We start from the raw sequence: 576716 nt of genomic DNA, 5'->3' as shown, positions 1-576716 counted from the left end.
TCCTAAAATATGTCAAACAAATTGAGGTTAGTTTCTGGGCAAATCCGGGGCCCAAATTAAAAAAAAAAAAACAGCAACAAAAAACATGCAAAAAGGAGTAGAATGAAAAAAACTGAAATAGAGGGAAAACATGCACACGCAGATATGAGGACAAATAATTAATAGGACAGACAGGAAAACATGCACACGCAGATATGAGGACAAATAATTAATAGGACAGACAGGAAAACATGCACACGCAGATATGAGGACAAATAATTAATAGGACAGACAGGAAAACATGCACACGCAGATATGAGGACAAATAATTAATAGGACAGACAGGAAAACATGCACACGCAGATATGAGGACAAATAATTAATAGGACAGACAGGAAAACATGCACACGCAGTTTGCCCCACAAACACAAACATGAAAACCACAATACATAACACTTACTTTCCAGGATCTGCATGCGAAAGCATGCCAGCAAGCGGGGCGTTCGCCGTTGCAGGTCTGACCACCTGCGCTCAAGCTGCCCGATGTTGCGGCGTGAACCCATCGACCGCAGGCGGGACCGTGCCTCCGCATACGCGGAGCGCTTCTGCCGGTTGGTGATGGGTGGAGGCTGGCTGGTGATCCGCCTATCCATCACCTCCATAAGCACCAGCAGCTGGTGAATGCGGAGGCTCTCATGATGGCAATGGAGTTTTTCATACAAAACATTTTTGATAAAGTGTGGCCCAAATTTCTGATTGGCTAATGTATTTTGGAAATTAACAGGAGCAATTTTATTGGTTAGTGTATGAGTCATGTGTTCAACAGGGCCAGAAATCTCTGGAGAGTTATGATAGGCTTGATGCAGTGACATGCGTTTGCAAATTTAAATAAAGAAATGAACCCCGGAAAATATGCGGGGATCCACAGCAATAGAACAATTGTTTAATTGTGGTTCACATGTTTTTTGAACAATAAAAGCGAATGTTCCATCCGTACGTATTCTGCGGGTAAACACAAACACGGACAAGAGTAAAGTTTCTTGCATTGTGTTGAAAAAAAAAAAAAAATGAGCTAATTGATACATTGATTGGCATGATACGATTGAGGGAGGTAGGCAGAATAAAGGAGCAGGTAATCGACATCTGACAAGGCCACTTCCGGTTTCACTTGTGCGTGCGTTCCCTTCAAGCCATTTCGGGGATGTACGCTCGCTATTTCGCACGCTCGTTAGTTAGAGGAGGGGTCGCCTGAGTTTAGGGAGGAATTTTAGATGCGAACGAAAATACGAGCGAGCCATTGAATTTAAATAATTTTGTACGTACGCCTAACGTACGTGCGCCCGCTTGCGAGTGGGTCTGAATGAGGGCCTATATACTAATCTGTCAGACTTAACCACAAAGCCCAAGTTTACACTTTTTAAATGCACCACAAATAATGAAATGATGCAGGGTTCAGTGGCATCCAAGATGAAAACCATTAATGTGTGCACAGTAAGGTCACTTAACTGGTAGTTATTAACAGCCTTAGCACAACAAAAGAGAAGAACATTAAGTGGTGCATTTATTCAGACTTGCTTTCACTGTGCAGCAATAAGAAGTAAATTTTTCTGTGAACACTTTACTCTTTGCGAGTAAATAATTGATAACACTAATATCCTATCAATATTTTCTTCTGTTAATGGTTAAGCATGTGTTAATAATTCAAAAATCCATGGGCGACCTTCATGCACTCCTGTGATTTTTGAAAGCCCCAGTGCTCTTCAACGGAAGTCCATCATTATCATGAGCAAGTTAAAAGCCTAGTGTCCTCCACTATTCTCTCTCTCTCTCTCTCTCTCTCTCTCTCTCTCTCTCTCTCTCTCTCTCTCTCTCTCTCTCTCTCTCTCTCTCTCTCTCTCAGTACTGTTTTCTAGGAATTGTCTTTGTAGTGAATACTAAATGTACAGGACTGTCCAATAGTCTAGAATCAACAACATAATTCAAAAAGGTAAGTTTCATTTTATTGTGAAACTGACCTTCTGTAAAATCTCGTAATGTTAAAAACAAACCTACAGTACTTAAGGGGTGATTCAGCTGCGGATGCATTTGCTATCGCAGCTGCGATAGCACCAATATGCTAATGCAGCAGGGGGCGTCACGCCTCCTGCATGCATTACTGATCTGAGCAGTGTCCTTGGACGCAGCATTGGATCATCTGTACTTCCATCATCCATGGGGTCATACAAACGCAGATGCTGAAAAGAGGCCAGGAAATCTCCGTCAGCCGACGGAGTTCCTGGCCTCTCCACTCCCCCTGATGGCAGCGTCACGCCTCCATTTTGGGAAATGCGCCTCCCCAAACCTGCCCAGAAAAGGCAGCAGACTGTCAATCACTGACCGGGATCACAGACCCATATTGTACATGCACACTACTGGTAAGGCTTATGCGCAGATTCACGATCATCGTGAATCTTCGTGATCCCTGTCACTGCGTCCGCAGCTGAGTCAGCCCCTTAGTATTTAGTACAATACTAATATTTTTGTAGAATTCTATCTGGAATTAAACAGTTCATTAAAACAATCCAAAGGTTTTTTAGATGTTTTGCTTGTGATGCAAACAAATTTCCTTGCTACATTGATGATGTTGGAAAGCAATATAACTGCATTTATTATTCCACTTTAAGCTCTACTCCGTTCTCTGTATGTTAAATATTGTCGAAGCTGAATTATTGGCTGAGACAAGATCAGTTTAAAAATTGAATTGCAGCGACTGGCCTCAAGACACCATCTTGGAAATGAGATCGCAAGACGCCATTTTGCAAATGGCCGCCCAAGCGCCATTTTAGATAAACTCACAATTAAGTACATATGGCGATATTACTATTAGCACCATGCGATTGCATCTTTCACCATTTCTCATATACACATTAATACGCACACTTGCGCTGTTAACTAGTCGCATATTAGCGAATGCATAAGATCCTATATGAAAATGCTGCTTATTAGCTAAATGCGCATGCATCTGTCCCAAGTTAACCAGTGTCCTTATATCAAACCCCGCATACTCACACATTACATATTCACATACAAGGTTCCATAAGCTTTAAGGTATAAGATTTAAGTTAGTTCATTTAGTATAAAAGCTGTGAAATAAAGATTATTTGGTAACAAAGGTTTTAAACATGCTAAGTAAGCCGTGTTTGGTTTTGTACTGATGCGTACTCTTTCAACAGAATTCCGGTATTATCGGTGTGGAGATCGCATCATGCATTCTCGACTTATGGACCGCAGAGACTTCAAGCAACAAAATGTATATAATATGAACAACTGTTAAGATGTTGCATGAGGCAGGAAACCAGAGACCCCCAGTTGTTGGAGGCTGGGTGGGGTCTATTTGAATCAGCCTGTTAAACGCTCTGTAACAGATGCATCCCCCTTGGGAACCAATGGCATCAGCAACAAACTTCTCTATTGTTTTATCTATTCATGGGGGGTATAAATATGTGTGCTCCAACACTGGGTCTTAGTCTTCGTGCTGAATGCTGATTGACGAAGGGTTTTTTTGCTGATGCCTAACATCTGGTCCGGAAGCGCTGCGTATGTATACTGTACTTAGGTCTGTATAATTCCATTGCACCAAATTGTGTCTGGATCAATAGCGAGTAACTGACTGTACTTTTTACTTGAATAATACTTTGTGCTTTGGAACCACAGATTCCAGGTCTGAAGTCTTTATTTACTGTATGACTGCGTACGCAAATTAGCGTCATCCTTAGAAGGTATAGGCAGGATATTAGAAGGTATAGGAAGAAGTGCATAAAGGTTCTAAGGCAGTATCGTTAGTTGGGGGCTCGTAGTGAAGTCACTTACCTACTCACACGGTACATACGGCAATCGATATCTCAGCAAAGGGTGGAGTGGCCACATGCAGGGTTTACCTGCAACCGCTTTGTGCTGAAAGATCACCATTTCCGTGTGAGCCAAGGAAGCTGACTAGAATCCAGGGACAAGAGAGGAAAAAGTTTGTTTTCCTTTGTTGATAGAACCTAACGTTTAAAGGGGTGCCACAGTATTGAGTACGCGGCTGAGTCACAGTTTTGTGCACAGCAAAGATGCACTTTTGCGTACGCAGCTAAAAAGTCATCATACTGTTGTGTGGTAGTCGCATTATTGTGTATGCGACAGGTCGCACAATAGCGTATATGTACTTCCGGTTGTGCTGCCACGTGTTTAAACAAAGCCGTTGAGGTTTACATTTTTCAATTGTTGTCAATATCTGGGTTAACGTGTATTTTTCTGCGCAGGCAAAAGTGTGTAACAGTGAGTATTTGTTGGTAGGGGTAACTTGTTCCCTACAGTTAAAGGTACCATATGACCTTTAAGGGCTAAGTGTTAGTCGCTCGGTAAGCAGCTTACCGTTCTATACACAGTAGCAGGTGTACATGTTGTCTTTGTTGTAGAGAGGTGCATGGAAGTTGCCGACATACAAACTTCCATAGCTGTGGAAGTTGCCTTACTAAATCTTATCCGGTGTGGAAGTTGCCTTTTTCAAATCTTATCCAGGTGTGTGGGGGCTGCCGGCTTAAATCGTCCACAGGTAAGTGAAAGTATCTTGATTGTCTTTCACCAGTTTAAATCTTTATTGAAAAGCGCAGGATTTGTCTCAGAATGGGAGCCGCGCAAACAGTAGAGATGTTAGACAATGATGTGCTGCTAATGGAAGCGCCGATTGGATCGGCCCATCGTATTATGCATACTAAGTACGGTACTTATGCGATAAGGTATTGTGATGTATGGTTTAAAATGATGATGAAGAGTGTTAGACCGTTTACCAGAATTGGTAGTTTTGATAAAAATGTATTAGATAATGTCCGGGATCACATCAGTCTGAAGCGCTCCCGAGAGAAAAAGGTGAAATATTATGAATGTTTAAGGTTGTGGCAGCATGAAGGGGATGCGTGGCTTAAAAATGCGCAAGTGACGCAAACTAACGTTGCGAGCGCATTGCCAGAAAATACATCCGCGACGCTAAATTGCAATACGGACGAGCCAAAAAATGGTGCGCACGTGCGGCAAGGTAGCATTGTGGAGAGTATTGCCAGCAGTTCACGCTCACCTCCCCCACCTTATGTGGATGGAGGTGCAAGTACAGTTACCAAAAATACCCATAAAAATTTAACAAGCAATTTGCACCCTCTCTTAAGCAACCATAAAGAAAATGTTTATGATGTGGATGATGAGCCTATTGTAATGTCTGACATTTCCCATGCTGTGCAAATGATAGATGCTGCATCACCACAATCACAAGTGGTGCCGCCATCTCCATCGGTAACAGCAAGGGAAGTGTTAACACCCTCTGCACCCGTAGAAGAATTCGTTAATACCATACGTAGCAGCAACAGGTAACAATGTCAAAGGTAGCAGTGCTACCGGTCTGCATCCCATTCGGACAATAACTGTTCTGAATAGAAATGCAGATGCAAACGGTGTAGTGCCCACGAGGAAAGTAGTTATGCATTGTCCCTGGACAAGAGCAAAACTAAATTCCATCATAAATGATTTCCCCGATCCCAAAAAGGAACTAGCCAAATGTCAAAGATTTTTGAGAAAATTGGGTAGTTCACATGAACCAACTAATAAAGATTGGCGTGTGGTGTTAAGGGCCTGTCTACCACGCAATACCGACGTGACAAAATTTATCACGGATTGTGTATTGGATGGTGACATTCCCTTAACAGACCAAGTAAACCAAGGTAACATTTCCCGCATTATAACTCAATTGGGTATATATTTTACAGTAGTAGTTAACTGGAACAAAATTTTCACCATTAAGCAAAAGGAGAGTGAATCTTCAGAAGATTATTGCGATCGGGCTCTGCAGGCTATCACCCAGTACACTGGGATAGAAGATATTAAAGATAGCACTCACCACAGGGGAATGATAGCCACGGTACTCATGGACGGTCTGAAAGAGAATTTAAAGACTCGGATTCAGACCTCACAACCTGGCAGGAGGGGACTCACAATAGATACCTTCATAGAATCTGCCATAGAACATGATAAAAACATCTGAAAGAAGAGAGAGATCCAGACCGAAAAACTAATGGCTGTCAGTATCCAAGCTCTGGAGGGAATGACGGTAACATCACAGCCAACGGATACACTCGCACCTGCACACACACTTGCATCTGAACAGATATACAGTCAGGTCCATAAATATTGGGACATTGACAGAATTTTCAGATTTTGGCCTCTATTCACCACCACAATGGTTTTGAAATGAAACAAACAAGATGTGCTTTAACTGCAGACTTTCAGATTTAATTTGAGGGTAATTACATCCAAATCGGGTGAACGGTGTAGGAATTACAACAGTTTCAATATGTGTCTCCCACTTTTTAAGGGGCCAAAAGTAATGGGACTATCAACTCAAAAGCTATTTCATGGACAGGTATGGGCTATTCTCTCGTTATTTCATTATCAATTAAGCAGGTAAAAGGTCTGGAGTTGATTCTAGGTGTGACATTTGCATTTGGAATCAGTTGCTGTCAACTCTCAATTTGAGATCCAAAGAGCTGTCACTATCAGTGAAGCAAGCCATCATTAGGCTGAAAAATCAAAACAAACCCATCAGAGAGATAGCAAAAACATATAGGTGTGGCCAAATCAACTGTTTGGAACATTCTTAAAAAGAAAGAATGCACCGGAGAGCTCAGCAACACCAAAAGACCCGGAAGACCATGGAAAACAACTGTGGTGGATGACAAAAGAATTATTTCCCTGGTGAAGAAAAACCCCTTCACAACAGTTGGCCAAATCAAGAACACTCTCCAGGAGGTAGATGTATATGTGTCAAAGTCAACAATCAAGAGAAGACTTCACAAGAGTGAATATAGATGGTTCACCACAAGATGCAAACCATTGGTGAGCCACAAAAACAGGAAGACCAGATTAGAGTTTGCCAAACAACATCTAAAAAAGCCATTACAGTTCTGGAACAACATCCTATTGACAGATGAGACAAAGATCAACTTGTACCAGAGTGATGGGAAGAGAAGAGTATGGAGAAGGAAAGGAACTGCTCATGATCCAAAACATACCACCTCATCAGTGAAGCATGGTGGTGGTAGTGTCATGGCGTGGGCATGTATGGCTGCCAACGGAACTGGTTCCCTTGTATTTATTGATGATGTGACTGCTGACAAAAGCAGCAGAATGAATTCTGAAGTGTTTCGGGCAATATTATATGCTCCTATTCAGTCAAATGCTTCAGAACTCATTGGACAGCGCTTCACAGTGCAGATGGACAATGACCCGAAGCATACTGCAAAAACAACCAGAGTTTTTTAAGGCTAAAAAGTGGAATGTTATGCAATGGCCAAGTCAATTCCCTGACCTGAATCCGATTGAGCATGCATTTCACTTGATGAAGACAAAACTGAAGGGAAAATGCCCCAAGAACAAGCAGGAACTGAAGACATTTGCAGTAGAGGCCTGGCAGAGCATCACCAGGGATGAAACCCAGCGTCTGGTGATGTCTATGTGTTCCAGACTTCAGGCTGTAATTGCCTGCAAAGGATTTGCAACAAAGTATTAAAAAGTGAAAGTTAGATTTAGGATTGTTTAGCTTATCCCATTACTTTTGGTCCCTTAAAAAGTGGGAGGCACATATAGAAACCGTTGTAATTCCTACACCGTTCACGTGATTTGGATGTAATTACCCTCAAATGAAATCTGAAAGTCTGCAGTTAAATCAAATCTTGTTTGTTTCATTTCAAAGCCATTGTGGTGGTGAATAGAGGACAAAATATGAAAATTCTGTCAATGTCCCAATATTTATGTACCTGACTGTATGCCCTCACTAACCCCATGCAACAACAAACACAACTCTATTCCACTAACCCAATACAACCACAGGTCCCATACTACTCACAAACTTCACATCCCCACAATGCCCTTACCCTCCCTATCCTTAACATATCCACCACCTTTACCCTCTGCTCAAACCTCACAACACCACATGTCTTCACCCGATCCACAAACATATTTTAATTGTAAACACTTAAGTAGAAACTGTACAGTAAAAAGAGTAGGAACCACAAATCAGGGAAGACCTGGATATCCCCATAAGGGATATGTATAGAGACCAACAAATGTCCAGGCAGGCACCAGCTCCAAATGTGGCCGTAAATGCTTTATTGGAGAACGGTAGCCAATGCTAGGGGTCAGGTCATACCTGTAGTCTGCAGATAGTCAGGTTAACGGGAAGTACTAGGGAAGAACCGGTCATGATGGTTGATGTAGCTGGTACTGAATATCCTTTTATTGTAGACACAGGGGCGACCAGGTCAGTGATAAAATCTCCCGGTAATTTACAGGTGACCAACGAGACAGTGCCAACAATGGGTGTAACAGGTAAAGTGGAACATTATCCTTTAACAAAGTCCACAGAGGTTACTATTGGGCCGTTGCATACCAGGCATTCTTTTCTTCTGGCTGCTGCGTCCCCTACTAACCTGCTGGGTAGAGATCTGTTATGTAAAATGGGATGTGTTGTATATTGCACCCCTGATGGTGTATTTTTAGATATCCCAGAGAGAGTTGCACACGAGGTGCGGGATATGTTGGACACTCCCCAAAGGATAATGTATCACTCTACAAGTTTAAACAAGGTAGATGAAATGTTGTCCCAAATTCCAGATTCTCTTTGGACTAAGGATGGACAGGACACTGGATTAATGGCAAACGTAAGCCCTGTAATGGTAAATTTAAAAATCGGTAAAACAGGAGGTAGAGTTAGGGGTTTTTCCAATAATTGAGCGATTATTGCAACAGGGAATTTTAGTTCATACAGCTAGTATAGCTAACAGTCCCATCTTTCCAGTGGAAAAGAGTGGTGTGAGGGGTTATAGGCTGGTACAAGACCTTAGAGGTGTTAATAAGGTGGTAGAGAGCCAATTCCCTGCAGTGCCAAATCCAACTGTCATCCTGATGCAAATCCCACCAAGTGCAACCCATTTCACTGTCATTGACCTCTGCTCTGCTTTCTTCTCTGTGCCTCTCCACCCTGACTGTCAGTATCTATTTGCATTTACATACAGAGGTGTACAATATACATGGACACGGTTACCCCAAGGTTTCATAGACAGCCCCAGTATCTTCTCCCAGGCATTGCACGACTGTTTACAATCTTTTCCACCTGCCAATGGATCTGTTCTAATTCAATATGTGGACAATTTATTGCTATGTTCTGACTTGTTTATGTCATGTTTGAATGATACTAAACTTTTGTTACTTCATCTCTCGCATACAGGACACAAGGTGGCTAAGGACAAACTACAGCCATGCCAATCCAGAGCAAAATACTTGGGACACTGCCTAACCCAGGGGTTACGACACCTCACAACAGATAGAATCCAGGCCAAACAAAACATGACACTGCCGCAGAATCAACAGCAAATTCGTACCTTCTTGGGAATGTGTGGATACTGTAGAATGTGGATCCCAGGTTTTTCTCTTTTGGCCTTGCCTTTACAGGAATTAGTCTCTTCCTCAAAGCCCAATCGTGTCATACACACAGAGGAATCAGAGCAGGCTTTCCTTAATCTTAAGATAGTCTGACAAAAGCTCCTGCATTGGGAATACCTGATTATGAAAAATCTTTTGATTTGTATTGTACGGAAGCCGATGGTTGTGCTGCAGGTGTCCTTACACAAAAACATGGTGATGCCAGTAGGCCCGTAGCATACTACAGTGCCCAATTGGACACTGTAGCAAGATCACTCCCCACTTGTTTGAGAAGTGTAGCAGCTACCGCTCTATTGGTGAGTAAAAGTGAGGACGTAGTACTGGGTCATGATATGATTGTCTACACTCCCCATGCTGTATCTGCTCTGTTGAACTCAGCTCAAAACAGACACGTCTCTTCGGCTAGGTTTACCAAATGGGAACTAGCTCTAATCGCACCCGCAAACATCACTGTTAAACGTTACAGTACGCTGAATCCAGCAACGTATTTACCATATGTACAACATGATGTACAAAGGGTGGAAGGAGAGGAGTTGCTGGCCGGAGGTGAGTTCAGTGGACATAATGATTCGCATGATTGTATGGAGTATCTGAATCAGACCTTTACTGCTAGACCTGACATACATGACACACCTTTAGAGAATGTAGATGTGACTTTTTACACGGATGGGAGTTGTCATAGACAAACAGACACAGGTGAATTATGTACAGGTTATGCTGTTGTAAATGACACAGACATCATAGAAGCTAAACCTCTTGGTCCTCCTCACTCAGCCCAGGTGGCAGAGTTAGTAGCACTAACAGGGGCGTGTGAACTGGCAGCAAACAAATCTGCTAACATTTACACTGACTCGAGGTACGCGTTCGGGGTGGTGCACGATTTCGGGGCTCTATGGCGCCTGAGAAATTTTATGACAGCAGCATGCACACCAGTTGCACATTCCCGACACATAAAACATCTTTTAGAAGCAATCCAAATGCCCAAAGCGGTGGCAGTAATTAAATGTAAAGCCCATACATGTGAGGATAATCCGGTGTCACTGGGCAACAACAGAGCCGATGAAGCTGCAAAATGGGCAGCAGGGTTAAAAATGTTTTCTCCAACTGAAAAAATTATGGGCCTGATTCAGACCCACTCGCGAGCGGCTGTCCGCTCGCAAGTGGGTCGATGTTCTGGACTGAGCATGCGCACGATGGAGGGAGCTCCGTCGTGCGCATGCGCCAGACGCGACGAGCGAAGGAAAGTCCTTCGTTGTGTCCGATCAAAGGGGGCGTGCTGTCAATGTTGATTGACAGCACGCCCCCTTTGGTAGGCGTGCCGGGGCGTGCCTCCCTGACGGGGGCGTTCCCACGGGAACGCCTCCCGTCAAAAGCCAGCCCACTGACATCACTAGTGATGTCAGTGGGAGTGATTTTGGCTCTGATAGAGCCAAAATCACTCCGGAGCTTGCGGTTGAAAAACTCAACCGCAGGCTCCGGCTCGCAATTTCGATAGTCGCGATGGTCTCGACCATCGCGGCCATCAAAATGCACGCTCGTATAGCCTGTGGGTGGTGACCCACAGCTGTACGAGCGTCCAGAAGGACGCTCCATTTTCATGGAGGCCGGCCCTCATTCAAAGCGTGCGCTCTGCTCAGAGCGTACAGCTCTGAATGAGGGCCTATGTCTTTTCAAACAATTGGTATGCTGAAATTAATTGAGATGCAAAATTTGTGTTCAATTCAGGAAAAATCCATTTGGAAGTCCAAGGGATGTGGGCAAGAGTCCTCCGGGCTCTGGAGGGACAGACAAGGTAAACCAGTAGCCCCCAAGGCATATTACCTCAGCCTGGCTGAGGCAGCACACAGTCTGACTCATCTGGGAAAACAAGGTATGTGTAAGTTGGTGAGAGCATACTGGTGTGCACCAGGTTTTTCTTCACAAGCAGAAAAGATAGCAATTGTCCTGTCTGACCTGCTTGAGGAAGAACATAGGGAAAGCGATCCCTATCGAACCGTCCCACATTCCACCGAACGATGGATCTTTCCAGGTGATACAAATTGATTTCATCCAATTACCACCCTGCAGGAATCTTAAGTATGTATTAGTGTGCACTGACGTATTTTCTAATTGGATTGAGGCCTACCCAGCGGCCACAATACTGCTGCCTTTACTGCCAAGAAAATAGTTCAGGAATTTGTATGCAGGTACGGTATCCCTAAAATCATTGAGAGTGACAGGGGTACTCATTTCACAGGTGATGTTTTTCAAAATATGTGTAAGGTGATGGGTATTAATAGTCCACTTCATACCCCCTACCGACCGCAAACCAGTGCCAAGGTAGAGAGGATAAACGGGACTATTAAAAATAAGTTAAGTAAAATTATGGCAGAGACTGGACTAGGATGGCCAGAAGCGTTACTTTTGGTCCTACATAGCATAAGGACCACCCCTAGACCCCCTCTAAATCTGTCCCCATTTGAAATACTGTTCGGTAGACAACCTCATTTGATTATAAGTCCACAGGAAGACTTGAAAGGTAACAACGAGGTAACTGTAAAGTATCTTATATCAATGAGTAAGCAGTTAAAGCAACAGCAGCAGAAACTGAAATTGTTGTCTAATGATATGCCTGAAACTAACTGTCATGATGTTGAACCAGGAGAATATGTTATGATTAGAAATTTCTTGCGTTCAGGTTGTTTGACTGATCAGTGGGAAGGTCCGTACCAGGTGCTGCTGATAAGTACTACATCTTTGAAGGTGGCCGAGAGAGATACCTGGGTCCACTCCACTCACTGCAAAAAGGTCAATCAACCGGTGGAGAAACAAGTTGGAGACAAGGCTGATAGCGTGGCCCTGTCGCTCGCGAACTTTTCTCAAGGAGGATTGAAAAGGTCGTAGTGAGATACCTGAACTGAGAGAAATTTGCAGGTCTTGTTGTGACAATGGACGGGCCTGCTGTGTTCATTTTCATATTCTCTTTTAGAGTGTTCACCATCCTGGTCGGTTCAGGAATATCCAGTTTCTGTGATGGGAGACCGATTGAAGAGATGGGAGCTGATGGCAGTGCTGATGGAGTGGAGTCAGGAGGAGTGCAATGCCAATCAAGGGAGTGTCTGACCAATCTTAGTACTGTTATTGTTAAGAGAGCTGTATTTGTGAGCTTTGTGGGTCCCTAGTTGATGAGAACTGTATCCAACGGTGCCAATCTAAATATAACCCGTACTGGGGTGGGTATCCTTTAGAGGATTATCATAGCATGGTAGGCAAAGTGTTAAATCAAACTGATTGCTGGGTGTGTTCACATGTGCCACACGGACAGCATAACGTAGGGTTGGTGCCATTTCCGCTGAATATCACGGAAATTTTAGAATTACAAAAAGGGAAAACATTGGATGGAAAATTCCTCTCATCCAAACCACCTCATTTCAAACTCTATCAATTCCAAGTAGATAGATCACTTTTGTGTTTAAACATAACCAACCCCAATAAACCCGGGAGTTGGGAAGTGACGGGGAATAATCAGACGATGACCTTCTCACAATGAGCTGATAATGAGTCCATAAACCATGATCTGTTACGCTCAATTAAATCTAGTGGGAAACATTTTAGGTATCGGTATACATTGAGTTCCACCAAAGAAATTATTGGTAAGGTGCCAGATGGTTATTGTGCTAAAATAATACAGCCAGAGACTTGCATGAACCAGATGGAAGACCCAGAAATAGGATTGTTTGCAAGGGAAATGTGCTTAATGATAATGATGCATACCATTCATTATGTTCTCCCTGATAATGTATATTTTATATGCGGAAGAAAAGCATATAAGTGGCTCTCCTCGAGTACCGAAGGTTTGTGTTACCTGGGAAGAGTAGTCCCAGAAGTTATGACCCTCACACATGTTGAAATGCTTGGTATACATAAGAACACACCATCACCATATCTTCACACACAATATGAACACAGAGGCAAAAGAAATATGATACCTGGTGACGTGCATAAAGCCACTCAGTTAATTAGTGAGACAACTGGCTTTCAAGTTTTAGTCGCACTGGATCCCACCAGGATCACATGGGGTACGTTAAATTTTAGATATATTCAGGAACTTGCTAAATTGATAGATAATATTACCGAGCTGTACGATGACACATTCAGTTATACAGGTAGAGAATTGCAAGCGTACAAGAAAGAACTGGTGCAACACAGGCTAGTGTTGAAATATTTAACTGTTGTTACTGGAGGGTATTGCGCAACGTTAGCCACCCAATTTGGAGTAAAATGTTGCACCTATGTCACCAATGATACCAGCGACCCTAAGGAAGTGATAGACAGGAAGATGGATGAAATTCTGTAGCTAAAATGGGAGTTTCGTAAGAACCATAACGCTTCAGTGACTGAAGTAGGGGAAAAGATAGAAGGATGGGTTTCATGGCTGAACCCAGTGAAATGATTCTCTGGTCTAGGGGAATGGGTTCAGGAAGTGATAGCCAGCATAGGCAAATTCTTGATCCTTATACTGATCGTCATCATAACAATTGGCATATGTGTCCGGTGTGTTCCTATTGTGTTGAAGTGCGGAAAATGTAAAAATAGAGTAAAATGCAAGAACGAAACTATGATGGTGGTCAGTAATGACAATATGAATACCGAGGTAAATATAGAACTGCATTACAACCCTGAACTAGGAAATACCATCATTTAATGTATCATATTTAGACGTGCATAGAATGTATTATTGAAATGTTATTTTTTAAAACCTCAGATAATGTAAAGTCTCAGGTCTGAAGTCTTTATTTAATGTATGACTGCGTACGCAAATTAGCGTCATCCTTAGAAGGTATAGGCAGGATATTAGAAGGTATAGGCAGGATATTAGAAGCTATAGGAAGGAGTGTATAGAGGTTCTAAGGCAGTATCGTTAATATCCTTTTTACTTTGCCTTTGTGTGATGGGCTATGTAAGACATTATAACATTATATAGGTAACCTCAGGCTATTACGTTCATTCATTTCCACTGGTTCACTACATGGCTAAAAATATTTGGACATAACTTTTAATAATAATCAGTTACTACAAATGTCTGCCATGCTAGAGCTAAGAAATATGAAGGTCTAGTAGAAACTGTAGCTCAGCCATGAAGTAGTAAAGCCACCCATACTCACAGAACATGGTCACCAAGTATTGTGTCTGTATTCGGCTACAATACTCACTTTCCATGGTCTGAAGTGCTCTGAAAGTAATGTCAGCACTAGAACTGGTCATACTGTAGGTAGCAAGGTTTGTGCTTCATGTGCGAGCAGCAGCATACAAGTCTCAGATTGCCATGTGTAATGTTACACATCTGCTGGAGTGGTGTAAAGCACATTACCATTGGCCTTTGTACCAGTCTAATGGACAAATCTGAGTGTGGCTGATAGCAGAACAGATCCTGTCTGAATGTGTAGTGCCAACTGTTCCATTTGGCGCAATAGGAATAATGTAGAATAGTGTAGTATTTTAGTGTAGCATTTTAGGCCCAAAATTGAAGAATGTGGTCAGACCGCCGAAAATTTAATTTTCGGTGGTTTGACTGCATTTCTCATATATACCAAGCTTCAGCATTCGATACATTCTGGAGCTTGGACCCGGTGGGTAACGCCATCCGTTACCCAAAAGAAGCCTATGAAGCCTATGAAGCCAATTGTTCTGGGAGGGATCCAATCGGATCTCTCCCACTGTCTCCCACAGCAATGCGCGACATTCAGCTCTTATTGGGAGAGCTGTCTTCTAGGTACATACTGGCCTAATTAACACTGGTATGTACCCGATAAGTGGTACTTCCTGCCCTATATGTGTACTTCAAATTAACTTTAACAAGGCTTACAGTATATGAATTTCTTTTGGTTCCACCGGAGAGGAATTAATCCAACCAAATTCCCACACACCAGGAAAAACACCCCACATGGTCAGTAGAGATCAGAGTGTTGTTTTTTGTTAGAAAGTATTTTTATTAAACTATATTCACTAACAAATTCATGTGTCCTTATACACTGAGCATCTATACGCAATTTGGTGTGACACACCAGCGCGATGGAGACGCTCAGAGAGGAGTAGCATACCGTATCTTTATTTAAACTTTGCATCTTAGTCACATCGCAGAGAAAAGTCGCTCACAGTGTACTAGAGATGCTAGGCTGCAACTTTAACCAGGAGTTGCTTTTATATACCTCCAAAGTCACAGATGAAGGACAATGGACCTTAGCGTGAGAAAAAGCCTTGACCGCTGCATCGAAGCCCTTTTTTGCACAGATTTGGACACAGAAGTACAAAGCAAAGTCCAGTGGTCAGTGTACGCGAGCAGTTTTGTCACTCCAAGTAGTCTTATTAATGGAAATAAGACACACATTTTGAGCGAAAAAGACTCTCGTTGCAGCCAAGTCGCATGGGGCCTGGCACTCGAAGAGCGGGTATTTGACTTAACTGAAGCCACAGTAGAAAAGGGCACATCTGTACTTTAAAAGCATTACAAACAGCTTATCTGACACTGGTTGTAGTCCTGTACAAGTATGGCCATCAAACTTGCTTCACCCGATTCAGGATGTGAGCTCCCAGCCAAATTTTTGTGTTCCAGGGTTTCCAATCAGGTTTGCAGAGGACAACCCAACATGTTTCATTGTTCCCACATTCCTGAGCCATGTCCCTAGACCCCCTGGAACACATTGCTCTGTCCAGAGTCACTAAGACTTGATGTTTTGCAGGGGGTGTGGGGTTGCTGGTGGGGTCTACAGATGGGGGTGCTGCCAGTTAGCTCGTGTGATGAGAGCCAGTGAGAGCTGTGAGAGGAGAGAGGGGCCAGGTTCTCCCAGCATCTCCCTACTGAGTCTGCACTAGACACATGGCCTTTGCTCATTATATAAAAGACAACCCTATAATAGATCCCTATTTCCTGTAGTCTCTGCTCTCTGCAAATAAAAGGCTATAGATGTTATTATAATACATATTAGCAGATTTGAAGGAAATATATATTATAGTTCTCACAGATGCTTGCTATGAATTAGACAGAAATCAGACTATGGTTTATGTAGATTTAAATTAAAGTAAATTGTATGTAATAATGTAGTGCCAGAAGATGCAGACAATTTGGAGTTATTGTATGTGAACCAATATAGGGGTGTGATAATATAATGGGAAAGTTAAAGCTGATGGGATTTAAAAACTGCAGAGTTGAAATGTTTTGCTCTCGCATACATTAAAATGCAACAATAAAGTTTATGAAATAAAGCATGTAACACACTGTGTCATAAGGATTTGTTTTATTGATATCCTGAATAAGAATATTCAGTCTAGTTTATTGAACATCACAAATGATGAAACTAAAGGAAACGTGCACACAGTGTTTTACATCATTGGTGTTCACATTAAAAAATAATATAAGAGAAGAATCCACAGTGTAAAGCAAAACCAATTTTACTTTTCACAGCTGAGTGAAGACTTCCCTTTGAGGTTTTACTCTCCAGTTAACCGCTAGCAAACTAAAAACATACACAGTATCTGAAATCCCCAATGTAAGAGGCTCATTAATCAAGTGATTGTGCTGACACGTCCTCTCGGATGAGAAAAACAGGTGAAGAAACTATAATATCACATTTACCTTTACTGCTTACATATGGAATACTTGTTGCCAAAAACTATATAGTGCCAATAATAAGTGAAAAGATAAAATAATGTTAAGTTATTTTAAAGAGGACCAGTGAGGCCTATGGCCCTCATTCAGAGCCACTCGCTAGCGGCAGTACGCTCGTTCCGAGCGATGCTCGCACATCTGCGCATGCGTACGGTTTTTAGTACGCATGCGCGAACCAGTCAGTGCGGCCGAAAATCGTTTGTACGCAATATAGCGAGTGCCTGCTATTTTGAGTGACAGAATGAGGCGTATGTGGGTGGTAACAGGGGAAGGTGCTTGAAAACGGGGAGTGGAGATCAGAACGCAGGCGTGCTTAAAGGTCAAAACGGGCGTTTTATGGGTGTGCATAATTAATATAGCAGCGTCAATGACCACGTCATTTGTTTTTTTTTAACTCAGAACTGCTCGCAAAATAGCGGTTGAAAAAACCAACCACAAGAATAGCGAGCAGTTCATATTCGGTTCGATGTACTCGATTAATCTAATAAATAGCGGACATGACGTATGGTGCGAGCGGCCAGGGGGCGTTTTTAAGAAATAAAAGAGCGTATGTTTTGCTCGCTCGTTCAGACTTAGAGGTGTGAACAGACTGCAATGTGCGAATGGATCATTTGAATAGCCACCCCTTGTTTTTGAACGAACGAACGCAAATAGCGAACGGCTCTGAATGAGGGCCTATGTATCATCACTTATGGTCCCGTTACGGAATGGGATTGAAATGCCGAAGGCTGTGTAGCCGCAGGTTCAAATCCCGACAGCGCTAGCCCAACGCGGAGGAAATCCTAACAGCGGAGGTAAGTAATCTAACCCTCCCCTCTCCCCCCCTAACCCTCCTTTAGGGGTGCCTAACCCTAACCTCCCCTCCCAGTGCCTAACCCTAATTCCACCCGTTGGTGCCTAAACCTAACCCCCCTCCCCGCACCCTAAACCTAACCCGGGGGGTCCCTAACGCTAACCCCCCTAGTGCCTAAACCTAACCCTCCCTTCCCCTAGCCTAACCCTAACCCTCCCTGGGGTGGCCTAACCCTAAGTCCCCCCGAAGGTCCCTAAACCTAACCCCCCCATCCCTGGCTATATTGCTACTTACCTCAGGTGCAGAACAATGGGTCCGGCGTCCTGTCAGGGTCCCAGCTTCGGAATTAACATAGGCGTTGATATTTCGACGCCTATGTGAAATCCCCTGCCGGGATTGTAGTGTCGGGATTGAGACCGGAGGCCATGTGTCTGTGGGAAGGAGAAAGGGGTTGTGAAGAGGGGTCCGAGCATATCCCTCCACTGCCTCTGCATTGATTGCCTGAGTCAGAGATGGACGGATTTGCAGAGCTTCACACAAGCGGCCGTACAATTCTGTCCATCTCAGATGCAAATGCAGAAGGAGGCAGGGGAAGAACTATGGGAGACAATGGGAGTGTCAGACACCTCCTTGCTGCATTTGCGATCCCAGTACAGTGACTGACGCCGTAGGCTGGGATCACCATTGCAACCATCGCAGCCGATGGTTGCTCCTATGGTTAAGCTGTGGGAGCTGAAGCTTCCCGTAGCCTGTCCACTAATGCAAACTTTGGCCTTATTCCTGCCAGACAGGAACAGTGACTAGTTACGCCCGCAATCTACCCCCCAAACGCTGCAGCATGTCAATCATGCTACGGCTTGGGGGGTCTGCGAGAAAGATTGCAGGACCTGTTCTGCACATGCGCAAAACGGGTCAACTTCGATATGTACATTAATCATTAATGTAGATCTCTGAATCAGACCCTGAGTGCCTAGCAACTGTGCACATGCGTGACCTCAGTCTGCTGGAAGGGCACCGGTAAGTATCACTGCTACTTCTTGCAGTGTTACTGATCACAGGGACAGTAGCTTTTTCAGAGCAATACTGTATCCACTGCCGAAACTTGGCAAGTTAAATATTTAATCATCATGGGCCATCCTGCCTAATGAATCGGCCCCTTGCAGAGTAGTGATAAAAATAAATAGGCGGGAAACACCTAGGGGTCTATTCACTAAGCCTTGGATGGAAATAAAGTGAACGAAGATAACAACCCAACAATCAGCTCCTGTCATTTTTCAAAACAGCCTGTGACATGGCATTAGGAGCTGATTGGTTGGGACTTTATCTCCATTCACTTTATCTCCATCCAAGACTTAGTAAATAGACCCCTAAACGCTAATGTTTCTTTTTTTATATATATACGCTATCTAATTTTAGCCCCGTCTCCTGCTACCTTATATCGTCTCCGCAAAATGACATAGGCAAGAGGTGTGAGGGCCTACTGTATAGGAGTTTTCTCTGTGTGAACATCAGCTGTTCAAACCATTCCTTTCTAATGTAGTTAAAGGATATCAAAATTACATTAACATACATCGATCAATATTACAATATCAATCATTATCCTGTTATGGGCATATGTTACAGGAACAGATTTATCACTAATCTGAGGCCTCTGAATACTAGTTACTTGGTTTGCAGGTTTATTACCAGTACTGAAAGCTAGTCAATAACAACATGAGGTACATAAATGATGACAATTAAGATGAAAGTCAGGCAGTGAACTATGACTGATGGTGCACGGCATACAGTATCTACATAAGAAACCACACAGATTCATGTGAAAGGATTAACAACATATTGCAATGATAAATGTGTTATTCAATTAATTGATAATCCATAGTATTTGAAGTTCTTGTCAAAGTGGACACGAGAAGCAGTCGGGAAGCCAGTGGACGGAATCCCGACCGTCGGCTTCCCGACTGTCTAAATCCCGACACGGGATAAATGACAGGCGTCGAAATCCAGACGCCTGTCATTTTACCTATGCCGGGAGCTCAACACCCAGCTTACCGATCGAAGGTAAGCCGGGCGCCAGGCGCGTACAGCTGCGGGGGGGGGTTGGTTTAGGGTTCCCGGGGGGGACTTAGGGTTAGGCACCCCTCGGGGAGTTTAGGGTTAGGCTAGGGGAAGGGAGGGTTAGGGTTAGGCACCCCCGGGGGGAGGTTAGGGATAGGCATCCGGGGGACTTAGGTGTAGGTGACGGGGAAGAGGGGGTTAGGTTTAGGCACTTAGAGGATGGATTGGGGTTAGGCACTTGGGGGGGAGGTTAGGGTTAGGCACCCCTAAGGAGGGTCAGGGGGGAGAATAGGTAAATCAAGCTGAATCTGTGGACATGCCATCTAAACACAATGGAAGAAGGCATTTTGTATAGAGAGTAAATATTAATGCGAATGCAGCCTAGAAATTCACTAGGAACCAGTACCTCATGGATATAAGATAGGCCTCATGAATATTAGTCAGGCATTGGCTCATTGAAGTCACTAGTTCCTAGTAAACTGATGGGTCTAATACAGGCCACAAATTTGATACATACAGTATGGCTGATTCTGAGCTTGGGGCAAATAAAAAAAGCAGTAACTTTGTATCTGGATCAAACCATGTTGCAGTGCAAGGGGTGAAAATACATTAACATTTTTTTGCATGCAGTGTAAATACTGGCTGCTTTTGTACATAGCTCACAAATACTGGAAAGTTTTATCTTTACACTGCAATATAGATTTGATGTTAAGACACACCCCTCCCAAATCTAATGTCTCTGCACCTTTTAAATCTGGTGCACAAGTACTTGCTCTTTTTGCTTTGCTTCCATCTTAGAATCAGCCCCACTGTGTGGTGTCTTCTGGCCAGTGGGTTGGAAGTGAAATTTAAAATGTCACTCGCAGTCAGTGTAAAGCATGCCAGGCTTTAAAATAACCACTTTGTAAATAAAGCCCTAAGGCAGGGATGAGGAACCTCCTGCCCAGGGGCCGTATAAGGCCCCCGGAATCATTTGGTCTGGTCCTCAGAGCTTTTTTTCTGCTAGCCTCATGTGGCTAGCAGGGTGCCTAGAATGGCACCCCGCAGCCAGAATCTAGGCACCGCCTGGAAAGTCCTTAGGATGCTTCAGATGGTCACACTGCTGCCCTTACAGCTCCCCGGAGCATCCTCAGGATGCTCTGGGCATTGCTGTAATCACCAGCTATTGTGGCCCCGCCCCTGTGTGACATCACATGGAGGGGCGTGGCCTGCACCAGGCCCGCAAATAATGTTATATATATCAAAATGGCCCTAGGCAGAAAAAAGGTTTCCCACCCCTGTCATAAGGGGTCTATTCATGAAGCAGTGAAAAGAGTGGAGAAGTGTTCCAGTGGAGAAGTTGCCCATGGCAACCAATCAGCTCCTACCTATTATTTTACAGAATGTACTTGATAAATGAAACCTCAAAGCTGATTGGTTGCCATGGGCAACTTCTCCACTGGCACACTTCTCCACTCTTTTCACTGCTTCATAAATAGACCCGAGTATCTAATCTACAGTAGCTTCAGCAAAATACAGACAGGATCTCTGACTGAAGTGCAGGTTGAGGTCTGTCAGTTTAAAAAAAAAACAGTGCCTATGGTTAAGGAAGTCGGCCTAACTCAGTGTCATTATAATAACATCAGTGTTTACAGGTGGCTTAAAGTTTTACTTGCTAGGCTGCATGCTAGGTGCAAGAGAAACAGGAATTCCTGCCCCCTATGTACAACTTAGAATAGTATGGAGCATTACATACACGCTCGCCTGACACTGCCACAAGACAGAACAGCTACAGTACCTGCGCTCGCATTGTCATCCCCCAGTTGCTGCCCTGAAATGACCAATTTCATGGAAAGACAGATTCGGCAAAGATTTGCCAGGTAAAAATTAGTACAATTTTCATCTGGCCATGAGCTGTATGTGACATCTCGCTGTTTGCGCCCATGCACAGATATCCGTGCGGTCTCAGAATCCGGTTCATTATATTCTGTTAAAAATTCAAGATGGCTTCCAATCAAAAAGTATTTCAAAGATTATTTTAAAGTTGTTTTTAAAAGAGTAATGTAATTTTAAAATAAAATATTTTTATATTTTAAAATTTGATTTAATAGTAAGAAAACCCATCTAGAATAACATGTGTCTCTCAATTCTCAGTCTCCCTCTATCTCTTTTTTTGCCAGACAGCCCCTTGCTCTTGCCTTATTTTTGTTACCATTCTTGCTGAGCTTCTCCTGATCCCTTTATTTAGGATCGACTCCTGTGTTCTCTTCCTACCCAGTCCCATCTTCTTGCTCCTGGAAACTGTTCTTGCTGCCTGCACTAAGTTACAAAGAAAATGGAGCCCAAAGTACACAGGCATGAACATGACTTCACTGCAGCTGAGCAGATTGGAAATTAAACCATTTACCTACTGTTGGCTATTCCCTGGTACCCAGAGCCGTAACTAGACTTTTTGGTGCCCTGTGAGAGAAAGAGCATTGGCGCCCCCCTCATTTTTCAAAGGGACATAATGCACCCAAAAAAGGGGACTGGCCTCATGGGGAAGGGCCAGGGAAGAGATAGGGGAGGTCAGGAGATGCTGGGGATGAAATAAGAGGAAACTACAAGCAAGAATGATAATAAACAGAAATTTGACAGGTCCAAACAGCGCCCCCTGACCTATGGTGCCATGTGCGATGGCACTGGCCGCACTACCCTAGCTAAAGCCCTGCTGGTACCCATTGCCAGCATTTTTACTGTCTCCACACTTTCACCCTGAAATTCCAAATGTAATCTATAAACTTTGTCGAAACTTTGTGTTTGCGCCACAAGTAATATAGAAATTCAGCATATAGTCTGAGGTTTGCTCTATGTGACAGTGCATATAATACTTCTCATATAAACCGAGTCATCAACTTGGTCTTCTGCTGATGCACTAGATCTTTGAGGCCCTCTGAAACTGCCTCTATTCGTTTATATTACTTATTTGCAGACTTAGGTAGTAAACTCCCACATTGGTTAAGTTTTATCTTCAAAATGGGAAAACATCTGGATCAGAGTTGTGAGACTTTTTTTTAGTCTAAAAACATGCGAGTTTGCCTGTTCTCGGGCTCTATTCCATTGGCCGAGTTTAAAAAGTGTGAGAGTTTACTGCTAAACTCTCACATTTTCTAAAGTCTCACCATATTACATTTGGCCGCAGATGTTAGACAGGCAATATTTCAACAGGGACAAAAAGTCGACAGAGACAAACAGTCGACACACTAAAGGTTGGCCAGGAAGAAGGTCGACAGGTACAAATGGTTGACATGGTCAAAAGATAGTCATGAAAATGGTCGACACCCTCGCCTTGGTGCCTAACCCTAACCCTCCCTCCTGGTGCCTAACCCTAACTGTCCCTTCTAGTGCTTAACCCTAACCCTCCAGTAAGTACCTAATTCTTCTTCCTGGTGCCTAACCCTAACCGTTGGGGTAGGTGCCTGACCCTAACTGTCTTTTCTAGTGCTTAACCGTAACCCTCCGGTAAATACCTAACCCTTCCTCCTGGTGCCTAACCCTTACCATCGGGGTAGGTGCCTAATTCTAACTGTCCCTTCTAGTGCTTAACCCTAACCCTCCAGTAAGTACCTAATCCTCCTTCCTGGTGCCTAACCCTAACTGTTGGGGTAGGTGCCTGACCCTAACTGTCCTTTCTAGTGCTTAACCCTAACCCTCAGGTAAGTACCTAACCCTTCCTCCTGGTGCCTAACCCTATCCACTGGGGTAAGTGCCTAACCCTAGACCTAACCAGTGGCGAGCTGGGCCAGGTGGCAGGGTGCCATGTGCCCCCCGGGCCGCACTGTCACTTGATGTCCTGGACCGCCTCCTCAGCAGTAAAAATAAACCCTGGTGGACCAGTGGTTGATGTGGCCACAGCCGCGTCTCCCGTTGCCCTGGAAACTTAATTATATCCCCCGGATTCTCCACTGCCCCGCAAAAAAATCCAGATCACGCAAGCGTGAGTCCGGATGTGCAGGGGACATGACTTGGCCGCCTTACATCATGTATAGGCCAGCCATCCAGACATGCACCGCTGGGTTGTGCGTGGCCTCTCACAGTCACAGCAGCAGAGCATGCAGCGTCAGCATCAGAGACTTCTCCCCTCAAGCACCCAAAAGTGTAAGTAGTACAGTGTGCTCTGTGTTGGGAGCAGCGGACAGCAAGCTAACCTGGGGGGCCCTGTTATTGTTATTGCTGCATAAATACTGTTACCCATCCTGGGGAGGAGGAGGGGGTACCAGTATTATTGCAACAGTATTTTGCCCATATATCAATTTGGATTGCACAGTTTTCTTCTGGGTCCTGGGAGGAGGAGGGGATCCATGTATTATCCAGCTGTTACATTACACTCCAATACTAATGAGATTAGCTGTCAGCACCCTCCTGCCTCACCTCACCCTGCAGGAGGCATTGCTGGCAGCTGTGATTAAAACCCTGCTGGTTCCCATGTTATACTCTTGCACCCCATTACACCCCAAATCTAATGAGAGCCAGCACCCTACATAACCACCCCAATGCCATGGTCTCGACATCCTGCAGGAGTCATTGCTGACAGCTGTGATTATAACCCTGCTGTTTCCCATGTTATACTATTACACCCTATTACACCCCGATACTAATGAGAGCCAGCACCCTACATACCCACCCCAATGCCAAGGGTCACCTCACCCTGCAGGAGGCATAAAAGGCAGGTGATTATTATCCTACTGGTGCCCATGTTACAATGTTACATTCCCCTACCCATCTACCCTGCCCATGCCAGGGGTCACTGGGGTGGCTTGGCTGTGTTGGCAATGCAAGTGGCAGATCCTGATAGCGACAAACCAGTACTGATATATTTTCAAGACCATCGCGACCATCGGGGCTTGCGACGAGACCCTAAGGTTGGGTCTCGGCAACCGCAAGTCCCAGGGAGCTTCCTGCTCTAATCGAGCAGGCAGCTCCCCACTGACATCACTGCTGATGTCAGTGCGGCCGCCCACAAAACGGTAGGCGTTCGCTTGTGTAGCCACCCCCCACCCCGCCTACAAAACCAGCCGAGCTGTCGATCAACATCGACAGCCGCCCCTTTTGTAGTGAGCTCCGAAGTGAGAGAAATTCTCTCTCACTCCGGGGCTTGCGCACGCACAGTGCTGCCGCTCCATGTGCACAGGGCCTTAACATCGACCCGGTTGCGAGCGCTCAGCGCTTGCGACCGGGTCTGAATGAGGTCCTATGTGTGTTTAAAATGTTGCATGTATTTGTATGCATTTTTTATTTTATTGTTACGGTGGCCAATCATGTTGTCCGCATTGAGTAAAATGGCTGGTAACACTTAAGGTGCATACACACACAACGATTTTTTGAACGATTATCGTTAAACGATATCGTTTAACGATAATCATTTGAAAAAATCGGTCACTTTCTGAGTCAAACGATGAACGATTATTGTTCATGCACGTTCACGTTTGTAGTTTGTAGTTTGTAGTTCAGTCAGACTTGTCAACTCAACGATTTTCATTAAGTTAATATGCAAAAATCGTTTGTAGTTCATAAAAATCGTTCATTACATTTAAATGAACATAGTAAATGAACAACTTTAGTAAACGATTTTAGTTCATTTTTTCAAGATAGAAAATCGTTTACTAAAATCGTTCATTAACTCAATCGTTGTGTGTGTATGCAGCATTACTGTGAGGTTGTTCATGCAGCATTCAGTAGAAATGCAATAACAATATGGGTTACCTGTAGCCAGTGCTATTGACCTTTACATTAAACACCTGTATGTATAAAAGCAGGTAACGTAGCAAAAAAAAACAACACTTTTCTTTATGGTATCTGACTTCACCTTACCATTGCATGGTGACGGAAACAATGCAGATGTTGCTAAAAAACAATAAGTGCACTTTTGTGGCTTATCTTTTTATCATAAAAAACCTCCATTTAAGGATGGTCCGATACTTATGGGCCAGTGCTCTGGGCTTGCCCCCCAGGCTAAAAGTTGCCAGCCTGCACCTGAACCTAACCCAAACAAAAAAAAAAGTGTTAACCATTTGTGTGTCGAGCATTTTAGTGTTGACCTTTTGACACTGTCGACCATTTGTACATGTCAACCTTCTTCAAGGTCGACCTTTAGAGTGTCAACCTTTTGTCCCTGTCGTCCTATTGCTTGTCTAACATCTGGGGCATAATGTAATAGGGTGAGAGTTTAGAAAATGTGAGAGTTTAGCAATAAAACTCTCACACTAATACATTGATCGAGTTGTATTTTCAGTACAGGAAACACCAGGATGCAGTGGTGTAACAAGGGTATTTGGAGCCCAGGGCAAATTTGAAAAGGGAAACACCCCCCCCCCCCCCCCGATATGTGCGCGCGCATAAAAAAAATGGGCGTTGTCACTTAAAAATGGGGCGTGTCAACATGACACACCCCTTTATTTTCACGCTGAACATTCCTATCCATCTGCACCTTAACCCCAGTAGTGCCCCTTATACAGTACCCCCAGTATGCAGTTGTGGTCCCTCTTATACAGGCCCATAGTAGTGGTCCCCCTTATAAAGCCCCCAATTAGTTCCCCTTATTCAGTGCCCCCAGTAGTGGTCCCCCCAAATGCAGTGCCCCATGTAGTGTTTCCCCTTATGCAGTGCACCCAGTAGCAGTCCCCACAATGCAGTGCGCCCAGTAGTGGTATCCTCTTATGCAGTGCCCTTTATATAGTGCCCCCAGTAGTAGTCCCCCCCATGCAGTGCCCTTTATATAGTGCCCCCAGCTGTAGCCCCCCCATGCAGTTTTCCCAGTAGTGGTCCCCCTTATGCAGGCACCCAGTAGTGATCCCCCCCTATCTAGTGCCCCCTGTAGTGGTCCCCCCAGTGCAGTGCCCCTAGCAGTAAGCCCCTAATATAGTGCCCCCAGCAGTAGTCCCCCTTATGCAGGCCCCAAGTAGTGATACCCCCTATCCAGTGCCCCCTGTAGTGGTCCTTCCTATTACTGCCCCCAGTAGTGGTCCCCCCAGTGCAGTGCCCCTAGTAGTAGGCCCCTTTTATAATGCCCCCAGTCGTAGTTCCCCCCCCAAGTAGTAGTCCCCAGTAGAGGTTCCCCCTCCCGAATAAGTGCCCCCAGTAGTAGCCCCCCCCCCAGTAGAGGTCCTCCCGGTAATGGTGCCCCCAGTAGTAGCCACCCCCCCTCCCCGGTTGTGCCCCCACCCCCAGTAGAGGTCCCCCCAGTAGTAGCCACCCCCCTCCCCCGTTGTGCCCCCAGTAGTGCAGACAGGTTTAAAAAAATATATATACAAATATACTTACCTGAATCCGCGCTGCTGCTCCGGACTGCGACACCGCTCCCGCCGCCGCCCGCCAGTCCTCCCGGGCTGGCGCGCTCAGCATTATAGGAGAGACGTCATGATGTCATGACATCTGTCTCATTACCCACTGCAGGAGTCGGACGGAAGTCTGGCTCTTGCAGTGGGTGCTGCAGCAGTCAATGAGAGTCTATCTGACTCTCATTGGCTGCTGTTTGACACACACATCGCCGCCAGCGCTGGCGGCGATGCGTGTGTTATGCACAGCCTGAGCCCGCCTCCTGGCGCTATTGGGCAAGCGCTCAGGGGGAGGGAACGGGCTCAGCTGTGCAGCACAGGACCGGCGCTGGAAGCCTAGCGCCGGTCCTGTGTAAATGTGTAACGCTGACCGCACTCACTGAGGTCAATGCTACACTGGCTAACTAGGGCGGGCCGGACCGTGGCTGGTGGCGCCCCCCCGCGCCGCTGGTCCCACAGCACCCAGGGCACGCACCCCGCTTGTCCTGCCCTAGTTACGCCACTGCCTGGATGATAGCTTAAATCTTGAGCGTTTTTTGAGTCTGAAAAACATGTGACATTATTACATTGGCTGAGTTTAAAAATGTGACAGTTTAACCTCACATTTATAAACTCTCCTCTTATTACATTTGGCCCCTGGTGTCTATCTAGACATTGTTAATATTTAACTATCTATCTATAGTGATTAATAGAAGAAGGCACTCCCCCTCAAGCTAAAATTTTGCAGCATCCTTTTATGAAAAGTTACTTTGATAATGTCTGTGAGTTCTGCTTTTTCATCCACTGCTATACGATGTACATAACTGTTTTGCTGTCATCCCCTTCAAGTGCAATCTGAGCTAACTCTGCTTATACCTCTCTGGAGACTTTGTACAGGTAATTAGTAGGGATGGCCATCGTTGGGGTGTCCATCGATGGGCCCATCAGTTATAACCAACGCTGGTACACAAACCATCTATGGTGAACCATGGATGTTTCACCCCCTCGATGGCCACTGCTGCCGGGGGATGCCGGGCCACGGGCCAATCAAAAAAGGGGGGCAGGTTTAGTGGGCGCTGGGTGCACGGCTAAGCTCCTCCTGTACAGAGAAAAAAAAATTGGTTCACAGTCTTCCACCGATGGCAGAGAACCATTGGTTCTCTGCCATCAATGGAAAAACTAGTTGACATTGGCCAGGAACCATCAATGTTTAGAAAACATCAATGGTCAATGACCATCCCTAGTAAAATTAGTCCATTGGATTCACTCCACACAGTCAGACAACAAATGTTTGTCACATTGAACTTGAGTAGAAATAACTGTATGCATCCATCTTTGATTAGGAAGGTTTTTATCCTGCTAATTATACCAAATAGTTAACAAAGAAATGATGGACATCCTCAGCCAGATGTACTGAGCTCTGAAAAGTGATAAAGTGGAGAGTGATAAACCACCATCAATCAGCTCCCAACTGTCATTTTTCAAACACAGCCTGTAACATGACAGTTGGGAGCTGATTGGCTGGACCTTTATCACTCTCCACTTTATCACTTTTCAGAGCTTAGTACATCTCCCCCTAAGTGTCTGGTGCTAATCAAGAACAGATTCTTCCTCAAGGTACACCATGACTCCAGGCAAGTGTAGGAAAAATAACATGTTGAACTCTTTGACTAGTAAAAGAATAAAATAAGTTTGAATTGCATGTTATATTGTCCAACTTGTTAATGTACCAGTAATTTAAAAATTTTAGCCAGATCTGGTCTTATGTCTCAGTAATACTGTAATTTGTTATTTTAATAGTTGTGCAGGCCACACTGGTGGTCTCTGCAGGGGTGCAATATGTTCTCATATTTCCATAGGAGAAGCTGGGCGAGTAGGGGTTGCTTCTGGCTGTGTGCCAACTAGGCATACAAATGTGCATCATTTTTGCAATACTTTACAAGATTGTTTAAATAATATTGAAATGGTAGACAAGGGGTCTATGTACTAATAATTGCGGACCATCCGTGATTATTATGTGTTTATATCGCCGAGTTGGGATGTGGTTAAATTACCGCTGCCCGGAATGCTGGCCGTCGGAATCCCGACGGCGGAAGGCTGACCCGGCGACTAAAGATAGGCGTCACAATGCCGATGCCTATCTTTAGCACCACGACGAAATCCTGACGCCCCGGATCCCGAACGAGGTAAGCCGGGGATAGTTAGGTTGTAGCCACGGGGGGAGGGGGGAGGGTTAGGTTTAGACAGCCACTTGGGGACTTGGGGTTAGCCACCCCCCGAGGAGGGTTAGGCTAGGGAAAAGGGGGGTTAGGGAAGGCATCCCCGGGGGTATGTTAGGGTTAGGCACGCCCCCCCGGGCGGGTTAGGTTTGGGGTGCGGGAAGGGGGGGGTTAGGTTTAGGCACCTCCGGGGGGGAGGTTAGGGTTAGGCAACCCTAAGGGAGGGTTAGGGGGGATATTATAATTTTTAATATTCCCACTGTGAATAAAAGGGAACTCACAGGTACAGCGGTTGCGGTAGCTGCTATTTCTGTTACATCCCTGGTAATTTGGAAATATCTTTCACAGAGAGACTTCTCCGGGGGAATCTAACACTGCATGCGCACTGTGTTGGCTTCTGGAGCCACCTGGGGCTGAGAGAGAGAGAGATTGAAAGGTCTCTCTCCTGCACCTGGAGCCTCCATAGGGAAGATGGTGTAAACTACCAGGGCCAAACTCCGAAATGCTTTGCTTTTTGGAGTTTAATAGTTACATTACCAGCGGCCAGAATGTCAGCTGTCGGAATCCCGATCCGGGACTGAAGATAGTCGTCGAAATCCCGATGCCTATCTTTATTCCGACCCCGAAATCCCGAACGAAGGTAAGCGAGGCTTGTAGGTCTTAGCCGCGGGGGGATGAGGGCTAGGTTTAGGAACCCTCGGGGGAAGATTAGGGTCAGGCACCCTCCCCGGGGAAGGTTAGGGATAGGCCACGGGGAGGGAGGGTCAGGTTAGGCACCACCGGGTGGGGGGGGAGGGTTAGGGTTAGGCACCCCCTCACCACGGGAGTGTTAGGTTTAGGGTGTTGGAAGGGGGGGTTAGGGTTAGGCACCACTGGGGGGAGGTTAGGTTTAGGTACTAGGGGGTGAGGTTAGAGTTAGGCACCACTTAGGGAGGATTGGGTTAGGGGGGGAGAGGGGTAGGTATAGAATACTTACCACCTTTGTCGGGATCTTCATCCATCAGAATGCCGCTGCCGGGATTTGAACCGGCTGCCGGTATTCATACCCAACCCGTTTAGTACATAGGTGTCAGATCGCAGTCCCCTTTGATAATAATGGGGACTGCGATCTGCAGCAATAATTAGCACTTTGTCTGAGATTTCTGTGAAATCTCCTGCATTGTGCTTTTAGGGCCTGATTCAGCTTGGGTTGCAGTTGCTAATACGCACGCAATCGGGAAATTGTTATGTACTGCGCATGCATATGCATTGCAGAGCACGTGCACAAACCGGCCACTGCGATCACAGTGATGACGCAGACCCATTGCGGAGTGATTGACAGGAAGTGCCATTTGGGGGTGGTGATGGGGGCTTTTCGGCAAAACACAGGAGTGCCAGGGCTCGCAGTGGCGATGGTCAAGACCATCGCGGCCATCAAACTGCACGCTCGTATAGGCTGTGGGTGGTGACCCACAGCTATACGAGCGTCCAGGAGGACGCTCCATAATTATGGAGGGCGGCCCTCATTCAGAGCGAGTGCTCTGCTCAGAGCGTACGGCTCTGAATGAGGGCCATAGTGTGATGCAAAGAATTATTTTCACTGCAAATGCATGTGAGCTGTGTAGGATAACCTGGTGCTGGTCTACACTTTTAATGGAACACTTTTTGCACCTTCCAGGCAAAACTTTACATGAAAGAAAAAGAAAACAAAATATTTTTAAGGTATTAATTTACTACCATTGTAAGAGAAAACATTCAAACGCACAGAAATAGCACATGTAAAATAAACCCCAAGTTTTCAGGGGAAAAATAGAATACAGTAATTGAAAATTATAGAAGGATAATGACCCTCATTCAGAGGCGCTCGCAAGAAGTGAGCGCTCATTCTGAACGAGGATGGCCGCTTGTATGTTTTAGTGCGGCCTCCTGATCGCTAGTTAAGCTGTGGGTTACCACCCACAGCTTTAGCGACCGACCAGGTTGATGGTCGCGATGGTCAAGACTATCGCGATCATCGGGGCTTGCGGGTCATCGGGGCTTGCGGGTCTCGGCAACAGTAAACCCCAGGGAGCTTCCTGCTCTGATCGTCCGCCCACAAAACGGCAGGCGTTCCATCAGGAACCCAGTTGCGAGCGCTCAGCGCTTACGACTGAGTCTGAATGCGGGCCAATGTACTACAGTTGCAGTGGGATGGACTTTACAGTCACTATTTTCACTCTGACTTAAAAAATAGGTGTACAGTTTAACGAGAATGTGAGAGGATAAATTGATACATTTGCACAAATAAGTGTCCACTCCTGTGCTCTTTCCTCTTCTCTATTCCGTTCCTTTGCTTCTGCAAACCATTTATCCAATCTAGAACAAGGCTCAGGGAAAGTGTGGCAAAGTATACAGACAGGGCCGGATTATAGGCAAGGCGACAGGGGCGGTCATCCCGGGACCCCCACACATAGGGGGCCCCCACACTCTGTCCCCGACCCCTGGCCACACGCCTGGCGAAAAGGTTGATCGCGATCTACTGGAAGTTCGCAGGTAAGTGGGAACGTTGGCCTCTGAATCCTGATCGCTTCAGAGGCCAACGTTCCTAGTGATGCAGTGCGTGGGTGATGTCATGATGTCACCCGCGCACTGCAGAGGAGAGGAGCCTGCGCGCCTCTACTGGACCCAGTTAGATCCAGCAGGCAGCGGCAGCAGCAGCACCAGTGACGGCGGGACTCGGGAGCCCTGACAGCGTGGAGTGAAGACAGGTAAGTTTTTTCACATGGGTGTGGGCGGGGAGGGAGAGCTACTGGGGACACTACATTAGGGCGCATTTAAGAAGAGGCACAACTACTGGGGGCATTGCAGGGGGCACAACTACTGTACTGGGGGCATCGGAGAAGGGGCATTGAAGAAGGGGCACAACTATAGGAGGCATTGGAGGAAAGGCAAAAATACTTGGGGCATTGCGGAAGGGGTACAATTACTGGGGTCATCGGAGAAGGGGCAAAATTACTCAGGGCATCGGAGAAGGGGCACAACTACAGGGGGCATTACAGAAGGGGCACAACAACTGGGGGCATTGCAGAAGAAGCACAACTACAGGAGGCATTGCAGAAGGGGCACAACTACTGGGGCATTGCAGAAGGTGCACAACTATAGGGGGCATTGCAGAAGAGGCACAACTGGAGTATTGCAGAAGGGGAACAACAACTGGGGGCATTGCAGAAGGGGCACGACTACAATGGGGAATTCCAGAAGGGGCACAACTACAGGGGGCATTGGACATCAGGCAGGTACTGTAGCCCGGTGTGTGTGTATATATATATATATATATATATATATTATTATTATTTTTATATATATATATATATATACACACACACACATACTGTACATACATATACACGTGTGTATGTATATATATATATATATATATGTGTGTGCATATGTGTGTATGTATATACTGTATATATATAGGGGCCCCCACAGACCTTAATCTGACCCTGTATACAGACGCAGTCATAGCAACACAGAAACCAGGCGATGCAAGAAATAAACTTTTCCCCACCAATGTTGTTTTCTGATACTTACTGCTGACCAATGTTAGTAACTGCTTCTGCACCAGTGCAATCTCACCCATAAGCAAAGGATTTAAATAATGAAAATTATATAACATCTGACATGTAAAGATCTATAAATGTACAAAATGGACTATGGATTTGCTCTTTAGGTGCTGATGGACTGAAGAACATTTCTTTTTACTGTACATCAAATCATGTCAAGTTTGTGTCCATTAGAGGAAAAAACATAAAGATGATGCTATGTTTGAGTAGCTTTTAGAATGAGAAGTATCGTCGAAAGTGAAATTTCATAATATTATCAACTAACTGGCATACCCAGCATTTGGTCACTGGTAGTGCTTAAAGTTGTCCTAGAGAGGTGGTGGAACTCTCTGCCCCCCCCCCCTGTCCCCCCCCTGGGTGCAATGTCAATATAGGGACAGCGTGCGCCAAAAAAGGGGCATGGTCTCAAAAGAAAGGGGCGTGGTCACATAGTATTCCCGATACAGATTACGCCACACAGTAGCTCATTCTTGATTCACATTACACCACATAGTAGTGTCTCTTATTCATGTATGACACACAGCAGTGCCCCTTTCACACAATGCCCACATTTGTGCCCCTTATACATAATGCCCACAGTAGTAGTGCCCCTTACACAATGTCCACAGCAGTAGTGCCCCTTACATACAATGCCCACTGTAGTGGTGCCCCTTACACATAATGCCCACTGTAGTGGTGCCCCTTATACAGTGCCCTCAGTAGTGGTGCCCCTTATGCAAAGCCCACAGTAGTGGTAGTGCCCCTTATGCAGTGCCCCCAGTAGTGGTAGTGCCCCTTAGGCAGTGCCCACAGTGGTAGTGCCCCTTATGTAGACCCCACAGTAGTAGTAGTGCCCCTTATGCAGTGCCCTCTGTAGTGGTGCCCCTTATGCAGTGCCCCCAGTAGTGGTAGTGCCCCTTATGCAGTGCACACAGTGGTAGTGCCCCTTATGCAGAGTCCACAGTAGTTGTAGTGTTCCTTATGCACTGCCCTCAATAGTGGTGCCCCTTATGCAGTGCCCTCGGTAGTGGTAGTGCCCCTTATGCAGTGCCCACAGTGGTAGTGCCCCTTATGCAGAGCCCACAGTAGTGGTGCCCCTAATGCAGAGCCCCCCTTATGCAGTGCCCCCAGGAGTGGTGCCCCTTATGCAGTGCCCCTATGCAGGGGCATATCTATCATGTGTGAAGGGTGTGCGGGGCACAGGGGGGCCCCGCACCGCACACCCTGCACCCATGGTATACTTACCTCTCTGGACTCCCACGTCGGCGCAGGAGGCCGGCGCTGTAAAAACGACAGGAAAATTGCCACCGCTGCCATTTTCCCATTGTTTGCGCATGAGCAGTGCAGGGAAAATGGCCACCGTGGCCATTTTCCCGGTGACTTGAGCATGCGCTTTAGACTCCGGGTACACTCTAGTGACCAGAGTCTAGAAGTGCGGCGCTGGCTGCGCATAACTCAGTGCGCTGCTGGCCACCGGAGGGAGAGGAGGGGGCCCATGTCGGAGACTGCACACAGGCCCCCTCCTCTCTAGAAATGCCCCTGCCCTTAATAGTACTAGTATTGTGTGTTGGGCTGCGCAGCAGGTGTGTGAGTGGCAGCTAGTCCATAAAGGAGGCAATTTAGCCAGGTCTTATGTTTATTAACCAAGTAGATTAACAAGTGGCTTGGACACAGGGGTAAACATGTACAAGACCATTTCTGTGCTCGATGCAGCCTGGAGCGAAAAGCGTATGCTGGGCATTGTAGTGCACTAGGTGATGATAGTACCTACGCTTCTGGTGGAACAGCGATATGCTCTTAGTGCAATGGGGTGGTGGCACAGAATATTAGAGGCACACTGTGAGGGCCTTAATGGCACTAATGTCACAGAGAGTCTCAGAAGCAGGTCCATGTGCTATGGATGCTAAGGAGTAAGACGTGGTAAAGGCGCATATGCGCAGTGGCGTTTGTCGGAGGTCAGATCCTCCGAATCAGCAGCAGCGGATCCTAGAGACTGCTGGAGGCAGTGCAGAGACCTGCTCTTCCAACACAAATCAGATGCACGGCTATAATAAAACCATCAAATGTCTGTAATTCCCAATACACTGCTTTTTATTCAGCAAGCACCTTGTAATTAGTCTTTGTTAGATCCTGTATATTAATGTATGTAACTTGTAACCAATTGTTGTCAAATGCATCCTTTCGTTTTGAGCCAAAATACATCGAGGATTTTGGTTTAGGTGATTTCCCTATGACAGAACACACGTGTGTGCTTTTATGTCTGCATGAATTCCTGTCCCTGGTCTGCAAGTCACTGCCCCTCCTTCCTCTCCCCATCTCCCCTTGTGTTCCATCCCTCCTCTTACGCAAATGTGCACAGAAATTAAAGCCTTCTAACAATCAGCTCAGCCGTTGCCGGGGTGGCTTCTCGCGTCGTTAGCTGTGAGCATGACAGCCGATGAAAGAAATGCAGCTAAATCTGACTCACTTGTGCGTGTGTGTTTCTTTTTATAAATGCGGGGAAGCTTTAAAAATAAAACTGAACCAAAGTGCTCAGTGATGGAGTGTGCTGTTTGTGGGGGCAGATAAGTAGTTGTTGTCTATGGCAAAGTTTCTTAAACCTTGTATTACTTTGCTTCCTGTCTGCCTTACTTTTCTTAGCCAACTCTCCACCTTAATCCTACCTTTACTAACATACAGTATGCAAGGTGCTAGTTGTGCTACACATCTTATACAGAAACATATAAGGTTTATAGAATTTCTATAGCATTACCATGAAATGAAAACGGTCTTCACAGGCTGCATACTTGGCATGTTCATAACATTCTTAGAAAAAAACATTCTTTATACCTATTGTATTAAGATTTATTTAATCATTTTTTAAATAATGTCCATTACTCATTCAGCAAAAACATTTTTTAAGATTTCTCTTCAATGATCCACCAGTATATTTTGTGTTACTCTAAATAGTGACCTATCGATCTCGATAACATGACAGGTATATGTTTTTGTAATCATATCAGTTTTTACAACTGCCGAACTGTAAGATGGTAACACAATGGGGGGAATTCAATTCAGTGCAATGTTGAATAGACGCTGGAGGGAGCTCCCACAGCTATTCTATACACTGCGCTGTTTGCCTGGTCGGGAATTGGTTAAGTCAGGGAATGCCGGTTCTCGCGACTTGACCTGGGTGTTTAGTCGAGAGAACTGGCATTCTCCAACTAAAGTGCCAGCCGTATGGCTGTTAGCGCTGTGCTAAGCCGGCAAACAGCCGCGCGGCCAGCACTTTTGTCGGATTTTTCCTCGCATCCTCAGAGGGGTGCAAGAAGAAATCCTTTAGCCGTCCAAACAGCGCGGTGTATTGAATAGCTGCGGGAGATCCCTCCCACGGCTATTAATCGTCGCACTTAATTGAATTTCCCCCTATATCCTAAGTTTAATTTTTATTCTTACGCATTTTGGATGCGATGTATTCTGACAATCATCACATGCATACCGGCGTTTACTTAAATCATCCATATATGGTGTTACTAAAGGACAGCTTTCCCGATAAGAGCTGTCCTTTGCGTTGTGGGGTTTTCTAGGTATATGACTCGGGAGTCCCTTTGTGCATGTGCGGCTGTCAGCCAGCAAATGTGAGAGCAGTCGGGGACCCTGGGAGGGATCCTATTAAATCCCATTTTGGGAAAACTCCAACGAGAACACCATAGGCTTTTATAAGGCAATGCCATCTAAAGATAGCGGTGCCTATCAGGACCAAGCTTCAGAAAGTTTCATTTTCCGGTGCTTGGTGCATACGGGAAATGCGGTCAAACCTCCAAAAATGGCATTTTCAGAGGTTTGACCGCATTTTTCTGCATAGTGCCTCCAGCTCATTGTCTTACCAGTTGTATATTTGCCAAAAGTAGCAAATTTGCACCTTGTCAAAACCATGTTGACCTACAGATGGGTCAGATTTAAAATGTGCAGAGCGATTTAGAGTTGGAAGGTGTGTGTTCTAACTGAACTCTAAATTGCAGTGTAAATATAAAGCTGTCCAGCATGCGTGGGCTATATGCAAAGGCAATATATATTTACGCTGCATGCAAAAGCTATAAATGTATTTTCACCACTTGCATTGCAATATGGTTTGTACAGTTGCAGGGTTGCTCCTTTTTTTTTGCTTTGCTCCCAACCATTAATCAGCCCCCTAATGTGCAGGCAAGTTCTGTCTATTTATAATTGTTAGGAACTTACTATTTGTTCATTTACACGAACATAACATTGGTTACATATGTAGACACAAATGCATCTAAGCAAAGGCAGCAACAGTAAAATTTGGTAAATTAAGCTTTTTCCCGTCCGGCAACGAAAATCACTAATGACCCCCATTCATATATAGCATCAATTCAATACACATTGCAATAGTCCGCTCTTTGCTGCCACCCAGTGGTTGCTGCTTAAATCACATGTATTTTTCTGAAGAAGAAAAAAAAGCATAAATGTAAGGCTAAATAACAAACGAATTTCATATAAAGATAAAAATATAAATGTATATATATATATATATATATATATATGCATTAAAAATCCATGTGCTTCTAAAGACAGGAATGTGTTTTAATGAAATGTTTGAAGGAAGCAATGTAACAATTGATGTATGTTGTCACCATGGCAACATCTCAGAGAAGGTCAGAGCTGAAGCATTTATATGGAATTGCTAGATTTTTTCATAGAAAAGCATTTGATTATATATTAGAAATGTTTAAAAATCAGTGTAAAAGTTACTATTATTAAATGTAGCTGGATGGTGGTGACTGCTGCTGTTTTGTGAAGCTTCGCTGCCAGCCGTGTATCTCTGCTCAGAATTTTAATGGTTGTTTACCAAGTGAAATATGCCACTGAAAGAGCAGAATGTTTTTAGGCTCACAAGGTGTCAACGTCATCTAGCGCTTTAAATAGAAACTTCCCATCATAGAATGTTATTTTTCTTGTTTAGTCTATTCAAGGTTTCAGCATTCAACCAAAAACTTATTTTTATTGTGGACTCCCTTTATATAACTAAACGGCAAGCAAAAATAATGACATATGAATAAATTATGTTGATCAGTGCTTTCAGTTTTATATTTTTGTTTTTTAGGGGAATGAGTTATGTTTATGTATGAATGCATGCTTACAGGCAAGATATGTCTGGGGAAAATGATCAGATACAGTATAATATAGCACGGCCAACATTAGAAGAGCCCTTATGTAGACAAATTAATCATCTTTGATAAATAAGAGCTGCAAGTACAGTAGCCTTAAAGTAAAATGGTCATCCTCATGTAAGACTTCACTGCTTACTGTAAACGTCATGGGCTCGTGTACAGTTGAACGTGCATTATTTTTTATGTGTAAGACAAACATTTCAGCTCTGCGCATGCATGCCACAAATATGTATCATGTATGCACAGATTTTGAGGAATTAAGCATAGGCGGAGTACAGTAAGTTCATGCTCACGTAATCGTGAAGGGACCTGGGGTAGTTACATCTTTCAGGAAACATATTTCTGGGGGCGAGGATGGTCAGTCCAGTTTGCTGTGTGGTTCAGTTGGGCATAATACAGAGAAGACTCATTATTCATTTCTGCCAGCGAAATGTGCAAAAGTTCAACCAAATGCAGTTTGACAGGAAAATTCAGCAGAACCATTTAAAAAGGTTTGCTCAGGTATCTTAACTAAGTAGATAGTCACAAGAAAAAGTTCTTGTGCATTCTGTGGGACTTGAGTCTAGGGTTTTGTAGACTTAAGACCAACATTCCTGGCAGCTGAGCCTCAGCATTTACTGTTTATTTAGTCTCTTGACCTGTTATACATCAACATCATTGATGTGCTTACTCTGCACCCACTTCCTGGCCACAGTCAATCCCCTGTAGTCTGTGGAGAAACACACAACAGTGCCAGATTATCGCGGTTAAACACTCTCCTGGTTCCCAGTTGCTGACTCTGTTGGTTTGACTTTCTGGACTAAAGGCACACATCCACTAGACGATTAAATTGAGCGATTGAACGATAACAATATTGTTATCGTTCGATCGTTAGATAATCGTTTGAAAATCGTTCGCAGATTGTTTAAAAAATGTCTAAAACAACCAGCGATGCATGCTCCCGCTGGTCGTTTAGGCATCTATCATCGTACAAATATGTTGTACAACCTGACAATATCGTCAGGTTCAACATGTTTGCAGATGATAGATGTGCCTTCACTGAACGATTGTTCGTTCAGTGTAGGCTCATCACAGACAGACAAACGACTGCACGATTACAATGTCGTAATCGTGCAGTCTTTTGCCTGTCGTCTAGTGGATGTGTGCCTTTAGACCTTTTAGCATTGTTTGAGTTTCACTCCAGCTAAAGTTTTCGCTACATTCCTGACTTTGGCATTGGATTATCCTTTGGTTAATAGATTTGGGGGAAATGTAATAGGGTGAGAGTTTAGAAAATGTGAGAGAAAACTCTCACATTTTTAAACTCAGCCAATGTAATAAAGTCACAGAACATGCAAACTCACATGTTATTCAGACACAAAAAACTCTCAAGATTTAGGGGCCTATGTATCAAAGCTTGATGAAAGATAAAATTGTGAGAGAAAAGTATTAACCAATCAGTTCCTAGCTGTCATTTTTCAAACACAGCCTATAAAATGTAAGTTAGAAGCTGATTGGTTGGTGATTTATGTCTCATCAAGCTTTGATACATAGGCCCCTTAAACTCTCATCTATGTGTTTCCTGTTTTTAAAATACAACTCGATCATTGGGGGCCTATGTACCAAAGCTTGATGAGAGATAAAATTGTGAGATATAAATCTGTGAGCGGGGGCATTAGTACAGGGCCCGATCTGGCCCGAAATCCAGTGTACGCTGGACCGGTGGGCGTCGGCGGATCGGGTATTGCGGTGCGGCGGCAGGAGACATGGCTGGACGAGCTTGCATCTGAAAAGATTCAAGCTCATCCAACCACCGGTGTGGAGTTTGGATTTGGTGCCGCTTGCGGGCCAGTAATGGCTCGCGGGGGCGGACAGCCAATCCAGTTCTGATACGGCGAGCCAATCATGGCTCGCCACGTCATGGCTCCGCCCCCTCGCGGCTCCATATATTAGGTGCTGCTGAGCGGGGCGAGTCAGCCCGTCGGCGGAGAGCAAGCCAGGAAGACTGTCCGTGGAGAGGAAGAGTTCCAGAGGCGCCAGAAGACACCATGCTCAACCCCAGAAGACGGAAACGCTGTTGCTGGAGCAGGAAGACGGCGGCGGGCGGAGGGCAGCGGAGCCGAAGCTGAGGACCGGAGAGCTCTGCAGTGGAGGGAAGTTAAAGAGCTTATCAAAGTTCCCCACTGCAGGCTCTCCCAACGGACAGGGTAGGCGGCCGTGGGCCACCTTTCCTTATATTTAAAATCAACCAGGTCATCTGTTGTCGAGCTTAAGGCCCGTGGATATAATCAGGCACTAGGCCTGTGGCCACGTAGGAGGGGCACAAGGCCCCGGGGATAGCAGGGGGCATTAGGCCCAGATCACTAAACGACCCTCAGAGGCAGCCCTGCATATAAAGTGGTCTGGGCAATAGGCCCAGTTCACTAAAGACTCACCAGGCACAGACAGGGCCGGCCGGGAAGAGAAAGAGAGGGACAGCCGTAACGAGAGTGTTTCCGCTAGATGTGTATTGTTCCCAAGCCTAGTTCATATAGTGTGTAAGAAAATGTTTATTTGTTGGTTGCCTTGAATCTTCTCGTTATTATAGTGGAGAGTTTACGGAGGAAGTTTCTGGAAGTGAAGTTCATGCTTCCGGGCATATGATCAGGTAACCCAGTTGGTACAACATTGTATGCGTGATTTGTCTGTGAAGGAAGGGGAATTGTTTTGTTTGATTTTCAGGGCCGGCGGATGACTCGTCAAGGTGACAAGAGGTCTAGTGTGAGTATCTCTCAGTGTCTGTCTGCCTTTTATTTGAGCGTCAGATAGGGGATCTCTTACAACGGTGAGAGATCCAAACATTCTATACTTTCTCTTCCTCTGTCTGTTCCCTTGAGCACCGGTTAGGGGATCTCGCACAACAGTGGGAGATCCAGATTACACCTGAGTGTGTGAGCACTGTATAGGTGAAAACTGGGTAGCTGAGGCCCCGTGCCGATGATGACCATTCACCCAACCGGTGAAGGTCGCGATCATCCCTAGCAGTTATAGCGTCATCAAGCATAGGAGGATTGTTATTGAATACCCCATTCTCTTACAACTTCAGGCTGGTTTGAACCTGATACTTAATCGGTGAAGAGGACCCGGATAGTAGACCAGCTGGCAATTTGGGAATGAAGGCTCTAGGACTCTGCCGTGGGAAAGTGGTGAGTGTTGGCTAACGAGTTTTTGCGACTCCTCACATTTGGCATAGTCGGCAGGATGTCAGACGACGAAGAGAATAGGGGGGCAGCTGGACGGGTCAACATAGGCCCTGCCCTAGCTCATTTGCCTCGATACGATGGGCGCAATTTACAGTTGGAAGATTGGAAATCGCGGCTCGAAGGAATTGCCCTCCTATATCAGCTGTTTCCGGAGTCAAAACTCCAACTGGCTCTGAACTCTCTCGAAGGGGAAGCCAGACGTACTATCCTTTTGAGACCGGAAGAAGACCGCGATTCCCTGAAAAAGGTACTGAAGATTCTGGGGGATCTCTATGGGAATACATCATCGGCTGGTACCCTGCGACAACGGTTGTTTGCCCGGTTCCAGAGAGAGGATGAGTCCATTCCTCAGTTTGCTAACGCACTTCGAAATTAAAAGGCGCGATCCGGATGGGATGGGTGCACTTCCAAATACCAGCCAGATGTTACGAGACCAATTTGCAATGGGGTTGAGGAATGTCCCGCTGCGACAGATTTTGTTGGATAAAATCACGCAAGACGACAAACTGACTTTTCACCAGATACAGATAGACGCCGTGTCCAGGGACCGAGATGCAAATTTTGGTCCATATGCTGTCACTCCACAGTGGGTACATCCTACGTCTGCTCCCGTGATGGGCCGGGAGACCAACCCTTTGGAAACATGCGTTCGAGACCTTAAGGCAGCATTTTCTAAGGCAACCCAGGAAATGAAAGAAGAAGTTTCCCGGCTAAGAGAGGAAGTATACCGGCAAAGAGGCCGCAGAGCTGAAGAAGAGTACCGACCCAGAGAGTCAGACGGATCCAGAGGAAGAGGTGTTGGGGTTAGACAAGGAGGAACTAGTGGCCCCCGATGCTTCTGTTGCAATCGGCTTGGACACATTGCCCGGAATTGTACCGAGGCAATTTCTGAGCCTCAGTTAAACTAGAATCCCTCGCTGTAAGGGGACCACCCGCGGGGGAGTTACTTGGAGAGATAGCCATTGTCAACTCGGCTGAATTGGTAGGGGAGTGTCCCATTGTTGTTGGATGCCTTGGGGGAAAAATCAACAGTGTTTGTTGGATACAGGATCTCAGGTGACCACCATGTCCGAGGACTGTTTCTCGAAACATTATTCTCACCTGAAGGAATCTGTTTTGGAGAGTTGGGTCACTCTCACCACAGCTAACAACCTCCCCATTCCGGTGGTGGGGGTTGTCTGGATGGAAATAGAAGTTTGTGGCCGAAAGTTGGGGAAGAAAGGTATCCTTGTGGTTGGTAGCGCAGGTTTGAGTCATGGACCGGTGATCCTTGGTATGAACGTATTGAAAGACCTGGATCAAATTTTGTTTCAAGAGAATGGCCCTCGGTACTGGAGACATTTGGGGGTCCAACAACCGGTTCAACAAGCCTTTCAACAGGTGGGACAGCGATGTGGGACCCGGGGAAAAGGAAATGAATCTTTGGGCCTCATTAAAACCAGCCATCAGCAACGAATAGATCCACCCCCTTGTCAGGAGATAGTACTCCCCCTGGAGGTGCGTACCCATCAGCAATTGGACGGGTTCGAGGTAATGATAGAACCCACAGGCTTCTTCGGAATAGAATCCGGAATAGTTCTGGCTAGAACTTTGTCAGTAGTCAAGGAAGGGAAGGTGTTGGTCTGGATATGTAACTTAGGGGAAAAAATTCAGCATGTCCCAGCAGGAGCTATAATTACCTGAGTGGTAGCTATTGATGATGATGGTGTTCACAGAGGCCAAAGTATTTCACTTCAGTCAGAAGCCACTGAATCATGGACCATGTCAGTGCAGGTCGAGCAAGAGGAAGAACCGAGTATAGAGTGGAACGGAGGTATAATAAGGGAGCAGATGGATGTCTCGCTAGCTGACTGTGACTCAGATACTGTGCGGATGTTGGACCAGATGCTGTGGAGACGTCAGAAAGCTTTTTCGAGACATGAGGAAGATTTTGGCTACACGGAAGACTTACAACATGAGATTCGCACTGGAGACACCTTACCCATTCGCGAAAGGTACCGGCCTATTCCCCCAAAGCTTTACCAGGAGGTCAAGACAATGCTTTGACAGATGCTGGATAATGAAGTAATTCAGGAAAGTAAGAGTCCATGGGCCGCCCCCATAGTGTTGGTTAGGAAGAAGGATGGGACCATCCGTTTCTGCGTGGACTACCGGAGGCTGAACAGTTGCACCATACGCTATGCCTACCCTCTACCTTGGATTGAGGAGTCCCTGGCGACATTAGGCGAGGCCAAGTTTTTTTCCACCTTAGACTTGGCCAGCGGATACTGGCAAGTACCAGTTGCCACGCAAGATCAAGAAAAGACTGCGTTCATTACACCCATGGGACTTTTCGAGTTTTGTCGCATGCCATTCGGGCTCGCCAACGCCCCGGCAACCTTCCAGAGGATGATGGAGGGGTGTCTGGGAGATTTGAATTTCGAAACCCTCCTGATTTATCTTGATGACATTATTGTGTATTCCTCCACTGTGGATGAACATTTGGCTCATTTGGAGGTGGTCCTACAGCGCCTAGAGGGATATGGGTTGAAAGTCAAACCTAGAAAATGTCACATACTAAAGACCAGTCTGGAGTATTTAGGGCATGTGGTGTCGCGTGATGGGGTACATCCCACACCGAGTAAAATTGCAGCCGTGCAAGAATGGAAGACACCCCATACAGTGACAGAGTTGCGAGCATTCTTAGAGCTGGTCGGTTATTACCGACGGTTCATCAAGGATTTTGCTAAGATTGCTGAGCCACTCCATGCCCTATTGCGAGGGGTGGCCATGACTCAGAAAACTCAAGCAGTGGCGTGGGGCGAATCCCAAGAAGCGGGCATTGTGCGCTTAAAGCAAGCTCTCACATAAGCCCCCATATTGGCCTATGCCAATTTTGAGACACCGTTTGTTTTGTATACTGATGGGAGTTTACAAGGCCTAGGGGCCGTACTCGCTCAGGTTCAGGATGGCCAGGAGCGAGTGATTGCCTACGGGAGTCGTAGTTTGAGAGAGACAGAGAGGAACCCAGACAACTACAGTTCCTTCAAGTTGGAATTATTGGCCGTAGTCTGTGCTGTAACCGAAAAATTTGCTGAATATCTAACAGCCACACATGTAGATATCTTTACCGACAATAACCCTCTAGCTTATTTGGGGACTGCCAAGCTTGGGGCCCTGGAGCAACGCTGGGTGGCTCGGTTAGCTAAGTTTTCCTATACCATTCGTTATCGGCCAGGAAAAAATAACGGAAATGCCAATGCCTTATCTCGATTCCCTGTGGAAGTCCCTGGGACACCGGAGGATGAAGACTTGGAGGAGGTAGAAGTCCCTGATCTGACACGTGTGAGGAAATCGGGGATGAGGGGTGATCGGAATGTAAAGCAGGGTGCCACGATTCTCTGGAATACCGAACAAAACTGGGCATGTGAGCAGCAGGAGGACCCCGGTTTCAGAGCTATTATGCAGTGGAAGGAAGATGGTCACTGGCCCAGCAAATGGGAAAGGAGTAGACTTACTCCTTTATGTCAGAAGCTGCTGCGTAAGTGGGACCGACTCAAGGTTTGTGCAGGTACTCTTCGGCATCGCACCTACCTTAGTTCGGAGCTTCGGTTTGTAGAGCAGATAGTGGTGCCAGAAGCATTGGTCCGACCACTGATTGAAAAAGCACACCAAGAAGGAGCACACTTGGGGAGTGAGAAGACCTATCAATGGTTGCAACGTCAGTATTTTGCACCTCAAATGCAGAACATGGTCGTTCGGGTCTGTCGGGAGTGTAGACGCTGTGGAGTGGTCAAACCCTCGGAAAAACAACATGCGGCAATTCAGACCATCTGTACAAATCGACAATTAGAGCTATTAATGATAGATTATGTGCTGATTGGAGAGTCTGTTAGTGGTCATCAATATGCTTTGGTGATGACGGACCACTTCACGAAGTTTACTGTGGTAGTGCCAACCCGTGACCAGACGGCTGAGTCGGCTACCAAAGCGATTGTGAAGAATTTTATACGGCACTATGGGTGTCCCGAAAGGATACATTCAGATCAGGGAGCCTGTTTTCAAGGGTGGCTAATGGAACGTCTGTGTCAATTGTACGGGCTACAAAAGTCCCGTACAACTCCATAACACCCTCAGGGTAATGGGGCTTGTGAAAGGTTCAACCAGACCTTGTTACAGATGCTCCGAACCCTGGAAGAAATCAAAAAACGGAGATGGCCTGAGCATGTGCAAGAATTGGTTTGGGCCTACAATAATAGGGTGCATAGTACTACCGGGTTTTCTCCTTTCTTTCTGTTGTTCGGTCGGCCGGGCCGAGAAGTTCAGGATTTAGTACTAAACGAGTCCAATGATAGGGAGGAATCGCTTCCTACAGGATGGGTGGAGGAACATCGGCGGCATCTGAAAACTGCTCATGATGTGGCGGAAAAGATGATAGCCGATCATAGACGTACCCCGGCTGGGGCGCGAGGGGTTGAGCCGTTTTCCGTAGGTTAATGGGTCCTGGTTCGTATGACTCGTCCGGGGGGTAAATTATCTGAGCGTTGGGAAGTTTTACCTTATGTGATCAGATGTCGTTTGTCAGCAAAAGGACCGGTCTATCAGGTGGAATCCACTGATTGTGCGGGGCGATTGCGGACACTTCATCGGGACATGTTACGTCCCTATTTTTTCCAAGCTTCTTCAGAAGGGGACCCTATACCTGACCTCATTCAGAATGACTCGCGTAATGAGGAGATTGCGTTGTCGACTCTGGCCGAAATGGGCAACCTTGAGGAAGAGTGGTGGACGCCAGCGGAAACTCCTACTGTGAATGAAGTCGTCGATGTTCCAGAGGTGGTGGATGTAACACCCTTGCCTAGACGCTCTCAACGGTTCAACCGTGGCGTGCCTGGGCCTCGATAAGCTGATCCCGACTTTGTCTCAGAACTCCTTTGTAGGGACTACAAAGGACACAGGGGGTGGAAATGTGAGCGGGGGCATTAGTACAGGGCCCGATCTGGCCCGAAATCCAGTGTACACTGGACCGGCGGGCGTCGGCGGATCGGGTATCGCGGTGCGGCGGCAGGAGACAGGGCTGGACGAGCTTGCATCTGAAAAGATTCAAGCTCGTCCAACCACCGGCGTGGAGTTTGAATTTGACAGCCAATCAAGTTCTGACATGGCGAGCCAATCATGGCGAGCCGCGTCATGGCTCCGCCCCCTCCCCCTCGCGGCTGTATATATTAGGTGCTGCTGAGCGGGGCGAGTCAGCCCGTCGGCGGAGAGCAAGCCAGGAAGACTGTCCGCGGAGAGGAAGAGTTCCAGAGGCGCCGGAAGACGCCGTGCTCAACCCCAGAAGACGGAAACGCTGTTGCTGGAGCAGGAAGACGGCGGCGGGCGGCGGGCAGCGGAGCCGAAGCTGAGGACCGGAGAGCTCTGCAGTGGAGGGAAGTTAAAGAGCTTATCGAAGTTCCCCACTGCAGGCTCTCCCAACGGACAGGGTAGGCGGCCGTGGGCCACCTTTACTTATATTTAAAATCAACCAGGTCATCTGTTGTCAGGCTTAAGGCCCGTGGATATAATCAGGCACTAGGCCTGTGGCCACGTAGGAGGGGCACAAGGCCCCGGGGATAGCAGGGGGCATTAGGCCTAGATCACTAAACGACCTTCAGAGGCAGCCCTGCATATAAAGTGGTCTGGGCATTAGGCCCAGATCACTAAACGACCCTCAGAGGCAGCCCTGCATATAAAGTGGTCTGGGCAATAGGCCCAGTTCACTAAAGACTCACCAGAGGCGGCCCAGCTTCAAAGCGGTCTGGGTGTTAGGCTTAGATCCATAGGGATTGGCCGCAGGAAGGTGGGTCTGAATTGAAAGGTGTTCTGGCAACCGGCCAGAACAGAAGCGATCATCCACAGGTCAGTGGGTCTGCGCAGCAGAGTGACCAGCGCTTGAGGTCTGGACCACTGGGTACCGAGTGCTGATAGGTGGTTTGCGGAATAAAGTAACCCGAGTATTAGACTCGGTTCACCTGCTTTGGCTCCAGCTGGGTGGGGTTGAGTACTGGGCATAGGATATTGAGTAAGTCCCCCTCGGGAGTCAGTGCAAGGGGCTGTGCGGCTTCGGTGCTGAACCCCTGTAGAGGGAACTCTGAAGATTCAGCCTAGTGGATCAAGGCAGCGGTGTTTTCATAGAAGGGCACAGACAGGGCCGGCCGGGAAGAGAAAGAGAGGGACAGCCGTAACGAGAGTGTTTCCGCTAGATGTGTATTGTTCCCAAGCCTAGTTCATATAGTGTGTAAGAAAATGTTTATTTGTTGGTTGCCTTGAATCTTCTCGTTATTATAGCGGAGAGTTTGTGGAGGAAGTTTCTGGAAGTGAAGTTCATGCTTCCGGGCATATGATCAGGTAACCCAGTTGGTACAACATTGTATGCGTGATTTGTCTGTGAAGGAAGGGGAATTGTTTTGTTTGATTTTCAGGGGCGGCGGATGACTCGTCAAGGTGACAAGAGGTCTAGTGTGAGTATCTCTCAGTGTCTGTCTGCCTTTTATTTGAGCGTCAGATAGGGGATCTCTTACAACGGTGAGAGATCCAAACATTCTATACTTTCTCTTCCTCTCTCTGTTTTTCCCTTGAGCACCGGTTAGGGGATCTCGCACAACAGTGGGAGATCCAGATTACACCTGAGTGTGTGAGCACTGTATAGGTGAAAACTGGGTAGCTGAGGCCCCGTGCCGATGATGACCATTCACCCAACCGGTGAAGGTCGCGATCATCCCTAGCGATTATAGCGTCATCAAGCATAGGAGGATTGTTATTGAATACCCCATTCTCTTACAACTTCAGGCTGGTTTGAACCTGATACTTAATCGGTGAAGAGGACCCGGATCGTAGACCAGCTGGCAATTTGGGAAAGAAGGCTCTAGGACCCTGCCGTGGGAAAGTGGTGAGTGTTGGCTAACGAGTTTTCGCGACTCATCACAAATCACCAACCAATCAGCTTCTAAAGGTGCCTACACACTTGACGATATTTTACACGATTTGCCCGATTTCCATGAATCATGATGACAAATCATGTAAAATATGCCCAAATCGCAAGTGACCACTCATGATCACGATGCCGATGCGTTTACCCGCAGGTCACACGTCGCATCTTCAGATCTGCCATGCTGTAGAGCAGATTTGCTGATGTTGATCGTGAGTATTTTTTGCTCACGATTTATCGCACAATTCATCGTACATAGCAGAATTTGACAGACAGGACCCTGTACACGCCCAATCGCCATCTTTTGCAAGATCGTGATTGCAAGGAGAAGGAAGGATGCGATTGAGCCTGCACACCCTCTGGAAATCATTTGGTGAGTATATTGCTGTTGTTGATGTACCACCACTGTCCACCAATGTGCCACCCACCTACCCACCATATAAATGCATGACCCAGCCACCGCCCGCCTATATGAGGCTTAATGAAAGGGCTATGCAATGTTTGTACATCACTACGAACATTTTTAAGCATGCAGTAAAGAATGTAGCAGTTATCAGGGAACAAGACTGCCACCTAGCAACAGCAGGTGGATGGAGAGCAAGCATCCCGATTAACACTGAAACAAGGACCTTGACAAGTAACTATTTGGGAAGTACCATAATATTGTTTTCTCTTTTAAGCACCGTGCGCACTTGACCAGTCACTACTTGTTATTTCATATATGTTTTAGTACCGAAGGGTGGTACTGTTTGTGATGAGTTTTTTGCAGCAAAGAGGGTGTGTTAGGCGCCCGTATATACTGCTCACTTTATTGTTTATTGGTGACTGGGTCATGCATTATACACCCTGTCCACCAATGTGAGCCACCCACCTACCCACCATATAAATGCATGACCCAGCCACCTTGTCCACCAATGTGAGCCACCCAAAAATGTCTGTCACCCACCTACCCACTCACTGCCCACCAATGTCACCTAATAAATAGCTAGAAAAAATGAAAATACACCAAATATATTAAAATGCCATAAATAAATATATTTCAAATGTATAAACATATATATTTCTACAACATAAACAAATGTAATGTTTGTTTAAGTTGCTGTCATATATTTGTTTATGATGTTGTAATATAACACCATGAACAAATATAGTGCAACAACGTAAACAAATATATTTCAACAGCATAAACAAATGTAATACATCAGCATAAACAAATATATAGAAAAACCTTTAAAAAATCATATTAAAATACAATAACAAACATATTAAAATTGTGTAAAAAAACATATTAAAATAAATTAACAAGCATAATAAAATCCTGTAAAAAACATATAATAATACCATTACAAACATTAAAATCCTGTAAAAAAAACATATTAAAACAACATCTTACAACATTTAACATTAACAACATTAAAAATCACAAAACATTTTACAATTATAGCTTTAAATGTATACTGTATGTCCATATTTTTCTTCTTCCTAGGAATGTCTATGGATAGTGAGCGAGAGTTTGTGACTGGATTCCTCGAGATCCTACAGTCCAAAGAATGTCTATGGCAGATAAGCTGTAGACAATACCATAATAAGTCATAAAAATTGGCAGCTTTGGAGGTGTTGTTGGAGTACACCAAAAAGTTTATTGCGGATGCAACCCTCAAAACAGTCCGCCTGAAAATCCAGAACTTGCATACGGTGTACATTAAGGAGAATAAAAAAGTAGACGAATCTAAAAGGTCCGTAGCAGGCACCGATGACGTGTATCATCCAACGCTGTGGTACCATAACTTGATTAGCTTTATCAGTGAGCAGGAGCCACAACGCCAGTCTGTTGTCCTGATGGCCGAGTGAGTGGGAGAAGAGGAGGCGGCAGAATTGAGTGGACCGTCTGAGGAAGTTTTGGTAAGTAGAGACAGTTCATAAACCAAAACATTTTCTTTTTTTAAACAAAACATTTTAGATCAATCCCAATTGTCCACTATTGTCAGTTAACTCACAGACAGTCCTCCTGCCATGGCACAGCACCTGGTCCATTGAAATAGGCCATATACTCCTCCCTCACTTCTTTGGCATGTGCAGTTGATGTGGATTGAATTGGAGGTGCATACACTGATGTAAATATGGCAATCTCCTCCAGATGTCCTGCATCTTCAGGTCTAGCTGTGACTAGTCCCCATTGTGTTGTTTTCCTTCACAGAAAGTTATGCAGCACACAGCACGCCATCATGACCCAGTCTATCTTGTCCACTGGTAGGTTTATGGTGGTGTGGAAAATGCAGAACCGGTTACTCAGTATCACAAATGCATTTTCCACAATGTGCCGTGCCTGGGATAGACGATAATTGTAAATCCTTTTCTTTCTGGTCAGGCACCTATGTGGAAATGGTTTCATCACATGTTCATGCAAAGCAAAAGCCTCGTCTGCAACGAAAACGTAATTCGGGTCTAGTGACGGCAAAAACTTTTTTTCTTTCACAAGAAACAAATGTGTAATGTGTTTTTTTTCTTACCCTGCAATACTGGTACTGCAGCATATTAACGATAGCCTTCCAGATCTCTGGGATGATGACGCCCAAGGACTGAGGGGAGATGAGGGTCCCAAACTTCACATCTTCCAGTGACCTTCCTGTAGCCAGGTACCTCAGGGTAGCCACCAGCCTCTCTTCAGCAGGGACTGCCCTATGCAGCCTTGCATCCTGCTTCTGGATGTGGGGGGTCACCATACTCAGCAACTCCTGGAAGGTGGCGTCATCCATGCGCAGGTAGTTCCGGTAGGCGTCCGGGTTGTTCTCCTTGATCTCCATCAGCAGGGACATTTGAGAGCGAGTATCCCTTTGCAGCAGCCACGTCTTGGTCCAGCATGCTCTACTCCTCCTTTGCTGGGCCCTCTTAATCACCTTGACCACAGCTTGGACAACCAACACTATATACTGATAACGATCCATCAGCACAGAATTCAGGAACAGGATAGAATAGGATAGAATGCAGGTAGCACACACTTTGCAAAAGGCAAGCCAAATACAAAGCAGAGCACAGTAGCAAAGTACAGGGTGCAGCAGGTATACACCAAGCCTCACTAGTAGCAGAGCAGAATGTGCACAGGGTTAAAATGGCGCCTGCTTTTTATACACCCTAGCTAGCCCCACCCATTATTTACATTTCTGTCCAATCATGAGGTTCCTTGTGTGTTGTTTGGTAAACTCACAATCTATCATACATGATCTCACGATCTTACATCCCACACGATGCACGCAGGGGTGCCAGAGGGAGGGGGAGTGGGTACAGATTACCCGCGCCCGGGCTTCCTGAGGGGCCCGGCGGGGGCCCGGGTCCGGCGCCGCCCCCCTTCACAGCAGCCCAGCACACAGCAGTCTCCTATGCCTGTGGGGGGGAGCGATCACACTGATCGCGCCCCCCTGGCTTTGCGCCGGGCTGAGGGGGCTCAGAGCACCCCCTCCCCAGCGCGCACGCTGCAAATCTTTTTTTTTTCTCGGCAAGGGGGCGCGGCCATGCAGCCCCTATTAGGCCACGCCCCCTATTACCGGGGCCCGCCATGGCTCTTGGCGGGCCTGGATGCACGATAGATCATGAATCAAATTGGTAGCTTTTTTGACCTAATCATGCTCACGACTGCCGAGGAGCTCCCAAGGAGAGTTCAGGGGAAATCATACATGATGTCGGATCGTGAGCACATCGCCAAGTGTGTAGGCACCTTAACTTACATTTTATAGGCTGAGTTTGAAAAATGACAGTTAGGAGCTGATTGGTTAATACTTTTTCTCTGACAATTTTATCTCTCATCAAGCTTTAGTACATAGACCCCTTAGTGTGAGAGTCTTACTACTAAGCTCTCACACTTTCTAAACTCTCATCCTATTACATTTGGCCCTTAGACTCCTGTTTGTACCCCACATCTACCAACAACCGGGTCCAACTCCTGAATCCTCAGCACTGAAGCTCTCTAGCTTTAGTTAATGTAAAAATAGTTTGTCGACATATAGGAAAATAAGCCACTTTTTCACTCAAAAACTACACAATGTGACATTGAGGAGTGTTCAATTTATCCTGGACCTGTGTTTAAGCCAGGGGTCCGGTAGTTACTATTTGAACAATACTCAGCTATTTTCCTTGAGAACGAAGGGGTATAGTCTCCTGTACACACTGCTTATGCACCTGAAGATGTAGCTCTTTTGAGAACAGAGTCTAGAACCCAGGAAGAGTTGCATTGGTGGGAACAACATGGCATTGCCGGGCCCACCAGCCACCACACTCACTGTAGTTCTGCCCTTGGGTCAACTTATACCTTCTTATCTTATTACGACTTAGTGCTATATGAAATAAATAATATCCAAAAATACTTGATTATTAAAACAAATTATTCTATTACTTATTAAGCATAAGAATGCACAAATGGTAAGGACACAATAGGAAACCATATTTTATTTTGTGTTTCATGGTTGCTAACAAATAGTCTTGTATTGTAGGTCTTGGTATAGAAGTAACCTCCAGGACAGATATGAAATCAGCAACACATTACTATAGCCAACAGAATGTATTTGTTATTTTGGGTTTTGTTCAAACAAAGGTTTTCAGAGAAAAATGCCACTATTATATGGGAAAGTAATTGATCTGTAATATGTCACTAAACACAAATAATTAAACATCTTCTTTTGATATTTATAGAGCAAATACAAAGTGTCATAGCTTTATTTTGTTAAAAATAACTATGTATGAATGTACCATCATTTTTCATCAGAACAACGCCTCAATTTGATATGGGACATTACAATAACAACTGATTACAGCCCTAATGAGTTTGAGAACATTTCATTTTGTCTGGATTTATAAAAACAGCTTTACAAACTCAGAATAACTCCTGAACAATGAGAAAAAGGCAATTATTCAAATGTATAATCTGTATATTAGAATAATAGAACTCATAGCTGATGTTTATCTGCTTGGAAGCATTCTAGTCTGAAATGAAAGTTTTGTTTGGGAACACATGAAGCAAGAACTCAGAGGTCATAAAAACTTATCAATATTTATTAAAATTAAGAGCTAAAAAAGAGTTTGGTCAAACAGACATGTTCTGTCCTTAAAAAAACCTGGTCCTCCATTTCAATGTAAGAATTTTCCATACTTAAAGTTCCACCCAGATATTTTTACTATGTTCCTACAGTACCTCCGCTTAAATTGTACAACAATATGGGTCCAAAGATGACCACAAAATCATGAATTCTCCAGTTACCCTACATCATCATTCATTTATACGGTCCAGAGATTACACAGTTCCATACTGCCAAAAATACATAATAGTGCAATAAATACATAAATTATAACTACAGAAAGAGTCAAACTCAAACATAGACACAAGATAATGATGGGCACGTTTAAGCATAATAACAAGATTATGAGTAGCTATCTTAGCAAAAAATGGATACACTTAGAATAACAGCATATGGTGGTGGCAGAAGGCACAATACCACTGTGCAGGGTAACACATAGCATGGACATCACAAGAGACAGTAGGCTGCCAAACAAGAGACATAGGATAGAGAGGATCCTGCTTGTGAGAACTTACACTCTAGATCAGGAGTGGGCAATAAGCGGTCCTCCAGCTGTAGGTTGAACTACACATCCCAGCATGCCTTGCAACAGTTTTAGCATGGCCAAATAGCAAAACTGTGGCAGTGCATGGTGGAATGTGTAGTTCTAAAACAGCTGGGGGGGCCACTTATTGCCCACCTCTACTCTAGATGAAGGGCAAACTCAGCAACAGTAAGACATGGAAGGAGACGGAAGAGTTTGGAGCGAGTGCTAGTGGATCTAGTAGGCAGACTGGTATTCATCCTTGCTTCTCCTTCTCTACAGAATAAGACATAACCATTGGCCAATACAAATAGACATTGCATTGCATTTCCTTTGAATGCAAAAAAGTTTAAACATGAAAATGACTACATGAATTACATGCACGGCAGTACACTTACCAGTAATGGAGCCTTTATCGTACATAGGGCCTGATTCACTACGGATCGCAACTGCTATTGCAGTAGCGATTACACACACAGCCTCACTGCGAAAGTATGCTAATTGATTGCGATCACTATGGCACCGCAGCACAACATAAGGACACTCACTTTACCTTATACACATCCGTAATCTGTAGCAAGACTGCTAAACCATCGGTAACATTGAGTACCATCGCAGCCTCACACACACTTGCACAAGTTCTGACCTTACTCTGAAATTGCTAACTTCCTTGCACGCTATGAGTGCTCAGGCTGCGTAGGGCATCGCAGTGGAATATTTATGCACGCCCCTGCAATGGCGTTCAAATGCACTGGCACGCCTGCCTTTCACTGACCACCCCCCGTCACCTTCTACAAACGGCACTTCCTGTCAATCACTCTGCAATGGGTCTGAGTAGTCACTACGATTACAGTGGCCAATTTGCGCACGCGCACTGCTGTGCACACGCATTCGCAGAAGGTAACAATCGACCGATTATGTGCGTAATCGCAGTTGCAATCGGTAGTGAATCATGCCCCCAGGACCTTATTCAGCGTTAAACACAGTTTCGGCCATGACTGCGACATGCTAATGCCTCAGGTGATTTCCCTAATACTGAAACTCCCAATTGCAGCCTCTTGGAGAGGTGCATTTCCATCTCTGTGTATCTGTAGACACATTATCAGTGTATAACAGGAGTGCAGCTTCTGGGGGGTCCTCTGGGGCACACGGGGACTACCAAAGCTAGTTCGAGGGTCCCTGCAGGTGCTTGGACCAACTGTTGTGGGACGAAATGCTCCCCTTCACAATCTGAGCATAATACTTTTCATTGATTTTTTTGGAGGGGCCATGGAAGGTGTCTTCAGTGTCACCCGTGCCCGCTGTATATCTTGACAGCCCTGGTGATCCTATGCAAGCTGTGTGTCACTGTGGTTGTGATGTCAAGGTAGCTGGAAATGAAGGCCTGTAATGTCTGGGCCAGTTCAGTTACTTGGCCTTTGCAATGAGGGGAAATTGTGCACTTGAACATAAATGTAGTGATAGGGTACATGAAATGAGGGACTCCCAGTAATGTGCATCTGTGCAAGAAACTCTTTACATTGGAGTCACATTACCGACCTAGTCATATACAAGGTAACAGAGTGACTATACAGAGATGGATACAGAAAGATAATATATATTATATTTCCAGATTAGCAGCTTCAGTCCAGCTGCCTGGGCATGGCAATTCAAGATCAGAGCAGTTATCTAAGCCAGGAACGGTATTAAACACTATAAAAATAGTTTATGACCATAACACCTTTGTTATGTATAGATTAATTTCCTGGCTGTAGTAAGGATGTAGTGTAGGAGAACATGTTGGATTGTGTTGCTTTTTCATAGATTTTTTTTTATGTTGATGATAAAGATCTTAATACTAAAGAAACATCTGAGCATTACTTTACAATTCCAGTATGACTCAACTAGTAAACAGGTGCGTTGCAATATTCTCATTAAACCTGGGGCACACAAGCACAACCAAGCTCATTGCACTTACAGTCCGTCATCTTTATCACGCACATTGTATAGATACAGGTGAAACTAATTAAGAGGGAACTGCAATTAAAGTGATCAGGGGCATAGGCAGAGCCTATTAAAATCTATAACCGTCCTTTGTCCATTCTAAGGAAGAGACCCACTTATTTTCCTTTCCAAGAATGAGGAGAAAGAAATTGTCTTTAAAGTCAATGCTTTTACACTATTGAAAAGAGTGCTGGTTAATTACACTGTAGCTAAAACACTGAAAAGAATGCCATAATTAGTAGGGGTTCAGGCCTGTACAATATCTAACAGGAATACAGTAGGCACATTATTGCTGCTTCTTTGATATCCTTTCTCCTTTTGCATCAAATACAACTTTTCCAATTTTATAATTATTTTTCTTAAAGCATTACATTGTGATACCCCCAAACCAACAGTGTTTTCCCCAGCATGGAAGGGGTTAGTGGCCAAGAATTAGGACCCTGCTGATCTCCTGGAAATGGCTCTGCCAGCCTTAGGAGGGAAACTAGAGAGATGCTGTTAAGGAGGAAGCCAGAGAAGCCCAGTAAGTAGGGATGGACATCGGAATCCCGGCATCGAATAGTTGCCGGACTTCCGACATCAAATCATGCGATGCAATGGTAACTAGCCATCGCATCGCAACAATTCGATACTATAGTATAACCATCGTAATGGTCATAGAAGCGGTTGAAAAGGGGATGGGGACTATGGAAAAGTGGGCAGAATCGGAAACATCGATGATTGCTAACCATCGGCTTCCAATGTCCATCCCTACCAGCGAGTCCTGCACAAGACTGGGAGCTGAGGAGGCATACTTTGAGCAGGGCAGAGTTTTTGAACACATGATGTCTGAGGAGAGCCACGGTAGTGAATGGAGCTGCACTGCCTGTGAGGATACCCAGAGATGGATTGGCCTGTGCTGAGAGCTGACAGAGGACAGAGGGCCCGATTCAGACCTGCTCGCTAAGATGCGTTTGCGTGCAGCCAGCCGATGTTTGCATTGAGTGCGCGAACCAGTCCATGCGATTGCGAAGCGCTCACTCGCTGCGCATAGACACCTCGCTTGAATGAGTGACAGGAGAAGCCGTTTGTGGGTGGTGACAGGGGTTGGACGCTGGAAATGGGGGAGTGGTAGTGTGAATGCAGGCGTGCCTAAGCGTCTTAACGCCATTTCAGAGGCGTGCATAATTAAGACGCAGCATCATAGTACATGTCACATGGCTGTTTTACACACTGAAGCACTTGCAGTGCGCAAGTGGGCATCTTAAGATAGGCTGGTGGGCTTCTGCTTACACAGTGCGATTGCACACCACGACATAGTGGGCGTGCTAATTTCTTGCCGTGCGATCGCGGATTTGCATACTTTCGCTGCATGCGAACGCATCTAGCGAGCGGGTCTGAATTGAGCCCAGAGCCTCTTGCAGGGTCTGACAATTGGAATGGTCAGCACCAGAGAACCTGCTACTGCTGCAGAGGGACAGTGAATAACCATCGCCAGAACTGACACAAATCTACAGCATTCATGGGATGGGTACGGGATGCCGGCGCTCGGGATCCCAGTGGTCAAGATCCCAACGCCGGCATCCTGACAGTTTAGGATACAGACATTCCCATCTCCCTACCCCTAACCCTCCCTCCCTGCTGCTTATCCTAACCTTCCTCCTCATGCCTAAACCTAACCTCCCCCTTCCCGCAACCAAAACCTAACCTCTCCTCCCCTAGTGCCTAACCCTAATCCTCTCCTAGTGCCTAACCCCAACCCCTAACCCTTCCCCTAACCCGGCTACTTACCTTTGGCTGCCAGTGGTTGGGATGCCGGCTCAGAGATTCTGACAGGTGTAGGGATTCGGGCGCCGTTATTCTAAACGCCGGCATCCCCTTTGTTAGGATCTGGACTAGATTCCAGCATTCATAGCCAGCATACCCTGTGCCATAAGAGACAAGCCTGTACAGACAATGTGAATACACAGAGAAGTGTGGGCCTGATTCAGAGCCGCTCGTAAGCGGCCGCTCGTTCGCTCCGAGCGATGTTCGCACATCTGCGCATGCGTTTGGGTCATAATGCGCATGCGCCAACCAGTCATTGCGGTCGGAAATCGAGCGCTCGCAAAATAGCGAGTGCCTGCTAATTTCAGTGACAGGATGAGGCGTTTGTGGGTGGTAACAGGGGAAGGTGCTTGAAAACTGGGAGTGGTGATCCGAACGCAGGCGTGCCAAAAGGTCAAAATGGGCGTTTTAAGGGTGTGCATAATTAACAAAGCAGCGTCATCGACCACGTCACTTGGTTGTTTCTTAGCCTGAACTGTTCGCATGATTGCGGTAGGAAAATCCTACCACAAGCACTGCGAGCAGTTCAGACGCCTTTCGATGTACTCGATTAATCTAATAAATACCGGAGATGACGTGTGATGCGAACGGCAAAGGGGCGTCTTTACAAAATAGCAAGCGCATGTTTTGTTCGCTCGCTCAGACATAGAGGCGTCAACAGACCGCTAAGAGCGAGCACTCAATTTAAATAGCCGGCCCCTTTTTCTGAACGAGTGAGCGCAAATAGCGTCCGGCTCTGAATCAGGCCCTAAGATCAAGAGCTGATTCAAGTTTTTTCTGCAACAAGGACAGTCCTAGTACACACAAGTGCAGGACAGGATTATACCAGTGTATCAGTGTGCCTGCTGCATCAGTGACAGTTACCCAGGTACACACAAGTGCAGGATAGTACCAGTATATCAGTGTACCTGCTGCATCAGTGACAGTTACCCAGGTACAGCACCAAGCAAGTGCAGTAAGGGAGACAGCATTGTACTGCTAACACAGGGGCATATTAAGAGAGGAGGTGGCCTGTGTGCATTCCCTGTCCAGGACCCCCTCCTCTCTCCCTGACAGCCAGCAGCAGACTGGCCTCAGCAGTAGAATCTGGGCACAGAACGCTGGGAAAATGGCCAAGGCGGCCATTTCCCAGGTGTTTGTGCAGGGCAGCAACACCCGAAGTGGGACTTTGGAGAGGTAAGTATTACAAAATATGGGCGCAGTGTGTATGGTGTGGGACCCGCCTGGACCCAGGGGCCCGTGTGCACAGCACACCCTGCACCCATTATAAATATGCCCCTGTGCTAACATCAGTGTACCAGAGTGCATGTTCTGAGTGGCCACAGTGACAGCACAGCCACTCCTATATCTCAGTATGCAGTGATCCCCTGCACCCAGCGGTGGCTTCTACCCTCTGAGATGAGGGGTGCTGGCACTGCAGAGAATGAGAGGGTACAGAATAGAAACAGCACTCGCCGCCCGGTTCCTGTTCGGGTCCGGCGCCTGTGCAATCGATCTGACAGGCGCCGAGGCTGGCACATGCACACTGGTGGTGGGGAGCTGCACATGAACGTATCACTAGCTTCCAAAGGGCTTCATCATCTGCAGCCCCTAGGAGCCTGGTAAGGCTGGCCGAAAGGCAGAGGAGCGGCTTCATACTGGAAGCCACTCTCTGCTAATAGCAGCCTGGACTGGCAGACTGCCTATTGTTTATGTGACTGGCAGGTAGCACTTCCTATAGGAATCTACTACCAGTCACAGTGTAGCCATTGCAGTCATGGACTGCCACTGGCTTACTGAGGTGGCAGATTTTACTGGGGGGACTGCAGCCGGCACTGCCTGCACCTCCTTTATGTTTATGTGCATCAGCGAGAGCCTGTACAGGGAAGATTAAGGGACAGTTACTCAAGGACACACAGAGAGCGACATTGTGCTTCTTATTGATGATTTGCAGAACAGTTAGTAGTTATAATCAGTAAAGTAGAGTAGTTATTGTCAGTTTATATTGATTGCTGAGAAACAAGTATTCGAAGTTTACTGAAACCAAAGTATTTGTACTTCATATTGTGTACCTTTGCATGTTCTAACCCTTACCCAATACCGTACTAGTGTGACATAGTGCTACAGCACAATAAAACTTAACATCACTTTGAAAGTGTGTGATTACTGTGCTGGGTTCTGCGGGGACTCCTGTCTCGCTGCCATGGTAGGAGGAGCCTGGAACAGGAACGGCCCTGATCCATCCGGTCAGAGCCGTAACTAGGGTGGTGCGGCTGGTACAGAGCGCACATGCCCTGTGGGTGGAACCGGACGCCTCCACTCGCAAACACCCCCTCTAGCTTACCTCTCAGCTACCATGGCCGCCCGCTGCAATGTATAATAGTAACGGTGTGTCTGGGTCCTTCTCTAATGGGCGCACTGCTACTAACACACACATTATAGCAGGCAGAGCTGCAGCTGGCGGCCACCTGTGCTCCGCCACCTCCCTGTCTTGTGTAGTGCCTTGCAATGCTGGAGGAAATAGTGTCCCTATCAAACAAGACCCCCCCCCTCCCCTGCTGCACTTTCATTGCGGCCTATGACCCTGGTGACCTGACCTCCCCCAGTAACTTGGATAGTTGCCTGCAGCCGCCTCCATAAGGAATGGGTCTGTGCAGGAGGAGGAGACAGGCAGCAGCAGCAGCGCAGAGGAGAGGAGGACAAGAAAGGATAAGCAGAGAGCACAGGATTCCCTGGGCTAAAGTAGGGTGGTACGGATGGGGTTGGCACAGGATAGGGGTTCTATCCTCTCCTTACCCTGCGCTCTATGCTGTTCATGTGCCATAATATCAGTGAGGGCCACAGTGAGAAGCCGGTGTGTTCTTGTGTGAGGAAGGGATTAGTACTGGCTGCATGGGTCCCCTGACTGGCCACCTAATGTCTCCCCTCTGCTGTCTGGCTAATAAGCCCCTTCCTCTGCTGTACATTATTTACATATATTTCTATATATATACCTGAAGGCGGGGTGATAGTGGCTCCGAAACATTGTAACAATAAATTTCTTTATGCCAATTCCCGGAGTGCAGTGTGGTGTAGGACGGCTTTGCAAGCACCAACACCCACGGCCATGACACATATATATATATATATATTGTGATAGGATCATTGGTAAAGTGGTCTGTGGCAGGTACATTTGTCCCAGATTCCTGTCTTATGTGTTTTAAACCCCAGGAGAAAGTCTGCAGTGTAGCAGGCTTGAGTTTCGGCTTTTTGAAAAGCCGGTTTGGGACCTGGGGGTTGTGGGTGAGAGGAGAGGGAGGGCTCCACCCACGGCCACTCCAGGTTTTGGTTCTCGCAGCCTGGTAACAGGCTTGTTAGTTTTCCACCTGAGAGTGGCCAATATAAGCCTAGTGTGTTTAGGGCTGATTGTCTCACCTGGGAGAGCAGACAGGGAGTTTGCTCAGAGACACTTGAAAACCTAACTGTGAGTGTTGTGCTGTGCCTTTTGTTGCTGGTGAGGGCATTAGGCCCTGCCAGGTTCTGGTAGTGAGGGAACCACCTGTGAAGTTAGTGCCCCGACAGGGCTAGGATTTATGTTTATGTTTTCTTTATGTTATTTCTGACATTTGTACAATAAAGACTGGCGCCGACCAGCTTGTACTCGCATCCAGACTGGTGTGCTGCTTCCCTGCTGCCGTGTGTGTGTGTAAGGAAGGAGTCCCCTACCCAGGAGAGGGACCTCCTAATCTGACTGTGTCACAATATGGTGGAGAATGCGGGCACCCACACACACTGAAGTTGCAGCGAGAGGAAAACTTTCCATTTAAAAATTAAAGGGACAGACACCCAATTGGTGAGTGTGGAAATAACACTGTGTCCTTGGAGTCCCATAGAGGAGGCGTCAGCCAATGCTCAGAGAGGCAAGGTTCAGCTTCCAACCTACACCCCAGGACAAAATGGAGGACATTATTAAGGCCTTGCTCCAAGCTACAGCAGCTCAGCAGGAGACAAACAGAGTTCAGCAGGAATCCACCAGGGTGCAACTGTTGGCCTTGGAGACAGCCCAGAGGCAACAACAGGTCGCCGTCGAGGAAACCCGCCAGGCCTTAGCGGAAAACAGCCGGGCCTTAGCGGAAAACAGCCAGGCCATAAAAGAGGTGGTACAGCACCTGGTCGCCCAGCCCAGAGATGTTACTACTGGTCCTCCCACCACCACTCACTCCATACGAGCCAGTCACTTCCTCCAAAAGATGACTTCGGGCGATGATGTGGAGGCCTACCTCACCGCATTTGAAAGAACGGCCGAAAGGGAGAGTTGGCCCAAGGAGCAGTGGGCAAGTCTGGTGGCACCTTTTCTGTCGGGGGAGCCACAAAAGGCCTATTTCGACTTATGCCTGGCTGATGCCAAGGACTATAAAAAACTAAAACAGGAGATCCTAACTCGCTTGGGAGTCACCACCTTTGTTCGTGCCCAACGGGCTCACCGCTGGGAGTTCCATATGGATAAGCCTCCATGTTCACAGATGCATGACCTCGTCCATCTGTCCTCAAAATGGCTACAGCCCGAGACACTGACGGGACCACAGATCGTGGAAAGGGTCATGATGGACCGGTACCTGCGATCATTACCTGTGACTCTGCGCAAGTGGGTGAGCCATGCAGACCCTAAGTTCGTGGACCAGTTGGTCGAGCTGGTGGAGAGGTACATGGCGGCTGAGGAGCTGATGAGTATGCCCCACCGAGCCCCGATGGCGCACCGGTGAACTCCCACAGACACTGGTAAGACTGTTCCAGGGGAGAAGGGTGCTGGGCGGTGGAATGTACCTAAGACTAAGGGTGTAGAACCTGGAGACAGGCCTGCCAGGCCGGGAAGGTTCTTGCCCCGTAAACGACTAGACATTAATATGACTCAGTGTTTCCGATGTGGTGGCTTCGGCCATATTGCCGCTAATTGCTCACTTACAACTGAACTTATGCAATGTGATACTGCTCATGTCTATCGCAGGGGGTCTTTCTTTGCACAGATAGCCTGTACGGCTGACCGGCAGGCTGAGACTGATAAGCACATGTGTGTACTCACTGTAGATGGCAACCGAGTAGAGGCACTGTTAGACTCTGGTAGCTTGGTGACACTTATAAAACCTGAGCTGGTGAACCCCTTGCGGCGTGAGGGGAAAACTGTTGGTGTGACCTGCATACATGGGGATACTCAAAATTATGTTACTGCCGAGGTGAACATCGAGACACCATGTGGTTCTGCTATAGTTTCTGTGGGTTTGGTGCATGGTCTGATGTACGATGCAATATTGGGGAGAGACTTTGCTCACTTCTGGAAGTTGTGGGAAAGCCGTTTTGTTCCAGAGGTGAACAACCCCGATCCATTTGAGAAGGTTGTCAATGTAGTGGAGGAGGGAGTTTCTTCTGAGTCAGAGTTATTCCCTTTTTCTACTATGATTGGCGAACTAGAGAATGCGGAGCGTGATGGTGGCCCGCCAACTGATGTGCCTCCCGTTGAGGTGGGAAGTGTTGTTGGACCAGGTGATCGTCTGCCTGACTTAGAGGTCAGAAGAGAGGTCTTTGCCGTGGAGCAGTTGAATGACCCTACTTTGGTAAAAGCCAGGGAGAATGTAAAAGTAGTTGATGGTAAACCCGTAGACCCTGATAGTCCTTTGTCCTATCCCCACATGGCAATGTGTCAGGATTTGTTATATCAGGTGACTAAGAAGGGGGAAGATGTTGTGGAACAACTAATAGTTCCCAAAGCCTACAGAAGAACAGTGCTGGATCTGGCCCATGGTCATATAACGGCAGGCCATCTAGGGGTAGAGAAAACCACTGAGCGAATAATGCAGAGGTTTTTCTGGCCCGGGCTTCATAAAGAGGTGTCTGACTTTTGCGCATCCTGCCCTGAGTGTCAGTATCATGCTCCCAGGCCACATTTTAAGGGTCCACTAGTTCCATTGCCTATCATAGAGGTGCCGTTTGAAAGAATAGCGATGGATTTGGTTGGACCCTTAATGAAGTCTGCCAGGAGACACCAGTATATTCTGGTCATAATGGATTACGCTACCAGGTACCCGGAAGCGATCCCGTTGCGCAATACGTCAACCAAGACCATTGCCAGAGAGCTAGTTCATGTCTTTAGCAGGCTGGGTATACCTAAGGAGATACTAACTGACCAGGGTACACCGTTTATGTCCAAAGTCATGAAAGAGTTATGCCGCCTGTTCAAAATCGAACAGTTAAGAACTTCGGTTTATCACTCCCAAACCGATGGGCTGGTTGAGAGGTTTAACAAGATGTTAAAACACATGCTTAGGAAAGTGGTCGACAAGGATGGTAGGGATTGGGACTACTTATTGCCGTATTTATTGTTGGCCATAAGAGAAGTTCCCCAGTCCTCCACCGGGTTTTCACCCTTCGACTTGTTGTATGGGAGACACCCAAGGGGGTTACTAGACATTGCCAAAGAGACATGGGAGGGGCAGTCTAGTCCTTACAAAACGGTGATTGAGTATGTTTCTCAAATGCAGGAGAGAATTGCTGCGGTAGTGCCGATAGTGAGAGAGCACCTGGAACAGGCTCAACAGGCACAGCAGAGGGTATACAATCGCAATGCTCGGTTACGCAGCTTTGCTCCTGGGGACAGAGTGTTAGTATTGGTTCCCACTGTGGAAAATAAACTTTTGGCTAAATGGCAAGGGCCCTTTGAAATCTTAGAAAGAGTGGGGCAGGTCAATTACAAAGTTTACCAGCCGGGGAAAGAAAGCCAGAACACATATACCATATAAATCTGTTTACGCCCTGGAAAGATAGAACGGTACTGTCGGCCGACCAAGCCCCTCCAGTAAATCCAGGGCCCTTAGTTCCCGAAGTGACCGTGGCAAAAACCCTGTCGGCAATTCAACAACAAGAGGTCAAGGAGTTTCTGATCAGAAATAGGGTGCTGTTCTCTGACGTACCTGGGAAAACCTCGGTCATTAAACATGACATCATCACTGACCCAGGGAGTTAAAGTTAATCTAAAGCCCTATAGGTTACCAGAAGCACAAAGAGAATCGGTGTCGAAAGAAATTAAAAATATGCTAGAGTTAGGGGTTATTGAAGAATCACATAGTGAATGGTCAAGTCCCATTTGTTGATTCCAAAGCCCGACGGGAGTGTGCGTTTCTGCAATGACTTCCATAAGTTGAACAGCATTTCAAAATTCGATGCCTACCTGATGCCAAGAGTGGATGAACTGATTGAGAGACTAGGGACGGCAAGGTATTTAACCACTCTTGACCTAACCAAAGGGTATTGGCAAGTACTGTTAACCGAGAGCGCCAAACAAAAGACAGCTTTTTCAGCGCCAGAGGGCTTGTTTCAGTACAACATGTTGCCCTTCGGGCTACATGGGGCACCTGCTACCTTCCAAAGAATGGTGGACAGGATTCTAAGGCCCCATAGACGGTATGCGGCTGCTTATCTGGATGACGTGGTCATTCATAGTCCTGATTGGCAGTCTCACTTACCCAGGGTACAAGCAGTGTTGGACTCCATCTATAAGGCAGGTTTGACAGCCAACCCAAAAAAGTGTTGTCTAGGCATGGAGGAAGTAAAATATCTGGGATACACCATTGGCAGAGGCCTGATAAAGCCTCAGCTCAATAAGGTTGATGCCATACAAAACTGGCCACGGCCTCTGAATAAGAAGCAGGTGAGAGCCTTCTTGGGAATTACGGGGTACTACAGGAGGTTTATACCCAACTTTGCCACCATGGCAGTCCCACTGACTGACCTGCCCAAAGGCAAACAAAAAGTCATGGTAGAATGGAGTCCTGAGGCAGAGAAAGCTTTTCAGGAGTTGAAAGTAGCTTTGTGTTCCCAACCGGGCCTGATGACTCCTAATTTTGAAAGGGAATTCATAGTACAAACCGATGCATCAGAAGTAGGTATAGGAGCGGCCCTGTCCCAGAACAAGGAGGGTGAGGAACACCCTATTTTCTATCTAAGTAGAAAGTTGAATGTACATGAGAGAAAGTATGCCACAGTGGAGAAGGAGGCGTTGGCCATAAAGTGGGCGTTAGAGGCTCTCAGGTACTACTTGGTCGGAAGAAAGTTCAAATTGATCACTGACCATGCCCCTTTGAAGTGGATGTCCGAAAATAAGGACAGTAATGCGAGAATTACGAGATGGTTCTTGGCGTTACAAACTTTTACATTTTCAGTGGAACACAGGCCAGGAAGCCAGCTGGCCAATGCTGACGCATTGTCACGCCTTCATTGTTTGGGGGCTTCAGTTGTTCCGCCCCACAGATCGAAACAAAGGGGGGGATATGTGATAGGATCATTGGTAAAGTGGTCTGTGGCAAGTACATTTGTCCCAGATTCCTGTCTTATGTGTTTTAAACCCCAGGAGAAAGTCTGCAGTATAGCAGGCTTGAGTTTCGGCTTTTTGAAAAGCCGGTTTGGGACCTGGGGGTTGTGGGTGAGAGGAGAGGGAGGGCTCCACCCACGGCCACTCCAGGTTTTGGTTCTCGCAGCCTGGTAACAGGCTTGTTAGTTTTCCACCTGAGAGTGGCCAATATAAGCCTAGTGTGTTTAGGGCTGATTGTCTCACCTGGGAGAGCAGACAGGGAGTTTGCTCAGAGACACTTGAAAACCTAACTGTGAGTGTTGTGCTGTGCCTTTTGTTGCTGGTGAGGGCATTAGGCCCTGCCAGGTTCTGGTAGTGAGGGAACCACCTGTGAAGTTAGTGCCCCGACAGGGCTAGGATTTATGTTTATGTTTTCTTTATGTTATTTCTGACATTTGTACAATAAAGACTGGCGCCGACCAGCTTGTACTCGCATCCAGACTGGTGTGCTGCTTCCCTGCTGCCGTGTGTGTGTGTAAGGAAGGAGTCCCCTACCCAGGAGAGGGACCTCCTAATCTGACTGTGTCACAATATATACATACACAGTGCATCTGGAAAGTATTCACAGCGTTTCACTTTTTCCACATTTTGTTATGTTACAGTCTTATTCCAAAATTGAATGAATTAATTTTTGTCCTCAAAATTCTACACACAATACCTCATAATGACAACGTGTAAAAAGTTTTTTTAATATTTTTGCAGATTCAATAAAAAAAAAACCCTAAGAAATAACATGTACATAAGTATTCACAGCCTTTGCTCAGTACTTTGTTGATGCACCTTTGGCAGCAATTACAGCTTCAAATCTTTTTGATTATGATGCCACAAGCTTGGCACCAGTGGCGTATCTATAATGGGTGCAGTGTGTGCGGGGCACACGGGCCCCGCACCGCATACACTGCACCCATTTTTCTTTAAACTTACCTGTCCGTAGTCCCGCATCGTGTGTCAGCGCTGCGCAGAACACCGGAAAATGGCCGCCGTGGCCATTGTCCCGGTGTTCTGCGCATGCGCAGTAGACTCCGGACACTAGAGTGTGTCCGGAGTCTACTGCGCATGCACAGAACACCGGGAAAATGGCTGTCGCGGTCTTTTCCGGCGTTCTACGCATGCGCAGTAGACTCCGGGCACACTCTAGTGCCCAGAGTCTACTAAGGCTCCGGTGGCTGGCCAGTCACCAGAGAGAGAGGAGGGGGCCCCACACAGTGAGTGCACACAGGCCCGCTCCTCTCTTAAGACGCCCCTGCTTGGCACACCTATCTTTGGGCAGTTTTTCCCATTCCTATTTGCAGCACCTCTCAAGCTCCATCAGGTTGGATGGGATGCGTTGATGCACAGCCATTTTCAGATCTCTCCAGAGATGTTCAATCGGATTCAAGTCTGGGCTCTGGCTGGGCCACTCAAGGATATTCACAGAGTTGTCCTGAAGCCACTCCTTTGATATCTTGGCTGGGTGCTTAGGATCATTGTCCTGCTGAAAGTTGAACCGTCGCCCCAGTCTGAGGTCAAGAGCGCTCTGGAGCAGGTTTTCATCCAGGATGTCTCTGTACATTGCTGTACTCATCTTTCCCTCTATCCTGACTAGTCTCCCAGTTCCTGCCGCTGAAAAACATCCCCACAGCATGATGCTGCTAACCACCATGCTTCACTGTAGGGATGGTATTGGCCTGGTGATGAGCGGTGCCTGGTTTCCTCCAAACATAATGCCTGGCATTCACGCCAAAGAGTTCAATCTTTGTCTCATCATGGTCTAAGAGTCCTTTAGGTGCATTTTGGCAAACTCCAGGTGGGCTGTCATGTGCTTTGTACTAAGGAGTGGCTTCTGTCTGGCCACTCTACCATACAGGCCTGATTGGTGGATTGCTGCATAGATGGTTGTCCTTCTGGAAGGTTCTCCTCTCTTCACAGAGGAATGCTGTAGCTCTGACAGAGTGACCATCGGGTTCTTTGTACACTCCCTGACTAGGGTGCTTCTCCACCAATCGCTCAGTTTAGATGGCCGGCCAACTTTAGGAAGAGTCCTGGTGGTTCAGAACTTTTTCCATTTACAGATGATGGAGGCCACTGTGCTCATTGGGACCATCAAAGCAGCAGATATTTTTCTGTACCCTTCCCCAGATTTGTGCTTCGAGACAATCCTGTCTTGGAGGTCTACAGACAATTCCTTGGACTTCATTCTTGGTTTGTGCTTTGAAATGCACTGTCAAGTGTGGGACCTTATATAGACAGGTGTATGCCTTTCAAAATCATGCCCAATCAACTGAATTTAACACAGGTGGACTCCAATTTAGCTGCAGGAACATCTCAAGGATGATCAGTGGAAACAGGATGCACCTGAGCTCAATTTTGAGCTTCATGGCAAAGGCTGTGAATACTTATGTACATGTGATTTCTTAGTTTTGTTTTTTTAATTAAATTTGCAAAACTCTCAAAAAAACTTCTTACACGTTGTCATTATGGGGTATTGTGTGTAGAATTTTCAGGACAAAAATGAATTTATTCCATTTAGGAATAAGGCTGTCAGATAACAAAATGTGGAAAAAGTGAAGCGCTATGAATACTTTCCGGATGCACTGTATATATGCATATACTCATGTACATACAGTATATATGTGTGTGTGTACATATATACTGTGTATATATATATATATATGAGTATTTATATATATGTACATGTGTGTACATATGTGTGTGCAAGTATGTATATATACAGTATATATATATATATATATATATATATATATAATATACATACACACACATACTGTATATAAATATATATAGATATACACATAAACTGTTCCACTGCCTTGCATTAACTTCCTGTTCACCTTCTTTTTAATTGCTATTACCCTCCCCCCTTCTTTTTAATTCATTCAGTTTACAAGTGGGGACAGGCCTGATAATGAGTGGGGGGATGTGCTGACATAGGGGAGAGCTGGAGGAGTGATAGCAGGCCCCCATGGCTTAAGTGCCCCTGGCCCCCCAAGGGCCTAATCCGAGCCTGAATAAGGGGCACTACTGTGTGGTGTAAAGTTAATAATGTTAATTGGGGGTAATATAGTGTGGCCATGCACTTTCCCTATGAGACCACCCCCCTTTTTTGGCCCACACTATCCCAGTTTACAATGGGTGAGAGGGGGGGGGGCACCAAAGCTCTTTCTGGCACAGGGCACCAAAATGTCTAGTTACGGCTCTGCATCCGGTGATCCACTCCTAAGCAGGTTCCAGAAGAACAGCAGGGGCGAATGTATGTGAATGAGTCTGAATATGTATATGAAGTCCTATGATGTAGCAGCTGCTGCTAAGGTCCATTGTGCTTTATCTGCGACATTGTATGTGATTAAAATTAATTCCTGTGCAGTTAAAGTCACTAACCAGCATCTGTAGTACACTGTGGCCCTCATTCAGAGGCGGTTGGAGGCAGGGGCGCCGAGAGGGGGGGGAGCGGGTACAGATTACTTGGGCCCGGGCTTCCTGAGGGGCCCGGCGGGGTCCGGGGTCCGGCGCCACTCCCCCCCTCACAGCAGCCCAGCACACAGCGTGTGCTGAGCTGCAGTTGGAGACTGCTCGTGGCTGCTGTGCAGCAACCACAGCAGTCTCCTATGCCTGTGTGGGGGGGGGAGCGATCACACTGATCACGCCCCCCCTGGCTTTGCGCCGGGCTGAGGAGGCTCAGAGCGCCCCCCTCCCCAGCGCGCAGCGCCGCTTCATGAGGACGCTCCGTTCAGCTCTGATAAAGGCCCTTTATCCTTTATCCTTATCTGCGGTCCACTGTTGACCTAGTGGAAGTGTCAGCCACTAAATGTAAAGAGAAAATTGAAGCAGCTTTTTTATATTTTGCCTTTTACAACAGACACAATGGGCCAAATGGAATAGGGTGAGAGGTTAGAAAATGTGAGAGTGTAGCAGTAAACTCTCACACTTTTATAACTCGGACAATGTAATAGATTCCGAGAACATACAAACTCACATGTTTTTAGACTCGAAAAACTCTCACGCTTTAAACTCTCATCCAGATGTTTTCCCATTTTGAAGATAAAACTCGACCAATATGAGAGTTTACTGCTAAACTCTCACATTTTTCTAAACTCTCATCCTATTACATTTGGCCCACAATTTTGTTCTGCACTACTAGAATGTCTGCTGAACCGGTCACATCCCCTTTTCTTACATGGAACGCCATATGGGGTAAGCAATGGAGAAGAAAGAATGTGAAAAAGAGAAATAAATATAAATATAAACATTTCTGGAACAATTGACAATGTGCATGTCATAGATGATATACCACTGAATCCGAAAGTATTAATCCACAGTGCTACGTATAGTAAGCTTACATCTATTTAGGATATCCAGCCACGTCTTACCAGATTATACATACTGTACTTTACAAATATCATAATGGGATTTACCTTAATTTAGAAAGAGCTACACAAATGTAATTTACACACAAATCAATAAACAGTTAAAAAGGACATTGACATAAATCAAAACATTGGTTAGGCAGATTTATAGCAAAATAATGAGAGGCTAATTATATTTCCATGTATACAATTACATACAACACAGATAATATTGTTTTATAATCACATTGGCAGATAAATTAACATCAGTTGGTGTTTTTATATATAATCATAATGGCATGAGAAGTGACCCAATGCAAGTCAAATGTCCTCAATAAAACATAATTGTATTGTCATTGACTTTTCTGTGTTTAAAACAAAATGGGATAGAAATGAATACAAAAACAACATTTGTAAATGCACACAATAAAAAAAAGAGTAGCCAGTACCAAAGTAAATACACGTGAGAATATATATACTAAGAGACATACAGTAGGGGCCTATTCATCATAACTAAAGTTTCCCAGGAGGTAATTAGCAGGGCAGTTTCTAGGGTCTGAGGCTCCCAGTGCGAGCAGTCAAAATGCGCCCCCCCCTTCCCTCAAGAAGCAGTAATATTGTGGGTGTGGCCTAATCATGGGGGGGGGGGTGGTACCACAGTAAGGGAGCGTTGTCTTGAAAGACCACAGAATGTCAGCTGCTGTGACTACTGAGCCCAGGGGTGGCTAACCTGTCAGAGGCAAAGCGCTGAAAAATATATGAAGTTAAAAGAAAGACAGACATCATGCGCGCGCCGAAGGAGCGCACTCAAAAATTGGGGTATGGCCTAGCTGTCACAAACCCACGCCGCACTTGTGTGTGCATGCCTTTGGTGTGACATTTGCAGAAGTATGACCTTGTATCACACCCGTTTTTAGTAAGGTTGGGGGTCGAGCCCAGCACATTGAAGATACAAGCCAGATCCACATAAAATACACTGTAATAAGCCAGGTCCACATAAAATACACTGAAAAGGCCACTTAGGGATTACACTGCAACAAACCACTTCCACATAAGATATATTGGAAAAGCCAGAACCACAAACTATGTTTTAAAACCACACGTGCCCCCTGTATTTATGCCCCTTATGCAGTGCCCACAGTGGTAGTGCAGTGCACCCAGTAGTAGTGCCCCCCGGAGTGGTGCCCCCTATGCCATGACCCCATTAGTAGTGCCCCCTGTAGTCATGTCCACATTAGTAATGTCCCCAACAGTGATGTCCCCAGTAGTAGTGCCCAGGTGCCCCCAGTGGTAGTGTTTCCCCCAGCAGAAGTGCCCCCAGAGTAATGTCCCCAGTAGTAGTGCCCAGGTGCCCCCAGTGGTAGTGTTTCCCCCAGCAGAAGTGCCCCCAGAGTAATGCCCCCAGTAGTAGTGCCTCCCCCAGCAGACATGCCCCCCCCTCCAAGTATTGTCCCTAGCAAAAGCCGCGTGCACACACAAAAAAAAAAACCCACTAATACTTACCATAAGCCCCGCTCCGTCGTCCGGTCCGCTTGGCTGCTCCTCTGCACTATGGGAAAGACGTCATGAGTCATGACGTCTTTCCCATAGTGTACACTGGGGGAGCCAGAAGCCGAAGCTTCCGTCTCCGGCTGCTCTGCTCTGCCCTGCCCTGCCGGGCGCCCGCTGGTAACTGAATCTCAGCAGGCGCCCGGCAGTTCTCAGGCTTTCTACAGCAGGGGTCGGAGGAGGCGCGCCCCGTGCGATTGCACGGGTCGCCCGGCCCTAGAAACAGCCCTGGTAATTAGGTTTAGAACTCGCATGGAGTTCTACCTAATTACCAGAGGAATTCATCATTCCTCCTCTACATAACTATCTATTCCGAAAAGCTGTCATTTTTGCGATGACAGCTTTTCGGGAAATAGATACTTTTCCCTGCCTGCGTCCTCTGTTTCCCCGCTTCATCAGCTCTGCACTGCCAGGGATCTGTCGTCCGGCGGTGTGTCCAGCTCATCCCCAGTACCCGCTCCATCCACTGAGCCAGGATATGTCCCCACACCCCCTCCCCCTTCCTAGTCAGGTCTGTCCGGCTATTATATACCAAGCTGCAGTCACTGGTCTGCCCGGCTGGAAGGTAGCAGCTGCGGACCCCCAAACCCCCAGCAGCTTCAAGGGATATTGTGGATGCGGCCGGCGGGGAGATCATGTGTCTGCACCGCTGTGTAACAGGTGCAGTTTAAAGCTGTGCATCGGGGGATGGATGCTGCCGACAGGAGCTGGACAGAGGGGGCTGCAAACTTACAAAAAAAATGTTAAAATACTTTTCAATATTCTCCCCACCGCTGCATGCTGCTGCAGACAGGAACTGTCTCCCCTCTTTGTGTTCCCTGGTGGCACTTGTAAGTGCTTTTTTATTTAACAGTTTATAGTAATTGATTGAAAAAGAACTTTCAACTGTCACCGGGGAACAGAGGGAAGACACTTCCCGTCAGCAGCAGCAACAGGCGGCGGGGAGAACACACTGTGCAGCCGGAGCTGGAGGATTGAGCAACAGAGGGAGCCAGAGGAGGACCTGCCCATGCTGAAACCAGGTAATTATATCCCGCTGCTACAGCTTTACGGGTGCTGTACACCATCTGAGAATGGCGTACAGTAGCACCATCAAATATGGGAAATACATAATTTTCAGAATTTGATGAATAGCCTAATTTCTACATCCCCTTACTGTTAATGCATACAAAAAATAAGAGTTATGGTATAACATATCTTTGTTAACTCTTTTTCTACGAGGTCCATGGGGTCCACAGCCAATACGTTGGGGTATGAATCCCGGTCACCAAACATTTAATACAAACGAGCTCTCTGCTCCCGGGTCCCTCCTCATATACCCCGCCCCCTGCCTCAGGTAGCCAGTTCGTTACCAAGCTCAAGCAGGCGAAGACAAAAAAAAGGGTAAGAAAGAAGAAAGTTTCCGGAACCCCCCCCGGAACTGTAGGTGCGTCTGGGTAGATGTCCTGTGGATCCCATGGACCTCAAAGAAAAAGAGTTAATAAAGGTATGTTATACCATAACTCTTATTTTCTTCTTCAGGGTCCATGGGGTCCACAGCCAATACATTGGGGATACCCAAAGCACTAACCCTACGGGCGGGGACGCTCATGACTCTCGGAAGAGAGGAGAATCCTATGCCCGAAGGAGGCATCCTGAGAGGCAAAGGTGTCAAAGGCATAAAATTTGACAAAGGTATGGATGGAAGACCATGTGGCTGCCCTGCATAATTGCTCAGCAGAAGCACCCCGGCGGGCCGCCCACGACGGACCTACCGCCCTAATAGAATGTGCCATTACTGAATCCAGCACCCGCATGCCAGCCCGTGTATAAGCCAATGAAATTGCCATGCAAATCCACCTGGCCAGTGTCTGTTTATTGGCTGGCCAGCCACGCTTATGACAACCATAAAGCACAAAGAGTGAATCAGACTTCCTCCACTTGCTAGTGCGTTTCACATAATTCTCAACGCACGGACCACATCCAGGGAAGCTTCTCCTGTCGAGAGACTAGTACCCTGAAAAGCTGGATCTACTATTTCTTCATTGATATGAAATTTAGACACTACTTTCGGAAGGTAACCCTCCCTAGTACGTAATACTGCTCTATCTTGTTCAAACACCCAGAACGGTGCACGGAAGGAAAGTGCAGCTAAATCCGATATTCTGCATGCAGATGCTATAGCAAGAAGAAATACTGTCTTTGCTGTTAGCCACTTGATGTGTATTGAATTTAAAGACTCAAATGAAGGAGCCTGTAAAACCCCCAGAACTAAAGTCAAATCCCACGGAACAACCGGGGGAACGAAGGGAGGCTGAATCCTCAACACCCCCTGATATATCTGGTCTCAGGGCAATTATTTTGTTGGAACCAGAATGATAGAGCAGACACCTGTACCCTCAAAGAGGCCAGGCGGAGCCCCTTTTCCAGACCGCTTTGAATAAAATCAAGCACTCTGGAGATCAGAAATTTCTCTGGGTCATATCTTTTCAGTTCACACCACTGAAAGAAAGTATGCCAAATTCTATAGTAGATCCGAGCTCTGCTATTTTGTTGTCAACCCCCTCGGATGGTGTCAACCGGTGCAACCCGCACCCCCCTTGTGACATCAGTAAAAACCTCTTGACAGTGAGCAAAGAGTTAACTTATCTCAGAGGCTATAAGTTGTACTATTCACATCAGAACTGGTTGGCAAAGACTTGTGTCTTTGGTATCAGAATGAAGAGCATGGGAAGACAACTAAATTAGGCAAAATATCTGGAGTGTGCCTGGAAGCTTTCGGACAGGGGCAGTCCCTTAGCGAAGTTTAGATAGGGGTCTGGTGCTGCCACTCTAGCCTCCCATGCTCTCACAAGTGAGGGACCCTTCAGAGAATGCCCTGGAGATGATGCTGCCTTCTTGTTCGTCTGTTTAGTTATGGCTTAGTCTTATTTGCCATTTTTATGGCCAATCATAAAGTAGATGACCTGTAGGTCCAGTTTTTAAAAATAGATGAGTAACTTCCCATTTCACCAGAAGCCATAAACCTGCTACAATACATATATAAAGATTAACAAGCCTTATTATATTGTACAGAGGAAGGATAAAATGATTTACCTTTGTTCATTGTATTACTTTCTTTAGAGCTAGTGCATATAAAGATTGAATATAGTAATACAGGGAATAGTGCAGTATTTGTAGGCGGTGTTATTGGTACGATCCAGAGGTTTTCATCACTTCCTCCCTCACTCGGGGTGAACTTGCTGGCACTGCTCCTGGTATACAGTAGCTTCATGACTTACAGTAGCGATTCTGCTTCCACTCCGTGGGCCTGAATCATTACAGATCACAACTGCGATTTTGCACGCAGACGGCAGATTGTTGCATTCTGCGCATGCATATGCATCAGACCCATCTCAGAGTGATTGACAGGAAGTGAGTGTTTGGTGGTGTTGATGGGGGGTGGTCGGCAAAACGCAGGCGTGTCAATGCATTTGAATGTCGTTACTGGGACGTGCATATGCTGCTATGGCATACGCAGCTTGAGATCTCACTGCGTGCGACGAGGTTAGCAATTTCTGAGTAAGGTCCGACCTTGTGCAATTGTGCGTGAGGCTCCGATGTTACTTGATGGTACCGATGGTTTCACAGACTTGCTAAGTATTATGGATGTGAGTAAGGGGAAGTGGGCATCCTTATGTTAAGCTGCGACGGCATTGCGATTGCAAACATTAGCATATTTTTGCAGTGGGCCTGCGTGCGTAATCGCAACTGCGATAGCAATAGCGATCCATAATGAATCAGGCCCGTGTCAGGATCATAGAAACTATCTGTTCTTTTTGCAGGTTTCTCAAGGGGTAACACTGCAAATTATTGCCAAATGTATTATTCCTCATTTACAAATCATGCTCTGTTATATAGAAGGCTTTAAAAAAAAAAAGATAGTAAAATTGAATACAATTCATGTTTTAGCCTATTTGAAAACTACTTAAATGAGAATACAAATGTACTAGAGTTTGTTGAAATTATTATGTAATAGTCCTTGAATGCCTGGATATAACTATAATTAGTTCTTTCAGACCAATGTGAGTGTTCCCATTTACTGTGGAGCATTGATAAGCTTTGAACTAATGCTTAGTAGTCAGAACAAATTCCCAGACACAAACCCTTATTCAGCCATGTCCAGCTGCAGACTACCCTTTAATACTATAGGGAATATTCAGTGATTTCCTGTGCACCTCTTTGGCGCTCCATGGTCACAGAGTGCCGTCGCCTAATCGTTTTGGCATCATTTCTTAAGGTGCCCACACACTGTCAGATATTTTGCATGATTTGTCGATTTTGACACATCGGAACAACAAATCGTGCAAAATATCCCCGCAGGTTGTACATCGCATCTTACTGCAGGTAAGATCTGGCAATTTTGTTAATGTTTTTGCACCTGCGATCAATTGTACGATCAATTGTCCGATCATTGTCATTTGAGTGGCATTTAACTGTACACTCCCACCCTCCATTTTGTGCAGCATTGTGAGGAGAGTGGCAGCACACACAGCAGAGAGACAGATTTCATCCCTGATTCTGCAGAGTTTCGGTATGTGTACTGCTGGCTACCAACATGTATCCCACTGTCCACCAATGTAGGGACATACGTGTATTTATTTAACCGTCCCCATGAACCCCAATGTGTATCCCACTGACCAGGGGAGTTTCTAGAGAGGAGGGGGCCCCTCCTCTCTGTCCGGCGGCCAGCAGCGCACTGAGCTGTGCGCGGCCAGCACCGGAGTTATAGACTCTGGGCACTAGAGTGTGCCCAGAGTCTATAGCCTATGCACTGGTCACCGGGAAAATGGCCACGGTGGCCATTTACCCTGTACTGCACATATGACAGCGCCGGACCCCAGTGCCGACGTGGAACTCCGGAGAGGTAAGTAATACTATGGGTGCAGGGTGTGTGGAGCGGGACCCCCTGGACAGAGGGCCCCGTGTGCCCTGCACACCCTGCACCCAACATAGATACGCTCCTGCCATTGACCACCAATGTAGGGACATATGGGTATTTATTTAACGCCCCTCATGAACCCCAATGTGTATCCCACTGACCACCAATGTAGGGACATATGTGTATTTATTTAACCTCCCCTGAACCACAATGTGTATCCCACTGACCACCAATGTAGTGACATATGTGTATTTATTTAACCCCCCATGAACCCCAATGTGTATCCCACTGACCACCAATGTAGGGACATATGGGTATTTATTTAACCCCCCCATGAACCCTAATGTGTATCCCACTGACCACCAATTTAGGGACATATGAGTATTATTTAACCCCCCTGAACCACAATTTGTATCCCACTGACCACCAATGTAGGGGCATATGTATATTTACTTAACCCCCCATGAGCCCTATGTGTATTCCACTGACCACCAATGTAGGGCCATATGTGTATTTATTTAACCCCCCTGAACCCCAATGTGTATCCCACTGACCACCAATGTAGGGACATATGTGTATTTATTTAACCCCCCCCTGAACTCCAGGGTGTTTAAAATAATTGATAGATGAGTAAATGAATAAAACTTTATTATTAAAAATAATACAAAGATTAACATTAACCACTGTTGGGGGTGTCCACATATCAAATTGTACGCCATAATTTATTATTCTTGATTCTTTTCTCACAGATATGTCCATGGATAAGGATAGAAAATTTACCCAAGGCTTTATTGAAGGGACCATGAGTGTCTTTGGAGGATAAAATCAAAGGACTACGCCAACAAGTCCAAATGTAACCAGGCGCTGTAACAGCTGCCTGACTTAAGCAGGCCTTTTTATGAAGCTGCCTCACTGGATTGGGTACGAAGAAAAATCCAGAACCTGGAAATCATTTTTGTCAAGGAGCACAAAAAAATCCAGGAATCAATGAGGTCCAGTGCGGGGACCAATGAAATGTACCAGCCAATGCTGTGGTATTATGACCATCTCCTTTTCACCCTTGAGCAGCAAATACAGAGATGAGGACTGGTAGTAATGGCCGAGAGAGAGAATGGAGAGGAGCCCGTAGGTGTGGGGGAAAACATCTCAAGCACTATCCGTAAGTAGAGACAAAGTAATTAAATGTAATTGTGAGAGTCCAGATTTTTAGAGAAATGTTTAATTGTGAGAAGGTCCCCAATAGTCTACTCTACCTTATTCAATAGAGTTCTCCTGCCATGGCACAGCTTCTTCTCCATTAAAAAAGGCCAGGTACTCCTCCCTGATCTGTTTTGCTTGTGCAGTCCCCGTGAACAGAACTCCAGGTGCTGCCACAGACAGCATTTGTACTACCTCCAGTGGTTGTTCTAGGTCTTCTGCTACAGATGTGCCTGCTGTGCTTTGCTGGGTGGCTTTGCAGTGGAGAAAGTTGTGCAGGACACAGCATGCAGAGATTACCCAGTCAATTTTGTCCATCCTCCATGTTTATGGAGATGTGGAATATTCAGAAACGGTTGCTGAGGATTCCAAAGGTGTTCTCCACAATATGACGTGCCCTGGATAGCCTGTAGTTGTAGATGTGCTTGTCCTTGGTTAAGCCCCTTTGTGCATATGGCTTCATGATGTTTTCGTGCAGTGTGAAGGCCTCGTCTGCAACAAATACAAATTTTAGGCTGTGCTTGGTTTCCTCCACTGACAGCAAGTTCAGGGTTTTTGAGTTAAGCCTCTCGTACAGTAGAATGGCATGTTTTTGAAGGACCCACCATTTGATGCATGTCCATTCTTTCCAACATCCAGAAAGATGAACTCGTAATTTGTGTTTACCACTCCCATAAGCACGATACTAAAGTAGTATGATCCGGTGTTGGCAGGTGGGGTTATCCGGATATATTTCCCATCGATGGCTCCCCTGCAGTTAGGGAAATTCCAACACCTTTCAAATTCCTCAGCAATGGCTTTCCACTCATCCACGGTTGTAGGGAACGAGAAACAATTAAAAATAATGGTTATTTTTTTTTCTTTTATCAACAGACTCCAACCCCAGAACAGTACATACCAAGCACCCTGGACCTTTCTTTTAATGCAGAAAGTGAGGGGGATTCATCTGCGCCACCTCCTTCAAACCCACCTAACCCCCCAAGAAACACAGAGAGTTCAGATTTTTATAATCTGTGAAGTTTTCCCCAACTCTTCACAAGTTTTATCATTCCTAATATGATGCAGTATGCTACATGGTGCTTTTGTTGCAGTTTGAAGTAGATCAAACAACACGTGCTGTAAGTGCACATTGATGGGGCAGAGACCTCTATATGCACTTACAGCACATGTTTATTCTCCTCTTCAAATCTGTGTCAGAAACACCGTATATATTACCGCACCATATTTATCGGGAATTATAAAACTTGTGGATAATTTAGTGTTGAAATTGTATTATTCTTTTTTTACAAAGTTTAATAAAACAGGTTTTTTCAATAGCAACAAAAGTGTGGTGCATTTTTCTTACCTTACAATACTGGTACTGCAGCACTTTTACTAAAGCTTTGGTGGTCTCCGGGATGATGAGGCCCAAAGCTTGCGGGGAGATGAGGGTCCCAAACTTCGGGTCTTCAAAAAGACATTCCTGAAGCCAGGTACTTCAGGGTAGCAATCAGCCTTTTGTCAGCAGGGATGGTCATCCGCAGGTTCATATCCTGCCTCCAGATAGCATGTCACCAGATACAGCAACTCCTGGAAGGCGGCATCATCCATACATAGGTAGTTGTGGTAGTCGTCAGGATTGTGAACTCCCTAATGGTTATGTGCATTATACCTTAAAGACTTAACATGACTAAAACTTATCTAAAATAAACACACGGACAACAGCAGTTGGAATTAAAATTAAAGGTCAAATTTTATTTGACATCAGATTATAAATTATTAATTAAATATCGAATTAGGGCTATTAAATTAGATCTTGTCAATTGAAATTAATTGTGAGCTTAAAGTTAGTAATGGTGGCGGACAACAAAGAACGGACACTCCAACAAAAACACATGCAGACCAAACACATCACTCATTGGTGTTCCACTCTCCAGAAAAAGCACGCCCGAATGGGCTGTGTCATTTCCCTGTAGGGACAATTTGGCCTATATTTGAACAAGGAGAGCGCACCCATCTAACTTGTATAACACATAAAACCACACTACCGTTCTTTCCACCGCAACACACATAGCAAACAAACTCGAAACTACTGTAGGGAGGGAATCAAAGAGGCTGACTCTTTGGTGATCAATCCTAATATACCGACAGGGCCACACACCCCAGGAACCCTATAGGCTAACTCTAAATGTCTGATACTAACATACCATAACTCTTAAAGGTATACTGCTACCACAACATCAGGGTATAACTTGGCTCAGTCATTTTCCAGCTGCCTTATGCTGTCCTTCTCACTGATCTCCATCAGCAGTGACATGTGAGAATGACTATCCCTCTGCAGCAGGAAGATCTCAGCCTCCTCCTATGCTGGGCCCTCTCACTCTCACCTTCACCACAGCATAGGCTAACAGAAGTCTATAGCGATAAGGATTCATCACCACAGAATGCAGTATAGCAAACACTTTGTTAAGGCAAGCCAAAAACAAAGCAGAGCACAATAGCAATGTACAGCGTTCAGCAGGTATACACCAAGCCTCACTAGTCACAGAGCAGAAGTGCACAGAGCTAAATGGCGCCTGCTTTATGTTAACCCTAATTAGTCCAGCCCATTATTAAAATTTAGATTAAGGCCCTCATTCAGAGCCGCTCGCTATTTGCGGTCGTTTGTTCTAAAACAAAGGGTGGCTATTCAAATGAACTGTTCGCTAATTGCGGTCTGTTCACGCCTCTAAGTCTGACCGAGCGAGCAAAACTTGCGGTTGTAATTTTGAAAAATACGCCCCCTTGCCGCTCGCACCATACGTCATGTCCGCTATTTATTAGATTAATCGAGTACATCGTACAGCGTATGAACTGCTCGCTATTCTTGTGGCTGGTTTTTTCAACCGCTATTTTGCGAGCAGTTCTGAGTAAAAAAAAAACCAAGTGACGTGGTCAATGACGCTGCTGTATTAATTATGCACTCCCTTAAAACGCCCGTTTTGACCTTTAAGCACGCCTGCGTTCGAATTCCACACCCCCGTTTTAAAGCACCTTCCCCTGTTACCACCCACATACGCCTCCTTCTGTCACTCAAAATAGCAGGCATTCGCTATATAGCGAACAAACGATTTTCGGCCGCACTGACTGGTTCACGCATGCGTATTAAAATCCGTACGCATGCACAGATGTGCGAACATCGGTCAGAACGAACGAGCGGCCGCTTACGAACGGCTCTGAATCAGGGCCTAAATCTTTAATAAAATCGTCATGTGTTTTGGTAGGCCGATCTAATAGCGAAACATGATATATCGTTAGGTCGTTAGTAGTTGGTATGTCAAAATGAAAACTTTATGCATGATATTGTTTGTCCAGGACTGCCGGGGAGTTCAAGGGAAATCGTTAACGATATTGCATCTTTGCCAGTAGTTCAGTGTGTGGGCACCTTTACACATTTCTCAGAATTAAAAAGTAATCTCAGAAGTGGTGTATGTTTATATTATCTGGGAGATGAAGTGGGTTGGGATGTGAGGTAATGTTTCTGGTTAATGTATACTACTAATATTATGTGGGGGTAAGGTGGGTTGGGGGGTATACTTATATTATCTAGGGGGGGGCATAGTAAATAGTAATGTAGTCTTCACCAGATCCCATAATAAGTTTATAACACTTTTCGCTGGGCACAACTTCTAGCATGCACACAATACTGTATATATTTCTTTTATTTTATTTTTTGCATTCCAAAGGATCTGCAAAGGAAGTGACTCATTTCCCCATGACAGTGTAATTAATGTGCCTGGTGCAGGGCTGTGTATAGAACATGTAGTCTACATGTTGTCCTTATGCAGGAATAGCTGCAGACAGGTGCGTAGCTAAGACTTTGTGGGCCCCATAGCAACTTTTTTAAGGACCCCAATGCTTTTAGAGAGAATGAAAATTGTGCTTGCCTGCCATCTTTATGTTCAGTTATGTGACATCGAATAGGTTCTCCGTTCACTCACCCTACTTCTGATTTGTAGCTACCAGCTTTGGGGAGGGGGCAAATGCACATTTGAGGATGGCAGTGGTTGCACAGTAAGAGATGGGAAGGGTGGCTCACAGGCACGCTTGGTAAGGTGGCTCAGAGGCGCACATGGAGAGGGTGGTTCAGTGGAACACATAGCGTGGGGGGGGTCAGAGGCACCCATGGGAGGTGGGTTCAGAAGAACACATGATGGTGTTTCAAAGACACACATGGCGTGGGTGGTTCAGGGGAACACATGTGATGGTGGATTCAGAGTGACAAATATGGGTATGAGGTGTCAGTGGCACACATTGAGAGGTGAGTACAGACAGAGGCACACACAGGGAGGGGTGTCAGTGGCACAAATGGAGAGGTCGGTTCAGAGGCACACATGGGGAGGGGTGTCAGCAGCATACATGGAGAGGTGGGTTCAGAGGCACACATGGGGAGGGGTGTCAGCGGCTTACGTGGGGAGGTGGGTTCAGAGGCACAGTTTGGAATGTGGGTCAGAGGAACACGTGCGAGGTAGGTCAGTGGCACACTTGGGGAAGTAGGTCATTGGCACAGTATAGCAGGGGGTAAGTTGACACTATAGGAGGGGGTCAGAGGTACACTAGAGGGAAAGTTACTATGATACCACCATAGACAGCAGGGATAAAATGAGAATTAAGGAGGAGTTGAGGGAGGTGACACGTGAATAGATTGAGTCCACTCTAGAGACCACTCCTACCGCTGAAGTGAGAGGGGCCATGGAAGAATAACTTCCATGCCCTCATCTAAAAATGGTTCTGTAGCATCAACTTAACACTGTGACAGTATCAGTGTGTCATTCAGGGGGTCTACACATATTTGCTTGTGATTATGAAGCAGTTTGCTGCTAGGACCATCAGTAAAAAAGTAAAAACACCCAAGCGCTTAAAATGACAAAACAGATATGGGTACAAACAACAACAAAAAAAGGAACATATAAATGGCAATACTAAATATATAGAATGTGAGCATATGATAAAATAAAATTAGATTATTAGTAGCTGAATGATAGATGCAGCTGTGCTGTAATCCAGATAGTGAAATAACAGTCAATAAATTCGTAGGCAATTAAGATGCAGCAATTGTAATTTGACACAGGTTCATACGTGTTACCTTGTGTATGGCAACAGTGTGTCTGCCGTACTGTAGCAAAGTATCCGTCTAAAGCCCATATTCAATTTGAGCTCGGCCGCGATACTTTTTCACCTCCCGGATTTTTCGCCTACTTCGCCTGTTTTGCAGGCGGAAAAGTATTGCACGCGTGCCTGCATATTGCCGTATTCAATTTGAGAGTAGGCGAAAACGGGACCCGGCGAAACTTAAACAAGTGGAAAGAACTGTCAGTTTTGGGGAAATCAACCTGAGAACCCCCAAAATGTGCTCTGACATGGGGGTTCACTATGGTACCCCCCGATTTGGCTTGCTGAAGGTATTTGGTGTTTTTAAACGGGCTCAATAGCTGCTAAATAGCGTTTTTGTATAAGTGGTGAAGAATAGTATTCTGGAGGGGTTTTTTTGCTGAAAATAACTTATCCCAGCAAATTTGAGGTACTTGAAATGGGGGTCAGCAAATTTTGAAGTTGCTAAAGTTAAGTTGAAAAAATCGTGAAAAATCCACCTGCCGCAAGCACATGCAATGAAAAAAAACACCTGGGGCATACTTGGGGACCCCCCCAGAGTCAAGTTTGCTAGTTTTTATCTTTGTCCTCCAAAATTTTTTATTTTCGCCCCCAAATTGAAAGTGATTTTTTGGGATGTCCTTAAGTGTTTTTTAAAAAAAATTGACTATATTTTAGCTATATTCTTTTTTTAAACTGCCATGTGTTTGTGCCACTGCTCTGTGTCTTAGTTTAGCCAGTTAGCTTGCTGCAGCCTTTGGCCATTATTGTTATTATTATCGTTTTTTTATATGGCGCCACAAGTGTTCCGCAGCGCCTTACAAAGTACATAAACAAATAGGCTGATTTACAGTGACTTACAGTACAGTACAGTACAATACAATACAATACAGGACATGGATAATATACATTGCTACATTCGCGACCATAACACCCACATAAGCAACAATGCAAAGCAACCAAGTGTTAGGTGCCCTGGTAGAGAGTAAGAAGTAGATGAAGGTAGAGTAAGGAGAAGCACAAGAGGGTAGAGGGCCCTGCTCATAGTAGCTTACATTCTAAAGGGGAGGGACAGACAAACAGGGGTGACACAGATGGGGTAGGCAGGGAGGAAAGAGTATGTAGCAGCAAGTTAAGATGAGAGCTGGAAGGCTTTGATGAAATAGTGGGTCTTTAGTATATACAATATCGGAAGCTGTGACGTGGTCAAAATTGACTTGAAATGACTAGTAAATTAATGTTAATGAGGTTAATACTGTAGGAACAAAATAGGCCCACATTACATGATTTTAACTGTTTTTATCAATTTTTATTTTTTTTAAATCCAGATCCAAAACCAAAACACTTGAGGTTGGTTTTGGAAAAATCAAAACAGAACGATAAATTAGAAGCAAAACCAAAACACGGTGATCCATGCACATTTCTAGTTCAAACTAGCTAGAGTGCGTTGCTCCTGTTCTCGTTCTTCCCCTTCCATGTTTTTTGTACTGTTTTGTTTTCTTGCTAGGTGCTTATGCAATGGTATACTGTACTTGTGCTGTGTTATTTGTTTTAATACAGTAGCTATCCTGTTTATTGTGCTTTGTACAATGTGCAGTGCCTAAAAATAAACTAAAGTAGCAGATGTATTGCATACATGCCTACTTTTGAAAAAGCATTTCAGGGAGATTGTGACAGCAGCACCTATGAGCGCAGCGGTAAAGTGGGCGTGTACTGCTACATCTGAGAGGCGTGTCATAACATTAATTTACATCCAAGTGTAAATGAGCCCCAAAGCAGTTAGTAAGATCTACTTGTTGATGAAAACACACTGACACTTTTCAGAAAATGCATGTAGCCATAGGGAGCTTATAACCAATGCAGGGAAATTATACTAATGATCCCATTTGAATGTATATATCTCTGTTTTCCTTTCTATATAACAGCTTTATAATGGGGATAAGGTGCAATCATGGAGATTGCTAGACTCCAGTGGCATAACTAGGGTAATTGGAACCCAGGGCAAATTTAAAAAATAGAGCCCCCCCCATGCGATGAAAAATGGGAGTGGTCACCAGGGGCGTGGTCACTTAAAATGGGGCGTGTCAACATGACACACACCCCTTTCTCATCACTCTGAACATTCCTTTCCATTCCATATGCACCTTAATGCAGTGCCCCTTATACAGTCCCCCCTATGCAGTGCCCCCAGTAGTCATCCCCCTTATGCAGTGCCCCATGTAGTGGTCCCCCCTATGCAGTGCATTCAGTAGGGCCCCTTATACAGTGCCCCATGTAGTGGTCCCCCTATGCAGTGCCCCCAGTAGGGCCTTATACAGTGCCCGCAGTAGAGGTCTCCCTTATGCAGTGACCCCAGTAGTGGTCCCCCCTATCCAGTGCCCCTTATACAGTGCCCCTAGTAGTGGTCCCCCCAGTGCAGTGTCCCTTGTGCCCCCAGTAGTAGACCCTCTATGCAGTGCCCCAGTAGTAGTCCCCCTTATGCAGTGCCCTTTATATAGTGCCCCCAGTAGTATCCCCCCTATGCAGTGCCCTTTATATAGTGCCCCCAGTAGTATCCCCCCTATGCAGTGCCCCAAGTAGTGGTCCCCTGCTGCAGTGCCCCCAGGAGTAGTCCCCCCTTGTAGAAGTCCCCCCCTGATGCAGTGCCCTCAGTAGAGGTCCCCCCCCTGTAGTGCCACCAGTAGTAGTCCACCCCCCCGATGCAGTGCCCCAGCAGTAGTCCCCCCAGTAGTGGTCCCCCCCAGTAGTGCCCTCAGTAGAGGTTCCCCCTGTAGTGCCCCCAGTAGTAGTCCTCCCAGTAGTGCCGCCAGAAGAGGTCCACCCAGTGGTGCCCCCAGTAGAGGTCCCCCCCAGTAGTAGTCCACACACCCCGATAAAGTGCCCCCAGTAGTAGTCCCCCTCAGTAGTAGTCCACCCCCACCCCCTGACAAATACACACAAGTAAATAAAAGAAAACAAAATACACTTACCTGAATCCACGCTCTGGCCACTGCTCCCGCCGCCGTTCGCACGTCAGTCCTCCCGGGCTGAGGCACTATGCATTATGACATCTCTCCCATTACCCACTGCAGGAGCCGGAAGGCAGAACTCGAGTGAGCTCCATCCCAGCTCTTGCAGAGGGCACAGCAGCAGCAGCCGCCAATGAGAGTCTGTCTAACGCTCATTGGCTGCTGATTAACACACACATCGCCGCCGCGCTGGCGGCGCTGTGTGTGTAAATGCACTAGCCTGAGCCCGCCTGCCACCCTCCCCTTGAGTGTTATTGGGTAAGCCCTCAGGGGGAGGGAAGGGACTCGGCTGTGCAGCCCAGGACGGCGCTGGGCGGAGGGAAGCCTAGCGTCAGTCCTGAGTAAATGTGTAGTGCTGACCGCACTTACTGCGGTCAGCACTACACTGGTTAACTAGGACGTGCAGGTACCGTGGCCGGTGGCGCCCCCCGCGCTGCCGGTACCACGGCGCGTGCTTCGGTGGCCCTGCCCTAGTTACGCCACTGCTAGACTCTTCAGGGAGTTTGCTACTATTTCAGGGAGTCTCCCTGACAATCAGGGAAAGTTGGCAAGTGTGATGTATTGTTGTGCCTTATGTAAAGCTATACATCCATGGCCAAAAGTTTTGAGAATGACACAAGTATTCGTTTTCACAAAGTTTGCTGCTTCAGACCTTTTTGTCAGATGTTAGTGTGGTATACTGAAGCAAAATTACAAGCATTTCAAAAGTGTAGAGCTTGCAGGTACACTACTCTGAATGGGGACCTTGGCCAGGTCTCGCTCCCTCTGCTACATGTTGATTCAATGGGATTTTTTTACTTAGAAGATCGATGCTGCAATTTCTGCCTTTCCTGACAAAAAGGCCTGGGCATTGATGGAATTCCTTTATCCCTACATTACTTGAAAGTGGAAACATTAATAAACTTATTTCAGAAGCTGTGTTGCTGCCCCCATATCAGAAGCATTGATTATAGTTATACATAAATCTGGAAAAGACTCCCTTCTTACTAAGTCTTATGGGCCAATCGTGTAATACCCCGACAGGTATTGCAAAGGTTTTATGTGATATCTTCACTATTACCAGATCTGGATGATTCTTTTTTTTTTTTTTTTTTTAACATATTTTATTGTAAGACTGCAATAAACATTACATAATAGCAGTCAAGAATTAACAAGTCATTAAAAGGTAGGTAGTGCCAATCCATATCAAAGTCCATGGGATTGTAGGGTCATTAAGCCATAAACCAGTTATAATAAGGTTGACAGCATCCAGTACCATAAACTCAGTCAGTGCACTATGAGGATTACAGAAATCTCTTCCTGTTTTTTTTTATATTTTAATTGTGTATATATATATATATATATATATATATATATATATATACACACATACACACAGTCAGGTGCATAAATATCGGGACATTGACAGAATTTTAATATTTTGGCCTCTATTCACCACCACAATGGCTTTGAAATGAAACAAACAAGATGTGCTTTAACTGCAGACTTTCAGATTTAATTTGAGGGTAATTACATCCAAATCAGGTGAACGGTGTAGGAATTACAACGGTTTCTATATGTGCCTCCCACTTTTTAAGGGGCCAAAAGTAATGGGACTATCAACTCAAAAGCTATTTCATGGACAGGTGTGGGCTATTCCCTTGTTATTTCATTATCAATTAAGCAGGTAAAAGGTCTGGAGTTGATTCTAGATGTGACATTTGCAATTGGAATCAGTTGCTGTCGACTCTCAATATGAGATCCAAAGAGCTTTCACTATCAGTGAAGCAAGCCATCATTAGGCTGAAAAATCAAAACAAACCCATCAGATAGCAAAAACATTAGGTGTGGCCAAATCAACTGTTTGGAACATTCTTAAAAAGAAAGAAAGCACCGGAGAGCTCAGCAACACTAAAAGACCCAGAAGACCATGGAAAACAACTGTGGTGGATGACAGAAGAATTATTTCCCTGAAGAAAAACCCCTTCACAACAGTTGGCCAAATCAAGAACACTCTCCAGGAGGTAGGTGTATAGTCAACAATCAAGAGAAGACTTCACAATGTAAACCATTGGTGAGCCACAAAAACAGGAAGACCAGATTAGAGTTTGCCAAACAACATCTAAAAAAGCCATTACAGTTCTGGAACAACATCCTATGGACAGATGAGACAAAGATCAACTTGTACCAGAGTGATGGGAAGAGAAAAGTATAGAGAAGGAAAGGAACTGCTCATTAGTGAAGCATGGTGGTGGTAGTGTCATGGCATGGGCATGTATGGCTGCCAATGGAACTGGTTTCCTTGTATTTATTGATGATGTGACTGCTGACAAAAGCAGAAGAATGAATTCTGAAGTGTTTCGGGCAATATTATATGCTCATATTCAGTCAAATGCTTCAGAACTCATTGAACGGCGCTTCACAGTGCAGATGGATAATGACCTGAAGCATACTGCAAAAGCAACCAAAGAGTTTTTTAAGGCTAAAAAGTGGAATGTTATGCAATGGCCTAGTCAATCCCCTGACCAGAATCTGATTGAGCATGCATTTCACTTGATGAAGACAAAACTGAAGGGAAAATGCCCCAAGAACAAGCAGGAACTGAAGACATTTGCAGAAGAGGCCTGGCAGAGCATCACCAGGGATGAAACCCAGCGTCTGGTGATGTCTATGCGTTCCAGACTTCAGGCTGTAATTGCCTGTAAAGGATTTGCAACAAAGTATTAAAAAGTGAAAGTTAGATTTAGGATTGTTTAGTTTGTCCCATTACTTTTGGCCCCTTAAAAAGTGGGAGGCACATATAGAAACCGTTGTAATTCCTACACCGTTCACCTGATTTGGATGTAATTACCCTCAAATTAAATCTGATAGTCTGCAGTTAAAGCACATCTTGTTTGTTTCATTTCAAAGCCATTGTGGTGGTGAATAGAGGCCAAAATATGACAATTCTGTCAATGTCCCAATATTTATGCACCTGACTTATTTGTGATTTCTATTTTTAAAAAGGGGCAGCATCTGTAGACACAATTTCTTCATTATACCAAGCTGTAAGTTGGACTGTAGTATGGAGCATATCTTTAACCTGGGGGGTTATGTACGAACATAGAGGAGCCAAATGGTAAAAAACTTCTTTGCTCCTTTATCTTTATTAAGAGATAATTCTAACCAGTCCATATGGAACAAATAGGAGATTCTAGGATGTAAGAGAGTGAGCGTCAGAGTATCAGCAGAGATCCACTGAGATAAAATGGTTTTCTTTGCAGCTGCTGCAATCTTTGCGAATAGCTGACGAGCACCTTTAGGGAGGCAAGACAACTCAGATGTTGGCATAATATCCCACATAGCCCACTCAGATGTTAGTTCAAAACTAATTCCCAGCGTGATGGATATATATGCGCAAAATAGGGACCAGAACCTCTGTACCTCCGCACAGGACCACATACAATGCATTAGATCTGCATTGGGCTATTTACAGTTGAAGCAATTAAAGTTTGTGGAAGCGCCAGTGATAAATCTTAGTTGGGGGTAAAATAAGCACGGTTAAATAATTTATAATGCATTTCGATGTAAGATGCCCAGATTAGTTGTTTATTAAGTCTGATAAAAGATTGAAAAATTATCGGGTAAAGGTATGGTAGGAAATGTAGAGCGGCATTTAGTGACTCCAGCTCTCTCCACATCCAAATGTATTACTCGGCGTGTATAAGTTTATATCGTGGAGGTGGAAAACAACATAGTAGAGCAGCTAGACAGCACATTATCCAAACCGCTTTTTCCAGATAAAATGGAGAATCGAGGAACCAAAGCGGTGACATAGCTAGTTACGTGTTTGGTAATAGACAAATATTGGGATTTGAAGGCTAGGAAATCTTTCTCTTAATTGGTTGTACGGGTAAACAATCATGGTGGATGGGTCTAGTAATTGATATATGTACCGAAGTCCTTGTGAGCTCCAGGTTTTTAAAACCTGTATTAAAAAACCAGCAGTAAACCCAGGGTTGTGACTGATGGGAAGAAATAAGGAGACGCTAGGAGAGACCTTCATTTGCGCTCTGGCATATCGCCAAGTTAAGTAGGAAGTATGAAGTAGTATATTTGGTGTTAAATGCGGTGGAAAAGACGAAGGGTGAGTATGTAATTAACTAACTAACGGAACATCAGTGCTAAAAGCTTGCTCCAAAAGCGTGTCAGCAAATCCCACCCGTGCCCTACATACAGTCAATTGCATAGCGATAATTTGCCGCTATGGCATATGATCTTAAGCAAGGGAGGTGGATTCCTCCTAAGGTGGTTGGTTGACTATGTTTGAATAATGAGATCCTGGGTTTTTTATCTGCCCAAATGAACCTCCTGACAGTCCTATTTATCAGTTTCAAGTCGGAATCCAAGGGGAGTAGAGGAAGCATTTGAAAGAAATATAAAATCCTAGGAAAGGATATCATTTTGATTAGCTGACATCTACCAAGATATGAAAGTGGGAGATATTTCCATTTTTTTAAATCTAGAAGTGTGCGTTGTATTAAGGCAGGGAAGTTAGCTGAGTATAAGGCTAAGGGATGGCACGGCATATTAAGGCTCAGATATTTTAAAGTTGTCCTAGCCCATTTAAAAGGAAAAGAATCATTCCAATCTCTGGTGGCGTCGGGATGTAAGGCCAGGGCCTCCGTTTTAGTGTAATTTATCAAAAAATCAGAGATTATATGAGAATCCTTCAAAATGTGAAGGAGTTTAGGTATGGCAGAATGTGGGTTCCTAAAATATAATAGCAAGTCATCTGCGTATGCAGAGACTTTCATAGTGAGATCTCCGATATTTACTCCTTGCCATTGTTGACATAACAAAAAAGTACGAATAAAGGGCTCTATAGCCAAATTAAAAAGTAAAGGGGACAGGAGACAGCCCTGATGAGCCGGGCCGCCATTGGGGGGGGACTGCCGGGCCTCCAGTCCTGGGCCCGGAGAGAGAGGGGGCCCGGGTGGCAGCGGCAAGGAAAGTCATCAGCGGTGCGGCATGTAAACAATGGATCTGCCGTGAGCTAATCATAGCTTGCAGAACGGCAAGCAATCAGAGCAGCCTCTCCTGATTGGCTGCTGTTCCGCGAGCTGTGATTGGCTCGCGGCCAGCTCCAATTACAGCTCGCGGAATGGAAGGCAATCAGAAGCAGCTGCTCTGATTGGCTGCTGTTCTCCGAGCTATGATTGGCTCACGGCCAGCTGCATAGCTCACATGCAGCAGCGGCACACTGATGGTCTCTCTGCCTGTCTGCCACCCAGTGCATTCTGTGCCCATCTCTCTCAGGACAGGAAGTGCCAAGAAAAGAGCAGGTAGGTTGATCCTGCCTTGTGCACCCAGCTAGTCCAGCCAGCCTTACCTGCACTGCCCCCTTAGTCCAGCCAGCCTGCCCACCCCCTAGTCCAGCCAGTCATTCTGCCTTCCCTGCACTGTCCCCCAAGTCTAGCCAGCCTTCCCTGCACTGCCCCCTAGTCCAGCCAGCCTGCAACACCCCCTAGTCCAGCCAGCCATCCTGCCTTCTCTGCACTGTCCCCCCCCAGTCTAGCCAGACTTCCCTGCACCCCCCCATTCCAGCCAGCCAGCCTTCCCTGTCCGCACCCCCAACCCCCATTCCAGCCAGCCTGCCTTCCAGCTTTCTCTGCCCCTCCCCCAGTCTAGCCAGCCATCCCTAAGCCCCCTCCCCAGTCCAGCCAGCCTTCCTTCCCTGCCCACTGCACCCTGGTCCAGCCAGCCCTCTAGTTTAGCCAGCCTACTCTCCCTGCCCCTCCCTCAATCCAGCCAGCCTTCCCTGCACCCCCTACCCCCTCCTAGTCCAGCCAGCTAGCCTGTCTTCCCTGCTCCAGTTCACTCTTGCCAGCCCAGTGCCCCCACTTGTCCAGCCTCCCCTGCCCTGTGTTCCCCAGTAATGTCCATCCTTCCCTGCCCTGTGTTCCCCAGTAATGTCCATCCTTCTCTGCCCTTTACCCCCACCCCCACCATGTCTAGCATCTCTGGTTTATGCACCAATTGATGCATCACCGCCGAAGTAGCTCCACAGCTCCACCCAAGTCTGCCCTATACCCCGGGGGGCCCTACCTATTTTGTCAGTACCGGGCCCCACAATTTCTGATGGCAGCCCTACTGATGAGTGTATGTCTATCTTTTATCTGGTGGGTTTTAGTTTACAACACTGCAACTAAATGTGTACTCAGTGTATATTATGCACTGAGTGTCTTCCTTCATAAATCCAGTTTGTGAGGGGTGTATAAGATGGGGTATTACTGATTGTAGACATTGGGCAATAATACCATAAAAAGTTTGATCTCCTGGTTAAGTAGGGATATTGGATGATAAGATTGGGACAAAGTAGGATCCCTTTCAGGTTTCAATAGAAGTATGATTCGGGCTTGATTAAAATCTGGCAGTGCCATATCCCTTCTCAATATCGAGTTACATAAAGAGATTAAATGGGACATCACGTGAGGGGTCAGTAGTTTGTAGTACTCGGCACTAAGGCCAAAGCTGGATGATTCTTTGGTTCTTCTATAGCAGAGAGTATATGGAAAAGGGCCCTAGACTGCACACCCTGAATATATATATATATATATATATATATATATATACAGTCAGGTGCATAATTATTGGGACATTGACAGAATTTTCATATTTTGGCCTCTATTCACCACCACAATGGCTTTGAAATGAAACAAACAAGATGTGCTTTAATTGCAGACTTTCAGATTTAATTTGAGGGTAATCACATCCAAATCAGGTGAACGGTGTAGGAATTACAGCGGTTTCTATGTGTGCCTCCCACTTTTTAAGGGGCCAAAAGTAATGGGACAAACTAAACAATCCTAAATCAAACTTTCATTTTTTAATACTTTGATGCAAATCCTTTGCAGACAATTACAGCCTGAAGTCTCGAACGCATAGACATCACTAGACGCTGGGTTTCATCCCTGGTGATGCTCTGCCAGGCCTCTACTGCAAATGTCTTCAGTTCCTGCTTGTTCTTGGGGCATTTTCCCTTCAGTTTTGTCTTCATCAAGTGAAATGCATGCTCAATCGGATTCAGGTCAGGGGATTGACTTGGCCATTGCATAACATTCCACTTTTTAGCCTTAAAAAACTCTTTGGTTGCTTTTGCAGTATGCTTCAGGTCATTGTCCATCTGCACTGTGAAGCGCCGTCCAATGAGTTCTGAAGCATTTGACTAAATATGAGCATATAATATTGCCCGAAACACTTCAGAATTCATTCTGCTGCTTTTGTCAGCTGTCACATCATCAATAAATACAAAGGAACCAGTTCCATTGACAGCCACACATGCCCACGCCATGACACTACCACCACCATGCTTCACTGATGAGGTGGTATGTTTTGGATCATGAGCAGTTCCTTTCCTTCTCCATACTCTTCTCTTCTCATCACTCTGGTACAAGTTGATCTTTGTCTCATCTGTCCATAGGATGTTGTTCCAGAACTGTAATGGCTTTTTTAGATGTTGTTTGGCAAACTCTAATCTGGTCTTCCTGTTTTTGTGGCTCACCAATGGTTTACAACTTGTGGTGAGCCCTCTATATTCACTCTTGTGAAGTCCTCTCTTGATTGTTGACTTTGACACATATACACCTACCTCCTGGAGAGTGTTCTTGATTTGGCCAACTGTTGTGAAGGGGTTTTTCTTCACCAGGGAAATAATTCTTCTGTCATCCACCACAGTTATTTTCCATGGTCTTCCGGGTCTTTTGGTGTTGCTGAGCATTTGGTGCATTCTTTCTTTTTAAGAAATTTCCAAACAGTTGATTTGGCCACACCTAATGTTTTTGCTATCCCTCTGATGGGTTTGTTTTGAATTTTCAGCCTAATGACAGCTTGCTTCACTGATAGTGACAGCTCTTTGGATCTCATATTGAGAGTAGACAGCAACTGATTCCAAATGCAAATGTCACACCTAGAATCAACTCCAGACCTTTTACCTGCTTAATTGATAATGAAATAATGAGGGAATAGCCCACACCTGTCCATGAAATAGCTTTTGAGTTGATAGTCCCATTACTTTTGGCCCCTTAAAAAGTGGGAGGCACATTTAGAAACCGTTGTAATTCCTACGTTAAATCTGAAAGTCTGCAGTTAAAGCACATCTTGTTTGTTGCATTTCAAAGTCATTGTTGTGGTGAATAGAGGTCAAAATATGAAAATTCTGTCAATGTCCCAATAATTATGCACCTGACTGTATATAATGGGAGGTGCTACCTGTTGAGACTATTGTTGCAAACACAAAAAGATAAGTGTCAAGTGCACAACTCCAACACTACTAATTATATATGTTTTTTATCATAATCATGGCCAAGGTTATGGGCCTACCCACCGCATCACTATAGTGAGAAAGGTGAAGTGTAAAGGATTGTTAGATAGGAGCAGCTACTGCATAGATTAGAAGTAATGTGAAAAATAGAGGTGTGAAAATATAACAGTCTCAATAGGTAGCACCTCCCATTATATATATTCAGGGTGTGCAGTCTAGGGCCCTTTTCCTCATACTCTATTTAGTGTGCTCCTATGCACACCTGAAGCATGATACTTCTTCAACCTAGGCTAGCTCCCCTTCCCACCTGTCCCCTATTGGTTTTAAGCAGGGATTCTGGCATTTTTACTGCACTTTTGTAAAAGGCACAATATAGGTAAGTCCTACCAGTTTATATACTGTAGTGCTGTTATGGGTTGATTTTTGGGGTGTGGGTCCCCTGGATTGCTTTGGTTGGGCTGCTTCAGGGCAAAGCATAACACACTTTTCCTTTTTTTCACTCTTAGCACCTTTATTGATTGTTTATTCTATATGTTATATTTTCACAAATCTATTTTTCACATTACTTCTAATCTATGCAGTAGCTGCTCCTATCTAACACTCCTTTACACTTCAATTCCCTGGGTGGCTCAGCTGGGCTGGTTTGGGGTTGTCCTGCACTCTGGATTTTAACCCTAGTAAGTTAGGGACCTACCCTAAAGTTACCTGGATGCGGTGGGTAGGCCCATAACCTTAGCCATGATTATACTAAAAAACCTCTATTTATTCATTTATTGCAAAACAAATGATAAATAATTAGTAGTGTTGGAGTTGTGCACTTGTAACTTTTCTTTTTGTGTCTGCTATAGCAGAGAGGTAAGGAGGATCATACAGGCATAGTACTAGCTCAAATACAGAAAGATACGGTGTATACTTATTTATATTTTTCTTTATTTAAATTCAACAGAACTCAGAAAGAAAAGGATATATTCAAGATCAATCACTTTCTTTTCAATAACAATTGTTTCTAATAATAAACACTTTGCACAAAAGAAATGTTTATTAAACAGGAATGTTTCTTTGCTTGTACTGTTAAAGGATAAACGTTAGTAACAATATACAATCTCCAACAAATACTGTCACTATGTTAGCATCAGCAATACATAAATTGCAATATAGTTATAAATTATATGCATATAACCTGGCCAGGCCCCTTTCCATTGGTGCACATTTGAAGAAACCAATGTTATCCTTAAGTGTGAATAAAGTTACTGTGTCTATAATAAGCTACTATGACGTAATATTGTGCTTGTGACAACTTGGAGTAAGTATACTGTAACTTGGACGGTGCAAGCCCGGGCCTGGAAATTTACTTGTTCTCTTGAAGCTGATGTACAGTAGCATTAATTGAAGGGTTTATTTGTTCTCTGTAACTGCTGGAGCACTAGCGGGGTCTTTTAAATATATGATGTTCTCTCCCTCTCATGCAGTTCAATTACCTCAGAATTAAGTATAGGTGATAGGCTGTTTTAGGTCTTTCTTTTCTTGAAGGAGCTATTTATTGAGGGAAAAGTATCTGCTGGTTTACTTTCCTGAGGTTGAAGCTAACTTGCATGCTGTTTAGCCTGTCACCACTATCGTATGCTGGCTGTCAGATGGAAAGCAGTGAGGAGGTGTCAGGCTGTGTTTGCTGAATATGACACTACCTTCCTCACCAGCTAGCCACTCTCCTGGGTGGATCCTACCTGTGTGTCTGTCACCCACTGCCTGTGAGGTAGGGACAAGAGTCCACCTTACCATAAGCTGCAAGGGAAGACATTTGCTACGCTATGCTGCTTACTCACCACATACTACCTGCATCAGTACATACTGTGAGGGTCTATTTACTAAGCAGTGTTAGGAGACAGAGTAAAAAGTAATAAGAAAGTGATAAGGTGCCAATCAGCTCCCAACTGTCATTTTTCAAACATAGCCTGTGAGATGACAGTTGGGAGCTGATTGGCTAGCACCTTATCACTTTCTTATCACTTTTCACTCTGTCTCCTAACACTGCTTAGTAAATAGACCCCTGCATATTTTATTTTTATAGGGGTTTTAAATACATTAGTGATACCCACCATAGGCTTAAACACAGTGTTTTGATGGGGTATCACATACTTCCCCACTAGAATTTTGCCTGTCCTCACGCATTACATACCATAAAGTAGTACAAATTCAAATATACACTTTACACTTTTCTTATAAATTATCTACATGTAACAATTTTTAGTGCTACATACTTCACATATTTACTTGATACAACTTTTACTTTAAATATGCTTTTGCCAATATCTAATGAGTTGAATTGCATTTGTGCCTCTTTTTTGAGGATTCTAATGCTCTCCGCAGAATTTGGGCCACTTCACTTGAATCTATAACCATATAATCATTCTCTGGGACCCCATACTGCGCCAGAATAGACATTATAGGCTTTTTGACTGCAATACAAGGTTCTTCGGGAACAACATATGTCAACTCTTGCATAACAGTAGCCTGAAGAATCTGTTCTGAAGATTCCAAGCTCTCTGCTCTGGGTATGTCGGAATCCTTTTCCATGTCTTCTTTAAAATCAATGGCACACAAATCTGACTGGTTATGGTCAGCCACATTGGAATGGGCATCATCCTTTCCGAGATTACTATGGCATGAAAACTCCTGAGAAAGTTGTTGTCTATCAATTTGTGGGTTCTGTTGCATCCATCCACTCAGTTCCTCCAAATCTTGATCTTTTGTTTTCCTCAAAACTCCACCCTGCACTGGGGCATCGGGACACTGTTATTTGTGCCCATATGGTCTCTGTAAATAGCATGGCGGGTAGCAACGTTTCTGATAAGATGGTCGTTGACTTGTACTTTCTGCCACACTTTCCACTTCTTCAGGTTTCTCTCCATATTCTGTTTTTATAGGGGGTTTAAATACATTAGTGATACACACCATAGGCTTAAACACAGTGTTTTGATGGGGTATCACAATTGCTTTGCTCATGAGAGATGTGAAGATCCTGGCTACTAATCTGAATACATGATACAGCTTATCCATCCAGACCAGACCAGTTTTATGCCAGGCAAATTCACTGTGATTAACCTCCACACAGTCTGTAGGTCATGGGCGACAGGAGGCTTAGCCTTTCACAATCTTAAAGATTATAATTTAGGTGCACAATTGTCCCCTGTGGTGGAACTACTGAAGACAATGGAAGTGGCCACCTCCAGGCGCCAGCCCTGAAGGTGGTTTCCTACTCTCATCCATTTCCCCTGCTACCACTTTATGAACCCCATAGCTCCCCACTGTATTCTGGAGCAGGCATGTCGTAACCCTGCTGCCACTGCAGTTGTATGGGACAGGTGCACAGACTGGAGTACTTGGCCCCTACCTCCTCTGTCTGGTCACATTCCTCACACGTGCATGGACCCGCTTCTTCTGCTCTGGTCAAGCAGGAAGCAGCACATAGCCGGCAGACCTGGTCCCTGATCAGTGAGTGGAACTGGGGCTGAAGGGAGGAGTATTCTGGGCACCTTCAGCTTGATTGATTTGGAGGGGGCATGTGGGTGCTGCTCTTCATGAATTATAGGGTGATGTCTGGGTGCTGCTGAGATGTTGGTAGTGAATGAGGTGCTAATCAGGGGTGGTAGTAGTGAAAGCATTTGGAGGAAGAGGGAACCAACCACTAATTTACCTCATGAAATTATGCCCCTGATTGTCCCATCCCCAGGTCTGAGATGGTAAAACTCACTATAGTGGTATAATTGTCCCTTTTCTATACCACAAAGCTTAGCTGATGGCCTCAGCTAAACTGATAATAGTCAGGGCCTGGATGGCGCCTGAGGATCCCTGTTTTCATAAATGGGTAATAGTGGTAAATGGTACGGTGGGTCATGAATGATTAACTCATATGAACAGAAATTCTACAGTATGTCAAAATTATAACAGCTCTGGCTGACACCCTCACGCTATGTACAAGAGTCACTATCTGAAAATACTGAGGATCTCTCTCTGTATATTCTCATGCTTCTTCACATTCCTCCCCTCTTTTTTGTCCCCCACCTCCCCTCGGCTCACAAAGGCCTAGGCATTAATATGTTTTATTGTATTATATGCTGGATTTCTTTATTTGATCATGTGCTCACTATACTTGCTAAAAGTGTAACCTGCTTTAGTATGATCTTATGCAACATGTCTTCTCTGATCTATTGTACTTGTTTCAGTACCTAAAGGTGGCTACACTTGGTATGATATTTTAAATGATATTGCAGTTTTTGACCAATTGGAAACACAAATTGTTTAAAATCTGCCATGTGTAGGCGCGATAACGATGCCGAACCGCTCTCCTGCTGGTTGTTGCTCGGGGCCTGTGATCTTTTGAACATGCAGAAATATCACAACCTGTCCTTCACAATTTGACACACATCGTTCCGTGTGTACGCATGATGAACTATTTAATGGACGACGAATGATTTGTTGTCACCTTTCCTGGTCACTCCCCTCCACCATTTTGTGCCAGCCAACGGGGAGACAGAAGATGCATCGTGAGGTTGTTTGCTGCCAAACAATATATCGTTAACGATTTGCAGTCGTTAATGACCCATCTATAGAGTTTGTACAATAGTTCCATGTGTATGCACAAGATCGTTTGTCCAGAAGTGTTCAAGGGAAATCGTTAACGAGATCATATCATTGCCTACATCATTCCGGGTGTAGGGTTAACGGTTTATTTTGTTAACTATTTTCTTGTTTTGGAAAACTCACTAAAAAATAATTAGCTGTAAAAAATGCTTGGGAAGAAAAACATTGGGGGCGATTCAATTGTTTTGTAAGGCGTGATAATTAATGAGCGCCCAGTGTTGCAATTCAATTGTTCTGGACGGTCATTAATTATCACCCTCCTCGCCCCTGATTTAGCTGCGTAAAACGGCTAAACCAGTCTAAAGTTCTGGTTAGGGGGCGCTAACAGTAACCTGGGGGTTTCTCACACATTTCTGCTCGCACCCTCCTGAGGATATGAGCAGAAATTCCGACGCCGCAGGCTATCGCGCCCTGGCAGAGTAACAATTTAATTGCTCCGTCAGGCGTCTTAGAAAAAAAAGCCCCCGCCAAAACATTTGAATCGCCCCCATTGTGTTTTGCTAGAAGAGTTGTAGTGAGTTCACTGTAAGCACAAATGATGGACAAAAGTACATGACGGAAAAGTAAAAAACAATAAACCCAGTCACAATATTGCAGTAAGTGGGTGAAAATGGGTAGACAATAAATAAGCACAAAACAAACAAGTGTTTAATACACTAATCCAGCTATTAGATTGCAGACACAACATCTGTATACTATGGGCCTGATTCGAATTTGTATGCAAACCCTGATGGATTACATACAAATCCAATGGTGGGGCATCTGTGCATGCGCTGGACCCGTTCTGCACAAGTGCTGAGTGGGTTCTGTATGATCGTTCACAGTGCCCCCTGAGCAGCAGCATGATTGACAGGCTGTGGCCGTTTGGGAGTGGGGGAGGTGGAGGCAGCAACCGCTCAGTTCCACAAAATAAAGGCGTGTCGCCTCCATTTTATGGGAGTGCCAAGGCCAGGGTCTGTGTCGTCCAGTGCAGACTTCCTGGCCCCGGAAGCATGAAAACACCAGCCATCCTGCATAATCTGAGGGTTACTCAGATGACTGATTTTCACCCAAGTGATCCAATGGCTGCATCCTCTGATGCAACTGTGGATCACTGAAGTTTGCAGGAGGCGTCTTTCTACTACAGACCCCCCTTGCTGTTTTTGCATAAGTTAGCATTGCTGCTGTGTCCAAAGATGCAGCAGCGATTGCAAATCCATCCATATCAGAATCAGGCCCTGTATTTGCTCAATTGGGTCTGTCTTAGACACATTTGTCGAGTCAGCGGCTGTCATCATCATCAGCTTGCAACTTGTACCAGGGGCTGAAGACATGCAAGTCAACCCAATCCAAACAGGAGCATTGGTTAGGTGGCCATCTTGGGATGCCACCTCCAACAACACAGCCCGGTTTCCTTGACACAGGAAGACAAAAGTGCAAAATGCACTCAGTTTTGTAAAAATAAAAAGACAATCGTAAATTAATGAAAGTTGAAAAAAGTCACAACTTGCATTTAGGTCCTACTCTGCGTGAGGTCTAGAGCAGTGGCGCAACTAGGGCAGGGCCGCCGGGGATCATGCCCTGGGCACTGTGGGACGGGTGGCGCGGGTTGCGCAGTCGGCCATGATAGCTGCCCATCCTAGTTAGCCAGTGTAGTGCCGACCGCAGTGAGTGCGGTCAGCACTACACATTTACTCAGGGCCGGCGCTAGGCATCCCTGTGCACAGCGCCGGTCCTGTGCTGCACAGCCGAGCCCCTTCTCTCCCCCTGAGCGCTTACCCAATAGTGCCAGGCGGAGGGTGGGAGGCCGGCTCAGGGTGGTGTATTTACACACACATCGTCGGCAGCACGGCGGTGATGTGTATGTTAATCAGCAGCCAATGAGAGTCAGACAGACTCTCATTGGCTGCTGCTGCTGCACTCATTACAAGAGCCGGGCTGGAGCTCACTCATGAGATCCGTCTTTCGGCTCCTGCAGTGGGTAATGGGAGAGACGTCATGACATCACTCCCATAATGCAGAGCGTGCCAGCCCGGGTGGACTGCGGTGGTGCGGACGGCGACGGGAGCAGGAGCGGGGATTCAGGTAAGTGGTATTTTTCTTTTATTCGTGTGTTTGTCTATTGGGGCACTGCATTGGGTGGGATCCTCTACTGGGGACTACTACTGGGGGCACTGTATCGGGGGGAACACTACTGGGGGCACTACTGGGGAGGAGGCTATTACTGGGGAACTGCTTTGGGGGACCTCTACTGGGGGGGAATACTGGGGGGCACTGAATAGGGAGGACCACTACAGGGGGCACTGTATAAGGGACACTGGATAAGGGGGATTACTACTGGAGGCCTGCATAAGGGAGACCACTACTGGGGGCACTGTATAAGGGGCACTGGACAGGGGGGATCACTATTGGGGGCCTGCATAAGGGGGACCACTACAGGGGGCACTGTATGGGGACCTGCATAAGAGAGGCCACTATTGGGGGCATTGTATAAGGGACACTACTGGGGACCTGCATATGGGGGACCACTACTGGGGGCACTGTATAAAGAGAACTAATGGGGGACTGCATAAGGGAGACCACTACTGGGGGTACAGTATAAGGGGCACTACTGAGGGATCACTACTGGGGACATTACATACTGGGGACCTGCATAAGGGAGACCACTACTGGGGGCACTACATAGGTGGGACTGTATAATGGGCACTGCATTAAGATGCTTATGGAATGGAAAGGACTGTTCAGAGTGACGAAATAGGGGTGTGTGTCATGTTGACACACCCCATTTTTAAGTGACCACGCCCCCTGTGACCATGCCCATTTTTTGGCACGCGCACATAAGAGGGGAGGGGGTGTGTCTCAATTTTTTTATTTGCCCTGGGCTCCATATGCCCTAACTACACCACTGGTCTAGAGGGTGCTAAGTGTAATGACTTAGGGGGAGATATATCAAAGCTTCAGAAGTTGCCCATAGGAATCAATCAGCATCTAGTTATTTTATAGACCATAGTTAATAAATAACAAATCTGATTGGTTGCTATGGGCAACTTCTCCACTTCTTCTGATATATCAGACCTTCTCGTTAGAAGGTCTGATATATCATCCCCTTAAGAGCGATAAACCAGAGTTGGTCCCATGACTCAGTAAAAAGTGTGTTTACTAATCTTGAAAGTGTTTTTCCTTTGGATAAAAGGGGGAGCTGTTTCTATGACTGGAACCCGTGTGAAGATGAGAGTCTTGAAATTATATGTAGCTGGCCGCTAAGTCCCAAGTCTAGGAACAAGCTTCAGTGGCAAGGGAATACTTGTGAATGTCAGTTAGGTGGCACTGATATTCAGGATTTTTACTATTATTGTTCATGTATATAGCGACAACCAACAGTGCAGTAAAAAGAATATGTACCATCACGTCACTCCCTAACCCATTTGAACTTACACTCACTGAAAGTGATAATAGTCTCTGGGACCAAACACTGTGAGTTTTGGCACAAACAGGACATATGTCTGTAGTCTCTAGCTTTATTTCTTCTTATTAGCTGAATTGGAAACATCTGGATTTGTAAAAAATCAGACATCTTTATTGGAAGATGTAAAGAATAGCAAATGCGGAAGTAGAATGCTGAAACGAGTTACAAGAAAAAGTTTTGTGTTTATTTTTTACTGACAGAAGCTGAAGAAATAGTGATAGACAATTATACAAGAGATTGCTCAAGATTATAAATTAACTGGCTGTAATGCTCGACATTGCCTCGCTTTTATTTTCTCTTCGTCTCCACCCCCCTTCTTTCCACCCGTTCCCTTCTCTCACGCCGATACGATCTCCTCACTTCTCTTCCCTCACCCTTTTCTCTCTTCCTCACCCCAGCACTTTCCCTCCTCCTTCCTCCCGTTTTCTCTCTTCCCCAGCACTTTCCCTCCTCCTCCCTCCTCTTTTGTCTCCGCCCCCTCACTCTCTCCTGTGCATCTCTGACACAGGTGGGAGGGGTCAGCGGTCATGTCAATTGTCATTACATTCCAAAGTGATGGCACCATTCTTTATCACATTTTGGCACATATAAGTGCACTCTGCTCTAAAACAAAAGCAGACTGCACTTATATGTGCCAAATCGCAATCACAAACTTATTTGCTTTTTTTTGTTGTTGTTTGGAAGGTTCCTTCTCCTGTCTCCATACATCTAACTTTTTTTTTCTCTGTTTTAACTCTTCCTAATACTTTCCTCTTTCATCTCACTCTGGGCATATTTATTAATCAATTCTGCACTTAAAATCTGCAGATCTTAACATCTTGGTACAACATGACTTTCCTGGATGGGGGTGCACCCTTTTAGCCCTAGATACACCCTCACTATCCTTCGCAGCTATCACAATGTCTCAATGCCCATTTATTGCCATTTTACCTGCGGTATAATGGCATCCTATTGAGGTTTAATTTTCTCATTGTACAGTATTTCTATGGCTCCTGGTTAGTTATTAAAGATTTTTCTATTGGTATGATTACATTTTTCTGTGCTCATGGGGGAGATGTACTAAGCTGTGAAGAGAGATAAAGTAGACACCAATCAGTTTCTAACTGCCATGTTACAAGCTGTGTTTTAAAATTAACAGTTAGGAGCTGATTGGTTGGTACTTTAGATCTCTACACCTTATCTCTGTCCAAGGCTTAGTACATTTCCCACATGTCTCATTTGTACCAGCCATATCATGTTGTCTGTAGATCTTGTGAGCCCTCTCCGTTGGACTGCAGGAGGTCACACTTAGTACAATGACTTTTTCCGCACTGCACCTATGCAACTGGAACAGTGGCATAACTACTGCCCCCGAAGCCTCCGATCACTTCAGAGGCCAGCATTCCCAGTAATGCAGTGCGCAGGTGACGTCATGACGTCACCGGCGACCTGGGGAACCTGCGCGGCCGCGTCTGCTAGATCTATTTAGATCTAGTCAGCATGACAGTGGGAAAGACAGCCCGGATGACAGCGCGCAGAGTCAGGTAAGTATGGGGGGGAGATTTGGGGAGGCCACAACTACAGGGGGCACAACTACAGAGGGCACTACTAAAAGGGGCACAACTACAGAGGGCACTACTAAAAGAGGCACAACTACAGGGGGCACAACTACAGAGGGCACTGCTAAAAGGGGCACAACTACAGGGGACACTGCTAAAAGGGGCACAACTACAGGGGACACTGCTAAAAGGGGCACAACTACAGAGGGCACTATTAGAAGGGGCACAACTACAGGGGGCACTGCATATGGGCACAACTACAGGGGGCACTACTTTAATGGGCACAATTACAGAGGGCCCAGAAGTAGATCTGTCAGGGTGGGATGTAATGGGCATTACTGTGTGCCATAATGTGTAAGCGGCATTACTGTGTGGCATAATGTGTTGTATGTGGCATTACTGTATGGCATAATGTGTTGTATGTGGCATTACAGTGTGGCATAATGTGAAATAGGGGCATTACAGCGTGGCATAAATTTGCTATAAGGGCATTACTGTATGTCATTATGTGTTATACGTGGCATTATTGAGTGGCATGTGTAATGAGCATTGCTGTGTGGCATAATGTTTTGTAAGGGGCATTCCGGTGTGGCACACTGTGCTATAAGTTGCATTACTTAGTGTGTCATAATGTGTAAGGCACGTTACTGTATCATGTAACCACACACCTTAAATGTCGTCTTTGGGTGTGTTTGATCTTGGGGGGGCGCCTGAAACTTTTTTGGCATGGGGGAGCAAAATTTATAGTTACGCCACTGAACTGGAAGGCTGTGCAGGTGCAGTAGCCGCGAAAGGCTCGAGGGTAGAAGTAATGTAATTGCTGATGCAATCCGTTTACTTCTTCCTGAACGCTGGGATGGGCCATTATTGGAGCCCATGTCATGGCGATTTTTATTAATACATTTAAGTGAATAAAGATTTATTGCTGTAAAATGCAGCAATAAGGATTCTAAACATTTAGGGGTATTGCACATTTTATAATAAATATACCCCTCTATATTTAACACTTTTTCTTTTGAATTACTTCTCCTTTTTAGTATGTCTGGGCCTGATGCAGAATTAGGGCCTGATTCAGAGTTGGGAATAGAGAGAGAGATAGCACTTAACTGTGTACCTGGGCAAACCATGTTGCAATACAAGGGGTGTAAATACATAAAAAAAAATTTTTTGCATGTAGGGTAAATACTGGCTGCTTTTACATGTAGCCCACAAATACTGCACAGCTTTATTATTACTATACAATTTAGATGTCAGTTTGGACACCTCCCTCCCAAATCTAAATCTCTCTGCACATTTTAAATCTGCCCCACCTGCAGTGCAGCATGGTTTCACCAAGATGATCAGTTGAGAGAGATATCTCTCTCTACTCCCAACTCTGAATCAGGCCCTTAGTCCCAAAGTAGGAAAAACAGCATAACTCCGCCCATGGGCTGAGCAGTAATCATGATGTGTGTATGGCTCTGTACAGGCAGCATTTGCACCTGGTTTAGACCAGCAATGCGTCAAATACAATTACGCACATGTTTTAACCATCTGATTTTTATTGTGAAATATGCGTTCATAGTAGACATCACCTCTCCATATTGTGTATGGATTATTTGTTTTTGTGTTAGCTTTTTTTTTTTAGCTAGAACACCAATACACAAAATCAAAATATATACTAGAGCAACAAAAAAAAAACAATATTACATCCAGCCAATTACATGCAGTTTGCTAGTGCTGGCGACCATTATTATCACCATCATCATCATTGTATTTGCATCTGCCCCTGTTCACCTTAAATAAGACCAAATAAGTCATCTCTTTCAGGCATAAAGACATTTATGCCCCATATGCATGTGTTCACAAAAGCCATTGCTGATTCAATATTATAATAACCCAAGCAGAAAAACTCTCTGTGCTAAATATAGAAGCAAAAGAGGTCTCCATATTGTTACACTTTAGATCACTATAGACGGAATGAGGACCAGTAAGTATTATTGGTGAAGATACAGCAAATGCTTTGAAATTCTACCAAAAAAAAATGTTTACTGTGTTAAAAGTCCAATAAAAAAATGATTTCACTTTTTAGAGAACATACTGCTTTAATAATGTCTTCTCACATTCATGGGATACAGGAAAGACAAATGTAAAACAACATAAATAAATGAAAAGATAAACATTAATCATGATGACATATATCATTATTGTAAAATATTTTTTGTAATGACTAATGCAATTCTTTCCAGTACATGAAACCAAATGTTTTGACCTGTATATGATTTCCTGAAAGCCAAGCAAGGTACGCAGCTATGTCTAATAAAATACATCTGTTTCTTTATAAACCATGATAGGGCTGTTCCTAAAACCAATGGTTATGCAGATGCAAAGTATATACAGTTAATATTTGTATTTATGCCACTTTCAGTTAAATACAAAAGCACATCTTACAGTCTTCATACAGGAACAAACCTGCATAGAAAAATCAGGTTTCCCATGTATCTTGTAAAATAAAGTTCCATGGTTAATAAAAATTTATATTGTACTTGGGTGCAATAAACTCTGAAAAAGGAACTGTATAAAAGAGCATATGTATAAGCAATAGTAAACATTTTGTATGCTATAGTTTAGCTCTGTGGTTATAAAACACTTAATGGTATGCAGTAAATGTTTTTTGGAGGACAGAAAGTTTATTTCCTCCTCTGAAGCTTCAAATCTAAATTAAAAACGGTGTCTGAAAAAGACTGTGTTCTCAATATGGTCCAGAAGATTGAAATCGCAGATATTCCTTTTGGAGATATAAATAAAACTTCTGGTGGGAATGATAAAAATACCCTGTCTGCATATAAATGATGACCTAAAGTTTCCACAAATGGAAGTTAAATCATGGCACCAGTTTACCATTTTAAACTAAATTATGTTTATGCATTAACTGGAAGGGACAAATCAGCCCAAAATATATATAATGATTTATCTCCTATGTTGTTGAACACACATGTTGGAGAGGAAAGTGCTCCTGTGCTGTCTCCTTCTCCTCTGCAATAAACTCCGAGCACTGGGACCCGGAGCCAGCTGGAGGCGCGACCTCCGACCTGATGTTGTAGTGGTGCGCATGCGTGACCCGGCACACGCCACTATGTAGAGTGTCACCTCACTGCATGCAGTACTTAGCTAGAGACCTGTATTACCTGCTGTAAACCGCTGCCATTGCGGATTACTGTATACAGCTGTTAACCCTGTGCATCACCGCTGTTACTGCTTTTAACCCTCTGTGTTACCAATAAACCTGCAAGGATGGTTAAGCACTCTGTGTAGAGTAGACTAACCTTAATTTAACATTGTGCTGACTCCCTATTGATACATGCTTGCTGACATTTGACTTCTCCTCCCTGGGAGAACCCCGGGGAGGAGAAGCAGGTGGGAGGTGTTGGGGTTGGGGCCGGACGGATTGCATCATTAAGCTCTGTCCCCTCGATGAAATTTATATATTTAAATAAGGGGGCAGGGTCAAATGTCACGATTCTCATAGAATCGCTTCATTAGGTCAGGGCCCTTACTCGTGGACCTGCCGGTCTGCAAGAAAATTCTCCTTATTCTATTGTATTGAAAGAAACCACCCAGGATCAAACAATACAGTAGATCATATCAACTACACAAACAGCTAAAAATTGCTCCCATATTACCTCATACATTGCCCCAAACTATCAGCATGTTAAACAATATTCCCTGAGCTAGATAGACAGAGTCCTTGCCATCTTCTACACATGCCTCATATTTCAGGTGATTTCTTCAGAAAAATGGTGCCGTAGACACATCTCTTGACCCAGCGGCCCAAATGAGACTCATACCCTGCACCTATTATAAATATGTTCCGATTGGCAATGAAACAAAATGCAAACCTAAGAAATATGCACACAGCACAGGGTAGCTAGCAAACAAGCATCAATCCTTCTACCACTAGTCACTCTGTAAGTAATGGAAGGCTAAGCCAAAGAACATGTACAAAAAGTACAGGAGAGATGTATCAAACCTTCTACAGTGAACAAATTGCCCATAGCAACCAATTAGCTTCTATGGTACCATACCTCCCAACTGTCCCACATCCAGCGGGACAGTCCCATGTTTTGTGACTGTCCCGCTGTCCCACCCGCGTGCCGCAGTGTCCCGTGCTGGCGGGGGGGGGATTTGGGGGGAGCACAACCCGGTGTATAGGTGGAGAACAGATGGCACGGCATCTATTCACCAGTATACGGAGAGCCTGGGGGCTGCCCAGCACTCTCCAAGATGCTGGGCAGCCCCCAGGCTCTCCGTATACTGGTGAATAGATGCCGTGCCATCTGTTCTCCACCTATACACCGGGTATAGTGACGTAAACGGGGAAACCCGCGAGGCTCTGCCCACAGTTTTCCCTAGGCCCCTCCCCCTTTTCCCAAATCCCGCCCCTTTTTGGGCTCGGGGGACCTGAAAGTTGGGAGGTATGCAGTACCCATCATTTATCTAGTACAGTCTATAAAATGATAGGTAGAATCTTGTTGCTACAGGCAACTTCTCCGCTTGTCCTCTTAAGAAAGTTTGATCCATTTACCCCAAAATCTGCAACCAGCATCAGGCTATGACACCCTGGGCTGGCCAAACCATAACAGCGAATTCTGTCATACTATAACGGAGACTCATGCAAGCCTGTAATACAAATGCATAGCCCCAGTCTGTTGTGTGTGGGGCTGAATACTAACTAGGCACCTACAATCAGAGCATGATTGCCATATTAACTGTCTTTATTAAATTTGCACCTCAGCACACATGCCAATAACTGTTTAAGAGATGACTGAAGTTGTAGTTTTATGGAAAAAGATAATTCTCAATTCACTCATATTGAGCAGGCACAAAAAGTAAAGCTGGCCACACACTAGAACAACTTACATCCAACCAGCCAACTTGTTGATGGGTTGGAATGAAAATCTGGTAAGGAATGGGAGTAAATGATGATCAGCAATTTCCTCCTAAATGCCAGAAAACAGATGAAAATGGTCATCAGACAAGTTTGTTAAATGTTTGATTTAAACTATTTGTTTATACAACAGTTTTGGTCCATTTTTCAGCGTCTGGGAGCAAGTTGCTGATTGTATTCCTTACCAGAATTTCATTCCAACCAATCTACTAGTTGGCTGGTTGGACAGATAATCTTTAGATGTGTGGCCAGCTTAACTTGTGACACAACCAAAAGATAAAATCCGTGTCAGATAAGAACTCAGGACCTGATTCAGATATGGACTGAATTGCACATCTGCAGACAAGCGGCTGTGCAATTCCATCCATTTAAAATGCAAGTGCAGAAGTAGGTGTGAGACACCTCCTTGCCGCATCTGCGTTATCACAGTGCTGCGACTGAGGTCGCAGCCTGGGATGACCATCGGAACAATAGCAACGCGATTGCTGTCCCTTCAGCTGGGCTGCGGTAGCTGAAGCTTACCGCAGCCTGACCGGGTCCTGGCAGCTTGCCCGGCCAGAAAGTCCCCGTACAACCCTGCATGCCGACCCTGGCTTCGTCCATCCCGGAAAATGGGGACGACACGCCCCCATTTCCGGGAACGCTGCCCAGGAACGCCCCCGCTCCGCCTTCTAAACACCGCAGCCTTCAATCAGGCTGCGGCTGTGAGGCTCTGCGAGCGAACTCACAGACTGAGTGCTGCACATGCGCAGTACACCTCCCACCATCGCAGATGTGCTCTAACCATCAGGCTAGCATACATCTCTGAATCAGACCCACAGTCATCAGCAGAGAGTCAGGATAGAGCAGGTACAAACTGCCTGTGCCCCTCTGTAGGGGCCTGTAAAGCACAGGAGGAGGTGTAATCACTCCCCGAGGAGCAGATGTTGCTGCAAATGGACACAACTACGGGGTATAGCTGCACCCTCTCAAGTGGACCCAGAGTAGCCTTGCCCGCCAAAAGCCCCTTGTCACCAGCATTTCCTGAAGGTGAAGGGGAAGTGTTTTACACTTAATGATCTCCTAAACTTAGTGTGGCAGCGCTTTTTTCCCCCTAAGCATTCAATGAACTTGACCGTTAAATAACGGATATGGAAACCTTGTTTTACCAAATTTAATTTAAGAGGACTATTTAAAACCCTTCGAAACTTCTCCTAATAGCTAATATCTCTCATTGCTGTAAGATAAAGGGGGTCATTCAGAGTCGGTCGCAAGCGCTGAGAGCTCGCAACCGACTAGATGTTGCCCCACTGGGCGTGCGCACGACGGAGCCGGCTCCGTCGCGTGCATGCGCGAGGCCCAGCTAGCGACGGACGCTACGTCGCTAGGGGTCTCGCAGCAGACGGGGCGAGCTGTTGATGGTGAGTGACAGCTCGCCCCATTTGGGAAGCGGACAGGGGGCGTGTCTGCCCAAACTGAGGCGTTCCCGCTGGAACGCTTGCCGTAGAGGGCTGCCCCACTGACATCATTGCTGATGTCGGTGGGGAGCTTCCTGCTCGATCAGAGCAGGAAGCTCCCTGGGGCTTACGAGTGCCCAGACCCAACCTTAGGGTCTGGTCATAAGGCCCGATGGACGCGATGGTCTTGACCATCGCGACCATCACCCATGTTGGTCGCTAGTGCTGTGGGTGTTAACCCACAGCTTAGCGATCAACAAGGAGGCGGTCGTTCAGGATGCAAGCGGCCGCCCTGATTCAGTGCGACCGCTTGCAACTAACGACCGACTCTGAATGAGGTCCAAAGTATCACGGCCATTTACCATTATTGTCATGGCAGGACAGCTGCTTATATAAGCAAGTGTCCCAGTAACACCTGTTCTTTTGTCGCAGATCAGAGCAGCAAAATATTATACTGCCGGGTTCGGACCCAGCAGTATCTTTGAGCATTTGAGATCTTATGTTGTGTATGGGCATAGAAATAATTGGGGGGAGGGGGAGGTTCTGAAGAAATTCATTTTCACATTCTGATTGTTCTGTCCATTGTTCTGGAAATGGCTCCTAACACCATCTGAAGATGATATTAGCTCTGAGAACCCAAGTTTTTCAGACCTTGTTTAATTGGAGAAGACTCCTCTTTCCATACACGACCATGGAGATGGCGTATTCAGCGGTCACACCTAAAAGTGGGATATTCATGCAGAAACAGCTGTTTCTGCCTGAATAGCAGGGGATTTAAATTTAATAAATAGGCCCCCTAATCCTATAAATTTGCAGTATATGCTTCCACTAGCAAAGACACAATGCATGCCTATTACCACATTCAAAAGAACAACGGTCTACATTTTATGGCTCCTGTTAAACTATATCATGGCTGTACTGTATTCCATGGCTGAATGGCTGAATGATGACTGTATTCCATGGAGTTTATATGTATTTGAATTGTTTTTCTCTCCGATATGAAAGACAATTATGAGAAACAAGTTAATACTGCCTAGGTCAATATTGAACTGTAGGACAAAACATACTTAATGGGACCACATAAGCAAGCGTTAGCCTCTATAATTCAGTTTGGATTTATGTGTGCTGACTTAAACATAATGAAGATAAAGTGTTTTTCATTTACTGGAACTCCTTGACTGATACTTGGCCTGATATCTTATGCTGGAATGCTCACCTCAGTCTTGAGAGACCTATCTTCTTCCTTGTCTCTTCTTCCTTCCTCCGATGTTTGGCTTTATGATCTCTCATCTCTAGAGAGCAGACTGTTGCTGTTTTGTGTTAGCTGTCTCCTAAAGCTAGAGAGATGTTCCAATCATTGTCAGTTCAGGAGATAGTAGTTCTGTAGGAGGTTCCTTCAGGAGGAATGTAGCATCCATGGAATGTGCCAGAAATCTGCCTTCAACCTATCAGTAGTCATAAAGCATAACAGTGATATAACCCAATTTTTATGAGAATTAATACAACATACCAAATTGGGATTATGTTTTACTCATCATCGTGTAGTTGCCACATATCTGCACCTTTCACTAAGACTGACAAAAAATAAGCAAAATAAAAAGTGATATGTGGCACACCTAATATTAGTGCAACCGAAGACAAAATGTGGAATCTGCATATGTCTTACCAATGTAACACCTTCTAGTTTACTTACAAATGCATTGGAAACCACTGCTCCTTAGGATTAATCGTACTATATGCACATATCATGTCTATAGATATTAGAGACATTAGTGCAATATACATGTCACATTTACAGACACACAAGGGGGTGGCTATTTACAAACAGCAATGTGCAGTAACCTATAACAACCAAACAGTTGTCAAAAGGATATGACCTATTGTATGTAATTATAGTTATCAAATTAGCGATATACAACGATGCCTATTTTTTCATGAGTCCTAAAGATGTGTTGCTTGCAATTCTTGTCTCTGACAAAGTGCCTGGTTTATACAATTTGTAGGCAGAGGATATCTAGTGACATTGGAGCACATTTAGGCGACATCTCTGGACTGCTGGTCTCTCTCATACAAGTCTTTAATATGACCTGGCAATGGTGGAGGAAACACTAGTACGTCCAGCACAAATGCTTACAGATTGTGGAAAAGGGGTTGTGTGTAAAATCTTTTCTTGTCCAGCTGCAGTATGTAGGCTACAGAACTCCCTGTACCAAGATATAGATTACATTAACTGCTGTAACAAATTAACTCCCAAAATCACAAAAAGGTTAATAAAAGAGAAAATATCTGCACTAAGCACAATGCACTAAAAAATTGTTAGGATAATATAGCTTCAGAACATGTCTCCATCGCTTCTTTTTATGGAAACTGATAAATGTCATGGTTTAGTTACGAAATAACTGTCATCTTCTAAAAATACAGTCTTGTGCAGCAGAGGAAAGTGCCGTCTGAAAATTGTCCCCATAAAAAAATAAAAGGAAATTAGTTTACAGAAAATAGCATAGACCTACTGGAGCTTAATTATATTTTGTGCATTAGAATTTCTTCTGATTGCTCAAATTATCTTTGAAGGACCAGAGATTGTAATATAAATGTCATCCAGAATAATAAATAAAATCCCACATATGAACAAGTCTAAGGATATCCCCACATCTCTAAAAAAAACAAGATACCTAATAGTGATCTACAGTCTAGATCTCATCCAACCTTTACAAAACAAAGGATTAATTAATGAGAACAAGAAAATGACATTGACCAGGGAAAGATATAAAAGTCTGGGCTCCAACTGTCATGTACCCAGATGTACACTGTTTGTTGCTAATAATCTCAATAATTGAAAGCTAGTAATATGTGAGTTATAGGACACTGCTATGAAATGCATAGCAAATAAGAAGTCAACAAAAGGACACCCAATATGACTACTTCTGATTTGCTTTTACTAAATCCAGGCACCAGTCTATTACAGTAGAACCTCTATAGGCAATATAGGTGTTTGTATCCGTGTTTTACTGAAAACTATTTACGAAGGGCTCTATTTATCATTACAAATCGCTGCTGGTGATATATTTTGTTTAGCATTGCTGCTTCTCACAGAGATACTTACAGGGATAACGCCAGTATTTAGCAATACTCAAACAAAAACCTTGCACACCAGGAAAAACCTTGCAATTAATTGGATATGCCCCTAGAGTCCCTTTGTAAAGGAAAGTAGTTGTTGGTGGGAATGGCATGGCAGTCAGGACAATGAACTAAATAAAGGATAATAATAACAATATATTGATCCAAAAAATCCTATCGGAAATATTGTATCTAATCTAGGTAATGTAGTACTGCAAGACAATCAGAAGCCATTTAAGGGGAGATATATCAAGCCATCTCCATGTTGCCAGAATCAACCAACCAGCTTCTGTAACTTCAAAGACTGTGCCAGATTGGTTGCATTGCACAACTTCTTCACTTTATCTCCAAGGCTTGATACAGGTCTCCCTTAGTGTTTTGAATTGGTAGAGTCCAAAAATAAAATATTGAGACATAATATGCAGCAAACAGTTTATGCAAAAAAATCCCAAGTAGATGAAGCAGAACTGGCCACTAGTAACTTCTGGATGTATTATAAGTAATTGATAGTAAAGAAAATGCACTACAGTACTGTGGTTAGTTATTCAAAAGTTGTAAATGCGGTTTCCAACAATGAGTGGCAACTACCTTTTTACCTTGAAAGACACAACTACATTCTCAGTAACTACTACAAGTAGTTAAGTAAATATCAGATCGCACTTTAAATGTATTTAATACAGGAGTTTTTAAAAAGGGCTCATAAACTGCCCACTCTGCTCAGAAAAAGTAAATAAAAAAAAATACAGCAGGTTAAAATAAGATGAACACCTGGCTCTCCAAACTCAGATTCAAAGGTGGTTAATCATTTTGTAAAGGGGGTGTATTGATATTGAATAAAAACAAAGGGCTGAAGAATACTTCAAATGCCTATTGACTCGAATTAGGGGCCTGATTCAGAGTCGCTCGCTAGATACGATTGCTCGCACGATGTGTATGCAAATTGTGTAGGCAGTGCTACCGCACAGCAATGCTATAGCACGCCCAGTATTTCTTACAGAGCGATCACATAGTGTATGCAGACACCCACCAGCCTGTTTTAAGAAGCCTACTTGTGCACGTCATGTCCAGGAAGTGTATGCAACCACCAGTAATCGGATGCTATCGCAGCGCTTGAGGTTAACCATACCCTGCCGCAAGCACTGCGAGCACTTCAGTGTAATAACAAGCCAGGTGACGTGTACTATGATGTTGTCTTATAATTATGTACACCTCTAAAACACCGTTGAGATGCTCAGGCACGCCTGCGTTTGCACTTCCACTCCCCCCGTTTTTAATGGCCAGCCCCTGTTACCACCTACAAACGGCTTCCCTTGTCACTCACTCTGCTGGGCTGTCTATGTGCAGCAAGCGATTGCATTGTGAACTTTCGCTAAGGTATGTACATGCGCACTGCGATGCATACGCATGCGCACAATGCATACTCACTGCATACCATCGACAGCAGCGAGAGTATGCATCTTAGAGAGCGGGTCTGAATCAGGCCCTAAAAGCAAAAGGTTTGCTAACACACTTCATTTACACCATTTTACTTACATATTTATATCTTCCATATGGAGAATCAGAGAAAAATATAATAAAAAAAAAAAAATGAAACCGCTTCACCAACCTTCCATACCAATTTGATTAAGCCAGTGCAACTAGTTACATATGACTTGATCCTAAGTCGCAGGCAAAAGCAAACGCAGAAGGGTCTATTGGCGGTCGCCTGTCTGCGAGTTTATGCAAATGGAATACAAACTCCTTCCCTTGTTTACATCTGTGTGGCTGAATGTCCAAGGACTGAGACACCCACTTTCAGTGCCTGTGCACGCTGTACTACTGATTGGTGCATCCTTATACACCACCATCAGTCGCACCATCAAAATGTGCACCAGCCCTATGGCAGGTGCAGCTTCTCCACAGCCTCCTAGTGGAGAAAGCAAGATGTATGCAAAAGGACACAGGCCTAGACAAGTAGTTTTGGGCAGACCGTGTCCACATCAGTGTACTGTATCTCAAAACCAATTCTCCTACAGTTGCCCTAAAGGACATAACACCTATTGAGGCAAGGTCAAAGTGAAAACCAAGTGTAAAGCATTTTATAACTTTTAGAAGTACACATACCAAAGGCTGGAGTACACATACACAAGCTGGATTTAAATTTAATGTAATGCATCATGCTTGGCTACTGCAATCAAAGTAAAGGCTACAGATTATGGAATCTAAATATAAATAGCTTTGGAAGTCTAGAAAGGTCATATTCAAAGAAACAGTGCAGATGGAGATGTATCTGAACCAGAGGTTACCAGCATGGCAGTTCAGCCACAGAAAGGTCTTCTACAAGATCAAATATTGGCAATCCACCTAATAGGTATGATGAAGAATTTGCAAACATTGTATCCAGAGACCCTCAGGACATTCAAGAAGCAAAGTCGAGATCCATTTGGTGTAAGTCAAAGCCCGAAATGCAAAAAAAAGACTTTGTAAGATTTAAGTGTCACAAGTGAGGAAGACATCCAGAATCGTGAAAATGACAGCAGTCCTGAGTTCTTGAGTCAAAAGACTGTTGTTGTGGTCCATACTGTCAGTGAGCAGATTATTACTGATGTATCTACCAAGAAGAGCAGGCCAACGTCACCTGATATGTCGATGTTTTCGTATGTGCTTAACCCGGTTTCTCTTTCAGGTTGCTACAGAGAAGCTTTAATTGAATGTTTGTGTAACATGGTAAAGCTTGTAGCAAGGAGAAGTGTTGAAAGTGAAGTGTACTACTGCACAGACTCATGTTCTTACAGGGAGGCATCACTCCCTCTTCCATGATGGCTGCTGACCTAAGTACTGTGAATGCACTGCATCATCTTGTCACTGTGTTAGAGTGCCACAGTGGGAGACAGTAGTCCTCCATTTAGCTCCGATGAGACCTGTGCTTACCTGCACCCAGAAGCGTTCCAGCATCCTGCATCGCTACCCGCAAGCTACATACATTCACCAGCTGGTGAGTGTATGACAGCCTGCTCCAAAAGATAAGCATATGATCCAGAATTCCAAGAGGTATACTTACAAACTGGTGGGTTTTCAAAGCCGACGATTATTGGTGGTTTTGTCTGTAGGATTTAACATCACATTATTATTAAATGTGAAACACGCCTGGTTTTGTATTTAAAATTACTGCCATTTAAATACTGCAGCTAAAACTGCCAGCATTCTATGTTTACGAAAACCCAAGCTCGGATCTCAGAATGAGGCAAAACATAATTTTCTTGGAAATGTCAGCTCTCAAGTGTTTCATATAACATTTAACCGTCCGTCCCTCGTGATCAGACATCATTACCCACAGGAGACTGTAGAGAGAGGGTGTGGGCTTTTGTTGATATTAATAGAAACACCATTAGGAGTACAGGAAGCGTAGGTACTGTAGATGGGGAGTAGGTGGGAAGGGTGACTGGCTGCAGGCATCTTTCTTAATGTGTATGTGTCAGACACACTAGCTGGCAACAACAACTGCAATCCAGTACACTGCAGTGCAAACTGGCTACTGTGTGTTTGTCAGACAAAGTAGCACCTGCAAACTAGTGCTGCAAAGCAAACAGGTTGCTGTGATTTGTTTTGTGTATGTTTGTTAAAGCAAGCTTGCACTTTTTTTTCCAGAAGAGTATATCTCCGTATCTTATAAGTCAGGATCCGGCAGCCAGCTTTCTTACCTGTCAGGTGGGCATCATTCCTCTAGCACAAGTCCTGGCACTCCTGCGGCTCCGTCCAATGAGCGCCGCCATCTTGGATTGGGCCAGCTTAGCACTGATCAACCAATGGCGCAGCTGGACCCAGTCAGCTGATTCAGCCCTCCACTACCAGTGTAGCGAGGGGTATAAAAGCCCTTCCTGTTGCTCTAGCAAGCTGCCAATGTAACAAAGGACATTCCCTGCATCCAGTGGCTTCAAGTTCCAAGGTATTGTCTGAGGAATCTGTTCCCAGCCCGGCATGTGTGTGAATTAGTCGGCCCCAGTGTGGTAATTGAGCCTAACTGGTCCCAGCCCGGCATCCATGTGTATTATCCGGTCCCATCCTGGCTCCCGGAGCATAGCCGATCCCAGCCCGGCATCCGAGCATAGCCAGTCCCAGCCCGGCACCCAGAGCATAGCCAATTCCAGCCTGGTAAACCAAGCCTAGCCGGTCCCAGCCCATCACCAGAGCATTGCGGGTCCCAGCCTGGCATCCGGGCATAACCTGTCCCAGCCCGGTATCAAAATACAGTTTCTGACTGGTACTCCAGTCCAGTAATCAACCCAGATTCCAGCTCCAGAGTCCAAACTTCAACTCCAGTTATCAGCCTCACCTCATGCGTAAGAGCTACATATGCCCATCCCGTTTCCTGTACACTAGCACCAGTACTGAAACAGCCCTAGAGTTATCCCCAGGAAGACAAAAATCCAAAAGCCTGACAATATATTGCTGTGCTTAGTGGGTGTATGAAGACTAGATGTGTCCGTGACAACTGCACTCCAAAAATGAATAAGCGGAAACAAGGCATTTTATTTTTTTTCCGTCAACAAAAATCTCCAGTCTTTTCATAAAACTGCATGGAAAAGATAACAGACCCCCTTTTCCCATGTTATCGTACGTTCACCTGGTATGGTGGCAGTTAAGTTCAATTACAGTAGATTTACTCCTGTCCTGGTGTAAAAAATAAAATCAATCATGGATCAGTCAATAGAAGAGCAGGAGTAACCCAGCACCAGTGCTGCCAAACATATCACTTCTTCCACATCTACTAAAGGAGGTTTAGGGGACAGAAGGTATAAATCACACCACAAACCTAAATAGTATTTCACAATCAAAGAAAACATCACCTCAAATTATGAAGGAAAAAATTGCCAACATGCCAAACACCACATGCAGTGACAAGAAAAAGCTCAGACCACGCTATTACTTTGTGAGTGGTGATCCTGCTACTGCTGTTTCATGCACTGGAATGCCTATTGCGAAAGCTGGGGCCAAACGCTGTCAGGCATCTTCTGTGACCTCGCATGCATCACCTTCTCGCTCGAGAGACCCACTGGTGATAATGATGAGTCCACTCAGTCAGGCTTAAAAGAATTGGCCACAATTATTGACACCTCTAATGTGACTGAATTGAAGGAAATTTACTTTAATGATAATGTACAAATTAATATCTCACACAGTCCCTTTGAATACCAAGAGGAAAAAAATGGAATTTGGAGCCCCTTATACAAACTCTCTTTGCATTACTTAACTGCCCACCCACCAGTGTGTACTCAGAAAGAGTGTTTAGCACAGCTGGGAACCTTGTGAGTGAGCGGCGTAGGAGGCTACTTCCAAAAAATATGGAAAAACTGATGTTCATAAAAATGTACAACAAATTCTATGAGGAATCCCTTTGCCGCCAATTACAACAATTACTATAATGAGTGGATGGGAGTGCCCAAGGACAATTCCATCGTGCACCACTTTTCATTATGGGCTTTGCCAAGATTATGTGTTGACGTGCAGCATATATTACTCTGCTAGGTCATTCATGTTCTTTTGTATCTTGCTAGTACATCCATCATCAGCTTCTCAGCCAGTTGTATAGGCCCCGTTTCCTGCAGCTTCTCCATAGTAGTATCATCAAATCATATAATATTAATTTAATTAATAAATATCAACTCCCACTATGCTGCCACTCTGCCTTTAATCTCTGGTATTGTCCTGAGGCCTGGGATTTGCGGTTTGGATTCAGTTTCCATTTTAAAAATCACACATTGAGATTTTAGAAGCTTGTTTTTTTAATAGTTTGTTCCATGTCTCTTTTTTACTTTTCTTTATAGTTATTCTAGTACTGTTAATAATCAATAATTCAATCAATCAATGCTTTACTTGACATTCACTAAATACTCCACCTCTATTTACCCTTGCTGGTCTGTGATCTAGTTCTTGATTAATGAAAACATTCTATAGAATCGTATAAAATATTAAACTGCCATCCTGTCTGCCACTGCAGTGCTAGTAAGAAAGAACCCTTATCCACACAGATATATGTGTCTTATCAGGTAATCTTAAAAGAAATACAAACCCCTATAAAATAGTTAAATCTCATGGTATTTACCATTATGATTCTAACAAGGAAAGCCGGGTGCTATCACTGACAATTATTGCAAAATATAAACAATTAAACAAAGAAAAAATAATTGGCATTAATGGATGCACACTTATTAAAATATAACTTTTATTGTATGTTTATTAAAATATAACAGAGAAACAAGACAGTAAAATATAAAAAGAAAGTATATGTGTATATTCAAAGAAAGAAAATAAGTATTAAAATGACCCGACCGCATGGGACGCCTATGGGAATTAAACTGGTAATATCTTAGTGTGATTCAATATTCCAACAAAGGTTATATTAAATAAACCAATTTGATCACCAACAAATATATATTACTAGAAAAATGTGTGTGTGAGTCTCAATTTTTCAAATATTTGTTCATGGGCCCATGAATCAAATCATTTCAGAAACAACACACAGTCAAAAATAAACATAGTAATAATGGATACAATTTATCTGATTAAGGTTCCCAGTGGTTGTTACATTAAGGGTTACTTTGTATCTTTTAATTCCCCAGATTACATTCAATTCTCTAAATTGTTTATTTGTCCAATTAGGATTAGATTCTCAACCTATCTGTTGTATATGTATATATGTTGTGGATGTTCTATTCTTTAATCATAATTGACATACATCAAGTAACACAGGGGAATCGTTATGTAATGCCGTGTATTGGGATGCCTCCTGTCAGAATACCGACAGCAGGATCCCGATGGTTGCTATCCCGACAGGGGTTGGGCAAGTATACTTACCCTCCCCCTTCTCCCCCTACCCTTCCCTTATTGTAGCCTAACCCTAACTCTCCCAGTTAGTGGCTAAACCTAAGTTTCTCCCCTTCATGCCTAACCCCCCCCCCCCCAATGGTGCCTAACACTAACGCTGCCCTCCATGGGTGCCTAACCCTAAACTCCCCCCCAATACCTAACCCCGCTATGCTCCCTAAAACTAACCCTCCCCCCTGCGGTTAAGACTAAGGGCATCCCGGACTTACCTCGTTCGGCTTGGCATATTTCAGTGTTCCGGCGTTGGGATTAAGATAGGTGTGGGTATTTCGTCGCCTATCTTAAGTCCCTTGTCGGGATTCCCGTCGGTGTTGAGACCGGCGCTATTGCGGCCACCGGTCTCATAACTACATCCCAACACAGAGATACTTAATCCTTAATCCAAGGTTCAATATTGTATCTGCCTTTCGTATATGGAATATAGCAAGACTTGTATGACATGACAATTCTATTATGCCAAACAAACAAAGCGGTCAGTTAGGTTGTGGGCATGTTCTGATTCTCCTATGTGTGCCTATCATACATGTTCCTGCATTGTTTTTGCCTTGAAAAAGTTAGTAGCTGATTGGTTGGTGATATATATCTCACATCAATCTTTGATACATATGCCCCTATATATGATATGGATATTTGATACCAACGATGTAGTTTGATACATACTCCATTTGCAGCAAACCCTTCTGTGAATATTTGTAGACACACATGAGATGATAACAGCCAGGCCATAGAAAAAGACTCGCTGTGTGTGAAATTAATATGCCGGCTGAGCAAGTAATATGGGAAGGATTCTATTTACGGCTTGATGATACTAACCAGCATACACAGTATGATAAATGCCGACAAGCCTTCCTATACTCCATATATGAAAGGCAGATACAATATTGAAACTTAGATTAAGGATTACGGGGTCTATTTACTAAGGTGCCGGCCAATCAGCTCCCAACTGCCATCTCACAGGCTGTGTTTGAAAAATGACAGTTGGGAGCTGATTGCCTGGCACCTTATCACTTTCTTATCACTTTTTACTCTGTCTCCTAACACTGCTTAGTAAATAGACCCCTAAGTATCCCTGTGTTACCTAATGAATGTCAATTATGATTAAAGAATAGAACATCCACAACATATATACATACAGTCAGGTGCATAAATATTGGGACATTGACAGAATTTTCAGATTTTGGCCTCTATTCACCACCACAATGACTTTGAAATGAAACAAACAAGATGTGCTTTAACTGCAGACTTTCAGATTTAATTTGAGGGTAATTACATCCAAATCAGGTGAACGATTTAGGAATTACAACAGTTTCTAATCTTGATTGTTTCATTTCAAAGCCATTGTGGTGGTGAATAGAGGTCAAAATATGAATATTCTATCAATGTCCCAATATTTATGCACCTGACAGTATATGACAGATAGGTGGAGAATATAATCCTGCCTGCCACTGAAGTGCCATTATGTTTCATAGATGTACTATATTCTTTTAAACTGCCATGTATTTGTACGGCTGCACTGTCGCTTAGTTTAGCCAGCCAGCTATTGCAGCCTTTGGCCAATATGGGTGAAAACAATATTGTGAGCAGTGAGGTGGTCAAAATTGACTGGAAATGACTAGAAATATAATGCTATTGATGTTAATAATACTGTAGGAAATAAACAGGTCAATTTTACACGGTTTTAGCTGTTTTATACATTTTTAAAGAGATCCAAACCCAAAACTTTTGAGCGTGGTTTTGCCAAAACACGACTAAGATTTAAAACCAAAACACTGGGGTCTGTGCACATCTCTAGTCGTAAGTATGGCAGATGGGCACAAAACCAAATTAATATTTGTGTTTAAGGGAAGGTAAAATTCGATTAAGTCTGGTAGTTTTTTTTATATTATTGATAAGGTTTTGAAATTTACACCCACAAAAAAACAAGCAATATAATTAGGAGACATGGCCAGTGTACAGAAATAAAGGGAATAATACATAGCACTCTGGTACATATGAAGAAAAGTGAAGAGGAAAAAAAAAAAAAGGATAAATGTAGCAGACCGGACAAAACCAGGATATATTAAGTATAGCACAAAACAAGAGTCTCAGTGGTAATCAGGGACTCAAAACACAAGATATGTTAGGTTACACAGTATAAGGAACATTAGGGGAAAAAGGAAACTGGGGCAATCATGCCACAAAGGAATAAGTTGAAGCAAGTGAGTAGTATCGCACATAATATAGACCAGTAGCAAACGTAGGATTTTCAAAGGGGGGTTTCCAAATAATTGGTTACAGAACCGATGACAAAAAGTCTAACCAAAATAAGCCTGCAACATACACTTTATTATATACTTTAAGTGCTTTAATATAAATAACAATAAATAATATAAATAACAAGGCATCTGGGCATAAAACTTGCTTATGCACAATGTGTAACAGCAGGGCCAGCTCCATGCGCCCTGTGCAGCCAAGGACCCCGACGCCCTAAACAGCGCGACTAAAAAGGAGGTGTGGCCTAATTTCTATAGGCCACACCCCATAAATGACGCTATTTGGGGGCGTGCCCATATGGCACTTCTCCCATTTAACATCAGGCTGGGAGCGAGCCCAGCAGTATGTGAGTAGCTGGGCTTCCCCCAGCTCTCTCCCTGCACTGAATGCACGTGGCATCCATTCCTCTTCCCAGGGGCCAGCACCGCCGCAGTGGTGGAGGTGCCCAACATCCCGACCGATTGCGGGACACTTCGTCCCGCGGGTGGAACAGTGGGGAAGTGCTCGAAAAGCGGAACTGTCCCGCTGAAATCGGGAATGACTGGGAGGAGTGTGCCTTATATGGGGTGGCGCCCCTGTTCGACCGTACTGGTTGAACATGCCTCGAGCCGGCCTTGTGTAACAGTATGTACGAACAAAATTTAAATTACCAGTGCAATTTCAACATTTGAACTACACGTAAAGTAATTTAACAGTACTTTAAATGTCAATATGTTCCAGTTCCATTCTACGGTTATGGAGGCCAATAAACTCTGCCAGGACATCATCTACAGCAGGAGGGGTTTTATTATGTATATGGAGCAAAGCTAAACCATTCAGACGGTTTTGCCCCATAGTGCTGCACAGATGGGTTTTTAGAAGCTTTAGAGAACTAAAGCTGCGCTCTGCTTCACAGGTAGTGACTGGAAGTACACATAAGTAGGGTGTTTATATTGGGGTACGCCAGCTTACTAGCAGGTCATAGAGATTCAAAAGGTGTGGAGGGGAGAAAGGCTGTATCCTGAGCTTTCCAATGATTATTCCATAGCATCAGCTCAGCATGGAATGTTCTTGGAGAAGGAAGATCATCCTCATACATATTAGTGAAATGAGTTATCATTTGGCTCTGATTTGCACTGTCTGTTACAATTACAGATGGAATGATGGTGCTGTCATGGCTTTTCTCTGATGATCAGAGAAGCGAACATCAAGCTCTGTAATAAGGTGATCAATATACGGGACAGTAATGACACGCCTGTAATAGATTTCAGGTATTTCTGCTGGCACATTGCTTGTATTGGTTTGCTGACCATAAGTACATGGGAGACTAGGTGTAACTCCTAACATTAATCCTAGATCACTGGCTTTCTTAAAGCGCATGGCATGTTCATTTTGAATATCCTGTCCGATTCCTGCCATTGTAACTTTTTGAACCTCATCTGCAGAACAGGCTTTCACAATGTCATTTGCTTTAGCTTGTAGTAAGATAGTAAGTCCTTTAACAAATGACATACAGTGCTGTACTACTACTAAAGTTATGATGTGTTCGAAAGTAGTCAAAGTAAGGTACAGAGATTTGACATCAACCACATTATCTCTGCTCCAGGATGCTAGATTATAAATGTCCACAAAACATTTCACTATTGCAGGATGCAAGTCAAGGAAGGTCTCCAGTGCATGATGCTGTTCTATCCAACGGGTCCTGCACAGAGACTTCAACCGTTTTCTTGTAGCTTCTGGGCACTCACTAGAAATAGCAGAACCTTCTTTTCTGACAAATCAAATGACAAGTGCTAGCTGTTCTTTATTGCAGATGTAAGCTGTTTTATCAGCTATGACAGTAAAGAATTCATCCACACCTGCAACTATCATCGTAGTCAGAATGTTTCCACAGATGTCTATGATTTCGTTTTGAAGCCGCCAGCTAGTGTATCTTGAATTTTTGGCTGACTTACTTAGATGTTCTCTCAAATCACTTCCGTAATCTCATATAGCCTTAAAGTTGCCTTTGTTAGCAGGGTCACGTGTTACTGTCTCTATGGCCTCTTAGAGCAATATTTTGTCGCCCACCTAGACTGATGGCGCTAATTATTGGTCTAAGCTTTGCTCGATTTTCTTAAAAATTCCTACCCCTTTCTGCACTTAGATAGTGATCCACTGGCTTCTGGAGTCCCTTATAAGTGTTTTTAAACTCTGTGCCTAGTGATACAGCATTTATATGGGTTAAACTCACTTGGTGCTTATTTAATGCGCTAACCATTTTTGTCCAGTTAGAATATGGCACAGACACAAAGTTTTCTGCTGCACCACTTGGCGGAGAGAAAAGAGTACAGAAAACACAAAGTCCAGCATCAAGGGATTTGGAATATGCCAGCCATTTGAATTGTGACAGATATTCATGTTGGAACTTGCGTTGCTTTCCATACATCAGCTTCTTTGGAAATGTAAAATCTTTTTGGGGGTTAATAAAAATTCTCTAGAACATTAAACATCTCTGCATCACTCAGGGAATGAGATAGGGCAATGCTGATGTCTGGTTGAGATGGATTAAGCTGTTCCACAAGAAGAACGCTCAGTGCATTCCCTGTGTCTGCCTCATTATCTGAGCATCCTTCTGAAACACCTGGACATTCGTCTAAAGCTGGGCACACACATGGTGATTTTTTTACCCGATTTGGACGATTTTCGACTAATTGTGAGGACAAATCGTAAAATATGGCCAAATCGCGAAGTTCTACTCCTGATCACGATGCCGATGCGCGTCCCTGCTCGTCGCACCTCGCATCTTCAGATCTGGCATGCTGTAGGCCAGATTTGCCAATCCGGGATATGATTTGCTCCAAATCGTGAGTCTTTTTTTACTCACGACGTATCGTATGTTGGGGAATTTGACGGACAGGACCCTGTACAAGCCCAATCGCCATCTTGTGCAGCATTGTGGAGAGTGGAAAAGGAAAGCACGACAGAACCTGCAGGATTACCGCAGTTTGGTGAGTATTGGTACTGTATTTAATGCAACCCTACTGACCACCAATGTGTGCCAGCCACTTCTAAATGCATGACTCAGTCACCGCCCGCCGGAATGAGGTGGGCGGTGGCTGGGCCATGCATTAACCTCCCACTGCCCACCAATGTGTGCCACCCACCTACCCACCAATGTGTGCCAGCCATTTATAAATGCATGCCCCAGCCACCACCCACCATGAGGCGGGCGGTGGCTGGGCCATGCATTAACCTCCCACTGCCCTCCAATGTGTGACACCCACCTACCCACCAATGTGTGCCAGCCATTTATAAATGCATGGCCCAGCCACCGCGCGCCGTAATGAGGCGGGCGGTGGCTGGGCCATGCATTAACCTCCCACTGCCCACCAATGTGTGCCACCCACCTACCCACCAATGTCACGTGACACCTATAAAATAACCTCACTAAAAAATCACTAAAAATTTTATAAATTTAAAACATTTTTTAGTTTAACAACAAATATTAAAAAATTACAACACCGATACATATATAAAATTTGTTTTTGTTGCTGTGATACATTAGTTTATGATGTTTGAATATACCACCATAAACAAATGTATGTCAATACCATAAACATATACATTGCAACATCAAAAATAAAACATATTAAAATACATATAAAAACAGAACATTCCTGTAAAAGAACACATTAAAATACATATAACATTACTGGAAAAAAAAACGGATTACAATACATATAAAAACACAGAACATTCCTTGAAAAATATAATATAAAAAAAAAAAAAACATAAAATATACCAAAATTTTGAAAAGGTAAAAATATACATGAAAAATGTACAAAACAATTCACATTTGTAGATTATTAAAATGTCCTTATTTTTTCCTCCTAGCAATGTCTCCGGATAGTTAACGGGAATGTGTTACCGGTTTCCTAGAGATCCTTTGGAGGGTATCCTGTCGACAGTACCACCACAAGTCGGCAAAATTGGCAGCTACCTTTTGGAATATACAAATCGGTTCATTGCGGATGCTGACCTTAAGGCAGTACGGCACAAAATATAGAATCTGCGTACCGTGTATATCAAAGAAAAGCGAAAAGTTGATGAGTCCAAAATTTCCGGGGCTGGCAGTGACGATGTGTACCACCCAACACTCTGGTACTATGACTTTATAAGTTTTATAAGTGAACAAGAGCCACAACGCCAGTCAAAGTGATTGCACCGTCTGAGGATTTGTTGGTAAGTAGAGACACAGTTCATAAGTTTTTTTGTTGCTCAATCACAGTTGTCCACTGTAGTCATTTGTCTCACTGATAGCCCTCCTGCCATGGCACCACACCTGGTCCGTTAATATAGGCCATATACTCCTCCCTCACTTCTTTGGCACGTGCTGTTGATGTTGTTGCATTTGTCAGTGCAGACACTGATGTAAACTGGGTAATCTCGTTCTACATCTTCTGGTCTAGCTGGGACTGGTCCTCGTTGTGTAGTTCTCCTTCGCAGAAAGTTGTGCAGCACACAGCACGCCAACATGACCCAATCTATCTTCTCCACACATAGGTTTATGGTGGTGTGGAAAATACGGAACCGGTTGCTGAGTATTCCAAACGCATTTTCCACAATGCGCCATGCCTGGGATAGACGATAGTTGTAGATCCTCTTCTCTCTGGTCAGGCCCCTCTGTGCAAATGGCTTCATCACATGTTCATGTAATGCAAAAGCCTCGTCTGTGATGAAAACTTAATTTAGGCCATGCTTTGTCTCGTCCAGTGATGGCAAGTGGAGGGTTTTGTTGGTGAGTTTCTGGTAGAAAGCAGTCTGTTTGAAGGACCCACCAATTTCTTCAGCGATGCTCTTCCATGGTGTAAGGAAACTGCAAAAATAGAAAAATTATTTTTTAGATAAACATAACTTTAATTTTTTTTTTCTCTCCTATATAGACTCCCACCCAAGATCCTGATTTGTCCATGACGCCGGACCTAACTTTGATCGGGGTCAGAGAGGTGGAAAACTTCACCACAATGGCCACACCCATTGAACCAGGAGCATCATCCTCCTTGAAACCACTCCAAAAAAAAAGCAAAAACACACAGAACAGGAGGAGTTGTTTCTACAAAAAGCAGAAAGCATCCTTCAAAAAGCCCCTGATGCTATTGACGACTTTACTGCTCACATAAATAGCCAGATGAGAAAAATGGATGCGGTAACTGTAAAAAATTTCCATTGGCTCATCTATGAGCTTCTCATTCAATTCCTCAGCAGTAATTTGCACAACTCCACCTATATTACTGACCCTATGCTTTATTCCCCTGCTCCAAATTCCTATGTCAGACACCCCCAGCCCAGTTGGAGATGACTCCCCCACCACAAGCAGCACCATTTACAATGCTATGCTGGAGTCAGAGGAGGATTTGGCGCGTTACTCTTAATGGTTTTTTTTTTGCTTCTTCTGTACTATCACCAGATTTCATCACTCCCAATAGGTGCACGCTGTATGCTATATAGTGGTGATGACACCAATTGGACAAGGTCACTACACACATGGCACAAGTACACATTGCTGGAAGCCGGGGCCACAATGAGTACTTGTGCCATGTGTGTATTGGCCTGTTCAATCTGGTGTCTGACCCACCGTATAGCATACAGTAGGCTACCTATTGATTGATAAAATTTGGTGATAATGCTGTTTTCTACCTTTTATAAACATGTTTATGTAATTTACTTACAATTACATAGTGTTGTGTTCTTGCCACACAAATATTCATGATTGCTATGCAGCACAGTTTTGTTAATGCAGCCTTATTGGCTGTCACAGTTATATAAAGAGTTAAAATGAACAAAAAAAAAAAAATTTTTTCTCTTTCACAAGAAACAACTGTTTTTCTTTTTTCTTACCTTGCAATACTGGAACTGCAGCACTTTAACGATTGCCTTGTAGTTCTCCAGAATGATGACACCCAACAACTGAGGTGAGATGAGTGTCCCAAACTTCAGGTCTTCCAGTGACCTTCCTGTAGCCAGGTACCTCAGGGTAGCCACTAGCCTCTCTTCAGCAGGGATTGCCCTCCGCCACCTTGTATCTTGCCTCCGGATGTGGGGGGTCACCATAGTCAGCAACTCCAGGAAGGTGGCGTCATCCATGCGCAGGTAGTTGTGATAGTCGTCCGGGTTATTGTCCTTGATCTCCATCAGCAGGGACATGTGAGTGCGGGTATCCCTTTGCTGCAGCCACTCTTTGGTCCAGTATGTTCTTCTCCTTCGCTGGGCCCTCTCCTGGATCAACTGGACCCCAGCTTGGGCGACCAACACTTTATACTGATAGGGATGCATCAGCACAGAATTCAGGAACAGGATAGAATGTACACACTTGCAGGTAGAAGACACTATGTAAAAGGGAAAAGCCAAATACAAAGCAGAGCACAGTAGCAATGTACAGGTTTCAGCTGTTATGAACCAAGCCTCACTAATATCAGAGCAGAATGTGCACAGGGTTAAAATGGTGGCTGCTTTTTATACACCCTGGCTAGCCCCTCCCTTTGTTATTATTTAAATTTCCCACCAATCAGGAAGAGCCTGTTCTCTTGTTTTGGGAAAGTCAAGATGAAACTCACGATTCATACGATCCAATGGATCGTGAGATTGGAAGTCAAATTGGCAGGTTTTTAGACCAAATCGTGCTCACAACTGCCGGGGAGCTCCTGTGGAGAGTTCACGACAAATCGTACACAATGTCGGATCGTGAGCACATCGCTATGTCTGTGGCCAGCTTAAGTTTATTATTGATGTGGTTATTTCCGCAGAGGATGCTCCTGCCTCACTCTCAGAGTTTCCCTCCAAAAGAACTGTGCCAGGGTGCTCTACTAAACAGCTTTCAGAAGCAGTGGATGCCGTCACTGATGGCAGCGCTGTAGCTTTTGAAGCGGTTTTAAAATATTTCTTTATAGCACCCTTTTGTTTACATGGCCGCTTTGACATTGTTCTTATGTCGGAAACAATTTGTGACTTTTCTATAAGATACAATTTAAGTAAAATTTTGTAAAATAAAATTTAAAAATATATGGTATTATCATGGATGAAAACAAAACACATCCCTACCACATACTGAAACAAGCAACAATACCCCCAGCATTGATACTGCACAATCAAAATAACCCACAATGAAAACTAGCATTGCTAATAAACATCTATACATAGAATATAACTGTAAGGGACTGTACATAGATTTTTTTTTTTTTAGAAATATATTTCTAGGGACTGTGTATGAACTATAAAGATGAAAAAAAATTACGACATTTTTTCCGGCATCAAGCAAAAAAAAACTACTGGAGAATTTGGTTTGCGTTTTCACAATTGTATAGCTTAGTGATCTAGAAAGAAACTGAGGTATGTATATTATCTTGCTGTGACATCAGGGAGATTAGCAATAAAGGAAAAACTAGATGCTTGACACTCTGCACATGCAGTGTACAGGCTTCTCAAGTCTATAAATAAAAATATATACATATATTGCATACCACAAACACGAAGTAAAATTAGTTCTGCTGAGCAATAATAGGCATCCACGTGAGCAAGGCCGCAGGCTGCCATCAGAAATTAAAGTATGTGGCTTCACCCCCCATACACAGACAGCACACAGCCACCATTGTCCATTTTCACTCCAGCACCACCCCTCCACAAACAGACAGCACTATCACCATCACCTGCCTGCCTGCCCGCCCCCTCTATCTCCCGGGGGCATGTTAGGGACCATCTGAGCAGTGGTGTAAATTCATCACAGACACCCAGTAGGCAAATTATAATTTGGTGCCCCCCCATATTTACAGCCCTAAGTGGGGTGAATATATTGTGCTGGCGTCCGGCGCCTCCATTGTCTCCCATAGTTTTGCCCCTGTCTTATCACTCTGTCATGTAAGGGTGGTGATATTGTTAAAGAGCATATGTTTTATCACTATGTCATATTAAATAATTTAACTTGGCAGAGTGATAAAATATATGCTTTTAAATATATCACACCCATAACATGACTGAGTAATAAAATATATCACGCAACCCCCCCCGGCCCCCCCCAACATGACTGAGTAATAAAGTATGTGCTCGTTAAATTTATCACTCCCCCCCCTTGGCTTGCACTTGACAGACTTACCATAATGTTTTCTACTGCCAGTCTGCCACAGCCAGTACCACTGTTATCTGCTGGGCTGGCACTGGATGCTCTCCTCCTTGCCCACTCTCCCCGCATTGGTTCCCGTCCTCCACGGAACGGTGAGGACGCTCACTCCACTGTCAGCTGCCATGCAGTCTCCTAGTCCCGGCTCCTCAGGCTGGCAGTCACAGGGTCGCGGGCAGTCACACGCTACGTGACATCCGCGACCAGAGTCCAGACATGGAGGAGCTCCGCTGATGCTGATTGGTGCTCAGCTCAGCGGCTCCTCTCTTTTAGAAGCAGGCCAGGTAGGACATGGAACGGCCGGGTGACAATGGAGGAGGTGCCCCCTTCAGGGCTGGCACCCGGCGGGAACTGACTCCGGCAGTTCCGCCACTGCATCTGAGGCATGTGGGGCACACAGGCGGCTATAGTCTGCTCTGATAGACATGATATGCTGTATGTGCAGCATCCTGTGGATATGTTTTTCAGATTCAAATGGGTAATAGAGAGTAATGTTGATGTTCTAACAATACCCAAGTTCCAAAAAGGTCTGAATGTACTTTTGAACCATAGTCCTGACACCACTCAACCTAGTTTTCATTATCTACTTATTGATTGGTACCCCCTTGTTTATATATTTTCTACAATTATTATCTATAGCTTCCATTATGTATTATTTATTTTTACCCTTTTCATCTGTATGTTTCTCTCCATCGTGTTAGGCAAATGCCATCATTTATATAGCTTTTGACCTGGTTATCCAGTAAGCACACACTGGGAAACTCTTTGTGTTAAAGGGGAGATGTACTAAGCTCCGGAAAGTGATAAATTGGAGAGTGATAAACTACCAGCCACTCAGCTCCTTTCATGTTACAGGCTGTGTTTGAAAAATGACAGTTAGAAGCTGATTGGTTGGTACTTTATCACTCTCCAATGTATCACTTTCCAGAGGTTAGTACATCTGCCCCATTCTGTTAATAAAATAAACTGGTTTGGTTTAACAGAATACAGACATGTAACAGCAGTCATTCATCATCTTCTATAACAAACCTTAGCAGAGTACAAGTACATAACTGTATACAATGTGATATACCAAAAACACTTCTTACAGTGCCACCAGCTGACCCTTCAGTGTAATTACTCACTTAAAGCTGGGTACACACTAGACAATATATTGGACAATTTGTAATTTTGAGGTGAATCGGAATGACAAATTGGCCACATCGTCCAGTGTGTACGCAAAAATGCGCAATCCCATGTCATTTTCAGATTGGCCTGCACTGCAGGCTAATCTGAATATCTGTTGGATGACACCATGCTTCTGGATGCAACGGGGGAATTATATAATATATCATGCCGTCGCTGGGTACACACATCATCTAATGTGTTGCAATATCAAAACACCCTTTTTCAACAGTTGAGGCTTAATCCACTAGACCCATCTTTCGAGATAGTCTGCAATGTCTCACTCTAGCCAATGGCCTGGCAAGAATATGTAATATATCATATCCACCAACAGGCTATGGATTCTCTTCTTGCTGGCAGCCTGGTCAGTGTCCATGTCTGGTTGTCATGCATGGATTGAATTTCTTCCTTTTCTGCCTCTATCCATCTGTTAGCCTTCCCTCCTGGCAAGTCAGATACTTTGTTCCAGCACGTGGGTTCACAAATCTCAACTGTTTTTGTTTTATATGAGAGGTGCACAGATGCTTTAACTTTGTTTTCTCTGGTTGAGTGCATTACTTCATCTGTCTTGCATTCTGTGTATCTTCAGTATCTGGTTTTCAGTTGATTTCAATCTCTTGTTTAATGGCTGTCTTGCTGGTGTCCTTGGAGTTGGTGTTCTCTTCTTTATCCAGATTTGCTGGGATCATCATGTCATTTCTCAGGTCCTTAACAAAATGTCACACTATTGCTTATACAATAGTTACTTTTCTGGTTTTGGTTTTAAGAATCTGTATCCTTCAGAACATTTACTGTACCCAAGAAGAATGTCTTCCACTGCCTCTTTCTGCAGTGTAGTGCATCCTTCTGCAGGAATGTAGACAAGTGTTTTACATCTACAAACTCTAATATGTTTCATACTGTGTTTCCTGTCATGCCGTAATGCATATGGAGGTTTTTCTACTGTTCTGGAGAATATTCTGTTCTGTAAATAAGTGGCTGTCAATGTGGCTTTACCCCCAATATTTTTCAGAAAGTCCTGAATCACTCAAGCTGCATCTTAGAACGTTTTCTATTTTATGTCCTCTGAATTCACCTCCATTGTCACTACAAAATGAAAGTGGATTTCTTTGAAATGTATTTTAGCCATTGTTACATAATCCTGTAACTTGCCCAGTACTTCATCTTTGCTTTGAATCAGGTAAGTGACTGTTTATCTTAAGTAGTCTTCAGTGAAAGTCAGTATATGTTACCTCCTGGTGCGCACTTTCATTGGGCCACACTCGTCGCTGTGTATGAGATCAAGTGGTTTCAATGCTCTGCTCTCACCTTTGTTTTGGGATTGATATTCTTGTAGCTTTGGATTTTATACAGCATTCAAACCTCATGGTTGTTGAACAGTCTGATAAGGAGATCCTTTGTCAGGTCTCTCTTTTGTAGTTCTTTAATACTGTCTGGGTGTCTGTGTCCTAGTCGTCTGTGCTATACATGAATACAGTTAATGTGTTTGTGTGTGCACCTAATCTCACCTGTTGCAGTGTCAAGATGATAAAGCTGTTCTTCTGCTTTGGCTAATACTTTTCTTCAATTCTGGATAATGCACGATATCTTGGAATTTGACCATAAGTCCCTTAGCTGCCAAGCACCTTACAGACAATAGTCCAACTTCTAATCTGGGAACACAGAATACATATTTTACTGGTATTGGTAAAGTACTGTCGTTTGCATTGGAGCATATGAGAAGACCGTGTTGTATACCTTCCGCAGTGATATTGGTACCATCTTTGAGATAGATTGCTTCTTTATGATTCATGTGAAGAACAGTGAAGAAATAACTGTCACTTGTTGCTCCTGAATCTAAATGCCAACTATTGGTCAGATAAGTTACTGTTACTTTAAAAGTTCTACTCCACCTGCTTGTGCATACTGTATGTCTGTGAGTTTAATTGTAAACTCTCTGCTTGGACCCGTTCAAAGATCGTTTCTGCTGTTCCACTTTCCATATTGAGCAGTTTTTAAATGTCAAATGTTCCTAAATTTAAATCTGTTTCCTTATTATATGGGTATTATATGGGTATCTGTAACTTTAAGGGCTTTTTCCTGTGTCACTATCCATGTTATCTAATGTGATTTCTTTTCTGCACTGATATTAATCTAGGAGTCTGTTTTTCACAAAATCCAGTGTGAGCTCTGCTTCAAGCCTTGTTTCTAGAGCATTTATCAGTGCACTGTATGAGTCAAGTAAGCTGAACAGGCATGGGGCTGCATGTTATATATTCTCCTATCAGGGCCGTAGCTAGGGTAGTGCGGCCGGTGCCATCGCACAGGGCACCGCAGGGCAGGGGGCGCTGTTTGGGCCTGTCAAATTTCTGTTTAATATCATTCTCACTTATAACTTCCTCTTATTTCATCCCCAGCATCTCCTGGCCTCTCATATCTCTTCCCTGGCCCTTCCCCATAAGGCCATTCCCCTTTTATGGGTGCATTATGTCCCTTTGAAAAATGAGGGGGGCACCAATGCTCTTTCTGGCACAGGGCACCAAAAAGTCTAGTTACGGCTCTGTCTCCTATGGATCTGAGCAGCCCATACTGTATATATGCTCTTGCAGAATCTTTCCTTTGCCAAGCCTCATCTGATACAGTTTTCTTAGTAGGAATAACGTGCTGCTTAAACTAGTTAATTCATGTAGTCTCTGCAGTGTGTCCCACATAACCCTTAGTAGTATTCTCATGTTTTATATGAATTAACGGACCATCAACAACTAATAAGCTTATGGTTTCAAATGCCTATCTGTTTTTCTTGTCCCATTCCTGATGATTAATCTCTGGTCTGTCTGCAATTATGGCCTCCTACAAATCATCTTTAGTCAACAGTATTTCTACTTTCCATAGTTGATAGCTAGCATTAGACAACTTGGCTACTGCTAGTCTAAGATCTGTGCTGCTTGTCATTTCGTTCCCTGTATGTATATGAAATATAATACTGGGTCACTCACTGCTGCTCTGGAGATTTTTCTGTCAGAGCTGTATCTTGTGCTTGGGTCTCTGGTAACTGGGTCCTGTTGTAATTTTTGTCTGGGTCCCTTATACTTGTGACTGGGTCTGGGGGTGCTCTTTGTGGTAAAACTATTTAGAAAATAAACTGGTTTGGTTTAACAGCATACAGACATGACAGGTATACACATGAACAGCAGCAATAATTCAGCATCTTCTAAATATACACATGAACAACAGCAATAATTCAGCATCTTCTAGATATACACATGAACAGCAGCAATAATTCAGCATCTTCTAGAACATAACTTAACAACAGAGTACAAGTACATAACTGTATACAGACAGAGTATCACAGCAACAACACTTCATAACAGTGCCACCTGCTGTCCTTCCAGTGCAATCACTCAAGCACTTAAGTCTCAAGGTGCATACACATGTAACGGTTTTTTGAATGATTTGTCGATAACGACGTCATTATCGTTAAATCATTCAAAATAATCATTCAGTTTATGAGTTATAACGATAATCACAAATGCGCACTCCCGTTTGTTGTTTGTAGTTATCGTTCATCGTCCATTTCAGACTGTCCAACATGACTATTTTCATTGAGGGAAGGAACATTACTCGTTCATCGTTCAAAAAATCGTTCTTTGCACTTCAAAAACATTGTTCACTTTTTCAAGGGAAAATCTGAAAGAAAATCGTTGGTTACAAATTCGTTACGTGTGTATGCACCTTTAGTTTGTGGTAATATCCCAACATTTAAAGAAGAACTAGCATTAGGTAAGCTTAGGAAGTTTGCATGATTGCATAAAAATTTCAGAATTATGTTTTTTTTATTTCCTGGGTACTTTCGCGGTTCAAAAAGAGGGGCTGATCATACTAATGATTTTCCCTCTAATATTGGCTTTGTAGAATACAAAGAACAATTTGTATAGTTAATCAGGAAAATTCTCTCATAGTGAGGTTAAAATAAATGAATGTCCAAATATAAAAATAAACATAGAACGTACTAAAATAATGAATATTCCCTCTGAGAACATGTAGCTTCTAAAGTCTGTTATGTGTCAGGATACATACTTTCCTATCTTGGTGCATTTAGATGAAGAGTCTGTGGGAAAAGTTACTCCTGTAAAACTGTGTGAAGGGAATGTAAAATGGGTCCCCGGCAAGAAATCACAATTGTCTTTTCTAAGAGCCAAGAGGAGAATTGAGTGCTTTTAAGTATTTAATGTACTGTATGAGGAAAGGATATAACTGGGCATATCTGTATGAGGATATATTAAACAGTCACCTTCAAGGACAACAGTTTATAGACAAACTGTAACAAGAGGTTAGGCTACATCCATCTAAGGAAGGCCGCTCAAGAATCAACGGAACTTAAAGAAAACTGGACTCTGATGTGAGCTTGTGGAGCAGACAGGAAAAAGTACAGTGCAGGAGCAGGGTAGGGTATAGAAGGACGTGACCTTCCCGAGTAGACATAATTAAAAATGAGCAAAACAAATAGTCTAATATGGGTGTGGATGTGTGAGGCTAGTGGCAGAACCAATGGCACTTCATGAGGGGAGGCACAAAAGTTTGGAATTTTTGGAGAATGAATCGGAAGTGCCAGACATCAAAACCAACTTGCAGCAGGGCCAAATGTATCAGCCTGTGTTGATGAAAGTGCTGATGTTATGGCAATCTAGAAGCAAGATTTTAATTTTTTTTAAAGGTAAAACCAAACTGGCAAACAGGATGCTATTACTTTTGGCCCATAGTATCTGGTGGGATTGCCCTAAACATACAAAGTATTGGAGTAAGGCTAGGATTCTTATTATAGCGATCACCCATGACTTAATCACCAATATAATTATACCCCCCTCCTCTGTGCTCCCTTTACCGCACACCACCAAAACAAAGTTATACGAAACAATCTCCACTGCCACTTGTCAGTTGCTCCGACTGGATATCTTCCTCTCATATTATTCATCACTGTTTGGTAGGAAGCATATCACATATGTTGCACAAGAAATATCATGACGGGCCTCTTGAAAAAATTATCCTGTGGTGAGGGTCAGTGTGGTTGTTGTTGTGGGATGTAGTGAGGTCAGTGTGGTTGTTGTTGTGGGATGTAGTGAGGGTCAGTGTGGTTTTGGTTGTGGCATGGGGAGGTCAGAGTTGCATGTAGTGGTCTGAGTGGTTTGTGGAGGCATGTGCAGTGGCTGCATATGAGATGGTCCAAGTGGCGCGTGGAGATACGCAAGGTGATCCAAGTAGTATCATATTCTCCTCTGTTCTTACCTATGCCAGCCTTTCATCCATTTTCTTGATTCTGCCAGCATTCTGCCTTTCTCCTCTGTGGCAGCCTTTCTGCCCATCCTGTGCCAGCCTCTTCCATTCCTCTGTACCAGTCTCTGCCCATCCAGTCTGCAGCAGCCTCTTTTCCCTTCCTCTGTGACAGCCTCATTTTCTATCTGCGCCAGCCTTTCAGCCCATCCGTTTGCACCACCCTCCCCGTCAGTCTGTCCCTCACCCACTGCCTCTCCCCTTCAACCTTTGCTTCATCTCATCCCCCACTCCCTCTCAGTCTGTCTGTCACCCTCTAACCTCTCCCCAGTGTCATCCACTGCCCCTTCCCAGCATCACCCACTGTTACCTGTAGCCTCTCCTCAGTGTCACTCACTCCCTCCTTGTCACCCTCTACCTGTTCCAAGTGTCACCCACTGGCTGTCACATTTGTAGGAGGGCGCAAATATATAGTTTGCAGGGGGGTGCAGAACACCCTAACACTGGCCCAGGTAATACTGTCAAAACTTGGGAGTCCTGTTCTTTATGGACTATGCTAGTCTACTAACATACTCCCACCAGAGGTGCTGCTGTGTTTATTGGTGTTTCTTCATTTCAGCTATAGACCATTTAATCTTTTCCTCTAGCCAGCAGTAATTTGCACGTTTTTGACTTTTAAAATCCTTCCAAACACAGCATTGTGAGCCAGATAACTGGGCGAGTCTGTGGTGTAACATGGTTGCAGTTCCAGAGTTCCTTTCATCTGAGAACATATTCCTGACATGGATAACTAGAATCTACAGACCTGGTTATCCAGTGTGTCTGCAAAACTTGTAACCATTGTGCTTTCTATATCCATTCTAATCCATGAGCCCTGAGACTATGCTGTTTGGGAATCGGTAGGAAATCCCGACGCCGGCATGTCAAGTAACCTAACCCTCCCCTCTCCCTTAGGGGTGTCTGACCCTATGTCCCCCCCCAGGGGTGCCTAAACCTAACCTAACCCTCCCGGGGTGGGTGCCTAGCCCTAACCCTAAACTCCCCCCCAAAAACCTAATCCCACTACACTCCCTAAACCTGAACCCCCCCCCCGCACAACTAACGCTACGGATGCCCCCAATTTACCTCATTCGGGCTGGCATCCTTCGGCGTTCCGGCATCGGGATTAAGATGGGCGTCGGTATTTCGACACCTATCTTAAGTTCCCCATTGGGCTTCTCCTGTCGGGATATAGACCGCCGGTCTATAAACTGCATCTCGCTGTTTGTGTGCATTTCTGATTTCAGACACTTTCTTCTCCTTATCTGTCTCTCTACTCGTTTATACAGGTGTTTGCAAGTACAATAAAGACTGTTAAATTTATCCAGTGTAAGATAGGTTACATATTTCATGACTTCACTCAAACAGGGTACGCACTGTGTGATCCATCACCCGATATATCATTCCGACGCGGACTGGAACATTATAACATGCGGATCATATAGTGTGATGCCCCAGATTGTGCATGAACATGGGTCGTTTATCACATCGCCACATCTGCTGTGCTGCACAGCAGATGGGACAAAGCAATAAATTATGCCATATTGCTAAATGCAGCATGGAATGACATTGCGCCATTGTACACCGTATCGTGCAGTGTGTATGGACGACGCTATGTATTATTAGTATTACTGCCTCACAGCACTGAGATTGTGGGTTCGATTCCCACTACGGCCCTAACTGTGTGGCGTTTGTATATTCTCCCTTGGTTTCCTTCGGGTACTCCAAAAATATACTGGAAGGTTAATTGGCTCCCTATATTATTATGTAAAGTGTTACAGAATATATGTGCATTATAAATAACTGGTAATAAAGAAATAAATTACATTGCACTGTTTAGTCGGCTTCGTACACGGTAGTATAGTGTGTACCCAGCTTCACTCTGTGCCATGAAGTTATTTTCACCCATATAGCAACCAGGTATCGGATTTAAATTATCTAAATGGCACTGGAGAAATGATTTGCTTATGGGCAAAACCACCTTTTCCGCATAGTAACTATGGAAGATCTCACATATAAGGAGAGTGGATAGCACAACAACCGGAGATTTAAGAGGCACACGGCTCTATTTTATAAAAGACTATCCTAGAGAAGCCTTAAGAATTCTAGAAGTGCTTCTTTACACAGTGCAGCCCAGTATAAAACCTGCTTACCCCTGTATTGGGCAGCTGCCACGGAGACATTTACCATTTGTGCACATTTGATTACAATATAAATCAATACAATTTGATAATATAGTAGTCAGGACTGTCACAACCCGCCCCATTCTCTAGTCACTTCAGGGCTTGGCACCTGACTTTACACATTTTGTTTTTTATAAAAAAAAAAAAAAAAAGGTGATCTTTAAAACTGGAGAAATTAAAGCCCAAAATGTAAAATGTTGTTTTCACGCAATAGGCCTTTTTTATTTATTGTGAAAGTTTCTCATTTTCACATATAAAATTGTGAATGTTAGTAAAAGTAAAGGCTGGCCAGCATTTTATTAACGATTAACCACTTGGCTGGCTTTGTCGCGACCACACCAGGCTATGCGTTACCCGACATGGTCGCAAACAATGCGACCAGTCAGAAATGCTCACTGGGTGTCTGCCGGAAGATAAACCTCCAGCAGCCACCAATCGTGGAGGAACCTCCTTACACCCTCCCCCAGTGTCTGCTATGCTGCTGATCACTGCTGAGTAGAGCAGCCTCCAGGAAAATGCAAAGCCACAATGTTCCCATCATCAATGGTCCTATATATCGCTGATCGATATTAAGTTATTAATGTTACTTTTAAATAAAAATAATATTGTGTTGGATAAGAATACACTGAAGTGTCAGAAGTCATGGGATAGATGCCTTATATTGTGTAGGACTCCCTCTAGCCCAGAGAAGTGAAGCAACTTGACATGGCATTGATTTCAGAAGTGGATGGAAGACCTCTGTAGAGATGGTGACATATGCATCTGTATAGCTTTCCACAACTTCCTGATATTTGTAGGTGCAGGATCTCTGATGCGAATGGACCTCTCCACCATATCACATATATGCTCGATTGGGTTCATGTAGGGTGAATGTGGGCGCCACCCAGTTTGTTGGAACCCTCCAGAATGCTCCTTGAACCTATTCTAGACAACTTTGGACAGATGACACAGTGCATTATCCTGCTGAAATATTACATCGTGGTGGGGGTACATAAGTCCATGAAGGGCTTCAAGCAATGCAACAAAGCGGTTACTGGTCAATGACGTGTCCAGGCGGACTAGTGAACCCAACTCATGCCACGTGAATCCCACGCCATTATGGGACTACCACCAGCCTGCACTGTGCCTTGTTCACAACTAGGGTCGATGGCCTCATGGGGTCTGCGCCACACCCAAACCCTACCATCAGCCTGAAACAACTGGAACCATGACTCATCGGACCACGGCATGTTGCCATTCCTCCAGGGTCCTAATAGCGACATCATGAGTCCAAGTTAGGAGCTGTGCCCAGTGTGGTAGTGTTAACAGAGGCACTCTGTGGGGTCTGCTACTCCCATATGCCATGGAAGCTAAAGAATGCTGACCTGCTGGATACTGACTCACGAGATGTCAGATTAAAACTGAAGCAGGTCTAGGCATTTCCAAGATGTCACAGTACAGTGGCATCACGTACCACAATTACCTTTCCATACTGCTATCCCATGACTTTTTGCACTTCAGTGTAAATGTACTTGACCTAATTCAATCATAAAAAAAAAACCCAGACAATTTCGGAGTGATTTTTTGGGAAAAAAATAATAGCCATTTAAGTAGTTAAATACACTATACTTTAAAAATGCAGAATCAAGGCCAATTAATGTCAAAACAGTGACCTTCTTAACATACAGCTTCATATTAATAAGAATGTGTGTCTATTACAAACAGGATAGAGGTGCCAGGGCCGAAACTAGGATTTTTGTCACCCGAGTCATGGCCATAAATTGGGGCCCCAAAAGAAAATAGGATGAAAAGGGTGTGTGGTTTAGTGACACAGTAATGCCCCTAACAACACATTATGCCTCAGTAATGCCTCTTATACATTAAGCAACAGTAATGTCCCTTATACATTAAGCCACAGGAATGCCCCTTATTCATTAAGCCACAGTAATGTCCCTTATACATTTATGCCACAGTAATGCCCCTTATACATTTATGCCACAGTAATGCCCCATATACATTATGCCACAGTAAGGCCCCTTTTACATAATGCCACAGTAATGCCCCTTATACAGAGTTGCCTACCCTCCCACATTTCGCGGAGGTCTCCCGAATTAAGGTGGGAGCTCCTGCCACCCCGCAAAGTAGGCTGATGGACTTTCCTGCAATTTTTACTATGTATTCATTGTTTTATGTTTTCGGGGGTTTTTTTTCATTTCTTTTGTGCTTTTCACCAGTTTGTTTAGATCATCAGGCAGCATTCCACGGTCCAGTATAAAAATCCAGACTGCGCATTCGCGAGTCTGGGGGCAAAGGGGGCGGGGCCTGAGCGTCACTGTGTCAAGTCGCAGGGGCATACTCACCGGGTGCAGGGAGTCAGAAGTGTGGCTGCTACTGGCCGGAGGTCTCCTGGGCACGCCTTCTCCTGCACATAGACTGCTGGGGGAGATTGGTGCTCCCAGCATTCCCTGGCCAACAAGTGATAACAGAGGACAGAGGGGGTTGGAGTCGACGCCGGAAGACAGAGGAGCTGCATGAGACTGTAGTGTAAGAGCTCACTGTAGCTCCTGCCAAATCTGTGTGTGTGTGTGTGTGTGTGTGTGTGTGTGTGTGTGTGTGTGTGTGTGTGTGTGTGTGTAGTGTAATCTATTAATGTGTGTGTCTATTCATCTGATTTGTGTGACTGGGGGAATCTATTCATGTGATGTACAGTCAGGTGCATAAATATTGGGACATTGACAGAATTTTCAGAATTTGGCCACTATTCACCAACATGGCTTTGAAATGAAACAAACAAGATGTGATTTAACTACAGACTTTCAGATTTAATTTGAGGGTAATCACATCCAAATCAGGTGAACGGTGTAGGAATTACAACGGTTTCTATATGTGCCTCCCACTTTTTAAGGGGCCAAAAGTGATGGGACAAACTAAACAATCCTAAATCTAACTTTCACTTTTTGATACTTTGTTGCATATCCTTTGCAGGCAATTACAGCCTGAAGTCTGGAACGCATAGACATCACCAGACGCTGGGTTTCATCCCTGGTGATGCTGTGCCAGGCCTCTACTGCAAATGTCTACAGTTCCTGCTTGTTCTTGGGGCATTTTCCCTTCAGTTTTGTCTTCATCAAATGAAATGCATGCTCAATCGGATTCAGGTCAGGGGATTGACTTGGCCATTGCATAACATTCCACTTTTTAGCCTTAAAAACTCTTTGGTTGCTTTTGCAGTATGCTTCAGGTCATTGTCCATCTGCACTGTGAAGCGCCGTCCAATGAGTTCTGAAGCATTTGACTGAATATGAGCATATAATATTGCCCAAAAGACTTCAGAATTCATTCTGCTGCTTTTGTCATGAGTCACATCATCAATAAATACAAGGGAACCAGTTCCATTGGCAGCCATACATGCCCACGCCATGACACTACCACCACCATGCTTCACTGATGAGGTGGTATGTTTTGGATCATAAGCAGTTCCTTTCCTTCTCTTCCCATCACTCTGGTACAAGTTGATCTTTGTCTCAACTGTCCATAGGATGTTGTTCCAGAACTGTAATGGCTTTTTTAAATGTTGTTTGGCAAACTCTAATCTGGTTTTCCTGTTTTTGTGGCTCACCAATGGTTTACATCTTGTGGTGAACCCTCTATATTCACTCTTGTGAAGTCTTCTCTTGATTGTTGACTTTGACACATATACACCTACCTCCTGGAGAGTGTTCTTGATTTGGCCAACTGTTGTGAAGGTGTTTTTCTTCACCAGGGAAATAATTCTTCTGTCATCCACCACAGTTGTTTTCCGTGGTCTTCCGGGTCTTTTGGTGTTGCTGAGCTCTCCGGTGCGTTCTTTGTTTTTAAGAATGTTCCAAACAGTTGATTTGGCCACACCTAATGTTTTTGCTATCTCTCTGATGGGTTTGTTTTGATTTTTCAGTCTAATGATGGCTTGCTTCACTGATAGTGACAGCTCTTTGGATCTCATATTGAGAGTCGACAGCAACTGATTCCAAATGCAAATGTCACACCTAGAATCAACTCCAGACCTTTTACCTGCTTAATTGATAATGAAATAACGAGGGAATAGCCCACACCTGTCCATGAAATAGCTTTTGAGTTGATAGTCCCATTACTTTTGGCCCCTTAAAAAGTGGGAGGCACATATAGAAACCATTGTAACTCCTACACCGTTCACCTGATTTGGATGTAATTACCCTCAAATTAAATCTGAAAGTCTGCAGTTAAAGCACATCTTGTTTGTTTCATTTCAAAGCCATTATGGTGGTGAATAGAGGCCAAAATATGAAAATTCTGTCAATGTCCCAATATTTATGCACCTGACTGTATGTGTGTGAGACTGTGTGGGGCAGAATCTATTCATGTAAATGTGTATGTGGGGATGTATTAATGTCAATGTGGCAGGACAGATATATATTAATGACAGTGGGGAAGCTAGTGTGTCAGCTTATAGGAATATATATATATATATATATATATGCCCATAGGTGGAGGTAGACATGCTCTTTGAGTGGAGCAGTCCAAGCCCCCACAACGGCGCGTGGCGCATTCTACAGCCATCTGCAATCACCCTCAAAGTCATTTTCAAATGTAGGCAAGTATGCCCTTATGCCACAGTAATGCCCCATATACATTATGCCACAGTAAGGCCCCATATACACTATGCCATGACAAGGTCCCTTTTACATTATGCCACAGTAAAGCCCACTTTACTTTATGCTACAGTAATGCCCCTTACACATTATGCCACAGTAAGGCTCCTTACCCATTAAGCCACAATAATGCCCCCTATGCATTTTGCCACAGTAATGCCCCAGATACATTTATGCCACAGTAAGGCTCCTACACATTATGCCACAGTGAGGCTCCTACACATTATGCTACAGTAATGCCCCTTACACATTATGCCACAGTAATGCCCCAGATACATTTATGCCACAGTAAGGCTCCTACACATTATGCCACAGTAAGGCCCCTTACACATTATGCCACAGTAAGGCTCCTACACATTATGCTACAGTAAGGCCTCTTAAATTAAGCCACAGTAAGGCCCCATCTCCCTTCTCTTACCTGCCAGGGCTGTGCAGTGGGTGAGCTTGGGGTGGCGCGGGACGGGGCTGCCACACGCTGGGGAACGGTCAGTACTGCGTCATTGTAGTGCCCATACCCAACGAAGTATGCACCCAATGACACTATATGCAGCAGTCTATTGTTACCATGTCATCAGCTTTGTTTTACAAGGGGAGAATGAACAAAACCAAACTAGCATTTCTATTATATTCTGTATACTCATAAGCATACGAGTGCCCTTCTTACACAGCCACAAATAGGGAAATCCCAATTATCGTCAAATTCCTGGACAATACATTTCAAAATATATTAATGATTTTTTAAATCTTATATTTTAGTCATCTATTTTTACACCTGAAGCACTTATCGATTCATCTCAGAAACCTTGTGCGTCTATCCAACAGGTGAAATTAGAACCTGCAACAGCTATGATGCCACTGCCACCAAATAATCAACAAAGTGGCAACGTGAACTCTAGAAAGAAATAACCTATTCACATGGCAAGTCCTAACAACCGCTCACAAAGTATTGTACAGGCCCCCAGTTGAGTGGGATACTTTTGGTACCAACATTGCTTTCAAACTATGAGTGAGGAGCAGAGGGTGCATGCTGAGCGAATTGTGAATGGCACTATGACAAAGGGCACAGCTGGGTGCTTTGATGAATGCAGACAGGTGATGACAAAGATGCCTATGAGTCCAGAATATGATACATTTAGGCAAATACAGCCTCCCTCCAACAACTGCTGCTTACCATGGTAACCAATTTGAACCTTTAATAAATAGTCTCTCAACACCCATTCAATAGTGGCATGTTGCAGTATGCATTAAATAACCCGTCACCTTATAGAAATGGTCCCACTGATTTCGAATACCAATTTCATTAACATGTGGACTATCAAGTTATATACACAAAAAGAATACAAGTGCACAACTCCAAATTAACTGATTATATGTAAATACATTTTGCAGTAAATAGAGGTTTTTGCACACCTGAAAGCTTGAGACACTTTCTACTCAGACTAGCACCCCTACCACGTGGGTTTAGAGCATGGAGTCTGGTATTGTAATATGCACACCAGTCAGAGGCACAATATAGTTAAGTCCTGCAAATATTTAGACTGTGGTTGATATGCTTCAGGGCACCGCATTACATAACTTTCCTTTATAACACATTTTAACGCTTCACTGTCTGTTTTTTATATATGTATTTCACTTTTTTCTTTTTCTTCTTTATATGCAGCAGTGGCTGCTCTTAACTATTTCCTTTACACTTCACTTTTCTTATAAGAGCGGTGTCTTGGGGTAGCTTAGCTGGGCTAGTTTGGGGGGTGTCCTGCATTCTGGATTTGAATCCTAGTATGTTAGGGACCTACCCTACAGAGGTTACCCGGATGTAGGCCCATAACCTTGGCCAAGATTATGCCAAAAACCTCTATTTACTGCAAAATGTATTTATTTCTATATAATCAGTTAATTTGGAGTTGTGCACTTGAATTCTTTTTGTGTATATATCAATTGTCTCCACAGGTAGCACCTCTAATTATATATATTCAGGGTGTGCAGTCTGAGGCCCGTTTTCTATGGACCATCAAGTTAGTTTGCACATAGGGCCCGATTCAGATCCCCATGCAAATGCCATCTCAGCTCCGATCTCTTACAGATCACAATTGTGAAAAAATGCTAATGACTCACTTGCTATCCAGTGAAAGTATCTCAGATTCACCGCTCACGCACAAAACCGTAAACATGGAACGCGGATCAGGCGGCCATCAGCCTTCTGAGTAAGTCTAAGCTGTCGCAGACATAGCCGGTCTCCAGACAGCAGAGGGCTCTCCTGCTGCAAGGGCACAGTTGCTAATATATGGATGCCTAGAAAAGTGTCTAAATGCTACAGACATGCCTGCGTTTCTTTAGCTACCACCCGTAACCTCTCCCAAAAGCTGGCTACCTGTCAGTGAGTGTAATCGGAATTCAATCACTGTGCGTGCACAGTGTAGCCTTCACGCATGTGCAATGGCTAACAGCAATGATTAATTGAATAAAATCACCCATTTGTGCAGTCGTTCAGAATATTGCACAGTGTGTACGATCAAAATCGTGTGTTTCGGGATCGTATGATTGTAAGTGAAATTGGAATGACTATTGCATCGTTTGTTACATTGTTCAGGTGTGTACTTATCTTTACTCTCCATTCATTGCTCATCACCTCCTCCAGCTCCCCAAAAGTTTTATAGGAGTCTGGCATTGAAAGCAGGTCCATGAACATAGGTCGGTTGTAATTCAGTCATACATCTCAACACATAGCTTTGCAAACAGTTTCTCTCAAGTTTTAATTATAGCATACAGTTAGCTCCGGAGTAGCAGAGTCTTTTCTAAATACTCTCCCTCTCCACTGGATGGAATCTGGAAATTTTGGGTTACTTCACTATTCAGCCATACTCAACAATTTGATGGTTTTTAATAAAGTTGATTTCCATTAATTCTCCAGCAAGAAGATTTGTTGTACGGTTTCTTAATTGTTCCCACCCTTCTCACTGCCACTCAGTCCCAATGGCTGGAAAGGGCACCAACTTAACTAGCTATGGGCACTGATGGGGAACACCCCCTCTATCCCTTGAGGTGGCCATACACGGTGAGATTCAAAAGTTGGTCAGATCAGTTGTACGATTTCCCTTGAAAATTCTTCCCTTCAGATACAGGACGATTTGTATTTAAAATGCAACTATTTCACATAAGACCATACGATTTGATCAATCACATTACATAATGTGTGTCAATTCCTACACGATCAGTTGAGATCTCTCTGCAAAACCATCTGATCTGCGATCCAACTAGACGACGGCGGGGACGCGCATCGGGGTCTCAAATTACAACTATTTTCAAATGATTGGTCTGTCCAACCTGTAGAAACTGCCCAAATCGTGTGAGCAATCATCCCGTGTATGGCCAGCATAAGGGTGGCTAATAGCATTTTCTTTTAACTGGGTTGGCCATTTACAAGATGCCCTCAGAACGATTATGGACTTTTTTTCTTCAAGTGGGAGGGAAGAAGCAAATTACCTGACTGATGAGGCTCTCAAAATTGGGCTGCTGTTCTGTACCCCAAGATCCAAAGAGGTAATGTACACAATTCTAGGTCTGTCTTCGCTCTACTGAGTCCTAGGTGAGGTTAGAATGAAGTTCACAGACCGCTTCAATGGAAAGAGCGACAAACTGACAGGAGTATTGATATCACTACCCCGAAATACATTAGGGTAAAATCAGAAACTTTCGCCACTCTCACTGTGTGCAGTTTTGATTGTTGACGCTCTTTTTCAATGGCAGCAGAAAGCTCATACTGGCACACATGCCATTTACTAATCCACATCATTACTACTTTGACATAGAGAACAATTGTTGAGTTTCGGGTAATGAGAGTTTGCCAGACCTGGTATCCATCAAGGTTGTTCCATGGTTGGGTTGGCTCCATTATTGTCCAGTGCATTCGAGCCATCAGCAATGTAAATATATACAAGTGGGTGATGTAGGAGCTCTCAAACATGCACCTACCTCTTACTGTTTCTCAAGACTAACTTAATCTGTCTTGTATTCCAGGTCTCTGGAACAAAGCACAGATAGCGACCATTGCAATGCAAGTTTAAGAACTAGCTCAACCGTTAGATGACACATGTACGGTATAGTACACATCACACGTTAATAAAATGGGTTGGAGATCATCATGCGAAAGAACGCACTGCTTTATTGAACTCCTCCAATACACACTTAATATTTGTAGTAAATGATCAGCACTAGTGCAGAAAATGTAAAGTACTGACAATAACTTGCCCAGAGGATTACTGTCACAGTGTTTCATGATTTCCACACAGTCATTCTCAGTAGTTACCTTTATCTCCATGACACATGTCCATGGTCCCAGTCATAAGTGTATCGCACAGCTTACAGGTACCAGGCTTTCTTGTTAAGCTTGGGTGTCCTGTCTTTACCAATTCCCCTCCTGAACAGGTTTAACTGATACAGCAGTCTACAACTTTGTACGCATTTGCAGACGTGCTTGGAATGATAGAGCACCATGTCTGAAGCTCTTCTTGGTTAACACTAATTTCCCACTCAGCCAATGGAATTTCTGACCACAGTTCTGTTATTGTACCTTCTGTACATGCTTAGATCAGTATACCTCTAGTTGTCAATTAGGCAAGATCAAGGCTACATCAATGGACTTGGATTCAACTAAAATGTCATATGTGGATGTATTCCCCAGAACAAAGGATTTAACAGCCTCTATTCACAAAGGGTTGATCCATCAATATCACACTAAAAACTATGGGGCATAGTATATTATGTAGTGTTTAACCAAACAAAGCGGTGATACATAATTAAAAAGCAAATCTTGTTACGGGTTTACTGAGATATGTGACACAGGAACACGCCAAAGCTCTAATGTCTGTTTAGGTGAACAAACTCAGTAAGGTTTCAATATACTTAGATTAAAGTAATGTAAAATTGCCTTACTGTATATGAAAACATCAATATTTTCCAGTTTCCATTTTTTACATCAAATTATACAAGTGAGAAACTAAAGGTTAATTAAGTAATTTCATAGTATAAAGTGCACTTTAGAACATGTGTTTACAAGGCTTATCATAGTCCAACTTCTTTATATCCTAGGACAGCACATACTCACAAAAAACCCAACAAAGCATAAAATTGTGACATTTTGTAAAATTAACCACTGAATTATTAAAAAAGTCACCAAATACCACCGTTTTCAGTACCTCAATCTTTAAAAGTTAGGATGTGGGCCCACCATAGTCTACAAAAGTAGGTGACAAAATCAGAGGAGATTGATCCTCTTTTTAATCAAGCAGCTGGATAACCCCTGTCTTATTTACAGCCTGCTTGTGCGATCCAAGTACAACCACGCATCTCTTCTTCTGACTGTTATCCACCATGTATAATAATAATCATATTAAATTTCAACAGGGTAATTACCTGGCATCACAGTCATTTTAGGGCTTTCCATATTACAATATTGGGCTTATCGCCTGTGATATTTTAACATGGGTTGCCAACCTTACATTAGAAGATTCAAAGTGCCCATGAAGTAGTATGATGTCAGCTCTTTCTAAGTTGCAAAGAGAGACTGGTGTACTGATGAACCACACTGGGACCTCCTTTGAGGAGAGTTTGTGCTCTTGTCAATCAAGGTCTCCTCATACCTGCCATATGACCCAGTATGGTAAAGAACAAGGTTACATGCCATGGAAAAAGCAGTTCATATGAGCATTTGATTAGTGCAACCAGACAAAGAGCAAACGTTTCCAGCGAGAACAATGGTCCCTTCCTCAGTGCTATATAATGTACATCATAATGCACTGAGGAAGGAGCCATTGTTCAACTCTGAAACATCTGCTCTTTATTTTATGAGGTTTACCCGTTTGTCTGGTTGCACTAATCAAAAGCTCAAATGAGCTGGTTTTAGAAATACTAAATTACTTGGCATGTAGCAGAGTCCTTTACTATATTAGCTTTATAGAATAATACGCTAATTAAATTATCAATCTATTTGATAGCTGTAGGTAGCACCATAGCATTGTCAAGTTGTATTAATCATAATTTACAAAATGTCCTATCTGGATAGATATTATAATCAGCAGTTTACAACAGAACAAAATGCAAATGTGTTACTATATGAAATATCTTGCAACAAGCAAAGTAAGTTTGTAAAAGTTTCCATAACTTGACAGAAATTAAAAATATCCAAAAACATACTATTTTTCAACCACACTGGGGTGCAGAACAAATTCTTTCAAACTTTGTACATGAAGTTCTGTTAAAATATGCAAGTGGATAAGTATTTATGAAAAGCATGTATATGCAGTTGCAAATCATTCCTTTCCATAGAACACAGTAGATAGATATATATATAGATATATATACATATATCAATAGATAGATATTGACCCTTAACTGTAAATCTTAAACAACAACAAGAAAAAAGGTGCAAAGTGTGCAATTAACTTTGAGAATTAAAAGGCAAACCGTAAGACAAGAGGGCAATTCACTTTATAAATTACCACTCAAAGAAATACAAAATATGTATGAACCCCTAAACAGAAAGTACATAATTTTATAATCTTATATTTGATAAAATAACAAAAAACTATATGGAGTGTCTATTTTACTTGACTATAGATCTATTTTTTTCCAAAATATAGTGCAAACAATATCTAAACAAAAAATAAATTATGTTAAACATTTCTATAGTAGGCTTGTCAATTAACTAGCTACCTTAGGTGATGTCAGGAGTCAACTAATGTGGCTGCTCTAGTGGACACATGAAGCTAATTAAATTTTGCAGGTCAGTTAGGTAGTTTTAAACCTTAAGGTGCATAGACACGTAACGCTATTGTAACCAACGATTTTCTTTCAGATTTTCCCTTGAAAAAGCGAACGATTTTTTGAAGTGTAATGAACGATTTTTTTGAACGATGAACAAATAATGTTCCTTGCCTTAATGAAAAGAGTCATGTTGGACAGTCTGAAATGGACGATGAACGATAACTACAAACGGGAGTGCGCATTTGTGATTATCGTTCATCGTTATAACTCAAACTGAACGATTTTTTTAACGATTTAATGATCACGACAAATCGTTCAAAAAATCGTTACGTGTGTATGCACCTTAACTCCCCACATATTGGTGCATGTTTGGGCACAATAAGATAGGCACTCAGGATTTTTATTCAGATGGCGACTGAAGTTGGTTAATTAACCTGTTCAGGCAATGACCACAATCTGATTACATAAGCAGTCATCATCCAACAATGCTGTCCCTATGACCTGGCCATTCAGTGTTTGGGCACCACAGCTTTTAGATTTGCCCTCCCTCACAAGAGTGTATACAATGTGGCAGAAAGGCAGTCACTCTATGGATGAGATAAGCGACTAGACCACCCAAAGTTTGGGCATCTTTACTGTATACTACTTGGTTTAAGGGGGTGAAAGTAGATGGCAAGTTGACAATTGGATAGTTAGGAGACAGGAAAGCATTGTTAACACTGTTAGATAACACATATAACAACAAATAAATGAAGTAAATCTTTAAACTGAGCTATATAGCAATTTAAACTTACATACACTATTTGTATTCTTAAAATACATGTACTGTGTACAGTACCTGTAATAACTCCACTTGTTTGAAAGAACTTGCTGAAATTTAAAAAACAAAAAAAAAGTTTTTTGGAAAAACAACATTCTGTAAAAGAAAAACAGTTTACAAATAGGTAGACTATCACAATTATATACGAGATATAAGTCGGAGAATGTGGAAACAAATATAAAGACAAGCAGCAGCGTAGTGCCTAAGCAGGAACTGCACACGACAATTTGTGAACTCCGTTTCCAAGCCTCTGAAATGTAAAAGTGCAATAATCAGCAGATAAAATTACACACAGAAGAATATGTTTATAGCAAGGAGTACTATGAACATTGTATAATTGAAAACACAGACAGTGACTTTTCGACCACCTGTACATATTCAAGATTGGAGAATTAGGTTGAAAGTATTCTTCTAGAAAGCCATGCAGTAGGAGAAGAATACATTATGCCACCACTATAATATATACCCCTCTCTGGGAGCAGGGTAATCCATGTGAAATCCATCAGAATGTCTTCTTAACACATTTATTTGTGTTGGGTTCAACTACTCCTATCTGATGCCAAATCTACCTTTCAATGCTTCCCTGCAAAACCCAAGCTTAGTTAACATTCCTTATGGTTGTGTACAGTTTCCAAGCAAGTTCGTGTGAGCTCAGAGTCTGAGAATCCTTCATCCTCCACAGCGGAGGGTTCAAAGAATGCAGCGGTGTCTGGTACATCGGGATCCACTTCATCATTGCTCTCAGCGCTGTAATCCACTTCTTCTAGGAAACGGGGCTCATCATCATCCAAAACATAGGTGGTTGGGCTGAAATAATAGCAATGAAAGGGTATTAAAATACTAAACATTTATGTAGTGTAATAGCCATGGCGATGAACTGAAGCTAAATCATAACTGATTTATTGTATTAAGATGGAAAACATTTTTTTATGCACTGAAATACCAGCTGACATAAACAGGTGCTGGTAGAGGTAAGCATCAGAGATTACAAAAAAGTGCTGGACATTATTCGCAGTGTGAGTGACAGGCAGGGAGTGTTTGGAGGAGGCAACGGCAAGTGGCATCTAAAAACGCAGGCGTGTCTCAACCATTTCAAGGGCTTGTCACATACTGCATCTGCAACCCCGTACACAGGACACAGGGCTACGGCGTCTCAGTTACGGTGGCCATTCTGAGTGACCATAGACTCACTCGAGGAGTCGATGTTTGCCTGATCTGCTTCCGATATTACGTTATGTATACACAGTTGCAGATACCTGTGATGGCTCAGGTGGGGGTGTCAGTACAAGTACCTGCTGCTGTTGCATTTCCATATTTTTGCACATCCACAGCTACTAGAATCGCAGCTGCTGCAGCAATAGTGGACAACTCTGAATTAGGCTCTATCTAAAACGGGTTATACTTAAAAGGACAACTATGCTAATAATAAGTTCTAAATTAAACAATTATACCCACCACTCCTCACTTGCAATATGACATAGATCAAATGTCAAGAAAACAATCTACCATGTGGGAACCACTTTTCTTTGATTGTAATGATCATGGCAGTTTTCTCCTTGCAATATTTCTCACAATAATTTACAGAAAACCAGACACAAGGACAGCTACTAATCCAACATATTATTCTTTGACATGATAAGGTTGGGTTAAAGGTATATAGCATTTTGTTTGTACAGACAAAAATTGTTAATTATTATGTTCAATGCTCTAAGATATGTCACTAGTTGGCTGTTCTAGTGACTGCTACCTACACTTAGGGCCATTTCAGAATTAGGAACAAAAAGAAAGTACTTTGCACCTTGGTAAAACCATGTCATACTGCAGATGTGGATGCACAGAGATTTATATTTGGGAAGAGATGTGTACGAACTTAATTCTTTATGTCAGTGTAGAAACAAAGGTGCCCAGTATTTGTTCGCTCCTTTGAAAAGCAGACAGCATTTTCCCAGCATGCATTTGCACCCTTGAATTGCAAAATGGTTTATCCCAATAGTGCAAACTGCACCTTGTTTGCTCCTTTTTATTTGCTTTGAACTCTGAATCAGGTGCAGTGTTACTAGTAAAAAAAAAAAAAAAAGAACTAAGATGTAGATTGAACTGAAGCCTGCGGCTGAAGGCTTTACTTGGGGGAAAAGAAACAAGCTCTCTACATACACCCAGTTTCATTGCTCTCCTGTGGGGCTAGATAAACATATTTGCTGAGAAGCTTTAAGTGCTTCTAAATATTTCATCGGATAAGTATCTCAGGCAAGCTTCTTCAGTCTGCCACATCTTCATTCTTTTCCTAATCAAATAATATGCATTATATTGATCTAAAACATTGCACAGACGAGTTTTAAGCAATCCTAATATATTAACAGTAAGTCACTGACATAGCCACATCGAAAGATGAGAATAAGAGCATAGATGCATGATAGGCATTACCACCATATTGTGTAAAGGAGACCATTTATATGATAAGCAAGAGATCAATAGAATTCCAGCAGTTAAAAGTAACTTTATATTCTTTATCTCCTTTATATTTATATACCAAAAAATAAATACATAAATCATGGTTCAGTGTTCTTGATCTCTTGAAGGGGGAGATGTACTAAGCCGTGGGCAGATATAAAGTGGAGCGATAAAGTACCAACCAATCAGCTCCTAACGGTCACTTTACAGGTTGTATTTGAAAAATGAGTTAGGAGCGGATTGGTTGGTACTTGTTTCTTTCAACTTCATCTCTCTCCAAGGTTTGATACATTTACCTCAAAGTCTTTTATATACACCTGCTGTTATAGGGAACAAAGACTTAGGGCCAAATGTAATAGGGTGAGAGTATAGCAGTAAACGCTCACACTTTTTAACCTTGGCCAATGTAATAGAGTCCGAGAACATGCAAACTCATATGTTTTTAGACTAAAAAAACTTCTTCCCAGGTGATCACAGCGATGTGCCTCCAGCAAGTTCCTCGAACAGCACGGGGTCACCATCGACTTCTTAAATATGTGCTGGCTACAAAGTGCTGTGATTGCCTGGGATCTATGAGTTAATAGCTGCACAACCTCCTACATGGTTATACAGTGTCTGTGCAGAAACTTTATTGCTTTTTTTTTTTACTTTAACTCCAGCCCTCAAATGGGGGAGCCTGTAGCCCCTTGAGAACCATAGACAAATCCCACGGTGCCACTGATGGGACAAAGGGCTGCTTAACTCTGAGAACCCCCTGAAAAAAAATTCTAACATCCGGCAGAGAAACGAACCTTTGCTGAAACTAAACTGACAGTGCAGAAACCTACACTCTCAGGGTGGCCAGGCGGAGACCGAGGTCTAACCCAGCAGGAGAAAAGCAAGTACCCGGGAAATCCTAAAAACCTTAGGGTCTTACAGTCTGTAGGAATACCATTGACCAAAAGGAGTGCCAAACTCTGTAATTGATGCGGGCAGAGGAAGGCTTTCGCGCCCTAAGCATCTTCTGAAACACAGAGCTGGAGAAACCTTTGGCTCTTAAGATGAAAGACTCGAGCCACGCTGTCAAAGACAGATGAGATAAGTCCGGATGCAGGGAGGGACTCTGTGCTAACAGATCCTGCCATAGAGGAAGGGGAAACTGAGTGTCTATGGTAGATCCCGTATGTCGGTGAACCCATGGCGCCTGGGCAAAGCAGGAGCTACAGTTACTGCTGTGCCACCTTCCTGCTTGAATTTCCTGAGAACCCTTGCGAGGAAGGAAATTGGAGCAATTGAGGTAGACCAGCATGAAGTCCCACCTCACTGCCAGTGCATCCACAAAGGCGGCTGAGGGGTCCTGGACCCATAAGTGGGGACCTTGTGGTTGTAACGTGAGGCCATGAGGTCTACGTTTGATAGGCCCCATTTGTTCACCAGGAGTTGAAAAACCCCCGTGTGGAGAGCCCACTCTGGCGTGTATGTACTGGCAACTTAGGAAGTCCGCTTCCCAGTTGAGGACTCCCGGGATGAATATTGCTGAGATAGCCGAAAGATGACTTTTTATCCAGATCAGAATGTTTGCCACTTCCCTCATGGCTGCCTGACTTCGCATGCCTCCCTGAAGATTGAGAAAGGCTACTGTGGACGTGTAGTTGGACTGGACCTGGATCGGCCTGCCTTGGAGTAGGTCCTGTGCCAGGATGAGCGCTTTGTATACTGCACAAAGCTGCAGGATGTTTATGGGCAGGTGACTTTCCTGATTTGTGCATCTTCCCGGAAAGGTATGATGACCTGTCACCGCCCCCCATCCACAAAGACTGGTATCTGTGGTGAGGAGCACCCAATTTGGAATCCAGAATGGGCGACCCTTGGTCAGATGAGCCTTTTGTAGCCACCATGAGAGAGAGCGCCGAACCTCCAGAGTGAGAAGGATCTCCTGGGACCGGATTAGTAATACTGCCCATTCCCCCGGGAGAGAATCAATTGTTGCAGAGTATGCTGATTTATTCGATCTGGACATATACATTTCTCACTACTGCTTAACTGGATTATCCTTGTTTACAACAGTCCAACAAGTTCCTCTCATGCAGCCCATTTTATGTGAACATACTGCATGTTTTCAGGATTTACCATGCTACTTATTGTTTCCATTGTGCTGACCGTGAGCCACTACAGAGACCCCTTATATATATATATATATATATATATATATATATATATATATATATATATATGGGATCACACCAATTATACAATAGTTGATTCTCATTTGGAATTTGACCGCTACAGATTGCAATATCACTGATTCATATCCACAGTGTATATATTTTCTTTCTACAATAGAAGGCCTTCTATCCGGAACAAGCGTTACCCATTGCAACAATACTGTTATATATAGCTTTTTTTGTATCCATTTCTATGGCAAGTTCATACCTTGTCTCAATGTTTTTCATTTAGACTATTTTAGTGATTCTATGCCACTGCTTTCTCCTTTTTTACTCTTTTAACAGATATATATTATATATTATTATATATTATATTGTTATTTTTAGTACAATTGTGCAGACGATTAAATATCACTTATTAAAAATATTTGTGTTTATAATTTTTATGGATTTTTTTAATACGTTCTAATTGAGGTTTACACCATCCTTTCCATAGACACCCAGCGCAGATCATACTTAGTGTATTGTGAATCTCTTAACCCCCACAGGAGGTTTAATAGATCTGCGGCAGTCTGTCTTGAATTGGTAGATTTCCATATTGTTCCTTTGGAAGCGCATTGGATTTATACTACTTGTTCAATTGTTGCAAAGTCCTGGAGTGGAACTGAGCATATTCTACAATGTCGAAGGTGGATACCATTGACCTCAGGACCTGCATCGCTGATAGAATGGATACCCTTCGCTTGCGGAGCAACTTGCGCACTCGCAATAACAGGCCCAAAATCTTGTCCCCTGGCAGAAACACCCTTTGTGCCAGATAATCCAGAAGTGCCCGCAAATGAACCATCTGCTGTAATGGAGAAAGGGAGGATTTCTTCCAATTGATGATCCAGCCATGTGTTTGTAGGCAGGCAATGGTCAGTTGGAGATGGTGTTGTAAAACAGCTGGAGACTGTGCCAATATCAGGAGGTCATCCAAGTATGGCAGTATTCTGACTCCTTGACACCTGAGGTAGGCCGTCATAACCTCCATTATTTTGATGAAGACCCGAGGGGTCGTTGATAGACAAAGGGCAGTGCTTGAAATTGGTAATGTTGTTGCAGGACAGCAAACCGTAGAAAATGTTGGTGGGACGGTGTAATAGACACATACCGACACGCATCCTGAATGTCAAAATAATTAAAAGAAGAATCTCCATACAGAACTTGGGTACACTGATAAACTTGTTGAGTGTTTTCTGATTTAGAAAAGGGTGATGAGACCCATTTGGTTTCTGAATCAAAAACAGATTGGAATAATAACCCCTTCCTTGTTTAACCACAGAAACTGGGATTATCACCCCTGCCCACAACAGGGAGTAAATAGCTTCCTGGAGGGCCAACGCCTTGATAGAGTGTGATGGGGGAGTTGTACAAAAAAACTTCTGGGGAGGACGACCTCCGGAAGGTGATGGCATACCCCTGAGAGGCCACTTCTCGGACCCATGCGTCTGTTGTTGGTTGATGCCAGTAGTCCGCAAAATGAAGAAGTCGGCCTCCCACCCTGGGATCCCCCAGGAGGAGGCCCGTCCCATCAGGTGGAGGGCTTCTCGCCAGACTTGGCAGCTGCACGTCTGACCGGCCAGGACCTCTTAGTTTGCTGCTTGGTGGTCCTGCGAGAACTAGATGGTCTGGAGAAAGGCTGTCCTTTTGCTCTTCCCTGAGGGCAAAATGACCAAAAAGAGGACTGCCTAGACTTTGATGTAGCCGTTGATGGCAGACCTGCAGATTTTGAGGCCGCCAGAGTAGCCACTGTTTTAAGTTTTAACCAATTTTGCTCCAAAAAGTAGGTTTCCATAAAAAGGCAGGGATTCCAGAGCCTTCTTGTATCCCATATCTGTTTTCCAGGACCTTAACCAAAGGGTTATACGAGCAACAATCGAAGGTGCTGATGCTTTAGAAGCCAGGAGTCCAGCATCTATTGCAGCTTCTTCCATATAGGAGGCTGCTTCCCGTATGTAGGATATATAGGTCAGCTGTTCTCTGGAAGCATTTGGTAGAGTGTCTTCTAATGCCCCATCCATTCTTCACCAGCCTTGGATACACAGGCCGCAGCCCTAGCTGGCCGAGTAACAGCGCCAGAATGAAAACACTGATTTAAGACATGTTTCAAGTTTTCTATCTGTAAGATATTTTAGGGAAGACATAAGACAGTATAAGAAACATAGCATAAATGAGCATGAGCATCCACAGTAGGAGGGACTTCCCACTTCAGTAGGTGGGAAAGGATACAAAGATGCTAATCTTTTTGTAACACGGAACTGTTTATCGGGAGTACTCCATGCTTCTCCCATTAGTTCAGTGAGCTGCTCAGACTTCGGAAACTCAGCTTTTACCACCCTCTGGTGTTTAAACCCTGTAGCCTTAGGTCTATGAGCTGGCTCATCATCCTCTATATTTAGGATTGATTTGACTGCCCTCACCAAAGAAGGGACATCCACTGTAGAAGGATGGTCCTCCTCTCCTGAGATAGATCCTGGAGAAGAACCCGGCGCATCATCTGACTCCTCCGTTGATGCGTCAGAATCTACATGCTGAACAGACTAGCAAAATTATATCGTTCGCTTTGGCGCTTTAATAGCTACTGGTCTGTTCGTCTGCAACATATTTTGAAATGCAGCAGCTGTCTGAGCTGTACTCTGACTTGAGTGGGTCAAACTCCAGGAAGGATGTAAAGGGGGGCAAACAAAGCAAGCTGGAACTGCTGTGGGTATCCAATTATGGGAGGCAGCCGAACGGTCCACTAGTTGCGTCATAACCTGAGACAAGGACGACACCCAAGCTGGCTCCTATACAGGGGGTTGGTAGACTGGTCTGGTGAGGTGGTTCTTTATAACAAATGTAACACAAACCATCCTGTGTAAAGTCCTGAGGGACAAGCTCGCCAATCAGCTTTTACATGAAACCAGCACCGGGGGCCTCTGCTTCCAGTTTACCCTTATTCCTAGACATAACAAATAAGTGCAAATATGACTGCCTTCACAAGCAACAATAAATGTACAATTTGACACACACAAAAAAAATATTCCCCACAGACCTGTAGCAAAGGGTTGAGGAGAAATAGTAGTGATAGTTATACCTGTTATTAGAGAACATAAAGGCAGTAAAAGCAGTAACAACACAGCAAAGCTAGCAAAAGTCACATATAATGCATATACAATATACTTGCAATTAGCCCTGAATCAACTACTCAAAACACAAGGCTTAGTAGGATTTTGAGCCTGGCCTCTGGGAAGAGCTATACAAGGAGACTAGACCCAAAACCTCCCCGGGAGACTTAGGTTTAGGGTGTGGGAAGGGGAAGTTAGGTACCACTACTGGAGCTTAGGGGAGGGAGACGGAAGGGTTAGGTTACTTACCTTCACCTGTCAGGATTCTGCACCGTCAGACTAGCAGCATCAGGATTTCATACCCAACCCATGTGAATGCACTGACTTGTGATGTCTTCACACCTGCTGGACAAGCCAACCTGAGCTAATAATAGGGATAAATTAACATTTTATTGTACGTTGTTGTTCTAGCCTGTGATCTAAATCTTATGAAAATGGAACATGGGGACTGTGTCACGATACGATGCAAGAAGTTCCTCCGTGGAGGGTAGAGAACAGGGGGGTTCGGATGGCTAGAAGACAGCTAGGGAAGTGACAGACCTAGTTCCCTCAATAAAGGTCAAACCCAAGTGTTGGCTAGACCTGGTCAGAGGCGTGGGATTCTGGGACTGTGTTCCCGGGCTGGGCCTTGGACCTGTATTACTCAGCCCAGATGCTCAATGGAGGAGACTAGGTTTGATGAAGTTCCTCCGCATGAGAGGATGCAGAAGACTGGTAGAGGATTGATATAGCACGGGAGTTGCTTGATGCGGCTGGAAAGCCGTGCAATGGATGGTGGAAGCACGGCCTGCTAGGTGCGGCTAAGGAGCCGTAAGGTAAGGATGGCAGCAAGGGCTGCTGGTTGCGGCTAAGGAGCCGTAGAGTGACGGTGGTAGCTTGGGCGCTACTTGGAGCGGCTGGGTAGCCGTATGGAGACGGTGGTAGCGTGGAAGCTATTTGGAGCGGCTGGGTAGCCGTATGGAGATGGTGGTAGCAGTGGAAGCTACTTAGAGCGGCTACAACACCTATGGAGCGCAGTGGTGAGGCTCACTAGTTAAAATAGGGGACTTGTTGCACTGGCAACTAGTGAGAGGAATGAGGTTGCCTTTCATAGAGAGTGCTGGATGCTTACTGGCTGAAGGAGAAGGAGGAGCAAGACCATGGAGGAAAACCGCGTCACATGGGCAATCCAAAATGGCCGCGCCCATGCACCGGAGACCCGCGGTGGATCCACGTGTGAGATGCCGGGCCAGTGACTGAGGAGAAGATGCAGGCGCCGTCAAGAGACATGGAGAGCGATCACCTGCAGGTACAGGACGGCGGGGTAGCAGGCCACCGCGCCGCAGCGCTCTGAGAGGTAAGTGCCGGGGTCTGATTCTGGGGTCTCGGTGGTGAGCTGTGACAGATCTAGCCAGAGGCGCAGAGTCTAACCCACTCGGTGGTCTTCACCAGGGACCCCTCCAATTGGGGAGTGGGTTTTGCCGCACTGAGTGGGCAGGTCACAGCCCTCTAGCTAGGTGCCTGGGAGAGACGAGGAGACTAGAGAATGACACTGCAATAATGGGTGAAATTGTAACACTGGGAACAGGTTCAGGATGCAAATAGCTGTGCAGGGAACACAGATGAGTGAACTTATTATCCTCCGTGTACATTTCCAGTGTAACAACTGCAGGGAATTCAGCAGGAGAAATGAGACTTGGAACATAGGTAATCAGCTAAACAGCTGTGACATGAAACACAGGGAGTCATTGTAGAGTGCTGAACAGCAATCAGCAAGAAACTTGACACTGTGGTAAACAGCCTAGCAGCTAAAGCATGTACTGTAACCCAGGGATTTCAGTATAGAGAGCTGCTGCAAATAACACAGGTAGTAAACTTGATAGTAGATCCAGTCACAGAATAATAATCATTGCAGACTAGCTGTGTGATACACTGAGAAAAGCAACCTCGAGCCTGGAACAAACACTGGAATCACAGTCACTGGGAGAGCGAAGTTGAACAGCATCTTTCTGTTTCTGGATGAAACTATATACCCCTAGGTAGCTGGTCATTGGATCAGAGGATCAGCTGAGTGACCGCAGGGCTACCATTGAGGGAGACTAGTCAGATGATATGGACCAACATGGCTGCACCCATGCCCGCTACCACGGGAATCAGGACGCACACACGGAAGCCCTAGCAGACCCCAGGGAGAATACTCGGCCATCACTCACCTCCACTACCAGCGACTGAACACCTAAGCCCAAGGACGCTGGCGCAAAGGTGAGTAGCGGCCGATCCAAGGCCGCATCAGGACAGACTATCAGGATTGGACTCAGGGGCTCTTCTGCCAAAGGGCAGGAAGTCAGGGTACTAGGATGTGGAGAGCAGTAATCGAGGGGGTGGTATGCAAGACTTCCTTATCTAGATCCGAATGTTGGCGAGACTTGACCAAAGGCGCGGAGTCTAACTTACAGGGAGGTTTTTGCCAGTGACCTCTCCAATTGGGATTTGGGCTTCTGCTGCACCCAGTAAGCAGGTCGCGGCCCCTTGGTCAGGTATCCGGAACTAGCAGGAAGACTGGAGTATGCTCTGGAGAATACAGATGCAGGGAGTACTGGAGACTGGTACACAGACTGTGCACTGAGGTGTAGCTGATGTATCCAGACGCAGAGTAAGTACTGGAGTAAAAAACTGGGGACTGGCACACGGGCTGTGTACTGAGGTGCAGCTGAAGTATCCAGACGCAGGGTATCATCGGAGTATAATACTAGAGAAAATAGTTAGAAGACACGGGAGTAAACACTAGTAAATATTGCTGGGAACAATCACTCATAGATACAGCGTGGAGCATAGAACGATGTCACTGCAAACTGTCACTGGAAGTAGTGAAGTTGTTCAGGCAACTTCCTGTTCCTGGAGTCTGGCTATATACCTTTAGGTAGATGTGCATTGGAGGAGAGAGTCAGCTGAGCTGCCAAGGCTACCATTGGATGAGAGTCTGTTCAGGTGATACAAACAACACGGCTGTGCCCATGACTGCCGTCGCAGGAACTCCTATGAGGAGGATTGTGTGAAAGACACCTGGGTCCTAGGCAGAATACTCAGCGTGTCACCCGTTGCTGCATCAGGCATCTGACCGTACTGCTAGTCAGGGGAAGTCGGTATCACAGTGAGTAACAGCCAATCCCAGACTGAACCCTGACAAGGACCCCCTTGTATATGGCCATTTAACAAAGATGAAAAATATAATATTGCCCTAAAAAATGCTGACAGTATTAAATCGATTAGTTTTTACCTTCTTTATGGTTCCTTTGGCAAACAACGGTAATGTGGCAGTAAAAGCATACTACTATACCAAATTTGGATGCAAGATTGCAATTTCATATAGGGCAGGGTTACACTGGCTGCAGTTAAAGTGCCGATGGAGGGGATTCCGGTGGTCAGAATGCTAGCGCTGGAATCCCGACACCTGTCAGAATAAAGGCGCCGGTGAAATCCTGACGGTAAGTAGCAGGGTTGGAGGGAGGGTTAGCGTTGATACTAGAGGGGGTTTAGGCACTAGGGGGGGGGGAGGGGGAGGATTAGGTTTATGGTGTGGGGAAGGGGAGGTTAGATTTAGACACCGGGAAGGGAGGGTTAGGGGTAGGGAGAGGGTTAGGATACTGACCGACAAAGGGTCGGTATTCTAACCCAGTCGGGATGCCTGCATCTCATACCAATCCCAGGTTACACACATGGTTGTATGCAGTGACATCCAAGGAAGAGAGAGAGCCTAGCACTTGCAGGGTGTAACTGAATTCAATAAAGGGAGTCTTTCTTAACACATCTAAAACAAATTGAGGGAAAAAAATTAATCCATACATCACAACCAGTTCAGAGTTTATTCCTTGAACTAAACTTCTGTTCAGACCATCAAAATAGCATAGTTCCTGTCAATGTAGAGTACATAGGCTTCAAATGATGATTTGATCAATTTTGTCCACTCTTGCTAACAACTTCATAATGACTGCCCCCAAACTGAACCCTGATTGACCAAAATCTGAGCTGCATAACAGAAATCTATGGAGAATGTGTGACAAGTCATTGGTTCATTCTAGCGGGTTGGATGTGATGCCAATTTCCAAATAAATCTGAAACATTGGTTCACTTCGATCGGATCAAATCTGTGAAATTTTACACTTCTAGTTTCTTGCCACACTGCTTACTGACCTGAACCAATTGCAACCTACAGACCCTAATTTGCAGAAAGGACAGAAAATAAGAATCATAATTATTTCTCCAACAACCACATTTTTTGACCAGGTTTGTACAAGGTCAATAAAGAACAAGCTGTATGTACATTTAAACAGGTACCAGCCAATAGACAGTAAAATGATATACAAAATGCAGCAATTTAATCTCCAGTAATGTACTGTATGTTTGAAAGTGCTTTTACATTAAGTATGTTTTAATGCATTTTGCACATGCTTGCTTTTATTGCAAATAATAAGTCTTCTAAATGCATACTACACTCGTAAAAAACACCATAGTTAAATTGACAATTTTCTGGCTGAAGAATCATAGATTTTTAATAGAGTAATGCATAGCTGAATTTTTTTCTGTACTTAATTACGATGATATATTCACTTTCAGATTTGTAATCCAAAAGTTTTAGGCAGCTGTGGAAAAATGTTGCAAAGTAAGAGTGCTTTCAAAAATGGAAGTGTTAATAGTTTACTTTTTTTTATCAATTAACAAAATGCAAAGTGAATGAACAGAAGAGAAATCTAAATCAAATCAATGTTTGGTGTGACCACCCTTTGCCTTCAAAACAGCCTCAATTCTTCTAGGTACACTTGCACACAGTTTTTGAAGAAACTCAGCAGGGAGGTTGTTCCAAACATCTTTGAGAACTAAACACAGATCTTCTGTGGATGCAGGCTTGCTCAAATCTTCATGTAATCACAGACAGACTTGATGACATTGAGATTAGGGCGCTGTGGGGGCCCTTTCATCACTTACAAAACTCCATGTTCTTCTTTATGCTAAAGATAGTTCTTAATGACATTGGCTGTATTTTTTGGGTGTTTTTTTCCTGCTGCAGAACAAATTTGGAGCCAATCAGACACCTCCCTCATGGTATTGCATGATGGATAAGTACCTGCCTGTATTTCTCAGCATTTAGGATACCATTAATCCCAAAATCCATTTACTGAAATACAGCCCCAAATTTGCAAGGAACCTCCACCATGCTTCACTCTTTCCTGCAGACACTTATTATTGTACCACTCTCCAGCTCTTCGGCGAACAAACTGCCTCCTGTTATAGCCAAATATTAAAATGTTGACTCATCAGTCAAAAACACCTCCTGCCATTTTTCTGCACCCCAATTCCTATGTTTTCATGCATAGTTTTGCTTGGACTTGTTTCTACGTCGAAAGTATGGCTTTTTGGCAATTCTTCCATGAAGACCACATCTGGCCAGACTTCTCCAAACAGTAGATGGGTGTACCTGGTTCCCACTGGTTTCTGCCAGTTCTGAGCTGATGGCACTACTGGACATCTTTCGATTTCGAAGGGAGGTAAACAGATGTGTCTTTCATCTGATACACTAAGTTACCTTGGCCAACCACTGCATCTACGGTCCTCAAAGCTGCCCGTTTCTTTGGGTTTATTCAAAAGAGCTTGAAGAGCACATCTGGAAACCAGGGGCGTATTTATAATGGGTGCATGGTGTGTGGTGTCCAGGGGGACCCCACACTGCACACAAACTTTGATTTTTATACTTACCTCTCCGATGTCCCAAGGAGTAGCGCTGCAGAAAATGCTGGAAAATTCCCACTGCGGCCATTATCCCGAATGCGCAGAAGGAAATCACTGGGAAAATGGCTGTCGCACCATTTTCCTGGTGACATGAGCAGATCAACCTGTGGTCCCCTGTATTACACGGTCCCTAAAATCCTAACTCATCCTAATTAGCACTTGGGGGGATCCAATTATCCCCAATATATTTTCAGGGGCGATACATTGGCGCCTGAATAATGTTCAGTGCTGATTGGATACCGCCCTTCCTGCTGCTTTGTTTCCATTTTGTATTGTATAGCTTTAACTAGGAATCGGACATCTTCCCTATTACAGCTGCTTGCATCTTTTTATTGGCATGTCACATTGGGTCCTGGGGGTATGTTTACTAAAGTTCGATTTCATTTTAATTGATTTATCAATTTAAAATCGATCAATATAGTTGTTGTGTTTCTGGGGTTAAAGCACACATTTACTAACACTTAAAAACCAAATCAAAAATTGTCTGTTAGTAAATGTGTGATTTAGCCCCCAAAAACAGTGATTATAATTGATCGAAATCGACCCTAGTGTTCATTGTTATGGGCAGACCAACCAACCACTTTCTAGACCACGTGAGACCAGCAGCAAAGGACAAGGAGGATATTCGTGAGACAGGAGGCTCCTCTACTAGGAGCTGAGGGGCTATTTTTGGAAGGAGAGAGTGTTTGCAAGGTGGTGATTACATTCACTGAACACACTCATTGTTAGTAGGGTAACCAGAAAATAACCCATCTGCTATAACACATCATACACATAAAAAGCCATTCATGCCCCAAAGGAAGAAGAGAATGGCCGATTACAAAGTAAAAAATGGGTAGGAAGGTCTGGTGGTAACCACAAGTCACCAAAGCACGTATCTAAACAATAAATAAAAATAAATATATTATAATATATATATATATATATATATATATATATATATATATATATGCATACACACATATATATATATATATATATATATATATACACATACACACATATACATATATATATCTATATACACACACATACATACAATTTTTAAACACGTTTTCTAAATATAAAACAGTTAAGAGTATTTGATGGATTTCAGCACACAAATAAGGCATAGAAAAGATTTTCACTTTAAGTAATGAACAGTGGAGTGTTTTGTTTGCCCCTCCATAAAGGGCTTATTTCAGTGAGTTAATGGAGATACAAAGTTAAGTAACTGAAATAAGGAGGCAGCATGAAGGAGTGGAGGGCATTCTTAACAGAATGCTCCTTGTGGATGGTCCAATTTCTTCTGGTGCTTCCCAAGAGCCCTCATTTGCTGCAACCCAAACAACCGGTCAGGTGTTAGTTGTTATCAATCAAAGCAATTCGGGCTAATTAAAGCCAAAATTTTGATTGAAAGCTACATCCTGCATTAAGGTATTAAATAATGAGAGATATAGTAAGAGCTTACCTTTGTTACCTCTCTTTCTACAAAGTCCATATCCACAGTGTGACCTTGGGGTATAGGTGATGATGGGAGTCATCCGGGCACCATGCAGTTAATTTTTCTTCCCAGGATGCACTGGGTCCCTCCCCTATACCCTGCCCCCGGGCCAGAGGCACCTCAGTTTTGTAGCAAGCCAAAGGACGGAGGAGGATGAAAGTGAGAAGAAAGTCTGGAACACACAAAAATCACATTCTCACACAGAAGGAGACGTAAAACTGGTGACCAGAGTGAAGCCCAACTGAAGCACAGGTGCGACAGGGGGGGTTCCCTGTGGACCCTATGGACTTTGTAGAAAGAGAGATAACAAAAGGTAAGTTCTTACCAAATCTCCATAGGGGTCCACAGGGTGACCTTGGGGATGTTCCAAAGCAGTACCCTCAAGGGTGGGGACGCTCCTGTGCAGATAAGAGAATCCGCCACCCGAAGGATGCATCCTGAGAGGCAAAAGGTATCAAATGCGTAATACCTCAGAAAGGTCTAGACAGAAGACCACGTGGCCGCCTTACAAAGCTGAACAGCTGAGGCACCATGGCGAGCTGCCCACGAAGGACCCAAAGACCGAGTAGAATGAGCAATAACAGAGGGCGGCACTGGAAGGCCCTCATGAATGTAAGCCTCAGAAATCGTCATGCGAAGCCACCTAGCCAAAGTTTGTTTATTGGCTGGCCATCCCTTCTTGTGGAATCCATAGAGTACAAACAAGGAGTCTGACTTCCATAGGGAACTAGTACGGTCCACATAAATCCTGAGGGCACGTACCACATCCAATGAGGCCTCAAACGCCGAGAGGTCTGGGGAAGTAAAGGCAGGCACAATAATTTCTTATTAATGTGGAAACTAGAGACCACCTTAGGAGGAAACGAGGGCGAGTTCGAAGCACCGCCCTGTCCTGGTGAAAAAACAGAAATGAGGGACGACAAGAGAGAGCCCCCAAATCAGACACTCTTCTGGCAGAAGCAATAGCCAGAAGAAAAACTGTCTTAGCAGTAAGGCATTTGAGATCCACTAAGTCCAGTGGTTCAAATGGAGGGCCCTAAGGACAACAGCCAAATCCCAAGGAGCCACAGGATGGACAAAGGGAGGCTGAATGCGAAGTACCCCTTGAAGGAAAGTGCGGATATCAGAAAGAGGAGCAATCCTTAGCTGGAACCACACTGAAAGGGCAGAGACATGCACCTTCAGTGAAGCAAGGCGGAGACCAAGGTCCAAACCCGCCTGTAGGAAAGCCAAAACTCTGGATACCCTAAACACTTGGGGGTCATAACCTCTGAGACGACACCATTCAAAGTAGGTATGCCTCACCCTGTGGTAAATCCTGGCAGAGGCAGGTTCACGTGCTCTGAGCATGGTGTTAACCAGAGAGCCACAAAAACCCTTGGACCTTAGGAGGGATGTCTCAAGAGCCATGCCATCAAAGACTGACGAGCCAGGTCCGGGAAAAGGCAAGGACCTTGAGACAAGTCCAGACATTGATGCAACAGCAGCGGAGTGTCGATGGAGAGACTCTGAAGGTCTGAGTACCAGTAACGTCTGGGCCACGCTGGAGCCACCAGCAGGACAGTGCCTCCTTGCTGTTTGAACTTCCAAAGCAGTCGAGGAAGAAGGGAAATTGGAGGGAAGAGGTACACAAACTGGAAGGTCCACTTGACTGACAGAGCATATACTAAGAGAGCCTTGGCATCCCTTGTCCTGGACCCATACAGTGGCAGTTTGTGATTTTGTTGAGAGGCCATGAGGTCCACGTCCAGAAGGCCCCACCTGTCCACTAGGAGCTGAAACTCTGGTGAAGAGACCATTCCCCGGGATGCACGTCGTGATGGCTGAGGAAGTCCGCTTCCCAATTGAAAAACTCCTGGAATGAACACTGCCGATATGGCTGGTAGATGGCCCTCCGCCCATATCAGGATGCGTGACGCCTCTGACATTGCTGCTGGACTTCGAGTCCCTCCTTGATGGTTTATGTAAGCCATGGTCGTGGCGTTGTCTGACTGAACTTGCAAGGGTTTTCCATGAAGTAGGAGTCTGGCTTGTTGTAGGGGCCTGAAGATTGCCTGAAGTTCCAATATGTTGATTGGTAGAGCAGACTCCTCTGCTGTCCACCATCCCTGAAAAGAGTGTGGACCCGTCACTGCCCTCCAACCCAGGAGACTGGAGTCCATTGTCAGAAGGACCCAGTCCGGAATCCAAAAAGAGCGCCCCTTGGTGAGGTGGACCGACTGCAGCCACCAAGTCAGAGATAGACGCACTTCCGGAGAGAATACCATAATTTGTGTCCTTATCAGATGGAGTAATCCGTCCCACCTGGAGAGGACCAATTTCGGCAGAAGGTGGGAATGAAACTGGGCATATTCCACCATGTCGAATGTCGACACCATGGAACCCAGTAACTGCATGGCTGAGTGTATGGACACTTAGTGACTGTGGAGGCATCTGCGCACTTGCGTCTGCAAAGTGGAGATTTTGTCTGTGGTCAGAAAAATCTTCTGTTGTGAATCCAACAGAGCTCCCAGATGGAGCATCCTTTGAGACAGGATTAGGGAGGACTTCTTCCAATTGATCAACCACCCGTGCATCTGTAGTACAGATATTGTCAGCTGTAGGTGGTGGTGAAGTACCTCTGGAGACTCTGCTAACAGCAAGAGGTCATCCAGGTAAGGTAACAGGCGGACCCCCTGCAGCCGCAGATGGGCTTCCATTACCGCCATAATTTTTGTAAACACCCGAGGTGCAGTAGAAGGCCAAACAGCAGAGCCAGAAACTGGAAATGCTGTTGTGACACAGCAAACCTGAGAAAACGCTGGTGAGCCGAAGCAATCGGAATATGCAGGTATGCATCCTGAATATCCAGAGACACCATAAAATCCCCAGGTTCCATAGCCAGTGTCGAAGTCAAATAATTGGTTATGATCATTTGTAATTATTATCTGACGATCTAGTTGTCTGTGGGCTGATAAAGAGTAGATCGGATGCTACTCTGCATCGGCGAAATCCGATTCGCACAAATGCGTATATGTATATTTATATCTATGCAAGGTTTAGACAGTGATGAGAAACAGGTTCTGTATACATGTCTGTGACTAGCAATTAAAATACACAAAGATACTGTGAAGTGTTTGGGAATATTTTAATTGCAAAGTTAGAAACAATTGTCAGAAGTTTGTCTATCGTTAGCAATTGTATGCCTTGTGTTCAATGCTAATGTGGTTAAGAAGAACTAACAATTGTATTCTAAATAAGCATAGGGAAGCCTTTGTTGAGTTATCAGACTTCTTGACTCCTGCAAAAGCTTGCTATGTCACCTGTGAGCAGATCAACTTCACTGTATATGACTCCTTGGAATTAGATTCAGACAGATATAATATCAAGAATGGCAGTTAATGGATAAAGCTATATATATATATATATATATATATATATATATATATATATATATATATACACACACATACAATGATGCACATTGGCACACACACATATATGCATGCATACACATAGACGTTTACATGCATACTCACATACATAGTTGCTATTTCAATATACAGACGCAGAACGCACACTGATGAATTCCTGTATCTTACATTCACTTATGCAATCACATATATAAAAGGTTCCCTAGCATTAAGCATAATATTAGATGTTTTGTTAGCTAATCATTATCGTGTAAAATTTACATGTATGATATATGATATTTAATGTATAGAACTTAGTAGACATGTCGTGTTTGGCATCATACTGACACCCTGTTTAATTCCAGAACTCCGAATCTATCGGCGAAGGAGTCGCATCTTGCGTTCGGTGGTTATGGATTATGGGGAATTATTGGTTAGAATGTGTACTCTGTATGTAGTGTCTTAACCAGTTTTAACTCGTTTGGAGGGATGGAACATATCCCTGTTATCACCATATGAACTGTCCTATGACCTGCATCGTACCAATGACAAGAATCAAGAACCAATTAAATCACATATGCTTGTCTCTATTGTTGGTGTAACACTCTGGAGGGTATATAGGCTTGTGCTTTTGGGGCTAGATCTCAGTCATACCCATTTGATGACCGCAGACGTCAGGATTGATGACTGAGACCTGGATCCGGGGCGCATGCGTATGTATTGGCTGTACCTTTTGTATTGAATTGTCTTTGCGCTAATTGTGATAGATCAAAGTGTGTAACTTACTTTTTGTTGCAATAAGAACTTTTTGTGCTTTGGAACCACAATCAAAGTCTGGAAAGCAATTATTTCATGTTTATCGATATTGGGGTATTCATACCCATATGATGGAACGTAAAGTTTCCATCTTGAACCGAGGTACCCTGAGGAATTTGTTCCGGGGCTTGAGATTGAGGATTGGACGGTGGGATGTTGCACCCTGACAATACCAGTGTTAGGGCTCAGTGAGAAAAACAGGCACAGGGAAAGTAAAATGGCCGACAGTTCAGAAAGTGAAACTCAGACAGACAGCGCTAGCATACAGTCACATCTGTACTTAATGGCACTACTTAATCAACTACCAAGAATTAGTGTCTGGTAGGATATAGTGCTATACACGTCCAGGAGGAGAGGTATGTAGGGGGACCCGGGCTCCGTACCGCCTGCTGTGATCTGCGACTTTCAGACAGAAGATTTCTGAGGGGGCAGATCCGGAGGAGAGTTGCCACAGCCCAGCCATCCGCGGTGGAAAGGCGCGCTGCACAGTGTGGAGGAGCCGGCTGTTACACAGGGAAGGCAGCCTCCCCGGCCAGCGTTTAACCCCCGGGACGCTGGAGCATATTCCTAATCACTCCAGCCCTGCTGTCTCTGGTGGTTTAGTGGAAGCGCAGGGACTCAGTGCCTTGCTCCACTTGCTGTCATCCCCAGGGAGTCCCCAGCCCTGAAGGAAAAAAAACTGCGACTCTGCACGTCACTGCCGTGGTGACGCGCCGCTTACCTGAGTCCCCGTAGCGTCCAGCCGCAGTCCAGGGATCCTCCAGGGTCCCTGCTAGCTAACACCCCAGAAGCCCGCCAAGATCCCCGGATCAGTACCGGCGTCTTGGCGCTGGCAGGGTGATGGAGCGGCAGCGCAGACGTCCTCTGGACTGTCCGTGCTGAATACTGAAGAAAACTTTTGTAAAATAATAAAATCTTCAGAGGCTGGAACAGCCCCACAGCGTGCAGTGACCAGACTCTGGTCGGGCACCCAACGTAACAGAGGTGCCTCTGTCCCGGTGGCAGGGTATAGGAGAGGGACCCAGTGCAACCTGGGAAGAAAAATTAACTGCGTGGTGCCTGGATGACTCCCATCATCACCTATACCCCAAGGTCACCCTGTGGACCCTGAAATAGAAAAGCCCAATAGCATTATAGTTTGTAACCAATAAGTATCAGACCACCTTTAATATTTTATATGTTGCTCTATAATTAAGCATTTTGTTAAAAGTGAACCTATAAAACTTGCACTGCTGGTATAAATGAACGCATACTTATTTGTAAATGGCTCTTTGTTAGTAATCCGGGAGCCATTGTAATAAATAGAGTAGTAATCACTTCATCAGACATTAGTCTGTGTGTTTAACCTACAATCTGGTTATACCTTCTACGCAGAACTGTATGGCTAAATGACAAAAGTGCAATCTGTGCATTAATTATTCTTTCGATTTGCATGCTGTCCAACACTTAGCAGTATAAAGCTTAATGGGGAATTGGCATTGTTACAAACAGGCAGCTGTTTTACACTTCTGGAGTTTCAAAGGGACAGCATGCACATATATTCATTCTCTCCTAGAAACTGCAGAGAGCTGCTGGGGTGATCAATTCCTGCAAGTTCCCCTACAGACATAGCTGGCTTTTTCTCATAACAACAACATTATTTCCATTTGTGTCAGAGACAAAGACCAGACAAGAGGGAAACACCGTTCTTCCACTGGTTTCTTGGGGTATAATAAACCCCACAATCTGTCAGTGCCACTGGACAGCTACATGATCATCATTGGCTAAGACTATGTAACACATCATTGTCCTCAGGCACTTGGGTCTGGCACATGTCCGCTATTAATTGCTCAACATCCTTCATCAGTTGTCCAGTATGTACCTTTCTCCCCGCTTATTGTTGCATCCATCCCACAGTCTTTCATTCTTCCTGCCTCTCTGTTTCCCCTGCATGTGTAACATTCATATTGTTCTACTATGCTTACTTTACTTTTAACTCTTCATCACTCCCTTAGGGCTCCCATCTGTTCCCAGAACATTCCCCTCTTTTTCCTCCAACAGAAATGTTAAAGGATAAAGTTAAGTGAGTCCGGATCTCTGTAACATTCCAACAGCACTCGTTTCATGGGTTGCACCATTTAATTCAAACTAGTAGCAGTGTTGTCAATGCCCCACTGCTGAATTTACAATCCATACAGGATGACTTGCTGGAGCTTTAACTTTATTAACTCAACCAAAAACGAAAATTTCCAGTTATGAGTGGAGTTATCCTTCCCTTGCTATAATAAAGACTCCATGCTCCCAAATTCACAGGCTTCCGGTAACTATTTTACCTTATGTGGCACTCCAGGGGAAGTTCGGTGTAAATGTTATGGCCTGATTACAATTCTGGGCCCATGGGTCAAACTCAGCCTTCTTATATTCATCCTAATTAGCTTCTGCTGCTCAGCCTTATTTCTCTTGCCCCAAGAATCACTATGTCTTAATGACATTGGCTTGTCATTAAAACACCTTCAAAAGAGAGATGTTGCTCATAGTGACCAATGAGATTGTTGCTATCATCTATCTAGTACATTCTATAAAACGATAGATAGAAGCTGGTTGGTTGCAATGTGTAACACCTCCACTTGTCCTCCTTAGAAGATTAGAGAAATCTCCCCCCTTAGTCAGAGATTCTCTATTCCAAGTATGCTCTGACTTCATTTTTCATTCTAACTGGTTCATTCTCTATTTAGTGCATGCGAATATCCCAATAGCAATTCAATTATAGGAGGGTTGTCCAAAAAGTAATGCCAAAATGCTCATAACTCTAAAATAATATGCAACATTTATTTGAAACTTTGTCAGTTTGTATTTTAATATGTCTGCTAGCTATATATGTATTTTTGTTTAGGTAGTCCAAGAAATACCATGGAATCCAAGATGAAACAAAGAGCAGTCATTGAATTTCTGGAAAAAAAAAAGGCTGCAGTGCTACAGAAATCCACAGAAGACTGAAAAAAAGTGTATGGTGAGCATACAATGGACTATAACAATGTCAGAAGGTGGATGAAGTTTTTTCAATCAGGAGAATCGTCCATGTGCGACAAACCTCGTGGTGGCAGACCATCAACTGCAGTGACGGCAGAGAACCAACACAAAGTTGATGCCATGATTCAGAAAGACAGTGACCATCAGAGATATCAGTGATGAACTTGAATGTAGCCATGGCACTGTAGAAACACTAATTAATGATTTGGGACATTGTAAAGTGTGTGCTAAATGGGTTCCAAAGCAATTAACCAGGGATTATAAGGCCCAGAGGGTGGAAGTGTGCAATGACCTTTTGACAACCTTTGAAGCCAACCCTGAGACGTTTTTAGAAAATGTAATTACAGGAGATGAGACCTGGGTATTCCTTTATGACCCAGAAACAAAGGCCCAATCAAAACAATGGAAACACCTACAGTAAGTTCACCTAGGCCATAAAAGTTTAAATCACAGCGATCCATAAACAAAGTTATGGCCACATTCTTCTGTGATTGCCGAGGTGTTATTCTCATCGATTACTTGGAATCAAACCAATCAATCAACAGTGATCGATACATTATTACACTTAAGAAGCTGAAAGAAGCCATCCGCACAAAAAAAGGTAAACAATTCCACTGTCAAATATCATCTTACATCACGACAATGCCAGACCTCACACTTCGATGGCAACATCTGCGGCCATTGCCAAAGTGGGGTGGGCAATAATGCCACATCCACCATAGAGTCCTGATTTGGCCCCTTCTGATTCATCTGTTTGGCCCTCTCAAATACTGTCTCGGGGGTCAACATTTTGAAGACAGAGGTTGTTAAAATCGTCATACGTTCCTGGGTCAAACACCAACCATTGAAATTTTTCCAAAGTGGATTCACAGCTTGGGTTGAGAGGTGGAGAAAATGTTTGAGGGCAGATGGTGAATATTTTGAGTAGAGTCATTCTGTTACTAAGACTTCAAAGTATTTTACTGCAAATTTTCAAATCTGTATCTATAATAAAATTTTAGTTGTGAGCATTTAGGCATTACTTTTTGAACAACTCTCGTACATTTCAATTCTATCCCTATTAGCTATTGCATCAATCGTCTGCATGAATTTAAATACTACCCATTACCCACAAACAACTACACGTGGCTTTCCGGATAGGCAAGATGCATATAGAGAAGTTACCATGTGATACATCTGCATTATTTCTCCATAATCATTTATTAACAGTCTGCATTAATATTGTCAACAGGTACAAAAATTGCATAACACTTGCAGCACAGATTGCTGTAACTGGAGTCAACGCATTGTTGTGTTGACTGCAGAGGGTACACTCCTGGTATAGTACACGGGCATTGGTGGCCTGGAAGATTACATCAGGGCTAGCTGCTAGAGTAATACATATAGACACTTCTGATATTGATGTAGGTATGTTGCTGCTTGTACAGATTAAGCGTGTGAGTTACTGTATTGTGTGTGTCTAATTGTTTGTGCTGTGAGGGCATCAGTGAGGGGCGACGTTATATCATGGTTTCTCTAAAGCTATTTAAAGATCTGACAACATCATACGTCTGGAATATTCAAACCTGAACCTCCCTGTGTTTAAATAACAGCTCAACTTATAATTTCATTCTTGCTGGCTCGTAATAGGGCACGTTGTGAGCTAAGGCAAAGGGTCACATATCACTAAGCTAAACTGACACTGTGCTTGTACAGGCTCTTAGGAAAAAGTTGACAGATCACAAAGGGCAAACAATGTGGCAGCGTTCTGGTCCTCATTCTCTAAAAAGTTATTGTTACCGCGTAGTATTGGAACCAGTTGCCCCAATTCTTTGGTTTAGTGCTCCATTCAGTGAGGGGTGAATGGCTCATTCAAGTGAATGGAACATAGTGCTTGTGTACATTAATTCATGTTAATTAGGACAGACAAGTATGGTTAACTACTTGTGAGAGAACAATCTTTAATTAAAAACAAACTATCACTTTTGCTTTTTTTTAACTGAAAAAGTTCCTTTAAAAGGAAGCAGTCTGAAAAAAAGAGGTGTTATCCGGAGTGATGGCGTTATCCACTACTGGAAAGAGGCACACAGGGTTTTATTTGCACAGATGTGCATTTCCCGGTGTACTATAAATTAAGTTTATTAGATATATTTTTAAACATCCTCGGTTTGCTGGAAACACACTGGGACTGGATACAGCCTGAACTCTGGCCTGAACTGCTTCTTATAATACAACGTAATACGCACAAAGTATATTGCAGGAAAACTGTAAGTTAATGTTCCCTGTACAACTAATGTTCTCTGCTGGTCTAATGATTTCACCATTTTCTAAATTATTCTTTGGGACTGAAGTAACAAAATAAATACAGCAACATATCAATAATGCAAGTGCTGTGTTTGGTGCTTACTCACTATCAATTATACTCTTCTCAATTGGGAATCAATGCAGCCATCATAGATTACTTAGAACAGAGCCGACAAATGGCATGTAAAACGAAACCGCAGAACACATAATATAATAAGGCAATGGACAAATGGCCATTTTCCCTTCTGTTCTATTAAAACTAAAGTTAACAAGCAAACGCTTTGTCTCTTCATAGGTTGCTATAAATATACTTACTATTAACAACCACTTTAAAGACATAGATATAATGTGACTTTCACCAAATAAGAATAAAGAAGGCCAGATTGCTATTTTAAAGTCAATGTTTCCATTTCTGTTCATATCAAATTGGTTTATGCATTGTCTTTGTATACTAATATGGCTGTATCACAATGACTTCACTGCCTATAGTAATTTGGTGAGTAACATCTATGCAGCCAGATCCCTGCAAGGCCTAGCCTGTGCTTGGCAACCTCTGGAAATGCACTACAGTGGAGCAAGAGCAATCACTGAAAGACCGTTGTATTTGTCTGGAGCTACACAGGACAGCAATAACAGCACTAACTATACCAATCATCAAGCTCCAAGACTTTCAATAAAAAGTTAACTTTCTTTTGGATACCTCCCAACATTCTGATATCTCCAAAGCGGAATGGGGGGCATGACCTTGGTGGTTGCAGCCACCTCCTGAGCCCACACCCGCAATGTTGCTTTTAACAGAAATAGAAACTTTTTGTGCCGCATGCTGTATAAAGTCTCCCTGAAAATTGGGACCAAACTCCTGCTCCGGCTACAGTCTTCCAAAATTGGGACTGTCACGGGACGGCTCAGAGATATTTACTTGACACTGTAACACAAATACATTTCCGTATGCAAAAGTAACCATAGGAAGATTGGCTCCCATTCACCACATTTAATAGCCATAATTTAAATAGGTTACCAATAGAAGGACCTGGCTTGCATACAGTAGATTAAGACATTAAAAAATACTTGTGAATAAATCCAGCAGAGGGAATAGCAATGGAAATGGGTCTGGCGATAGAGGTGTAAGCTGCCCATGTCTGGAATAGGTTAATGTATAAGGAAGACACGTTTCATTTGCTGTAGTCAGAAATATATAGATAGCTATAGGCAGAAAGAAAATGGCGCCACTGTTTCCTTGAGAAGCAATCACTATAAATATTGATAATTTTAGTAGTTTCCTTACAGTCAGGTCCATAAATATTGGGACATTGACAGAATTTTCATATTTTGGCCTCTATTCACCACCACAATAGCTTTGAAATGAAACAAACAAGATGTGATTTAACTGCAGACTTTCAGATTTAATTTGAGGGTAATTACATCCAAATCAGGTGAACAGTGTCGGAATTACAATGGTTTCTATATGTGCCTCCCACTTTTTAAGGGGCCAAAAGTAATGGGACAAACTAAACAATCCTAAATCTAACTTTCACTTTTTAATACTTTGTTGCAAATCCTTTGCAGGAAATTACAGCTTGAAGTTTGGAACACATAGACCTCACCAGACGCTGGGTTTCATCCCTGGTGATGCTCTGCCAGGCCTCTACTGCAAATGTCTTCAGTTCCTGCTTGTTCTTGGGGCGTTTTCCCTTCAGTTTTGTCTTCATCAAGTGAAATGCATGCTCAATCATCAGGTCAGGGGATTGACTTAGCCATTGCATAGCATTCCACTTTTTAGCCTTAAAAACCTCTTTGGTTGCTTTTGCAGTATGCTTCGGGTCATTGACCATCTGCACTGTGAAGCGCCGTCCAATGAGTTCTGAAGCATTTGACTGAATATGAGCATATAATATTGCCCGAAACACTTCAGAATTCATTCTGCTGCTTTTGTCAGCAGTCACATCATCAATAAATACAAGGGAACCAGTTCCATTGGCAGCCATACATGCCCACGCCATGACACTACCACCACCATGCTTCACTGATGAGGTGGTATGTTTTGGATCATGAGCAGTTCCTTTCCTTCTCTTCCCATCACTCTGGTACAAGTTGATCTTTGTCTCATCTGTCCATAGGATGTTGTTCCAGAACTGTAATGGCTTTTTTAGATATTGTTTGGCAAACTCTAATCTGGTCTTCCTGTTTTTGTGGCTCACCAATGGTTTGCATCTTGTGGTGAACCCTCTATATTCACTCTTGTGAAGTCTTCTCTTGATTGTTGACTTTGACACATATACACCTACCTCCTGGAGAGTGTTCTTGATTTGGCCAACTGTCGTGAAGGGGTTTTTCTTCACCAGAGAAATAATTCTTTTGTCATCCACCACAGTTGTTTTCCATGGTCTTCTGGGTCTTTTGGTGTTGCTGAGCTCTCCGGTGCATTCTTTCTTTTTAAGAATGTTCCAAACAGTTGATTTGGCCACACCTAATGTTTTTGCTATCCCTCTGATGGGTTTGTTTTGATTTTTCAGCCTAATGATGGCTTGCTTCACTGATAGTGACAGCTCTTTGGATCTCATATTGAGAGTCGACAGCAACTGATTCCAAATGCAAATGTCACACCTAGAATCAACTCCAGACCTTGTACCTGCTTAATTGATAATGAAATAACGAGGGAATAGCCCACACCTGTCCATGAAATAGCTTTTGAGTTGATAGTCCCATTACTTTTGGCCCCTTAAAAAGTGGGAGGCACATATTGAAACTGTTGTAATTCCTACACCGTTCACCCGATTTGGATGTAATTACCCTCAAATTAAATCTGAAAGTCTGCAGTTAAACCACATCTTGTTTCATTTCAAAACCATTGTGGTGGTGAATAGAGGCCAAAATTTGAAAATTCTGTCAATGTCCCAATATTTATGGACCTGACTGTATATTCAAAGCACAATTTAATACTAAAATGATTATGGAGTCTGAGGAGAGAAAAGCTGTGAGCAACATATGCATTTGTCATCTAAAAAGTTTTCCAAGGTCACTATAGAATAACAACAGTAACAGTGCTTCGGCAGATACATTATGAGCGAATATATTAAAAAGTCAAATATTTTGACAATAAAACATAAAAATAAATTATTACAGTACCTTGCAACTTTGCAGCTGGACTCGATCAGATCGTTCTCAATATCTAGGAGGCTGGGAGGCAGGCTGAATTCCAGGGGAGAGGTCAGTCTCTTTAAGCGAAGTAATCCCACACAGAATTTGGCACCCATCTCTTCAAGCTCCTTTGTCCCAATCTGCAGACCCTTGAGAAAACAGAAATGCGTTTCACATGAAATATAGCTAATCTGCAACTCTTAATACATTACTTTTTTTTTGGACTATAAAGCATTTATTTAGATACAACTTGCCATCCAAGCTAATAAATTTACCTTAAAAACATATTAGTGACGTTAGGGATGCACTGCACTGTCTTACCTTAGACTGAGCATTAGAACAGCCATTACACAGAAAGAGTAAATATAACAAACATTTATAATTTTTGGTTTGTGCATTAAGCAGTTCTCACACCAGGCTATATAATACTGTTGTAGTGCACTGGTACTTATATTTACACATTATTTAAATTGATAACATGCGATTATGGTAGAAGAGACCATCCCTCCACGGCTTTCTTTATTGAAGGCAGTGCACGCGATGTGGTGACCTAGCTCTGGAAACCTTGGGGGCATCATCACTGGGTTTTCAATATAGTGAAAGCCCCTAAAAAAAAAAAAAAAGTGACGAAAAAACAGACATGTAAACTTTTAATCTATAGGCCTGATTCAGAAATGTATGTAAATCTGATGGTTTACATACATTTGCGACATTGAAGCGCCTGCGCAGGACCAATTTTGCGCATGTGCAGAAAGAGTCCAGCGTGATCGCACACAATACACCCAAGCCTCAGCATGGTTGACATGCTGCAACCATTTGAAGACGGAGAGGGGGTGCCGCCAGCATGCGTTCCCAGAAATGGAGGGCGTATCTCCCCAGTTCCTGGAAGTGCTGAGGCCAGGGTCTGCATCAGAGGAGTAGATTTCATGGCCTCAAAAGCGGGCAGGAGGCGGACAGTATGAGTAAGCTACAGCCAATGCTGGAAACATCGCAACTGTCAGCAAATGCCGACTGGAGGAGTCTTTTTCCTTCAGACATCTTCTACAACATTAGCATTTTTACACATCGCTGTCCAACGATGCAGTGATGTGTTCTGCGTCCATCTCCAAATTTGGCCCTATGCCCCTTTTTAGTTTTCAAATCTTAAATAAAATACATGCACTTGATATCCGTATGAGTGTTAGAAGTCGTAGAATACATTTAGGGATATAGTTATGCAGTCACAATATAAATGCAAAAATAAGAAGAGGCAAAACCATATTCAACTACTTTGGCTCAATTCGTCGTACAGTAAGTACAGTATAAGTATTAGGTAAACAACATTTATTCCAATATGATACCAAAGGTAAATGGGAAAAAAAGTAAATTCTCTTGAATAGACCAAGAAGAGTGCATCCAAAATAAACACATACAATACAATTATGAGCCAACATATTAAGATCACCTGCCTCATATGGTGCAGCCAAAAGAGCTATGGACACCACAAGACCTCTGAAAGTCCTGTGGCACCTGGTGCCAGGAAGTTACCAGCAGATCCTCTAACTCCTGTAAGTTGCAAGGTGGAGCTACTGCGGTTTGGACTTTTTGTTCCAACACATATCCTAGATGCTTGATTGGATTTAAATCTGGTGAACTTGGGACATGGCCATGCAGGACATGGAGTAGCACGTACGCTGGCGAGCTCTCCGGCAACTTTAATCCTACCTTCACATCCTGAGCGCTGCCTCGCGGTTATCGCTGCAGTCACTCAGTGGGGGAAGGTGCTGCAACTGTGGGCCGCTTTCCAATATCAGGGAGCCTCCTGTATAGCCAACATCTCACTGCGGCCTGTGAACTATGTTTGTCATGTCCCAATGCTGCCGGTCTGTGCTGCAGTGAGAGATCTGCCTGTAGCACAGAGTTTACCTTCTCCCAGTATTCTGCTATATCCAGCTTCTCTTCCCCATTGTTTCAGACTCCTCTCCCTCCTGGACTGCCGGACTGGTCTGTAGCTACTGAGTAGTGCCTTTCTCATACACTTGCAGCCACAACTCCTCAATATCTTTTACCTGTGCACTGCTGTCTCCTATTTATCTCCTGCTCTTCTCACTTGGTATTGGAGCCTCCATCAGAAATTACCTGCAGTGAAAAACGAGTTACGGATGATATTGGAAAGGTTAAATTTGACCTATCCGTTATAAATTGGGAATTGCAATGTGTCCGTGAACGGTTTGGAGAGGTTGAGATGAGCATCACTACTTTGAAAGACTCACGGACACCGGGGATTGAATTTGTGTTCCCAAACTGGTGTCTGGATCAGAGGTTCCTGGGACAGCTGAATGCAGAAAGTTAGGCCTATAAAGCAGAGAAGAGTAGTAGCCTTTAGACCCGTGGTTCCCAAACTTTTTTTAAATAACAGCGCCCTAGGGTATCAGCATTGTTTTCACGGCACTCCTAAGCCAAAAATTTGTTATTGAGAAATTCAGAAAACATGTAGTAAAGTAGTAAAGTCAAGTAGATTGTGCTGACCTGTCATCCTTAGGTTCAGTTATGTGATGGTGGACAGGTTTGCGCTTCAGTTTGTCCACTCATTTACATTACATTGACCATAAATAATTTAATTTGGTGCTGGACCACCAACCTGAGGCATCCCTGCAAGTGTCCCGAGGCACCCCAGGGTGCCACATCACACAGTTTGGGAACCACTGCTTTAGACACTAACTAAAGTACATCTGGTTCCTGAATGTTTTGGTTAGACTCCTGAACTGCTACAGGACCGACTGCGGTTGAGATGCCAAGTAGGTTCCAGAAGGCTCGGACTGGTTCCCGGACTGGACTGGGCTCCGGGCTGGCGCCCGGAGTGACACGGACTGGGCTCCGGGCTGGCGCCCGGAGTGACACGGGCTGGGCTCCGGGCTGGCGCCCGGAGTGACAGGGGCTGGGCTCCGGGCTGGCGCCCGGAGTGACACGGGCTGGGCTCCGGGCTGGCGCCCGGAGTGACACGGGCTGGGCTCCGGGCTGGCGCCCGGAGTAACACGGGCTGGGCTCCGGGCTGGCGCCCGGAGTAACACGGGCTGGGCTCTGGGCTGGCGCCCGGAGTAACACGGACTGGGCTCCGGGCTGGCGCCCGGAGTAACACGGACTGGGCTCCGGGCTGGCACCGGAGTGACACGGACTGGGCTCCGGGCTGGCACCGGAGTGACACAGACTGGGCTCCGGGCTGGCACCGGAGTGACACAGACTGGGCTCCGGGCTGGCACCGGAGTGACACAGACTGGGCTCCGGGCTGGCACCGGAGTGACACAGACTGGGCTCCGGGCTGGCACTGGAGTGACACAGACTGGGCTCCAGCTGGCACCGGGGTGTCGTTGAAAGACCTCTGGGCTAGAACTAGAGAATTTGTCCAAAGACCAAAATCAGAGAGTTCACTGGGACCACTCTGGGGAGCACAGATACAGAACTCACGCCGAAGGCTATGAGTCTTGTTGCACTAGCAACCAGACTGAGCTGCAGGGCTCTCCTTTATAGTGGCTACCTGGAGCTGCTCTGCTGGGAACTCCAGGAGAGCAGCTCCATTAGATGCTTTGGGGTCAGCTGATGTGGCCCAAAATGGTCGCACCCACACAAAGATGCAGCTGACAGCGCACATGGGATGCCGGTTCCGCCGCCATGGTGAGACTGCAGGCACCGGTGAGGAGAGAGAAGTCAGGTCGCCCGCGCAGTAGCACCTGAGGATGTAGCAATTGCAGCCACAGACTGCCTGGAAGTGGAAGCGCGGCGGCAGCACGCCCGGACCAGTAAGTATTGGGGTCTGTGTCTGAGGCATCATGTTTGAACTGTGACAAAAAGATTCTGTCTCTACATTAAAAGAGCTAGTGGGCACTCTGGAATCGTAAATGGCTGCTGTGAACTTTCAGACATTCCCGACAGAATAATGTGTGCATTGTGGGGCTGTTGGAGAGGGAAAAGGCACCGACCCTGTAGAACTGCTGGAAAAATGGTTGCTAGACACTTATGGCTGTGATGCCTTCACTTCGTATTTTGCGGTGGAGAGGGAACACCACCTTTCTACCAGAGCATTACCACCTGGTGCTCCTACCTGCAACTTCATCAATTTCGTCACTACCAGGACTGGAAAACTATTCTGCAATTGGTTTGTACCAAGGGTCCCCTGGAATGTAATGGATACCGGATTTCTTACAATTTGATGTCTAAAGTCACTTCTTTACAGTAAGTGTCTAGGGCGAGCAACTCTTCTGAAAGCTCAACCTGTTTTGGCTGACACGAATGGCAGATGGATCTAAACTGGAGGCTGCATGGGAGGGATATTTTCCTGTAAATCAGGACTCAGCCCCAGGTACGGTGGTCAGGGATACATTTATAACCTTCTAGAGGTATACCCTGATTCAGCAAGTTGCTGAATTTAAGGCCTTTTATAAACTTCAGGAGCTAGAACTGAAATTTGGAATTGGCCTATCTGGTGGATGGGCTAGAATAGTCTAGAATGCCTGGCTAACTACCTAGGAGGAATGGAACAACTATTTACTGGCTACAACAAAATACAGAAATAGATTTACTGTGTATTTCCAATATGCTTTTGTAAATAGACCAGTTAGTTAACTTGCTAATCTGGTTATGACTGAGCAGACTTCCATTGCTGTTATAGAGATTTGTGACACTGACAGGGCCGTTCAAGTGCAGACTCCGGATACTGATTCCGTCTTTGTTAAATTCTATCAAAATCTTTAGAAGTGTAGTTTGGCTGACCTGCAATCATATGTCACTGTAATTGAACTCCCTCACCCAGAGGTTCTCAAACTCGGTCCTCAGGACCCCAAATAGTTCCCGCTTTCCAGGACACCTGGCAGATGTACATGTGTATTCATTACTCACTGACACATTTTAAAAGATCCACAAGTGGAGCTAATTATTTCACTTGTGATTCTGTGAGATCTGGAAAACATGTACTATTTAGAATCCTGAGGAACAATTTTGAGAGGATTCGGTATGATACACCGCCGGCAGCGTCAGCCCAACATGGAAGGAAATCCAGATCGTCTAGAAGGTAAGTATAAAGTAACCTAACTCTACCCCCTAACCCTCCTTTAGGGTGCCTAACCCTAACCTCCCCCCCCCTGTGCCTAACCCTAATCCCCTCTTTAAGTGCCTAAACCTAACCTCCCCTTTCCATGCCGCCTAACCCTAACCTTCCCCCTTGGGATGCCTAACCCTAACCCTCCCTTCCCCTAGCCTAACCCTAACCTCCCGGGAGGGTGCCTAACCCTAAGTCCCCCCCAGGAACCCTAAACCTAACCCTCCCCCCCCGCCATGGCTGACTGCACTCGGTATCCCTTCAATTGGGATGTCGGGCGCCAGTCTCCCGGCGTAAGTTAGTTAATCATCGCAGTGATTCTGTAGTCTAGATGCCGGCGGTCGGCATTGTGACCGCCGGCATTATGAACGTATACAGTTTGAGAATCTATGCCCTACCCTATGTAAAGAGGCTAGGGACTATTTAGACTCTCCACTGTAACTGGAGAATGTTGATGCGGCTATTAAATCATTTCCTGGTGGTAATGCTCCAGGACTTGATTTTGTACTTACAGAGCTGTTCAAAAAATATGCACGCTTCGATGCGCCATGTCATCTTCAGCTCTATAATGGGTTGTACATTGGGACGATTCTTTGGCAATCTAGTGTATGTCAGAAGCTCTCATTATTGTCCTGCCAAAGCCCCAAATTTCACTGATTATTATCATCTAATATCTCTTCTCCCTACAGATGATCAGATTTTGGCTACCAGACTCAATCAGGTAATCATGTTTATGATCCACCTAGACTAGACAGAATTTATGTCAGACAATCTATTTCAGTTAATCTTCGTTGTATATTCATCTGCAGGTATCTCACGGGCAGCAGACATCTTCAGAGGTTGTTCTCACTTAATACTGCCAAGGATTTTCATTCTGTAGATTGGCCCTTCCCATGGTAGACCATGAAGAGTTTTGGGGTAGGCCCCAGGTTTATTAAATGGATCCATCTTTTAATCTCTGCTCTGGTGGCCAGGGTGTCCAATAAATTATTTAATTTCTTTCTCCTTCCCGTATGTCACTGGATATGAAGCGGGATTGCCCTTTGCTTTGATCACCTGCTTTGTTTTCTATAGTGATTGGGCCCTTGGCCTAATACAGAATCATCTGGCTATCAAAGGTCTTGTTTTGGGCTAGGATAAGGCGGCACTCTGTGCCAATGATTTGCAGCTTTTTACTTTAGCAAATCAATATGGCACATTCTCAGGACTTTGCCCAAAGGGGAAGAATGCAGTACTTTACAGTGAGTGCCCCGTGCAATCCCCTATATCTCTTCCACTGCATCCTTAGACCATTCATGTGTGGGGTTGCTTCTCAGCCAAGGGAGTGGGCTCGCTCACAATTTTGCCTAAGAACACAGCCATAAATAAAGAATGGTACCAAAACATCCTCCAAGAGCAACTTCTCCCAAGCATCCAAGAACAGTTTGGTGACAAACAATGCCTTTTCCAGCATGATGGAGCTCCTTGCCATAAGGCAAAAGTGATAACTAAGTGGCTCGGGGAATAAAACATCGAAATTTTGGGTCCATGGCCAGGAAACTCCCCAGACCTTAATCCCATTGAGAACTTGTGGTCAATCCTCAAGAGGCGGATGGACAAACAAATACCCACAAATTCTGACAAACTCCGAGCATTGATTAGGCAAGAATGGGCGTCCATCAGTCAGTATGAGGCCCAGAAGTTGATTGACAGCATGGTAGGGCGAATTGCAGAGGTCTTGAAAAGAAGGGTCAACACTGCAAATATTGACTCTTTGCATAAACTTAATGTAATTGTCAATAAAAGCCTTTGACACTTATGAAATGCATGTAATATTACTTCAGTATACCATAGTAACATATGACAAAAAGGCCTAAAAACACAGAAGCAGCAAACTTTGTGAAAACCAATACTTGTGTCATTCTCAAGACTTTTGGCCATGGCTGTAGAAGTGTCGCATTTTAGGCAAAAAAAAGACGCCTGACTAACAGTCTCCTGGCGTATGTGATTTGTCTAAATATTTAGTCTCAAAGGTGTATATACCCAAAAATCCCATACTCTTTTCCTACAAACCATCGGTCAGGGGTAAAAATATTCACAATACAATAGTTTGGATGTCTGAGTGTAGCAGCAATGGGTGTCACAGAGATAATTAGGAGCATGGTACAGATATGTCCAGTTGCATCTTTGCCACTTGTGAGGCAAATCGTGCCATAGATGGCGCGATCTGCGCATCTGTGAACAAGGACGCGCGCTGTGTTCGCACCTGCGACCCCATAAGATTGCATGATGCGAACGCAGAGCTCGGCATGGCTAACCGTGGTGCATGCATCTGCGGCTAATCGCATGGCGCAATGCATGCGCACATTTGCAGCACGAGCGGCAAGGATGCAAGAGGTCACATCTGTATGTATTATTTACTGAAGGATTCTTCAAATCTGGACCTTGTGGAACAGTGCATGTTTTCCCACATCCCCGTGCTGGTGGTCAGGTGTATAAATTACTGACCAACATATTTTAAAAGATTCACTTCTACTTATAATTTGATTTGTGATTCTTAAGACCTTGAAAACATGCACTGTTAAAGTTAACTAAGGAGTGGATTTGAGAAACATGGTCAGGTAAGTGGTCTGAAAATATTACCGACAGCAGGAAAATGGGAAAAGCTCCTCCAAACTGCTCCTAGCAAAAATGTCCTCCAACTTATGCAAAGATTAGCAAATGGTTCGCTCAGCCGCTTTAACCATCCTAAATAAAGATCCATGGTCAGACCACGTGGAATTCCCGTAGCACACCATGATAGCGTTAGTTAAGAGGCTCTCAATTACAGAGATAGAAATCAGTGATGATATGCTCAATGTAGACATGTGAATTTGTGGATGGGATGTAGACAGCGGCGGGATCCCGGCACCATAATCTAGACCACCAACATCCCCAAGGTAAGCATCAGGCATGAGGGGGAAGGTTAGGGTGGCGAAGTTAGGCATTAGGGGAAGGGTTAGGTTTAGGGTGCGAGGAGGGGAAGGTTAAGGTTAGATACCAAGAGGGGAGGTTAGGGTTAGCACCGGGGAGGGAGTGTTAGGATTAGGGTGCAGGGAGGGAGAGGTTAGGTTTAGGCACTAGGGGGGAGGTTAGGTTTAGGCAGCAGGGAGGGAGTGTTAGGTTTAGGGTGTGGGGAGGGTGGGGTGTAAGTTTTAGGGACTAGGGGTAGAGGTTGCGGTTAGGAACCGGGGAGGGAGGGTTAGGGGTAAGGGTCAGACTTATCTTCTGTCCTTATGGGTGTTCGGGATTCTGACTTTCGGGATGCCGCTGTCGGTATTCTGACCAGCGGCATCCCGATCGCCGGGATCTCATACCCAACCCCATGTGGACATATTACATACTGACATTATGACAATGTCGAGGTGCGAGCAGATATCCGACTAACCAAGTGCCGCGAGGCTGGTCTCCGGCTTAGCGCATACAGCATGCTGAGTACCATGACTAAACACCCGGCTTAACGTGCGGTAACCGGTATCTCCTGACTAAATGCAGGGCACAGCGTGGTCAACTGAATAGCTCCGGGAACTCCTTTCCAGAGCTATTCAACATGGCGCTGAAATGCATAAAGTCTGCTTCTGGACAAACCATATTGCAATGCAAGGGGTGGATTTGAGGTGTTTTCTTTTTGTTTTCTTCATGCCATTAAAATACTGGGTACTTTAACATATACTGAACAGCATAATATTTAAACTGCAATTTAGAATTGATCTGTTAAACTCTAAATCTGTCAGTACAGTTAAAATCTGCCCTCTCCTTCCACACTGCATCATAAATTCAGGCAGGAGAAAACTTTGCTTCTTTTATTTTTTTGCTTTGCTCCTGTCTCTCGGTCACCAATTTATTTCTTAGTTTATTGTCATTCATATAAACCAACAAATTCAAAGTCACAGATGACAAGTACAGTAATGTATCTACTGTACTATTCAATGTGTGGCCTCAAAGGATTTGTAGCCGCATAAGTCTGGTGCTGCTCTCAATACTTAATACAGAGACCGGAAAGAGACAAAAGAAGCAATTCATCTACATAAGGTCCCTATTTTTCTACATGCAATAGGTGCCATAAAATCACAATTTATGCTACTGGGTTGTATATTGTGCTAGGAAGAATCACAAATTCATGAGTATAGAAATTAACTGCATTCATTGCACTTTTTTGTCAATATTTTTTGAGTGGTATAGATCCATATTTCCCCATACATGCGATGCCCAGCGTTGAGCTCTCTGATAGCTGAAAGCAAATATTTCACTGTAATGCTGGGTACGCAATACGTGATATATCATTCGTACAGCCAGCGAATGATATATTATGTGCGTCACCTCGTGTACACACAATATATCTGTGACGGAACAATAAGCTTCATCATATTCAAACGCCAGTGGGTAAGTACCTTTTATCTGTTATTATAATATAAACACTTGAAAAAAAAAGACAAAAAGGAAGCAGGTTATTGCCATGGTAATTAACCTTTATGTACAAGACACACCATGCCCATTATACTCTGCCATAAATGGACTGAAAAGCATACTTGCCTACTTTTGAGAAAGCATTTCAGGGAGATTGTGAAAGTAACACCTATGAGTGCAGCCTTAAAGTGGGCGTGTACTGCTACATATGGGAGGCGTGTAATAAAATTGCCTTACATTTTAATGTAAATAAGCCCCAAAGCAGATAGTAAGATCTACTTGTTGATAAAACAATGATACTTTTCAGAAAATGCATGAAGCCATAGGGATCATTGTGCCTTATAACCAATGCAGGGAAATTATACTAATGATCTAATTTGAATGTATATATCTGGGTTTTTTTTATATATATATAACAGGTACATAATGGGACTAAGGTGCAATGAGGGAGATTGCTAATATTTCAGGGAGTCTCTGACAATCAGGGAGAGTTGGCAAGTATGATGAAAAGTTGACTTTCATTAAAAGTTTGCTGGTAAAAGTGCTAGATTTTCAAAAGATTTAATTAGGATGGTAATTGCGCCCTAATTAGACAATATCTTAACAGAATACAGTAGAACTCTTAACTCCAAAGTACACATGTACTTATGTATGACACACAGTTGGGAAGAGGACACATACTGAAAGTTTAATAAGTAACAGGATCTGATCCTATGCATGAGCTTCAATGTGCTACATGTAAAAACCTTCCTAACCAAGAGCAAACAATGACGACACCGCTTGTTTCACTATAGAAGATTGAACCAGGTGTGTTAAACAAGCTAATTACAATTTATGAGACATAATTTCATAAGGTTATGACAGTGCATCAATCAGATGACTGCATGAAGAATTATTAAGGAAGGAATGAGCCAGTAGTACAGTAATCTGTCTCTGTCAAGTCTGAAACCACTTAGTGACCATCACAGTCGCAATATAATACAGTGTGTAACATAACCCGGGTGTGTCTGGTCAGTTTGGATAGAATACTCAATGAATTAGAAGACTTTTCACATTTCTAGACAATTATTGTGATAATCTACAAATAAATAAACATAACATATAAGAAACAATTCATAATCCCATTAATACACATAACTGTTGGGATTAATTAACTGTCCAGTGCAGGGAACTGTAAAATCTAGACGACAGACTTTTATGGAGTTTTATAGAGGAATGTACTAAAAAAAAATATAATATGCTACTTGGGGTTTCATATTCCTTACTGTATTTTTAAACTCTCCTTCGCCAATACAATATGTACATTACTTTCATTCAATTTAACAGGCTCATGGCACTTACAAATATAGAAGGACCTCTGCTGGCCAATTCCATAATCACCACTGAACATCATAGGATTTTTAAACCAGGGCTAGTGAGGATAGATGGCTCTATGTATAAAGAGCCAGCTGTCTTTTCCAGTCCCGATAAGCTCCTCCCCCTTCACCCATTTGATCCCCAAACTTCATTGTAAAGAGATTATGAAAAATTCTTCTAGTATTTGTTTTTTTTTTGAGTTATGCAAATTAAGTGGGGTACAAAAAAAATAAAAAAAAGGGAACAAGGGCAGTGGATACAGGGAGAGGGGTGACAGGACAATCCCAGATGTCAGATAAACATATGAAAAAAAATAAATCACAAAATATGCAGAGGTATGCAGGCAAAATAGAGTCCATTAAATACTAAAGAATACATCAACAACACATTACATATCTGGCTAAGTCTAAAGAGATTCATTTAGAGCAAAAGGGGGAGAACATCTTGCATCTGGATGCAATGGGGAGGGGGGCGCCTCTACCTTCGGTAATACCAATTCATGATGGAGGAGGAGGTATCAGTAGAGTATGGAGCCTCCAGGGTTTCCATGGTAATGAATACTTCTTAATGAACTGAGCAAAATGTGGTGGCTCCATGTAAGAGATTGCCTTTAAATAACTGATGGAAATATGAATGCATATTCATCCAACAGCTTAAAATAACACACCAAAATTAGCAAATTTAAGCCTCATACTGTATGCAGAGTTGGCCGCATCTCAAAAAGCATTCAGCTCTGTGCAAAAAAACCCATTCGCCGGCTTTAAAAGCAGAAGAAAAGTTTTTTAACATTTGTTTTGACAGCAAAAAATGTTTTTGATATAAGGTTTGATTTTAACAGGATGTTATGCACAAGTGAAAGTAGCAAAAAAATATAAATACATTCCCGAAATCATATAATATAGGCACCATAAATGAATAAGGCATTATTACCTTTAGAGTTCAATCCACAGTCAGTCATTCAGAAATGATAAGGGTTCAGGCACCGCAAGAAATAAGACCTATCTGTGTGGGCAGCAGAAACACGTACCGGCAAAAATACGCATTTAGTTCCATGAACGCAGTAATAGTTATGGCCAATTTGCATTCAGTTCTACAACATCCCATCTATGTTAAAACCTCAGAGCTGATTTCCCTTCAGTGATATTTATATTCTACCTATGCAGAACATTTGAAAGATCACAAGGCATAAGGGAAGGCCAGGGACGGAACTGCCAGAGACAATGGAGGCAATGTCCCAAGCAGCTTCTTCCGTCCCCTAATAAGTGCCTGCAGCATTGCTACCTCCGCAGCCAGGGTTGGACTGGCCCGCCGGGCACAGTGCAGCTGCTTGCCGGGCAGTCAGCTGTTAACTGACCCAGCAGTTCCATTTGTCTGCATCATCAACAGCATCACTATATATACCATTTACCAGAATCGCCCGTGACATCACGGGGGAAGAAGCCAAGCTGCTGCAGGCACTAAAATGCTCTCTTCGGATTGTCGGGCAGGCTCTATAATTGCTCTCTGTATTGTCTGGGAAGCACTAAAATGCTCTCCGTATTGTGTGGCAGACACTAAAATGCTCTCCGTATTGTCTGGTGGTCACAAAGATCGCAGACACAATGAGCGATATTTAAATCTGAGATATTACTCTGCGCATGCGTCAAATTAGCAGTTCAAAGTCGCATGGGTGAACGCGAGTGGTAACAGATTAGCGGGAAATGGGCTATAACTGGATGGGGAGTACTGAGTCACATACTACAACTCATTTTCACAGGACGTGACGTTTTACAAAGTTGAATGGCCTGCATGGGGAGTTGGGGGGCGCCAACATCTATCTTGCCTCCAGACAACTAGGATGAAGTTATGCCACTGGGGAAGACCCATGTAGAAATTAAGTTATAGGGGCCAAAACTGTCATCTTACCACAGAGCCGTAACTAGACTTTTTGATGCCCTGTGCCAAAGAGAGCATTGGCGCCCCCCCTCCCACCCCGCCATTTTTTAAATAGGGACATAAGATAGTGCACCTGAAAAAGGGCAATGACCTCATGGGAAAGGGCCAGGGAAGAGATAGGGGCAGCCAGGAGATGCTGGGAATAAAATAAGAGGAAGCTACAAGTGATAATAAACAGGAGAATTGACAGGCCCAAACAGCACCCCGTCTTGCAGTGCCCTGTGCCATGGCACAGGTCGCACCACCCTAGTTACGGCCCTGTCTTACCATGTAAAGTAGGTTGGCAAACTAAATAGCCAGAAGTAGTATGTCCTGAATAACTGGAGGTCTACAATTCACAACTTAATTACATGCAAGCCTGCATATAGAAACTCGGAAGATAGGAAGCGCTCTTAGCAGAAAAAAGCAAATCTACAAATCAAAGTTTTAGCTTAATATAAGCAGAACCTTTAACTCCGGGACAAAGAGAAGCAGATGTCACAGAAAGGCAGCACAAGTCCTGCCTCTGTACTGTGCAATGAACAACATCCTGGCTTCAGGCTTGTGAGAGGTTGTATAGTGATATCAATTTCCCTTTTACATTACAAAGAAACTAACGCAGAGTACAGCATACTTTACAGCATTTAAAAATATCCAGGGGCGCAGGTAAACATATATATGCATGGAACGTGCCCGCACTGTCTAGATAACAGATGGACATCCCTACTTCTTAAAATGGAGTGCACCTTATATTTTTTGTTCTCTGAGCCCTGCTATAGGAACTTGTCAGATGTATACATGCGCCCTTGCTCATTCAGCCTCAATACGCCATGGAGCGAGATATGTCCGCCAGGTCCCGTGCAGCTCTACTAGCGTTGTGCTTTTTTGGGGGGGGCAAAAATGCATCTAAGTTGCAATGTGATGTGACTAGGACGCACAGGGAGACTGTGCTGATTAATTTGATATGTGACACTTGTATATCTGCTTGTGACTGTAAGCAGAACTTGGCGTGGAAAAAAGCTGCGGCAGCTGCATCATAGCACTACGTATGCTGATTGAGAGACTAAGGGGTATATTTACTAAAGTTAGAGTTTTTAGAAGTGGAGGTGTTGCCCATAGCAACCAATCAGATTCCTCTTAACATTTAACTAGCACCTTCTAGAAGATAATAGCTAGAATCTGATTCGTTGGTATGGGCAACATCTCCACTTCTAAAATCTCACCTAAATTGCACAGAAATGGGATTGAAATACCAGACAGTGAAAAGCTGGCAGATGAAGATCCCGACTGCCAGTGGTAAGTGCCTTAACCATCCCCTCCCCTTCCCCTATCCCTCCTTTAGGGGTGTCCAACCCTAATCTCCCCCCAGGGGTGCCTAAACCTAACCCCCCCTCCCCGCACCCTAAACCTAACACTCCCAGGGTGGTGCCTAACCCTAACCTCTCCCTAGTGGCGCCTAACCCTAACCTTTCCCACGGGGTTGCCTAACTAAAGAGTCCCCCGGGGGTCCCTAAACCTAACCCCCCCATTCCTGGGCTAAGTGTTATACTTACCCGTCGAACCACGATCGGGATGGCTGGGGTCAGTGTTCCGTCGTTGGGATTCAAATAGGCGTCAGCATTTCGACGCCTATCTTAAGTCCCGTGTTGGGCAGGCAGAGACGGGATTTAGACCTGCGGCATTGCGTCCGCCGGTCTATTAACTACATTCCGTTGCACATAGCCAAAGCCGTAACTAGACTTTTTGGTGCCCTGTGCCAGAAAGAGCATTGGCACCCCCCTCATTTTGCAAAGGGACATAATGCACCCAAAAAAGGGACATGGCTTCATGAGGAAGGGACAGGGAAGAGACAGGAGAGGCCAGGAGATGCTGGGGATGAAATAAGAGGAAGCTACAAGCAAGAAGGATAATAAACAGAAATTTGGCAGGCCCAAACAGCGCCCCCTGACCTGTGGTGCCCTGTGCGATGGCACCGTCGGTCGCACTACCATAGCTACGGCCCTGCACATAGCTATACAAGTGTCAAGTGGTGCATCCTAGCTGCATCACTTTGCAGCTTAGACACATTTTCAGCAAAAATAGATGCAAGAAAGACCCCCAGAGCTGGCAGAGTCTCACAGGACATGACGCACCAAGAGGGGCTGTTTATGCGACTGCACTATATACAGGCTGTTGCAGAGTTGAATGCAAGCTCATTTGCGGAGCGTATCTTGCGAGCTTTTGTTCTGCATATGCTCCAGAACCAAGCATAGACAGCTACGGGCAATGCTGAATCGTACCCAGACCAAAACACGCAGGTGGCTGAAGGGGTATAACTGGGATGTGACGGACGCTCTCATATAGCCAAAGTTTAAAGCAGGTGTGTCAATGTAATTGTGGGACATGCAGAGTTGTGTGTATGCAGAATTATGCCATTTTCAGACTTATCTTTTCATCTAGGGCAGGGTTTCTCAACTCCAGTCCACAAGTACAACCAACAGGTCATACACAGGTGGGTTAATCTATTTTGCTGGGTCAGTATCCCACCTGTTTCCACAGACAAAAATCTTCAAAAGGTGACCTGTTGGGAAAACCTGAGGGTCGAGGTCGAGAACCACTGATCTAGGAACAGGGCTGGTGCAAGTACACATTGTTAATGAAAACAAGCGTATGGATAGGGGAGATCCATTTGTAGAAATTAAGTACAATTCCATTCTATTTCTATGCATTCAATACGGAAGCGATTATGGACGATTTGTCAGAGAATTGGGGAAATTCACATAAACCCTTGAATCACCAATCCTAACAAAAAAAAAAAAATCAGGATTGGCGAGTCAGGGATTTTTAAGATGCAGATTTTTCCCGATCCACCAACGAATCGACAATCATCGATGTCCGATATGTGTTTTTGAGTGCAGATCACATTGGCAGAATGGGGAATCAGGGCAATAGATGTATGGCTCACATATTAATTCCAACAGCAATAGTAATAGTAAAGGCCAACAGCATTAGCAGCAGTAGTGGTCATAATGCTGAGTTTTGTAAACTGCAGCCAGAACTCACATATAGGGCCGTATTCAATTAGCGGCAAAATCAGACGAATTTTGCACAAAAAAAAAACGTCGAAAACGGGAAGGCCGAAAAAGAAAAAAAAGAGGCGAAAAGTTTTCACCATCTCAGATCAGGTGAAAAAAAAATGCTAAATCCCTATTTTTGCCTAAGAATGTGGGGATTTCTTTCAGACCCCTTTGGACACCCCCTGCCCTAATGATAAATTACCCCTGAAGTTTTTCGTAATTTGGCAAAAAATAACCGGTCAACTTTTGATTAAAAAATAATAAAAAAAAGTATATGAATAAAAAAAAAAAAAAAAAAGAATGAAAATTGGTTTAACGTATTTAGTCTGGTTTCTCGGAGGGCTGTATTGATGCGTCAAGTGTTTTAAACATTGCATGTGGTTGCAGCAGGTAGTTTTATGTAACGATTTTTAAAAGTGCACTTTTACAACACGAAAATCTATTTGCACCCATTTTAACCTACCCCCAATATACGTGGAACAGTAGTTTCCTGGGGGAAAAATTGCTTTCTATAAATTTTTTACATTTTTTCAAATGCAAATTACCGCCAACCGACTCAATTTAAGTACCCCAAATACTTTTATTACGGCCAAAAATACACTTCTAAATTAATTTCCGATGTACGTCAGACATTTTATGAGGTGACTTCGTATCGCTGAGCGTCTTTTTATGCAACTTTTTACCTTCAAATGAGTCTTATTCGCACAGCGAAGCAAATAGGTAACACAATTAGCTTATGCTGATTAGAATGATATGCGGCATGCCTATGCTGTGTGTGAGACTGCGGGTGTATCTGCATGCGAAACGCTACGTTACAGTCGTTGTGCTACCTATTTGCATCGCTGTGCGAATGAGATGCATTTCAAGGTAAAAAGTTGCAAGAGAAGACGCTCTGCACTACTGAGTCACGCCACAGAATGTCGCAACCAGAAGGGCTGCTTAACGCGCAAGGAGGCCAGATGTATGAGGACACATCTGTATGATGATTTGCGCTACAGGAGGGTCCGCAAATTGGGCATCAGGGGTTTACATGAACCATGGTGCGATAAAAAACATTTCATGAAATATTTCCTGAACTTGATTTAAATTTTCATTAGTTATACTCCAAGTTAATAAAGATTTATTTACACAGCCTTGATAATAGACTCTAAGAATTGAATTATATACAGAAAGCGCCGGCATCCTGTACCCAACCCCTAAATTAATCATTAAGTACCCACATACAATGTGATCATATCAATTAGCAAAGAGTGTGCCAAATGTTATGTGTACACAAACCTCAAAAGCAAACTAGCCACCTACAACAAAATAAAATGTATTTTGAATTGTGTTACAGAATGACATCTGCACATTTCAAGTTGACGTCAAGTCGCTTTTGCCCATTTAAAATGGGTCGTAACTGAAGCATACACAAAAAAAAATTATAATTATATCTTGATACCTTTACATTTTTAATATACACTAAAACAGACTGTATATATCATTATGAAGGAAGACACCAAAATTAAGAACTGGCCCCCTAGTGGTAATTTACTGAACTACATGCCATGGGGAAAACAAAATCTATATCCTCTAAGCCAGGGGTGGGGAACCATATTTCTGTCGAGGGCCATTTTGATATATAGAACATAATTTGCGGGCCCAGTGCAAGACATGCCCCCTCTGTGTGACAGCACATGGGGCGGGGCCACGATCGCCAGTTATTACAGCAATGCCCGAAGCATCCTGAGGATGCTCCAGGGAGCTATAAGGGCAACAGTGGGACCATCTGAAGAGTCCTAAGGATGCTCCAAGCGGCACTGCTGCATAGATTCTGGCTGTTGCATACCATTCTAAGCACCCTGCTAGCCAGATGAGGCTAACAGAAAAAAGCTCAGAGGGCCAGACCAAATGATTCCGCGGGCCTTAAACGGCCCCCGGGCCTGAGGTTCCCCATCCCTGCTCTAAGCAGAAGAAAATTAAATGATTTGCATAGTATGATAACAATAAAAAAAAAAAAAAAGTGTGGAGATTTATTCTAGCTAATTTTAGAGCCAACACTTGACATGAAATCAAAGAAAACAAATTATTTCTTTTAAGCCCATGAGAAAAAAAATCTATTGTATGTAGTTAAAAAAATTATATTTGTTTCACATTAAATTTACAGTTAAAATACACAAACAAACCAGACAATTGGCCTTTTACTGCTTCATAAATAGAGCCATTCGTGATTTATGTCACAGATGTGAACACGACTGGAATATCGGAAAATATTCAATTAAGTGGAAAGAGGCAATAATCCACACCCCAGTGAGATACTAAGTAGATGGGGAAGAAATGATATGCACACTTAAGGGTATTCATGAAAGCTAGGAGATACAATTGTGAAAGATAAAGTACCAACCAATCTGCTCCTGACTGTCCCTTTACAGGTTGTGTTTGAAATATGACAGTTAGGAGCAGATCAGTTGGTACTTTATAGGCCACAATTTTCTCTTTCTCTCCAAGCTTTCATGAATACCCCCTTTAGATGCATACATAACTGTTTTATGTTAGCAAGATGCATTAATAATCTGTACATTAAAGAGATTCTGAAAACCTGCATATATTGCAAAATACAATGGAGGGCAGGGGAGCACATCTGAATAAAGAGGGCAGAAGGGGCACAGTGCAGAAATTAAGCAGGTGATGACACCAGCAAGGCCAATGGTAAATAAGATGTATGACATATAGTGAATCAGAGTGTCAGAAACGTATAAATGGGGCAAAGGAGACATATGCTGGGTGCACACTAGTGACAAGCAATATATCGGTACAGTAGCAGTTCGGCAGGTGTGTGCACATGATATGTCTGTGAACTATGTCAGTCACAGACATATCAGGTCGGTTCTACAGCACAACTGAGATATAGCGGTACGTCTGGCTATGTGTACGAGTGACCCACCGACTGCCCGTGGCTGCAGGGACCGTCAACACTGACATCACAACTGGGTTGGCAAATTGAAATGCCTGCCCTGTTGTGATGTCTGGCCAGACATATTGATAAGTGTGAATAGCTTACAAAATTGGCTGCTTGGTTGGCTCGACGGCCACTTCGTTGTGCACCCAGCTGTAGGGGCCAATTCCGAATCGGGCGCAAAAGAAAAAGAAATAAAAGTATGGAAATTTGCAGCTTGCAAAACCATGATGGGTTTTAGAGTTGGGAGGGGTGTGTCTCAGGTAAACTCTGAATCGCAGCAGTGTAATGTAAAGGCAGCCACCGTTTACCCTGCAGGGAAAAATATGTCATTGCCACAGCTTGCATTATAAGATGGTTTGTCTACGTGCACAGTTGCTCCTTATTTTGCTTTTGCTCCCAACTCTGAAGCAGCCTCTGTGAGAGATAGACATGACACAAATGTGATCATAAGGTAAGATACAGTGATGAAGACAATTGGAGACCTCCAGAAAGTCACATTAGGGGAAATGGCTGCAGGTAAGATAAGTAATATATGTGCACCTCTAATTTGTTTTGTGATAAATACAGCTGTTCTGAGAGTTCTGCAAATATCCTCTGCCTTGGTGTCGTTGATCAAAACGAAGGGTCTCATTGGGTGGGCCTGGGAGCATCAACAGTATGATAGATATATATATATGTATTTATTAACAGTTATTTATATAGCGCACACATATTATGGATCGCTTTACAGCAGTTTTCCTAACAGGTTTTGTTTTGAGGATTTCTGTCTGTGGGAGCAGGTGGAATAATTACTGACCCTTAACTCACTTGCGCAATATTAAAATAATCCATAAAACAAGACCTGTTGCTGGTACGTGAGGACTGGAGTTGAGAACCACTGCTTTACAGAGATTATTTAGTCATTTATATCAGATCCTGCCTCAGTGGAGCTTACAATCCATATTCACACCTATACAATCCATATTCACACATAGAGAATAGTTTCAGGTTCATTTTTTTGTCAGCATCCATTTAACCTACCAGTAAGTTTATGGAGTGTGGGAGGAAACTAGAGAACCCGGAGGAAACCCACGCAAACACGAGAAGAACATGCAAACTACACAGATCATCAATGACCAGGAATTAAACTCATGATCTCAGTGCTTGTGAGGCAATAATGCTAACCATGCCGCCTATATATAGCTATGTTGTGCACAAAACTTAGCACAAAACTTACCGCTTATGTATATGCTGACACACATTTATTAGATTATTTATAAATTGTTTCAGAGTGACATACTTTCTTCTGTTTTCGCATACACGGTGATCTTTACGGTCCTGGCGGCGCTTTTTCAAATTATTTTACCTACTTGTATGCACATTTTATTAATTTCAAGTAGTGCGCTCGACTAGCACTGACTCCCAGTAACCTATGGGCATGGAAGCCGTAATATGGGCATATGAGCGGCAATGTATGCTGTCAGCACAGGAGCTGTACTTTATACTGTGGGTTTCAGAGCAAACATCAGCTATCTGCACTGTTCATGTATTATTCAGAGGAACAAAAGAGCAGTGAGTTACTTTGGTGTGGTGCACGCCGGACTACAAACTTATTGTCAAAAGAACTGGTGAAAATAATTTAAAGTTGGAAAACACTCACAGATTGGCCAGTGTGAATACTACACCAGCAATATGTCTGAGCAAAATTTTCTGAAAAATATTTAAACATGGAACGTTATCCCATAACTACATTGTTGCAGGGGGTTGGGTACGGGATGCTGGCATTAATCCCAACGCTGGAATCCCGACTAGGTGAGAATGCCGACACCCGCAGGTAAGTAGCCTAACACTAACCCTACTCCTAACCTCCCCCAACCGCCCCCGCAGCCTAAACCAAACCCTAGTCCTCCCCCAAGTGCCTAACCCCTAACACTGAACTTAACCCTCCTAATGACTCTAATACTTACTGTCGGGATGCCGGCAGTCAGGATCCTGACTGGTGTTGAGATTTCGGCGCCAGCATTCTGAATGTCGGAATCCCGCCCGTCGGGATGTCAACTACATCCCGTACAGGTTATCAGTATTATATATTAACCAACTGGTCGTCATGAAAAGGATACACTCATTAACTGAAACATAGTTTTACTGATATCAAAAAGTAGTGAAGAAAATTAATCAGCACAGTCTCCTGGTGCGACTTAGTCGCATCGCATTGTGACTTGGACACATTTTCGCCAAGATAAGATGCCGAACGCTAACAGAGTTGCACGGGACCTGGGAGCTCACTCAGGCCAGGCATAACGTGCTGCATGGTGTATTGAGACTAGATGAGCAAGGACACATCTGTATAAGCTCTCACGGACAGGGCCCTCCAAAACTTGGTTCTCAAATTGTACTACCCTTATATCCAGTAAGCTCCTAATTACAGTCTGATTCTTTCTACCCACCCATGCCAGGGGCTTGGTCACTGAGTCCTACTGGTGATAAGGGTCACTCAATAAGTGTCTAAATATGTAAATGTTTGATATTCCTTTTATGCTGTTTGATAATATAGTATTTTCATATATATATTATTGTAACATTTCTGCGCTACAGACACTTGGCGGTACCATATAAATAAAAAAAGACAATATTAATAATACTAAATTTGAGCTGTGAACTCTACATTTTCCATACCGGTAATATAACATTACGGGCGCAACTCCCATGTTATTGTTGTGTTTGCAGTGGTTATGATTGTTGTCAGAGTGAATAAAACAACAATATGCTTCATCTTACCTTGTACTTCCCCGTATCACAGCCACACAGGGTGCTTTCCATTGTGTAACTCCTCTGGACTCCCAGCTCTCTCCACACCACCACACGAGCAGTTGATTCCTTGGATTTTTCCACCACAAAACTACAGCTGCTTAAGGAAAATGCTGGGGCAATTTGGCTCAGAAATTTAGGTAGAGTCTGGGTAAGAAAAGACGGAGAGAAAAAAAGGCATACAATAAAAAATCTAGAACAGGGGTAGGCAACCTGTGGTTTTCTGTGGGACTACACATCCCTCTGCTGTGGGACTACACATCCCAGCATGCAATGCCACAGTTTTGCTATAACGGCATGCTAAAACTGTGGCAGGGCATGATGGGATGTTTGTTCCACAGCAGTTGGAGTGCCAGAGCTTGTCTACCCTTGATCTACATGTTCAGAAGAAAATAATATTTGTATTGAGAATTATTTGCTGCAAGAGTCAGGCTCTCTCTTCATTGCATGAATACAAAGAAAAATGTACATTTACTTTGTGTTGGTACGTAAACGAACTGTTAAAACAAAGATCATGCACATTTGTAAAATGGCCACAAGATGGCAATGCCACCAAATTACTATAAGATATTTTGGCAGGACTTACCAGTACATCCAATCTGCACACATTAAAGGGACTATACAGCTAAAATTCTATATAGTTCTCCCAAACCTTTTAATCGCTCATAAGGGAAATTTATTGTCTCTGTTAGATGTTATTGTTTTGTCACGGTCTTGCTAGATTTAGCAAAGGATGCAATAACTGTTTCCTGATTAAGATGAAAAGCCTACACCACCTTCGGTTGGAAAGAAAGTATTCCACGTAATACTGCCCTATCTTCATTAATAACTAATAAAGGAGGTTTGCAAGATAAAGCTCCCAATTTTGATACAATTCTTAAGGTCCTACAAAGGCTTAAAAGGTGGAAACTGACCAGCTGTCAGTACAATATTTAGGTCCCATGGCTCTATGGCAGGGGTGGGCAATAAGTGGCCCTCGAGCTGCTGTTGAACTACACAACGCAGCATGCCGTGCAACAGTTTTAGCTTGGCCAAATAGCAAAACTGTGACAGGGCATGTGGGATGTGTAGTCCTACAGCAGCTACAGAGCGGTTTATTGCCCGCCCCTGCTCTATTGGATGCCTATATGATGGCTTATGTGTAATTCACCCTGTAAAAAAGTCTTTACTTCTGGAATAAATTTTTTCTGAAAATAAATAGAGCGTATACCTGTACCTTCAAGAAGCCTAACCTAAGGCCCAATGCGAGACCTAAAGAAATTGAATTTCACCATTTTTTAAAGTATTTTGAACTGCTCTTAGTTCCAACACATTGATGGGAAGCCCCACTTCCTATTTGGTCTATAGACCCTAAAAAAAGATGATTCAAGATGACTGCACCCATCCTTGAAAAATGGCAACTGTATGATCACTGACCAGTCCAAGGCCAGGAAACTCCTGCCTTTGTTTATGTTTTCCACATGTGTCCACCATCTGAGCGATTTTCTTGTCTCTGGGGACAGGCTAATGAATTGATTTGATAGTTGATGATTGGACCCTGACCAACTCAGAAATTTTAACTGAAACATCCTGGAATGCAATCTTGCATATTGCCTGCCGTGCTTCCAATGTAAAAAACAACTTCCCTAGTAGTTACATACAGCATGAAAATTGATGGGTTACTGAGCCCCAAAATCCTTTTGACTAGATTTTGAATGTCTCTGATTTCTGGTAGAAAAACTCTGGCCAATGTTGTAATGAACATGAGGCCTAAAAATTCCATCTGACAACTGAGAACCAACTTGGATTTTTTTCAATTGATAACCTATTCCGTGGCACTGTAAGACGCCTAGTGCCCTAAAAAGGTAACCTATGTAACTTCTTTGAACAATAGATAGTCTAAATAAGGAATCATCTTTTGGCTCATCCTCCTCAGGAGGCCTGCCATGACAGGGGCGGTTACTAAACCAAGCCTTGAATTGGAAATACATTTCTCTGAATGCAAATCTTGGCAGACTGACATGAAGATTGGCATCTTTGATGTCTATACATGGCAAAACTTTATCTCCATTCCACTTATGACTGACCTTACAGACTCCAATCTAAATTTGTCTGTTCTCAGCTTTGTATTTGAATACTTTCAATTTCAAATGGGTTTGCGATTACCATCTGGTTTTTGAATAAAAACAGATTGGAATAAAACACCATTTTTCTTTGACATTTTGGTACTGAAATGATTACCCTTGTATCTTGAAGAGCCTCTATTGCCTGACTGGAGACATCTTTGTCTGTTTAGCCATCTTGTTGCAAAATACCATTTCAGTGGTGGACCCGAAAGACTGATAAAGTAACCATTTTCTATTATATTTGTTACCCACTTGTCCGAGGAAGATATCCTCCATTGGTCCTTGAATGATAGCAAATGGGCACGTACACGAGATACTTCTGGGTGTGTGCCCTGCCAGTCATACTGACTTATCCTGGAGCTTGGATACCAGTTTTCTCTGCTACTTTCTAATTGTCCTAGTTTGTCTTCCTTTATAACCGAAGCCTTGGAAATCAGATAACTGCCTCTCAGCAGAAAGGACTGGGCAGGCTGCTGTTTAAAAGATGGGCAAAAATTTAGACTTTTAGTCTTAAACTACCTTCTTAATGGTAAGAAAGAACCTTTCCAACCTGTGGCTTCTAAAATTATTTTATCTAATTTGGGACCAAATCAAAATCTACCCTCAATACGCAAACCTTCTAAAGACCTCTTATGGTGTATACACACGTAAATATTTTCTGTCCAACCAACCAACTAGTTGATTGGTTGGAATTAAAATCTGGTAAGGTATGGGAGTAAATGATGATCAGTAATTTGCTCCTAAATGCCAGAAAACAGATGAAAATGGTCGTTCAGACAAGTCTGTTAAATGTTAGATCTAAATAATTTGTTCAAACAGTTTTTGTCCATTTTCCAGCGTTTGGGAGAAAATTGCTGATTGTCATTTGCTTTCATACCTTATCAGATTTTCATTCCAACCAATCAACTAGTTGGATTGTTGGACAGAAAATCTTTACGTGTGTACCCAGCATAAGTCTCTATATCTGGAGCCCATGATTTTAACAGTCACACTCATCTAGCTACAAATGCTAGACCTGAAATCTTTGACTGAATCAAAAATACATCCAAAGCAGCTTCTCTCATGTAATCTGCTCCTATTTTGAGTTGATCTGCCATAACAACTGGGATCTAGGGCTGTCTGACTGGATCCCTTCTAGTAAGAGGTCGATCCACTTCTCCATAGCCTTTGCTACCCAGACTGAGGCCATACTAGGTCTTAACGTTGCATCAGCGGCTAAGTAAATGGATCTCAACACACTTTCACATTTACGGTCAGACCTATCTTTGAAAGTGGCTCCATCAGGAATAGGGAGAGCCATAGCCTTAGATAAGCTTGCTATAGGAACATCTACTCTAGTTGACGGTTCTTTATATACAATATCATTATCTGAAATAGGGTGCATACAGGGGTATTCAATATGGAGCGAAAACTCAAGTTTCTGCTATGTTTTCGCTCGGATGACGTCATTATCGCCGTTTTTACTTTTACACCGTATTCAATTTGCAAACTTTTCGCGGATGCGAAAAGTATATTGCATTAGACCCTGCGAAAAAGTATCACCAAGGAATGGGTGGCGAAAAAAAGTGCAGAATTGGGGTTTTGGGGTGCAACATTTCAGGAACCCCCGTGCAGCCTTCAGACAGTCCCCCAAAGGTAATCTGCGTCAAAAAAATAAAAATAAAAAATTAAGGGCACCCCAAAAAGTTGGGGTACAAACTTAAAAAATAGCGAACTTTACTCTGGGGGGGTCCCCAAGTATGCCGCAAGTGTTTTTTGATGGCAGGTGTTTGCGGCAGGTGGGTTTTTCACGATTTTTTTAAGTCCCTTTAGCAACTTTCAAATATGCTGAACCCCATTTTCAGGTACCCCAAATTTGATGCCCATAGTTGTTTTGCCCAAAAAAATCTTCTAAATGCTCTTCTGCATCACCTTATTCAAAGCCGCATTTATGCACCAGCCGCGGCTATTAGAAACCCCGACTTCCTTCAGTAGTTAAAAATGGGGGTACCCATAGTGATCCTCCATGTCTACACATCTTTAGTGGGGTCCCTAGAATATTTCCCGGAAATTCCCGTTTTTGTTGAACCTGAAAAAAAAGTAGCAAAAATTTACAAAAAAAATGACATAAGGTACCCCCCAAAAGCCAACCAGCCCCAGGCTTGCCAGCCAGTGGGGGGTTTCTAAAAATTCGGGGAACAAAATGTGTTCCCCGTATTTTAGAAACCAACACCAGGCTGCAGGGACTAGTGCTGGTTTTAAATATAGGGGGAAAAAAAGACATGGGGTACCCCCTATATTTAAGACCAGCACCAGACCCAACCGACCGGGGTGTAATGCCACAGCCCGGAGACCCAATCATCGGGGCTCCAGGTCCAAAGCATTACACCCCAAGTTGGTCAGCGCAAGCCGGTGATCTCGGGGGAGTCGGGGACCCCCAAAAAAGGGTCCCCCCTCTCCCGAGCACCACAGGCTTACGCTGAAGCCTGGGGCTCATCCCCATACCCCTGGAGCGGTGGGTATGGGGGCAATAGGGGGGCCAAATAATGTAACACTATTGGCAGGTGTTTTTTTCATTGCGCAAGGTAGCAGCAGGTGCATTTTTGTAGAATTTTTAAAAAATAACTTTAGGGACTTAAAAATATGCTAGTACCCATTTTCATGTACCCCAAATTTGATGGGACCACTTTTAAAAATGAAAAAAAAAAAGGTAAATGCTCTTCTGCATCACTACTTCAAAGTCAGGAAAAAACACCTGCCGCGGCTATTTAAAAACCCCGACTTTCTTCTGCAGGCAAAAACGGGGGTACCCATAGTGATCCCCGAGGTCTGGACATCTTTAGGGGGGTCCTACAATTATTTCCAAAAAATTCCCGTTTGTTTTCGCCGATCCAAGTATCGCCGGGTCCAGTTTTCGACGATTTCATATTGAATACGGGGATAAGCGGGAGCGTGCGCGATACTTTTCGCCGGAAAAAGCACCGATGTGCGGTGAAAACTTTGACGGCGAAGTTTACGTTTCATATTGAATACCCCTCATAGATGGAAACCTGCGTAGCACCTGGAACCTCTTTTCCGGTTTACCCATGGTTCTGCAATTAAATTGCATAATTGCAACGAAGAGGGATAAACAATGGACCTTTTCTTTCATTTTTTTGGTCCTGAACAAATCATTGGATACAATTTTCTGATTATCACCATCTTCTAGGTCAAGGGCCTGACAGACTGCTTTAACCAAATCCTCCACTATCTGGACACCAAATCCTTCTTCTATAAGGAAACTGAATCCTCTACCTCAGAATCTTCAATTTGTCATTCCTCATCAGAGGAAATATCAGATTCGGAGGGGTATATTTAATAAAGTGCGGGTTTTTAGAAGTGGAGTTGCTGCCAATAACAACCAGATTCTAGTTATTATTTTCTAGAAGGAGCTAGATAAATGATGAGTAGAATCTGATTGATTGCTATGGGAAACCACCCCACTTCTAAAAACCCGCACTTTAGTAAATATACCCCGGAGAAACCAGACACCTGCCCTAAAAACTGTCGTTTGTGCGACTTGGGCCCGGCTGAGAATAACAATTTCTCTAGAGAAGAGGACATCCTTTCTTAACCTAAAGCAGTCCTTTCCATTGATTTGGCCAAGATGGAACCTCCGCAGGCTCTAAAGTCCCAGACTCTCTGGAGAATTATCGTTTAACAGGTTAGAACCTTGTTCTACCTTGGTTACTCCCTGTTGCAAATCAAACTTATTCTGAGTAGATACTAAATTAGATAATTCCTCTCTCATAACCAAAGCTATGGAAAGCAAAAGAGCTAACCAGGCTGTTTCCTCCACTGGACCGGGCAAAGGAAGAGAGGTGCCTTGCAGGTTGTCATCAGCAGATCCTCTTTTCAGCTGTAGGAATGTACTAATAATATTCTCAACCTGAACCTCCTTATTCAACCTGACATCCACCTCCCCTTTTAAAAAAAGTCTAGGCTCTGGGAGCATCTACTCCAACACTTCAACCCTTTCATTAGGATGAGAGAGGAGCCCGTTGCCGTTAACGCAGCCACCCCCCTTACATTACATTAGGCAGGGTGTACTGGTCCAGAGCTGCTTCCTGGTTTGCGGCTGCAGTCATCTGTAATGGCAGTCCACGTGTTCCTTCCATTTGTGAGAGCGCACCTTTCAAACAGCCAACGCATTGCCAACATCAGCATACACTTTCCTGGATCTTCCAGACCTGTTTCATCTGCCACCCCGCCCTCTTCTGTGCAGTGCTACGCCAACCGTTTTTCAGGGAGCCGCTGCTGCCAGCCTGACTGCCATTTACAGTAAGTGTTACATTGTTCCCATAAACTTTTGTTCGTAAATGCCAGGATAATGCTTCATGTATTCTGGCTGAGGGAACTACAGTATAAACATCATTACGTATTAACATTACTGACATGTCTACATGGAAAAACCACAGCTATAATAGTGCTACACAGGAGAAGGCAGTGTGAGTACCTACAGTATTACATTCCTTATTTTCTTAGCGATGTCTGTATGACACTGAGGTGGATGGCGCTAAAACTAACCAGGGGTGGGCAATAAGCGGCCCTCCAGCTGTTGTTGAATAACAAATTGCATTGCGACATTTTAGCATGACCAAATAGCAAAACTGTGGCAGGCGTGCTGGGATGTGTAGTTTTGCAACACCTGGTGGGCTGCTTATTGCCCACCCTTACGTTAACCAAAGGCACACAGTTTCCAGGGCAAAAACAACCTGTATGTGTAATATTATATACCCACTTGATTATACTCACTCTGTATCCACTATCTTCTGCTATGTCACACGAGGCAGCACTGGCATTTGTGTGCCAAATGGTCTCCTTTATACTGCAGCCATACATGAATACGTTTTTCTTGCGAGAATGCCCATGGTAGTCGCAGTAAACCTGAACAGCAAAATAAGGTGTACAAATTTTTACTGAAGTGATTCCATCTGACCGTCAAATAACAAATGACAACCCCACTGTGCACAGTCACAGAGAGGCACCCATATATTTGCTTAGCCACTGAATGTACTACTTATGCTCCAATATACCTTCTTCTCTTAATATTCTGGACCAAACACACACACATTTCACAATACAAAGTGTGATGGGCAGCACAGTGGTTAGTATTGTATCTCAGCACTGAGGTCATGGGTTTGATTCTGGACCTGGCCCTATTCTGTGTGGAGTGTATATGTTTTCCTCGGCTTTGCATAGTTCCCCTGTACATGTATGGTAATTTGTTGAGTGTATGTGGGCACTTGTGTGTTAGATAATTTAGACTATAATCTACTATGGCACTATATAACCAATGATAATTAGTATAGTTGCAAATAATAATAATAATCATGATAGTGTACATAAATAGGTCAAGGGAACAGTGAAACAAAATAAATTACCTTTGACTGCCTCAAAGGCTGTTAAAATTTAAGTTTACTCTGAGAAATGTAGCATGACAATAAAACAAGATATATGTGCTCAACGCAGAGGTCAAGTATACAATGCAGAGTAACAGATCATAATTAACATATAATACAGATCCAATTGTGGTAGCAAATATACAAAATATAATATCCTAAATAACAATATTAAGATAATAAATAATATACTCAACAGTTAAAGTAATCTGCCTCACAGTAAACAGCTACCCCTACAGTGCCCAACAATACACAGCTAACCCTACTGTGCCCAGCAGTACAAAGCTTCCCGTACTTTGCCCAGCAAAGCACAGCTTCCCCTACTGTGCCCAGCAGTACACAGCTGCCCCTACAGTGACCAGCAATACACAGCTTCCCCTACAGTACCCAGCAATGCACATCTTCCCCTACTTTGCCCAGCAGTACACAGCTTCCACCAACTGTGCCCAATGGCACACAGCTATCCCTCACAGTGCCCATCAATACAGAGCTTCCCAAACAGTGCCCAGCAATACACAGCTTCCCCTACTGTACCCAGCAGTACTCAGCTTCCTCTACTGTGCCCAGCGGTATACAGCTATCCCCTACATTGCCCAGCAATACACAGTTTCCCCTACTGTGCCCAGCAATACACAGCTGTCCCCTAGGGCTATTTCACACATGCTGGTTTTCGCCTTGTAGTAAATTTAATTAAGTATGTAAACGAACGGGTCCTTTCAGATGGCAAGGTCGACGTGTTACAGCCAGGAATATCCACTGACAAGGGCAGCTGCTGTGCTGTGTCCGTGCCATCACTGCAAGTCAGTGAACCACAAATTGCAATGTTTCCTTACACACACACACACCAGCTTTTCTTACCTTGTACCTGCCCACAACTCCATCTGCTGCTGCGCATGGCAACTACATTTAGACAACTAACCACAACATTAAAAACGGCTCAAAGCTGTTGCATGTGAAAGGAATTGATTGCCGGCAAAAAAACAGCCAGTTTTGGACTGGGTTTTTTTTGCCTGCCGGTGAAAACCGGCATGTGCAATAGCCCCTATTGTGCTCAGTAGTAGAAAATTCCCCTGCTGGCCACAATTATTCACCACCTTAGAATTGTAAGGTAATCGCATCGTGCCTGTATCTTTGGACACAGCAGTGATACTAAAATATGCTAATGGTGCAGGAGGTGTCTGGAAAAAAAAAAAAAAAAAAAAAGACGTCTTCTATCGACATCGAAGATCTGAGTGCTGTGTCCATTGCCCATCTTAGTAAGTCTAAGCTTACTCGGAATGGCCGACGGAACTTCTCTGCCGGAGCCAGGAAACTTGCGTCGGAAGACGCAGACCGTGGCATGTGCAGTCCCACAAAATGGAGATGACACCTCCATTTTGGGGAATGCTCCTCGTCGCCGCCCATTCCTCACCCTCAAACGGCCGCAGCCAGTCAACCAGGGCACTGCAACTGGGGTCACAGTCATGTGCATTCCCCAAAACATTGGTCAAGACCCATGTGGTTCCATAAGCACCAGAATGCCCAAACTGCCAATGGCTATCAGAGCTTGCTGGTACATTTCACATAACATTAACAGGAACCACATTTGCCACATCAGCCGTCACTATGGCTTTTTTTTTTACAATTACTATTGCCCAGAACACATTGTACCAGAGGTGCCAGTCACAGCACATGCTATACAGCATGAGTCTAGTGGGGGAAGCCGGTTTGCTAATTTTTTGTGGGTTGAATTTTGCAAATTAACTAATGTTGCTTACCAGAGGTACCCGTTTGATAGATGCCAAATACTGTAGAAGGCCTTTGGTATGGTAAATCGTAGGGTGCAAATCCACATTTGGGTTTTGCCACTGCCTGTTCAGATCTTCCCCACTTAAAGAGCAACGATGACTAGAAAATAATGGAAAAGCACTTTAATATTCCCTTAGTGATTTGTAAGTCAAACCTAAAAGGAGAGACATTTTGCAAATACACCTAAATTAAATGCAAAAGCCTATACTTCTATTTTGTTTTTATTTAATGATTCCCATTTAAAATATTATTACTCTAAAAACGGGCAGTAAGAACAAAGATCATCACTGACAACAGAGGTGTCACATAAAAAATCTACCAAAGAACTTGTAAGAGCGCACACATGATCTTAAGTCAAGATTTAAGCTGGGTACACACTTGTAGATATATTATTTGTTTAAATAACAAACTATTTATCTGTAGCGCATCGGTGGATGTCTACACCCAATATGACTGTGAATGACGTAGTTTACAGACATATTAGGTCGGCCTAGCAGCACAGCTGATGCTGATATATCATGTAAGTGTATTGGTTCAACTGCAAGTGTGAACGGCCGACCCACATCACAACTGTTCGGGCTGCCCACCCAATTGTGATGTCAGGCCAAACATATTGAGTGACTGATTGGAAAGTGTGTATAGTTTACCAAATCAGCCGCTGGGTCAGTGCGACAGCAGGTCGGCCACTGGGTCGGAAAAGGTGTCCCCAGCTTTACATAGTGCATATCAATGCTAACAATGTTTTAAACCTGGGCAACACCAGGTACTTCAGTTAGTTCATATATAAAAGAGAACAGAGCATGGTAAATACATGTAAAATAATTGCATCTTAAAAAAACATGTCAAATTTCACAATAAGAAAAAAAAATGTAATTGTTTTGCCAAATGTGACCTAGAACTACTGAAACTAAATCATATGTAAACAAAAACAGCGACTTACTTTCCATTGATGACACCGTCAGGGTTCAGCATAGGAACAATTTTAAAAATATAGGAATCCCTGAGGTTATGTGCATTGGGGCTGTTTCCCATGAGAAACTCCAGAGTCCCTTTCATTACCCAGCTGGCGTTAGTCTCTCCGGGATGAACCCTGGATGTTAGGAAGATGTAGGGGCGATTTCCTAGCACAGACACAAACACAGCATTCTACTTACAATACAATGACTTGTTTGAGAGTCTAACATATAGATTGATCATGGGAACTTGCCCAGTACCTTGTAGAAACACCAACCCCCAAAATATTGCATTGTACCTCACTTCTTTCTTATTTTCATCCTCATAAACCTGCATTACTAGTTTACTACCGTTTTATTGGGACACGCATATTTTTATATGCGGGGGACACAGGAGCTGTGCCTCTATGTGCATTGTGGTAAGGATGCGCCTGGCACAAATAGGCAGCAGAGGGGTTTACATATGCCAATGACCCTATCAATCTGCAATCAACTCAAAGACTTAACTAAATTCCTCTATTTTCAATGTACCTTAAACTTCAGCATGAATGCATTCTAGTGTTTAATCTAATAAATGTGATATTACTACAATAAAAATACTCTGGAAGGGATATAATACATTGTAATTAGAATAAAATCATGTTTTCTGAAATGGTACCAATCAATAACTAAACCAATCTGTAGACTTCGTTCTATATAACTGAGAGCTGATCTCCTGAGTGACTGTGGAACAAAGGTAAAATTATTTGGAAGGAAAATTTCTACTCACGAAACTGATAGACATGCTCATAGTAGTTGGACTCTGGCATAGCAGTTATGGTGACCACTGGGCACCCATTTCCACCCAGAGTGTCACATAATACATCATGGCGGTAATAGATCTGTTGGGGATTGTGCAGAGACTCCAGTTTCTGAAGATGCATCTTTGGGAAGACAAAATACAATACACAACATTATCACCCCTACGCTCCTTATTATGACTGCAGTTATGAAATTACCCCTTAAAGCTGCAGTATCATTTAGAATTTTTTTTTTTAACCAACATGCCCCTTTCTACTCCATGCAACCTCTTAATGGCCCAACCTCAGATGCTTAAAAAGCATAATCAATCTCTCTCTCTCAATCAATCTCTCTCTCTCTATAGATATATATATATATATACACATACATACATACATACACACATACACATACAAACAACATATAGTTTTCATTGGCTTTATATCAACTTACCCAATTTTGTAATATGTATCTTGAGATTCTTACCTTTAAAGTGGAATATGTATAGGGATAGTGATAAGCAAAGTAGCAGACATCGTCTTTGTGTGAAAACATGACAGTAAATGTCAAGGTGTAGTAAGACTTTCCCTTCTGACCACCAGTCGCTTTAGAACTTCTGGAGAAATGGTTTCTAGAACGCACAAAAGCAAAATTATGTCTTCTGTAGGTATATCAAAGCAAATTGTATCAAAAATAGAGAGAACCAGATAAGTCAATTAACATATATCTACATTTTTATTCATTTATTGATCAAAATGATACAACATTAAATATTTATTGTAAAGTGAACTCTAGGATTCAGTAACTGGTGTGATAACATGAAATAAGTCCATGTTTACCTTCTGTTTCAGGTCTTTGCATGTTATTTGTATTATGATCTTCCCAATGTACTATGTTAGTGCTTTATAAGTGAATTAATAGCCAGTTTGTAATAATACTGGAACAGTGTGCACAACAGCCAAATATGCCTACAGAATTTCCCATACTCTGGCTTGAGAAAAGCAATTCAGCAGCTTGCATTCCCACCACCAAAAATACATGCAAGTCACGCCCTCATCTAAGAACGATACCCCGCATTTTATCCTGTTAAATCAAGCACAGGTCTGTTACGTTTTGTTTCAGCTATTTAAAAACTCGAAATCCTGCACAGCAGAAAAGTGAAAGTTAGTTCAGAAGATTACAACAATCTGTTTGTATGACTTGAAATCCACTAGTGTATAAACTATTGACATATGTTCTGGACTAAATTATTAAATATTTTACATGATTACTTAGGTGCAGACCTAACTACTGCAACTTTACCTATCAAATTTTGGATGTAAAGGAAACATGACCACCACCCAAAGGGGAGCTTCTGTCATTATGGAGTCCCACTAGTGAAGTAGTCCAGTGGGAGTCACGACCATGAATTGAATGCAATTTTTGATATGTTTCTTACTTTTGAACACTTGCTGGCTCCACCGCTCTAGAAACAAGATGGCAGTCCCAATGTTCATACAGAACTGTACGAAATATCAGATGGGGACTCCGCAGGCTTCTACCTAACAAATTGTGGAAAATCTACTTTGGGTTTGTTCTTCATCACAGGCTCTCACTTTCTCATATGGTCCTCTCCAGAACTTTCCAATTGGAATACCTATGAATCCTATACACTGATCCCTATGCTATATATACACATATTAAAATTTACAAAACACTTATAAATGACCAGCACCACTGAGTTACATAGAGATGAATATTATTCACATACCCACACTGGAGTTATACACTTACTTGTAATAACATATATCTGTCCCAACACGTTTCCACCAAGGCCGGGAAACCAATGCTTCCTGTACAGAATACATAAGTGGCTGCATACCTAGTACACAAACCACGTACATTCCAGATTAATTTTAGGTTACTAAATAAAAAAAAGTCAGTATTAACAAAGTAAAACATGGACCTCTCAAAGCTCCAGTTTATAAAAACACAACAAAATAAGACACCCTTTATCCACCCAGATACGTCAGTCACATCCCTTACCCATAATACCATGCCCCCTCATGACAGTCCATGTCTATCTATCATCACCTCTAGAAACCAGAACTGTACAATGAAATCAGACATGTGAGGGGGACAGACCTTGGCTTGTATATAATAACAAAATAATTAATGAACAATATCTACATACATTTTATACGTATTGTCTATTATATTTTAAGAACAGTTCAGAAGGATTCAGTTATCCCTGTAGCAATGGCTGAATGTTGTCACTTTGTGGTCCACTAAAAAAAGTCACGGAGGATATTCTACTTAAAGGGCTGCAAAGTATGACGCAACCAAGTCATGTCTCCAAAATAGGAATTTAGGGAAGTAAGTATGTATATAAAAGTGGCTACATCATGACATAAAGGAGCTGTAGTAGATTTGGAGGTAATGTTCTCTGTTTACAGCCATTTGAGAATTAATAAGACAATGTCCACCAAATACTTAGACAAGTACAGTGTGACTAATTTCCTTTAAACATATATACAAACACAATGAGGAATGCTTATTACAACTACTGTAAGGTGCAAAATGTGCAGAAACCCATATCGACAATAAGTTTTATTTGTATTGCACAAGACGCATAATGAAAGCTAATGGCTGCTGTGCTAAAACATAATTGTACCGCCTAACAAGTAATTAGTAAATAATCCTTCAAAGTCAGGGGGTCTATTCACCAAGCCTTGGAGAGAGATAAAGTGGATGGAGATAAAGTACCAAACAATCAGCTCCTGTCACTTTACAGGCTGTTGAAAAATGACAGTTAGGAGCCGATTGGTTGGTACTTTATCTCCATCCACGGCTTAGTACATAGACCCCTTAGTCTACAATCACATTACCAGCCAGGTAAGACAAAGCACGCATTCATTTGTAATACATAAACTAAGAAAAAAAAATACTTTCTACATCTAATATTATGAGCAGTTAAGAAATACATCTTATAATTTCCGGCTTGAGAAACTACAATACCCATGGTGGGAATATACAATATGACTAAAAGTGGACATGTCATGAGATGCTAACATAAGAACTCAGTGGAAAATTCCCATTTGCTAGCATTATATAAATCTCACCACTGACCTTACCATAATTGAACTGACTGTTGGACTTCTCACAATTGATGATGTTGAATCGATATGCAGTGTTGGTCTTCATTCTACTCACTTCAAAGTAAAACCACTGATGGTAATGATTGCTGTTTATATCAGAGTTTAAAATGAGATCGTATTCATTTCTGGGGGGGAAAAAAAAACGTGGAGTTTTCAACAGGACATTTGGAATGGACTTCCCGAAATGGGAGGACTAAATAGCTGACTTACTTTCTAATCTGAATGACTTTCCGCAGGTTTCCAGACTCAAACGTAGAGTTGAACTTGAGAACATCACTCTCGTCTGGTATGGAGCAGCTGGAATGCATTAAAAACAAGGAAAGACCTTAATTCCTCAATATCTTCTTTCATTTTACTGCTAGTAACTTTTATTCCCACAGCACAGACTGATGTAAAAGTGATCATAAAGACAACGATCATTATTCTCAACCAGCAAAGATAAATGCTGCGTGATGTACGAACCCTCTAAAGTCTTTTAATTAAAATGGCTGATCAAAAAAGATCAGGTTATGTAACTGACAACTATACAGCTGATTAAGCTTAAAGTTTCCTTTTTTGTTATTGAAAGGTAGAATTTAATATCCTTATTTGATGTAGGCAATCAAAGTTAAATATACTGTATGTTAGAACATTCCAAAAAAAGCATAACAAAAACTAGAAACATTAAAATAATAATAATTAAAAAAAAAAAACTGACTTACCTGGGATCATCAAGATCATATATCACCCGATCTATTATATCATTGGGATGAATCATTCTTTCAACATCTTGAGAAATTTTTGTCCTGTGGAAATGAAGAAAGTGGTGAGATGCCCAGAAAGACCGCACACTAGATTCATAGCAGTAATGTGAGTTAGAAGGAGGAAACAGCAAGTTAGTGTCTGCACTAAGCAAACCAGAACATTTTGGGCCTGATTCATGGGTGGACACTACTGCAGCTGCGACTGTCTTTTGCCACAGAACTATGTTGTCCTGTAGAATTATATGATGCTACTCAAATGTCAGGTCACCTCTATGTCATACTTGCCTACTTTTGAAAAAGCATTTCAGGGAGATTGTGAAAGGCACACCTATGAGCGCGTCTTACAGTGGGCGTGTACTGATAAATCTGAGAGGCGTGTCTTAAACCTGACTTACATCCAAATGTAAACCAGCCCAAAAGCAGTTAGTAAGATCTGTTTGTTGATGAAAACACACTAATACTTTTCAGAAATTCATAGGGATCATTGTGCCTTATAATAACCAATGCAAGGAAATGACACTAATGATCCCATTTGAATGTATATATCTCTGTTTTTTAATATAACAGCTTCATAATGGGGGTAAGGATGAAATGAGGGAGATTGCTAGACTCTTCAGGGAGATTGATACTATTTCAGGGAGTCTCCCTGACAATGAAGGAGAGTTGGCAAGTATGCTCTATTTTCTGTGAAATTACACATTGTTTATTCAAAAGATTTGAATTTTCAGAAAATGCCATTAGTTTGCTTATACAAAAAATAGAATATAACAAAAAAATCTACCAAAAAATATTAAAAAAAACGGACTTATTTTTTTTCCTTTATTTGCAACTGAAATGACATGAATATGAACCAAAAGAAAATATGCAAATCAGTTTCCATAATAAAATCTGAACTTTTTGTAGTTTGCAGGGTCTTCAATGAAATGCATCAAATACTGAGTAATAATGGTAGTCTAACAATGCATACCATTTTGAAAATGAGACAATGTACTGCAAAACATTATAAAAACCCCATCTCTGAACTCTACTAGTTAACTAGGAAGAGACACATCATGTGAAAGAGAGGACTATCCACTTTCAAATAAGGGGTCCCGTGAAATACCCCACCCCACACTCTCACCTCAACAATTGCCATTACTATAGCATAGGGTGATATTGTCTAGTGATCACCAGACAACAGCTACTAATTGGGGGGGCAACAGCTACTTAGGCAAATGGGGGTGCCCCTGAGTTTTCAGACGTCAGAACAGGAAAAATTATTTTATTACTTATTAACATTTACTTATATGGCGCCAGCATATTTCATTGCACTTTACAATTGGGAACAAAACATTGATAAAACTAGACTAGGTAATAACAGACAGACAAACTTCTTAATAATTTCCATAGTATTATTGTCTGGAGATCACACTGACCAAGGGGACCACATTGTATAAAAGAGGGAACTCTCCCTTTTCAGTGAGGGTGGAGTACCATGATGGTGGAAATAAGCAGTTTTAGTGCCCTCCCCATGCCGGCTTCTGCACATTTTTCTGTATTGCAGTGTCCGAGCCCACAACACACAATAAAACATCACGCAATGATGTCATGACGCTGTTGCCTCCTGTCCCGGCACAAACTAACTGGAAATAGCAGTGGGGGAACTATAAGAATGTGTTTTAATTATTTGAACTTGTTCAGTGCTAAGGATAAGCGGGATATTTGTTGTGTATGCTAAAACCGAGAGCACATTGTTTTTCCAGTGTTGCCTTTGCAGCTTGTTGCTGTAAATTACCTTAATACTACAGTCGTTTTGCCCTAGTCTTTCTCGGATAAGAACCAGAGTGGCTTGAGGATGCACCACTCTCTGTGCCACTTTCCACTGGCCCTCAGTTACATGAGATTTTTTCATCCGGGATGATCAGCTCTGCCACTGCAACACTGAGTCGGAGCAGGAGTGCTATGATGCATTCCAGGAGAGGAGCCAGTAAGTTACTCATCTGACCTGGGGCCACGAAAGGAGTATGTAATTCAAGGCATGGTCAACCCTTGGGAGGGTATAGGGCCTGCACAAAACAGAGTCAGATGGAGGCAACCTTTGCAAAAGTGGCCCTACTCTAGGCACATCGGACAGAAAGTAGCCGCCCTCAATTAGGTGGTGGTCAATTGAAGACTTGGACTTGGCGGTGTGGTGCAGACCTTAAGGCAGTATTGCACCTCCTCCCTGGCAGGCTTCATTATAGGAGCTGAAGTGCAACTAAAAACAGATACCTTATCAGCATGCTCCTGCTCCCTTCCTGAGTTTCCCCAACTGCAGGACATCATTTTTAGGAATTAGGTGGAATTGAATAGTAATTAATACCCCTTTTCCAACAAAATTCCGGGTCTGACCCGGAGTTGGAACAGGGTTCCAATCTGGAACAGACCCGGAATTTAGCTGGCGCCGACTCGGGATATTCCCGAGTCGGCGCCGCTCACACCGCAGTCGGGTCTGCATAGACCCGGCTTTTCCGGCGTGATAGTGGACGCTTGGAGATGACATCATCTCCAAGCGCCGCTGAAGCCGGACCAATTGGCCGGCTTGCGGCGCACTGCATGTCATCAAGACCCGGAGTGCGCCGTGTACACAGCAGGGTTTCACGGGCTATGCCCGTGTTAAACCCTGCTATTTACCTGTGTTGCATTGCTGGGTCACTCGACCCAGCGATCCAACCCTCACCCATTTAACACCAAGGAGCTACCCGGGTTAACCCTGAAATAAACCGGGTTTTAGCTCCGGTGTAAAAGGGATATTAGTGTATTTTTTCTTTTCACTTTAACTCCTTAGACGCCTTATTCTCAGCTTGTGAGGTTGAAAGTCGCACACATCAGCAATATGTGCCACTGGCCTGTCAGAACCGGACTGGATTAAACGAACAGCAGAGACTATTTTGGATCTCATGTTGAGAGTCCCCTGGTTGTAAACAAAGCCAACCATCTCTATACCTCCATCATCCGCCTGATCTACTAGTATTGATGTAATGCAGGTGGATATTGTGATCACTAGACAATAACTTCTCAGGTGTCACATCATTCGAAAGAGGGGAACTGCCCTCTTTCAAATGAGGTTACCCCTGAGTTTGTGGGTGTCAGGATGACAGAGATTGAGCACTGTTAATGCTTTTTTCCTTTATTTTCTGAAAATGTATGCTGAATTTGTCAGAAAAGGGCAGGGCTTAACGTAGTCATCAAGTTTCCACAGTGATGATGTAATCAATCCTCACCTCCTCTGGGTCTGTGACAGCAATTATAAGGGAGGGAATTTGAGGGAGGTATCTCCCCCTTGCAGTACTTACAGATGTGTCCTCATACACCTAGCCTCAATTTGCCATGCAGCACGAGACGACTGGCACTAGTGATACGCGAGGTCCCATCTGACAGAGTTTGTGCAGAGGGCCTTTTTCACCCAAAAATTCGTCTTAGTCACAAACGGATGTGACAACCTGCTTCACGAGACTGCGCTGGTTAATTTGATATGAGACACTTAAATGTGTGCTACTGATTCTGTATACGAAGCACAACGGACTTTGGTGTCGAAAAAAGCCGCAGCTGCTGCATCAAAGCACTTTGTATACAGATTCAATCGCACATAGAAATACAAATGTCGCATATCGAAAAAGCCGCTCAGCGCAAGCAGAGTCAGGCAGGACCTGGCCCGCCAGGAAGGACTATTTAGTGTGATGATGATAGGTCGAATCCCACTCATTCTTAGCAGTGAATGGATTAAGAGGTAGAAGAAGTAGCAGCTTTCCTTCATTCTTCTCCACAATTAGAAAATATGCTTTGTGAGGCAAGGACTGAATGGAAGTTTAAGGTTACACATTACAGTCCCCTTATCCCATTTTAAAAGCGATGGCCCTATAGAGCGGTTCTTTACGGAGACCTATATGATCAAGGATGCCTAGTTCTGAATTGAGACCTTGGTCGAACACATCCGGCGAGGAATCTGAATATCTGGGCTTGACGGCTCTGGAGGCTCATCTAATATTAGCTCGCCAAACCTTCTGGATCAAAGTTTAAGAGGCACGGCCAATCTTATTAGGCATGGAGTTGGAAAAGATAAGGAATGCAAGAGCAAGAAGAGTACCTTCCAGCCAGTAACTCTGTCAAAAGTGGCGATAAAGGAAAGTGTAAATTGTTGAGAAGACAGTTCATTCATCCATGTGAAGGAGTGTGAAGAGAAAAACAAGCTTGGTTCACGTTACAGATGAGTCCCCCTGTTAAAGAGTCTGCATGACAGGCAATCTGCCCACAAAGTAGCAGCTGTGGTGAGAACTTGTCTGCTACTCTACTGGAATCAGTGTTTCAAAATCAGTGTTATATCATCTCCTCAGACCAACAGCAAGATGTTTTTAAGTATTGGCCTTATTGTCTACCAAGTAAAAGGTCAGGTCCTGTTAGAAGACATTCTTGCGTTACTCATTGCAGCGGTGACCATCACAATGGCAGTATTCCAACCAGTTTCAGCCCATATTGACTATAACGACCCTCAACAACAGTGTTCGGATGGACAGGTTCAAAATGGGATCAGTTATCAAAGACATGGAACAGAATGAATTCATAATATCCATGGATTTAAAGGATGTTTAATTGCATGTTCCAATCTGGGAAAATGACCATTACCTTGCAGTTTTGTCCCACCACTTCCACTTCTGGTGGTATATTTACCAAAGTGAATGTTTTTAGAAGTGGAGATGTTGCCCATAGCAATGAATCAGACTCTACTTAACATTTATCTAGCACCTTCTAAAAGATAATAGCTAGAATCTGATTGGTTGCTATGGGTAACATCTCTGTTATCAAATACATGGATGTGCAAGAAAATTAGGACCGTCATGGATGAACTCGTAAGGTTTGGGGATGTGATTGCCATCTGCATGGATGATTGCTTCAGGTGCAATATTGAAAGATGACACAAACACTGGAGTCCCACATTTGAATTATTAAGACTGGAAATCACATCTGGCCCCTATCCCAAGGCTTGTCTTTCTGGGTCTATTATTTGACACTCAACAGCAGAGGTTGTTTTTGTCATGGACTTGTTACACTGACTTCTGGGGTGTCTATTGACGCTCAGCCAGATGTTTGTTCATTTCTGTATGAAAGTCCTTGGGAAGTTGGTTTTAACATTCAAAGCTGTGCAGTTTGCATGATTCCATTTCAGGGGGTTGCAAATAAAGTGATATATGACAAGTGACACCACAATGTGACCAGACAACACATCAGATTATCTCCCAGAATATGACTGTTCTCATCTGGTGGCTGAAAGATCATAAACTCAACAGGAACTGTTCTTTTGGCATTGGAATTGTGACAACAGATATAAAATTCTCCGGTGTTGGGGGGCTGTCACAATTCATTGCTGGTTTAATGGTCAATTCTTGTTTGGGGGGAACCAAGTTTCCTTTCAATGTCCTAGAATTAGAAATGTCCCTGCAGTAGAATGTTCGGTACAACTATTGTGGTGGGGAAACCTCATTAGGATTCAGTCAACCACCACCACCATGGAGGTAAACATCAACCACCAGAGATATACAAAAAAACTTCCTTTGAATGTAGAAAACCAGCAGAATCATATGCTCCTCAGAACAAAATATCCTGGTGACATCAGCCAAAGTTGTCATGATAAACAGATATTTTTTGGAAAATTGTGAGCGTACACACCTGAAGGGGCAGGTTTGAGATTGCACCATTGTTCAGTGTCCCCCAAGTGGATGAAAGAGAAAACAGGATTAGTATACTTACATTAAACCATTGGGAGACATTGCGCTCCCACTCATTTATGCTCTACTTCTTCTGTTAATAGTTTACCAAAGTTAAATATTTTTTCAGAGGTGATGTTATTTCATTTCCCTCTGGTTAAGTCTTGTGAGACATGATAACAAAATTAACTGTGTTCCTTGCAGGACGAGGCTATAAGAGAGGCAGGAGCACAAAACATTGAATATTTTAGTGTCAAAGTTTAAAGAAGGTGTCGAAGCTGGATTATTGGCTGAGACAAGATCAGTTTAAAATTGAATCGTAGCGACACCATCTTGCGACTGGCCGCAAGACGCCATTTTGCGAATGGCCGCCTAAGCCCCATTTTAGATAAACTCACACTTTAGTACATGTGGCGATATTACTATTAGCATCATGCGATTGCATCTGAGACCATCGCCATAAGTTACGGCGATTCACCAAAAGCCCATTTCATGACTTTACGTAGTTTGGGTGCTCTGGATAAAGTGTATATTATTATAATTCCCCTAAAGGATATATTGCATTAGCTAAACAGAGCAAATGGAAATGTGACAACTAGCCTGTGTAGACAAGCTCCCTGGATATAACGTCTGCTCTCACTCCAGGTGGCCCTGCTCGAATACACACCTTACATTAGCAGGCTTCCTGCAATAAAATACCTTCAAAGCCAAGAGTGTTATCTTAGGTTTTGGGTCTTGTAGCTGTGCTAATTTGCATTTACACAAGAGCCTGGGAGAACAAAGGACTTTACTTTTGAGCCTGGGAAGGGTGGGGGCTGCTGAGGGGGGCGTGTGGAACTATAAGGCTCAGCATTCCACACTGCTAGGTGTTCACTTAGTTTAAGTGAGATTTAAGTGCACCTTTTCTCATACACACATTAATACGCACAATTGCGCTGGTAACTAATCGCATATTAGCGAAAGCATAAGATTCTACATGAAAACGCTGTTCATTAGCTTTATGCGCACGCATCTGCTCCAAGTTAACTAGCGTCTTTATATCAAACCCCGCATACTCACACATTACATATCCACATACAAGGTTTCATAAGCTGTAAGGGATAAGATTTAAGTTCGTTCATTTAGTATAAATGCTGTGAAATAAAGTATTTGGTTTTGTACTGATGCGTACTCTTTCAACAGAATTCCGGTATTATCGGTGTGGAGATCGTATTCTCAACTTATGGACCGCAGAGACTTCAAGCAACAAAATGTATATTATATGAACAACCGTTAGGATGTTGCATGGGGCGGGAAACCAGAGACCCTCAGTTGTTGGAGGCTGGGTTGTCTATTTGAATCAGCCTGTTAAATGCTCTGTAACAGATGCATCCCCTTTGAGGACCAATGGCATCAGCAACAAAATCCTCTATTGTGTTGTCTATTTCTGGGGGGTATAAATATGTGTGCTCCAACACTGGGTCTTAGTCTTCTTGCTGAATGCTGACTGACGAGGGGTTTCTTGCTGATGCCTAACATCTGGACCAGAGAGCGCTGCGTATGTATACTGTACTTGGGTCTGTATAATTCCTTTGCGCCGAATTGTGTATGGATCAATAGCGTGTAACTGACTGTACTGTTACTTGAATAATACTTTGTGCTTTGGAACCACAGATTCTAGGTCTGAAGTCTTTATTTACTGTATGACTGTATACGCAAAATAGCGTCATCCTTAGAGGTTTATAGGTAGGATATTAGAAGGTATAGGCAGGGGTATATAGAGGTTCAAATATAGATTCCTTAAAGGTTTATACCACATGGTCCAGTGTTCCTCAGTGCTCAAAAAGTCTGTGCTGACTATCTGAAGAAACTTTTTTTAAAACACAAATAAAGAAAAATAAAACCAAGATAGCTGGTGCAACTGTAAAATGTCACCTTTACATCTTACTGTACAGAGTGAACTATAGTTTACTGAATGGTCTTATGTTATTGGTATCTTGATAAAAGTGTCTACAATTAGTCAACAGAGCAGATTTGCTAGGTAGTTTTACTGTCAAACTGTAATTTAAACAGCACTTTGCAAAAACATAACTATTAACTCACCTTTGCACACCATAGGGTCTTTCTAATATAGGCTCTTTGAAAAATGGTGGGACATGGCCAAAGTAGTCTGGATACGCCACGTCTGAGTATTCTGGAACCGATTTGGTATTTTTCACAATTTCAATGTACAGCTCTGGATCATGAAGAGGTGATAAGCTTTCTGCATCTAGCATGTCATACAATGAGTGTCCACCTAAAGGGCTTGCATCTTCATCCTCATCAGGCAAGACTCCAGAACAGCATAAAGGTCCTAGATTCACAGAATGCTTTTCAAACAACTTGTTACCACATGACAAATTCTGTGCAGGCATACTGCAGGAATGAGATAAAACATTGGACTTGTCTTTAGTGGATACACATCCATTTTTGCAATGGTTGTTGGCTGAAGACTTCTGTAGAGACAGTCTGTCAAGATCTCTTACAACATCATTGTTCAAGTAAAAGCACGAGGACCTTTCAGTATCACCCTGAGTCTGTGGAAAGGAGCTATTGTAGTCTCTCTTATTGTCTTTCTTTGGCACATTTAAAAATGTTGGTCTTTTGTTGCATTCATCTTCTAAAGAAATACTACTGCTTTTCCTTGAAAGCTCTTTAATAATATGCCTTGGTTTATAAGGAGGCTCTTCTCCTGCAGTTGGGACAATGATGGGCCCACCTTGGTTTGCTCCAGTCATTTGTTCATTCGAGACCAGGTCAAAGTCCTTTGTTAAAGATGAAAGTGGAAACACAATGTTTTTATAAAATGATGAAACTCTTATCATGGACTTAATTTATATGTAATCCATATGAAATGGAACAACAAAATGAAAGTTCAAACATGAGAGAAAAGTCTTACTGTTAAACTTATTATAATTGGCAGTATAGAATTCTGCCTAAAAAAACACAGACGTATGCCTTAAAAAAATTATAGTAAAGAAATAAAATGCATTCATTTTCAATATTTAACAAGTAACTGCGGTATAATTTAGAAGAACAATAGGCTACTACAACCATGAGGAATTTATGGACAAAAAAGAAGAAGCCCCCAAAATGAATCTAAGTACTTTTAAGTATGTTCCTATAGATTGCAAGCGCTTACTTATTTGTCTCCTTGCGGATATTTGTTTTCTTGTTAATGTATACTGGTACTTTATCAGAGCTGTAACTAAAAATATTGTCATCTGGGGTAAGATGGAAAATTTTAATTCCCTGTATCCCCTTTAGACTAGAGCCCTGGGTGGCTGACCCTCTTTCACAGCCCTATTTGTAGTCCTGTACTATATAAATAAATATCAACAGAAAAGTACAGAAAGCCAAAGAAAATATATTATGCTTAAGGTCTCTGCTTATCTGGCTGTTAGGCTAAAATCTAACTGCAAGCTGGTACTATCCTTTGTGCTCATCAGAGGAACTTTCTGGCTCCACAGTCTGAATTAATAGTAGATATATCTTCAGATCTATAAATAGGGGACATACACTATACACCAAGGGTAATTAGCATGCCCTAATACCAAAACCGAGCATACTGGGATGTGTAGTTCCACAGCAGCTGAAGGACCGAATGTTGAATACCTCTGTCAATGTCAATATGGAATTCCCTATAAAAGGTGGCTTCCCTCTCTCCCATATTATAAAGTAGGGTTAGCTATTCTAAGAAGCCTGGCAAACACAGACTCTCTCAGTACACCGGTACTGTACCCCGTGAAGGTCACAAGGATACAGCAACTTTAGACAAACTCAAGAGGCCAACAAAATGTAGAGGACATATCAAGCCGCCATCTCTCCAAACCATAGAGAAGCCGTTAGACAGATGTTCCCCTGTTTGCTTTTAGCTTTCAAACACCATATTGATTATGAATAGCTGAACAGGAAACTGCCTGGTCTATATTGACTGTAACCATAAGTATTACCATTAACTACCACCATATGTTTTTAATATACAAAATACTTGCAACCAAGCCCAATGTGTATGTTAGAAAAATTACATTGAGGAGCATAGAGAATGAATCAAGCTATATGCTGTTACACATCTCTTAAATGCTGCTAGTGTCACTATACAAAGACACTGACACTGAAACATATCCATCAGCTTGAGAGAAAATTTTCAATAAGTGAAAGAAATTAGACTTAGAAAATGTAACGCCCAATGACAGAGAAGAAGCTTCATGATAATGAGACGAAGCTTGGAGACATGGGCCAGCTGGGACCACTAGGATAACTGCCCCCTGCTTCTATCCTTCAGAGAAACACATTTCACACACCTGAAAAGCCACATCTACTTGGGAAATACTTTACACCCTGTGAAGCCTGTCCTCCTCACCTGCCCTGCCTACTTCAAATTCCTTTAATTTCCTCTTTCCTCCTTTGATTCACAATGTTTTGTATTTTTTCTTAAATTCTGTATTTGCTAAATATTTAATGATATAAGAATGTCTGATAAACTCACTGTACCCCCCGTGTGATAACCTTCCATTTCTCCCTTACTTGCCATTGTTATATACAGAACATATACTCTATTGCTTTGCTCTTAACCCCTTTGCTGCGGATAACAAATGGGGCTCGTCCTCCAGATACACAGTATGACGAAGCCGACGTCACTTTTGAAAAAGAAAAAAAGAATTCAAATGGTGGGGGGAAGGACTTTAAGTCCCTCTAACTCTCTAATCAAACCACCTGGAAAGATTGGGGTACCCACATTTGAAAGAGGGGAGTCCCTCTTTCAAACAATGAGCCCACATAAAAAACTAGTGTGGTGATCACACTGATCATCAGACATTACCCCCCTGCACTACAGAAAGATAATGTAGTCCAGAGATGGGAAGATCTCCTCTAACCTGACTACTAATAATTAATGGGCATCCATTTTAAAAAGTGGAAAGAGTGAAGTTCCCTCTTTCAAATGTTGGGGCCCCTTCATAGGTTGTGCGAAAAGAAAAAGTGAAATGATTTTGCACAGGACAAGAAAAATAAAGAATAATATTGTAACCAACCTATAATTTCTTTGAGGGTAAATTCCATCTATCAATTCAAGTTGGTGTTCCCAAGGTGTAATGTAAATAATACATATCAAGGGAGTCCTTTCTGCATGGAGCTTTTCGTCACTTAGTAAGTGCCCCATAATGCCTCTGCAACCTATCTGGCTATGGGGGAAGCAATCGGGAAGCCTACTGCCTATATACCGGCAGCCGGCTTCCCGACTGTCTTATCCCGGCAAGGGTGAAATGCCGGGCATCTAGATGTAGACGCCCACATTTCCCCGACGCCGGGAGACCGGCATCACAATTGTAGTGATGCCGGGCGCCGCGAGCGGACAGCCGCGGGGGGGAGGGTTAGGTTTAGGGCTCCCGGGGGGGATTTAGGGTTAGGCACCCCCCCGGGAGGGTTAGGCTAGGGGGAGGGAGGCTTAGGGTTAGGCACCCCCGGGGGGGGACTTAGGATTAGGCACCCCCCCGAGGGACTTAGGTTTAGGCAGCGGGGAAGGGGGTGGTTAGGGTTAGGCACTTAAGAGTGGGGATTAGGGTTAGGAACTTGAGGGGGAAGTTAGGGTTAGGCACCCCTAAGGAGGGTTAGGTTACTGGATACTTACCTATCCACGATCGGGATTTCCAGCGCTGTCGGGCTTCCGCTGCGTCACACTCTGCTCCTGTCGGGCTGCCACTGACGGGAATCGAACCGCCGGCCATGCGGCCGGCGGTATATCATACCCATTCCGGCTATGGTAGTTGCATGATTTATACAATCCGAAGGCGTCACTGGGAAAAAAGCTCAGATTTCTTCATGCCTTTTAATCAGCCCTTTAATACATTTTACAGAAGTGGTAATAAACCCTTTTTCAGTGAAAACTATAAAAAAAAAAAAAAAGTCATCACACTAGATACATGTACCCCTTAGTTTCTTCACTCTGTTGTGTAGGCAGGTCTTCCATAGTACGAATGGCATTCTGTGCAATGAAGAAGGAGGAGACAGGAGCCATGCCAATAAATATCAAAGCAAGAACAGGAAAGGACAGCAAGAACAGGGTGATTACAAAAACTCCAATCTGTGCTTAGTTTAGGTTTTAAAGGCATACATATATTTTATGTAAGACTTATGCATAATAATGGGTTAACATGCGCATACAATTTTATGTACCTGGAAATCATCAGAAAGCTCTGGGAAAAAGCGTTCATACATTTTCAGATCTTCTATTGACCTTCCCAACTCTTGCGCAGGTTTCAGCTTACTAATATCAGTCTCGATGTCATCATTCTGAGATATGAAATCACAATGTTAAAATGATTTGAAAAAAGAGCTATTACATCCAAAAAATGGACTGGACTTCTCTACACAAAACTGAATTATTTTTTGGGGGGTGGGTACACGATCTCTGCACACAAATTGCAGGTGGTCAGAATCCCAGCACCAGAATCCCAATGGTGGAAATCCCAATGCATGCAGGTAAGTAGTCAAATCCTTCCCTTAACCCACCTGTCCTGCAGCCTAACCCTACCCCTCATCCCCCGCAGACTTACCCTAACCCTCCCTTAGCCTAGTGCCTTACCCTTAACCCTAATTCTCACCGCCGGGATCACAGTTGCAGTGCTGGAATGCCGACTACATTCCCTAATTTTTTAATACAGGAAAGCTTCATTGATACCTTTCCTTCAGAAATTAAAGCCCAGATTAAGAAATGTTTCCAATCCACCTCATGATATGAAACCAGAATTTTTCTAAATGACCCACCGGTTCATCAATATTTAGCTACTATTTTCATTCCACATCACCACACATGGCATCCTTACGGCCCTTAGAAATACCTGACACAATGAGGGGTATTCAATATGAAACGTCAACTTCACTGTCGAAGTTAACGTTTCATATCTGAGTTTTTACCTGCGTTAAAGTATCGGGCGCGCACCTGCTTAGCCCCGTATTCAATATAAAATTAACGAAAACGGGAGCCTCCGAAGTTGGATTTGCGTAAAGTTACGAATTTTTCCTTAAAAAAAAGTTGTAAAACATGGGGGATCACTATGGGTACCCCCGTTTTAGCCTTTAATTGAAAGTCAGGGATTTAAATAGCTGCAGCAGGTGTTTTTTCCCGACATTGAAGAAGTGATGCAGAAGAGCACTTAGGTTATTTTTTCGTTTTTTTAAGTGGTCCCATCAAATTTGGGGTACATGAAAATGGGTACTAGCATATTTTTAAGTCCCTAAAGTAAGTTTTTTAAAATTCTGCATTTGTGCACCTGCCGCTATAAATCTATTCTAGAAAACATCTACCGCATACTTGCAGAATAGCCCTGAACCTATTTCCCTATATTTAAACATTTTTTTCCCATTTTTTTTTTTTTCACCCCAATTTTTAAATTCATTTTTTGGGGTGTCCCTATTTTTTTTAAAACTTTGACACAGTTCTTTTTTAAATGTCATTCCCAGGGGTGCAGGCAATTTTTTTTAAGCCTGCACCCCTAAACCCCAATTCTGCACTTTTTTTCGACACCTATTCAATGGTGAAAAGTTATCCCCGTTTTTTATCAAAGACTTTTCGAACCTGCGATAAGTCTTTGAAATTGAATACGGTGTAAAACTAAAACCTGCGATGACGTCAAAAGTGCGATATTAACGCAAAAACTATGTTATCGCTCCCATATTGAATACCCCTAAATATGTTAAACGTATTTTTCGCGGAAAAAAACATTTTTTTACCGAAATTTTAGCTGTAATTTTTCGCCAAAGTACCAACATCTGAAATTATTTTTTTTGCTAAAGTATCATTAGGGGGGCTGTCCAAAGGGTTCTGAAAGAAATTCTCAAATCTTTACCCCAAAATAGAAATGAAAAAAAAAAACAACCTTTCACCTGCCCTAGACAGGAAAAAGTTCTCTCTACTTTTTAGGCGAAAATCGGCTGTTTTTTCGGCGCATTGACGAAATCGGCTGCACAATAGGCAGATCGGTTGGCCAATTTCGCCTCTAATTGAATTCCTCCCTAAGTCGCATTTACGTAAAAAAAAAAAAAAAAGAGAAGATGCAAAAAAGATGCGCGGCGCTAGCAGTCTCACAGGACCTGGAGCGCAGAGAGGGGCTATTTTGCAGGACTGCAGCTAATTTGTGTAAGAACACATCTGTATGAGACAACATGTAATACAGTGCAATGCAGACAAAGGAAATAATTTAATAGAGTGCACTACATACAAGGCACAACATTCAACATACAGTATATTGCAAACATGGGACAGTATCCAATTACTGCATAAAGGGAAACCATATAATGTAGTATACTGCACACAAGGCACAGTCTCTGAATAAAGTATACTACTGATAAAGGACTACATCTAAATACAGTATAATGCAAGTGCAGCAATCAGCAAACAAGGGTCTGTAATTAATGCTGTGTATTGTGTGCAGCAATCCAATGTAGTAAATTACATGCAGGACACAGCATGAAAGTAGCACATCGCAGACAAGGGGCAGAATCTAATGCAGAATACTGTGTACAGGGGCAGCATCTCATGTAAATACAACGCCAACAAAGAGAACCATGATGTCTTACCTTAAACACTTGCTCATTATCATCTTCATTTTCAGCTTCCACTTCTGCATCTGCCTCAGTGTCGTCATTGTCATCACTCTCGTCCACGACATCATCCACTACATGAAAAGTTCTTTGTTAGATGGCTAAACATTATATCCAGTTCCATAAAAGATGGAGTGTTGGGTTTCCCATCAATCACTTAGGTTACTTTTTAAGTTCATTGTACATACAATCAGTGTCATTTATTAGACTGGTGTTTGCCAAATCCAGTCCTCAGGGAAACCCAATAGTAATTGTTTCCTCGTCTTCCCAGAGAAGCACAAGTGAAATAAACTGAACCACCTATGGAACTTTTCAAATGTGGCAGTAATGAATACACCGGTGTTCCAGCAAGGAGACCTGGAAAACATGCACTGTTAGTGTGTCTCGAGGACTGGATTTGGGAAACCCTGTATTAGACATTTTGTGAATCATTATAAAGTTTATATATACTGTACTTTAGCAAAGCATCTGTTCCCCTGCTTGACCATAAAATACCATTAGATAGGTTTGGACATCAGTGGTACCTAAAGCAGTATGCGGTCACCATGCCGACAGTCATAATGGTGACAACAGAATTATGAAATGTGAAATGCCGACATTCTGCAGAATGCCGACATTAGGGTTAGGCTAAGGGTAGGTGTATGTTTAGTGTACCAGAACTTTGCATCACCTGACACTGCCAGACCTAGAAGACACAGCTGCATCACCGATACTGAATGTAGATAAGTGATCACAGCACCACCGGGACCCACTGTTTTGTTAACATTCTCATGTCGACATAATGAATGTGGACAAAACATACCAAACCGTCTAAAGCTTATGTTACATCATGTAGACACAGGCCCAAGTAATAATGCTTTCAGGGTTCCTGCCATACCACTTGGAAGTCAATGCAGCCCCGCAGTGCCCCTTGGTATGTCAGCCAAGTTCACCCCAGCTCATTAATTGCCAATACAGACAACAAGAAAAACATATAACCCTCCAACGACAAAGAAACAAGATATGACCATGCAGCAGGCTGCTGAGGTTACAGATGGACCATCATTCTCATTGATCAATTCATTCTTAAATCTGCAATACATAAAAAATACAATGGACACCAGGAATACTTGAGTCTGTTGCAGATTCTCACTTAAAGTGATTTTCTGTGTTTTTCTTCACAACTTATGATTATCCATATGAAATTGAAAATTAAGAACAATTAAAGGTACTGATTATACTCAGAATATGTTTCTGGGACTATCCAGGTACCTTAAAAACAAATGTGAAAGAGATAAACTATGGTTCTAATTTTAAAACCTCTCCTCACTTCCATAAATAATGTACTTACTGTACCTGGCTGCTATTGTTGTCAGGAATGATTGGTATTGTTTATGGGTTAACAATGGTGGTTATGATTGTCACTACTGGTGAATCTGGATTTTATGTACATATTGAATGCTGACCTTTATACTGGCTTATTACAGTGTGCAGGAGGAAATGCTCTCTTTTGCAAGCACCTATTTAAGCGTGTAAGTTGATTGAGCAACTTGCAGGTCCTTGTAGTGCCATACTGAAGAGTTTGGGGGTAAGTTAGCTTTCATATTAAAAACTAAATGAATGTATGACTAATATAAGGGCTCTTATTGTCTAGCGTTAAGACCACTATATGGGCCTTATCATAAATTTACAAATGTCTGTAAAAGGTGTCATTTTATCAATATATAGAAGGCTGGCCTCTTTACTGACTTATTGCAGTGTGCTGGGGCAAATTGTTTTGCTGGCTTCATGTGGATTACATACTACAGAGGATTGTTTGCCCTCATTGTGTCTGTCTCCCAAAGCTTGAATTAGAAAGACACATACCAGTTATCAAAGGCTTGTAGTCATTATATCAACATTCAGAATGACGACATTGTCTTGGGGCAGATTTAATTAACCATGGGGTTTACACCACAGGTGCTTGTAGCGTCAGGCTTTTGACGCCCCAAGCTATTCAATTACAAGCCCATTTGTATGTGCGTTAACCCATAGATTCCGGGTTAAGGGCCCGAAGCTATGGAGTTACTCCGCATGGTAAGTACCAGAGGGTGCAGTTAATGCGGATGTCTCCTCACAGCTCCTAAGAATGTGAGGAAATGTCTGCGATAAGTGCATTCACTGGGGCTTACCGTGTGGGGTAATGGCAGTAATTGAATAACTCAGGGAAGAGCTGAAGTCGCATGGTAGGCCCTGCAGCTAATTGAATCTGCCCCATAATGTAGACAGTACATGTCATTGTTAGCTTTAGGGTTTAAATACTGTAAAAAGGCAATGTCAACATGCATCATCATATGCACTGTTAGGTCACCAGTAAAAAGCCAAACTGTATACCCTATGAAAGCTTTCCCAGCAAGTACATTATATGCTAGTGAATGGAAAAAGAGTCCATGCCATTTACCTTCAGGGGGAATGCTGAAAATCTGAGCCACAGGCCCACTTGTAGGTTCAACAGGCAGTTGAAAATGAAAAGCACTTTTGATGGTAGGTAATGGAAGGCGGTTCTTGGGAAAGCATTTTCTCATTATCAGACTAGATGTATTCACAAGTGAATCTAACGTTCTAACAGCTTGGCAATCCTATAAATACAAAATAAAAATACAAAGTAAAAAACATTGTAGGCCTACTACAATAACACCCAACTAACCCAATCTGCATAACACAAGCATATTGCCTTAGAGTCATTTTAATTCAGTTAATTGCACTCATCCAAGCCAATTTTTGGAACCATGTGCCAGCCATTAATTTACTAAGAATCGTGTCGGGTCAAGATGTCAATCACGGGTGTGTGTGTGTCTATTTTTTACAACTTGCAAATTTACTAAAGGCAAACTCGGGTAAGATCTTTAAACTCTCTACAAAACACAGGTGAAATGCTTTGGCCAGGAGACCCGGTGAAAGGGTCCCCCTGCTGTAGCATTACACTCTGACTAGTTTGAACCCCATGCCATTTTTCCCCCATATTTTTAAAACCAAAACCGTCTCACAGAGCCCAGTGCTGGTTCATAAAATACGGGGGAACCCCTACGCATTTTGTCCCCCATAGTTTTAGAACTAGGACTGGCTCACAAAGCCTGGGGGTGGTTATGATTTTTGAGGGGAATACTACACTGTTTTTTCTAATTATTACACTTTAAAGAAAAATAAAAAATACACACAAGCAGCCTGCACATATCTAACTGATATGTGCAGGCTACATGTTTAGGAGTGTTGGGCTACAGGGAACAAGGGCAGGAAACGTATACACCATCGAAAATATGAGATATGGTAAGAACTTACCCTTGTTATCTCTATTTCTACGAAGTCCATAGGGTTCCACAGGATACCTTGGGTATAGGTGTGACGTCAGTCGCTGGGCACCATAGAGTTAAGCTTTTCAGCCTCCCAGGATGCACTAGGGTCCCCCTCCTATACCCCGCCCCCGAGCCAAGGCACCTCAGTTAGTTATCAAGCCATAGGCCGGAGGAGGAGAAGGAAGAGAGAGAAAAAAGATCTGGACACATACAAGAATCACATTCTCACCAGAGGGAGACGGAAAACCGGTGACCAGAGCAAAGCCCATCTGCAGCACAGGTGCGACAGGGCGGGAGTCCTTTGGAACCCTATGGACTTCGTAGAAATAGAGATAACAAGGGTAAGTTCTTACCATATCTCATATTTTCTACTTCAGGGTCCATAGGGTATCCACAGGATACCTTGGGGATGTCCCAAAGCAGTATCCTTTAAGGGTGGGGACGCTCCTGTGCAGAAAGGAGAATCCGCCGCCCGAAGGAAGCATCCGGAGAGGCGAAGGTGTCAAACCTGTAATACCTCACGAAGGTATGGACAGAGGACCACGTAGCAGCCTTGCAGATCTGAATTGCCGAGGCACCACGTCGAGCTGCCCACGAAGGACCCACAGACCTAGTGGAATGAGCCTTCAGAGAAGGAGGGACCGGTAGGCCTTCATGAAGATAAGCTTCAGAAATAGCCATACGGATCCAGGCTGCCAAAGTTTGCTTTGAAGCAGGCCAACCCTTTTTACGGAAGCCATAGAGGACAAACAAAGCGTCCGACTTCCTAAACGAAGAAGTGCGGTCAACATAAGTCCTTAAGGCCCGCACAACATCCAAAGAGGCCTCACCCACGGAAAGACCCGGTGAGTTAAAGGCCGGAACAACTATTTCCTCGTTAACATGAAACTGGGAAACAACTTTGGGAAGAAACTCGGGCCGAGTGCGGAGCACTGCCCTGTTCCCATAAAAAACCAAGAAAGGGGGTCTACAAGAAAGAGCCCCTAACTCAGAAACACGTCTGGCCGAAGCAATGGCCAGAAGGAAAACAGTCTTAGCTGTTAGCCATTTAAGATCCACTGAGCCCAGTGGTTCAAACGGCGGTCCTTGGAGAGCCCTCAGGACCACAGCCAAATCCCAAGGCGCCACAGGTGGAACAAAGGGCGGCTGAATGCGGAGAACACCCTGCATAAAGGTGCGCACATCCGGGATTGTAGCAATCCTACGGTGAAACCAGACAGATAGGGCCGAAACCTGTACCTTCAAAGAAGCAAGGCGAAGCCCATGATCTAGTCCCGCTTGCAGGAAGGCGAGAATCCGAGACAGACGAAACTCCCGCGGTGCATAACCTCTCGGTCGACACCACTGGAAGAACGTATGCCACACGCGATGGTATATCCTCGCGGAAGACGGTTTCCGAGCTCGTAACATGGTACGCACCACAGAGCTGGAAAACCCCCGGGACCTCAGCATGGCCGTCTCAACAGCCACGCCGTCAAAGACAGCCGAGTCAGGTCCGGGTGAAGGCAAGGACCCTGAGACAGAAGGTCCGGTCGTAGCGGCAACCGCAGAGGACTGTCCACGGACAGACCCTGAAGGTCTGAGAACCAGTGCCGTCTGGGCCACGCGGGAGCTATCAACAGGAGCGTCCCACCTTCCTGTTTGAATTTCCGGATTACTCGTGGAAGAAGGGAGACCGGAGGGAACAGGTATGCGAACCGGAACGTCCACCGGACAGACAGAGCATCCACCAGAGACGCCCCTTCGTCTCTTGTGCGAGACCCGTACACCGGCAACTTGTTGTTGTGCCGGGACGCCATGAGGTCGATTTCTGGAAGACCCCACCTGTCCACCAGTAGTTGAAAAACGTCCGGGTGCAGGGACCATTCCCCCGGATAAACGTCCTGGCGACTTAGAAAGTCCGCCTCCCAATTTAGCACTCCCGGGATGAAGACCGCTGATATGGCCGGAAGATTGCGCTCCGCCCAAACCAGGATCCGAGAGACCTCTACGAGAGCCGCCCGACTGCGAGTTCCTCCTTGCCTGTTTATGTAGGCCACGGTGGTAGCGTTGTCCGACTGGACCTGCACCGGGCGACCCTGGAGAAACCGCTGTGCCTGCTGGAGAGCATTGAAGACCGCACAGAGTTCCAAGATATTTATTGGAAGCTCCGCTTCTGTCGGCGTCCACCTGCCCTGGAACAAGTGTGGACCCGAAACTGCTCCCCAGCCCCGAAGACTGGCGTCCGTTGTCAACAGGACCCAATTTGGAACCCAGAACGGACGTCCCTTGTTGAGGTGGGTCGTCTGTAACCACCACGCAAGGGACAGGCGAACCTCCTGGGTGAGCACAATCGTCTGGGACTTCAGAGACTGAGGCAGCCCGTTCCACTTGGACAGGATCAGGTGCTGCAGAGGTCTGGAGTGAAACTGGGCGTATTCCACCATGTCGAACACCGACACCATGGAGCCCAGTAACCTCATCGCCGAGTGTAAGGACACCCGGCGGCTGTGCAGGCAACTGCGCACCCTTGACTGTAAAGCAGAGATCTTGTCCTCCGTCACGAAGATCCTTTGCTGTCCCGAGTCCAATAAGGCTCCAAGATGCAGAATCCTCAGAGACGGGATTAGAGTGGACTTCTGCCAGTTGATTAGCCAGCCGTGCCGTTGCAGCAGTGCAATGGTCAGGTCCAAGTGGCGTAACAGGAGCTCTGGAGATATTGCCACCAATAACAGGTCGTCCAAATACGGCAACATGCGGACTCCCTGCAGCCGCAGAGAAGCCGCCATGACCGCCATCACCTTGGTGATAACACGTGGTGCTGTTGCCAGGCCAAAAGGTAACGCCCGAAACTGGAAGTGGTCGCTGCGGATTGCAAACCTGAGGAACTGTTGATGGCGCAAAAGAATAGGGACATGCAGGGAAGCGTCCTGTATGTCCAATGACACCAAGTAGTCCCCAGGTTCCAGCGTCAGAATGATGGACCGTAGGGTCTCCATCCGAAACTTCGGGACCCGCAAAGACTTGTTGAGTGCTTTGAGGTTGAGAATCGGACGATATGACCCATTGGGTTTCTGTACCAAAAATAGATTTGAATAGAAACCCTGGCCCCTCTGGGAGAATGGAACAGCCACTATAACTCCAGCCTGGAGCATAGTGTGCAATACCTTCCGCAGCTCCGTAGCCTTGTTCCGGTCTGATGGGAGACCCGTGGTGAAGAAGCGAGCCGGGGGTCTGTGCCGGAAGGAGAGGGCGTATCCGTGGGAAACCACCTCCAGAACCCAAGTGTCTGTCGTAGTGGTCGACCAACACTGGGCGAACTGTAGCAGGCGGCCTCCCACCCTGGGATCCCCCAAAGGGAGGCCCGGACCGTCAGGCCGCAGGCTTGTCATCTGGCTTGGGGGCCGGACGTCTGGTACTCCATGCCTGCTTCCGGGGCTTGACTGATTTCTTAGGGCCAGCCTGTCGAGGAAACGACTGTGGTTTGGGCCTGCCCTGGGCCCTAGATGACAGAAAGGACGATGGTCCCGAACCAGAAGGAGCAGCGGCCGACGGGAGACAAGCAGATTTGGCTGCCGCCAGCGTGGCCACAATCTTATCCAGATCCGGACCGAAGAGAACTTCTCCGGTAAACGGCAACGCTTCCAGACCTTTCTTGGAATCTGCGTCCGCCTTCCAGGATCGCAGCCACAAGGTGCGACGAGCAGCTACCGCTGCTGAAGAAATTCTAGACACCAGAGTACTAATGTCTAGAGCCGCCTCGTTGATGTAGGTGGCCGAATCACGGAGATTGCCAATCAACTCCGCCTGTTCGGCCGGACAGTCGGATTCAAAAGAAGCCTCTAATGAATCCGCCCAGCGCTCCATCGCTCTGGCAACCCAGCAAATGGCCATAGCCGGCCGTGCTGCCCCCCCTGCAAGGGAATAAGCGGACTTCAGGCAGATTTCTACCTTGCGGTCCGTAGCATCCTTAAGGGAGGACATGGATGGCATCGGCAATGTGGCACTACGGACAAGACGGGTCACGTGAGAATCCACCTGTGGAGGGGATTCCCACTTAGCAAAATAATTATCCGCGAACGGATAAGCCACCGCCAGGCGTCTCTGCGGCTGGTATCTTTTGCCAGGTTGTTTCCACGCCTCCTCTAAATGGTCCACCAACTGACCCGAAAGAGGAAAGACTGTGGCATCGCCCTTCACATCTTTGAAAAAGGCATACTTAGATTTAGCCGCTGGGGGAACTTCGTCCTCAATCACCAAGGCTGTGCGGACCGCCCGAATAAGTCCAGGAATATATACTTTGGACTTAGCATCAGCGTCTTTAGTATGGAGAGGTTCCTGATCGTAAGGATCCAGAATCTCCCCATCATCAGACGTCCCTTCGTCATCCTCATAAGGAGCGGACAGAGACGCCACCGGCCTTTTATGAGGCCCGCATCACAGACTCCCCTTGCAACACATCCGACAAGTGCTGTACAGAACTCGTCAGGGAGTTAACCCACGCTGGCTCCTGAGAACCCGGGAGCGGGGAAATAGGGAGACTGTGGGGTACCACCAATTGTCGTGGGAACCCCTGCATGGGTGACGACACCAAAGACTGCTGGGACAAACCCATCGGAGTAAACGCGGGCTGCGGAGCTAACTGGCCCACTAAAGCTGTTAACGCCTGAGCGAAACAAGCCCAGGGCGGCTCCTGTACCGGTGCTGTAACCGTAATAGGCCGCGCCATGGACAAACACTGCCGGCAAAGGCCCTCCGCGCTACCCTCCCCCTCCGCTAACGGTACTTTGCACGTGGTACACTGTAGCCGGAGGGGAAAATCACTTTCAGACATGATGGCACCACGTATGTGACCTCTCTCACCAATTAAGTATTAAATAGGCGAGAGACCACCCTGCAACACCGCACCGCAAGGGCTTTAGCAGAAGAACAGGGACAGTAATAAAGCTGACAGTTTAGTAGAAGAAAAGTTACAGGCAGCGCTAGCACAGTCATATACAATGCAGAGAAATAACAATTCCTGCACTAACAGCGCTGATCACTCAACTACACAGACACAGGGCCTGGTAGGACACAGCGCTGCATACACAGACCTGAGCCACAGCGGAGGAGAGGTATGCGGGGGGACCCAGACCACGATGCTTCCGTCCAGCGCTTCCAGCAGCGTTCACCATGCGTTCTGGAGAAGATGGCCGCCGAGGAGCAGAGAGGAGGCTGGCCTGGGGGAGGAGCGCTGCCACAGGACCAGTCGGCAGCATGCAGAGAGGGCTGTGTGCAGCGGGGGAGGCGCCGGCTGTGAGACAGGGAAGGCGCGCACCCCTGGCATGCATTTAACCCCTGGGACGCCGCAGCGCTACCGCTCTGCTGCGGTCCGCTGTCCCAGGGGGTAGTGGAAAGCGCAGGTTGGTCGCCTGGCTCCACGCTGCAGCCTGTCCCCAGGGAGCCCCCTGCCTGGGGACTTAGGACCATGTGACCAGCGGGGACCCACCGCGGGACCCCGCTGCTTACCTTTGTCCCCCTTGGATCCGGCCATGGTCCGGAACATCTGGGGTCACCGCTAGCTGTGACCCCAGATGCTCACCAGCATCCCCGGATCGGTACCGGCGTTCTGGTACCGGCGGGGGTGTAGGGAAGACAGCATGGACGTCAGGACTGACTGTCCATGCTGTACATCCAGATGTGCAGCCACAGCTGCACTGAAGAAAGCTTCAGGGGCTCTTCTAGCCCCCCACTCCGACAGGTGCACCTCGACGCCGGCCGGGCACCAAACTAAACTGGGGTGCCTTGGCTCGGGGGCGGGGTATAGGAGGGGTACCCTAGTGCATCCTGGGAGGCTGAAAAGCTTAACTCTATGGTGCCCAGCGACTGACGTCACACCTATACCCAAGGTATCCTGTGGATACCCTATGGACCCTGAAGTAGAAAAATACAATTCAGAAAAACACAATTCTTTGTAAGTTTTGAGTATTATAGCTGTCAAAAGTCACTCGTGTTCCTGCGATGCTGTGCATGTTTAAACTCAAGCAATCTCGGACCAGACACGATTCTTAGTAAATTTACCCCTAACTGTGAAGTCCCCAATCCTCCATTTGCACGATTTAATGTTTTGTATTAATAAAATTTACTGCCAGATGTAAAAATAATATACCAACTACAGTAAAACAAGGATTCAAAGTTCCCTTTGATTTCACAGTAAACTGGGTATTCATTTTAATACTGCACGAGGTGATCTCCATATCTAAATATGTTTCATCTTCAATGGCCATCGTACTTCACGAACACCTTTAAAATTAGTAATGTGACATCACTGTCTCCTTAGTTATGTTTTACAGCACAATTTTACACCATGATGGCAGCATGCAGGAGTAGTAGTCAGGCTGAACATATTATAGTTACATACGAGGCACTTCAGAGGGGGGCTGAGTTTTATCAGGCCCAAGTAAGAATGACACTATTATTATTCCCAATCCAAACATTTCTTGTCTCTATGAAAAAAAAACAACTTATTTTTATAGACAGAAACTACATCAGAATGGAAATCAATTAATTCTTTCTATAATCAATGTAATTCTGAGATTCTTCAAATCATATGATATTTTCTAAATAAAATCCTCAGAAGTATTACAATTTCATTAACCTGTAATCATTTTATATGATTTATGGAATTAAATGTCTGTATTTTATGCAGGTGAAACTAAAAGGAAACATACAAGTTCATGTATAGTTAAGGTGGGTACGCACCTAAACAATATATTTGCAGATCGACTGATCTGCAAATATATCTGCAGTCTGTGCAGAACATATGTTCTGCATACAGACTGCCCGATCCGTCATGACTTACATCACAGTTGGGCGGGCATTTACATGGTGAATGAGCTGTCAATCACCACGGCCCGTGCAGATATATTGGGCATCGGCTGTGCAGCACAGCCTACACGATATATTTGTGAACAACGTCGCTCACAGAAATATCGCTGGTACGCACTGGTCAAAGCAGACAAGATACAGGGGTCAATCCATTTAGGTGCGAATGCGAGTTGCTATATTTTCTTCTAATTCGCATAGCGAATTCATTTTGCAAACCAATTAGCAACTCACACTGAATTCGCATTTTTTCATGCGCACCTACCTGAGGGTGAGAGATGGAAAATAAAATCTTTATTTTAAGGTTAAAATGTCGGGACACTGTGCTGAACCCCTTGGTCACCCCCCCTAATATCTAATTTGGCAAATGGAAGTTTCCAGTTAGCTTAATTAGTCCAATAATTACATGTCATTTTTGGGGGTAAAAAAAAAATGTGGTCCTCAAATTACCCCAAAATCAACTTTTCCGTTAGTTTAGGCAACCCAATTTTAATTACAATAATTTTAAAATTGAGAAATATTTTTTTTTATCATTTTTCAAGGAGCCCCCCAAAAACCACAAAATCACTTTTTTATCCAACTTTTTTTTTACATTTTTTTGTTTAATTCGTTTGAGAGTAAACAAAAAGAGTTAGTTTTTTATAATTTTCTTGCATTTTTTTTTTTTTTTTTAAAAAGCACAAATCAGCCATTTGACAACCTACAGTACATGCCTAATGCCCACAAACAGCCTTCTATATGGTCCTGCTAATGAAATTATCCATTTTGGGTGGTCCAGGATGGTCTCCCCACTTTTTCATGCACTTCTCTCAAATCTCATTTGGCAGTCAATTCGCACCCCTCCACTATGAGTAGTGCGAATAAGTATTTTTATTAGGATTGGAGAATTCTCAGGAGCGCGCATCGATGCGAAGTCTGCGAGTTTCAAGAAACAAACTCGCTGCTCGCAATTCGCACCTAAGTCGATTGACCCTATAGTGACCGATCGATTGATCGGCCAATATATCTGCCAGTGTGTACCCAGCATAAGTCAATTATGTTTCCAAGTAATTGAATGTAAATTAAACAGGTGGTTTTTTTTATTGTTTGCAATTGAATTTAAGAACAAACACTGCACCCTGTGAAAATGAAAACTAATGGGGATTTTTAATCAAACTTGTATTTTCATTGCTATATATACTTCAGATTTCATTGAATGCCATTTCTGCCCACTGAAAGTATAGTTTCAATTACTTTTGGTTACAGTTTCCATGGTGATGTACCTTTACATTTGTATAAGGCTTTGTGTTTACCTTGTATACATTACTGGTTCATTACTAATTGGACATCAATGTACCGATGATGTATACACAAATGTTAACTGCATTATTTGCTTTTGGGCTTAGTAGACCACCAAAAAGATTACCCCTGTTATGACTGTAGATTATAAATAAAACATGCACACCGAGGGATAAGCAGCGAGGCCACTGATGATGGTCAATGTTACAGTCTGTGAGAGTTCAGGAGGATTTCTGAGAAACATTTACCTGTGAGGTGTTGTACAAAATCTTCATACCATTGGCGTCAATGAATGCTTTTCTACCCAATTTGATGTTTGTAATACTTTTAAGGCACTGCAGAATGCCTTTGCGGATCAACATGTGTCTGTGCCGGGTGTCATGGCGATGCCAGTCTACATAAATTGTTAAGAGCCCTTGAACATATCCCCGATCTACAGCTTTTCTGGCATTCGTTTCTACAAATGAATGAAGAAAAAGTAAAATAAACAAATGAAATGCCATTAGTAAACTGAAGAGTTTGCAATCTGACCTTCCACGTGCATGGCCAAATGGGTCACCGATAGGCTTGCTCCATTGCCATGCCAAATAGCAGGAATACAAAGTGTGTGTACGCCTTTAGCACAAGAGAGCAATATTTCACTAATAAACATTGTTAGTCAGAACACTCACTTTCTCTTAGGTCCAGAGAACACAGAACTCAACAAACAATGATCAACTGTCAGAATATTACATGACCATTAGTACCTATGAAAAATATGGCCACTGGGCAAACAAATATTCATAGTAAACACTGGAGGGATCATAGGTGGAACTAGATAGGACTTTACAATGAATGTGGTGTATACAGGGGTCACAGACCTCAAAGGGTTCAACTATCGCTATTGTATTATTTTTGTACTGCATTCACCTTGCAAAGATCACACTTCAAGTTGAACGTACATAGGAGTGTAAGGGGCACATGGGTGCACAAGACCATAGAGTAACATACAGATATTTGAATTCACCGGAAAGTTAATTCCATTAATAAAATACAGAAACTCAAGGCTAATATAAACAAGCAGAACTTCTGTTACTTTAAATGTTTATAAAGTACAGGCAACAATTTTTATACTAAATGTAAGAAATGAAATGCAAACATCTAAACAAGAAAATGGCTCCTAACACAATGGGTATTATAATGAATTAAAAGGGAGGATGCAAACAAAAGAAAAGAAGAATGAAACCCTGCATAACACAGGCAAAAAAAGACTTACTTGATTTTAGCAAAGCAGCGAGGGTATCTAAGGAGACCCTGCAGAAACAGGACAAGAATACTAGCTGAGCAATAACATACATAATAAAGTGAACTGTCATTAGCACATAACATACCTCTTCAGTCATTGTTTGTTTGCATGTTATACATTTATATGAACTGAAACTGAATGTCACAAAGAAAGACTATACCAAGTTAATGAAAACAGTTATTTTAGAAGTGTTAAAAAAAAAAAAAAACTACAAAATGGGCTTTATTGCAGGTTTATAATTAAAGATGTCATCTTTGCTGAAGTATGTGAAAATGAGCTGTACATACTAAAAAGAAAATCTTTCACCATAACAAATGATTTGCTTTGAATGCCTGAGAATATACGAGTGAATATTAACGAGACTTAATTGGATCGAGTCCTTTGTCCTAGATTGATAACAAATCTTCAAGTCCGAGTCCTAGAGAGCAGTAATTAACGGCATATCTCAATTACAGCCAGAAGCTCGAAGCTTAGCTATATAGGACTAATAATGTCTGCTTCTGAGTGAGCATTACCCCCACCATTTTTTTTATTTAATTTTTTTTTACTTAGAATGGCTCTCACCAGTGTATGACGTGAGATAGCGGAAATTAGACAGGGTAAGCAGCCCATTCCGAAACACAAATGCTCAGATCTATATACTGTCACAATAGTATTTTCTAGCAAATGTTACATCGGTCTTTTAGTTCATTCAAAAAGTTCTCCCTTTATGACAAACTGTTTAATTTTTACTGTTATATGAATAATAAATATGAGCTGGAATAAGGGCAGCCTGAAGTATCAATCAAAGTACAGTATACTGGATACTATAGGTTATGTAGAATGTCCAATTTCCTCTAGGGGGAGCACAACACCAGTGTAATACTGTATTCCAACTACACGTCAGAAAACTGGTTTAACAATAAGAAAATAATACTTCGACAAAATAAACTGAGAGGGCATATTAAGCACAATTCATGGTTGTGCTGCTGTCTGCAGAAGAAATGATAGGATGATGGAAGTAGGGCTTGCAGTAGGTTAGTTTGATATAATGGGCTTGATGCAGACTGAACTCTAAAATGAGAGTAAGCCAAATCAAAAGTAGTGTAATTCCATAATCCCAAAACTTTTGCTTACATACACTCTCAAAAAAAAAAAAAAAAAGTCTATGCTAGCGCAATGAAGAAAGCTGCAAATAGTGTCAGCGGTTCACTAGTACCAGGAACCATCAACCAGAATTTATACCTGCCCACGACCACCCACAAATAATAAGCATTCCCAGGTTATATAATGTTTTCCCAGTCTGCATGTGTTCACAATTGCACAAACATGTCATTACTGTACCTTGTCTATGCTAGAACAACCTAATACCTCTCCTCCATCATTTCATTGAAATTCTCTGTGCATATCCAGGAATGGAAGGATATTAATTATAAACGGCTTCTCAGTATATAATTTATATACATATGTGTTTCTTATTTATAGCAGTTTGCATTATTTTTTTTTATAAAAAAAGGCTAGCTACCCTATAAATACTTGATGTGATAATATTGAATATATTAATGTTAATATTTTTTATGAATTTTATATTTTGACTATACATTTATTTTGCGTGTCTTATATATCATTCCACCCTACCAATCAATTTATTTAGATTAGTGCAGTCTCCTGCTTTTTTTTTTTTTGGCACAATTGGTTTAAGAGCTCACATTTTAAGTGTCAAATCTAATTTGTGAGGAATCAGATCCATTATAGTATCTAACAGTTTTACGTTGTGATTTTTGTCAAGATTGTTTCACATACGAAACTATTTCGAAGAAGAATATGGGAAATGTGAAAGTTTGTTTAAAAAAAAACATTTACAACACACTTGCTATCTGGGCATTTTTGGAAATTTCTACACAGGGTGATCAAACGTGTGTTCAATTTGAACATCAAGATTTAACTGTATAGTTACACAATAGGGCATTTTTTACATTGAGATAAAAAGATACTGCAGTATATTGTACAAACAAAATTATTTTTGTGAGATAAGGTAAAGCACTTGATTGTTACTGGAGGGAATGGAAAAAAATAATACTACAGCTATTGGATCTTGGTAGTACAACATAAGCAGATAACGGTCTATGGGGGTTAAGTAATATATTTCAAGATTATGGAACCGGCGGGATTTAGTAGAGTTTCCTGCTAAATTTAAAGCGGCAATCGGTTAGAACGCTGATTTTGTCTTATAAGTGATTGCTGCTTCAAATGTAGTGGCGAACTCGTTGAAATACCACCAGTTCCGTAATCTCGGAACCTATTACATAACTCCCCATGTCTCTGCTTGTAGCTATTAAGAGAATAATATATAACTAATAGAAACATAGTATCATTGAACCAGCACAGTGAAATATATTTATGAAGCATACTTACTTCATGAGGCTGGTGTTCTTTTTACTGAACGGTCCTATTATCTTGAATAAAAGTTCTACTGCTCCATTTTTGCCTAGGTACACAGTGTTTACAGCTACAATGAAGGAATCACAAAATAACACATCTAAGTGAGATTCAATAAACTTAATAATTGTATGTGCTTTTCTCAATAGAAACAATGACAATGATCATTTAGTAATTAACGCAGAAGTGTTTATTCTTGTAATTATATTGAAATCTTAATAAAAATAGATCATATGTACTTATTTTTTTTTTTATTTATATAGCACTGCCATAATATTATGCAGTGTTTTACAGCAAATATTGCAATCATTCACATCAGTTCCTGCCAGATATGATCTTAATCTAAAGTCTACCATAACACTGTTAAGTTTGTCAACAATTAACCAACCATTATGTCTTTGAAGTGTGGGAAACACACGCTATAACTGGAGAACATACAAATTATATAGGGTATATTTACTAAAGTGCGGGCTTTTAGAATTGGGGATGTTGCCTATAGCAACCAATCAGTTTCTACTTAACATTCTAGAAGGTGCTAGATAAATGTTAAGTAGAATCAGATTGGTTGCTATGGGCAACATCTCCAATTTTAAAAACCCGCAACTTAGTAAATAAACCCATATGCGTGTATTTTTTTTCTTCTGTTTCTTCTGTACTACCAGACTGTTCATAGAGCTTTTAGCATGTACTTTCACATATTTGTTGTTTACGGTGTAAATTTTGTTTATTTAATACATCTTGCCTACACTCCCGAAAGTCGCAGGAAGCTCCCTATTTTTTGGGTAGCCCCTGCACCCCCGGAATTGTAGGCAGATCTCCCGCATCCTACCTACTACCTATTGAAGCAAGCAGGATGGGGAGATTTAATGGGCAATTTGCGGGTCCGCGATGAGAGGGTGGTGCCAAACGACACAATTTGCATAATTTAGCCCCACCCCCTCCTCGTGGACCCACGAATTGCAAACGCCCCCCCCATACGCCATACTGTAGCTGCCAAACAGCAATATACATATTCCGTTTTATTTAAAACAGCAAGCATGTTAAAGGCAAAACCAAGCTGAGTTTGCTTTTAACATGCCTGCTGTTTTAAAAAAACGGGACTAGCATGTATGGCTCACACTCTGTTACATTTAGCCCTTGATGCTTAGTAACTGAAGCCTAAGTAATATTCTTCATTTCCCAATACTTTATTTATATCTTTTACAAGAGAGATACAATTTTGTGTATGGGTTATAACAGGCAGAATTAAGCCTAAATTCTGTAATGGTGTACTGTGCCCTTATGTGCGACCATGAAAAGATGGAACAGGATACAGATAAGCCACAAAGGCCTTTTAGGCCCTTAAAAACAGAACAGAATCCTTCACATCTGGTATTAGAAGTCGTGTGACCATGAAGAACGAACATGAAAACACAAAATGCTTTATGTAAGTGATATAACCAATCTTAAGTTACAGGGGCTGAAACTTTCCCTAGTGCTCATTAGCAAGTCCCGAACTCCTGGCAACAGACTTACAGATAAAGGTTTTTTCAGAAAACCTTTATTTGTAAGTTTGTTGCCAGGAGCTCTGGACTTGCATTCAAAGACAAACCATACTCTTTTCAAACAGTACTCTGCATTCAGCTCTCCCCCCTAGTGATAGAGCTGCTCACTTTACTCTGACCACAAACTCCTGTCTGTACAATCCCATGTGTACATATGGAATGCTGTGGAGGTTCTCCCACTCACATACATCATATATTCCGATCACTCAGGCCATGTGCACACAGACAGCCGTGCTGCAAACTGTAAAAGACACTTGTGACAATAAATAGGCAATATGAAAAACTTATCTACACTTCACCATACATTAAAACCACAGCATAAGTGCCAGTCTTACTGAAGCAACACAGCAATACAGCTGACACTTATGCTGGGTACACAGATGATTTATTGGACGATATGCCCTATTCCGACAGATCGGGAGGACATATTGTCAAAATAGTCTAGTGTGTACCCACTATGTAGGCAGTTGCACACTCCCGTTTGGTCGTCAGTAGCATCGTCAGGTTGTCCCTACATGCAGCTCAACCCGACAACGCAGCTGACGGCCCCATGCTGCAGGATGCGTCAGAGAAAGACATATTGGGTGGTCGGGCACCGGATCGTCTAATGCAGTGGTTCTCAAACTCGGTCCTCAGGACACTACACAGTTCACATTTTCCAGGTCACCCAGCAGGTGCACAGGTGTAATCATTACTCACTGATACATTTTAAAAGATCCACAGGTGGTTATAATTATTTCACTTTTAATTCTGTGAAGAGACATGGAAAACATGCACTGTGTGGGGTCCCGAGGACCGAGTTTGAGAACCTGTGGTCTAATTGTGTACCGGCCGCCCGATATGTTGGCCTGTCAGCAAGGGAAGGTTGTCTGTCGCATCGCTGGGTAGACATATTGTCTAATGTGTACCCAGCTTTAGGGTTTGATTCTAAGCCGCAAACTACTGCTACGGCTTTAGCGTCTTTTGACATAGTGGTGCCTGCGACTTTATGCTGATGCTAGTAAAAGCCCTTTCCCTTGTGTACAAGCGTGCATCTGAATGTGCAAGGGGTGGACGCCCACTTTATACAGTTGCAACCATTAGAAGCACCATCGGGATTTGCTCAAGTCCCATGCTAGGTGCTGAATATCTGTCCGAGTATGGCGTCTAATATATGCGATTAAGCATCTGAATGCCCAATACATTTCAGAGTCAGTGCAGCTCAATCAGGTAGCAGCCGTCACCATTAGAGTCTGGACTTGCACCCATCCAGGCTTGGTGCAAAAGATCAGTCTGAAACAGGTGTCCCATCTACGTCTGCATGCTACAATCCAGCAAAGTCGTCGGCCTACATGCCCACGAGACGGTACAGTTCAGTGCTATTGCATAGTCGCTGTCAGTTACCGCAGCAACACACATTTCATAGGAAGTGTGGCCCGTCAAAGGACGGAGCAATCCGTGTGCACTAGCAATCTCCAATCGTGTGTATGTTTCTTCCTTTGGTGAATGCGCAGTATGCTGACATTTATGAGATCCATCCACATTTCCACTCAGAATCAGGCCCTATGTGTGACACTGGATAAAAGTTATGTACAGATGGAGCACCTTTATTTTCAACAAATGGCGTGATGTGAGCCAGGTTAGTGTGGAGGAAATGTGCCACCTAGTATTGTATTAGCCCTGACCATGCAAAATGCTGTGTACATTAATGTGGTGCATCAAAATGGGATTAGCACACTATGGGGGAGATGTATCAAACTTGTGAAGAAATTGCCCATACCAACCAATCAGTTGCTAGCTATCATTTTGTAGAATGTGCTTGATAAATGATAGCTGATCGTTAGAAGCCGAGTGGTTGGTATGGGCAACGGGTCCACTTGCCTCTTTAGAAAGGCTGATAATTCTCTTGGACTCAGATAAATGTGCTCCATCTGCATACACATTTTAAATGGATATTACATTTATATTAACTTTTAGACATCATGAGAGTGAGTTTTGAATAGTGTTATCAGAAGGAATGGAAATAAGAGATGTTTTTACAAGTATTAATATACTATTAAAATGGTCTTGACGTGAACAGAGCTTTACAATAAACACATTTCATTAAAACCAGCTGGTAATATAACATTAAGGAGCATGAGTTATTATATTATTATGTGTAGCTATGACATTTATATTTTACGAACGGACAAGCAATAACATAAATCCAGCATTGGAATGATTAAAAGCCATATATAGGTGGATACATTGTAATTAGGTTATTTAAACATCCAAAGTGCGCAAGGACCATATCCTTGAAAAAAGTGGGTGTTACCCTAAGAAATGCTTGTTACTAGGAAAGGGACTTGACTTCGATCTGGAATATTTGGCATTAGGAACACTTTAGCTTGGAACACACTATACGATGTGCGACTCAGCCAACAGTGCGATGTAACAATACTTTGCACGGGCTGTACACACTGCACGATCCGTCGTACGACGGCACAATGCAGCGTTACATGTAACTGCACCTGGTAGTTCATCACATCATCCCATCTGCTGTGCAGCACAGCAGATGGGACGATGTGATGAAGGACCGCCGTGCACACGCAATCTGCGTACACACTATATGATCTGTACAATATATTGTTCCAATCTGCATTGGTACATTATATCTTATAATGTCTACCCAGCTTAAGTCTGTGCCTCCGCGGGTGGGGATTGCCTTTTTAACTGTAGCAGATGGCCACCAGAGTAAAAGACACCTACCACCAGCGTCTCTTCCCACTAGCGCTATATGCCAATCCAAAAAAAAGGAGGCTACAGTGGAATAATTTACAGAGAGAAGGTGCAGACGAGCCTCATTATGCCATGCGGCGTGAGGGAGCTGTATGAGATGCCCGAATGTTCATCTTAGTCGCAACACAAAGCAATAAAACTGCTACATGAGACTTGGTGCGAAAAAAAAGCAGCGGCAACTGCAATTTAGCATTTCGTATATACAGATTGAGACTCAGTTTAGTAAAGTGAACAAAATAATTCTGATTATATAAATAATGCTCGTTTTACATTGTGCCTATTGAAAGTGCAAGAAAATAAATATCAATCCTACCAATCACAGAAAAATAAACATGCCCAGGCAGCTCAGTTGGCATAGTGCCAACTGTGCTGTAGTGCCTCGGTGCATTACTGCCTTGCAGCCCTGATGTCTTGAGTTCCAGTCCTGACCATGGGACTATCTGTGTGGAGTCTGCATGCTCTCCCTATGTTAGCGTGGGTTACCTCTGGGTGCTTCGGTTTTCTTCCCACTTCAAAAACATACTGGTAGGTTAACTGGTTTCTGAGAAAAAAAAAACTAACCTCTGGGTGTAGGTGTTAAATAAATAATGACCGTATTCTGCAATATACTAAATAATAGATAGCTGTGTTTTTATGTTTATGTTGTAGCTCTCCTGTCTCGGTGATGAATGAGAGAGAACAGTGCAAAATATATATACTCGGACTCTCCACATTTGCATGCACGATGCACATTTTGCTGGTCCGATGTAAAACAGTATGCAGTCATTATGTAAATATTCAGAATGTAGACATGGACATAGTGTTGACATTATGAATGTCCACAGTACATGTTAGGGTCACAATCACCTTAAAAAGCTGTGTCAATATGCAGACTGTCATTCACAATATCAACATTATGTGAATGTTGACATTTGACATGTCGACATAATATCCATATCAACATTCAGACTATGTTGACATTTAGTATCAGGAATTTTCTAGAGTAACTTATTCTCTTTAATTACGAAGTAAACACAATATCCCCATAATTATTATAGGACCTTACTTTACACACTAAATGGTGTAGCAATTATACAACAAAAAAACAAACACAATCCATATAGTTCCAGTATTAGAAATCACATACATTTCTCATTTAATGAATGTGTTTTAATATTTTTTCTAAAAAATAGTCAAATATGTTAATGTAGGTTTTCATTTTTCTTAATTAAACATTGGCTCATACATTGCTCAATATACAAGCGCACACACAAATATGCATAAACCTACATTGTATTTTTACAGTACAATTTGGGGGCTATATAAGCTGGGGTGGATAGGTAAAAGGTAGTTATAATTTACAGGGGATGTGCAAAATCTGCTCTAACCTAAAACAACCAATCAAGGGTTTGCCTTAACTCTCTAAAGCTGGTTACACACTTAAGTATCAAATCGGCCACTCAGTCGGTAGATAGGTCAAACTATACACACTTGCCAATTGGCCGCTCGATAGGTCTGGCCAGACATCACAATTGGGTGGGCATTTTAATTTGCCCATCCAGTTGTGATATTAGTGTCGGCGGGTCCTGCACCCAGTGTGTATGGGTGGTTAGCGGGTCACCCGTACACAAAGGCAGAAGTATCGTTATACAGATGTGTCCTTACATATCTTTGATGCAGTCGCGCCTAAAAGCCTCTCTCAGCGTGCCAGGTCACGCGAGACTCTAACGCCGGGTGTCTTTTTTGCTGAAAATGCAGCTACTCACTCATGCCAGGCAAGTCACGCTGCATGGCGTATTGAGGCAGCATCGGCTGTGCTGCAGGACTGACCCGATCTGTCTGTGATCTATGTCATTTACAAACATATCGTCTGTACACACCCACAGATGCGATGTTGTTCGTTGGCTGTACAAGCGACATATCGCATAGCATATACCTAGCACAAGACATGTAATGTTACAATCTAGTTGATATGTGTCAAAGCCGTTTTTTCATGCAGTTACTTGAATGCCAGTCGTCATAAACAGACTACTTTTTTGTGAGGGACAAACTTTGTCTCCAAACATGACTGGCTCCAGAATTCTACTCTCAGGTTCTAACTATTTGAAAAGTATGCTTAGCCTCCAAAATACCAGCACTCTGTGCAGTCTTCATTAGTTCCACTTCTCAAATTCAAAACCTCTAACATGAACACTTGAGGAAATTACATAACAGGGGCGATTTCCCATAGTAAGTAAGTTTTGCAATACTATTCTTACTAGGAAATATGATACCTTGTTTCTTGGTATAGCAAAAAAATATATATATATTTTGCCATGTTTCGTGGAAGGCAAAAACATGTATTGCTCTACTCAAAGATGGTCACTATTATAGCAGTGTTAATAATGGCCATTATTGTACTAATGTAATAGTGATCTAAAAGGATGAAATCCCATTGCATTTGTTTGAATTGTAAACATCATTGACTTTGCTCCTAACCTTCTGACCGCCTGTTTTTTGTTTTCTTTTTTAATGCCTTAAATGCCACCAATATAGTCAGGGCTAACAGCAGAGCACTCCTGTTGCATGCTTTTTGCTTTGTAGTTTCCAAAGACTGAGCTCCAAGACTTACAATTCATACAGTATACACGTAACACCTGCAGACACGGCAGTAACAGCTTCGGGTATTGTAAGCTTTGTTTCACCAGGTTCAAAGATATGTTCAGTGCTCCACTAACTCGTGCTTTTATTCCAAACTTTTTATCTGTAGGGAACAAACAAACATACAAAAAGGTGATTGATGTGGGACTTAATGGGTTAATAGCAAAGAAAAATAAAAGCTTCTAATTTACAGTATTATGAACACCTAAAGTATATGCTTTGTGTGCTTGTTTAACCCAATAATGTTTTTCTTTCAATGAGCTGGGAAGTTTGTGCTTTATTACAAAAGTGTTACTGATGCATAATATGTAATGTGTTCACAGCACATAACATAGATGGTTTTAATCACATGGAGGTAGGTGTAAGCATACATCAGGTGCATATACTACCGAAGCAGTGCCTTATGCATGTCAAGTTCTGCATATGGGTAGAAAAAAATCTATTTTTGTTTGTAGCTTTTTCAACAGTAAATAATGTGAATTTTGAAGGAAAGTCTGAATCAGTCCTATAGTGTATCAATAGAGACTGGGGACAGAGAGGGTGGAGGAGTGGGTTACTTATCATTCACCAAAATTCCAATAGCCTTAAGGACTTGTTCATATTTGATTGCAGGTTTTCCACCACCTTAGACAAAGTGCTTTCATCCACTAGTGTCATTGCACATGGCCAGCTATTTATGGAAGTTGGGGCCTTCCAATGCCATTCAATATCTTGCTATAAATGTAGCTTGTTAGATCAAGTTTACCACTTATGGGCACTCTGGCCTCCCTGCCACCTGTTCAGGGATAATCTAAAAGTCCATTCCCCGGGGGTAAGGAGAAATGTTTGTAAATGTAGGCATTCCCAGAATAAATGACAAAAGAACATATTTTATACTCGCAATTGGGGCAGGCTGCCAAGGAGCATCTCAGAAATGTAAGTAAATGGAGGGGAGAGAGATATGTTGTATGATTACAGTAAAGTTAAACTTGTTGGTATTTGGCAACGTGTAATCTCATACTTCATGTGAGAGTGCACCAAGACCAGTCTGCCATTTCAGTACAGCAAAGGACACTGGCCTTAGCAAACACACATATAGTGGTTTATACAAAAGTATCGAAGTGTTCTCTTCATATGGGACTGACAATTCTTGCATAGGACACTGACAATTGAGTCACTATGGCATTCTGTATTTCTGGATAAAAGGTAAAACATTTGTCTGGGGATTTTACATTCATGATAAATGTATGTTAATGTGTCATATGGTCAGACAGAAAAATTACCAATTGTCGTTACAACCACATCTTTACCAAACTGAACCTCACCTCACGCGTCAATCAGTTTCACAAGTCGACCAGTTTTGTAAAGGAGTATATGGGTGTCAAACCTCAACCCCTCCCCCTTAAGTTATGTAGCACATTTTGTAGAATCTTTAATAATTAGCAATGTGTTCCTTGATATCTTTCCAACCAAAGCAGTCTGAAAGGGTGTATGGCCGTTCCCCGTCTGCTCAATGAGTGTTAAATGTTACTTCAAATATATATATTTTTTTTCTTTAGAAAAAAAATTAAACTTTTTTCTTTTACTGCACTTGAAACTTTTTCAACAGAAACATGTTATTTCTCTCATTCCATCATCACCTATGATATGACATTATGGTTTGATGCACAAATGTTGCTTCTTTTTGGAAATTTATAATAAACAAGTAGAGTTACAAAATAATTATTATGATTTCACCATAATAGTCACTCTGTAATGGCCTGATGCAGAAGTGTAGGCACTGCTAATGTCAGAGGTAGCAAAGCACTTTTATGCTACTGTGCATGCATCTGAGTCGCACCGTACATGCATCCCGATTGTGTGCGCACAGAATCGTAGTTGTAATTTTGCATGCAGGGTATTGAAAATATAGTGGGCGTTCCAGGGCGGTGACAGGGAGACGCACGCACGTAGATGATCCGTCTTATGGGACAATTGCAGGCGTATCAGTGAAAGTGTTTGAATTCACAGACGCTTGACCTCTCACATACAGATGTGTCCTCACACATCTTTGCTGCAGACACGCCAAACTGCTAATATGGGCGCAGCCAGGTCCTGCGAGCCTCTGCTAGCGCGCCGCGTGGCGTATTGAGACTATATACATGAGGACACATCTGTAGGAGGCCAAACACAAATGGAGAAACTGCACCTGTCATATCTGCAAGTAACGATGGTGAGAGCGATGATGGCTTCTAAGGCCGCACCAATCTGTATTACTGCGTGTACGGACACAAAAAGGGGGCGTCTCAGTCCTTGCACATTCAGATGCATGGATGTACACAAGGGAAGGACTCTGTATCAAAGTTTGCATAAAGTTGCAGATGAGCGACCGCTAATATATACGAAGCTGCGGACACTTCTGCGTCCACCTCTGAATCAGGCCCTAAGTGTGAATATGAAGAAGGGGTATATTATATAAACGTTCGTTTGGGAAGACGTAAATGAAAAGTTAAATGGGAATGTAAACAAGCAAAGGATTACGTAAAGTTTATTTCCCAAAATGTGCAGAGAAAGAAGTCAACAGACAATAACTTACAAAACTACTACTTTTAGATGATAAACTCTCTCTCCTAATATTGCCCAATAGTCCTATATACCCCACAGATCATACAGAATACACTTCAATCACTACCAACTCCAGTTATGTTATCCTGGACTTAGGAGAAGAGTATGACATGTACCAGAACAATGATCTATACCAGAACACAATAAAAAGCTTTCATGACGGGAGAGTCTAAACGGTTTGTAGTGCTTCAATATATTAATGTCATAAACCTATTACTAACAATGTCGTTTTTAAACAATGTATTTAACTAATGTGTTGTAAAGCAACTGGGAACCATGCTCAGAGGCTATTTACATATGCAAATTCCATGTAACTGAAATGTAAGCACACTTTATGCCTTCGTATTAATAAATCACTCAAAACTGCTCAGGAGACAACAATGACAGACTATAAAATATCCACATTAGTGTTATGTTATATACATATTCTAGGTAATGTATTCTAGAGGTATCTTAATGGTAGAAATCCGGTATATTTTGTTCTCCTCCAGATCATTTTGCTATGAATTCTACATAAATTTCAGAAGCTACGCCCTGATTGATGCATTATAATGTGTTGGCTAAATAGGCAGACAGCAGCCCGCAAAACAGAATTACCGTAACTCACCTTTTGAACCAATCTTTGCCAGCACACTATGAAGAAGTACCATTAATTCCTCATTAGAAGGGTCTTTACTGGCACGAAGTAGCAATTGTAGCAAGACTTGTGTCCCTCCTTTGGAAATCAAAACATTTATTCTTCTTCCCCCACCTAATAAAAAAAAAGAAAGAAAGGTCAAGGACTATGGAATCCTGTGTGTCATTGAAATACTTTGAGATCAGGGCCGTAACTAGGGGTGGGCGCATGTTGCCAGCGGCCAGGGTGTGAAGGCAAGGGAGAGGAACCTTCTGAGATCAGACTTACGAGCCCTTAGGACATGCCCAACTCTCAGTTTATTGGTCCCGACCCCTGTTTGTGGCGTTGTGATGTCACATGTGTGTGTGTGGGTGGGGGGGGGGGGGGGGGGGAAGGGTGTCTGGACAGGGTGCATTATTTGCTCTGCTATGGTGTTCCCTTCCTCTAGCCTGTTCAAATAGGGGGTTATTTTATACCTTTATGACTTGATAACATTTCACAGCTCTGCAATGTGTTGGATAAACATGCATACATTTTTTTTTTACATTGCTTTTTGTTTTGTTGCTTGTTAAAATTCAATAAAATTACTCAAACTGGTAAAAAATGAAAGTCACATATATAAGAATGTAACAGGAACCTGAGAGCATCAGTCCTTAGATTGGATTGTGAAATACCAGTAGAAGATACAGAATTTACCTAAACCCAGAAACTTTAAACAAGAACAGTACTATAGGAGATGCCGGAAAGTGCCCTGGGAACCCTGTCATTTAGGACACACATCAGTAGCACAGCCACCAAACGTAATTAGCCTCACAAGAGCAAGCTAAGTTCTATGTACTAAAATAGCGGAATTTGATGAAATCTAATAGAGGCAGTGGACATATACGCGAGCTTCCCAGGGCCATAGACCAGGTCTCATAGCATAGTGGGCCCACATCGGACTCTCAACAAAGTCTAAGATTTGGTAGGTCTGTAGAGTGGAGGGCAGAGAATAAAAAAAAGAAAGAGTTCTATGGGAACCAAGGGAGGAGATAAACTTTTTGAGTGTAGATCCCTGTATATTAGGAGGGCCTTCTAAGAACTGAGCTGCTAGAGCATGCCGGAACTGTATGTACAGTATCTACGAGAGTCAAAAATTATCCAAACTCCAGTTATACTAAAACTTCTGTTGGACGCACTTTCCGTACTAGGGGCCGTAATCAATTAGCGGTAAAAACTGGCATTTTTTCGCCATTGTCAAAAACAGAAGTTTTTTACCAAAAAACAGCGATATTTTCGCCAAAAACTGGAGATAAGTTTTCTCCATCACAGACCAGGCGAAAAAAAATGCAAAATCCCTATTTTTGGATAAAAATGTAGGGGATTTCTTTCAGAACCCTTTGGACACCCCCCTAATAATAAATTATCCCCAAAAAATGTTGTAGGTTGCGCTCTTTGGCGAAAGACGACCGTGCAATTTTTGGTAAAAAAAAACAAAACGTTGAAAATGTTTTTTATGTATTGGGTCTGATTTTTTGCGGGGTGGAATGAATGTGTGAATTGTTTTAAACATCGCACACAGGCCCTGATTCAGAGTCGGACGCTCTGACCAGAGCGCTCACTCTGAATCAGGGCAGTCTTAGTAAAATTTGGAGCGTCCTCCTGGACGCTCGCATAGCTGTGGGTTACCACCCACAGCTTATGCGAGCGTCCATGATGATGGTCGCGATGGTCAAGACAATCGCGACCATCGGGCTTGCGACGGAAACCCTGCGGTAGGGTCTCGCTGCCGCAAGCCCTGGAGTGATTTTGGCTCTATCAGAGCCAAAATCACTCCCACTGCCATCACTAGTGATGTCAGTGGGGCCGGCTTCAGACGGTAGGCGTTCCCATTGGAACGCCTCCGTCTGGCAGACACGCCCCCGGCATGCCCACCAAAGGGGGCGTGCTGTCAGTCACCATCGACAGCACGCCCCCTTTGGTGCGAGACCCGGATCGACAGCTTGGCTGTCGTTGTCCAGGTCTCGCGCATGCGCACGATGGAGCTCCCTCCGTCGTGCGCATGCGCAGTGGGGGAACATCGACCCACTTGCAAGCGTCCTGCGCTCGCGAGCGGGTCTGAATGACCCCCACAGCCGCAACAGGCGGTTTTTAAAAATGCATTTTTACGACACGAAAGTATCGTCACCAGACACAAAAAACTATACACGTGAACTGATTATGTTGGATAGACATCCCATCGGACAATCACCTGTTTGGTCCCCTGAAAGAAGCCCTAAGAGGACGAAGATTCACATCTGAATCTTCGTCCTCACATCTCATTCACATCTGATGAAGAGGTGAAGGCAGCAGTGCATTTGTGCTTCGCAGCTCAGCCTTAAATATTTTTTAATGAGGGTGTACGAAAGCTTGTTAACAGATGGACAAAGTGTATTGAAAGGCAGGTAGATTATGTCGAAAAATAATGTATTTGTCCTTTCTGAAAGTTGACTAAAATAAATTCTACAGCCAGTGCAGATAATTTTTGACTCACCCTCGTATAAAACTGGGTGGAAGGTAGCCGACTTTTGGATTGAAGCTGAGCAAACAATTTTAATGCAGCATTGTCATAGAGTTGCCCTAGTGAGGTCACCCCCCTGCCACCTCAAAAACATTATTTGGGATTAGAATTTCATCAGTAACCAGCATTCCACAGCGGAGTCAAGTGTATGGAACTACACCCTGAAAATGTATCACCCTGGTGACTGAATTCCAAATCCTGACCGCCTGTTTAACTAACGAGGGCCCTGACCTTAGTTCCCTACTACTCAGCAAGGCCTAAAGGAGTATGTGGCCAGGGGCAGTCTGAGCAACCAGTAAATTGTGTAAAGAATTAGAAGAGGTATCCTGTAGCCAAGGCCACGAATGTGTCAACTGTGTTGCATAGTAATTCAAACTAAAATGGGGCAGGGCAAGATCTCCAGATGACCTGGACAGACCATTAAGACCAGAGAGGAAACAAGGCTGTGCAGCCTACAAAATAGTGAAAGTGGGAGAAAAACAGGGGACTACTGAAATACATAGAGAAGTTTGGGTTGGATCACCATTTTAACAAAGTTAAGTGTAAAGGTGGAGCTTACACCATGAACATGTTTTATCTCTAAGATAATTGAGCTGCAGTTGTAGATTCAGGGCAACATAGTCCAGAGGTGAGTCAGTAATCCATATACCCAAATAGTTAAAACAGCCAACCCAGTGAAGGGGTAGAGCCAACAATGGGGGTATACAGTAGGGCAGGAACCCCTAAGAGGAGGAATATAAGACTTATTCTTGTTAATAGTGAGACCAGACTATGTGCCAAATTCAGTCATTAACAAAAAGATAGTGGGCACAGACACTCTATAATCCAACACAAAAAGCAGGATATTATTGGCATATAATGCTACCTTATCCATCCTGTTGGGTATTGAGGGACTCCTACTACCAAGACAAAGTCCCTCAATACCCAGATGAGTATGTAATAAACAGGCTAAAGGTTTGATAGCTAATGCAGAAAGGTCCAGGTACAAAGGACATCTCTGTTTTATGCCTCTAGTCAAAGCAGAAGGGGGGGGGGGGGCAAACCCATTTACGGAAACCCGGACGATACGTACAAAGTACAACAACTGAACCCATTTCAGAAAAACAGAGCCCACCCTAAAACATCTCATGACCTCCAACAGGAAGGGCCACTGCACGGAATCTAAAGTCTTAGCGGCATCTAACAAAACAATAACTGCGGAGGACTCCTCCTGGTGGGAGACCTGAAGATGCTTAAAGAGGCGTCTAATATTCACTGAATTGGACTGTCAGGGCATAAATCCTGTCTGGTCTGGTCGGACTATATTACAGTGACGGCATGCATATGTCTGTCATGAGCTGTATCAATTGTGGGTGCTTAATGGCTGGTGCAAGTACACACCAACTGTGAAGATGCACTAGCTAGCTGCCTCTGATTGGCTGATTACGGATTTACCAATGAAGCCAAGTGCTTTCTTCATTGATCGTACATAACATTCCGTTGGCGTATTTTATAATCCATAACATTATATTTTTTGTATTATAGAGAGTGGGTGTTTTTTATTTAAATCAAACCTAATAGTGATTGTGTTTTCTGATATCAAAACAAATGTTAAAAAGCTTCTCATCTTAATGACCTAGTTGGGTGTGTATAAATGGATCTTGGTGTATGTATGCTGCCTGACATAAGCCTGGCGCACATACTACTTATGCAGAGCTGGATGCACTTTGCGATACGTACTCCTCTGCATATTCGAAAAATTATTATATTTTTTCATGTAGATTTTTAGAGCTTAATTAATTATTGGACACATATGTGCCCAATTCAGCTTCAGACCCATGGTTGATAGTATGCCAGAAAAATAATAATATATTTAGCAAAAGTAGGAAGTTGACATGTAGTTTGTAATCAATTAAAATCATCTGAAGATTGACCACCCCCTTTAACCAGATACTTTTCCATAATATGCACAAGTATTTAATACACTAAATAAATAGCCATTAGCCAACCTACAAATCAATTTTTAAACAGCAATACAAAGTTTCTGCGTAATGCGAAGAGCCTTCCAAAACTAGATGTCTTATACCTTTCACAGATAAGCTCCAAATAGAGAGTATATCTATCTTGGGAATGAATAAAGTAACTTACCAGCTGACATTAATTCATTGAGAATATTTACAATATTTAATATTGTCTGTAGATCCCTGGTATTCTGCAGGTATAAAAATGGTTTGTTACTGTAGCCAACGTTACATTAATGTAAATATAAATTTGAAATACTTGATATGCATTAATATAACACGTAGATTAATAGATAGTAAAAACTATAGGCAATTCTATAAATTACTAGAAAAACGATTGCACAATAGAGCAGTCACCATATAAGGAGTGTGAACACCAAAATGCACACACAGAATAAAGGCCCCTCACCTCTAGTGTATAGAGAATTACTTCCACACCAGTGGAACCTTTGGCAGTCATTTCCTTTCTTGTTTTCTCTAAAAGCACATAAAAGAAAGACAGATTGAGCAAAGTGAGAGTTGCAACCATAATATAAATACACAATAGGAAATGACACCACATAGCATCGTGCATGTGTAATGAGCACCTTGTTTCAGGTGATATCATTATGGGGTGAAATTACAAGGACAGAAGATGCAGACACCTGCATTTCAAGTCTTACGGTATTAGCGCTACAGGCACCAAGGGAGTGAGGCCCAGTCACCTTTTCATGTGACACTGGTCCTCTACCTCCACTGCCAACAATAATGTTGTCTGCGATGCTGTTCTCTCATCTGCAATGGCATTGCACATTGCATCAAAAGGGCAGTAAAGGTATATGGCGCTCACCTTCATCTCTGGTTATAGGGGCATTATAGGGGCAGCAGGATCAGGTTAGATATGAGCAACTAACCAACAATAAAACAGTTACATCTGTCTAGGTCACCTAAGACATCACCTGCAATTACTACTGCTGGGCAGAACTATTGCTAGCATGACCACTGGCATATCATTTGCCATAAATACAGTTGATTTAGTGCTGTTTGCATATTTCTATGAAAATATGCAACTGTTGTCAATGCTATTACTGGGCATTAACGTCTTCAGGGACGAATTTTTAAATGTTAGCGATATATAATAAATTATAATTTTTTTTAATACATTTTATTGAACAGATCATAAATAACAAGTTCACAAAAAAATTTTTTATATAAAAGTGGCGAAATGCTGGAAAAATTAACAGGCCACATGTGTGTACATTGGTCTTTGGTGGCGGTTAAGTATGAAATGATACCATACATTCCGGAATCTTTGCATTTTCTGCAAATGTAGCAAGTGCGTCTTGTACAGTTTTTGTCGCAGCATCGTGGAGGGTTTTTAAGATCCATTTTTTGGGGGGATAATGTTAGCTCCATCCAATCTTATTTCAGGTACAACCTTCTGCCCACTTTTTGCTGATGTATCCACATTAGAATTAGAAGGCCTTTCACTTTTTTGGGTATTTTCGCCCATTTGAAATAATGCAATTCCCGCTTTTAATTCTAGTAAACTTATGTTTGATTTCTCGCCATATTTGTACGCAATCCTTTGGAAAAATATTTGATTGAATGAGGGTAATGAGTAATAATCCTATTGCACATATCTACTCCCATAACTTGCTGTATTTGACAGCAAACGGCCTTGTTACTTGGGTATACTCCTTTCGTTTTCTGTCCTATCTTGAGATGAGGTCTTGCGGTTCTATTACTGCATATGTAGTGATCATCCCATAGTCGGCCATGCGCAAATAATATGAAAACTTTTTTCCATCAAACTCTTTTAATGCGATTTTTAGTTACCAAGCCATTACTTAGAAAAGAAATACATATGCCACTCTCCCATTTATTAATGCATCTGGTGTTATGCACAAAATTGCTTTTCAAATGCTTTCCTTTAGTGATTCATGTTTCGTATTTTCCTGGTTCACCATGGCTTTCAAGTGTCTACACAGGTAAAAATCAAGTAGGTTTGGATTGTGTGGGTAGGACTGAGATTAGGATTCCCCTGTTTGATCATTATATTTATTACTTAGGTCTCGGTCTAGCTGATTCCCTGAACTCCTATTTGAAAAATTATGTTAGTAATCTCTTAAGGTGCCCAGACACTAGACGATTTTTGGCACGATTTGCTCGAAAACTGCAGGTAAGATCTGGAAATCTCCTTGACGATGCACTGGAACTCATTAAGGACACACAAAAGGTCGTTAATTACATTGTACAGTTTAGTAAGATATTGTCTGTCCAGGAGTGCTGGTGAGTTGTCCGGGGGAGTTCAAGGGATATCGCTGACGACATCGCAACTTTTGCAAGTTGTCCAGTGTGTGGGGTACTTTAAGGCTAATACACACCAGACAATGTGCTGCATGAATGATATTGGTGAAAGATTTCCGTTGAACTTTCTATAGTGAAGGACTAACGATATTGAGTGTACACACTGAAAGATATCTTTAAAGATATATTTGAGTGAAGTCATCCTGCCACATCTCTGAACAGGCAATTCTTGACGATATAGTCAGACTGGCCTGCATTTACGGACGGCAAAAGACATCGTTAACGACACGTGGGAGTGTGCATCGTTGGTTGTTCACTTAATACACACTAAATTATATATCGTTGAATGATATTGTTGTACGATAGTTTATCGTCTATATATATCATCTATTGTGTATGCGGCTTTAGTACTGTGGGCCTGATTCTGACCAGGTCGCAAGCGCTGTGCGCTCGCAACCGTGTCGATGGTGGGCGAGTGCGCATGCGCACGATGGAGCCGGCTCCGTCATGCGCATGCGCGAGACCCGGATAGCGACGGGCACTCCGTCGCTCCGGGTCTCGTACCAAAGGGGGCGTGCTGTCGATGTTGAGTGACAGCACGCCCCCTTTGGTGGGCGGGCCGGGGGGTTGGCTGCCCAAACGGAGGCGTTCCCATGTGAACGCCTCCGTTTGGGGCGGCCACACTGACTTCACGAGTGATGTCAGTGGGAGACATTTCTGCTCTGTTAAAGCCGAAATCTCTCTGGGGCTTGTGGCAACGAGACCCTACCACAAGGGTCTCATCGCAAGCCCGATGGTCGCGATGGTCTTGACCATCTTCCAGGCCGCTCGCTATTGCTGTGGGTGGTCACCCACAGCTATGCGAGCAGCCAGTAGGCCGTTCTAAAAAAAAAATAGCCCGGCCCTGATTCAGAGCGAGCGCTCTGTCAGAGCGTCTGGCTCTGAATCAGGGCCTGTGTTAGCTAGAGTCTGTATTGCCTGGACTTGGATGGCCCCACATGCGCCTTCTTTTCTTATTGGGTGGCCTTGGTTAATGTCACAATCTCTCATAAGTGAATTATGTATTTTAAAAGATAGTGGGGGATATCTTATTATGCGCAATAAAGCGATAACCTGTCGCGCGTTAAGTTACCGCACACATCATGCGATACTTTTGCTTATAGCATCTATGCATCCAATTGCAAAAGTCGCGATGCGCCATTCACACGATACATCTTGCTGGTTTTACCTGTGATAAGTATGTGAAAATGGGAAAATCCCCTGTACCCCAATAAAAAGCAAACTGATATAGGGTAACAGAATAGTAGTGTATTAGTGGCCATAATAAAAAGATTTTTTCTCAAATAGTCAAATAATGATAGAAAACAAGTGCTTTTTTGCAAAAACAAGAGATATGGTAAAAACTTACCTTTGTTATCTCTGTTTCTACTTCAGGGTCCATAGGGTCCACAGGGTTGACCTTGGGGTATAGCTGGATCTGGATCCACGGGCACCACGCAGTTACAGCTTTAGCTGCTCCCAGGATGCACTTGGGTCCATCCTCCTCTATACCCCGCCCCCGAGCCACAGGCATCTCAGTTGGTAAGCAGCCACGGCCGGAGGAGGAGACCAAACAGAGAGAAGGATGACTGGAACACACAAGAAACCATACTTCAGAAATGGGAGACGGAAAACCGGTGACCAGCCACACAGCCCATATGAAGCCAGGTGCGTCAGGGCGGGTGCCCTGTGGACCCTATGGACTTCGTAGAAACAGAGATAACAAAGCTAAGTTCTTAACATATCTCTTGTTTTCTACTTCAGGGTCCATAAGGGGTCCACAGGGTTGACCTTGGTGATGTCCCAAAGCAGTTCAACTAAGGGCGGGGATGCTCCTGAGCAGAAAGGATGCATCCTGAAAGGCAAAGGTGTCAAATGCATAGAACCTCAAAAACGTTTGAATGGAAGACCAGGTGGCCGCCTTACAGAGCTAAACAGCAGAGGCGCCATGGCTAGCAGCCCAAGAAGGACCCACAGACCGAGTGGAATGAGCCTTAACAAAGGCTGGAACAGGTAAACTTCCTGCGTATAAGCCTCACAAATAACAGAACGAAGCCAACGGGCCAAAGTTTGTTTGTTGGCAGGATAACACCTCTTCTAAAAACCAAAGAAGACAAGTAACGAATCTGACTTCCTAATGGAACCCGTCCGGTCCACATAAACCCTGAGAGCCCAGACAACATCTAAGGTAGCCTCCCCAGCCGAGAGATCAGGTGATTGAAAGGCTGGAACAACAATTTCTTGATTTATGTGGAACTTGGAAACCACTTTAGGCAGAAATTCAGGACGAGTGTGAAACACTGCTCTGTCCTGGTGAAATACCAGAAAAAGGGGGACGACAAGAAAGCGCTCCCAATTCTGACACCTTCCTGGCTGAAGCAATTGCCAGGAGGAAAACGCCACTTGAGCTCCACCGACTCCAAGGGCTCGAAAGGAGGACCCTGCAGAGCCCGAAGAACCACAGTCAAATCCCAAGGGCCACAGGAGGCACAAAGGGTGGCTGAATTCTCAGAACACCTTGGAAAAAGGTGTGTATGTCCGGTAAGGTAGCAATCCTGCGTTGAAACCATACCGACAAAGCCGACACATTCAGTGAGGCAACGCGTAAACCTAAGTCCAGACCCGACTGAAGAAAAGCCAGAATTCTTGAAACCCTGAATATCTGAGGATAATAGCTTCTAAACTCACACCACTGAAAGTAAGTGTGCGATAGATTCGTGCGGAAGCAGGCTTGCGAGCCCTCAGCATGGTAGTAACAATTGAGCTCGAAAAGCCCCGGGACCTTAGGACGGCTGCCTAAAGAGCCAACGCCGTCAAAGACAGACGACCCAGATCCAGGTAAAGGCAAGGCCCTTGAGATAACAGGTCCCGCCACTGAGGAAGAAGGTACAGAGCGTCAATGGACAGGCTCCGCAGGTCGGAGTACAAAGGACGTCTTGGCCACACAGGGCCCACCAGAATCATTGTGCCTCCATCCTGCTTGAACTTGCGCAGGACCCGAGGTAGAAGGGATATCGCAGGAAACGTATGCCAGCTGAAACGTCCACTTCACCAACAGTGCGTCCACCAAACTGGCGCCGGCGTCCCTTGTCCTTGACTCGTACATGGGCAACCTGCAATTGTAATGGGAGGCCATCAGGTCCAGCTCCGGCAGTCCCCATTTGTCCTCGAGTAGTTGGAATACCTCTGGATGAAGCGACCATTCCCCGGGATGCACGTTGTAACGGCTGAGGAAGTCCGCTTCCCAATTGAGGACTCCGGGAATGAAGACTGCTGAGATCGCTGGAAGGTAGCACTCCGCCCAAGTTAGGATGCGGGACACCTCCACCATCGCAGCTCTGATGCGAGTTCGTCCCTGGTGATTGATGTACGCCACCGTGGTGGCGTTGTCGGATTGCACCTGTACTGCCCTTCCTTGAAGAGCGGTGCCGGCCGAGTGAAGGGCCCTGTACAGAGCCCTCAGCTCCAGAATATTGATGGGGAGAGACGCTTCCTCCGCAGTCCAGCGGCCCTGAAGTGACAAGGAGCCAGTTACCACCTCCCAACCCCGAAGACTGGCATCTGTCGTGAGCAGAACCCAGTCCGGGATCCAAAAGGGGTGCCCTTCGAGAAGATGAGCTGTCTGAAGCCACCACACTTAGGACAGAAGTACTTCCGTGGACAACACCAGCATCTGAGACCGGATCCTGTGTGGTAACCCGTTCCATTCCGATAGAATCAGCCTCTGTAGGGGCCTGGAATGGAACTGGGCGAAATCCACCATGCCGAATGCAGACACCATGGACCCCAGAACTCTCATCGCTGAGTGTACCGACACTTGACCGCTGCTCAGGCAACTGTGTATCCGCAGCTGTAGGGAGGAGACCTTTTCCGGAGTCAGAAAAATCCTTTGCTGAGAGTCTAGCAGGACCCCCAAATGAACCATCCGCTGCGATGGAATCAGGGAGGACTTTCCCCAGTTTATCAACCACCCGTGCACTTGTAGACAAGCGATCGTCAGGACGAGATGATGGAGCAGTACCTCCGGGGAGCTTGCCAGCAAGAGGAAGTCATGCAGATACGGTAACAGCCAAAAGGTAGAGCTCTGAACTGGTAATGATGGTGTAATATAGCGAACCTCAGATACTGCTGGTGTGAAGTTGCTATAGGAACATGGAGGTAGGCGTCCTGGATGTCCAGGGAGACCATGTAATCCCCTGGTTCCATCGCCAGAATGATGGAACGCAAAGTTTCCATCCTGAACTTGGGAACTCTGAGGAACTTGTTCAGAGACTTCAAATTGAGGATGGGGCGATGAGACCCATTGTGTTTCTGCACCAGAAACAGCTTAGAGTAATATCCCATCCCACGTTGAGTCTGTGGTATGGGTACAATGACCCCTGCTGTCAGTAAGGTCTCTATAGCTACCTGAATCTGTAAAGCCTTGGTGGTGTCCTGCGAAGGACTTGTGCAGAAAAACTGGTGGGGCAGTCTGTGCCGAAAAGACAGGGCGTAGCCCTGAGAGACCACTTCTCGAACCCAGGCATCTGTGGTGGTATTGTGCCAGCACTGGGCGAATTGAAGAAGCCGGCCTCCCACTCTGGGGTCCCCCAGAGGGAGGACCGTCCCATCAGGCAGAAGGCTTATCTTCTTGCTTGGAAGAAGGGCGCCTAGCACTCAAGGTTTGCCTCTTGGGTTTAGAGGCGGTCTTAGCTGCCGACTGCCTCGGGAAGGACTGACCTTTTGCCTTGCCCTGAACCCAAAAAGAGTGAACGGTCGAGCTTCGAACCCTAGCCGGTGTTGTAGCTGAAGGGAGGAAAGCTGACTTAGATTTCACCAGGGTATCTACTATCTTGTCCAAATAGTAATTCTCCATTACAGGGTAAGGCCTCAAGGCCTTTCTTTGAATCAGCGTCTGCTCTCCAGGACCTCAACCACAAGGATCGGCGAGCAGACACTGCTGCCGCCGAAACCCTAGAAGTCAGCGGACTAGCATCTAAAGATGCTTCTCCAATGTAGGAAGCAGCATCTCTAATCTGTCCTAACAACGCTCTCTGGACAGCCGGAGCATTGTCTGGAAAAGTATCCTCTAATGCATTGGACCAACCCTCAATGGCCTTTGCCACCCAGGAGATGGCCATGAACGGCCGGGCTACTGCCCCTGAGAGAGAGTAAATGGACTTTAGGCAAGTCTCAACCTTCCTGTCCGTGGGATCCTTCAGCGAGGATCTAGACGGTAATGGCAGCTCCTGATTAAGCGAGTGACATGGGAATCCACTGCCGGTGGGGTTTCCCATTTTTTACAATGCGCCTCAGGAAATGGATAATTAGACGCCAACCGCTTCTGTGGCTGGAATCTCTTACTGGGCGCCTGCCAAGCCACCGCCACATGATCCGTCAATTGATCAGACAGGGGAAACACTGCAGAAGTCACCTTAACCTTTTTAAAACTAGGGTACTTAGACTTAGGGGCTGGTGCCTCAATCTCAATTTGAAGAATGGCTCGCACTGCCCTAACCAGAGCCCGCACATTGATGGAGGACAGTATCCACCTCGTGGACCGAGGCGGTGTCATCATGTACTTCCATACCATCTGAGGACACCTCGGTGGCTGTGAAATGCGCGGCTTGTGCCATTATAGTGCATTTAGACTTCCTTGAAGGTATGTCACTCTGCAGCATCGACTGAAAAGCCGAAGACGTGGCCGCCAAACTCTGGACCGAGTTGGAGAGCACATCCACCCATGGAGGGGGAGCCGCCCCAGGGGCCTGAAAAGGCACCACAGACTGCTGCGTCACAGGGGTAGACTGTATATACATAGGTAACCCCGCATAATGACTAACAGGCTGAGGCCCAGGGGGACTCTGCAATAATTGCGGGACACCCGGGGAATGGGGGAGGGTAGGCTGGGGCAACGCCCTGGTAGGGACAGCAGTCGGGACCGACACACGGTCCGCAATAGACACCAGCACTTGAGAAAACATCGCCCATGGTGGTTCCTGCGACATAGGGGGTTTTGAGGGGCCAGGTACCAACTGGCACCATCCGCACAGGCCATCCTGTGATAAATCCTCCCTATCCACAGCGTCTGCAGAAGAATAACACTGGAGCCGCGGAGTGCTCAATCTCCTCCTCAGACATGACAAAATATATTGTAGAAATATATATATATTTCTGGCAATCGAGAAGAATAGTGCCACACCGGCGCACTCACCTGTGTGCTAAACAACAGCCCACAATATGGCACTGTGTCGCACACAACTGTATGTCACTGACCACACCAATACTTTATTTATATACGTGAGGTTTGTAGAAAAACGCCCTTCCCCCACACACCTTTAGGGCCTTATAGGAGAAGGAAAGGGATAGGTATAAGCTGACAGTAAGTGGAATAAGCACAGATAGGCAGCACTAGCAAAAGTCACATACCATGCAAAAAGATATACTCACTGCACTTTTCACTACACTCAACCGCCCAGTTTCAGTGTCTGGGAGAGCTACAGTGCTGTGTACACTGTCCTTTAGCGGGTGAGAAGTACACAGGGGGACCGGTCCGCATGCTCACTGAGAGATCAGCGCTGCCACCTAGAGAAAATGGCTGCCAGAGACCTCAGAGGAGGAGTGGCCGAGTAATCTTCAGCTCAGGGACGCCAGACTGCGTGCTGAAAGGCGCGCTGAGCTGAGGGGAGGAGCCGCTAAACAGGGAAGGCTTCCTCCCCTGGCTAGCTATTAACCCCAGGGTTGCCGGCTTCCCGCTTGCCGCGTATTTTACCCTGGTGGTCTAGTGGTCTCACGGGGTATGCCTCCAAGGAGGGGGAGCCTGCTGCCACCGCTAGCACCCCCTGTCTGTCCCCCAGAACCGGGGGCATCGGACTGCATTTAGAGGAACCCGTGAGCAGCTGCTAATCAGCGATTCGCGGCTTACCTTATTCTCCCCAGCGTCTCCAGCAGCAGTCCAGGGAAAGCCCCAGAGCCCTGTTAGTACAGGCTCTGGGGTCCCGCCGCGATCCCCAGATAGGCACTGGCGTCAGGGCACCAGCGGGGAGTAGGAGCGGCAGCTTGGACGTCTGTATAGACAGTCCGTCGCTGCCGCTCTAAAGATCCTAGTAAAATAGTTAAATTAAACTAACTATAAAAAGAAAAAGAAAAAGGTTTTGGGGGCTGCTCCTGCAGCCCCACTGCGCCAGGGTGACCCGACTCCGGCCGGGCACCAACTAAAACTGAGGTGCCTGTGGCTCAGGGGCGGGGTATAGAGGAGGATGGACCCAAGTGCACCCTGGGAGCAGCTAAAGCTTTAACTGCGTGGTGCCCATAGATCCAGATCCAGCTATACCCCAAGGTCAACCCTATGGACCCCCTATGGACCCTGAAGTAGAAATAAATGTTTTTTTTAAATTAGAGGTGCATAAAAATGCCTAAAAGTATATATTTGTGTTATTTAAAGCCACTTTTAAAATTAAACTAAAAAACATTAAAAATATGCCTTCAACACCCACGTGCAATCATAAAAACACATGTTCCATTCATATACCTGTCCCACATCAATTAACCCATTTCTCTGCAATTTGCACTTTTTCTCCCAAAAAAATGGGATTTCATTAGTGCCCAAATTAAACTAATTAAATTTTTTTTGCCTAATAATACCTTTTTTGCCACCAAAAACTCGGGTCCGACCTGGGTTTTTTCCAGACATGGTTCCAACCCAGGTCAGACACCGTAATACACAGCACCATCAATCTGGGTTATTCTCTGGTCAGCCCCGTTCACACTGAACCTGGGTCTGCCCTGCTAAACTTGTGAGGTCATAAATAGTGGGAGGTGACTGCTCCACAACCACCAACCAGCTCATTTTAGTCATGATCCAGGTCAGATAACCTGGATTCCGCCGTTTACACTGCACCATTACCCCGGTCCATCCTGGATTCGACACTGGTAGCTACCTGGGTTGGATTGCCGGGTCACTTGACCTGGGTTATTTTTCAGGGACCCTTTTAGCTGAGATGCAACCCGGGTAGACCCAGCAAAAACCCAGGTTTTTGCTCTGGTGTAATAGGGGTATTATTCATTAAGGAGGGTGTCCTAGAGGATCTGAACCTAGTCGCAACATTTTTACCAACAAGCTAATGCTTGTTGAAAAACATTAGCGAAATGCGCGTTGGCGTTTTAATTGTGCCAGTTCCGATATGTCCAGTACTAATACTGTGTGTGTACTGAGATCATGTTAATAGTGTTGTTTAAGTCTTGTTCATAATAGCCGTGAGACGGGAGTGACTGCCTGCCGCACGATGCTGCAGAGTCAGTGCGGCTTATAAACGCGGCCAGCCCGCCACCATACAGCACGCTGCCGGCTCTGGAGGGGCACACTAATAAGGGACAAATTAAAGTGAATGTGTCCGTGTATGCCGTAACTCGAGCTGGCTAAAGGAGACATTGGTCATAATATATATATCTATATATATCTATATATCTATATATTACAGTCAGGTCCATAAATATTGGGACATTGACAGAATTTTCAGATTTTGGCCTCTATTCACCACCACAATGGCTTTGAAATGAAACAAACAAGATGTGCTTTAACTGCAGACTTCAGATTTAATTTGAGGGTAATTACATCCAAATCAGGTGAACGGTGTAGGAATTACAACGGTTTCTATATGTGCCTCCCACTTTTTAAGGGGCCAAAAGTAATGGGACAAACTAAACAACCCTAAATCTAACTTTCACTTTTTAATACTTTGTTGCAAATCCTTTGCAGGAAATTACAGCCTGAAGTCTGGAACGCATAGACATCACCAGACGCTGGGTTTCATCCCTGGTGATGCTCTGCCAGGCCTCTACTGCAAATGTCTTCAGTTCCTGCTTGTTCTTGGGGCATTTTCCCTTCAGTTTTGTCTTCATCAAGTGAAATGCATGCTCAATCGGATTCAGGTCAGGGGACTGACTTGGCCATTGCATAACATTCCACTTTTTAGCCTTAAAAAACTCCTTGGTTGCTTATGCAGTATGCTTCGGGTCATTGTCCATCTGCACTGTGAAGCGCCGTCCAATGAGTTCTGAAGTATTTGACTGAATATGAGCAAATAAAATTGCCCGAAACACTTCAGAATTCATTCTGCTGCTATTGTCAGCAGTCACATAATCAATAAATACAAGGGAACCAGTTCCATTGGCAGCCATACATGCCCACGCCATGACACTACCACCACCATGCTTCACTGATGAGGTGGTATGTTTTGGATCATGAGCAGTTCATTTCCTTCTCATCTCTTCCCATCACTCTGGTACAAGTTGATCTTTGTCTCATCTGTCCATAGGATGTTGTTCCAGAACTGTAATGGCTTTGTTAGATGTTGTTTGGCAAACTCTAATCTGGTCTTCCTGTTTTTGTGGCTCACCAATGGTTTGCATCTTGTGGTGAACCCTCTATATTCACTCTTGTGAAGTCTTCTCTTCATTGTTGACTTTGACACATATACATCTACCTCCTGTAGAGTGTTCTTGATTTGGTTAACTGTTGTGAAGGGGTTTTTCTTCACCAGGGAAATAATTCTTTTGTCATCCACCACAGTTGTTTTCCGTGGTCTTTGGGGTCTTTTGTTGTTGCTGAGCTCTCCGGTGTGTTCTTTCTTTTTAAGAATGTTCCAAACAGTTGATTTGGCCACACCTAATGTTTTTGCTATCTCTCTGATGGGTTTCTTTTGAATTTTCAGCCTAATGATGGCTTGCGTCACTGATAGTGATAGCTCTTTGGCTCTCATATTGAGAGTTGATAGCAACTGATTCCAAATGCAAATGTCACACCTAGAATCAACTCCAGACCTTTTACCTGCTTAATTGATAATGAAATAATGAGGGAATAGCTCACACCATTACTTTTGGTCCCTTAAAAAGTGGGAGGCACATATTGAAACTGTTGTAATTCCTACACCGTTCACACGATTTGGATGTAATTACCCTCAAATCAAATCTGAAAGTCTGCAGTTAAAGCACATCTTGTTTGTTTCATTTCAAAACCATTGTGGTGGTGAATAGAGGCCAAAATCTGAAAATTCTGTCAATGTCCCAATATTTATGGACCTGACTGTACATATATATATATATATACACACATATATACACACACACACACACACACACCTCCAATGAAATTGAACTTACTGTGAGGGTATTAATTTAACCTATTGATTGTCCAAATATAAGTCGGCTTTGACACTTGTGGTGTATGTGTGCGTATATGCCATAAATTTTAAGCTGGCTAAGAGAGACATGAGTTGTGTATATACAATATTTTTGAACTAACTGTGAGGATAGTAATCTAACCCATTAGTGATCTATTACACAAGACACAGACATCACTGGATCTTCCAGGGATAATTTAGCATGTCATTGAACAATTTAATATAGGTACTATACACAGTTTAATACTACTATTTTAGTTTTATTTGAGACATTTAGGAACTGAGCACTATAACATTTTAAATATTTATTTATTTTTCATATTTTTGGTTTTGGATTTTGCTATGTTTATTATACCACATTTGTGGTTATTAAATTAACAATAATAAAGGTCAAGTTTTAGATTTATTTTGTAGGGTTTTGTGCACTCATCCAAGGGAATCTTTTTCTTTCTTTTGTTATATATCACTTATGTATCTCAGAGTGGCACCCCTTTCCCTTTATAATATACTCAATATAGGAGTTAAATATTAATAAGGGTGACCCTATATGTCCTGGTACGACCTAAATTCCCGTTCCTTGTTATTTAAGAATTTTTACCTTAAAATAGGGATTTTCCACAACTTTTCACCGGGTCAGGAGGTGGTGAAAACTAATTTGCAAAAAATTATATGGAGAATTTGCACCCGCAAATTCTGCGGCTAATAGGTTTGCGCAATAAATACTTAGTTGCACAATAAGTCATTTTTCGCAAAAAGGCGGCATTATGGCGGCTAATAGGATATCCCCCAGTGTCCTGTTAAATTTGATGTCTGGGTCCTCCGACAAACCTCCAGATATGCTCTTGAGCCTTCTTCCCACAGCTCTTGTTGTTCTATTTCAGTTGTGCTTGTGGGTGCCTCCGCTGCCTCACTATGTCTGACTCCTCTATGGGTACAATCAAATTAGGTGTGAATTGTGAGTTTGTTTCAAGAAACTCGCACACTTCGCACGAATGCGTGATCCTGAGAATTCTCCAATCCAATTAAAAATGCCAATTCGTGGTACTCACAGTGGAGGTTTGCGAATTGACTGCCAAATGAGATGTGAGAGAAGTGCATGAAGAAGTGGGAGCATCCTGGACCCCCCAAAACTGATAATTTTGTTAGCAGGAATGTATAGAAGACTGTTTGTGGGCATTAGGAAGATACTGTAGGTTTTGAAATGGTGTCAAATGGCTGATCTGTGCTTTTTTTAAAAAAAAAGCAATATTTTTTCATTTAATCTCAAAAGTAGGAATAAAAGGAGGTGTATTTTTTGGGGGGGGGTACTTAGAAAAAAAACTAAAAAAAAAACCAAAAAACTATTTTTAAATTAAAAATATTGTACTTAAATTTGGGGTGCCTAAACGAACAAAAAACAGTTGATTTAGGGGTACTTTGAGGATAATTTTTTTTTTTACCCCCAAAAAATGACATGTAATTATTTACCAATTAAGCTAATTGGAAAATTCCAAATTGCCTAATTATTAATTAGAGGTGGGTGTCCAAGAGGTCCAGCAAAGTGTCCCGACATTTTAACCTTAAAATAAAAATTTTCCATCCCATCTATCGAATGGAAAAAATGCGAAATCAGTCTGACTGGTTCAGTGCGAGTGGCTAATTGGATTGCAAAATGAATTCACTATGCAAATACAAAGAAAAAATAGCAACTCACACCGCTCAAAACACACCTAATTGGATTGACCCCAAAATGTCTCATTCTAGATGTTTCTAAGTTTATAATTTTCCTTTTGTTATTTTTCTTACATTTTTACACTGTAGATTACGTATGTATGCATTCTATGGACTCTTTTCTACATGCTCACCATTTTGCTATTGGCTGCTTATGCTTAGAATTATTTCCTAGTTTAAGTCTCTTTCATTTGTTGTTTCTGTCACAAATTTCTTAAAAGTAAATCAATAAAAAACACCCTAATAAAGTGATTTAAACCAAGATCGGGGGATCCAGGCATAGACTTCTCCCCTTACTATTCCTGACTCCTCCCACTTCTTAGACTATGCTCTTACAAATATAATTAATATTAGAACAACATACAAGTGTACATCATTCCCTGTATTAAGCTCATCCTGTAGGGTGTTCAAACGTGCCACAGTCAGACATTTGGTAGGTTTCTGTTACTGTTAGGTAAAGTTGGCACGACATTGGTGTTGGTCACAAAGAAAAGAAAAGGCATTTTCCCAATTGACCAAGCCCTACTTTAGCAGTTGTAGAAGCTTAGATAGTGTTAATCAGGGCCGAATTAAGAATTGTGGGGGCCCCTTCAAGCCACACAGAGCCTACAAAGCCACCCACACCTCTTCCCCCTAGCTACACAGAGCCTACCACCCCCCATTCCCCCTAGCCACCCAGAGCCTACCGCCCAACTACGCCCAAACCACATTGAACCTATTGCTCTGCCGCTGTATACTAACCTGAGTGACGGCGTGACCTCCCGGCAGATCTGCTCCCTAGTCCCCTCATCAGTGTCACCAATGTAATGTGTCACATGACGCCGATGAGAGGGAGTACTCGGGAGCTGCTCTGAGTTGTATGCAGCAGCACTGACTGTGCTGCTGCATACAGTAACAGAGCCACTGGACACCTGTTATCACACCGACCCTGTGTTGGGGGCCCTCTGTGTGTGGGGGGCACAGGGACGACCGCCCCTGTCGCCCCTCTCTTAATCTGGCCCTGTTGTTCATTGTAGGAATGTTTGAGGGTAGGGGTGCTGAACACAGAGGAGGACACATCTGTGCACACCAAAGCAGAGCCGTTACTACACATTTTGGTGCCCTGTGTACATAAAGAGCATTGGTGCCTCCTCCATGCCTCAAGCAGGTGTGTGTTGAAAAAAAAAAGGGTGTGGTCTCACTGGGAAGGGGCGTGACCACACAACAGTACCCACAATTAAACTTATGCCACAGAGTAGTGCCCCTTAGTCACATTAGAGTACGCAGTAGTGCCCCCTTTGTTACATTACACCACACAGTAGTGTCCCTTATTCACATCACAACATAGTGCCCCTTGCACATTATGCCACACACAGTACGTGTGCATGCACTGACCAATTGTCAGAAAGGTAGACTTAGAAATAAGGTAGACTTATTAGACTTAAAAAAAAAACTCAGGGGCTTGCTTACCAAACTTCAAAAGGCTCTTTTGGAGGAGAAAGCAGGTGCTTACTGTCTGCACCAATATTGTCTGGCTCCCTTTTATTCTGTTTGCATATCTTGTGCCTACCAACTCATACATATCCCCATTATCTCTTCTCCATCTTCCTTATAAATGCCCTTAGTAAACATAAAAAGGTCACAGCAAAACCCCCATAACACTACTGAAAATAATAAACCATGTACAGTACCAAACATATATTCTACTTCCATTAAATATGCCATTAACTACAGTACAAATATTATTATAAATGTTCACATACAGCTGATAGTGAAAATAAATTATCAATCAAAGCGAAACAAATAAAGGTTTGGTTGATTTGACCCTTTCAGTCTCAGAGGCTTTAAATTGTGAGATCTTCAGTACAAATGTACTTATTCTGAAATAAACTGTGAAATAACGATATTATGGGGAATATTTATTAATTATCAAGTTTTGACCCGATAATTATCATTTGTTATGGTGGCAATAAGAATTACTATCACACGAACATATCACATGAAGGCTAAGAGCCCACCCCTGCGATGCGTTAGGTTGGCTCTTATCCTCCTTCGGGACCCTGCTGTGCTACTGCACATACAGTCTGCTGACTACACATATGCGAGCGCCCATTGCCGGGGAGGGATCCTACAGTTCCCTCTCCCTACAAATATTGAAAATAGTGGCTTATAGGCTATAATGGCTAGAGCCATCTGGAGATGGCATTAGCTACTGAGGCCAAGCTCTGGAATGTGAAGCATACTGGAGCTTGGTATATTCTGTAATTAAGAAGCCTCCCATAGAAACCACATTGGCTGCTATGAAGATTGACATGACCACACGCAAAAAAAATCTGTCACTCAGAATAAAAAGCCAATATCTTGCTGCCTGTGCCTTCCTAAAGTATTGTGCCCTCCCATATTAACCACAAAAAGAGGTTGAACTCAGAGACTGTAAGATTACTGAAAATTCAGTGCTTTACTGGACATCTGGATATTTTGGGGACGGACTCCCCTTCATCCTGTTCTGCCTCAATTTGTGGTGCATATATTATATATATATTATTATATAGTATAAAATATAATAAATCAGTTATTCGTTAATTAATAGTTAAAAAAGTTTTGCCGAAGATGGATCAAGAGGCACACCTAACAATCAGTGGCTGATGAGCAGACAAGTGAGTGGCAGGAGGAGGAGAAAAGTAGTGTGGTATGGAAAACAGAAGGGGAAGGGTGGGCATGAGAAAAAGAATACAGCTAATTGGTGACTGGTCCCACAGGAGGGGCCAAACACCGGTAAACAAAGCAATAGAGTGACAAAAAAGGTGCCTAGGAAGATGTGATCGTGCGTCATTAACAGTACTAGTTGCTATTGAGAATGACGCGGCCACACAGGAGCGACCATCGTTACCGGTTAGTATACTGAGAGAGACCAAGCACCACACACAGATGGCCAGCTGCCAGCCCAAAAACCCAATGAGGAGTCCGCCCAGGCCGCCTCTGATAATTAGCACTGTGGCCATTACATTGCATCTACATTACATCTACAATACATTTTATACTTTAATTGTCTCCTTTGTGGTGGTGACCATTTTGGGAGGGAATCCCTTATTTAAGATATGTTCAGCCGGGCATCTCAGCAGCCAGACCAGCTCATCTTGCCATCTGCCCTTCTGGGATTTGCCAGAACTGCCAGATGGCATGTCCAGCCCCGGGGGGATCACAGAGGCCACTCTACGGGATGACGGCAACCAATCCAGGAATCAAGAAACTGCTGATCTCTATGTAGAGAGACTACTGAACCACTCTGTAAAAGCGCTAATAGGAATATTCATACAAAAATAAAAAAAATTCTTATCTGTAAAACACCAAATTCACAAAGAATAATCGACCCAGTGCAGATTCACTCATTATAGCAGTAGGGAAGTTTGGATCTAGGCTAAAGTGTCAGAATGGCAACAGGAGCTGGAATTTAATAACGCGCCAGATGCATTTTGTCACCAAGACTTTGTCAGAAGAGCTTGGCCCAGGGAAAGAATGGTTTAAGTAGCAATGTCGTCCCTCACACCGCCAATTGCGGGTTAGTGAGAAAGCTTCACTGAGCAATGACTATCAAGTATCATAGGAGCAGGCGTAAGTGTGGACACTTAAGTGAAGAGGAGATCAACACCAGAGCTCATATTAACTGGCAGATAGAACGGTCTGTGACGTGCAGAGGCATGGACACGGTGTGTGTTGCCACAATATGAAGAAACTGAGCAGTAAGTAGCACAGTGGTGAAATAGGGTCAGACCATAAGCAATCCATTGTATTACACACTGAGTGATACAATAAATAGCCCTGGGTTATTAAACTAATATTAAATGTAAAAGCATAAAAGTCAACATAAGTCTCAATATAACCAGACACATCTACAAATTAGTAGAAATTACAAAACTTCATACAAATTGGTAAAAAACTATTTGATACTCAATGTTAAAAAAAAAAAGAGAGATTTATATTGTTTAATATTACTGATGTTACTTGGCAGAACTACTGTTACATTTTTATTAAATATTTTGATGTATGTAGATTTTGAATAGGATAAACGGAAATAAATAAGAACATTGAAAAGATAAATGTAAAACAAATTCATTAACTTTTCTCCTTTTTTTTAGTCCTTGTAATATAATTTTAGCATTAATTTGCGGACATCGCAAGTACTAAATATAATGTGCAGAATCCGTCATGATTCAGTCGGTTTATGATAAAACATTATGGGCCTGATTCAGAGATGTACACTAATGCCATGCTTCTGGGAATAGTATTGAGCCCGCAGGCACCTTCACAAATCCTAAGCGTCTACATGCAGCTTCGTTCGCAAAACTTTTGATAATCGTCCTTCTGAGTAACCCTATGGTTGCGCAGAATGGCTGCGTGAAGAGAAACACCACATACTTTTCTTTTGACTGAGGTACTAATTAAGTCACCTGTGCTCAAGCATGGATATCCTTTAAACGTGGACTATAATTGGCGTTGTTTGGAAACATTTGGCGTACAGGTTCACAGGCGCAGCCTGCGTCACATGCTCGGAAAATAGTCACGACACGCCTCCGTTTTTGCCGCCACTCCCCGTTTCCTCTTCCAATCGCTCCAACTGTCAATCATACTACAAGTAAGTGGTCGCTGCGAGTGATGACTAATGTACCTTGACGCATGCGCAGTTTACTGATAATCGTTCAACTGCGTACATATAGGCATAGCGTACATCTCTGAATAGGGCCCTAATTCCACAGAGTATTTCTCATGCACATTAATCCGTAATTTCCCACTACCTTCTGTACGCAAAACAAAAAGATTGTACAAAGCACATTTCAATACTGCTTGCAGGAAGGAGGTTTTACAGAATAAACTATACAGTTGTATGTAATATAGCATTTCTAATTATTTTTCATAGTACGGTAATATAAAATCCAACCAATGTCACAGTACATTCAAGTAGCAGCTCTATCAATTAAATTTGAACAAGTTGTTTTTACATGTTATTCCTGGGCAGATCTGTAATCTTATCTGCTGCTTTGCATAGTCAACATGTGTAATACTATGACATGGACATATAAAAAGGTAAAGTAGTGGATGTTTATATACATACAGAATAGAGGTTAAACAGTGTAATACATGGGTACTCACCTGACAAGGAGATTACAGCAACCGATTTAAAACTATCCATCGACACAAACGCTTGCTATACAGAATGACAATATGGACATGTGCATGTTGTGTTTCAGACTTACCATCCACAACACGCGGCATACAGATATCTTTCTGATATGCACTCATGGTTTATAATCCAGCAAGGTGCAGTGACCAGTACACTTTACTTACAGGACACTTGACATATTGACACATGCTGACAAATGCCAACCCACACATACTGAGAATGGCAAATAGCTGACTCTACTTCCCAAGTTAAATTATTTTTAGCTATCATGATTTTCCACTACATGTGATGTTTACAGCAAGTTATGACAGTTATTACAAGTGGTTATGTTCTTTGGCTTAAGGGCAAATTTTGATATTCCGCACTAAAACACTTTTCCTTTTAATCCAGGCATGCACATTGGCAGGGCTCAAAGGATTGTTTATTTGGATATGTCCAGTTAAGTAAAAGAGCGGTGATCATCATGAATGCTTCACTAGAGGTATAATCAAGAAAATAACTGGGGATCATAAAATGATACATGTACGATAAGCACAAATGTGATTTAAGCCAAAGTCACTTAGATCAGACATATCAGAACAAGGGGCATACTCAAGGAGGCGTGTGCTCCAGTTGGAGTCTTTCGCAATGTGCAGCTGTGAATCAGCCTATAGATTGAAGCTAATCTGTGCCATGGTATTAAATAAAACCTAAACCTGATAAATCCAAATGCAGTCCTGTAGTATGGGGTTTTCATACAAATTATATAATGTCATCATAGAAATTGTTTAAAACGGGAGTTCTCAAGTGAAGTACCAGCAGCAGGTCATGTTTTATGGAGTTCTTTAATTATGCACAGAGGTGGTCATCTATTTTGCGGGGTCAGTAAGTATCCCACCTGCTTCCACAGACAAAACTCCTCAATACATGATTTGTTGGAGAAACGTAAGGGCTGGTGTTGAGAACCACTTGTTTAAATCATTGATGCAGTACACAACTCCTTCCATTGAGAGCAGTGCAATGATTTCCATGTGATCACTCTTCTTCCTCCATGGGATGAATTTCTGGGATTCCTGGCTGACAGACAAGCGAAGTATGGCAGGATTGTACAAATCTTGAATTAATGTCCATTAGTTGTTATTTACAGTGCAGCTTTAAATGGTAGGGGCTGTAATAAACCATATAATAATGATAATACTTAATAGTAGTTGGTCACTGGTCTCACAGCAAGTGGTCGGTGGGTACAGGTGATGGGAGTGACATGGGGAAGTCAGTATTCGAGTACATGCTAGATATTAGCACATGTTAAGCATTTTGGGGTCAGTGAGAGGTCCACGAAGCTTGTGGAGGTATGAAGGACATGAGGAGCTAGAAGCTGATTGGTTGACAGGGGTGAATTAATAGAGGAGGGGGCCCATGTGTATTCCCCGCCCGGGGGGCACCCTCCTCTCTCCCCGGCGGTCGGCAGAAGACTGACGGCTGACCGCAACAGTAGTAGACTCTGGGTAATAATCTGTGGCCAGAGTCTACTGCACATGCGCAGGTCGCCGGGAAAATGTCGCAGCGGGCATTTTCCCAGCGATTTCCTCACTGTGCATGCGCAAACTGTCGGAGAAATGGCCACGGTGGCCATTTTCTGGCATTTGTGCAGGGCTGAGACACCCAGAAAATATGGGTGCGGTGTGGGCCTCACCTGGACCCGGGGACCCTGCACCCATTTTAAAATACTCCCCTGTTGGTTGCTATAGGCAACTTACTTATCCACCTGTACTATTTAGAAGAATTTTTACAGTTCCCCCATTGTGCACTGTGCTGCATTTCAGCTATCAGAACATCAGATGCCTTGTTAGCAGGAGGAAAAGGTTCTGTTTGCACTTTTAAAAGACTATTTTTAATGTTGTTTAACACTCATGTGTATGAACCCTAATTTGTGAGCACTGATTACTTTGTTTCACCTCCCAAGTACTGAAAACGCTCCTATCCTTAACATTATTTTTATCCTTATTTATATGGCGCCACAAGGGTTCCGCAGTGCCTTACATAAACAAGTGAACAAGAAACCAGTGACTTACAGTACAATACAATGCAGGAGGACAAGGTTTATATACATTGCTGCATTAGCGATCATAACACTCATATAAGCAACAAGGAGTAAGCAACCAAGTGTTAGATGCCCTAGTGGGGAGTAAGGAGTAGATGAAAGTATAAGTAAGGAGAAGTACAAGAAGGTAGAGGGACCTGCTTGTGAGAGCATACATTCTAATGGGGAGGGGCAGACAAACAGGTGTGACATAGATGGGGTAGACAGGGAGGAAGGACCATGTAGCAGCGGGTTAGAATGAGGCTTTGTTGAAGTAGTGGGTCTTGAGAGCCCGTTTGAAGATTTGTAAAGAGGTGGAGAGTCTGATGGGGAGAGGTAGAGAGTTCCAATGGTAGGCAGTAGCATGGGCAAAATCTTGGAGGCGGGAGTGGGAGGCAGTAATCAGTTGGCAGGAGAGACATTGCCAAAATTTTGGCTTCCCCCTCCGGGGTTGCCTGGCGCAACATATGGGGCAAAGCCAGGGATATTTACCAGCATTAGCTGCAGAGCGTGGGCAGTGACCACGCGATTGCGTAATTTTGGCCTTACCCCTGCTACACAATGCTGAGATTACTGGTAATTGTGAAGCAGAAGGCGGGGTCATGATTATGAGATTCAGCGCTAATCTAATAATCGCCACCCCCACCCCCACCCCTGCAGGGGTTTGTTTGTGAGTTGCGGGAAGGGCTGGGGGTGTAGGCGGCCAGCCAGGAGACTTGCCTGCTTTTCCGGGGAGCCAGGCGCGCCACCCGATTTTCGGGAGAATAGGCAAGTATGAGGAGAGGTAGCCTGCATTTGTTGAGCGAAGAGGGAGGACGGGAGTGTGAAGGTAGGTAAAGTCAGAAATGTAAATGGGAGAAGAATGGGTAAGGGCATAACATTACAAAATAGTAGGTGAGAGTCCTATACTATATAATTGCTGCAGAACAGGATAGAGCATCAAGCAAGCCTGGGGAGTGCTTAAAACAAAGGTGACCGATACAAGCTGCCATCAAGCTCTAACATCCAGACTGCTAAATAATGTGCCTAATTAAGGGTTAAGAGAGTACAGAGGAGAAATAGATAAATTAAATAACATATAAGAACGGAAAATCTGCTGACAGGCTCTTCAATATAAATTTCAACCTCCATATTGGACCATGGTGTATTAGAGCTCTGTGATTTGCTGTACCCTTTAGGTGATATTATATAGGGTGAACTTACGTAAATTAGGTGAAATTGAAGCTACACATTAGCCACACAGCAAAAATACTGCTGGAGATATAATGAAATGGATGTATTACCAAAACAAGTGCAATGATAAATAATGCAATCCTAAATGGTTGATTCTTCTACTACCTCAAGCAAGCTGAAACAGGTGTACCAATCTTATACATCTATGTTCAGAAAAGGACTAGGCTAAGTGGATCTAGGTGAGATAGACCAGGGAATGCATGCACTGCAGGAGATATCCGTTTCTATTACAGGCACTCTAAACCATGATAAATATAAAATAGGATACATTAAAAAAGGGTTTGAAGCACAAATCTCTATATAAAAGTTTTTTTTCAGAAGAAGTTGTGCTGCCTCCAGAGGTTGCACTTGTGAAAACGAAGTTTCACATGCTGACAGTACAAAGGGCTCTGACCAGATCAGAGAAACCAAAGCAAAAATGAAACATAGTTTTGTTCTTCCATAACAGATTTGTTATACCACACGATCCCTGCCTCAACGTGTTATGGGATGCGGTTAGAATCCCGACCGATTGAATTCCGGCGGTCAGAATGCCGACGCCGGAATCCCGAAGGTAAGTACTGGGGTTAGGTTTAGGCACTAGTGGGGGAGGCTAGGTTTAGGCAACGGGGAGGGAGGGTTAGGGGTTAGGTTAGCAGTACTTACCTTTAGGCGTCTGCATTGTTACAGACTTTAAATAGCCTTTTGAGGGAACAGTGATCCAGGCTTTGAATACTATATTATATGCCACATAGACATGATATTAATTGAAAGGTTGTAACTCTCCTACCAAGATTATAGTTTTCATAGAATATCTCCCATTTATTCCATAAATAATATGCAGCCAAGAAACTAATTTCACAAAATGTCATACCTCCCCCATTATATATTTACATATATTGGAACAAAATAAGCCCCATCCTTGATCCACCCAAACTACGTCTTAGCTTTATTTTCCTTTTAAGATATTTCTTTACAGCAGGTCACAGAATAGGAATAATCAGTTGTACATAATGACAAGTATACACAGAAATAAGTTTAAAAAAAACAGCATTTTACTCAAAGTTGACCGGTAAACATGTGTGTAAATTTATATGTATATTTTATATACCAGTATGAAAGGAACTGTTTAAGATCATGTTCCCACCATGTGGGGTTCTGAATTTGTTGTGGACCCGGGGTGGTGATAGGAGCAGACACAGAAGCAGACTTAAATGAAAAAGTGGAGTTTTTAATAAGTGACTTAAAAGACATGGGAATGGCAAATAAAAAGTCCAGGTATAGCACTAAAGTGCACTTGATAACTGTAGTGGGGGTTAATGGGAAATGTCCAGATAGTGACAGGCAGGAAGAGTCCAGTAAACAATTATGGTGAGCTGTAACAGAATGCAGATATGATGAGCTGTAACTGAATGCAGGAATGATGAGCTGTAACGAGTGCAGGTATGGTGAGCTGTAACAAATGCAGGCTGAGGTAATGAAGTCCAGCTGGGAGTGAAGGGAGGCAAGGTGCAGGGAACAGCAGGTTCAGGTACTCAGGCAGGTGAAAATGTATGTGGAGGGTGCAGGGTAAGTCCAGCAGGTTGGAGCAGGCAAGGTTCAGGCTAGAAGTGTGTAACAAGCAGGCAGGTAAGGCACAGGTACTCTCTCTCAGCCGCAGCTGAGAAACACGTTGCACTAGCAAAGGAAGGAAGGCTCTACACCTTCCTAAATACTCAGTGCCGCGCTGTGACTGACTGGAAAGAGCACATGAACCACCAGGACTGGACAGCTGGAATCACATGGCCGCAGGCAAGATGGCGGCGCCCATGCCAACGGAACGGAAACACCGGCCAGACCTCACCAGGCCTAATGACAATGTGCCCGCACAGAGCCACGCGCAGCCAATGCTCCTCGCCAAACACCAGCACCGCTGCCAGAGGCCCCCCGCCATATCAACCTCACAGGTAATACCCGGTGACTACCATGCCGAGAAACCCTGGCCATGACAGTACCACCCCCCCTTATGGGTGGCCTCTGGACACTCACCAAGCTTCTCCGGATGGGAAGCATGGAACTTCTTGATGAATGCAGTAGCATGGACATCTCGGGCATCGGTCCAACAACGTTCCTCTGAGCCGTAGCCCCTCCAGTCCAGTAGGTACTGCAAATGTCCTCTGCGGAGACCGGAATCCAAGACCTGGGAGACCTCAAACTCTACGCCCCTTTCAGTCTGGACACGGGGAGAAGCAGGCAGGACTCTGTGGAACTTGTTTAGCACCAGGGGTTTCAACAGGGAGACATGAAAGGAATTGTACATTTTCAGATGAAGGCGATAAGCCACGGGGTTAATGATTTCTATGATGGAGAAGGGCCCGATGAAGCAAATTTCATGGATGGTACTCTAAGTTGTAGGTTCCGGGTGGATAACCCGACCTGGTCTCCAACTTCCATACGTGGTACTTTCCTACGCCTCTTATCAGCTTGAAATTTGTAACGGGAGGACGCCTTCTCAGGTCAGTACGAACTTGAGACCAGATTGAAGCAAATTTCCGTACAGTGTCTTCTACAGCTGGGACATCAAAGAAGGGCAGGCTTTGAAATTCGGGGACCCGAGGATGAAGGCCGTAGACCACTTGGAATGGTGTTTGGTTCGTGGAAGAGGGGTAGGAGGCGTTATGAGCAAATTTAGCCCATGGCAGCAACACAGACCAATTGTCTTGGGAACATGTCATAAAAATCATCAGGAAGGTCTCAAGGTCTTGATTAACCCTCTCAGTGGAACCGTTGCTTTGTGGGTGATAAGCCGTAGAAAAATTTAGCTTTACTTGCAATACAGAACAGAAGGCTCTCCAAAATTTTGCTGTGAACTGAACACCACGGTCAGAGACAATCTCAGCAGGAAGACCATGGAGACTGAAAAAATGTTGAACGAACAAGTGAGCCAAGTCAGGGGCAGAAGGCAATTTCTTTAGTGGTATGTAATGGGCCATTTTAGAGAATCGGTCTACTACGACCCAGATGGTAGTGAACCCTTGATAATTAGGCAGATCCGTGACGAAGTCCATGGAGAGATGCGTCCACGGACGTGATGGAATAGGTAGTGGTAATAACTCACCAGCCGGTGCCTGATGTGAAGATTTATGCTGGGCAGACGAAGAGCATGAAGAAATAAATTCCAACACGTCTGCTTTTATGGATGGCCACCAATAGCCTCTCTTTAAAAATTCCAAAGTCTTCTGGGTACCTGAGTGACCTGCAAAGCAAGAGGAATGAGCCCAGGTGAAGAGCTGCTTCCTTAACTCCGGGGCCACAAAGAACTTCCCTGTATGGGGCTGTAACTGTAAGGTGGCAAAGACTCTTGACTCCAAAACAGGGGTATTTTGTTGATTCTCTGATTTGTCATCACAGAGGAAAGATCTGGACAAGGCATCTGCCTTTTGATTAAGGGCTCCAGACCGGAAGGTCAGGGTGAACTGGAACCTAGAAAAAAATATTGCCCATCGGGCCAAACGAGGACTCACGCACTGAAGATTCTTGAGGAAGAGAAGATTTCTATGGTCCGTGAAGACAGTGAAGGGAAACTTGGCCCCTTCCAGCAGGTATCTCCATTCTTTTAATGCTAACTTTACTGCTAAAAGTTCTTGTTCACCAAAGGCATAATTTCTCTCGGCAGGAGAGAATTTCTTGGAGAAGAAACCACAGGGGTGAACTCTTATCATCATAACACTAGGAAAGAACTGCACCCATGGCCTCTGATGACGCATCCACTTCCACTAGAAACGGCCTATCCAGATCTGGTTGTCATAAGACTGGAGCTGAAATAAACGCCTGTTTTAAAAGTTGGAAGGCAGTCTCTGCCTCAGGTGACCATAGGGCAGGATTAGCATCTTTTCGGGTTAACGCGGTAATGGGAGCCAATAATTATGAAAATCCTTTAATAAAACGTCTATAGTAGTTGGCGAACCCAAGCAATCTCTGAATGGCTTTCAAAGTTTGAGGACGGGACCAATCCAAAATTGCCTGCACCTTCTTGGGGTCCATTCCTAGACTGGAGCCAGAGATGACGTAACCAAGGAATGGCACACTGGGAACCCCAAAGACACATTTCTCCAGTTTGCAGTAAAGGTGGTTCTTACTCAGACGGGACAATACTTCCTTCACATGTTCATGATGTTTTGTTACAGAAGACGAAAAAAATCAATATATCGTCCAGGTAAACTAAAACCGAGATGTACAACAGGTCTTAGGCTTCAATCTTTCTTGCCAACGAAAAAGAAGCCGGCTCCAGTGGGAGAGGTGGAAGGTCGAATAAACCCCTTTGCTAGGTTGTCCTGGATGTACTCTGATATGGCTTGAGTCTCAGGCACGGTTAGAGGATAGGTGCGACCACGGGGTGGCATCTTGTCAGGCAGCAGCTCGAAAAGACAGTCCCATTCTCTGTGGGGAGGTAAGACTTTCGCCTGTTGCTCGGAAAAAACATCAGAGAACATCTGGTACTCCTCGGGTATAGCTGGAGATGATAATGAAGCTGTCTTTCTTACAGGTCGTATTTTGGGAAGACAGGATTTCTGACAGTCAGTTCCCCATGAAAGAATCTGCATTGAACACCACCAGTCTATCCTGGGATTATGTTGGTGTAACCAGGGTAGTCCCAAGATGATTTCTTGAGAAGCCTCTGGTATCACTAAGAACTTTAAAGACTCGGAGTGGAGTGCCCCAACACGAACTAATACTGGTTGAGTTTCCTTGGTGACCACTCTTTTAGCTAGAGGACGTCCATCTACAGAAGTCAGAGAGATTGCTTGCTTGAGAGACGAACAAGGAATCTGTAGTTTATCAACTAGGCTGGAAGTCATGAAGTTTCCGGCTGCTCCAGAGTCTAATAGAGCAGAGACGAAGACAGGTTTGGGCTTGAGATCCAAAGCTAAGAAAATCTTGAAATCTTTAGTATTTGGGGACGGGCACATAAATCCTAACTTGATGTCCCCGAGGTCAGTTAGGAACGGGTGTTTCCCGACTTGCGGGAGCAGAAGGCCACCAGGAGACCCGAATCTCCGCAGTACAGACAGAGGTTTTTTAGCATCCTTCTCTGACACGTTCCTCTTTGGAGAGATGGGTTTGGTTCACCTGCATGGGCTCCTCATCTATAGGAGGATGGGGTGGACGGTTAGGCAAGGGAGACGTAAATGACCTTTGCCGGTCAGATCTGTGTTTTTTCAGCCTTACGTTCTCTGAAGCATAGGTCAATTTTGTTGCAGAGTGAGATCATATTTAAATTGGTAGGGAACTCTCAGGTAATCAGATCATCTTTTAATCGGTCGGAAAGGCCATTCCAATAGGCTGAGGTGAGGGCCTCCTCATTCCACTTAAGCTCCGATGCCAAGATTTGAAACTGTACGACATATTGGCTGACAGGACGGGTTCCTTGTCTCAGGGTCATGATGCTGGACGATGCTGACACTGTGCGTCCAGGTTCATCGAAAATCCTCCTGAATGAAGATACAAAATCTGTATAGTTATCCAGCAGCGAGTCTGAATGCTCCCAGAGTGGGGAGGCCCAATCCAAAGCCGAGCCGGTCAGCAAAGACACGATGTATGCCACTTTAGTTCTAGCGGTGGGGAAGTTATCAGGTTATAACGTAAAGTGTATATCACACTGATTTAAAAAACCACGACAGAGCTTAGGATCGCAGCCAAATTTGCTTGGCATGGGTAAATGTAGACGAGGGGATACCCTGGTCCCTGTATTACCAGGCACAGGAGGAGGTGTAGTTGCTGATAAGCCAGGGGTGTTAAACGAGGTTTGCAGATTATCTTGGCGTTTAGACATCTCCTGTAGGAACTGGGCCATTTGATGTTGCATAGCTTCCAGGTTTTCTAAACGACCAGCAATACAGCAAAATAAATCCACTCCTGACTCCTGTTCCGTGGCCGGATCCATGGGGCCAGTGCAAACTGTGAGGTTCTTAATTTATTGTGGACCCGGGGTGGTGATAGGAGCAGACACAGAAGCAGACTTAAATGAAAAAGTGGAGTTTTTAATAAGTGACTTAGAAGACATGGGAATGGCAAATAAAGAGTCCAGGTATAGCACTAAAGTGCACTTGATAACTGTAGTGGGGGTTAATGGGAAATGTCCAGATAGCGACAGGCAGGAACAGTCCAGTAAACAAATATGGTGAGCTGTAACAGAATGCAGATATGATGAGCTATAACTGAATGCAGGAATGAAGAGCTGTAACGAGTGCAGGTATGGTGAGCTGTAACAAATGCAGGTTGAGGTAATGAAGTCCAGCTGGGAGTGAAGGGAGGCAAGGTGCAGGGAACAGCAGGTTCGGGGACTCAGGCAGGTGAAAAGGTATGTGGTGGGTGCAGGGTAAGTCCAGCAGGTTGGAGCATGCAAGGTTCAGGCTAGAAGCGTATAACAAGCAGGCAGGTAAGGCACAGGTACTCTCTCTCAGCCGCAGCTGAGAAACACGTTGCACTAGCAAAGGAAGGAAGGCTCTAGACCTTCCTAAATACTCAGTGCCGCGCCGTGACTGGCTGGAATGAGCGCATGACCCACCAGGACTGGACAGCTGGAATCACATGGCCGCAGGCAAGATGGCGGCACCCATGCCAAGGGGACGGAAACACCGCCAGACCACACCAGGCCTAGTGACAATGTGCCCGGACAGAACCAGGTGCAGCCAATGCCCCTCGGCAAACACCAGCACCGCTGCCAGAGACCTCACAGGTAATACCCGATGACTACCATACCGAGAAACCCTGGCCGTGACACACCATATTGAAATAAGGGACCTAACTAAGACACACTAATTGAATAATAGGAATATGGAACTCATATCAACAATTAGGGACTACTCTACCTGTATTTACAGGTTTCCTGGGACTTAATAGCACCTTGTATATCTATATGGCATTGGAAGACTTCCTACGCTCTTGGAGGTAATCTGTGAAATATTTGAAAGCCTTGTTTTTATTGCAAAATTTTAAGCGCATCTGATGGAGTGGATTAAATCCATTTTTTAAAGTTAATGCGCTAGATTATTTCATTTCTTTCTTCCACATATTTCTTCAGATAAATGACAGGATATGTTAAAACCTGACTGTGCGCGGGAGCGAAACAGAGAGCACGCAGGTGCGCACGAGAGAGAACACAAGAGAGTACATGCCTGACAGAGCACACAAAAGAAAGCACACAAGAGAGAGCACACGCATGACAGAGCACACTATGGAGCGCACAAAAGAGTGCACACAAGATAGAAAGAGTGCACACAAGAGCGAGAAAGAAAAAGAGAAGGAGAGAAGCTGTTTTCTATTCCCTGCAGTTGAGTGTTTGAGAAATCATTTCATCATAATGGCAAAATCATTGTGGGCATACTACACCTTAGTTACACCTCTCTGTCATTTTCCAAAGTCTTTTGCAGAGTTTAAAAGAAGTAACAGAAAAATACTTAACAAAAGGTTATAAAGAGAGAAAATAATAAAACTATTTAAATCAGAGTATGAGATATACTAAACAGGTTGGGAATGAAATACCGGCAGTTGGGATACCTGCTGTCAAAATGCCGACAGCGGCATTCCATTGCTCGGTCTCCCGACAGGGTATGGGTAAGTATACTAACCCTCCCCCTTCTCCCCCTAAACCTCCCTTTCTGAACTGTAAACCTTCCCACCCCGCACCCTTATCCTCCCTCTGTGGTGCCTAAACCTAACCACATTAGTGCCTAACCCCCCCCCCCCACCCGTGGTGTCTAACCCTAACCTCCCCCTCCGAAGCCTAACCCCACTGTTGTGCCTTAACCTAACGCCCACACACCCCCCACCCCCTTTGTGCAGCTAACAGCCAAGACGCCCCGGTGTACCTTCAATCGGCATGGCAGCTGTCGCGATTCCGAGGTAGGGATTGAGACTGGTGTCGTGACGGATTTCGAAGCCCATCTTTAGTCCCGGGTCGTGCTTTTGGTGTTGGGACTTCGACGCCCAGCATCCCGTCCACCGGCATACTAACTACATCCCATACTAAACACCAACAAGAATTGACCATATGGATTGTTTATTTTGTTTTATATTGAGAATTGCTTCTTCCAAGATTATTATATTATATTGTGTTTTCTCACTCATTGGAAACAGTCGTCACGAGATGGAATATAGTGTGGTGGTAAATAAATCACCCGTTTGTGCAGCGGTGTATCAAGAGAAGAGGGGGCCCATGTTCAGTCCCCAGTAGACAGTAGCTTTAGACTCTGGGCACTAGAGTGTGCCCAGTGTCTACTGAGCATGCGCAGAACACTGGGGAAATGGCACGGCGGCCATTTTCCTGGTGATTTCCTACTGCGCATGCACAAAACACCGGGAAAATCGCCACGGCGGCCATTTTCCGGCATTTTGTGCATCGCTGAGGCAGCCGACACGGGACCTTGGAGAGGTAAGTATTAGCGTATATGGGTGCAGGGTGTGCGGTGCGGGCCCCCCCGGACTCGGGGGCCCATGTGCACCGCACACCCTGCACCCATTATAAATATGCCCTTGCGTTTGTGGTTTAACACTGGTAAAATAATCAGCTAATCTTTGATGCATGCAAGCTGTATGGTTTCACAAACATCAGTATCACATTAGTGTGCTGATTGACAAAAGATGTATGACATTGTAGTCCTTGACATAACATCAGAATGAGTAACTTGGAAAGTAAATTACTTTTCTGAGGACATCAAAATAATCTGAACTACCGTGTTTCCCCGATAATAAGACACTGTCTTATTTTTTTTTTGGTTCCAAAAAACACCATAGGGCTTATTTTTGGGGTAGGTCTTATTTTAACTAACATTGACAGCAGTGCCCCCTATGCAGGCCCCCCTGTAGCAGTGCCCCTTATGCAGGCCCCCCTGTAGCAGTGCCCCTTATGCAGGCCCCCCCCCTGTAGCAGTGCCCCTTATGCAGGCCCCCCCCCTGTAGCAGTGCCCCTTATGCAGCCTCCCTTGTGTAGCAGTGCCCCTTATGCAGCCCCCCCCCCTGTAGCAGTGTCCTTCATGCAGGCCCCCTTATTGCAGTACAGTACGGTACTTACCTGAGTCGCCGCCGTCCGGGATGTCCCTCTCACTTGCGTGCTGACTGGATCTAATATGATCCAGCAGGCGCGGCCGCACAGGATCCTCAGCGCGCGGGTGACGTCACTGCATGACTGGGAACGCTGGTCTCTGCAGTGTTCCCAGCTCAAAAAGAGAATAAGGTAGGTCTTATTTTCGGGGTAGGGCTTATTTTAGACCAGGCTACAAAAGTAAGGGTAGGGATTATTTTCAGGGTAGGTCTTATTATCGGGGAAACACGGTAGTACAGGGTGGCAGGATCCAAAGGCAGAGACAACAGGCATCAATTTAATTTTGCGTACAAAAAAAGACTGGGTAATTGAGAAATAATGACTCTGGAGTCTCTGTGAAATTTAAAATTCTGTTTTTTAGCCCCGAGTCGACTTCTCCAATAATTAAACAATCATTTTTAGCAATGGAAGAACTTGCAGCAAACTATAACTCGCCAGAATTCAAACCCCATTATATTTTCCCCCCCCATGATGTTAATTTCATGGTAACATAGTTAAAAGGTTCTACACTACTGTATGGGCCTAATTCCTTATGGATCGCTACTGCGATCGCAGCTGCGATTACGAACGCAGGACTGTTGCGAAATATATTAATGACTGCAATCGCAAAGCTATTATAGAGATGCCCAAAGCCAGCATAGAGACGCCCACTACCGCTTTCACACATCCATAATACTTTGTAATCCTGCGTGTACAACTGGAACATCGAGTAACATCAACCCCTCACGCACAATTACAACAGGTCTGACCTTACTCAGAAATTGATAACCTCGTTGCACGTAGTAAACAAGTACAGGAATGATGATGTTTGTCCATGCAAGATGACGTTTTGCCCCTTTCTGAGTCCCGTTTTTTGGAGGGAAAAATCCGAACTCGGCGTGCAAATTTGAACCTATCCGAGCCTGCACATCCCTAATTGTAGGTTTGAAAGTATCACTTTTAGATGGGGATACAGAGTATTAATAATACCTGTGTGGTGTTTATTATATGTTATAAAACAGTGTATACTTGTTTGCTTAATTCTCATCACTGCTGGTGGATGTTGAGATTTGTATTTATTAAAATAAAGAATCACCGAATGAGAAGTTTAAAAAAATTGTAGTTTTTGCTTTTGGTCAGTAATTTCCTCTTCCAGACAGCCAAGAATACAATATGAGGCAACGGCCTTTTCAGTTACGGCGCACGTCCACTAGACGATCAAATTGAGCGAATGAACGATAACGATATTGTTCGATCATTCAATAATCATTTTGACATTGTTTGAAAATCGTTGGTCGTTGAGACATCTATCATCGTACAAATATGTTGTACAACCAGATGATAACGTCATGTTCAACATGTTTGCAGATGATAGATGTGCCTTCACTGAACGATTGCTCGTTCAGTGAAGGCACATCACGAACAGATAAACGACTGCATGATTACAATGTCGTAATCGTGCAGTCTTTTGCCTGTCATCTAGTGGATGTGTGCCTTAAGAGTAAGGGCATAAAAAAGGTGGGGCTGATCTAAAATTTGCAGAGATATTTATAGATGGGAAGGGGTGTTCTAGCTTAATACTAAATATCGGTGTAAAAATGAAGCTGCCCAGTATTTGTTCATTACATGCAAAAACAGGCAGTATTTTCCCTGCATGAAAAAAAAATAAAAATATGCATTTGCACCCCTTATATTACAACATGGTTTGTTCCAGAAGCCAATTGTTCCTTTTAATGCCAAAAGTGTGCAATTCTAGAAAGTACAAGGTGCAATTGATGTAACATTTTAGAACAGTACTCAAATGCAAGAATATTAGTACAATCAAAACTTTTGACTGAATTCAGGCATGTCCTATCCATCTCTTCTAATTGGATACATAATGCAAATGTATTCTGCATAGTCCTGAGTTAGAGATATAAAATATCAAGGAGACACAGTGCAGTGTGAGTGAGGACTCTTCAAACATCTACCATTAAACGGTAGTGAGATACATCAGTGATTATTTAGGATTAGTTCAACTAAATCCTTTACCTGCAAATATCAGAATCTCTTTACTATGGATATAATAAAGTTGTCAGAATGTTTTATGCTTCAATGTTATTCATTACATTACATGTGCACACAAAATCAGTTTAGTATTGCTATTTTATCAGTCAGTCATCGCTAATATAATCCTACCTTGGGTTTGTGTCAAGTGCAGGATTTTTGCTGTGACAAATCTGGCATTATCTGGATCCAAGGCTGACGATTCAGTGTTGATTTTCTCCAGCTGCGATAGGAGAGTCACAATCCGAGAATTGTTTGAAGGGCTACAAAAAAAAAAACATTTAAAAAGCAGCTTATAAATGCAGGCATGGTGTACTATGACAATACACTGTGACAGGCATAGGTAATGTATGGCACTCCAGTTGCTGTGGAACTACACACCCAAGCACGCTCTAACAGCAAACGTGTGTCAGGGCATGCTGGTATACATAGTTCAGCTGTTGGTGACAGAGAGAAAAAGCAAGACAGATCTATTTAACAATGTCAGTAACTACGTATGCCCGGCAGAGGAATCAATGCACGTGATAAGGACAGAGGGCCAGATTCAGAGACTGTTGCAATGCCGATATTTTCGCAAATTGAGCAATTGTTTGCTATTGTTACTGCATGACCACCTCACTGCGCATGCACAGCGATTGCATTGTGATTATGCTCGTACATTGTAACCACTTGCAAGGTGAGTGACAGGTAGTCAGCGGTTTGGGGTGGTAACGAGGGGTGATACAAAAACGCAGATGTGTCTGACAGTCAGCAGAGATGCAGTGTTTACAGCTGGTCAGACTTGACTTGCATGCTACATGGCTGCCTGATGTGCGTCGATGGCATCAATGTTTATACTGTTGTACTTAGTCGGGCAGATATGAAATGGCAGAAGTGGGCGTCCCTAGGCTCAGCTAAGCTCTAGATGGCATTAGCATATATTAGCAATGGCGATCCGTGAAAGTATACAGCGTAAATCTCAGAATCAGACCCATAGTGTAATAAAAAACTTGGAAGCCATGAAAGGCCAGACAAAAAAAAAAAAAGTTATGGAATTTAGAGGATTATATTTTAGGAAAATAGCACAATCTAACCAACTGGTGTATTTTACCTATCAGCTTTTGCTCATATGTACAGCTGTTTGCGGTCAAGGGCCCTCATTCAGAGCCGTTCGCTATTTGCGGTCGTTCGTTCAAAAACAAGGGGTGGCTATTCAAATGATCCGTTCGCAAATTGCAGTCTGTTCACACCTCTAAGTCTGAACGAGCGAGCAAAACATACGCTCGTTTATTTGTTAAAAACGCCCCCTGGCCGCTCGCACCATACGTCATGTCCGCTATTTATTAGATTAATCGAATACATCGAGCAGCGTATGAACTGCTCGCTATTCTTGTGGTTGGTGTTTGCTACCACAAATTTGCGAGCAGTTCTGGCTATAAAATAACCCAGTGACGTGGTCAATGACGCTGCTGTATTAATTATGCACACCCATAATACGCCCGTTTTGACCTTTAAGCACGCCTGCGTTCGGATCTCCACTCCCCATTTTCAAGCACCTTCCCCTGTTACCACCCACATACGCCTCATTCTGTCACTCAAAATAGCAGGCACTCGCTATATAGCGTACAAACGATTTTTGGCCGCACTGACTGGTTCGCGCATGCGTACTAAAAACCGTACGCATGCGCAGATGTGCAAACATCGCTCGGAACGAGCGTACTGCCGCTAACGAGCGGCTCTGAATGAGGGCCAATGACAGGAATTTCATATTAATAAGCACAACAGTGTTACTATTACATTTAGACCTTTTTTCCCCCTCCTAAAATATGCTAATTTATTTTGGCTATTATGATAGTAAACTGACTTCACAGCTGATTTTAAACAAGCTTTGATTAGGGCAGTGGTTCCCAAACTGGGTCCTGTGGGTTCCTGTGAAGGAAAAGGGGAACAGTCTGTTTGTCGGTCACAGCTAGGCATACACTGCCCGCGATGCAGCCGACGTTTAAATTACAGATTATCACATCGGACATGCACGCAAGACGATCCGGCATGCCAGACCAGTCAATATTTTAGCATCGGTCGGTTGCACACACAGTACAATTATCGGTGCATTTGTAATAAAATAGCTGAATGCCATAACATATGGATATCAGTGTTATATTGATCAAATCACTGGACCACTATACAAGTTATGTGAATGGGGACATTGCCTTCCTGGAAGATACCACAAGATGGCAGTGTCTCCTTCCAGCTGTGGGAGGAGCCATAGTTCCAGCATGCCAAGGTAGGTAGCTCTTGTCACAGTGGCTTCAGCGAATAAAAAGATTAGAAATTACACAAAAAGTTTGTCTTTGGGGGAATCACTTTTGTGTTGCACGAATGTGTGGGTATTTTCAGTACCGCAAACTCTCACTTCAAGTTTATTCACTTTCCCTGAAATATGGAATGCGGCTTCATCACTAAAACAAAACAACTTTCCAGGGAAATTGTCCTCTTCTACTAGCCCAAGCAGTTTGTCACATACAGACGCTCGCAGGTCTAAGTCACTGTTCTTCAGAGCTTGCAGCATCTGCAGTCAGTAGGGTCTCATTTGCTAACGTTTCTGTAGAGTCCACCATACAGTTCTCTGTGGGATACAAAGTTCTCGGCCTGCTCAGTAGGTGGATTTCTGAGGGTTCATTGCGAAATTTGCTCACACATGTTCCAATGCTTCTTCCCCTATTGAAAGATGCCCAAGTCAATTGCCGCTTGCATATGCAGCCTGTGTCTTGAAATTGTGAATACCACTTCCGAATCGACTCACCACTGGGTGGGTGTCTCTCAAAGTTTGTCAAAAACCGCAGGTGAATGCTCACGAAAGACTTGTTCATATGAAAATCAAGATCACAGAAAGCCTTATGTTCTCCAATAGACAGCATTTTTCTCAGCTGCTTACTGAGAACAATAGCAGAATCAACGCAGTACCGGCAGCTGGGATTGAACTTTGAGAGATTGCCTTTCAAAGTACACATCTCGCAACAAGAAACATTCATTACATTTCACATAGCAAATCATAGAAATCAGGATTATCATTTTGACTGTACTTGGACTACATTTGCATACCCCATTCCACCTTTCCAAGCATAATGTGGCACATATCAGATTTGCATATGGACACAGAGTTAGGGGGGAATTCAATTTGCCCCGATAATTTATTGGTGGTGAAAAAAGGTGGTAGTCTTGGGCTCTCATGCCCGGGACTATTCAATTACAGCCCTTTTTTCTCACCCGAAAATTATCTGTTATCGGACGTTAAAACATATATTCCGGAAAAAGTTCCCAGACCTGTGCCACTGGTTCGCCCAACAACAGGCTAATTATTGCGTACATCTTTTCGGGTCTTAGCGTTAAGTACAGCCTGTGGGCTGACTTTGGGGGCAATTGGATAGCCCTGAGGGATCAACTGGCCCGTGGTAATTTACCACGGGCCAGTTGATCCCTGAATTCCTCCCTTAGTCTATTATAATGGTCATGTGCAGTACAAATTGGTGTAACCATAGCAAACGGGCACATCAAAAATGACCTCAGTAACCACAGGTTTATCCACAAACTTACCATGTATATAGAAACCTCCTGTTAGATGACCACACCTACAATAAAATGCACATAATTGGTATCGCTGCTTTGTGGCAATTTAATTCTTAACAATGGCCACAAGTTGCCGTCCTTCAGATTGTTTCTTCAGCAACTCGTTGCCATCAACATTACACCTCATAGCGGTTGCTATACCATAACTCGCAGCAATGTACACATTCCAGCACATCATCAATAATTGAATTGCATCTTCTGAGTTAGACGTTAAATATCAGGAATTTAGCTGTGTAGTCTATTAATTGTGTAAACCTAACAAAGAGGCTGTATCTTTTACCAGTTTTGTTATTTGCTTAACAAATGAGAACACTGGGAATTACTTATTTTTAAACATGTAACAACACATAAAATGACAAAACAACTAATGACCAAGTGACAGCACAACTATTATCATTAAAAGTTAATTCCTAATTTGGGTCATGGAATTACACAATAAGGGATGATAGTGACTTATGTTAATACTTACACTAATGTGTAAGTTTCCGCACTGAAGTTAACATAAATCACTATCATCCTTAATTGTGGAATTGCTTGACTCAAATGAAGGATTTTGTTTTTAACTACTGTAGTGCAATACACATTGTACTCATCCTAAACCAGAGGGTGCTTGTTTGATAGTTGTTTTTTTTTTTTTTTCTGTTTCTATATTATGGTTTCCACTTATGAACTAATCTGCACCCATCCTTGAAGCGCATTAGATATTTTTGTTTATTTTATAATAAAATAAAAATTAAACATGTACGATATAAAAATAAAGTGATGCAAATTAGATCACCAAAAAACACACATTAAAAAATGAACATTTAAAATCAAACTGGGTTACAAAAACATTCCTAGTTCACCTGCTAAGGTTCGAGTAGAAAATAAGAATCTAATTTCACAGGCTATTAATACCAAAAAATAAAGCAACATAAGCAAAGGTTCTCATTTTTATAAATTTGAGAAACATTCCATATGATTTGTGGCTAGCTAAATAGGCCAAATTGTAACTGTCAACTGATGACACATTTTTTGTGGGACAGCAGTAAACAATCCTGTGCGTAAATATAGCTACATAATAAAAAATGTAATTAAACTGGTAACCAATCCATTTTTGTTTTCAGAAACTTACAATGACAAGTTGATTTTGGATAATTTAAACAACATTTAGCAATCAGAGATGTGTCTGGTAAAATGGCAGCTTAAATCAAAACAGGAACTAAACATTGTTCTAGAAACAGAAACGGCTAACCTATCCTTTAAAATAAAGAAAAGAATAAATGCTATATAAAAGAATTATTTTGCCAGTGAATTAGAAAAGTTGTCCACATAAAAAGGAAATAGCTTAAAACCATATGGCACTGAAAGAGATCACCTTTGTTTCGATTCTATTTCAAAAGCAAATACAAATGAAAATTCTTTAACAATTTTTTTAAAATAAGTCACTGTGGCAGGCTGAAAGAAAGCCGTTAATTACCATTTTCCCTTGGTCTATCAGTACAGGCTGCTATAAATTTTGTCTCTTGAAATAGTGAAAATAGAAAATGTGCTTTAAAAAACAAAAGCATTCAAATTAAGCTATAATTCACTTACAGCAGGTACTTTTTTTTTTTTTAATAAATTAAAATTGGTCTGGTCATATGAGGTGGGTTAGGAGGACAAAACAGGAAAACCTATTTTGTGTTGCAGGGGGAAAATGTAAACTACACACCTCATTTAGGATTTGCGAAGGGTTACAGTTTAGCCCATCTATAAATCAGCATGAACATGCAGTATTGCACTACAATCAAAGACATTCTTGCATTTCTACCCCTTAAAAATTTGCAGCCAGATTCTAAAATCTGCCTACATTTGAATTATATTTGAAAGAATAAAAAACACTTGCCATTAAATATTTTGTTCAGTATTGATTTCCAAACTATTCCTTTTCTTGGGGTAAAAAAATTCCTTTATACAGATGTGTCCTCCTACAGCCAGCCCCAATACACCAGGCACCTGCACGACTTGCCTGACGTGAGTGAGCCGCCAGGTCCTGGACTATTGTGCTAGTGTACTGGCATCTCTTTTTTTTTGCTGAAAATGCATGTAAGTCGCAATGCTAGGCGACTATGAAGCACCAGCAGACTGTGCTGATTAATTTGATAGGCGACTCTTGTAAATTTGTGTGCACCTGAGTCTATATTACTATCATCATCATCATCAATTTATATGGTGCCACAAATGTTCTGCAGCGCCTTACAAAGTACATAAACAAGTTGTAGACAAGCGACTTACAGAACAATACACTACAGGACCAGGACATGGATAATATATATTGCTACATTAGCGAAGATAACACCCAGATAAGCAACAGAGCATAAGCAACCAAGTGTTAGGTGCCCTAGTGGTGAGTAATGAGTAGATGAAACTAAAGTAGGGAGAAGCACAAGAGGGTACAGGGCCCTGCTCGTAAGAGTTTTTATATATTTAGAGATATATATATATATATATATATATATATATATCATATATGCACATACACACACACATACAAATACATACATACATACATATACACACATTCTATATATGAAGCACAATGGAACATGGAATGAAAAAAACTGCGATCGCTACATTATAGCACTTCGTATACAGATTTAGAGACTCAGTCGCACATTCTGTAAATATACAAGTGTCGCATATCAAATGAATCAGCACAGTCTGCTGGTGCGCACACATTTTCTGCAAAAAAAAAAAAGACGCAAAAAAGATGCCCTGTGGTAGCAGAGTCTCATAGGATCTGGCGCACCAAGAGGGGCTTTTTTAGCATAACTGCAGCAAAGATGTGTAAAGACACATCTGCATTTAAATATACTTTTACCTGTCTATTGTAAAACATGCATCATCTGATTGTCCTTCCATAACTCGGCATCAAGTCCCACTTCCTTTGCTTAGTTGTTATCATGCCTTGTTGGGTGGCTGAACTAGAATGGTTCAGAATCTTGTAACAATGCACTATATTCCACTTACAAGTCATAATTTACCACTTTTAATCCTTATTATGCTGGAAAAGCATCCACCAACCATACAGATAAATACAAACAAATCAAAAGATGCATATTTAAATACTATTAGGTGCGTTTACTAGTGACCGTGGAGGTTATGAAGAATAAAAGATGTGCTTTGCAGAACTTGCTTCTTTATCCAAACGTACTTCAGCAGTGGAAGCCAAGACGGAATCGCTCTCCCAGGGTTTGAAAGATGCCTCCCATGACAGACTTTTTGCATCGTGAAGTGGAGTTTCTCAGAGACAAAAACGAGGATCTTGAAAACAGGGACGGAATAATTTGAGGATTCGCAATGTTCCTGAAACGGTATCTCCCCAGTCTCTTGAACCGTAATTGAAACGTCTTTTTTTCTGATGTTGGTACCTTGTTGTCTAAGCTGGATAATTGGCTGAGACAGAATCTGTTTAAAATTAAATCTGCACGACGCCATTTTGCGAATGGCAACAAGACGCCATTTTGCGACAGGCCGCCCAGCGCCATTTTAGCGAATCTCACACATTATAAGTACATATGGTGATGCTATTATTTAGCGCCGTGCGATTCCCTCGCAATAGAAAGATGTTAAAAGTCCTCACTATATAAATACAGACAGTCACTGAAACATACAATATGATCAACCCTGCAAAACACGTACCACGGTGTACTCCACAAAACACGTAGTCGCACAACGCTAACTAGCATCTTTTCCCAATACCCCAATATTTACACACTGCATACTTACATAAAAAGGTTCCCTAGCATTAAGGTTAATATTTAAGGTTTTATTCATTATCAGTAATGTTGTGAAATACATGTTATTTGATATCTAAGGTTTAGTACATGATAAGCAGACCGTGTTTGGTGTCATTCTAAACCACTGTGTCTTTGCATATTTCTGGTTCCATCGGGGAAGAAATCGCAACATGTGTCTGCAAGTTATGGATCATAGAGAGTTAGGCATTAAAATATATGCTGTAATGCAGCCAGTCTAATCTGTTATGCAGCGGGAAAATGGACACAAAGAGCTGTTGGAGGCTGGAATGTGACCATATGAATTGACCTATGAACTGTACTGTAACAGAAGAACCAGGAAGAAGAACCAATGGGATCATGCCAAACTGTTCTATTGTATTGCCTATCCCTGTAAGAGTATATATGCAGGCTCTCTGAAACTAGATGCTAGTCTTTTTGCTTTGCTGTTGACGGAGGTTTCATTTTTGATGCCGGGATCTGGATCCAGAGTGCGTGCATATGCAACAACTGTACCTTGTGTCTGTATAATTTGTTTGCGCTAATTGTATTTAGATCACAGCGTATAACTATCTGTTTTTATGGTGAATAATAACTTTTTGTGCTTTGGAACCACAATCAAAGTCTGAAAGCAATTATTTCTTGTGCGACTCCTAATGCTAAACAGCAACAATTTTAGAGTGTATAGATAGGTAGGAATTGATATTCTCTTCAGGAGCAAACAATTCTTATAGAACGGGCTCACAGGGCCATCAGACCAAAACCGAAAGATGCCCCTCCCAGAGATGTTATCTTGAAGTTTTTGTCCATCAAAACGAAGGATCAAATTGTTGCTGCTAGTAAACCCGCTCCACAGATTTTTTTTAGAGGGTTCTCATTTACAAATTTTTCAAGATTTAGACCAAACAACTATCCTTAAACGCAGAGATCTACGCAATGTTACCAAAGTGTTACGGGACAATGATTTCAAATACAGGTGGGGCTTTCCCTTTCGTTTGATTGTGGAAGCGAATGGTAGACAACTCTCGATACACAACGCCAAGGAGGGCAAAGAACTTTTGCAAAAATTCCATCTGTTACCGATGCCAACACTTTTTGTAACGACCAAGATAATTCCCCTCCCTGAATTAAGGGTTGAGATGGAGTTGTTTCGTCACTGCCTTTTTTTTTATTGTTTTTCTGCTTAGGATATCTGGATTGTTGTATTGTGTGATATAACTGTATTGCAAATGTTTTTTCTTACTGGAATTGCATAAGGTTTAACTGGATTGTTTGATAGTACCAGGTGGACAGAGTTCAGGCCACTCGATTTCTTATCATCCCCCCCACTACGTGGGACTAACGAAAGGTACCTCTCACCATTCAATAGTTAATGTCAAGGTAGTTTTGCAATCTCAAACAAGGCGCCCACTAGAAGTACTCCTAACTTGAAGTATTTCCTATCATTACTTTCTCAAATGGCGCAACTCATTGTGAACTTCGTCCCGTATTTTTGGGTGTAGAATTGTTCACTCTTCTGTTTCTATCTCTTTTGTATTTTCTATTTTTACCTTTTTTTTCTCTTTTCTTTTCTCTTTTTTCCTTTCATCCCAGTATTAGGTAATATTATTGGTTTCTGTAAGAGCCAGGTTAGCCGTTTTCAATTATGCCGCTAACTGTGATATCACTTAATGTAAAGGGTCTTAATATTCCCCACATAAGGTCACTTTTATTTAGCACAATCCATTCTCAACGGGGTGATATAATTTTATTGCAGGAGACCCATTTTAAAAAAAAATCCCACCCTTCCTTAGTATCAAAACGCTACCCCAATGTTTTTCATTCTACTCATAACTCTAAAATACATGGGGTGGCTATTATGGTCCGGCTCATCAGTCCCTTTCCAACTTCTCTCTTCCAAGAGTGATTTGGAAGGGAGGTATCTTATTTTGGTTGCACAAATAGGCCATCAAATTCTAACCATTGTGAATTTGTAAGCGCCCAATGTAGGTCAAGCCAGGTTTTTTTCGCACATTATTTGCAGAAATTCATAAAGTCTGCAGAGGTCTGTTACTAGTGGGAGGGGATTTTAATGTGATTTACTCTCCCGAGTTGGATAGAAGCACCTCAAAATATGCCCACCCTCCTCGTTTACTTTATGGCATTCTTCGCAGGACAATAACCGAGGCTGGTCTTTTTGACACTTGGACAGCCCATTACCCATCCTCAAGAGATCACACATTCTATTCGACCCCACACGACTCCTACTCTAGGATAGATATGATATTGGATTGCAGTGGGATATTGAAAACGCTAGTCAAAGTTGATATCGTCCCCATTGTGTGGTTAGACCATTCCATGATTGTAGTTACCATAGACCTATTGCAATCTAGTCAGGGTCGCCCTTTGTGGAAACTAAATGAGACTCTCCTTCGTATTCCTCAGTTTAAAGACTACCTTCGCACTCACATTAAGGAATATTTTGACCTTAATGTCAGCCAAGTCAGTCCCTTACCGTACAATATGGGAAGCACACAAAGCTGTTATTAAGGGAGCGGTAATTAAATATGCTACACACAGGAAAAAGCAACAATCTAAAATAATTGCTGACTTAACTACACAACTAGAGCAGCTGGAACGCTCCCATAAACATTCCCACTCCCCATCAATGCTCAGGCAACTGCAGAATGTCAGAGGTGAACTTCAGTCTGTATTGGCTGAACAGCCAGAGAAGTCACTAAGGTGGGCAAACCAAAAATTTTACGAAAAAAGCAACAAATCTGATACTCTGTTAGCATTACAGTTGAGGGCTAAAAGGGCTTCTCAAACTATAGCAGCCCTTCGAGGCCATCAAGGTGCTATTACCTATGATCCTGTAGCTATTAAACGCTCTTTTTACGATTATTATAGAGAATTATATAATCTTGATAGTCCCCACCAAACATTGCTTCCTCCTTCATCGGTTGCGCAGGAGTATCTTGAGTCATGCAGACTTCCCAAACTTTCTGACTGCTATAGCAGAATTGAATTTGCCTGTCACCGGGGAGGAGTTGGAACTAGACCTGAAATCACAGAAACCAGCTAAGGCTCCTGGCCCTGATGGCTTGCCTTCAGCTTACTACAAAACGTTCTCTGTGTTGTTGTCCCCTTACCTGGTTTCAGTATAAAATAGAATTTTGAAGAGGGAACATTTCCACCTCGACTCTCTTAAATCTATTATAGTACTCCCCAAACCTCTCCTTGTTAAACGCTGATATTAAGCTATTTGCAAAGGTTCTGGCTAATAGGCTGAACTTATATTTATTGCAGTTGATTGATGCCGACCAAGTCGTGTTTGCCCCTCGAGACAGGCCTTGGACAATACCAGTCGGACGATTAACCTAATCTCCTATATTATTAAATATAGGATACGAGCCATGTTGATGTCACTCGATGCAGAAAAGGCCTTTGATAGGCTAAGTAGCGGGGTTGGGGGAAGGCTTAGCGTTAGGGTCAGGCACTGGGAAGGGAGGGTTAGGGTAGAGAGAGGGGAAGGGTTAGAATACTGACCGAAAAGTGTCAGTGTTCTAATCCTGTCGGGATGCTAGCGTCGGGATCCCGGCGGCCAGAATCGCGAGTCCTGGCATCCTGTACCCCCATCCCTACAGCATCAGTATAGATGGTCAGTATTATTCCAATCAGTGAATACAATGTTTATCAACAGTGCCACTTACCAGAGGATCAGAGTGTAACAATAGTCACTCAATGCAAAATGGTTTCTGGTGGGGTTGGTAGCAGGACTGCTAAGGAGTGAGCAGGCTGTGGTGCCCTCCTGTGGTCAGTTCAATCCCATCTTGCCCACCTCATTAACCACTCCCTCTTATCACTCACTGTTCCTTCTGCATTCAAGCATGCCTTTGTCTCCCCCATTCTTAAAAAACCTACCCTTGATCCTAACCTTCTCTCTAACTACCAACCCATCACTCTCCTCCCTTTTGCCTCCAAACTCGTTGAGCGGATTGTCTACAAACGCCTTACTGCTTTTCTTTCCTCCCACTCCCTCCTTGACCCTTTTCAGTCTGGCTTCCGTTCTCTCCACTCCACTGAAACTGCCCTCACGAAAGTCAGAAACGACCTCCTTGCTGCTAAATCCAAAGGCCACTACTCTCATTCTCCTTGATATCTCTGCTGCTTTCGACACCGTGGACCACCCTCTCCTGCTGCATATCCTTCACTCCCTTGGTCTATGTGACACTGTCCTCTCCTAGTTGTCCTCCTACTTCTCTGATGGATCTTTCTCGGTTTCCTCTCATGACTCCTCTTCCCTCCCCCCTACAGCCTCTTACAGTAGGTGTTCCCAAGGTTCTGTTCTTGGACCTATCCTATTCTACCTCTATATTTCCTCTCTAGGTGAACTCATCAGCTCTTTTGACCTCCATTATCATCTCTATGCTGATGACACTCAGATCTACCTTTCCCTTCCTGACATCTCTCCCTCTCTCCTCACTCGTATCTCCAACTGTCTCTCTATCTCTTACAGGATGTCCCAGCAATTTCTTAAACGTAATGTGTCTAAGACATAGATGAACGTCTTCCCACCGTCCCACAACCTCACTTTCCATTATTTCTTTACCAATTGATGGACTAACTATCTCATCTAGCCCCAAAGTGCGCTGTCTTGGAGTTATCCTGGACTCTTCCCTCTCTTTCAAACCACATATCCAGAACCTTTGGCAGTCCTGTCATTTCCATCTCAAAAATATTTCCAAGATCAGACCCCCATCTCACCCAGGATGCCACTAAAACCCTCATACACTCACCTATCTAGTATCCACAAATCCCATCTCTCTCCTCTCCAGTCTGTCCTTAATGCTGCTACACAGCTTACCTTCCTCTCCAAACACTCCACATCTGCCAGCCCTCTCCTACAAGCCCTCCACTGGCTCCCCTTCCCTTTCAGAACCCAACTTAAGGTTCTCATGCTCGCTTACAAAGTCCTCACCCAATCTTCTCCAATTTACATCTCTGATCTCATCTCCCTTCACTCTCCTGTCCGCTCTCTTCGTTCAACTAATGTACGCCGCCTTTCATGTCAACTGATTACTTCCTCTCACTCCCACCTCCAAGACTTTCCCCGCACTGCTCCCCACCTTTGGAACTCTCTCCCACTCCTCATCAGACTCTCCACCTCTTTGCAATCCTTCAAACAGGCTCTCAAGACCCACTACTTCATCAAAGCCTTCCAGCTATCATCCTAACTCACTGCTACATGCTCCTACCTCCCAATCTACCCCATCTGTGTCAAACCTGTTTGTCTGCCCCTCCCTTTTAGAATGTAAGCTCTTACGAGCAGAGCCCTCTACCCTCTTGTGCTTCTCCCTACTTTAGTTTAATCTACTTCTTACTACCACTAGGGCACCGAACACTTGGTTGCCTATGCTCTGTTGCTTATCAGGGTGTTATGGGCGCTAATGTAGCAATGTAGATTATCGATGTCCAGGTCCTGTATTGTATTGTATTGTATTGTTTTGTAAGTCACTGGTCAACAATTTGTTTATGCACTTTACAGAACACTTGCGGCGCCATATAAATAAATGATAATAATAATAAGCAAAACAATGGCTTCTCAATGTGTGGGGCTTATTTACTAACCAGTGGATTGTAAAAGTTGTTTCCTGCAGTGTTTAAAGCGCCACATTTAGAAGGGCAGTGGTTTTATTAGCAAAACATCCCATAATTTGCTATTAAAATCATAGCACTTTCAAATTTAGGGCTTAAATTCAAGGGTAGCATGATGGTCTGGGGCTCTTTTGCTGGATCCCGAGTTGGCGAGTTGCCACGGCATATTGCATCGCCATGCAATACTCCCTGGTTTATGTCTAGTTGGTCAATGGTTAATCTCACAGTAAAATAATGACCCAAAACATACCTCCAAGTTATGTCAAAAATACAACTGAGGAAAACAACAAGACGGTAGGCTTCAAATCATGGAATGTCTAGCACAGTCTCAAACCCAGCGGGGCAAGTTTAGAATGAACTTGACAGGAGGGTGAAAGCAAAGAAACCTACAAGTGCAATACATTTGTGGGAACTTCTGTAACAGTGTTGTGAAGAACATCCCAAACAATATTTGATTTCCATTCTAGAAATAATGCCACAAGTGTTCTCAACAATTTATCTGCAAAAGGTGGCTACTTCGAGGAGTCAAAAATGTAGGTTAAAGTTTGTTAAACAAAAGGATTCTTTGACCTCTTTTTATCTCCATTACTTTGTTCTATGCTTTAATTTCAGAATACATTTAACAAATAAACTGTGTAAATTTCAATAAAAATTGGAAAAATGTGGGCATTCTATAACGTTTGACCAGAACTGTAGGAACAGCCAACTGCATTGAATTATAAACTCAAAAAGGCCACAAGTGAGATCTAAACTGAGACCTAAACTAATAAACCAGTGACTGGACTGGTCAGAGATGAATGTGTGGAGACTACGCAGATATTTCCAAATTGTTTATTACACAATTTGAGAATTTTTTTTTTCTATTAAACAGCTTACCTGCCTTTTATGCAATGAAAAGAACATGCAGCAAAGTATTTCTTTTGGCAAGTGAATTGTATCTGAAGTAATGGTGCATTCTGGATTAAAATCAACTATGTTCTAGGATTAAAAATATAAAAAACTGATTACGTTATCCACAGTAATCATCACCTGTATCAGGTTCTTCTGGCTGATACATCAGCTCAGCTACAGGTCATACGGTACAGACTGTCACCAGACCCAGTTTTCCTTGTGCTAATACCCAACAATCTTATATGCCTGCCAGATAGTAAGATCAAATGATGCAATAATATATTAACACTGCATTTAAGGATCTGTAAAGTAAAAGTTTGAGAATTTGTTAAAGTTCTAACCTAAATGTAGATCACTACATCTGAACATTCTGGGAACACACTGCAGCTGTCATAGAGAACAGTCTCATTTAAAAAAAAAAAAAAAAAAAAAGAAGGTTTGTTTTTATCAACAGAAAATATTAACATGACCGACACCATGACCATAATTCACAGTAAATCAAACAAATCTCAGTGGAATTGGAGTCATTTAAAGAGATGTAAATGATGTTTATACAAGATCATTGTATATGCAGAGGTGTTCAGAAAAGAGGAGGCATGAATATTACTTTTGTAATTGTGTACGGTATGAATGCAGTAGTTACAAGGCCAAACACTAAATGACTCTTCTCAAAGGCATCACTGTTTATGCACAGGAAATTAACGTGGCAAGGCAGAATCTGATTTGCTATCAAAGGACACTTTTATTCAACTCAACTATATTAGTTCTCAAAAAAACATAACTTCTGTTTTTTTTCTTCGTGTTTTGAATCTCCTGTCTATAAAGATAGATAGATAGCTACAAATGGTTGTAAACTGGCACTTCTTTGGTTTAATCAGCAAGGTAGTTTCTCTGCACAATGCCGATTTTTGCGCAGATCGAGCGATTGTTTGCCATTGAGCATGCGCAGCAATTGTTTTGCGATTACTCTCACATGAAGAATCATTCTGGAAGTGAGTGACATGGAGTCAGCATTTGGGGGAGGTAATGGGGGTTGCTAGGCAAACGCAGACGTGTCTGACCATTTACAGCGGTTTCATGGACTCCATAAATTAGTTATTACAATCTCCTTCACAGCAGGAGAGCCCTCTGTGTGTCAGGAGAGACACTGTGTTTGAGACAGGTCAGACTTCCAGCATATGCTGCATGGCTGCCCAATCTGCGTCAAGTTACCAATGATTGCGCTGGTGCGTGACAACCTATATGAGAAGGTAGCGGTGGGCATCCCTATGCTCGGGCAAGCTTTGGAAATATTGGCATAGTTTCCCAGCTTGCATTCTGTGCAAAATCGCAGCTGCGATTGCATTAGAGTACATTGGCATAGTTTCTCAGCTTGCATTCTGTGCAAAATCGCAGCTGCGATTGCATTAGAGTACATCTCTGAATCAGGCCACAAGCACCCACAGGTGGATGGGTAGAGGATCCCGTGGGATGGGTTCAGAATCCTGACGCCGGCATCCCGACAGGGTTATAATGCCGACACTTGCTGGTCAGTATTCTAACTCTCCCCCTCTCCCTACCCTAACCCTCCCTCCACAGTGCCTGACCCAACCCCAGTGCCTAAACCTAACCCTCCAACTAGTGCCTAAGCCCTCACCCTCCCCCCAACCCCGCTACTTACCTTCGGGATTCCGGCAGTCGGTATGCCAGTGCCGGGATTCCGGCGCCGGCATTCTGAGCACTGGTAGCCCCGGGTCGGAATATTGGCCGCATCCCCCCACAGGTACAGCAAACAAAGAAGGCACATTTAGAGGCTGAGAACAAAAAAAAACTATTTGTCGACGTTTCGAGTTTCCTGTATATCTGTGTGCGACTGAGTCTGTATAAGTAGCGCAATAGAAAAAAGCCGAGGCTACTACATTGTAGCACTTTGTAAATAGATTCAAAGACTCAGTCGTACACAAAAATAAAAAAAGTATCAGATATCAAATTAACCAGCACAATCTCCTGGTGTGTTCTAGTCACATCACATTGTGAATTTTCTTGAAAAAAAAAAAAAGACGCTAGTAGAGTTGCAAGGTATCTGGGGCGCCAAGAGGGGCTGCAAGGCGTACCTGCAGCAATGGTGTATGAGGGTACATCTAGTTTTTTTTTTCCGTTTAAACTTTCAAGGATGGCAACACTGCAGGACCAGCATTGTAGTAAGCACCAGAGTCACTACATTATTGTACCTATAAACTAGTGAAAATCAGGAGAAATTAGATAAGATCAGGGAAAACAAAAATGTAGAGTGGTATTAAGGGGTGTAGGAGGTTGGGCTTTTAAATAATTATTACACACTTACGTATCAGAAAAATATGGAATCTTTCCACACATGGAGGCTGACTTGTAATTTGCAGAGATGGCTAGTAAATGGTCTCCATTGGAAGCATGCACCGTCTAGATTCAGCCTGTGAATTCACTAGGAACGCGGAGTACAGATTAAAGACAGCAATGTAATTTTAAGGGGAAACAAGTCCACCTGATCGGTTAGACTACATTCCTTAGTAACAAAGACCAGGTACATTTTATTTTTTTTAAACAGCTGTAAGCAATTTAAAATATTGATGCAGGATTCCCGGCAGACCTCTAATTTGCCATAAATAACAAAGCTTTGCATTGGATTCTTTTTAAATGACCTATTCATTCCATAGCAAAAGTAACATACTAAAACATTCTACAGAGTTCTGCAAGGATAGCTAGCAGTCGGAAAGTACAACAAAGACTAAAGATGATATTAATGTGGTAAAAGTAACAACATTCATTATTAATTATGTGAAATAAATGAGGCACACAGTAGGTTCTGGCACTGCACCAGAGACAAATGTTATGTGGAGCACTACAGGAAGGCAATCACTTTGCAGTCTTGGCAAATGTAACCAAATTCCTAGTTAGCAGAATATGCCTCTCCTACGAGAATAATGCCAAGGCTATGTTAGATGCCAAGTATTTATTAGAACAGAAATGTTGTTGCTGTTAAAACTTACTGTACATTATTCCTTTACACATTCCCGCTTTTGCTAGAATGAACAATTTACTGAACAATTAACTCAAATGAGAAAAGTTTTTTCTTATTTATATTTTTCATTTCAGTTGAGGCAAGTCATCTTCCTACAAATAGGTGGGAGATGCGGAGGAGCATGGTGCCCAAAAAGCTCCAAAATCACAGTGCGCTGTGCAATTCCACAATTCGCAACATTGTGTAGCAGGAGGCAGAGTCTGCATAATGCATGTCACCTATAATAGCATCATCAAGCTTCTGGACCGTCCACTTCCCAGGGGATGGGAGAACAACATGAAATTCGGGACTCTGTGAGAGCAGAGAGTATGGTTCACAACATATGCCCCCCTGGCTGACCTAAACATGCAAAGTTCAGGAACAAAGCTTTTGGCAGAAGGGTTACTGCTCATGTCAATTCCGTCAACAAGTAAAATTTTGGCTGCATTAGCAATTAGTAAGCAGATTGTGAACCAGCATAGTTGAAGTTCTGTTAGTTTACTAGGTGGAATACGCGGCGTTGCCGGGGTTGAAGACTGGACCCTGAAGTACACCTCCAGCCTTTATTTGTTTACTTGTCCTCGCCAATAACCACATTCTATTAATCCTGAAAAGGACCCCGATGTTTGCTAATATGCATGCAAATAGTGTCCTAACTACAACTACTGGGTGCAAGGGGTGCGGCTGCTATGGTGCCCGAGCTGCCTCTGTGGCCAGCCGCTCCTCCTGCACCCAGTCACGCACACAGAGTGGGGTGGTCAAGTCAGGGCCGCCGAGGGAGACCTGGGTGGCAGCAGTGTTGATTTGGTGCCGGCCCGCCAACTGATTACAGCTGGTACACCAGCAGACAGACATGGAGAGACAGCGCCACCGGTCGCGAGACAATAAGAGCTGGCAGACCAGCAGCAAATCAGCAGTGGCAGCTCCTGATTGGCTGCCGGTCTGTGAACTCCAATTGGCTGCGACCAGCGCCAGATTAAAATTGTGCCGCCGTTGTCTGTCATTAGCTGGCGGCCTGGCCCCAAATCCACACCTGCTGGCTGCTGATGGCACACAGGGGGATCCTCTCTTCCGCAGCCCCCGGCCGGTTCCAGAAGCTGACACTGTGCGCATGCGCACTTCCCCCGGGGAAGACTTTCACTTCTGTGACCTTCACAATTTGCCGGGGATATAACTAGCAAGGAACAGCGGTTACCGCAGTCCCTGCGAGTTCCCCTTGGTACATAACAGGGATATTTTCATTAAAAACCCCTATATCTTGTAAGCATTAACTATAAGAGGGAGTCTCCTGTCTATTAAGATCTACATTAATTTCTACTTGGATATTTTCATCCTTTCACACTAGCCATTTTACTGGCAGTACTTCACTATCATTGATTCCTTTCTGCCATATGGTACACGTGAGTACCTGCTTGTGAAGCGAACAGCATTTAATAGGACAGTTTAAGTTTGCATCTCTCTCTCACCACCACATTAGCGTCACTTACAGCACCTTTATGTACACCCATATTTTTCTGGTTCTGGGGTAGAACCAGTTATGGTAGCTTCAAGGTGTCACTCCTTAAATTACTTGTAATTCACGGTATACCTCTAATTTCTAAAAGGTTAAAAAAAAAAAAAACAAAGATTGAGCTCTATGCTGCTTTACAGCTTCACAAAAATAACAGGCCCGGGATCCATTACACATAACGTAATCACTAAAGTACTTAACAGTCCAGTAATAATAAAAATGGTTCCCCAAGGGTATATCACTGTAATTAAGAAAACAAATACTGCCATAAAAAGAAACTTTCTGAGCTAAACTTAACCAATACCATAATTAGGTATAAGGATCGTAATGTCATGATTATTACTAAATATGGTGTTTCAGTTAAAATTTCCATGAGTAATATTAGATGCTGAAATCTTTGGTGTCTTGCGTATGACACAGGGGCTGTCAAACACAAGAAATAATTGATGTATTCGGTACCGACACTGCTGGTAATTTTTGCCATGAAATGGGAGACTGACACCTGAAATGTAAACACTGTCACAGCTGTTCATGCTCCAGATATGAGATCCATCACAAACAAGTGCCTGGCACATAGCTGATGCTTGCAATGGACAGTCTGGTAATAAAACCAGATCCATCGTCATACCTGGGTTTAATAGGTGGAATATAAATATGTTTATAGATGATATTTGGGAGAACTTCAGGGACTGGTTGTCAAAAAGCATTATTAAGTGAGTATTTTAGAAAGATAATAAAAAGTGGAGCGCCGTAGAGAATTCAATAAATTTATTATTAAATAAATTGATTATGAAACATGAAATCCGATTATAAACACTTAAAAGATAAACTAAAAGTGCTAATTATCAATAGAACAACTCTAAAAATAATATTACTAACAATGAATAAGTATACAAACAGATCAATAACTAAATGTCTCCACATACCTTAAAAACTTATATAATGAAAGAATGCAGGGAAATGTTGTAAAAACCAACAGAAAAATATGGTCATTGGATCCTGTGATGTTGTATTTAGGATAAATGTTATAATCGACCACACTATTTGATACAAGAGAGTCTGCAGTTTATAATAGCATTATAAGCGTGGGAAAATGTCACTAAGTATATTTACGACTTCAATAGTCCCAGGATAGTAATATATGATCAAAGAACTTGCCTGTATCACGATGGTGGTAAACAGTACAAGGTATTGGATACTGGCAAGTAAAAAGCGGTTTAGTACAAACAACTTAATCATGCTTTTTCAAGACCTCTGCAATTCGCCATGACATGCTGTCAATTAACTTCTGGGCCGCATACTGACTGATAGCCGCCCATTCTTGCCTAATCAATGCTTGGAGTTTGTCAGAACTTGTGGGTTTTTGTTTGTCCACCCGCCTCTTGAGGATTGACCACAAGTTCTCAATGAGATTAAGGTCTGGGGAGTTTCCTGGCCATGGACCCAAAATTTTGATGTTTTGTTCCCCGAGCCACTTGGAGCACCTTGCCATAAGGCAAGAGTGATAACTATCATGCTGGAAAAGGCATTGTTCGTCACCAAAGTGTTGTTGGATGGTCGGGAGATGTTGCTCTTGGAGAATGTTTTGGTTCCATTCATTATTCGTAGCTGTGTTCTTAGGCAAAAATTGTGAATAAGCCCACTCCCTTGGCTGAGAAGCATCCCCACACATGAATGGTCTCAGGATGCTTTACTGTCGGCTGCCGGACAGGGGGGAGCAGGAAGATTTCCTCTCAGTGCTCCCCCTCCATAAGGCGGCAGAGGGGCACTCCGGGACTTATATGTGAGTATGTATAAGTCCAGTCCACCCGCTAACTATAATATATATATATATATATATATATATATACATACATACATACATACACACACACACATATACATACATATATATATACATACATACACACACACACACACACACACATCCATCAGGCAGGCCCACTCTGCATTAGCAATGGTACCCCGAATTATGCTGTATTTTTTTTTTCTTTCTGCCTAATGCGGTGTCCTGGGACATTTGCCTAATTGACTGGTGTTGCAGAAGGGGGTGGGGAGAAGAGGGAGGAGGCAGGAAGACAGCTGTCTTCACTGCTCTTCTCCCCCAAAAAGCATACATTAGCCGTCCTCAGATGGCAAATTTTTTTGGCGAAACGGAAACATTATGTTTCCGTGCATCTATGCATAGCTCTGCCAATACTACTGTATGGGGAAGCGATCCAGCCATAAAGCGGGTGTGCCACTGGAGAAGTCATGGATAGACTGAAGCAGTGAAAAGCCCTGTTTTCAGTTAAACAGGTCATTTCACTACTTTATGAATAGACCCCCAAGTTAGCTGTGCTCACCATGGATCTCTCTAAAACCTGAACTGTTGGGGAGGCTTGAGAACCGCGTTTAGGAACCTCTGCAGTAAGCAACCATATCATATTCACCAATGAAGACTCCCTAGGACCAACAAGTTGACACCACCTCTTGCCTCCTGAGCACAACATGCTCACCATTATGCACTTATGAGCATATTATATTATATTATATATCTATGATTGACAGTACGTTCTATTCTTAATTTTAACTCCACTATTGATACTAGTGTTTTCCAAACTCATTTCTTGGGGAGCACTAACAGTGCATGTTTTCCAGATCTCCTTACAGATTCACAAGAGAATTAATTAGCTCCACATGTGGATCTTTTAAAATGTGTCAGCGAGTAATGAATACACCTGTGCACAAACTAGAAAAAAATGGAAACTATGTACTGTTAATGCTCCCTGTGGAATGAGTTTGGGAAACACTGCTCTATACATATTGGAGGTTTAGGTTTTTTGTTAATTTCTGTATTAAAGGACTATTTCTTGGTTTCCAGGTTTGTTTGTTTTCTTGGTAAGCCCTGGATCTGTACGGCAACTACCTAATAATAGTAATGTCAATACAGACTTTTCAGGAGACTTGCTGATCATGTTAGTCAATGCCAGGTTACAATTATAAAATTACTGTATATTAGATTACTTGATGACAAAGTAAACTGAAATCCTAACTGCTTACTAAAAAGGTATCCGGTCTTTAGGTCTACAGTAAAAAGGTAGACAATGTTTAGGTAGACAATACAAGTTAGACAGGAAATAGGTCAACAGGGTCTGAAGGTCGACACACTAAAGGTCGACTAGTAAGAAGATCGACAGGCTTACTAAAGTAATTTATTCTTAGGGGTAAATTTACTAAAATTTTAGTTTGGTCGAGATTGCAATCTCGAGTGAGTTTAGGCACGCTTTTCATCTTGAAAAACTCGGGTGAGATTACAAACTCGAATCAACTCACTCATCGGCCAAACTCTGAAGTACTTTTCACAAAAAAGATGCAACTCGGGAATTTACCAAGAATCGAGATTACAATCTCGGGTGAGATTGTAACAATCACTCCACCTCCTGAGCTGCGAGTTTTGCAGAAACATACACAGATCAGTTTGATTTGTGAATGTTTTTCCATACGTACCTAATTTAAAGTGTTTTCATTAAAAAATAAAACAAATAATAATAAAAAAAAGGACGTAGGGTCCTCCCCCCCAAAAGCATAACCAGCCCCGGACTGCTCAGCCAGTGCTGGTTCTAAATATAGGGGGGGAAAATGCGTAGGGGTCCCCCTATATTTAAAACCAGCACCGAACCCAAACCGACCAGGGTGTAATGCCACAGCTAGGAGACCCTATCACCAGGTCTCCATGGCCAAAGCATTAACACCCCAAGCCAGTCAGCCCAAGCCGGGAATCTCAGGGGAGGTGGGGAGCCCCCCCGGCGCTCTTCCCCCACACCCCTGGAGCGGTGGGGGTACAGGGGTAATAATGTTGTATATAGTTCAAAACTATTGTAATTTACAGTGGAACTATAGGTGCCAGCATGCCTGCCCTTTGGCACTTGTGGAACTACACGTGCCAGCAGGTGGCCGGCACCTCCACTGTAAATTAAATAGTTAAAAAAAACACAGTACACACACAACGTTAAAGTAAAACTTTATTACACACCTACCTACCTCACTCACACATACTTACCTGTGCCCAGCTGGTCGGTACCCTTCTTTAGTAGAATCCGTTTGGAGTACCTGGAATAAAGATTTTATACTCACCTCCATCCTCGCGCTGGTCTCTGTCGCATCCAGGGGTCTTGGAAAAATAAAAAAAACAGAACCTGATCCATATACTTACTGTAACGGTGTATGTGTGTGACCACATACACAGCTACCCGGCTCCTGACTGATCAGTGTGAGCTGTCAGGAGCCGGCAACCAATCAGTGTCTGCTAACTGTACAGCGCCCGCTGATTGGCTCCGGCTCCTGACAGTTCCCACGTGGGCTGGTCAGTGAGTCAGGAACCGGAGCAAATCAGCGGGCGCTCTACAGTTAGCGATTTGAAAATATGCTGGTTATGCGTTTTTTCACTGATTTTTAAAAAAAAATTTACATAGCAATATTATGGAAACCACATGATATATTTAAATAATATTTTGTATTTTTCTTAGACTACATACACTCAGGTGCATAAATATTGGGACATTGACAGAATTTTCATATTTTGGCCTCTATTCACCACCACAATGGCTTTGAAATTAAACAAACAAGATGTGCTTTAACTGCAGACTTTCAGTTTTAATTTGAGGGTGATTACATCCAAATCAGGTGAACAGTGTAGGAATTACAACGGTTTCTATATGTGCCTCCCACTTTTTAAGGGGCCAAAAGTAATGGAACAAACTAAACAATCCTAAATCTAACTTTCACTTTTTAATACTTTGCTGCAAATCCTTTGCAGGCAATTACAGCCTGAAGTCTGGAACGCATAGACATCACCAGACGCTGGGTTTCATCCCTGGTGATGCTCTGCTAGGCCTCTACTGCAAATATCTTCAGTTCCTGCTTGTTCTTGGGGCATTTTCCCTTCAGTTTTGTCTTCATCAAGTGAAATGCATGCTCAATCGGATTCAGGTCAGGGGATTGACTTGGCCATTGCATAACATTCCACTTTTTAGAGTTAAAAAACTCTTTGGTTGCTTTTGCAGTATGCTTCAGGTCATTGTCCATCTGCACCGTGAAGCGCTGTCCAATGAGTTCTGAAGCATTTGACTGAATATGAGCATATATTATTGCCTGAAACACTTCAGAATTCATTCTGCTGCTTTTGTCAGCAGTCACATCATCAATAAATACAAGGGTACCAGTTACATAGGCAGCCATACATGCCTACGCCATGACACTACCACCACCATGCTTCACTGATGAGGTGGTATGTTTTGGATCATGAGCAGTTCCTTTCCTTCTCCGTACTCTTCTCTTCCCATCACTCTGCTACAAGTTGATCTTTGTCTCATCTGTCCATAGGATGTTGTTCCAGAACTGTAATGGCTTTTTTAGATGTTGTTTGGCAAACTCTAATCAGATCTTCCTGTTTTTGAGGCTCACTAATGGTTTACATCTTGTGGTGAAACCTTTATATTCACTCTTGTGAAGTTTTCTCTTGATTGTTGACTTTGACACATATACACCTACCTCCTGGAGAGTGTTCTTGATTTGGCCAACTGTTGTGAAGGGATTTTTCTTCACCAGGGAAATAATTCTTCTGTCATCCACCACAGTTGCTTTCCGTGGTCTTCCGGGTCTTTTGGTGTTGCTGAGCTCTCCGGTGTGTTCTTTCTTTTTAAGAATGTTCCAAACAGTTGATTGGGCCACACATAATGTTTTTTGCTATCTCTCTGACGGGTTTGTTTTGATTTTTCAGCCTAATGATGGCTTGCTTCACTGATAGTGACAGCTCTTTGGATCTCATATTGAGAGTCTACAGCAACTGATTCCAAATGCAAATGTCACACCTAGAATCAACTCCAGACCTTTTACCTGCTTAATTGATAATGAAATAACGAGGGAATAGCCCACACCTGTCCATGAAATACCTTTTGAGTTGATAGTCCCATTACTTTTGGCCCCTTAAAAAGTGGGAGGCACATATAGAAACCATTGTAATTCCTACACCGTTCACCTGATTTGGATGTAATTACCCTCAAATTAAATCGGAAAGTCTGCAGTTAAAGCTCATCTTGTTTACTTCATTTCAAAGCCAATGTGGTGGTGATTAGAGGCCAAAATATGAAAATTCTGTCAATGTCCCAATATTTATGCACCTGACTGTATATACTCTCCATATACCAAATTTTAACAAAATCTGAGCAGGTGAGGTAAAATAAGGGTGTTGATTTGACACGCAATGACCCTTAAGATCACAGCTGGGATATTGATAACAAAATGGAAAATATAGGAAACATTTCATATTCCTAAAGTTCTCCAAACTGTTATAGAAAACACACAATGCGAGTAATTTCTATAAAAAGGGTGACTGTGCATTTGGTCTCCATAGCTAGATTTCCTGGGAGGTACATCAACATTCAGTACACCACTGACTTTAATGAGTAGTCACGATAGGTGGTAAAAGATATATCAAAGGCTTTGAATTACAGTGTTACATTTTATACATTAAATAAATGAAGGCTTTAGATTTAAATCAATTTGTCCACATTGCTCTAACGCATTTGTGGCATCTCACACTACTCAGATAAGGAGGCTAATCAAGGAGACAGAAATGTGTCAGACTGCAGCAACTTGTTCTGCAGAAATTCACTCTGTAGATTGGTGGATTTTAGAAACATGAGGAGTGATGAAAAGCAGCTTAATTATTTTCTTTCAATTATTATTATTACCAGTTATTTATATAGCGCACACATATTCCGCAGCACTTTACAGAGAATATTTGGCCATTCAGTCCCTGCCTTCGTGGACCTTACACTCTATATTCCCTGCAATATTTTGGGGGTTGCTCTGGGCACAAGTATTGACACGCTAAATCCGTGTGACAGATGAATAAATACCGGTAAAAAAATTTCTGTCTACCTCGATAAATATTGCTAGAGACGATAAATAGTTTTATCTGTTGACTGTGGTTCTCCCCTAGAGTCAGTGAAAATATTTATAGAAAAAAAGAGAAAAAAGACGACTCTTTTTGGGGGGCACACTATGTCATTTAAAACTAAATTTTTATTGGATCTAATGTTGATCAAACATACTTACTCATCATAAACATTTGGTACCTTGGTGAGACAGAGCCTTTGTTTCACACTGGCACCAAGACTAGCACAATATTTAAAAATAAATTTCTATTAATGTAATTTAATTTATTTTTAAGTATTGTGCTAGTCCTGGTGCCAGGGGGAAGCAAAGGTTCTGTCTCACCAAGGTACCAAATGTTTATGATGATGCTGAGTAAGTATGTTTGATCAACATTAGATCCAATAAAAGTTACGTTTTAAATGACAGTGTGCCCCCAAAAAAGACTCTATATTCCCTACAACATGCTCACACACACATACACACGACGATTAATATTTGTTGGCAGCCAATTAACCTACCAGTATATTTTTGGAGTGTGGGAGGAAACCGGAGTACCTGGAGGAAACCCATGCAAACACAGGAAGAATATACAAACTCCTCACAGTTAGGGCCATAGTGGGAATCTATCAGATTTTCTTTAGAACACTGTGCAAAGCTGAGTGAAAGGCTTCAGGTGACTAGTAGTAATACTCCATAAACGTTTACTTTTCAACACATCTGCAGTGGATTATTTTAATCTTGATAATTTCAGCATTTTAATATATTGGATTTATATTATAGGAGAACGATCAGACTTTATTATATGAGTTATAAAGCCTAGTTTCTATATTCAAAGTCAACTAAATCACAATGTTACTGCACCCACTTAGAAGGGTTTATTTTACCATCTCTCCTTAAGATTCTTGGTAAGAGACTCTAAAGACTTTAAGGGCTTTTGCCAATTTACTTTAAAAACAATGTATAACAAATCAACACAAGCCCTGTATCTAGAGACGGATGATAGGGTAATTTAAACGATATTAAACAGAATCTTTGTCTTCTGCAATGGCAATATGTAAACACTGTCTTGGATCCTACTGCTGCAGACATTAACAAGAGGAAAACCCTGCTCCTGCATGATGCAAAGAGCAAACATCCAGTAGCAACAAAGAAGAATTGATCACATTATTTTCCTAAAGCAAGATGTTGAAACAGTGTGAAAGAGCAGGATATAAATACTGTATTAATCTCATTAATGTCAGTATCATGAAGCTGAAATTTACCATTTTAAAAATATAACAATAATATATAAGAAGCAAAAAAAATATATACACTGTTAGGGGCCTATGTATCAAAGCTTGATGAGAGAAAATTGTGAGAGATAAGTCACCAATCAGCTTCTAACTTACATTTTATAGGCTGTGTTTGAAAAATGACAGTTAGGAGCTGATTGGTTAATACTTTTTTTCTCACAATTTTATCTCTCATCCAGCTTTGATACATAGGTCCCTAAGTCGTTACATTTTATTGTGTATATGCATGACTCATGTTACAACAGAATGGAAATAGGAACTGAGGGGACTTATATATTTTTTTTTTAAACCTGCTCTCCTAATTATTTTTACAATATGATTGTTATACTATACACTTATAAGATCCGAAAGATATGATTGGCACATAAACGAAAAATGTTAACCAAACTATACTTAAATTCAATATTGACATGTGACCCATGTTACATACGAATGTGACTCATGTTACATTTCTGTCCGCAGTCAAAGAGCTTTGATACAAAATTATTCAAACCTGTAGAATCCATGTGAATTAATCAATGTAGGCCTGTTTATCTTCCTGATTAACTGTATAAAAATATTTCATCTGGTGATGATGGTCATTTACAGTTGCTGCCAGCTTGCTCCATTGTGCTCACTAAGTATTTACCATATCTGATGTCCTTGATCTCACCTGGGTAACTCCTTCCATCATATTCAACGTTTACTACATCTGAAGTCACTGTGACAGTATATATATATATATATATATATATATATATATATATATATATACATACACATATACACACAGACATATCTATATCATACACATGCATATTACAGATTCTCTGCACTCAACATATATATTACACACACACATACATATATAATATATATATATATATATATATATAATATGTGGAGATTAGTAAGTATATCCCATAGTGTTATGCTATCTGTAGCATTAAAATAAACAACATGAAATTGTAGAACGTTAACGATTCGGTCTTTGGAAAATACGGGCCAGTAGGAAACTATTGGTTGCAAACTTACTAATAGATCGCACACACAAAATTCATTAAAGTCTTGATACATGCAAAAGATTGGCACGGAAAAAAAAAACATTTGCCATATGAGATGCTCTCTTTCTACAGTGGGGCAGCATGGACGCAAGTTTAGATGGCAATACAAATGTGCTACCTCAGGCAGTGCTGGAAATTTTAAGCCACAAAGCTTTAAACTGTAAGCAGTGTCAAAGTCAGATAATTGGATACGATCACTTTACAATTATTATCTGATGACGTATTACTAGAACGCTACTTTGCGTCGGTGCAATCCAATGCGCACATATTCGAATTCACAACACATACACTGACGCGCACACACACATATATATATATATATATATATATATATATATATATACATACACACACACATACACACACACAGACACACGCTCATATGCGTATTCACATACTTACACATGGACACTCATCTGTATATATTCACGTACATACACAGACGCACATTTGCTATTTCAATACACAGACGCATATATGCGAACGCGTACATATAAAATGGTTCCCACACATTATAGTTAATAACCAGAATTATTAATGGTATTGTTAGATAATAATTATGATGCGAGATGTACTTAAAAGAGATCTAAGGTTCAGAATACAGAGGACATGTCATGTTTGGTATCATACTAAATCCCTGTTTATTTGCAGACATCAGTTTCTATCGGCAAAGAAGTCACATCATGCGTCCGCTAGTTATGGATGGCAGGGAGTTATTGAATAGAATGTAAATTACTTGTATTCAGTGTTGTAGTCAGTATTAACCAGTTCTTTGGCGGGACGCTACACAATGTGACTGTTGGAAGACTGAACCATACCCCTGATAACACCAATGACCAGAAGCAAGAACCAATGAAAACCTGTCAATTTGTCCCTTGTTAACTCTGAAACCTGTAAGGTATATAGGCTTGTGTCCTGACCCCAGTGTACACACATCTTTGCGACCACAGACTTCAGAACTGATGACTGTATACTGGGACTAGTGCGCACGCATCAGCTGTCCTATTTTATTGCTTTTAACTCTAATTGGTAACTCTTACATCGTGTTACCCCTTTTTACATAAATAACTTTTGTCCACACGATTGGACTGGAAAGCAAATCTTTCTTAAGCGACTTGCAGCGCTAAAGAGCGACTAAAAAGGTATTCATAGAAGCTTCTTGTTTTTTTAGACTGTAATAAGCCGCCTCCCCTCCTACTTCTTCCATTATCAAAAACGGACTTCACCTTTCCTCTTCATCAGCTGATCTCCTGGTCTAGCAATTGAAGTAATTTTCCACATAAAGCTATGTTAGCTGATACCATATTCACTTACTTAACTGGCGATGTCGCATATGATGCGACCACAGCCAGAAGTACTTCAGTTGGCAAGGTCGCATCACATGCGTCCACGCAGCCCCACTATGTGCCCCTGTGTGCACAACGGATCTCCTCTGACTCTCCGGGCCCCCAGCAGTGATGGTGGCAGTCTGTGACCACTGACATCAGTGAAGGAATCGCGCCCCAGAATGCTGTGCGAACTGCATTCTAGAGCGCATGTGCCAGGAATCAAAGTGTCCTCGGTATCTATTCACAGAACTTGGGAGAAGCCCAGAAGCTCCCAAGAGTGATGAATTGGGGACATGTCACAAGAACACGTCCCCTCCCCAGTCAGCCACCCCCCATTTTTGGGAGCGCGCAGAGAAGCCCTGCCCGTGGCCTGGAGTGGAGACTATAAAGTATTAAAAGTTAACTTTTTTTTTATGATTATGTTCATTTGTTCAATTACATTTGAGCCCCTGAAAATAGAGGACTGTGTATAAAAAACAATTGCACTGCCTAAGCTTTTCATACAATAATTTTTCTTCAACCCTTTGAATTAAAGCTGTTAAGTCTGCACTTCAATTGCATCTCAATTGTGGTGGAGTACAAAATTATGAAAATTGTGTCATTGTCCAAATATATATATGGACTTAAAGGTAGGTTGGGGAATAAACCACACTGACGTTTAGATACCCCTAATGCTGCTGTGTTTTCCCAAATCTGCAAAATACAAAAATGAGCCACTTAAATATTTTTTATTTACTTGCTTCATTAAACAACTTACAGTCTCAACCTCAGTAAGTTTTCTATTTCATACTCCTTTGTTTAAAAGGACTACATATATAAACACACACATACATACAGACTAGTTACATATATAAACACACACGTACAAACAGACTATATATAAACACACACATACATACAGACTAGTTCTATTTTTAAAGAGGGGTTACAAAGATCATTTAACAAGCAAACTTCTAAGGAAATTCAGTTTCCTAAACAAAAAACCATCCCAATTTAGAAATTTGGATAAATGTGTTCGTACATGTGTGTCTGTGCATTATATGCATGACCTATTTAACTAACACTCCAAGGCAGGGGGTGGCCAGATTTTTGAACTTGGTGATCTACTCTAATGGCTAAAAATCTTTTTGATCTACCAAGCAGGGGGGTGTGGCCTCACAGCAAGAAGCGTGGGGACAATTCCGCCAAAATCGGGGAGGGTGGGAGCTATGGTTTATAGGGCTTCGAGCCAATGAACATAAACGTGTCAATTTTAACATAATTAAAGGGTGTTATGAAGCTGGATAAAAGTACTATACACCCCCAAATACAAGGCACACTGTGCTATGACCAATATAGTTTCTGTACCCACACAAGAGTAACAATACAGCTGCATAATAGCTATATTGATGAAACTTCTGCTCAAGCCCCCAGAAACACCAGGTAACTCTCTGCAACTGTTCTCTACCAGCGTTACTAACTAATGATGAGCAGTAACGCTGCCCCTCACCTGCCACCTATGTGTACCTTTTTGTGCCCCTCCCCCTATGTTTGTTAGTTAGTGTACCTCTCACCTGCTACCTGTGTAAGACTTATTGTGCTTCACTACACCCTCCCTTCCGTGCATCAAACACATGGCCCAGTGGTTTACTACCAGTCTAGAGAGATCTAGGCGCATCTTAAAATGCTTCACACTTCTCCCACGGGTCCATGCTCTAGTCTGCACTTGCACCTATGCTGTCCATCATTCCCGATCCCACAGGCGCAATGGAGGCTGTTACATGTGACAGCTTCAGACTCAATATTATTGGCTAATGCTGTCACATGACAGCTGCGGCTTCAGCACAGCAAGCATTTTAGAATCAGTTGGATTCTTGTTGGCTATTGCTGTCACATAGACAGTGACAGCCGTGGCTTCAGTCAGCCACACCTTCAGCACAGAAATCCAATGAGCATCAGGCTGATTCTAATTGGCTGCTGCTGAACATCACCTTGACCTACTGGTTGAGTGTCTGCGGCCGTAGCTTTGGCCACCCCTGCTCTAAGGGGCCTTATTCTGAGTCAGACACAATCGAGTCTTTTGGCTGTCATCTGCCTGCGACTGTATACAAGCCCTTCCCTGATGTATATCCATGAGCATGAATGTGCAAGGACTGAGACGCCCACTTTCACCATCAGTAGATGCCAAAATACAGATTGGTGTGTCTTAGAAGCGCCATCAAAACTTGCAACAATCCAATGGCAGGTGCAGTTTCTCTGTGCGAGCAAGGCCTCCTATATGAGTGGTTGAGCACCTGTGTACACAACAACTTTCACAGACATGACCGCGACCAATAACATGCCCATTATAAGACGGACCATCTCCGTGCTTGCGCTAAGCCACCTCCCTGTCACCGCCCAGGAACAGCCGCTATATTTTCAATACACTTCTCCTTGCATTTGTCTGAAATAACAATAGCAATTCTGTACAAACACAATAGCAAAAAATGAAAAAAGTGTGAAAAAGAAAACAAATCTCTCCACTGCATCAGACATCGGCAGTGACTCCACCTCTGAATCAAGCCCTAAAGGCTTGTACACATTGACATTGAAAAACACCTCCTATGGAGAGGGTACTGTCTTTTTGACCAAACCGTCCTTGTCAGACCCTTTACAATTTAGCCTGAATGAACCTTCCACTTCAAAGTTAAAGTTTGTAGGGGGTCATACAGTTGGTAAACCATCCCATGTACTCCCTTGGATTGTCAAATGTCCGTCCCTATCTCACCCGACACTAGGTCCCACTCTTCGTTGTTGGAACAAATTTAGGAACTCCTCTTTGTTTAGCCCATGCGCTTCATTACCTACTCCGCTGGTAGGTAACCCGGATTTTCCCCCAGGTCTTACGGCCTCTAATTTATCTGGTTGGTCCACAGCGGGTATTACACATCTATCCCACCTAGTTACAACAAGTGGGATGCGATCCTTTACGGATCTCCAACAATTGTATCAACTTCCATCCCATTCATTTTGGGTTTTTCTCCAATTAAGACACTATATTAATTCTCTTAATACTGGCGGTCCTCGCTGGATCCCGACTAAGTTTGAAGCTCTATGTATGACAGAAGATCTGCCAAGGCACCTTATTTCTTTAATATATCAATTATGTCTTGAGTGTTCCAATCCATCTATACCCTCCTATGTTTCTGCTTGGCATGGTGAATTGGGAAGGGAACAAACGGAAGACCTGTGGTCACAAATATTTAGTTTTACCTTTGCTAGTTCCTCCTCACTCCAAGTTTTGGAAACTCAATACAAGATTTTGGCTAGGTGGTATAAGTGCCCAGTTCACATTCACCAGATGTTCCCAAATCTATCTAATTTATGCTGGCGTTGTCGTCAAGCAGTAGGCACCCCTCTACATATTTGGTGGCAATGCCCAATAATAGCTGACTTTTGGAGGAAGGTTCGACAGATATCGGAATTGATCACGGGTCTTCCTTTATCTGATAAACCTGAGTTTTGGTTACTAAATTTGTCAGACCTTCCTGTCTCCATATACAAAAAAATCCTTGTTACATCATCTGGTGAATGCTGCGAAGGCTACTGTACCATGTTATTGGACATCTTCGATTTGCCCTCCTATCTCTCAATGGTTTCAGAAAGTAGATCAGTATATGTTTATGGAAGATCTCTCCTCTTTGAAATCATCTCCCTCAGATTTTACAATCACTTGGCATGGCTGGCTGAATTTTAAAGAGTCTTCTGAATACAAAACACATATCTCAATGCCTCTTAGGACATAGCGACCTTCTCCTTTTCCCCATTCCTTTTCCTTGCTTATATATACTTTTTCTTTCTCAATTTTTGTATATTTTATTAATTATGTTTGTTTTTACTTTATTTAGTAATGTTCGAAAGTACGATTAAATACTAGTCGATCTGGGACTTTTTTTTTCTCTCTTTTACTACATGTTTTGTGACTATATTTGTCCATTGAATTTGTATTGTTATATGTACTTATTTGGTGTTTATGTAGGCCGTTGTAGGCCATATATGTACTATGCTATTTTTGATTTCAATAAAAACTGATTATACAAGTTAAAGTTTGGCTTTGGAAGTTATGTCAAAGGTATTATTTGTTTTTATTTGTTGATAGTCTGGACCAGTATATTCTTTATTAGATTTGTATTACAGGTTGAGTCTCCCATTTCCAAATTGCCTGGGACCAGGGGTACTTTGGATATCGGAATATTCCGTATTTTGGAATATGTGCATACCATAATGAGATATCTTGGTAATGGGACCCAAATCTAAACAACAAATGCTTTTATGTTTTATATACATCTAATACACACAGTCAGCAGGTCATTTTATACAGGCTATTATCGGGATGCTGACTACATCCCGATGATAGCCTCTGTAGGTAAGGTTTGTCTAATGTGGGTGTGCTTTAAATAATTTTTAGTATACAGTATTCATTGGCTATGTCAAAGAGCTATATATATATATATATATATATATATATATATATATATATATATATATATATATATATATACACACACACACACATACACACGAGGGTTGTTCAAAAAGTAATGCCTAATTGCTTATACCTCTGAAATAATATGCAATATTTATTTGAAACTTTGTCAGTTTGTAGTTTAACATGTCTGCTAGCTATATATATATATATTTATATAAAGAGCAGTCATTGAATTTCTGGAAAAAGAAGGCTGCAGTGCTACAAAAATCCACAGAAGACTGAAAAAAGTGAATGATAAGCGTACAAATGACTATAGCAATGTCAGAAGGTGAATGAAGCGTTTTCAATCGGGAGAATCGTCCGTGTGCGACAAACCTTGAGGTGGCAGACCATCAACTGCAGTGATAGCAGAGAACAGACACAAAGTCGATGCCATGATTCAGAAAGACCATTGTGTGACCATCAGAGATATCAGTGATGAACTGGAATGTAGCCATGGCACTGTAAAAACACTAATCAATGATTTGTAATATCGTAAAGTGTGTGCTAAATGGGTTCCAAAGCAATTAAACAGGGATCATAAGGCCCAGAAGGTGGAAGTGTGCAATGACCTTTTGACCAACTTTGAAGCCAACCTGAGACATTTTTGGAAAATGTCATTACAGGAGATGAGACCTGGGTATTCCTTCATGAACCAGAAACAAAGGCCCAATCAAAGCAAGTTCACTAGGCCAAAAAAGTTTAAGTCACAGCGATCCGTAAACAAAGTCATGATCACATTCTTCTGGGATTGCCGAGGTGTTATTCTCATCGATTACTTGGAACCAAACCAATCAATCAACAGTGATCGATACATTATTACACTTAAGAAGCCATCCGCAAAAAAAGGTCAACAATTCCACTGTCAAATGTCATCTTACACCACGACAATGCCAGACCTCACACTTTGATGGCAACATCTGCGGCCATTGCCAAAATGGGGTGGGCAATAATGCCACATCCACCATACAGTCCTGATTTGGCCCCTTCTGACTTTCATCTGTTTGGCCCTCTCAAATACTGTCTCCGGGGTCAACATTTTGAAGACGTAGAGGTTGTTAAGAACGCCATACGTCAAACACTAACCACTGGAATTTTTCCAAAGTGGATTCACAGCTTGGGTTGAGACGTGGAGAAACTGTTTGAGGGCAGATGATGAATTTTTTGACTAGATTCATTCTGTTACTAAGACTTCAAAGTATTTTACTGAAAATTTTCAAAACTGTATCTATAATAAAATTTGAGTTGTGAGCATTTAGCATTTACTTTTTGAACAACCCTCGTGTATGATATATATATATATATTTATTATACAGGCAATTATAGTAACAGGTATATAATATAGGGACTATTCCAGTGACTGGAATACAATACAGTGACCAGTCTCGTGATTATGATCATATGTAAAAAGTATGGTTAATAATAATAATAATAATAATAATAATAATAATAATAATAATAATAATAAGTAAAAAAATTATTAAAAAGCATTACAAATGTGGATTAATAATAATGTATTCTTCTACTTGTCAGTGAACAATAAGCAATAAGCCCAGTTACAATATCTGTATTATGTTCATAGGCTATGAAGCTGCAGCACATGTACTGTTTTTATTGATAAGTTCAAAGGCGTTGGAACGGCAAATATCAATTAAAAACCTCACATGGGAACTTAGAGGCCACTGTCAAGCAAGAGTTCGGCGCATCTAACAATGGCAGCTGCAGTGAAACACATGTTTTTACTCAGGACTTAAAATAGTTTATCAAAAAATTGTAAATATAAGCAGCCTACCCAAGATCCTGGAATTGGGTCTGGCTCTTCAACAGAGCTATGTCCACTGTCACACACATAGCGGCACCAAGACATTTTTGTACACTGGGCACCCTGTCCTTAAGAATTCTTCTTTCATTTCACTCAACATATTTATTTTTCTAGCATAAGGCAGGAGAGACTTTAGATCATTCAAACAGTGGCCAGTAATCGGTATATAATATACAGAGAGCGTTGCAGTGACCACTATTGTAATTCAGAGAATATTACAGCGACAGCCATATAATGCAGAGAATATTACAATGACCACCATGTAAAGCAGTGAACATCACATTGACCACCGGATAATGCAGTGAGGTTTGCAGTGATCAACAGATCAAGAAGTGTCGCAGAGACTGACACTTAATGCAGGGAGGTTTGCAGTGCTCTCCAAATCATGGAGCGTATCAGTGGCTGCCATATAATGCAGAGTGGTTTGCAGTGACCGTCAAATCAGGGAGCGTCGCAGTGATGTGCCATATAATGCAGAAAGGTTTGAAGTGATCGCCAGATCAGGGAGCGTCGCAGTGGTTGCCAGATAATGCAGAGGCCATCTGTGGCCCACATATAAACACAGATATTATGAATATACCCTTCACACACATACACATTATTACACCACCCCCAGCACAGACAGTAATAAACCCCCCTCCCACCAAAGAAAAAATAAATAAACTACACCCCTCTCCATTGCAGTATTCCACCCCCAATCCCCCTCAAATATAATTTTAAACATTTTCACACCTCCATTGACACCTGTCTGGAAGGAGGATCTGTCTGGTCCCAGCGGAGCTCCAGGCTACAGGAAAAGATAACAGACAGAATAGACTAAAGAAGGGGTGGAAACTTGAGGTGAGGGGGCAGGGTCTGGGGCAGGGACAGGAGGAGGTAAATTAAAATAGGCAGACAGAGTAAGAGGGGGCATGGCCTCCTGATGAGGGGGAGGGATCTTAGCCGGGGACAGGAAGGAGTTTAGAACAGTTAAGGTGCGTACACACTAGACAATATGCTCCCCGAGCGATATCGTCTAGTGTGTCCCCGGCAGGGTGTGCTCAAAGTCGTTCATGACATTGAGCACACCCGCTGAACGACATCATTAACGATATCGTTCAGCGCCAGGCTTTCTCCCCCATTCCCAAACATGCAGCAACCTGATGACATTGGCCTGCATGTTTACTCGATGAACGATAATGACGAACGACCCGCGGGAACGTGCATCGTTGCTATCGTTCATCGTTTTGATGTTAAAAATGGACGATAAAGCGGACGACTGAACGATAACAATATCGTTCAGTCGTCCACTTTAATCGCTCAGTGTGTACGCACCTTTAGAGAGGGTAGAGAAGGGGGCGGGGTCAAGCCCAGGGACACTGGAGGGAGTAGATTCAGTATCAGAGTGTAAGATCAGATAGATTCAGAACAGTGACAGACAGAGGATAGCAGGGACGGAGACTCGGGTTCTCAAGCAGGGAGGGGAGGGACAGACGCAGGCAGGAACCACTGCACACTAACTGCACACAGCCCCTGCAGCGGAGCGGACTCAAGAGAAGTGCTCAGTGTGCAGCCACAAGCTGCATGGATGTGACAGACAGCCCAGTAACAGGCAGAGAATGCTGCCTAGCCGCTCTGATGGTTCTATAGTCAGAGCGACTGCAGAGAACTTTCTGTCTGTCACCCGGACGTCAGTTGTGCATGTGCGACTGCGGCCCTCTCTGCAGGAAAAATGTACCAGCCCGCACTGCCTTATACACACAGCCTGAAGGTAATCTTATACAATATATTTAATAATGTTGTGCCATAAACAAAGTTTGTGTACATTGAACCATCAAAAAGCAAAGGTTTCACTAACTCAGTCAAGCTAAAAAAAAAAAATCTGTATTTTGGAATATTTGGATATAGCAGACTCAACCTATACTGTTTAAGTTGTGCTTTGTACTTTTCCCCAATTTCCCCTCCCCTTCTTTTTTTTCCTTTCTGTACCCCCACTGAAAAATGGCAATAAAATATTATTGATGTGAAAAAAAACCACCTGTTAAAAATATAAAAACGTGTACACTACATTTGCTTAGAAAAGCATTTAACCACTCAACTGAAAATTAAAAAATAAATAAATCACATTTTTTTTTTTTTTTTTTAAATAAGCTATGAAAAATCTTTTTCTACATATATTTAAATATTTCAGTGGAAAAAAAAATTCTAGGGCAGAGGTCCTCAAGGCGCCCCAACAGTTCAGGTTTCAGAGATATCCAAGGTCGAGCACAGGTGGTCAAATCAAATTGACTAATGTATTAAGTCACCCCCCCCCCACCACCACATCTTTCACCCCCAAGAGCACTTGCAAAGATCAGCCTAATAGTGTTCAGAGAGGAACTGAAGTTCCCCCAACGCTCACTTTTGTTATCACACATATGCACCAGAACACCATACAGAATAAAGACTGGTATTGTGCCACAGCTGAAATATCTGATCAGGTTTCCTTTTATTTTCCTATCAAGTCATCTTTTGGCAAAATCATCAAGTTTAATTAATTTCATTAGAATTTACATGTATATGACGTAATGGAATTGTAAACCGTTTATTCAAAGACCAATCCACATTCTTTAAGGAGAAAAAAATATATTTTCTTAATATCTTGTGTTTATATTACATCAGCACAAAAGCAAACACCTCTGTCAGCACCAGATTCAAGGTCATGAAAGTTCCATGTGCTATATTAATTACAATATTTGTTATTTGAATGATTTCTTTTTAAAAGGACATTAGCAGTAAAAATATGAGATATGGTAAGAACTTACCCTTGTTATCTCTATTTCTACGAAGTCCATAGGGTTCCACAGGATACCTTGGGGTATAGGCGATGGCGGCAGACATCCAGGCACCACAGAGTTAAATTTTCAGCCTCCCAGGATGCACTGGGGTCCCTCTCCTATACCCCGCCCCCGAGCCTCAGGCCACTCAGTTTCGTAACAAGCCATAGGCCGGAGCAGGAGCAAAAAAGAGAGAAGACAGTCTGGAACACACAAGAATCACATTCTCCCCAGAAGGAGACGGAGAAACCGGTGACCAGATCAAAGCCCATCTGCAGTACAGGTGAGACAGGGCGGGAGTCCTGTGGAACCCTATGGACTTCGTAGAAATAGAGATAACAAGGGTAAGTTCTTACCATATCTCATATTTTCTACTTCAGGGTCCATAGGGTATCCACAGGATACCTTGGGGATGTCCCAAAGCAGTATCCTTTAAGGGTGGGGACGCTCCTGTGCTGTAAGGAGAATCCGCCGCCGAAAGGAAGCATCCTGAGAGGCGAAGGTATCAAAAGCATAATACCTTACAAAAATATGGACAGATGACCACTTGGCTGCCAATCACCGCTGAGGCGCCACGTCGAGCTGCCCACAAAGGACCCACAGACCTAGTGGAAGAGCTTTAATAGAGGATGGAACAGGAAGACCTGTGAATCCATCCTGCCAAAGTTAGCGTAGTGGCAGGCCAACCCTTTTTATGGAAATCAGAAAGGACAAAACCGAGAGTCTGATTTCCTAAATGGACTGGTACGGTCAACTTAAATTCTTAGCGCCCGTACCACAGCCAAATAGGCCTCACCAGCAGACAGGACTGGGGAAGTAAAGGCAAGCACTGCCCTGTTCCTAGGAAAGATGAGAAAAAGGGAGGTCTACATGACAGAGCCTCCCATTCTGAGATCCTACTGGCCAAATTAAGAGCCAGAAGGAATACAGTCCTAGCCGTAAGCCATTTGAAATCCACTGAGCCCAGTGGATCAAATGGCGGTCCTCAGAGAGCCCTAAGGACCACAGCCAAATCCCAAGGAGCCACCGGTGGAACAAAGGGATGCTGAATATAACGTACACCCTGCACAAAGGCGCGGACATCAGGAAGAGTAGCAATCCTACACTGAAACCATACTAACAGGGCAGAAACCTGCACCTTCAGGTAAGCAAGGCGAAGACCGTTATCTAAGCCCACCTGTAGGAAAGCCAACCTCTGGATATCCGGAATACCCGAGGAGCCTAGCCTCTAGGGCGACACCTGAAAGAAAGTATACCATACCTAATGGTAAATTCTTGCAGATAAAAACTTCCAAGCTCTTAGCATGGACAGAGCCCCTGTTAACTATAGAGCTGGAAAAACTCCTAGACCTTAAGAGGGCAGTCTCCACCGCCACACCGTCAAGGACAGACAACCCAGGTCTGGGTATCAGCCAGGATCCTGAGACAACAGGTCCGGGCGTAGAGCCAACAGCTTCGGAGAGTTAACTGAGAGGCTCCGAAGATCTGAGTAATAGTGCCATCCGGCCTACGCTGGAGCTATCAGCAGGAGCGTGCCTCCTTCTTGCTATTACTGGAGGAAGAAGGGATAACGGAGGGACGAGGTACACAACTTGGAAGGTCCACTGGACCTACCTACGTCTATCAGAAGAGTCTCATCTCTGAAAGGCTCCACTTGTTCACCAGAAGATTGAACACCTCCTGATAAAGAGGACATTTCCCTGAATGCACGTCTTGACGGCTGAGAAAGCCTGCTTTCCATCTGAGGATTCCTGAATGAACACTGCCGATGACGGCAGGGATATAGCCTTCCACCCAAGCCAGAATTCGGGACACCACTGTTAGTGTCGCCTGACTTCGGGAACCTCCTAGGTGGCTTACATAAGCCATCATGATGGCGTTATCAGACTGTACCTGCACGGTATTTCCGTGGAGGACCTGTCCTGCATGCTGGAGAACCTTGAATACTGCTCAGAGTTCTCAGATGTTTATGGGAAGCTGCCCTGGAAGAAATGTGGACCCGTCACTGCTTCCCAGCCACGGATACTGGCGTCCGTCCTCAGAAGGACCCTGTCCGCAATCCCAAAGGGGGTGCCCCTTGTTTAGGTGAGCTTTCTGCAGCCACCAGACCAGAGAGAGACAAACCTCCGGGGAAAGCCTATTGACTTTATCCTATGGGGCAACCCATCCCATCCGGAGAGGATCAAGTTCTTTAGAGTGAAGCTGGGTACTCTCCACCATGTCGAACAGCGACATCCTGGAACCCAGGAACCACATTGCCAAGTGAATAGACACTCGGCGACTCTGCAGGCAACTGCGTACCTTTGCCTGTAATGCAGAGATCTTTTCCTCAATCACAAAGATCCTCAGATGTTGGGATATGGAGCATCCTCTGTGAAGAATCAGAGAGGACCATTTCCAGTTTATCAGTCAGCCCTAACGTAGCAACACAGATATCGTCCGTTGCATATGGCACTGAAGTATCTCTGGAGACCGTGTAAAAACAGGAGGTCACTCGGATAGGGTAAGGTAACAAGCAGACCCCCTGCCTCCGCAGGTGGGCTGCCATAACTACCATGACCCTGGTAAACCGTGAGGCGCGGAGGCCAGACCAAGGGGCAATACCAGAAACTGGAAATGCTTATCGACCACTGCAAACCTGAGGAAAACCCTGGTGTGCTAAGAAAAGAGGGATATTCAGGTAGTCACCCTGAATATATCCAACGACACCACAAAATTCCCAGGCTCCATTGAATGATGGAATGCAGGGTCCCCCTCCCGAACCGAGGAACCCTTAAGAATTTGTTGAAGGATTCGAGGTTGAGAATGTCCTGGTAAGACCCATTGGCTGTCTGTACCAGAAAGAGGATGGAGTAATACCTCGTTCCCCTTTGGGGCAACGGAATAGGTACTATAACTCCTGCCTGGAGCATAGAGTGTAACACCCTCAAAAATTACAGGGCCTAGTCCTGAATTGACAGAAGACCTGTAACGAAAAACCTTCTGGGAGGCTTTTACCGGGAGGAAAAGACATACCTTCAAGCAAATACTTCTCTTACCCCAGTGTCCGTGGTGGTCAGACACCAGCACTGGGCGAACTGGAGAAGCCGGCCTCCGACTCTGGGGGCTCCCGAGAGGAGGCCCGTCCCGTGAGGCTGAAGGCTTATAGTCCAACTTGGGAGTAGGACGTCTTGTACTCCAAGCCTGTTCTTATGGCTGAGCAGATTTCCTGGCTACTGACTGTCTTGGAAAGCTGTATTTTAGACTTACCCTGGCCTCACAGGGCCGAAAAGACAAAGTCCCAGACCCTGATGGGACTGTAGCCGATGACAGACACGCAGACGTAGCTGCTGCCTGCAGGGCCACAATTGCGTCCAGACGAGGGCCGAACAGGACTTGTCCCGTAAAAGGCAAAGCATTCCAAATGGAATCTGCGTCCGCTTTCCAAGAGCGCAACCACAGGGAGCGGCAAGCCGCTACTGCTGCCGAGGAGATTCTGGAAAGGAGTAGGCTATATGTAAGACCGTCTCACTATGAACGTGGCAAAGTCTCTGAGAATTTGCCACTATCCACCTGCTCTGCTGGAGAGTCAGTGTGCAGAGATCCAGTTACCTACTCAGTGTTCCATGGCTCTGGCCCCCCAGCACACGGCCATAGCCGGCCTGGAAGCCCCTCCAGCAAGGGAAGATTGGATTTTAGATATATTTGCACCTTGCAATCTGGAACCTCCTTCAAAGAGGACCTGGAGGGCATGGGCAACGTAGCACTCCTCACTAGGCGTGTAACATGAGAATCTACCCGTAAAGGTAACTCCCATTCGGAAATGTAATTATCCGCACAAGGGGTATGCAAAAGGTCAACCGTTTTTGGGGCTGGACCCGCTTACCCGGATTTTCCACGCCTCCTCTAAAATGATCAGATAGAGGAATTACAGTGGCAACACCCTTATCCTTAAAGAAGGTATATTTGGATTTAGCCACGGGGGATATGTAATAACCAAAGCCGCACGGACTGCCCGTAGAAGGCCAGGTATATAGACTTTAGACCCAGACTACGCCTCCTTTGCACTAAGGGGCTCGTGTCTGAAAAAGTCAATAATGTCACCGTCATCAGACGTCATGTCTTTACCCGTCTGAGACCCGAAAGGCCGTTTAGAAGGCCGAAATGGTGACTCCCCCTGTAAAACGTCCATCAGGTGCTATACCATTTGGACAATAAATTCACCCACACAGGCTCCTGCGAGACCTGGGGGGGCGAAAAACAGGATACACTGGGGTACCATCAACTGTCCAGGGACCCCTGCATGTGATGAGACCACCACAGGCTGCGATAACCCCTTGGGGAAACGCAGGGGGCGTTGCCTACAAAGGCTGTAAGCATCTTAGCCAGCCAAGGGCGGTCCCCTTTTTTGTGCAGGCACAGTGACAGAAATGGGGCGTGATATATAATACAACATGCCCTCCATAAACCCTCAGCGTCTACATATCCCTCCGCTAACTGCACATGATATCAGTACATTATAGCTGGAAGAGGATATCCTCGTTCACTTTCCGACATGAGGAGTGTGAACGGAGCGTATGTGACCTCCCACACAGAAAAACCACGTTTACTGTGAGGTAATAAACACCCTGCGACACCGCACCGCAAGGGCTGTAGCAGAAGAACAGGGATAGGAAAAGGCTGACAGTCAGAAATGAAAGGACAGGCAAACAGCGCTAGCATTTAAGTCACATACAATGCACAGATAACATCCTGCATTACAAGCACTGCGATCAACTACACAGCCCAGAGCCTGGTAGGAAACAGTGCTGCATACACTGACCTTAATTGAAGGAGAGGTATGCGGAGACCCGGACCGCAATGGCATCTGTATCAGCTTCCAGCAGCGTTTGCCATCCCCAGCACATGTAGTGAGAAAATGGCCGCCGAGGAGCAGAGAGGAGGCCGGCCCGGGGGAGGAGCGCTGACACAGCCCGCTCAGACCGCTGTGGAATGGCACTGTGCAGCGGGGGAGACGCCGGCTGTGAGACAGGGAAGGCGTTCTCCCCTGGCGTGCTATCAACCCCTGGGACGCCGCGCTGTACCGCACATGCTACGGCCCGCTGTCCCTGGTGGTCTAGTGGAAGGCGCAGGATCAGTACCTGGCCCCACGCGCAGCCGGTCCCCAGGGAGCCCCCTGCCTGGGGACCAAACAGGACTGTGTTACCGGCGGGTGCCCACCGCGGGACCCCGCCGCTTACCTTGTTCCCCGTGCATCCGGCCACAGTCCAGGTAGCCAGGGATCACCGCTAGCTGTGACCCCAGCTACCTACCAGCATCCCCGGATCGGTACCGGCGTTCTGGTACCGGCGGGGTGTAGGAGTGACAGCATGGACGTCAATACTGACTGTCCTATGCTGGAGCACTCTAGTTGTGCAGCCACAGCTGCGAAGAAATATTCAGGGGCCTTAAAAAGACCCCCCTCTGTACGGTGCGACTGGTCCGGCCAGGCACCTACGAAAACTGAGTGGCCTGAGGCTCGGGGGCGGGGTATAGGAGAGGGACCACAGTGCATCCTGGGAGGCTGAAAATTTAACTCTGTGGTGCCTGGATGTCTGCCGCCATCGCCTATACCCCAAGGTATCCTGTGGATACCCTATGGACCCTGAAGTAGAAATATTGTTTATGTAGATACAGTTTTGTACACAATGCATCTTTATTGTTAGAAAACATTATGGTACATTGTGGAGCTAGGAGTGGTATGACAGCAACCCTTCTTTCACAGTCTCACCGACTTATTGCTTTACATTGTGCTACAGACAGTAGAGAACGATAGAGCGGTAGCATTTTTTAGATGGGCTTTAAAGATAAACAAACTTAAGTAATATAAAGCAATGATGCGATTCCAGCGAGTTTGCCCGTATTTGTAAAGTTAGCTGATGTAGTATGCATCTTCTAAGAGATGAGGGAATACAGTATTTCCTTGGAAGATAAAAATGCAGTACTGTGGTTACTCTTGGGCCCAAGAAAACCTGGAGATGGGATAAATTATTTGAAATAAAACAAACAACTTCTCATCAGCATGGCCGGCCCGAGCCTATATTTTTTGGTAAGTGAGCATAGACTTTGGTGGACCCCAACCACACATTATTAGTGTTCCCGCTAGGCATGTTTTAGTGGGGTGCCGCGTCCTACCCGATTTCAAAAGGGTAGAATGCGCCCTGCCTTTTTGGCGGCGCCCAGCTAAAACAACCTGCCGTGTGCTGTTCCCACCCGTGGACCGCAATGTCCCGCGGGTGGGAGGCGGGGGGATAATTGCAGTGCAGTGCTCACCGCCAGTGAAAATATGCTGTGTACAATCTTATGCTTACTTCACTTGTTGGACAAGAGGAAGTACAGTAAGAACAGCGACTTCCAGAAAGGAGGTGAAAATCTATTTTTTTTTCTGAACAAACTTTTGCATTTCTATATGCTCACCTCGAATTACCTTATGTGCACACGTTATGATCTGATATCTTTTGGCTCACAAAGTGATGGATTCACCCACATACTAGTACAGAACAACATGTGCCATGTATGGGTGGTGTATGGCCCTTCTAAAGGGACGGGTACGGGATGCCGGCTCTCCGGATCATGGCAGTCAGAATCCTGATGCTGCATCCAGACAAGGTTAGAATACCGACACTCGTCATTCAGTATTCTAAGCTTCCCCCCTCTCCCTATCCTAACCTTCCCTCCCCGATGCCTGACCCTAACCTCGCCCGCTAGTGCTTAAACCTAACCACCCCGTATCCTAAACCTAACACTCCCTCCTTAGTGCCTAACCCTAACCCCTAATCCTCCCCCTGCTAATTTCTGCCGGAATTACGGCAGGTGTCGAGATTCCGATGCCGGCTTCCTGACTGTCAAGATTTTAACTGCATCCCCTTCTAAGATTGTTGGGGTTTAATTGTACAACAACAATATAAACCCTTCACTCCACTACAACTAAATAACTTTGGTTCAAAATGTTCCACTAAATAAGACTGCACTGTCAATCGACTAAACCTGATCATACTAGATCAAAATGCAATCAACACATTGCAGATTCTTTTAACAAATTTCTAAATTGAATGACCAGTTTATATTATAGCAATATATCCTATAAGTAGGCACAGTTACATAAAGATCTAATTCCTAAAACTATTACAAAAATTGATATTTTTAACCAGGTTAATAGTTATTATAGTTCTGCTATGAAATGGTCATGAAATAATAATTACAATACAAATACTCAGAGTAACCCCTATTGACAGTTTACTATAGTAATTGCACTTACCATTTTTCTATGGGCCCTTTCATTTTATTCATTTTGACATCATATATTCACTCCAACATTTCATTTCCTAAAATCAGTAATGGACACACATTAGAGAACTATAAGTAAATACAAAGATTATAACTGAATTAAACATGATTCATATTTTATTTTAGGACTTGCACACATTGAGGCTTCTCCTGCGTCCATGATGTGATGTCATAAAAGGTTTGTTGAAATGCATGTTATGTGGATCTTAAATTAGGTATGATTAATTACTGGGGTTTCCAATTTATTAAATATCATTCAATAATTACTTAAAATTTATGCATATTATGTCGCCGACTGAGAAAAGCCTGTTTAATCTGTATTTAAAAAGCAACTGAACCAGATTGGTTTGTAATTACATTGATATACTGGATATTGACTGTCATGAATAATGTCCTTAATGGTAACACCATTAACAGAATTATTCAACCAGTCGCTAATATCAGGAGTGATTCCAGACGTCTGGAAAAGAGCAAATGTAATACCACTGTACAAAACTGGAAGCAAAGAAGAAGCAAGTAACTACAGACCAGTAAGCCTTACATCAGTAGTGAGAAAAATAATGGAAACACTATTAAAAGAAAGAGTGGTGGAATATCTCAAATCCAACAATTTACAGGATCCCAAACTGCATCGATTAACTCAGGGGAGATCATGCCAAACAAATGTTATTTACTTTTTTGACTGGGTGACAAAAGTAATAGATCAAGGGGGGGGCCATAGATGTAGCTTATCTAGACTTTAGTAAGGCTTTTGACACTGTCCCGCATTGCAGAATGATAAACTGGTAAGCTTGGGATTGGATTCTATGACTGTTAAATGGATAAGATCTTGGTTGCAAGAACATGGCAACTACAGTTTAATGTAAAAAAAATGCAAAATCATGAACTTGGGTCTCAATAACCTAAAGGCTAAATATAGTATCAAGGACACTATAATGGAAAATACATTATAGGAGGAAAGGGATTTAGGAGTCACCATTTCAGATGACTTGAAGGCAGGCAAGCAATGCACCAAAGCAATGAGGAAGGCAAGTCAGATGGTTGCATAGGGAGAGGAATCAGTAGCAGGAAAAAAGAAGTGATAATGCCACTGTATAGGTCCTTGGTACGGCCTCATCTAGAATACGGTGTTCAGTTCTGGAGGCCATATCTCCAGAAGGATATAAACACATTCAGTGGCGGAGCTAGAGAGTGGTGGGCCCAGGTGCAAGAATATGCTTTGCCCCTATTCCTGGCACTTTGCACCCCAACATCTGAGCCTACACATATCCTTCTCTCCCCCACTAGCACTGTGCCCTCGTCACCTGCATGATCCCTGCAGAGACAAGGCAGGCTGACATATGGTGGCACATATGGCGCTCTGTGCAGCCGGCAAGGGATGCACACAGCACAGGCTGCTCCACCTCTGTACCCCCTGGCCACACAAACTAACCTTTGTATGCACCCAGCGCCGCACTGCAACTCCAGCGCTCCAGCCACAACAACAGCATGCATGCACGCCCTGAGCACACACCTCGTCCGCAGCACCCACGCACTCAGTATGCGGGTAATAAGGCGCCGGCTATTCTCTCCTTCTCCAGGAGAGTGGCTGCTGAAGTCACATCAGGGCCGGCCCAAGCCAATGTTTTTTGGTAAGCGGGAATAGGTTTTGACGCCCCTCAGTGGACCTTCATCCTAGCTCACTCATCCCCCCTCCCATAGAGCACCACACAGCCCAGCACCCCTCATCACAGCCCCTCACAGCACCCCTCACCACAGCCACCAGTTCCCCCTAATCACAGCCCCTCATATCCCCTCAACATAGCCCCTCTCACTCCCCCTCATCACAGCACCCCCATTACTTCCATCACAGCCCCTTATATCCCCCTAATCACAGCCACTCCATCACAGCTCCTCATATCCCCCTCATCACAGACCCTCAACATAGCCCCTCTCACTCCCCCTCATCACAGCCCCCCCACTCAGACTTACCTGCTGGCTCCAACAGCAAGGTCAACGGGCGCCCTCCAGAGCGCTGTGGCATGCCTGCACAGACAGCTGTGTCACAGTGACACAGTCTGCACGGAGGCCGCTTTGCAGGTCACTGGCAGCAGCTGGATCAGGACGCCCTCCTCTAGATGGCGCCCTACTCGGCTGCGTAGCCAGTGAATATGTAAAACTAGCCCTGCGTTACATGACCCATCACCCGGCCCCGCTCCCTCCCATGTAGGTCTCAGAGCAGCCAGCACTGCTCGAATTGGATTACCAAAGTGATAATCCAAGGCCAGCTGCTGTGCTGCGGATCATCACTTTGATAATCCGATCGCTTCATCACTCTATAGATGAGAGGGGAGGAGAGCGGCCCCTCCTACCCCTCCAGCAGGGACTCGAGCCTCCGGCTGGGTCCGGGACCTGTACTTCCGGCATCGTCAGCGGCTCAGATTCTTTGGGGCCCAGCGGACACTGGCGGCGGGTGCAGCAGCTATGGGCCCCTGCACCACAGCGGGCCCCGGTGCAAGGCACCAGCTGCACCGCCGTTAGTTCCACCACTGGACGCATTAGAGACGGTACAAAGAAGGGCAACTAAAATGGTGCATGGTCTACATCACAGAACTTACCCAGAAAGACTAAAACATCTTAATATGTATAGATTGGAACAGTGAAGGGACAGGGGGGACATGATAGAAACTTTCAAATACATGAAGGGTTTTAACAAGGGACAGGAGGGAAGCATTCTTCAAAGGAAGAGATGTACAAGAGGACATGCACTGAAACTGGAGGGAGAGAGGTTCAAAGAAAATTTGAGGAAAAAATACTTCACAGAAAGGGTAGTGGATAAGTGGAATAGCCTCCCATCAGATGTGGTTGAAGCTAAAACGGTGGAACAATTTAAACACGCTTGGGATAGGCATAAGAATATCCTTAAGAGAGAAGTAAGGAGCAAATAGGGCTGAAGTTGCCAAAATGAAAATGTTAAAGGGGCAGACTAAATGGGCCAAGTGGTTCTCATCTGCCGTCAAATTCTATGTTTTTAGGTTACATAAACAGTGAATGGACAGACAATAGATGCAAGAAAATGAGAGATCTGGTAAGAACTTACCCTTGTTATCTCTATTTCTACGAAGTCCATAGGGTTCCACAGGATACCTTGGGGTATTGGTGATGTCAGGCATCGGGCACCACAGAGTTAATTTTCAGCCTCCAAGGATGCACTGGGGTCCCTCTCCTATACCCCGCCCCCTAGCCAAGGTAATCAGTTTCGTAACAAGCCATAGGCCGGAGGAGGAGAACAAAAAGAGAGAAGAAAGTCTGGAACACACAAGAATCACATCCTCACCAGAAGGAGACGGAAAAAACGGTGACCAGATCAAAGCCCATCTGCAGTACAGGTGCGACAGGGTGGAAGTCCTGTGGAACCCTATGGAATTCGTAGAAATAGAGATAACAAGGGTAAGTTATTCTATCTCTTATTTTCTACTTCAGGGTCCACAGGGTATCCACATGATACCTTGGGGATGTCCCAAAGCAGTATCCTTTAAGGGTGGGGACGCGCTGGAAGGAGAATCCGGAAGCATCCTGAGACGCGAAGGTATCAAATGCATAATACCTCACAAAAGGTATGGACAGAAGACCAGGTGGCCGTAAAGCCCGTACCACATCCAAAGGAGGCCTCACCAGCACGGAGGTCTGGGGAATTAAAGGCCGGTACTATGATTTCCTCATTGATGTGAAAACTAGATACCACATTAGGTAGGAACCCAGGGCGAGTGCGAAGCACTGCCCTGTCCCTGTGCAAAATTAGAAAGGGAGGGCGACATGAGAGAGCCCCCAAATCTGACACCCTTCTGGCCGAAGCAATGGCCAGAAGAAACACTGTTTCAGCTGTAAGCCATTTAAATCCACTGAGCCCAGTGGTTCAAATGGCGGTCCTTGGAGAGCCCTCAGCCAAGTCCCAAGGAGCCACAGATGGAACAAAGGGAGGCTGCATGCGAAGTACACCTTGCATAAAAGGTGCGGAAAACAGCAAGTGTAGCAATCCTAAGCTGAAACCACGCAGAGGGCAGAAACCTGCACCTTCATGGAAGCAAGGCGAAGACTGTGATCTAAGCCCACCTGTAGGAAAGCCAAAACCCTAGATATCCTAAAAACCCTGAGGATCATAGCCTCTAGGGCGACACCATTCAAAGAAAGTATGCCACACTCGGTGGTAAATTCTTGCAGAAGCCGGCTTCCGAACTCTGAGCATGGTGTTAACAACAGAGCTGGAAAAACCCCTGAACCTCAAGAAGGCAGTCTCAACAGCCACAACATCCAAGACAGACGACCCAGGTCCGGGTGATGGCAATAACCTTGAGACAACAGGTCTGGACGTAGAGGCAACAGCATCGGAGCGTCTATTGATAGACTCCGGAAATCTGAGCACCAGTGCCGTCTGGGCCACACTGGAGCTATCAGCAGGAGCATGCCGCCTTCTTGCTTGAATTTGCAAATCACTCGAGGAACAAGGGAGAACGGAGGGAAGAGGTACACAAACTGGAAGGTCCACCGGACCGACAGAGCATCTACCAGAAGTGCCTCTGTGTCTCTTGTTCTTGACCCGTACACAGGAAGCTTGTTGTTGTGTCAGGAGGCCATGAGGTCTATCTCTGGAAGGACCCACTTGTCCACCAGTAGCTGAAACGCCTCCTGGTAAAGAGACCACTCTATTGGATGCACGTCTTGACGGCTGAGAAAGTCTGCTTCCCAGTTGAGGAGTCCTGGTATGAACACTGCCGAGATGGCAGGGAGATTATCTTCCGCCCACGCTAGAATGCGGGACACCTCTGTCAGGGCCGCCTGACTGCGGGTTCCTCCTTGGTGGTTTATGTAAGCCACCGTGGTGGCGTTGTCCGACTGCACCTGCACGGTTTTCCGTGGAGGACGTCTTGCTTATTGGAGAGCTTTGAATACTGCCCTTAGGGCCTGATTCAGACCCGCTCGCAAGCGCTATGCGCTTGGGAGCGGGTAGATGATGTTAGGCCACTGCGCATGCGCATGCCAGAGCCGGCTCCGATGTGCGCATGCGCGAGACCCGGCTAGCATCGGGTGCTCCATCTCTCTGGGTCTCGCACTAAAAGGGGGAGGCTGTCGATTTTGATCGACAGCTCGCACCGTTTTGGAGGCGTGGCGTGGGGGTGGCTTCACAAACAAAGGCGTTCCCATGCGAACGCCTGCCGTTTGTGGGCGGCCCCACTGACATCACCAGTAAGGTCAGTGGGAGAGCTTCCGGCTCTATTAGAGCCAGAAGCTCTCGGGCTTGCGGCCACGAGACCCTACCACAAGGGTCTCGTCACAAGCCCGATGGTCTTGACCATCGCGACCATCATCCTGGCCGCTCACCCACAGCTATGCGAGCGAGGCCGCTCAAAAAAAAAAAAAAAAACGCCCTGATTCAGAGCGAGCACTCTTTCAGAGCGTCCGGCTCTGAATCAGGGCCTTAGTTCCAATATGTTTATTGGAAGCGCAGATTCTGTTGGCGTCCACCTTCCCTAGAAGAAGGGTGGACCAGTCACTGCTCCCCAACCTCGGAGGCTAGCGTCCGTCGTCAGAAGGACCCAGTCCGCAATCCAAAAGGGGCGCCCCCTGTTCAGGTGAGTAGATTGCAGCCACCAGGCTAGAGACAGATGTGCCTCCGGTGAAAGCACCATTGTCCGTGTCTTTATCCGTTGGGGCAACCCATTCCATCTGGAGAGAATCAACTTCTGCAGAGGTCTGGAGTGAAACTGGACAAACTCCACCATGTCGAACATCGACACCATGGATCCCAGTAACCTCATCGCTGAATAGACACCCGGCGACTCTGCAGGCAACTGCGTACTTTTGCCTGCAATGCAGAGATCTTTTCCTCCATCACAAAGATCCTCTGATGTTGGGAGTCCAACAGGGCTCCTAGATGGAGCATCCTCTGTGATGGAACCAGGGAGGACTTCTTCCAATTTATCAGCCAGCCGTGCGTCTGCAACACAGAGACTGTCAGTTGCAGATGGCGCTAAAGGATCTCTGGAGATCTTGCCAACAACAGGAGGTCGTCCAGATAGCCCAACAAGCGGACCCCCTGCATCTGCAGGTGGGCTGCTATAACTGCCATGACTTTGGTAAACACTGGAGACGCCGTGGCCAGACCAAAGTGCCTGAAATTGGAAGTGTTGGTCGACTACTGCAAACCTGAGGAAACTCTGGTGTGCTGAGACATCCTGAATATCTAGCAACACCATAAAATCCCCAGGCTCCATCGCCAAAATGATGGAACGCAGGGTCTCCATCCTGAACCGAGGAACCCTCAAGAATTTGTTGAGTGATTTGGAGGTTGAGGATGGGCCTGTAAGACCCATTGGGCTTCTGTACCAGAAAGAGATTGGAGTAATACCCCGATCCTCTCTGGGACAACAGGACCGGCACTATAACTCCAGCCTGGAGCATAGAGTGGATCACCTTAAGGAATTCCCGGGCCTTGTCTTGATCCAACTGAAGGCTGTGGTGAAAAACCGGCTGGGAGGCCTTCGTCGGAAGGAGAGGGCGTACCCCTGAGAGACCACTTCTCTTACCCAAGTGTCCACGGTTGTGAGACACCAGCACTGGGCGAACTGAAGAAGCCGGCCTCCCACTTTGGGGTCCCCCAAGGAGAGGCCCGTCCCGTCAGGCTGAAGGCTTATCGTCTGACTTGGGAGTAGGACGCCTTGTACTCCAAGCCTGCTTCTTTGGCTTGGCAGATTTCTTGGCCCCTGCCTGCCTAGGAAAGGACTGAACTTTGGACTTACCCTGGGCCCTATAGGGCTGAAAAGGACGAAGTACCAGACCCTGATGGGACTGTAGCCGAAGCAGAAACGCAGACTTAGCTGCTGCCAGAGTGGCCACAATTTGGTCCAGATCAGGGTCAAACAGGACCTGTCCATTAAAGGGCAAGCATTCCAATCCCTTTATGGAATCTGCGTCTGCTTTGCAAGGGCACAACCATTGGGTACCGTGAGCCGCCACTGCTGCTGAGGAGATTCTGGAAGTGAGGAGCCCTACATCCAAGGCTGCCTCATTAATGTACATGGCTGAGTCTCTGAGGTTACCCACTAACTCCACCTGCTCAGGTGATGAGTCAGCGTCTAGAGACGTCTCCGAGCTATCAGCCCAGCGCTCCATTGCTCTGGCTTCCCAGCACACGGCCATTGCCAGTCTGGACACCCCCCTGCAAGGGAATAAATTGATTTCAGGCATATTTCAACCTTGCGATCTGTAGCATCCTTTAAGAAGGACTTGGAGGGCATGGGCAATGTCCAAGGCGTGTGACATGAGATTCCACTTGTGGAGGGGTTTCCCATTTGGAAAAATAATTATCCGCAAAGGGGTATGCAAAAGCCAAGCGTTTCTGAGGTTGGTACCGCTTACCCAGAATATTTCCACGCCTCCTCTAAATGATCCACTAATTGACCAGATAGAGGAAACACAGTGGCATCACCTTTAATATCATTAAAGAAGGCATATTTGGATTTGGTCACGGGGGGGGGATCATCATCCTCAATAACCAAGGCCGCACAGACTGCCCATATAAGGCCTGATATGTATATTTTAGACTTAGACTCCGCCTCCTTAGTAAGGGGGGGCTCCTGGTCTGAAAAGTCAAAACTCTCCCCATCATCAGACGTCATGTCATCCTCACCATACTGAGCCGTCTGAGACCCTAAAGGCCACTTAGCAGGCCGCAATGGTGACCCCCCCCCTTCAAAACGTCCGTCAGGTGTTGTACCGTATTGGACAGTAAATTCACCCACGCAGGCTGGGGTACCATCAGCTGCCTGGGGAACCCCTGTATGAGTGATGACACTACCGACTGCTGTGATAACCCCATTTGGGGAAACGCAGGGGGCAATACCAGCTGGCCCACAAGGGTTGTAATTGCCTTAGCAAAACAAGCCCAGGGCGGTGCCTGTATAGGTGCAGTAACAGAAATCGGGCGTGACAGAAAATAACATGCCCTACATAAACCCTCAGTGTTGCCATCACCCTCCGCTATTGGTACATTGCATGTGGTACACTTTACCTGGAGAGGAAAATCACATTCACTCCCCGACATGAGGAGTGTAACGGAGTGTATGTGACTCCCCTCACAGACAAAGGCCCTCATTCAGAGCCACTCACTAGCGGCAGTACGCTCGTTCCGAGCGATGTTCGCACATCTGCACATGCGTACGGTTTTTAGTACGCATGCGCGAACCAGTCAGTGCGGCCGAAAATCGTTTGTACGCAATATAGCGAGTGCCCGCTATTTTGAGTGACAAGATGAGGCGTATGTGGGTGGTAACAGGGGAAGGTGCTTGAAAATGGGGAGTGGAGATCAGAACGCAGGCGTGCTTAAAGGTCAAAACGGGCGTTTTATGGGTGTGCATAATTAATTTAGCAGCGTCATTGACCACGTCACTTGGTTTTTTTTTAACTCAGAACTGCTCGCAAAATAGCGGTTGAAAAAACCAACCACAAGAATAGCGAGCAGTTCATATCCTGTTTGATATACTCGATTAATCTAATAAATAGCGGACATGACGTATGGTGCGAGCGGCCAGGGGGCGTTTTTAACAAATAAACGAGCGTATGTTTTGCTTGCTCGTTCAGACTTAGAGGTGTGAACAGACTGCAATGTGCGAACGGATCATTTGAATAGCCACCCCTTGTTTTTGAACGAACGCAAATAGCGAACGGCTCTGAATGAGGGCCAAATATTTTTACTGTGAGGCAATGAACACCCTGCAAGACCGCACCGCAAGGGCTTTAGCAGAAAAAGAACAGGGATAGTAAAATGGCTGAAAGTCAGAAGTGAAAGTACAGGCAGACAGCGCTAGCATTAAGTCACAGACAATGCAGAAAACAATCCCTGCACTATCAGCACTTTGATCAACTACTTAGACACAGAGCCTGGTAGGAAACTGCGCTGCATACTCTGACCTTATAGGAGGAGAGGTATGTGGGGGGACCCGGACCACTAAGCCACCTTTATCCAGCATCCAGCAGCGTTTGTCACTTCCTATGAAGAAAATTGGCGCCGAGGAGCAGAACGGAGGCGGGCCCAGGGAGGAGCGCTGACACAGCCCGCCAAACCACTGTGGAGAGGCACTGTGCAGCGGGGGAGGTGCCGGCTGTGAACAGGGAAGGCGCGCTCCCCTGGCATGCATTTAACCCCAGGGGCGCTGGAGCCTGTCCGCTCTGCTGCAGCCCGCTGTCCCAGGGGCCTGTGGAAGCGCCTGTTAATACCTGGCTCCACTCGCAGCCAGTCCCCAGGGAGCCCCCTGCCTGGGGACTCAGGACTGTGTTATTTCGGCGGGCACCATCCGCTTACCTGTCCCCCTTGGATCCGGCCACAGTCCGGGCAGTCCAGGGTCTCCGCAAGCCGTGACCCCAGACCCCACCAGCATCTCGGTACCGGCATTCTTGTCCGTCGGGGTGAAGGAGCGACAGCATGGACGTCTGTGCAGACTGTCCATGCTGTACTGCTCTAGTGTGCAGCCACAGCTGCCTTTAAAAATCTTCAGGGGCTATTAACAGCCCCACTCTGTAGATAGTGAACAGACTCCTGGCCGGGCACCAATGAAAACTGATTGCCTTGGCTAGGGGGTGGGGTGTAGGAGAGGGACCCCAGTGCATCCTGGGAGGCTGAAAATTAACTCTGTGGTGCCCCATGCCTGACATCATCACCAGTACCCCCAAGGTATCCTGTGGATACCCTATGGACCCTGAAGTAGAAAATACTTTTAATTGTCTTGCATACATGGTGTGTATAGAATTCAATATCAAATTGCCTCCGCGTACAGGGAGCATGACTTTGAAGGAATCATTTGTTCCTAATAATTTTTTGAATGCTTGAATACACCTGAGCAATTACCTTATGGGCACATGTAAAGTACTCATGTTTGGAAGTGTTTAAATTGTGTTGGTTAAACTTGTGTTAGTGTCAATAACAAAGTACACAATGCTGGTATGCTTTTATAAGCAGCTTCACACTAGCAAAACATGTTTGTGATATGCAAGATAATTATTGTTAGTAACAATTGCTGGTTAATAAGTACCTGTCAGGTTTAAGATAAAGTACAGGTCACCTGGTGCCTGGTCTTTGTTCATGGCTTATAAACCTCATTAGCATATTGCACACATATATGCTTTATACCAGGCAGGAGGATCATTTCTTGACATACATAACCCACAATGTAAATACGTAACGTTACAAACTACAGTAAATGCAGGTAAGACACAAATGTGTGCCCTAGTTTTGAGACCAACGCCTCTGCTTACTACATAATGTGACTGTGGTTGCCATGGTAGTCACATAACACTGTGGAAAATCTACAGAATTATTGTTCAGTAATATTGGATTACAGCAGTTTCCCAAATTTGGTCCTCACATGTGTACGATGCAGTAGACAATTATAATGTTTCAGTTCTATTTATAAAACATAATAAATAATATATAAACGCTGGAACTGAGCCAAGGAGCCCTTGAGAGGCCTTAAAGGTAAATGCCCCTCTAACATGTCACACAAGAAACTAACAAAACCCCTTCCCCCAGATTACATGGCACATTTATCAGTGCACACAGCAGCCTCCGTCCTCTATCACATGTAGGTTGTATGACACCCGTTATCACATGTAGGTTGTATGACACCCGTGACCTCACTACAGCATAGCCTCAGCCACTAACACAGTCATTAAGTAAATTAACTTAGTTCTTCGGTAGTGACACGTTATCTTAATCATGTATTCCGCCCCTCAGGCTGGGTGTTATGATATCACTAGACACCGCACAGTCTCGGACTATAGAAGAGAGAGAAAATACTGTATACTCATTAGGAAGACTCAAGACGCATTGTGCGTCTCTATGACAACACAGTAGCTGCGCCCGTTACCCCAACCACACATACTGGCACACACATACTGGCACACACACACACACACGTATGTACAGACACCCAGCGCTGGGCAGGTGCATGCAGGGTGTGAGCGGCGCAGTGTGTGTGCTGCTGTCTCTGCACAGCGTCCTTCTCTTCCTCCCCCTTCCATGACAACTGCCGCAGCAGCCGGAGACCACCTCGCCTTCCCCAGGCCTCATCACCTGATCCGTGCGCCTCTCCCCAGCCGCCGCTCCTTCCCCGCACTGCAGACAGCACACACACCGCAGCAGCAGATGGGAGCCCCGGGGAAAAGCTACCGGTCGCCACTGCTGGGACGAGATCCAACGACAGGGACGGGGCGTGGCTGGGCTCAGCACACCTACCAGGCACTGGGCGGGACCTCGCCTTCCATGCTGTGTGTGTGCCGGCGCTGAGCTCCCACATGGGAGGGGCTGCACCCTGTGGGCGTAGAAAGATTGTGTACTTGGGCGGGGCTATAGTGTTCAGTTGCAGCTAACACAGGGGAGGGGGCAGCTCTGCTCTGGTCACAACAAAAACTAATGCTGGGCATACACTACAATTATCTGTCAGATATCTGTCAAATCTCTCTGGTGGGAGGAAAATGTGGTCCGTTTTCTAGTGTTTGGGAGCAAATTTCTATTGTCATTGTCAGGTTTTCATTCCAACCAGCCAGATTTGACAGATATCTGACAGATAATTGTATAGTGTATGCCCAGCATGACTGACAAGAAGAGACAACTTAATTTTACTCTACATTGTATATTGCTTCACAGCACTGACTGAGGTCTGTGTACGATTCCAAACAAGGCTCTCCTAACTATGTTGAGTTTATATATTGCCCCCAGGCTTGGGTGGGTGTCCCACCTCAATCCAAAAATATACTGACAAAAATGAAACCTAGTGTGTATGCGTGTGTAAATATGATAGGGATTGGGAATTTAAATTGTAAGCTACAATGGGGTAGGGACTTCTGTGAATTCAAAAGTGTTCTTTGTAAAATGCTTCGGAATATGTGTGCGCTATATAAATAACTGGTAATTAATAACTTGATCAGGGTCGGACTGGCCCACAGGGGTACAAGGTAAACTCCCGGTGGTCCCCACTGCCCAAGAGCCCATCCTCTTCTCTAGGGATCAAGTTCAAGACTGTGCTATACATTAAACATACAGTAATGTTACATTATCTGCACAGGACTATGGTGTATTGTCTACAATGCATTGCTGTATTTAATCAGGTATGCGATGCAGTCAGGACGCCGACAGTCGAAATGCCAACCACTGGCTTCCTGACTGTCAAATCCCCGCAGAGTACTGATGATAGGCGTCGAAATCCCGACGCTGTCATTAGACCTATGACAGGAGCCCAACGCCTAGCATACCAAACGAAGGTAAGCAGGGTGTGGAGGGGGGAGGGTTAGGTTTCAGGGCTCCTGGGGGACTCAGGGTTAGGCACCTCCTCGGGAGGGTTAGGCTAGGGAAGGGGGGGTTAGGGTTAGGCACCCCTGGGGGGAGGTTAGGGTTAGGCACCCCCCAGGAGACTTAGGTTGCAGGGATGGAGGGGTTAGGTTTAGGCACTTAGCGGGGAGTTAGGGTTAGGCACTAGGGGGGGAGGTTTGGGTTAGGCACCCCTAAGGGAGCGTTAGCATTACTTACCTAAATCTGCTGTCGGAATCTTCACCTCTGCCGGGCCTCCAGCGTCGGGATTCCATCTGGTACATTATTTTCACCCCTGCCGGTCCTCCAGCCTCGGGATTCCATCTGGTACATTATCTTCACCCCTGCCGGGCCTCCAGCATCGGGATTCCATCTGGTACATTATCTTCAATGCACTAGATAGCAGTATTTACTATATATATTTTTCAAAGGGCCCAAACCATGCACTCTCTAATGGTTAATCACACACTTAAGTATGGGCCCGTATCACTGCATTTCCCCGGTGGGCCCTTCATGTCCCAGTCCGACACTGTACATGATTAATGTATACCTGGCAGGCATGCATCTGTGAGCTAACTACTCCCCTGCCTGGTGTGCTTAGAGGAAAATAGAGGTGCCCATTTTATAGTGACAAAATCAATTGCTGATAAATACTTACAGAACTCAGCGACATTGATAGAAATCAGAGAGTACAATAGATGTTCTGTTTCTCAGAATGTTTCCCTAAAATATAAAGAGGTAATATAAAGTATACAGGAGGAAGGGATATAACCAATATCAGACAATTTACAGTGTTTCTAAAGGTAAAGATACTTTGATCACTTATTCCTCTCTTCTTCTACCCTCTGACAAGTCTTCTGTATTTTACATATTTCTCTAAACTTTTTGGATGGATTTTGCGGAATAAAAATGACAATTTAAATAAACAATAATAAATAATAAAGTTGTATTTAGTTTCAATATAAAACAAGACTGTACAAGCACATCACAGTTCTTTTTTTGATTCCTGTTCACCAGGTCGAGTACAGTCCATCTCTATTTCACTGTTACCGATGTCCAATGTCTGCAACTACATACATAAATACATATATGTTATAAGTAAATTAAATGTGTGAGTCATTATAACAGTTGTCTAACATATGGTAATGTATGTATGCCGTGTCACCTCATCCCATCTCCAGCTTCACCACAGTATGGCGTCTGAGAGCAATAGTAAGTTGTGGGTATTTTTTTAGATGAGGTATGGGGGTCTAGGAGCAATAGTTAGGGGTATTTCTATAGATGAGGTATGGGGGTCAGGGGGTAACGCTGAGTGGAGTATTTTTGCGGATGAGGTATAGGCTTAGAGGATGTATAATTATTAGGTCAACATCAACACCATAACATCGACAGTTTTAACATTGTTAAAATGTTGACGGGTAACATGTCGACATTGTCAGAATGTCAAAATTAGGGTGAGGTTGCGGGTAGAAAGAGTAAGGGTTTGGCACTGAGAGAGGTTAGGGGAGGCTACGGGTGGAGCTTAGGCACTAGAGGGCTGGTTGGGGGATAGGGGGAGAATACCTACTGGAACCGCCACTCCGTCTGATTTTTACACCGGAAGTCACACTCACATGACCGCCGATACCCAGAAGATTACGCTGGAGCCACTGCAGCTGTCAGGAGTGGGTAAATCACCACTGGGCCACCAGGGACGACATGTTGACATTCTAATATGTTGACATTTCATCAATGTTTAAATGATGAATGTTGACATGGTCAATGATGATATTATGACCATTTCGACATATCATACCACGGGTTGGGTATGAAATGCGGACGGCCGGGAAGCCATCTGACTAAATACCGACGCTGCAAGCCCGAACGCTGAAAATCCCGACTGGGGCTGGTAAGTACCCTAACCCTCCCCTCTCCCCCCCTTTACCCTAACCCTACCTTAGGGGTGCCTAACCCTAAACCCCCCTCCCTGCACCCTAAACTTAACCCTCTTGGGGTGGTTCCTAACCCTAACCACCCCCCCTGGTGGTGCTTAACCCTAACCCCCCTCCCCGCACCCTAAACCTCCCGGGGTGGTGCCTAAGCCCCCCCACACACACACACACACACAACTAAGCACTTACAGTACCTGGCTCATCTTCATTCGGGAAGCCGTCTGTCTAGATTCCGGCATCTGCATCTTGATAGGCATCGGGATTTCGAAGCCTATCTTTAGTCCCGTGCTAGGATTTAGTCAGACGGCTTCCCGGCCATCTGCATTTGCCTGCATGCCCATACCATATCTGGGGTCAGGCTGCATTTGTGAGGGGTATTTCAGTGTCTGAGGTATGATATCCATGAGTAGCAGTTGGTAAAAGTTACAGTATACTGCATTGATGGAAGGATGAAAGATATCACAGTGGGTTATAGTTACTGTCACAAGATAAGGTCTACGGGCCTGATTCAGACCCGGTCGCAAGCGCTGAGTGCTCGCAACCGGGTCGATAGTGGCCCAGAGCGCATGCGCATGACGGAGCCGGCTCCGTTGTGCGCATGCGCGAGACTCGGATAGTGACGGGCAATCCGTCGTTCCGGGTCTCGTACCAAAGGGGGCATGCTGTCGATGTTGATTGACAGCACGCCCCCTTTGGTGGGGACGCCTACTGTCTGGGGGTGGCCCCACTGACCTCACAAGTGACGTCAGTGGGAGAGCTTTCGACTCTGTTTGAGCCGAAAGCTCTCTGGGGCTTGCGGCCACGAGACCCTACCACAAGGGTCTCGTCGCAAGCCCGATGGTCACGATGGCCTTGACCATAGCGACCATCATCTTGGCTGCTCGCTATAGCTGTGGGTGGTCACCCACAGCTACGCGAGCGACCAGGAGGACGTTCTAAAAATAAAAAAGACAGGCCCTGATTCAGAGCGAGCGCTCTGTCAGAGCATCCGGCTCTGAATCAGAGCCTACAGCTGCATCATTTATCTCATGTACATTCAGTTTATTTCTTAAATAAAGAGGATTCTCTTCACCATCCTTGTTCTGTGACATAATGGTGGAAAAATTGGGCATAAACTAGGGATGTGCAGGCTCGGATAGGTTCGAGTTTGCACGTGGAGTTCGGATTTTTCCCTCCAAAAAAACGGAACTCAGAACGAGGCAAAACGTCATCTTACATGGACGAACATCATCATTCCTGGTCTTTTGTCCAGGAATGATGATGTTCATCCATGTAAGATGACGTTTTGCCTCGTTCTGAGTTCCGTTTTTTTGGAGGGAAAAATCCGAACTCCACGTGCAAACTCGAACCTATCCGAGCCTGCACATCCCTAGCATAAACCTTCTGTGATACCCCGTAAATCCCAAAACAGCTTTCACCTGTTTCTTATTTATGGTTCGTGGGCAATTTTGTATTGCCTCAATTTTATTAATTTGGGGCTTATCAAACCTCTACTTATGGTGTATTCAAGGTATGGGCGTAGCAATATTGGGTGCAAGAGGGTGCCCTTGCTATGAAGCCCAAGGGCTTATGGGGCCCCAAACCCAGCTCATATAGTTGTCTACCAAGTTCCCGAAATTGCCTGCTAAGACATTGGGTACAATCCATTGCCCAGTCCTGAAACGGGAGACTCGTCAGTGGCAATCTTTGTCTCTCCCTCTCAGTAAAACTCCACACTGATATGATCCATCTCCCACACCCTGTCTCACACTCACAAACACAGCTGAAAGTAGTAGTAATGGATACACCTGTACACCTGCTGTGTGATCTGGAAAATGCAAACTGTGTGGGGTCGTGAGGACGAGTTTGAGAACCACTGTATTAAGCTGGGCATACACTATACAATTATCTGTCAGATATCTGTCCAATCTGGCTGATTGGAATGAAAACCTGGTAATGTATGGGAGCAAATGACAATCGACCATTTGCACACAAACACTGGCAAATAGCCAAAAATGGTTTTCAGACAAATTGGTTAAAACACACGAATTTAACTAATTTGAACACTTTTTTTTGTCCTTTTTTCAGTGTTAAAAACCATATGATCGACTGTCATTTGCTCCCATACATTACCAGGTTTTCATTCCAACCAGCCAGACTGGACAGATATCTGACAGAAAATTGTATAGTGGATGCCCAGCTTTAGTGTAACCTTTGTAGCTAGTGAGAATAATCCTGTTGATATGCTCACAAAGGGGCTCAAGTCACAAGTACTAGTCTTGTTTCAAGTAAAATGTGGACTGGAATATACCTGACATGTTTCATTACTTGTTTTATCTTGTGTTTAACCCCATTTTTCAGTTTCAGGAATTGATTGCATATGATGAAATGTAAATATATTTTATGTGAATGGAAGCAGCTTGTAGCAAGGGGGGGTGTTGGAGAGGAGTGACCTCCAGCGTTATCTCCATCTCCTGCTTAGTGACATCACTGAGCATCCTTTACTACAATGGCCACCAAGGCTGCTTCTGCATGGAGCCAGCTTGTCACTGTGTTCGAGCAGCGCAGTATTGTACGTCTGTATAGTACATAAAATCTGTCCAGCATGACCACGATGTTTGTACCTGTTACCACAGTTACAAGTTCGGATGATTCTCTGCCTATTGTCACCATACTCCGCCACCTGATACTGTGAGTACTGCTGGATACTTCAAAAAGGTATACAATCGGGAAGCCGGCTGCCTTAATACCAGCAGCCAGCTTCCCGACTGTCATATCCCGGCGAGGGATGAAATGCCGGGCGTCTAGATGTAGACGCCTGACATTTCCCCGACGCCGGGCGCCGCGAGCAGACAGCCGCTGGGGGGAGGGTTAGGTTTAGGGCACCCGGGGGGGGACTTAGGGTTAGGCACCCCCCCGGGAGGGTTAGGGTTAGACTAGGGGGAGGGAGGGTTAGGGTTAGGCACCCCCGGGGGGGACTTAGGGTTAGGCACCCCCCCGGGGGACTTAGGTTTAGGCAGCGGGGAAGGGCGGTTAGGGTCAGGCACTTAGAGGGGGAATTAGTGTTAGGCACTTGGGGGGGAGGTTAGCGTTAGGCACCCCTAAGGAGGGTTAGGGTTAGGGGGTTAGGTTAGTAGATACTTACCTTAGGACGATCATGATTTCCAGCGCTGTCGGGCTTCCGCTGCCGGGAATTCTGCATCTGTCGGCCAGGCACTGCTGGGAATCGAACTGCCGGTCATGCGGCCGGCGGTATTTCATACCGATTCCTTCAAAAAACCTATAACTCTAGTTAAGGAATCTGTGTGGGCTAAGGGCCTGATTCAGACCCGCTAGTGAGCGCATTGCGCTCGCAAGCGGGTCGATGGTGGGCCAATGCGCACACATGGCGTGCACAACGCGCGTGCGCAGGCCACGTAGCGAGTGAGAAATCACTCACTCCGGGGCAGCAACAAAACGGGGCGGCTGTTGATGTTGATCGACAGCTCGCCCCATTTTGTAGGCAGGGAGGGGGGGTGGCTATACAAACGGAGGCGTTCCCGAAGGAACGCCTGCCGTTTGTGGGCGGCCATACTGACATCACTCGTGATGTCAGTAGTGGACTTCCTGCTCTACTAGAGCAGGAAGTCCACTTGGCATTGCGAGTGCTGAGACCCTACCACAAGGGTCTCCTCGCTTTGCCGATGGTCGCGATAATCGCGACCATCGCCAGGCCGCTCGCACAAGCTGTGGGTGGTCACCCACAACTGTGCGAGCGGCCTGGAGGCCGGGATTTAAAACAAAAAGGGATGCCCTGATTCAGAGCGAGCGCACGCAAATAGCGTGCGCCTCTGTATCAGGCCCTAAGTATCATGATACACATTTCGCTGGTACCTATCACTAACAACTGCAGGTTGTACACCAAATATGACATATATCAACAGCCCAACCAGAACACCTGTGGCAGGGCAGGCTGTGATGTGTAATTTCACAGCAGCTGTGTTATGGACTGGGATTTTTGTGGACCCGGGATGGAACCAGGAGTGGAAGCAGGTACATATTTAAATTGGAAAGTTGGTTGTTTAATATGGATATTAGTAGACATGAAAATATACAGATAGTAACTAGAGTCCTATTTTAAATAAACTTGGAACCGAGGTATGTGGATGATAGGTCACTGTAGTGGGAGATAACAAAGTCAATGTCCAGAAAAGTGGAAGACATGTTTGAAGTGAAATCCAGAAATTATGTAAATATGGCTGAATGAGATATCCTGTAGAATGGCTGAATGAAATATCCTGATATCCTGTAGAATAGCAGAACGAGATTTCCAGATATCCTGTAGAATGGCTGGACGAGGGGTTAATGACAGGTTCAGAACACAGGAGTGGGTAACCTGTGGGAGACCGAGCAGTCACCAACGGACTGGAGGACTGATCAGAGTGGTGCTGGGAGATCTGTGGTAGCCGATTTAGCTGACAGGAGGCAGAGGAAGCACCGGAGCAGGAATGAGGCTTAGGGGCACAGGGAACTCTCTCACAGCAAGCTGTGAAACACATTGCACTGGCAACTGCAGGGAGCTCCAAACCCCCTTAAGTACCCAGCAGCACAGCGTGAGTGGCTGGGAGAGATCACCTGATGCATCAGAATAGGCTCACTATGTCACATGTCCTGAGGCAAGATGGCCGCACCCAGATACGCGTGGCGCGGTGATGCCGATAACCATACCATTGCCAGCATGACCCACCGACATCAGACCCCTGCACGCACCCAGCATCAGTCTCCAAGTACCAGCTCCCCCGTCAGAAGGACCATGCCACAGCGTCTGCACTGGTAAGCATCGTAGGCTCTTGGGAAGAGGTACCCTGTTCGTGATAGTACCCCCCCCTTTAGGGTGGCCTCAGGACACTCCTTTGGCTTCCCAGGATGGGCCAGGCAAAACATATGGATAAGTCTAGGAACATGGATGTCTTCGGCCCTGGTCCAACAGCGTTCCTCTGGACCATAGCCTCGCAAGCAGATTGCAAGTTACCATGACGAATGCGGGTATACCTGTGCCACCTCAAATTCCACCCCCTTTTCAGTTTGGACTTTAGGAGGAGTAGGAAGGACGTGAAGAAATTTGCTGAGGATCAAAGGCTTGAGCAAAGATATATGGAAGGAGTTGGGTATTTTTAATTATGGAGGGAGTTGTAAATGATAGGCGACTTGATTATTAACTTCTAAGATCGAGAGTGGTCCAATGAACTGAGGGGCGAATTTCGTAGATTATATACCCCAAGGGGATACTTGGGACACTAAAGACACACTTCTCCAATTTACAGTATAGGTGGTTCTTCCTCGAGACAAGACTTCTTTAACATGATTCCGCTGTTCAACGGGAGAAGAAAAAAAAAATGAAAATGTTGTCCAAATAGACCACAACCGAGACATATAGGAGATCTCTAAAGATCTCGTTGACGAATCCCTGGAAAACTGCAGGTGCGTTGCAAAGCCCAAATGGCATGACCAAATACTCGAAGTGACCATCACGTGTATTGAACGCAGTTTTCCACTCGTATCCAGCACAAATTCGGATGAGGTTATAGGCACCTCTGAGGTCCAATTTAGAGAATATGGTGGATCCTTTGACTCTGCCAAATAGTTCAGTAATTAATGGTAGAGGGTATCTGTTTTTAACTGTGATGTCATTCAGTCCCCTGTAATCAATACATGGTCGGAGACCTCCATCTTTCTTAGAGACAAAAAAAGAAACCTGCACCAGCAGGAAATGTAGAAGGTCGGATGAATCCTTTTTCCAAATTCTCTTTAATGTATTATGACATGACAGCCATCTCAGGCAACGACAAAGGATAAGTGCGACCACGAGGAGGCGTCTTTCCAGGCATCAATTCGATTGGACAGTCCCATTCTCTGTTAGCCTCTTTTTCAGAAAAAAACATTGTGTATGAGAGGGAAAAAGGGAAATGGGACACACAACTGCACAGGAGTATGTATTATTATTATTATCATTTATATGGCGCCACAAATGTTCCGCAGCGCCTTACAAAGTACATAAACAAGTTGTAGACAAGCGACTTACAGAACAATACAATACAATACAGGACCAGGACATGGATAATATATATTGTTACATTAGTGACCATAACACCCAGATAAGCAACAGAACATAAGCAACCAAGTGTTAGGTGCCCTAGTGGTTAGTAATAAGTAGATGAAACTAAAGTAGGGAGAAGCACAAGAGGGTAGAGAGCCCTGCTCGTAAGAGCTTACATTCTAAAAGGGAGGGGAAGACAAACGGGTGACACAGATGGAGTAGACGGGGAGGAAGGAGTATGTAGCAGCAAGTTAAGATGAGAGCTGGAAGGCTTTGATGAAGTAGTGGGTCTTGAGAGCCCGTTTGAAGGATTGCAAAGAGGTGGAGAGTCTGATGGGGAGAGGGAGAGAGTTCCAGAGGTGGGGAGCAGTGCGGGCAAAATCTTGGAAGCGGGAGTGGGAGGAAGTAATCAGCTGGCATGAAAGGCAGCGTGCATTAGTTGAATGAAGATAGCGGAGAGGAGAGTGAAGGGAGATCAGATCAGAGATGTATATGGGGTAGATTGGGTGAGGGCTTTGTAAACGAGCGTGAGAACCTTAAATTGGGTTCTAAAAGGGAAGGGGAGCCAGTGGAGGGCTTGTAGGAGAGGTGAGGCTGATGTAGAGCATTTGGAGAGGAAGATAAGCCGTGCAGCAGCATTAAGGATGGACTGGAGACAAGAGAGATGGGATTTGGGGAGGCCAGATAGGAGGAGGTTACAGTAGTCCAATCTGGAGATGACCAGTAAGTGTATGAGGGTTTTAGTGGCATCCTGGGTGAGATAGGGTCTGATCTTAGAAAAATTTTTGAGATGGAAACGACAGGACTGAGAGAGGTTCTGGATATGTGATTTGAAGGAGAGGGATGAGTCCAGGATAGCTCCAAGACAGCAGGGACTAGATGAGATAGTTATTCCATCAATTGATAAATAAATAGTGGGAGGTGAGGTTATGTGGGAGGGTGGGAAGACGATCAGCTCTGTCTTAGCCATATTAAGTTTAAGAAATCACTGGGACATCCAGGAAGAGATAGCAAAGAGATAGTTGGAGATACGAGTCAGAAGAGAGGGGGAGAGATCAGGGGAGGAAAGGTAGATTTGAGTATCATCAGCATAGAGATGATAATGGAGGTCAAAAGAGCTGATGAGTTCACCTAGAGAGGAAGTATAGAGGGAGAATAGGAGAGTTCCAAGAACAGAACCTTGGGGAACACCGACTGTAAGAGGCTGTGGGGTGGGAGAGGAGTCATGAGAGGAAACAGAGAAAGATCAGTCAGAAAGGTAGGATGACAGCCAGGACAGGGCAGTGTCACGTAGACCAAGGAGTGAAGGATATTCAGCAGGAGAGGGTGATCCACAGTGTCAAAAGCAGCAGAGAGATCAAGGAGAATGAGAAGAGAGTAGTGGCCCTTTGATTTGGCAGCAAGGAGGTCGTTGATGACTTTCGTGAGTGCAGTTTCAGTGGAGTGGAGAGAACAGAAGCCAGACTGAAAAGGGTCGGTAGTTAGAAAGGTTAGGATCAAGGGTAGGCTTTTTAACAATGGGGGAGACAAGGACATGCTTGAATGCAGAAGGAACAGTACCTGATGAGAGAGAGGTTAATGAGGTGGGCAAGATAGGAGCAGGCAGGAGAGGAAGCGGAGGAGGCGGGAGGGGATAGGATCAAGGGGGGAGGTGGAGGGGAGAGGACTGGATGAGGACCATGATAGTATAAACGAATACCAGAACAGGCATACAAGAATCAGGTGGTGATCCCTAGAGTATATAAGTATATAGTGTACAAACGTATAGAGAAATTACTCCTAAACGAGGCACACCCCAGCTTCCTTGATAAAACCTGTCTCCGGCAAAACACGCATCGCTCATCAGCTGGCGGGTTCCCAGACCCCCACACCATTTATCCACTTGGAGAGTATTCCAGACAGGTATCTGTGCTTTTATTCTTCTCTACTCTCATTAGCTGCTGCTGATTGTGATTCCCTGCACTGCCTAGAGCAACAGGGATTTCATTCTCTTTCTGGCACTAACAGCAGAAGCAGACTGCACTGTTTCTATTGTGCCATGAGACAGTAAAACTCATTCCACGTCCTCTATATGCATAAGACGTGGAACAGCAGAATCTGACCTATAAGTGCACATACTCTAATTTTCATCACTATCTAGATATATTTTTACTGTATACTCTCCAAGGTATAACAGAGGGACGCCTCTGATTACCATTATATCTATTGAGATAAATTGATTGACTTTTTGGACTATGGTGAACAGCTTTTTAATAATTATATGTATTATGTTACTATGTCATGCCATATATGTTGTGTCTTATTTCTGCCTTTGTTTTTGCACACATGAAGGTTGATCCTTCATGATCACTGTATTAATTTATAATAATATTCTTTGTTTGCTACCTATGCCATACCATCTATTATCATTTAAACTCAAGTGTTTCTGGTATGTTCAGATTGCAACTAATGATGCAGGACTATAAATTAACATATGGTAATCTCTTAAATTAGTTGCGTGCACGTGACTGAGATCTTTATAAACATCGTTTATAAGTGCTGTTTAAATTGTTGATAATTTATTGTAAATATGTCCTAAGATGAATGTTATCTTTATTACCAGTCGCCGTTAACAACTGATTGAAAAAAAATATTTGCATATATTTGTTGTTGTTTGGCGTAGATAAAGCTTATCAGATATATCATACTGACATATATCTGAATGGTAGTGCTGTCTTAATGATATTCGTTTGTGTCCCCCCCTCCCTTTTTTTTGACCATATATGCCAGGCGTAATTATCTATTTATTTTTAAGTGTGATTAATTAAAGATATATTGTAAACAATAATTGCTACATTTTCTTCAGCTTCACTTTTTCCTTCTTTCCTTCCTTTTTTTCTCCTTCTTTCAAAATCTGGGGTGTGCCTCGCTTAGGAGTCCTTTCTCTATACATTTGTACACTTTTCAGAAAAAACATCAGCAAATTATTGATATTCTCCAGAAATTTGTGGTATTTAGAAGTGACCATTTATCTTATCGGTTGAATCTTCGGAAGGCAAGAACCTTGGCATGCCTTACTCCAAGACTGAACCTGCATAGTCATCCAGTCAATCTTAGGGTTGTGTTTACGTAGCCATGGGAACCCAAGTATGATGGTATGGGATGCCTTGGGTATTATTATGAAACTGATATGTTCAGAATAGAGAACTCCGATACAAACCCGGAGAGGTTGGTAATTGCTTAAAACAATTCCATTAAATATGGGTCTACCATCGATAGAGGTCAGGGAGAAAGCACGGTCCAAGGTGACGCAGGGAATTTGCAGTTTATCCACCAACTGAAGAGACATAAAGTTTTCTGCTGCCCCAGAATCCAGAAGGGCAGACACAAACATAGGGCTAGACTTGATATCAAGGGCTATAGACAATACAAAAAAACAAGCGGAACGCTATTAACAATCAAGTGACCACAGTATAAATAAAGGTGTTTATTATAACAAATAAAAAAAGTAAAATGGTAACCACATACTATCAAAGCACACAGATAGGTAACATGGGGGAACGATGGAATAGAAATGATGAACCGGACCACTATATGGTCTTCCTTCTATATATGTCCACAATATGTTGTGCGGCAGTCCACTGTTTATATAGTTCCTCGGTAGATGTGGAAACAGCAGCAGTAATAAATTAGATACCTGGTATGTACAGCGTGCAAAAAGTCACCTGTATAACAATGCCGGTGGTCACGCTGTATTGGGTCAGACTGATGCCTAGTAGTACGCTGGGATCCATTACAGACAGGGACTGGGCGTAACTCACTGATGCGGCTGATTCTACCAAGGTGCCGGGAGCTGTGTAGATGATCCACGTGGCTAAAGGTGAACTTTCACTGACTGTGCAGGCTGAAATCTCCGTATGCAGCTTTTTCCTTTTTAGCAGAGCCGTGTGCAGCGTGCTCTGTCTGCTGGTGCTCCACAAATACTACAAGCTTTCACAACAGTGAAACACAGTGTCCGTGTGCACAGAGATAGTCTCCTTGACACGTTTCTCTGGGGTTGTGGTATTCCCAGTTTCCTCAGAAGGTGAATGGTCTCCATTGTGGTTAGAATGAGTTTATATAACCCTCATAATTAACAGGTTAAACACAGTTGTGAGTACAGGCAAGACAGATTAATTTTCTTTGTGGACAGAGGAATTGCTCCTAACTGGGTGTCCCCGAGACTAGTTAGGAACAGGAGTTTCCTGGCTTATGGGTACAGGAAGCCACCAGGTGACCAGTCTCTCCACAATACATAGAGATTCTTTTGGAGACGTCTCAGTCGTTCCTCTTTAGAGAGACGGGTTTGGTTAACCTGCATGGGTTCTTCGCCTGTATATGAGGAAGGAGAATAGGCAGGAGAGGGGGTAGGATGACGTCTAGGGCGTTCCGATCTATGCTTCTCAGCCTGGTGTTCTCTGAAGCAAAGGTCTATTTTGTTGCATAGCGAGATTAGGTCATTGAAGCTGGTGGGTAAATCACAAGTGGATAGGTCATACTTTATCCGATCTGTGAGTCCATGCCAGAAGGCCGATGTCAGGGCTTCCTCGTTCCATTTGAGTTCAGATGCCAATGTGTGGAACTGGATAACATATTTATTGACAGGATGGATTCCTTGTTTCAGATGTAAGATACTGCATGATGCGGAAGTGGTTCTTTCAGGCTCTTCAAATATCCTCCTAAATTAAGTTAGAAACTCAGAGAAATTATCCAGTAGAGGGTCAGATTGTTCCCAGAGCGGAGAAACCCAGTCTAAGGCTGAACCGGATAATAATGATACAATATAAGCCACCTTGGTCTTTGGAGTAGGAACATTTGAAGGCTGGAGTGTAAAATCCACATCGCACTGATTGAGAAATCTACGACACAGTTTAGGGTTGCCATCAAACTTGCTGGGAGTAGGCAGATACAAACGAGGAGAGGACCCAGCCGTAGAGACCACCGAGGTAGAGACAGTAGTAACTGCAGGAGTGCCAGGGGAAACCAGCGATGCCTTTAATGTATCCTGGCAGAGCCCCATCTCCTTGTGCCAATTGTTGTTGCATGGCCTCCAGGCCTTCCAGACGTGTTGCTATGCCCTGGAATAAATCTGTTCTGGACTCCTGTCCAGTGGCCGAATCCATCTGGCCAGTGCAAACTGTTACGGACTGGGATTTTTGTGTTCCCGGGATGGAACCAGGAGTGGAAGCAGGGACAGATTTAAATTGGAAAGTTGGTTGTTTAATATGGAGACTTTGGGACTGGTCAGAGCGGTGCTGGGAGATCTGTGGTAGCCGATTTAGCTAACAGGAGGCAGAGGTAGCACCGGAGCAGAAACAAGCCTTAGGAGCACAGGGAACTCTCTCACAGCAAGCTGTGAAACACGTTGCACTGGCAACTATAAAGAGCTCCAAACCCCCTTAAGTACCCAGCAGCAGAGTGTGAGTGGCCTGAGGCAAGATGGCCTTGCCCAGACACCCGTAGCGGGGATACCAATAGGCATACCTTTGCAAGCATGACCTACCGACATCAGACCCCCGCACGCACCCAGCGCCAGTCTTCAAGTAACAGCTCGCCCGCCGGTAGGACCACACCACAGCGTCTGCACTGGTAAGCACTGCAGGCTCCTGGGGATAGATACCCTGGTCGTGACAAGCTGGAGTGCCACAGGTTGCCTACCTCTGAAATAAAGTATACCACCAGACAACACTGCAGACCATTCTCTGATCACTAGGTACAATAAAGGTGATGAACACCAAGCTGACTTCAAACCACTGCTTTCCTAGATGCTTTGTGCCCTTGTCTTCTGTTAATTAGTCGACCACCTAGCCAACTATGAAGGCAAAGCGTTAGGGGGCACTTACTAAGCAATGAAAAAAGCTGATAATTTCATTGCTTGCTCACTAACACATAGCGCCATCTGATGGCTCTGTATGTTACTTACCAGTCCTGGCGCCGCCGCTGGACACCTTCACGCATGCACTGTCACCTACGGTCCTAAATGAGAAATTGCAATTAAGCAAGATCTCGTTCATGCACACTGCACACACATGGACCCTTTTCTAGGTTTGTGCAATCAGGGCCCTAATTAGGGGCATGCAACTGGTGACGTCCTATAGGCCTTGAATGGCACACTGCAGCCAGGATCACTGCTGCGGCATCGGTGGAGCATCCTTAAGTGGCTCCGGACAGGCACCCTGTGTAGCTGATCTGAGAGTCCTCAGGCCATACTAGTCAGCACTGCACTTACCGTCTCTGCCGGGCACCCCACCCCCTGAGCAACGTCATGGCCCCAACGTCATTATGTTGGGCACTAAGGGGGGCAGGCCAACACATCTAAGCTCTGGTATGGCTTTGGGTGCAATACAGTCATAACAGAGGTTGCTGATTCGCCCGGAAAGGTGATTTACTGTATAACCCCTCTAATGAATCTCTTTTTAGCACATTAATACTATGGGGCAAATGTATTAAGCTCTGGAAAGTGATAAAGTGGAGAGTTATAAACGACCAACCAATAAGCTCCTGTTATTTTTCAAACACAGCCTATACAACATGACCGTAGGAGCTGATTGGGTGGTCATTTATAACTCTCCACTTTATCACTTTCCAGAGCTTAATACATCAGCCCCATCCAAGGGCAATGTAACTACATTATGATACTTCTTGATGAGTCTTGTCACGTGTTGCGCATAAAGCACGTGACGAGATTACAGGCACTAGTTCCGCATCCTGCCTCAGACACATGACAGCCTCGCGAGAAGATGTGCTGTGACAAAGAAAGCGTACGGAACCGCGCACAGCTTGTGTGTTCCTTCAGTCTCACGCAAATCGCCGTCACGTTCCGTTTAACTGTGTCACGCCCCCTTACGTCATCACGTCCCCCCCGGTACAGCGTAGCGTGGACAAGAGCGCTTCACTGTGTGAGCCAGCGGCAGAGGCAGAGCAGAGGTGAGCTTTGGGTACCCGGGCTGTTGTGGGGGGGTGGACTGCAAGTTCGAGGGGGGTGAGAGCAGAGGAGGCAGCAGTTGAGCTCTGCGTTCGGCTCATACACAGTGTACCATGTTCTGTCCTCACACTTGCCGGTGCCTGCATTGTATCATGCAACACAGGACACGTTACCCTGTGATTGCAGTAGAAACCCCTATATGTGCTTTATGCAAATTATATTAAAGTAGCAGCTTGTTGCACGTTATAGGGTCAGCATGAACCCTTAGTGATGTGTGTAGTGTACACAGCAGCTACATGATATGTAACACACCTATCTCCTACCCTCCAACATGACCCATTCCCTTAGGTACAAAATGCTCTGCTCCTGGACTTCCCATCTAATGTATGATTGCTGTCACCTGTGTTGAACTAGGTAATTGATAAGACAGGTATTTCACCATAGGTGTCTGCAATCATAAATTAAGAGGGAAGTCCAGGAGCAGAGCGTTTAGGTGCCCATACATCAGCGACTGTTTGTCGCGATGCGATGGGGGAATGCCGGTGTCCCACCATCGATGTTCAGCGATCCGTTGCAGCATCGCGTGATCGCGGCAATCTGTCGCTAATGTATGGGGCTCTTTTTGTACTTCATGGAATGGGTCTTGTTGGAGTGTCTGCTGTCTATCATCATACCCATCACTACACACTGCTGGTCTGTGAAGTGATGGGTTTGGTATATGCATCGGGCATGTTTGGTCGGAAGCGACCAGTGATGCGCGTGCACACTGGTCGCTTCCGACATCGCCCGTACATGCTGGTCAACCTGACGATCCCGTCAGGTTCAGCATGTGCGGGGATGATGGTTGTGCCTAGACTGAACTTTCACTCGTTCAGTCTAGGCACATCACTAGATATACAAACGAGAGCGTGATTGCAATGTCGTAATCATGCTCTTGTTTATACATCTAGTAGTGGATACCCGCCTATAGTATTTGCTATAGAGCAGACTTTATTGTTATTCCGTACTCAGGAGTGACCATAAGGCTGATCCTACTCTAGTGTGCTGTAAGCTCCAGTGAGTAGGTGATTCTTCAACTGCTTGGTGGCCATTCCATAGCTATTGCTCAGGAACTGAATGAATAAACCTGATGCCTGTCCATTACATAATGCCTAAACCCATTTTTTTGGCAACATAAATGGTAGCTTCCCACAGACTCATCGTTGAAAATTGCCCTAAAGCTAAGCCTCTCTGTGGCTATGTGAAAAGTAGAGGCCTGCTCTTGTATGCTGCATTTCATATGTCATTACAATCTTTATACAAACAGTCTCATTTATTTACCTTTGCAAGAAACAACACAGGTTCATAGGAGCATTGACTATTTTTTTTTGTTGTCTTCTATGTATTCTCTCAGTGACCGGTGTCATGGTGATGAAAGCTTCCATGGAAGATGATGATTCAGGATGGGAACTTTCCATGCAGGACAAAATGGGGAAAAGCAATGCCAACTGGATAGATATAACTCAGGAATTCAGAGATGCTTGTGGTGGTAATTATATAGATAAATAACATACAGTTTATCTAGAATAGGACACAATTTGTGTAACAAATATTTTGAAGGCATGGTGTAAAATAAAGATTTTGGGTAACTCCTTGAGAGTCCTATAACTTTGAAATGGAATCAGCAATAATTAATTTAGTAGCACTGTACTGTAAATGATCATAATTGCAGCAATTAAAGGCTGGTATTGAACTGGTCTTTTAGTTATAGTGATTTAAATCATAGATTTTCTACTGTCTATCTTTTTTGTCCATATTTTTAAGTTTGACCACTTTTTTGCTGTTGAATCAAGTAAATTTACATTAAAACAATTGACTCTTGATTCTCATATATAGGTTTATGTTCCTATAACAACAACAACATTCCCTATATAATGGTGCTGAGGAATGTGTAAGAAATTAACAGTGTAATGTCCTATCTATTGCAGAGCTGAAACTGGGGGAGCTGCTTCACGACAAACTGTGAGTATAGGTGTTTGATACCTTCATGTATTCATTGTCTATGCAGATAGCTACAGCTGTCCAGGCACTCATGCCTCAATGTGAGATTACGTATTACACATAACCCTCCTTTTGTATTTTTGTTATTAACTTTCAGCTTTGGCCTGTTTGAAGCCATGTCAGCCATTGAAATGATGGACCCTAAAATGGATGCTGGCATGATTGGGAATCAGGTTAATCGGAAAGTTCTGAATTTTGAACAAGCAATAAAGGTTAGTTCTGGCTTATCCTATAAATCATGCAAATATTACACACGACTTTCTCCTTGTATTACAATTTAACCGTTCTCCTGCTAAGCATTTTACTTCTAGCAACTTAGTGCTGGGTAACATGAACCGATATTATCAAGGCTGGTTTGTTGTGACTTTAGTAGCAGTTGAAATTATAACATGTAAAAGTACAATGACATAAAACTTACAAAAATTGAGAATATATAGATTTGCTTAACTTGGTAAACGTTTACAACGTACATCTCTAAATAGTAGCTATGGATTTTTATGAAAGGATATTGGTAGATATTAGTTGGTTTTTCTTAAACATTTCTCTTTTTATCAAAGGATGGAACCATTAAAATTAAAGATTTAACATGGCCAGATTTAATAGGAATTATGGATACTTGTTTTTGTTGTTTGGTAAGTATGTCATTGCTACTTTCTTATTTTAGTAAACTTCTTTAAAACTGAGTTATATGGATGTGCTATACCATAAATAGTAACTCACTGATGATCAAGTTATTAATATGATAGTAGTCATAGACAACTAGAAAATTACAATTTTGGCATCTTGTGACTCTGGACAAGTCACTGTTTGTCTGTGTAAGTAGTATTCAAATTGTTGTGGCAGGGAAACGGCACAATAAAATTGTGTAGTCTTTTGTAAATGTCTATTAACTCTTATGCCAGGTTCAAGCTTGGCCGACAGATCAATTTGGTGTGTTTGTGCATGCACACCGACCGACATGTCTGCCCACAAGATCCGGTAGTGACATAATTGCCTGTGGTTCCTGCTGCTGGCAGGCGTATAAGTTGGTTGTCAGTCCATGCATACAGGCAGATGTGCGCACTATGTCGCATCTCCCATGTTGCACTGCAGACAAAATATATCTCTGAATGTCAGTCACAGGTATCAGTGTTTTCCCCAGGCTTTATTTAAACGGCGGTCCGTTTGGCAAAATTATCTTGCCGCCCGGGACCTGCAGGACGTGCTGTTTGTCCTGTGTGCAGTGCAGCAGAAACCAATCACAGTCGGCAGCGTCGTCTCAACCAATTGCCGCAGGCAGATTCTCTTCACTACAGCTCCCAGAATCGCCCTGGCGCTTGCTGCTCCTCCTCCCTCTGTGTCCGCCTTCTGCAGCTGCCGCCTGCTCGTCTCTCAGACACAGACTCCGCTATTCTTCCTGTGCCCCATGTTCCCAACTCATTCTGCCACACTCCAGTCCCTCTCCATCATACGCTGCTCCTGCCACAGCCACTTTCCATTCTGTGCCTCAGTAGGGATGTCTGACCCGGGCTGGGGAGGTGTGCAGACCCGTTGGTGCTGCAGAAACACTTCCAGAAGCAGGTGCCACAGCTGCTCAGGTGTAAATGGTGCTTGTAGAGGAGCACCCTGAACGGTGAGGACCCCTGTCCTTGGTGTTACTGACTGTCTTTATGGCCCCTTCGCCTGGTATTCATTCCCATTTGCCCTGACTGCTGTGTGCACCCCCCCCCTCCTTACCCCTAGCACTGCCTGTCCCTAACCTCCTTGCCCCCAATACTGCCCTAGCTATCTACCCTTGCCAACACCCAGGCCAGGCATAGTGTGCAATAAGGGGCATACTGTGTGGGCATAATGTGCAAAAAGGGGGCATACTGTGTACATATTGGGCAATAAGAGGGCATACTGTGTACATAATGGGCAATAAAGGAGCCATATTGTATGGGCTTAATGTGAATTGGTACTATTGTGTGGCCACGCCCCCTCCATGTAAAGCTGCGCCCCTTTTTGCATGAAGGCTGCCACCCGGTTGCCAAAATTTTCTGGGGAGAACACTGGGTATATTGGGTGTGCACACTGGCCGATGGCAAGGAAGTTTTATATTTGTCTGCTGAATGAATGATATATAGACCACCTTGTATTCAGCATAAGTAATCTTTTAGTATGTAAATATAGAAGTGTTTTACCGCCAAGCTGTTTCAGCAGGCTGCCGTGCCCTGTCCTTATGGCAGCATCACGCTGAAACAGCCCGCCCTCAACCATCCCCACCCGCGGGCTGCGGTGTCCCTTAGGTGGGAAAGGTTGCAGTTTAGCGATCATGGTCTGTCAATAGACGTCATGCCCCATCTTTCAGACTGCTCCCTGCCCACTGTTCACTCTACAGAGAAAACTAATAGAACATGTGACTCGCATCACTTTTTTTTTAGGACATTGTGTTCGTTGCCATATGGCTAATCCTGTTTTCACATTTTATCAGTGTAACTTTCAGTGGGAATAATTGCTTTATTTTGTAGTCTACAAAACTAAATTTTAGATACTCCCATTTTATTTATCTTCAGCACAGATTACTTTTGTTAAATTTTGGAATAAATATATTTTTAAAATTTGTATATAAAAGAGAAATGTATCACCCTTTTTGTTATGTTTATGCAAGTAGTATTACACCAAAAATATACCATGTTGCTAGATTTATTAATGTAATGGGTGCTTTATTCCTTCCAGGGTATTCCTCTATTAGTTTGGTATCTCCTTGCCCAAGTACAGTTATGTCCTGTTGTATAAAGGTGTTACAGTAAAAAAAAAAAATTGTTATAAAGAGTAGTTTTATGTATAATGTTTTTTTTTTTTTTTTTTTTTAAGATAACTTGGTTAGAAGGCCACTCTTTAGCACAAACGGTTTTCACGTGTCTTTATGTCCATAATCCTGACTTCATAGAAGACCCAGCCATGAAGGCATTTGCACTTGGAATTCTCAAGATATGTGATATTACTAGAGAAAAGGTGAACAAAGCTGCTGTATTTGAAGAGGTTTGTCATCTGGTATCTAATTAACTACATATGCTAAAAAGTACTTAAAAACAAAACAAAAACACAGTTGATTTGTTTTCTCTAGGAGGACTTCCAGTCCATGACCTATGGATTCAAAATGGCCAACAGTGTAACAGATCTCAGAGTTACAGGTGATCTATATCTTCATATATATCTATGGATAATATATTTTCTTCTTCGGGGTCCATTGGGTCCACAGCCATTACGTTGGGGTTTGAATCCCGGTCACCAAACAGTTAACGCAAACGAGCTCTCTGCTCCCAGGATGCACCGGGGTTCCTCCTCATATACCCCACCCCCTGCCTCAGGTAGCCAGTTCTTCCTGTTTGGTGTGTAGACCACATGGACAGTGGAACTGCAGGAGCAGTCCTGCAGATGAGTAACAAAAAATAAAATAAAAAGAGTTTTACACTCTATCAGCGGGTGGTCTGAGCTGTCCTGGAAGCAGCCTCGCGCCTGATTGGAGGCGCACCGGCCACGTGCTGCAACTACCTCCTCCAGCGCCGCACCACTAGCCTTGGCAGGTCCATGGCTAGGGATTCGGCATGGGCTCTCATTCCCTGGACCGCACCCGGTTCAAGGGGATGGCAGGTAAGTCCTACACTAGACCGCTGGGATATGATGTTCCTGACCAGCCGGGGCTTGTGGCGGTGGCCAGGTCAGTTTACCGGGCAGGTCCAAGCAGCATAGGGTAGGTACGCTTCCCCGGCGGCCCCTCCCCCAACCCACACGCTAGTTCAGTGCTCTGGCGCAGTGTTTGTGGGTTGCTCCTCCCAGCCTCCATATAAGACAGCCAGCGTGTATGTCAGTTGCTTTCTGATCGCTGCTGCTACAGGTCTCCCTGTATACCTTTCCTACTGCTGGTTCAGGTTTTACAGGGCTCTATCCTACCTAAGCCTAGGCTAATTGTTGGTAGTGAGAGCTTATATGCGTATGACATAGAAGTGTTTATGCATGACATGTGATTGTTGTCTATGGATACTGTTTCTTCTGTAAAAGAACTGTAATTCCTGTATACTGTCACTGTCTCTCCCCCGCCCTTACTATAGGTGTGTGGGTTGAGAGTAGAAAGCAGCACATAGACACTCAGAAACAGTGGCATAGTGTTATGTCTAAGGAGTCTGAGGGTCAGGTGTCGGGAGCCCCGTTGCTGATATTCTGTGTAGCCTACAAGGCAGGTTTGTCCCCACAGGACTTTCTACAAAATGGGCTTTGTGTGAACTGTTTTAGACAGCCACCACACCAATTAAGTTTGCCTGTTACAGGCCCTGAGCCACCTTGGGCATCATTTTCTCAGGTTATGGCTCAGGTGGCGGAGCGGCTGGCTGCCCCGGTACCACCGGTTTTGGGTTTGCCCCAGCAGATGCCCATGATGTGGCCACCTTGGATGGACCCTGGTGCTGGTAGGGTTATGGCATCATCCTCGGGGGTTTTTCAGCCTCAGGCTGTCAAATCAAAGCAGCCTAAATCTAGGTGTCATTTGCCTTCTCACATGGGTGAGTACTCCAGTGCTGCCTCCGAGGAGGAACAGGCACAGGACTCTTCATAGGAGTCTAGCTCCGAGGAGGGTGATGATCATTTCCCAGTAGCCGATGTCCCCTTTCTAATAAGGGCTGTAAAATCGGTGTTAAATATCGAGGAAGGGGATCCTCCGCTTAGGAAGGCCCCCCTGTTCAAGCGCCAGAAGGTTGTTAAGGTAGAATTCCAAAAGCCTGAGCATTTGTCAGAACTTATGGAGGAAGCATGGGTCTGTCCGGATAAGAAAAGCCATTCTTCTAAAAGAATGACTCTTCTATATACTTTTCCAGCAGAGGACTGTGCCAGGTGGGAGAATCCACCGTCAGTTGATGCACATGTGGCGCAGCTGATTAAACGTACCACTCTGTTAATTCCAGCAGTTTCACTGAAGGAAGCCACGGATAGGAGACTGGAGACTTCTCTCAAATCAATTTTCTCGCTGGCAGGAATGGCCACCCACCCAGCTATCGCCACTGCCTGGGTAGCAAGAGCTATTGAGTGGGCCAAAACTTTAACAGAGTGTTTACCAGATGCCTCTAAGGAGCAACTGGATATGATCTCCTTTATTAGAGAAGGGGCCTCTTATTTGGGGGATGCCACCTTGGATGCAGGGATCCTTTCCTCCAGGGTTTCAGCGGAGTCCGTGGTGGCACGTAGGCTTCTCTGGTTAAAGGATTGGAAGGCAGATGCCGGGTCCAAAAAAGCCCTAGAATCCCTTCCATTCACAGGGGGTGTTCTCTTTGGTCCAGAATTGGACAAAATTGTATCCTCCATGGCAGCCTCAAAGACGGCAGGTTTGCCATCAGCAACCTCGTCTAAACTGAGAAGGGCGTCCTTTCGGGGGTTTCGGCCGCAGGGCAAGGCCAAGGGTCAGCCCTCAGTGAGATTTCCACCAAAAAAGGCAGGACCCAGGAATCCCTGGCAGAACAAATGTCCAGGATCTAGGGTCCAGGATAAACCGGTGGCCTGATGGGACGGGCCTCACTCTGGGAGATCCCAGGGTGGGGGGCCGACTGCTTCGGTTCTCGGAGCCCTGGCACCTCATGACGGAGGATGCCTGGGTCCGAGGAGTTGTCTCCCGAGGGTACGCTCAGACGTTTTGGAGGACTCCTCCTCAAAGGTTTTTTTGTGTAAACCCACAGGAGGGTTCAGAAAGAGCTTTGGCCCTTCAGAAAGCAATCCTTGCCTTACTAGCATCGGAGGTAGTGATTCCGGTGCCAGAGAATCGGTTCCGAGAGGGGTTTTACTCCAATCTGTTCTTGGTTCAAAAACCGAACGGGTCGTACCGGCCTATTCTGAATCTGAGAGAGCTCAACAAATTTGTTCGAGCCCCCGGGTTCAGGATGGAAACATTGCGATCGATTGTGTTGGCAATGGAGCAGGGGGACTATATGGTATCCTTAGATATACAGGATGCCTACCTCCACATACCAATCACACAGGCTCATCAAAAATTTCTTCGTTTTGCGGTAGGAGAGGAACATTTTCAGTTCCAAGCCCTACCGTTTGGCCTGTCCACAGCCCCTCGGGTATTCACCAAGGTGATGGCGGTGATGATGGCATGCCTCAGACGCCAAGGCGTCAGGATTTTGCTGTACTTGGTCGACCTCCTGTTGCTAGGGCAGTCCCCACAGCAGTTACAGGATCATTTGAGGCTGACAGTATCATGTCTGTACAGTCACGGCTGGGTCATAAACTGGCAAAAGTCGTCACCCTGTCCGGTACAACAGATGTGTCATTTGGGAGCAAGATTGGACTCCGTGGTGCAGAAAATATATCTGCCGGAGGAGAAGATTCTTGCCTTACAATCACTAATACGCAGGTTGCTTCGCAACAGGCAGATATCCGTTCTAGTGGCCATGCAAGTCCTGGGGTCGATGGAGGCCACTTTGAGGATGGTGGAATACGCTCAATTCCACTCCAGACCACTGCAGCAATTAATTCTGTCTCGCTGGGACAAGGATCATCGCACGATCAGGTCTCAGTTGCTGCGTCTCTCTCCAGAGGTGCGGTTGTCCCTGTCCTGGTGGTTGCAGACAAAGCATCTCAGGCAGGGTCGCCCCTTTTGGGTGTCGGATTGGACATTGGTCAAAACCGACGCCAGTCTTCAAGGTTGGGGGGCTTTGACAAGGTCACACACTTTCCAAGGAAAGTGGTCAGTGGCAGAAAGCCGGCTACCAATAAACATCCTGGAACTATATTCAAAGCTTTAGTGCAGGCTCAAGAAATCTTAAAGGGCAGACCGGTGCAGATAGTCGGACAATCGCACCGCGGTTGCCTACCTAAAACATCAAGGGGGCACAAGGAGTCGGGCTGCCTTGGCAGAGGTATCAAAAATCTTGGTCTGGGCATCTTCCCACAATATCTGCCGTGTTCATTCCAGGGATCCTGAATTGGGAGGCCGACTTTCTCAGTCGGCAGGAGATAAATGCAGGAGAGTGGGCCCTACATCCACAGGTTTTTCAGAACCTTGTGGACAAGTGGGGTCTACCAGAAATAGATCTGATGGCGTCAAGAAGGAACAACAGGTACAGATCCTGGACAAGAGATCCGAGGGCCGAGTTTGTAGACGCACTGACAATAAAGTGGCGGTACAAGCTGGGTATATCTGTTCCCCACCGTTTGCTCTTCTTCCCAGAGTGGTCAGAAAGATCAAACAAGAGGGCAGTACCGTAATATTAATAGCTCCGGCGTGGCCGAGACGGCACTGGTTCACAGATCTACAGTCTCTCTCCATAGACCCTCCATGGCCTCTGCCATTGAGACCGGATCTGTTGCTACAGGGTCCCTGCTGTACCGGATCTTCATCAGCTATCATTGACGGCATGGCTCTTGAGGCCTCCGTCTTGAGGAAGAAGGGGTTTTCCGAGTCTGTTATACGGACGATGCTGAAGGCACGGAAACCATCTTCAGCCCGTATATACTATAGAATTTGGCATACTTTCTTTCAGTGGTGTGAACTGAAAGGGTATGACCCACAGAAATTTCTGATATCCAGAGTGCTTTATTTTCTTCAAAGCGGTCTGGAAAAAGGGCTCCGCCTGGCCTCTTTGAGGGTACAGGTGTCTGCTCTTTCAGTCTGGTTCCAACATAATATTGCTCTGAGACCAGATATAAAGACCTTTTTTCAAGGGGTGTTGAGGATTCAGCCTCCCTTCGTTTCCCCGGTTGTCCCGTGGGACTTGACTCTAGTTCTGAAGGTTTTACAGGCTCCTCCGTTCGAGCCGTTAAATTCAATAGACATTAAGTGGCTAACAGCAAAGACTATTTCTTCTTGCTATGGCATATGCACGTAGAGTGTCGGATTTAGCTGCGCTTTCCTTCCGTGAGCCGTTCTTGATATTTCATCAAGATAGAGCAGTACTACGTACTAGGGAGGGTTATCTTCCGAAAGTAGTGTGTAAATTTCATATTAATGAAGAAATAATAGTTCCAGCATTCCAGGGCTCTAGTCTCTCACCAGGTGAGGATTCCCTGGATGTGGTCCGTGCGTTGAGAATTTATGTGAGACGCACGAGCAAATGGAGGAAGTCTGATTCACTTTTTGTGCTTTATGGTTGTCATAAGCGTGGCTGGCCAGCCAATAAACAGACACTGGCCAGGTGGATTCGCATGGCAATTTCGTTGGCTTATACACAGGCTGGTATGAGGGTGCCGGACCCAGTGACGGCACATTCTACTAGGGCAGTAGGTCCATCATGGGCGGCCCGCCGGGGTGCTTCTGCTGAGCAATTATGCAAGGCAGCCACATGGTCTTCCATCCATACCTTCGTCAAATTTTATTCCTTTGACACTTTTGCCTCTCACGATGCCTCCTTCGGGCGTAGGATTCTCCTCTCTTCCGAGAGTCAGGAGCGTCCCCGCCCATAGGGTTAGTGCTTTGGGATATCCCCAACGTAATGGCTGTTGACCCCATGGACCCCGAAGAAGAAAATAAGAGTTATGGTATGACATACCTTTGCTAACTCTTTTTGTTCGAGGTCCATGGGGTCCACAGAACACCCACCCCGACGCACTTGTAGTTCTGGGGGAGGTTTCCGTAATTTTCTTCTCTTGAGAGTCTGGACTCATGAGTATGGGTTTCTTCTTTCTTACCCTTTGTTTGTCTCCGCCTGCTTGAGCTTGGTAACGAACTGGCTACCTGAGGCAGGGGGTGGGGTATATGAGGAGGAACCCCGGTGCATCCTGGGAGCAGAGAGCTCGTTTGTGTTAACTGTTTGGTGACCAGGATTCCTACCCCAACGTAATGGCTGTGGACCCCATGGCCCTCGAAGAAAAAGAGTTAACAAAGGTATGTCATACCATAACTCTTATTTTCTACTTCAGGGTCCATAGGGTATCCACAGGATACCTTGGGGTATAGGTGTGACGTCAGTCGCAGGGCACCAAAGAGTTAAGCTTTCAGCCTCCCAGGATGCACTAGGTCCCCCTCCTATACCCCGCCCCCGGGCCAAGGCACCTCAGTTTAGTTTGGTGCCCGGCCGGAGTCGGGTGCACCTGTTGGAGTGGGGGCTAGAAGAGCCCCTGAAGCTTTTTCTTCATGCAGCTGTGGCTGCACATCTGGATGAACAGCATGGACAGTCAGTCCTGACGTCCATGCTGTCTTCCCTACACCCCGCCGGTACCAGAACGCCGGTACTGATCCGGGGATGCTGGTGGGCGTCTGGGGTCACAGCTAGCGGTGACCCCAGATGTTCCGGACCATGGCCGGATTCAAGGGGGACAGAGGTAAGCAGCGGGGTTCCGCGGTGGGTCCCCGCTGATCACATGGTCCTAAGTCCCCAGGCAGGGGGCTCCCTGGGGACTGGCTGCAGCGTGGAGCCAGGCGACCAACCTGCGCTTCCACTACCCCCTGGGACAGCGGACCGCAGCAGAGCGGTAGCGCTGCGGCGTCCCAGGGGTTAAATGCATGCCAGGGGAGCGCGCCTTCCCTGTCTCACAGCCGGCGCCTCCCCCGCTGCACACAGCCCTCTCTGCACTGTGCTGACTGGTCCTGTGTCAGCGCTCCTCCCCCAGGCCAGCTTCTCTCTGCTCCTCGGCGGCCATCTTCTCTGCAACGCATGGTGAACGCTGCTGGAAGTCTGGAAGGAAGCATCGTGGTCTGGGTCCCCCCGCATACCTCTCCTCCGCTGTGGCTCAGGTCTGTGTATGCAGCGCTGTGTCCTACCAGGCCCTGTGTCTGTGTAGTTGAGTGATCAGCGCTGTTAGTGCAGGAATTGTTATTTCTCTGCATTGTATGTGACTGTGCTAGCGCTGCCTGTAACTTTTCTTCTCTAAACTGTCAGCTTTATTACTGTCCCTGTTCTTTCTGCTAAAGCCCTTGCGGTGCGGTGCTGCAGGGTGGTCTCTCGCCTATTTAATACTTAATTGGTGAGAGAGGTCACATACGTGGTGCCATCATGTCTGAAAGTGATTTTCCCCTCCGGCTACAGTGTACCACGTGCAAAGTACCGTTAGCGGAGGGGGAGGGTAGCGCGGAGGGCCTTTGCCGGCAGTGTTTGTCCATGGCGCGGCCTATTACGGTTACAGCACCGGTACAGGAGCCGCCCTGGGCTTGTTTCGCTCAGGCGTTAACAGCTTTAGTGGGACAGTTAGCTCCGCAGCCCGCGTTTACTCCGATGGGTTTGTCCCAGCAGTCTGTGGTGTCGTCACCCATGCAGGGGTTCCCACGACAATTGGTGGTACCCCACAGTCTCCCTATTTCCCCGCTCCCGGGTTCTCAGGAGCCAGCGTGGGTTAACTCCCTGACGAGTTCTGTACAGCACTTGTCGGATGTGTTGCAAGGGGAGTCTGTGATGCGGCCTCATAAAAGGCCGGTGGCGTCTCTGTCCGCTCCTTATGAGGATGACGAAGGGACGTCTGATGATGGGGAGATTCTGGATCCTTACGATCAGGAACCTTTCCATACTAAGGACGCTGATGCTAAGTCCAAAGTATATATTCCTGGACTTATTCGGGCGGTCCGCACAGCCTTGGTGATTGAGGACGAAGTTCCCCCAGCGGCTAAATCTAAGTATGCCTTTTTCAAAGATGTGAAGGGCGATGCCACAGTCTTTCCTCTTTCGGGTCAGTTGGTGGACCATTTAGAGGAGGCGTGGAAACAACCTGGCAAAAGATACCAGCCGCAGAGACGCCTGGCGGTGGCTTATCCGTTCGCGGATAATTATTTTGCTAAGTGTGAATCCCCTCCACAGGTGGATTCTCACGTGACCCGTCTTGTCCGTAGTGCCACATTGCCGATGCCATCCATGTCCTCCCTTAAGGATGCTACGGACCGCAAGGTAGAAATCTGCCTGAAGTCTGCTTATTCCCTTGCAGGGGGGGCAGCACGGCCGGCTATGGCCATTTGCTGGGTTGCCAGAGCGATGGAGCGCTGGGCGGATTCATTAGAGGCTTCTTTTGAATCCGACTGTCCGGCCGAACAGGCGGAGTTGATTGGCAATCTCCGTGATTCGGCCACCTACATCAACGAGGCGGCTCTAGACATTAGTACTCTGGTGTCTAGAATTTCTTCAGCAGCGGTAGCTGCTCGTCGCACCTTGTGGCTGCGATCCTGGAAGGCGGACGCAGATCCAAGAAAGGTCTGGAAGCGTTGCCGTTTACCGGAGAAGTTCTCTTCGGTCCGGATCTGGATAAGATTGTGGCCACGCTGGCGGCAGCCAAATCTGCTTGTCTCCCGTCGGCCGCTGCTCCTTCTGGTTCTGGACCATCGTCCTTTCGGTCATCTAGGGCCCAGGGCAGGCCCAAACCACAGTCGTTTCCTCGACAGGCTGGCCCTAAGAAATCAGTCAAGCCCCGGAAGCAGGCATGGAGTACCAGACGTCCGGCCCCCAAGCCAGATGACAAGCCTGCGGCCTGACGGTCCGGGTCTCCCCTTGGGGGATCCCAGGGTGGGAGGCCGCCTGCTGCAGTTCTCCCGGTGTTGGTCGTTCACTACGACAGACACTTGGGTTCTGGAGGTGGTCTCTCACGGGTACGCCCTCTCCTTCCGGCACAGACCCCCGGCTCGATTCTTCACCACGGGTCTACCATCAGACCGGAACAAGGCTACGGAGCTGCGGAAGGTATTGCACACTATGCTCCAGGCTGGAGTTATAGTGCCTGTTCCATTCTCCCAGAGGGGCCAGGGTTTCTATTCAAATCTTTTTTTGGTACAGAAACCCAATGGGTCATATCGTCCGATTCTCAACCTCAAAGCACTCAACAAGTCTTTGCGGGTCCCGAAGTTTCGGATGGAGACCCTACGGTCCATCATTCTGGCGCTGGAACCTGGGGACTACATGGTGTCATTGAACTTACAGGACGCTATGGCGGTCATGGCGGCTTCTCTGCGGCTGCAAGGAGTCCGCATGTTGCCGTACTTGGACGACCTGTTATTGGTGGCAGGATCTCCAGAGCTCCTGTTACACCACTTGGACCTGACCATTGCACTGCTGCAATGGCACGGCTGGCTAATCAACTGGCAGAAGTCCACTCTAATCCCGTCTCGGAGGATTCTGCATCTTGGAGCCTTATTGGACTCGGGACAGCAAAGGATCTTCGTGACGGAGGACAAGATCTCTGCTTTACAGTCAAGGGTGCGCAGTTGTCTGCACAGCCGCCGGGTGTCCTTACACTCGGCGATGAGGTTACTGGGCTCCATGGTGTCGGTGTTCGACATGGTGGAATACGCCCAGTTTCACTCCAGACCTCTGCAGCACCTGATCCTGTCCAAGTGGAACGGGCTGCCTCAGTCTCTGAAGTTCCAGACGATTGTGCTCACCCCGGAGGTTCGCCTGTCCCTTGCGTGGTGGTTAAAGACGACCCACCTCAACAAGGGACGTCCGTTCTGGGTTCCAAATTGGGTCCTGTTGACAACGGACGCCAGTCTTCGGGGCTGGGGAGCAGTTTCGGGTCCACACTTGTTCCAGGGCAGGTGGACACCGACAGAAGCGGAGCTTCCAATAAATATCTTGGAACTCCGTGCGGTCTTCAATGCTCTCCTGCAGGCACAGCGGTTTCTCCAGGGTCACCCGGTGCAGGTCCAGTCGGACAATGCTACCACCGTGGCCTACATAAACAGGCAAGGAGGAACTCGCAGTCGGGCGGCTCTCGTAGAGGTCTCTCGGATCCTGGTTTGGGCGGAGCGCAATCTTCCGGCCATATCAGCGGTCTTCATCCCGGGAGTGCTAAATTGGGAGGCAGACTTTCTAAGTCGCCAGGACGTTCATCCAGGGGAATGGTCCCTGCACCCGGACGTTTTTCAACTACTGGTGGACAGGTGGGGTCTTCCAGAAATCGACCTCATGGCGTCCCGGCACAACAACAAGTTGCCGGTGTACGGGTCTCGCACAAGAGACGAAGGGGCGTCTCTGGTGGATGCTCTGTCCGTCCGGTGGACGTTCAGGTTCGCATACCTGTTCCCTCCGGTCTCCCTTCTTCCACGGGTAATCCGGAAATTCAAACAGGAAGGAGGGACGCTCCTGTTGATAGCTCCCGTGTGGCCCAGACGGCACTGGTTCTCAGACCTTCAGGGTCTGTCCGTGGACAGTCCTCTGCGGTTGCCGCTACGACCGGACCTTCTGTCTCAGGGTCCTTGTCTTCACCCGGACCTGACTCGGCTGTCTTTGGCGGCGTGGCTGTTGAGACGGCCATGCTGAGGTCCTGGGGGTTTTCCAGCTCTGTGGTGCGTACCATGTTACGAGCTCGGAAACCGTCTTCCGCGAGGATATACCATCGCGTGTGGCATATGTTCTTCCAGTGGTGTCGACCGAGAGGTTATGCACCGCGGGAGTTTCGTCTGTCTCGGATTCTCGCCTTCCTGCAAGCGGGACTAGATCATGGGCTTCGCCTTGCTTCTTTGAAGGTACAGGTTTCGGCCCTATCTGTCTGGTTTCACCGTAGGATTGCTACAATCCCGGATGTGCGCACCTTTATGCAAGGTGTTCTCCGTATTCAGCCGCCCTTTGTTCCACCTGTGGCGCCTTGGGATTTGGCTGTGGTCCTGAGGGCTCTCCAAGGACCGCCGTTTGAACCACTGGGCTCAGTGGATATTAAATGGCTAACAGCTAAGACTGTTTTCCTTCTGGCCGTTGCTTCAGCCAGACGTGTTTCTGAGTTAGGGGCTCTTTCTTGTAGACCCCCTTTCTTGGTTTTTCATGGGAACAGGGCAGTGCTCCGCACTCGGCCCAAGTTTCTTCCCAAAGTTGTTTCCCAGTTTCATGTTAACGAGGAAATAGTTGTTCCGGCCTTTAACTCACCGGGTCTTTCCGTGGGTGAGGCCTCTTTGGATGTTGTGCGGGCCTTAAGGACTTATGTTGACCGCACTTCTTTGTTTAGGAAGTCGGACGCTTTGTTGTCCTCTATGGCTTCTGTAAAAAGGGTTGGCCTGCTTCAAAGCAAACTTTGGCAGCCTGGATCCGTATGGCTATTTCTGAAGCTTATCTTCATGAAGGCCTACCGGTCCCTCCTTCTCTGAAGGCTCATTCCACTAGGTCTGTGGGTCCTTCGTGGGCAGCTCGACGTGGTGCCTCGGCAGTTCAGATCTGCAAGGCTGCTACGTGGTCTTCTGTCCATACCTTCGTGAGGTATTACTGGTTTGACACCTTCGCCTCTCAGGATGCTTCCTTCGGGCGGCGGATTCTCCTTTCTGCACAGGAGCGTCCCCACCCTTAAAGGATACTGCTTTGGGACATCCCCAAGGTATCCTGTGGATACCCTATGGACCCTGAAGTAGAAAATATGAGATATGGTAAGAACTTACCCTTGTTATCTCTATTTCTACGAAGTCCATAGGGTTCCACAGGACTCCCGCCCTGTCGCACCTGTGCTGCAGATGGGCTTTGCTCTGGTCACCGGTTTTCCGTCTCCCTCTGGTGAGAATGTGATTCTTGTATGTGTCCAGATCTTTGTTCTCTCTCTTCCTTCTCCTCCTCCGGCCTATGGCTTGGTAACTAACTGAGGTGCCTTGGCCCGGGGGCGGGGTATAGGAGGGGGACCTAGTGCATCCTGGGAGGCTGAAAGCTTAACTCTTTGGTGCCCTGCGACTGACGTCACACCTATACCCCAAGGTATCCTGTGGAACCCTAGGGACTTCGTAGAAATAGAGATAACAAGGGTAAGTTCTTACCATATCTCATATTTTTCTGTATTTGCTATAATTGTGGAATCTTCCTTTTATAGGAATGTTAAAAGATGTTGAAGATGACTTACAGAGGAGAGTTAAGGTACCTTTCGTGTGCATGACGTGCAGATTTTATTGCTGTGTCTATATGTATATATGTGTGTGTGTATATGTGTGTGTATATATACACACACCTCTTTAGAGATGAATACATGCTTTGATGTAGATTTACACAGGAACTTGTTGTCCTGTTCATTGAGATAGATGGATAGACAAAAATATATTTTTATGTATCTATAATATATATAGCTATAGCAGTACTTCGATGAGTTGCCTGCTGCTGTGTTGGGATGTAATTGTGCCATGACGAAGGTCCCAGCAGGGGACAGAAACGTTTGCTATTTTATGGATCACTCACTATGTCTAAATGACTATTTCTAAGCTGTTTTCGAGACTAGTGAGTAGTGCCCTGCTCTGTACTAATGTGGATATTCTCCACTAGATGTATGTGATCCTCCTTTGGCTGCTTCAGGAGCACCCCAGCTGGTGTATTTACATTGCTGTGTGTGCGTTGTCTCTGTTATTTTGAATATACGGCGATAGACTTTTTTTAAGTGAGGTCTTATAAGATTGCCTTGTTGACCACATTAGTCGCTTTTCCTCATGACGTTAACACGAAAAGATTTTGTTTTGATGTGACACTCAAAAGGGCCACGCATAGTTGTCCATGAGAAAAACTGTCTCCACCTAGGTCTACTCCAGCCACGTTAAGTGTCTCTCCCTTTGGGTTTATGTATCAAGGAGTGAATAGTGTGGAGCTGTACACCAGTGGAGAAGTTGCGCCTAGCAACCAATCAGCTACTACCTATTTTATAGACTGTACTTAATAAATGCTACTTCAAAGCCGATTGGTTGCTAGGGGCAACTTCTCCACTGGTCCACTTCTCCATGCTTTTCACTGCTCGATACATAGACTACCCTGTACTTTATTTACTGTCATGCCAAAGAGGACTCATACCGGGAATTGGACTCGTTTGAAGTTTTTCACATACATATCAATCTATACATAGTATTAAATCAAGCCCATCATTGTGATACTACTTTAGCAGTTTAGGCAGCGTAAGCCAAGAAAGTGCTTGAACAACCATTTTTTTTCATGGACTTGCTTCACTAAAATTGTCACTGCTCTGCTCCCTTTTGTCCGACTTAAATGTTTCATAAACACAAACCTTCCTCGACAAATTCTCTATAGAATAGTGAAAACTGAATCAAACTCCATCCAGTGGTTCTCGAGATTAACCCGATCAAACAGAAAGATGTCTACCAGGGACTTCCTATGTATAGATATATTTAATATACCTTTTCAAAAAAACCACGAGGGCGTTCACACTTAAAATAACACAATAGGTTATCAAAATGTCTACAATTAGAAACCCCAAAAGGTATTAAAGTAATACATTTCATAAGAAGATAGGCGCCATCAAATGGTACATTAAAAAGGCCATTTTCTTTGATCAGAGGGGAAATTTTGTCCAACTAATAAAATTGTAAAATACCATATTCAGGAACTGGAAGACCACTGGTGTTGTGTAACACTTTTCTTTGCATCCTGTAATCAGACCCTCATACCGAAAATACCCAACAAAAGGCCGCAGGCCAAGAATTAAATCCCAAGATATTTTATTGATAACAATTCCATAAATGTAATTAAGTGAATCTGCTTACAAAAAGTCAATTAGACTAGGTTGAAATGTTTGATACCCTCTCGTAGGTAAAGATAGGAGGTTATGAGCACGTGACAGTAGCCTCACTTATACCCCTTTCATACATATAACCCGGGAAATTTCCTGCTCAGACCCGGGAATTTCTCCTGTGCAAATTCCCGGGTATTTGGTCGAGACCCCCCTTTCACACTGCAGTGTCTACCTGGGAAATTCCCAGGTAGACCCCTTCCAGACATAAGCCAGGTTTTTTAGTGGTAGTCCCCTCTGCCCTATGCAGTGCCCCTAGTAGTAGTCCCCCCCCCCCCCTTGTAGTGCCCCCAGTAATAGTAGTCCCCCCCTTGTAGTGCCCCCAGTAGTAGTAATCTCCCCCCCTTGTAGTGCCCCCAGTAGTAATCCACCCCCCTGGTGGTGCCCCCAGTAGTAATCCCCCCCCCCTGGTAGTGCCCCCAGTAGTCGCCCCCCCCAGTAGAGAGAGAATTAATAAAAAAAAAAAAAAAATCACTTACCTGAAACTCCCGCTCTTGGTCCCACCGCTATCCGCTCCTCCGGCCGCTTTGCATGGGAGAGACGTCGTCATGACGACGTGTCTCCCATTACCCACTGCGGGAGCCGGAAGATGGCTCCCGCAGTGGGAGCAGCAGCAGGCTACTGATTACAGCAAACACACAGCTGCCGGCTCCGGCGGCTGTGTGTTTGTGCTGTGTAGCGCTGACCGAACTCCGTCCGGTCAGCGCTACACACGCGGGCAGTCTGTGTCACAGTGACACAGACTGCCGCGGCAGTCAATGTAAAAGCTGCTTGGTGCTGCCCGGGAGTAGTAAATTCCCAGGTAGCACCATTCAGACAGAAGCAGGGTAATTTCCTGTGACTTAAGTCCCGGGAAAAGCCCTGGCCGATTGCAGGGGCGGTGGCACCTTTCAGACAGACTCTGGTACCAGGCCAAATTCCCGGGATTCTCGAGATGTCTGAAAGGGGTATTAGTGTTATGTCCTACATCTTAACAATACGTGTTTAGCCTTAAGGAAGACTTCCTCAAGGGTAGATCAATAGAATGATTGTATATATCAGATCTAAATTATAGAGAATCCCTCTTAAGCTGGGTACACACGTAAAGATTTTCTGTACAACCATCCAACTAGTTGATTGGTTGGAATGAATATCTGGTAAGGTATGAAAGTAAATGACAATCAGCAATTTGCTCCCAAACGCTGGAAATTGGTCAATAACTGTTGTTTGAACAAATTGTTTAGATCAAACATTTAACAAACTTGTCTGAACAACCATTTTCATCTGTTTTCTGGCATTTAGGAGGAAATTGCTGATCATTATGTACTCCCATACCTTACCAGGTTTTCATTCCAACCAAACAACTAGTTGAATGGTTGGACAGAAAATCTTTACGTGTGTATGCAGCTTTAGGGTTTGGCCCTCTCAAGTGGTGGTGTGTAGTCTGTCTGTCTCAGGAGTGTGTATATATATATATATATATATATATATATATAATATGTGTGTGTGTATATAATATTATTTTCCTGGACTCTAATGTCCAATAGCTCCATGAAATCTAGAAATTTGGTTCTAGATAAACTGAATAGAATTTTTATTACAATTGTCAGTTTGGGGTAGATGAGCTACAGACTGCCTAAGACTTGCTATATATCAGTGGTTCCCAATCTTCTTTTGAATCACAGTGCCCTAGTGCATCAGCATTGTTTTTGCGGCACCCCTAAGCCAAAAGTTTGGTATTAAAAAATTCAGAAAAAAAATGCAGTGAAGTAAATTGTGCTTACCTGTAATCCTTAGGTTTGGTTATGGTAGACCAGGTTTGTGCTTCTGTTTGTGCACATATTTACATTAGATTGATCATAAAGAATTTGATTTGTTGCTAGACCACCAACCTGAGGCACCCCCTGCAAGTGTCCCGAGGCACCCCAGGCTGCCGTGGCGCACCATTTGCGAACCTCTGCTATATATGCTAAAATTCAAGATTATTAAAAACTGTATAGTTAAGTGCCATTGAGAATTCTGGGGGAGATGTACAGATGTGTCCTCCATACATCTAGTCGCCTTGCGCGCTAAACAGCCCTTCTATCAGGGGCTGGCTGGCAACTTTTAGTCCGGGGGGGCAAATGCATGCAGGCGGCCCTGGCAGAGGAGTAGCGTGTAGCCAGGGTGCCCGAAGAACATGCGTGCGCGAGAGGACCCGCTTATGCAGGCCTCCAGTAGTGCCCCCAGTAGTTAACCCCCCCCCCCTATGCAGTGCCCCTTATACAGTGCCCCCAGTAGTGGTCCCCCCTGTGCAATGCCCCTTGTGCCTCCATAGTAAGCCTCTTATATAGTGCCCCCAGTAGTGGTACCCCTATGCAGTGCCCCTTATATAGTGCCCCCAGTAGCAGTCCACCCCCCATGCAGTGCACCCAATAGTGGTAACCCTTATGCAGTGCCCCTTAAATAGTGGCACCAGTTGTAGTCTCCCCTATGCAGTACCCCCTAGTATTGCCCTTTTTATAGAGCCCACAGCAGTGGTCTCTTGATGCAGTGCCCCTAGTAGTAGTCCCCTCCCCCCTATGTAGTGCCCCTAGTAGTAGTCCCCTCCCCCCTATGCAGTGCCCCTAGTAGTTGTCCCCTCCCCTTGTAGTGCCACTAGTAGTAGTAGTCCCCCCTTGTAGTGCCTCTAGTAGTAGTAGTCCCTCCCCTTGTAGTAGTAGTAGTAGTAGTCGCTCCCCCCACCTCCTTGAAGTGCCCCCAGTAACAATCCCCAGTAGTGGTCTTCACCTTACAGTGCCGCCAGTAGTGGTCCCCCCTTGTAGTGCCCCCAGTAGTGTTATCCCCCTTGTAGTGCCCCCAGTAGTGTTATCCCCCTTGTAGTGCCCCCAGTAGTGTTATCCCCCTTGTAGTGCCCCCAGTAGTGTTATCCCCCTTGTAGTGCCCCCAGTAGTGTTATCCCCCTTGTAGTGCCCCCAGTAGTGGTCTCCCCCTTGTAGTGCCCCCAGTAGTGGTCTCCCTCTTGTAGTGCCCCCAGTAGTGGTCTCCCTCTTGTAGTGCCCCCAGTACTGGTTCCCCTTTTGTAGGGCCCCCAGTAGTAGTCCCCCCCTTGTAGTGCCTCCAGCAGTGGTTCCCCCCCCCTTGTAGTGCCCCCGGTAGTAGTAGTCCCCCCCCCTTGTATTGCCCCACAGTAGTAGTAGTCCTCCCCTTGTATTGCCCCCAGTAGTAGTAGTCCTCCCCTTGTATTGCCCCCAGTAGTAGTAGTCCCCCCCCCTTGTAGTGCCCACCCCTCCCCCAGTAGACACACGTAATTAAAAAACCACTTACCTCAATTCCCGCTGTCGCCATCTGCTCCTCCGCCTGTCCTTCCCGGGCCAGGCCGCTCTGCATTATGGGAGAGAAGTCATGACATCATGATGCCTCTCCCATTGCCCACTGCGGGAGCCGGAAGATGGAGCGGCTCCCGCAGTGGGCGCAGCAGCAGCTAATGAGAGTCTGACAGACTCTCATTGGCTGCTGATCAAAACAAACACACAGCTGCTGGGCGGTTGTGTGTTTGTCACTTGTGTAGCGCTGACCGAATTCCGTCCGGTCAGCGCTACACACGCGGTGCAGTCTGTGTCACAGTGACACAGACTGCCCGCGGTCCGCATGACGCTGCGGACCGGGGGGCACATGGCACCCTGCCCCCTGGGCCAGCCCGCCACTGCCTTCTAGTCACCTATTGGATACGCTGCATTAGTCTAAGGGTAAACAGGAGGCTGAGGCCCCGGTGCTGGTTTCATGTGAAAGCTGTTTGGCGGGCTTGTCCCCTCAGGATTTTATACAGGATGGTTTGTTTGCTATCTGTTATAAAGAATCAGCTCACCAGTCCAGTCTACTAGCCCCTGTACAGGAGCCACTCTGGGTGCCCCCCTTGTCTCCGTTTATGATGCAGGTAGTGGACAGTTTGGCTGCTCCCACATTACCTCCCATGATGGGGTACCCAGAGCAGTTTCAGCCTGCTATGTTTGCCCCCCCCTATACATCCATCCTGGATGAATGTTTATGCCCACTGAAGTCAGAGTACAGCTCAATCTGCTGCTGCGTTTCAGCAAATGTTGGAGGCAAACAGACCGGTAGTCATAATAACGCCTAAGCAGACGGTATCCTCTTGTCAGTCCGCCCAGCTTGTAGATTCTGACGCATCATCGTAGGAGTTAGATGATGCGCCTGTTTCTTCTCTAGGATCTCTCTCAGAAGAGGAGGACCATCCTTTTACAGTGGATGTCCCTTCCTTGGTGAGGGTGGTCAAAGCAATCCTAAATATAGAGGATGAAGAGCCAGCTCCTAGACCTAAGGCTCTTTGGTGTTTAAACACCAGAAAGTGGTTAAAGCTGAGTTTCTCACTGAACTCATGGGGGAAGTAGGAGTACTCCTGATAAACTGTTCCATGTTACAAAGAGATTAACATCTTTGTATCCTCTCACCTACCGAATGTAGTAAGTGGGGTAGCCCTCCTACTGTGGATGCTCATGTGACACATGTAGTCAGGAGCGCTACGTTGTCTATACTGTCCGCATCTTCCCTTAAGGATCCCACAGATAGAAGACTTGAATCCTGTCTTAAATCAGTGTTTTCATTGTCTGGGGCTGTTAACCGGCTGGCTATGGCTGCGGCCTGGGTATCCAAGGCTGTTGAATAATGGACGGGGGCATTGGAAGACACTCTACCAGATGCTACCAGAGAACAGCTGACATATCTTCCATATACGGGAAGCGGCCTCTTTTATTTGGAGAAGCTTCAATAGATGCTGGACTCCTGACTTCTTAAGCATTGGCAGGGTCGGTTGTTTCTTGTAGAACCCTTTGGTTAAGGTCCTGGAAAGCAGATGCGGGATCCAAAAAGGCTCTGGAATCCCTGCCTTTTTATGGAAACATACTATTTGGAGCAGAATTGGATAAGATAGTGGCTACTCTGGCCGCCTCAAAATCTGCAGGTCTGCCATCAACCACTACATCTAAGCCTAGGCAGTCCTCTTTCGGTTCTTTCACCCTCAGGGAAGTGCAAAAGGACAGCCTTTCTCCAGACAGTCTAGTTCTCGCAGAACCACCAAGCCGCAAACTAAGAGGTCTTGGGTTGTCAAACGTCCAGCTTACAAGCCAGACAATAAACTGATGGGGCGGGCTTCCTCCTGGGGTGGGAGGCCGACTTCTTCAATTTGCGGACTCCTGGCATCGAACAACAGACGCCTGGGTCCGAGAAGTGGTCTCTCAGGGTTATGGCCTCACCTTTCGGAGGCATCCTCCCCAGAAGTTTTCTTTTTGCACAACTCCCACATCAGACTCTAACAAGGCCTTGGCCCTCCAGGAGGCCATTTACTTCCTGTTGCATGCAGGGGTGATGATCCCGGTTCCTGTGGTTCAACAGGGAAGGGTCTATTATTCCAATATGTTTTTGATTCAGGAACTAAATGGGTCTCATCGCCCAATTCTAAATCTGAAAACCCTCCAACAAGTTTATCTGTGTACCCAAGTTCCGTATGGAGACTCTTCTGTCAATTTTTCTGGTGATGGAACCTGTTTTTTTTTGGCTTCCCTGGACATTCTGGATGCTTATCTGCATGTGCTTAATATGCCATCCCACCAACAATTTCTACGGTTTACTGTTCGGCAGCAACATTACCAATTTCTGTAATTGCCCTTCCGTCTGCCAACTGCCCCTCGGGTCTTCACCAAAATAATGGCAGTTATGACTGCCCACCTCAGACTTCAGGAAGTCAGATTGCTGCCATTCTTGGATGACCTCCTGATATTGGCAAAGTCTCCAGCTCTTTTACAACACAATCTCCAACTGACCATTGCCTGCCTAAAGACGCAAGGCTGGATCATCTATTGGAAGAAGTCCTCCCTTTCTTCAATACAGCGGATGGTACATCTGGGGGCACTCCTGGATTATCAGACACAAAGGGTGTTTCTGCCAGGGGATAAAATTTTGGCCCTATTATTGCGAGTGCGAAAATTTCTCCCCAAGTGAAGGGTATGCATTCTATCCGCAATGCAGGTCCTGGGGTCAATGGTATTCACCTCTGACATGGTGGAATATGCTTAGTTCCACTCTAGGCCTCTGCAACAATTTGATTCTCTCCTGGTGGAATGGGCAGTATCATCTAATACAGTCCCAGAGGTTCGGCTTTCTCTCTCATGGGAACTACAGAAGTCTCCTCTGGACAAGGGTCGCCAAATTGGTTGCTCCTCACCACGGACGCCAGTCTTCGTGGATAGGGTGCTGTGACACATCCTCCTACCTTTCAGGGAAGATGGACAACTCAGGAAAGTCACCTGCCCATAAACATCCTGGAGCTTCGTGCAGTATACAAAGTGCTCGTTCTGGCACAGAACCTTCTCCAAGGCAGGCCGATCCATATCCAGTCTGACAACCTGACCACAGTATACTATCTCAATCATCAGGGAGGCACGCAAAGTGAGGCAGCCATGAGGGAAGTGGCAAACATTCTGATCTGGCATCTGGACCTCCCTCATCTGTCTTTGACAGTGTGGCTCTTGAGTCCTCCTTCTTAAGAGCCAAATGTTTCTCCAGCTCTGTGATTCAGACGATGCTTAGGGCATGAAAGCCTTCCTCTGCCTGCATCTATTATAGAGTTTGGCACTCCTTTGGTCAATGGTGTTCCCACAGAGAGTATGACCCTAAGGTTTTTAGGGTTTTCCGGGTTCTTTCTCTTCTCCAGGCTGGGTTAGACCTCGGTCTCTGCCTGGCCACCCTGAGATAACAGGTTTCTGCACTGTCAGTTTGGTTCCAGCGATGGATCGTTTCTCTGTTGGATGTTAGAACTTTTTTCAGGGGGTTCTAGTTCAGCCACCTTTTGTCCCTCCGGTAGCACCATGGGACTAGTCTTTGGTTCTCAAGGCTCTAGAGTCTACAGGCTCCCTCATTTGAACCTCTGAACTCAGCAGACCTTAAGTGGTTGACAGCAAAGACACTTTATCTTCTCTGCCTGCAGTCTCTGATTTGGCAGCGCTCTCTTGTTGCTCCAACTTTTGGATTTTTCACCAAGATAGAGCTGTCCTCTGGACATGGACAGGTTACCTTCCTAAGGTAGTATCCCGTATTCATATGAATGAAGAGATTGTAGTTCCAATCTTCAGACCTTTCTGCAGGTGAAGCCTCCCTGGATGTGGTTCATGCTCTCCGTATATATGTGGATCGTACAAACTCCTTTAGAAAATCAGACTCTCTTTTTGTGTTGTATGGTTTTCACAAACAAGGCTGGCCAGCTAACAGACACTGGCTCGATGGCTGCGCATGACTAATCTCTCAAGCTTACACGCAGGCTGATCTTCCTGTTCCAAACATGGTGACTGCACATTCTACTCTGTCTGTGGAACCATCGTGGGTGTTTTGATGTGGTGCCTCTGCAGTACAATTGTGCAAGGCGGCCACGAGGTCTTCTGTCCACATCTTTCTCAGGTCCTACACGTTTGACACCTTTGGGCGGCGGATTCTCCTTTCTGCTCAGGAGCATACCCACACTTGAGGGAACTGCTTTATAACATTCACATGGTGATCCATGTGGACCCATATGGACTCTAGTAGAAAATGAGAGTTATGGTAGTTACCTTTTTGTTAACTTTTTCTACGAGGTCCACAGGGCACCCACCCTGACACACCTGCTTTCATTGGGTGTTTTTTCTCTTGGTAATTGATTCCCTCATCTACTGTGAGTGTCTGTGGTGTACATTGTCCTTCCTTCTCCTCTTTTTCTTCTCCTGCCTTGTGCTTGTTTACAAAACTGAATGCCTGTGGCCAGGGGCGGGGGTATATGTGGATGAGCACCCGAGGCATCCTGGAAGCTGAAATCTTAACTGTTTGGTGCCTGGATCACTCCAACCACATTTTCCCCATGGTGATCCCTGTGGACCCTATGGACCACGAAGAAACAGTTCACAAAGGTAAGTCTGACATAACTCTTATTTTGTTCAAACACAGCCTGTAAAGTGACAGGAGCTGATTGGTAGGTACTTTATCAATCTACACTTCGTCACTTTTCAAGGCTTAATACATCTCCCCCAGAATTCTCAATGGCACTTAATTCCATAAATCTGCAAAAGAGTGCAAAAATGTTATTATTTGTACATGTAGTTAATCTGTAAATTAAAAAGAAAAATACTTTTATCTGTTTCTTTGGCCATTTATATGAACAATTAAAAACAAGTCTCTACCCCCTCTCTCATACTCGAAACCTAGCAATGAGTCTTGTTCATCTTTTCCTTAAAGTCCTGTATCTTTGTTGGTCTATGTAGGCAAGGGGCATCCTGGTTTTCATGGAACTCTTTCCACCTACACCTGCATGTTTGTGTTGTGAGATTTGACAGCTGACTATCATTTTTGTTTTAGAGCACTAGGAGTCGACAGGGAGAGGCGAGGGATCCTGAAGTAGAGATTGAGGTAATAGTTTGAATTTGATCTTTTTATTTATACCTTATGCATCCATTAATTAACATTAACTCACCCAAGGTTATGCAAGCTAATGAAAAAGTTGATTTTGGGGTAATTTGAGGACTTTTTTTTTGCTTGTTTTTTTACCCCAAATAATGACATGTAACTATTGGACTAATTGAGCTAATTGGAAACTTTCAATTCCCTAATTGGTCATTAGGGGGAGGGGGTATCCAAGGGGTTCAGCAGTGTCCTGACATTTTAACCTTAAAATAAAGATTTTTCTTTCCATTTCTCACCCTCAGCGAGGTGAAAGTGAAAAGCTGCGAATTCAGTCTGAGTGATTCAATGCGAGTTGCTAATTGGATTGCAATATGAATTCGCTATGCAAATTCGAAGTGAAAATAGCAACTCGCAGTTCGCACCTTATAGGATTGACCCCGTAAATGCTTAACAAAGTTGCTTAAAATGACACAAAAATAACTTTACAGACATTTTTATGCACCCCAAAATCATCTACAGTTTTTAACCACTTAACTGACAAATTCTTTTTCCAAAAACCGCTCCAAAATTGTCGGTTTCTTTTATGATTGAATTAGGTCAAGAACATCATTTTAAACTTATCCATCACTATTTGAAAAACAATATTTTTTTAAAACACAGTATACCATAAAAATAGCAATTTTTATGTTATACTGTAGTGATGGCCATTGACAGCTGTACCATCGATGGTTCAACCATCGTTAGAATCCATCAATTCTTTAGCGATTGGTCGAGATCTGTGTAGACTACAACTGCCGATGTTCCACAAACATCGATTGAGGGTTACCATCGATGGTCCAACATTGATAGCCACCAGCAATGGCAAACCTTATTTTCAGTCAGACCATTGATGGTTCACAAACCATCGATGGTCGGCTGCCATCCCTATTCAGAGGCTCTATGATATTTATCGAGATAGAGATATAGATATATATAGATAGATAGATAGAGATATATATATATATATATAATACACACACACACACAGATATACAGTCAGGTGCATAAATATTGGGACATTGACAGAATTTTCATATTTTGGCCTCTATTCACCACCACAATGGTTTTGAAATGAAACAAACAAGATGTGCTTTAACTGCAGACTTCAGATTTAATTTGAGGGTAATTACATCCAAATCAGGTGAATGTGTGAGTATATGTGTGAGTATATGTGTGTGTGTGTGTATATATATATATATATATACATACATACATACAGGGCCGGACTGGCCATCGGGCACTTCTGGCAAATGCCAGAAGGGCAGATGGGCCGATTTTGGCTGAAGCGCTGAGCGCAGGCTTACCCGGCCGGCGCTGCAGTGTTCAGGGGATCCCGTTGTTTACATATGCCGCAGCTGCATCATTGCGCTGGCGGTGGCCGTGTGAATTGGCCAGCTTTATCCAGCTCCCGAGAGCTGGCAACTTGCCGGGTAAGCGGGCGGCGTCATGACACGGCAGCGTCATGACGTCCTGGGTGGGTTTGATGCGGCGGGGGCGGGGCATGCCTTCTGTGAGTGTAGGGGGGCGGGGCCAACTGGCACACAGTAGCGCGGCACCGGCGGTGATGTCATTACGCATCCCAGGCGCTCAGGGATATAAAAGCGCTGCGTAGGCGGGAAGCCTGAATACTGGACCTGGACTCCATTTTGGGACTGCATGAGTTGCCAGCTGAGAGACCCCAGTGAATCGTGTGTGCAGTGACAGTCACATTGTCAAAGTGAGTGTGCACAATTTTAATTCCCTTTGGTGTGGTGGGTGGGCTGCAATGTGCAAGCTAGCAGTGCCTGGCCAGGCAGTAGTCAATTGGTGTGGTGGGTGGGCTGTTATGTGCCAAACTATCAGTGGTCACTAAGGAAGTAAACTACTATGAGGGCTATTCAATATGAAACGTTAACTTCACTGTCGAAGTTAACGTTTCATATCGGAGTTTTCACCTGCGTTAAAGTATCGGGCGCGCTCCCGCTTATCCCCGTATTCAATATAAAATTAACGAAAACGGGAAACTCCGAAGTTGGATTTGCGTAAAGTTACAAATTTTTCCTTAAAAAAAATTGTAAGACCCCCCTAAAGTTGTAAAAACATGGGGGAACACTATGGGTACCCCCGTTTTAGCCTTTAATTGAAAGTCGGGGATTTAAATAGCCGCAGCAGGTGTAATACCTCTGTAGTGCCGCTTACAAAAAAAAACACACAATACTTGCCTTAAACCCCGCTCCTGCCTCTGCCGCCATCCGGTCCGCCCGGCTGCTCCTCGGAACCATGGGATAGACGACATGACGTCTCTCCCATAGTGTCCATGGGGAGAGCCGGAAGCTGGAGTTCAGGGGAGAACTCCAGCCTCAGGCTATCGTGGCGCTGTAGGGAAGGAGCCGGGCTCTCGCTGGTAATAAAATCTCAGCTGGTGTCCGGCTTGGAGCCACCTTGCAGCACCGGGCTTCAGGATACTGGTGGCGCAACTGTGCACGTGAACCTCCAGCCCCCCCCCCCTAGTTGCAGCCCTGCATGTGCCATTTCTCCATGTTGCACTGTACCATAAGCTCCCCATCGGCATGGCAATATAGGCAGTTGAGCCCCTCCCCGCAGTGTTACCTGGTGCGGGCAGAGATGCCGCCGCGCGGTGCCAAAAACGGGTGTGGCCTTGGACAAGGGTGTGATGCAGAACTCCAAAAATGGGGCGTGGCCTCGTGGGACAGGGGCGTAGTGCAGCGCCGCCAAAAACGGGGTGTGGCCTCGCAGCCTGAACTGCGGTGATCCTGTTCTTGCTACTGGAGGGGGGGTGCAGAAGGTGCCTTGTGGCAGTGCCGGCTCCCTTACAATGTCAGCAGCCGAGTGCTGCACTCAATGCTACAGTGCAGCACTCTGCTCCTGTCACTGAAAGGGAGTCTGCACCTTGGTGTCACCCCTCGTCGTGTGACACCACCTGGGTGTGGGCCGCACCCCCTCCCCTTTTGACGCCAATAAATATAGGGAAGGGATCCCACAGCAGGTGGGCCTGTGTACTCTAAATGCCAGGGCTGATTTTTAGTCCCAGTCTGGCCCTGTGTATGTATGTATGTATGCATGTATATATGTGTATATATGTATATGTATATATATGTATATATGTATATATATATATATGTATGTATATATGTATGTATGTATATATGTATGTATGTGTATATAGATGTGTGTGTGTGTGTATATATATATATATATATATATATATATATATATATACATACACGTGTATATGTATACACACACACACACACACACACACACACACACACACACACACACACACACACACACACATATATTATGGCCCTTTGGGGAGGAGCTGAGGCCGGATGGAGTGTGCTGGACTACCTGGAAGCAGCAGCCAAAGCTGCGGCCGCTGCTCCTTCACACACAGTGATCACTGCAGTTCCGGAGCCGCAGCGGGAGGGTGTCCCGCTGGCGGCCCGGATACATAGCAGCGGCGGCGGCTACCAGAGCCGCCTCTACTGCTGTTTACTCAAGGGGGTGGAGATGTCTGCCTGATCACTGCTGGCCACAGTGATCGGGTCACAGCAGCAGCACTGCTGCTTCTATGGGAGGGGGGCTGCCGACGGTGACCGATCACTGTGGCCAGCAGTGATCGGGACACGCTAGAAAAGCAGCCACGCTTGCAGAGGGACCAGAAGGTCCCTCTGATGTAGGCGGCTGCGGGAAGATTAGCTTCCCACAGCCACCTAGTGGGCATTTCTGACTGGTCGTATCAGATATGACTATATCAGGGAAAGCCCAGCCTGGTGTGGTCGTATCTGATACGACCATGCCAGGCAAGTGGTTAAATTGCTGAAAAATACTTGCTTTCTAAAAGTTTTTTCACTGTTACTAAAAAATGCAAAAATCCGCTATTTTAAACCTTTTTAAGAGCCCCAAACAATTTGCTTATAGCTACTACTAGCTCTTTATACAGTTATCTAATGTTAGTTGGTATTTTTGGGGGGTACAGAGTGATTTCCCTAATGTTCCCCACACTTAATGTGTGTATTACCAGCCAAAATTAGTGCGACCACTGAGATAAGCATTTTAGAATTGAATACATGTGGTAAGTATAATTACCACGCTATATGTGCGTTAAGTCAATCAGCTGTAAACCAGGAGTTTATCATGGCTAAATTAATTCAGCCCTATAGATTAGAAAATGTTAGATGTTCATACTCTACTATAATATACAGTTTTTCTATTGAGGATATGTCTGTAAGCTGTACAGTATACTAGAATATCATATACAGTACATCATATTCATGATTCATTGGTGGCACAGAGTTCTGAAATACAGAGGACCTGGGAAGTGTGCAGTTGAAATTTGGAGCCATCAAACGGTCGTCATGTATTTATGTCGCTTTCTTCCCAGTCACCATAAACAGCAGTGTATATGCCTTAGAAAACCCATATTTGCATATATAGTTTTATCCTAGGATGTCACTTTTTGTATGAAAAAAAAATTAGTTTCGTGCACGTTTTGCTTTGGTTTGTCTAGTAAGTTTCCTGTGACACCAGCTTGCTTCTCTTAATTAAGGTTGATCTTACAGGAAGTTTACAAAGAGACCTTTCAAATATTTGTCCTTAAAAAAAATATATATATATTATAATTTTTCAAATTTGCAATAGTTAATGGAGTTTAAAGCTATATGTAATTACAAATTTGCAGTGTCAGAGAGTTAATTAACACATGTGACATTCTCCTTTTCCTTTAGCACCAACAGTGCTTGGCGGTATTTAGCAGAGTGAAGTTTACCAGAGTCCTGTTGACTGTTCTAATTGCTTTCACCAAGAAAGAGGTAAGGAGGGTTTTGTAAGTGTGTGTATAAATGGCTGCATAATATTGTGTAGGTAAATATTCTTTCCTTGTTGTCTAGACCAGTGCTGTCGTAGAAGCATCAAAGCTTATAAGCCAAGCAGGTGACCTTCTCTCCGCTATTCACAACTCCCTTCCTCTTGGCATTCAGGCTCAGAATGATACCACTAAAGGCGGTGAGAACTGCTCAAGAATGCATGTGTCAAATTGCGTACACAGTTTGTAGTCTGCAAAGTAAAGTGAAACTTTTCAAAATATGTTAGATAAATATTAACTGAATTGTCTAACCTTTCCTGGAACATACCAACTCTGGTTAATAAAAAAAAAAAAAAGTAAAATGTCATCCCTGCATGACACAATATATATAATTTAAACCCACCACACACCCATAGTCTTAGACAAAAATTGTTATATAATTGACACTTGTTTTCAACAATTTATGTTGCAGTACAAATTCTATTCTTTCCCTGACTAGCAGGACAGGGTAGGTCCCTCCCCTCTGTATCACTATACAAGCTATATTCCCTGCAGCTTGTTCTTTGTAGCACTTTTTGGATGTCTGAAAGATACAACTCCTAACTAGCTACCCAGTTTCGTTTTCTGTACTGTATGGGACATCAAAGCTGTCTCATAACTTGGTACACATTAAACCAGAGGTCCTCAAGGCTCCCCAACAGTTCAGATTTTAGAGATATTCATGGTTGAGCACAATTGACTTAATTAGTACCAATTTGATTTAACTACCTGTGCTCAACCATGGATATCTCTAAAACCTGAACAGTTCAGGAGCCTTGAGGACCGCGTTTGGGAACCTCTGCATTAAACGATGTGTACCCAATGATGCGACAGGCAAAACCCCCCCCCCCACCCCCCGCCAATGGGCCAACCTATCGGGCGGCCGAACACATTAGAAGATCCGTTGCCCTTGCTGCATGGGGTCATCAGGCGCATCGTCAGGTTGAGCTGCATGTAGGGACGACCTGACTATGCAGCTGACGACCAAACAAGCGCACAGCAGCTGACATAGTGGGTACACACTAGACTATTTTGATGATTCGTCTAATGTGTACCTAGCTTAAAGGACTGATGTATGGATGGTAAAATATAGAGGTAACCTTGAATGTTTTATCTTCAAACCTGAGGGACGAATTACAATAGAATGGCAGTGTTGGATTTCAGTACTTTTGATGGACAAGTAAGCACTAACTAAAAATATTTGTAAAACGTACTTCCCAGGATCTTAAGAGAGGAGCCCTGCTGATAAATGCTAATCTTTCAGTATGGTTATTTTATTTCATTTTTGTGGTGTGTTTTTTTTTTTTTTTTTTAACAGTTACACAGTATCCTTTGCACATGTTTGTGAACTTGACTAATACTGGTGTCTGCTGTCTTCTGTGCTTTAAACATTCATTGCTCAGGCATAATTCATAAAACAAAAGTATTATGTTGTCCCTGTTTATCTAAGCATAGTCCAGCTCAATAGAAAGCATTTTAGCTTTATTTATGAAAGGGAGAAAATCATTTTTTCTGGTGACCTTGGGTGTTTACTATGGACTTCTTGAATTAAAAACTACACTCTTTATATCCTCCCAACTCCACCAGAACTTTTTCTTTAGTTTTATCTATTCTACACATGGATTATTTTGCTTGATCTGAATTCCCTTGTGGATGGGACTCATTGCACTCTGCAGCAGAATGCCGGTGCCTGTTTAAAAAAAGCCACTGTCCTGCTTGCACAGAAGGCTCTCAGATGAGTCACTGCATCACTAACACAGGAGTGACCCTGGACCCAGAATATCCCCTTTTTCATTGGCGCTGAACTGCAAATTCGGGAGTCGTGGCATCGAAGTAATCTCATCCAAAGCAGGTCTGCTTTTGATCGCCCAGTCACGTAGTTTTAGATCTCCAGTAGCCCGCAGTAAGGGTCTGCTGTATCCCCTACTTGGGGTGGTAGTGGCATGGATTTTTATTCTCACTGAATGGCACCATTTCACCCTGACTAGTCAAGGGGAGCTGCCACCTGATCTAACACGCTGATTTCAACCCTCTGGAGGAAAGCATTACTGCTTCAGGCTCGGTAGTTTCTTCTCTTTAGAATAATCTTCCATTTTTTTTTTTTTTTATATTTCTATATTGTGTATTTAGGAGTGTTAGGAACTGGTTAAGGGTTTATTTTCCTTATATTGTCCAGGAAAAAGCAGGCTTAAGTAGCATGTAAGGGTAGCTTGTGAAGAAATGTTATTCTCGCTCTTGTCATTATTCTTCTTTTTTTGTGCTCTGTATTTGCGATGCTTTTATTGCATGTCTGAGAAAGAAGACTTTTCTAAGGCAAGCTAGTGGATTGTCTCTGTCAAACTTTTACCTGTTCACTTTGTAAAGCTAAATTGGCAAATAGTCGCACAGAACCAGATCTGCGGTGTGCAGCGTTTGAGTCCGAGGAACCAGGTCAGTACACATCCAGAAGTGAGCTGGGCAGGGGAGTGTTGCCTGAATGGTCTAGGTTCATGGCAGATGCCATTGCAGAACGTAGTGGTGGCACATCAGTTCGAGTTAGGTGCTTTGTACTGCCCCACCCCCCTGTCCTAGGCCGATTCTCTAGCTCCTGTTCCGCCTACTTCTCAGACTTAGCGGATCCCTCCCAGGAGCCACAAAGGGCATTGAATATTCAGAGGAACCTGTAGGGTGACTGCTGCTTGGGTGAACATGGCCATTGAGTCATTGTCTGACCAGTTGGTAGAGAATCTCCAGACTAAAGGTGCGTACACACTAGACTTTTTACTCCATGAGCGACATCGTCTAGTGTGTCTCCGGCAGGGGTGTGCTCAGTGTCTAGTGTTCACTCTAGCTCCGGCGCGAGGCATGGCGCCGGAGCTAGAGAAGGCACGTTCGTGTGCGCGTGCGTCCGAGAACGGGGCGTGGTCATCGAACAGGGGGTGTGTCTATAAGACGCGTCCCCTTTTCGTCACTCTTGGGGGCGTCCCCGGCACTTAAGGACACGCCGGGCAGCCCCCAAGCCCTGCAGACAGGGAGAATAGATGCTGGGTGCATGCGCCCGGCGTCTATTCTCCGGCGGTGACCGGGTCACAGCACATTTCTTCACCCGCGGGACACTGCGACCCGCGGGTGAAGACAGTTCCCGCAGGCTGTTAGGGCAGGGCGCTTTTTGCCTTCCAGAAAGAGGGCAGGGCGCCACGCCCCGCTAAAACAGCCTAGCGGGAATGTTAAGTGTCGTTAACGACACTGAGCACAAACGCTGAACAATATCGTTCAGTGCCGGGCTCTTTCCTGGACATGCAATAACCTGACAATATCGTCAGATTGGCCTGCATGTTCGGGCGATAAACGACAAAGACAAACGACCAGCGGGAGCGTGCATTGCTGGTCGTTATCATTCATCGTTTTTGCGTATAAAATGAACGATATTTTGGACGACTGAACGATATCGTTATCGTTCCGTCGTCCAAAATATCGCCCAGTGTGTACGCACCTTAACATTTCTCGTGTAGACCTTCTTCCCTTGGTGGATCAGGTTGAAGAGTCTGCCTATATTGGGGATGCTTCCTTAGATGCAGGGTCCTTTCCAGAATAGCGGTCTCAGCTTTTTCCACCAGGAGAACTTTCTGGCTGTGGTTCTGGAAAGCAGACCCTGAATTCCATTTGTGGGAGGGTGTCTCTTTGGCCCTAAGCTGGACCGTTTAATTGCCCAGGCCATGAATGTTAAAGCAGGCCATTCAATTTAAGATTATCTTTCCAAGCATCCAACTAGTTGGCTGGTTTGAATGAAAGTTACAGCATCCATTTCCTCTCAAACATCAGAAAATGAACAAAAACAGTTGTTCAGACAAATCTGTTAAAATGGATATAACCAATTTACATTCAGTATGCTGCATGGATCAGAACTTTGCCTCCTGGAGGTCATTCATGGACTCTGCTTGTCCCCTGGCTCGGGACCAGGTCATGGCAATCTTCAAGACTGCTCTGAGCCCCACCCAGTTCCATATCTTGTGGGGGCCATCTTCTGTTGTTCCGAGATGTATGGCTTCGGTCAATCTCAGATGAATGTGTCTGGGGTATCCTTTGTAGGGGGTATATTCTGGATTAGGCAGATTGCCCACATAGTTTTTTTTTTTTTTTTTGCTAACCCCCTTACAAGAGACCCTTTTATAGAGGTCCTTGTTAAAACCTGCAGCTCAGTCCCTCTTGCATTCTGAGGTTTTTGTTCCAGTGTCTGCGTCAGCTTTGGTGTCCTAATCAAACTTGTTTCTGATATGAAAGCCAATACCTTCCTTCCGACTGAACACCCATTTATTAGTGAAGAAGTTCAAGATGGAGTCCGTATAGTCAGTCATTGGTGCCATGGAACAGGTGGAGTATCTGGGAACTCTGGAAATCAGATCTTTTCTACTTCAGGGTCCATAGGGTATCCACAGGATACCTTGGGTATAGGTGTGACGTCAGTCGCTGGGCACCATAGAGTTAAGCTTTTCAGCCTCCCAGGATGAACTAGGGTCCCCCTCCTATACCCCGCCCCCGAGCCAAGGCACCCCAGTTTAGTTTGGTGCCCGGCCGGCGTCGGGTGCACCTATCGGAGTGGGGGCTAGAAGAGCCCCTGAAGCTTTCTTCAGTGCAGCTGTGGCTGCACATCTGGATGTACAGCATGGACAGTAAGTCCTGACGTCCATGCTGTCTTCCCTACACCCCCGCCGGTACCGATCCGGGGATGCTGGTGAGTATCTGGGGTCACAGCTAGCGGTGACCCCAGATGTTCCGGACCATGGCCGGATCCAAGGGGGACAGAGGTAAGCAGCGGGGTCCCGCGGTGGGTCCCCGCTGGTCACATGGTCCTAAGTCCCCAGGCAGGGGGCTCCCTGGGAACTGGCTGCAGCGTGGAGCCAGGCGACCAACCTGCGCTTTCCACTACCCCCTGGGACAGCGGACCGCAGCAGAGCGGTAGCGCTGCGGCGTCCCAGGGGTTAAATGCATGCCAGGGGAGCGCGCCTTCCCTGTCTCACAGCCGGCGCCTCCCCCGCTGCACACAGCCCTCTCTGCATGCTGCCGACTGGTCCTGTGGCAGCGCTCCTCCCCCAGGCCAGCCTCCTCTCTGCTCCTCGGCGGCCATCTTCTCCAGAACGCATGGTGAACGCTGCTGGAAGCGCTGGACGGAAGCATCGTGGTCTGGGTCCCCCCGCATACCTCTCCTCCGCTGTGGCTCAGGTCTGTGTATGCAGCGCTGTGTCCTACCAGGCCCTGTGTCTGTGTAGTTGAGTGATCAGCGCTGTTAGTGCAGGAATGGTTATTTCTCTGCATTGTATGTGACTGTGCTAGTGCTGCCTGTAACTTTTCTTCTCTAAACTGTCAGCTTTATTACTGTCCCTGTTTTTTCTGCTAAAGCCCTTGCGGTGCGGTGCTGCAGGGTGGTCTCTCGCCTATTTAATACTTAATTGGTGAGAGAGGTCACATACGTGGTGCCATCATGTCTGAAAGTGATTTTCCCCTCCGGCTACAGTGTACAACGTGCAAAGTACCGTTAGCGGAGGGGGAGGGTAGCGCAGAGGGCCTTTGCCGGCAGTGTTTGTCCATGGCGCGGCCTATTACGTTTACAGCACCGGTACAGGAGCCGCCCTGGGCTTGTTTCGCTCAGGCGTTAACAGCTTTAGTGGGCCAGTTAGCTCCGCAGCCCGCGTTTACTCCGATGGGTTTGTCCCAGCAGTCTGTGGTGTCGTCACCCATGCAGGGGTTCCCACGACAATTGGTGGTACCCCACAGTCTCCCTATTTCCCCGCTCCCGGGTTCTCAGGAGCCAGCGTGGGTTAACTCCCTGACGAGTTCTGTACAGCACTTGTCGGATGTGTTGCAAGGGGAGTCTGTGATGCGGCCTCATAAAAGGCCGGTGGCGTCTCTGTCCGCTCCTTATGAGGATGACGAAGGGACGTCTGATGATGGAGAGATTCTGGATCCTTACGATCAGGAACCTCTCCATACTAAGGACGCTGATGCTAAGTCCAAAGTATATATTCCTGGACTAATTCGGGCGGTCCGCACAGCCTTGGTGATTGAGGACGAAGTTCCCCCAGTGGCTAAATCTAAGTATGCCTTTTTCAATGATGTGAAGGGCGATGCCACAGTCTTTCCTCTTTCGGGTCTGTTGGTGGACCATTTAGAGGAGGCGTGGAAACAACCTGGCAAAAGATACCAGCCGCAGAGACACCTGGCGGTGGCTTATCCGTTCGCGGATAATTATTTTGCTAAGTGGGAATCCCCTCCACAGGTGGATTCTCACGTGACCCGTCTTGTCCGTAGTGCCACATTGCCGAATCCATGTCCTCCCTTAAGGATGCTACGGACCGCAAGGTAGAAATCTGCCTGAAGTCCGCTTATTCCCTTGCAGGGGGGGCAGCACGGCCGGCTATGGCCATTTGCTGGGTTGCCAGAGCGATGGAGCGCTGGGCGGATTCATTAGAGGCTTCTTTTGAATCCGACTGTCCGGCCGAACAGGCGGAGTTGATTGGCAATCTCCGTGATTCGGCCACCTACATCAACGAGGCGGCTCTAGACATTAGTACTCTGGTGTCTAGAATTTCTTCAGCAGCGGTAGCTGCTCGTCGCACCTTGTGGCTGCGATCCTGGAAGGCGGACGCAGATTCCAAGAAAGGTCTGGAAGCGTTGCCGTTTACCGGAGAAGTTCTCTTCGGTCCGGATCTGGATAAGATTGTGGCCACGCTGGCGGCAGCCAAATCTGCTTGTCTCCCGTCGGCCGCTGCTCCTTCTGGTTCTGGACCATCGTCCTTTCGGTCATCTAGGGCCCAGGGCAGGCCCAAACCACAGTCGTTTCCTCGACAGGCTGGCCCTAAGAAATCGGTCAAGCCCCGGAAGCAGGCATGGAGTACCAGACGTCCGGCCCCCAAGCCAAATGACAAGCCTGCGGCCTGACGGTCCGGGCCTCCCTTTGGGGGATCCCAGGGTGGGAGGCTGCCTGCTACAGTTCGCCCAGTGTTGGTCGAACACTACGACAGACACTTGGGTTCTGGAGGTGGTTTCCCACGGATACGCCCTCTCCTTCCGGCACAGACCCCCGGCTCGATTCTTCACCACGGGTCTACCATCAGACCGGAACAAGGCTACGGAGCTGCGGAAGGTATTGCACACTATGCTCCAGGCTGGAGTTATAGTGCCTGTTCCATTCTCCCAGAGGGGCCAGGGTTTCTATTCAAATCTATTTTTGGTACAGAAACCCAATGGGTCATATTGTCCGATTCTCAACCTCAAAGCACTCAACAAGTCTTTGCGGGTCCCGAAATTTCGGATGGAGACCCTACGGTCCATCATTCTGGCGCTGGAACCTGGGGACTACATGGTGTCATTGGACATACAGGACGCTTCCCTGCATGTCCCTATTCTTTTGCGCCATCAACAGTTCCTCAGGTTTGCAATCCGCAGCGACCACTTCCAGTTTCGGGCGTTACCTTTTGGCCTGGCAACAGCACCACGTGTTTTCACCAAGGTGATGGCGATCATGGCGGCTTCTCTGCGGCTGCAGGAAGTCCGCATGTTGCCGTATTTGGACGACCTGTTATTGGTGGCAGGATCTCCAGAGCTCCTGTTACGCCACTTGGACCTGACCATTGCACTGCTGCAACGGCACGGCTGGCTAATCAACTGGCAGAAGTCCACTCTAATCCCGTCTCGGAGGATTCTGCATCTTGGAGCCTTATTGGACTCGGGACAGCAAAGGATCTTAGTGACGGAGGACAAGATCTCTGCTTTACAGTCAAGGGTGCGCAGTTGTCTGCACAGCCGCCGGGTGTCCTTACACTCGGCGATGAGGTTACTGGGCTCCATGGTGTCGGTGTTCGACATGGTGGAATACGCCCAGTTTCACTCCAGACCTCTGCAGCACCTGATCCTGTCCAAGTGGAACGGGCTGCCTCAGTCTCTGAAGTCCCAGACGATTGTGCTCACCCCGGAGGTTCGCCTGTCCCTTGCGTGGTGGTTACAAACGACCCACCTCAACAAGGGACGTCCGTTCTGGGTTCCAAATTGGGTCCTGTTGACAACGGACGCCAGTCTTCGGGGCTGGGGAGCAGTTTCGGGTCCACACTTGTTCCAGGGCAGGTGGACGCCGACAGAAGCGGAGCTTCCAATAAATATCTTGGAACTCCGTGCGGTCTTCAATGCTCTCCAGCAGGCACAGCGGTTTCTCCAGGGTCGCCCGGTGCAGGTCCAGTCGGACAACGCTACCACCGTGGCCTACATAAACAGGCAAGGAGGAACTCTCAGTCGGGCGGCTCTCGTAGAGGTCTCTCGGATCCTGGTTTGGGCGGAGCGCAATCTTCCGGCCATATCAGCGGTCTTCATCCCGGGAGTGCTAAATTGGGAGGCGGACTTTCTAAGTCGCCAGGACGTTCATCCGGGGGAATGGTCCCTGCACCCGGACGTTTTTCAACTACTGGTGGACAGGTGGGGTCTTCCAGAAATCGACCTCATGGCGTGCCGGCACAACAACAAGTTGCCGGTGTACGGGTCTCGCACAAGAGACGACGGGGCATCTCTGGTGGATGCTCTGTCCGTCCGGTGGACGTTCCGGTTCGCGTACCTGTTCCCTCCGGTCTCCCTTCTTCCACGGGTAATCCGGAAATTCAAACAGGAAGGTGGGACGCTACTGTTGATAGCTCCCGCGTGGCCCAGACGGCACTGGTTCTCAGACCTTCAGGGTCTGTCCGTGGACAGTCCTCTGCGGTTGCCGCTACGACCGGACCTTCTGTCTCAGGGTCCTTGCCTTCACCCGGACCTGACTCGGCTGTCTTTGACGGCGTGGCTGTTGAGACGGCCATGCTGAGGTCCCGGGGGTTTTCCAGCTCTGTGGTGCGTACCATGTTACGAGCTCGGAAACCGTCTTCCGCGAGGATATACCATCGCGTGTGGCATACGTTCTTCCAGTGGTGTCGACCGAGAGGTTATGCACCGCGGGAGTTTCGTCTGTCTCGGATTCTCGCCTTCCTGCAAGCGGGACTAGATCATGGGCTTCGCATTGCTTCTTTGAAGGTACAGGTTTCGGCCCTATCTGTCTGGTTTCACCGTAGGATTGCTACAATCCCGGATGTGCGCACCTTTATGCAGGGTGTTCTCCGCATTCAGCCGCCCTTTGTTCCACCTGTGGCGCCTTGGGATTTGGCTGTGGTCCTGAGGGCTCTCCAAGGACCGCCGTTTGAACCACTGGGCTCAGTGGATCTTAAATGGCTAACAGCTAAGACTGTTTTCCTTCTGGCCATTGCTTCGGCCAGACATGTTTCTGAGTTAGGGGCTCTTTCTTGTAGACCCCCTTTCTTGGTTTTTTATGGGAACAGGGCAGTGCTCCGCACTCGGCCCGAGTTTCTTCCCAAAGTTGTTTCCCAGTTTCATGTTAACGAGGAAATAGTTGTTCCGGCCTTTAACTCACCGGGTCTTTCCGTGGGTGAGGCCTCTTTGGATGTTGTGCGAGCCTTAAGGACTTATGTTGACCGCACTTCTTCGTTTAGGAAGTCGGACGCTTTGTTTGTCCTCTATGGCTTCCGTAAAAAGGGTTGGCCTGCTTCAAAGCAAACTTTGGCAGCCTGGATCCGTATGGCTATTTCTGAAGCTTATCTTCATGAAGGCCTACCGGTCCCTCCTTCTCTGAAGGCTCATTCCACTAGGTCTGTGGGTCCTTCGTGGGCAGCTCGACGTGGTGCCTCGGCAGTTCAGATCTGCAAGGCTGCTACGTGGTCCTCTGTCCATACCTTCGTGAGGTATTACAGGTTTGACACCTTCGCCTCTCAGGATGCTTCCTTCGGGCGGCGGATTCTCCTTTCTGCACAGGAGCGTCCCCACCCTTAAAGGATACTGCTTTGGGACATCCCCAAGGTATCCTGTGGATACCCTATGGACCCTGAAGTAGAAAATATGAGATATGGTAAGAACTTACCCTTGTTATCTCTATTTCTACGAAGTCCATAGGGTTCCACAGGACTCCCGCCCTGTCGCACCTGTGCTGCAGATGGGCTTTGCTCTGGTCACCGGTTTTCCGTCTCCCTCTGGTGAGAATGTGATTCTTGTATGTGTCCAGATCTTTTTTCTCTCTCTTCCTTCTCCTCCTCCGGCCTATGGCTTGATAACTAACTGAGGTGCCTTGGCTCGGGGGCGGGGTATAGGAGGGGGACCCTAGTGCATCCTGGGAGGCTGAAAAGCTTAACTCTATGGTGCCCAGCGACTGACGTCACACCTATACCCAAGGTATCCTGTGGAACCCTATGGACTTCGTAGAAATAGAGATAACAAGGGTAAGTTCTTACCATATCTCATATTTTTTCCATGTCCCAGACTGTGATGTGCTTGTTCGATATGAAGGGGAGTCCTCCACTTCCATGTTCAGGCCCTTCTGTTTGGTTTCTGTATGGCTCCTTGAGTGTCCGCCAAAGTCACAGTTCCCATGGGGGGCCTTGTTGGGGAAAAAAAAAGGCATTCTGGATGTACAGTGTTTGGATGATCTCCTATTTAAGGCCAGTTAACTGCTACATAAGCATGTGTGTGTGTGGTGGTTTCTACTCTAAAGGACCAAGGCTGGATAATAAATTTCCTGGAGTCCACATGGTACTGGCCTAGGGGATGGGTTTTTTGGCTTTCTGTTCAGCACCTGGAGTCTGAGAGTGTTTTTTCCAGATGTCAAGATTCTGACCCTGTAGATACATGTGAGGTGTCCATTTTCCATTGCTTGCAATGACTGGGAAAATAGCAACCCCATTTTAAGCTATTGCCGTTAGCATGGTTCCTTCCACGGCTTCATCAGTGTCTTCTGCAGCGCTTTACAGAGAATATTTGGCCATTCACATCAGTATCATTCACCATTCACACCTGCCCCAATGGAGCTTACAATCTATATTAATGTATATAGTTATAATTCATATTAATTCAGTTTATGAATTCCAGATTGACTAGGCAATATCCAACTCCATGTTGCAAGACAATCCTCAATGAAGAGATATGTGAAATAAACAAAATATAATATTAATAATACTGTGTTGATCCTTAATCACACACCAATGTAATTAGGATACTGGTGAATATAAAATGTTCCAAGGTGTGTGACACCTGAAATGTCACAAAGGATCTTCTAATTCAGATAAGATAGGCCCCCCACGGACCAATATATTATATCTACGGGTTTACTAAAGGTGTCTATTGGTCCGTGTGGGTTTTATATGATCTCCCATTAAGTGAATTTGCTTCTTTTTAAGATGCATAACAAATAACTGAAGTTTTGGCCTAGGCAGCATATCTTGTGACTGGGCAGCAATGGTAATCCGAGATTTATGACTACAGGAATATTTTTGTTTGTTTTAGATCATCCAATTATGATGGGTTTTGAACCCTTGGTCAACCAGCGGTTGCTTCCTCCAACTTTTCCTCGTTATGCAAAGATAATTAAGAAAGAAGAGATGGTGAATTATTTTTATAAATTAATAGATAGAATAAAAACTGTGTGTGAAGTCGTCAACTTATCTAACCTTCACAGTATTTTGGTAAGTTTACATCTTACTACATTACATTGTTGTTGGTTTAGGGTAAGCATGAAGCTGAATATACTGTATTACTTTGCTGTTCTTAGTACTAGTTCAAGTTTGTTGCTTATTTCTAGATTATCTAGCAATCTTCAGGGATTTATTGCTGCTTGCTAGATGGAAAATGTAAGAACATTTTGCATAAGAAGCTTTTTATATATTTATCTGCATTTGTTAATGTATTCATTACTGTTATAGTTTGCATTAGTGTGTGTGTGTTGATTTGATGGATGTGGGCCCATATTTTGGTACTCATTGTTTACAGTCTTTTTAATATATTAATAAATATATATATATATATATATATATATATATATATATATATATATAGTGTAAGACCTTAAGTTCTGTGCTAGGAAAATGTAAAACTAAAATCTGCCTTGATCATTTACAACATATCTAATGAAAATCTGTCAGCACCAAACAGTGTTTAAATGTTTTGCAAAACTAATGTTGGGTACACACTTGTCGATGTATCATTCATTTGATTGACGAACGATATATAGCAATCTTTCAGACATATCTAGTCAGCCCTGCAGCACAGCCGATGCCAATAATATCTAGCATCAAAGACCGCCGACACTGACAACACAACTGGGCCCAGTTGTGATGTCAGGCCAGACACACAGAGCGGACGATTATTAAGTGTATATTTGATAAGTTTTATAGCTTACAAATCGAAGCTGATCGGTCTGCTCACTGATTCATTGTAAAATCTGTACCTATCTTAAAGAATGTTTTTTTGTGCATTATAATAGTATACAGCAGTGGTTCCCAAACTGTGCGCCGTGGCACCCAGGGGTGCGTCCGGAAACTTGCAGGGGTGCCTCGGGTTGGTGGTCCAGCACCAAATCAAATTATTAATGGTCAATGTAATGTAAATATGTAGTCAAACAGAAGCTCAAACCTGTCCAAAACCACATAACTGAACCTAAGGATGACATGTAAGCACAACTTACGTCAATTTATTACTTTAATACATTTTTTCTGAATTTTTCAATAACAAACATTTGGCTTAGGGGTGTCGTGAAAACAATGCTGATACTCTAGGGCACAGGTTCTCAAACTCGGTCCTCAGGACCCCAAACAGTGCATGTTTTGCAGATCTCCTCACATAATTACTAGTGAAACTGATAGCTGCACCTGTGGATCTTTTAAAATGTGTCAGTGACCAATGAATACACCTGTGCACCTGCTGTGTGACCTGCAAAAAGTGAACTGTGTGGGGTCCTGAGGACCGAGTTTGAGAACCACTGCTCTAGGGCAACGTGATTTGAAACCTCTGGTATACAGTGTTGATTAATTTAATGTTTTCACAGTGTATGATGAATGTATATGATCCACAGTACACACACTGCTTTTCTAAATCACATTTTATTAATATATATATAAAAAAATTCTATACACAAGGTAAGTAGATTAATCCAAAAAGCATAAAAAAAGGAACAGTCACTGTAAGTGACATTAGTATTTACAACATTTAGATACCTCCAAACAATACAATTTAAACATTGAGCACATTCTCAAAGTAAATACAGCTATTCTGTCATGTACACTGATCAGCCATTACATTTAACCACTGACAGGTGAAGTGAATAACATTGATTTGTCTCCTTACAATGGCTCTTGTCAGGGTTTGGGATATATTAGGCAGCATGTGAACAGTCAGTTCTTGACATTTCCTTTGTTTACAAGTGTATATTTGGGGAACTTCACACCTCCCATATACAGCTGCTTTGTATACATTTGGCAGCTCCATTATTGGGTCCACCCTTTTTATTTTCCTGTTTTTGAAGTGTTGGAAGTAGGAAAAATGGGCAAGTGTAAGGATTTAAGCCATTTTGACAAGGGCCATATTGTGATGGCTAGACAGCTTAGCCAGAGCATCTCTAAAATGGCAGGTCTTGTGGGGTCTACCCGGTATGCAGTGGTTACTACCTACTAAAAGTGGTCTAAGGAAAGACATCCTGTGAAGCGGCGACACGGTCATGAATAAAGGCTCGTTGATGCATGTGGGCTGCTGCCCCACAGAAATGCTACTATTGCACAGATTGCTGAAAAAGTCAATGCTGGCTATGTCCGAACACACAGTGCACCGCAGCTTGCTGAGTAGCCGCAAATTGGTGCCTATACTGACCCCTGTCCATTGATGAAATCACCTGCAATGGGCATGTGAGCATCAGAACTGGACCATGGAGTAGTGGAATAGGGTGGCCTGGTTTTTTACATCATGTAGACTGGTGCGTGTGCGTTGTTTACCTGGGGAAGAAATGACACCATGATGCACTATGGGAAGAAGGCAAGCTGGTGGAGGCAGTGTGATGCTCTGGGCAATGTTTTGCTGAAAAACCTTGGGTTTTGGGGTTCAGGTGAATGTTACTTTGACGCGTACCACCTACCTGAACATTGTTGCAGACCAAGTACACCCCTACATGGCAACGGTGTTCCCTGATGGCAGTGGCCTCTTTCAGCAGGATAATGCTCCCTGCCACACTGCAAACATTGATCAGAACTGGTTTGAGTAACATGACAAATAATTCAAGGTATTGACTGGGCCACCAAATCCCCCAGATCTCAATGCTATCGAGCATCTGTGCGATGTGCTGGAAAAACAAGTCCGAACCATGGATGCCCCACCTCACAACTTATGCTGGTCATACTCTAGCGCGATTTCGCATTTAGTTTTTAGGTTGATCAGACGTGCAACCCACATGGTCAGTCGTAATTGTATACAGATCGTGCCTTGTTTTTGCACATGCGATGCATCGTGCGTCCGACCGTCCAAGCTGCGTCATTTAAATCTGTTACCACGTTTTTGGTGAGGCACACGATCAATCATATCGCGACCAGTCGTATAGGGGCGAGTGATCGTACGTCAGATCATATGTTCGTGTCCCAAAAAAGCACCCAATCGTACGACCGGGACTGCCATGGAGCTGCCGGGGAGTTCAAGGGAAAACGTATGATGAATCGCATCTTATGCTGGTCGTACTAGTGTATGGCCAGCATTACAGGACTTAAAGGATCTGCTGGTGCCAGCTACCACAGGACACCTTCAGTGGTCTTGTGGAGTACAGGCTTCGATGGGTCAGAGCTGTTTTGGTGGTATGAGGTGGTCATACACAATATTAAGCAGGTGGTTTTAATGTTATGGCTGACCACTATTGATTCTGAAAAAACTGTATTGAGTGAACTGCACAGGATGAGAATTTCAACAAAAATACACAATAAACCAACTTCTGTTTATGTAATGGACGTGTTGTCAACTTGCAATCATATCTTTTGGCGGTGCACCCTGGAATAAAGTAATGTATACTCAAAAATAAAGACCTTCAGCGAGAGCTAAAGTAAAAAGGAATTCCTTTGTTGGTGAACTAATTTTCTACATCAGGGTCCTTAGGGTCCACAGGGTCTTGACCTTGTGGTATAGGTAGGCTGGGCAACCAGTCCGGGCACCACAGTTAATCTCTTTGAGCCTTCCAGGATGCAGCAGGCTCCCCTCCTATACCCCGCCCCCCGGCCAAGGCACACTCAGTTTCGTCGGTGCTCGGCCGGAGTTGGGAGTACCACAGTATCACAGCCCCTGAAGACTTCTTAGAGCAGGTAATGTGGATAGTCCGGAGGACGTCCACATCACCGTTCCGTGGGTCCTGAGACCCCAGTACTGATCTGGGGATCTCGGTGGGCCTCCGGGGGTTTTTTTCTGCTGAGAGGGACCCCGGGGGATCCCTGACTGTGGCCGAGTCTACGGGGGGACGGGTTTGTAACGGCGGACGTCCGCCATACAGTCATTATTCCACTCAGGCATGGGGGCTCCCGGGGTGTGGGTCTGCTGGTGGAGACAGGCACTGAGTCCTGCGCTCCACCTAACCTCCAGGGGCAGCAGACCAGAGCAGTAGTGGTACCGCTCTAGCGTCCCTGGGGTTAATTGCAGGCCGGGGGAGGGTGCCTTCCCTGTTTAACAGCCGGCTCCTCCCCCGCTGCTGAGCGCCAGAAGCGTTCTCTTTGCTGGGCTCCTCCTCCTGACTGAGCTCCAGTGGCCATTTTAAGAACAGGAGCCACTGTCAGCGGTGGAGCCAGGTCCCCCTCCTGCATACCTCTCCCTCTGGACTGAGAGGTGCAGGTAACAGCGCGGTCCTACCAGGTCCAGTACCTGGATAGTTGACTGGAAGCGCTGATAGACAATATATTGCTGAGTGCTGCTGCCTATGTCTATCCTTTCTCTTACTGTGAGCCATTTTCGCTATCCGTGTTTTTCCTCTTTCTCCAAAAATATTGACCCTTATAGTACAAGGGGTGGGATAGTTTGTATTTAGACCAGGTCTGTGTTTAATAGTCACATACATTGGGTCTATTTACCGTTATCATGTCAGGTGATGACGAACCTGTGCGGCTAGCTGCACCAGCCTAATATTCCTGCGTTAGATGTAAGGCAGGTATTGGGGAGGAAGAAGCAGAGAGAGGGGGCCTATGTACTACATGTATGCTACCTGGCCCTTCTCAGGCCGCCGGCTTGCCACAAGAGCCTCCTTGGGCGAAAGCAGGACGGTTAGTGGCTCCACTTGCGTACCCCTCTATGGGGTTCACACAGCAGCCGATGGTACCAGGCCCTTCTCAGGGGCGCCCTGGTATGAGTGCACCTTTATGTATAGCTGAGTACTTCATTCCTGTTTACTGGATAAACTAATGCTCCCACCTATTTGTAAATTATATTGCAAGAAAATGATTTACAATAAGTGATATGTTTATCGGCAAATCGCCATGAGAAATGAAAGTCATTGCAAGGCTTGGTATAAATGGTTTACATTTTATTATAAGAGTGTGTGTTGGGATACATTTGTTGATTTGTAGCTTGGAATACATTGGATGAATTTACCTAACTGGAGTTAGACAGACAAAATTGTAGTTCTCCTTCCAAAGTAAGAATGAGAGCGTCATGTGCAGTTTTAGATCTTAAGGTGCCTATACACTAGGCAATATTTTACACAATCCGCCCGATTCCGACGCATCGGAACGAGAGAGAGTGTAAAATATCCAATTGGATATGCCATTTGTGCTTTTTCTTTGCACTAATTAGTCTGGGGTAAAATGTGTATTTTTAGTATTATATATGTTAAACTTACTAATGATACTAAATTGTTTCCTAGGATTTTTTCTGTGAATTCAGTGAACAGTCTCCTTGTGTACTTTCAAGATCTCTTTTGCAGGTAAATATTTTTCAAGTTTTTTTTAACTCTTATCAGGAGGTTGCTATTTTATCATTTCCTGATGAACCGTTAAGTGCAACCCAACCATCATTCCTTCAGAAGAGCTGCTGTGATAATCCTGTAAAATGTAATTGTTAAAAGTATTAACAAATTGCTGACTCAGACTATTGCTATATTTCATTAGCAATATGGTAATAACTCTTACACTTGTATTAGAGTAACATACTTTACTAAATAAAAGTTCTAACTTGTGCTTGGTGTCCGTTTTAGCTGGGATACATTTTATATGCACAAATAGAGCAGAGACTCACATTCTTACTCACTGTAGACCAAAATAGGGGATGCAGAACCAGAATGGAGTCCATCTTAGTAATGGACTGCACACACATAACTCTGACATGGGAAGTACCCAGAATAGTACAGATGTGTCCTCGTACATCTAGCCTCAATACAACATGCAGTGCGAGTGGTGTAGTGTAGCGTCTTATTTGCATCGCATTCTCTGTACCAGGGAAGACAGGCTGCAACTTTAACTGCACATGGATTCGTTTTAAATATGTATAAAGTCCCAGATGAAGCAAAATCAAATTTGGCATCCTCCAACCCCCGTCGTTTCTTTGCTACTATGAAAAAAATGTAATCTATACGTCAGTACATTCCATTCCACATGACCCTCATCACCCCATCCTCTTTTTTTTTCCCAACCTGTCTCTCACCATTCATTTTACCAACTCTGACTTCATTCTCCCAAGTATCTGGAGATTGTCGTGGCTCTAATCCGGTCAACTTTCCACCTCCCCCTTGATACTATATCCCTTCCTGCCTCCCCTGATCCCACTCTCTTGATGCCTGTTCCCATCTTGCCCATCTCTTTAATCTGTCACTTCTGCATTCAAGCATGCCATTGTCACCCCGATTCTTAAAAAAAAAAAAAAAAAATACCCCCACCCTTGATCCTGACACACACTTTAATTACCACTTCGTCTTTCTCCTCCCCTTTGCCTCCAAACAACTTGAGCGGGTTACCTACAATCCCCTTACTACCTTTCTTTCCTCCCACTGCCTGCTTGACCCATTTAAGTCTGGCTTTCATCCTCTCCACTCCACTGAAACTGCCCTCACTAAAGTCAGCAATGACCTCTTTGTTAAATCCAAGGGCTGCTACTCTCTGCTCATTCTCCATGACCTCTCTGCTGCTTATGACTGTGGACTGCCTGATCCTGCCCTGCCCTGGCTGTCTTCCTACCTGTGGCTACTTTTTCGCTGTCTCCTCTCATGACTCCACTTTCCCCCCACTTCCTCTTCCAGTAGGTGTCCCCCAAGATTCTGGTCTCTGACCTCTCATTCTCCCTTATACATTCTCCTAAGACAATCTCATCAGCACTGTCGGCCACCAATATCATCTCTATGTTGATGATCTACCTCTCCTCCTCTGACCTTTCCCCCCACTCTCCTCAATCGTATCTCCAACTGTCTCTCTGTCATGTCCTCCTGGATATACCAATGCTTTCTTCAACTTAACATGTCTGAGTTGATGATCTTCCCACCCTCCCGAATAACCTCACTTCCCACAATTGCATTAGCTCTTGACATCACCACCTTGTAGTATGCATAATAATAAAAAGCAGCGGCCACTGCATCGTAGCCCTTTCATATACAGATTCAGACTTCTTAACACACAGGTGTACAAGTGTCACATAACAAATGAATCCGTGCAGTCTCGTTAGGCATTTTGTCTACTCACATTGCGACAAATATGCATTTCTGGGCAAAAAAGACTCAAAAAGAATGCTCTGCGCAAGCACAGTTGCAGAGGACCTGGTGCGCCGAGAAGTGCTGTTTGGTGTGACTGCGGTAATAGTGTATGAGGACACTTCTGTATATGGAATACTACAAATTGCCCACAAAAACAATTTACTTGCAAATATCACTCCTATAAAGAAATCTGCATCATTTTATTAGTGAAACCAAAATTATAAGATCAGCAAACATAGAAGTCACAAAGATGTTTATTGTATTTTTATCCAGTCAAATAAATGATTGATTTATCTGTAAATACTCTCACCCACGTAAGTCATGTAACATAAATGTGTTCAGATTCATTCACTAAAAGACATTGTATATTAGAGACAATAAACCACAGAAATACAAAAGCTTAGTAATTCATGTATATTCACTAATGTAGGATGAGAGAAATTCTGCCTCAGAATTAAAATAAGACCGTAATTTGTAACCTATGTACAAACGCTTATTACAATTATGTACGGCGCAATTACTTTTTATAGCATTGTTTCCAATAATGTTTTTATACCCATATTACACCACAGTTCACAATTAGAACCACCCAATGTTGGTTAATGCATAAGTTAATGTTACTGGAATAGGTACAACTAATCAGATGGGACATGATTAAACATCAGCTGTGCGTGTAGAGTACAAAGTTACTCCAATCAGCTTCTAGCTAGCATTTATCAGGTACATTCTAGAAAATAAGTTGTGCTGATTGGTTGCTATGGGTCACTTATCCACTTCCCCACTTATAGAAGGTGTGATACATCTACTTCAAAGTAAAATAAAGTTTAAGCATGGACAATTGGCTAAGCAGTGGGAAATACATTTATAACACTTAAATTATTAACTGTGTTTAAGCATGCCAGATATTTGTTTAAAACAAAATCAAGGAAAATCAAAAGACAAATTGGGCTGTATTCAATTAGGCTGCGAAATGTCTTTGTGAAAAAAAGAGGCATAACTTTTCACCATGTTTTACATGGCGGAAAAAAATTGCGGAATTGGCGTATAGGGGTGCAGGCTTAAAAAAAATTAAAAAAATAGCCTGCACCCCTGGGAATGACCAATTAAAAAGATCTGTGTCAAAAAAAAAAAAAAAATTGGGACACCCCCAAAAATGTTTAATTTTGGGGTGTAAAAAATAAATAAATAGGGAATACAGTTCAAAAATAACAAAATTTATTCCAGAGGGATTCCCTTAAATGCAGCAGGTGTTTTCTTCATTGCAGGAGTAGCGGCAGGTGCATTTTTGCTGAATTTTTAAATATCATTTTAGGGACTTAAAAATATGCTTACCCCCATTTTCATGTACCCCAAATTTGATAGGAATAGTTAATTTAAAAAAAAAATAAAAAATCTAAGTGCTATTCTTCACCACTACTTCATAGCCGCAAATATGCACCTGCCGCGGCTATTAGAAACCCCGACTTCAGCAGGTAAAAATGGGGGTACCCATAGTGATCCCCTATGTCTAGACATCTTTAAGGGGCTCCCTGGAATATTTCCCGAATATTCCAAGTTTTTTGCCGATACTTACCTTTCCGCAGGCTCCCGTTTTTCGTTGATTTCTAATTGAATACTGGGATAAAGCGGGGATGCACCCGATACTTTATCCCCGGAATACCTCTGATGTGGAGCAAAAAGCCCAGCACGGACTTTTTGCTCCCAAATTGAATCCCCCCATAGTGTTTTAAAACAACTGTTGTGTGCTAAGAGATACTAATTTAGATAATTATCATAGTCCTAAACCAGGGGTGGGGAACCTTTTTTCTGCCGAGGGCCATTTTGATATATATAACATTATTCACAGGCACAGTGCAGGCCACGCCCCTCCGTGTGATGTCACAAGGGGCGGGGCCACAATCGGCCGTGATTAGAGCAACGCCCGGGGCATCCTCAGGATCCTCCGTGGAGCTGTAAGGGCAGCAGTGTGACCATCTGAAGCATCCTAAGGACGCCCCAGGCGGCACTGCTGCATAGATTCTGGCTGCAGGGTGCCATAGCCAGATGAGGCTAGCATAAAAAAGCTCAGAGGGTCAGACCAAATGATTCCGGGGGCCTTACACGGCCTCCGGGCTGGAGGTTCCCCATCCCTGTCCTAAACAGTCAACACTAAAAATAGAATAAACTTACCTCCAGCTTAGATATCCTTAAAACCTGAACTGTTGGTATGACTGAGTTTATTGGGGAGCACTGGTCTTGCATAACACACAAAGCCTAAGCTGGTATACCTATCTATAAGCAACATTTCATGTCATTAATACACTGAAGGACATCTTAGGATATAAAACCTCAACCTTGATACACAATTAGGTATATTAAGTATCCGTGTAACATTCAGACTGACCGTAAGATACAAAGGGCCGAATTCAGAGTTGTACAGATCTCACGATTGTCAGGAGATCTCACATGCATTGTACCTGCATTTGCAACATGCAATAACAGGTGATTAATATTGCTCTTGGCTGCTTCTCAATTAGCATCTGAAAGAGTCACTGGGTGCGAAATGAAGCATTTCCACATAGGTGTGTTCCATGGACACTTAGATGGCATTTCTAGCTATTCAGAAGTGAGTGTGCAGAGATCCGTCTGACTTTTTGGATCTCCTGTACCAAGGATAGGACTGGTGTAAATGCGTGCTGATGACTACTTTCACCTGTGTATGGATGTGGCAGTGCGGTCATATAGATGCTACAGATTCAGTACCATGCAATTACACTAAAAAGCCGCTCTTAGCGTGCCAGGTTCCTTGAGACTTTGCTAGCACAAGGGCATCTTTTGTTTCGCCGAAAATGTGTTAAGTCGCCATGTGATGCAACTAGGATGCACCAGCAGACTGTGCTGATCCATTTGATATGCGACACTTGTATATTTGTGTGCAACGGAGTCTCTAAATCTGTATACAAAGTGCTATAATGTAGTGGTCGCAGCTTATTTTCATTGCATGTTCCATTGTGCTTCATATACAGACTCAGGTGCACACAGATATACAAGAGTCGTATGTCAAATGTATGAGCACAGTCTGCTGATGCGTCAGTCACATCGCATTATGACTAATGCCAAGTACACACTACAGGATCCGGCGGGGGTGCCAGCATCGACAAGTGCATACACACTTGCCGTTACCAGCAGTGATGGAACGACAGTGGGGGCCATACTGCATTTGGCAGCATGGTCCCTGTTAACTAGATCGTCCATCATACCTGCATGCAGGTCCACCGGAAGATGATGTTGACTATGCAGGGGAGCGTGCATCGCCCGTGGCATAGTAGGTACACACTGGACGATGTGTCGGCCCAGTCTGCCAGATCGGGCGACATAACGTCTAGTGCAGTGTTTCCCTCAAGGCACACTAACAATCTAGGTTTTAGTGATAGCCAAGCTTGAGCACAGATGGTTAAATCAAAATAACTGCTGTACTAATTGAAACACCTGTGTTCAAGTATTGCTATCCCTAAAACCTGGACTGTTGTTGTGCCTTGAGGACTGTGGTTGGTAACCTCTGGTCTAGTGTATACCTTGCTTAAGACGCATTTATGGCAAAAAAGATGCCTGACGCTCGCATAGAAGCACAGGACCTGGTGGCTCACTCACGCCAGTCAAGTCGCACTGCGTGGCTTGTTGAGGCTAAGATGTAGAAGGACTCTTGTACTCATGTATTCGGTACTCTTGAAGTGGTCATAATTGTGCCCGCATTATGTGTAAATCTGAGTCATGCCCAAAGTATCTGCTTTAATATGAAGACTAATGACAAGATATGCAGAATTACTAAGTAGTGTCTTCACTTTGTGGCTCATTGGTATCAAAACATTCAACACTATATTATATTTTTAAATAATTTGTATTCTTTTGTAACCTTTCTTTTAATGTACAAATACAATTTTGTGACCTTCTCACTTGAATTTTAACTAAAAATAAAAGGTTTTCAGTTTTTTATTCTGCACCTAGATGATACCCAGTGCACTGGCAATTGTGAACATCTCTCTAAAAAACAAAACAAAAAAAACCTGATTTGCCCTCAGAGTTACCTCTGCCCATGTAGGGAGAAGACCATGTAGGAGACGATTGGGCGGCACTCAGGATGACTTATATTAAACACACTGGAAGATTTTGTTCTTTCATCAGAATCCTGATCAGTGCCGCCCATTCGTCTAATATATATAATTTTATTCTTTGTAGTTCATATGCACTTAAAGGGAAATTCAATTATCCCCATTAATTTTTAGGGGGGCAAAAAACAGGACTTTTCCTTGTTTTTTGCTTCAGACAATTCAGTTAGAGCCCATTTTTTCAACCCGCAGAATTATCCGTTATAGTATGCGAAAACATGATAATTATAAGGTGTTGTTTTTTGTTTTTTTTGCGGGCGGCTGTACTTCAGGGCTAATTGAATAGCCCTGAGGGATCAATTATCCAGCTGTAGTTTACCATGGCTAATTGAATTTTCCCATTGGTGTCACTATCGTTAAATAATTGTAAGGTGACACTGTGTAGGGCTGATAGTGACTACACCAGTTTGTATATCAATATCTTAAATTGTGTCACTCTGTGCAGAAGCCTAAAAAGAGGCTGCACATATATGTGACCATGCAGATTTGCGGATTCTGCCTCTTGCATATGCATAGATGGGACAGAAAAGTTTTAACTTAAGGCTATTTTCTTGCAATTGCAAACACTTGCAGCCTGGAATTCAGATACATATTGTGGCAAGATCAGGGTAAGGGTGCCGTCTCCCGAAGTAAACGGTTGCAAAAGTAGTGGTGCACCAGTCCAAGGCCTTGGTACAAGTACCACAGCTAGTTTTATTAGCAGCACAAAATAAACAAAACAAAAGTAAATCTTGGCCTGTCCGACTCTTACTAAACAAAATTTTTCCCTCTGAGTGAAAGGACCTAACATACCTCTCACAAAACAGAAGTCTTTAGCACAGCTCTTCAATTCAGTAATCAGAGTCTCTGAAAAGACCTCTGATCTGTTCCCCAGTGAGGGACTGGCTACAGAGACTGACACACCCTATATCAGCCTCTCACAGATGGTCTAACAATCAAGGCTGCTAGTCAGCTTCTGTCTACCAGACAGAAGCTAAAAACCTATATATGTGTACTTGACAACCTTTCCAGCATTTTTCTCACAATATATTCTATGCATGTTAGGGACTGATGCCAATACTGGATGATAGTGTGACGAAGGCCACCAGCATTGGCAGACTGTTTGTGAATAGCTGTTGCCATTTACACATTTCTGATTTCTGCGTCGCTGAGCCATATTATGTGTTTTTATTTTTTTTTAAATAGTTGTAAGTGGGATGGAGTTAGTTTTGCAGCTTTAGCAGTGTTATTGAAGCCTCATAGCAGATGAGTTTATTTCAAATCAAATTGTTAAACGCATGGGGACAAGTGGGTTGGAAGCATATCAGACGGATATCTCTCATGATTCAAGAGCATATTCTACTGTTGTCAATTGGCATGCACCTTAAGATAATTGCCGCTTCTCATGTGGTTACAATTACAGCTTTTATGCATACAAATTGTGCCTTTATTTTATAACAAAGCCAACTCTTCAGAAATTTCTTGGTCTTTTTTATTATACTTTCAAGATATTTGTGAGTCAGTTGCACATTCCCCAGCCGAAAGTTTGGAGAATGACACAAGTATTGGTTTTCACAAAGTTTGCATTACAAGTAGCTCGGGGAACAAAACATCAAAATTTTGGGTCCATGGCCAGGAAACTCCCCAGACCTTAATCCCATTGAGAACTTGTGGTCAATCCTCAAGAGGCGGGTGGACAACCAAATACCCACAAATTCTGACAAACTCCAAGCATTGATTAGGCAAGAATGGGTGGCCATCAGTCAGTATGTGGCCTTGCAGAGGTCTTGAAAAAGAAAAGTCAACACTGCAAATATTGACTCTCTGCATAAACTTAATGTAATTGTCAATAAAAGCCTTTGACACTTATGAAATGCTTGTAATATTACTTCAGTATGCTATAGTAACATCTGACAAAAAGGTCTAAAAACACAGAAGCAGCAAACTTTGTGAAAACCAATACCTGTGTCATTCTCAAAACTTTTGGCCATGGCTGTAGATACAGATCTACACAGCAGGGCCAGAACTGTGTGGATGCCCCTTCTAATTTAGTGTTTGGCCATTTCAGCCACTCCCTTTGCTAACCGGTGCATAAAGTCAGGCACTCTGCCATGCAATTGCTGTAGTTAATTGTTTGCAGTAGAATGGATCATACTTACAGTACAGCTCAGTGATTTCAGTATAACACTGTCATTTAATGCCACCTTTCCAACAAGTCAGTTAACCAGCTTTCTGCCCCAGACAACTGTGAGTGCAGCTATTGTGAAGTGGAAATGTTCAGGAGCAACAATTGCTCAGCCGCAAAGCAGTAAGTGACTCAAGAGCCACAGAACAGGACCTCTGAGTGCCTTAAAGTAGTCTGTTCTTCATTGCAACACTCACCACAGAGTTCCAGACTGTTTCTCCAGGCAATGCCTGTACAAGAACCGTTTATTAGGAGCATCATGGATTGTGTTTCCATGGCCAAGCAGCCACACACAAACCACAGATCACCATGCACAATACCTTGGCTATAGTGGTGTACAGCACACTACCATCGGACTCTGGAGTGACGAGTCATGCTCCACCCACTGTCAGTCTGTTGGACAAATCTGGATTTAGTGGAGAAGTAATAATGGTCTGGGGCGGTGTTTCATGATTTGACCTAGACCTTTTAGTTCCAGCGAAAAGAAATGTTTAACAGTACATATGGGTGTGATATTGGTGTACACATAATTTTGCCACTAATGTGTATATATGATGTATATGAGACATGTATGTGTATGGAAAATAAATATATACACTCACACACTATTATGGATATACATAGTTGTATGTAAACAGTACAATGTATTTTATAATTTGAGCTCCTCAGATTCCCTGCATTCCAACTGAAGGTGGCCATACATCAGCGACTGTTTGTTGTGATGCGAAATGCCGGTGTTTCCGGGTGGAAACGCAGACGTCCCACCATCAATGCCCTGTGATCCGTCGCCGGATCGCAGACATTTGTCATGTTAAATGTCGGCGATTTGACAATTGCAGTAATTTTTTGACATGTTGGATTTCTGCGATCCTGCGATGCCGGGTTGCAGAATCGCGGGATCGTGGCAATCCGTCGCTAATTTATGGGGCCCATTAGTCAAAGGAATACAATTGTTATCAAGCTTAGGTGATCTTCTGACTGACTGAATAGTAGATTGCTGGTACTATATTTGATTAAAATCTGTAAGTGCTTTATTCTGACTACCATTTTTCTTTTCTGTAGACCACGTTTTTGGTGGATAATAAAAAGGTGTTTGGGACACATCTGATGCAGGACATGGTAAAAGATGCATTGCGGTTCTTTGTAAGCCCTCCTGTCCTCTCCTCAAAGTAAATATTAACAGTTTCTTACAGATGCTTTACAGTTAAACCTTAATTGGTTTATTTTGCTTAAAATGTTTTTGTTTTATAGATGCTGTCTATATAACAACCATCAGGCAAAAGACTATATTGATTCCTTTGTCACCCACTGTGTAAGAGTGAGTATTGAATTTATTTATTTTTTTAGTGTTTTTTTTTTTTTTCTTAGAAGCAAACAGTATCAAGCTAATGCCATATTCCACTTGTCTCTTTCAAGCCATTTTGCAGTTTGATTCAGATTCATGGTCACAACCGAGCTCGCCAGAGAGATAAACTTGGTCATATCTTGGAAGATTTTGCAACTTTGCAGGATGAGGTGTGTAGATTGATCGAAAGATAAATAAAAATCTTTTAAATAACTAACATATATTTCTTCTTCGGGTTCCATAGGGTCCACAGGAATGACCTTGGAGTATGTGGTTGGAGTGATCCAGGCACCAAACAGTTACAAGCTTTGGCTCCCAGGATGCACTGGGTCCTCCTCTATATATACACCGCCCCTGGTTACAGGCACTTAGTTTTTTGTTTGGTGCGCAGGATCAATGCACCTTGTACATAAAGGACTGCTTCGGCAGTCCCAAGCTTTGGGGTTTTTTTTTTTTTTTTTTTTAAGTGAGTAAGCAGTGCTAGACTTCCGGATGGACACCCGTGCTGCTGCTCCATCTATCCCTGCCAGCCGCAACACCAGTGAGGGAACTGGTGATTTCGGCAGCTGCCAGCGGAGTTTCACTAGACTCTGGGACTGCAACTGGGAGACACGGGGATGCAGGTAAGGTGGTTCCCCGCTTGCGGGGAACCACGTGGCAATTCGTACCTCCGGCAGTGGAGACCTGCCAGAGGCCGCTGTTGTGGGGAACCAGGGACGACTGCGTCTCCCTCTAGACCACCGGAGCATGGCGATGGCCATGTAAAAAGCGAGTGCATCCGGTGGATTTATACAGCCCAGGGGAGGTAGGCTCTCCCTGGCAGCCCCTCCCACAGCCCAGACGCCGATCCAGAGATGAGGTTTCCTGCGTCTGGGTTGCTCCTCCCTGGTATATGAGACGCCCAGAGACCACTTTCAGATGCTCTACTGTAGCTGCGAATCTCAGGAGGTTTGATCAGTCTCCCTGTATATTTCTCCTTTGGTGGCCAAGTTATACAGAGCTCAATATCCCACAAAGCTTGTGTGCTTTTCGTAGTTGACTAAGAACCTATTGTGTGTGTTTATGTATGTATGTATGTATGTGTGTGTGTGTGTGTGTGTATGTGTGTATGTATGTATGTATATATATATATATATATATATATATATATATATATATATATAGCATGTGACTTATGTAAGTTCTTCTGTGTTATACTGCCTTTTTTTATTCCTGCATAACTGTCAGTTGTGACTATCACTGCTATTTCTCCTCATAACCGTCTGCTACAGGTGTGTGGGTTGTTTTAGGGGTGAACACTGTCACATTGTATTGTATTGCATTGCATAACATTTCCTTTGTCTAAAGATAAGGAGAAGCAGGAGGCTGAAACCCCTGTGCTGGTTTCATGTATGGCCTGTCAGGCGGGTTTGTCCCCCCTCAGGATTTCATACAGGATGGATTGTGTGGTCGCTGTTATAAGGAGCAACCACATAATTCCAGCCTACCAGCTCCTGGGCAGTAACCACCTTGGGCTTCCTTTTCTCAGATTATGGTGCAGTTTGTGAACCGTTTATCTACACCTGCGCCGACCCCTACTATGGGGTACACTCTGCAGCTACAACCTGCGATGTTCATGCCTCCTATGCATCCGTCCTGGATGGATGTTTATGCCCACTCAAGCCATAGTATGGCTCAGTCCCCTGCTGCATTTCAGCAAATGCTGCAAGCACGCAGGCCAGTAGTACCTAAAACCAGAAGGGTGGTTTGCTTCTTCCTATTAGTCCATCCAGCCTGTAGATTCTGATGCATCTTCAGATGAATTTGAAGAGGTACAAGGCTCCTCTCAGGAGTCTCTCTCAAGGGAGGAGGACCATCTAGCAGCAGTGGATGTTCCCTCCTTGTTTAGGGCGGGCAAAACTATTTTAAACCTAGGTAGTGAAGTGCCAGAACCTAGGAAGGCTCCGGTGTTCAAGCGCCAGGGGGTTGTTAAGGCTGAGTTTCTCTCAGAACTTATGGGGGAAGCATGGAGTTCTCCTGATAGACGATTCCATGTTACAAAGAAGGTTACAGCTTTATACCCCCTCACACCTGGCGAAAGTGCTAAATGGGATGTTCTGCCTACTGTGGATGCTCATGTGGCACATCTAGTGAAGAGTGCCACATTGCCCATACCATCTGCATCCTCCCTTAAGGATCCAACAGATAGAAGATTTGAGGCCTGTTCTACGGCCTTTTTTTTTCTATGTCAGGAGCTATTTACCCGCCTGGCCATGATTATGGCCTGGGTGTTTAAGGCCATTGAAGAATGGACAGGGGCACTGGAAAATACTCTTCCAGGGGCTTCCAGGGAGCAGCTGACTATTATCTCCTATATCAAGGAGGCAGCCTCATATTTGGGGAGGCGGCATTAGACGCCGGTATTCTGGCTTCTAAGGCATCAGCTACCTCAGTTGTTGCTTGCAGAGCCCTTTGGTTAAGGGCATGGAAAGCAGATGCAGGTTCCAAGAATGCTCTGGAATACCTGCCGTTACTGTTTGGCACAGTATGGCACATACTGTTTGGCACAGAATTGCATAAGATTGTGGCTACTCTAAAGCAGCCGGTCTGCCTTCACCGACTACCCCTAGACCTAGACAGTATTCATTTTGAGCCTTTCGCCCGCAAGGGAAAGCCAAAAGACAGTCTTCCTTTAGACAATCCAGTTCTCATAGGAGACCGCAAACTAAAAGATCTTGGGCAATCAGACATCTGGCTTCCAAGTCAGGCGACAAACCCTCGGCCTGGTGGGGCAGGCCTCCTCCTGGGGAATCTCAGGGTAGGAAGCTGACTTCAGTTTTTGGATATCTGGCACCGGACGACAACAACAGATGCCTGGGTCCAAGAAGTGGTCTCTTGTGGGTACGCCCTTACTTTTGGCAAAAGTTCCCCGGAAAGGCTTTTCTGCACAGCTCATCCTTTGGAGTCTACCAAGGCCTTATCCCTCCAGCAGGCCATTCGTTCCCTACTGGGTTCAGGGGTGATAGTCCTAGTTCCGTTGGATCAGCAAAGAAAGATTTATTATTTGAATCTATTTTTGATCCAGAAGCCCAATGGATCCCACCAGCCTATTCTGGATCTGAAAGGCTTCAACAGATTTATCCGGTTGCCCAAGTTCCGTATGGGAACTCTTCGGTCAATTGTTCTGGCAATGGAACCAGGGAATTTTATGATGTCCTTGGACATTCAGGATGCGTATCTACATGCCAATTACGCCTTCCCACCAAAGGTTTCTGTGGTTTGCTGTTCTGCAGCAACATTTCCAATTTCAGGCGCTGCCTTTTGGTTTGTCAAAAGCTCTGCGGGTCTTTACCAATCTAATGGCAGTAATGACTGCCTACCTCAAGCGTCATGGTGTCAAAATACTGCCGTACCTGGACGACCTCCTGATATTGGTACAGTCTCCAGATGTATTACAACATCATCTCAGACTGACGATTGCCTGCCTACAAAGTCTTGTCTGAACAGGGGTTGCCCCTTCTGGATTCCAGATTGGGTGCTCCTCACTACGGATGCCAGCCTCCGCTGATGGGGCGCAGTGACAGATCGTCACGCCTTTCAAGGAAGATGGACGACCAAGGAGTGTCACCTATCCATAAACATCCTGGAGCTTCGTGCAGTATTCAGGGCACTCGTTCAGACACAGGATATACTAAAGGGCAGGTCTGTCCAGATACAGTCCAACAATGCGACCGCAGTAGCCTACCACAACCATCAGGGAGGCACGCAAAGTCTGGTAGCTATGGCGAAAGTGACAAACATTCTGGTCTGGGCAGAATATCCTCTTCCAGAATCTCTGCAGTATTCATACCAGGAGTCCTCGACTGGGAAGCGGACTTACTAAGTCGTCAGGATATACATACCGTGGAATGGGCTCTTTCAGATCCTAGTGGACAAATGGGGACTACCAGAAGTAGACCTCATGGCCTCAAGCCACAACCACAAGGTCCTCAGGTACGGGTCCAGAACCAGGGATCCCTCAGACGATTTTTATGGACGCTCTAGCAGTGAAGTGGGATTTCAAGCTAGCATATCTTTTTCCACCGATCCCCCTCCTCCCAAGGGTCATCAGGAAATTCAAGCAGGAACAGTAATACTGATAGGTCCTGCTTGGCCCAGACGCCATTGATTCACCGACCTTCAGAGTCTCTCCATAGACACTCCATGGCCTCTTCCTCTGAGGCTGGACCTGTTAACACAGGGTCCCTGTCTGAAACCGGACCTTCCCCGTCTGTGTTTGACGGCATGGCTCTTGAATCTTCCATCTTAAGAGCCAAGGGATTTACTACTTCTGTAACTCAGATGATCCCTAGGGCAGGGAAACCTTCCTCTGCCTTCATCTATTACAGAATTTGGCACTTGTATTTTCAATGGTATAGTCATAGAAAATATGATCCTGAAATTTTTAGGGTCTCACAAGTGCTTTTCTCCAGACTGGGTTAGACCGGGGTCTCCATCTGACCACCCTGAGAGTTCAGGCATCTGCACTCTGTTTAGTTTCAGCGAAGGATCGCCCCGCTGCCTGATGTTAGGACAATTTTTCAGGGTGTTCTGAGGGTTCATCCTCCCTTTGTCCCTCTGGTATCTCCGTGGGATTTGTCTTTGGTTCTCAGGGCTCTACAGGCTCTCCCATTTGAACCCCTGAAATTAGTAGACCTTAGGTGGTTGACAGCGAAGACCATTTTTCTTCTTGCTATCTCCTCTGCCCGCAAGGTCTCTGATTTGGCAGCGCTTTCTTGTCGCTCTCCCTTTTTGATTTTTCATCAGGATAGAGCTGTTCTTCGTACCAAGACGGGTTACCTTTTTAAGGTAGTATCCCGCTTTCATGTAAATGAAGAAATAGTAGTTCAATCTTCAGACCGCTCTGTAGGTGAAGCTTCTCTGGATGTGGTGCGTGCCCCAAGTATCTATGTGGATCGTACCAACTCCTTTTAGGAAATCTGATTCTCTTTTTGTGTTGTATGGCTGTCATAAGCGAGGCTGGCCAGCTAACAAACAGACTCTGGCTAGATTGGCTTTGTATGACGATTTCTCAGGCTTACACACAAGCTGATCTCTCTGTTCCAAACACAGCGACAGCACATTCTACTCGATCTGTGGGACCATCGTGGGCATTTCCTCGTGGCGCCTCTGCTGAACAATTGTCCAAGGCAGCCACGTGGTTTTCCATCCACACTTTTCTCAAATTTTCCGCCTTTGATATTTTTGCCTCTCAGGATGCTTCCTTTGGGCGCCGGATTCTCCTTTCTGCTAAACAGGAGCATCCCTACCCTTATGGGAACTGCTTTAGGACATCCCCAAGGTAATTCCTGTGGACCCTATGGAACCCGAAGAAGAAAATAAGTTATGGTATAACATACCTTTTTTAACTTTATTTTTTCTTTCTTCTTCTTCGAGGTCCACAGGGCACCAACCCTAACGCACCTGGTGTTATTGGGCAATCTTGTTTTTTTTTTTTTTTTCTTTGTATTTCAATGATTCCCTCTTCTTAGAGTGTTTCTGGTGTACAGTTGTCCTTCCTTATCCTCTTTCCTTCTCCTGCCTTGGAGTGCCAAGGAGAAGCTTGTAACGGTTTGGTGCCTGGATCACTCCAACCACATACCCCATGGTAATTCCTGTGGACCCTATGGACCTCAAAGAAAGAGTTAACAAAGGTATGTTATAACATAATTCTTATTTTTGATTAATTTAGAAATGTTATCCGTGACGCAGGGCATTTGTAAGGCCAGGGGACCCGGTGGTTAAAGTCAGCATAGGGGAGAAGGCGTGCTCCCTGCAGTCCCTCCCCCAACTCAGGGCGCCATTCCACTGTGGTCTTGCTGCTCCTCCCTCACCCTCTGAGACTCACGGCAGCCATTTTCTGCTTTCAGGTCTCCGGGAACGCTGGGTCCAGTCTCCCTGTATACCTCTCCCAAGGGCCAGGTTATACAGCGCTATAGCCTACCAGCCACTGCGGTCTGTGTAGTTGATTTTAGTGCCCACTGCTGTTATATTGTATATTCTGCATTGTATGTGGCTTATGCTAGCGCTGCTGTCTGTTTTCCTTTTCATATGACTCAGCTTATACCTTTCCCTTTCTTCTGCTATAACCCTGGCATACTAAGGTATAAGGGGTTCATTGCACCTCACATCTACATATATTTGTGAGGGCTATCTCATACTACATATCGTTGGTGTGCACTATATTGTTCCGTATTACACATACATCTGGGTTGCTCGCTGCACTGTCAGATTGTGTTACATTATTCTTGCAGCTATGTCAGGCAGAGGCTAGAATGACCAGCATCCTGCTCCCCCCACTCTGGTGTCTTGTAAGTCCTGCTCAGCAGGCTTCGCTTCAGAGGACCTCATTCAGGATGGTCTTTGTGCATGTTGTTATACTGCTACGGGCCCATCAGTCCCAGTGTTCTACCCTCAAGACCCTCCCTGGGTTACTTTTTCACAGGTGCTGGCATAAATTGTGGACTATCTAACGATCCCTGTCGTAGCTCCCCCTATGGAATGGCCACAGCAGGTAAACCCTGCAAATACTTTGCCTCCCCCATGGGTAGACGTACTTTCTACCTCCGTGTAGAGTCTGGCGGAAACCTCTACAGCCTTTCAACAAATGCTGCAAAAAGAGAGACCCTAACCTAGTAGATCTACTAGGTGCGCTGTGTTATCTTCCCAGTCCACCCAGCTATTAGATTCTGATTTATCATCTGGGGAGGCAGAAGATGCAGACCTCTCTCACTCTGACTCTCCTTCGGGAGATGAGGAACCCCCCTCTAAATTATATATATTTGCACTTGTGAGAGCTGTAAAATCTATTCTTCAAATAGAAGAGGCAGAGCCTGCTCCTAAGGCAAAATTGCCATCCTTTAAACGACAATTTTACCAGAATTCATTACTCACTGACACATTTTAAAAGATCCACAGGTGGATCTAGTTATTTCACTTGTGATAATATAAGGAGACCTGTAAAACATGCACTATTTGGGGTCCTGAGGACCGAGTTTGAGAATGCAGACCCTGGGATCCATGGTGTCCACTTTGGACATGGTGTAGTTGACTCCAGGCTCCAACACCTGATCCTCTCCAGGTGGAATGGGCTGCCTCATCTGCTTGGATCACAGATGATGAGTCTCCCCAGAGGTTCGCCTCTGGCCTGGTGGCTACAGACGTCCCACTTGAACATGGGACGCCCCTTTTGGATCCCGGACTTGGGTACTCCTAACCACGGACACAAGCCACCGAGGGTGAGGCGCGGTGACTGGCCAGTACTTTTTCCAGGGCCGCTGGACTCAGGCTGAGGCAGTCTTGCCAATCAACGTCCTAGAACTCAGAGCCATCTACTGAGCTCTCACTCTGGCTCTGGATATCCTTCAGAGCAGGCCAATACAAGTACAGTCTGACAACGCCACGGCAGTGGCCTACCTCAATCACCAGGGAGGCGCTCAAAGTCGAGCAGCAATGTCAGAAGTGTCCCGCATTATAACATGGACCGAACGCCATCTCCGCAGTGTTCATCCCAGGAATTCTCAATTGGGAAGTGGATCTCATGGCCTCGAGACACAACCACAAACTTCCAGTGTATGGAGCCAGAACAAGGGACCCCATCGCTGCCTTCATGGACGCATTATCTGTGAAGTGGATCTTCCATTTGGTGTACCTCTTCCTTCCAATATCCCTTCTTCCCCTAGTTCTTCGGAAGTTCAAGGAGAAAGGGGGCACAGTCCTGTTGATAGCTCCGACGCCATTGGTACTCCAACCTTCAAAGTCTCTCCATAGACATTCCTCTTCAATTTCCTCTACGACCAGACCTGTTGTATCAGGGTCCCTTTGTACATCCGGACCTGGCCCGCTTGTCTTTAACGGCTTGGCTCTTGAGACATCCCTCTATGGTCTAAGGGATTTTCTAACTCTGTGGTCCAGACAATGACCAGAGCTCGTAAACCGGCCTCTGCCAGTATTTATTACCGGGTATGACATACATATTTCCAGTGGTGTGCCCCTAGAAACTATGACCCTCCAAGTTTTTAAGGTTTCTAGAATACTTGCCTTTCTTCAGGCTGGATTGGATCTTGAACTCCGCCTAGCATCTCTGAAAGTGCACGTCTCTACTCTGTCCATCTGGTTCCAGCGCAGAATTGCTCCTTTACCGGATGTTCGCACCTTAGTGCAAGGTGTTCTATGTGTACAACCTCCCTTTGTCCCTCCTGTGGCTACGTGGGATTTGTCAGTGGTTCTCCACGCACTACAGGAACCTCCATTTGCTCCCTTGGAATCAGTGGATGTCAAGTGGCTCACTGCGAAAAACTGTTTCTTCTGGCTATAGCATCTGCCTTAGGGTATCTGTTTTAGGGGTGCTTTCATGGCACTCCAACTTTTTAATCTTTCATCAGGGCAGGGTTGTTCTTAGAATGCGCCCGGGCTTCCTTCCCACAGTGGTTTCTCGTTTCCACATTAATGAGGATATTGTGGTTCCGGTCTTTCAATCACCAGACCTCTCGGCAGGTGAAGCCTCTTTGGATGTGGTCTGTGCTCTGAAGATCTACGTGGACCGCCCTAGTTCCTTCAGGAAATCGGACTCCCTCTTCATCTTATATGGATTCCATAAGAAGGGATGGCCAGCTAACAAACACTCTGGCCAGATGGATTTGCATGACTATCTCACAGGCTTACACGCAAACTGGCCTTACTGTGCCAGCTATAGTACAGCTCATTCTACTCTCTCTGTTGGTCCCTCGTGTGCAGCCCGGCGTGGCGCCTCTGCTGAACAACTATGCAAGGCGGCTACGTTGTCTTCTGTCCACACCTTTCTTAGGTTTTATGCCTTTGATACATTTGCCTCTCAGGATCCTTCCTTCGGGCGCAGGGTTCTCTTCTCAGCTCAGGAGCGTCCCCGTCCATGAACAACTGCTTTGGGACATCTCCCATTGTCTCCTCTGTGGAGCCCTAAGGGCCCTGAAGAAGAAAATGAGTTACGGTAAAACTTACCTTTGTTAACTTTCTCTTCGAAGTCCATAGGGTCCACAGGGCACGCGCCCTGACGCACCTGGCTTTTATGGGTTTCTTCTCTTGGCCCCCTATTCCATTCTCTGTGTGAGAGAGTGTGATTCTTCAGTGTACCAGTCTTCCTTCTCTCCTGTCCTGCTCCTGCCTTGGGCTTGTTAACAAAACTGAAGTGCCCTCAGACTGTGGGCTTGGTATAGGGGGAAGGACCGGAGCATCCTAGGATTGAAAAGCTTTCTGTTAGTGTCTGGTCCTCCAGGTCCCACCTACACCCCAATGTCGCCCTGTGGACTCTATGGACTTTGAAGTAAGAGAGTTACCAAAGGGAAGTTTTACCATAACTCTCATTTTCTTTAAATTATCAAAAATATTTGCAAATGGGTTCTATTAAAGGTCTGTAACATCATATGGTTGTCTTGCATCATGCGTAATAGGTTTTAAAACTTTAGTTTAAGATTTTAGCTGTCAAGTATATTTGTTGCCTTGTAGTGATAACACTTTTGTGTTTTTGATGGCTTGCTAGGCGGAGAAGGTGGACGCAGCTCTTCACAGCATGTTGCTGAAGCAAGAACCACAAAGGCAACACTTAGCATGCTTGGGTACCTGGGTGCTTTACCATAACTTGCGGATAATGATTCAGTACTTGCTGAGTGGTTTTGAACTGGAACTCTATAGCATGCACGAATACTATTACATCTATTGGTGAGTACTTTTAATTTCCCCTGCAGTATTCATATAAACAATTTACCTGTTCCTTACAGGCACATCCATCTTGTCAATCTTTAATTGATCCTAGAAGTTACTGTTAATTACCTTTCATTAACGATTAAGATTGTAAAATGTTTGCTGTTAAACCATATGCTACACACAAAGAGATTCCCAAAGTTAATATTTCAGTAATTACTTTCCTATTTTTTATACTGATGTACATGTAAAAAGTACCTAGTGTCTGGCTTTCAAGCTTGTCTGGTAGGCCTCCTGATGTCATGGAGGCTTTCCTGCCTGTGTGTAAAAAGACTGGCAGAAGTGACAGGATCCCCTGATTCTACTGCACGCTTCATGCTCCTATAGACTCGCCCTCCTAGACAAATTAGGAGCTAGCTGAGCATCTTAAAGCGCACACACACATAATAAGGGTAGCCCTTGATTAGCCTGAATGCTGGACTTCAGGTAAGTAATCTATTGGATATATGTATTACTAATTCATGAAACCGTTACATGTCTCTTTTGCGTAATATAATAGTTTCCTTTATAGAACTAGATTTTGTAGTTCAATATCTGCTTCCAGTTCTACAAATTTCCAGCTGCCCTTCTGTATATGTTTTATCAATTTGAGTTTACTTTAAATTTTCCTTTTCTTCAATGAACTTTAGGTACCTGTCTGAGTTTCTTTATGCTTGGTTGATGTCTACACTAAGTCGGGCAGATAGCTCGCAGATGGCAGAAGAGCGCATTATGGAGGAACAACAGAAAGGTCGTAGCAGCAAAAAGACTAAGAAAAAAAAGAAAAGTAATGTATAAATGTTTTGTTGAAAAAAAAAAAAATAAATTCTGTATTTCCTAAGTACACACAAACCATTTATGACCGGATGTATTCATACCTTCATCACCAGATATCAAAGTTTTCACCCTTCCTCTTGTTTACTTTTGGATCCAAGTCTTACGTATTTATTCTTTTACTTTGCTTCTAATTTCATTCAATATCGATTATGTGCATTGGCATAATGGAGAATAAAATCCTTAATTGTATGCAGGTAAATGTCTGCCATTATTGTGTTTGGCACTGCTACGAATATGATTTCCTGATCAATACTGTGTTGCCTCTGGTAATTGCTTTGCAAGAGCAGCATTTTGCCTTGTGCAGCAGGGAACCCTGTTGGAAGCTGATGGGGTTGAGGATGTCCTGGAGCTTTGGTCCATGCATCTTACACTGCCCATGAAGTCTTGCTTCTGAGATTTCATTTTTATTGGCTATGGCTAATGTAATTTGGGTTGGTCCTATAATAGTACAAAATATGTTTTCTGTGTTTAAAATAACCTCTTCCAACCTGTTCTGTTAATGATTAGTATAAATATAATTCAAGGCATTTATACTGTGATTGGGGATATTTATACAACTTTCAGTTTAAAGACACTTTTTTCTTTATTGAGGCATGAAAATACAAGACAAGTCGTCTATACAACAGGGAAATTAACATGTGATATAAGTCTCAAACATAATCGATATTGAATGAAATAAGAAGCAAAGTAAAAGAATAAATACGTTAGACTTGGATCCAAAAGTAAACAAGAGGAAGGGTGACAGTCACAGCCCAAATAGACGGATTCTGAATTAGAAGAGTAGTACTGTCAACACTTAAGTCAAAATGTCATGTTTTAGGGGTTGAGGTCGGGAGGTGAATTGGGGTGGGGTCTTGAGAACACATTGGTTTTATACAATAGTGTACCCCAAAAACATAGTTGTTCTCAGAGTGTGGATGGAAGGATGTCGATGAAGCCCTCCCATGTCTCAAAGAAACGCTGAGTAGACCTGTGTTTTTCCATGGCGGCCACCGACCAAACAGTGGCATCATATATTTAGCGCTTAACATATTTCATAGGACGTATTTATCTCTCCATGGTAGATATCAGATTTGATTGGCGCATTGTCTCTGGGCATGTCCTGTGATACAACGATTCTGGGTCCAGGTATGACGTTCTGTTAATTGGCATTTAGTTACTTACCTCATTCACCTGAATTGTCAGTTTTTAGGATTTTGAGGCCATGCGGGTAGTTAGGGAACAAAGAAATTGTTAGTGGCTGTTTCAGCTGCAGGCAAAAAAACGTATTTTATAATGGTGGATACAGGCTCTTCCATGTTGCTGCTCAGTCTAGTGAGTTCATTGTCCATGAAAAGGATAAGATGAATGAAAACACAATAATAGTCACAAATTCAAGTAGCAGCAAAAGTGTAAAAGATGGAGTGATATTCCAGGGCAATCCGGATGATTATCCAGCAACAGTATATTATATTACCAGCCTCCTAGGATAGTCTGTTTGGAAACTTGTCTCCTGTGTAATGAACGGATCACACTAGCAGTGGCTTGGAGAAGTTGGTGAAAATGGTGCTGGTCCGGAACCTCCCGTACAGAACTCCAATCCAAAGGGGAAATCCTTGGGGTGCTAAAACGTGTTTTCGTTGTGGAAAGCCCCCACAACTTCTTCAGTAGCTTCATAGGGAATTAATTCAAAATGGGGTTTAAATACCCTAGTACTAATTGCAGAGTCAAAACAGCTGCAATCATTGCACTCGATAAGAACCAAGCCGTATAGATAAATAAGTAATATTAAAATATAAATAATCAGAGGGAGCCTTAATAAGAATAACATACCTAAACAGATTAATAACTCACCAATTATGATGAGAATAACATGACATTCATTGTATACCTGTACTCGTATGTGCTTTCCGCATCATGTGACATGGACCTGTCTCCTGAGTCATGTGAATCACTAGAGGCGGAGTAGGAGTGACTCAACACATCAGCGGTCATGTGTTGTAAACATACACATGCCGCTCTGATGTTATTCGCTCCATAGCAATCCAGTCCGTCAGCGGTCACGTGATGTACACACACTCGTGCCGCTGAATGTCACTGGTAAACAATTGATCTCTCTCTTCATTAGTGCATATATAAATACAATGCAGCAGTAGTTCATATCTCTTTAAACTAAAATCCCTCAATTAGGGGACATAATCTAATGTTATTGGTACTCATTGTTAATAATCATCAGATATATTTCATAGTGCATTCATTTTATATACTTAATCTATTCACGAACATCGTGGATAACCTACATAATTTAAACATGACATCAAAAATGCACATTAAATATACTAATATAAAGAATAATATTAACATACATTCAAGTATAGATGGCTCTCATCGATCAATTCCTCTTAACAAGAAGCAAATACCAACCCTGTCTGAGATGGAGATAAACAGGTGAGTAACACCTATTATAAACAGATCGATTATTTTTCCAATAAATCATCAAAAGAACTAGTTGTTCGCTCTCATAATGGTATCCCTGCTTTTCAGAAAGATGATAGATGGTCGATAAACAAGTCCTGTCTGCCTAATCTGACTCCATCAACTATAAGAGGGCTAGGGAATAAAATCAATTATTGTTCATAAACATCGTCATGGATAACAAACAATATTGAGCACGACATCTATACTACACGAAAGTATACTAATATAAAATGTTCATCTGAATATATAGATAGAATGAGAAATCATTCATGAAATCTACCTTAACTGAAGGCATATTAACCCTTTCTAAACATATAAATGTATAGGTAAAACATAAGAAAATAAGTAAATACTGTATATAGTAGTGCTCCAATAAACCCATTTACACTTTTGCTGCTACTTGAAATCGTGACTATTATTGTGTTTTCATTCATCTTATCCTTTTCATGGACAATTAACTCACTAGACTGAGCTACATTTATCCACCTGAGGATTTGATTACTCTTATTTTTTATTTTCTTTGTTTTAACTTTGTGCATAACCTATGTTATGGTTTTATATTATTAAATACCATTTATATTTTGAAGCAATTGGATTAGGAGAGCCACAATGTGTGTGTATATATATATATATATATATATATTTTTTTTTTATTTGCATCCAGATACTAATTGTTTGAGTGGTATTACCAGATTCCATTCAGTTATTATCAATCAATTTATTTTTATTATTGACACTAGCGCTGTTCATTCCTTTTCCTTCTATATCAGAAAAATGAGGATCTTGCATTCCTCAACCACCAATTGTTTTAGGCGTTTATAAGTGACTAGGATTTTCTCCTTAGTCTGCCACTACCCCCTCTCGCTCCTGTCCCAGGCGACGCACCCTTACAGTTTGTGGGACACCTAGCTAAGTTTCAAGGTTTAGAACGGAAAGTTATAGCCCAGGTAGTCAAAAAGGGCTTGTCCCTTTAACATGCTCAGAAATCTCTACAAAAGCATAAGTTGTTTCGTCGATGGCAATTCTCCACACCGCCAACCTTGTCTGCTAACTTTTGTATGGATTAGGTCTGAGAGGTAGTGGTGCTTGAATTGACAAGAGAGTATCCTCGTATCACTGATCGTCTGTTCAAGTGTATGTAACCTGGTGGCATGACTAGACTGTCGATTAAGCGCAGAGTCAATTGAAGTTTATATCAGTCTAATCTTTTGTCTATTTGGGGCATGAGCTGATCGAGTTTCTCACTGATTTTTAGGCACTATTTGGTTGAAGTTGTCATCAGTTTGGACATCAATTGTTGAAATTTCTCAGCTATATTGGGTATGATCATGTGTTAGAGTATCGTCGCCATTTCATCTTTAGATGCTGTGACCTTCCCAGCTTGGGAAGTAGGTGCCCCTAACAGTGGGTCCTGAGGGGGATGGGATGGGAAGGACATTTGTTTTGACAAGGTTTGTTTAGGTTTAACAATGATAATTCCTAGATATCCTAGCTGCTAACAGGGATCACTGGTAATGGTATAAAAGATATTCAGAATATGGAACACCCAAAGAATATTCCCTCCCCCAGGGAAACTATAAAGTTACATAATGAGCCAAAACAGTAGTGTGAAAAGAAGAGTAATAAAGTACTATTGTAAAACAAGATTTTACAAAAGACCAAGGGGGAAGCAATAACAGAAACTAGTGCATGTCACCAGAAATAAAAACACCCAAGGAGTTGTATATTACAATGGTACGTATCCGAACACTGTTACTTTTAAAGCAAACCACTACTAGGTGGTGCCAAACTCCGCATCACATTTACAACAGTTGTGTACTACCATCATCAGTAAGCAGAGGAGGATAGACTACCAGCATAAAGATAGTCATGTGTGTGGTTCCAAAAGGGACTGTGCTCAACTTAATAGAAAGTAATTATAAACATTAATGTCATAGAAATAAAAAAATGAATTTGTAACAAGCAATGCAATGTAAGTACCATGAATACAATATCCAATAATAGCAGGTTTAAAAAATGCCATGCACGTTAAGTCAGCAATACTTGTTACCAAGAGTAATATTCCAGCACCAGTATAATGTGAGGTAGAGTTATTGAGGTATAACTGCAGCAATGTTCACTAATTCTGCATCCCTGCAGTACTTTTGAGGAAGGAGACCATAGGATGGAGGTACTGGTTTTCCCTGTGTAGGGGGTGTAATATGAGTGTGACACTCTATAATACAACCCACACACACCACGTTTGTAGCAAAGAAATGCCACAGAAGTCCAGTACCTAAGTCATGGATGTCCACCAAATATAGACTTAAGGGCACTGGATTGGTCAGGCGTTTCTACTATGAATTGCAAAATTATCCCCCAGTCCTGTATGTAATAATGTAGTATATGGGAGAAGATACCAGGTTTATTTCAGAGGGACCACTTCTGTCAAATGAGGGCAGGAAGAGGTGCCTCCTGACATGCTGATGACACAAGTAATCCCCACAGATGAGCCGGACACTGCTATCAGGAATGTATCTGGGACTGCGTTTCCTTGGTCTGAGTTCTGCAGACTGTAGAACATAGGGGGGAGTCTACGGATCAGATAGCTGAAGATGTTCCACAATCCCCACAGTAAAGTGATGATGCTCCAAGATGTGGCTGAGCATGGGTCCAACAGTGAGTAGCGGCTCCTCGATGAAGGCAAACAACCAGGGTCCTGTTGAATTGCGCAGAGAGAGCAGGGCAGACCAGTCAGCAGGATGAAGCCACTGAGGAATCGGCCGTTCACTTCGGCACACCAAACTCCAGGCAAGAGGACGCAACTGTCGGGTGTCTTCAGTAGAGCAGAGTGGCTTGCGGGAAGGCAGGGCATGGGAAGTTACCATAGAGAAGCCACAGCAGTTCCAGATGCAGTTATGGGCTGCAACACCAGCCAGAGCAGGATACCACGAAGGAAGGAGCCCTTCAGTGAGTAACTGAGGAGGCCACAAGGGGAATGGCACTAACTCCATCACTTGTCACTGCGGGCAGCAGTAGCGCCAGTACAGTCACAGATAGTGGGAAATCCGCAAGCAGGCAATGCCTCATAAGTAATGGAGGAGAACACAGGCGAATGGCACCAGTGCCGGCACCCAATGCTGCAGACAACAGCAGCACTGGGACAGCCACAGGCAGTGGGGTATCCACCAGCAGGCAAGGCATCAGGGCTTCACTACATGTGGAGAAGCCTGGAGCACTATATGAATGGGTGGCGGGTAAAGGGTCTCACGCGACCCTGCAGTGGTTCCGGACTACGGGGGAAAATGGTGAACGGTCCCCCGTAGCCAACAATATATATTGCTTCTCCAGATGTCAAGCTGATAAATCACCCGAGATAATTGGCGTTTATCGGGTAGGAGAGCAGAGATTTGCGAAGACTAGCAATCTGAGATTATGGAGATGAGCTTAAAACGTGGCCATCTTGGATATTCCACCCGACCGGTACTTTTTGTTTCCGCTCAGAGGATTTGACAATGTGGCAATGTGCTTACTCCTCACTCTGTCCTTGTTTTCAAAGGTTTTACTAATTTGTCTTGGATTTCCCTTTTACTGTCTGTAACATGCTGTTACTGACCACCTCTGCTGGTGTTATTTTACTCCATTCACCAACTTCAAGTGACAAATGTACACAACTGCCACCACCATACTCCTTCACTGGCACCTGATATCTTACTTCTGGGTAGTGTGTGTAGCTGCTGGTGACTGTGGCTGATTTCTCCTGTCTGCATACTTAGGTTTTGGACTTCAACAGAGTGTGGATCCAGTGCGAAGGGGTTAAAAGTAGGACATTAAGGGAACAAAGTACAGTGCTAGCTGTTTTCTGTACGCACATGAATATAGTAGATAATAGGCATTGTACATGATCTTTTGAAGATTATCTATTGCTTATTTATAAATCCTGTTAAATATCACTATGAGTTGGTATATGCAGAATACATCAATATGCGCTCTTTAAGTAGGGCCAAAGCGAAACTTTATTCCTGCCATAAATTCAAGTAAGCACTTGAAATACTAGGCCAATGTGAGTGGATGTTTTCAGCAGGGTGACCAGTCTGGCAGAAGAAATGAGACTGCACTGAGCCAGCCAATCAGGATTACATTTGACTGGGCCAGTGCTTTGTATTATTTAATGCAGTTCATGGTTTCCCTGGACAGTCTTGAGGACAGAATTGAGGAGAGCTACAGTCAGGTGCATAAATATTGGGACATTGACAGAATTTTCATATTTTGGCCTCTATTCACCACCACAATGGCTTTGAAATGAAACAAACAAGATGTGCTTTAACTGCAGACTTTCAGATTTAATTTGAGGGTAATTACATCCCAATCAGGTGAACGGTGTAGGAATTACAACCGTTTCTATATGTGCCTCCCACTCTTTAAGGGGCCAAAAGTAATGGGACTATCAACTCAAAAGCTATTTCATGAACAGGTGTGAGCTATTCCCTCATTATTTCATTATCAATTAAGCAGGTAAAAGGTCTGGAGTTGATTCTAGGTGTGACATTTGCATTTGGAATCAGTTGCTGTCGACTCTCAATATAAGATTCAAAGAGCTGTCACTATCAGTGAAGCAAGCCATCATTAGGCTGAAAAATCAAAACAAACCCATCAGAGAGATAGCAAAAACATTAGGTGTGGCCAAATCAACTGTTTGGAACATTCTTAAAAAGAAAGAACGCACCGGAGAGCTCAGCAACACCAAAAGACCCGGAAGACCAGGGAAAACTGTGGTGGATGACAGAAGAATTATTTCCCTGTTGAAGAAAAACCCCTACAACAGTTGGCCAAATCAAGAACACTCTCCAGGAGGTAGGTGTATATGTGTCAAAGTCAACAATCAAGAAAAGACTTCACAAGAGTAAATATAGAGGGTTCACCACAAGATGTAAACCATTGGTGAGCCTCAAAAACAGGAAGACCAGATTAGAGTTTGCCAAACAACATCTAAAAAAGCCATTACAGTTCTGGAACAACATCCTATGGACAGATGAGACAAAGATCAATTTGTACCAGAGTGATGGGAAGAGAAGAGTATGGAGAAGGAAAGGAACTGCTCATAATCCAAAACATGCCACCTCATCAGTGAAGCATGGTGGTAGTGTCATGGCATGGGCATGTATGGCTGCCAATGGAACTGGTTCCCTTGTATTTATTGATGATGTGACTGCTGACAAAAGCAGCAGAATGAATTCTGAAGTGTTTCGGGCAATATTATATGCTCATATTCAGTGCTTCAGAACTCATTGGACGGCACTTCACAGTGCAGATGGACAATGACCCGAAGCATACTGCAAAAGCAACCAAGTTTTTCAAGGCTAAAAAGTGGAATGTTATGCAATGGCTAAGTCAATCCCCTGACCTGAATCCGATTGAGCATGCATTTCACTTGATGAAGACAAAACTGAAGGGAAAATGCCCCAAGAACAAGCAGGAAGTGAAGACATTTGCAGTAGAGTCCTGGCAGAGCATCACCAGGGATGAAACCCAGCGTCTGGTGATGTCTATGCATTCCAGACTTCAGGCTGTAATTGCCTGCAAAGGATTTGCAACAAAGTATTAAAAAGTGAAAGTTAGATTTAGGATTGTTTAGTTTGTCCCATTACTTTTGGCCCCTTAAAAAGTGGGAGGCACATATAGAAACCATTGTAATTCCTACACCGTTCACCTGATTTGGATATAATTACCCTCAAATTAAATCTGAAAGTCTGCAGTTAAAGCACATCTTGTTTGTTTCATTTCAAAGCCATTGTGGTAGTGAATAGAGGCCAAAATATGAAAATTCTGTCAATGTCCCAATATTTATGCACCTGACTGTATAAGTACCGCGTTATTACATATTATTGTTTAATAACAGTCACTAGCTCTGTGCATAGGGAGCAAGGAGCTAAAATGAACAATTGGTATTTAAACAGAATTTAAAGTAATTTGTGGTTCCCAATTAAACTGCATTGTTCATTACTGGGACATATTCCACAGAAAGAGTAGTTATCTTTTTATATGGGTACTTCATTCAACCACTTAAAGGAATGTGGTTGTCACAGTGATTACTATCCCCCCCCCCCCCACCCACAAGGTGAACTCAAACCAGATGCTTTCTTTACCATGTGATATCCTGTCTCAGAATGTTACTCAATTAACACACACCTTTCTTTATGTACAACAACTTTCACAAGCATGCTATGGTAATAAGTGACAAAAATATATACGAGTGAATTATTCACATTTGTATGTGAGAAATGGTAGATCCAGTCACAGGGGAAGTAGCTGGTTCTTATATTTTTAAATGTTTTTTTGTTTTTTTTTTGAAAAGGCATAGGTTTCATGTTAGTTTATTTTGTGGTAGTCCTTGATTATGTGGTGGAGGACACACTCTGGGCGATTCAAATGTTTTTTGCCCGTGATAATTATTGAGCGCCCAATTTGATATTAAATTGTTCTGGGCGCTCATTAATTATCGCCCTCTTCGCCGCCTAACCAGGGTGTTTCAGACACATTTCTGCTCTCACCCTCCTGAGTGCGTGCAGAAATGCCGGCGCCCTGACAGAGTAACAATTGAATTGCTCTGTCGGTCGTCGTGAAAAAAAAAAAAGCCACCAGCAGAACAATTCAATCCCCCCCACTATATTCTATCTTCCCATATTACTGTGGTGTATGTTTGATTTTCTTTCTTTTGATGGAGCAGAGGCTTTTCATTGAATAGGTTACAGGGAGGCCAATGGTTAATCTCCACACACATTAAATTCCTGAATTAATAATGTACCTTGGTAGAAGAGAAGCTGCCTTTAGGAGGATATTTCAGGTGGGTTCAAACTAAGAGATCCCAGATGGGTGGATTCCCAGAAATTATACTTAAACAAACAAATTGAATATAAAAGTGTACATTTATTATAATACTTGGTTACAATTGTCGATTAATTCAGTAGATACAGCAATCACATCAGCAAATCCAGGAGCCCTTCTCTCAGCATCTAGAGACTGGATTATGGTCAAACGTCCTAGCACTTCTGCAGTGTGTTGTTCCAGGAATAAGGCTCCTTCTATACTGACAAATTACAGCTTATATAGACTGCTAAGATAAAAACTCCTGAGTAGGCATTTTAAATATAAAGGTCATTTTTAGAAATATTAATAGACAGTATGGGGGGCATTGTTGCCTCAATTATGAATATTGGAATAAACATTTCAATAAACAACTTTTATGGTATGTATTTTGTATTAATTGAAGGTAACAATGTGTATTTTCCATTAAGTATGTCTGGTCACATAATTAAACAACTGTAATAGCTAGCTAGTTGGCATTCTAAAACATGTTGACATATACTGGACTTTGTCACAATCTGTATATGAGGCAAAACTGACCGAGCGCACTGAACAGCAAAATGGCTTGAAAACTCCATTTTGGTCACTCCTGATACAGAGAAAGTTACTTCTAGTAGCGGACTCCTATTGTCCCTTCCATCCCATGCTTCACTATATTGAATGTTTTGGGATATCCCCACAACAATATCTGTGTTTCCCACATAACTGAAGGAAGAAAAAGGCTTTCTAGCTTTCTCATAGGCAGGCCTGTATTCTTACTGGTTATCTGGGATCTCGCATCTGGGTCTTAATTCCAGTAATTTTTATTTCTAGATTTATCACTTCTCTTGCTCTGTTATCTGGCCTAGATTATTTTTTTGCATATTTTTCCTCACATTTTTGGTGGATTATTGTAAACTGCTGTACATGGCTGGCAGTTTGACTGTTTAAAAGTTCCGTGCCTGAGCAGCCAGAGATAGTAAGTAATGGTTCCTAGTCACTTCATTAGAAATGAAGGCCATCCTATTCCTAGACATTAGGCCACACACTGTAGAGCGTGGCTTCGATTTTGGGTCAACCTTGATTTATTTATAGAAACTCTATAGATAGGTACAATTTAAGCAAACTGTATTATCCAAGTCTTGCTTGTCTCCAGGTATCAGCAGGCACTGCCATCCAGAATAGGACTCTTAATGATGACAACATATGTCCAGACATGGATTTTTTTTCTTTTTTTTTTCTTCTTGGTTTTTTTATTTTATTATTTTACAATTTACAGATGTGTCCTTATACATCTAGCCGCCTTGCGCGCTAAACAGCCCAAATAGTCGCACCATGCCGTGGCATGACTCAGAAGAGCCGAGTGTCTTTTTGTGCGACTTTTTGCTTTCAAATGCGTCTTACTCGCACAGCGATGCAAATAGTTAGCACCAGCTTCTGCTGATTAAAGTGATATGCAGTATGTCTATATTCTGTGAGCAACTGCGGGTGTGTCACACGGAGCTCCCGCGTTATGTTTAGCGCAACTTGCAGTGCACGGAGCATAGATGTATGTGGACACATCTGTAGTTGTTGTACTGCCTTCCTATAACAAGCGTAATAGTATTTTTGTATGATTTTCAAATAATGCTTTGTTAGTAATAAATTATAGTGGGTTTGTTTTTGTTTTTCAGTTCGTCCATTGAGCAGAGAGATAACTTTAAGCCAGGCTTATCAGAACATGTGTGCTGGGATGTACAAGGTAAATGTAGAGCTTCAACATTTTTAATTGCAGCGACTTTTTCAATATGCAATTTGTAAATTAGTGAGACTTACTGAAAATACTGATCACTCTATGGGCCCCTTTTAATAACGAGTGATATGCTTGTTATCACTCGTTACTAATCTTAAATGGTGCTCCAACCAATCTGCTCCTAACTAATTTTACACAAACTGTGTTTGAAAAATGACAGGAGCTGATTTGTTGCAGCACCATTTTAAGCTGGGTACACACTGATGGATATATCGGCCTTCACAGACATATCGGATTGGCCCTGCAGCACAGCAGATTGCCGATATTTTTTCAATACGCCCATTGTTTAATATTTCAAATGGAAGGTTGGTAAAACCTCCTACCCTAACAAGTTAACTAGTTTTAAATTTCAACAACTACAGGGGATGTAGTCAGCATCCCGGCTAATGGGATGCCGATGGTCTAAATACCGGCGCCGGAATCCTGGCTATAGAATACCGACCGTCGGTATCCCGAAGGTAAGGATCTGGGTTAGGGGGAGGGTTACGGTGTGGGGTTAGGCACTGAGGGGAGGGATAGGCTTTAAGGGGGGAGGTATAGGGAGAGGGGTGGGTTAAGTTCAGGTACTATGGGGGGGGGATTAGGGTTTGGCACCAGGAAGGGAGGGTTAGGGTAGGGAGAGGGGGAGGGTTAGCATATCGACCAACAAGTGTCTGTATGTTAACTCTGTCGGGATCCCGGCATTGGGATTCTGACCGCCTGCCGGCAACCCATAACCAACCCCAACTATAGTATTCTATAGCGCCAATTTTCCTATGAGTATATATTAATTTCTGATTAACGTATTTCCTTTTGAGAGATTTGACAACCAAATTCGGGGGAAAAAGTTTGCTTTAATAAGGTTTCTATTTGTTTTTAAATTTTGTGGTAGTATTACATTTAAATGTTTGAATTCTGTTTGTTATAGACAATGATCGCGTTTGACATGGATGGAAAAGTGAGGAAACCTAAGTTTGAACTTGACAGTGAACAAGTTCGGTATGAGCACAGGTTTGCTCCATTCAACAGTGTTATCACCCCACCACCAGTGCACTATTTGCAATTTAAGGTATTTTTGTGATTTACCTGGAATAATATGGTTCTACAAACTGCAGGCTGCTGTGATCACATGAAGGACATACCTGCTTAGAAACCTGTACACTTCACTACAGGAAATCAAGAGAAGTTATTGACAAAACCAATGTGAAAATATCAGGCTGTAATTCATTTTAATTAGTATAACATTACATGGTTTATTTGCATATTTATGCTCATAAACATTAGGGAGCTGCAACGCTTGAAGTAAATTTAACCAACACACTCCACAGACTGCCATTTCTACTGAAGGAGCTATGTTTTGCAGGCAGAGTTTGAGAAATGTCTGTATCCATGCAACTAATCCACCCAAACAAAATGCCTTACTATTTTGGACCCATGATGTTATTGTCAGTGGAAATATAACTTGCATGGCTCCTTGAAAGATGCTTTGGACTTCAAGAATTGAGTCACTGTCTCTTGAATTTTATAAATGGCGTCATACATTAGTTTCTTTTCTACTGCTTGGACCTGCAGTTTGTAGTCTGTAAACATTCGTATCTCATAAGGCTCTATTAACATATGATATAAAATCAAATTCCTGCTTTCTCTTGTTGTATGTATCTAAAGGAAATGTCTGACTTAAATAAGTACAGTCCTCCACCCCAATCTTCAGACCTGTACATGGCTGCAAGCAAACATTTCCAACAAGCAAGAATGATTTTGGAAAATATCCCAAATCAAGATCAAGAAGTGAGATTTTTTTTTCTTTCATTTTGACCTGTATGTTCATTTTATTCTAGTCTATCCTTCACCATTTATTTTGATACTTGGATAGCTAATTATAATGCTGTTTACAAAAATATTTAACACTTTCTTTTTAGTTTGTGTTAATTATGGGGATTTAGAAGTAAAGAGTAGAACAACTAACCCTAATTATATATTCTAACATTTGATGCAGTATGTGAACCATCAAGAAGACCTTCTGTAGGCACTACTGAAGTCATGGTTATCTAAAATGATGTATGACACAGCAAGAAAGATACTATTGTCTCATGTATCTTAATCAGCCCCTTACCTGCCACATAACACCCATTATCTACTCCCTTCACTGGCTGCCTGTAAAATGGAGGATCTACTGCAACATTTTCTTACTGACTCTCAAATTCCTACATAACCAGGGTCCAAGGTACCTAAAGGAGCTTCTGATTCCTTACTGCCTGCTCGTGTACTGTGTTCTGTAGATGGGCTATTAGCAATACCTAGAATCCTCCCTTCATTAATTTGGGGGTCAAGCTTTTATCTTTGCTGCTCCGACTCTATGGAACTCTCTTCCTCGCACAGTTCAGAGAGACATCCATTCTAGAATCCTTCAAAAACACTCAAGACTTACCTGTATATTCTCAAGCATTTTATGAATGCCCCTTTAGTTTCTAAAACAAAATACAACCTAAATGCTTAGCTCTCTTTTTTCTGTTAAGTTTATTTTGTATCTTGTATCATTAAATGCTAATGTAAAGCAGTTTGAGTCCCATTGGAAAAAAATTGTATAATTATTATTATTATTATTCTAGCATTGCGAAGATAAATCACTTGTACTTGGCAAACGAACGAGTCAATGCCAGATAAACATCTTACATTTTGGTGTGTATGGTACTTATGGAGTACACAGACTTTGGTGTTGCAGGGAATAGTCCACTGCTGTCTCCTCTCTGTAATATATTCCCTAATTTGGAGGTAGACAATGTCATCATTCTCTGTGTGATATTTGTCTGAGTTTTCCTTTGTTGTATAATAAGAATCGTTTTAAGGGGTCTTTCAGTGTGGCGCATGTATAGGTATTTCAGTTCCGAAATTAATTACAAATCCTGGGATTATGGCATTACCGAGCTACAATTACAGGATTTATTTTGGGAGTAAGAAAAAATGGAAAGAAAAACAAAAAATTGTAAAACAGCAATAATCTCTAAAAGAGAAAAAAAAAAAGAAATGTGGATCCTATTTTTCATTTGCTGAAAATATGACCTAGGAAAAAGGAGGACGACAGGAGTGTAAACGCTAATTTGTCTTTGGATTTTTATCCCTGTATACCCGGCTGTAGAGAGAGCACGTTCAGGGTCTACACTAAATACATTTAAGCCCATGTCCATATGTTCAGCTGCAATATCACCTGGTTCAGCTGTTCCTGTGTCAAACTCATCACCATCATCTATATCAGGCATACATACATAATCATCATTGTTAACTTTGTCTGTAAAAGAGGAAGGATGAATCAGCCATTGTTATGGATGAAGAGGCCTTTGTAGATGAGAATGTTCAGTAGTGCCTTTTTTGTAGAGAACATCAAATACTGCAAGGTGAAGGCCATGCACTAGATGAGACAACTGGTGTTCAGCAGCTACAAGTTTTCCAACAGATGTAATGGTACAAGTGCCACATTAAACTCGTTTAAATGAGGTTTCAAAATATCAAGATACCTTTTTCTGCAGTCATCTATTCGTGAACTCTGAATTTGTATGGGCCATGTAAGATAATATCCTTCTCTTTTATTTGCAGTAGAGGTCCATTTATCAAATGCAGCAGAAAATCCCCTTTCCCTCCTCACTATTTTAAAATGACTTATTTCCTGGATGACTTTTGATTTGATTTCATGGCATTTTTAACAACTATGGCAGTTGGGGTGGAAGGTATATTAACATACCCTTTAGCAATCTATAATTGCCTTAAATCCTGTGATGTAGATAAAATGTTGAAAGCCAGTCCGTCTAAAGCTGTCATTTGCGCTAAAGTTGCATCTAGTGATGTATTTTTTGAAGGCCCAAAATAATAGGACATTTTTCATTTCATAGGTGGACCTTCATCAATATTCATTTGACTTGAACTTGGTATGACCATGGCCTCTTTTGGTCGTACTTTTATTTTATGTTTGGCAGTTAAATGTGTATGAGTGAATGTGTATTTTTTAAAATGGCACTGCAAGTTTTGGATTTTGCTGTTTGGTTTCAATTTTTGACAGCTGTTGATAATCAAACAGACGTTTCACATACCTTTTTTGTGAGTAGTGTAAAAAGTTGGGCTTCTTTGTGCTGTTGCCATAATATAAAATTCCAAAGTGGCACTTTGAAATGCAAGAATAAAGTTTGCATGTTTTTTACACTAACGCACCTATTTAAAATAGACAGTAATGGTACCGTAACCAAAGGCAGCTTTAAGTCTTATTTTTTATATCAATTTACTGCTCCTACACACCAGACTAGTGTACCAAGTCCAGAAGTAAAATTCCACAATGGTGCTGCGACCACTGCTGCCCTTTGAAGTGCAGTCCACAAGAAAAAAGTTTGATTCAACTTTTCTACACACCGTTATTATTATTACTACAGTTTGTAGGAGAGGTAGCTTACCTTCTGTCTTTTTTTTAATTTTAATTTGCTACTATCAAGCACCACCAGACAACTACCCAACAGTTATCCTTGTAGAGGGTATCTGTTGCCGTGCTAACGGAGGATGGCAGGCGCCATCTTGGCTGGGTTTACCCACGGCTTTCCTCTTCTCAGGAGGAGTGTGGTATGCGGTTGCTCAGCAATCAGGCTCTGGGAACTAAGGACATGAGAAACTGCAGTTTATCCTGTTATATATAGCACAGTAAAAACTTATTTTAGTCTAGCATTTGTGAAACTATATTGTACTATATTGAATTGATTGTATCTATTTAGGTCAATGAGATTTTGAAGGTTGCCAAAAACAATATAGTGGTAATGAAATTGCTTGCTGGAGGTCACAAGAAGGACTCTAAGGTACCTATTAGATATTAAAATGTTTTTCTTTTTTCAGTTTTTTTTCTCCGATTTTATTATGATTATTTCTGTTTTAAAATGAATGACAAATCATCATGGCTGTTTTTTATATTTTATGTTTGTCTTTAACTTCTAGGCTGTGTTTTTTTTTTTTTAAATGACATTTTTTGGCTGATGAAAACGTGTGCTGTTAAGTGAATAGTAACAGAAAATGTTATACCATTTTGGCTGATTTACATGTATGAATTGTAAAATCTGCATTATGGATTTCTTCACATGTCATGAAAGTGGAAGGGAATTTTTTTTATTTTTTTTCAATTGAAACTCTGAAAAAATTTGCATAGCAGCTTTTTAAAAAGTTTGACCCTTTATTCAATGGTAGATTTCCGTCAGCCTTTGGCCTGCAGTGTATTGAGCATAATGTTACTGCAGATTGAACACTTGTAAAAATAGTGATCACTATCTTAAACTTTTTAATTGCACGAAAACCTTTTTTAAGACCATTATTATCCTTTATTTATATGGCGCCACAAGTGTTCCGCAGCACCTTACAAAGTACTAAACCAGTGACTTACAGTGCAATACAGGACAAGGACATGGTTTATACACATAGCTGCATTAGCCATTATAATACTCAAATTAAGCAATGGAGTCAGCAACCAAGTGTTAGGTGCCCGTGTAAGGAGTAGATGAAAGTATAAGTAAGGACATGAGAGCCCTGCTTGTGAGCGCTTACATTTTAAAGGGGAGGGGCAGACAGACAGGAATGATACAGATGGGGTAGACAGGGAGGAAGGAGCATGTAGTAACTGGTTAGGATGAGAGCTAGAAGGCCTCGAAGTAGTGGGTCTTGAGACCCCATTTGAAGATCTGTGGAGACTCTGATAGGGAGAAAGTTCCAGTTCTTAGGAAGCAACCTGGCCAAAATCTTGGAGGCAGGACTGGGAGGAAGTAATCGGTTAGCAGGAGAGGCGGCATGCATTTGTTGAGCAAAGTGGACAGGCGGGAGTGTGAAAGGAGATGAGGTCAGAGATATAAATGGGAGAGGAATGGGTGAGGGCTTTGTAAGTGAGTGTAAGTACCTTGAATTGGTTTATGAAGGGGAGTCAATGTAGGGCTTGAAGGAGATGGGAGGCAGATGTAGAATGTTTGGAGAGGAAGATGAGCCAAGCAGCAGCATTGAGGACAGATTGGAGTGGAGAGAGGTGGAAGTCAGGGAGGCCAGATAGGAAGGGGTTACAGTAGTCCAATATGGAGATGACCAGTGAGTGGATGAGGGTATGAAGGACTTTCCACCTCTCTACAGTCCTTCAAACAGGCTCTCAAGACTCATTACTTCATCAAAGCCTTCCTGCTCTCATCCTAACTTGCTGCTACAAGCTCCTTCCACCCTGTCTACACCATCTGTGTCATGCCTGTTTGTCTGTCCTTCCCCTTTAGAATGTAAGCTCTTGCGAGCAGGACCCGCTAGAGTTGCCAAGTATGCTCTACCCTCTTATGCTTCTCCTTACTTTTACTTTCATCTACTTCTTAAACCCCACTAGGGCACCTAACACTTGGCTGCTTATGCTCTGTTGCTTATTTGGGTGTTATGGTCGCCAATGTAGCAATGTATATTATCCATATCCTTGCCCTGCATTGTATTGTACTGTAAGTAATTTATTTGTTTATGTACTTTGGTACTTTGTTAATTAGTAGCATCCAGGATGAGAGAGGGTCTGAGCTTGGAAATATTTTTGAACTGAAAATGGCAGGACCGCGAGAGGTGCTGAATGTGTGGTTTGAAGGAGAGGGTCCAGGATAACTCCAAGACGGCGCACTTAGGGGCTAGAGTAGATGGTTGTGCTGTTAATTGATAAAGAAATTGTGGGCATTGAGGTCATGCGTGAATGCTGCTTTGCTTTTTCTATATTCCAGCAATTTTACCAACCAGTTTCTGGTAAATAATGCACAGGGTGATGTCTCACTGTCAGTGACTATGTACCCAAAATGTCATTACATTGTGCTGCAAGTTAATATAGCCTCTTAGACATGCACAGACATGTTTTGTTGAGAAGACTACATTCAATGACTTAAGGTGCATACACACACACCGATTTTTTTTACGATTATCGTTTAACGATAATCGTTTGAAAAAATCGTTCACTTTCTGAGTCAAACGAACGATTATTGTTCATGCGCGTTCACGTTTGTAGTTCAGTCAGACTTGTCAACTCAACGTTTTTCATTAAGTTAATATGCAAAAATCGTTTGTAGTTCATAAAAATCGTTCATTACATTTAAATGAACATAGTAAATGAACAACTTTAGTAAACGATTTTAGTTCATTTATTCAAGGTAGAAAATCGTTTATTAAAATCGTTCATTAACTCAATCGTTGTGTGTGTATGCAGCTTTATAGAACAAATACCTATCCACTGCAACCGAATTACACAGTGAATGCAAATTTCTTCTAGTTAAAGGCCCAATAAGCCCTATATACATATGAAAATTACTACTGTAAACTAGACCATACAAGAAAATGTGTGACTATTTAAGGGAAGCAGTTTCAGATGAGGCTTGGTTTTGGTTGTGGAGCAAGCATTGTTCCCTATTAACATTGAAAATCTAACCTATGTTCTCAGACAAATTGTAAAATGTTTAACAGATCAGTAATTATGCATGAGGACTTTGCATTTTAATAAGTGATTAACTTATTTCAACATATACGAGGTGTGGCTTATTAAATAACTATATTGATGCTATAATTTGATTAATTATATTAATTACATTTTAACTCCATTCCCCTTTTATGTACTCACCTTCTGTATCCATAGACCGCTGCGTTCTTATTTTCCATGGGTCAAAGTTATGCTGTAGCTCAGTGGTTCTCAAACTCGGTCCTCAGGACCCCACACAGTTCATGTTTTCCAGGTCACCCAGCAGGTGCACAAGTGTATTCATTACTCACTGACACATTTTAAAAGATCTAATTATTTCCACTTGCGATTCTCTGAGGAGACCTGAAAAACATGCACTGTTTGGGGTCCTGAGGACCGAGTTTGAGATAATGAACTACAGTACAGATTCTGTCAGCTGTCTCAACAGCTCTGTTGTCTTCTTTACCTCAGTAACTGATGCAAAACAGGTTCCCTTGAGTATAGATTTGACTTAAGGAAAAATAAAGAAGTAACATGGTATCTGGCGAATATGGAGGCTGTTCTTGCACTGCAATCTCTCTCGCCCCAAAACTGCCTGCTTTACATAGAGAGCTGTGTGGGCTGGTGCGTTGTCCTGATTGAGGATTTTTCCACAACTCTGGTCTCTTTCTTCTGATGTTTTCCTGCAAAGTTGCTAAAACATTTTGTAGTAATGTTCATTCACTGTTGCGCCTTCTGGTGTTACACAGTCTTCCAAAATAACACACTTGATATCAAAGAAAGCAATTAACATGGCTTTGGATTTGCCTTGACGTGCTTTCTTCATTCTTGGTGGTGATGTTGTTTTCCAGTGCATGGACTTGTGTTTTGTCTCTGGATCCTTTTGGAAGATTCATGTTTCATCAGAGGTAATAACTATCTGAAAAAAAAAAAAAAAATGCGAATCCGCTTGAATTTGCTCCAAAATGTACACATTCGCTTTTGTTTGTCTTTCTGCTCGGCAGTGAGAAGCCTTTGAACCATCTTAGCACAAACTTTTGTTATGTTAAGATCCTGATGCAAAACTTTCCTAAGTTTTTTTTTTTTTGTGGTTGCCATTTACCATTTCGGCTATAATTCGTATGCTGAGTTGCCTATCAATTCGAACACTTTTTTTTTTTTATGTGCAAAAAAAAATCATCTCCTCCCAGCCATCACTAAATCCTTTGTGCCACTCAAACACATGTGCACGTGACCTAAAATCTGCCCCATAAGCCTCAGTTAGCATATGGAAAGATTCTGTGCTGTTTTGTTCAAGTTAACTAAAATGTTAAGGGAACATGTTGCTCTACTTTTGAATTAAGCATTTCTTCTTCAGGGTCCATAGGGTCCACAGAATCTACCTTGATATGTAGTTGGAGTGATCCATTGCACCAAACAGCTTACAGATTTGAAGCTCCCAACATGCACAGGTCCTCCTCCCTATATACCCCGCCCCCAGCTACAGGCCTTGTTTTTTTGTTTGGTTCGCGGCAAGTATCCAGACGTACCATTTTAACAGCGGGACTGCTTAGGCAGTCCCAGGCTTTTTCTTTTTTTTTTTCTTTTTTTTATCTACCTTAGTTTTTTGAACGTCTGAGTGTTGCAGTATTAAGCGTCGAATATGACGCTTAGACTGTGACTCCTTCTACCGATGTCGAAACGCCAGTACCGCTATATGCCCTGGAGATTTCGGTGGACCTCAGCGTGGCTCAGCTAGCGGCATCGCTGGGGTCTGGACTGCGATCGGATTCAAGGAGATGGCAGGTAAATTATCCATTATGTGGTGAATCATGTGTGGAGCAGTCCAGGCCTCCGGTGTAGGAGACGCATCAGAGGCAGCTGCGGGTGAAGGTCTCATTGAAATGTGTCCTCACTAAGGCGGTCGGGGTCATATCGTCTGTCGCCGGAGATGGGTAGCAGACGCACTAGGAGCGTCTACTACTGTGAGGCCAGCGTATCAGTGCCGTCAAAATCACAGCTTAGGGGAGATGGGAGCTCCCCCGGCCGCTCCACCCCCAAACCTGACACAACTTCGTGTTGCAGATTCCCGCATGTGGTGTGATACTTCTGACCACCTCTTGTGTGAGACGCTCACAGTCCACCTTGGGTGTGCTGCTGAAAGCTGTTGGTCTCAGAGGTTAGATCTGTCTCCCTGTATACCTCTCCCTTGGGTCAGGTATATAGCACTATATCCTACCAATACCCCTGAGGGGCTGGTCAGGTGATTCAGAGTCCATTTGAATATATTTATGCATTGTATGTGACTGTGATGCTAGTTGCTGTATTTATACTGCCTTTTTGTTTTCAAAACTGTCAGATATATCTATCACTGTTTCTCCTCATCCCTCTGAAGGTGTGTGAGGTTTTCATTTAAAGTCACATTGCATTTTTTTTTTTATGTTATCTGTTTTTATTGAGAATGGAAACAGCACATTACATATATGGCCTACAGCGGCCCACAAAAACAGCAAATAAAATCAAAGAACAATATGAAATCAGTCAACAAATATATTCATACAACATGAGATATAGGAGCAAGAAAGAATAAATCTCAAATCACTTAATTTTGAACGTGCTTTCAAATATTACTAACTAAAAGAAAATGAAAAACAAGCAAAAACAAAAAACACCACAATATAAAAGCAAAAATCAAAATAGCTAATAAAACAAGATACATAAAAAATTAAGAAAGAAAGAAAACAATATATAGAAAGAAAGATAACAAAATAATAGGGAAAAATAAAAGAGGATGTCGCAATATCCTAAGAAACACTTAAATATTTATTTTGTATTCAGCAGTCTCTTTAAAATTCAGCCAGCAATACCAAATGTCAGTAAAATCTAGAGGAGAGGATTTAGTCAATGAGAGGTCTTCCATATACATATATTGATCTATTCTCTGGAACCATCGAGAGATGGGAGGACAAGTCGAAGACCTCCAATAACATGGTACAGTAGCCCTTGCAGCATTCACCAAATGACGCAACACGGATTTTTTATATATGGATATTGGGAGGTCAGATAAATTTAGCAACCAAAATTCAGGTTTATCAGATAAAGGAAGACCAGTGATCAATTCCGATAATTGTCGAACCTTCCTCCAAAAGTCAGCTATCACCGGGCACTGCCACCAAATATGGAGAGGGGTGCCCACCGCCTGTTGACAACGCCAGCATAAATCAGGTAAATTTGGAAACATCCGGTGGATGTGGACAGGGCATCTATACCACCTTGCCAAAATCTTATATTGGGTTTCTAGAACTTGGAGTGAAGAGGAACTAGCAAAAGTAAAATCAAATATTTGTGACCACTGATCTTCAGTTAGGTCCCTTCCTAGTTCACTATGCCAGGCAGAGACATAAGAAGGTAAAGATGGATTAGAGCATTCAAGACATATTTGGTATATGGAAGAAATAAGGTGTCTTGGTGGATCTACTGCCATACATAAAGCTTCAAATTTAGATGGAATCAAGCGAGGTTCACTAGCCTTAAGAGAATTCACATAATGTCTTAATTGGAGAAATACCCAAAATGAACGAGGTGGGAGATTATATATTTGTAGTTCTGTAAAAGATCGCATTCCACTAGGTGTCACTAGATGGGATATACGTGTAATACCTTTTGTGGACCAACTAGATAAATTAGATGTCACAAGACCTGGGGGAAAATCAGGGTTATCTACCAGTGGAGTAGGCAGTGAAGCGCATGGGCTAAACGAGGGGAGATTTCTAAATTTATTCCAACAGCGTAGAGTGGGGCCTAGTGTTGGGTGAGATAAGTACGGACATTTAACAATCCAGGGAAGGACATGGGGTGGTTTACCTACTGTGTGACCTACTACACATGTCCATTGTTTGATTGATGATAGACGAGACATTTCAACAATCCTAGATAAGTGGATTGCATGGTAATAAGTAAGGAAGTGGGGTAATTGCAAACCACCTCTCAAACGACTTTGCGTTAATACAGCCTGTGACAGTCTGGCTCTACCTGAGCCCCAAACAAAATGACCCACTAAGCTTTGTAATTCCCGATTAAAAGGAAACTGGTATTGCAATAGGCAAAACTTGCATCAGATATAAGACCTTAGGTAAAATAGACATCTTAACCGTGTTAATTTTACCCAACCAGGATAGCTTCAATATAGACCATCTCTGAAAATCTGTCTTAAATTTTTGAATAAGAGGGGGAAAGTTTAGCTGGTACAAATTATTATTTGAAGGGGATAAAAGAACACCCAAATACTTAAGACTAGAAGAAGTCCACACAAAGGGAAAAGCACCTCTAAGGCTTGTCACAGTGTTGTCAGGGGTTGATATATTCATGGCAACGGATTTGGAATAATTGATTTTAAAATTAGAGACTCCACTGAATCTATCAAACTCTTGCATGAGGGCAGGGAGAGAGGTCACCGGCAAAGAGATGGTAGTAAGGAGATCATCGGCAAATAGTGCCAATTTGTATTCATGGTCTCCAATCTGCACACCTTTAATATTCCTGTTACATCGGATAGCCCTCGCCAATGCCTCCATGCAAAGTACAAATATAAGAGGAGACAGTGGGCATCCTTGACGTGTACCATTAGTGATCGGGAAAGGCTCTGAAAGGGCCCCATTGACCCGAACTCTGGCCGTGGGCGATTTATAAAGGGCTAAGATACGATGAAGACAGTGGGATCCTAACCCCATATATCGAAGAAGGCCTTCCATGAACTGCCAATCAATCCTGTCGAAGGCCTTCTCGGCATCTGTTGAGAGAAGAATAACAGGGGTCCCAGTACCTTTAATAAAATGGATAATATCAATAATCTTAGAGGTATTGTCCTTAGCCTCCCTACCTCGAACAAATCCCACTTGGTCTTCATGTATCAAGCTCGGGAGAAGGGAACTCAGCCTATTTGCCAGCATTTTAGCATATAATTTTAAATCATTATTTAATAAAGAAATAGGCCTATAGCTAGCGCATTGTGCAGGGTCCTTCCCCTCTTTAGGAATTATTGATATATGTGCTTCAAGTGTCTGAGGGGAAAAACCTACCCTATCAGAAACTTCATTACAGGCTTTCAAAAAAAGGGGCAACAGCATAGAGCGAAATGTCTTATAATAACTTACAGGAAAACCATCGGTGCCAGGGCTTTTCCCAAGAGGAGTATTTGACAGAGCAAAATCTAGTTCCTCGTAGGTAAAGGGGTGATCGAGGGAAGTCAGATCGCTCTCATCAAGTTGTGGGAAATCAACCGAAAGGAGGTAATTTCTAATCGCTTCCTGATGCGTTAATGAATGGGTAGGTGATTGTTCCTTACGTAAGTTATAAAGTTTCAAATAATAATTTTGAAAGGCCGCTGCAATCTGAGGAAAGGTGTGGACAACATTCCCCCCTGAATCCCGAACATTGGAGACATAAGATTTTAGCCTCTGAGTTTTTAGAGCTCTAGCTAGCATTTTGCCAGGCTTGTTTCCCCATTGATAAAATTTATGCCTGCATTTCTGTAGATATAATTTAGTTTTATCCTGAAGAAGCTTATTAAGAGCCTGCCTTGCTTCAGTAAGTTCTCTCAATGTAGTTGCATCTAAAGAGGATTTATGGTATGTTTCCAGGGACTGAATACGGGTTAGGAGTTGTTGCCGTTGAGCCATCCTTTCCCTTTTTAATCTAGAACCTAGTTGAATACAATGTCCTCTAATCACACATTTGTGTGCCTCCCACACCATAATCTTAGACACATCTGGAGCATCATTAATATCAATATATTCAGTAATGGCTTTTAGAAGATCATTTTTAGTACAGGGGTCACTAAGTAAGAGCTCATTAAAGCGCCATGTCCACGGTCTGGGTGTCAAGTTAGGAAAACATATATGTGCAAAAATTGGGGCATGGTCAGACCAGGTAATATGACCTATTTGACTATGGGGAAAATATTGAAGGTTTCTATGATCTATAAGAAAGTAATCAATACGTGAATATACAGAGTGCGGGTTAGAGTAAAACGTATAGTCTCTAACAGTTGGATGTTGAGTCCTCCATAAATCTATAAATTGGTATTCAGAAAAAAGTTGACGTACTCTACGATGATCTCGCAAGGAGACTCGGGGCGATCCCAAAGAACAGTCTAACACAGGGTCTAAAGACCAATTAAAGTCTCCACCTATAATTACACATCCCTCTCTCAATGGTTCCAAAAGTTTCAAGACCTTATTAAAAAATTGCCTCTGTTTCTGATTAGGAGAATAAACATTTACAATAGTGTATACTTGATTATATATCTTACATTTCAATATTTGACACCTGCCTTCCACTAGAATATGATGAGATATATCTGTAACGGCGAGCCTACGAGAAAGAAGTATAGCCACTCCCAGAGATTTACTCTGAGAGTTATTACTACAAAACACATGGGGGTAATAATAATTCCCAAGCTTAGGAGCAACTAGCTGTTTAAAGTGCGTTTCTTGCACAAAGGCCACATCTACTCTCTCTAGGTGAAGTTCTCGCAGTAAAGTGGACCGTTTTTCAGGAATATTAAGACCTTTAACATTAAAGGAACATAATTTTATATTTTCTGGTTTAAGGGGGGCCATGGCAGCGGCTGTGGAAAGGGTGAATCATAAACAGAGAGTGAGGCATTATATGAATCTTATAAGAGTTTACATGAGCAGCAGAGATATAGCGACCAAAAGGGGGAAAAAATAAAAACAAAAGCAAAAATATTAAAATAAAAACAAGAATAATAATAATAAAAAAAAAAAAATAGTATAAGGAAAACAAAAAAAAAATCTGATTAAAATAAACAGAGAAATATATCCATGAAGAAAAATTTCCGCTGTTGGAGCAGGCAGGAGACAATAGTCGGCTCATGCTCCAAGGCCAAAAATGCGGAACGACCCAACTGGGGTAAGGCAGCGATAACCACCCCCCGGGAATAAAGAATTAACATATATCCTGTAAACGGCAATATCAAAAAATAAATAAATCATCTACATAATAAGAACAACAGTACCATCTACATTAATATCTTAAATGTATGAGACATATCCATATAACAATTCTAGGAGAATTTCGTAAAGAAACCCACTAAAACATACATAACCTTACAAAATCTGCTGTGTGATGATAACGAAAAACATAAATAAATACTTTCCTTTCGTAGAAATGACAAATAGAAAGCATTAAACTATTAGGTAAGAACCAAGACAGTTATAAGAATCTATAATCATCAAATGGTCAGTGAGCGAACTGACCCCCAACAATATCAAAAGGATACAATTCCGGACATGTATCCTGTCTAAGCTCAACAAAGAAGCAAAGAATCACATTTAACTATCGCAAGTGATCAGGTGCCAGAGGCTGTCCCTTCAGCTCGTGGAGAAGCTGAGTTGTGCCTCTGCCTCCTCACTGTTGTCCAAGGAGCCTTTGCAACAGGTGAGATGGGTGGATCTAGACGTGAAAACAGGTGGAACCAATCCTGGAGAGGAGGTATTGAAATAGAAAGTGCCGCACAGAAATTATCCAGGTCTTCCGGTGTCTGTAAGATTAGTTGGCGACCATCATGCATGACTTGGATACTCAGAGGAAATCCCCAACGAAAACGGACACCTTTCTGTTTAAGAACGTCAGTAAGAGGTTTAAGAAGACGTCTTTGATGGAGTGTATTCCAGGAGAGGTCCGGAAAGATTTGAACTTTATTTACCATTAAATTCAATACCATCCAATTTGCGTGCTTTGCTGAGGATTTCTTCCTTAAGATGATGGTAGTGGAGTCGACAAATAATGTCTCTGGGAGCCTCAGATTGGAGACCCTTTGGACGTAGGGCCCGGTGAGCACGATCAAAAAGAATTGCATTGCCTGGTTCTGCATCAGTAAGTTCATTGAACATTTTAGTAAGTGCATCAATGATACCAGGACCTTGACGTCTTCCGGGATTCCCCGGATACGTAAATTGTTGCGACGACCTCTGTTATCGAGATCGTCTAGTCTCCGCTGCAACATTCTCATCTCTTGTGCATGCGTAGATACAGTGTCCCGGACTTTTTGTTGGAAAGAACTGACTTCCTCCATGTGTGTCTCCATGTGGCCCCAATTTTCTTATCAAGGTCTAAAAAGTCCTGTTTCGTGGGGAGAGAACGTAAGTGCGCCAGGACCTCAGACATAGTGGTGTCTGACACATCTCCTGAACCAGTATGAATTGGTGACGCCATAAGTCCAGTATTGTCAGACGACGTAGACGGATTAGAATCAGAGCGTGCGTTATCTTCAAAAGCACCACCGTCAGGGGTAAGGTAGCGGAACAGATTGGATTGCAACGAGGTATCCACAGTCTTCTTAACACTAGGTGTCCGCACCGTCCTCTTAGTTTTTCCCATCAGAGAGATAGAGACAGGAAAGACAAAAGGAAAACACACACATAGAGAAAGGAAAAAGAGCAAGTACAGCAGATATGTTGGTCAAAAATATTAATTCATGTATAGCCTCAGGAGGTACATTCCCGGGATACGGTCACCACATACCTCTCCCCATAATATACGGGTGAATCGGGGTCATGGCCATCTCGCAGCGTACGTGTCAGCCCATAGAGATCAACTATCTCCACAGCAATATATAGAAGATATAATAGTAATATTAGGCAGTATTAAATATTATTGATACCTGCTGTGAGATCAAATAAAATGACTTTTGTAAATAGGGAAATGTGAAATGTTACAAACGTGGCCACACGGGGGAGCTCCAAGCCCAAATATGTTATAATATCAATAGAGACTCATAAGAATGAAGGGAAATATATTGGAAGAAAAGAAAAACACAAATGAGTTGGTCAGCAGAGGGGATATATCTGCTATCAGGCAGATTGGCTCAATGCGTTTTGGATGTCATACACTGGCTATCTTCCCTTGTGGTGGTCAATCACAGTACCTGCAATGTAGCAGCGGAGATGCCAGTATCCCCTCACAGTGGAGAAATGCGGTCAGTAGTCCCAGTGACCAAACATAGGGCCAATAGACTCCTGTAAGGGCCTCAGTATGCAGGACAAAGGAGTATATGTGCGGATCGAGAGTCACCTAGGGCCTCCTCATATATGTAGGCAGAACGGGGTCACTACAGGCAGAGCAGCAACTACAGCAGAAGTGGCCCCATCATCCGGTAACAGGCTGGGGGAGAGAGAAAAGGGCAGCCAGAGCACCAGTAGCAGGGATGTAGGAAGGTAAGCTTCACCCGATCACCGCCGGGCCCTGCGGCATCCCGACACGTGAGTATAAAGGGTCCGGAGCACCCGCAGTAGGCGCGCGACTAGGAGCCGCCGGAGCACCGCTCGTCCTCTGTGGTGCAGATCGGCAGGCACTTGGGGTCACCAGGCAGGAGGGAGGCTGCGCTTTGAAGTGGGGGATGGAGGTTCCGTCGGGCGGCTCGTGTACGCTAGGTCCCAGCTTCTTGGCGCGAACCAGGCCTCAAGCCTCAAACGGGGCTAGCAGACGGTCTCCGGGAACAGCAACCACCTCACGGGCAGCACAGCAGGGTCTCAAGATTAGAAACAGATGCCCTGTATATAGGGAGAGCCCGATAATAAATCTGGTAAGGGCTTTTAGGGCTGATGTCACAGGAGCTCACTGGAGATGCGACTTCTCAGCTCCAAGTCCAGGCCACGCCCCCCATATTGCATTTATACTCTATACCTTATACCTGTTACACATTATGTCTAAAGATAAAGTAGAGAAGGATGAGCTTCCTGTGCTATAATCATGTAAATCCTGTTTTGCAGGCCTGTCTGAACAGGATTTTGTGCAAGATGGGTTGTGTAGTGTTTGTTGTAAACAGCCACCTTTTCTATCTTGTATACCTGCACCAGCACAAGAACCACCTTGGGTGGCCTCTTGGTCTCAGGTGTTGTCGCATTTGGTGGACAGGGCCGAAGCGTCGCATGCTCCTGCCACAATATTGTGTCCTGCTATGGAGTACCCACAGCATTTGCATCCTTCTGTGTATATGTCCCTCATGAATCCCTGTTGGTTTGATTCTTCTGCTCACTCTAGTCAGAGTATGCTGCCGTCTATAGCCCCTCAGCAAGTGGTGCAGGCGAATAGACCAGGGGCATAAGAGAGGTTCTCTTCAGACATTTGCCTCAGGATTCTGACTCAACCTCCTCATCGCACTCTGATACTTAGAGTTCGCAGTCTTGCTCAGTGGAAGAAGTCTATCAATCCTCTGTGGATGTCCCCTCTCTGGTGAGAGCGGTTAGATCTGTCTTTAGTATAGAGGAAGAAGAGGTTCCGCCGAAATCTAATGGTGTATATACACGGTCAGATTTGTCAGATCGTTATCGTTGAATGATAACGATGAATAATTTCATTAACGATCTGAATTATTTCATCAAAGATGAACGATTTCTGACAGTATTAAAATGAGTGCAGTCAATTTTTTAACTATTTCAAACCGTCGATGTCCGATATCATTATCTGACATGCGGGAACGTGCATCGTTGGTCGATGCATGCCCTACATGTCAACGATTGAACGATTTTTACAATCGTTTTTGTTCGTATCTTTAGCAATATCTGACCGTGTGTATGCAGCATAATCCTCCGGTCTTTAGGCATCAGAAGGTGGCTAAAGATTATTTTCCTCAGTCTGAACAACTAACGAATCTCATGTCTGAAGCATGGTGTACTCCAAGTAAGTATTTTCATGTTACAAGGAATTTAACCTCTCGATACCCATTTGCACTTGGCGAGTGTAACAAATGGGAAGTTCCTCCATCAGTAGATGCTCATGTAAATAGATTGATCAAGAGTTCTACATTACCCTTTCCTACAGCATCCTCATTGAAAGAGGTTACAGATAGAAAACTTGATAACTATTTAAAATTAGTGTTTCCATTATCTGGAGCTACTACCAGACCAGCTATGGCTGTAGCCTGGGTAGCCATAGCTATGGAAGAATGGATGAAGGCTCTAAAGCAGTGGTGGCCAACCTGTGGCTCTTGAGCCGCAAGTGGCCTGTTCCGTTCTTCTGGTGCAGGCCCCTGACCAGGGCCGCCATCAGGGGGGCACTGCCGCGACTAGATTTCTGGGCTCGCCCACTATCCCGCCGACTACCCGCCACCGGGTCCTATCAATATGCTGCAAAGCCTACAATAAAGCTCCCATCCCCCAACCCCCCCCCCCCCTCAGGAGACCCATCGGCGCACGTGACTAACGTCACTCCGCACTGCCGAGGGAGGAGCCTTGGCGTGTGAGGAACAACATGAAGTAGCAGGTAAGTGTGGGGCTGGCTGTCTGGGACAAGGGCTGGCTGGGGCTGGAGAGACAGAAGGAGGCTAGAGGTGTCAATAGAAAAGAGAGCCAAAAGACTGCTGCCTTGGTGTTACTTGAGAGCTGTACAGAATTTTTATATCTCAATTATCAATGGCATATATAATTATTAATACCCAATTGAAAATACTAATACCCATACATAATTGCTGCTATTCAAAAAAATGTCACCTAAATAACTCACCACCTGCTGACTAAAAACAGGGGTGTGACACACGATCAGGCTCCTAGAAATGTTATACCAGGGGTGTGGCCTAGCTGTCACAAGATCACACCCCTTTTTTTTTTTTTTTTTTTGCAGGTGCACCTCCGGAACGCTTGATCGCGGCTCTGTGACATACCGAAAAATATTTTTGGGCTCTTTGCCTCTGACTGGTTGGCCACCCTGCTCTAAAGGATAGCATGCCAAAAGCTACCAGAGAACAGCTGTCTCATCTCAGGCAGATGCAAGAAGCAGCTATGGATATGGGGGAAGCGGTCATTGATGCAGGTATCTTGGCTTCTATGGTATTGGCAACTTCGGTTGCGGCTCGAAGAACCCTTTGGCTAAAGACCTGGAAGGCGGATACAGGGCCCAAGAAGAACCCTGGAGTTTTTGCCTTTTGTTGAGAAGGTACTGTTTGGACCAGAGCTGGATGACATAGTGTTTTCTCTGGCGACATCTAAATCTGTGGGGTTGCCATCTACGACTACCCCTAGGTATAGGCAGTCGTCAGCTCTGTCCTTTCACCCACAGGGTAGGGCAAAGGGACAGTCTTCCTCTAGACGGGATAATTCCCACAAGAAACCGCAGACCAAAAAATCCTGGTCAACCAGACGTCCTGCTTCCAAGCTGGACGATAAGCCCACTGCCCGATGGGGCGGGCCTCCCCCTGGAAGGTCTCAGGGTGGGAGGCCGACTTCTACAGTTTTCTCATGCCTGGAATGAGATGACTACGGATGCCTGGGATCCTGAGGTGGTCTCATGGTTGCGCCATCACGTTCCTGAGGCATCCTTCTCAGAGATTTGTTTGTACAACCCTTCCGGTAGACACAGTCAGATCTTTGGCCTTCCATGAGGCTATTGGGGCCCTCTTGAGGTCAGGAGTCATAATCCCCATTCCTGTGACACAACAGGGAAGGGGTTATTATTCAAATTTTGTTTTTGATTCAGAAACCAAATTGGTCACATGAATTTGAAGTCTCAACAGAGATTCATCCATGTGCCCAAATTCCGTATGGAAACTCTACAGTCAATTATGCTGGCATTGGAGCCTGAAGATCTCATGGTCTATTGCACGATCTCACCAAGGATTTCTGAGAATGGTGGTAGATCAGCAACATTGCCAATTTCAGGCTCTACCTTTCGGCTTTACTATAGCCCCTTGGGTATTTACCAAGATAATGTCAGTCATGACGGCTCATCTCAGACGACAAGTCAGGATACTGCCATATTTGGACAACCACCTGATATTGGCACAATCTCAGGAGATGTTACAAGGTCATCTCCAGATGACCATGGTCTTGCCTACAAGTGCACGGCTGGGTAATCAATTGGAAAAAGTCTTCTCTTTCTCCAACTTAGCAAATGGTGCACTTAGTTCCACTCCAGGTCCCTGCAGCAATGGATTCTGTCTCATTGGGATGGTCTGTATCATCGTATAAAGTCTCAGATGATCCGCATCTCGCCAGAGGTTCGGCTCTCCCTCGCTTAGTGACTGCAGACGACTCATTTAGACAAGGGTCGCCCGGTATGGGTATCAGATTGGGTACTCCTCACCACTGATGCAAGTCTGCGAGGATGGGGAGCGGTGACAGGTCATCACACTTTTCAGGGAAGGTGGACGGATCAGGAAAGTCACCTACAGATATATGTTTCAGAGCTTCGTGCAGTGCATAGAGAGGGTTCATTCTGGCTCAGGACCTACTTCAGGGCAGGCCTGTCCAGATTCAGTACGACAACGCGACTGCGGTAGCCTGTATCAATCTTCAAGGAGGCACACGAAGTCCGGCAGCCATGAGGGATGTGGCGAACATTCTGCAGTGGGCAGAATGCCATCTTCCAGAAATCTCAGCAATATTCATCCTCAACTGGGAAGCGGACTTCCTAAGTAGTCAGGACATACTCGCCGGAGAATGGGCTCTTTATCTGGACGTCTTTCAACTCTTGGTGGGCAGGTGGGGACTACCAGACGTAGACCTCATGGCGTCCTGTCACAACCTCAGGGTCCCCAGGTACGGGTCCAAGTCCAGAGACCCATCAGCAGCCTTCGTGGATGCACTGTCAGTAAGATGGGACTTCAAGCTGGCGTATCTCTCCTCCGATTTCTCTCCTTCCAATAGTTCTCAGGAAATTCAAGCAGGAAAGCGGAACAGTAATACTGGTGGCTCCGGCTTGGCCCAGACGTCATTGGTTCACCGACATACAGAATCTGTCCATAGACAGTCTGTGTATCCTTTTCTTCTATGGCAGGATCTGCTAACGCAGGGTCCCTGCCAGCATCCAGACTTACCTTGTCTGACTTTGACGGCGTGGCTCTTGAAGTTTCCATCTTAAGACCAAAAGGTTTTTCCAGTTCTGTAATTCAAGCGATGCTTAGAGCACGGAAGCCTGCCTCTGCCCGCATCTGTTAGTTTGGCATTCTTTTGGCACCTTCTCTGAGTTTAGGAAACATAACTATGTTCCCTTTTTAATGTATCAGGGTATAGAGTTGGAGGAGCAAGGACTTGTTTAAAGTGCTAAAGGACAGCATGCTTCATAAACTTAGCTGCCTGAGCAGCTTCGTTTTATTTTTATTGGTTTATTACTTTCATTTATAGGTCACCACTACAGCGCTTCACTCTGATGTAGACCGCTTTGTAGTTCCCAGTGTCAGGAAGCAGTTATCTAGTTGACAGTACTGTTGTCTACAGTAGGGAAAAGGATGGCAGACAGAAGGGGCAGATGGACGTCAGAGTGGATAGGAGTGGGGCAGGGAGGACAGGAGGGGAGAGATGGATGAAGAAAAAAATTATTCCGGGATTGGAATCCCTCAATGGGTTACAATAAGCACTCGCCCTTTTTATGCTCAAATTAATGTCTTGCGCAGTCTGCTAGGGTTGGCCATCAATTATTTGCAACTATTGATAGTCTATTGCCAATGGCAAGTGTTTTTGTCTTATTTTAAAGTTTTTATATATGGCATTCCCGATGTCAAGGAAACATTGGTGTAGCCGGCATGGTGGCCACGGTCTGTGCATGTGCAGAACTCAACCATCGATGGCTAAACCATTGATTATTTTCTAGTTCCTGTTTTAAAACCATCAGCCATTGATGGTGCAGCGGGCAATGGCCATCACTACAGTATACCATAAAAATTTTAATTTTATGCTATACTGTTTACATTTTTTTTTTTATGTTTAATAAGTATTAAAACTGTGTTTGACCTTTTTCAATCATTAAAAAAACCTGACAATTTGAGCATTTTTTTTTTTTTAGAAATTTTAGCCAGTTAGGTGGTTAAATCATTCTTTAACATGCTAGAGTCATAGAAGGAGCCTTTTATTCCCCATAGTGCAATGTTCTCCAATTTAGAGAAATTTAATTAACAGAAGTGTTAAAATGTTGTCTTACCATAGGGTTAGTTTGCTCCATCTTTTGCTCCATTATGTCATTGTGAAACTATATACATACACCTCTCCAAAGTGTGCGTGTTGCATACTTCCCTGAATTTCAGTGAGACTCCATTATTATGAGCAGTTGATGGGACAATAAAAAAAAATTGATTTCCTGTTATGCAGATAGTGTAGCTCTATACTGCCCCAACATTTATTGCCTAGTCCTCCAAAGGATACCAGATAATACACCTAACAATTAGCCAAACAACTGAAATTGCCTAAATGCTATCTAACAAGAATAAAGGGTATTATATTCTGTAGATTATTTAATCAAAAGATTGTTTGACCATACTAGCATGCTCTCTGATAGCTAAATGAGTAACGAGTGGGAGCATGCCAGTAAAAGGTGTTTTTCTATAAGTAAGTAAATCAAATATTTACTGTGATTTATTATGGCAGTGTTCATGTAATCAGGAACCCTGCCCATTGTTTTTTGACTATTGTTTCATCATTTGGCAGCTAGTCATGGAGCTCTGAGTGTCTGCCTCTCTAAGAGACCAAAGTTAAAGCTCGGTCATGCTTGCAGTGTATGTAGAAAGAAGGATTGGGAAAATAGACTATTTGGTTAAATAAATTATTCAAATTTCAAAACATTCAAAGTATTTGCTTCTGGCAATATAGCTGCATTTAGCAGGATTGTATAATTTCCTAGCACAAGAAGCAGGTTTCTGCTGACAGAATTACTAATATAAAATACTGCTGCAAAACGGCCAGATCCGAACAGGAAATTGTGTATGTACTGCTTCATAATAAGATTAAGTATAAAGAGGTGTATAATAAATCATTTGAGACTTGCACCAACTGCAAGTATAGACCCTAATGAGTTTGATATGTTCCACTTCTTCACTGTCTGAAATGTGTAGCAGCGACTTCAGTGACATATATTTGTTTTTTGTTTTTCCTAAAACACATTTGTTATTATGTGATCCTATGAAGTTTATTCTATTCAGTATTGTCTGCCACTGAGAGTGTTTCTCTAGGATAATACGGGATGCGGTCAATATCCAGCCCGCGGGGATTCCAGCGGTAAGAATGGCGGCGGCGGCATCCTGACCGCAGGAATCCCAAAAGTAAGTAGCTGGGCTAGGGGGAGGGTTAGCGTTGGGCACCAGGGAGGGAGAATTAGGATACCTACCAACAGGTGTCTGTATCCTAACCCTATCGGGATTCTGACCGTTGACATCCCGATAATCCCATGGACCTGGATTCTCATGTGAGGTTTCAAATGTGGATTATCCCCCAAATCACATTTGAATAGTCTATTAAAGATCATTCTTCAACCTGTACTAGATGGACATACCTGTATTCTACATAGATTAAGCGATGAACCAAATCCATACTCACTAAATCAGCACAGTATCTTTAAACTGAATCCAAGGGTTTATTAAGTAGTATCTCTTTCAATGCTGGGGAACCATTTTCTTTAAATGTTTTTAAGCAAAAAACAACCTGATCTAGTTTCAAAACTAATTGCGCTTTAAATCTAGCGGCTAGATCACTGGATTAGCACCGGGAGCATATTACATTTGGACCCCTCTACATAACCTTTCTGCAGTACTGCTACTTGCAAATCCCATTTTATTTGGGTAGCATATATTAAATGAAGCCTGATATATTAATTTATTTTATTCATTTGTACCCTGTTCTCAAGACTGCATTTATAACTTATCCATATTATGTTACCTATGTATTTTCTTTTCTCGTAATGCAGATTCCACCTGAATTTGATTTCTCTGCACACAAATATTTCCCTGCCGTGAAGCTGGTATAAATGATCTACAGAGAGAAGAGATTGTAATACATTTTACATCAAGTGTTGTAGTCTATTTAATGTGTGGATGAGTGCAGGGCTTATGTGAAATGACAGTTTTGTTTTTTTATTCTTTTCATTTACTTTTCTAATGCACTGGTTACTTTTTATGTACAGCCACAAGATGTGGGCAGAGTTTGTAAATCAGCTATGTTAGATCTATTTCATGAGTGTTAAGTAAATTTTTTTTTTTCATTAAATATTTAAAATATTTTATGGATGTTTGTTGTGTTATGAGTTCCTTTTTGCCAATAGTCACTTAAGCAAAGTTCTTTGGAATATATTTATTAAACCTTCCATTCTCCAAGTTGGTAGAACAATCTCTATTCTGACTATGCCTGTCCATAATGACCAGGACACTCTATATGTAAACTCATGTAGTCTGTGTGTCAGTTTTGTGGTTGCTTTTATTTATGACATAATGAGGTACTTCAAGTCAAACTGCTTTACAGGTAACTGAAGACTGTCATCTGTAGCAAGATTATTACATTCTCTTTCGAAACTGTACTAGAAAAATAATGGAATGTGATTGTTTAGGAGGCGTTGCCTATAACAACCAGTACATTTTAGTATATATCTCCCTAGTGTTTTGTACAAGCTGCTTGCTTCTTTATGAAAAAATGAAGCCAAACACATTTAAGTCACAGTACAATCGACAACAAGATGTTAAAGACTAAAGGCCTGCACTGTTGCTGCCTCTAGGAAAGCCAATCCCACCACATTTTTTTTTTTTTGTATTCCTGGGATTTGGGATTGAAAAAATCTCAATTGTGGGATTGATTGTACAAAGATATCTGCCCCTTTCCCCTTCTTTACTTCTTCCATAAAATCTTGACCTATAAACTATTAGATCATGAAATATACCAAATATTTAGAAATCTATTAATAATGTATACATTGGCTTGTTATATTTTCTATTATATAAGCATCATAGCTATAAAACGTAAGTATGCATTGAAACTTAAAATTGAATTTAGGCACATTTGAACCTGCTCAACACAGGTGTCTTCTGCTGCAAAAACACTAATCTGTTAAAGTATTTACTATGAATCACATGGCTGCTATTCACAGCTGCTCAACCCGAAGCCTTATGGTGCCCATGAGATGCTCACTGATTTTGAACAATGGGCCTTCACCTTGTAAAGCACAGATTTTCTGAACACAATGGAAGTGAAACTTGGAAACCACCGTGGGATGAAAGCATATTTTTGTGCCAAGAACAACCTTGTCATCAGAAAACACCAAGAATGTGTAATTTGCAAGATGGAGTCCTGAAACCTTTTGAACATAAAAACATCCAATAGTGTAAAATAAAAAAATATCATTTTGAGAAGCACTATTCAGTGCAGAGGAACAGTGACATTTTGGACAAATACTAGAAACATCATTTGAAATGACATGTCTTTGCACCTGCGACACATATGCCCTATTTATAAATGTGAAGTGAATTTCTTGTCATTTTAGCTGAGCCAACAAAGCGCATATTGAGTGGCATATTAAATAGAACTTCGGATGGCTCAAATTCAGGAAAATAATTACACAAGGCCTTCCAAACTCCGGCCCATAGTCTATCAGTATTTGGTGGCAACAGATCAGTATAGAGGAATCTCAATTTAAAATTTGTAGAGGCACAAAGTGTAAGCATGTATCGAACTGTACATTTAGTCATAGGTAGGCAGTTGGTGCTAGGGGGTAACTTACTAAAGATAGTGTCTAGTTTGTAAATATAGGAAAAATTGTAGATCCTATTTAGTTTGAAGTTCCTGGTAAGAATAGAGCTGCCATCCAGGGTCAAATATGTCCTTAATTGCTGCTATACTTTTCTGTTTCCAGGTAGTGTAGTGAGAAATGGAGAGAGACGATGAAAAGGCTGGATTACCCCATAGTGGTATAAAGTTTGTAAAAGTGGGGTCTGATCCTAATTTCTTGTGTATAGCCAGCCAACCAAGCCTTAAAGGTATCATGAAATCGTAAATTCTGAAAAATGGCAATAGATATTTTAGAGCGAGGCAGGTGTAAGGCTGCAGCCGGAATATAAGGGTGGAACAGTGCTTGTTCTATCGGAGGATTAGTAAAATTTGCGAGGCCTAAGCATCAGTCAGATATATATCTGAATGCTGCAGCTAACAGAAGATTGTTAAATCTGGGAGTCCTAAACCTCCCTTAGCATTCGGTAATACAGGTTGAGTCTCCCATATCCAAAATGCTTGGGACCAGGGGTATTTTGGATAATGGAATATTCCGTATTTTGGAATATGTGCATACCATAATGAGATCTTGGGTATAGGCCCCCAATATACAAACAGAATACATTTATAAGGTGTTATATACACCTTATACACACAGCCTGCTGGTAATTTTACACAATATATTCAATCATTTTGTGGCTCAAACAATGTTTGTGTACATACATGAAAGTCATTTGTTTTATATACACCTTATACACAAAGCCTGAAGGAAATTTTATACAATATTTTTAATAATTTGTGCCTTAGACAAAGTTTGTGTACATTGAACCATCAAAAATCAAAGGTTTCATTATCTCAGTCATGCCAAAATTATTCCGTATTTCGGAATATTTGGATATGGGAGACTCAACCTGTATAAGTCTATTTCTTGCAATTCTAGGTCTTTTGCCTTTCCATACAAAAGACTGGAAAAGTTTTGTACAAATTTTAGTATCTGAAGGGGAAAGAAAAATAGGTAACATTTGCAATGAATAAGCTAATTTTGGAAAGAGCACACTTTTAATAACCGCAATAAGACCTAAAAGGGACAAGGAAGACATCCACTGTTTGGACAAACGAGCAATTTTATCAGGAACAAACGAAAAATTTGTAGCGTATATATTTTTAATAGAGGGTGTAATGTGAATCCCTAAATATTTCAGGCTTGTTTTATTTATATGAAAATTGGAGGATAATATAGGGCAGTGATGCAACAGGTCGGGCTGCGTGAGAGGGAGTACCTCGGATTTTTGAAGATTAATTTTATACCCTGCAAACAGACTAAATCGTTAGAATAGTCAAAATAGCTGGCACAGAAACATTTGGACGAGATATAAATAAAAGCATATTGTCCGCAAATAGGGACAGCTTTAGATGAACATTACATATATGCACACCGGTATATAGAGAATTCTTCCTCAGAGATTGCAAAAGGTTCCAATACTAAAGAGAATAATAAGAGAGACGGTAAACATCCCTGTCGGGTACATCTATGAATGTGGATTGGGGAAGACCTTAATTTATTAACAATAATCATCCTGGAGGATGCAAATGAGTTTAAGGTAAGAATTAAGTATATAATCTGCCTCAGGAAACCAAACCGCAACAGTGTTTCATAGAGATGATCCCAGACTACTAAATCAAAAGCCTTTTTGGCGTCTAAGGACAATAAGAGACAAAGATCATCCTCCTGAAAATCACGTACCTGTTGTAAGACTGCTAAAACTTTTGTATGTTGGAGACAGAACTTCGAAGCCATGTAAAGCCCGTCTGATCTCGATGCACCAAAGAGGAAAGCACCATCTTAAATCAATTTGCTATAATTTTGGTAAATAACTTCTAGTCCACATTTAATAATGAAATGGGTCTATAAGAGCCAGGCAAGGTGGGGTCGTGGGCAGGTTTGAAACACTATTCAGTGGAGTCAAATTTTCTCTGTGAGAAACCTCAATTCCATTGAATTGTGGTTCCGAAGAAAATTTGTTTTAGTCCCTTTAAAATAAAATCCCAAGAAACTAGGCGAGAACTGAATGGTGGTTGCAAATATGCCAAATCCTGAAAAGACATTGACATAAGTACTGAGATCTTCTGGAAAAAAAAAAGGGCAAAAAAATTTTGAGGAACTTAATTTTTATGTGTTAAATAAGCCATCCTGCAAACACAGTACCTGTTGAGGTTTGGCGGGAATGAACCATTTGGCTTCTGAGCCCAAAAAAGTTTGTATAGAAGCCTGTGTCTCTGAGACAGGGGAACTGAAACAATTACTTTGGAGGCCAGCTGGGAGTGAATGGACTCCCGCAGAGCTTCTGCCTGGATCCACCGTAAAGCCTGTGGGAAAAAAAATTTGGTCGGAAGCCATTCCCAAAAGTTTAGGGCGTAGCCTAAGGAGACAACACCTTGCACCCAAGTGTCCAATATGGTCACCAGCCTGGTATTTGAGAACAGCAGAAGCTGACCTCCTATGCTGGAATACTCCAGGTGGAGGCCCATCCTGTCATGTGGCAGGCTTTTCAGTGGGCTTGGTGGCAGGACATCTGGTAGACCAGGACTGCTTACCATGGAGCCCTGGGATGAGTAACCCTTGAAACTTGGGAGAAGCTGACCCATGGCTTTTTCTAGTGGACGAAAGGAGCTAAAATTAGATTTTCGCAACTTAGGGGCTGCTGCAAAAGGAAGAAAGGTTGTCTTTGATGCTGCCATCTTGACCACGATCTGGATCAGAGAGAATGTCCCATGAATAAGGAAGAGCCTCCAGGGCTTGCTTAGAGTCTATGACAGCAGGCCAGGAATGAAGCCAGAGGGCTCGCCTAGCAGACACCTTGGAAGTTAGGATACTCATGTCTCTTGCTGCCTTTCCGAGATAAGAGGCTGCCTCCCTGATGTGCTCCATGAAAGACAATAGCTTGTTCTTTTGGGTATCGAAGCTAAGGCCATCTGCAAGGGTGTCTGCCCAAACCCCGATGGCTTTAGCCACCCAAGTGGGCGCACGATGGCACCTGCATGGGAATAAATCTCTTTAAGGGAGATTCCAGCTTCCTAGCTGTCGGATCCTTAAAGGATGCCGTATTAGGAAGTGTTCTTGACTAGGCTGGTAATGTGAGCATCCACCAGAGGAGGAGACTCTTATTTGGCCTGATCCATAGCAGGCAGCGGATAAAAGGAGGCAATGCGCTTTGAAACCTGGAAGCGCTTATTATGGTGAGCCCATGTCTCCGCTAGAAGGTTCTCCTAGCTGCGCAGAAGGGAATTGTGCCAAAACCTTATGATGCTTGAATACCAGAGAGCTGGACTTGGTGACCTGCTCAGCATTCTAATGTGGAGGACCGCCTTAATCGGTGCCACTGCATATACTTGAGATGGTGAGAACTTCTCTATCCCAGAAGACTCCCTGTCTGAGGTATTAAACGTATCGTTCTTGTGGACAGAGAAAACCTCAGAGTCCAAATCATAATGGGCAGGGGCATATAACTATCTTGCCATGGCTGTTCTATGGCAGTAGCCTGTAAAGTACCTTGAAATGGTATAAGTGGGGGCAGCTGGATCCCTTTGGAGATACTAGCAAGGGGTGCGGGACAGGGGTTGCAAGTTTATCAACTAACTGCAACATTATCTGTGAGAGAGAGAGGTGCCCAAGCTGGTTCCTGACTGGAAGTTGTGGCTGACTGGCCCTCTTGATGTGAAGATGCGAAACACCGGACACAGACCAGCCTGAGGAGAAAGTACAGTGGTACAAGTCCTGCATTTACATAACACAGGAACACCCCCATCCCTGGGTGCCCTGCCCTTGCAAGAGATGGTACAGTTATCCACAGTAAACTATAGTGTGCAATAAAGGGGGTAGTGCAGTGAATCACCACAATATGTGGGGCTTTGCAGAAAGGGGTATTAAATGAACCCCACAACAATGAGCACTATAAGCTCTCTGCACAGAAAAAAATGACAGAAGAGCATAAAGTTAGACCGAACAGAATCAATGCAGGTAGTATATGCTCAACAATCCAATGCCCACTCAGCAGGAAGGAGCTCTCTGTGTAACCTGACCGCTGAGAAGATATACTGTACAGGGAGACCAGGACCTTGTGCTCCTCTTCGGACTATACTCCTACACCGGCTGTGACAGCCGCTACAATTCTGATCCCTGCAAGCAGGGAGCCACTCTTACCTGTCTGGCTCCGGCTCCCTGGTGTGCTGGTGAGGGTCCAGCCGTGGACGCTGACCCACTCGCCAGCACTGTGGCCGCCAGTGTCTAGCGCTGCCCAAAAATAAAAGATGAGGCTCCTTAAATGCAGCCCCCTTATGCAGTGCCATCTCCTGCAGGCTCCAAACTAAAACTGGCCTGCTAGGGATGGGGTATAGGGGAAAAAGAGCCTGAGCTCCTTTGAGAAAAAGTTAACTATTTGGTGCCTGGATGCCTACACTAGCCTATACCCACTGACTAAAGCCTGTGTTCCCTATGGAATGAAGAAAAACAATTTTCTACAAGACCATCATGCTGTTGATAAGGGCATCTGGATAACACTATCTTTTCAATATCTGTTGCAATATGTCTGAGTGGATAGCCCGCTCCCTGGAGTGCAGGATGTGCTTGCTGAGGTAATTATTCTCTGTTTTCTACTCCTGTTATTACATGTCATATCGCTGAAACATTTTGTTTTGTCCAGCAACTGAGCCTGCTTAATTGCAAGAGCTATTTGTGTCTTCCTGATGGATGATGATTGCCAATGAGGAAGCGTGGTCTGACTGAATCTGCATGGGTTTCCCCTCTAACAGAAAGTGACTGAAATAGAGCATTTAGCACTGCTCTTAATTCTAGAACCACATACCCAGGAAATAAATGAAGGGTGACAGTTCCCAGCTCTGGGGGCTGTTGTCTGTCATCACAACGGTTCCTTCAAAACGACAAAGGGGATGGTTACTGTTAGTAACACAGATGCACTGCAATAAAGAGACCCACACTTTTGGCAGATTTACTTGTAGGAAAGAACGTTATCCGTCAGTCGCCTACTTACAGATGTTACTCTTATCCGGGCTTGAGCAAGTTGTTATCTTAAAAAAAAAAAAAAAAAGGTAAAGACTCCAGAGTTTTCTTTGACTCTGTGTGCCCCATCTAAATCAATCTTGATCCAGAAAGCTTTGTGTGCGGAGACTGCTGAACTTGAAAATGTTGCACCAATTTGACCGCAGCAAGAGCTGCCTCTTCCAGCTATTCAGATGTCTCACGGTTATGTTCCACCAGTCGATAATTAAGACTTAGGTCTGCAAAGAGTAGAGCTAACCACTACCTTGTCGTTCAAAGACCAGCTTAAATTATTACACAACTTGAAAAATACTTGCCTGTGTTAAAAAAAATTGGTTCAAATTAAATTTAATATAGGTTATGAACATGGAATGCCTATACTAGTCTGTGACCATCACTTTTAATAAAGGTGCATTCTTTGGTCCAAATGCAATAACTTGCAGTTTGTTGCAAGTACTGAGACATTGACAATTTAGTCACAGGATTTAAAGATGCTAAGTTATAGTGCCAACCACTATAAGTCTTTCAGCTAAATCACCAAAATCTTACCACAAATTGCAAGCTATCACGTTTTCTTTTTGCCTACATACAGTATTTATGTAATCAAACTGGGAAACAAATGTTTCCAATGGGATGCTGCACAACACAACACAAAGCAGCTGTGCAATACCACAATAAGTACAATCAAGATTTCATAAACAAAAAAATATTTTTTATTACTTAGAAACTTGTTGGGTTCTTAGTCCTATTATGGTGTAGTAAATGAGCAGCGGTAGTGATAACCGTTCCTGGGAGTTGCATCCTGATCCCATCGGAGGAGTCTTTCACGTTTTTGAAAGACTCCTACTGAGAATCAGCCAATACACTGCGTCTCCTGAAGATATAGGACACACCAGGCTGGTGTACAGTTCGCAAAGAAATGTGAAACTTTCCATTTTTGAACAATAGGCTCTGTCAATGGTCCTCCAACTTCCAATGGAATATTGGTCCTGGCCAAGAGACTACAGCAGTTTAGTCATCCTGGAAGCAACATGTGGTCAAGTCTCTTGAGAGCAGGCTAATGCCTGACCAGCTGCTCCCATACCTTATCAATGAGACTTTAAGTTTCATTAGATTATTATTGAACATTAGGGGTAAGGTAGGGGATACATAACAGTATAGAGAGACATTCCATCAATAAACAGTGAAGTGTATTACAAACTGATTAAAATAATTTAGGAGTGCAGGCAAATCTCATTACAGAAAGTACAAAATCATTAATTGACTCCAGGACTGCCAAGGGGCATTCATTAAGGTTAAAGGGAAAAGATTAGGTACCAATTGCTGAAGTTGATGCACCCTCTGTAATACTGCTTTTATACCTAAATTCCAGGTCTGACCCAGAGGTTGGAACAGGGTTCCAAACAAGACCAGACCAGAATATTCCAGAGTCGGCTCCGTTCACATTGGAGCCGGCTCTACCGGTGTGGAAGTGGATGCTTGGAGATGATGTCACATCATCACAGAGGGGGAACTATTTACCCGGGCCCGGGAGGAGGGGCTTGAGTCTACGATTTCCTCCACTGCTCTGCCCACTACCACTGGTGATGCCTGTATAGCAGCACAGCCCAATTGCACATTGGGCAGTGAAAGTGCAGTCTCCTGGTGCGCCACTGGGCTGTGCTACGCTACTATACAGGCACAACCAGTGGTAGTGGCCAGAGGGAGAAGGTGTCCCCTGCAGCCGCCTCCCTCTCCCCTGAAGTCACCCCCCTTTTTCTGAGCACATTTTTTTTTTAAGGGGGATGGCCATGCCTTCCAGGATTTGGTTACGCCCACTGCACCTGGGTCTGCCAGAGCTTGTGCCCGCCCTGATCACATAAGGAGTCTATTTACACAAGAAGCCTCTTGTGGCATTTAAATATTGTTGCACAGCTTCTGTGCTACAGTAAACATCTATGAATCAGGACCCTAGATACAATTTAAGATCCAATGATGGCTGAGCTCCTCCACATAATATGGTTTCACTTGGTTGGTCTGAGCAACAAAACACTACAGCCATGGCCAAAAGTTTTGAGAATGACACAAGTATTGGTTTTCACAAAGTTTGCTGCTTCTGTGTTTTTAGACCTTTTTGTCAGATGTTACTATGGTATATTGAAATAAAATTACAAGCATTTCATAAGTGACAAAGGCTTTTATTGACAATTACATTAATTTTATGCAGAGTCAATATTTGCAGCTTCTTTTTTCAAGACCTCTGACAGCATGCCAGGGTGAATTGCAATCAACTTCTGGGTCACATACTGACCGATGGCCGCCCATTCTTGCCTAATCAATGCTTGGAGTTTGTCAGAATTTGTGGGTTTTTGTTTGTCCACCCGCCTCTTGAGGATTGACCACAAGTTCTCAATGGGATTAATGTCTGGGGGTTTCCTGGCCATGCACCCAAAATTTTGATGTTTTGTTCCCCGAGCCACTTAGTTATCACTTTTGCTTTATGGCAAGGTGCTCCATCATGCAGGAAAAGGCATTTTTCATCACCAATCAATATTTAAAAAAAAAAAAAAAAAAACAGCACTAGGGAGAATCTCTTAATCCCTTATTTGTGGGTGTGTAACTAATCCAATGTACACATCACTACAATAAATTAATAAATAAGTTATAAAAATGCAAATGTTTCATTAATAATTTAATAAACCAATCAATACAAAATAATAAATATATATGATAAAAAAGTAAAAAAATAAAGAATCATAAAGATTTATACATAATCATGCGTAATGTAGGTCCAATACACATTGCACAGTAATGAAGAGAATATTTTTCAGAAGCTGTTAACTTAAGCACTAAATCAGTCTGACTGAGTGCTGGTGATTATGTATCATATGAAAGCTACAGCTGGCAGTTCTTTAATATATCCTTGGTTGCAGCTGCAATAATGTTTGTTAATAATTCCGGTCAACATTTGTCCACATTAATGAGAAATAGAAATAAGTCTTCCAGGACAATTACGGAGAAATATGAATTAAACATATAAATGTGATGGATGTGGCGCTTGTAATCCACTAAACATGCTCCGGTGAGAGAGGGTGGTTATTTTATGGAGCATAAAGTATATAGCTACAGCCGCGTCTGGCTAAGCAGAAATTATCTCTACTCCAATATAATGTGTAGGAGGAGAATATTCCTTATTTGTTGTTCAAACAGGCTCCCTGATAAATTCGCTAGCAGCGGGTGCTTACAGGTGATATCATATCAGCACGCACCGCTGCAGTTGCGTGACTCAGGCGCTCCAAAGTGCCATGCTGCTCCCCCGCTATGCATGAGAGATGCTACCTTCAGCTGAAATTGAGGCTGCTCACACTGTGCTTGTCCTGTGGTAATAGAAGCACCCGCTTTGGATGCCTGCAGGGTCTCACGTAAAAAGCACAGTAATAGCCGGGCTGGAGAAAGTATCAGTGCTGCTGCAACCAGTCTCCAAAATTTCACAGAATGATCTCTAACGCGTTTCTTCCTTGATAGGGAACATCCATCACATTTATATGTTTATTTCATTTTCTCCTAATTGTCCTGGAAGAAGTTTCTGTTTCTTATAAATGTGGACAAATGTTGACGAGAATTATTAACAAACATTATTGCAGCAGCAACCAAGGATATATTAAACAACTGCCAGCTGTAACTTTCATACGATACATAATCACCAGTACTCAGTCAGTCAGACTGATTTAGTGCTTGGGTTCATAGCTTCTGAAAAATGTTCTCTGCATACTGTGCAATGTGTATTGGTCCTACATTATGCATGATTATGTATAAATCTTTGATTTATTTATTTTTTTAACTATCATATTATATTGTATTGACTGGTTTATTAAATTATTAATGGAACATTTGCATTTTTAGATTTATTTTTACTTATTAATTAATTTATTGTAGTGATGTGTACATTGGATTAGTTCCACACCCACTAATAAAGGATTAATTTTTTTTTTTTTCCAGCGCTGTTTTTTGGATATTGATTTGGGTCTTTTGCTGGCAACTTTTATCACAGCAGCTAGGCGATTCTGTTCCTCTATTTTGTATTTGTAATTTAAACCTGATTATTGTTGCATATTGGTTTCCATAGCACCATAGGTTATTTTCTCTCTCTTATTGTTAGTCACCAAACAGTTCTTGGATGGTTGGGAGAAGTTGCTCTTGGAGGATGTTTTCGTACCATTCCTTATTCATGGCTGTGTTCTTAAGCAAAATTGTGAGTGAGCCCACTCCATTGGCTGAGAAGCAACACCCACACATGAATGGTCTCAGGATGCTTTACTGTTGGCATGATACAGGACTGATGGTAGCCCTCTCCTTCTCTGGACAAGCGCTTTTCCAGGTGCCCCAAACAATCTGAAAGGGGATTCAGAGAAAATAACTTTACCCCAGTCCTCAGCAGTCCAATCCCTGTACCTTTTGAAGAAAATCAGTCTGATGTTTTCCCAGGAAAGAAGTGGCTTCTTTGCTGCTCTTCTTGACACCAGGCCATCCTCCAAAAGTCTTCACCGCACTGTGCTTGATGATGCACTCACACCTGCCTGCTAACATTCCTGTGCAAGCTCTGCACTGGTGGTGCCCCAATCCTGCAGCTGAATCAACTTTAGGAGACAGTTCTGGCGCTTGCTGGACATTCTTGGGCACCCTGAAGCCTTCTTCACAACTATTGAACCTCTCTCCTTGAAGTTCTTGATGATCCAATAAATGGTTGATTTAGGTGCAATCTTACTAGCAACAATATCCTTGCCTGTGAAGCCCTTTTTGTGCAAATCAATGATGACTGCATGTGTTTCCTTCAAGGTAACCATGGTTAACAGAGGAAGAACAATGATTTCAAGCCCCACCCTCCTTTCTATGTGTAGGCCCCTGAGATAGACATACGAAGCCATCTAGCCAATGTCTGTTTATAGGCCGGCCCCTCTTTCCTGTGAAATGCATAGATTACAAATAAGGAGTCTGATTTCCTGAAGAAACTTGAACAGATCAGGAAAATTCGGAGAGGCCGGACCACAGTCAGTCAATGAGCCCACCCCTGCCGAGTGGACTGGAGACTGAAATGTAGGAACAATAAGTTCCTGAATAATTTGGAACTTAAAAAACACTTTAGGAAAAACATAGGGCAAGTGCAACCCACAACCCCGTCCTGGTGAAATATCCAGAAGAGGGAGCCAGATGAGAACGCTCCCAATTCCGCCACTTTCCTGGCAGATGTGAACACCATAAGACAGAGTCTAGGCCATAAACCACGTATGGGCTATTAAAACCAGTGGTTCAAATTGAAGCCACAGGACAAGAAGAACCACTGCCAAATCCCAAGGAGCCCCTAGGGGGCATAAAGGGAGGCATAATTCAGAAAACATCTGGAAGGAGGGTATGGATGCCAAAGAGTGGAGCAATTCCACATCCGAACCAGACTGACAGTGCAGAGACCCGCACTGACAGGAAGGCCAGGCGGAGGGCGAGACCCAAGCCAGCTGGAAGGAATGCTAGAACTTCTGGAAAGCCTAAAGACCTGAGGATCGTAACTACAGGTACGATAGCATAAGAATTAGGTATGCCACATTTTGTGGTAGAGCCCAGCAAAAGCTGGCCTACACGCTCTAAGCATCCCAATGAAGGCAGAGCCAGCGAAGCCTTAGGACCACAGTAGGGACGCAGTCAAAGACAAACGATCCAGGGAAAGGCAAAGACCCGTAGACAACAGGTCCGGATATTGAAGCAGCAGGAACGGAGTGTTGATGGGGAGACTCCGAAAATCTAAGTACCAGTGACATCTGGGGCAAACTGGTGCCACCAGCAGGAAAGTACCTCCGTCTCGATTTAAACTTCTGAAGACCTTGAGAAAGAAGGGAGACCGGAGGAAACAGGTACCCAAAGTGGAAAGTCCCCTTTACGGACAACGCGTCACTGAAGGTTGCTTCAGTACCTCTAGTTCCGGACCCTAACACCGGCAGTGTGCAATAGAGTCAGAAGGCCATGAGGACCACCTCTGGGAGGCCCCCTCTGGTCACTAGGAGTTGAAACCTCTCTTGGCGAGACCAGTCCCCCGGAATGCACGTTGTGACGGTTGAGGAAGTCCGCTTACCAATGAGAACTCCCGGAACGAACACTGCAGAGAAGGCCAGGAGGAGACTCTTGGACTATGTCAGAATGTGTGACATTCCTGTCATTACTACCCAACTACAAGTGTCTACTAGATGTAACCCACCGTTGTAACGTTATCGGACTTAACCTTCACCGGTTTACTGTGAAGTATGTGTTAGGCCAGAACAAGGGCCCAAGACAGCTTAACGTTCCAAAAAATTAATTGGCAGGGCGAAAATCGCCAGACGTCCAACTGCCCCAAAAGGGGTGCGGACCAGTCACTGCGCCCCAGAGACTGGCGTCCTTTGTAAGGATTACCCTAGTTGAGATGGCCATAGCCACCTAGATACCTCCGGAGAGAGCATTATCGTCTGAACTGTGATCCGATGGAGAAACTCGTTCCATCTAGAGAGAATGTTTGTGCAAAGGCCTGGAATGGAACTGAGCATATTCCACTGTACTGAAGATAGACACCCTGGAGTCCAGAACCTGCCTTGCAGAGTGTAAAGACACTTCGATTGCGGAGACATCCGCGCACTCGTAGATGAAGAGTGGAGTTCTCGTCTGACGTCAGAAGGATTCTCAGATTCTGAAAATCCAGCAGGGCTCCCCGATGAATCATACCCTGTGAGGGATTCAGGGAGGACTTTTTCCGAATTGATTAACCATTTGTGCTTGTGAAGGAAAGTAATGGTTAACATGAAATGGCTTCAAAGTATCTTGGTGATCCTTCTAAGAGCAGGAGGCCGTACAGATACTGAAGCAGTCGGATACATTGAACAGGTGGGCTGTTCTGGTAAACCCCTGTGGGGCTGTAAACAGTCCAAAGGGCAGAGCCCGAAAATTGTAAGTATTGCTGTGGCACAGCAAACTTGAGCTAACACTGATGAGAGGGCTCTATAGGTACTGGTAGGTAAGTGACATAAATATTCAGCGATATAAAGTCCCCAGGTTCCAAATCTCAGAAGATGTAGAGTAGGGGTTTCCTCCTGAGCCCAGGCACCTTTAGGAACTGGTTCAGGGATTTGAGACAGAGGATAGGCCAATGAGGAGCATTCGGCCACTGCACCAGAAAGAAAGTAGAATAACCAGTCCCTCGCTGAGATAGTGGGGCTGGCATAAAGAGCTCTGCTTACCGCAAGGACTGTATAGCTTTTTGGATCTGTCAGGCCCTGCACGGGTCCAAAGAAGGGCCTGTGTAACAAAACATGTGAGGAGACCATCCGAGCAATGAGAGGGTGTACCCGTGAGAGACTACCAGCACTGGTCGAACTGAAAAAGTCAGTATCTCACTCTGGAATCCCCCAGATGAAGACCTGTCCCATGAGGCTGAAGGTTTATCCTTAGGTTAAGAAGCAGAGTATAGGTCTGCTTGGTACCAGGTATGGCAGCCCTTGTGGAGGCTGACAGCCTAGGGAAAAAAACATGCCTTTAGGCTTACCCTGAGGACAAAAATACTGAACAGATTTAGTCCGAGGCCTCGTATAACTGAAGGCGGAAATTTTGCCGTTAGTGATACTGCCAATGTTGCTACAATCTTGTCAAAGTCAGGACCAAACAAGATATTCCCAATATATGGTAGCTACAGCTCTGCTTTCCAAAAGCGCAGCCATAGGGTATGGCGGCGGATGCAGTCGCAGCCGAAACCTTGAAGGTTGGGAGACTGGCCTCCAACGTAGTTACTCCCACATATGAAAACTGCATATCTTATGTGAGCGACATTTGATCCCTAGAAGTGTTGGAGGGAAAAGGCTTCACAAATGCATCAGCCCAGTATGTAATAGCAGCCAACCAGGCGATAGCCATGGTAGGACGGGCAACAGCCCCTGAAAGCATGTATATTGATTTCAGGCAAAGGTACCATCTACGGATCCGTAGAATCCGTCCGGCCAGGAATGGGAGACGTAGTAACGCTCATAATCAAACGAGTAACATGAAAATCCACCCCAGGAGGTGATTTGATGACCCTCGGGAAATGTGAAACATGAGGCCAAACGCTTTTGCGATAGCCAGACTCCCGCCATGATATCCACCCACTGGTCAGAGACGGGGAACACAGCCGACGACACGTTAATGCTTAAACTGAAGGTGTTTGATCTAGGTGCAGGTTCGACATTCTCTAACTAGGAAAGACCTGACTGGCAGCACCAAAGCAGGGATAAGAATAATACATGACGTAGGCTCCCCCTCATGTAAGAGGGAAGGCGCCCGATACATCATCCAGTTCACCCTATGTTAGACGGCAGAGGAAACTGGGAAGTAACCACAGGGTGTTTCTTATGCCATTTCGTAGAAACTACATCCACCTAGGGAGGTAATCCCTGCAAGGGAAATGACAGACTGTTGTGGTACCAGAGGGACTTTCATATTCTGTGAAAAACCCCGGCAGGAAGTGATAATCTGTGTCACAGGAGTAAACCGTAATAAACTGCGAGATACCCTGAAACGAAAAGGCGGTATGTTGAAACAACCCCAAGGGAGTTAAAACAATGGGGGCCGTCTGGCGATCCGCAATGGAAGGCAGGATCCTGAGAAACAAACCGCACAAGGGGGTCGTGTAAGGGGCCCGGCCCCAGTTGGCGCCGCATACATAACCCTTTGAGTCAAATCCTCCGCACTACCTGCATTGCATGACTTGCAGGATAGCAAAAATGGGTGTAGTATCATGCTCTATCTCCTAGTTAGACCTAACTGACTAACCATCTTCACGGAAATATTAAGCAGCGCTATACTGGTCCTGACTGACACGAAGATTAGCTGCAGGGACCCATTTTCAGAGTATGCAACACACAGTTCCACCTAAGATATGGCAACATGCAGCACGCAACAGTATGTGACAAACCTCACAAATATTGAAAAGTATATATATGTGAGGTCTCAGAACCACCCCAAGTACACCTGTATTAGGGCAGATTGTAAAGAAAAGGGATAGATATACACTGACAGGTGAGAGAAAAAGCACAGACAGTCAGCACTAGCATAAGTTACATACAATGCAGAAATATATACATAAACATTACATATAATATACTGCAAATGACACTACATTCAACTGCCCAGATTCAGTGTCTGGGAAGGCTATAGCGCTGTGTACACATACCCAAACGGTGCGGTACGCAGGGGGACTGGACCAGCTGCCATCCTAGGAGTTCTCTGCACCATAGCATTAAAATGGCCACCTGGAGACCTCAGAGGAAGCGTGGCCCGCGGCGGAAGCAGCTCAGCGACGCCAGACTATACCATTGAAAGGCACGCTGAGCTGAATGGAGGAGCCGTTACAACAGGGAAGGCTGCCTCCCCTGGCCGGCTATTAACCCCCAGGACGCCGACTCCCCGCGCCGATCTTGAAGTACCTGGTGGTCTAGTGTACACGTGGGGTATGGGGGGGGCCCGCCGCCACTGTCAGCGCCTCCGGTCTGTCCCCAGAGACCGGAGGCATCGGACTGCATTGTCAATGCGCGGATCTCTGCAAGCGGTGACTCGCGACCTTACCTGCTCCCCGTCGATCCGGCAGCAGTCCTGGGCGCCCGCAGAGTCCGGCTAGTATAGACTCTGGGGTCTGTTAAATTTGTAAATACCTTTTAATACATTCCTGCCTATAAACCTCTAAGATTCACTTGCCTAGAACCTCTAAGACAAAACCTGCCTGTACCTTCTAAAACCACAAGATGTCGCTATTTTTATTATACCATTTAATGAAATACCAAGACAGTTGAATAGCGGTCCGAAGCGCTAAAGATTATTATTCAGGTAAAAGTACAGATGTTACAACGCTATGATCTAATAATGAGTGCAAATAAATTGTACAAACATTAGGTCATAAGGTACAGTTAAAATACATGAAACAGTTATTAAAGATCAAAATACAATGAGCAATATCAGACAGAGAGAGAGAGAGACACATTAAAATACAATGAGAGATATATCAATGTCTGCTGAGAGCACATGTTCAAGATGGCTGGTGATGGAGTGTGTGTGTGTGTGTTTGTTTGTGTGTGAGGGGGGGTTGGGAATGCTTCCTGCCCTATTGTCCAAACCGCATGGTCTACAAACAAACTCCATTATGAAGCTACCTCATTGAAATCTCCCATAATGCCATAGTTAATTAAATATGCACGCTGGATATCATATGCCAACACATCAGGCAAACACTGCACCATTTAATATTCCAACATGTACCACACAAGCTGATTCCAATATACAACAATACCATCCTACTACAGACCTCATCCAGTAGTCACTAGACCGTGGGGAGGGGGAAGAGCCGAAGCACATGTTTTTCCTTTGTTTGCAAGCCTCATGATCCCTAGGCAAACTCCATCCTGCACCAAGCTGCAACTCCGCAAATCATCCATCAATGACCACAACCACAATAAAGACAATATACCTATCTGACCCACACAACACCACAACTGGGCAGAATCACAATTTCCCTTGTTCACCCCACATGGAGGCAAGCCATCTCCAACAAACCGCAGACAACATACCCATCTGACTCACACAACACCACACGGCAACCACCCACGACCATTCAAAGCTGCCATCAATTCAACCTCCATGATACAACACTGACACCACCCTATGATCACATTCATGAGTATACAGCACACACAAAGCCCATCTCTCCCAAGCAGAGATACCGTTCAAGCACATGGCAAGGCCCTAACACAGAACACATGGCATCTCAACCAGCATCAATCATTCACAAATGGGAAGGCAAACACAGAACACATGGCAAGGCCCTAACACAGAACACACCAGAGGATCTCAATCAACCAGCATCAATGATTCACAAATATCACAACAATTCCACAATCAATCCCTTTCCTGCATGCTGACAACAGACCACTGTACCCTACAGTGCAGATGAAAAGCACAGACCAGACAACACATCATCCACTGCATGCCAACACAGACCCATGAATATCCTTAGAAAACTACAAACCACACACCATGCTAAGCTAATAACAGATTAACACCAAACATAGCTACAGACACCCAAATAGGCTAAATATTGCACATTTTATACTCAGCTATAACCCAGAGGAATGAGACCCATTCTTCCGTTGTCTTGTCAGGGAGTGAACCTCTCTCTTCCTTCCAAAATCTGCCAGTGTGTCCCAGTCTGTTTCTCCAAGTGTGTGCATGCTATGGTTCCCACCCCCTTTTACCTGTGAGGTCATCAGAAAGGGAGTATCCTTTTGGTTACCTGAGACTACTGTTAATTAGATTCTACTCTCAGCTAGCTAGCTCTATTGATTAGACTGGAATAACCAGTCCTTTGGACAAAAATGTAAACAGGTCTACACCATGTTATTGTCTTTTGGTAAAGGTTAGAAATCTGTTACAGGGCATTTATTGGACAATTCCAAATGGATACAAAAGGTCTCCAACCTCCTTTTGTATCCCCCACCTGCAAATCTAAGCTGCTATGGAAAACAACATTTCAAATAGATATTCTCTCTAACATTCATATTTCATAGCCGCATGTTCTGATCTTCATATTGATGTCACCGGAACGCTGTGGAAACAGAGTCGATCAGTACGGTTCCACACACAGTTCAATTGTCATTTACTAAGCCATAGTTACAGAAAACATTTCTTTATATACTGACATTGCGTTTGAACCAAGTAATAATTATCCTTTTTGCGTTACGGGACCATTGCTTTTAAATGTATGTATGCGGGGAAAACACCACTGCTTTGCTGTTGCTCAAATATAAGTCTGTGGTGATTTTAATGTGTTGGGGGAAGATTGTTTAAAAGCTGTTCGTGCTACTTTTAGCAACTTTGCACTGTGGATTGTGTACTATGTATTTTTGACAAAATGGCGCTTGTGTAAGCTTTCTTTTCTAAAATGGAGTCTTGCTGCCATTCACAAGATGGCGTCGTGCAGGTTTTCCTGATTGCAAACAGATTCTGTCTTACCCAATTATCCGGTTTTGACAGGTCCCGCCGAGATCCCCAGATCTGTACTGGAGTCTCAGCGCCGACGGGTTGACTGAGCGGCAGCTTGGACGTCCTATGGACAGTCCTATGCTGCCGCTCTGAAGAATCAAAAAGTAAATAAACTTTGAAAACATAAAATAAAGCTTAGGGGCTGCTAATCAGCCCCCCTGCGATAACTGTGACCCGACTCCGGCCAGGCACCAACTTAAAACTGAGGTGCCTCTGGCTTGGGGGCGGTGTTATAGGTAGAGTGGACCCAGTGCATCCTGGGAGCTAAAAGCTTTAACTGCGTGGTGCCCGGATTTGATTCCCAACCTATACCCCAAGGTCAACCCTGTGGACCCCCTATGGACTCTGAAGAATGTTACTTTTTTGTGATGATTTGGCATGGAACGACCCCAAGGCTGAATCAGGCCCATGGTCCATAAAAAAAAAAAAATAATGCAAGAGAAAAGGGGGAGATTAAGTCCCTAAATCACTCCTATCCTTGTATTTAGAGACAATCCTATAGATTGTAAGCTTGCGAGTAGGGCCTTCCTACCAATATATATGTCTGTTATTACCCAGTTTTGTTCTATTAATGTTTACAATTGTAAAGCGCAACGGAATATGCTGCGCTATATAAGAAACTTAATAAATAAAATAAATAAATTTGTTTCAGAGACTTCCAAATTAGGTGCCCCATGAGAAGATGGTCATCAGGAATTATTAGAAAGACTAGCTGAAGTGACCAGTGTTGCCCGGTTTTAAAGTTAAGTTTTATTATGTGATGTCGTCCAAAACCATCCACCCCAGAACAATTGCCACCCCTTTGTGACGTTTTCATCCTAATCCATCCAGTGGAAGGCCCAGAACAGGTTCCCTGGGTCAAAGTTCTGCCCAGCGTACACCAACAGAAGGTCCTACCGTTACCCTAACCACCTAAAACCTGGCGAGGATCCAACCGGAGCACCTGGTTTCATCCCAATTGGTGGAGGGGTGTCCGAATGACAAACAAACAGACAGACCAATGAATTTTATATATTAACCCCTCTACACTGGAGACAAATCGGAATGCAGGGATGATGGGAGATCTTCCCCCAACTTGGCTTCCAAAAAATATAGAGGCAACCACACCAGAAAGAGGGGGTCCCCTCTTTTAAATGATGGGGCCACTTAGTACTTCTTATCTGATCACCAAACAATATCATGCTGCTCTATAGTAGACATACATTTTCCAGCAGATAGATTGAGTAGGGCACCAAATGTGCCCCAGCTCTGCCATATGGGAAAAAAACCTATCGAAGTAGTGTCATTTGAAAGAGGGGAGCTGCCTCTTTCAAATTATATGCCTACTTAGCAGTTATGGCCTGTAAATTAACTAATCGTCAGGCAATATTGCCCTGGACTACGATTTTTATTTTCATAGATGGGGAGTGGGCTACTTGTATAATGGCACCTGCACATTTGGGTCTATTAGGTTAACTCTGCCTTTGTATTCAGTACTCAGCAAAGCAACTGTTAGACTAATAATTGAAGTCCCCTCTTTAAAATGATATGAAACCTTAGCAGATATTGACTGTTCATCACCAAACAATATCACCCTATGTTATGGAATAATTATGTTTTTTGTGTTGAATAACTATATGATGCCATTTTATTTCTTGGTGTAACCAGTCTAAATGATATGACTATGTAAGTTTGATGTTACAAATCCAAAACTGTAGGAAACGAACACACCAGAACCCCATACGTTTATGGGGGAGGACATAGTGCCTTATCACCCCCGTACAGGCCCAAATATACATGGGGATGCCTTTGTTTAAAAGAAGGGATTCATCATGTGATCAATGACTAAAACACTACAAAGAATATAACTTTCTGCATATAGAGGGGTATCTAAAACCCAGATCTCCATCTTTTTTAAATAAAAAGAGGGTCCCCTCATTTAACGCAGTAGGATTTCTAGTTTAAACAATAGTAAGCCTTGTGCTGCAATATTATTCCTACACATGATTAGCGTTTAAATCTAGAAGGCAAAAATAAAAAAATTAAAAAGTGGGTAACTAATGCCAAAGCACGATACACTAAGCATTTCTTTGTGGTGTTATAAAAGATTAAATAAAAAATCATGTTTGTTTTTGGTTCTTTTGAAACTTCAATTAAAAACAAATAAACGAAAAAAAAAAAAAAACTAATTTGCCCATTTTGGTAACATTTTATTTGAGTTATTAGAATAAGCAACAAGACTGATGGTATTCTCTGAAAAATTAAGTTTTCTGTAAAAAAAATAAAAATAATAATAATGTTGGGAACGTCGAGAAATGGCTTCAGCAACAAAAAGGTGTTATACTGGCTAGCAACATGACCAAGAGCCAATATATTTTATATCACCCACTGCATTTTATACCCAACTTTCCTAGATGTTCATTTTTTACTTATGTTGACAGATGTTTAACCCCAAAAAATAATAAATCAAAATAAAATACAAAACCTAATAAATTAAGAACAATTGCTGTGCTATTTAATCCATCCATGTAGATATATATACACAGTACCAACTCAGTTAAAATTACAATTACTCTTGCTAGATTTGTAGAATTTAATAATCAATTTTTTATTTTTCAAACATTTGTTTAATTTAAAAAAAAAACCACACACATTGCATTTACATATCAAGTCCTGCTTCATGAACTTTAGCTACTTTCACAGCATATGGAACAAAGTCATGTATCAGATTTTAAGGCACAACATATCTAGGTAATCTGCACTCAGTCTTCATTATGTAGTGCAGAAAGAACATGTACTGTACAAATGTAACACACAGGAAAACATGAAAAACAACCATTTAATTGGGATTTGATATTTTCATGTTTGTGTTCTACAAATGATTGTGATTTCAAAACAATCAGTACTTCTAGTTATTGGTTTCTAACTGTCATTTGTAGACAACAGACATGTATTGGGGGCGGCCGGGGGGGGGGGATTGGAGTGCAATTCTAAACAGAACACCTATAGAATAAAAGGCCATACATCATTATATAAAAGCTATAGTTTTGTGATTGTGACCACCTTGTTGGAACATATGCCACACTGATATTTTGTGACACACTTATGTTTAAAATATTGTAATAAATAAATCCAGAATCATGAATAAATAAATAAAAATTTAACACAAAAGTCAATTATAGCCAATAAGCTGCATTTACAAGTAAAATGGTTGTAAAGTAACTTGTGGAATTGGGATTTTTTTCTCTTGCCTCATTTGATCATAAATTCTTGTGACACAGCCAGCCTAACATTGTTACACAGAAATGTGCATCGACACGCAGGTTGAGATTAAATGTAACGGCTGTTAAGCATTACTGCCGGAACTAAATGTGTAAGGCACATGTGACCATACATGGGGTACAAATATTTGGTAACACCACTTTTTTCTTATTAATGCATGGGAAAACACATTTTAATGGACTCTAAAGGGGAAGATACACTTAAAAGAGATGGCAGCGAAATGCCTCCGGAAAACAGTCGAGTGAAGGCACTTCCCAGCCAGTAACATTGCTCATTTTCCCCTCGCACCTCATAGAGGTGCACAGGAAGAGTAGCAATGTTACTGTGCAGTCTATCCTACTATAATGCGCACAATTGGACACCGTAACAGCACACTGCACATAACTGATTATCCTTCTAAGAATTCTAAGATAACATGGTGAAAAGAGCACCAACATGCTGTAAATACTAACAACTAACTAGCCGAACTTGCACTACAATAATAAAGTTAATATGTGAAGGAGTTCCTGAGAGTTGCACCACATTATTACGTGAACAAATGAAATAAATATGTATTATTATAAAAGCATGGAAGAACCGTTGCAAGCTTTCCTTGGCGTATTATACATACATCAAATGGACTACACACCTATCAGTACAATAACCAATTGCCTGTATAAATCTTATGTGAGTGAGAAGATTCCATAAGGTGCAAACAGTGTTGATTATCAGTATATTGTTCATTTTGTTGTAAGGCATTAAAATTTTCAAGAGAAAAAAATTTGAAAAGGAATTTGATTAGAAAACTTTAAAATTAGAAAAATGTATATTTCTTCAAGTTTAAATGTTTTTGCAGAATTCATCAGTGTTCTACTTCATTGAACAGTGTCCCTTTTAAAGCTGTCAGTCACATAACAAAGAACCAATCTGATTTTGCCAAAAGTTTCTGGAAAATGTAGAGTTATTTTAATGTTGGATCATCGCTGTCTTCTGCTTCTTGGTCAAATGCTTGTGCAAGCAATCCTTTTGGAATTGTATCTATATTAAAACAGAAACAGTTAATGAATAGTATGTAATCTTACTAGCCTCATTTGTTAAAACAAATATGAATTTAGCTGCTAAACAATGACCAAGGAAATAAATCTATATTTATCTATATAATAAGTGAGAAAGCATGTCTGTCTGTCCGACTCTTTGTCCTTAATGCACGGCCAAAGTTTTGGACCTAGCTCCACCAAATTTGGCAGGACGGTGTAGCTTGACCAGGATTAGGTTTTTGCCTAGGTTTGAACTTCATCAGGGCCACACACTCACACAATCCCTAAAAATGAGGGCCACTCTCAAATTACACAGGTTTTGAGGCTGGCTCCAGTAGAAATTGGCATTCTGCCAAAAACCTGTGAGAAAGCTACAAAAGCATCTTTTTTATAGTCTGGGCAAACTTGATGACTCATGCAAGGGTGTAACTAGAACTTTGTGGGCCACATAGCAAGATCTTAAAAGCCCCCCCCCCCCCGGTAAAAAAAAAACAACAAAAAAAACCACATACCTTTACCCCCAAACAGCCCCCATTCATGTTATGCCAAACAGTGGTACCCCTTATACACATTATACCCCTTATACCATGCAGTAGCAGTGATCCTTTTACATTATACCATACAGTAATGCCCTTTACAGATTATGCCACATAGACATAGTAGTACTGCCCCATATAACACATTATTCCACACAATAGTAGCGTCCCTTACAAATTATGCCCCGCCCACTTCCCAGTGTCTCTCCAGCAGCCTCTCGCCTCCCCCTGTGTGTCATCAGCAGGTGAGGATTTGATGCCAGGCCGCCAGCCAATTACAGCTGGCGAACAGTCAGCTGTAATTGGACATGGACATACTGGCGCAATTTGAATCTGGTGCTGGTCACAAGCTCATCGGAGCTTGCGCACTGGCAGCCAATCAGGAGCCACCACTGCTGATTGACTGCCGGTCCACGAGCTCTAATTGTCTTGCGACCGGTGGAGATGTCTCTCCATGACTGTCTGCCAGTGCGCCAGCTATAATCAGTTAGCAGGCCAGCACCAAATCAACATCACTGACACCCGAGCCCCCCTTGACGGCCCTGATTGGACTGGCTCACCTTGTGTGCGTGACTAGGGGGCAGGGGGAGCGGCTGGCCACAGAGGCAGCTCGGGCACCATAGCAGCCGCATGCCTTGCACCCACGGTAGTTACGCCACTGTTTGCATGCATGTAAACAGTGGAGTCCTTTTCAGGATCAATGGAATGGGGTTATAGGAGAGGACAATGCAAAGAAAGAAAGGCTGCAGGTGTACTTCTGGGTCCAGTCTTCAACCCAGGCAATGCCAGGTATTCCAGTTAGTACTAAATAACAGAAAAAGCCATAGTACGCCAAAATCAACAGTAACCGTGTAGGTCTAACTAATTAAAATCCAACTTCCTTATTTCAAAGAAATCTATGACAAATCTCCACAAATTAATTCACTGTGAATCCTAGATCAATGGAGGGTTTTCTTTTTTTAAATCAGCAGCAAGAATGTCTGAAACTGCAGAGTATTTTATGAATCTGGACTTTAAGAATTGTGCCATTTAACAAAAAAAATAAAAAAAATAAAATTAATTGATGTACTTATATATAAAATTGCAAAATAATTGCATGTATTTCTGTTCCTTGATAAAGGAGTAACGTCCGAGATGTTGGATCAAGTACGCGCCTAGTTGTGACTCTCTTGGCAGTCCAGATGAGTGCCGCTATTTGGAGTATAAAATAAATATATATATATATTTTACACATACACACAATATTATATATGTTAATGAGGACAGGGTTTGGATCTATGACTTTACATGTGTTCCCATATCAAATGCTACCAAGGGCTTTTGAGCCCAATTCAGAGTTGAATACTATGCCGATTTTCACGCAGTTGAGAGACTATCGGTGGTCTGTGCATGCGTCTTAGCCACTTTGCGGACTCATAGCGAATCAGTTGCAAGAGAATCCTCACAGTGAGCTTGATCACATTTGATTGATAGGAAGAGACCATTTTGTTAGTTGATTAGGTGAAGTTCCGGCCAAAAACGCGGGCGTGTCGGGGCACTTTCCCGAGTATGTACTAGCCAGCGTCTGCGATCGAGCACGCAAAGAACAAATCTCCAGCCTCTCAGTTACTCATTCTGAGTGACCATAGTCTCACTAGAGCCACTGTAAAACTTACCCGCTAATCTCTACAATTTTGTGGAGTGGCTGAATTTATTGTTTCTAAAAGCACACTTACACAATTTCTGTGATCATCAATACTATATGGTAAATGTATGAATTTTTTCGGCCAGCCCCCGATATTAAAGATTCCTTATCACAGTACTAAGTAATCTTTATTTGCAGGAATTCCTGATCAGTAAGAAATAAAGCGATTGCATATATACGATCACTTTACTTCCTGCTGCTGCCCCCGCCCCCCCCGCATCGGTATGGCACAGACTTCCCGAAAAATCTGTAGTAAGTAGCACAGACACGAACACCATCTGAAGCTTGGTAAATTCAGCTGTGAAGCAACCCCCATAGAAATCTAAAGTGGCTGCTTTTGTAAACAATATTGGGGATTACAGACAATATCTCCCATATCTGCTGTGGTCACCCGTAAATACATTCAGTGGAAACGTAATGTTTGCAGATCCCCCCCCCCCCCGAAAACAGGTGGTTTAGTCCCGCAAATTTGATTTGACAAATAGTCCTGTAAGTGTCCTATACGTACTGCAGTACAGTTAGCCTCAAAATATATTGCTTTTATGTCATTAATCATGTGAACCAGTCACCAGGATGTTGAAGGAAACAGAAATCTATACCTTTTACATTCTGATCGTTAACTATCAGTTCAGCTTGTTTGTCTTTTTCTGGCTCAGCTTCGTTCGCGTCATCCCCATTGTAATCATTCGGATTGTCCTCATCTTCCTGCTCGTTTAGTTTTGAACCTTATAAGTGAATATAAAATAAAAAGAGATCTCACACTAAAGAGTTCACTGTATACTTATTCTAAATTCAGGTGCAATAAACTCTGCACCAAATGACAAAGTACAATTTACAGTAAGCGCCAGAGCTGTAACTAGACTTTTTGGTGCCCTGTGCCACCCCCCATAAGCTCCCGCCCTCCTACCCCCCCCCCATAAGCTCTCTCCCCCCCCCCCCCCCGATATTTTTTAAATAGGGACATAAGAGTGCACCTGAAAAAGGGCCATGGTCTCATGGGGAAGGGCCAGGGAAGATATAGAGGAGGCCAGGAGATGCTGGGGGTGAAATAAGAGGAAGCTACAAGTGAGAACGATGATAAACAAGAAAATTGACAGGCCCAAACAGCGCCCCCTGCCCTGCGGTGTCAACATGGAGTTGGATGGAACTGCAATGGAAATAATTTCCTTCTAACTATATTCACACGATATGAAGAAATCTTAAATTTTTTTCATTGAGATTTTAAAACATAGAAAAACTGACTCTGCATCATGAATTCTTCTCTAGAGAAGACTCTGAAACCCGCTGCCCTACATCACTGCATAAATAAATCACCACATATTAGTGCCATTGAAGCATGCAATCTCAATGTATCATGTGTTGTAAAGAAGATTCTCCAATGTGATGAACATAATACTGCCTTTACTACTATAGCTGCTTATCATACTATCGAGAACTAGAAGTGAAGCAGAAAAATTGGCCATGTTCAGTTTTGATGTCTTGTCAGTCACCACAGTCTGCTGTGCACAAAACCCTGAAGCTGGCATACAGTAACTGAGGGGCACTGGGAAAAGCAGCAGGTTATTTACAAGGTAGTGAGTTATAAGGAATGCTGCTCTAAACATACAATACCGGTTTCACCTCTAAACGCTTAGCAGTCTTTTCAGTAAAAGCAGTGTTTGTTTTTTCCAGGTGAAGTAACTGCATATGTGCAGGCTAATGAATGGACATTACTATTTACAAGGAGAGCATGCCTCCATACTTTTTAGGTGCAAAGAGAATGAGACTATGATGGACGCTGTGTAATTGAAATCTGAAGCCAATAGCTTGTGGTATCTCAGCAGAGTAATACATACTTACTGATCTACACAAAAATGCAGATATAGAATTATATAGAATATTTTCTGAAACATTTATAGAATTTTCAAGCTAATAAATCCTGTCCCCAACACAAAATGGCAGAGTATATATTAAAAAAAACTCCAGGACAGAAAGTAACATATATCCTCACTACAACATGATGCAGGGAGCACATCGTACAGCAGATGCTGACTAATAATGAAGGGGCAGAAGTCACAACAGAATGCATTAAGTATAGCCTTCACGTCATATTGAGCTGTATGTAACGCCATAATCTTCCCACATCAGTCTAACAAGAACCTCTTGTCACCATAATGTGCTGCTTCATCTCCATTTTTCTGCTTACAACTCACAAGTGGACAGGTCACTGCCTCCCACAAGGTCAGCACACTCCCCTCCTAAAGTGCAATCTCATAAGCTACAGCGTGTCCTAGCCCTGATCATCCCACAACAAGGGAGCAGAATGCATGTTATTGTATTCAATAAATATGAACAGATTGGGTATGATATGTCGACAGTCATCATGTCGACATGTTCATAATGTTGACAGACCATGTTAGAATGTCGACATATCGTCACTGGTGGCCCAGCAGTGACTTACCTGCTACTGACAGCAGCTCCAGTGGTGTCTTCTGGGTCCTGGAGGTCATGTGACAGACTTCCAGGTCAGACCACCAATCCTTTGGCATTCGTGTGAGCATTTCTCCTGTATCTATAACCCTTCCTGTAGAGCCTACTAACCGTCCGTCCCCCCCTGCAGCCTAACCCTAGCCTCCTAACTTCCTCCCGCAGCCTAACCCATCTAGCCCAAAGGCTAGCCCTAATGTCGACACTGACAATGTCAACACGTTGCCTGTCATTTTAACAATGCTGGCATACCTGTCAACATATTGACCTTTTAACATCACCATGCAAACTCATTAACTCTCATTGAAGAGCACATTAATGAAACCCAACGAAGCAACAATCTGGAAGCAGGGATATCACTTGGCAGTAATGAAGTGGCATGTTGCATGTTAGCACCACTTCTTGGCCAATACAAAGCAATCCCAAACCCTTAAACACAACAAATGTACTGACCTTTTTCTTCTTCCATATTAATTAAATTTTCTCTCTCAACTTCTTCGTTCTCATTTTCTTTATTATCGTCTTTATCTGCTACATCTTCAGCTTTGGGTTCATCGTCCTCCTCTGCTGCATTCACATGTTCAGGGTTAACTGCATTTTGTGCCTCCAGTGTATCCTCATCCTGCTCTTCCAGTTTGTTGAGCAGAGGTGAGGAACTCTGCTTCTTTTCATTCACAACATCCAATTGATTGGATTTTTCTGAAAATTAAGAAGTTGACAGCTTTACTATCAACATGGTCCAAAATAAGACTTCATATGTACATGGCAAGCACACATCACTGGCAATTAAAGTACATAGTTCCTTGTGCAGTATGGGGCCAATGCAGAGTTGAACTTAAGTCTGCCATAACTGCACCAACAACTGTACACATCTCCTCGGCCAGACTACCCCTATTTGTACACTTATTTTCATAGATGTCCTTATCAGTGCGACCTTGCAGCCCTATCCCTGAAAAAGATTGTCAAGACGTTATTGCTTAATCCATTACCACATAGTGACGCATCTTCAGCTGCAAGTGAAGATATTTCTGTTGCTTAGAGCTCAGCATTGCCCTTAGTGGTATGCACTCATCTCTGGAGTTTACGCAGTTCCCAAAAACAAGATTTTTGTACTTACCAGAAAATCCCTTTCTCAGAGTCCATGGGGAACCTGGCTTACGCTAGGGGTATAATGAGTGAACTATGGAGCCTGGCAATTTAAATTTTGATAATTCTTGGGCTTGGCTTATCCCCTTCTATACCCCGTCTGACCTCAGTTTTAGTTAACCAAGCCCAGAGGAGATGGAAGGAGAAAAGAAGGAACAAAAAAGGAGAGAACATCCTCCCCTCCATTTAACACAAAAAAAAGAAAAACAAAAAAAGTCATGGCAACAGAAACCACCTCACACAAACAAAAGACACACAGCAGCACAGGGAGGGCTGCCAGTGTCCCTCTGGCCATGGCGTTGTCCAAATAGATCTTCACCAAACACCCGAGGAGAGGCTGGACCACCAGCAGAGCATTGAATATGGCAAGAAGTTCCAGAACATTGATCGGCAGAAGGACCTCTGTTATGGACCAAAGCCCCTGGAATTTATTCTGAAGGACCATTGCACCCCAGCCCCTGTGAGAGGTGTCTGTGGTGACTAACATCCAGGTCATGAATGGGTGACCCACCTGAAGATGCTTGGAAGTTCAACCACCAAAAGAGAGAAAACCGTGTCAGAGGGGAAAGGCGGATTACCCTGGCCAGATGAAGGAGACAGCCGCCCCACTTCGAGAGGAAGTCCAGTTGAAGCTCACGGGAGTGAAACCAGACGAATTGGACTGCTTCGAAGGTGGAGACGACCTTCCCCAAAAGGTGCGTGCACAAATTGATGAAGACCATCTGTCTCTTGAGAACCAGCCTCACCAGGGATTAAATATCTTGAATCTTGTCCAGAGGAAAAAAAAAAAAAATCAGCTCCTGACAAGTGTCGAAAACCATTCCCAAATGAAACAACCGCTGAGATGGAACTAGATTGAGCCTTGATGAGGAGGTTGTCCAAATAAGGGACAACAGTCACTCCCAGGGACCAAAGGTGAGTGATCATAACCGCCATCACCTTGGTAAAAACCAGAGGAGCAGAGGAGAGACCAAAGGGCAGGGCTCTAAAACTGATAATGTGAGTTCCAGATTGCAAACCAAAGGAGAGTCTAATGTGGTTCCCAAATTGGAATATATAGGTAAGCATCCTGAATATCCATTGACACCAGGTACTCCCCCCTTCCATGCTTGCTATCACCGATCGTGGAGATTCCATCTTGAACTTGTGGTAGCAAAGATGCACATTCAGTGACTTGAGATTGAGAATCAGTCTGACTGACCAATCTGGTTTTGGAACCACAAAAAGGTTAGAATAAAACCCTTTTTACTCACTGATGTTTTGGAACTGTAGTAATCATGCCAGAGGACAGAAGCTTGTTCACAGCCATCTTCAGGGCCACTCTCCTTTTAAAGAGGACACCGGAAGTCCCTTGGAAAAGAACATCCATGTAGGAGGACCTACAAATTCCATCTTGCATTCCATGGAGAGGATATTCCTCACCCAGGCATCAGAACAGGTTTTTGACCAGACGTCTTGAAAATGTAAAAGCTCCAACTACAGAGTCCCCTTAGTGGGCGAGTTAACAGTCATGCCGAGGGCTTGGCCTCTGTCTACGGACTGGCCAGGACAAATGGGAGATTTTCCTCCTCTATTGGAACTAGACTGGGTCTTCCAAAAATGTCCCCTATTCGTTAAACAAAAGGACAGACCCAGAAACAGGCGAGGTCTGGTGGATGCAGGAGAAGGAGGCGGTTAGATGGTACTGTGACTTAATGTGGCCAGGGCAATTATCCTGTCCAGCTCCAGACCAAATAAAATGTCACCTATCAAAGGACACGCTTCTAAAGAGCGCTTAGAAACAGGTCCGCTTGCCACAATCTCAGCCACACGGCTCTGCAAGCTGCAATGGCCGCCAGAGAAATCCTAGAGCAGACGAGACCTGCATCTATAACAACCTCCACAAGCTCCGCAAGCTAAGTAACAGACTCCTTAACATGTTCGACCGGTGGCAGAAGATCCGCCCTAGGGGTACCGGAACCTAAAACGTCCAGAAGTAATTCCGCCCACTTCTCGATCGCCTTGTTGACCCAGGTGGAGCTTATGAAAATGGGGGAATATTGTATATAAGTGAATATTGGGAGAGCTTCTGCACTAGTAGGTATCTCTAAAAATTATATGTAACCCCAAATTATTACTTATGACATAAATAGGTCTTATTCATGAGGGGGGGGGGGGGGATGGTGCTGCCATAGACAATAAGTATGATTATACAAAGAAAAAAAAAAAAAAGGGAAAAGGATGGTCTCTGTTTGGCGCACTTAGGGCCAAATTCATTACTGCAATCGCAGCTGCGATTATGCGTGCAGACCTACTGCAAAAATATGCACATATAACATATAACAGAATGCAAGGTAATTGAAATGCAATAGGCAATAATACAGACACAGCAATAATCCCAGTTAGCATAAACTACACTGTATTGAAGAAACAGTCTGAACACACATTCACAGAACCCACACACAGGCCACCCGACATGTACAACCCCACAGCCCTGCTAGGTATAGAAGGGGGGAGCACAAGCCTGACCCAGTAAGTCTGTATCCAGAAGAACTGTCAGGAGGTGGCTGCAGGGCTGATGCTGCTCTGTGAAAGCTCAACACTGCATCGTTGAATCAGAGATAAAATGGAGCCTCCTCTGTAATGGCGGCTTCTGGTTTTGTAACAGCTGCTCACTCGCGGGACACTGTACTGGTGGGCAGTTCTGGCGGACAATCTAGAAGGCAGGAGCGCGCTCAACTAAGGAAAGCATCTGTCAGGAGGATGCTGACACTGTAGAACCCCCTCTTGCAGAGCCAGGGTCCCAGCCGGCTGTGTCTACAACTCATTGAGGTCACCTATGTAACGCTGGTGGGCAGCCGCTCTGGCTCTGCACCCTCACTATCCTGGCAAAGTTGCCCACAGGACCAGAGGGTTAACAACTGCAACTTCAAGAAAGAGGTTAGTTCGGGGACAGAACCTACTTACACCTACCGCGAGCCTCCAGTGTGCGGTGTCTGCGGACACTGTGCTCAGGATACCCAGACATGACCTTGTAGCGGATGCGACTGGTTCCCCCTGGAGGCAGCTCACGTTGTAGGCAAGACTCCCGTAGCACGGAGTCCGTCCAACAGTATACAAAAAAAGAAAATACAAATATCAGGCTAGGTAGGAGCCTGAGACAAGCCACCTAGCTCCTACGGGCACTAAACTAAAACTGAGGTTTTGTGGGGTACAGGAGGGGAGGAGCCAAGTCCAAGAATCATCAAGATTTAAAGTACCAGGATCCATGAAGGTAGGAGAAACACACTATACTAAACTCCACTTCCCAGTTGAGCCGACTGCACCATATTTTCTTCCAGGTCCACCGGGTAGACCATGCTTACAGAGCATACTATATTCAGTCCATTGTCTCACATGAAAGTGATATGAGCAAGAACACAGTTTTGGTTGTTTTTATTGTTTGTCCTTTATGCACGGCCAGAGTTTTGAACCCAGTTCCACCAAATTTAGCATGGTGGTGTAGTCTGACCAGGATTAGGTTTTTGCCTAAATTTCAACTTCATCAGGGCCACACACTGTCACACAATCCCTAACAATGGGGACACAAATTACACAGGTTCCGGGGCTGGCTCCAGTGGAAATTGGCAGTCTGCCAAAAAAAAACCAGTGTGAAAGCTACAAAAGTATCCTAACTAACCTCAGTCTGAACAAGTGTCAAACTTTATGACTCATGCAAGTTCATATTAAATCCAAAGTTAGTCCTTTTTAAAGTGGCCATATATATTAGTTAGCCCTCTGTGTTGTTTGTATGCAAGGGCGTAACTAGAACTGTGTGGGCTACATTAGAAAGACCTTAAAAGTGTACCCCCAGAGGTAAAAACTAAAAGACAAAAAAAACCACACATACATTTACCCCCACATAGAGCCTATTCATATTATGCCACATAGAGCCCATTCAGGTTATGCCACACAGTAGTACCCCTTATGCCATGCAGTAGTTCTGCCCCTTATACATTATGCCACACAGTAATGCCCCTTACAAATTATGCCACATAGTAGTGGCCCATATAACACATTATTCCACACAATAGTAGTGCCCCTTACACATTATGGCCCCCCCAGCAAATCACCTCCCTGTTTCCCTCCAGCATCCTCTCACCTTCCCGTGTGCCATCAGCAAGTGTGGATTTGGTGCCAGACTGCCAGCTAATTACATTGGCAGGCAGCAGCAGACATGGCCAGTTGTGAGCCAATCAGAGCTGCGACTTCTGATTGGCTGCCAGTTCGCGAGCTCCAATTGTCTTGCAACCGGCGGCACTGTCTCTCCATGTCTGCCTGAGCGTCAGCAGTAATTAGCTTGCAGACCGGGAAACAAACACCCATGGCAGCCCTGACTGGACTGGCCCACCTTGTGTGCATCACTGGGTGATCATCATAGCGGGCCACAGGGGCAGCTTGTGCATCATTGCAACCGCACCCCTTGCACCCACTGAAGTTACACCACTGTTTGCATGCATGTTAGCAAACAGTGGGATCCTTTTCAGGATCAATGGAATGGGGTTATAGGCGAGGATAATGTAAACAAATAAAGGCTGCAGGTGCACTTCAGGGTTCAGTCTTCAAACCGGGCAACGCCGGGTATCACAGTTTCCAATGTAATATGAAAGAGGTAAATGGCGTCATGTTCTCTGTAAAACACGAATACTGTTAAATGACACTTACACGTGGAAAGGGAACGGTTTAGTGCTCTAAAAGGTAACTTCATTAATGCAAAGCACGAAATGGTCCCTCTCCACTATGGTAAAAAAACAACATTTGCGCTTTAAGGTCCAGATTCCAAGTTGAATGGGTCTCTCCTCACGGGCGCAAATAGCTATTTACTTTATTTTTGCGTACTTGATTTTGAGTTGGATGGATATCTGCCAAATCTCGCTTTACGTGAAATGGGCTGAAACTGGGCTGCAACACCCAAGACATGTGTCTCACGGGAGTGTCGCTAAAGCTCTGTGCAATTCTGAGTTGTGCGTATGGTGAGGGGTAACATGTTTCTGACGGTTTTCTTGCACTTAGCATTCGCCTGGTGCAAGTGCGGATACTAATGATGACGTTTGCAGCGAATGGCAGAAAATCTTTGCAGCTACCTGCTTGGACACAGGGATTCTCGCATTAGCTGTACAGAAGCTCTCATAAGCATAACATAGTAAATCTGGCATCTGCGGCTTCACAAAAACAAAGAGTCACCTAATGTCTGACGGAGAATCAGCCTCTAAATGAGCAAATAAAAAATGACAGAAAACGTATGTGTTTCAGGCTTCTTCCCTAGTATTAGAGCCATGAACGCATACCTTCATTTTCTTCCAGAGGAACAACCAGTTTCAGAGTGGCTGAAGGTGGCTTGAGTGGACCAAGCAATATACCGCCTTCCTGTACATCACTGTCCTTTTGCTTTGGGATTGTCGGCTGGATAGAAACACAGAGGAAGATTATGTGATCAAGCAATTAGCAAAAAACAAAAAAAGAGGAAGACATTAATGTCAGGGTTAGAGTGCTAATCAGAGTGGTGTTTGTGTTATGGTCTATCAATAGGTAATTGTTGCTACCAATACACCATTACATAAATAGATAGAGCTATAGAAATTGTACTACAAAGCTACACTTCTCCTCAACATTATTTTAAAGTTTAGCTTTCCGATGGTCAATATCAATGGTCTCCGGTTACATAAATTTAATTTCGAAGTAAAAAGTTTAATAGAGCATAACTATTTAGCTTCGGAAACCGTACACATTCCAGCACTAGAATGGCTTCTTGTCCCGATGCAGACAACTGGTGACCACTGAAAACCATATAGCGCTGGATCAGTTCCTAACAGGTGCTGGTTGGACAGAAGGGCTTTAAATCTAGTTTGTATGAGCTGTTACTTATCTCTTTAAGCTCATAGGAACTGATGTGAAGTTCAGTGTACGCCTGTTTGCACAGGGTATCTTGCTTCTTTTTGCACGAGTTGGAATAAGCCATTGCAAATGTTAATGATGTAGATTTCATCCTCACTTGCGAATGAAGAGGTAGAACTGTGCTGGGTGTTCTCGCATAGGCAAAATTCAATAATGACAAAATAGCAGACTATGGGGAGGTGGATGGAAATATGCCTGTTTCCAGGTGTAACATCTGCAACAAGCATAGGCTGGTGCAAGTGTCCTGATAAGGAATAGCAAGCTAAGTTTATGGACAGGGGGTGGCTGCATCTATTCACATTGCGGGGAGAGCTTGGAGGCAGCCCAGCATCTCCGTGAGTGCTGGGCTCGCCCCCTATAGTGATAAAAAGGGGGCACGCCCCCAAGGACACACCCTAATTTCTAGTGCCCACGAGCCTACGCAACGAGCAGAGGAGTGCCCTTCTGTGATAGCCGCCCTGCCCACCCTAGAATGACCGCTATGTACCCATAGTGAGCAGACAAATGGCCTGATAAAATCATTACAAGCATGGGTAGATCCAGAGCACATTGGTTTGAGTAAGCGGCAGCGCTCCACCAATATGTTCCAATGTGCAACTAAATGACTGGACATAGACAACATTTAAAATGAAAAAAAAAATCCCAACCTTAAGTTTTTCAACCTTGGTTATGCTCTTCTCTGCATCCTCATTTGCGCCGTTTGTGACTTTTGCTGATAACCTACGCAGCTTTTCTTCACATTGCTCATTCATTTCCGCTATCTTATTGCTGCACTGGGTCCTGTAAATACCAATGATAAACAAATAATAATAATAATAATAATAATAATAATAAGCAGCTTTGTCACACATACAAGCTGGATGAATGGACTGAATTTTACAAAAGCATATTACATACAACAATACTTTCTTGCATAACTAGCATTACAAGCGTGTTAACCATAACAGCTTGCAGCAGGTTCTAGATACAATAAACTCATTATTAAAGACATCATGTTACCAGGCCCAGTAGAGATTTTATTACACACCTACTTGAAGGATGCTAGTATGAAAAATGAACTGCTTCACATCAATTACTATGCATCTATATTCTATATATTCTATACACTATTTAGTTATATGGCTGAACTTCCAAGTCCCAATATACACTGAATTTACAATATACATTTTACCGTATATTACCCATACTTAAATCAATGCTAGTAATAATATTTATAGTAAATTATGCACCCAATCTCAATAAGGAACGTATGTATACCGTATGCTACAAAAATCACCTTATTAATATATATTCAATATATTCCTTAAATCTGACTGCAATGTACTTACCCGGTAGCTGGTTAATATAATTATTGTTGGACTTATGTGCAAATATCTCAAACTGAAAGTTCTATCACATCCCTTACATTTATAATGTTCATATGGAATAAAATACTGAGAACATAGCTAGAAGGGGCCCAAAGATACAATAAGCTTATGTAGCATATACGAGGGTGGTTCAATAAATAAGGTAACAAGACCTCTCATTGCGTAAATTTATACAACTCTTACATATACATATAAGCAATCGTATGGCCATTTTTTCACATAGTCCCCATACTTGTCTAAGCATTTGTTCCAACAGTAGATCAAGGCATCTATCCAAGCGTAGAAGAAATCAGTGTCAATCGCCTGAAGCCAGGACATGACAGCTTGCTGAATTTCACTGTCTGTTGCCAATTGAAATCCACTAACGTGCTTCTTCAATGGTCTAAAGAGATGGAATTCACTCGCTGCCAGGTCACAGCTGTAGGGCGCATGGTCCAGTACCTCCCAGTGGTAGCGCCATATCTCACGCGAGTGTGGCCTGGTGTTATCGTGCAACAATACAACACCTGTATGCAGCAATCCAGGTAGTTTTTGGTGAACGGACCCCCACAACCGGCTCAATGTTTCACAATAGCGAAGAACATTCACAGTATCTCCCTTGGTGAGGAAATCAACAAGCACATCCTTGTGGTCCCAAAAAATTGTCGCCATCACCTTCTTAGCAGATGGAGTGGTTTTGAATTTCTTTGAAGGTGGGGACAATAAGTGTTCCATATCATTGATGCATGCTTAGTCTCCAGTGTCACATGATGCACCCACGTTTCATTGCCTGTAACAATACCCGCACTCCCACCTCATGGTACCGTGTTAAGTGCACAAGAGACTTTCCCATCCTATTGGTTTTGTGAACTTCTGTGAGCTGCTTCGGTACACAGCGTGAACACTTTTTCCTGTACCCCAGTTGCTCATGAACGATGTTGTGCTCAGTACCCACTGAGATGTTCAGTTCATCAGCAATATCACTAACTCGAATGCATATGTCCTCCCGAATCAGACTTCAATGCAGCACAAATTGTCATCAGTGGTGGACGTGCTTGGCCAACTGGATCGCTGCTCATCTGGAACGTCAGTCTTGCCGTTATCAAAGACAGTGCACCAAACCCAAACCTGTTTCCATGACATGACGTTATCACCGCACACCTCGACAAGTTGGCGATGAATTTCAGCTGTTGATGTGCCCTTTAGATGCAGAAATCTGATCAAGCTACGCACCTCAATGTTTGACTATGTTTGCGCCAGCCCCGCAACCTTACAACTGTGTTGTGACAGTAGGACTGATATGAGGCGCAGTCTAATGGCCGTGATGGGAAGCAATGGGCTACCTGCTCTGGCCTGGCAGGAAATTAGACTGAAATTGAGAACATAACACATCAGAGGTCTTGTTACTTTACTTATTGAACCACCCTTGTATATTGTATACTCTGCATACAGTATTTTGCTCGCCCTAAAACAGTGGTTCTCATCTTCAACCATTGAGTTTAGACTCTGTTTTACGGGCAAAATATAAATATCGCTCATGTTCCACAGTAGCAATAACCAAAGAAACCCACGCCTGAAATTCAGGCCCATTAGGAACCAAACAGACTTTTGCCAGTGCACATAAATGAATCGCATATTGAGTGCTGTAACGGTCCAGCTCATCATCCTCTTTAGCCCCCAGACTACAGAATTTCGGCGTAAGTACTGTAATAGGAATAGTGGTGTGAGACATAGCAGCCTTTACTTTAGTCCAAAAAACCTGAACCACCGAACATTCCCACAATAAATGCCAAAATGTGCCCTGAATAATACCACATTTGGGGCAGAGATCAGACTGTCTACATCCAAAACGTACCAATCTCACAGGGGTTAAATATGCTCTATGTAAAATAAATAATTGTATCTGCTGAAAACGTATAGACGCAATGGCCTTGCATGGAAACCCTAAAGCTGACTCCCACTCCTCATCACTGAAAACACAGACTTCAGATTCCCAACCACTACGTGATTTGGCTAAACCATCCCCATGATGCGATGACATCATATAAGAGTATACAATTGACACTGACTTCCGAGGACCTAATGATAACACAAAGGACCGTATTCAGAGGCGGCCGTACGGTCTACGACCGCCTCGATGTTTTGCCAGTGCGCATGCGCACGAGGGAGCCGGCTCCCTCGTGCGAATGCGTGAGACCAGCTACGACCGACAGCGCTGGTCGTAGCGGGTCTCTTTCCAAAGGGGATGAGCTGTCGATGTTGATTGACAGCTTGCCCCGTTTGGAAGGCGAGCCGGGGGGGTGGCAGCCCAAACGGAGGCGTTCCCATGGGAACGCCTGCCGTTTGGGGGAGGCCCCATTGACATCACTAGTGATGTCAGTGGAGAGCTTCCGGCTCTGAGAGCCAGAAGCTCTCCGGGGCTTACGACAAGTGAGACCCTACCCTAGGGTCTCGTCGTAAGCCCCGATGGTCGTGATGGTCTCTGACCATCGCGACCATCACCCGAGCGGTCGTTAGAGCTGTGGGTGTTAACCCACAGCCTAAAGACCGCAACAGAGGCGGGCGTTCAGGATGAAAGTGGCCGCCCAGTTTCTGTGCGACCGCTTGCATCCTCCGACCGCCTCTGAATGAGGCCCAAAGTCTTTTACTGGAGAAATGGAAATAGAAGGAGGAACATCCTGAAATTGGGCAGTTAGGGCATGTCTGAGTTGCAAAAACCTATAGAAATATGTAGCCGGAAGATTAAATTCTTTCTTCAGTTGAGTAAAAGATTTCAAAACTCCATTTAAATATAACTGTCTCACTGAACTCTATACCTTTTTTATCCCAAACCTTTCTAACAGAAAGAGTGTCCTATTCAGAGAAACGACACGACCACCACAAGGGGGTGTCGGGATCAATTCCATCAAACTGGATTAGTGTATGTACCTCTCGCCATATTTTAATTGCTTGAACAAGTAGCGGAGGACTACTCCTGGAAAACTTACCACTTATCAAGGCCTGCGTTGCCAGCGACACAAATAGAGTAAGTAAGAAGCAAGCATGGCTGTCCTGCAACAAAGACCGAATATGAGCCAACTGTGCAGCATAATAGTAGAATCGAAAATGCGGAAGGGCCATACCACCAGTCACCCTTGATCTAGTGAGAACATAAAGTTTTAATCGAGGCCTCTTACCTGCCCAAATAAGAGAAGAAAGCATACTATTTAATTTCCGAAACATAGATGCAGGAATATATATGGCGTAACTAGGGTATTTGGAGCTCAGGGCAAATTTAAAAATGGCGCACCCCCTAATATGCAAAAAAAATGGGCGTGGTCACAAGGGGCGGGGTCACTTGACAATTGCATGTCAACAGGACACAAACCCTTTCTCGTCACTCTTAACATTCCTTTCCATATGCACCTTAACCCCTGTAGTGATCCTTATACAGACCGCCCTATGCAGTGCCCCCAGTAGTGGTCCCTCTTATGCAGGCCCCCCCAGTAGTGCCTCTTGTACAGTACCCCCAGTAGTGGTGTCCCTTGTGCAGCTCCCCATTAGTTCCCCTTATACAGTGCCCCCAGTAGTGGTCCCCCTTATGCAAGCCCCCAGTTGTGCCCCTTATACAGTGCCCCCAGTAGTAATCCCTCTTATGCAGCCCCCCAGTAGCGGTCCCCACTATCCAGTGCCCCTTGTAGTGATCCTCCCTATTTAGTGCCCCCAGTGCAGTGTCCCTTGTGCATCCAGTAGTAAGCCCATTATATAGTGCCCCCAGTAGTAGACCCCCCCTTATGCAGTGCCCCCAGTAGTGGTCCCTGATGGAGTGCCCCAGTAGAGGTTCCCCCCCAAGTGGGGCCCCCAGTAGAGGTTCCCCCCCAGTGGGGCCCCCAGTAGAGGTTCCCCCCCAGTGGGGCCCCCGGTAGAGGTTCCCCCCCAGTGGGGCCCCCGGTAGAGGTTCCCCCCCAGTGGGGCCCCCAGTAGAGGCTCCCCCCCAGTGGGGCCCCCAGTAGAGGCTCCCCCCAGTGGGGCCCCCAGTAGAGGCTCCCCCCCAGTGGGGCCCCCAGTAGAGGCTCCCCCCAGTGGGGGCCCCCAATTACTGCCCCCAGTAGTAGTCCCCCCAATTACTGTCCCCAGTAGTAGTCCCCCCAATTAGTGCCCCCCAATTACTGCCCCCAGTAGAGCTTCCCCCCAATTACTGCCCCCAGTAGAGGTTCCCCCCAGTGGTGCCCTCAATTACTGCCCCCAGTAGAGGGTGCCCCCAATTACTGCCTCCAGTAGAGGTACCAGCCTCCCAAAACATAGCAAAAAAATGTATATTTAAAAAAAAAAAAAAAAAAAATTACCTGTATCCAAGCTCCTGCTCCGGCTCCCAGCGCCGCAACGTCTGCCCTCCCGGGCTGGCATGCTCTGCATTATGGGAGAGACGTCATGACATCTCTCCCATTACCCACTGCAGGAGCCGGACGGAAGCCCGGCTCTTGCAGTGGGTGCTGCAGCAGCCAATGAGAGTCTGACTCTCATTGGCTGCTGTTTACACACACATCTCCGCCTGCACTGGCGGTGATGTGTGTGCAGCAGCAGCAGCCAATGAGAGTCTGTCTGACTCTCATTGGCTGCTGAATAACACACATCGGTGCCATGCTGGCAGCGATGTGTGTGTTAGCACAGCTTGAGCCCGCCTGCCACCCTCCTCCTGGCGCTATTGGGCAAGTACTCAGGGGGAGGGAAGGGGCTCAGCTGTGCAGCACAGGACAGGCACTCGAAGCCTAGCGCCGGTCCTGTGTAAATGTGTAGCGCTCATCGCACTCACTGCGGTCGGCGCTACACTGGCTAACTAGGGCGGCCCGGTACCGTGGCCGGCGGCGCCCCCCTGCGCCAACGGTCCCAGGGCACACGCCCTGCCCTAGTTACGCCACTGTATACTGGGGACTGTTGCAATATATAGAGAAATGTGGGTTGCAATACAATTTTTATCAGGTTCACTCTGCCCATAATTATAAGAGGAAGCTTAGTCCAAGAACCAATCTTCTCCCTCAAATAAGTGAACAACGGCATTAAATTCAAATCTATAAAGTCTCCTGTTCGATTATATATCCAGACCCCCAAATATTTAAACCTAGAAACCCAACAAAGAGGAAAAGGCATCTCAGGAGCAACAGGAGGAGCACCCCTCAATGGTAATCTACGTATAAAGCTATTGTATCAACTCTAGTCCCCAGCTGTAATCCCACAACATCAGAGTGAGCCAGCAGAATACATGCCAGTGGATCTATTGCTAGATCAAAAAGGGCAGGGGATAACGGACAACCCTGTCTCGTACCACAAAATAATGAAAATGGAGGGGAAATAAAACAGATATCCTAGCACTGGGTCTAGCATATATAAGTTTTACCCATTTGAGGAAGACAGACCCAACCCCCATACACTGCATAACCACCCACACCATTCGACAGAGTCAAAAGCCTTTGCCGCATCTAATGATACAACGACTGAAGCTGCTTCCTGCTCATGAGATACCTGCAAATGAGTGTAAGGACGTCTAATGTTTATTGAGATAGATTTACCAGGCATGAAACCGTTCTGATCCGGATGCACTATAAAAGGCAATATCCTGGTTAAGTCTCAGGGACAATATTTTTGCAAGTATTTCGGCACCGGTAGGGGAACAGTGAGGTTAGTCTAAAGGCATCAAGGAATCTAGGATCCTTCCCAGGCTTTGGCAAGACAATAATGACAGCCTCTGACATAGAGGACGGAAATACACCTTAGTCATACAAATCATTAAATAACTGAAACAATCTAGGAATAAATAACCCAGCATGTTTTTTTATATAATTCAAATCGGTATGCTGTCATTACCCGGGAGTTTGCCACCAGAGAAGGACTTGATAGCAACCTCTATCTCCTCCAGGGTGAATGGGGCATCAAAAAAGGCTTGTGTCTCAGGTGACAATGAAGGTAACCTAATATTAGCCACATAAGACTGCTCTTGGGCCATGGAACAGGGCAACCTAGTATTATAGATATCCTTATAGAAAGTGAGGAAAAGGTCAGCTATATCCGGAGTACTTGTAACAACCGTACCATCAGGACGCACAAGCTCAGCAACGATCGGAGATGGTCGATCAGCGTGTACTAGGTGTGCTAGAGAACTCCCTGTCCTATCTGCATTCACATAGTAGGTATGTGATTTAAATAATAGACTACGCATATTCCTATCAGAGATATGAGCTGTCCATGCAGACTGAGCTGCCAACCAATGGAACCTAGACGTATCCAATTTGTCCCGCAAATAGACCAGTTCCAGTCGACGTGACTTATAGAAAGAGAGAAGCGGAACTTGAATCAAAAAGCTTCAGTTCAGCAACATGCTTAATCACAGTATCTCGCATATATGCCTTAAAAGGAGTCCCACACAACTGCCGCCGAGGCAGAGCCAATATTATCCGCAAAATACCCATCCCACAAAGCCTCTAACCCAGAACCAGCTTTCATTTGAATAAGCCAGAAGGGATGTAACTTCCAAATACTTGACCTCTATGACTATCTATCTCCAAGGACATCATGAGGGGAGAATGATCAGACACCCCTCTGGCTTTATAATTAACGTGACATATTTTTGGGAGCAGACTGGGGGAAACCAAAGCCAAATCAATTCTAGAAAAAGAATAAGTCGCGAAGAAACATGAGAACTGCTGTAAACCCGAATGTTTAACCTTCCAAGCATCTACTCAAGAAATACATATCGTCCATAGGGATCAGACTTAACTGAATTTAACACAAAGGAGACAGATTTTTTAAATTAAAATCGAGACCCCCCCCTGGACGATGACGTATGGGAGGCGTGGTATGCCCAGCCCACCCACGGTCGTCTAAGAGAATGGAGTCTACCAACTAAATGGGTCTCTGTTAAACAAATATCAGAGTTATATTGTTTAAGCATCTTCTGTACCAGAGATTGTTTATCTTTATTATTGAACCACGGACATTCCATGTAAGAAAATTTACCTTGGCCATAGAACAATGGAAAGCCCATAACTGCAAATTCCACAACATTTCACCCTTGAACCCAGCACATAAAAACACTGAAAAATAACACCTAATATAACACCAGATATAGAAATAATAAAAAGAGCGAAAACCCCCCCCCAAAACTCCCAATCCTCCCCTACCCCCCACCCCGTATACCACCCCCAACATCGGCATACCTATATACCAAACACACACAAATTATAAGATTAAACTGATATCAAACCCACAAGGGAGCAATAGAGTGTAGCAGCTACCATTGCAAGGGAGTCCCCGGCAATAAAAAAAAAAATAAAATTTTTTTTTTTAAAACGTGCAATAGACATATATAATTAAATCTAAACCTCATACATCAAAATTAGAAAAACAAAATATAGAATTTTGGTAACTTACATATAGAACCTGCATCTTCAAAGAAACACAGAGCTATTATAGAAAAGCAATAAACACGTAGAAGTTCAGGTTTGAGCCAATTGACGGTTCCCCGGAGCATAACGATCCAGCCACGCAGCCGCCTTCCGTAGAGTTGAGAAAAATTTAGATTCCCCATCCGCCACAACCCGGAGTTTGGATGGGAATAGCACAGCATATGATGGATTAAGGTTTTCTGAGTCTACGCTTAATATCAAGGAATTGGGCCCTATCCTTAAATACCCATTGCAAAATCCGGGAAAGTAGAGATCTTCACGCCATTCCTAGACAGAGGACCTTTAATGCGTCCCAGCCGTAACACTGCATCCCGGTCTTTATAACTGAGTCATTTAGCAATAAAGGTACGAGGTGGAGCTGCAGGAGGAGGGCGGCGAGCAGGAACTCTGTGTGCAAATTGTAAGGTAAAAGAGTCCCTGCCATAGGATTCAACAAGCCATGTTTCCAGAAATGATTCAGGAGAGGAGCCCTTCTCACCCTCCGGCAACCCAACAAATCGGACATTATTCCGGCGTAGGTGACCCTCCATATCCAGCAATTTGTTTTGAATAGTGGCCATTTGTTGCCTCATAGAAGACACCTTATCTTTCAGGGGACCATGCAAATCCTCTAGGTTAGATATAAGAGTTTCCACCTCATCCATCCGTTCTCTGACTTGCTGCACATCCTGCCGCAGGAGAGAGAGGTCACATTGCACTTTCAATTTTATCCGAAAGACGTTTCTCACTACTGGCAATGGCCTCCAGTACCTGCTGCAGAGTAACCAGAGGTGGGGCCCCAGTACTTGATCCCTGCGAGTCACCCGCAGCTTCTGGGTTAGAAGATTTGCTTTGTACCGGAGGATGCGGAGCCTGAGACGACGGCTGGTGAGCAAACTTTTCCAGCTTAGCTGCTGCGACAGCAGCCTGCCTAGACTTTCCCATAATAGCAGCACTCAGTCCCGCTGTGAGAAGATCGAATATGCAGCTACTGTAGGGAGGGGTGGAGAAGGAGCCAGTCACGAACTGTGTTATTATATAATATCAACAGCACTCAATCCCACAAAGAGCCAGACAGGAGCTGTGTTAATAGAATATGCAGGCAGGAAGGGCTGGAGGAGGATGGAGACACTCAAACGGTGAAGTTATATAATATATTAGCAGCACTCAATCCCACAAAGAGCCAGGCAGGAGCTGCAGAAATAGAACATGTAGGCAAGAAGGGCTGTCAGGGAGTGGCACTGACATGCAGGGTAAATGGTAGGAGAAAGGGAAGATGGCCGCCAGACCCGCGAAGCCACGTCCACCTGTGTCCGGTCTAGCTGTGATCTACCTGTACCAACTGGTCCCGCTGTGTCTTTCGGGTCAGATGATGAGATCGGTATGACTTCTGGCAGGTTCTTGTGGCACTTCCGGCAGTAAGTATGACTAACCCCTCCCCCTAGTGCATAACCCGAACACTAAAATCCCCTCCCGTATACTAACCCTAACACTCTGTTGACTGTGAAGAATGTCGACATTGCACATGTTGGCATTCTCCAATATCAACATTTCAACAATGTCTGCATCGTAACTGTCCACACTTTGATGTCGACATCATGGCTGCATCCCCCGAGTGACACCAATGCTATAAATTTTAGAGTGGGCAACTACTATGGCCCAATATAAAAATCTACTAAAACCAGCTTAATTCACAGTTAAAATTGAACTACCAATTTTTATCCCCCTTACCCCGCACATTTTATGAGAAGTGTGTAAAAGGTTCACTTGCTCCTTTACGTCACATCAGAGGTTCCCAAAGTCTGCCATTACAGTCCAGGTTTTAAGATATTTATGCTTGAGCCCAGATGGTTAAATCAAATTGACTAAGGTGCTAATTAAGTCACCTGTGCGCAAGCATGGATATCCTTAAAACTGGACTGTAATGACAAAATCCGGGAACCTCTGCTTTACATGGTCATACATACACTGGGAACTCTAATTACTATTTAAAACGGAGAGGGAAGAAGTGCTCAGTTTCAGGTGCAGGAGACTGCATGTATCGTTTGACCTTATCCCATAATTCAGCTTCTATTAAGGGTGCAACTGGCCCATAGAGTCATTAGTAGAAAACCAGATCCACTTACAGAGCTTGGGGCCAAAATGCAACCAGAATCACAAGCAATTTGTTGATTTTCACTTGCAACAGTAAATAGTGTTTGGTTTTTCCATGTTCCCACAGAAGGCATTACTGTTCACAGCTATCAGTGCTCTACTGAAAGGACTAGAACATGTAAAATGACTTTTAGGATAGTGGGATTATTCATTATGTGTGCAATGGTTATCTATAATGAACTATGGGCAAATATTTGCATCGTTTAGAAAACCTCTTAGTCTACCCTTAGACTAATATATCCAGTTTAATACACTACGTCAAATGATAAATCCATAACCAATTTTGAATAAATCACTAGCTCACGCAAGATGCCTTTTCGCACAAGTTGAACATTTGAAATGGATTAAAAAAAAAAAAAAAAAAAAAGGATTTTATTTATTTATGTAGTGGTTTGAATAGTTTGAGTCTTCTTTTGAGAGAATATCAATTAGGTAAAAATCACAAGAATATCTGAAAAACCACAGAAACTCCTTAAAGAAACAAAGAGAATGCCTAACTCCTAGGTAGCAAAGTGTCCATCTTTTTATCTGGGTGTGCTGTATTACTAGAGGAGAGATTACCACATGAAAACTCAGTATAGCCCAAATAAGTATCTGCTAGGTCTATGCAAGCTGCCTACACTTAGTAATACTTTGATGTGCAGATGAGAATGTGGTCAGTCTACTTTTTTTAATCCAGTTATTCAAGAAACTGGCTTTTTCGTCACAACTAGTTATTTTCCAGTTAATTATCCAACACTATAAGGGTCTATTTACTAAGCAGTATTAGGAGACAGAGTGATAAGGTGCCAGCCAATCAGCTCCCAACTGCCATCTCCTAACACTGCTTAGTAAATAGACCCCTATTACTGTAGCGGTTTCTGTCACACGTAGAGCACAGACTGCACTTACAACTCATAAGCAGATTTCATAGCCTGCGTTTCTTGTAGCTCCTTAAATTCCAGCTTAGAGTCCCCCAAACGTTTCTGAAGTTTACCGATTTCGACTGGAAAATGAAACAAACAGAAATATATACATTTTTTTAATAAACCATATTTACCCATCAAGTTATAGGTGTATAATTGCTGCAAAACAAATCTCCAGCTATATTACAAAACAAATCCACCTGCGAACTTCAGGTATCATAAAAAAAGGGAAACCAGATGAGTGAGTGAGAAAGCCCCTGTGGTGACCTAGGGTGAGACGTATCAAGCCTTGGAGAGAGATAAAATGGAGAAATTTCCCAAGCAACCAATCAGATTAAACTGTAATTCATCCAGCACAGTCTTTGAAATAACAGAATCTGATTTGTCGAATTTCTGGAAATTTAGATTGGAAAAATAAGTATAAAAAAAAAAAAATCATCGAGCAACTTGAACATGGGATTATAAATTTGAAACATTTTTCAAAAGGTGGAACAGCTCCTACAGATTATCCCCAGGAAGAGTGTCCATGCCCCTCCCCTAGTACCATATCCCAGCTAATCTCTTGACGGCCCTGGCTACAATACAACAAGAATTCATAATATATATATATATATATATATATATATATATATATATATATATATATATATATATAAAAAACACAAACCATTGAGCAAGGTACAAAACATTCACCATGTAAACACAGTCTGTAACATGAGTATTTACCTTGAAGATCACTTAAGAGATTGTCTTTTACAGTCAAATTGTTCAGTAAATTCTCCTGTGAATACAGACATGAAGTTAAATCAGACAGTGGTATGTAAAACACACACTGACCTCAAAGAAAGTGCTTATTGGCAATAACTAGACAGTTTGCCGACAGCTCTCTCTATACTATAAAAACAAATACAGGGAGTTTGGACAAGTCACACCGCTCTGACACTGCCTGGCCCAGCCAGCAAGACATTTTATTATGAGCAACCAATTTATTAAAGCTGACCATAAAGATTTTAGGTGGTCTGTGGTTAATGGGAAAGACCTATAAACAAGGGGAGTCTACTTAACAGCAGTCTCTTCCACAAGCAAGTAGCCATCAGTACAGAAAATCAAAGTTACGCAAATGCTAGACTGATTTCCATGAACCCTCTCTGCACTATATTCCTGCTCTTTGGCATCCAGTCATTGATGGACTACACTATACTTTCAAAAGAGGAATGGTTCCTGCATCCACATGGTATTGTATGATGAGTAAAAGTTGCAAGCAGCCATAAAGCAACAGTGTTCTCCCCAGGATCAATTTCATGGGCACTCCACTCTGCTTTTTTTACATGAAGCCCAGCACTATAATGCTCCAGGGGTCTGACTGCCAAAATCAAAGTTGTGCTGCGCTTGCATTACTGTGACAGGCACAGTAACAGAGATCCCTCCCGTCAGTTCGCGGTTTGGACGGTGGGAACATTGCAGAGAGTGCTTAGATGTGCACGGTGTCTTAGCGTGCAACACTGTCTCGGCGTGCATTGCTGGATACAATTATATCTGACCAGCCAGCAACTGGGCAATATCTGTAAGGGTATTTAAAAATGACTGAATTATTTCATTTTAAACTTGTTCATATTTAGTTGAAATCAATATAAGGATTTCAACATCTCTCATTGTACAGTAGAACACTGCTAATTCTTACTACTGCACGGCTTGTGGAGAACACTAAACAAGTAAAAAATCATTTTAGCATGTTCTACTTTTCCCATCCCTATTCATTCATCTGTTGTTTTAAAAGAAATTATCTATAGGAGAGGCTCTTAAAATGTAGCTGCTCAAATTAGAACGGAAAAAAACAATTAGAATTACCCAACACTGGTATATACACTATTAGCTGGGAGGTTTCTTGTGATAAATCTGTTATTAAGCTATCCACATTAAGACTCTATTTTGTAACAGGATGGTGTGTCTTTAAGAAGTAGTATTCATAAGCTTTAATAAAAACTGTTGAGCAGGATTTTCTTACTAACCCTCAAGGCCAAGTCTTGCAATGTACAGTTAATCAGCAGTATAGCTAAATAGATATGAGTAGACAATGTAGCTCCCATGTATGTATTCTAAGATAAGGGATAATGAGAAACAAAAGGAGAAACTTATGTACTGCCACTACTAACCTTGTAGAACAATGAATCTGTATTTTCTGTAATTATGCATGTCACAGTTTGAGATCAACCTCTTTGTAGATACGCCTATAAAGTGTATGCTTTACTGTAATACAGTTATATGAAACATGAACACAAAACCGGTAGCGTGTTGATTCCATCTCCGGAGTATACTCTGTAATGCAAGGGTCTGACATACACTAATGAGCTTGGGCTGGTGATTAATTACAGTAGATTGGTCCCGATCTATCACTTGTTACTATAAAATTAGAAAGTAAAGCCAATATCTAATTTCCATACATGAAAGAATATTTAATATAACATTAGCAACCCATGGCAGTTATTGATGGAATAATGCAGCTGTCCTGATAAATGCCAAAGACATTACACACTAGTTTTTCTAAAAAATATACACAGACAAAAACACTTACACACAGTTGTAAATCCTAAAAAAATAAACATTAAATACCAAATAATGAAATACAGTGCAAACGTTATCTGCAAAGGTCTCGCAAAGCCCTTAAACTTGCCAAAGATAGTTGTAAGGAAGCAACGTCTATCTGTATGAGGGAGAAGATGAGAAAAAACACCTAACAGGAAACCATGCTGGAAATAAACTTGCCCAGAGCAGGTCTCCCTAGCTGAAACAGGTGAGATAGCCAATATCAGTATGTGTACTGGATTGGTAGATTATAGATCTATCTTTATTGACCACGCTTCCAGAATCACTAGCAATAAAACGAAGAGGCTATAAAATAATTCCAGTGACGAAGGCTTAAAACACATTTATAGTGTGTTGCGGTACAAATTCCAGTTCTGTTATTATGGTGTACATGCAAGTTACATTTCTGAAATCTTTCCTCATGCTTCTGTACAGAATGCTATAACGGCTAATGGTTATATTTACCAACACATTTAATGCAATTTACACTACCTCCAAAAGCTTAGAAACTGGCTCATACATTTAAAAAGGAAAAAAAAAAAAACCACCACAAGAATTAGTTTTCCTGAAGAAAGTAGTTCATTCCTCTACGCAAATGTAGATTTTGAGGAGACAACAAAGTGTCAGTTGTCTTAGAAATACCAGGAAACATAAAAGCTCCTCTGACTATATTAGGCCAGCAGGAGGATCAAGAGAAATCCCCAAAACACAAAAGATTTTTTTGTTTTACAATGCAGTTCAGTCTTGCAATGATTAATTAAGATGAGGTATTATACATGCTACAAAGTTATGTTAAGTTTAACAAAAGGAGCAAAATGTATTTCAGATTCAAATAAAGTAAATTAAAAAATGTAAAAAACCAATACAAAAAGCCTTCTAACTGTTCTACATTTATCTGTCAGAAGGTGGTGCAAAAATGTCCAATTAATTTAAGATTTTAAAATATACTGAACTATAACAACAAAATACATAACTAAAGGATAAAGCCACCCTAAAATATATAATTTCTAACTTAAAAATTTTAACTGTTCTGATTTTACACAAGTGTGGCATACAATGCAAGATTCAAAGAGAAATCACATATATTCACTAATTAAATGTGTCACTGACCACAGCATGAACGCTGCCAGAGCGGGATCGGTATGAATGACCGCCTGACATTATAGATGTGAAAAGTGACACGTCAAATTTGACAGGAGAACAGTTTTTGATTAAATCATTTATTAACTGTAACACCACATATGTCATATGTTCTAGAGAGTGTGGTTGTCATAAGCAGTATGTAGGAAGAACCACTAGGATGATAAAAAAAAATAGATTCTTAGAACATTATTAAGGGTTTTTCTCCACATAGTCTCTCTCGTCATTACATTGATAAGCATAATAAGAATTCTTCCTGTCTGAAATTAATCACTATAGAACATATTAAACCTACCAGTAGAGGAGGTAATAGATTTCAGAAACTTTGCCTAAGAGAGCACTACTGGATACACAAACTGAGGACCCTCTGTCCAGAGGGACTCAATGAATGTATCGAGATTGAGCGAGACTAATATAATAATCATCCTCCTGGTTTTTCTAGGCTGAAGATCTAGTTTTCCATTGCAGAGTTAGGTTTTTCCGATTCTCTTCGTCTCATTTTACTTCTTTTTATTTATGTAGTATTTATTTCTTTAAGCAGTTAGAGAATTTTAATTGATTATGTACGTACTCTCCCCTATATTTCAATACTATGTTTGATAAGTTGGTGGTATTATTAATGTATTATTTTTTTCTTTTTATCATTAGCATGATCTGTTTCTTTTTCAATTAATTGAGTTTGTATATACGCTCCTTTGAATCTTATTGCTGTGTTTAATGAACAAGTGATTGGTAGCACGAATGGATTATCACAAACCCTATATGATCTTGATATATAATAATGTTTATATATACATATATGTTTATGTGTATATATTTGTATATTCAGCTAACACGATGGTCTTTTTAAAATGTATATATATTTTAATTATTATTATTGATTGGCTATATATTTGATTTTATTTTCACAAAGTCTGGTTTGCATATATTTTATAAAGTAATGATATGTTTGTTAATATGTATATGTTACCGATTAATAAGCATAGGTCTAAGGCTGGCCATACACTCTACAATTATCTGTCAGATATCTGTCAAATCTGTCTGGTGGGAAGGAAAATCTGGTCAGTTTTCTAGTGTTTGGGAGCAAATTTCTAATGTTGTTATTAGCTCCCATACATTACCAGATTGTCATTCCAACCAACCAGATTGGCCAGATATCTGACAGATAATTGCATAGTGTATGCCCAGCATAAGGGTTACCATTCCTGCAGTCTATAATTGATTTTACTCATATGTGTTCAATTTACTAATAGAGAATACTATTTAAACATGATCCTGAACACTTACCCACAATCCTCTGATGAACCTTCACACTGAAGGGAAATGCATTAGGACTGTGGGTTTATCTAGTCATTATCCACTCCAAGCCTTCCTCCTAGAGCTTCCGCTTGCTGTGCTATATACGGATCTACTATTTGGATTGATTACATGCTACGTCCACTCTCTGACTACATATGACTGGTATCATTTTGTCTACATTAGGAGTGTGCGTGTATGCAATGGAACTATTGGATCTGAACTATACTTTGCTGATTACATACAAGAGACGTGTATGCCCACAGCACACACAGGAGCTGCACACGGAACTCAGGGCCTGATTCAGACCCGGTCGCGAGCGCTGAGCGCTCGCAAGCGGGTCGATGGTGCCCTACTGCACCATCGTGCGCATGCGCGAGACCCGCATAGCGACGGCCAGCCGTCGCTATGTGTCTCGCACCAAAGGGGGCGTGCTGTCGATGGTGAGCAACAGCACGCCCCCTTTGGCGGGCGTGCCGGGGGCGTTGCTGCCCAGACGGAGGCGTTCCCATGGGAACGCCTACCGTCTGGGTCCGGCCCCACTGACATCACTAGTGATGTCAGTGGGAGTGCTTTTGGCTCTGATAGAGCCAAAAGCACTCTTGGGCTTGCGGCAGCGAGACCCTACCGCAGGGGCTCGTCGCAAGCCCGATGGTCGCGATGGTCTTGACAATCGCGACCATCATTTTGGCCGCTCGCATAAGCTGTGGGTGGCAACCCACAGCTATGTGAGCGGCCAGGAGGCCGCTCCAATTTTAGGTAGGAGGGCCCTGATTCAGAGCGAGCGCTCTGGTCAGAGCGTCCGGCTCTGAATCAGGCCCTCAGTCCATATACCACACTCCAATTGCGTGTTGTCTCTCTACACCAATATAGCCTACGTATTAGGATACCAGTATAGAGCTTTAACAGAGGCAATTGCAGCTTTTTTTTTATTATTTCCACTTATGGCTATTGTCCCAAGGATCGTGCCCTATTGATGCAAATCCATGCAGCGTCATTACACAGTGTTCATATACAAGACTGCATCTCACTGTGTTATATTAAGCTGAGGGAAACTCTGCCTGCTGATAAGTTATACGGAGCATGTATTGCTGCCAATAATACAGCCTGGAGATTATTGGGACATTTTCTATGTTATATTCTATGGATATATTCCTCATATTATGGAGAACAAAAAGGCTCTCGAGGAACCGGCGCTAATTGCAATTGTTGTTATATTTTTCAGAATTGTCACATTCAGACAAGCAGGAGTGGATTTTATGTTTCTAATTGATTCATGTTACACGTTTCATTTAAATTAGTTTAATTGAAGCTAATAATTCATTCTTAGAAGGATTTAATCAGTGTGTTTTATTGTTTTTGTTTTGATGGTTTATATTTATTTATATATTTTTTATTTGTAATATTGAATTTTTTGTGTCCTTGTATATTATTTTAATAAAAACATTTATGTGCAAACCAGACTTTTAGATTGGAACATTACCAATTGGACTAGCGCAATTATATTGTTTTTTTTAAATTTACATTGAAGGGTGCAGATCCCTCTTTTAGTTGCAGCTGTACGTTTTTGGTTCCTTGTATATTAATAATTAGATACTGTGATTAGGCGCCATAAAATTTGATTTTCGTTTATTTTTTTTGTAAAGTAAGGGCGAGCCTGATAACACACGTGTGCTATGTGCAGTGTACTGTCGTGTACATGAAATAGCAGCATACTTGATCCCTATGGCAATAGGGTTATTTGTTTGCAAGAACATACTGTAGTTGCAGCATTTAGATACAGAGGAAATATACCTGTGACTATATCTAGTATTTATGGACAAACAAACAAAAAACACAAGAGCTACCGAATACATTCACACATCAGGAGTAAGGGAATTGGCATCATAGCAGCCAGGTGTATGCTATCCAGAGCAGGTAAAGGGGTCTCACCTTCTCACTAGAACAGAGCGTGTGAATGTTCTGCATCTGGGAGCTGTGCAAAGACTGGATGTTGTCAATCTGTTTCTTCTGTTTAGCCAACATGTCTTCAAATTCATTCTTTTTCATCTCAACTGCCCCTCGTTCTGCAGCAGCCCGGCGCATTCTGCCCTCCAGCTCCACTACTCGGTTCTAAAAACAAACAGAGAGAGACACAAACAGCTCATCCAGCTATTACATATTCCAAGGGGAATATTGATAATATTTTACACAAGCTTTCATTTACTGTCACCGGATTGGGGGTATCCTGACCGCCAGGATCATAACTACATCCCGTCCTCAAACTTTTTGTAACCCAAACTATACTTTACAGCAATGGCCAACAATAATCCAGACAGATGTTCTAATACAGAGTACAGCTGTTGCCAATGTGGTGTGCGAAACTGCTACACTTCAATACTACTGCATGACATAACAAAAATAGGTGACAGTCTCACCCCTCATGCCAGTCAGTCCGGAAGCTACACACCGCGTAGTTGGATTATTCACGTTGGGGAAACCAGATAAATTCTACAGTCTCATCTGTGATCTCTGCTGTACTGCACATAGTTAGTGCTCAAAGATCACCATCATATAAGCAAGTTGCATACTGCCATTTGTAAGTCACAATCCTTTAACTAGTGCATCATACACTCAATCAGCATTGTTTGCTCAAAAGCAGATGTGCCAAATTAGGAGAGATTCACATTCCTACATGCAGTAAAGTAGTTCTATAGTCCAATGGCTATGATTATTACTACAGCTAAAATTAGTAATTCAATAGTACTGAATAATGGTGTTATCACTACCTTTTGGGTGCAAAATAGGAGTCTGGGCAAATTTACACTGCACGCTATATTAAGTCCTATGCAGTCATGCAGAAAGCATCCTCAATGAGCTTCTGATTGAAAGCTAAGATGTATTATGTTTGTATAGCCTGTTGGCAGGGTGTGGTATAAAATACACAAAGTTAACAAGCTTGGCAATGTCTAGATAGACACCAGATGTTATGGTGCATACACACGGTCAGGTTGTGTGTCAGATCTGAACAATAACGATTTTAAATTTCGCTCAATCATTCATATCTGAGAGAAAATCTGACATGTGAGCCTTCAACGATGAACGATGCGCATTCCCGCATGTCATTAATGATATCTGATGTGTTTGCAGTCAGATTTGGACGATTCATTCCTGTTAATACTGTCTGAAATCGTTCAATCGTTGGTAAAATCATTCAAATCGTTCATCTGATCGTGTGTATGCTTCATTAGATAGACAATAGGTCAACGTTAGCAAAAGGTCAACAATGTTAAATGGTCCATATTTTTTTTTTCTAACACCAATCTTCACCCTAACCCTCCCCTTGGTGCCACCTCCTGGTGGCTAACCCTAACCGTCGGGGTAGGTGCCTAATCCCAACCATCTTTTCTAGTGCCTAACCCTACAGTAACGGCCTAACCCTCCCTCCTTGAGCCTAACTCTAACTGTTGGGGCAAGTGCCTAACCCTAACCCTCCGAACCCTAAAAAAAAAATATAAATAAAAGTCTCAACCTTTTGTCCATGTCGACCATTTGTCTGTCTAAAATCTGGTGTCTATCTAGACATTGTCGACCTTTTAACTGTAAATATAGTCCGGAAACCCTGTTGGCAAGTGTCCTACCTGTAGTTCCATACATCGAGTGTTTGTAATCCAGTAATGTACTCCCAATACACACACACATGCTAGAAGCACAGCGATGAGAAGAGGTGGGGACTTCATTCCTCTGCGGCCAGCCTTCATTACTATTATACGAAAAGCAGCTCCCCAGACCTAAAGGATAAATTGACAACAATGATTGAAGAGATTTGTGATAAGTCCTTTACCTACAAGACAAGTCTAACTAGTGTGGTTGTCAGACTAACTAATGAGGCATAGAGAGAAGCTTCAAAATTGTGTTGATACCATCCAACAAAATTTTCATATTTTGTTCCAGGATCACATTCAACCCGATAGGTACAAAGCAACAGGTTTATTTTTGTAAACATGTTGGGACGTGTAAGCAGTGGACATAGGCCCTCATTCAGAGCCGTACGCTCTGAGCAGAGCGCACGCTCTGTATGAGGGCCGGCCTCAATGAAAATGGAGCGTCCTCCTGGACGCTCGTATAGCTGTGGGTCACCACCCACAGGCTATACGAGCGTGCATTTTGATGGCCGCGATGATCACGACCATCGCGACCATCGAAACTGCGAGCCGGAGCCTGCGGTTGAGGTTTTCAATCGCAAGCTCCGGAGTGATTTTGGCTCTATCAGAGCCAAAATCACTCCCACTGACATCACTAGTGATGTCAGTGGGCCGGCTTCTGACGGGAGGCGTTCCCGTGGGAACGCCCCCGTCAGGGTGGCACGCCTACCAAAGGGGGCATGCTGTCAATCAACATCGACAGCACGCCCCCTTTGATCAGACACAACGAGCGAAGGACTTTCCTTCGCTCGTCGCATGCGCACGACGGAGCTCCCTCCGTCGTGCGCATGCTCAGTCCAGAACATCGACCCACTTGCGAGCGGACAGCCGCTCGCGAGTGGGTCTGAATCAGGCCCATAGTCCAGAAAGGCAAGACAAGATATTCTATTTACCATAAGGCATTTAAAATGTACCCATAATTCTCCAAGAACTGCATGACTGCTCAAGATTACTTATCTCTAAAGGTGCATACACACACGATTTTTTGAACGATTATCGATAACGATATCGTTCAATCGTTGATAAAATCGTTCACTTTGAGTTAAAACGAACAATTATCGTTCATGCTCGTTCATGTTTGTAGTTTAGTCAGACTGACCAACTGAATGATTTTCATTAAGGGAATATGCAAAAATCGTTTGTAGTTCAAAAAAATCGTTCATTACACTTTAAAAAATCTGACAGATCATCTGACAGAAAATCGCTCATAAAATCGTTCAGAAAAACGTTGGTAACAAAATCGTGTGTGTATGCAGCTTAGAAGGATGATTCCTTCTAAGCAATGCAAAGGAATGAGCACACCTGAGACTTTCAGCAGAGCTAAATCACATGAGTTGTGAATTTAGCTAAACGTCAAAGAATTTGTACAGAAATTAGTCAAGTAAGATACCATTATGACTTTCCAAAGACTAAAGTACTAAAGTCTTCGGAATCCCACCACTTTGGAAAAAATGCACACTTCTAAAAGACACTCGTTTTTTACCCCAAAAGCACCCATTCCTCCCACACACATCTGACCTGGCTTAAGGTTAACAAGACAAAATAACAGAAGGCTCAGCCATTGTTTTAAAGTTGATATTTGTTTGACAAACATTTCATAGCACTGAAAGAGTAAATAGAAGTCTATTGTATTCCTGATGAGGGTTGTGTTTGCCACGTTGCCTAAAGAGAATTGGAGCTTGTTTATTGCAGTCTATGGGGAATGTTTTATTTAAATGATAACCCAAACCTTTTGTTCTATATCGGAGCGAACACCAGGATACTCATTACAGAATACCAGGTAGACAAATAATGTAGAAACCAGGAGCCAAATAAGACCATAAAATATACTAATCTAACAGGTGAAAAGAATGTTATGAAAATGGTGGCAAAACTGGAACTTTTGCCCTAATGGTACACATTGTCATATTACCATGTCTTTATAATCTACATGAAAGACTATAGAGGAAAAACCTTATTCAGAAATAATTCACATTTTAAATCACTGTACTACATGTGGTACAAAGCTCCTACTTTTATATCAAAGATTAGGAATTTCTGGGATTTATTTTAAGCCACAGAGACATTTTAGACAAGGATAGATACAAAATTCTATATTGTACTCAGATTTATTTATTTTTTTAAAAGTACAATTATTTTAAAACAGTATTTTGGGTTTATTACTCAGAGCATGCGTGCGTGCGTGTATTATGTAAGGGAATGTAAGAGATGAATCTGAAATCCCCAACATGGGAAAGGATAACTAGATGGAGCCAGATCATGATGCACATTGGGAACGTAATAAGTCATATGAACGAGCCGTATTGTATTTTTTAACAGACACATTTTTCCTTCTTCAGTGAAAATTGTACTTAGTAGCTTCTGGGAGACATGGGAAAGCAGTATCCCCATTTTGGAACATTTTCAAATGACAACATGGACAGTGTTGGTGGCCATTACGAGCCCAATCTCTTAGCACCACTGACTACAGGGAGTCAGTAGGCTTTACCGCCGGCCACATGGCCGGCGGTTCAAATCCTGACAGCGACAGCCCGACAAGGATGAAACCCCTAACCCTCCCTTAGGGGTGACTAACCCTAACCTCCCCCTTCCCTGCCACTTAACCTAAGTCCCCCGGGGGGGGTGCCTAACCCTAACCTCCTCCTGGGGGTGCCTAACCCCCCCCTTCCCTAGTTGAAATTGTGTCACCGTACAAAATATTTGTTTGTAAATGGGCAGGTCCCTATTAATTTCTCTGGTCTGCCATTTGTAGCTGTGGCTCGTGCAATCTACATAACCCTTTACATCAGCGGCAGCCAGAGTTTTGGACTCCCTGATCTACTCTAAGGATCTACCAAGTAGGGACATTTGTGCCAGAACAAGGGGTAGTGACGCATCCAAAAAAGGTGTGGCCTCGTGGCAAAGGGTGTGGGGAGTGTCCTGGCAAAATCAGGGCAGTTGGGAGGTATGCTTTTTAGGGCTCTGAGCCAATGAAACAAACAAATTGTAACATAATTAAAAGGTTGTTATGTAGCTGGATAATGCAGTAAAAGAGCCCAGATACTCCACATCTGCTTTTATTTCACATCACCCCATGCCCACCAACCTGTCACTCACAATACACCACTGTCCAGTAATCTGTCACTCACATGCCACCCCACCAAATTGCCACTCACGTCATCCTGTCCAACAATATGTAACCAACATGCCATCCCTGCCTGCCAACCTGTCACTTGCTGTTGAAGACCCTCTGCTCACTAGTTTTCCCACTCAAATGCCACTATTGTTTGGTGCCCGAAACAGACTTTTCGCACACTTCTGCTCGCCAGCTCAGGAGATTGCGAGCAGAAATAAGTGCGTACGTGGTTCTCGTGCCTGAAAGGAGCAACAATTAAATTGCTCCTTCAGGCACCCATTAATTAAAACCGTGTTAAAAACAATGGAATTCCCCTCTTACTGTTAAAAATATGAGATATGGTAAGAACTTACCCTTGTTATCTCTATTTCTACGAAGTCCATAGGGTTCCACAGGATACCTTGGGGCAGAGCTTGACATTTTTCTAAAGCCTAGGAGCCAGGATGAAAGTGTAGGAGCCAGACCCCCCTTCCCCCAGGGCAGCATTACTGAGCACCTATGCCCTGGGCAACCAACCCCCATGGCCACACCACTAACGGGGTACCCCAGGTAAACCACCCTGCCACAGCCACATTACTGAGCAGCTAACCCCCCTCTCCAGGCAACCAACTCCAAGAAAGACCACCCCTTCGCAGCCAAAAAACCCCGGGCAAGCAAAGCCACCGCCAGCAGTGGTCGAACTAGAGAGTGGTGGGTCCAGTTGCAAGAAAATGCTTTGGGCACCCCTATGCAGTGCCCCCAGTAGTAGTCCCCCCCCCTCTGCAGTGCCCCCAGTAGTAGTCCCCCTATGCATTGCCCTTAGTAGCGCCCCCCCATGCAGTACCCTAGTAACACACCCCTCTTATACAGTGCCCCAGTAGTGGTCCCCATATACAGTGCCCCCAGCAGTGGTTCCCCTGTTTAGTGTCCCTTTAATCAGTGCCTCCAGAAGTGGTCACCCCTATGCATTGCCCCCAGTAGCTGTCCCTCCAGTAGTAGTCCCCCCTATACAGTGCATCCAGTAGTAGTCTCCCCTATGCAGTTATCCACTAGTAGACCCCAGTAGTAGTCCCCACTATGCATTGACTCTAGTAGAGGCCCCACCCTGTACAGTGCCCCAGTAGTGGCCCCCCTATACAGTGTCACCAGTAGTGGCCACCCCCACCTAATGCAGTGCCCCCACAGTAGCGGCCACCCAAACTATGCAGTGCCCCCACAGTGTCCCCAGTAGCGGTAAAAAAACAAAATGCAACTTACCTGATCCACGCTCCTGCCGACGACCGCTCCTCCAGGCCTGCTCTGCACTATGGGAGAGACGTCATGACGTCTCTCCCATCAGCTGCTGCGGGGTGAACCGGATGGCGGAGCTCATGAGTGAGCTCCAGCCGGCTCACTCCGTGGACGACGCAGCAGCCAATGAGAGTCTGTCTGACTCTCATTGGCTGCTATAACACACATACAGCCACCGCTGGCAGCTGTGTGTTTGATACTCTGCAGTGTGGACCACGCTCGTGGTCTGCACTACAGGGCCCGGGGGTTGCTGAAAATCTGGTTGCCAAGCAGCCAAATCTGATTGCCATGGCGACCTGGCCCCCAGGTTTTGTCGAGCCCTGCCTTGGGGTATAGGCGATGGCGGCAGACATCGGGCACCTCAGAGCTAATTTTTCAGCCTCCCAGGATGCACTGGGGTCCCTCTCCTATACCCCGCCCCGAGCCAAGGCAAATCAGTTAAGTAACAAGCCATAGGCCAGAGGAGGAGAAGAAAGAGAGAAAAAAGTCTAAAAACACACAAGAATCACATTCTCACCTGCAGTACAGGTGCGACAGGGCGCGAGTCCTGTGGAACCCTATGGACTTCGTAGAAATAGAGATAACAAGGGTAAGTTCTTACCATACCTCATATTTTCTACTTCAGGGTCCATAGGGTATCCACAGGATACCTTGGGAATGTCCCAAAGCAGTATCCTTTAAGGGTGGGGACGCTCCTGTGCTGAAAGGAGAATCCGCCGCCCGAAGGAAGCATCCTGAGAGGCGAAGGTATCAAATGCATAATACCTCACGAAAGGTATGGACAGAAGACCACGTGGCTGCCTTGCAGAGCTGAACAGCAGAGGCACCATGACCAGCTGCCCACAAAGGACCCACAGACGGAGTATAATGAGCTTTAACAGAGGATGGTGGGTTTAGGCCCTAATGAATGTAAGCCTCAGAAATCGCCATGCGAATTCACCCTGCCAAAGTCTGCTTAGTGGCAGGCCAGCCCTTCTTAAGGAAACCATAGAGGACAAACAGAGTCCAACGTCTGAAAAGAATTGGTACGGTCAACATAAATCCTTAGAGCACGTACCACATCCAAGGAGGCCTCACCAGCTGAGAGGTCTGGGGAATTAAAGGCCGGCACCATAATTTCCTCATTAATGTGGACACTATATACCACCAGGGCGAGTGCAAAGCACTGCCCTATCCTTCTGAATAATCAGAAAGGGAGGGCGACATGAGAGAGCCCCCAAACCGGACACCCTTCTGGCCGAAGCAATGGCCAGAAGAAACAGTCTTAGCTGTAAGACATTTTAAATCCATTGAGCCCAGTGATTCAAATGTCGGTCCTTGGAGAGCCCTCAGGACCACAGCCAAATCCCAAGGAGCCACTGGTGGAACAAAAGGGAGGCTAAATACGAAGTACACCTTGCATAAAGGTGCGGACATCAGGAAGGGTAGCAATCCTACACTGAAACAACACTGACAGGGCAGAAACCTGCACCTTCAGGGAAGCAAGGCGAAGACCGTGATTTAAGCCCTCCTGTAGGAAAGCCAAAACCCTGGATATCCTAATCACCTGAGGATCATAGCCTCTAGGTCGACACCATTCAAAGAAGGTATGCCACACTCTGTGGTAAATTCTTGCAGAAGCAGGCTTCCAAGCTCTGAGCATGGTGTTAACTACAGAGCTGGAAAAACCCCTGGACCTTGAAAGGGCTGTCTCAACAGCCACGCTGTCAAAGACAGATGACCAAGGTCCGGGTAATGGTAAGGACCTTGAGACAATAGGTAAGGACGTTGATGCAACAGCATCGGAGTGTCTATGGAGAGACTCCAAAGATCTGAGTACCAGTGACGGCTGGGCCACGCTGGAGCTATCAACAGGAGCGTGCCTCCTTCTTGCTTGAACTTCCGAAATACTCGAGGAAGAAGGGAGAACGGAGGGAAGAGGTACGCAAACTGGAAGGTCCACCGCACCGACAACGCATCTACCAGAAGAGCCTCCTCGTCGCTTGTTCTTGACCCGTACATAGACAGCTTGTTGTCTTATCAGGAGGCCATGAGGTTTATTTCTGGAAGGCCCCACTTGTTCATTAGGAATTAAAACACCTCCTGGTGAAGAAACCATTCCCCTGGATGCAGGTCCTGATGGCTGAGTGAGTCTGCTTCCCAGTTCAGGACTCCTGGTATGAACACTGCCGAGACAGCTGGGAGATTGCCTTCCGCCCAAGCCAGAATGCGGGACACCTGTGTCAGGGCCACCTGACTTCTGGTTCCTCCTTGGCAGTTTATGTAAGCCACTATGTTGGCGTAGTCTGACTGGACTTGCACAGGTTTTCCGTGAAGAACTAGTCTAGCTTGCTGAAGAGCTCTGAATACCGCTCGAAGTACCAATATGTTTATTGGAAGAGCAGATTCTGCTGTCGGCCACCTTCCCTAAAGAAGTGTGGACCTGTCACAGCCACCCAAACTCGGAGACTGGCGTCCGTCGTCAGGAGGACCCAGTCCAAGATCCAAAGGGGGCGCCCCTTGTTGAGGTGGGACGTCTATAGCCACCAGGCCAGAGACAGCCGTACCTCTGGAGAAAGCACCATTGTCAGTGTCTTTATCCGATGGGGCAACCCATTCCATCTAGAGAAGATCAACTTCTGCAGAGGTCTGGAGTGAAAACTGGGCATACTCTACCATGGTGAACTTCGACACCATGGACCCCAGAAACCTCATTGCCGAGTGTAGGGACACTCGGCGACTCTGAAGACAAATATGAATCTTTGCCTGTAACGCAGAGATCTTTTCCTCTGTCACAAAGATCCTTCGTTCTCTGTGAGGAACCACTTCCAGTTTATCAGCCAGCCGTGAGTCTGCAACACAGATATTGTCCGTTGCAGTTGGCCCTGAAGTACCCCCATAGACCCTACTAATAGCAGAAGGTCGTCCAGATAGGGTAACAGGCGGACCCCCTGCATCTGCAGGTGGGCTGCCATAACCTTAGTAAACACCCTAGGTGCTGTGGAAAGGCCAAAGGGCAGTACCTAAAATTGGAAATGTTGATTGACCACTGCAAACCTGGAGGAACCGCTGGTGAGCTAAAGCAACTGGGACATGCAGGTAGGCATCCTGAATGTCCAAGGACACCATAAAATCCCCAGGCTACATAGCCAATATGATGGAACGCAGGGTCTCCATCCTGAACCAAGGGACCCTCAAAGACTTGTTGAGGGACTTGAGGTTAAGAATAGGCTGGTAGGACCCATTGGGTGTCAGAACCAGAAAGTGGTCGGGTGTAAAACCCTGTTCCTCTCAGAGGCAACGAAACAGGCGCTATAACCCCGGTTGGAGCATAAAGTGCCCTACTTTCTGGAATTCTAGGGCCTTGTCTTGAACTGACTGAAGGCCTGGGGTGAAAAGCCGTCTGGGAGGCCTTCTGCGGAAGGAGAGGGCGTACCAGTTAGAGACCACTTCTCCTACCCAAGTGTCTGTAGTAGTCAGATACCAGCACTGGGCGAACTGAAGAAGAAGTCGGCCTCCCACCCTGGGATCCCCCACTGGGAGGCCCGTCCCGTCAGGACTGTTCTCTGGACTTACCCTGGGCCCAACAGGGCCAAAAGGACAACGTTCCAGACCCTGAAGGAACTTGGGCCGATGGCAGACACGCGGATTTAGCTGCTGCCTAAGTGCTCACATTTTTTTCCCAGATCAGGGCCAAAGAGGACCTCACCATTAAAGGGTAAGCATTCCAACCCTTTATTGGAGTCTGCATCAGCTCACCATGAGCGCCACCACAGGAAGCGGCGCGCCGCCACTGCTGCCGAGGACATTCTAGAAGTGAGGAGACCTATAACCAAGGCTGCCTCATTAACATATATGGATCCAAGGCATCTGCTCCATGTCCATTCTCTGGCTACCCAGCTTAGTCATAGCTGGTCTGGAAGCCCCCCCCTGTAAGAGAGTATATGGACTTCCAACAAAGTACCACTTTGCGATACGTCGCATTCGAGAGAACATAGGCAAGGTTGCAGTACTCACTAGGTATGTAATGAACTACAGGAATGCAGCTAATATTCTTGTGATAACACTGATGAAGGGAATTCCGCAGAATACCCTTTACACATAAAAAAGTTTCACGCCCGCGAAACCTTGCATTTGCGAAAAGGTCTTGCTTTGGAGAAAAATATATCGCTTTGGCAAATCCCAGATCGCCTACCTAGCGTGGCATACACGCCAAACTTCATCGCCGAAGCGAAGAGTAGGTGAAAGGGCGCAATAAGCAGATTCTGCCTAAAGCATGCACCATGTTTGCTTAAGGGAAATCCCTGCAACATGGACTGGAAGTAGTAGCCAGTCTCTGTACAAAGGTAGAGAGAGACACTACTGTGAATACTGCGTGAACTACCAGGGAGGGAGAATTAGCTGTTTCTCCTCATGTACCTGCCTTGTAACTTATACCTCTTTTCCACCAAAAACCCAGGTCCGACCTGGGTTTTTGGACATGGTTCCAACCCTGGTCAGACCCATTTACACTGCACCTTTGATCTGGGTTACTCCCAGGTCAGCCCTGTTCACAATGAACTCAGGTCTGCCCTGCTAAACCTGTGAGGTCATAAAAAGTGGGAGGTGAATGCTCGACAACCACCAATAGGCATGATCCAGGTCAGATAACCTGGGTTGCACCGTTTACACTGCACCATTACCTGGGTCCATCCTGGGTCCAACCCTGGTAGCTACCTGCGTTGGATTGCAGGGTCACTTGACACCGGTTATTTTGCAGGGACCCTTTTACACGGAGCTGCGACCCGGGTAGACCCAGCAAAAACCCAGGTTGTTGCTCTGGTGTAAAAGGGGTATAACAGGTTGAGTGGAGCAGCAGGGTGTACTTCATACCTGCAGGCACAACTGCATGGTAATAGCACACAGCATGCACTGGGTATAATGCGACCACACAGCATATACATTCATATATACACATTATAGTAGTAAAGCAAAATACTAGTCCTGTCTAATGCTTGTCAAGCCGCAGTAACTTACGGCATAAATATGGCAGAGTGCAATACAAATTCTCACAAATACATATATTATAGAAATGTGAGAAACCCTCAGTGTTCACATCACCCTCCGCTAACAGTACTGAGCATGTGGTACGTTTTAGCTGAGAATAATCATGTTCACTCTCAGACTGATGAGTGTAAACGATGTGTATGTGACGCACCACACACAAAAACACTTTTCATTTTAACTGTGAGGCAATAAGCACCCTGCAGCACCGCACCGCAAGGGAGAGAAAGACAGGGATAGTAAGATGCCTGACAATCAGAATTGAGGTACAGTCAGACAGCGCTAGCATATAGTCACATACAATGCAGAAATAAATCACCTGCACTGCAAGCACTATGATCAACTACGCAGACACAGAGTGTGGTAGGAAACAGTGCTTCATACACGGACCTCAGCGGAGGAGAGGTATGCGAGGGACCCGGACCGCAATGCCCCCTGTATCAGAATCCAGCAGCGTTCGCCACTTTTATAAAATGGCCACAGAGGAGCTGATAGGAGACAGGCCCGGGGGAGGAACGCTGCCACAGCCTGCCTGACCGCTGTGGAAAGGCACTGTGCAGTGTGGGAGATGCCGCCTGTGAAACAGGGAAAGTACACACCCCTGGCATGCTATTAACCCCTGGGACACTGGAGCATTTTCCATACTGCTGCAGCCCGCTGTCCCTGGTCGGCTAGTGGAAGCGGAGGATTAGTACCTTGCTCCACGCGCAGCCTGTCCCCGGGGAGCCCCCTGCCTAGGGACAAATAAGACACTGAATCGGCAGTAACCCATCGCGGGTTCCCGCCGCTTACCTGAATCCACGTGAATCCGGCCACAGTCTAGAATACAGGGATCCCCACTAGCTGACACCCTGGTACCCGCCAGCATCCCCGGATCAGTACCGGCATTCTGGCCCGGCGGGGTGAAGGAGCGGCAGCATGGACCTCTAATTAGCTTGTCCATGCTGCCCGCTCATATCAATGCAGCAAAAGCTGCTGGAAGAAACTTTAGGGGCTGTCCAACAGCCCCCCTCTGAAGAGGTGATCCGACTCAGAGCCGGGAACCTACGAAACGGATTTGCCTTGGCTCGGAGGCGGGGTATAGGAGAGGGACCCCAGTACATCCTGGGAGGCTGAAAAATTAACTCTGAGGTGACAGATGTCTGCCGCCATCGCCTATACCCCAAGGTATCCTGTGGATACCCTATGGACCCTGAAGTAGAAATAATATGTTGCTTGGTCCTGAATACTCGTACTTTCCCTTTAAACACACTAACAATTTTTTTAATAAGAAGTCCAGCAGCCCTGATCACACTGGTTATGGCCACCCACAACAACAGGTCACTATGCCATAACACTATCTCAGAGTTTTAATTGCCAGAAGATTCACTGTAAAGGAGGTAGTAAGGGGGTCATAGAAAAGTAGACGGAAAGGGCCACAGACTATAATGTGCGTGTTGATAGGCACACATGCCATACTTGCCTACTTTTGAAAAGTAGTTTGAGGGAGATCATTTACGGAAGTAGCAAACGACACGTGCGGTGTTGGAGGGCGTGGCCAGCACCGCCCAAAAGGCATGTCTAGATCCATCTATTGGTGTATCTATTACCACGCGCCCACACACACACACACACACACACATAGTAATAGGACCCCCCTACACACACACAGTAATAGGACCCCCCCCACACACACAGACTCACATCAATGGTCCCCCCACTGACACACACACAGTAATAGGACCCCCCCACACACACAGACTCACATTAATGGTACCCCCACTGACACACACACACAGTAATAGACACCCACACCCCCACACACTCTCTCTCATCCCCTCACTTGTCCTCTCCTGCAGCACCACTGACATTCATGGTTCTTGCTGGAGCTACAGTGAGCTCTGATCAGTCACACAGCTCCTCAGTCAGTTCAGCGTAGGCTCCTCCCCCAGCTGTCTGTCCTCCATTATGGCTGGGAAGTCTGGGCTGGCCAGGGAATGCTGGGAGCATCAGTCTCTCCCAGCAGTCAGTGTGCGGCCCATGTGACTGTCAGCTGTGCAGGGGGCGGACCTGGGAGGCATCTCCGGGCTCCATAGCAGACAGACTCCCTGCCCCTGCGTCTTCCTGTATACAAGTCTGGGCCCCATCGCGCATGCGCAGGTAGGATTTCCAGCAGGGCAGTGGGGAAAGCGGGGGATTGCATATACATTGCGGGGTAGCGGGAGCTCCAATCTTAATTCGGGAGGCTCCCGCAGAAATCGGGAGGGTAGGCAAGCATGACACATGCTAATACAGTATGCGCTGATTAGGTCAGAGCTTGAAACTATGGCACAGTCAGTACCATTACACTATTTTTAAGCTCCTCCCCCCTTCTTAAAGACTGGCCAATTAGAAGGCTGACAAACTAAATTTAATACCTTTAAATACTGTATTAAAAACAATGCATGTGTACAAATCCTTTAAATTTATATATAAGCCAACATCTGATGAGCCACTGGGTTCGATCAGATTTAAATTTAACTCAGAGTAAAGCAGAGCCTGTAAACCATTCACAGATCACCATGATATGAAGGTAAAGGGAAAATCAACAATATTGTGATACAGTACAATATTAACTATGCGCAATAATAAAATTATAGATGGTAGCTTTACTATTCAGGGTTACCCCTTAGGGTAATGGGTGTGTAAATTTCAATGCACAGGAATACAATCTGCGTAGATGTGAAAATTTCCTGTCACCGTGCATTAGTCCTCCACAAATGCATTGGCGGGGAGGGGGGGGGGGCGTGACGGGGGACGGGGGAATTCAATTGTTTGCATCCACGGCTATTTCTTTTGAGTGCCCGGCAGAGCAATTCAATTGTTGCTTCAGTTGGGCATGAATACTTTGCAGGAGAACACATTTCTGCTCACCGCCTCCTTAGGTGGCGAGCAGAAATGTGTGGTAATTAGGTACTTTGGGCGCCCAAACAGGGCCAAACTCTGAAAAGCTTAACTTTTTGGAGTTTGGTACATAGGGCTGAGATCGTAGTCCCCATTGAAAAATAATGGGGACTATGATCTGCAGTTGCTAATTAGCACTCTGCTGGACATTTCTATAAAATCTCCTGCTTTAGGCTATTAGTACATAGCAACAATTCATAAAACTGCATTTTCTACATAATTTTATGGAAAAAAACCTTGATAAATAGGCCCCCCAAGAGACATTTACAAAATTCAGTGATTTATGCATCTGATAAAGTTTTCTTCAAAGAACTACATGGCATCCATTACAATGGGTTAACTCCCTTCTAAAGGTAAGTAGAGAGTCAGAGATATGGGGGTACCCACTCCAGATAGAATATAATGTTCCTCCGCCTCTTTAGCGGTGTCCAAGTGACCTACTGTACCAAGGGGCCGGGTACAGGATGCCGGTGCTCGGGATCCCAGTAGTCAAAATCACGACACCGGCATCCCGACAGGGTTAGGATACAGAAACCTGTCGGTCAGCCCCCTCCCCGCACTCTAAACCTACCCCTCCCCATTAGTGCCTAACCCTAACCCTGCCCCCTAACCCTGCTTCTTACCTTCGGAATGCCAGTGCTGGGATTCTGACAGGTGTTGCGATTCTGGCGCCAGTATTCTAAGCACTCGTACCAAGTGGTCTCTGAACATGGGTGGGAACTGAGACAATGGCACCAAGTTTTCTGCGTAAGGGATCGCAGTAGTATGCTGATACATGCCCCCAAACGGTCCCTGAATGTCAATCACTTTGCAAAAAAAATTCTCACTGTGAGCGGCATCACTAAGATGCCTTTGCACGTGTGCAGTGCAACAGTGATGCATACACAGTCTGCCGATGATCATACAACTGAATAAATATAAGCACTGTCCACACCTGAATCAGGCCCAGTGTGTACCGAGCTTAAGGCTTTATCCTGGACAAATACAGACAGTATTGGCTCTCGCTTAATCCAGTGAATGTAGTCTTCTCTATTTGCTTTCCACCAGCTGAGGCTATAGATGGTAAAATAATTGCCAGATTGCTAGGAAAGGTACATACCTACCACCTTTGGTTTAAAGAAAACACTTTCCTGGGATATTTAGAAAGGGTTCCTTGCAACACCGTGCCTGTAATGATCCAACCAGTCTAGGTAATCGTTGCTAGAAACACTACTTTCGATGTCTTTCATTTCAAGGAGATCTCCTTGACCTGATAGAGGGGCTTATTCTCATTACTGCCCAAATTCTAAAAGATATAAATAATAATTAAAAAAAAACGACTACAAGCAACACGTATTTGTGAGGATAAAGAGACAATGGTTCTTCCAGTAGCATAACCAGAGTCACTATGAACCACAGGCTTCTTGGCCACAATGGAAACATTGCTACAACTAAAATGTTTTTGACCCATCTGAAACCTCCATGGGAATGTAAGAGCATCTACCCCTTTTATCTCTGGAACTGCATTGAGAGAAGAATCTTGGTACCTTGGCATTCTGGTTTGTTGCAATAATGTCCATCTGAGTAGACTGAATTTTTCCATCAGCAATTGGAAGACTTTCCAATCTAGAGACCAGTTCCTGAAATAAAATGCTAAAAAGTGCTAAAAGGTCAATTTCTTCCCAAGGAATCTGTTTTGCCATTTCCATCATAGCTCTGCTTCTGGTGCCTCTGTTGTCTTATAATATTCTGAGATGCTTCCCCAACAACAGGTAAATTGCTGAGTGACCAAGTTCCTTGTACAAGCTTTTCCCATACACAGAGTTGATTAAATGCCCAAATACTACTAGACCTGGAGGTCAGAGAAGGTGAACTAAGGCTTTAATTACGTGTATGGATGCCCGGTGAGATTGTCATATATTCTGGACAGATTGTTTCATTTATACAGTATACGGTCCCCACAATAGGGAATTCACGTACTAGCAATTTTAGCAGTTTTCTTTTTACTGTATAACCAGACTAGTCTGTATAGACTTAAGTAGTTTTAATTATTGTATACTGTTGCATTATTAAATATCATTGTTACTTTTTATGCATACTATATAAAGAACTTATTCTTACTTTACATTTGTGGTCTTGATTTTGATTTCTGCCATGTCCACTCAAAATTAATTATTTATTAGTGCAACACCTATATCTTTTGTTTGTTCTTGTGATTGCCTTGGTAATCCCTTTGGTGTATGCAGCTATTATATATTATATTATCAGTTTTCATTAGCGCCAAGCTGGGATTTTTTTGCAGGAAAGAGGAAGAGGAACTGCATGGGTTGTGACAGGTGCAGGGTGCTAGAATGAACACTAGACTTAATGTGCCAAATGTTTTGAAACACTTCTCCGCTGAAAGACTAATCCTAAAAACCATTTGCTGTGAAATAAAAAGTCGACCTTGTCCTGCTCACAACCCATTAAGGTTTCTGAAATAAGGCAATTACCTGTATTGTCTTGTCATTTACAGCAGGTTCTGACTCTAGTATATCCAGGATGTCCTCCAAGTATTTTGACACGCTTTTATTTAATCTTCCACTAATATCACCAGCACTGCTGTAAAGATTCTTTGAGATATTGGGCCTGAGGAAGGCATTCTGGCAACAGGAAAAAGACTTAGGAACCGGTTCATAAGGTGGATGCAAATAATGTGCACTGCTATGGTTTCTCACTACTGCAAATGTCAGCTTGAGCATTCCACTTATGTACTTCTGTGTAACAGACTGAGCAAACAATGAGATGCTCACTTTGCATAACTGAGCTGGTGCATCTGATCAATCCACCATCGGTCGCAAGTGTTACAGCCTCCATTGTAACTTTCTCAAAATATGGCCACTGTGACTGCGGTGCTGTGAAAGAGAATGCAGCCGCATGCCAAACACACACCATGACACCCTCACAACATGCCCATGGCCACCTCCCAGTCTCCACCCTGGAACACCCGTGGAGCACATACGCAGTCTTAAGTCATAGTGACGTTGTCCCAAATCGCACATTTGTTACCGCGAACAGTTGGGTTTCTCCATGAAATGGCCCATCCATATGGGACACTGTAGAAATAAATAAACAAACAAACAATCTGTAGCTGTGTATCTTGAGTTTTAATCATAGAATTACAAAGAGTTGAGGCGCTTAACACAGAGTTGAGCTGAATCATCAAGTAGATGTTTCCTTTATGTCCTGTACGTGACAGGTAGTGGCCCTTTTCTAGACTCGTCAAGCATGCTCAGTAGCACATAATCGCTCACCTACGTAAACGTCGGTACTGCATGCACCTCTGAATCAGGCCAATTGCCACTCTGAAAGGCAGATGGGTGAATTTTAAGTGTTGTCCTATGAAACAGAACCAGAGAAAATCATTTGCTGGACTGTAACATGAAATAAATCATCTGGGAAGATCTACAGAAGTGAGAAAGCCCCCATTGCAGATGGACATAAGGAAAGAATTGTGGGGCATTGACAGATTTATCCTCTCAGGTCCAGAATAGTGTAAAAAGCTCCTGAGTTTTTCTTGACAAGGAATTTTCTGGAATAAAATCATTTGCTCCTGCTTTGATTAAAGCTGGGTATACACTATAAGATGTGTGTACTCAGCGATGGAACAACGTGATGTAGAGATACATTGCACTTGCCTTACACACTACGGTGTACGATGGCGCAATATATATTGTTGCATGCTGCATGTATTGATAAAAGCAGATACTACACTTGATGTTAGCCAAAAGGCAGAGAAGCAATACATGCTGCATGTAGAACAGAAGATGAGACGATACAATGAACGACCATCGCAATGACGGGTCGGGCGTACACACTGCAAAATCCGTACAATATATAGTGCTGATCTGTATGACGGATCGTATAGTGTGTACCCAGCTTAAGGCTTGTAGGTTTTTCAGCATCAGATGGTGAGTGACAGAGTAATGAAAATGTAAAACCCTGCACCTGAACTACCCAGCTTAAAGAGGAGACAAGACACAGGGAAAGAGAAGGAGTTATAACATAAACCATCTATAAACACACAAACAGATGGGAGTGTCAGGATTCTAATGCCCAGAACTCATGTATCCTGACAAACACACAGGGACGCCCTTTATTAATGCTCTAGGTCTAGAATGTCTATTTTTTAAAATTGTATACACTGCTGGGCTACCATATTATCCCTAAACATTTAAGCATTTCATGCAAATTCCTTAAAAGGTGCCCACACACTGGACAACTAGCAAAAGATGCAATGTCGTCAATGATTTCACTTGAACTCCCCGGGCAACTCACCGGAATGCCTGGACAGATGAGATCTTGCAAAACTGTGCAATGTGACTAACGACCTATCGTGCGTCCTTAATGATTTCCAGTGCATCATTCAGGAGATTGCCAGATCTTACCTGCAGTAGGTAAGATCTGAAGATATGACAAACGACCCGTGGGACTGCGCATGGGATAGTTATCGTTCCTGGAAGCTGCACGATTTGCACGTTTTTAAACGATGCATCGTTTTCGTGCAAATCGTGCCAAAAATCATCCAGTGTGTGGTCAGTGAGTTGTCCGCGGAGTTCAAGGGAAATCGTTGACGACATTGCATCTTTTGCGACTCATCCAGTGTGTGGACACCTTTACACATGATGTTGGTGAGGAATGGAGGCATCAGCACTTAATGAGCTGATTATTAGCGCTATAAAAGCTCCTCCCCTCCAAACTCTCCTCAGTATGAACTTTAAAAATCCTTAAGAATAGGTTGAAGCACAACCATATAAATTTTACTTATAATTTCACCAAATTAGGGAGGGAATCGAGGTGTCCCCCATATGGAGTCACAGAAAGAGATTTAACAGGTAACAATCAAAAATCTTGCTTTTCCTACATCTGGGGGACATCTCCGTACACATTGGGATGTAACAACACATGTTCCTAGGAGAGGGATCGTCCAGACTTCTCCGAACTCAATACCATGCGACCAAAGTCAGAGTCACTAGATGCAAAATCCTGAAAACTGTACATTTTGGTGAATGTATGTACTGACGACCACGTGGCTTTACATAATGGTTTTATAGAAGCCCCGTTCCTTGCTGCCCATGGAGGTACCTACTGAACAAGTGGAATTAACTGATATACTAACTGGAACAGGCTTATTCGCCCCAGCATATGCCTGCTTAATTGTGGCCTTGATCCCTCTAGCTATTACTTGCTTAGATGCTGGCCAACCTCTTTGTTCATTCTTTATGAAGCTGGAAAAACTGTTTCCTAACACTTGTGGTCCTGTCCAAATAAACTTAACACTTTTACCACATCTAACAAAGACAATTGCTTCATGCTAATTGACTTGTCTGCGTTAGTAAATTAGGAAATCACTATTTCCTGGTTTCAATGAAAATCAGTTCCCACCATCTTAAGCTGAAGGACATGTACGAAACACGGCCCTATCTTTGTGGATAATTAAAGAGATTTACAAGATAAGGCTCCTAATTCTGATACTCTTCTAGCTGAAGTGATAGCCAGAAGAAAAAACTAATTTCCAAGTAATCAATTTTAAATATACTATTGGTTCAAAAGGAGGAGCCTGAATGGCTGACAAAACTAGATTTAAAACCCAAGGCTCTAAAGCAGGGGTAGCCAACCTCAGTCCTCAAGAGCTATTAACAGTTCACGTTTTCCAGACCACCTAGCTGGTGCACAGGTGTATTCATTACACATTTGAAAATATCCACAGGTGGAGCTAATTATTTCACTGGTGATTCTGTGAGGAGACCTGGAAAACATGTACTGTTGATAGCTCTCGAGAACCAGGGTTGGCTACCCCTGCTCTAAAGGATGCCTATATGGTGGTTGAATGTGTAAAACTTCTGGAATAACTGCCAATTTTTTATTTTTTTTTTAAATAAAAATAAACCAAAAGTGTTGGATATCTGTACTTTCAAATAAACTAATCTGAGACATAAAGAGAAACCCTCCTCTAATGAGGAAAGAATTCTAGGTAAAGAAATACAGTCAGACTTTTTTTTGGTACCAATTGATTTACCTTTTCCAAACTATTGGATAATTATCTGCAGAAACTTTTTTTCTGGCATTCATCATGGTCTGAATATCTGTATCTGAAAACCATTTATTTTTTAGAATCATGGTTTCAAGAGCCATGCCATCAAATTTAATTCCTGAAATGACTGGCATAAAAATTGGTTCCTGTGACAACATATCCAGACAGAGTCCGAATTCTGGTCCCACTACCATCTTTACTGTGTCTGTAACCCAGACTCTTTTTGGCCAGTGTGGTGCTACCAAAAATATGTCTCCCTTTCTGATCTTTCTTAGAACCCTTGAAAGTATCGGAATTCGTGGGAATATGTTCGCCAGACGAAGCATCCAAAGGTATCGCCATGGCATCTATCAGATTCCTCAGATCATACTTTTAGTTGAATCGAGAGGCCATTAAGTACAGTCAGGTCCATAAATATTGGGACATTGACAGAATTTTCATATTTTGGCCTCTATTCACCTCCACAATGGCTTTGAAATGAATAAACAAGATGTGCTTTAACTGCAGACTTTCAGATTTCATTTGAGGGTAATTATATCCAAATCGGGTTTCATTATCAATTAAGCAGGTAAAAGGTCTGGAGTTGATTCTAGGTGTGACATTTGCATTTGGAATCAGTTGCTGTCGACTCTCAATATGAGATCCAAAAGAGCTGTCACCATCAGTGAAGCAAGCCATCATTAGGCTGAAAAATCAAAACAAACCCATCAGAGAGATAGCAAAAACATTAGGTGTGGCCAAATCAACTGTTTGGAACATTCTTAAAAAGAAAGAACGCACCGGAGAGCTCAGCAACACCAAAAGACCCGGAAGACCATGGAAAACAACTGTGGTGGATGACAAAAGAATTATTTCTCTGGTGAAGAAAAACCCCTTCACGACAGTTGGCCAAATCAAGAACACTCTCCAGGAGGTAGATGTATATGTGTCAAAGTCAACAATGAAGAGAAGACTTCACAAGAGTGAATATAGAGGGTTCACCACAACATGCAAACCATTGGTGAGCCACAAAAACAGGAAGACCAGATTACAGTTTGCCAAACAACATCTAAAAAAGGTCATTACAGTTCTGGAACAACATCCTATGAACAGATGAGACAAAGATCAACTTGTACCAGAGTGATGGAAAGAGAAGGATCCAAAACATACCACCTCATCAGTGAAGCATGGTGGTGGTAGTGTCATGGCGTGGGCATGTATGGCTGCCAATGGAACTGGTTCCCTTGTATTTATTGATGATGTGACTGCTGACAAAAGCAGCAGAATGAATTCTGAAGTGTTTCGGGCAATATTATATGCTCATATTCAGTCAAATGCTTCAGAACTCATTGGATGGCGCTTCACAGTGCAGATGGACAATGACCCGAAGCATACTGCAAAAGCAACCAAAGAGTTTTTTAAGGCTAAAAAGTGGAATGTTATGCAATGGCCAAGTCAATCCCCTGACCTGAATCTGATTGAGCATGCATTTCACTTGATGAAGACAAAACTGAAGGGAAAATGCCCCAAGAACAAGCAGGAACTGAAGACATTTGCAGTAGAGGCCTGGCAGAGCATCACCAGGGATGAAACCCAGCGTCTGGTGATGTCTATGCGTACCAGACTTCAGGCTGTAATTGCCTGAAAAGCATTTGCAACAAAGTATTAAAAAGTGAATGTTAGATTTAGGATTGTTTAGTTTGTCCCATTACTTTTGGCCCCTTAAAAAGTGGGAGGCACATATTGAAACTGTTGTAATTCCTACACCATTCACCTGATTTGGATGTAATTACCCTCAAATTAAATCTGAAAGTCTGCAGTTAAATCACATCTTGTTTGTTTCATTTCAAAGCCATTGTGGTGGTGAATAGAGGTCAAAATCTGAAAATTCTGTCAATGTCCCAATATTTATGGACCTGACTATGGTCATATGTCTGGAATATGTCTGGAACTCCCCACATCTCCACCAGACTCCAAAACATGAGCACGTGCAGAGGCCATTCTCCTGGAAGAATTGTTTGGCGACTCAAGAAGTCTGCCTCCCAATTCTCGATCCCTGGTATAAACGCTGAAGATATGGCTGGAACCCTGATTTCCGCCCAAAACAGGACCGGAAAGGTCTCTCTCATTGCTAGGGAACTTTTTCTCCCTCCCTGGAGATTTATATATGCCGCTCAGTGGAGGCTCCAGAGGTGGAGTGCAGCGCAGTCCAACATTCAAATAGGGGAGTCATACCAACTGCCCATTTAAACATCTCCAGTCAGGACTCACTGGCAGTTGGTGTAGCTCCCCTATTTGAATATTGGACTGCGCTGCAGCCACACCTCTGGAGCCGCCACTGATGTCCCATTGTCCGATTGAATCCTCATTCTGTACAAAACCGCTCTCAGTTCCAACACATTTATAGGAAGCTTTGATTAATTCTGGGACCATAATCCCTGAAAATGGTGGTTTTCCATGATAGGTCCCCAATCTCCGATACGGGGATCCGTACTTATTACAGTCCAGTCTGGGGCTAGGAAACTCTTGCCTTTGTTCAAGTTTCCTCCCTTGGACCACCACCTGAGGAGACTGTCTCGTCTCCTGTGTCAAGGAAATTTACTGACTTGTTATTGAATGGTTGGACCCTGACCAATTCCTTGAGGTTTTATTAAAACTTTTCTTGAATGAATCCTTGCAGTCTCATGCAACAATGAACTGACAGACTACAGAGTCCCAATATCCTGTTGACTAGCTTCTGAATATAGAAAAGATAAATGGAACAATTAAATATTCCATAGGCTAGTGAATGGAGACAGAAATGGATATCTTAATAGAATAAAGATGATTAATAGTTTTACTAACACCTCTATAATCAGATAATTTCCTTTATTAAAAAAGAAGAATAGTATATAAAGAGAATCAATCAGTAACAGAATAATGCAAAAAAATTAAGCAGATCAAAGCCAGAGTTATATTTGAAAAGGTCCTCAAGTATGGCCGCCTCCAAACAATTAAAAATGGTATAAAACTGGGGAAAATCCTTAATACAACTTGTATAATTTATAAATCCTCCTTTTGATCCAGATTAAGTGTTGCCGGCAGAATTCCCAGTGGTCTTACCCTCCAATGAAGGGGTTTGTTCTCCGGTCCGGCTCCACAGTAAACAGTCACAACAATACTTGATCCTGATTTATTGCAAATAGCCAGGCCAAGGGCCTGATTCAGCAAGGATCGCAGTTGCTTATACGCATGCAATTGGTCGATTGTTGAGTACTGTGCCTGCATCGCAGTGCGGGTGCACGAACCGGTCGCTGTGATCAAGACTGCGAGCACAGAGGATACGCAGACACATGGCAGCACGATTGACAGGAAGTGCCATTTGTGGGTGGCGATGGGGGAGTAGTCGGGCGAACACAGGCGTGCCAGTGCATTGGGACAGCGTTGCATGGGCGTGCATAATTAGCCACTGCGATACCAGATGCCGCCTTAGGCCTCATAGCATGCACTGAAGTTAGCAATTCTTGAGTGAGGTCTGAGATGCCTTAACTGTGCATATGGGTACGATGTTACTGATTGTTTCGCTATGTTTCCAAAGTATACGGATGCGAGTATTGGGAAGTGGGCGTCCTTATGTTAGGCTGCGATCGCAATGCGAATGCAATTACTTACATATCTCCGCTGATATTAGAAACTGCGTTGCGCACGTATAAGCAGAATAGCTATCCTTGCTGAATCAGGCCCCAAGTCCCTACTGGGACTCTGTGGAACTGCTCTGACCTCCTATTCTATCCTGTGTGTATTACCACTGTGAGGTTCCATACAACGTGGCTGCATTACATACACTGACAAGCAGCTGCTTCTGGAGCAGCGTATACTTCACAGAGCTGCCAGACAGCATGTGAGTGCATCTATTGTAACTGGTGTTAATGTTTTTCCACGGCCCTGTAGCAGAGTGATCAATAGACTATTGTTGTGGTTGTCACCAACTTAAGATGCTGCAGGTATTTGCAATAAATTAGGATTGAGGGTTGTTATGACTATTACTGTGGCGCCAGACCGGAGGACAAGCCCCTTTACTGGAGGGTAAAACCACTGGGAATTCTGCCAGCAGCATTTAATCTGGAGCACAAGAATGGTTTATAAATTATCCAAGTTGTACAAAGGACTTTTTCCAGCTTTATACCTAGTCCAGCTGTCTCCCTGGATGCGGCTTCCAGGTTCGCTCTACCTTCCGAGCACCCATGCTGCCTTGCAGCTTCCACGTGTCGGGATGGGTGGGACCCGCCACGCTTACTATGGTGTTCCTCCCGTCTGACGTCCTTGGCTCGGCCGCCTGCATGACTCGGCCACCTGCATCGTGTCAAAGCTAAAATACTGAAACTGAATGAAGTACAATAATATAACACTTTCTGAACGTTATTATAAATTTTTCATTATAAGTGTAATTACCTATTTTCTATTCAATTTATATAACTGTACAGCGTTCCCACTAGGCTGTTTCAGCGACGAGCAACACCCTGCCCTATTTCTGAAGGGCAGAAAGCACCCTGCCCTCCAGCGCGGCACCTTGCTGAAAGTGCATTAAGAATTGAAGCCTTGTATTGTATTGTAGAGGGGCGGTACTCTATTTCTTTGTGCAAATAAATCATTTTTAATTTTGGAACTCCAAGTAAGCTGAGCAGACTTCACAATTATTTTACTTTAATAATTGGGGTCTCTTCAGAGGTACTCTCACTTCTCTATTTGTGGATGAACAGAATTCAGGATATCAACAGAGCTGGAAGACGAGTCACAAAAAGGTAAGAACAATTCGTTCCATCTCTTACACCATCTGTGTTGATACACCAAATTCCTGCTTTACGAGTTTTGAATATGTAGAGAAGAATTCGGGAAAAGGTAAAATAAATTTGCATAGTCTGCTTAGACAGTTGCTGTATTTTAAAATAACTTTCTGCCACAGTTACATTGGCATAAGATTTAAACTTTAATCAAAATTGTACACAGTAGCTCAGTGTTTTACATTTCACCATTTATTGTTCCTGGGCAGACTTGCTAGGCAAGTTAATTTAGCATATGAAAACATTGAGCCAGGACACAGACAATAGAATCTGTGGCCTTCGAACAGACAAACTGACTCATAGTTTAGTTGTTATCTCAGTCAGTATACGTTATGAATAGAAAAGATACAGTGTAGAATTTTGAGAACAAAAATGAATTTATTCCATTTTGGAATAAGGCTGTAACATAACAAAATGTGGAAAAAGTGAAGCGCTGTGAATACTTTCCGGATGCACTGTATCTGAAGTAAAGGTACCGCCCCAGAATTCGGTCAGCAAAAGAGTGGAAGCATCTTTAAGGTAAGAACGCAAATCGTTCTCTTAGAGTGCATCTGGTACTGGTAAGCCGAATTCCTACAAAAGGCCTATTGTGATTTTTTTTAATGTAAAGAGACTGTGTACGTGAATGGCGTGGTTATGTTCAAGCGTAAGCGGCTGAGTCTGTAAGTTACATATATACTGCAAATACTGTTTGCCACTAAATTCAAAAGTTTATATTTGTTCTGCTATAGTATACTGAAGTAAATTGTTAGAAGTTTCTGGGAATAAGCTACCAGCAATAGAAAATTCCTGTACAGGAAAAAAGTGTGTATGTGAATCGTGTGTTGGAAATATTGTAAAAAGTGGGAGTCACGTCGCTTTAGAAATGTGGGATACCCATGTGAGGTATCGAGCTGAAAGCCCAGGTAAGAGGCATTGTCACAATCAGGTGAAAGTGATCCTCTGTGGAGGACGGTGAGCCGGGGGGGTTCAGATGACTATTGGAGTGACTGTGGCTAGGTCTCCTATTTGCGGCCGAACCCAGGTTTGGCTAGACCTGCCCAGAGGCGCGGAGTCTAACTCACTTGGTGGTTTTCTCCAGTGACCCCTCCAATTGGGATTTGGTTTTCCGCTGCACCAAGTGAGCAGGTCGCGGCCCTCTGGACAGGTACCTGGGAATGGCAGAAGACCGGAAACTATATTACGTTCAGTTATTGCTAGAACACTGGAGATACACTTGAACACAATTAGAAATCCTGATCACCGGCTTGCATGAGATTACTGAGAATGTACTAAGAATCACTAAGAAATCCAGGAGCTGACTAGCTCAGCAGCTCAGGGAGATGTGGACACAGGCAGGTACTGGAGTTTGCTAAATATGCAGGAAAACACAAACATATACTAGGGATTGCACATACAAGAGTAGAGTGGACTCAAGGAATATATTGGGAATGCTAGAAATGTGGTACTGGACAAAGGCAAAATACTGGGAATAATTATATATGCAGGTGCAGATTGCACAGACAAGACATATAGAGAAGATAGCACTCTCCCAGTGTATGCCTAACTGCAAGTGCAGATTTGCACTGACAAGACACAGAGCAGATTGACACAGACGTGCTGGGAGGACCAGCTGTGAGCTAATTAATACCAGCAGGTAATCTGACACTTCAGTGATACAGGGTAATAGCCACAGGAAAGCTGCAATAAAATTAGCAGCACATATACAAAGACACACAGGGAAGGGACATGAAACACTGAAGTACTGTGAGAAAGCTAAAGTCTCAGAGTAAGGTATTAGCTTCCATGCTAAACTGGAAACTGGGAAACTGTGAGCAGGCTGAAGCAACACGCTGAATGATTTAGCACAGACCAACAGAGGGAGTAACACAGGCACTTGGAATAACGAAGTTGAACAGCGTCTTCCTGGAGTTCTGGAGGCGGATTTATACCCAGGGGTAGCAGATTACTGGAGCACAGCATCAGCTGACTGAAATCATGCTACCATAGGTTAGGAGTACTGTCACATGAGAGGAACTGTCATGGCGGCGCCCATAATGGGAACTCCGATCCCCAGCACACACAGCCGACCATGGAAGCTCGCAAAAAGCACCTGAGGCAGAATACTCAGCCCACATCCATCACTGCACCAGACGTCTGACCGCAAGGAAGTCAGGGGAAGCCGGCAAGGAGGTGAGAGAGGCCGATCCTAGGCTGAACCCTGACAGGCATTCAGGTTTTTGAAATATACAAGATACTGTAGGGATTAGAAGTATTTTGTGAGATTAGATTAGCTTGAAAGTATATTTCAGAAATGCAAGTGGTTAAAGCAAGAGTTTTAATCGGCTTGAATTGTTTACAGCAATCATCTAAGCTTGCAGTAAATAGTACCAATCAAAGCAGATGATTGGCCCGACTCAGAGACAAGAAATTGTAACTGAGTGACTATCAGTCTTTAAAAGGATGTGTTAGGGACCTAGCTAGAAAAGCACCATGAAGGTTAGCTTGGTGCTCCCAGTTGTGAAGAGTGGAGGACACGTCGCTAAAGTAACGTGCGGACGCGCACTGTGGTCTATTTGCATATGGCAGGAATAATGTTTTCCGTCACGAAGCGAAGCAGACGCAGCAGGGGCAAATTGTGACCCATGATAAGTCGATTTAGGACCAGTAGGGTCGGCAAGGTATATTATGCACAAAAAGTATGGTGTGAATGCAACACTGTTTTGTGATAAGTGGATAAAACTGACTGCAAAATGTGTGAAACCATTTCCTAGTGTTGGTTGCTTTGACCCAGAAATATTGAGCTCAGTTAAAGATGAGATTTGTACGTTAAGATCACTGAAGTTGCGACTTAAACATAATACGTGTTTGAATTTGTGGCTACATGAGGGCAGCATATGGTGCGAAAAAAGAAAAATATGATAATTTTGATGAAGACAATGAACCTGCTTTAATTTCTACTGTTTCTCATGCCATTCAGTTACAGGAGGGCCCATAAAAGGAGGGGAGGGGTAGTTTCTGCTCCAGTGGCCATTGTTGAGGATCATGAGGTGCTCTCAGATGTTAATAAACCCAGGAGCATTCATGCTACTGAAACAATAATCCCTGAAATTAGCATAAACAATAGTGGATCTGCAGAACTACATCCTGTATGCCCAATAGCTGTTCCTAAAGGATCAATGATAGCCCAAGTATCTTTCCACAAGTCTGAAGTGACTGTTTTAATTATTTTTATCAAGTTATGTATCCAACTTTAGTCATATGGATGAGTTATTGTTATGATCATTATAGTCTATTTTGCCTAACGCTAAAAGAATGGTCTCATCTCTTGCAAGCAGGACACATTAGAAGGATAAACTACAGCCATGTCGGTCAAAGGAGAAATATTTGGGACATGTCTGGCCCAGGGGATGAGACACTTGACACCGGACAGGATGTAGGAAAGACACATAAGGGCGTGATCTAATGTTATATGCACACTATGTAGTATCTGCTCATTCTAAATGTGACACAAATGAGCACAAGATGGAATTGTCCCTTATGGCATCATCAAATAATAACCATCAAAAGATGTTATATGCTAAATCCTGTAATTTACCATATGTATCTCATAAGATACAAAGGGTGGAGAGTGACGAGGATTTAGCAGTTACACATGAGTACATGGAACATTTATATCAGTTCGATAGATTATAAAGTTAATATGATTCTGCACTCGCTCCTTCATCCTGTCTCACTCACTGGGGTGCTCCTTTTTGGACAGAGGGCCTGATTCAGAGCCGCTCGTAAGCGGCCGCTCGTTCGCTCCGAGCGATGTTCGCACAACTGCGCATGCGTATGGGTCGTAATGCGCATGCGCCAACCAGTCAGTGCGATCGGAAATCGAGCACTCGCCAAAAAGCGAGTGCCTGCTAATTTGAGTGACAGGATGAGGCGTTTGTGGGTGGTAACAGGGGAAGGTGCTTGAAAACGGGGAGTGGAGATCCGAACGCAGGCGTGCCAAACGGTCAAAACGGGCGTTTTAAGGGTGTGCATAATTAACAAAGCAGTGTCATCGGCCACGTCACTTGATTGTCTCTTAGCCTGAACTGTTCGCATGATTGTGGTAGGAAAAACCTACCACAAGCACTGCGAGCAGTTCAGATGCCTTTCGATGTACTCGATTAATCAAATAAATAGCGGAGATGACATAGGATGCGGGGCGTCTTTACAAAATAGCGAGCGCATGTTTCGTTCGCTCGCTCAGACATAGAGGCATCAACAGACCGCAAAGAGCGAGCGCTCAATTTAAATAGCCGGCCCCTTTTTCTGAACAAGCAAGCGCAAATAGCGTCCGGCTCTGAATCAGGCCCAGAGTCCAAATATCAATTCACAAAAACTGTACCACACATACGTATTACATAGACACAAGGGCACTCACCAGATTTGGTTGAAAAACACCAATATCTGTTTTTATTTTTCATCTGTAAATTACAGGCAAATCCAAAGTTGCATTTTAACAAAAAAACAAAGTTTCGGTCCAAGGATAGACCTTTTTCAAGTCTTGCAATCCATATTCAATATATCAACAGATATGTTATAAAGCCAGCGAAGTTCAAAGCAACTATACTCTCGAACAACCCTCATCAAATGTCTAAGGCCAGGTCCCACATATTAGTACCCCGCCTCCAATCAATATGGTCAAACATATTGATTGGAGGAGGGGTACTAATATGAAATGGTCAGAAATTTCTTGCGTTCTGGTTGCTTAAAAGATCGTTTGGAAGGACCGTACCAGGTGTTGATGACTACAACATCACTAAAGTTCGCAGAAAGACACCAGGATCCATACCAGTTATTGCAAAAGTGTATCTGAACCGAAAAAGGATCAAGGACAAGAAGAGGGAGAAATACTTCCACAGCTTGAGAATCTTTTTCAGGAAACCTAAATCTGCATTAAAGCAACTACAAGGAGAAGAACCATTGCAGAATGATAGTTGCCACCACTACACCAGTTTATTTTTTATATTTGATTTTTGTCTTTTCCAACAGGACCTATTTTTGTTCTGACATCAAAGTGGAACGGTCTGGAAGTGGGTCCCAGGGCCGGTCCGAGCCCAATTTTTTTAGGTAAGCAAATTTTTTTTCCGCCGCCCCCAGGGGTACTGTGGCGCACAACCAAAAAAAGATAAGGGGGCATGGTCTTGTGGGAAAAGCCGTACACATACCTATAGCATGTTCACATATGTCCAACTACATATTTACACAAAAGCCTTGTATTGTCATCTCCCCCTCCATGCATTGTATTGTTCTCTCCCCTCTCTATGTCTTATGTTGTCCTCCCCATGTCTCAAATTGTTTTCTAACCCACCATGACATGTTTTGCACCCCCCATGCAGTTTATTGTTCTCTCTCAGTTTTAAATTGTCATCTACCCCCTCCATGCCTTGTATTGTGTCCCGCATGCCATGTATTGTTCTTGCCCCCCTCTGTCTTATATTGTCCTTCCTCATGTCTCATATTGCCCTATGTCCCCTTCATACCTTGTACTTACCTCCTAATCACGGCCGGTGTTTGGCGCCCCCCTGCAAATATACAATTTGTGCCTTCTCTCTCAGATTTTATAAAAGGGATAGCGCACCACAAAAATGGCGTGGTCTCACAAGGAAGGGACGTGGCTACACAATAGTACCCCCAATTCAAATTACTCCACACAGTAGCAGAATCTTATTCACATTACATCGCACATAGCGCTGATTCACATTACACCACATAGTAGTATTCCTTATGTTACGACACACAGTAGTGCCCCTTATACAGATTATGCCCACAGTAGTAGTACCCCTTACACAATGTCCAGATTTATAGTGCCCCTTATACAATGCCCACAGAAGCAGTGCCCCTTACACAATGGCCACAGTACTAGTGCCCCTAACACATGACACAGTAATAATGCTCTTTACACATAATGACACACTACACTTACCTGAAACCCCGCACCTGTGCCCGCTGCTGTCAGACAGCTCCTCTCGTTCAGAGCTATGGGAGAGATGTCATGACGCCTCTCCCTACAGACACTGTGGGAGCCAGAAGGTGGAGCTCAGGAGTGAGCTCCAGCCTCGGGCTGCAGAGATGGAGCCATCGAGCGCCCTCTGTTAACAAACTGTCAGCGGGCACCCGACATATAGAGAAGATGGCAGTGGCGCCTCTCCAGCCTGGCACCTTGCGGATGGCGACAGACACCTCTTACATGGGTCACCCTCTTTGCCATCTCCCAGGCTGTTTGTTTAAACAATTTCAAACATTCTAAAACAGCAAGTAACCCTATAGGATATTATCAGGGAAAGCTGTATATTAATGAGCTAAATCATATACCTAAAAATATAACACTATAAACCAAACAGTTAATTCATTCAGGCAGCAGTACATGAGTCAATGCCCCTTATTTACCATTCATGTAAACTCATGTACAACATTACTACTAGTTTGAGACAGGCCCATCTTAGGGCCTGATTCAGCTTGGATCGTAGTTGCTAATATGCACACAGGCGGCTGCTGTGAAGGTATGCTAATCCTGCAATCGCAAGAAAAACATTACCACTTCCCAATACATCCTTAATACTTAGCAAGACTGCTAAACAATCGGTAACATCAGACAGTCAGGTGCATAAGTATTGGGACATTGAAAGAATTTTCATATTTTGGCCTCTATTCACCACCACAATGGTTTTGAAATGAAACAAACAATATGTGCTTTAACTGCAGACTTTCAGATTTAATTTGAGGGTAATTACATCCAAATCAGGTGAACGGTGTAGGAATTTCAATGGTTTCTATATGTGCCTCCCACTTTTTAAGGGGCCAAAAGTAATGGGACTATCAACTCAACAGCTATTTCATGGACAGGTGTGGGCTATTCCCTCGTTATTTCATTATCAATTAAGCAGGTAAAAGGTCTGGAGTTGATTCTAGGTGTGACATTTGCATTTGGAATCAGTTGCTGTCGACTCTTAATATGAGATCCAAAGAGCTGTCACTATCAGTGAAGCAAGCCATCATTAGGCTGAAAAATCAAAACAAACCCATCAGAGACATAGCAAAAACATTAGGTGTGGCCAAATGAACTGTTTGGAACATTCTTAAAAAGAAATAACGCACCGGAGAGCTCAGCAACACCAAAAGACCTGGAAGACCACGGAAAACAACTGTGGTGGATGACAGAAGAATTATTTCCCTGGTGAAGAAAAACCCCTTCACAACAGTTGGCCAAATCAAGAACACTCTCCAGGAGGTAGATGTATATGTGTCAAAGTCAACAATCAAGAGAAGACTTCACAAGAGTGGATATAGAGGGTTCACCACAAGATGTAAACCATTGGTGAGCCTCAAAAGCAGGAAGACCAGATTAGAGTTTGCCAAACAACATCTAAAAAAGCCATTACAGTTCTGGAACAACATCCTATGGACAGATGAGACAAAGATCAACTTGTACCAGAGTGATGGGAAGAGAAGAGTATGGAGAAGGAAAAGAACTGCTCGTGATCCAAAACATACCACCTCATCAGTGAAGCATGGTGGTGGTAGGGTCATGGCGTGGGCATGTATGGCTGCCAATGGAACTGGTTCCCTTGTATTTATTGATGATGTGACTGCTGACAAAAGCAGCAGAATGAATTCTGAAGTGTTTCGGGCAATATTATATGCTCATATTCAGTCAAATACTTCAGAACTCATTGGATGGCGCTTCACAGTGCAGATGGACAATGACCCGAAGCATACTGCAAAAGCAACCAAAGAGTTTTTAAGGCTAAAAAGTGGAATTAGTGTTCCCTCTAGCTCCGGCGGGAGGCAGGGCGCCGGAGCTAGAGAGGGCATGCCGAGAAGGGGGCGTGGTCATCGGAAAAGGGGGCATGTCTATAAGACGCGTCCCCTTTTCGCCACTCTTGGGGGCGTGCCCGGCACTTACGGACACGCCGGGCAGCCCCCAAGCCCTGCAGACAGGGAGAATAGATGCCGGGCGCATGCGCCCGGCGTCTATTCTCCGGCGGTGACCGGGTCACCGCATGTTTCTCCACCCGCGGGACACTGCGTCCCGCGGGTGAGAACGGCTCCTGCAGGCTGTGAGGGCAGGGCGCTTTTTGCCCTCCTCCTGGAGGGCAGGGTGCTTTTTGCCCTCCAGAAGGAGGGCAGGGCGCCGCGCCCCGCTAAAACAGCCTAGCGGGAACGCTAGGAATGTTGTGCAATGGCCAAGTCAATCCCCTGACCTGACACCGATTGAGCATGCATTTCACTTGATGAAGACAAAACTGAAGGGAAAATGCCCCAAGAACAAACAGGAACTGAAGACATTTGCAGTAGAGTCCTGGCAGAGCATCACCAGGGATGAAACCCAGCGTCTGGTGATGTCTATGCATTCCACACTTCAGGCTGTAATTGCCTGCAAAGGATTTGCAACAAAGTATTAAAAAGTGAATGTTAGATTTAGGATTGTTTAGTTTGTCCCATTACTTTTGGCCCCTTAAAAAGTGTGAGAGGCACATATAGAAACCATTGTAATTCCTACACCATTCACCTGATTTGGATGTAATTACCCTCAAATTAAATCTGAAAGTCTGCAGTTAAAGCTTGTTTCATTTCAAAGCCAATGTGGTGAATAGAGGCCAAAATATGAAAATTCTGTCAATGTCCCAATATTTATGCACCTGACTGTATATGCAGGACGCGGTTAAGATCCCGACAACCGGGATGCAGTCTGGAATCCTGGTCGCTGAGAGAACACCAGTGACGGAATCCCGACAAGACTGGGAATGCGGATGCTGGGATGGTTACAATGGCACACTTCCTTTGATTTGCTAGACAGCGCAGCCGTCCACCAGGACCAGTGAGTAACTCCCTGTCAGTGACTGCCGCAGCGCCCTCCTTAATCTGGCGCTCGACGTGGCCGCGTACCCGGGTATAGGTCAGGCCAGCCCTGGTGGGTCCGATAGAACTGGTGTGGGACATAGACAGGGAGGAACCTTGGATCAGAAAATGGCTTGACTCAATGAGTGTAGTATGTATCACCGCTGGCCGCCCGGCAGGGGTGAAGATCCCGATTGCTAATAAGGTAAGTATAACTAACCCTATTTTCCCATCCCTCCCTTATGGGTGCCTAAACCTAACCCCCCTTGTTCCTGCAGCCTAAACCTAAGTCTCCCAGGGGGAGCTAACCCTTACCGCCCCCCAGGGGTTCCTAACCCTAACCCCCCCTTCCCCTAGACTAAACCTAACCCTCCCGGGGGGTGCCTGACCCCAAGTCCCCCCGGGAGCCCTGACACTTAACCTCCCCTCCCCCGCAGCTATCCGCCCGACATACCGAACGAAGGCAAGCCATGTGCGGACAGCTGCGGGGTTAGGGAGGTTAAGTGTCAGGGCTCGCGGGAGAACTCGGAGTTAGGCACGCCCCCGGGAGCCCTGCCACTTAACTTCCCCCCCCCCCCTCCCCGCAGCTGTCCGCACCCGGCTTACCTTCATTCGGGATGCTGGGCTCCTGGTGTGGGTCTAATGACAGGCCACATTAGTACCTTGCCGGGAAGCCAGCGATCAGCATTTAGACTGTCCGCTTCCTGACTACATCCCCACTCAATTTATCAATGAAAGAAATGTTGCTTAGCCAGGCAGACATTAATGATCAATGTAAGGATTTACTAGATGTGGAATACTGTATCTGTAAGTATCGTGGTCATCAATCTGGAATGAGGTGTATTATTTGGTGCCAAGAGGATCCTGAGCATTTCCGAGAATTACACTCAATTGAAATGTTTCACTACTTAGTAGGTAGAACACTCAGAGTAATTGCTGGGTATATTCAGACATGCCACAGGGGGAGGACAATATGGGTCTTATTTCTATGCCCTTAAATGCAACTGAAATATTCTCATTACCAGATGGACAATCAACCAAAGGATAATACAATACAATTAGGCCACCACACCTGAAACGTCTCCAATATTTTTTAGATAGCCTAGTAGTATGCATAAATTTTACAAATACACAGGTCCCAGGTTATTGGGAGATATCCTGGCTAAAATGGACTGTTTATTCTGCCAGGGCAGATATGGAGCCAGTAGATATAGAGGACATTAATAAAATGAGAAATAGATCTGACTTTGGGAGTATGGGGTACATGAGTGTACCTAGAAAGATACCAGTAGGAAGGGTGCCACCAAAGTATTGTGAGGTGGTTGTACAGAAGGATTGCAGGTATATTATGTTTGGCAATTTTGAGATATTCTATGCCTTATATACTCCCAGATGAGGTTTATTACATATGCGGGAGGAGAATATATAAGTGGTTGCCCTCAAACTCCGAAGGAATAATGCTTACATTGGGAAGACGTCTGTTGTTAATATTGACAATCATACTGAGATATATATATATATATATTTCTCCTTATATGGTGTGTTAGAAATATGCACAAGGGAACAACAAAAACTAATCACCCTGGTATAGAAATGGATGTTAGGGTTCCAATAAAGTATTACAACACAGAACTGGACAATCTGCAATATCATCCTACATTGGAATTATGAAAAGACTGATAGTCAATAAACTATCAAAGGGTGGACTGTCAAAGCTAAAATATTGAAACTGAATTAAGTACAATAATATACAACACTTTCTGTACGTTATTATAAACATTACTTTCATTATAACTGTAATTACCTATTTTCTATTCAATTTGTACAACTGTAGATTGATGTTTAGACTTATTTTAATCAGCATTTAATGTGCTATTTAATAGATAAACACTGTATCTCTGCTGTAAATATAAATGTAATATTATTGATGTAATTGCTTAACTGCAAATAAAGGGATCTAGAGCAATGTAATGTGCTGCCCCTGAAACTCAAATATTTCCCCTCACCCATGATACTGTAAGACAAAGGAAATCCAGAAGGGAATAGTCAGTCATCGGCGGGGCCCTCAGGCCTTATGAAGATCCGGCTGCACACACAAAGGAGAGGAACGGACCTATCCAATGTAGAGTATACACAGATCCCTGCCTGTACCCAATGACTTTATTCCCTAAAGACTATTTGAATGTGAACTTATAAATTGTACTGCAGTGACCGTTGGAAGTCAGTGCATTCAGAATTGAATGCCTTGTATTGGCGCCAACCACGCATGCGCATTGTAGAGGGGCGGTACTCCATTTCTTTGTGCAAATAAATCTTTTGGACTTTGGAACTCCAAGTAAGCTGAGCGGACTTCAATTATTTTACTTTAATAATCGCTAGGGAATCGGACATGGACATGATTTTCTTTGGCACCTGGCTGACACCGCGGCGCCTACTGCCTTCCCCACCGGGTCCCACCCTATGATGAATCCAGCCCGGAACAGCATCAGCACATCGTCTGTAAGGTAACATACCCTTCTCTGGCTTGACTGTACACAGGGAAACCACAGTAGAGAAGGGGTGAAAAAAAAATAATTAAAAAAATCTTTAAGTGCTGAAGGCAGGTCAGCACTGAGTTAGGTTAAAGAAAAACTGAGAAGGGGTTGGAGGAGGTGAGCTATTATAGCACTAATAATAATTTCATTAAGTGCCGACACCTCCGTGCCTCACCAACCAAATGTATAAAGCTGGCCACACATCTAAAGATTATCTGTCCAACCAGCCAACTAGTTGATTGGTTGGAATGAAAATCTGGTAAGGTATGAAAGCAAATGACAATCAGCAATTTGCTCCCAAAACGCCGGAAAATGGACAAAAACTGTTCTTTGAACAAATTGTTCAGATCAAACATTTAACAAACTTGTCGGACGACCATTTTCATCTGTTTTCTGGCATTTAGGAGCAAATTGTTGATCATCAATTACCCCCATATGTTACCAGATTTTCATTCCAACCAATCAGCTAGTTGGCTGGTTAGACAGATAATCTTTAGATGTGTGGCCAGCTTAAGGAACTGTCCCCCAGATGTAGGAAGAGAAATGAACTTCAAGTACAGGTTGAGCCTCCGATATCCAAAATGCTTGGGACCAGGGGTATTTTGGATAACGGAATATTCCCTATTTTGGAATATTTGCATATCATAATGAAATATCTTGGGAATGGGACCCAAATATACACACAGAATGCATTTATGTGTTATATACACCTTATACACACAGCCTGCAGGTCATTTTATACAATATTTTCAATAATTTTGTGGCTCAAACAAAGTTTGTGTACAAACATAAAATTCAGTTATGTTTCATTTACACCCTATACACACAGCCTGAAGGTAATTTCATACAATATTTGTAATAATTTGTGCCTTAGACAAAGTTTGTGTACATTGAACCAACAAAAATCAAAGGTTTAATTTTCTCAGTCAAGCCCGAAAAATTCCGTATTTCGGAATATTCCGTATTTCGGAATATTTGGATATGGAAGACTCAACCTGTGTTTTTATAAACCTATGTGTAGCATCCAAATTGTTAATTTATAAATGGAATTATCCTCCTGTTACAGGATTATCACGGAAACAAGAACCACAAAGTAATTATTGGTGGTGGTTAAAAATAAATACATAAATAATACTACACATTTGCTTTTCGTTCACTTTTTTGCAATAAAACAAAACACAACACTTTTGCCCATTTTTGGGTAGATTGTACTCTCCTGCACTTTCACACACAAAATCTGACAAGAAAGTTGTGTGGGAGGCTGTGAATGGTGAAGAATTGGGTGTGGGACTTTAAGTCCCTATATCTTCTCCATGGCAGCTTAAAAGTTATGACACCCACTGTCTATGTTTTTGTATTCTCTATTTCTGAATAAAAATTGTAGTACAAAAAAAAAAAAAAAGCATCCACGTAGAATACACACAATTCACTTTAAAACAAACGTGTATAAAGCTCCAGTGACTTATACCATATAAGAAAAAAAAAGTCTATTTAGAACATACATTGAAAGAACAATTTGGCGGTTTTGTAGATGTATTACTGCTTTGACAGAATGTCCAATAACAGGTCTGGCAGGTCTATAGATAGGACATTCCAATGCATTTCAAGGTATCCTGCTGACAATTAAAAGGACTATATAATTTTGTGCACAGGTAAACAGACTCAGCTTTCTCGTGTAAAAGGTATGTCCTGCCAGAAAATATTGAAAACAAATGATTACTTCTGAAATTATAGTGACACCAATCTTACAATACATTCCAAAGCTAGATAAATCCCATATAATTAAATAGAGACACCTCAAATTTGCCAATTGTATTGTATGTAGAAAAATAAACAAACATTCACGACCATTCAAAGTACAAACCGGCAGCAAAATGCTTTGACTACAGGTCAATTTTTTTCTCCATTTTAAAACACACACATTATTGAAATTACAATGTGAACCTCAGAATTTAAACACACATCCCGACATGCTGGATCTAGAGAAGCCACATATCACTATTTCCCCTAGGAATCCTTAAGGCACACATCCACTAGACTATTTCTATGAGCGATTGAACAATGACGATATAAGTTATCGTTCAATTGCTCAAGAACCGTGCATGAATCGGGCACATTTATGTCGGAAACGACCAGCGATGCGCGCACCCGCTGGTCGTTTCCGACATCAATCATCGGCCGAACATGCTGGACAAGCTGGTTAAGCATGTTAGGGGATGATTGATGTGCCTACACTGACCGACTGCTCATTCAATGTAGGCACAGCACAAATTGTGAAACAACTGCACGATTACAATGTCGCAATCGTGCAGTCGTTTTTTGGTCTGCTAGTGGATGTGTACCTTTAGTGTCTATGAACAAGCAGACAGGTTCTTTTCTCTGAAAGGGCTCAACCACACTAAACATTAACCATGCACTGTTCATGGGCAATACATCATAAAAGAACAAACACCATCATAAAAGAATCAACACCTGCTGCACCAGCTTTCAAACCAGCTTTCAGCATCAGGTCACTTAAATTGTCCATGTAACCAGATATCCAGTTATAACGTGCAGAGATTCAACCTGAGCTAGAAACATCCAGCCAGTGTATAAAAGACTAATGCTGGGTACACACTATGCAATATGTGGTTCAGACAGCCGACTAACTAAATATTGCATCTTATGGCCAACCCGCTGACCCACAAACCGCCGACAATTATGTCACTACCAATTCCTGTGGCCAGACATGTCGTGTGGCAGTTTGGTAAGTGTGTATGTACAATATCGTTTGTGCATACCACTTACCAAATCATTGGATCAGTTGGCCCACTGGATGGCCGGCTGATCCATCGACCCATACACATTAGACTATTCTTTTAAGAATAGTCTAGGCTGGGTACACGCCATAAATGATGTATCAGTTAAATCTGTCTGGTGGGAAGTAATATCTGGTAAGTCATGCAAGCAAATAATCAAAATTTGCTCCCAAACACTGGAGAATGGACCATGGTCATTCAGACAAATTAGTTGAATCAGTTTGATTTTAGCATTTTTTCCAGACAATTTTTGTCAGTTGTCTGGCATTTGGGAATAAATGGTTCATTGTCATGTACCCAAGGCAGGATGGCACCAAGATATTAAAAAGCAATGCTATGGGGAGTGTAATTATTTTAAAATGTACTGCACACAAGCAGCACACAATTAGTTTAGATACATTTCACTAGAATGTGAGCTTCCAACATCCCTCTCCAGACCTTGTGTCTCCCACAGATTTAATTGGGTAATGTTAAACGAGCCAATACCTTATTACACTTTAATTAACCTGTGTACCACTTGCATTCCTGTACTATACCACTGTGCAATACACAAGCCCAAGTCTGGGTGGGGCACAGGTGGTTGATGAGATGAGCAGATGTTCTGTAGAAAATATTTGAGCTGGAGAACCCTTTAATACATAGGACACACTTATACCAACATGAAAGTATTACAGTAGAAAAGTATAAAAAGTCCTTAAGTCAATTATATAATGTTTACAGGAATAAGTGGAATTTTTACTAAGCAGTGGATTTACAAAACTCTTGATTTTTAGATATTTAAAAATGGCAATAATATTAAATACAACATTACACTTGTTTTGCATTAAGCAGTATTGCCCTTTTAAATCTGTCAGGAAGACTATGTATAAAAAAAAAAAAAACACAACACACAAGGGTTTTGTAAATACACTGCTTTGTAAACATGCCCCTAAGAGTTATAGCTTTGAATAGATTAGGTTATAACTTTCTATTGTTTCGTTAAAATGATTAGACCAGTGTTTCGCAATTTAAGTGAAACATTATTGTGATATAAAGTAAAGTGTGGTCCAGTGACCTCCACATAATACAAACAATTCACGAATAGGAGAAAATCTGCATGCTAGAAATACAAAACTGATCTACAGGCTTTGAATAAACTACACAATCCAGACATCTAGTGCATACTTATCAATATGTATATGGTGTGTCATGTCTGTGTGACCTGTGATATCAAACTATGGATTGCCAATATATTGCTGTAATGTGTGAATTCCCTACCAGTCACGCATTTATATATTATCGTGGGATTGTTGTTGCCCAACCCTACATACACACAAAATACATACAACTTAAGGTGCCCATACACGGTTCGATGCACAGTGTAGGGCGGCTGCCGATCCGTTGGCAGACAGATCGTGCTGTCACCGCCGGCAATCACGCGGTCCCCGCAGACCGCACGATATTCCGGCTCCCCCCTCCACCATTTGAATGGGATCGTACGAGTACATCGCATCCCAGATCAGATGGTTCTGCAGGAAGATCTGGGGATGCGATGTACGACCGGTGGGAGCGCACAGCTCGATATCAGGTACGATATCGTGCCCATACACGGCACGATATAGCACCTATATCGTACCGATCTGTCGGATTGGCATGTATATCGTGCCGTGTATGGGGGCCTTTAGACACTATTGCTCATAAAACATTTTCAAGTTGAGTGGCATTGGGGCACTTAAGCTCCCGCCAAATGAGCTCCAACAATCATAGACAGACAGGTCTCATTATTCTTCAGCTGTGCCAGGCATAGCTTTAGGATAAATAAAGATACCACCTCATACCGGCTTGTCAACATTGTTTCAGCAAAATGGTGTAAGCCTGCTGGAGTCACACAGGAATTGGTATGACATGCCGCCGGACCTAAGCCCGGTGGATGTAAAACAGACGCTGAACACAGAAGAGTGAAGATCCCGACAGGGTGAGTATTTTAACTATTCCTAACCCTCTAACCCTTTCCCCCCCTGACCCTCCTTTAGGGGTGCCTAACTTCCCCCCAGGGGTCCTATACCTAACCCCCCCTTCTTGCACTCAAAACCTAACCCTCATAGGTGGGTGCCTAACCCTAACCTCCCCTTTCCCTAGCCTAACCTTCCCCAGGGGGTGCCAAACCCTAAGTCCCCCCGGGGGTCCCTAAACCTAACCCCCCATCCCCAGGCCAAGTGTTCTACTTACCCATCGTGGACCAAACGGGATGGCGGGGGTCGGTGTTTCGGCGTCGGGATTAACATAGGAGTCAGAATTTCGACAGACACACACACACACACAAACAGAAGTTCCTTAAGGCAGGGGAAGCCTGACTTTTGAACTTGGTGATCTATTCTAAAGACTGAATATTTTTTGTGATCTACCAAGTAGGGACATTTGCATGTGGCCGAAAAAAGGAGCGCGATGTGTCCAAAGAAGGGTGCGTGGCAAAAGGCTTGGGGACTGTCCCGCAAAAAATGGGGTCAGTTGGGAGGTGTGCTAAGCCAGTGAAACGTTAGCTAACAAAATCTATGGGGTCTATTTACTAAGTAGTGTTAGGAGACAGAGTGAAAAGTGATAAGGTGCCAGCCAATCAGTCATTTTTCAGACACAGCCTGTGAGATCACAGTTGGGAGCTGATTGGCTGGCACCTTATCACTCTGTCTCCTAACACTGTTTAGTAAACAGACCCCTATATTTTAATATAACTAAAAGGGTGTTGTGTAACTGGATAATGTAGTAAACACCCTCTGGGTGGTGGGAAGCAGTTACTAATTAGCTGGGACCAGGATTGTTGGAGGACCACCGCCACCAGTCTGTCCCCTCTTACCAGTCAGCGGCCTTTCTCCCCAGCCCACACTGCTGTGTGCTGGGCTGTGGGAAGTCCACGGAGGCTGCTGCCGCTGAGCTCAACAGTGCAACATTCTCCTCTGCCTACACCTAATGTTAGGGGGGGGAAGAAATCACGCCCTAACCCCCCTGGATCTGTCTCTGCAGCGCCACAAATAATCATTTTTAATACTTTTATGCAAGGGACGTGACCACGTCTGCACAATTAGACCTAGCCCCCTATAGTAACAGGGATCAACACCGCTCTCCACGTCCCTGTCCACACCAGCTCTTTACCCACTGCCCTCCAACCTGTCACTCACATGCTGCTCCAGCCCACCAACTTGTCACTCACATGCCAACATTGTCCACTAACTTATCACTTACTGTACACGCCCCTCTGCCAATTAGTTTCCCTTCAAACGTCACCTCCTGCCCATCAGTGTGCCCCACAATGGTCATTACAGTTACCGGAATAGCTGCTCAGGAAACACCTGCCTTGTATATTCTGTAACTGCAGGCGGCAGTAAATTTCTGAGTCTGGTCAGGTGCAATGGAGGCTGTTACATGTGACCGCTTCAGCCACAAGTGACAGCCAACAGAGGGCCTGATTCAGCAACAGTCGCAATTGCAGAGCTGCATGCAGAGGCATTCAAGGGACTGTGTGCGACTACGCAGGACCCAATCTGCACACTCGCAGAATGGGTCCTGCGCATGTGCAGATTCCCAATAATCGGGAATCTGCGATTAGCAGTGCATGCAACTGAATCAGGCCCATAGACAGCTGCGACTTCAACTAGCAATGGCTTCAGCACAGCTAGCCAATAAGAGTCAGCCTGATTCCGTTTACAGACTCAGACACACATCAGATTAATCAGCAGTCTCCTGGTGCCCTATAGTTGCTTTGCATTGCGACTTAGACGACTGATGCTAGAAGCATTGTGCGGTGCCAGGCAGCTCACTCACGCCAGGCATATCGCGCTGCATGGCGTATTGAGGCTAGATGAGCCAGGACACAGATCTGTACTTCTTTACCACTAGGTCATGTCACTATACTATTGTATTGTGAAAGATCACACAATTAGGATTTACAGGAGAGTTCTGGAAGAATATAAAAAGTCATTACACATAGGGGCGATTCAATTCATGCAATGCTGAATAGCGTCGTGAATGAGTTGCCGAGCTATTCAATTGACCATGCTTTTAACCCAGACTAGAGGATTTCTGCTCCCACGCTCCTAATGTGCGAGCAGAAATCAGACTAAACTAGTGCCACAATGCTGTTTTCTGGCTTAGCGTGTGTGCTAACAGCAACGCAGTCGGCACTTAAGACGGAGAATGAAGGTTACCCTGCATCTCCTGACTTAAGGGCAGGGTGCAATGGGGACAATTGAATAGCTCTGGGAACTCATTTCTGGTTCTATTCAAATTGCACACACACAAAAAAATAAAAATTACCAGAAGTTTAGATAAGTTATATCAGCATGATGTAATATCACAGCAATATTCGACATTTCAGGATGTGTGAACTTCAACTTCTTGCTTATACCATCTGCAGGTAGCACTGCCAGAACTCAGAGTAGACGCCACTTCCCAGTCAGGTATAGCCAGCACTGTTCATTAGAATGGGGCTGAACTGTATCTGGTTACAGCACTTTAAATTACATTACTTTTTCCACAAATATATACAAATAAGTATTATATTCCTTATTCCTAAATACTTTAGATAACATATGTAAAAAGAATGGAAAAAAAACCCTCTTAAACATGTGTTATAAACAAGAGGATACGTTGTATTGCAGGCAATACTCCCTATTTATTGATTTATCAAAACTACATGTTTCATTCTGTAACTAGTCACACTTAAATAACTTCATGCTGCTGTGATACATGAAGACTGATTGCTGCGGCTTATCCTTAAGGTTATAGTAATCCCTTTTATCACAGCCAAAAGCATATGTTGCCTTGTCCTCTCAGACAACAAACAAAGCAGCCCTTCCCATTGCCCCACCTTGGATTAAATATTCTTCAGGTGGCTCATAATGTCACAGTACCTAAATATATCACAAATTGTTTCTATAATAGATGGTAACATTTGCCAAATGTACTCATTAACATAATATTAAAATATTGGTTTAGAACAATATAAGGGTATATTTACTATTATTATTATCATACTTTATTTATATGGCGTCAAAAGGGTTCCGCGGCGCCTTACAAAGTACATAAGCAAATGAGCACACAAGAAAACAGTTATGAACAGTACAAAATAATGCAGGACAAGGTTTAGAAACACTGCTTCATTAGTCATTATCGGGTCTATTTATGATGTTAATTATCAAGGTCCGAACGGACCCGCATAATTAACATACTAACTCGCTGCGAGCACCGAAGCAAATCATCATTGCTCGGGGCGGAGACAGCTGATCAGATAATCAGCTGTATTTTTGGAGCTTTATGAGTTTCTGTCCCCATACTAATGTATGAGGACAGCGGGCCACATCCTTCTTGATGAATGGCCCCAAAACCTAATTTCTACAAAGACAGGTGAAAATGAAAATTTTTACAAAAGCGGGTAAAAATTAAGTGATAGTGAATAGACCCCTATCACACTTAAATAAGCAGCACGTTAGGTGCCGTTGTAAGAAGTTAGGAGTAAATGTTAGTACAGGTTAAGTCTCCCATACAAAAATATTCCAAAATACAGAATATTTTTAGCATGACTGAGATAGTGAAACCTTTGCTTTCTGATGGTTCAATGTACACAAACATTGTTTAAGTCACAAAGTTATTTTAAAAATTGTATAAAATAACCTTCAGGCTGTGTTTATAAGTTGTATATAAAATATTTATTAATTTCATGTATGTACACAAACTTTTTGATGCACAAAATTATAAAAAATATAGTATAAAATGACCTGCTGGCTGTGTGTATAAGGTGTATATAAAACATAAATACATTCGGTGTTTAGATTTGAGCCCCATTCCTAAAAAATCTCATTATGGTATGCATATATTCCAAAATACAGAATATTCAGATATCCAAAATACCCCCGGTCCCAAGCATTTTGGGTATGGGAGACTCAGTGGCGTCCTTACCCGACATCGCACCTGGTGTGGGTCGGGAGGACAGCCACCCTTCACTGCACGCTACGCAGCCGCGCGGCCAGAAAATCAGGGGGCGTGGCCTCAAGGGTGGGGGCATGGCCCCGCAGGCCATAAGCCCTGTTGTTTTTACACCGGGGGTGCTAGGGGAGCAGGCTGCCCGGGGACCAGCCTGTTTGAGTGCCTGCTCCCTCACTGTGCTAGGAGCCGAGTGCTGCACGTAATACAGCACCCGGCTCCTGTCACTGAGGGGGAGCCAGCACTTTGGTGTCACCCCTCAGCTGGTGACATCCGGTGCGGCCCGCACCCCCCTTGTGACGCCAGTGGGGAGACTCAACGTGTAGAATAGAAGCACATGAAGGAAGAGGGCCCTGCTTATGAGAGTTTACATTCTAAAGGGGAGGGACAGATAGACAGGGGTGGAACAGATATGTTAGATAGTGAGGAAGGAGCATGGGGATTGGGTTACGATGAGAGCTGGAAGGTTTTGATGAAGTGGCTCTTGATAGCCCGTTTGAAGATTTGTAGAGAGTCTGATAGACATTTTGCCTGCCAATTTAAAAAGGCCAATACTATTTAATGCAAAATAAACATAATTTTGCATTTACTATTATTGCCCTTTTAAATATGCCTATGGAAGCATTCTTGCAGGAGCAGGAAATTACGATCCCTCTCCCCCTTGCCTCCTGAACCTACACTGTGCACATTTGTAGCGTCAAATTCCCAGGAGTCTTTCACATATGTGATACCCCTGGGGATGTAATTTCCAGGGACAGCAGTTACCGCTACCCCGGTGAGTTACATTTAGTACATAGCAGGGATGACCCCCTCGCTGCAATATACTATAAAATCATGACTCTTCCGCGATTTTTAAAACATATATCACTAAATTCCCTAACAAAAGCTCAGTGTTATATAAATATCTCACTGCACTTGCCCCTGTTGACAGAGTGATTTTGCACTGACAACAGGATTTTTGGCAGGGCGATTTTGCACTCCAACAAATGGGACAAACAGCGTAGTGATAAAAGCCACATTTCCCCATCCCAGGTGTTTGGGAAAAACTCCAGAATTCTTGGTTGAGAAATGCAAGTGCAAAGAGATCTTTGGTTACGACTGCCAAGCAGGATTTCAAATCAAAAACAGGGAGAATCCAAAGCAAACCTACATGTTTCATAAATATCAATGTATACCAAAAAAGATGTTACACATCTACAGATATAAAACCGAGTACCACTAATTAATAATCACTAATAAATACTGAGTAACACTAATTATCACTAATAAATATATGTGTTTACACTTTAAATAATGACACTAAAATAAAAACAGAAAAAAAAGGCACAACACACAAACTAAAATAAACAATCCCAAAATCAACACCATAAACTATATTATGCCCATAGTGCACAAACTATAGTATTAGAATATGAGATACAAGCACCTTGCACACAACAGTGCGTTGCTGTATAGAGCATAAACAAAGTATGAGAAGAGGAGGAGTGTGAACCAGAGGACGCACACCACTAGCTCCTGCACCCCTTGTCCATTACACCCAGGCCGCTGAGGAGCTCCGGGCAGCGGGGGGGGGGAGAGAATGTCTGCCGCCGTGACACATTAGTACCCGGTAACAGTACGTGTATTGCTCCCTATACCATACTCCCCGGGTAGCAGCGCTGCGCTCACCTCCGGCAGCCTCTCCTGGCTGCTCCCAACCAACTTCTTCCCTCGTTAGCTCCTGTCTGTCGCCGCTTCTCAATGGCCAGAAGTAAGCGGCGCTGGGAGCCCGGTGACACCTCCCTGCTAACCACACCCCGCCTGCTCTGTCCGCTCTGCTGCTGCCCCTGAGCTCATCAATCACCCGGGACTGCTGCTCTCACCCAGCGCGTTGCCGGGCAACCAGCAACCACCGGGTGACAAAGAGCAGAGGAAAAGGAAGTAGCGCACTGGCGGGGCGGGAGGCGGCCACATAATATGCGCACATATAGCTTAGTACTAGGCTAGTTTCGGTTATTTACGCTCTACACGTCGCCTGTCATTTTGGGTAATAATAATAATGTTTAGTCTTATGGTAGCTCAGGGTTCCTAGGGAGACGCTTTAGGACTCTGGGTTACAGGTTCCTTTAATATTAAATGTCCGGCTGAGTAATTCTGATTATATGTACAATAGGTGTAGTAGTAGCTGTATGCATGACTTCAGCCCCTTCCAGAGAGTACTGCAGTATACAGCCAAGCCAATAATGTACTCTGTGTTGTAATAAGAAGCCGGTGTTAGTACTATTTCCTGCCGTACATGCACTTCCTACAGGGCGGTTAGTTAGTAGGCGACGCTGAGGTGGGATGAACCGAATACGTGGCACTTCTACTCATTAATGATGGTTGTTTTTTTGTTTGTTTGTTTTTTTTTAATTGTATTTGTGCAGTAAACTTTGTCTATCCTGTTCAATATATAACAATATTTATTCACTTGATGCAGCTAATTGTTGCACCTGATTAGTCACAAAGTTCAGGTTACTTTTCGATTGTGTGTTTACAAAATGTATCCATTACTGTAAACAAATCTTTTGACAGTTGTTTTGCTGACACAGGGGTCTTATTCATTCTATTAATTGTCAGGGTCCGAGCGGATCCCGGTAATTAACATTCTTACTCGCTGCGAGCATCGGAGCAATTCATCATTGCTTCTCTGAGCTGATCCGAAAATCATCTGTCTCCCCCCGAACGGTTTCACTGCTCCTTTCAGAGCATTAAAACTTAGCACTGCCAAGTCTGAGGGGCCTATTTATGAGAGAAAAGAGGGAAAGAGGACTCCTTTTTGGGGGGCACTCACATTACAATGTGTAATCTTATCAAACTAAATCTTAGCTTTTAATACATCTGCTAATAAAATAGAGAAAATCCAAATGGATATAATGAGAGACAAACAAATAAAAGATATATTAAGTAAAGATCATATATTGTGATCCATCATTACTCATGAATAGAACTGTAACACATAAAGAGTGTATCTCTAACAATCCTTATCTCAAACACTAGTTCCAATAAATTTATTCACACATGTGAAACAAAGCATGGGAACCGAATTACATTATTTATTGCAACTTTGTTAGGTAATGCTTTTTATTCGTATTCTGTGTTTAGATCAGCGGCCCAAAAAAATAAACACAAAAACATAAATGGGTACATCTATTGTAGTGCCTACAGATTAGTAATGGTGCCCGTCTTTATATAAAATAGGTAACACGTCAGGAGATATAGTTAATTATTATATAAAGAAATACCATCAGAACACAAATATGACATTATGTGCATACTCTGGTACATATTCAATAAGTGTATCGTCATAGGATAACTGCTGATCCTCAGGAAAAAGGGGAGGAGTATATGTTCAGCAGGTGTCTGAGTTTGATTTGTACTAGTTGTATATAGTCAGTACTGAAAAGCATACACGTTTTGTTCAGAATAGAGATCTACTGTCGGTTATTTGCCCGTCGGCAGAAAATAAGCGATGAGAGTCACTTATCCCAATGTGTATGAAAACAAAGTTTTCCCTGCATCTGCTGTCAGTCCCAAGATACGGGACTGATGAGATTACAGAAAGTAAGTTTATATAGTAGAGATAGGATAATAGGTGTACAGCTGTATAAATGAGGAGAAAGTTCAACCTAAAAACTGGGTGAAGATATTTAACCAAATGTCAGTATCTAAAAAATAAGAAAAATAAATTATTCATTCCACATAGCAGCATATAACCTCTCCAAATATTAATGATAATAACCATCCATTGGTAAACAAACATACATCCTATAGATATTCTCCTAGAAATTATTTAATAGATATGAAATAAAGAGGAAGCAGAATCTCCTCTGTTCCAGTCCACTGTGGTTCTGACTGAGCATTTGCACTTGGCAGTGAATACTCAGAAAAAGAAACCCAGATAGAGGTACTAAGAGGGAAAAGTTGTGTCTCCTAAATAGAGATATGGGGGAATGATTCCCTTGGTGGGATTAACCCCACTATCTCTCAGGGGACACAGTGAAAGATAGTAAAATACCTGTTCCTGTACAGTCTATATGGAGAGTTGCTGTTCATGTAATAGGGATCTGGTGTGCGCACAAACAGTATCCCTGTGGACCAACGCGCATTTCACCCCTCAGGTACAAAAACCCAAAAGGAAACCGAGAAGGAGGAAGAAGAGGACAAGAATTTTGGGAAGTCCCATTACCACAAAGACAGTCCCCCCGATTTCAGAAATAATGCAGAAGAACAATGACAAATTACAGATCATTAATCTGTCTGTTAGACATCTGATAGATGAACAGAGGCCCTGATTCAGAGCCGAACGCTCTGAATCAGGGCCGTCCTTCTGAATTTTTAGAGAGGCCTCCTGGCCGCTCGCATAGCTGTGGGTGACCACCCACAGCTATAGCGAGCGGCCAGGAATCTGGCCATCGGGCTTGCGACGAGACCCTTGTGGTAGGGTCTCGTTGCCGCAAGCCCTGGAGTGCTTTTGGCTCTATCAGCAAGTGATGTCAGTGGGGCCGGCCCCAGACGGTAGGTGTTCCCATGGGAACGCCTCTGTCTGGCCAGCCACGCCCCGGCACGCCCACCAAAGGGGGCGTGCTGTCACTCACCATCGACAGCACGCCCCCTTTGTAGCGAGACCCATAGCGACGGCTTACCCGTCGCTATCCGGGTCTCGCGCACGACGGAGCCGGGTCTGTCATGCGCATGCGCACTGGCCCAACATCGACCCGCTTGCGAGCGCTCAGCGCTCGTGAGCGGGTCTGAATTAGGCCCAGATTGCGGTATTAGGAAAAGGTTTGTCCTTCTCTCCTTCCACACACCTCGACAGATTTCTTTGGGAAAAATACCTCAATCTATTCTGCAGAAAACTCCATTGAGGAAGGAATTGTCCTCCCATCACTCCTATAGAGTCTACTGTAGGAGGACTGGGCTCTATTAACTCTGACAAAGAACCTATCTGGACAGAGGAAGAAATAGCAGCCATTGGGTTTTTGGAGGAACTGCAGGATACATCAATACTACCAACTCAATCAGGTTGTACTTATACAAGACAAACCTGCAATCGTAAATCTACTTTCTTCCCACAAGAAACGATCTGCCCAGAAGTTAAAGTCTTTAGGGAAATGATGTCCAATGATTTTGACAATCTCCATTTAAAAACTCGTCACAAGCCGTCACTGAATGACAATTTAAATCAAGCTGAAAGAAGAGCACTAAAAGAGATCGGTAAATGGGACGATGTAATTTTGAAGCCCTCTGACAAAGGGGGCAATATTGTCATCTGGCCTAGAGAACTCTATATCGAGGAAGCACTTGATGAAAATTGCTATAAACAGCTCTTGTTTAATCCTACAGAGAATTTTCTCATTCTCTATAATATGGTGATTAACAAGGCAGTGAGAGAAGGGACGATAACAAAACAAGAACATATCTATCTGACGGTTCAAAACCCGAAGGTCCCTATCTTCTACATGCTGCCAAAGGTTCACAAAAGGAAAGACAATCCCCCAGGTAGACCTATTGTGTCTGGTATTGGTAGCCTCAGTGAACAGGCCAGTACATTTATCGATCTATATCTAAGGGAATTTGTGCTGAGCCTCCCCTCTTATATTCAGGATACCTCGGATGTACTATGTAAGATCATTGGTATCAAAATTGAGGATGATTGGCTTCTGGTCACCTTGGACGTTGAGTCCTTATATACTAGTATTAACCATCAGAAGGGTTTGAGGGCAGGCAATCATTTTCTGAATATGAGAGATAATAGAGAATTTGACAATTTTCTCCTGGAACTTTTGGAGTTCGTGCTGTGTAAAAATTATTTTACATTTAATGACAGGTTCTTCCTCCAAATACGTGGTACTGCAATGGGGGCAGCCTGTGCTCCCACCTACGCTAATTTATATCTGGGCTGGTGGGAACAGGAATGTGTTTTCTGCCAGGATACTGAACCCTATACCGACAATGTCATACTGTGGGTTAGATACATAGATTACATTTTACTTGTCTGGAGAGGATCTGAGCTTTTTTTGCAACAGTTTGTTAATAAACTGAATGACAACACCCTTAACCTGTATTTAACAATGGAATCAAGTAAAACAGAAGTGGCATTTCTAGATCTCAAGATTAAGAGGAACATGGATGGAGAGATCCAAACAGAGCTATATCGTAAGAACACTGCGACTAATGGTCTTCTTTATAACACCAGCTCCCATTTCCCACCCATAATTCAAAATATTCCGAAGGGCGAATTTTTACGCCTTAGATGGAACTGCTCTAATAATCGAGTTTTTAAAGAGAAAAGTATTGAACTCGCACAGAGATTACGTGATAGAGGCTACAGCCATCGAACCATAAAGCGAGCAATTCGACACACAGCTGAAACCAACAGATAGGCATTAATTTTCCCACCAAACAAAGACAAATGGAAAGACGAAGAGTAATATGCGCTTTGTAGGTAACTTCTGTGAGGAATGGAGGGATATTAAAAATATGGTCCATAAGAACTGGCCAATCTTTTTAATGGATTTGGATTTAAGAGAGAGGATACCAAACCAACCAATAATGAGCTGGAGGAGATCCAGGAATATTAAAGATTCATTAGTCCAAAGCCATTTTAAGAGAACCACGACGAGGACCTTGCAGACCAAAGGTTCCTTTGCATGTGGAAGTTGCAAAGCATGTACTTACATGATCAAGAAGCAAACAGTGGAAGACAAAATGGGAGAAACATGCTTAATTGCTACATTTATCAATTGCAACACACCTGGGGTCATCTACTGCATAGAATGTATCTGTGGACTGAGGTATGTGGGGATGACATCAAGGGCCCTAAAGCAAAGGATTCTAGAACATGCTGGTAATATTAGAAATGTTCAAAAGGACTTAACTAATATGAAACAAATAACTACAGTAGCGAAGCATGTATACAAAAAACATGGAGGACAATTCAATTCTATCAAAGCCTATGGTTTGGAAAAAGTCAGCTTGGGGATTAGAGGAGGAGATATGATGAACTCACTCCTGCGTAAGGAGAGTGAAAGGATTTTTAAAATTGGGACATTGGCCCCATACGGTCTTAATGAGAATATCAATTATGGAGCATTTCTCTGACTCCTCTTAACCCCTAACCCAACTTATCCATAAACTTGCCCATCATTATGTTACTCTACTTACTTTTGATATTAATTCTTTATATAATTTCATTTTCTGCACTTTCATCTCCTAACCTTTGTTTATTAATCTGTCCAGTTGTTTGGATATTTATACTCCTTTATTGATTGATCATGTTCTCTCACTGTTGGGATTGGTTACTGCTAACATTAGACTTTATTATTGTAATGTGTACTTTCCTCTATGTTCTATGATGCTACATTGACCTTATAATTGATTAGAGACAGTCTTCAAACTGTAACTAATTATCCATTATTATGGACTGGGAGTATATCCATTCTCACTAGACTATTTTTGGAAAATTACAAGTGACATCTATGCATTGGCAATGAGCAGCAATATTTAGTATGTGCTGCATGAATCTATTATTTGCCAGCACACAACCACTGTTTATTATGTGTGTCTATCACTGGGTTATTGTACAAGCCCTTATGTTTAGACATCCAGATATTTTGTTTATTGTAATAATCGATTGTTGTATCCAGCAACTGGGACGGTATAACTATTTGGCTTTAAGTCCCACTTGTCATAAGGAGAATAGACTTCACAAGTCCCGCTCCTCACTGTGATTGGTTACTTAACCCGGTGATTGGGACGTTGGCCATATACTCTGTCTAACACTGTTATTGGTTTTGAGCCAAGCGGCAGCTAAGGTATAATCTATGTACTTTGTGCATTATACCCATCAGCTGGGAAACGACTATTTACCGGCCTGGAGCCCTATTTACCACGGGGTGAACAGACGTCATATGTCCCGCCCCTAACTAATATTGGCT

The 576716-nt window shown here is 43.9% G+C and overlaps 3 protein-coding genes and 1 pseudogene across 9 annotated transcripts; 1 reads left to right on the top strand and 3 right to left on the bottom strand.

The window, feature by feature from the left end:
- Nucleotides 1-151982: 151982 nt before the first annotated feature.
- Nucleotides 151983-350372, bottom strand: AGTPBP1 (ATP/GTP binding carboxypeptidase 1). Of its 5 annotated transcripts, none has more exons than XM_088470094.1 (26): nt 350341-350372; nt 339046-339112; nt 293797-293927; nt 260340-260407; nt 260058-260121; nt 255383-255526; nt 252164-252295; nt 245249-245342; nt 242825-242862; nt 241818-242026; nt 232557-232734; nt 230114-230211; nt 227711-227827; nt 223601-224301; nt 215757-215840; nt 215266-215352; nt 215032-215180; nt 213692-213779; nt 212405-212549; nt 211908-212061; nt 211126-211306; nt 210155-210284; nt 207751-207882; nt 200843-201019; nt 179314-179474; nt 151983-152504 (listed from the first exon to the last, which is right to left on the bottom strand). In XM_088470094.1, exons 2-26 carry the CDS (start codon nt 339075-339077, stop codon nt 152300-152302), a joined length of 3699 nt encoding a protein of 1232 aa, XP_088326220.1. In that variant the 5' UTR covers nt 339078-339112; nt 350341-350372; the 3' UTR covers nt 151983-152299. The 5 variants fall into 5 exon arrangements, with proteins under 5 accessions (XP_088326220.1, XP_088326219.1, XP_088326218.1 ...); XM_088470093.1 differs by lacking the exon at nt 350341-350372 and adding an exon at nt 350179-350325; XM_088470092.1 differs by lacking the exon at nt 350341-350372 and adding an exon at nt 297238-297272.
- A 15763-nt stretch (nt 350373-366135) lies between these two features.
- NAA35 (N-alpha-acetyltransferase 35, NatC auxiliary subunit) lies at nt 366136-470353 on the top strand. 3 transcript variants are annotated; one of them, XM_088470090.1, is made up of 24 exons: nt 366136-366342; nt 367734-367868; nt 368308-368341; nt 368478-368592; nt 368938-369012; nt 371216-371356; nt 371469-371535; nt 383084-383127; nt 393128-393178; nt 397942-398025; nt 398104-398218; nt 409398-409576; nt 414763-414822; nt 423949-424055; nt 424138-424204; nt 424303-424401; nt 433767-433945; nt 434617-434753; nt 445756-445823; nt 446782-446922; nt 447519-447641; nt 449738-449773; nt 450602-450682; nt 469990-470353. In XM_088470090.1, the coding sequence occupies exons 1-24, from the start codon at nt 366156-366158 to the stop codon at nt 470047-470049; spliced, it is 2385 nt and encodes a 794-aa protein (XP_088326216.1). In that variant the 5' UTR covers nt 366136-366155; the 3' UTR covers nt 470050-470353. The 3 variants fall into 3 exon arrangements, with proteins under 3 accessions (XP_088326216.1, XP_088326215.1, XP_088326217.1); XM_088470089.1 differs by having other exon boundaries at nt 371216-371383; nt 469990-470352; XM_088470091.1 differs by lacking the exon at nt 449738-449773 and having other exon boundaries at nt 371216-371383; nt 469990-470352.
- Nucleotides 470354-491074: 20721 nt separating this feature from the next.
- GOLM1 (golgi membrane protein 1) lies at nt 491075-570647 on the bottom strand. Its single transcript, XM_088470087.1, has 10 exons — nt 570427-570647; nt 525374-525523; nt 523686-523865; nt 517461-517515; nt 516721-516814; nt 505559-505691; nt 504305-504419; nt 498306-498551; nt 495986-496111; nt 491075-493167 (listed from the first exon to the last, which is right to left on the bottom strand). The coding sequence occupies exons 2-10, from the start codon at nt 525491-525493 to the stop codon at nt 493091-493093; spliced, it is 1146 nt and encodes a 381-aa protein (XP_088326213.1). The 5' UTR covers nt 525494-525523; nt 570427-570647; the 3' UTR covers nt 491075-493090.
- On the bottom strand, nt 541436-541526 carry LOC148526714 (U2 spliceosomal RNA; annotated as a pseudogene).
- Nucleotides 570648-576716: the final 6069 nt, after the last annotated feature.

Source organism: Taudactylus pleione, unplaced genomic scaffold (assembly GCF_031769625.1).
Source record: "Taudactylus pleione unplaced genomic scaffold, aTauple2 ptg000095l, whole genome shotgun sequence".
NCBI classification, from domain to species: domain Eukaryota; kingdom Metazoa; phylum Chordata; class Amphibia; order Anura; family Myobatrachidae; genus Taudactylus; species Taudactylus pleione.
The sequence above is the reverse complement of the archived record's forward strand: the minus strand, read 5'-3'. Positions and strand labels throughout refer to the sequence as shown.

What these genes read in the sequence shown, in the direction of transcription:
- AGTPBP1 (XM_088470092.1), bottom strand. An exon ending in CAACAGTCAGTTCAATTATG is followed by an intron (nt 213,780 to 215,031) that starts GTAAGGTCAGTG and finishes TTTGTGTACTAG; the next exon opens with GTATGCAGCCACTTATGTAT. An exon ending in ACAGATATATGTTATTACAA is followed by an intron (nt 212,550 to 213,691) that starts GTAAGTGTATAA and finishes TGTGCGTTCTAG; the next exon opens with AAACCATTTCTCCAGAAGTT.
- NAA35 (XM_088470089.1), top strand. Translation starts at nt 366,156, where the DNA reads ATGTGCTGTGACAAAGAAAGCGTACGGAACCGCGCACAGCTTGTGTGT. An exon ending in GCGGCAGAGGCAGAGCAGAG is followed by an intron (nt 366,343 to 367,733) that starts GTGAGCTTTGGG and finishes GTATTCTCTCAG; the next exon opens with TGACCGGTGTCATGGTGATG. An exon ending in CTAACCTTCACAGTATTTTG is followed by an intron (nt 409,577 to 414,762) that starts GTAAGTTTACAT and finishes ATTGTTTCCTAG; the next exon opens with GATTTTTTCTGTGAATTCAG.
- GOLM1 (XM_088470087.1), bottom strand. Translation starts at nt 525,493, where the DNA reads ATGAAGGCTGGCCGCAGAGGAATGAAGTCCCCACCTCTTCTCATCGCT. An exon ending in CCAAGGTTGAAAAACTTAAG is followed by an intron (nt 504,420 to 505,558) that starts GTTGGGATTTTT and finishes GTTTCTATCCAG; the next exon opens with CCGACAATCCCAAAGCAAAA. An exon ending in TAATATGGAAGAAGAAAAAG is followed by an intron (nt 496,112 to 498,305) that starts GTCAGTACATTT and finishes TTCACTTATAAG; the next exon opens with GTTCAAAACTAAACGAGCAG.